This window comes from Chionomys nivalis, chromosome 15 (genome assembly GCF_950005125.1).
Source record: "Chionomys nivalis chromosome 15, mChiNiv1.1, whole genome shotgun sequence".
NCBI classification, from domain to species: Eukaryota; Metazoa; Chordata; class Mammalia; order Rodentia; family Cricetidae; genus Chionomys; species Chionomys nivalis.
Window position 1 is genome coordinate 53,608,041 of NC_080100.1, and position 576,716 is coordinate 54,184,756.

A 576,716-nucleotide genomic window follows, 5' to 3' on the forward strand; every position below is an offset into this window, starting at 1 on the left:
AGGGAGAAAGACCCAAACAGAGTCCTGTGCCACCCTATTGTAAGTGACACAGCGTGGCATGGTCACTTCTGCCCTTTCCACTATGGGAAAAGCCAGTCACTGAGCCACATGGACATGAACTTGGGGGCTGGCGTTGATGAGAAGGGGACAGGAGGAATTTGACAGGAATCGTGTGAGCCGAGCTTCAGACACTCGCAATGCTGCTGTGAATCAGTCGTAGAGGTTTCCTGTTCCTGTCACTGCCTCTTCATGACAAGCTTAGAGAGGAACAGACACTTACTTCCTCACAAGTCCCCCGACTTCTGACCCAACTCATGTAGACTTAATCTGTAAAATATAAGCTGTGGAGGTGGGGGGGGGCAGAAGGAGCCAGAAATGTTGATTATTAAAAATAAAAGGAATTTAAAGTAAAATTTTAAATAATAAATAATTTATTGCTTAATAAATAAAATTTATTTTTAATTTTATTATTTAATAAATAAAAGGAATTTGTGTGCATGTGTGTTGTGTGATCCATGCATGTGTGCATGCATGTATGTGTGTGTGTGTGTATTTGACATTCTTCAAAAATTGACATTGCCATCCTCCCCAAACCTTGCGGTTTTCTGGATCTGAGTCATACTTTCAAGTCACCAGAACTGACTTTACAACAAATATATATGCTCACAAGAGACTTTTTAAGAAGAAGCCTCCACTTACCCTCTGCCCCATCCCAGCACAGAGTTCCACCCTTCAGCCCCATGCCCCGCAGAGGAGGCCACTGGGGCCCAGGAACTGTGACCCTGGATGACAGCATCCTGCTGGGACTAAGATCCTGGAGGATCATGAAGCCACTGTGGCTGGCGCAATCGGATTGCTTCAAAGAAACAACAGAACAGTCCAGAAAGCTGCTGAGCATATCACACATTGAAAGGAAATCAATTAATAAAAACCTCCCATTCAGGGTGAGCCATGTCTTATCGACACGGAGAACCCAAGTTAACTTGGGCTGTCAGGAACACATGGTGAAATGCTTGACCCCTAAGCACACAGTGGAGGAGACGGGATGTGTGCGTGCACACTCAGGTCGAGACTTTCCAGCTCTCAGGAGACCCTTCCTGCGCTCTCCCATCCCACATCACCTCACTCACCTCAAAGGCACTTTTTCTGTGGGTCAAATTTAAGGAAACATTGGCCAAGAAGAACACTGACCCACTTAGGGGAACCAGCATTTCCTGTCCAGCAACTCTCTGAGCTGGCAGTGCCCTCAGTGAGAAAGGAGTGAACAGGTGACATCGATGTGATTGCCTGTGTACGTGATAGCCATGAGAAGCCCAGGCAAGCTCCTTTGAAATGGCAGGGCTGCTGTCCAAAACCCGGGTGGTTTATTGCTATTCATAGGCACCTTTCGGTGGCGGATGTCCTGGGAGGCTATTTTTAGCAGGGATAAGGTCTACTGGGCTGTCGGCTGGTCAAGTAAGCTGGTGTGTATAGAAAGTGAGAAAGTCTAGTTTCTACTTCAGAGAGCCTCATCTTGAAGATGATGGTAACGATCATTGTCCCTGAACCAGATAACAAGTTGTGTGGGCTTTCCCAATTGCTCCTGGTGTTCTCTCTAACAGGTGGAAAGAGGCCACCTGAGATTTCTCTCAGTCTTTATTCTCCAGGGCAATCCTCTCTCCCCTCCTAACAGGTAGGTAGTTTCCTCTGCTGGCTCTTGTACCCCAAGCTAGGACTACCCTCCAAGTGAGCCGCAAGACCTTCTCAAAGCAAGAACTGTCTGCAGAGCCAGCTGGCAGGACCCTTTGAAGGTCTACCTGCTCAAGGAAAAGGCAAACATTTCATAGAAATGGCAGGTTCTAGAAAGGATGCCTGACCCAGTGGCAGGAGAGTCTGGAGCTGGCCTTCAAGGACACTGCGGGGAGAGCCAGTGGAGCTAGAGGTCTGATTGGTAGGAGACTCTCCAGCCCCGCCCAGCACAGTGGCCTTTTCTAGCTTGAGCCCACAAGGTCCTGTTACACTTCTTGGCTGTGTACAGCAGCAGGATCTGCATAGGACAGACTCCTCCAGCTTCAAGGTCAGTGAGATGATCAAAATGCTTCATTTCTCCCAGGAAGGACAGACCTAGAGCCAATGTGGTGAGCCCCAGCTATGGAGAAACACTTACTGGGAAACTGTGTGTGTGGGCCAGAGAAAAATTGGAACGTGATATACCAGTATGGTCACTCCTGCCTGGAATCACCTTTTCCCGGGGAATGAGTGTGAGCAGCTGGAAAAGAGAACCCAGAACTGTAGCCTGGTGTGCCTGTTTCATAGCGAATCAAGAACTTTTGTGGGGGAAAAACTAAATGTGGAATTTTTGACCCTGTATTGGGGAAAGTTTAGATGTTACATTTTATTCTCTAATAATTTGCAGAGACCAATCTGCTCATGTCTGGGAGTGTTTCTCTTTGGCTGCATCAAAAGAGATGCCTGGTGGCTTGGGGTAAACTACCTAGAAGATTTTAAGCTCCTTGAGGCTTTCCAAAAGAGCAGAACATTTAGAAATGGTTCAGGTTCCATTTAATAGCTAATGCTAAGGCCAGAGATTCACTCTTGAGCATATTAATATACTGAACATGAACTTTGGAAGGCACTGTTTTGAGAAGGAAAAAGAAAAATAAGCTTCAGATGGCTGAGTGGCTGCCCACTCCTTACTCACTTGCTTGGCTCTCGGGGGAGGGTCATTACCAGGCCTGCCCTTGTCCTTATGTGTAAAGTTCATGGCTTTGGAAGCTCTGCTTTGAATGCATGGGGTGGCGCTTGCCCAACAGACCAAAGCCCCCTTTGTCCTCAGTGCTGTCCTCTGAACCAGGTTCTGTGACCAGCACTGTGCGGTCTACGGCCTCTGAGGTGGTAGTCAGACAACACCACGTCGGTTAAACTGTGTACTTTCCAGAAGGGTGCTTTCCCGTGGACATCCTTCACTTCCCACCGCGTCTGTGTCCTTCTGTTCTGTCCTTTCATGGAGAGTGTGACATCAGAGACGGCAGGAAGACTGGCTCTTCCTGGACTCACTGGCCATGGTCAGCCTTTCTACCCTTGCATCTCACTCCCTTTAGGAAGCACCGTTTTTAAATCCCTTGGGCTTGGAGCAGTTCCCCCCTGTGTGCTAAGGTGTGCAGAGTGTAGATTCTCTCAGCTTCATGAGAAGATCACGGGTCATGGGCTGGGGACCGGGACAGTCTCGCTAAAAACTCAGCAGAGGCAGAAACAGGAAGCAGAAGCTGGGGGTTTGGAATGAGGAGGTGTGAACCGACTGGGTCCCCACCTCCAGAGATCCCGAGCCTCTGTCTCTGCCACAGCACAGAGGAAGATCCATTTTTCTTCTTTGGGGTCACATGTGGAATCTATGGCTAGTATTCTGGGAGTCCTTGCCTGTTGAGCCAGCTCTGAAGGTGACTGCCGGAGGTCACACACACACACACACACACACCTGCTTGAAGAGACAGAGAAGATGACACCCCACTCTGTCGCAGCTGCTCAGAGGACAGGGTGGCCTTTAGGCCCCCATTCTCTTGAAAATGATTTCTCTTGACAGACAATTCTAAAAGGGAGCCCCAGCCATCTTGACAAGCGGACCTGAGATAAGCCTGTCACTGAGGGAAGAACCCTCTGTTCTTATGACTTCCTATTTGCTGAGTCAGATAGAGAAGCCCAAGAGTGCCCATTAAGGTTGACCTTGCATCCTGTCATATAAGGTAACTGGATCCCTTTGCTGTCTTACAACAGGACCGTCTTGGTCATTTTCTGCTTGCCTACATGACTGGCATCATGAGAATTTGCTCAGAAAACCCTATGGTGTTGGGATAGCCTCAAGGTCATCCTCTGTTTTGGGGTGACACGTAGCTCCCCCACTACTCCCTTCCTCCTAGCCTGGCAAAGCTCAGACAGACGGATGTGATGAACAGCAGGACCAGAAATAACTCTGAGTCAGCAGAAAGGCATACATGGTCTTCACCCCAGGATAGCCAGAGTGAGAGGTAGCTCACAAGGTAGTTCATGACATTACAGAGCCAGAGAAAAAAAATCAGGAATCTGGGACCGTGTCCTCCAACTGGGACAGGAAAAAAGTCAGTGCTTCCTTGGCACTCTGCCTAAAGTGCTCACCCTTCTTTGATGGAGACAGAAAATGTGGGCACGAACATGATCCCAATACCTTTGGCTTAGTTAGGCTATGCTATTATATATCACAACCCCCACACACAATTGCCCTGGCTTACAACCCCAAAATAAAATTTGGTTTAATTTTACCCAAATGCTATTTTAAAAACATGGTTTTCAAAGCAAGAGTCATAGAGCTGTTCCCAGTAGAGGAACAGACAGGCAAGTTCTCCGGGTAAGAGCACAGACAGCCTCCCCTTCCTCCTCTTGTATCTAACCCTGTATGAATGGAGAGAGACTGGAAAGAGAGAGAAAGCAAGTCCTGGCGTCCTCTGACAGAGGCAGGGCGAATGCAGGGTCCCTAGCTAGGCTTGGCAGGCACACCGAGTACCTCGTGTCAGAGTGGAGTGTGCACGGAAATGCCTGGAATCCTGGGCACTTCTGCAGAAGCCCAAGGAAGGGAAGAGAACAAGATTCAAATGTTCTGGGACTCAGTGAGGAGTCACATGCTCCAAGGTGACAATCCTGTGCCTTGGCATGGTTGTGGTGAAAGTGTTTCTGGACTCTTGGAGTGACGTAGGAGCAGAACTAAATTCCTGGACTTACAAGAGCAATTCTCTTCCATCCAAGGTAGGGCTGTAGGTGAGGTGCTGGCGTCCACCTGAACCTGGGTCAGCACCTGCTGACAAAGCCAACTTTAGGTGGAGGCCACTTGACCTCCAGTGAGCCAAAGAAATCCTGCTTGATAGGTTATTGTAAAGTCTAAAGATGCCTGTCAAGCCCCTGGCATCATTGGGCCCAAGTAGGAGCTCACTACATGTTAGTGGGAAAAGAAGAAGTTCTTTGGCTAGTGAGTGGGGCTGGGGAGCTATTTCTAGATAGAAGTGAAGAACCAAGCACTGGATCAGAGGTGGGAAAGATGAGGGGCTAAACCACAAGGCCAAGAGGCTGTCGTAGACACTGCCAGCGCCAGGATCTGGGATGAGTGAGCCCATGTATTGGTTAAACTCATTTGGTGAGCTTCATTTTGTATTCAAAGGTTGATCAACAAATCTTTAAGTATGTAGTAAGCATATTCTGGGCTGACATCTTGTCCTCGGGGAGGTGAATAAAATAAAAACAATTAAGTGAAATGTTTAAGATGATTTTTGAGAAAGTTGAGATGAATAGGCCTTCAGAGGGAGCAGCCAAGGCTGACCAGGCACCTGGAGTCACTGAGGTAGTAGTCTCCAGGAGGGAGTGTAGAAGATCCACCCTAAGATGTTAGTGAAGGCACCTCCTGCAGCCTGCTCCTTTCTCCTTGCCACACCTGTCATAGGAAATGAGATGCTGAACCTCCCTGGGCAACATCAGCATCCCTTCACTTAGTGGGGCTGGCAGCTGCCTGTGCTAAGGCAGCCTACTCAGGACATACTTATGGCGGGACCACGCTTGCAGATATGCATTCAAGAGTCAGCAAATGGACGTCTGAGTATTTTCCCACAATCTTTTATATGCTTTTCACCTTCCTTTTGAACTCATGAATGCAGGTGTGTGGAAGTGATGCTTCCCAGGACTCCAGCAGGAGAAAAACAAATGGCTGACTCCTCCAAATACATGGCTGTAGACTAACCCTTTAGCGCTTCATGAACCACCTTCAAACACATTCTTGATGCTTATACGAGGCAAATATACATATGCATGCATGTGTGTGCATATAAGATGTATTGCTGTTACAAAAATGTTTGCACTCATTCCTATGAGATGCTTTTTTTCCTCATCTAGGAATGGGTCATTGTATATGTGTCTATGTGAGCAAAGGCAACAGCTGCAGAGTGCTCCAGATTCTCAACATACGCCAAGACCAGCCGGGCGGTGGTGGCGCATGCCTTTAATCCCAACACTTGGGAGGCAGAGGCAGGCGGATCGCTGTGAGTTCGAGACCAGCCTGGTCTACAAGAGCTAGTTCCAAGACAGGCTCCAAAACCACAGAGAAACCCTGTCTCGAAAAAACAAAAAACAAAACAAAAAAAAATACCAAGACCTTTCTCCCTCTGACAGGCTGGTTGCTCCTGCCGTTTTTGATACTACAGACTTGTGCTAAGGACCCATCTACCTCTGTCCTATGTCCCCGGAGCTCTATTCTCTATTTCTCCTCCCAAAGCACGATGCTGGGACAGTGAGCCTGGGAACTTTTGTGTTAATGGCTGTTTCCTGCTTCCTTTTCCAGATTGATCACAGCACTTCCCAGAGCTGTCCAGATGATTCTATAACCAACCCATCAGCCACCCAAAGTCCACACTCGGGTGGCAGATGGGAGTCTGTCAGGGTAGCACTCACCCGTGACCTCTGGCCTTCTTCGTGAACTTCCATCTAGACTCAGAAGGATCCTTTTAGTATAAAAGGAAGGTGTCACCCTGCCCTCTGGCTTATAGTCTACTTAGCTTCCTTTCCACAGAGGTGAACTGGGCCAGCTAAGTATGCCCTGGCCTGCAGAAGGCTCCAGACTTTTCAGCTCTGGGGTACCCTAGGGCAGGGAGCAGGCCACAAAAGTCCCTGTGGCCTGGGTGAGAAGATACCAGGGATACAGGGAGAGAAGACATTCAGTGGAAGTTACAGATGTGAAAATGCTAGAGTCTGGATGGATGTCTCTGGAGGACCCAGTGCTCCTGCTTGTCACATTCAGGGCCTGGGGCAACTTGTGTCTTTAAGACAGAAAGGAGCTGAGACCCAAGGCTTTATCTTCCTGAGCAGATCCAGGAAGGGGTGATCTGATGGAAAGTAGGGTACCAGGCTAAAGGATCCCTGTGAAGAACTAGATGTGGCCCTAGCAAGGTGTTACAGTTGCCCAACCGTGACCTTACTCTGTCTCTGGAAAGTTTATTTTAAGTAAAGAACATGCAAACCCTTCTCTGGAACAAAGTCCACTTTCTGATGTTAGGGTCTTTGCTGAGGTGCAAAGAACATTCTCAAACACATCTAGAAACAACCGTTCAGAAATAATGCAAGGGGATAGTCGCAGGTGCTCATCCTCACTTCACTCTGAGTGAGTCCCAGGCACTAATCTGAAGGCATAATGTGGACTTACCATTTATCACTAATGTCTGAGAAAGCTATGACCTGGAAAATGCAGCCTTCGAGGGCCTTTCTGAAGACAACAGGTAATAACCATTACAAAACTGGGGTCAAACCAGGCTCTGCTGTTCCAAGGCCTTTGTCACATGTTCCTTGTCACATTCAGGGCCTGGGGGAACTTGTGTCTTTAAGACAGAAAGGAACTTGTGGACTGACAGTCATGAGCTCTCTGTCTCTACAAGAGATCGCTCAGGAAGGCTGCCAGGCAGGGATTTGAAGCAAAGTAAGTAGTAACTAGATAACTACTTCCCGGGCAGGTATGGTGGCCTTTCAAGTGAGCGATGCTTATACACTCACTACAGGACATTTGCAAGAGCACATTCCCTCTGGAACACTTCAAGGGTCTCTTGCATTTCATCCGAGCATCTTCCCCTCCCCTCACAAAGCTCCTCTCCAGCCAGAGTCCCCGCTGGAGAGCATGACTCCAGGTGGAGTCAATCACTCGAGCCCAAAATGGGGGGGAGCCTCCAAGATTCATCCACACACTTCATGCTCACGTCTAACTGGGCACAAAGGCCCTGGACACATTGGAGAATCTTCCACCGTCTCAGGAAGCCTCCCCGCTTTCTCTGCTCCAGTTTCTTGACTGGATTACTCTAGAATGCATTGCCTGGTTTCACTGTCTACAGATATTTTTCCTTTCCTCACCAATTTTATCAAGTTTACCACAGAAGATCCATCATGTACCACCCGTGCCTTAAACGCCAAGATTTGTGCCAAGGGCTCATCCAGTCCTCACAACTTCTAGGAGGCAGGGAAGCCCAAATGTTAGCCCCATTTAAGTCTGTGGAAACTGAGCAGTGACTCTCATACCATCTATTAATCCTGTTTGATCCATAGCAGACCCATTGATTTGTAAGACATAATAAAGTATAACTACTAAAAAAGTAAAATAAACACATATGAAAAGTCAGCTGAAGTTAAAAGCACTCTATCAAAGCGTTATAATCACTTCCCAATATTGGTCTGGTGTTGAGTACCCGTAGATCCACGAAAACATCTTCTCTGTCTCAAACACTGTGGTATCTTCCTACCGTCTACAGAATCTTGGAATCCAAACTTCACGGCTGCTTTCCTCCAGTTACATCTGCATTACTGGCCCTGCTGTGGACCGGCAGTCTCCACCCGGCCTCCCAGCCCTTCCGCTTGCTGCCTCTCCTGGCCCCATCTTTGTTCATTCTACCCCCTTTGTCTCCAAAGCCTTCCCCTTGTTCATTTGGAAAAATGACAAAGTTTCTCACCTCCTCCAGAAAGTCTTTCCTGTTCCATCAGGCATTTGGGGGTCCCCTCACCTCTTTATTTTACCTTATCCTTTGTACAAGTGATCTATCTCCCCCTGAACTCTGACAGAACTCTTGGGGTGATTCCAACATCTGACACCAGGATTTATTCTGTGATATTTGTTGAGTATAGGGGAAGAGGGAGGGATAACATGAAGAAGCAATGAGGGATGAATAGGTAGATATACAGATGGATGGATGGATGGATGGATGGATGGATGGATGGATGGATGGATGAGACACATATGGCTTAATTCTTGGAACCTAATGCAATCTCTGGGCACAAATTATTTACTAGGTGATTTTATTGGCCATGCTCAGACAGGCCCTCATTTCTGAAGTTTCCATGCTCTCAAATTAAAGAGCACTGTTACAAATTATGGATTTTCCCTGGGGCCATTGATGATAACCACCACAAATTCTAGGCATAGTAGTCCCCATTTAATTCAACACTTCAAATTCCAAACAAATGATCTCTTGTAGGCTCCCTGCAGAGCTAGATTGCATTTGTGGCTATGGTCCTAGATATTGTGACCTCATTCTTAAGATTCTGGACCTAGAGAAAGAACACAGGGCATATTCCATTTTTATTCATTTGTGTAGCATTCCGAGGTAGGTTAGGCTTGATGTTGCTGAAGGCAATGGCCACGTCTCCACTTAGAAGAAGCTTAGAAAGCCAGTGTTTAAATGGGCACGATGGATGCATCATGGTCTTCTGCTCCCACTCATGTTTTTGGGGGTGTCTACTCAAGGTTTTCATTAGAGTTTTCAGCAGTGTGTGACACGGTACCAGTCCCTTGGAAGAGGAGGCATGGAATATTGGTGGATGGTTAAAATTTGACAAGGTCCCTCGCAAACCACTACCAGACCGTGTCACCTCAGAGCTCCTTGTCCACTCTGGTCCCTAACACACAATTCCCAGGAGAGGACACATGCTCAGAATATGACTGGTGAAGGCAGACTGCTGTGTGTGAATCCCAGGACTTCTCTTTGTAGGCCGTGTGGTCTCTGACACAGCACCTTTCTTCACTTCCATTATCTGGCCTGTAAAACAGAGATCACAGGGGCATCTTAAGGGACCAGTGGAGACTATGAACGGAATGGAGCCCATCAAGCACTGGGACTATGTGTTCAGCATATAGTAAGGAGTGTTTTAGGCTTTCCGCCTCCAACTTAAGATCTCTGTAGAAACTGCCATACAGTGGATTGTTAAAATTTTCCAAATGAGTAATATTTTTAAAAAAATAAAAAATAAAAGCCACTTTCACCTGTATAAACTGGTCCCCCTCCCCCTCCCTGTCGCTGCACACTATACCTCTACCAGTGAAGCATGTCAGTGTCATTTGCTCTGCTTGGTCTTGAACCTCACACCCTGCTGACAATCTTAGTCTCTTTAATAGTTTTCCTGGGGAGGGAGCATCTGGGGCTACCCTAAGACTCTGTTTCTGCTTAGGGATGCTCAGAACCCTATCGAGGTATTGTGGGCCCATTCTTAACCTCCCCTGTTCCTCTGTTGTGGAAAACCTGGTTGATAAAAACCACTCCATGTTCCTGAGTTACCAGTGAGGACAGAAAGCAGTTAGGTCCCCAGCAGCTCTGGTCCTTGGGAGCCAAGGGGGTCAGCTCTATCCAAGTACACCATGATGTTTTCACTGTAAAATCCTGCCTGGGAGAGTAGGATTTTTACCAGTACAGAATGGATAGTTGGGTCAGTTGCTTTCATCTTAGTTGTGTGGCCTTAAACTGTGAAAATCTCTGTTTCTAAGTCTCCTGTTCTGTGGCGTGGTGTAATCTACCTGTCTTGGAGGCTACTGTGGAAACAGGCTCTTCAAAGTATTCTCTTGCTGTGCTTTCCTATGTTATCAACAAATAAAAAAGGTTGCAATTACTGTTGTGCAATATTGAGTGCATTGCTCCAGGGAGCAGACTGACCAGACCCACAGAGCTGCTGATGTTTAACGGGGGCCAAAGGAGAAAATGTTTCTGTACTGCAATGAAGCTAACTGGCCTGACAGCCTATCCTAGCTCCTGTGAACCCATCCAGGTGTTTAAGAAGAACCTAGCAAGTGTGTGTCAGTGGATGTGAGAGCCAAGAAAGCTGCCTCCCAGCCCTGCCTTCCCTTGGGGGTGTAGGGCTGGGCCTGCATTCCTCACCCTGCCTAGTGCTCACCTTGCTCATACCTCACACTCTCTAGCACACAGTAGAGTGGGGAGACATAACAGGAATAGAAGGAAAGAGCCCCCCCCCTTTTACCTTAGAGCAATTTCTTTGGTAAAATATGTCATTATAAGCTATGTCTTTGTCTCTTAAATATACTGTAAAAAGTTAGAGTAGGTACACACCTATATGACCCTTTGAAGGCAGAGGCAGGAGGATTGTGAATTCAAGGTCAACCTAAGAGATATGGCAAGATCATATCTCAAAAAGACACAACAAAACCAAGTAATCCACTAGCCAATTTTGCTATCCAGATGCCATTGCTTTGAATGTAGACCACAAGAGAAACCATGGCCAGTAGCTGTTCCCTTTCTCAGTGGGAAGATAATTGTCTTATGTAGGTGCTTGGCTCTGGAACTGTAGATGTACCTGGTGCATAGCGAACTGGAGATGTACCCATTCTTTGGATTAAAACAAGTAGCTAGCACACACGGCATCCCAATTCTGAAGTGACCTTTGGATGATCTCTGTATGACAGTGGTGCCGCCAAGTCTTCTTCCCTGTGTTTCCTTGAGCACATGTCTATAATGGATTTTATCTGCTTAGCTGTGTGAAAGGATGAGGCCCCTTCTGTCTCTTCAGTGGGTCACCTAAGACATGTATTACTGTTTAAACACACATTCAGTAATAGTGCTTTAATTTGCCTTCCTATATTTTGCAGAAGACAATTTCTGGGGAGGCAGGAGATTTAAATATTAGTCCTTCAACACTTATTACTTGTTGCTCATTTGAGTCCAACACCATCCTTCTGCTCAGTGTGAGAAAGAAACAGATGATGATGATGATGATGATGATGATGATGATGACAGAAAGGAAGGAAGAAAGGGGAAAGATACACACTTACGCTCTGCTCTCCCGGAAGGCCAATTTTCTATGGGGTAGTCACTGCAGAATCACCATAGAAACTGCCGAAGAACTGGCTTAGACTAACATAGAACTGGTGGTACCCAGGAAGGTGACAACCTGTTGTCTCTGATAATTAGAAGTCTTAACTGATCATCCTGGATAGTGAGCTGCTGCTGGACACAGGAACCTGAGCAGGGAAACAGCAAGAGCAAATTTGCTATCTCCTGTGTTTGTTGTTAGGGGAAGTGCTTCAAAATCTACCTTGAAAAGGATGCAAGATAGTTTGGAAGCAGGGCCTGAGCTTGAAAGGTAACAGATTTAAAAATGAATGAGAGATTCTCAAAGCAAAGGATCCTGTCTAGATACAGAAGCACTTGTGGGAATGGATGTGGTGAAGGACCTGTCCTTACTGTTATGAGTGACACCTGAATGCCATATCAAACTGTAGTATGTTGATCCAGATGCCCACCTATGTGCCAGCCTCTTAGGACGCCTGTGGTGATCAGATGCCACCGGGCTCTTCATGAAAATCATTTCCTCCCTGTCTTCCTATCACTGATTCTTCAGAGTCCCCATTTCAAAATCCTCCTACCATCGAGTACATAGGCAGCCAGAAGGAAGAAACCCAGGGTAAAGAAATTTGTCTCTGCTGCAGACATGAACATGCTTCCTGTTAGCTTAGGGACAGCATGCTCTGCCACATGCTTAGGCCCCTACTACCTCAAAGGAAATTGGTTAGAACTTACTTTCCTTTGGTGAGTTTATAGCAAATCTCAGGGTGACAGCATTGTCCCTCTGCTTGGGAAGCGGCATTGAGACCGTGACAACACCAAGGTGTGTATTGGTGCCACCAGCTGCATGTGAGGTCCAGCACACCTTAACACATCTCCATGTTCTTCAAAGATACTGGCAACATGGAAACTCTGGAGACGGCAAAGAAGTATATGTGAAAAGGTCAGTGTTTAGTCATGACAAGTCCAGAGGACAACTTCAAGAAATGGCTGATTTGTCAGGACAATTTCAGAAATGTACTGTTAGGATGGAGAGAATTGTATACAGACATTAACATAGAAGATAAGATGTCTGATAAGCTGATTTCCTAGGCCAATGTGGAAAACAGCTTCATAAATGTTGAAAGTCTTTGATGCTTAGTCAACATGTTAGAATTTAGCAGAAATTTCTTTGGAGAATCCTAGAATTCAGATGCTCATCAGTTCCCCCAAATTCAGTCATGGGAGAAAATTGATGTCAGAAGGATAAATACCATGCCACACCCTACATGAGGGTTAACCTTCTCTGGGTGACTCGGGCTTTCGGCCATAATGGTACATACCAACAAGCTCTGGGAAGCAACCAACCCACCTAAACTTGGGGCACCTCGAAGTGAAGACCCAGGAACACACACCCAAGGTTAGAGGAACCCACACTTTCCTCATTTGAACAGCATGGATATCAAGGAGTGGGGGAGTATTGACAAAAGCTTTTCTTTGTTTTCTACTCAGAGACCCACACTAAGTAGCTCCTGCCAGGTGATACTGCAAGGCTTGGCTGGCCCTTCTGACTTCTGAGCAGCAGCAGGGCCAGCAGGATTCTTTCTATTCATATTGAAAACCAACTTTCCTGGTTTGCTGAGAGTTATATAAGCACAGATTAACATTTGCACACATTTTCCTTGTTATCCACATTTCAGGCCGCCCTCCACTGCCGTGTTCCTCCTCGAGAATTTATTCTAGTAATTCCTTTGTTATTGATTTGTCTCTTATCTGTATTCTTTCAGTCTTGTGTGAAATGAGTTCATTGACTTGTTGTCTCTAAAAATAATATTTCTCCAAATTTATTATTGAAAAATTAGCAATATCCATTGGTTAGCATTGGCTTAGAGATCAGTTTCTTCAGGGTTTAATTATATTACATTATGCCTCATGTACTTTATCAGTTCTGGATAATTCTTGGCCATTTCCTTTGAGACATCACTTCTGTTTCCTCTGGCGTCTCTTTCTGTGACTCCAACCCAGCTTGTATCCAACTTTCCCATTGTATTATCAATCATATTTCCTAATCTATGTCTCAGATTTTCCATTGTTTTTCCTTCTTCAGCTATGCCATGTGCAACTGTTCAATCCCCTTGTCTTTCAGGTTTTTTTTCTGTTTTATTCTTTAGTGTGTTTGTTTTAATAGGGTATTACCACATAGCCCTAGCCAACCTAAAACTCACTACTCAGACCATTTGGCCTCAAACATGGTACAACTTTCCTGCCTCTTACTTCCAAGTGCTAGAATAATGTGTAAACTGCCATGCTTGGATATCTTGGTCATTCTTAATGGTCTCTTGTTGCTTCATTGTAATTATAATTCTAATTATAAATTTTAAGTAATTTAATTATTTATAAATAACTTTGTTATTTAAGCATCTATCTAGAGCTAGTCTGCACTTTGTCTAGCGATTCCACAATGCACGGTCATTGGATGACTAACTCTGTTATCATTTTTTCTCTGTTGTCTCCTTATTTTTATCTTCCGGGATGCTTGGTGATCTTTGGTTTTGAGCTTGCTGTTTAATCTCAATCTGCAAGAATCCAAGACTAAGCTAAATATGGTTTTTAAAGGAAGATTTTGAGTCTACTTCTGCTAGGAACAGAAGGATGGATGTTGTCAACTTTGAATAACTGTATCCCCTTTCAGGAATCCCAAGCCAGAGTGGAAGTTTGGGACACACCATTCCCATACCGCTGGCACCCCAACCCTTTGAGTGAGAAGAACCTTTGCCCTTCAGATAACCCAAATGTGTTTGCTTGTTACTTTGAGCTCTGACATGAGTTTGTTTGAGATGTGGGACAATGATCCTCAGAGAATTTCAGTACCTCTTACAAGTTCAGAAATCTATCTTATTCAGAGTCTAATTATGTGGTTGAAAAGTCCAAAAAAGCACATGGTTGGTCTGATATATAGAAATAAATAATTTTTGTTTATTTTTCTCTGTAATTACTGGAGAAAATGATTTGCAAACCCACAAAATATGAAAACCACTAATTTTCCCAATTAATGCAAAAAAAAAAAGAATAAAAGGAAGAAAGATAAACAAAACAAACAAAAGGGTCATGTCCCTGCTGATTGTTTTCTCGCCTGTTGCTCTCATCCAGCGGTTCAGCACCTTCTTACGACGCTGACTGATACACCTTCTTTACTTCCAGACACTCTACCAAGAAGAAGGATGGCCAGTGCCTTCTCTAAGTTGCTAACTGGCCGCAATGCATCTCTGCTCTTTACTACCCTGGGAACCAGTGCTCTGACCACTGGCTACCTGCTCAACAGGCAGAAGGTGTCTGCTGATGCCCGGGAACAGCACAAGCTCTTTCCCGCAAGGTGAGTCATCCTGGCTTTTAATAAATCGGGGTGTCAACCAGATGCGTTCTCTCCTGCTGGGAACAGTCACTGAGACTCTTCCTTTTTGTTTATCTATTTAATTCTGTCTCGTTTGTTTGGATGTTCTGCCTGGGTGTATGTCTGTACGCCGTGTACACTAGTACTTTCAGAGGCCAGAAGAGGGTGTCAGAGCCCCTGGAACTGGAGTCACAGACAGTTGTGAGCTGCCATGTGGGTGCTGCTACCTGAACTTGGGTCCTCTGGAAGAGCAAACAGTGCTCTAAACCACTGAGCTAACAGACAGTGCTCTAAACCACTGTCTATCTCTCCAGTCCCTGAGAATTCTTTTTTTATTTGGCCAAGCCAAACTTAATGATGTTTGAAGCTCATTAAGCCTAGTGACCCATGACAAATACAAGGAATAAATCCTCATTCTTGCCCAAAGATTGCCATCCAGTTAAACAGTAACATCAATGATAGTTCACATTCACGGAGCGAGCATTTACGTTATGAGACCATGTGCTAACATGTATGTTAGGGCTTTTCACATGGGGAGGGATTCATTTTAGCATCCTTTGGTGATGGAGTGACTTAGTCCAAAGTCATGTGTGTACTGCAGCCAAATGCAACCCCAGGCCCCTTGATAGCAGACCCACACTTCCCTCACTACTCCACTATATTCTAGGAAACTACTATTGCCCTTAAGTGTGAGCATTAAAGGACATCACAGATGGGAGGTGGAGGAATGTCACACAGAAGATGAGGTCATATTCTGCTGCCCCAGAACCTCACTGTGTCCAACACACCAGTGCCCTGATTAGTTTGAACTGTGTGATTATGTCCTGGGATTCCCACATAGGTAGGAGTAGAAGAAAAAGCAACTAAGATTCTCTGGGAGACATTTGTTCTCTCATAGCCTGAACATCTCTGAGGGAAGCAGAACAACCATGAACCCAGGAACCACTGAGGGGAGAGCACCTGTGTTTAAGTCCGTGGTGCTCCTCACATTCTTCAGACAACAAATAGCCAGGGTTAGACAGATCTGGTGCGGTGTCCTTCTGCGTGTTATAATATCCCAACAAATATTTACCAAAGGCTTGTGCCCATGGCTGGCCACTGTTCTGGAGACAGGACAGGGCTCTGTTGTCATGAAGCTTTTCCTGTCGGCAAAGGACAGAGAAGTAAACAACATTCTAGATAGTTCCATCTCTGTCTCTCTCCCCACCACAGACCCATGAGACCAAATTCGTCGAATCTTACCAACACTTCTCAGTGGAAGAGAAATCTGTAAATGATTTCAACTCATTTTCTGACTTTTTTTCCTCTTTCCCTCTGTTGTTTCTATAGCATCATGGGTTTCCTGGAAGGTGGGGCCATTGTCCTCTCTCTAGCAGCCACTGGCTCTGGTGTTTATCTTAAGTCTGGCTTACTCAAGTCAGGCCTTATAGGCATCTCTATCCAATGCCCCCTGTGCCCACCGGGCCAAGAGAGCCTGGTTGAGGGTCTCAGGGAAACTGAATCTTTGATAGCCCTTACCTGGGAGCTACTGGTCCACAGCTTGTCTCCTCTTACAGCGCAGACTACCCTGACCTGAGGAAACATAACAATTGCATGGCCGAGTGCCTCACTCCCACCATCTATGCCAAACTCCGAAACAAGATGACCCCCAACGGCTACACCCTGGACCAGTGCATCCAAACCGGAGTGGACAACCCCGGTCACCCCTTCATAAAGACTGTGGGCATGGTGGCTGGTGACGAGGAGTCATACGAGGTAAAACCGAGGGCGGCTGGTTCTAAGGGTGGGGCTACCCTGAGTGTGGTTGAGGTGCATTGTGCGTGGGGCTACCCTGAGTGTGGTTGAGGTGCACTGTCGTGGGGCTACCCTGAGTGTGGTTGAGGTGCACGGTCTTGGGACTCTATCTTTCTTCGGAGTCAGTTTTTTGCATTTCCAGGAAGACTCCGATAAAGGGAACTCTCACAGAATCTTGGGAGTCCTTTCCGGAATTGTGAGATGTAAAGCTAGCTAGAGACAAGACTGACTTTGCTACTGTGCCAGTGTCCCTCCTCAAAGAGAGGTTGCATGACAGAGCTCTCTGAGCCCGTCAAAAGCTGTGTTGGTACAATAAATAAATAAATAAATAAATAAATAAATAAATAAACTGAATGCCATGTATTCATAAGAAAGACATCCAAGTGTTTGTATCTGGGTCTGTTGGGTAGGGATGGATTGTGTGTCTGTACTTTGAGACTCATCTTCCTATTACTGTAGCACAAGTTCCTGGGCTTACCGAGTTTCTTGGATCCAGCCTCATGCTTGGTGTGGAGATACAGTGCCTGCTCATAGCAGAGCTCAGGACCACACATACCTGTGCCTCCCAGGGCAGCCTCTTCACTGTGACAAACGCCTGCAGCCTGACTCCCTTGTTCTCTGTCTCTTCTCTCTCCTGTCATAGAACTAAATGCAGTTTCTCAGGAAACTTGCCATCAATGGACTAGAAGGGCCATCCAAAATAAACAAAATAGTGACTCATTAGCTTGTAACAGAGACAGACTAAAGCTGTCTCTTTAGTCTTAAAACCCTTCTTTCCACTTTCCATAACTCCCAAGTCTGCAGAGAACTCTGTTATTAGATGTAACTTCTCTTGACCTTACTTTATCAAAAGGCTACCCCTGTCTATTTGGCTCATTTGGTTGTTTGGCTTTGGGGTTGGACAGTCTCACAGGGTAACGGGCTCTTGCTTTGTCTTACGGGACAGTTGGCTTCCCCAAAGACTTAGTGCTTTGCTTAGAATCTTAGAACCTGACCTTCTCTTTTGATCACAAAACTTGCTTAGCCTCCCACCCCCGAACTGAAGGTTTCTTTTAGCTTACAAGACAGAATGCCCTTGGGTTCTTAGCCACCAGGTTTTCTCATCCAGTGTGGTAAGAGTGAGCTTGGCAGAATCCTTGCAGGGGTGTTGAGGGCAGAGTCCAGCAGCCCCGTACCCTGTCAGAAGCGAGGTGACTCTGAATGTTCGTCTCTGGTGCACGCTTGCTCTTTTCATTCTTGTCCACCAGTCTACTCTTGTACGCATGTCCCCCGTGGTAGCACGGAGACTTTCAGAGGAGGTCCTTGAGGAGAAAGGGGACAAGTGAAAGCAAAAGTCCTTTGCTACTAGGCGAGACAGTTACAGAAGGATATTCTCGCCTAGGTGTTCGCTGACCTTTTTGATCCTGTCATCAAACTAAGGCACAATGGCTATGACCCGAGGGTGATGAAGCACCCTACGGACCTGGATGCATCCAAGGTAGGTTCCAGCCTCCACCCCCCCCCCCCCATGATGCAGTACTTCCTGAATCCACAGGCAGAGGAGGGACCCTGAGAGCCTCTACCCTGGTGAGAAGTCCTGAAAGGTCTACATAGCCTACCGTCCCCATATCCATGAGGTCTAGGGGAGGTTTAGAGGTCCTTTAAAGGGGATTTTAGGGGACAATCAACTAATGGGAACTTTAAACTTTTCTACAGTGTTTTGTTCCAACCAAAACCGTCTTTTCCAGACCCCGCCTTACTTAACTAAAGTGGCTGCCCCAGAGCTTGTAGATGTAGACACACCCAGACGTAGACACACCCAGGCGTAGACACACCACGTTCTGTGTAATGCGGTGCCTGAAGGTTTTTTCCAGGCAAGCTTCAGGTCAGAGGACTGTGCTCCGTGGCTGCCACGGTGACCCTCCGCTCTGCCCCACCCGGCAGATCACTCACGGGCAGTTTGACGAGCGCTATGTGTTGTCCTCCCGGGTGCGCACTGGCCGCAGCATCCGTGGGCTGAGCCTGCCTCCTGCCTGCTCCCGGGCGGAGAGAAGGGAGGTGGAGAATGTGGCCATCACTGCCCTGGAGGGCCTCAAGGGGGACCTGGCTGGTCGCTACTACAAACTGTCTGAGATGACCGAGCAGGATCAGCAACGACTTATCGATGTGAGTAGGTGATAACTCCCCCGGAGGCTGCTGGGAGGGAGGCTGGACCCACAGCTCTGCCTTGGCCTCTACCCACGTAAGAACGGGGACCACGGGGCTGAAACTGGCCCTGGACTTCCATGGCGTCGGTGTAAGAAAGAAGCTGAAGCTTTAAATCCTGTCAGGTCAGGGCTAAAGTCTAAAGAGGAGACTCCAGTATGAGTGCTGGACGGGGCACGGGGAGGGGGGTGGGGGGGGTGGGGAGGGGGGATCTGCCTCCTGCCACCTAAGAGAAAGTGAGAACAGTCGGGTGTGGGAATCCTGTTCGTGCCTACCACACCCTAAGAAAACTCTGGAAGCAGAGAAGATCAAGGGAGGAAATAAAGGTGCTTCCCCTGGGAATGAAGACAGTGGGGGCTGCCTGTAGACACTCATCACTGACGCCTCCCAGTACTCTGGGATCTCTCTGGCTCTAGAGTAGACAATATACCAGGCCCCTTTTGGTTTTGTAAGAGAAGGTCTCAGTATGTAGCCTACAGTTGGCCTCAAACTCACAGCAATGCTCTTGAATCAGCCGCCCGAGTGTTGAGCTTGGGTCTCTTTATGTCCTCACAAATTAAAACAGAATGCATTTTCAAAAGTGACGTTTAACTAAACTCCACAAAAGGAAGAAACAAGATTCTTCCATCTCAGAAGTTGGAAATGGCATGAAACATCCCATTTTCAAACCACACAGAACAGCTGTGTAGTTAATACACCTCTGTCTCCAGACCTGTGCAGACTCCTGCCGTTACAGAGCAAACCCTCATCTTCCTTAAGCAGCCACCCTACCTTCCTGTTTATGGCTGAGCTTCCTCCCGGGCAATGGTTCAGGAGATATTTCTCCAACCTTCTCCAGCCCTTCCTGTCCCCAGTCTCCAAGATCTCCCACTTGGAAAATCTAGAAGGAATCCTCACATCTGCTTGGGATCTTGCCTCAGTGTGAGCTCTGGGAATTGGTGTTTTTATTTTTAAAATCTCTTAAGCTGTTCCAGCTCCCAGTGAATCTGAGTTTTGCTGCCCAAGAGGCCTCTTTATCTGTTAAATTGAGACTTGATCGCCTGGCCCGTGCCTAGTCTTACAGATTCTTCTCTCTGCTTTGTCCCTTTGGCCCACAGGACCACTTTCTGTTTGATAAGCCAGTGTCCCCCTTACTAACATGTGCCGGGATGGCCCGTGACTGGCCTGATGCCAGGGGAATCTGGTATGGATGTAGTTTTCACAGTTACCTTGTGTGTGGAGAATCTCGGCTCTCCTGCTTCTTCTAACCCAAGGTTGCTGTGAACTGCAGTTGACAGCATGTCTGGCTTGAGCTAAATGGAGAAGCCAAGTCTACTTGAAAACATGTGTGTGTGTGTGTTGTGATTTTTTTTAAAAGAGTGACAGGAATGTGAGCTGGTTTGCATAAATCATGCATGGGGAAGACTTCAAAATACTTCATATTAGAGAATCTGTTTGTGAACTTAGGACAAACAAACACAAAATGAAAAATTAATATCGAAAATTCTGATTATCATATGGATAATTGATAATATTGATACGACACACCATTCCTAAAATGAGGAGTGGCTATCCGATGTATACACATCCTTTATAGAAGTCCTCAGCCTACCTTGTTATCCCAACAGTCCCCAGAAGGAGCTGAGGAAGAGTGCTCACAAAAGGGTAAACAGCCTGAGTTTATGTATCAAATGCATGTGAATTCTTGGGGTGTAGGGAAAGTTCCTCCATCCTTGTCTCCCATTCTTCCAAGAACGACAAGTTTTTGGTTGAATCTCTTAAGAGACAAAACAGAGCTAAATAGGTGAGCCGTTGTCACCTTGTTTGAGGAACAAGAGGAAAGGTTGCATTCTTGTGGGGGTAAAACCGTGCACAGCATTGCTAATGGCAGAGGAAAGGGTGTATTCTTGTGGGGGTAAAACCCTGCATAGCATTGCTAATGGCAGAGGAAAGGGTGTATTCTTGTGGGGGTAAAACCCTTCACAGCATCGTTAATGGCTGGGTTCAGTCTCCGTCTCCATTCTGGGAGGTATCATTATTTTGTAGTCCTTGTTCAGGCACAGTTAAGAGATAAGGGCCATCTAGGGAACGGGGAAGATGAAATACAGCAATCAAGCTGCAGAGGTAATGAGAATCTTCAAGTGTTGCAGTAAGCGCAATTAACAGCACCGCATTTCTGTCTTCGTTAGGCATAATTATGACAAGACATTTCTCATCTGGATAAACGAGGAAGACCACACCAGGGTAATCTCAATGGAAAAGGGAGGCAATATGAAACGAGTATTTGAGCGGTTCTGTCGTGGACTAAAGGAAGTAAGAGTCCATCATGGGTTTACAGACATCATGGGTTTTAAATTATTATTATTATTTTATATGTTTTAAATTATTGTTATTTTATTTTGCACGTATGAGTGTTTTGCCTGCACTGCCTGTGCCCCACATGAATGCAGTGCCTGTGGTGGCCAGAAGAGGGCGACAAATCCCCTGGGACTACAGAAGCAGATGGGTGTGCGCTGCCACGTGGGTGTTGGGATCAATATGGGTTCTTCTGGAAGAGTTGCCAGTGCTCTCAAGACGGGAGCCATCTCTTTAGCTGCTATTTTGCATTTTAAAAAAGATATTTTGGTGACTTCCAAAGAGGAACTCCTTTTTTTCTCTAAGAATCAAATCTTCCAGAGCACTGCTTCCAAGCGGTGGGGACTTTTCTCTTTGCGCTATTTTCTCCTTCTGTTCTAAACATGGAGAGGGGGGTGGTATAAGATAGAGACGGATGGGTGGGTGGAATGACAGAGGTAGAGTCAGGTGGGAGTGGGTGGGTGAGGACATGGGACTGGATGGGACAAAACAGAACAGATTCTCACAGGCTTATCTGTTGAGAATTTCTACGTTTTCCTGCAGTCTTTGCATGAGAAAGAGTATCAACTGGTATTTATTGGGAGCTTAGAATATTCTAGAGACCTTGTTAAATGCTTTACCTGGCCACCTGATTTACTAGGATCACTTTAATACACTATAAAAGAGCTCTCAGGGCCAAGCACACAGAGTCACGACAATTGCACCCTTGTGCTCTGCTGGCCTCTCTCCCGGCGTTTGGGATGAGCAGAGGGAATAGATATTCGAGAAGGCTGCCATCTGTTCCTGGCTGTTGCGTTTGTAGGTGGAACGCTTAATCCAAGAACGAGGCTGGGAGTTCATGTGGAATGAGCGGCTAGGATACATTCTGACCTGCCCCTCGAATCTCGGGACTGGATTGCGAGCTGGTGTCCACGTTAAGATCCCCAAGCTCAGCAAGGTAAGGGCATGTGACCAGAAGCTGGTTTTCAAGACTCAGCGCAGATATGACAGCTTTTCAGAAGGTGTCAGATTCACTCCTTAACCCTGACCTTTACAATGGAAGAGTGATGAGAGGCCCAGGGCTGGCTTAAGGTCACTTGCATTAGTTAGGATAAGAGGTTCAGGACCTGGGAAAGGGGATGGGGACTCAAGAATAGTGTATTTGAGTCTTCATCATGTAACCAACAAGGTAGGTGCGGGCTGCCTGCTCTGCTCCCTAGGGCTCCCTTCTTGTCCTAACAACTGAGCCTGTGGTGAGAAGCACCTAGAGGGAGGGCTTGAGTAGCCCAGATTGCTAGGTCATGCTTGTGCGACTTCCTTCCTTCCTTCCTTCCTTCCTTCCTTCCTTCCTTCCTCCCTCCCTCCCTCCCTCCCTCCCTCCCTCCCTCTCTCTCTCTCTCTTTCTTTCTTTCTTTTTACATTTTGTATTTGTGTTTTGTGCAGTGTGGGGGAGTATGTGGGCACACAGTAGAAACCAGAGAATAACTTCCAAGTTCCAGTGGTCGAAGTCAGGTCATCAGGGTTGGCAGCAAGCACGATTCAGGTCCAGGAATTTTTATTTCTCGCAAGTTTTTAGGTGACCTTGAAGCTGCTGGTAGGGGGCCTTGTTTGGAGGGTCGCTCAGAGCATTTTTCTCATTTGCATAGCCACAATTCTAGAACGTGAGAGAAGGAGAGAGCATGTAGGCATGCCCATGACGAGTTGTAACATGTAAGGAGAGAACATGTAGGCAGGCCCATGACGAGGTTTAACATGTAAGGAGAGAACATGTAGGCAGGCCCATGACGAGGTTTAAGGTGTAGGGAGAACACATGTAGGCATGTCCATGACGAGGTTTGAGGTGTCAGGAAGGAGGTGGCACACACAACTTCTGCTCATTCTGTTGGCAAGAGCTCAGGCAGCAAGCAGCTGCGTCTTCAGCTCCATTGCTGGACAGAGGGTAAAGGACCCAGACTGGGAGCTAGGCATTTCTGCCTCAGCACGCAAAGTACATCGAGGAAGCTTAAGCAAGCTTAGAAAAATGTGCTGCCTATCAAGAGAAAGGTATGTGAATTTTTGTTATTAAAAATTCCAATGCTAAGAAAAGTGATTTAACTTCATGATTTTAATTATAACAATGAAACAGGTGTGCAGGTGAGTAGCAAACATAGAAAAGTTGGCCCCCACATGCAAATATATATGTGTATATTTATATGAAGCCGAATGCATGGAGCCAAATACCTCAACTTTAGTGGCAGCTCTGCCAACTTCTAGCTTTCTGACTTTGGGCAAGTTAATTTCTCTGGAGATGTTTGCTCATCTGAAGTGTAGGGCTTAGTATAGTTTCAATTGTCCCCAAGGGGCTTATATGTTAGAGAATTAGTCCCCAAATTCATGTCAATGGCATGTGTAACCTCAGCAGGTAATGGGAATTGCTGAGGCCATAGCTCTGACCTCCGTGATGAGGTTAGCGGCGGTCCAGGAGGAAAGATCTAAGCTAGCACACCAGCTCTGTCCTACTGTGTGATGCCCTGTAATATGATGGTGTTGCAAGGACGTCCTCAGCAGATGCCACAAGGACCAGCTCCCTGCTCTTGGACCCCCCCCCAAAAGCTGGGATCCAAAAGGGCTTCTGTTATTTGTAGGGTACCTGGTCAGCTACGTTTCTTTCCAGCACCAGAAAATGGGCTTTGATGGGCTGAAAATAATACCCGCTTCATTAGATTGTTGGAAGGCTTAAGCGGTCCAGCCAGTGTGTCCAAGTATGTTATAAATATTCAAGCGCTCCTGCCCTGTATTACGTCTTTGCTCACGGCTGCAACAACGTTCCTTCCCCTAGGACCCACGCTTTTCTAAGATCTTGGAGAACCTGAGGCTCCAGAAGCGTGGCACCGGCGGTGTGGACACTGCGGCGGTGGCGGATATATACGACATTTCCAACATAGATCGGATCGGTAGATCGGAGGTAACGTCTCTCTCACCCTAGCATGAACTAATGGGGTTGGCCTAACAGAAAAAGGGCGTGGGAGAGTGGCCTCGACAGCCTGACCTCAGCCACACACTTCCTCTTTCCCCACTGGGTCCCGAGTTCGCCTTTCCTTCTTCAGTGTTTCTCTGGCATGGAAAAGAACGCAAGTTCATTCTGAGCGCTTGTGGGAAGTCAAGGAGCTGTAGTGGCTCCGTTGTTATTGACCAGCCCCCACCACTCCCCACCCCCGAGAGCTTTTCAACCATCATCAGCTACAGGAGCCCCCTATGCTAAAGGAGCAGGGTTTTATCCCCATAGACTCAGGGGTGTTTTGTCCCTCTGACAGTGGGAGAATGTGGAACTCCCTCGCGATTCTACGTTGTGCTTGCTCAAGACCACATGCTAGCCTCTTCATTTCGGCATCGTAGATACTTAAAAAAGTTTCTACTTTTTTAGTTGTGAAGTTTAGCTAGTCGAAGGGATTTGCGGTATGTGTAAACATGAGCCTCTAAGACAATGCTGAGGGACTCCTGTGAGTTCATGAAAACGACAGGGGTCACTGCCGGCAGACGCTGGGGGTGAGATGGGTCTGGAGAGCTCACCTAGGAACGCACCGCACCAACTGCTAAGGAAAGGCTGCTGTTCCAGGACAAGCCTCTCACCCAGGGTGCAGCCGCTGTGAGGAACTGGATGTGAGGGGCGACCGTAGAAGGTCATTCTCTCAATTTCCATAGCAACTGCCAAACATAACTTAGTGCTCATTGCAACCTTCTAGAGGATCATTACAAAAGCCAGCAAAATGTCTAAAAGCATTTTCAAAAATGTGTACCTAATCCAGCAGTCCTCGTCATTTTCAATATTATCTAAATTTTTACTCTTTTTAATAATTGTTAAGAAACTTTTAAAGATAGCTATATATTTTTATTATAATATCTTTTATAATTCATGAATATTTTATCTCAGCAATAAATATTATTAAATAACATGAGTGGGGGTAGAAAATGCCTTTTAAAAAATTATTTTCTTTGTGTCAGTTTTTAAAAATTGTTTATCCTATGTAAAAGTGTGTTTTTCCTGAATGTATATATATATGTGTGTGTGTGTGTGTGTGTGCATTCTTAGTGACCCAGAGATTGAGAAGAGGGCATCAGTGCCCCCCAAACTGGAGTTACAGATGCTTGTGAGCCACACTGTGGCTGCTGGGAACCAAACCCAGGTCCTCTGCAAGTGCCCATAACCGCTGAGCCACCTCTCCAGCACTGATGGGGGGTAACTTCATCTGAGCCGCCTCTCCAGCACTGATGGGGGGTAACTTCATCTGAGCCGCCTCTCCAGCACTCATTGGTGGGGGTACCTTCACGGTGAGGCTCTTGCCTGGCGGGTGCGAGGCCCTGGATCTGAGCCCAGTGCTGTGAAATAAACAAACAAAAACAAAACAAGAGAAATACTTTCATATCCAAACACATGATTTTTGGTGATGGCATGGTAAAGACTTTCCATTGCATCTTTAATGTTTTCTGACTGGTATTTTTATCAACTGGGGATAACTTGAATCACAACTCTAGTCAGGATTATTCCTAGGAAGGAATCAGATAAGTTATATATGACCAGTTTCCCTCCTGAAGTGAACGAGAAGCCCACCCGCTGAATCCTGTCTGACACAGGATTAGGAGACTGTGGGCTTAGCTGCACATAGCTCCCTCTCTTACCTAACCTTCTCTCAAGGGCCCCATTTCCTTCTGAATGGAAAACATTTGGAAGGGAACATAGCCCCATCCACATAAGACCTATTCCACCACCTGCACTCAGTGGTCCTTCCTAGACTGCTCTTCCCTCTGCGGGTATAGACTACGGTATACCTCCTGGACTGCTCTTCCCTCTGAGGGTATAGACTACATTATACCTCCTGGACTGCTCTTCCCTCTGAGGGCATAGCCTATGTTTTACCTCCTGGACTGCTCTTCCCTCTGAGGGTATAGACTACGGTATACCTCCTGGACTGCTCTTCCCTCTGAGGGTATAGACTACGTTATACCTCCTGAGTCCTCCCTTATTTATTGTCTTAGTTTGGCCTCCCGAGCAGCACTGTGCCTTGTTTAGAGGGGATCCTAGAAAAAAATTCTAGGTATACAGTCTTCAACAAATATTTGAACACTGAAGTTCTAACATTTTTTTAAAATCAGGCAATTTCAAAAGCATAGTTTGTTATAATTTATAAAATTTGTTTAAATACTCCAATTTCCTATCACGGAGAAAGCATGGTTTATAAAGTTACAACAATTTTTCAGAAAGACAGCCACAGTGCAATTAAAGATATCTGTATCAGGAGCATATTCAGTGCTCAGAGGGTTGAGCACCTGTTCAGAATTCATACCTAAAGAACAACTCACAGATGTCATCGTATAGTCTTATATACAAGAGACTGATAAAAAAAAAAAAAAAAAAGTACATGTGGCCTGGAGAGTTGGCTTAGTGGTTAAAAATAATTGTTGTACCTGCAGAAGACCCAAGTTCAGTCCCCAGTACCTACCTAATGGCTCACAACTTTCTGTAAGCCAAGCTCCAGGGGATCTAAGGTCCTTTGTCCTTTGTGGGCACCCACATGGATGCAGTACACACATTCTTATGCAGGCACACATGTGTGCACATTAAGTAAAACAATAACAAATCTTTAAAATAAAAAGGTATGTGGGGAACACATGATAAAACGAGAGAACCAATTGCACAGTTGACTTCTGCTGACTGACACACATATGCCTGTTCTCTCCCTCCCTCCCCCTCTCACACACACACACACACACACACACACACACACGATGTTTTTAAAGAAAGGAATAAAAACTAATAAATTTCAAATATAAAATTCTCTCAGCAGTCCCACCCTAAGGAAGGTTTGAAAGAAAACCTTAAGCCCCATCTCCATCTTTACGTTTGGTCCCAGCCTCAGGGTGACACCCTCCACATCTGGCCCCAGCCTCAGGGTAACACCCTCCACATCTGGCCCCAGCCTCAGGGTGACACCCTCCACATCTGGCCCCAGCCTCAGGATGACACCCCTCCCACAAGTGCCCTGATATCACGTGATAAAGTCCTGCTAAGAGGCAAGTTCACATTCTGGGGGCTCTACAGGCACCTCCTACTCGAATTAATCATTTCTTCTCCTTTCTCCACCACGCCTCCTCCTCGTGGCCGCACCTCTTTCTCACGGTCAAGGTGGAACTTGTTCAGATCGTCATCGACGGCGTCAACTACCTGGTGGATTGTGAGAAGAAGCTGGAGAGAGGCCAAGACATTAAAGTGCCCCCTCCTCTGCCCCAGTTTAGCAGGAAGTGAATTTTCCCTCCCAGTTTATGAATAATCTGTCTGCTGGTGTGACAGACAGGAAGAAGTCTCTGCTCTGAGAGTTTTTGTAGACTTGAAAACATGTAAAATTGTAGGTACTGCTATTTTACAATAAAACTCTCCCTAATATCGTTGGGTTGTGTCTCCAGTTTTTAATAACACTAAGAAGGTCAATGGGCCCGACTACAAGCAGCAAGAAAGCACGGTATTTTTAAATACTAGGGCTGATGTTTTAAGGCCACATAGAGATACATCTAGATACCTGTCCAATTCTCCAGATGTTAACACAGGCAGCCCTGCACAAATGCAATTAATTTTCCAGAAATTGGGGCAAAAGGAACCTTTTTCCTTTGAAATTGGAAGAACTTAATAAAAGGCTACTTAAGGAGGGCAAGCAGGCTAGGATCAACTCAGAGCTTGCTCCAGCAATAGTCAGCCTGTCCATCCTATCTGGTATGAACTCAAGCAAGCAGAGGCATGGGAAAGCTTTGCGGGTAAGAAAAGTGATACAGGTGTGTTCTGGTGCAGCTGCAGACAGGGAGGCAGGCTAACAAGGAGAGCCTCTAGAGCATAGGTCTGGGAAGAATATGAGTTCTTATATTATACTAGTATTATATTAGTACTGAGTTTGAACAAGGGACCTGTCAATCATAGACCACATTCTGGTCATTCTGAACTGATTGCTCCAGAGGCTGCAAATTGGATTCCCTGACCAGACTGGTTGCTTTAGAAATAGCGGGTGAGAACAGTACTGTCAGGTGTGGCCTGGCCGTTGTCTTTTTACACAATAAATCTCCCGAAGCAATTCAATAAAATTCTGAAGACGTTTTTAGTATTTTAGTATGATTTGAAAGTCAAAGAACATACAGTCGAATTAGTCCATTATGCTTTTGTTACCGAGTTGACTATAGTTGACAACCAGCCAAACTCTATATTCCCTCGGCTTCTACATCCTTATCTTGAGTACTGTTATTCTTTTCCTTGCTGCAATGCCTGCAACCTGAAGGAGGATGAACGAGGAGGTGAGAACTGTCAATCATGTAACAAGTCATGAGATGCCGCTCCACAAAGAGACAAATGAACCACGGGAGCAGGATCAAGTGGCGTTTTATCTTAAGTGAACATTGGGGGCAACTAAAGGCTGTGCTATAATATAATCTCCCGTCTTCCCTTATGTTCCCTGAGGACAAGGCAAAAGGAGAATGGCGCTGGGACAGGCAGGCACTCCCCTGACTTTGGAGTGATGAATTACAATGTGGTAGAAATCCCAAAGGGCAAACCACACTGATAAAATTTGAGACATTGTGCTTAGTACCCTGAATAAGATGTGGCAGGTTTGAACTAACAGTTGAAGAAAAAGAGGGATCCCAGGCAGTGGCTGTCACTCTCCGGTGCACAGAAATGAAGAGGAGAGACTATGGTCTGGTGAGCACACTGGACAAACAGTCATATGGTTGGGATACAAGTCTATATTTCCGCACTCCCAGCAGTAAATAATTTACTCTCCAATTTCTTCTGGCTCTTCTGTATGGAATAAGAATAGCTATAGCTATTTGATAAGGTCTTTAGAGAGATAAAAATCTAGTATTTGAAAAGTTTACTCAGAAGTATTCAATTCATAGCAAGCATCGTTTGAGTATTTGCTGAATAATATAAAAGTGAAGAAATCACTATTATTATTATACTATATCTCTGAATACTTCCTTATCATAATTAGGACAACAATGATGGTCCCTCTTCGGAAAGTTTTTATGAGTTAAATGGTAAGGTAAGGAAAAATTATTTAGCTAAAGACACATAAACATGAGGAATCCACAGAGATAATATACCGACGTTTCTTTGCTTTTTTTAAAAAAAAAACAACGCTGGAAAAACAAACACTGGCCTAAAAATACTCTTGTGAATAGAGAAACAAAGCAAAGCTTTAATCTGCACAGCTCATGGAACAACCCAGCATGAACACGCGGAACACCTACCGTGCAAAATTCTGGATAACACACTCTCCTTTTCTGTTGTTCTGTTTTGTTTATAATTCTTTTCTCTCTCAGCCATCGAGCTACCCTGACATTTCTATTAATGTTCATTTGCTTGCAGACCATTAGTCCTTAATCTTTAAATCAACCACATCTCAGGTGTGTGGCCGCTTGATGGTGGGCTCGTGTGTAGCTTTACTCCTCAGAAGAAAACTTCCATTAGTCAGATGCCACAAAAGCAGGGTTTCCCACATGTTCCTGCACATTAGCCTGTCACCTCACTGTTCCTTGCAACTTTTTCTATTACCTAACATATTTTTCTGACAACTCTTTGGACAATTTATAGAGTACATACTCATACTTACGCTGCATACAAGCGTATCCAGTCCTCATTTGAGGGGCAGGATCCTGTTTACAAACGTTTTGATAAGTTATACTTTTTGACGCAAGAAACAAGCACATTGTCAGTGTCTGTCACAGTGGAAATGAAAGATGTTGTATGGGAAAGATGAGGTAGAAGGACTTGTAATTCAGCTTTTAGCTGCATGCCATGTCTTCCAGCCAAAGTAATCACACCATGCCCCCCCCCCCCCCCGGTTCTTAACAAACGTCCTGTGTCGTCAGAATTCATGTGAGCAGTGTGAGCAGCGTGAGGTGGCGTGCACTTCTGAATCACAGGGCTTTAGTGGGGGTAGGGGCGTTGCTTTGTTGTTGTAGCTGTCCTGGAACTCACTCCATAGACAAGGCTGGCCTTGAACTAAGATCAGACTGCCTTTAACTCCCTAGGGCTAGGATTAAAGGCCTGTGTCACTCTGGCTTTTTTATTTTTTTTTTATTTTTATTTTTTTTAAATTGTGCTATCCCTTGTGTCTGACCAGGAAGCAGCTAGAGCTGGTTTTCACCTAGGGCTGTTCTGAGGGAAAGGAAAGTCCATCTCTTTCTCTGGAGCTGCTTCAGTCCACCCATTGGAAACACCCTTTGGAAGCAGGTTGACTACCACAAAACCTGTGAATGCTTTGAAGGCAGCCAGAAGAATTTAATTTGAGAGAGCAATCCAACAGGCAAGTGGGAGCTCTTTGAGAGTGAGGCTGAGAGTTTCTTCAGGTCAGTATGAGGAAGACCACCTGGAGAGAAGAAACTTGAGCCCCTCCTCTCAGTGCTGCCAAAGGGTCTATATTCTTACCTACTAAAAAGCAAGACAAAAACAAAGAAGGCCACAGCGCACCAGTTGCTATAACTGCATTGGTTGGTGCAGGGCACTGATTGGCTGTTGGTCACCTGTAAATGCCAGGCAAGACTTTTGACATATGCTCAAAACCAGTTTCTTTAAACACCACCTTGGCTTTCTGTGATTAGGAGAGCATTCCCGCCTTACAAAATTTTTATGGTGAAAAACACAGTAGAACAGTCACTACAATTTCTTCTTTTAAAAAATTAGTACCTATGGGAAGAGGCATTTTACACACATACATGGATTGTAAATAAAGGTTTTGTCAACAATACTTACCTTGATATTTAAGACGCACACTGATGATTTCCTAGACAATGCTTTGTTTCATTCTCTTCTAGTTTCAAAAACTCCTTTGAGGCTGTGGCTATAGCTCAGTGCAGAAGAATATACTTAGTATGCACACAAGACTCTGTGCTCAATGCCTGCTGCCTCCCTCCAATAAAAATTCTAAATGTAACCCACTCTTGATTTGGAATATATTAAAGAGATAGAAGTCACAGCTCGCAAAGCACAAACCTAATTACTTGACTCAATAAACATTACATTCTCTGTTTCCCTTCTTCTCTTTAACTCTTGAAGAATTTCCTTCCACTGCTCTCTGATGCCCATACTTTGTGATGAAAATTCTATGGTTAGGCACACAGTTGCTCTGTGTGTGTGTGTGTGTGTGTGTGTGTGTGTGTGTGTGTGTGTGTGTAATTTGTTATTTTGTCCTGGCAACTTATAATATTTAGCAATTGACCACTGATTTGACTCCCTGGGTAAGAAGAACAGGTCTGAGTCGAAGGGTTTAAATATCAGAGGAGACAGTGCCGCCAAGAGAGGAGCCTAAACTTCTACTTTAGAATTCCTCTTAGACCCTGGGCTGACTCTAGTTGTTCTTGTGCATGGAAGAATCTGGAGCACTAGCAGAGAACATGGAGCACTAGCAGAGAACATGGAGCACTAGCAGACAGCATGGAGCACTAGCAGACAGCATGGAGCACTAGCAGACAGCATGGAGCACTAGCAGAGAACATGAAGGACTAGCAGAGAGCATGGAACACTAGCAGACAGCATGGAGCACTAGCAGACAGCATGGAGCACTAGCAGACAGCATGGAGCACTAGCAGACAGCATGGAGCACTAGCAGAGAACATGGAGCACTAGCAGACAGCATGGAGCACTAGCAGAGAGCATGGAGCACTAGCAGAGAACATGGAGCACTAGCAGAGAGCACGGAGCACTAGCAGAGAACATGGAGCACTAGCAGAGAGCAAGCCCTGGGACATGGAGAACAGCAAACATGTCCGAGGCAGCCCAGTACTGAGAGATGTTGGGGTTCAGACCCATCCAAACTGGAAAGATTTTGGTGACTCTTCTGAACTTTCAGTGATGCTCCAGCAAAAGAATAACCTAGGAGGAAGAATAGTGCTTGTGAGTAGGGAAAACCCAAACAACCCCATCAACAAAGCTATGTAAACTCAACCAGGAAATTTAATCTCAGGGTAACAAATGAAAATGTTCACAGCCAGATAGCAGAGCCTAGACCTTTTGCAATTTATTGTCTCAGCAGTTTATGCCATAAAATTATAAATCATTAGCTTTGGTAAAGATCAGGAAAAGTGACCAATTTGCCATTTGTTGAAGAGCAATGTGGATATGTCTACAGTTAGTCCTATGTTTGATTAAAAAAACATGGCAGAAATTCTCCATAAAATTCTTCATAAAAACTATAATTTACACATTTGAGAAATTCTAGACAAAAAACTAAACTGAGAAATGCTGGAGCTAACTGATGCTATAAACCAAATGGACTTAGAAGATATTTAACCCAAACACAGGAGAATGTACCTGCTTCTCAGCACCTCATAGAACTTTCCAAAACTGACCACATGCATGGACAGAAAGCAAGCCACAACAGACACACAAGAAAACTGAAACAACACCCTGCACCCATCTGACCACCATGGATTAAAGCTGAATATCCACACCAACAGAAACAATAGGAAGTTTACAAATTCATGGAAAGTGAACAACTCACTACTGAATGAAAAATGGGTCAAACAGAATTCAGAAAAAATTCAAACCTTTTCAGAATTGAACAAAGATGAAAATACAACAAACCCAAACCCACAGCACACAATAAAGACAATTCTAAGAAGTAAGTTCATACCATTAAGTACCTACATAAAAAAATAAATATTTTTTTTTAAAAAAATGAGAGATCTAATATTAGGAACTCAAAGGCACACCTGAAAACTCTAGAGCAAAAAGAGGAAACAGCACCCTAAAGGAGTAGACAGCAAGAGACAGTCAGACTCAGGGCTAAAGTCAATAAAGTAAAAACAAATCACACAAGGATGAAGTGAAGAGCTGGTTCTCTGAGAATATCAAGACAGTTGACAAACCTTGAGCCAAATTAACTAAGAAATGAGAGAAGATCTAAACTAATGGAATCAGAAAAGAAAAGGGGGACATAACAACAGACACTGAGGAAATCCAGAGAATCATAAGGACACACTTAAAAACCTGCACTCTACCAAACTGGACAATCTAGAATAAACGGACAAATTTCTTGATATATACCACCTTTCAAATTTAAAGCAAGATCAGACAAGCAATTTAAGCAAACGTATAATCCCTTGTAAAGTAGAAGTAATCATTAAAAGTCTTCCAATTAAAAATAAAAGTCCAGGGTCAAATGGATCCCATGCAGAATTTTACCTAACTTTCAAAAAGAATTAATGCTAATACTCCTTGTAGTGGTTTGAATAGGAATGCCCCCATAGAATCATGTGTTTTAATACTTGGTCCATAGCGACTGGTATAATTAGGAGGTGTGGCCTTGTTGGAGAAAGTGTGTTTCTGTGGGGTGGGCTTTGAGGTCTCAGAAGTTCAAGCCAGGTCACTTCCTGGTGCCTTGATCTTGATGTAGAACTCTCAGCTCCTTCTCCAACACCATGTCTGCCTGCATGCCTCCATGATTCTTGACATGACAATGATGACCTAAACCTCTGAAACTGGGAGCCAGCCCCAATTAAGTGTTTTCTTTGAAAGAGTTGCTGTGGTCATAGTATCTCTACACAGCAATAGACACCCTAACTAAGACACTCCTCAAATTGTTCTGTAAAATAAAAACAGAAGAAATATAGCCTAATTTTTTAAGAGGCCACAATTACTCTGATATTGAAATCACATAAAGATGAAACCAAAAAAAAAAAGATTACAGACCTATTTTCCTTATGAAAATAGAAGCAAAAATTCTCAATAAAATTCTTGCAAACTGAATCCAAGAATACACCAAAAAGATCATCCATCATGATCAAGTAGACTTCATCCCAGAGATGCAGGGATGGTTCAACATATGTATATTGGTAAATTCAATCTCCCATATGAACAAACTGAAAGACAAAACCCACACAATCATCTCATTGGATGGAGAAAAGGTCTTTGACAAAATCTAACATCCCTTCACAATAAAAGTCCAGGAGAGATTAAGGATATAGGGGGTCATACCTCAGTATAATAAAGGATATTTACACAAGGCCACAGACGGTATCAACTTAAATGGATAGAAAATCAAAGCAATTCCACTAAAATTAGGCATAATTCAAGACTTTCCACCGTCTCCATACCTAAATATAGTACTTGAAGCCTTAGCTAAAGCAATAAGACAACTGAAGGAGATCAAGGGGATGCAAATAAGAAAGGGAGAAGTCAAAGTGTCTTCATTTGCAGATGCTATGACAGTATACATAAATGTCTGCGGTGAGAGATAGCCCTTCTGTAGCTGTGACCATATGCTGCTCCCATTGGTTGATAGTAAAAGCTGTTTGACCAATATCCAGGCAGGATAGTGTTAGACAGAACAATCAAACTGAGGATTCAGATGAGGAGGGGCGGAGCTGGAAAGATGTACTGCCAGGGATCAGCCTCAGCAGAAAAGTGGGTGTCAAATCTGGGAAGTCTGGAAGGCGAAGCAAGTATTCGAACACAGGATTCTGATGCAAGCTGACAGGCTATCAGCTGCAGGGCAGGTTCTTCTCTTCTTTCTCTCTGCCCTGAGAGTCAAACCTTTATTGTAAATTTTACACAATGAAATTGATTCTTTTTTCTTTTTTAAGTTATTAAAAAAAAACTAGATTAATAGAAATGGGTTAATTTAAAAGTAGGAGCTAGCTAGTAATAAGACTGAGCAACAGGCCAGACAGTTTGTAAGTAATATAAGTTTGTGTGTGATTATGTTATTATCATTATTACTGCCCAGATGGTAAATGAAAGCTCTGTTTCTGTTTACAAATGGTTCTAAATTTTTGCCAGGAAACACTTATGGCTGATAAACACTTTTCAGCAAAATAGCTGGATACAAAATTAACTCACAAAAATCTGTACCCTTCCAGTATAAAAACGACAAGCAGACTGGAAAACAAATCAAGGAGACAAAACCTTTTTCAATAGCTTCAAAATATAAAATCTTGGGGTAACTCTAACCAAGCAAGTGAAAGTCCTGTGTAATAAAAACCTTAAGACATCAAAGAAAGAAACTGAAGATCTCAGAGGTGGAATGATCTCCCATGTTCTTGGATGGGTAGAATTAAGGTAGTGAAATTGGCCATCCTACCAAAAGTAATCTACAGATTCAATACAGTCTTCCTCAAAAATCCAATGCAATTCTTCACATAAATTGAAAGGAAGATAATTCAGCTTCATATGGAAACACAAAAGCTCAGCATAGCTAAAACAATCCTGCACAATAAAAGAATCATTGGGAATACCATAAGTGCTGATCTCAAAATGTACTATAGAGCTATACTAATTTTAAAAAGCATGGTATTAGCATAAAACCAAGCATGTTGATCAATGAAATTGAATTTAAGACCCAGACATAAATCCTTACACCTATGGACACCTGATTTTTTTTTATAAAGAAACCAAAAATACACAATGAAAACAGACAGCATCTTCAAGAAATGATGCTGGCCAAACAGGACAGCTATGTGTAGAAGAATCCAAGAAGATCTGTACTTATCACCCTGCACAAAACTCTGCTCAGATCAACTAAGGACCTCAGTATAAGGCCAGATACACTAAATCTGATAGAGGAGAAAATAAAGACTAGTATTGAACTCGTTGGCACAAGAAAAGATTTTTTAAACAGGATACAGATAGTGCAGGTACTTAGAACAACAATTCATAAATGGGATCTCATGAAAATGCTCTGATTCAGAAAAAGTGACAGGCTACAGAACAGGAAAAGATTATCAACTATACATCTGAAGGAGGGCTAATATCTAAACTATATAAATCACTTTAAAAAGCCAGACACCAAGAGAACAATAACCAATAAAATGAGGTACAAATCTAAACAGAGAGTTCCCAAAAGATGAAGCACAAAAAACCTGAGAAACAAAGAAATGTTCAACACCCTTAGTCATCAGGGGAGTGAAAACCAAAATTACTTTGAGATATCATCTTAAGTCAGTCAGAATGGGCAAGACAAATAAAACAAGTAACAGCGCAAGCCAGTGAGGATGTGGGGCAGAGAAGCGCTCATCCATTCCTGGTGGGAGTGCAAACTTGTACAGTCACTATGGAAACCAATGTGGTGGTTCCTCAGAAAGCTATGAATAGATCTACCTCAAGATCCAGCTATACCACTCTTCAGCATATACCCAAAGGATGCTTCATCCCGCCACGCGAACACTTGCTCAACCTTGTTCACTGCTGCTCTCTTCATAACAGCCAGAAACTGAAAACAGACAAGATGTCCATCAGTGAATTAATAGAGACAGAAAATGTGACACATTTGTACAATAAACTACTACTCAGCTGTTAGAAAAATGGAAACCTGAAATTCACAGGTCAATGAATGAAGCTAGAAAAACATCATTCTGAGTGAAGTAGCCCAGACCTGAAAATAAAAATATTGTATTTATTCACTTACATGTGCTTGCTATCTTCACAATAACTGTTCTAATTTTATAGAAGTTCATTAAAATCCATAGACTTGGGTCTGGTAAATTTTAGTGTGTGGTATTTGGATTTTGTAAGTTCAGTTTAATAAACTTTTTTAAATAATTTTTTTAAAGTAAGAGCTAGCCAGGCGGTGGTGGCACATGTCTTTAATCCCAGCACTCGGAAGGCAGAGGCAGGTGGATCTCTGTGAGTTTATGACCAGCCTGATCTACAAGAACTAGTTCCAGGACAGGCTCCAAAGCCACAAATAAATCCTTTCTCAAAAAAAACAAAAATAAATAAGTAAATAAATGTAAGAGCTTTCTTTATAGGACTTAAGTTGCATAGGAAATAAGGCAAACAATTGACAAGTGGGCCTTCATGAAATTAAAAAACTTCAGCAAAAGAAACTGCCAATTGTATAAAAATCAGAGAGCACAGAATGGGGACTGTAAAATGGGGACTACAGAATGAGGGACTATAGAACAGGAGACCACAGAATGGGGACTACAGAATGAGGGACTATAGAACAGGAGATCACAGAATGGGGACTACAGAATGGGGGACTACAGGACAGGGGACTACAGGACAGGGGACTACAGAATGGGGGACTATAGAACAGGGGACCACAGGACAGGGACTATAGAACAGGGGACTACAGGACAGGGGACTACAGGACAGGGACTACAGGACAGGGGACTACAGAATGGGGGACTATAGAACAGGGGACCACAGAATGGGGACTACAGAATGGGGGACTACAGGACAGGGGACTACAGAACGGGGGACTACAGGACAGGGGACTACAGAACGGGGGACTACAGGACAGGGGACTACAGAACGGGGGACTACAGGACAGGGGACTACAGGACAGGGGACTACAGAATGGGGGACTACAGGACAGGGACTATAGAACAGGGGACCACAGGACAGGGACTATAGAACAGGGGACTACAGGACAGGGGACTACAGGACAGGGGACTACAGGACAGGGACTACAGAATCGGGGACTATAAAACAGGGGACTACAGAATGGGGACTACAGGACAGGGGACTACAGAATGGGGGACTATAGAACAGGGGACCACAGGACAGGGACTACAGGACAGGGACTACAGAATCGGGGACTATAAAACAGGGGACTACAGAATGGGGACTACAGGACAGGGACTACAGAATGGGGGACTATAGAACAGGGGACTACAGGACAGGGACTATAGAACAGGACACTACAGGACAGGGTCTAAGCAGAGACTGAGTTTTAATTTCTTGGCTACCCAGAACCGAATAATCAAACATTAACTATATTAATTAGAACACTGTTTGTTCAATGGCTCAGGCATATTCCTATCTAACTCTTACATTTTAAATTAACCCACTCCTATTAAACTATGTATCGCCATGAGGTTGTCACTTCCCAGTAATGTTCTGGCATCTTTCTTTTTTGGCTACTACAAGCCATGTCTTCTTCTTCTTCTTCTTCTTCTTCTTCTTCTTCTTCTTCTTCTTCTTCTTCTTCTTCTTCTTCTTCTTCTTCTTCTCTCTCTCTCTCTCTCTCTCTCTCTCTCTCTCTCTCTCTCTCTCTCATGTGTGCTCTCACTCTCTCTCTGTTCTGATTTCTCATCTGGCTTTATTCTGCTAAGTCATTGGCCCAAACAGCTTTTTTCATCAACCAATAAAAGAAACACATATACAGAAGCACATCCCACATCAACAGGAGATTACAGAACAGAGGCCTACAGAATGGGGGCTCTGCCTGCTATATATCTGACAGAGAATAATACCTAGACTCTATGAAGAATGAATAAAACCACTAAACCTTATGAAAATAAACAACCCAATCAAAATGTAAGTCCTAGATCTGAACAGAGAGTTCTCAAAAGAGGAAATACAAACTGCTAATGAAAAGTTGTGAAGTGTTCAACATCTGCAGCTGCTCCAGTTCCCTTTCTGTTGCTATGATTCAAAAAAACAAAACAAAAACACTAGTATGCAAAGCAACTTACCTCCCAAAACAGGGCTGTTTGACTTTTACCTCTAGGTCACATCCCATCCTTGAATGAAGTCAGGACAGGAACTCAAGCTGAAACTAAAAGTCAGGCCTGCTTGCTATTCCGTGTAGCATTACCTCTAACCAGGGATCTCACAGCTAAGAATGAACACCAGAAATCATGGAGCAGTGGTTCTCAACCTTCCTGACCCTGTGACCTTTAATACCATTCCACACGTGGTGGTGACCCCCAACCATAAAATTATTTTGTTGCTACTTCAAAACTGCAATTTTGCTATTTTTACAAATAATAATGTTTATCTCTGTGTTTTCCAGTGGTTTTAAGTGACCCTCTGAAAGGGTTGCTTGACCCCTAGAGAAGTCGAGACTCACAGGTTGAGAACCAGTGTCCTAGAGGAATGTTTGACTTAATTAATATCTGATATTCTTCCGTTGGCCTCCTTATCTATGGGAAGGCCAGCCATTCCTTTGCTGAAGGCGCATGCAGGTGCGTCTGTGAGTACTGCCTTTTATCTGTGCCCAAGGCCAGGCACTTCTAGCCAGCAAGCATCTTCTTAGGTTAGGTGAAGCATGATTAATAAAAACTCAGGGTTAGAAATCAAGGTTCAACCTGAAGATCCAAAAAGCAAAACAGCCAGCCACTTGCTCTTACCTCAACCTCAGTCCAAAATGGCGATCCTGCCTCCTGGAATCTCAGAAGGACTGTGTGTGAGAACTGTCTTCCCTCTGTCTATATTCCCCTCTAGGGTTCCAGTTTCTCTGGCAACTAGTATGGCTACTGAAATTAAAGGTGCTTGTCATTTTGGCTACTTAAATTAAAGGTGTGTGTCATTATGGGTACTGGGATTAAAGGTGTGTGTCATTATGGCTATTGAGATTAAAGGTGTGTGTCATTATGGCTATTGAGATTAAAGGTGTGAGTTATCATAACCTGGTCTGTGAGGCTGACCGGTGGGACTGTTTCACTCTCAGATCTTCAGGCGGTCTTTATTTATTAAAATACATTTGAAATGCCACTACAGTTAGCCATTTGTTAGGTAGACATTTGTCAAGTAGCATTCTAGGCATCCGAACTCTGACTGTAGTAGTCTTTTTTGAAGCAATGTCATCACTAGAAGTGTCTGAGGGTGGCAAACAACTTCATAAAGATTACTTTGAAATGCCAATGTTTAGATGTACACGTTTAAGTTGGAATGAGTACTTACAGAAGCCAGAAAGCAAGAAGGGATTCATAAGAAATGTTGAAAAGGAGGAAACCAAAAATATGTTATTTGGACAGTCAGTCAGGAGTGGCTCAACCCTTTCTAGGTCTGAGCTGGCAGAGGACACAGATGGCTCCTCCCACCCCCAACTTTCAACCCCTCCCCTACCCCACCCCAGACTCTTAGGTCTCAGGGGAACACAATCAACCAGGAACCAGAGGTGTCTGGCAATTGGGCACCATCATATCGAGTGTTGCCAGAGGTCTCTTGGTCCAAGCACTCTAGAGAAGAAAAACAACAGCTCCGTGCCATGCCTTGTGGCTGGAGTGGGCAGGACTCAACCAAGCACCACCTCTGACCCAAACAAGAGGCCTGGCACTGGGCCATTGGGCACCATTTTGGTGAGCGAGTGCAGGAAATGGAAGAGGGCAATAGGAAGAATGGTTCATGGGCTGGGAAGAGAGGCGAATTTGAAGAGTTGAAGGTGGTGAGGAAGAAGCTGATAAGAACAGCCTGATAGCCACCTGAGTACAAGGTGATGTTCATCCCTGAGCTATTGCCGAGGGCCAGATCTTGATCCATGGCCCTGAAGCAGCTGAGGGGGGGTGGGACTGTATTGATGACTGGAGCTCCTGTTGCCACTGAAGGCTGTGCGAAGGCCATGTTGGTATCCAAGATCCATGCTGCCTCAGGCTCATGCCAATCTGAATGTCCTGAGCTGCCACTTTAGGCCATGGTGATATCTAGAGAACCAAGCTGCTGCCGAGGTCTATGTCTGGATCCGTGAGGGATCCTCTGCAGCTGGGGTCTGTGATGATGTCATTGGTCCATGAAGGGGTCATTAGAACCGTGCTGTTCTGAGCCAGTCCCACCCTTCACTGACCCTGGGATAGCAGGTGCTGTTCCTTGCTGGGTACTGCAGCAGAAGACCTGATCAGGGGAAAGCTGGCTCCCCACACTCATGCTGGAAAAGTTTGCCCCACCCCTCACCACAAGTGTGCACCACACCTGGGCAGCACACTAGAGTTGACCCTGTTGTTTGAGAGAATTGGTCCTGTCCTCCACCAGCTGCAGCACTTAGTAGAGCAAGGAAATGACGAAACGCCCGCCACACATGCAGAGGAGTTGGAGTCAGGTGACTTTGATGCCGTGCATCCTAGTACCTCCACAGCCTGGAACCTCGGTGTGTTTAGTATGTTCGTCTACAGACATACAGAAGAGCCGGACGGGTTAGCTGCTATCCTTCAGAGGCCTCTGTGGGGAAACATTCTCTGGCTATCAACATTTGTGAGGAGGAAGCTACGGCTTCTAGTTCTTATCCACTCTAATCATGGTCAGTAAACTCTTGTACCTTGTAGCGAGCTGCGTGAAGCCACACCTGATGGCAATGTAGAGAGCTGCGTGGAGTCACACATGATGGTGCTGGCTCCCGCCCTCCGCAATCCCGAAAGCGAGTGCTGTGATAATCAACTTCTAATATCAACTAGGCCTGACTTATGCTATTATCATGCAATGACTGTCAGCTGCTTGCATATGTGTGGACCTATGGGCAGTGCCCACCTGGCAATCTGAGGTTGGCGGCCCAGGCCTACTTAAGGGCTGGGAGAGGAGAGAGGGAGAGAGAGAGAGAGGGAGAGAGAGAGAGAGATTTTACAATTGTCAAAAGGTCCTGAAATAAAACTGCAGTGAGAAGAGCTCCGGTGGTCACGTCATCCTTGCTGGACGAGGGGGGCCGCGACAGTTGGTGGCCCGTACGGGGACAAGACAAGTGGTGCCGTGTACGGGGATCCTCCAAACCTCTCTCCGTGGAGCCCAGAACTTGCTGCAGTCAGGGGGTGCACCAGATAATCCTCAGGTAAAGATTGGGGATCCGCGAAAAAAGTGGGTTTTCCACTCTCGCTGGTAGAAGGGAGAGTGGGGGTAATGAGAGCCACGACCAAAGTGGACGGTTTAAAGTAAAACTAAAAGAATGGGATTTTAGAATGGGCGCTTCAACATCACACTTGATTTTTCTGGCTCTTAACGAGCTGTTAAGGAGCGCATTGGAAAAGTTTTTGACTGAATGTGACACAATTGCTCCTTGGTTTGCCGTCTCTGGCAATCTTAATGTGTCATCCTGGGACAAGCTTGGTAGAGATCTGAATTTTGCTGCAGAACAAGGTACGCTAAGGAAGGGAGTTAGATTCATGTGGTTTGAATTACCGAGACCTCCTGAGTTTGCAGTGGAGAGTGAGCAGCTGCGGCTCCAAGGCCAAGCAGCGTTGAGGGTCTGCGAAGCTGCAAACACCCAGGACCTGCCTTGAGGACCAACAAGGCCAGAAGGCTAGGCCACTCCCAGCATGTGCCTCAGGGCATAGAAGTGCAGCACAACCTTGATAAGATCTGTTGGCCTGGACCTCTGTCCCTGCCCCGGGCAACAGGAAAAGAGGGGATCTGTCTCACCCCCGTGGGGTCAGGGCTGTGCTGCCATGCCTAACTTCCAGCTCGGTGGGGAGGTAGAGTCTCCGCCTCTCCCCAGTCGCTGCTGTGACCTGTGTCCGAGCGTGGCTGGAAAATGACAGTAAATTGCAGTAAATATCCTTAAGAATGCAGCGTCCCCACTCAGCAGGAAGTAGCCAGAGAGATTGACAACGTCCAAATTCCCTATAAGATAATTTAAGCGGGGTTCCTTCAGAGCAGCAAACCTGCTTTCCTGAGTTCCGCTCCACTCCGTGCACCAGTCTGGACCCAGAATGAATGCAGCTGGAGCAGAGCTGGAGCAGAGCATTGCTAGGTGGCTGTGGTGGAAGGCACATTGCCTCAGCAGTCGGTGCCTAGCCTGGCAGATGCCACAGCAGTGCTAAGAGTATCAGCAAAGCAACAAGTGCTGGAGCTGAGACAAGCTGGAGCACAGACCCCACAGGGCTGCCCGAGAACGCAGCGTAGCCGCGGGGCAAGGAAAAGGCAATGGCAGTTTTAGGCTCTGCACGCTGCTGAAGAGTCTGTGACAGAGCGAATTTAAATCAAGAGACTGCCCTATTGTAAGAGCAGGTACCTGTGGGTACTGTTTTAGCCAAAGGGTTGGTAGAATACCATAGCCCAAATGGGAGGTTGGGTCTAGTGGTGATTAGGAACCCTACTGCTGGCAATCTCAACACCTGTTGTCATGGGCATTTATCTTTAAATCCTGTGTAAGATCAGACAACCCATGAGAATACAGCATATGGTCACTTAGCAGAAGCAGGATCAGCTGAGCTGCTAGGGAAGCCAAAGAGGTGCACGAGGGAGAAGGTGTCTTCCATGCACTCAGCTGACAAGAATGAATGTGCCACGGGGGTATGGCAGCTGGGGTATGTTAAGAGGCAAGTCCATACCCTAGTCTGTCAGACATTTCTATCCATCCAGGGCTGTGTGTGACCAGCATTCAGTATGAAAGATTAACCCATGCAGCTAATCTGTCTAAAGAATTGTCTAGATATCTTTTAGGTAATTGGTCTGGTGAATTCAAAAACAACTGGAAAAGCTGCAGATGACGATTGCGACTGCAGATTCCACACGCATGGATACCAGCCTGGCAGAAGGACTATCCTCCTGGATCACTCCATGGATCATCTGAAGGAGTGGGCGGGAGTAGTAGCCCTAACAGGCTTAATGGTGCTTACCTCCCTGGTATGCCTGTGGTGCGTCTGTCACATAAGGGTTTCACAGCATTGCAATGCAGTTATGATCATTCAGGCCTTCACGGCCATTGAAGCAGGACAGTCTCCCCAAGTTTGGCTATCTTAAAAGAGATAGAAGCGAGCACAGGATGCGAGGCTTGCGCACTGCACTTGAGGTAAGCATACATCAACCTCAAGAAGAGCAAGTCTGATTGCATGTGGGTTGGTGTCTAACTCCCACCTCTGTAAAAAGACACCGGACAGGTCTAGTGTTCTCTGGGTGAATGACACTTGGACGGACACTAGCACATGTTCCATTTTTAACAGAGATCAGACCTCTACTCTTGCCTGTAGCTTTACAAAACAAAAAGGGGGAACTGTAGCGAGCTGCGTGAAGCCACACCTGATGGCAATGTAGAGAGCTGCGTGGAGTCACACATGATGGTGCTGGCTCCTGCCCTCCGCAATCCCGAAAGCGAGTGCTGTGATAATCAACTTCTAATATCAACTAGGCCTGACTTATGCTATTATCATGCAATGACTGTCAGCTGCTTGCATATGTGTGGACCTATGGGCAGTGCCCACCTGGCAATCTGAGGTTGGTGGCCCAGGCCTACTTAAGGGCTGGGAGAGGAGAGAGGGAGGGAGAGGAGAGAGGGGGGGAGAGAGGGGGAGGAGAGGGGGGGAGGGGGAGAGAGAGGGGGGGAGAGAGAGGGGGGTGAGAGGGGGGGGTGAGAGGGGGGGTGAGGGGGGGTGGAGGGGGGGTGGAGGGGGGGTGGAGAGAGGGGGGAGAGAGGGGGAGAGGGGGGGGAGAGAGGGGGGGAGAGAGGGGGGGAGAGAGATTTTACAATTGTCAAAAGGTCCTGAAATAAAACTGCAGTGAGAAGAGCTCCGGTGGTCGCGTCTTCCTTGCTGGACGAGGGGGGCCGCGACAGTACCTGGGTCAGAGAAAGAAGACATGGCCATAACAAAGACCAAGGCCTGGGATCCACGGGAAATTACTGTAAGGGGGCAGGATGCGCGAGCCATGAGAAGCGAGCCAGTGACGGGTGAGCTTCAGGGTGAGCTTCAGCGGACCGCAGTGGTTCTCGGCCTTTCTAAGACTGTGACCCTTCCGATACCGCGCTGCATGTTGTGGTGCCTCCAACCATAAAATTATTTTCATTGTCACTGTAAATTTGCTACTGCTATGAGTCATAAAGTAAATATTTTGGGGAAATAAGTTTGTCAAAGAGGCCACACCCCTCAGGCTGAGAACCAGTGCTGTAGTCTCTGTTCCTGTACCCCCTCCAGATTTCTGCCCTGAGTCCCTGCCCTGGCTTCCTTCAGTGATGGACTTACGCATTGTAAGATGAAATAAACTCCTCCCTGGGATGGTTTTTATCACTACGGTAGTGTTTTTATCACTACAATAGAAGCCCTAAGAGAACATATATGAATTGTCAAAAACATTTTTAAAAAGATGCAATTGTGGTATAAAGGCAAGATTTAAGAAGAGTTTTAAAATTAGTTTTTATGAAACAATTACACAGAAACGCACTGAACTAATATTGTCATTTAGTTTTTATTAGCCGTACCAGACTCCTCACTCTCCAAAAGTGTATTTGACCCATACAGTCTATATGTGCCTTCAAGCTGCTGATTTCAGGGGAAGAAATGGCAAATCTTGGCATCACACACACACACACACACACACAAAAGCCTTGTTTGCACAAACTCAGTCTGAAAGCAGTTTGTGAAGATGTCAAGTAATATAGGTGAGGTCATGCAGTAAGACAGGGGGTTCCTAAAATGCAGAGGCTGTACTGCTGCTGACACAGACACACAGGAGGAACTCAGGATGCGTGAGTGCTCTGTGAGGGTGGCCTGAATTACCAGGAACACATCAGTCCTGATGAGGCGCTAACTGCATTCAGGTGCACTTCAATCAGAGTCAGATTATGCCATTAAAATTAACGAGGCACAAGAAGACTTTAATGAATAAAAGAGGGTTGGTATTGAAGGGTTTTTTAAAATGCATTTTGTTCATTTGGCAACAAATTGGATAGCAGTGCAATCACCTCACTCCGGTAGCAGGTGAACAGTTTTAGTTCTTAAGATTTTGTTGAAGCAACAACATATTTGAACTGCCCATTCTACGTCTCTTCAAAGTTCAGTAACATAGCCTGAAAAATAAGTTTAATGGAAACAGACACTAATTTATATGCATTTGCTAGCCTTTAATTAAAAAAAACCTGAAACTAAATATTTAGCCATTCTCTCTTTGATCCAAATTTTCTCATTACATTGCTATGGTGTTTTTCTCTCTTGAAGTTCATCAAAATGTTGAGGTAAAACACCCAGCCATCCTCAAGATATTTAGCAGTAAATTAACTTGGGAGGAAAATACAGTATTTGTCAGTTATTTGTATGTACTTTCATGCTTGGCTGGAGAGTACCAAAATGAAATAAGGGCCAACCTCAGGAAGGTGCAATGTGGGATTGCATATTCTAAATGTGGGTCCAGCTCGAGAAATTTAATGCTGGTTAAGCCTTCCATCTCCTTAATTTACTCAGATGAGTATTTTTGCTCACGTACTAGTATAATGAGTCCTACAACTCATAATTTAGGATGTTCTAGAACACAAGATGCTCAATAAACAGTGGGTATTATAAGTACTAAAAATGCCCTGTTTTGTAAGAGCACATTCTACATTCATGCTGATGGTTTTTGTTATAGGAAAGAAATTATATACTAACGAAACTTAATTCATAAATTTAAGAATAGATTTTTTAAAAAGTAAATAAAATAAAGATGCAAAATGTGTTTCACGGCAATCATGATTTTTTAAAAAAAACTTTAAATGTCAGCTGTAAAATACATGTAGCAATGAATTCTACCTCTTTGGCCATTTTATACATACAGTTCAGTGTCAGTAAACCCATCTACATTCATAACCATCACCACTATCCTAGGCATCAGTTTTACAAATATCCACCACAGGACAAAAACAACACACAGACTCAGCACCGTCTCCATCTGGCTTGCTGCCCTCCAGGGCATCCTATCTGGAGAATGAAAGCCACACACACACAGTGTGGCTGCCGTTCTGATGTGACCCCTACTGCTGGCCTTCCTGTGGAGCCATCACGGGCACACTTGTGCAGGGCTTCCCATCCCCCCACCTCATTTTCTTCTCACATGCTCATCAGTGTCTGTGTCAGCCTTTCCCACTAGACCACAGGTTCCTCTGGGTCCTCTGTGCAATTCTTCACACACCTCATGATCCCACTTCCAGAATGGATCCAAACACGACCTTGTACATTTTCTTGGTCCATAGTGTTTCTAAAAATATCTACGAACTTCTTTTCCCATGCTCCTTGTTGTTATGCAGGAGTCTTTGGAAGACTGTGTTTATTATGCAGTCCTCTGAAATTATTTCATCCTAAATCTGATATTTTTATTCAGAGTTTTAGATTAGGTAGGCTATTTTTTAGTTCCTAAGTCTGTACTAAACATTCTGGTCTCTTTGTGATCACTTGGATGCCTTATAAAGTAGCAACAAATTAATCTCTCTTTCTCTGTCTCCCAGTGTGTGTGTGTGTGTGTGTGTGTGTGTTTCTGTGTGTGTAGATTGCTGGAAAGGGTAGAGACACTAGGTACTTACCTTTTGAAATGGGCTCTGCCTTGGTATTTCCCTAATCCCTCTCTTTAGCTGCTGCAACATACTGTGTTTAGGTTTTTTCAAGACCTTTCAAGACAAATCATTGTATGTGAAATCTATTCCATCGCTGATCCTTTCATCAGTTGTTCTGTGGCATTTAGAGTCTTATTTGTGCTTTGTGAGTCTGCACAGTTTACCTTCACCTGCGGCTGCTGCTTCAAGTCAAGGTCTCTGTCATTTCGTCTTTACAACCTAACAAGGTACTGGAAAACAATAGATATCAAAAGTGCCCTTTCTTGACGGAGTCCCATCAAAAAGGGGAAGTACTCACTGCAGGTAATACAGGAAAGTTTGCCAATCTTGCCACTTCCTTGAAAAGAAGGTGCAAACACTCATTTGGAGCACCTGACATGCTAACTTCTACGAACCGTGATTAGGGCCTTGAGTTTGAGAGACCTCAGAAGAGGCTGTGAGCACAGTTGGAAGGCTGCATCAGTTTTGCGGTTAGTGCTGTGATCCTATTATCTGTCATCTTAAAGCGAAGGATAGGAAAAGGGTTTAGACTTTTTTGGGGAGTAGCACAACTGCATCCCATTCCCATTTGTTGCTTAGCAACCTGAAACAACTCCCATTAGCAGCTTTTCCTGTGGACACTTCAGATACCCTTTCCCCTACTTCTGAAATTAAGAAGTGATGCTTAAGACTTGTTATTGAGGAAGAAAGCCAGCAATAAGGACCAAATGGTACGTGCCACGTATGCAGAAAGACTCTGTTTCCAGCATTGTGCTACAATAGTCACTCTTCTGAGATTTATGGGTCTGTGAAACAAAGAGATAGGCTATTAAAATAATATATGTTTATGTGTGTACTTTATTGCAAATTCTCGTTCTCTGTGCCAAAACTCCACGGCTTAGGACTCTTTAAAATGATTCTAAATTTAACACAGACTCATTGGATAACATTTATAAAATGGTGTATGAAGAAACACATAATTGTATTATCTATAAGCCTTACTCAAGGACTATATAACAGCTTTAAAAACATTGAAAGAAGAAACCTGATTAATAAAAGTTAAGAGACAGATCTGGCTCTTACCTTGACCTCAGTCTGAAATGGCAATCTTGCCTCCAGAAATTTCAGAATGAGACTGTGCCTGAGAGATGTCTCCTGTTTTATATTCCTCTCCAGGGTTGGGAATAACGGTGTGTACTGCCTGGTTTCTATGGTGACTAGTGTGGCTACTAAGGATTAAAGGTGTGTGTTAGCACTGCCTGGTCTGTAAGACTGAGCAGTGGGGCTGCTTTACTCTCTGATTTTCAGGCAGATGCCACTACAGAAAGGATTTTAGCAAAGAGGCTGCTACAGGATCACTGGTCCACACCTCACTTCTGCTTCAAACAATGAGGCCGAATTGATATGAGATTCCCCTCTGCATGCTATGAATGCCATTAATAAAGAAGCTGTTTGGGGCCTGTGATAGAGTAGAGCATAGCTAGGCAGGGAAAACTAAACTGCATGCTGGGAGAAAGAAGGCAGAGTCAGAGAGAAGCCATGTAGCCCTAAAGGAGACAGACGCTGGAACTTTACCTGGTAAGCCACAGCCTTGTGGTGATATACAGATTAATAGAAATGGGTTAAATTAAGATGTAAGAGATAGCCAGTAAGAAGGTACAGTTAATGGGCCAAGCAGTGATTTAATTGATTCAGTTTCTGTGTGGTTATTTTGAGGCTGAGCAGCCAGGAACAAACAAGTGGCCTCTAACAAGAGCTGGTAATTCATTTCCACCTTCTGCTGCTCTATTTTTCTATACCTTTTAATGAAATTCAATTAATGTCCAGAGGGTGCTGATCATCAAACTAGGCATTTACTTTTTTATTTCATATGAAACCTTTTCTCAGTTTTATGTGATCTACTGTAAAGTCTAGATTGACAACCCACAGTTTTACAATGCTGCCATGTTTTGGTTCTGATACACCTTCCACAGGACTGGCAGTGCTATTTTGGGAGACTGTGGAATATTTGAGAGGCAGGACCTAGCAGGGACCCACTTTTGAAGTTTGTACCCAGCCCAGGGTTCTTCTCACATTTCTGTTTCCTGACTACCCTAACATGACCAACTTTCTGCCATCCGCTCCTGCCACCAACGGAGCTGCATTGCAATGTTTTCCTGAAACAAAAATGAAATGAAATTTTCCTCCTTTCAATGACTTGAAAGTAACGAATACTAAAAGTTCTTAAAGTGATGCACTGCGAACACTTCAGTTTTACAATATCTGCTTCCGGATTCCTCTCCCTAGTAACTACCCTGTCGGTATCCCACATGACCCTTGAGCAAAACTGGCTGCCTTGAAGCTGCTTCCTCAGAAAGCCAGTGCATCCAGTCAAGACCATGAAGACACCAGGCTGTATGATACTCCCTGGTCCCTTTCACCAGGCTGACCATGCACCTGTCACTCAGAGAGGATTTGGGAAGGAGTGGATGTATAAAATGCTAGTGGGGCTGGATCTAATTCCATATAAGATGGCATAAGAAAACCGGTCTACTTTGCCTTCTACTCAGTATAGCCACAAAACATAATACAGGGATCAGCTAGGGCACACACATCAAAACTGGGGAAGCAGAATTCCAAGAACTACTGAGCTAGTAAGTAAACAGTTACTACCTCATGCTATTCCCTTGCCAGATGCATGACTACCTGGGTTTAGAAGTGGGCACCTGGGCACAGAGAAAACTCTAGAAAGCACCCCTGTTCCGTAGGGAATGGCAAAGTCTAATACAGGAGAGTTGGTCCCCACTTTCGTTCTTTCTCCCCTCCCCTCCGTTCTGCTCACTCTCCCCCTTGTCACTCTGTGTCTCTGTCTCTAACACTGACACATGCAAGCTGTAGAAAACTGGTATGGGGGCTGTCTGGGTGTTACAGCCATGCGTGAGTCACTCATGGTCCTGTAAGTAATCTTAGTGAACCCACTTACTTCATCAGCTGGACTCAACAGCATCTTTAAGTATGCCTGCTCCTTCTGTATTTGGGGTGAATAGATGCTTCATACACATTTCCCCCAAATAAGCATGGAGTAAAACTTAAAAGTATGGTTGAAGCATATCATCAGAGGCTCACGTCAGGGGTCCTCATCAGTTACTCTTTACTAAATACTTTGAGATAGGCTCTATGGCTGAACTTGGAGCTCACTAGCTGAGAAAGGCTGTTTGTCCAGCAAACTCCAGAAATCAGCTTCTCTCTGCCTCCTTGGCACTGGGATTATAGCGATCCACCACCACACCTGGCCTTCTCCATGGGTTCCAGGTATCCAAACTGATGCCCTTGACCTTATGTGGCCAGTACATGCATTAACTGAGCCACCTTTCCAGCCCTAAATTTACATCTTGAAGAAAATAAAAAACGTGTTTGGTGCATAAACTTCCTTTATTCATGCTCTGGTACTCCAGAATTTTTGTTTGCTTTTGTGGGGGGGGGGAAGGAGGGGGAGGGGGAGGGAGGGAGAGAAGGAGAGAGAGAGAGAAGGAGAGAGAGAGAAAGAGAGAGAGAGAGAGAGAGAGAGAGAGAGAGAGAGAGAGAGAGAGAGACTCTGTCTCCTATGGCTTCTAGCCACCTCCTTACACATGCTGGTGTCATACTACCATGCTCAGTCCCTTCCATATAAACTGCTAACGTTGAATTCACCAACTACTAACTGTGTCAAATTGTATCGCATGCGGTGTAGTCCAGTGGTACAAACTCCAGTTAGTAATGAACCCATCAAGAGACAGCAATGAACTCTGTTTTGGGTACCAGAAAGGCAAGGCCAAAGCCAGTTGACCAGCTTTATGAGCCAAAACTAGTAGAGAATTTGTGAGTACCAGATGGGCTACTTAACCTGGGGATGAGCTTCCCCCATCTTGCAGTCATTGCTGTTTTAACCATATTAGCCAACTGGTTTAATAATTTTGATTCAGTATTCACTCATTTATCAAATATTAAAAGTTTTCTTGTTTTATTAATCTTCAGGTTCATTTAACAAGAATGTAATGCCAGCTATATAGCAATCATGAGTCACAAATAAAGCCTAAATAGTAAAAACAGGACACAAAGGATCAATTTCATTGGGGGACCACTTTTGTTTTTAAGCCCTAGCCAGGCAGGAGAGGATATGGTAAGTGCTGAAGTGTCTTGTATTACCTTCTTTTCTGAACAGGACATCTAAAAGTAGCATTTGACTCACAGTACGTGTGCTGAGCATGACGTATGAAATGCCACAATGAAACCCATTAACATATATGCTAACTAAAGATTAACTTCAAAGAGGAATTAAAAGAAATTGCCAAGTGATATAAGCCGCTGGTATACAGAGAAGGAAATACAAGAGATTGTTAAACAAGTTCATAATAAACAAACTGAAGCTCCATATACCCATAGGTCATGTTCTTCTATATGTTGTGAGAATTCTAATTGGTCTTAATAATAAAAACCTGGAGTCAGATATTGGGATAAATGCCGAAAGATCAGAGAAGTAAAGGAGCCACCTACTAGAGAGACCTTTTACCTCTACCGAATCCTCAGCCCCAAGTGGGCAAGATCCTGTCTCCTCCACAAATCCTCAGACTGAATGCCTTGAGCTCCTGTCTCCACTGGCTTTATATTCCTCTCTCCAACCAGCCATATCCCTTCCTGTCTCCACCTCCCTGGTGTTGGGATTAAAGGCGCATGACTCCAAGCAATGGGATTGAAGTTGTGAGCCATCATCACCCAGCTCTGTTTCTCTTTTAGACTGGTCATTTCGTGTGGCCCAGGGTGACCTTGGACTCACAGAGATCCCTCTGCTTCTGTTTCTGCGTGTTGTGATTAAAGCTGTGTGCCACCACTGTCGGGCCTGTATGACTAACTAGTGGCTAGCTCCACACTCTGATCTTCAGGCAAGCTTTATTCGTTAGATCACAAACAAAATATCACCACATCTATGACTGCTTGGCAACAACTCAACTTCGTCAACATACTCTTTGGGGAAGGGTGAGAATCTGTTGCTCTCACCCATTGCTTCCGGGTGAATAAACAGGCACAAGCTCTAATGACTAATCAATGTCAACATAGGAATGCATGTTCTCTGTGTTTCTGGATCAAATACAGGCTCATGTGTGCTGGGCAAGTGCTTCACAACGGAGCTACACAGTGAGCCCTTGGGTTTTTAGACACCAGAGTGGGTCGAGAAGATGGCTCAAAGGGTAGAGCACTTGCCATGCAAGCATTTAGACCTAGAGTGTAGGTTTCGATCCTGAGAACTTACATAAAAATGTCCGTATTGACACTGACCATCTTATGATCCATTTACAGTATTTTCTCAATTGCTCAAATCATTCATAGCATTTATTTGGTTTCTTGGGCATAGATGTAAATGTTATTTAAAGACTGTGTCTGGTAATTCCAGCATCTAGGTCATTTTAAAGCTATGATGGTTTTGGGGACTGGATAGAGATGCTGAGGGGGTTAATAAAACACACTTCCAGTTGTATCTGTGAGGGCATTTCCAGAGAGGACAAACAGGTGGGAAAGCAACTTAGAGGAAAAGATCCACTCTGAATGTGGGGGACACCACTCAACAGGCTGGGGAGGCAGATGAAAAAAGTGGGAGAAAGCTGGTCAGCTCATGCTCACTCCCTTCCCGAGTGCAGGTGTCACTGCCATTGTGCACAGCTGACCCTCCTGACTGTCCCTGCTGCTGTCCCTGTGCACAGCTGATCCTCCTGACTGTCCCTGCTGCTGTCCCTGTGCACAGCTGACCTCCTGACTGACTGTCCCTGCTGCTGTCCCTGTGCACAGCTGACCCTCATGACTGTCCCTGCTGCTGTCCCTGTGCACAGCTGACCTCCTGACTGACTGTCACTGCTCCTGTCCCTTGTGCACAGGTGACCCGTCCCCCTTCACTCTTCCCATGCAGGTTCATACCAATGAGTCTCAAGGAATCTTCTAGACTTCAACTTTGGACTATGCCCATCATTGCCCACATCACCCCCGTTACGAGGCTTCTGGCTTTTTGGAGTGGGTAACTATTTAACTGAACAACTACTAGGCACTAAAGTTCCCCAACACATCAAGTTTGAATTAACATCCAATCATACAAGCCAATCCAAAAAGAATCCCCATATATTTCTTTCTCTCTTTTTTTGAACCTGTCCCTCTCGAGATCTGGATAATGCAGGTGGCATTTAGGGGGTGGTTATTTCTGGTAAATGTATCGCATGTTTCTAGTTCTTTATGTATCAAAATGTTTTAGATTATTATCCTGGAAATGGTGAATGCTATTTTGTACATACTTCAAGTTCTATTTTATTCCTCAAGGGGAAAAAATACCAAGCAAACAACTGAGGTGTTTAGGCTTGCACTGTGAACTTTGTCTCACATTTTGTGGTTAGCAATTGCCATCTCAGTTCATTTTTAAGATTCAGAGTTTGTCATGTGTTTCAGAGACCAGTCCTTGAGTCCTATGTGGTTCACAGAAGCGGAGGATGCGCTCTTGCAGTTCCCCACCCTCTACAATTCACCAGGTGTGACTGTTAGACGATGCTTTGATGGTCTTCACAGACTGAACAATGGCGACTCAGATTCTATTATGGGTTCAGCCACTCCTCCTCTGCCACCTGACTGTGGTCCACTCTCCAAGCAAACAGTATCCCTTCCCCAAATGTGTATTGGAGGGGACATTCTGTCATGCACATCTTTATGTTCTGACCCCCTCTTCAACTGTTTGCTTACTTTTCTGAATCTCACAGTAGCTTTTACAATGCCTGGTGTTTATAGATAGCATCAGGTTGAGAAACGGTTTGTGAAGTTTATATCATCATATAAACTCCTTTTGTTTGACACATAAACATACATTATCCATGCCAAAACTACACTAATATAATGAAGAGTATATAGCAGTGTCAGTTTCTTGAACTGGGCAATATTTACACATAGGTGTTTTAGACTATGTCTATATACTTCATATGGTATATACTTTCCATGTTACTCCTTATCCTGTATCCTTTTTAAGATGCCTTGTGGCTATTCTTGGTTGTCAACTTGACTACACAGGGAATTAACTAAGTGACTTGGTACACATGTGAAGGTTTTTAATTAAATCATGTTACATGGGAAGGCCCGCTTTTAATCTGGATCTTTTGAGGTGGGAAGAGTCACCTTTAACCAGGGCCACACCTTTCTGCTGGCGGTTTGTATAACAGACACGAAAGAAGGAAGCCTGCTCTCTCTGCCTGGCTGCTCGATGACAAGTACATTTTTTCCACTGGCATTGGAACCCACTTCTTCGGGATCCCAGTGTATTCTTAAGACCAACTGAAGCATCTAGACTGACTGGGCACTGAGCAACTACTGCATTTTTGGACCTTCCCTTGGTAGACAGTCATTGTTGGATTAGCTGGACCATAACATGTAAGTCAGTCTAATAATTCGTGTGTGTGTGTGTGCGCACGTGTGTGTGTGGTTTGTAAACCTACCAAGTAATTCTCAAACACCTCTTTATCATAATATATATATATTCACTCTATCAGTTCTGTTCCTCTACAAAACCCTAATACAGATGATTTACAATATGAAAAAATGAAGTATATCCCTTGATAATAAAACCCTTGGCTCCTCTCTTAACATTTTTCTAACATTTTGCCATGAAATAATATATTTAAACCAATAAGTAAGAGTGAAAATTGAATAAAAAGATAATCTCTTGAAGTATAAATAAATACCCATTTAAGTCTTACATTGGTATGGATAACTCAGTAAAGAATATTTAAAATGCATTCAAGTAAACAATGCTCTGTAGTATTTAAAACGCACTCAAGTAAACAGTGCTCTGTAGTATTTAAACAGAAGAGCACAACTACAGCCTGAGATTTTGGTTCTAAGTCTCATTCTGTTTCTTAGTGGCTGTGTGGCCTTGAGTAAGTGGCTTCGGCTCTCTGGGTTTATTTCCTTGTTGTTAAATGCAGAAAGCATTAGCTACCACTCAGGATACTGGGTGGGTTAGTTAGTCAGGGACATAGTGTAACTATCCCTGTAGCACCTATAAGCTACTCAGATACTCTCTATTACTAGTAGGAACACTAGTGCTTCCTCATGAACTCCAAAGGATTTAATCTATGACCTGTTTACTCAACTACTAATCTTCATCAAAATAAATAGAGGTGCCCCCTCACTTCCAGGAATCAGATCTGCAAGGAAATTCAGCGTTAAAAGAACACGTTTTTCGTTGACTGCGCCATCTAGTGGTATACATTGTGTTCAAGGCTAGTTACCCAGAAAAAAAAATAAACTGTCACACGGAGTTGAAATGTCAGTAGGCTGGAGCCAACTGGCTGAAGCCACAAAGGCACCGAGGAGCCTCTCGCTTCCCATTAGCTCGGGATTGTTTTTGTATTTTTAAGCATTCTAGTATGTTAGTGGCATTTACCATACCAAATCCCAATATTTTTATGACATTGATTTTATGAATATAGTAAGGAATAAGAATAAATTATGTGGGAGGCATTTAGGATACAATAAAACAGGAGGGTTTTTGTTTGCTTGCTTTTTTCGAGACAGGGTTTCTCTGTAGCTTTCGAGCCTCTTCTGGACTAGCTTTTGTAGACCAGGCTGGGCTCGAACTCACAGAGAACTGCCTGCCACCACCTCCTGGGTGCTGGGATTAAAGGTGTGTGCCGCCCCGCAAAACCGGAATATTATGCAAAGAGAGCGGTATATGTAAATCCTGTGCTAAACAAGTACAACAGCCACATAAGAAAACGGGGGGAAGGCCTCTTTGTATAGAGTTAAGAAAGGACAGAGATGGTATGAAGTCAGACTAGTGACGTTGGCAGGGGCTTACACATGCTCAAGAGTTTGGCTATCATCCTAACGGTGAGAAAAGATGGACGGGCTTAAGCAGGAAGGCACCAGTTAGACTTGGCACACATTTTCAAAAGTTCACCTGTGGAAACAATTAAGGCAGGAAATAAAACTGTCTGCCCAGATGAGCCGAGGTGATTTGGACCACACAGTGAAAGTTGAGGCAAGGGAAGAGGAGTCGGAGAAAAAGAAAAAAAAAACAACAGCATAGGAGGGGCAGGGAAGTGGACAAACATTTAAAGAGGCAAAATGAATGGAGAACTAAATGCATATGACAATGCCATTTCTCACCGAGCACTGGCTTGGGCGCTTTCCTGGAGGGGCTGACTAATAGGACGGAGGACTAGAATTATCTTGAAGAAGGAACTCTGGCCACAAAGTGTGAATGTTCCAGGCACGGCTATCACGAGTACCACTCAGAGCCAAGAGGTGCTCCAAAGGTCTTCTTTAGACTTGTATCCCAGCGACACCCCAGCTTAGGTTCCCTCCCACAGCCGATTTCATTACTTAATTGAGTTTTCCAAGTCCAGTTCAAAGGGCATTTTAACGAAGACCTTCCTCCCAGCATTCCTTTCGTGTCTCTCCCTCTAAATTACACATTTCCGGACAGCACAGACTGAGCGCTCGTCTTCGTGTCCCGGGAGTCCAGCGAACGCTCTGCAAACACCATACAACCCACAAACTAAGCCACCTTCCGGAGCGTAGCACCCTCTACGCCTCACTCCACCCAGCCCGGCCCGCCGGAAGTGACTAGTAGGGAAAGGTGTACTTCCGGTCTGCAAGGCTGCTTCCTCATCCCGGGACCGGCTTCTCTGGTTGACTGTCTCTGCTGCTCTAGAGGATTCACGCGCGGTAAGGAGCTACGCTGGCGCCACCGATTGTGCTGTGCGGGCCTCGTGGCAGCCACTGGCCGGCTAGAGCCGGACTCGTGCGGGAGACGCGAGGATAGAGATTGGGGGACAGTCCGATCGCCCAGCTCGGCTCTTGGGAGCAGGCCCAGGGTGCCCGCGGGACGCGCTGCTGGGGGCGGATGGGGAGAAGCGCAGCCTCCCACGTGGGAGCATCTGTCCAGCCGTCCCGTGTCACCCTCCTGACCCACGAGTTCCCATCCGGTCTGTCAGAAGGAGGATCCCTCTTGGTGACAGTCACCGGGGACCAGTGCGCTGTAAAGTGGCTTGCAGCGTCACTCACAGGCCCCGAAGGCATGCTGCAGACTGCTGGTGCCAAGGCGTTGTTGCACACAGGCTGCCCTGAAAGTGGCAACTCCCGTTCTTTGATTGTGTCTGATGTTCTCGTTTACTGAAGAGGAAAAAGAAAACGTTCTCAGGATTGCTAGGTAACATGCAAAGTAAACTATGCAGTTTTATGTTGGAGCCAAATAATTAGGCTCAAAGCAAACGACTTTTAAAAAACATGTGCACATCTATACTCGAAATGAAACCTATTTATGACAACAAATATGTTCAAACTTACTTTGAACATATTTATTAAGGGTATACAAACAAGACTTCTTGGTATGAAGTTTGTCCTACAGTTTGAATCATTGAAATAGGATAATTGAAAATTACTCAAAACCATTGGACTGCAAATGGCAGTCACCCTCATTAGTAAGAGAGAACTATCATGTGGCCGCAAACACTTGTTGTACTGCCTTGCTTTAGAAATCTACCGGGAAGAGCTATAAAGCCAAACCTAAAGGACAAGTAAGTATGCTTACTAATGTGCTTTGCAATTGGTCGAATTGAAATGGCAAACTAAGCAAGCAGATTGGGAGAAAGTAGCCTGGGGTTTAAAGATAGGAAAAGAAATGGCGAGGAAAACACCAGGATTTGAGAATACCACTCCCAGAATTTACCTGTCATTTCTAATTTAAAAATCACATTTTGGGCCAGATGGTGGTGGCGCATGCCTTTAATCCCACCACTCGGGAGGCAAAGGCAGGCAGATCTCTTGGAGTTTGAGGCCAGCCTGGCTACAAGAGCTAGTTCTGGGACAGGCACCAAAGCTACAGAGAAACCTTGTCTCAAAAAAAAAAAAAATCATGTTTTGGCAAGTTACTTTCTAGTTTTAAGCAAAGATATATGCCTTTTTCTTTGACTGGAATGGAACTTCTCTGATCAGTGCCAAAATTATTTTAGAAAAGTCACTTTGTGGTGTACCATGTGCCGGTGCAGATACCCAAATGAGGAGTTTTAATGATTTAAAGTCTGAAATATGAGTATTTTTATGATAATGACCTGTCTCTACATCTTCAGCTTTTAATTAATCGAATACTACTTGTTCTTACCTTGCAGATCGGTAAAGTGCCTCTGCCGAAACCATGACCAGATGGGCTAGAGTGAACACCTCAAATCATAGGAGACCCTTGTCTGCGACATCATGGGAGGACATGAGGGGAGGGTCTGCAGGGAGTGCAGACCGAAACCTTCCAAAGCATAAACAACACCAAATCAGTAGGCTGTCCCTTAAAAATGATTCCCCTCAAGCAAAACATAAAAAGAACAAGAAGAAAAAGGAGTATTTAAATGAAGATGTGAATGGATTCATGGAATACCTAAAACAGAACTCACAGATGCTTCACAATGGACAGTTGATAGCAGCAGACACCCGGGAAGTACGGGAAGAGATTGCAGTGGCCTTAAAGAAAGACAATCGACGCGAAGAAAGACGCTTAAAAAGACAAGCAGCAAAGAAAAATGCGATGGTGAGATTGTTATGTCGTTTACTCCTTTGTGTGACTAGAAACTGTTGTTCACCTACTCACAGGATACATATTTAAACAGAGCCCAGTTGCTGCTGTCCTAGGGCATTTTTTAAGGCTTGTTCCTTTTATCATGTATACACACACGCAATATACTGGTTAGTTGTTGTAACAACACTACACAGATGGTTGTATTCCCATATTACAGACAGAGAACACAGCAGTCTGTCCAGGTCAAGCGACTTGCTGAAAGCCTCTTGGTTAGTGCTGGAGGTGAGACTCGAACTGAATTCACAACCTATGTTGGTCCTATCCCTGTCGTAAGGTAACACCTTTTCAAATAGCTGTTGAAAAAAAAATACTTTATACGGTAAGTTAAAGATGGTCCCTTACTTGGGGGAATGGCTCTTCTCCTGTCACCCATAAAATATTCGTTCACAGGGAGGAGTTCGGGTCCCTGTAAGTTAAGGAATCTTCAAGAAATGTGTTTGACAGTGCTATGTTTCCAAAGACGAGAGAGTGGACTCCTGGGTTGGTAGAGGCCAGGCCCCTTGACTTCATAGCCAGTGCTATGGCTTCCAGGCTCATAGCAATCCTGTGGCTGGGAATGGATCATGGTTGTGTGCCACCATGCCTAGCCAAGCCATGTCTGTGTGTGCACATTTGTGCTCACGCACATGTTTGTGTGTGGTTGTTGTGTAGGTGACTGGAGTTGCAGGTGTAGGCCACTATGTCTAGCCAAAAGCCATTTGTGTGTGGTTACGTGTGTAAGTGAGCAAATGCCATGTGTGTGCACATGTGTGGAAGCCAGAAGACAGCATCAGGTCAATCTCAGGCACCATCCACCTTGATTTTCAGACAAGGTCTTTTTTTGCTTTCCCTCTCACTGTCCTGGAACTTTCTAGTTAAACTCTATAGGCTAGCCAATAGGCCACTTGCCTCTCCTCTCCAGTATTGGGATTCTGAGCATGTTTTGCCACACTTGATTTTTTTTTTTTTTTTTCCTGGACAGAGTTTCTCTGTGTCACAGCCCTAGCTTTCCTGGAACTAGCTCTTGTAGACTGGACTGACCTCGAACTCACAGAGATCCGCCTGCCTCTGCCTCCCAAGTGCTGGGATTAAAGGCGTGCGCCACCACCACCCGGCTCACACTTGACGTTTTCTTCCTTGGTGTCTGAGGCTTGAATCAGGTTGTCACGCATGTGTGCAAGCTTTATTGATTGAGCCATTGAGCCATCTCTCCAGCCCTAAAAGACATTTTTGAAAGTATGTTTTATTTACCTTCTACCTTATGTTTTTTGTTTTCTTTTCTTTTTTGAGAAAGAGTGTCACTGTGTAGCCTTGCCTGGCCTAGATGTGGCTGTGTAGACCTACTGGCAGTGAAGTCACAGTTATCTGCCTACCTCTGCCACCCAAGTGCTGGAATTAAAAAGTGTAAAGAGTTTGAGGCTGGCTTGGTTTACTAAACGAGTTCCAGGACAGCCAGGACTGTTACAAAGAGAAACCCTATTTGGGGGAGGCCAGGGCAGAGATAATAAACATCCTACCTAAGTGTAAATCCCTAATTTAATTTGATAATGATGATGATTGAAAATAAATTCTTCTCTCAAATATCCTGACCACAGTTTTTCTCCCTCCACTTCTCCCTGCTCCTCTTCACCTCCTCTCTCCCCCAGAACCACTCCCCTCCATCTCCCTTCAGAAAAGAGCAGACCTTCAAGAGACAACAGCTAAACGGAACAAAATAAGATATGGTGAGACAAGGCAAGAGCTCTCCTTGAAGCTGGACAAGACAACCCAATAGGAAAAGAGTCTCAAGAGCGTGTGGAAGAGTCAGACACACCCACTCCCACCATTAGGAGCCCCGCAAACACCAAGCTAGTATCTGTAACACATGCACACACCTATGTAGGTCCCGTGTTTGCCGTTTCAGTCTCTGTGAGCCCATCTGAGCCCTGCTTAGTTGATTCAGTGGGGCTATGTTCTCCATCCCTTCTGACTTCTCAGTCTTTGCTCCCCCTCTTCCACAGGGTTCCCCACTCTCTGATGTAAGGGACCTGATGGAGACTTCCAATTTAGACCCTCTCTCTGCACATGTCTGACTGTGGGACAAATAAATTGTTAGTTTATGTGTATGGGTATATTGCCCACAAGCATGTCTGTGAACTGGGAAGGCAGAGGAGGACATCCTCGAACTAAAGTTACAGACACTTGTCAACCCTCCCCCAAATCCTGTGGGTGCCAGAAATTGAACCTGGGACCTCTGCAGGATCAGCAGTGCTTTTAATGTCTCTCCAGACCTAATTCCATGTTTTTATTGTGCATGGTTGGTTGTAATTGTTTTCGAAAGGAGACATTGGTTATCGTACTACTAATTAAGAGTATTTTGTGTGCACACCACCCATGTAGACAAAAACTTCAATATTATTTAGTATGATATATAAATCTTTAAAGTCTTTTCAATTTAAGAAAATAGTTGCTTTTATTTAAGTGGTTTATTTTTTAAATAAAACAGTTAAAATTAGGGATGGTGGTTTTTGTAGCTCCTTAAGTCCTGACTTACTTTTGTTTGAGGTTTAAATGCCACTCTGCTGCTTTTGGCCATTTTCCACTTAAATGCGAGGTAGATTGTTAGAGACATTTTTCTTGCTGTTGTTGTTGTTGTGCTTTTTTGTCTGTTTGTTTGTTTTGAGATGGGGGCTCTTTATGTAGTCCTGACTGAACTGGAACTAGCTATGTAGACCAGGCTAGCCTCAGACTTAGGGTAATTTCTTGTCCATGCCTCCCATGTACTGGCGTTGAGACATAAGCCACCACACCTGGCCTCTGAATGACTTGAAATTTTTAGATCTTCCATAGTCTGCAGTTCTCAGAAGAGACCTATTTTTGGAAGTCATGTAGTCTGGGTGATGTTTTGAATAACTGGGTGCTCTTTAGTCAATGACATCTCTCCGTGTAACAGCAGTGACTAAGCATGACTGCCGTGTGATCAAAGTGATTTCCTCTTCCCATGGTTTATCTGTTTGCTCTTTTCATCTTAATACTTCCACCACTTGTACCTGTTTTGGATGCTAGTTCTGACCCCCCACATACTATTGTTTGGAGCCAGTGTCAACCACTGTTTTCTGGTCTTCAAATTTCCTTTCCACTGACTAGTGACAGCAAATCAGAGGCGATCCATTGCTCTTCCTCTTGTGAACTATCGGCTGTAACAGGAGTGCAGTCTGCACGCCTCCTGGTCTCACCAAACAGGCTGTGACTTCACTTAACACTTCTCGTCCATCCACGCCCTCAATCCTGCTGAACAAAAGTTCGGCCATCGCTTCATGGTACTCAGAAACCTGTTTTTCGAGACAGGGTTTCTCTGTAGCTGTGGAGCTTGCCTGGAACTAGCTCTTGTAGACCAGGCTGACCTTGAACTCACAGAGATCCACCTGCCTCTGCCTCCCAAGTCCTGGTATTAAAGGCGTGCACCACCATCTCCCTGCAACCCCATCATATTTTTATGGACCTTCTGTCTCTAAAGAAGCAGAATCGGGCAGTACCGAGTATACAGATTATCATGGCCTCGATTTTTGAGGCAGTTGACCAGCATAAACCTGTTCATATTGGCCGTGTCAGAGCCCCCATTTTTAGAAGACTTTCTGTAACAGGATTTTTCAGGTGACCTTTTCTTTCGGACAGGGTTTTTCTTTCATGGGGTTTGTCCAGCTGTTCTGTTATGTGAGCAGTCATCTATTCTGATGATTTCCTGACCTCCCTGTTCTTATTGGTGACATTGCTCTGCCTCGCCAGAGCAATGGAATGGTTCTCAGTGCTATCCTTAGCATCATGGGTCTCGGATGCCATCATCTCTTAAATATCCACACCTTAAAGATACTTTGGTGCCTCCCAGCACTGTGAACCTTGGCTCCTGGCCAGCTCCACCCAGTCGTTCGAATACAGCCACCTGCTTGACCTACCCAGATAGCTTGTATCTTGTGATCTGAGTCATAGTGGAGACACTGAACCCGCCGTCATTTAGCTCTGTGAAATTTAAAAATACAAGCATTAATCTGAGTGATTTTTTTTTATAGCTATTGTGTGACTTCTACAGAGGCCCCTCCCCCAAACATACTGTTTGTTTTCTGGTACAGGCATCCTTAGTAAAATATGTATGATCCATATTTGTTCAATTCATAGGAGTAATTATCTCTTACGAAACTGTTTATAACCCTGTGTGTGAGACTAATGGATTAATGAAATTAGTTACGAGAAACACTGTGCTGTAAGGCTTGTGACCATTTGGGGATATGGAAAGTACTTTCTTCTGTAGATAGAAGACTTTAAAATGCAAAATAAAGATAGCTTTGATGGGAGAATTAGTAAAGGCAGGAGAGTAGTTTCACCACGTGGAAACTGATTTTTTGTTTTCACAGATATGTTTCCATTGTAGAAGGCCTGGCCATGGAGTTGCCGATTGCCCAGCTGTACTGGAAAGTCAGGACATGGGCACTGGCATCTGTTACCGCTGCGGGTCTACGGAACACGAGATGACCAAGTGCAGAGCTAGCGTGGACCCTGCTCTTGGTAGGTACGGGAAGGTGCCCATTCAGTAGCCACCTTGGTAAAAAGATATGTTCACAGTATTTTAAAGTAATGTAAATTGTACATCTTGTCCTTATACACAGTATATTAATGGGAACATTGATCCTTACAGGTGAATTTCCTTTTGCAAAATGTTTTGTCTGTGGAGCAATGGGACACCTGTCCAGGTCCTGCCCCGAGAATCCCAAGGGCGTCTATGCTGACGGTGAGTGCCTTCGCCCCCGTGTGTCTGACACGTACACATCACTCGGAATTATGATCTAACTTTATCTTCTCTCTAACTGAATTCTTGAGCAGGTGCAACCTTGAGTGCCTTTACCAAGTACTATTCTGTCCGGGGGTATTTGTGTACTATGGTTTAACTTATTAATAAACCAGAGAAAAGCTAACGAGTATTTCTCAAACTACTTGCTTCAGCATTATTTGTGAGAATATATTAAATATCTGTTGGTGTTTAAGCAGAATAAAACTGGAGAGATTTTATCTCAGATTAGTAAAAGATTCAAAAAGCTGCATTGCATCGCGTCTCTAGCATGCTGTTCTGCTCGAGTGTGGTGTGCACTGTTCTAGTTTGTGGTGATGTTTGTTTCTGAAGTTTCTCCTTACACAGACCTGAGCTTCGTGGAACCTTTCTGTCTTTAACTCAGTGTCTTAAGAGCCTATAACTAGCCCTGCTGTGTCCGAAGGCCTGCAGGAGGAACTCATTGTCTGTTAACACAGTGGCTGGTGCCATCACATCCTTGGCGTCTCTGTGTCCTGTCTTGAGGTCTCCCTCCGCGAGGTCCAGAGGAAACCTGTAGCTGTTGGGGCCAGCCTCACTGCCCCTCGCCAGGCGCAGGTCTTCGGCCAGGTCACTGCACTGCCCTTGTGTCAGGTTGTCACCTGTACAGTGGAGTGAAGGAAGCTAGATTTCCTCGGCTCTGAGATGCATTCTTTTTCATTTTTATATCTGAAATCGAACTGTATCATACCATTGGTGGGCGAAGCTTTGTAAAGTAGTGGATGACATACCTTACAGTCAGTGATGTGTTGCAGGATGTGTCTTCGGTACTGACACTCCCAAGACTGCTAATGAAGTTAATCTTGAATCAGAGGGTGGAGTCAGCGACTAGTTACTGAAATTACCATAGAGATATGGAGGACCCAGGGAGCTGGATAGAGGGGTACACAGGAAGTAGTAGGGAGGGACTTGGATATTTGGCTGGGTCTTTTTGATCTGGGAAGTGTGAAAAGGCAGGATCGACTGATCATTCCTCTGCTTCTCTTTGGGTCTATCAAGTTTTTACCCCAATATCTGTCTCCTGAGTTTTTATTAACATTAGAACAGTTTAAGTAAACTCATCAATGGTATCTTAGATTTGCTCGGGTATGGCCATTATGTTTTAAAGTAAGTGCATTAGTCAAAGGCCTCTTCTGTTTTCACCGTGGCATAAAGAAGGGTCTCAGGCCTGGAAAGTTGACTTGGGAGCAAAGATGGTTTTGCATGGTGAGCCAGATTGAGTTGTTGTTGCTGGTGTTTTAAAGCAAGAGGAGCTTATCCCATATGTGGGAGACAGGCTTCTGGGGACATCTTCTGATTTGGCACTTCACACAGGCATGGTTCTGAGAAGGCCTGGCTATTATGTGGAAGCCCCGTGTGGGAACCACATGCTGTAGCTCACCATCCTGGAATGATGCTTAGACAGATGGGGTGTTTTCTCAGGCTAGCAGGACTGGCGGATGAAAGGCGTGGAAACAGATTTCCCTTAATTAACCACTACCCCATCTGACCTATCTAGTAGAGCAGCAGTGCTTACCTTTTGGGAGGGCAGTGCTTGCTGAGAAACTGATAGAAACTGGGCATCCTCCTGGGGTGGGGGATGTGACTGTGTATAAGTTTTGTTTCCTGGTGAAGGCTCTACAGCTCGACTGTCCTTGGGTAACCTCTAGACTTCGGTGTCACACAGTCTTGGACAGGTGACTTCTATTATGTTCCTCTTCTCCACTTCTCTCTTGAAGATCAGGTACAAAAGCAGCTCCTGAAATTCGGGAGCAGCAAAGGAGTTAATAACAAGTGTGATGGTCCCCACCCAGCTTCCTGACTCCAGCTTCCTTTACAGTCATCAGCGATGTGAAGACCCGAAATTGCTCATCGATGTCACACACACTGTGTTGGGATGATAGAGACTCAATGACTCTGTTCTTCTATTAGGTGGCGGCTGTAAACTCTGCGGCTCTGTGGAACATTTTAAGAAAGATTGCCCTGAAAATCAGAACTCAGGTGAGTTCCTGGTCCTCTGTCTATAAGGGTATTCCTCTCTGTGCTCACCGAGTCCCATTATCAATAACTCAGATAGGCACTGTTGACTGCAGACAGCTGCTTTTGCACTGGGATGGTGACCTTGCCAGTCCCGAATCCCTGAACTTCGGGTCTTTCCTGCGAGCTGGTGAGTTGCAGGACCGTATATTGAAAAGCATCTTACAAGCTTTTGCATTTGCTCAGAAATGGAGTTAGTTGTATTAGAACTTACCTTTTTACTTAGCAAAAAAGTATTGATTCCTAAGATAAAAGTCAAATACAGAATTAGTTTTCAGCATTCATAAGCCTGAGAGTCCTCATGTGCTTTGCTTTGTATTCTCTAAATGATTGTGAAGCTGTTAAACTTATTAAAAATGTGTTATCAACGCAGCATCTGCCTAGTGCTTATTTTCTTGTGAAATATTAGCCTTGATCATTAAAAACTTGTAAATGTTCACTGTTAATGCTGCAGACTTCTAAGAAAGCAGAGGACCATAATTCCCTTAGTGTGCCAGGATCAGAGTAGAGATGATCTGTGTTAAAGAAAGCAAAACGGACTTGGGCGGGTGGCCCAGCGGCATATGGACCCGAGTTCGGTCCCCAGAACTAAGTAAACGGCTGGCTGTGGTGGTTGTGTGTTTGTAATCTCAGCACTGGGAAGGCACAGAGAGTGAGTCCTGGGACTTATTCATAGTCATAATTCATCCCTGAGTCTCCCAAATCTGACTTTCTTGCCCTAATGTTTAAATGCAAACCCAGGAGTTGTTGTTTATAATCTTGTCTAGAAGGAGATCATCTTCATATGGTGTAGGCTGTGAGATTGAAATGATGAAGTGGGATTTGAATTCTCTCTACTGGGAGGGTTGCCACTTCCCAAATGATAAAGCTGACAAGCAGATGGTGTATAATTTCACAGGTGGGATCTTGTGCATTTAAAACTAATGCCTCCTAAGTCTTGCTGTTTACGGGCTCTTGGAATTCATTGACTCTTCAGTGATGAACTCTGGGAGAGAATGAAGGAGCTTTCTCATCAGTTTGTGCATTGCAAAGTAGCTGCTGCATTTCCCTAATTGGGACGAGAAATTGCCTGTAGTACTTGGAAATCAAGGGTTCTAATCAATTACAGAACTGCTCACTTTCCTGCAGTGATGGGGGCTTCTCTTCTTGTGATTATGCATGTCAAAACTAGTTCCTTTGCTCAACTGATACCACTCTAATGGAAGCATTTGATTACTGTTGTGTTTATATCTTCTTTTTTTTTTTCTTATCCCTCTGCAGAGCGGATGGTCACAGTTGGTCGATGGGCAGCGGGAATGAGTGCCGACTATGAAGAAGTCCTGGATGCACCCAAACCACAGAAACCAAAGACTAAAGCACCCAGAGTTGTTCATTTTTAATAAGAATTGGTACTGCTGGTGACTACCACATCACTGTTACTTTCCAAAGTAGGTCTTTACAGGTTAGAGCTGGCTTCCTGTGGAGGCGAACCTGTATTATAGACACCACCCTGACCTAGGTGAAGTCAAGTTGACTGTATTCTGTCTATCAAGGAGTACAGGATGATTAATTGTACTTACTCTCTAGACTGTGTGTGTGTGAGAGAGAAACAGATTGTATGTAGCCCAGGTTAGCTTCAAACTAGTAATCCTGCCTCAGCCCTTGAGTGCTGAGATCACAGGCATGTGCCTAGGAACATAATTCAACAGGCAGAGCTTAGACCTAACTAAGCGCCTGTACACTTGGCTGACAGCTGTCTCTGCATCAAAGTTGACCAGCCCTAAACAAAACACACAGCTTCAAGTTTGTGAATAAGTAAAAATTTGTTATTCTTTTTTCAGAGTATCAGTTTATTATAATAGAAATTTATTTATATATTGTCACAGAATCTGGAATTTTTAGTACCAAATAAATTTTATCGTCTGTTTGTCTGTGTTGAACTGGACTTTGCTGCTCTCGCTCTAGAGTTCCTTTGCAAACAAGGTTGTTTGTAAGTCTTAGTAGAGATAAGCAGGGTCTGTAGTTTTGTAAGTCTTAGTGGAGATAAGCAGGGTCTGTAGTTTTGTAAGTCTTAGTAGAGATAAGCAGGGGTCTGTAGGTTTGGTTTTGTTTTCATACAAAGAATTAGAAATTAAAATGAAAGAGTGCCCCAGCTGCACAGCTCTGTTTTGCCTTCAGTTTTTCAAGAGGGGAATTCTAGCTAAAAAGTCAGTGACGGCACAGCTCGTGGATCAGACAGTGACAGTGACGGCACAGCTCGTGGATCAGACAGTGACAGTGACGGCACAGCTCGTGGATCAGACAGTGACAGTGACGGCACAGCTCGTGGATCAGACAGTGACAGTGACGGCACAGCTCGTGGATCAGACAGTGACAGTGACGGCACAGCTCGTGGTTCAGAAAGTGACGGCACAGCTCGTGGATCAGACAGTGACAGTGACGGCACAGCTCGTGCAGCAGACAGTGACAGTGACGGCACAGCTCGTGCAGCAGACAGTGACAGTGACGGCACAGCTCGTGGTTCAGACAGTGACAGTGACGGCACAGCTCGTGCAGCAGACAGTGACAGTGACGGCACAGCTCGTGGTTCAGAAAGTGACGGCACAGCTCGTGCAGCAGACAGTGCTGTGCTGTAGATGCGTCAGGGTGTGATGGGAGCATCCGCAGTAGAATAGGAGCACTAATCAGAGACTCATTAGCTTCTTTGTCTGATTTGATGAATACATGCATATTTAATACCCGTATTCCACAAGCCCTGCCACGGCCATTGTGCAGTATAATGGAACGACTGGTGGTTTGTGAGTTTCATTTGAAATTTTACCTGATTGAAGCCATTTGTAACTAAAGGAAGCAGCTGTGATTAGTTACTGATGCCTCCAAAGCTAAATATTTATAAATAAGAAAAGAAACATTTTCTCTGTTTTCATGTCTGCACAGCTTAGCAGTTCAAGTCTTAATAGGAGCTGTCCTTTTATTTTCAGTGAGGGAAGGATTGAGATGACAAAACAGGGCTCAGCTCCCAGAGCTTCAGGAGAGGAGTGTGCTTGGTATGAAGGGCAAGCCATGCTGAACTCTGCCGGAGCAGGTGGTAGGAGGGGGTGATGGTGAGTGCTGCTGGAGGGGAGGGGCAGTGAGCGCTGGGGGGAGAGGGTGTATGAACGCTGCTAAAGAGGGGAAATATGTGGGGGGAGGACAGTGAACACTGCTGGAGGGGGAGGGGCAGTGAACTCTGCTGGGGGGGGACGGTGAACTCTTGGAGGAGGGTGGGGGCGGATAGTGAAAGCTGCTGAGTGCAGACTCCTCCCCGCTCACAGGAGCGGAGGAAAGCGTGTTCTTTCTGAGCAGTCCTCACTGCTGCAGTGCTGGTGGCCAGTTTACCTTCCTTAGCTCTCTTGCCTTACGTCGGTGTTTTACTCTGTCAGGGAGCGAAGGCAGTACAAAGAAACTACAGGGGCTGAGAGCAACGTTCCACAAGTGCACAGGAGCTGCAAGTCCTGTCCCAGAGGCAGGAACGATAGGAGACCAGGGTGATTGGACCGTTCTTGAGCTGGGAATGCTAGACAAGGTTGATTTTGTCTGCCCAGTATGTGAGCTCTGCTTGTTCTCAGGCACTGGGGTTATGGCAGTGGATAAATATGGCCATGTGCATTACAGTCAGAGGGGCTGAAGAGTGAAGCTGAATTGGAGAAACTGCCATGCTGACTTTTACAGGGCAGTGGGGATGTAAACGCAGGCCCTCATGCTTGCACAATATGTTTTATGTGCATAATATATTTGTGTGTGTGTGTATGTATATGTATTTTTGTTGTGTTTTGTTTGGTTTTTTGACAAGGGGTTTCTCTATATAACAACTCTGGCTGTCCTGGAACTCGCTCTGTAAACCAGGCTGGCCTCGAATTCACAGAGATCTGCCTCTGCATCCCAAGTGATGGGATTAAAGGCGTGGGCCACCACTGCCCAGCTATTTGTGTATATATTGTGACATCTAGTTTAGTGTTTTTGTGGAATTTGTGAGTGTGTGAACAAGTAGGTCTCTGAATTTTATCTGTTTCTTGTGCCTTTTCTTGGGCTCTTTTCCTTCTGTTTTCTTTTTTTTTCCTATTCAATGTGATTTTTTTATCTTATTATGTGAGGAAAAAATTCAATAAAAGGAAAAATGAAGAAAGAAAATTTAAAAGTATTATAGATGAGACATGTCAGTTGCAAAAGAAGAAAAATTCACTACCTCGTAGTAACAGTGAAAGCCAGGAGACAGTGCACGACATCTGTAATGTGGGAAGTAAAGCTTTCATTTTAGAACCCTGTGTCTACTGAAATAATATGTAAACAAGAACAAATAAAATAGAAGACACCACCAAAAGCTCTTCATTAAAAATCCTCAGTGTCTCCCTTTGAGTAGAAGTGAGATTGGATGAGGAATTGAGCGCAAATCCACAAAAAAAAAAGAGGGCTAAGAGCCCACCCTAGGTGCTGGCATGAGGAGACCCAGCTTCTAAGGCTACCTTCTACTTCACCTGCCCACCATAGTACGTGTGCCTCACACACACACACACACACACACTACGTAACACATGGATCCAAATTCATAAGAGAAGCCATACTGGCATGAGAGCACATACCTTGGAATGGTTACTGCTAAGAGTAGAGCTAAGGAATAGCGTGGATGTCCGCTTTACTCTGAGGGACGTGTAGCAGCTGCTCTAGGTGCTGATGGTGACCTGGAGCTGCCTCTGGGAGATGATTTGGGCTCACCACCCAATAGGAGACTCCATCCTGGCCGACAAGGTGTGGTGGTCAGAGTGTGAGGCAGGATATGCATTTAGGAAGCAGAAAGTCTAAGAAGTGGGGACTGGGCTAGAAACCTTAAGGTTCACCCCCCAGTGATCCCCTTCCTCCAGCTGTGCCCCACCCCAGAGCCCTCCCTAGCTAGGAACTAAGTGTTCAGACGACATGAGCCTAGAGGTACTGTTCACATTAGGACCACAACAGTGTGTAAGCAGGAGTGTTCCAGTGAGCGGATTGTTTTTGTGAAGACGAGGCATGCAGAAGACTTGAAACTTCCAGGCTTTAGCAGTAGAATGAGGAAGCTGGGGGAGGTTATTCTATCAGACAATCCAACATTTTACATGGTCTTGATACAAAGATCAGAGAGAAGGAGGCAGCAAGCTTGGGGTCTCCAAAGGGGTAATAGACCCTGTGTGTACCACGGTAGGAGCCAGCCTGATGGCAGGTTAGCAGCAAAGAGGTCAGTGTGGCTGGGAAAGGAGTGAGGTGTGCACTAGCCGGGGAAGGCCGGGTGTGAGGAGGAGTCCTATCTTCTAAGCTGTACCCCCCAGTGTCTCCTGAGGAACCACAGACTCTCAGAAGTGTGCGCATCTCTTTAAAGCAACTGCCTGTGAGTCAGAGGTCCTGCTGGGCATGTTCTGCAGGTCTCACATCGGAGGGTCTGAGTCCCTTAGCCATTTGGTTGGGAATCAGCTGAATTAAACTGGCCTCATTTAAAGCTACACGTCTCTCTTCCTCTTACCAAATGGGCAGCCAACCCTGATCTGCGTGTCTCAAGATAGTGGCCAAGATGCCAAAGGGCAAGGCCATTTGCAAGGATACCCTTCCAGCCTTGGCTGCATCATGTCTGCTGGCATTCTGTTGAGGAATTACACGTGCCAAGGAGAGAGTGACCATTTCCAAAAAATAAAGAAGCACACAGGCCCTTCGGAGGTGCTAGCCTCTGCTGTAATGTGCAGTATAGCTCATCCTAAGGGGGTGTGGCGTGATCAGATGGGGTCTGAGAACAGAGTGGAGGAGACAGAAAAGAGGCAGAGGATGAGTGGTGTCCACATGAGAGAAGATGGTGGTTTAAGTTGCTGTGCTGAAGGTGATTTAAAGTAGTCAGGTCCTGATAACTATTTTTAACATAAAATTGATCAGATTTGCTGGGTGGGGGGAAGGGAAATGTTTGGTCTGGACAGGAAGCAGATTGAGTGTTATGGAATATTTAACTATGCAGAGATATGTTACATTTGTTTATACTGCATTTATGTAAAAATGTGTTACTGTTTTACTTTGCCTGCCTAAGGCACCTGATTGGTCTAATAAAAAGCTGAATGGCCAATGGCAAAGGAGAGACAGGCAGGGCTGGCAAGGAGAGAGAGTAGATAGGAGGAGGAGTCTAGGCGCAAGGGAAGAGTGTAACACGAATTCTAATTGGTCTTAATAATAAAAACCCAGAATCAGATATTGGGGTAAATGCTGAAAGATCAGAGAAGTAAAGGAGCCAGCCACTAGAGAGACCTTTTACTTCTACTGAATCCTCAGACCAAAGTGGGCAAGATCCTGTCTTCACAAATCCTCAGACTGAATGCCTGAACTCCTGTCTCCTCCTGATTTATTTATATTCCTCTTCCTGCCCAGTCATATCACTTCCTGTCTCCACATTCCTCCTGCTGAGATTAAAGACGTGTAACTCTCAAGCACTGGGAAAGGTGTGAGCTGTCACTGCTGGGCTCTGTTTCTCTTTTAGACTAGACCAACGTGTAGCCCAGGCTGGCCTCGAACTCACAGAGATCCGTCTGCCTCTGCCTCCCAAATACTGAGATTAAAGATGTGTATGTGTCACCACTTCCTGGTCTCTCTGGCTAACTCTGACTTTCAGGCAAGCTTTATTTGTTGAAGCAAAAACAAATTATCACCATAGAAAAGAGAATGAGAGGGGAGAACAGGAAAGAAAAAGAAGAAGATATCAACCAGTTTAACACAGAGTAGGACATGCAGAAAGAAAATATGGTCCCAAGGCAAGACATAGATGAAGAGAAACAAGTTGTTATAAGAGCTAGCAAGAAACAAGCCTGAGATAAGGCCAAGCATTCATAATAAGTCTCTGCGTCATGACTTGGGAGCTGGGTGGTGGCCCGAAAGAGAGCCTGCTCCAGGGTGTTTTAGAGAGGCTGACTTTGAAATGACAGTGTCTTAGTGAAAATTTAGGTATATAGTTAGCTGTTAGGGTCCGTAAAGACTAAGATGGGATGCAGAAGCAGGAGTTACTGATGGACAGACAGCATCAGAAACCCAGAGATGGGTTGATTGACAGGAGAGAGACCTGTGACAGCGCTGATGGTCCCCTTATATTACAAGGTCTGGTGGAGGGGAAGGATTTAAGAGAGGCCTTTGAGACTGTGGCTAGTGTGTAGCAGAGAAGAAGGAAGTGGGGAGAGTCTTAGAAAGCAAGAGAAATTGCTCTTGGCTGATGGTGCTGTTGGACTCTAGTGTCCAAACACCGAGGAGGAGTCGCCCCCAGAGACCATCTCACACACCACAGCCGATGCAAAAGCATGAGGATTTTATTAATTCAGTCATGACAGGGTCCCCCAGCATTCGGGAAGCCGAGGGACCCCGAATAGCTGGTACAGTCTACTTTTAAAGGGGCCACAGAAGCAAGGGGGGTTGTTCTTTGACTATTTTGATTGGCTTATTCAAAGGGCTATTACCAATAATTGACTGGAGAGCTGTTGCCAGATCAGGTGAGGTAAGAGGTCATTTTGACCCCGTTTCCCAGGGGACTGAACCAAAACATACGTATATGGGTAATTGTTCAGGAACTGAGTACGTGTGAGTGTAGCTGTTAGGTCCTTGGTTCCCAGGCAAGGAGGGGAAGCACTATGGCACGGAGGCTGAGAGGATTCAGAATTGTCAAAAATGGCTTCAGGATTGTCTTAAAGTCTTACATTCCCTCCTCTTATTTGGTCAAATATCTCAATCTTGAGATATTAGTAAATTTGGGGGACTAATTGGATCTGTACACAGAAATTAGCAAACCAGTGTTGTAGGCCCATCATAGATTAAAAGAAGGCACCAGGTCCTGTCATCGTGGGACTTGGGAGAGTTAGGTTTGTCCCCAGTTACAGGACGTATGAGAGGTGATATTGTTGAAACTGCCAGATGAGGCTATTTCCTCTTATTAGGAAGGTCCTGCTGATAGGCATAGCCAGCAAGATTGTGTCAAGCTGGGGTCAGTACTATTTAGCAAAGAAAAGGTTTTTACTATCAGATTAAACAGTCGCTGGCCTGTATTAGGAGAAGGAAGCAGAAGGCAAGGATGGGAACACAAGAAGACAGCTGCTTAAGGGCTTACATCTAAAGTCCATGCTGTAGGCGGTGCAGGAGGCAGACCCTGGAGGCAGTGCACATTCGGGAACATGCCGAGGGTGTTGTCAAAGCCCGAGTGCCTTTGGTTACAGTAATGAGAACTCTGAAGTGAGACGGGTCTCCAGTTCCCAGCAGCTCACGCTGGAGGTGAACAATCTGGACAGTTCTACCATGGTTCGGTTTGGTTGGAGAAGCTGAAGAGAGATACAGATCTCCAGTGCGTGAATACAGCGCAGGGAGAGGACAGGGCAAGAGGGATGTGTTCATAGAGTCAGTCTTAAATGTTTCTAAAGGGTCACAGAACAGGACCTGAAAGATGGCCACAGGGTAAATCCATGGATTTTCATATGGTGCTTAATCTTTACGGGTATAAAATGAGAAAGGACGTTGTAATCTAAGATTTCTCTGACTTGTGAGAAGGGAGCTGAGTTAGCGCTGGGAATCGCTAGGAGCCTGATTATGAATAAGCTTTAAAATAAATTGGCAGAAGGCACGAGACTCTTTGTTCAGACACAGAGGCCATCGTGCATGAGACACAGCAAGTGGCAGGCACGGGAGTGAGTTTGTGTTACTTTCTTTGGCTCCTCAGTCTAACAAGAGTGACAAGGTGTGCTGAAGTGGATGCTGCAGACATCAGATGTGGGGATGGGGGGTTGCTAAGAGAATGACTGAGACCTAGAACAGACCTAGATCCTGGAGACAGCTGAGAGACTCTGGACCTAGAACTTTCTGGACAAGCAGCAAGCACTGTTGCCAGTGGCCAAAGAGCATCCCAGATTGGTCCCTCCCGCTGACCTCAACCTGTGAGCTAGGTGTTGACCTGAAGCCATGCGGTGGTCATCTTGACTTGTGACTCAGAACCAGGATACAAACGTCTCCGAGTCTGACACACTCAGAGAGAGTGAGCAAGAGTGAGACCCTTAGTGAGTGTCTACCCCAAGGGTTCCAGTTATTTTCAAATGGAAGAAATAATCTATGAATAAATTTCCTATTTCTTGCTTCAGTAATTTATCCCAAGCTATAAAACATACTCCTTTACATTTATCTTTTCAATACATATTTTCAAAACTCTCCTCTAAACTATGTCAGTAAAAATTGGTTAGACGGTCTCTGAGAAACAAAACAAAACAAAACAAAACAAAACAAAACAAAAAACTCATTCCTCCTGCATATTCTCTACTTTCCTCACGGGACTGAGATTCCACGGGAGAGCCAGGAAATCACCTGTACCTCTAGTTTGACTCAATTCCAGCAACCCCCCGACCGTGGTGGGGTGTCCTGACACTACACCCACACCAGGAGCACCCTGGAAATAGAACAATGTGGTGCTGTGTTAAAAATGTATTCTGATTTATTTTAGTTTTATTAAAATCGGTAATCATGTCCTGCGGATGTTTGAGTACAGGGTTCTCACCTTCTGAGCAGCTCTCTCAGTTCTTCCTCTAGGTAATTTTTTTTTCTGTAGCAAAGGTGAAAGAAAAGGAGATGCAGACAGCAATTGAGCTGCGTTAAAACCAGGCAAACTAAATAGAAATGAGGGTTCTTTTTAAAACAACAAACCTCTCGGTCTTGTTGGAAGCCCTGGAAAGTACCATTAGACACAGCCACGAAATATCTGATGTTCTGTGAAATCCCACAGCACTCAAAGGGGAAACCACCACAATTCCCTGCCTTTTCAATCATGCCGATTATGGGCTTTACTAGAGGAATCAAGACAGAATGGTGACATTGGAGCATGAAGTTGATATGTAATAATGAATGACCAAATGCTTGTTCAAGTGTTAATATTTCTGTTTGAATAATAAAGACTGCTTAGTGACTCTCTGCATGTTTCTCTGTGTAAAAACATATTTCTAATGAAATCTGCATTAAGGGACTTCCTCTTTTGCTCTTTAAAACTTTATTTTTTAATGTATTCTTTGAGAACTTCATACATTCTACAACAAAATTTGATCTATCCAATCCCCCATCTTCCCCACCCAATTCCTCCTGAGCCTCCCAACATCACTCCCTTGTGTCCTGTGTGTGTTTGTTTAATTTAAATAACACACTAAGTACAATTAGTGCTGCCCATATGTGCGTGAGTGTGGGAACATGGAGTACTGACAGCTTGCCAGTAGTCACCCTCCTAAAAAAGACAACTGGGTAGCTATCATGTGCCAGCATCCCTTATTTAGGGATAGGACCTTGCGAGATCCTCCCCCAGCCAAGTACAACTTTCCTGTCCTCATTCCCCAGCAAGCTGACATCTGCTGAACCAGTCAGCTGCTAACCTTAGGACATCCACAATTGCTTGAAGCCTGGGCACTAGAGGGCAGAGAGATGTAGTCTTATATTCAGCTGTTTTTAATTATCTGTCACCCTGCTGTAGTCTTACTTGGTTCTCTGCTTTTCCTAGAATGAGCCAGAAGCGTTGTCCTTGGGAGTTGGCCATGACTGACCCTGCGCTGGGGTCTTTCCTGCAACCACAGGTCTTTGTGTCACTCTGGGTCTTTGGCTTATGCTCAGGTGCCCCTAGGCACCCTATAGTCAACCTCCCATCTCATCTCCCTCGTCCTGCTTTATATTCCCGGATAGCGGGCCTTCCAACATTGCATATTATTTATTCATTTTATTTATGGTATACCAAGTAAATTCCAATTCCTTGCAGAAACCACAGAGCATAGAATGCCTAGCAGAAAAGATCTCAGTAGTATGAATGGAAGAAAGGGCAGACGACTTCCTATAATAAGGAGGAAATGCATACATAGCCCACAAAGATAGCTCACTGGGTAAAGGGGCTTACCTCTAAACTCTATGACTTTGGTTCAAGACCTGGAACCCACATGGTGGAAGGAGAGAATTGACTCCCCCAAGTTGTTCTCTGACCACCCAGGTGCAGCGGCATGTGCCCACCCTCACCAGTCTGATGAATGCACACAAAACAAATACACGAAATGTCCTAAAAAGATTTTTGAAGACAATGCAAACTCAAGAGCTATTGTGCTTCACAACTAGAATGTATTGTATTGTTGTTTTGGACAGTAGGCTTAGTTTTGAAGTAGACTCAGAAGACCCCAAAATGTCACTGTCTTTTCCTGTGCCATCTTTTCAAAGTGTATAAAGACAAGGGATCCTAAACAAGAACACCAGTTTAGGATGGGCTGATGATCCTGAACCAGTCAGATGGGCTCTACATCTCTGCTCAGAAGCACAGAACAAAATCTTTTATGGAGATTAGAAGGAATCGTTTGGCAGGAGGTTGGGTGAAATTGGGAAAACAGTAGGGCCCACCTGCGTCATAATATGGGGACAAACTGAACAGAGCTTGGAGACGGACTCATGTGTCACACCCGTACCTCCCATTCCAGCTGCCACCCACGTGGGGTGACCAGCAGTATGTGAAAGGGGGCTAATGTGGCTGAAGAGCTGCTTAAAATTCATGCAGTTTTAAGGAGTGTGTGAGGCTAATGACAATCACATCAGGGGATATTCATGAGTATAGACTATACCCTTGTCACACAGCTAACCAGTCTGAAAATTTTCAATGGAAAATATACAATGAAACAATTGGTGAGCTGGTGTAGGAGGTCCTTCTGTATTTGTGTTGCTTTCATTGGTTGAATAAAGAAACTGCCTTGGCCTAGTTGATAGGGTGGAACTCAGGTAGGCGGGGAAGACAGAACAAGATTCTGGGAAGAAGGGCAGAGTGGCAGATGCCATGAATCTCCGGGCTGAGACGGACGTAGGTTAGAATCTTGCTGGTAAACCACAGTCACGTGGTGATACAGATTGGTAGAAATGGGTTAGATCAGGATGTGAGAGTTGGCCAAAAAGAGGCTAGATATAAAGGGTCAGTCAGTAATCTAATTAATACAATTTCTGTGTGATTATTTCAGGGGTTAAGCTAGCCAGGCAGTGGGATGCGGTCTGCACCTTCTACTACAGTGAGCTGTAGTATGCAGCATTCTGTATAGTGTGTTGATATTAGTCCTGCCAGAATGGAGCACCATCTTCACATCCAGTGAATCTATAATGTCTTCCTTGCCAGTCTGTTAGACACTCAATATTCTGGTCACAATACTACAGTACCTGTGTTCAAGAGAGAAGACCAACAGCAGCTAATGCTGTGTCATGGTATCTACAAAATTCACCTCTGCTTAGCATATCTGTACCTGTAGATACTGTGTCATCTCTACTCATCTCCGGGAGAGAGGAGAAAGGTAAGCTCAGCATGGCAATACTTTGAGAGGAAGCTCATATTCACAGCTTTTATTATAGCATATTGTTATGATGGTTCTATTTTATTAAAGGCTGTTTAAAAACTCTTAACTTATCAACCAGACTTCATTATAAGTATGTGTCATGGGAACAAACCTAGAATGAGTGACAGTTCTCTGCATGCTTACTGTCCCTCCTGGGTGAGGTGGACCCTGCGAACTGGAATGGATAACATCCCTATGTCTCAATGTGAGTCAGGTAGAGACATAACATTTCACCAACTAAATTCAGAGACCAAGCCTCTGTCTGTGTGTTGCTTTTATTGGTTAATGAATAAAGAATTGCTTTGAGCCCATGTTAAAGGCAGAACAGAACTAGGCCAGAAAAGCTAGGCTGTGTGCTGGGAGAAAGAAGGGTGGAGTCAGAGAGAAGCCATGGAGCCACCAGAGACAGACACTGGAATCTTTAGCTGGTAAGCCACAGCTATGTGGCAATACACAGATTACTAGAAATGTGTTAAATTAATATAAGAGTTAGCCAACAAGAAGCTAGAGCTAATGGGACAAGCAGTGTTTTAATTTATACAGTTTCTGTGTGATTATTTCGGGTCCAAGCTAGCCAGGTGGCCAGGAATCAACAAGTGACCTCCTCCTACACCTCTGCATATAGCATTTAGAAGTATTTTCATTTGGAAGTCTGAGATTTTAAGACACTAAGTTGTAGTGTAATATAAGCCCTTTATCACTAATTCTATCACCCTTGAGGATATAGAGTAGTTTCAAAAGTTCTTTTAGTTCTAGAAGGTCCTATTCCATGTATCTACTCTTTTGCTATATAAATAGTAATTTATAGAATTCTAAAGCCTAAAGTTCACATACAGTAAAAACTTGAAGCAGAGAGGTAAACGTAATTGTAACCAGCCCTAGCCTATGCAGATGGGCAAGTGGAAGGAAGCAGGAGAGTGAAGGCAGAGATCCGGTGAGCTCACAGCAGGATGGCCCTAGCTTGCTCCCACCTCTACTAGAGAAGTTTGGAAAAGGCATCCTTTGAAGGGGCTTACCTGGCACATTCTGTTTGTCTTATGAGTTAAGTAAGACCCATCATCATATAGAATGATAAATGTTGAAGTCTAGGGGATAAAGTGCTAATGGGACAGCTATAAAGAAGAGCTCACTTAATATTCTCTTTGTAATATCACACTTTACAGGTGCTTGGTGTGCCTATATATAGACATAGATACTAAATTGGCCGTCTACTTGGAATATATGCAAAATGACAAGAGTAAAGTACTTCCTATTACCAAAATTGATTGAATTCCATTATGTTTTAATGCTTTCTAATTTAAAGTTCTAAAACATAGAATACATCTTCTCAGAGACCCCTGACAGAGACATCTGCTGCCCATGGAAAAATATTAAACAGCTTAAAAATATTAAACAATATTAAACAGCCCAAAGCCTGCCATCATTTCACATTTTATAAACACATCATTGCAGAATATACACTGAACTGTATTCTGGAGATGTCCATGAGAGTTTTAACCAATGTTGTGACCTTTTATACATCATGCAGTATTGCATCCAGGCAATTTCCAAATGTCTGTAGAGTGGTGCTTTAGAGGTCTTGTAGTTTGTATCCAAATCACCAAAACACACGTTAGTTTTTAATATCTTCATAACTGCATTATGTTTAGGCTGCCACTAAATCCTTGCCCCAAAGCTTGCCAAACGAAAGGGCAAGGATCCTTGGAATTAAACCTGGGACATTAAATGACAGGTCATTGAGAGTTGACCATTTATAACACGCTTTTAAGTCCATCATGAGCAGCATTCTCTATGAATTTTATACAAGCAGCTGCAGCTTCCTCAATGGATTTGGACCAGCCACCAATATTGCCAGCAAAGTAAGGGAGGATGCTGTCTGACATCTGATTCAGGTACGCTACCTGTGCCAAAGAGAAAAATACAACATGTTGAGTTTTTATTGACTTGGAGAACTTTCAGCAAGAGACTGAGTGATGTGGGATTTTCCTCTGTATGCTGTGATTACCATTAATGAATAAAGAAATTGCTTTGAACCTATAGCAGGCGGGGCTTAGGTAGATGGGGAAAGCTAGACTGAATGCTGGGAGAAGGAGGGGTAGAGTCAGAGAGAAGTCATGTAGTCCACTGGAGACAGACGCCAGAACTTTACCTGGTAAGTCAGAGCCACAGGCGATATACAGATTAATAGAAATGGGTTAAATTAAGATGTAAGAGTTAGCCAATAAGAAGCTAGAGCTAATGGGCCAAGCACTATTTTAAATAATATAGTTTCTGAGGTTAAGCAGTTGGGAACCAACAAGCGGCCCTCTTCCAACAACTGAGACTGTTGGTGAACTCTGGAAGGAGGGACCAAGGGGTCTTTTTAGTGAGGACACACATTCTAAGACTATGATTAATAAGAGATCTGGGGGGAATGAAGAGGTGCTCCCGTTTCTGTGAGGATGAATGTAGGCACAAATATTTCATCACACATACAGTGCATGAACTGCTGTCGACCGCCTGGATGAGAAAGCCCGCACATATGACTTCGCTTCTGATGTACTGTGCAGATGCTGGGATGGATGGCAGGGAGACCGACTTCACTGCTACGATGTAAGTGTTACTGCAAGACAAGAGCATATGTCCTAACTCCATGTGAGAGGACTGTTAGTACATTTCTACAGACCTTTATATTGGCATGTATTCATTTGCTTTTGTGGTTCTAGGATTAAATTCAGGGCTTACTGCATGCTAGGCAAGTTCTCCAACACTGGCTTTATCCCCAGCCCATGGGGCAACTTTATTGTCCCGGTTTAAGTGAGCTCTGAAAACTAGACTCCTCTGGATGAGTGGTTAAGGTTAAAACAAACAAACAACAAGCCCTTCTCTCTAGAGACCATCAGACATAGGGAAGAAGATAACTTCACAAGGCACAAACCCGGAATCACTCGTTTTAGTGTGCCCGAAAGGGTTATGATTTCAGTTTCCCGTCGTTTTTCAATTAAAAAGAAAATCAACATTCAAACAATGAAGAATGCAATCGGCTAGACAATAAAAGCGGCCCTTAGCCTGCTCTTGCAACAATCCCTGCAATCCTGTTTCCCGCCACATCAGTGATCATTCTCAGCTTCCACGTGCAGCTCTCTGGATTTTATCACTATACCCAAGCAGCATTAGCAAACACACATGCAGGTTGTAACACAAATAAAGTCTCTTTGCAAATACAGCCCACAACTTGATTTTCCACTGAACAACAAATGTCTAGAGATAGTTTTATATATGTGCCCCTATAACTACTTTGTCCTCCTTGGAGGTGGCTTACCATTCTGTACTGTGGATTTATCATAATTTATAAGCTAGACATCAGTGTATTTGTTATATACTTTGACATAATAGAAGGTGCTACATTGAACACCTGTGTACATTATTAGCCCATGTGTGGGGGATTATTTGGGACACTGCTCTTTCAATTCCATGCTCTGTGTGGTCCAGGGTAGATGGGAAGGCCATGTTCACACTCTGGCCCATGGCCCCAGACCACAGCACACAGTGGGTTAGTTTGGATGGCTGATGCGGCACGGCCTTTGGCCCTAGCACACGTGGGTCAGTTTGGATGGCTGATGCGGCACGGCCTTTGTGACGCCTCAATTTCCGGTGCTGTCATTCCTCCCGCTGACTTTACTGATAATGAGAGGCGTTGAGGCTTTTCTCCTACTCATTTTAGTCTACACAGAGCAGAAGGGGGCAGCTTTAGCGTTCTCGTGGGCCCTCGGCACACAGCTGACAATGCATGAGAACACTGTTAAAATGGTAACTGAAGGTTCATTTATTTTGGAAACCCAGATGAATATGACTAAGGACTGGAAACGTCCATGTTGGCTTTTCTGTTTTCATGGCTGTTCATTTCTAGTCTCTAGAGGCAGTGCCGGGACACCAGTAGCTCTGTGTACTCACTCGTCTTTGAGGGGCTTTCGTCGCGACACAAGCACGGTAATGTCTTTGGGTTTGTCGCCGTTTACCACAGAGCAGATGATGTGATATATTAGATCGTCCTCACTCACCTGGTCCACCACATCGCAGGAGCTGTGTGAAGAGAGCAGTAATCAGACATGCTTCCAACCGCTTTGCTTATTTATTGGCATGATCTCCTTCTTGACATCTATCTTCACTTGTCCTGCTGCCTGCCCCGCCTCCACACTGCTGGAAGGCTGACTTTGGAACGAGCTGTTTGCTCAGGAGGAGTAATTTTACACGTGATGGAAAGGTGTCAGCTGTCTGGCTCCAAGGTCACTTCCCTCAAAACTCCAAAGGAAGGCAATAAGCTTTCACAAAATTATCTTTTTCTAGGATCAAATAAAACATTTTGAAGACGAGTGAGATATAAGGCTGGGGCCAGCACTCAGGTGTAATACCCTGGAAGGAAACTAACTTTGAAGCTTTGACTCTCAGATTGCTGCTTAGTGGCCATGCTGTGTTAGACAAGACATTTTATTATTCATCTGTATAACATAGATAATAGTATTGAGGGGTTATTGTGAGAGCTAAACGCAAACGCTTGATGCAGACCTCAAGTCGTAAGTAGATATACAAGAGAAGCTGGTTAAATTTAAGTGAATTCACTGGCTTCTCCACTCATGTTCAATTTCAGTGGTATATCAGGTTAAGCAGAATTGTGGCAGAAACATGTAAAGTAACTCATTGGAAGACAAAGTGTCTTTGAGATGCTTCAGTGTTCTGTAGCTTTGGAGGCTAGACCCGAGTGTAATCTGTGACTGCAGGGTAGCTGACAAAGCTCACAGTTCCATAGTCATCTATACCTGTGGCAACACCCAAATGTTTGATGTTCAAGTCTCTTACATACAGTGAGTGACACAGTATTTTCAATATAATGCATGCATGCCCTCCAGTATGCTCTGAAACATCTAAATCATATATGCAATATAAATGGTATGTTGGTAGTTGGTATACTATTTAAAGAAAAAAAGTAAGAGAAATCTGCACATCTGATGCACACACACACACACACACACACACACACACACTTTTCATCCAGAGTGTTTAAATACGTGGATTGGGACCTATTGATAGGTATGATGGAAGAGATAGCTCTAGGAATGAAGAGACAGAAAGTGATGGGGGAAGAGAGGGTGGACAGGAGCCGAGCATGATCAGATCATCAAGAGAGAATCAAGAGAGAGCAGCAGGTGGTGCCTTCCTCCAGGACTCGCTGCTGGCTTCTACTTAAGACTTCACAGGAAAAGAAGTCTGGGAAGACACCGGATACCTTCCCAAGAGCCATGAGGCTGTATGGAAAAGACAAAGAGTGTGCTACAGAGCCTGGCTGAGCTGGATTCCACGGCAGGTCCTGACAGGGCTGTCAGGGCAGCCTTGCCGGGTCTCAGCAATAGCAACAACATCGCATTTGAAGATGTGGGCCACATGTGCCAAACACAGACGACACAGATTAGCGTAAAAACCATTGCTTTGCACATCTCAGTGTCACCTGATGCAGTGGTGTGCACAAAGCAAACTCTAAAACTTCTCTAAATTCCTGAAACAAAAAGTCTATCCTGCACTGGGCAGTGTAGGTGAAATACAGCTGAGGTTATCTTTCCTACAGGATCAGGCTTGATTAAGAAAAGAAATAAATTTGTTCTTACATGTAATGGGGGTCCCATAAAGGCCGATTTGTGAAGTCGGACAAGAGATGATAAGCCGCGTGGGCTGGACTGCCAACACGCTTTTCAACCTTAACAGATATGGCATCTTGCTCTTCCAGGGTATATATTTTTATCTAAAAGATATGAAAAAAATTAAATTATAGGAGAAAGATATACTTTTGCTTTAAAAGATTCACTCACATACACATGCCCATGCACACACGTATTTATGCACACATGTGAGATTGGAATCACAAGAGCCCACACCAGGCATGGCATCTATCCACTTATCTGAATACTAAGGAAGCTAAACAACAACCATTTCAACTTCAGTCTTGGGTGCCCAGAAGCCTGGGCAGGATGCTAATTCTGTGCCATCCAAATAATACGTGAGTGGGTTCATTTGCATCATTTTTTCATGAAAAATAAAAACCAAAAGCTTTTCTGTCTTGATCTCCATGGTATTTCCTTACTCTGGACACTAAAAACAGAATGCCACCAGGGTGCTAGAAAGGCCAGTGCCGCTCTACCCTCAGGCTCCAGAAACAAGACTATGAACCACAACACTCTCCCTGGGTGTCAGGCATGAACTGAGGGGTCTAAAGGGACCCAGGAAAAGAGCCACCTATCTCCAGGACAAACCCAACTTCTCTAAAGGACCCCTGGAGCGCATTCCTACCCCACAAAGGATTCTTTGCATTCTGAGTGGCAAGGCCAGCTTCTAATATGTCGCATCTGTTAGATAAGCAGGAGCCGTTTGACATATACTTAAACACTAATATCTCCATGGCTTTGAGCTATCTTCCTAATTTTTTTTTAAATGATCAGATGTATGTGTTGAGCTAAGGGCACATTCCATTCTGCTCAATTTCTCCATCTCTTTCAGGGTCTTTTGAAGTTAGCGCTAACATTTTCCATCTTATAATCATTCCCATGGCAACAAGCTGTGAGAAGGCAAACAAACATGAGGTTAGGGCTCCAAGCACAGGGCTCAGGCCAATGGAAAGAAATCAAGCTGTGAAGAACTGACCTTTATTGAAACATCTATCTGTATCGAAAGGCAATGCCGCCCTCGCTATGAGGATGAAGAAATGAGAAATCCGCTACAAGAAGCTTAGGCAGCAAACAAGTGATTACTCGCTTAGGTAAAAACACATCCCTTTCCAGTCATGGGTATCTCTAATTCCAGCCTGCAAAGCAAAGTCTGGCTTAGACTCTGAGCACTCGCCAGATACAAAGAAAACCAGGTGGGGTCCCGCATGGCTGCCATCAGCACAGAGCCAAAAGGAAGTCCGCTGATGAAAATCCACAGAAAAGCTTGGTGACCAGGCATCTCTAGGCCTGGGTGCTGGTTGGTAACCAGGTATCTCTAGGTCTGGGTGCTGGTTGGTCACCAGGCATCTCTAGGTCTGGGTGCTGGTTGGTCACCAGGCGTCTCTAGGCCTGGGTGCTTGTTGGTGACCAGGCTCTCTAGGTCTGGGTGCTTGTTGGTGACCAGGCGTCTCTAGGCCTGGGTGCTGGTTGGTGACCAGGCTCTCTAGGTCTGGGTGCTTGTTGGTGACAAGGCATCTCTAGGCCTGGGTGCTTGTTGGTGACCAGGCTCTCTAGGTCTGGGTGCTGGTTGGTCACCAGGCATCTCTAGGCCTGGGTGCTTGTTGGTGACCAGGCTCTCTAGGTCTGGGTGCTGGTTAGTCACCAGGCGTGTCTAGGCCTGGGTGCTTGTTGGTGACCAGGCTCTCTAGGTCTGGGTGCTGGTTAATCACCAGGCGTCTCTAGGCCTGGGTGCCGGTGCACTGCAGAATCAGTGGAGCTGGTTGCATGCTTGCTTTGGGGTTGTCATGAACCGAGGTGTGGGAAGACTATTCCATTGGGCTAAACACTTGCTTAGAGTTGACTCACGGTCCCCTGCTGTCCACACTCCTACGGTAGAGCCTTAACCTCTTGTTTCTTGTAAGATGACTTTATGTGGAAACGGAGTCTTTGCCAATATGATTCACTTAAAATGAGGTCATTTTGCAGGAAGGTAGGCCTAATATGACTGACATCTTTATGGAGAAGGGAGGCTGGACACAGACAGGCACACAGGGAGGACACTGTGTGGAGATGAAGGCAGGGATTGGCCTTACAAACCAAGGCTCAGTAAGGCTGACCAGAAAAGTCTCTCGCCAGGTGAGAGGCAAGGAGCTAACGCTCCTTCCTTACAAGCCACCAGCCTTCCTGTGCTTGATCTCAGAATAGCCCCCTTCAGAAGAGAGACACCAGAGATTCCTGTGGTTCACATGGCCCAGTGAGTGGTCCTTGGTTGTGAAAGCCTCAGGAAATTAAAGCCAGAGTTTTCCAGTGAGCGGCTGTCCAGCTTGCAGACACATTTTATCCTTGAGCGGGAAGGAGTAGCCACAATTAAATTCTACCTTCACAGACAGAGTTCACTTAATTATCCATAGAGGATAAGTGAATGACATCTATTCTTTCCCTAAGAAGTTAAAAGTAGCCGGAAGTCCTCCTTATTATCCTGCTACCTGAACCAATGTCATGGATGCAAAAGGAGACAAAAAAAAGGTAGTTGTCCATTTTGGCTCTTTAAATTTGCCCGAGAAAGGGCACCATGGAGCTTTGAATGAGATGTTCCACGTAAGTTGCTGGCATTTGAAACCCTAGTTTCCAGTTGGTGGCCATTTGGGAAGGATCAGGAGGTATGGACTTATTGGAGAAGGAGTGTCACCAGGGGCGGGCTTACAGTTTTAAAAGCTCATGCTGTTTCCAGTGTGCTCTCTCTGCCTCCTGCAGAGGTTGAGATGTGAACTCTCTGCTGTTCCTAGCACCTGCTGTGGACTCTCACCCTCTGGAACTTAAGTCTGATAACACATTTTCTTCTATGAGTTGCCTGGGTGGTGATGTCTTATGCAGCTGTGGGACCGGAGCCAATCCAGCCAGCTTTGGTTTCAAGGAGAGATTCCCCAAGAAGAGTTATCCAAGAAAACGACTTCCCTTTGATGATGAGGATGGAAGTAGACATGATTCATAACCAACTCCAGTGTTTGGGAGGACTGGACTGATGTGGGATCCCCCTCTGTATGCTGTGATTACCATTAATGAATAAAGAAAACTGGTTTGGCCTGTTGATAGGGCAGAATGTAGGTAGGTGGGTAAAACTAAGCTGAATGCTGGGAGAAAGAAGGGTGAAGTTAGAGAGAAGCCATGGAGCCACAGGAGACAGATGCTGGGAACTTTAGCCAGTAAGCCACAGCCATGTGGTGATACACAGATGAATAGAAATGGGTTAAATTAATATGTAAGAGTTAGCCAATAAGAAACTAGAGCTAATGGGCCAAGCAGCTATTTAAATAATATAGTTTCTGTGTGATTATTTTGGTTCTGGATGGTTGGGATGAACAAGCAGCTCCTTGCTAACCAGGCAGCAGGAAACCAACGAGCAGTCCTCTCCCCCAACACTGGACAGTTTACTCTCCGAAATGAAGCTAAACATGAGTAGCTCCAGACCCACCGAAGCAAGTGTGCTCAGATTCCATCAGTGGAACTGTTTTTGTGATAACAATGCTTTGCTTGGAACTGTTTGGATGCCAATCAGTACTATGATAAACATTTTAGACTTTTTGTATCACTAGATAAATATGTCCTTGAGATTACATTATAGACAGGAAGAGGAAACTGCTTTTTTGAGACAGGGTTTCACTGTGTAACAGCCCTGGCCTTCCTGGAACTCACTCTGTAGACCAGGCTGACCTCGAACTCACAGAGATCTGCCTGTCTCTGCCTCCCAAGTGCTGGGACTGAAGGTGTGTGCCACCACCGCCCAGCAGAAACTCTTCTATAGAGGCCTAGTTGGCAGGGGCACCTAGAGATGGCAAGAACTGGGGATGGGCAGGGCACTCCGGGTCTAATTTGTTTCACTCAGCTCTTTTGAGACAGGATTCCCTCTGGTCAGCTTCCTACACTAGGACATTTTTAGACAAACTATGCCCTTTTTGTTTTCACCGTATTTTTAGGGCTGTCTCAGGCTTCAGACACTCCTTAAAATATCTATGCCTATGAGGCCAGGCCCCTCCTAGCAATTTCTTCCCTGGAGGAGTCAACTAGAGCTAAGCAGCACCTAGAAGGCTCTCTTTGTCTTCACTCATGAGGCTACCTGCAAGAGATGAGAACCACACTTTTTGGGGGGCTCTTTTGTTGTTGTTGCTGTTGTGTCTGTCTGTACCTTAACTTGCCTAACTTAGACCTGGCCCCTGCGGGTTAAACACTATGATATCTCACCTGTTTGTGAACTTCCTGATATTATTCTTGAGCAGTTTTATGCACATGTGTGCTGTTTCTAGATTCGTCACTGGCCTCTTGTATTACTTTGGTTATTTCAAATATATATTTGGTTATATATATATTTATATATAGAAAATCAAATGGTAATTAAAACCTTAAGTACTGTTCAATTTTATTATAAATATAAGACTTCAAGGGGCTGGAGAGATGGCTCAGAGGTTAAGAGCACTGACTGCTCTTCCAGAGGACCTGAGTTCAATTCCCAGCAACCACATGGCACATTGTGGCTCACAACCATCAGTAATGAGACCTGGTGCCCTCTTCTGACCTGAAGGCATACATGCAGGAAGAACCATGTATACAGAATTAATAAATCTTTAAAAAAAAAAAAAGACTTCAAATCCAATTACATTGAAAATAAGAATAAAAAATTGGCTATGGTGCACACTGGTGATCCAAGTTCTTGGGGAGGAAAATGTAGGAAGACCCTGGATCCAAGGCCAGCTACAGAGTAAGACGGCTGGGGTAGGGGTGGGTAAGCCTGTTGGCAACTCCCAGAAGCTAGCAAAAAGGTGAGAGACAGATTTCATATCAAGAAAAGAAAAGAAGGTACTGAGGCATCTTTTATGAGCAATAGTGAGAAACCAATGCTTTAGTTATTAAACCTGTTCCTGCATCACTGTGAGTCCAGTAGGCATGGCAACCTAGCTGGATCTGAGGGGCATAAGGAAGACCCTGGAAGGATTCAGCTGTGTGGACAAGGAAATAGCCGAAACATACAACAAAGAAACACCCAAAAGAAGTCACAGTGAGATCTAAAAACAAACAAGGAAGTAACCTTCAAATTTACTTAGATTCCAAGGTGAGAGGATTGTTTGATTCTCATCCCGAGGCATGACTGAAGTTAGGATGGGGCAACAAACGTGGACTGTTCCAGGACAGTTAGGATGCTTGACTGCCTCTTTATAGGGTAGTGTTTCATTGACAGTGAACACCCATCCATAGCAGACATACCCCAAACCTGGATTACCTGATCACCTTGCCAGGCACTGCTATCGACCATGGTCTGGAAATATGGTAGCTGAGCAGTGTCCCCTAGAGCTTAGTGAATGTGGGCACTGACTTCCAAGAGTCCTCCAATATCCTTAAATTAAGGCCCAAATGATATACATACTTATTTCAACTTGATAATGTGCCAAAATTGTAAGCTAAGAGAGATACAAAGAAATCGAGACAAGGCTTCCTTCTTAAAAGGTTTATTTATCTGTTTGGAATAAAAGATAGTTAAAAACTTAAATTCCAGTGTAAGGTTTACATAGCAACTTAGAACAACTGCAGATGAAGCATCACAAGACAGAAAAGAAGGCGGGCGGTGGTGGCGCACGCCTTTAATCCCAGCACTCAGGAGGCAGAGGCAGGCGGATCTCTGGGAGTTCGAGGCCAGCCTGGTCTACAAGAGCTAGTTCCGGGACAGGCACCAAAGCTACAGAGAAACCCTGTCTCAAAAAACCAAAAAATAAAAAATAATTTAAAAAAAAAAGACAGAAAAGAATTCAAAGAGAAATTAGTTTTAGAGACACCAAAGGAGCTAGTAGAGAGAGAAGAGCATTAAGTCAAGAGAGGACTTACAGAGAAGTGTGTGTCCTGGATCATCAAGACCATCAGGTTTGGGTGGATGGAGATGGGCAGGAGGGACAGAGATGTAAGAGGTGGGGTGTGAGAAGCCAGGCTTGCCGGAGGCAGGAGTGTGGGAGACAGACGCCAGTGCTCAAAGTTATCCAGCCCAGGGCTAAAAAGAAGCCTCTTAGAAACTACTGCCCTTGAGTGGAGCAGCTCATAGGCCTTGGCATCATGACCACCACGCTAGCTTTAGTTTGCTATGGCAAAGAGGCATGAACAATGGCACTTACCTTCTCCAAGGTGCTGGTGACTTCCCAACCACTTCTGGATGCCAGGTTTTTGAGAGCCTCCACATTGGCATGGCTTAGGGATTCCTAAAATGCACAAAAAAAAAAAATTAAAACTGTGTGTTCAATAGGCTTGGAGACAGTCATTTTCTGTTTCAGTGTTGGAGGAGGTATAGATTGAGCCAAAGTTGAGCATAACTAAGCTGTCTATTGTTAATATGTAACTTCTATCTCAAAGTCCAGACAAGATAAGTGTATGCTCATCTATTGTTTATGCTTCTAGTTGGTCTTCTGAGCCCAGGCAGACACCCTTCAGTATGACTTTTAACAATGTGTGTGCTAAGTAAACTTGGATCCCACATTAGATTTTATTGTCAAAATGTTTAAATAACAAAATCTTCTTTTAAAAAAATGTTTATTCTTATTTTATGTATTTGGATATTTTGCCATGTATGTTTCACATGTCTCAGTACCTGTGGACGCCGGAAGAGGGCATCAACTCTCCTGAAACTGGATTTACAAATGGTTGAGACCCTCTGTATGGCCATGGGAATTAAACCCAGGCCCTCTGGAAGAGAGCCTCCCTTGCGCTTAACCAGCTCCCAGCCACAATCAATCCTTCTTGCTCTATAAAAGTTTAAGTTCATAAGCATGTCATTCATTGCAAATCAGGGCAAGACACCAGCTTGGAACGTCCTACGCCAACTGTCCACGGAGTCACGTCTGACAGTAGGATAACCCGGGGTTGATGACTTGCTTGACATCATTAGAAACGGAGGGTTACACAGTTCACCCCCTCGCCCCACCCGTGTAGATATAACCTGGACCTGTTGGGGAAGGAGGTTTCTGCTTCTGGGATGGTGTGATATTTACATGAAGCATTCCAAAGTGCCACACTGTTACCTTTTTGCTTATATCCCATTGTGTGCTGGGTGGAGCTTCTTTTTTGTGGGAAATAACATATTTCCTGAAAAAAAAATAAGGGATTAAGTAACAATTTTCTTCTCTCTGCTTTAATACAGGACCCATGATAATTTCTTGATTTGAAGTCGGCTGTTTAATAACAAGCTCTTTGGTGGGAGAATCGAGAAAAACCATTTCCAGATTGAGTCATTTTTAACTTTTAAGAAACCATTAGGCCCCTTTCTTTCCCATTATGTGGGAACAGAGCCCAGGCATAGGCTCATCAGAGGGAGAGAAGCCCATGAAGTCCTCACGCTTTTATGTTCTTTACCTGCCCAGGCGAATTCTCCTTCTTGCGATAGCTCCCTGATAGCGCCGCAGATCATCCTTTAAGAGAGAGCACAACCAGTCAGTTTCTAATACATTGGCACTGCAATCCCTGAGTATCCTTCCCCTAGGCTGACCGGGACTCTGTGTCTCTGTGGTGCTTCCTCATGGGGTCTGAGCCTCTCAGCAACTTGGACAGCTGTCTTCATTTCCTTTTCAAGGTGGAGGGTTTTAAATTTCTGCTACTAAACTCACAGATTTCACTCTGGAGCTTTTAGAAGAGGTGAGCATTAGCACTAAGTTGATTCCCGGTTTAGAAAGACAGGTTTCCCATGAACATGGCTCAGCATCAAGAACAGGACACTCTAGACATGAGAGCAGATTCAGAAAGAGGACGCAGAGATCCATATGCTACACAGCAGCATCTGACTGGAAAGAGAGGTACAGCACTGGAGTGATGGGTGGAGAGGAAAGAGCCCGCTGTACTTAGGCAGAGAAGATAGCAAACCTCTTGGAGATGCACAGAGCTCTGTGCTCACAGGTCACTGAAGCTCGCATGGTGACCACTGACCTTTGATATGGGTTGGATTCTGGGGAAGGTGATGATTTCCTCCTGATCATCAACAGCATTGTAAATAAGGAAAGCGCTGTTGATGTGGCGGCCTTGGCCCTCGGCCCACTCCTGGCAGTCAAAGGCCTCAACACGCACTCCAACCTCCACGCTGCAAGGGGGATGCAGGGCTGTGGGCAAGGAGGACCGTGGCATGGTCAGCCTCCCCTCCCACCAAGCAACAAGAGGACAAGGGCCCAGTCTTTCTCATGTGATGTTAGCAAATCTGTAGAGCTGCCCAATGTAACTGGGAGGGTGTTGTGGGAGTGTCTGACTCAGCTTCCATTTTCCCTTCCCACAGGGACACACACACATTGACATATTTTAGCTAATGGGGACAGTGAGTTAAATTGTGCTCAAAACACATTTTCTTCCTTAAAAACAACACTTCTATGATTTAAAAGCACGAAAGGCTGAAGTTAGGCAGAAAACAGAAATACCCTCTTTTCTGTTTTACATCTAAAAAAGAAGAAAAACCTACATGGAGCCCTTTCGCTTTGCAACTGAAAATACCAAAACTAACCGGGGTGCAGTCTGGACTCACTGCCGTAAACAACCAGCCCATGATGGATGCCGAAAGGAAGAACTAACAACTATGTTAGGATGGCGGGTACCAATTGGAACAATCCTGGGTCAGCTGGATTTCCCAGCACCCCAAGGGGCAGAACAATCCTTCACAGTTTCCTGAGTGTGAAGAGACCACAGGCAGAACAGAACACATAAAGCTGTGTCCATACTGAATGAGTCTAAAAATAATTGGATGGTACTGTGGGGCAGCTCCTACCCTCATCTCACAGCTGAAAGGAGACCATCATTTGCGCCTGGCTCTGAATTGGCACACTTTACCTGTTCTGAAATGTGTTGTTAACTATGGCATTGAAAACAAGGCGATCCCCAACGGTGGATGGTCCCCGGAATTTGAACATATCCACAGACTTCAGAAAGGGATGTCCATAACACAGACGGCTGAGCAGACAAAGGGGAGAGAAAACAGGAGATGAACACCCTCCACGGCAGTCTCAAACAATCGAGTCATTGAATGGCTGCACTAGACAAGCAAGCGACCTGTTTCCTAAGTAGACTACTCAAGAGGACTACGGGTAGAGAGATCCGAACACAGCCTCCAACATTTGGGGGAGCAAGGTGGGTATTTCAGGAGGATGGTGGTTTTTTGGCATTGGTCTGCCCTCTACAAAAGTTGTCGCCTGAGTGTCGTGTTCATCCTGACAGCTCCTGACAACGGTCCCAGGACACTGTAATTGTGGATTGGGTAGGACACAATGGGCTGAGAACTGCCGGCCAATCCTGACCACACTGTTTTTCAGGTTCCCCAGTCACTGAGTTTATCCAGAGATTAAAAGCCAAATTTTCCCTTCATAGAAAAAATTGCCTAGATTGGTGCTCAGAGCAAGGAAGGCTACAAAACACACATTTCACAGTTTCCCATAACTTATAAAAAGGAACACCACTTCACACCATGTTCCCTGTGCCCTTATCCCCAGCCAGCCCTGAGAACCTTGCAGAGATGGTTGCAACTGTCTCCATCCATGCCATAATCTGTCCACCAAACGTGTTTCCATGATGGTTTGCATGGGGTGGGAGGACAAGCTCGATGCTCTGAACGGAGGTGCCCATGGTGGTGGCCGTTCCTTCTTCATCGTTGCAAACGGGATCTGTGAGGGGACAGCAGCGACAGTGGGATCAGCCAGGGAAAGTCCAGCCTTCCCTGGCTGCTTCCCTGAAGCAAGCACAACTCCTTTTCAGAAAAATAACAGCGTCCGTAAAACCTCGCATCTAGGATGTGAGTGGGCTCTGAAGAGTGGGTGGCATTCCTCTGAAAAGCAGTTGCACCTGCTGTTCTGGGTTGATGACAGACAGGAGGGCACTTAAAGAAACAGGTAGCCTAGTTGGGCTTGGTGTCATTCCCAGTGTCTGGGAGACAGATCTCTGTGAGTTCGAGGTCAGCCTGGTCTACAAAGCAAATTCTAGGATAGTCATGACTATACAGAGAAACTCAGTCTCAAAAATATCACACACACACACTGGGGGTGGGGAGAGGTTCCCCACTTGTCAAGCAAATACACCAGAATTCTGATTTAAATAATGGTTCCATTTAAACTGGAACTTTCTGTGGTGGGAAAAGGTTCAGAAAGGTAGACATTTTGATGATGATATGCCAGTCTTTTGATGGTAAGGGTAGTTTTACTGTTGTATACCTATGCACATACTCAAGTTACAGGCTTAAATACAGAGTGTAGAGAGCTGTGTGGAGTCGCACCCGATGGTGCTGGCTTCCGCCCTCCGCGATCCAGAAAGCGAGTGCTCTCTGTAATAATCAACTCCTCATATGGCTAAGGCCTGACTTATGCTATTATCACGCAATGATCGCCAGCTGCTTGCATATGTGTGGACCTATGGACAGTGCCCACGTGGCAAGCCGGTGTTGGTGGCCTGTGCCTTTTAAGGGCAGAGAGAGAGAGAGAGAGAGAGAGAGAGAGAGAGAGAGAGAGAGAGAGAGAGAGAGAGAGAGAGAAAGAGAGAGAGAGAGAAGAAGCTGTGAATAAAGTCCTGAATAAACTGCTTGTAAGGAGAGCTCTGCTGTTGCGTCTTCCTTGCTGGCCGAGGTAGGCACGACAACAGAGTACCTATCCTGTGTCAATTAACATTCAATATATCACTAAAATAAGAGAACATGGAGTCGGAGGGGCCACTGACACTACATGAAGTCCCATAACCTGCAGCATGGGAATGTGGTCCCCTATGCACGGTCACAGGAGAAAAGATGCTTGTATCACTGTCTCTCCCCGTGTTTTCTGTGACTTACAATCTCCTATACACCACCACAGGAGAAAAGACCTACACATCACCCCCCACTTCCCTGTGTTCTCTGCTTCTTAGGACTCGGTTGTTTCATTTACAGGCAGGTAACAATACTCTCCACTTCTCACCAATGGAGAAAGCATTTGCTCTGGGTGCAAAGCAGAAATACATTCAGCCTTGCTGCAGGCATCATCCGGTAATTCACATGCTGCTGGGGGGAGCAGGGACCTACATCCCAGGGACTGAGCTGGGGTAGCAGAACTCAGCAGGCAGTGTGTTCATATAAACCCAACTGTCACTCATAGGAAACAGGCTGTTCCAGGAGCTGTTTCTTCTAGTTGACCAGAGAACCTTTAATACCACTTCCCAATGAAGACCATCATAACTAGATGATAATCTATTTCTTCTATCTTCTCCTTCTTTCTGTTGATCCTTTCAGCCCTTTGCTGAGAATGTGGAAAGAGCTCCCACTGTTCTAGGCGAACTCTCAGATCCCTCCTGTGACCTCCAGGCCCTCTCTGCCCTGGTCTAGCCTGTGTGACTATCAAACTCCCCAGCCAGCTCCCCTCCCATCGCTGTGATGCACATTGGTCTTTTATCAGCTACTGTGGAGAAACTGTCTTCAAACCCAGGGCTTCTCCACTCATCCGTTCTGTCTGCTGCACCCCACCCTCCTCCTACCACGCCACGCCCACTTACCTCCTATTCTGTCTTGGCTCATCCATGTGAACTCCCGCATAGCAATGCCTCCTTTCTACAAAAGCTCCAGGTAACTAGGGCTGGGAGACGGCTCTTTCAGCACAGCGCAGGCTGCACAAACTGGAGGACCTGAGTTGGATCCCCAAGAACTCACATTTTCAAGCCAGGTGCTGTGGTGTGACCCTATAACCCCAGGATTAGGGAGATGGAGTCAGGGGGCCTCCTGAAGCTAGTCTAGCTGAACCTGGAACTGGCGAGCTTCAGGCTCAGTAAGAGACCCTGTCTCAATGAAAATGAGGAAGAGAGTGATTGAGGAAACACTGCTATTCACCTGCCTCCACATGTGTGTGGACACATTTATGTGCATGGCTGCGTATACATATGCGCATACACAAATAAGACATTGTGTGTGTGTGTGTGTGTGTGTGTGTGTTTAACGATTAGCCAGGCTCATCTCTGCAATACCAGCACAAATAAAGATTTGCAGAATGAATAAAGGAACTTGACTTTGCTGATTCATTCCACGTGATGGTCCTTCCTCTCAGTAGAATTCTTTAAGGAAATGCTATGGTTGGTGTGGTAGTTTGGGTGTAATTGGCCCGCATAATCTCATGGGGAGTGACACTACAAGGAGGTGTGGCTTTGTTGGAGTGGGTGTGGCCTTATTGGAGGAAGTGTGTCACTGTAGGGGCGGGCTCTGAGGTTTCCTAAGCTCAGGGTACTGCCCAGTGTCTCAGTCGACTTCCTGTTGCTGTCTGCAAGATGTAGGACTCTCAGCACCACATCTGACTGTATGCCGCCATGCTCCCCATCATGGTGATAATGGACTGAACTTCTGAAACTGTAAGTGAGCCAACCCAATTGAATATTTTCTTTATAGGAGGTGCCATGGTCATGGTGTTTCTTTACTGAACTAAAAACCCCAACTGACACAGCTGGGTTGTACTGCCTCACACACCAAATTATCTGCTGTTTAGGCTATGTCTCATTCCTCCCTGTTTTGATTAAACAGTATTAGCAACATGCAAGTTTTCCAAGCTAGTGGGTGTGAAATGGTATCTCATGTTGGTTATAATTTGTATTTCATTGAGTGCTAATGAGGTCAACATTTTTTCATATGTATGTTAAATATTCTTGTCATCTCTTAATTAAATGTGTGTCTCACCATTTGCTTCGACCTCATCTCTGCAACTTCAGTTAAATGAGTGTTAGATTCTCACCACACATACATACACACACACTCACACATAACAAATATATATATACACACACACAGAGACACACACACATACACACACTCACACATAACATTTATATATCATACATATATATGTGGGGGGTGGAATTTCTTTATTTTGAGATGGAGTCTCAGCTCTGTAGCCTATCTGCTCTTAAACTCCCCAAATAGTCTTAGCCTATTCTATGTCTTGCCTGGAAATTGTGGAAATCCATGAAGCTGGGCTAGGTCCTTCTCCACAGTAAATATTTATATGCTGTTGCTGAAAACAGGGGGCCTAGAATACAGTTCACAGCGCACTAGAGGTCACGTGATCTGCTTCCACACAGGTGGATATCGGGCACTAACTCTGCATGAAGATAAACTTGGAACTGGATTCTCAAAGGCAACGATTCCCCTATGCCAACCAAAGCTAATGCCAAGAGAGAAAGGCACCCCGCTCCAGAAAGAAGGGGAGAATTTCTAGTAGATTCATGGAGAGTCTCTGTGGCGAACTGCAGCTCCTCATGATTTCCTGGTTCACCCTTCCACCTAAGACAAGTGCCTGACTCTTCCCCCTGTGGCTTTGGGTACCTGCAGGCCCCAGCACAGCCTCTCTCTGCTTCTTTGGTGTTCTTAAGTCATTGTCAACATCGCTGCTTTCTCTTCCTTTCTGACTGCTGAGACAGATTTGCAAACAAACTGTAGATTTTCCCCAGATATCAAGTCTACCGCATTGCTGTAAATAAAACTGGTTTTGTTTTCTGGATGATTTTTTTTAAAGACATGTAAAATCTTAACCCCTTCTAACTTCTGTTTATTTCTAATTTTCTAACTGTTTTTCTGAAATGGGACCTTGTTATGCTGTGTAGGCTGGCTCGGAACTCCCGAGTTCAAGCAGTCGCTTTGCCTCAGCCTCGAGAGCATCTGGGATTCAGGTGCACGCCACCCTACTCTGCTCTCTGATTGCAAATCTGATCTTATTAGATGAGATTCTAAAAACATGATGAGTTAGTGCTGATTGAGATATTTTCAGTTTACTATCGCTTGTCCAAATGACATATTTTTGTTCAGAAGAAAATATTAACTTGGTATTAGAAACTATCTACAAACTATATTATAAAATAACATTCTAAGCGTTTAATTCTTCTCCTACCAGAACATGTGGATGAGCATGTAGCACAGATGGGAGAAAGACTTATTTTTTTTAACTATATGCCTTCTCACTTTGTAAATCCCTTATCCTGCACATGTACTATCTATTTTTAAATGATTATGAAACAATTACAAAATAAAAAATTAATAGAAGATCTTAGAATCTGAAAGATGTTGTTTAAAAAAAAACACCCATAATTAGGTAGTTTCGTCTTTTCTGAGGGGAAACTAAAAAAAAAAAAAAAGGTCACTCACGTCTATGAAGACATGGGCAGCACACAAAGACCACTGGGAAATCACTCCTTGGTCAGGTTAAACACATACAGGCATCAGCCATGGCATGCATGCCAACGTGGACTCAAGATAAGTACCTTTTGTGTGGAAGTGTGTCTCCCTGTACATAGCTTAAGAGCTTTCTCAGAAGCAGAGAACATTTCGGGATCGCAGCCGTCACTAGAGCTAAATGTAAACAGACCTCGTTCTGCGAGCCAAGTGATCAAGTTCTGCTGTTGTCTGTTGGACGCTCTGAAGCTATTATTTCACCATTTCGCTTGCTTGATTTCACATTTGTCCTCTATATTTGATCAGGAACTTTGACCTGAATTCAGGTTGCTTTCTTCTAGCTCTTGTTTTCATTCTGCACACCCGGAAGGTTCAACCAGGACAATGCTCTGAAGATCTCACTTTCTACAGACAAATTACGATTAAAATAGCTCAGACTCTAATCCCCTTTCCCTAGTGATCCAGTGGTACAATAACACATTTCAACCATCGTTTGCAAACTTAATCTCTTATTTTCCACTTTGCTTGTGAAAACATAGAGTCTGGAATCAACTTTCTCAATATTCTATCAATACTCATTTCTATCATGTAGCATCTTAAAGGGTGAAGACTGCTTAATCAGTCTGACGATATAGATCCCTTAGTTCAGTGGTTCTCAGCCTTCCTAATGAGCGACTCTTTAATACAGTTCCTCAGGTTTTGATGACCCCCTCATCCATAAAATTACTTTTGTTGCTACCTCATAGCTGTAATTTTGATACTGTTATGAATCATAATATAAATATCTGATGTGCAACCCCTGTGAAAAGGTCATTTGACTATGGGGGTTGTGACCCACAGGTTGAGAACCACTGCCTCCCTCCACTGATGATGGCCTGTCTACCTTCTTTTAGAATATGTTTTCTAATCAAAACCAGCCTCTCTGAGACCTAAGGGACAGGGAGTGGACAGACCACATGTGCTATCACTGCCCATTGTTCTTTCTTTAAGAAAACTGCCTCTAAATTCCATGGTATCATTGGTGACATGGAAGTTAGTAATATTTCCCAAATGAAGATCAGATTGATATGATAGAGATAGATGAAAAGTTGCTTTATTGCAATATTAACCACTGGCATTTCCCTGAGTAAGACTGAAGCGGATCTTTGGGAGGGTCTTTGTCATCTCACGTCCTTCCTGGAGTTTTGGTGGTAAGAAGACAAGGTGGACTTGGGTTGATTGCCTGTTTCCTTTTGTTTTTTTAGTAATGGTTTTCTAATATGCCCTAAGAATATTCTCAGGGTTCAACTACTTCAGTCCTTAGGAAAAAAAAATGCATCTGGGAACCAAGACCATCTTTTCAAAGAAAGAGATTCTTCTAAGCCTGGTATATTTAAAGATGAAGTCTCTGCTTCCATAAGTGATATTATTGCCCTACCGATATTCAGGAATGGAAAGTACAACATCAGCGTGCATGCCCTTTCTTCTTAAAGCCGACTGCTACTTTTATGATGTCCACACCAACCATGCCAATCAGCCTTGAATCATGACCAAGTTTCTCTCTCCTGGAAAACAATGCCACTGACCTTGAGGGCCCTGAAGACTGAACCTTGAACTTCTTCTCAAGGCAGAAGTCTTAGAAAATCTCTCCTACCCAGTGGGCTTCTATAGGGTTGTCCTGAAACCCTAATAATGCCCCTGTCCAGCACGAGGCTTCCATGTGTCTGACACTCTACCTCCTCTTCTCAACTCTGGCCTTTGCCTGCCCTCTTTGTTCTGGGCCCTTCTCATCCTGTTCTCACCTATTCCCGTCTTTTCTGCCCTTTCTCTTTTTCCTTTCCCTCCTTCCAGGTCAGGGAGTTGGAACTTCTGCTGGCTCGCTTTATCTCCTCTTCCACGCTATGTTCTCTCGGGAATTCGGAGATGGAGTCAAATAAAGAGAAAGACCGAAGAGTTGGGAGGGGAACTACGACAGCAAAGAGCTAAAGAGCTCGAGAAACTGCTGAGGTCAAGTGTCAGAGTGGAAGTCACTAGGGAATATAATTAACTCTTTCCCTTCCATTCTCATCACAGGAGTCTTCCGGAAGGCATCTTCCTGCTTGGAGTTTCCTTCTGTGTTGAGAAAATGCATGGCTCATATGAAGCCCTGGATGAGAAAGAGCTTAGTGACCTGTGAAGTTTCCTATCAACGTGTCCTGGCCGCCACCCCTACTTCACCCATGCTACTAAGGGCTTGCTTGCTAACAATCACCAAGACTTCATCTCCTGTCCCCCACTTCCTCCTCCAGAGGAATTCCAGCCTAGAGGCCTAGATCACCACGCGTAGTCTGAACGCCCAGTCTTTTTCTTCTCTACTGCCTAGGTCTGTCAGAAAACGGATCTCGCATCAGCCAAGCCGCACTGTGCGTCATGACGCAGTTCCTGCGCGTAGGCGGACTCACCATCCAACCGGCCGCTCTCCTTCATGATGTTGTTGAAGGTGCTCTCGTGCTGCAGTCGGACTTTCCTCCTCTCCGCAGCCAGAGTGTATTCTACTTGCTCTTGCTCCGTTTGAAGCGGGACGGGTTTTAAATGGACCTGGAGGAAGAAAGTTTATCTATGGAGCTGTCATTCGCTGCTTCCTTTAAAGTGCAGGTGCCCAGTGCGAGTTTTGCAATAGCGGAAGGCAAACCGTATGTTTTTAACTCAAGTAAGGAGAGCATTTACGGGTTTTTCCGTGAAACATTCTGCTGAAAAGTCTTCCTCAGATTTCTTCAATTAAAAGATCAAACCAGGCTTTGTTAGTTCTCATTTGAAAGACACCTTCGTTTATTTTCCTCATTTTATAAGTTTTCCATGGAATGATAGAATCTAGGAGAGCTTTTGCCTTGTCGTATTGTACCGAGTTTTGTCTTGTTTGTTGTCTCTCTGAGGAGGAAATGGAGGGAAGTGGACACGGAGTATGGGACAGGTGTGCAGAGCTCGGAGGAGTGGGGGTGGGAAAACCGTGGTCAGAACGTATTGTATGAGAGACGAATCTATTTTCAATAAAAATACATTCTATAAATATGAAATCAACAAATTAAGGTGTGGTACTATAATTCCCCTGGATTTTTATTGATATTGTTCCTATCTCTTTACAAAATTGAGACATTAAGGGGAGGCAATAAGGGTATTCTAGATGGAACTATCTTGTACCAAGAGATATTCCTAATTTGGAAATTTCGTCCCATGGTCAAAACAGTGCCTAGTAGAACAGAAAGGATCAGGATGTCAGTGTAATCTTCAGCTGCACTCCAGAAACCTGGGATGCAGTGTCCAGTCTCCAGCTCCCCCACAGATGCCCATGTGCTGGTTCTGTGTGTGATAGGTCTTGGCAGCTGCAGGATCCCTTTTGGTCTGAACCTGACCCTTTACCCAGATAAGGGTGAAAAAAAATCTAGTGACTCGTCATCTGCTGTTTAAAGTCCAAGACTCCCAGAGTTGCCTGTCCCATTTAACAGGAATGTGTAGATTGAGTGACTCTTTGCAATGTCACGTTTTGGTTGCATGATCAGCAGAATCTAACCTTAGGTAACCTAAGGACATTTGTACCTCGCTCCTCTGCAAAGAAGACCCTTAAATCCATCAGGATGATTCCTGTTACACGGAATACATTTGTGTTTTTGAAAATAAACTTGAGAGCAAGTGCTGCCTGGAGGATGAAGCCTCTGAAGGTCCCTGCTCTTTCCTTCCTATGCTTCCTTCCTTCCACACAGTCTAGTCTTTTGGGCCTTTCTAATTACTTGGCCTGTGCAATGGTTGAACCAAACCTTGTTAATCATTGATAGTTTTATCCTGGGATGAACTCACTTTGGACAGAGATCCTAGTATTTCTTGTGGTTCAAACCGAGCCACAGCCTTTCATGCCTCTCCACATGAGGGGGTAGCAAGTAAGAAGGTACCAACTGGAAGGTACCAGCTGATCATGGAAAGGTGCTTCACAGTTTATGTTGACTGAAGTAGCCGGTTGTTGGAGCACCATAAGGTAGCTGGCTTCTCAGAGTGGCTCTTGGAAGCCAGTTCTCATCTCTGTAGAGATGGGATTTAGGTGGGCCAACATTTGCCTACTCCACTTGTTACTGAATCCAGAATGAGAAGTATGAGGCCAGAGAGGGAAAAGATGGCCTCTGTACGGATGCTTTGACATAGAGCAAAGGATGCTGATGTATCCTCTGGTCATTTGCTGTCAAGCATGGGAACTCTGTACCCACCCGCATAACATTCTTATTGGGAAAAGTCTAAAAGCTTTCGAGAGAATCAAGAAGAAACTAAAGGTTGGCAGGATCTCTCTCACTGCTTGGATTTTCATGAACGCAAGGATTCTCTAATGCTTTGTCAATGACTTGCTAGGCCCAACTTATATCCAAGGAAGCTACATCTTTTTATTTTCTAGATAATATAATTAGCAGCTGTGCACTTCAGTTTAGAAAACAGCACCCTTCGCAACGGGAATTTGCCTGCTGCACATTTAATATGAGGTCTGTGTTACAGAAAGTACTCGGGGTGCCAAACGTCTGTGGGGTCACCTGCCAGACAAGCACGATGATGATCTAGCCCAGCTGTGCTATTGGGCTAGGTTTGGAGCAGCTACAAAGTATGGTTCAGTGGCCACTTTTGCTGACTGCTGGGGAAGCATGGCTTTGTCCAAGCTATGTTGACATTGGAGGCACTGTGGGGAAAATCTCAGGCAAGGAAGAGGAGTGAGCAGTAGACCTTGTCATTGGCAAGTGTTTAGGAGAAGCCATGTTTGCCTATCCTTTGATCATTCTCCAACGAAATACTTAGATTATAATTTGAATTGTTGCATTTTCACATGTGTTGATTTCCCCTAGGTCTCCTAGCTCTAAGTAAAAGCAACAAGGAGGAAATTTGAGCATCCCACATTGAGGTAGATCTGGGCTCTGGTTGGGTGGGAGCTGAGCAACATACAAAGACACAGTTCTTTCAAGGCTGTTTCAGCCCAGATGCCCTGAAGTTTATTTTTAAACTCTACTAACTCAGTAGCTTTGATACTTTCCTGAAGGTCTAAAAAAATGATTGGACCATGACTTCCAATTACTTTCCAAATTTTTCCTGATTAAAAAAAATGTTTGACTTAATTTTGAACTCCATAACCAAAAAAAGAACTAACCCAGTAAACAATACTTTTTAAGAAGTAGATATGACTTCCAGATAATTTGAAAAAAAAAACATTTTTCCTCTTTCATAAATTTGGTACATTTTCTTTAAGGCATTCCTCTCAAAAGATCTTCCTATTCCATTCTATGAAGTATCAATGAATGAAAACCTTGAGGAAGTGAGTCCTCTCTCTCTCTCTCTCTCTCTCTCTCTCTTTGGTTTTTTGAGGCAGGGTTTCTCTGTATAGCTTTGGTTGGAGCCTGTCCTGGAACTAGTTCTTGTAGACCAAGCTGGTTTCGAACTCATAGAGATCAGCCTGCCCCTGCCTCCCGAGTGCTGGGATTATTGGCATGCACCACCACTGTCCGGCAGAAGAAGTGAATCTTATAGTAAGAAGAAACCAATTCTAATGCAGTTATTCCTGTGTGCTGGCTTACAAGAAGGGTACCTGTTCACATGGAAAATTTACCTTTTCTTTTCCGACTGGTTTAGCAACAAACGTAGAGAAAGCCACACAGAGGAGCTTCTCGGCGCCAGTGAACTTGTCCTGTACTATGACCTTGATACTGATCTGAAGGACAGAAAAGCAAACCATCAGTTATCCAGATAACAGATTCAACTGCAGTATGCAAGATAGAGCTACACACTTCTCCAATCCTGCCTTCCGGTTTTTAAATGACATCAGCTTTTTATCTTTAAGTGACACTATCATTTCAGTGATGATCTCTACACTATGACAAATGGAACTCTTCTGTATGTGGGGACACATACACTTGCCATGAAAAATATGTGGGCTCTAGCTATCTAGGCTAAGTTATAACAGACTCATCACCCAGGGGAAATACTTATTAACTTTTAGGTTCATTTTCTTCTAGTTACACATTATATACAATATAATATTACATAATATGTACACTCTTATATGTAATATTGCATGTATGTTTTATAAATGTATATATGAGGTACACAATGTTTACACACATTATAAATTTGTCATGCTGCATTTGAAGTTTTATATTCTAATTCTAGTTTGTCTTGCTATGATAAGCCTTTTAAAATTATATTATAAGTGAATGCTCTCTCAAGAACAAGATAGCCTGCCAGAGAGAGGAACAATAACTATTTTTAACCATTAGTCATTACCCCATGATAATGGGGCAGAACTGCTATGTTAACTGTGGCTCGGTTTCATCGGTTTGGTTTTTCTGGGGCAGTCAGTGAATGACTGAGGCATTCTGTAAGGAGTCTGCAGTGGGTGGCTCTCCTTCCACGTGAAGAGCCTGAAGCTGGCTTTGCAGTCTTTGGATTTGGACTAAAAACACTCTCCTTATATCTCACCCAGGTAAGTAACACTATCTTCTGAGGATAATGGGCAAGCTGGAGCATCTCAGTTCAGCACGGAGTAATGAATGATAAAGTGCATGTATTTCTACATCCTCACCAGGAACACCGTGTACAAAAATAATCAATAATCCATGACTCACTTTCAGTCTCTTAATTTGAGACAGAAATTTGTATTTGTATGGTAAATCTCAAGTTGACTGGATGGTAATGAATCAAACACGAACCAATTATTTTTCACCTCTACAAAAAAGCCCTCACCCACGTGGATGTTCACATTAGAGAAATACACAAGGAAGAAGAAAAATAAAACATCAAACAAGAAAAGTCTAGCTATAACTCTGGAGTGTTAAAGTTCAGATGCTATCAGCTACCAGGACAGTTGATTGAGGTGTGTAATGGACCAGTGTCTCAGGGCCATGGTATGGGGAGTTCATTAGGTTAGGGAAGAGTAGGTAAGACTGAAATTAGCCTCTATGTAAGAAAAATAAAACTAGATAAGGTATAGGTATATTTCTACATAAGGGGAAACAGGTGACGAGGGGCGATGATGCCCCAGGACAGGAAAGCAAATGAAAGGAACATAACTTTTCCTCTTACCTTGAAGGTGACAGTAGGGAAGGGAAACCCACCTCATCTGAGCCGAAGAAGCAGAGATCAAACAGATCAAGGATCTGGGATTTGTTGGGCAGGGTACCAGAAAAGAGATACATACATAAAGAGAGAAATCTGGGAATGTGCATGTGCTCTCCGTAGGTCTAGACGTAGGGTTGATACCAAACTGTGCATGCACGCCACGAATCTCATGGAACCAGACCAGAATATCTTCGGAGGAAACCGCCTCACACTAGGGAACTGTCAAGTGAACACCTCCAGACCTCCCACACTGCTAGGAATCTTCTGAGTTCTCCCTAGGTAGACCTCCCCAAGCCTGAGACATCCACAGAGTCCATGGAAGAGGCAACTTTATTGACTAGCTGGCATTGCAGGGGACATGCATGTAGGAAATGCAGACACACGGTTTGGGTAACAGTATTGTAAGAAGAAGTAAGAACCAGAATCCATAGTTTGCAAAACCCACACACAAAGATACCCTTCCCTCTTGCATGTTCACTTTGTGTGTATCCTTCTGTGGCATCTGGAGTCACCGTGAATGTGAGCGGCAGTACTGAGAGGGGACATCAGCTCCTTAGCATTCACCTACTGTGCGTCTGGCACAGATTTGAGGCTTTCTGAAATTCAGGATCCTTTCTAGGCGTCCCCCTTTGTGTTCTGAAAGCAGTGAAGACACGCCCTCTAGCAGGTGTCCCTAAGGAAAGGATGCCGCTCACCTCCATGCTTGTGCTGAATGCTCTGGTCACTTTTGCTCGGATGGTAATAATTTGTCCAATTCTGTTGTTGTAAAAGAAGACAGGTCTCAGCAATCCTAATACATTTCATTTTAGACTTAGAGATTTTAGAAGACACATGTGGCATAAAGCAATTCCACCTTTACCGGCTGATAATACTCATTCATGGAAAACTTGGGCTAAAGCTAATAGCAAAGACAGGCCTTCAGGATAGATGTTAACCATTTAAATCATGCTTATAACGCTAAGAGACTTCTCTCTACTCAATCAGAAAGGAGCCTTGGCAAGGACAGTGTACAAGTTGACCCTATTTGCAATAGACACTTTTTGTGTATAGCCACTATTCTCCATATACATTCAGATAAGCACACAGGTAGAACTGTACCACTGACGCTTACTTTAAAACATTAGCTAATAAACAAACAGACCAGCAAACATAAAGGAAAAAGTCAGCTTGCTAGGTAGACATGAGCCCTCAGAGCCGTTCCTCATCCCATCCACCCACCCCTGCTATTGGAACTCTGAAAAGTTTGAGATCAAGTCTTTGGGTCACCGATCCCTTCATCTTAGGGGAAATTAAGAGCTGCCCAATGTAGGCTCCTTTGCTTCCCCATCCCACCTGACTCCATCTGAACCACTTTGTCGTGTCTCACTCTATCTTGTATTTGTGTGCTCTACCCCAACCCCTGGCCTTGTCTCCTTACAGGCAGTGTTGTTAGGCCTTCCCCCTTTCAACCTTCCACCTCTGTGCTCTGCCTGACTTTCTCGGGCCATGAAAATATTTCAGGTTTCTCCTAAAATCCTTCTTTCAACTCTAGTTTATTTACATATTCGACTTTCCTGGAAGAATCACTGGTCTTTCTAGTTCATACTGCTCACTGAGTTTTGACTAATGGTGGCATTGAACTAAAGTGCAGTCAATGAGCCAGGGCTGCTGGGCTTGATGAAGCAAGATTTTCTTGGGGACACAGGTCTAACAGCATAGAAAGTAATGACTGAAAATTCACCAACAAGAGAAACCTTTGTCATTAAATGATATACTGTTCCTCAACGTGGCCACAGCAGTGACAAAATAAATTCCTTATGAGTGCTGTGCACAAACCAAGGCAGCATGCCAAATTCTCTGAGTCAGAGGAAACAGCATGCCACTCACCATGCAACCACCTGTGAGGTCAACGTGGTGATTCCCATTTTCAACAGGAACTGGGCTTAAACAGTGATGCAGTTAGCAACTAGCTGGGCCAGAGTTCAAACCCTCGTCTTATCTGAGTTCAAAGCCATGGACACATGGTTGTCTTGGGCTCCTAGGAAGGGTAGCAATCAGTTCTATCTTAATCACAGTGCAGAGGCTCATTCAGTCCATGAGGTAAGTCAGCTGCTCTTCCTGGAAAAGTGGCCGTATCTACTCAATGCCTTTGTGTACTTACCGAGGCCCCGCACACTGTGTCTCTCATAATCTGTAGCAATCCAGGCAGGAAAAGTAGCAGAGGAGGGAATTCACATTCTGAACAAATCAGGACTTTAGTATCCCTTTAAAAATGTTTAGATTAATCTGACTGATTTCGAAAGGGATGAAAGTCATACAAGAATCTTCAGAGAGAGGACTTAGGGAATGTTGAATAAAATGACCTATGCATTTGCATTTTGATGAAGCTGTTCTGTTTTTAGGGATCTTATCTCAAAATACACTAGCAAAAAAAATATGACTACATGCCATGTAAATCCATATATTTATGTATTACCTGTAATAGCAAAAACAATTCAGTGTTTACTGATAGGTACCCATTGAGTTAAGGATTCAGATGTGAGCATGAGAGTTTCTACTAACACGGTGAACAGCTCTGTGCATTGCACTAGAAGGGTTTCTGGGTGAACTCATATGGGAAAGGTGGAGAAAGTGACATCATACACTGGAATTTATTTTTAAGGAATGTGAAAAAATTCTCATTTATATTTAATGTAAAGGGGTAAAAGGATGGACACTTAAGAGACTAGAGAAGTCTGGGGAGCAGCGGGAGAGAAACAGAGTTTCCCAGAGTGAAACGTTTCTTTCCACATTTGAGCCTCCTGATTGTGTTTTAAATGACAAATCAGATACCTACAAAAAAAATGCAGTCTTAGAACACAGAAAGCAGTTGGCCTGGACCCTGTTCACGTGGTAGTTTAGCCCATCTGGAGGAGAGTTCTCTGAGTAACTTCAAATGCCGGGGTTGTGGCTATATGATGAGCATCTGCTGAATTACTTACAAACTATGACTGGAATTTGCTTCAGAATAATTCACATATGGGAAAGACCACCAAGGGATACGAATATATGAGGGCTGATCATTCGCACAGGCTAGTGGTGAGTTCTTGGGATACACCACACCATTCTCGCTAATTTTATTGTCTAACTTGACGTTCTCTCCCATCAAGGCTGCTAGAACATACAAGCACTCTCATATATGAAACATCCCTTAAAATGTACTGTATTTACACATGAGTTAGTGTTGGCACCACACCAATACAGATACTTATTATCATCTGTCACGTAGGAAAAAGAGCCATTAAAGACAGAGTGATAGAAGGCGTGCATGCGTGACGTGTGCATGCGCATCTACCGCTGAGAGTAACTGAACACAGCTAATACCGCATGTGTGCTGAGGACAATGATGACCAGGGACCCCAGGATACAGCCAAGTGCTTCTGGTTTTCTAAGAAATGCGACCATTGACTCCAGATGACTAAGGTGCAATAAACATGGACTGCAAATGAGCCAGAAACCTGCCGGGAGTGACAAGAGCAGCGCCCTTACCTGGCCGTGTCCTCAAACAGAATGTCGTCCATTGAGGCTGTGACGCAGGAAATTCCGGCATGTTTTTCAGCTTCAAAACACAGGTAAAGGGAATGCCGTGTTAGTAGCTGTGATGGAATGTTTTCGCAAAGGGAAGAAGGAGGAAATTGAAGTCGATCTGCTTTAGTAACACATCCCCTCACTCACTACAGCACCCCAGTGCCCGCCCCCACACACAGACGCACAGTATGGCCTGTACTTACAAGCAGGCATTTGCTCTGTACCTTGTTGTTTCCAGTGATGAAACTGTTCTCTCTCCTGAATTTTAACTTAGGAATCTCCAGCTTGAATTTTAAAACCAATACTCAGAAAACTGGCAACTCTAAGTAACAATTTTAGCAAGTTTTTGATGACTCTAAATGTTGTTAGATTACTATCAAGTATTATCGTTCTTTTGTTTTATAAATGAACATCGGAGCTACATCCACTGTCTCCCCTAGCTTGTAGCTGCCTATATTTAAATCAGTAATGACTGTGAGCAGGAAGCAGTCTGGGAGCCCTTGAGATCACCTCCCACATCAGAGGGGGATGTCTCTGGGAATCAGGGACACACGGGGGCAGGAGGGCTGTGCTCATCACTATTACCAAACTGCCTGGTCATCATGACAGTGTTGTAGAAGGAGGGAGTTGGTGAGCAGGCGCTCGACCTTTTCCATGGTCTGTATCTGCCCACAATTGCTTTGATTATTGGTTTTGTTTGACGTAAAAACACCAGAATTCATGCTATTTGGAAAAGATTTTATTCTTCTTTTGTTCTTGTTTTGTTTTTTGTTTGTTTGGTTTGGTTTTTTGAGACAGGGTTTCTCTGTATAACAGTCCAGTTCTAGCTGTCCTGGAACTAGCTCTTATAGACCCAGGCTGGCTGGAATTCACAGTGATCCACCTGCCTCTGCCTTCTGAGTGCTGGGACTAAAGGCGTGCGCCACCACCACCCGGATGCTATTTGGAAAAGATTTTGATGTGTGTTTCTGCCAGCAGAGGAAGTCAGTCAAAATCCAAACAGATTTTCATTGACCTTTTTTGTTTTCTTTTGAGAGAAAGTCTTTCTATACATGCTAGGATGGCCAGGAACTCACTTTGCAGCCCAAACTGACCTCTGGCACACACACACACACGCACGCACGTACGCACACACGCACACACACACACCATGCACCAGGGCAGCTCCAAGTGCTATGTTTTCTGGTGAGCATCACCTTGCTTGGCTCACTGGTTTTGATTAAAGAACTTTTAGCTTCATTCTTAAACTCAAAGGCATCAGAGCTGATACACATTATAGAAGTGACAGTGAATTAAACCAAATTCTTATACACTGATGTAATGGATTACAATATAAGTACCAATTGATCATCTCAGGTAAAAAGAGGTGAGAAATTAACCATTTTGGAACTCTGTGTGAGAGCAACGGGCAGGGAAGAGGCTTTGTTAGTTACAAAACAAGCCAGCAATAAGATAGGTTATGAAGTGTCAAACTCTTGGCCTCTTCAGGGTGGGCTCAGCTTAAGCCAGTGGAGCAAACAGGAGGCATGCTCGGCTGATTCCTAGGTGTCGAGCCAGGCCAGTGTCATCGTTTTAGCAGTCTGGCTAGGGGCTATTATAGATCATTTCTGAGTCAAATCCTTAGAGCTGCTATTTTTCCGGAGAAGTACTGAATGTTCTCAAAAACAAACAATAAAACATTGACAAAAGAGTACCTAGTAAACACCTAGTCCACGATGGGACAGGTTGTTAACTTAGAGTGTTCTTATTAACAGAGTATGATTGTGTACGCCAATGCGACTTGCCAGATTTAAGTGACTGAATAATAATGTTAATGAGGTCACCGATAGGAACATAGGGCTGCATTACATTTTCCAGGGGGCTACGATGCTTACAGAGCTGAGGGCTAGACCGCAGGGAGGACCAGGGAGAGTCAGCAGCAGGTACCAGCATTTACTAAGCATTTCTCATTGGCCATGCACCAAGCCATGCATGTCAATCACAGAAGGCTGGCACTGTTATTGGTTCCATCTTAAACGAGGACATTCAACCCTAGAAAGCTTCAAATGATTGTTCTAGTGGTTGACGACATAAAATAGGAAATCTAGAAGAGAGTTGGGTAGAAGAAGCCCAGACAGCTATCAGAGAGTGCCTCACTGAATGTGGACCCCAGCAGCCATACTTTCTACTACAAACCTGCAGGAACCGATAAAAAAAAAGATAAAAATATGAGCGGTCAGCATAAGGTCTCTTGCTTTTGGACATGACTATGTGTTGTCTTTTCTTCATTTTTCTTTCTTTTTTTATTGTTTATTTATTTATTAAAGATTTCTGCCTTCTCCCCGCCATCAAGTCCCCCTCCCTCATCATCCCTAATTGTAATCCAGGTTCCCTGCCCTGTGGGAAGTCCAAGGACCACCCACCTCCATCCAGGTCTAGTAAGGTGAGCATGCAAACTGCCTAGGCTCCCACCAAGCCAGTATGAGCAGTAGGATCAAAAACCCATTGCCATTGTTCTTGAGTTCTCAGTAGTCCTCATTGTCCATTATGTTCAGCAAGTCCGGTTTTATCCCATGCTTTTTCAGACCCAGGCCAGCTGGCCTTGGTGAGTTCCTGAGAAGGCATGAATTCAAAAGAATCGGTTGTCCTTGTCCTGATATTTGGATCACGCTTCCTACTTTCGCACAGCAGAAAAACTTAGTGATACTACTGATTACCTAGGGAAAGTTGGAAACAGATTAGCAGAGTGATGACAGAATAAGCCAAGGTGTCCACATAGAGGGCTCTTGAGCCCACATCTGAGCTGCAGTGGGGCAGATGGGAGAGGAGAGTGGAAAGGAAGGCTGCTGAGCAGACACAACAGTGATCCCAGCAAACCTGTGGCTAGAATGGAGACACGAGGAGGAGGGCTGAGATGGAGCTAGAGGGAAGGCCGAGAGCAGATCCTGAAGAGGCCTGGAGGCTCTTGCTTGTCATCATTTTAGAACTGTTATTATTAGATATTGTCCATTGTCTTCTGATCTCTGCTGTGACCATTTGGCTGCAAACTCTAATGCACTTGGGCCAATGAGGTATCTGCTGTTGCTAATGAGGTCGGTCGTAATTTTAGTCATTGCTCTCCTACCCTGAGCACAACCTTTCCGGTTGCTTTTTCGTTCTACTTTCTTCTTTGGGGGCTTTATGTAGACCTAAAAGCTTTGTTTTCTTTTTTCATGACTGTATGAAACTTTGTACATGCGTGTATGGTGCTGGGGATTTAATTCTGACCTCGTGCATGTCAGGCAAGTGTGCTATATCACTGGTCCATAACCCCATTTTTTTTGATGTTTGCAAGATCAGATAATTTATATTGATGTATTTTCACATTTGCTAACTTTTTCCCCAACCATCTTCAATCTGTAGTGAAGGTTAATTAGTATATTTTAGATTTTATGTTAGTTTTCAGCTGTTGAGTTTCCATGTTGTTTCCCATAAGACACTTTCTTATTTCTCTTTTTGAGGTTTATTGCCTTAATTTTGTTCTTTACAATAATGTTATCAATTGCCTTGATATGATTATGATAGCTACATTCAAGTCCCTGAATTTTAATTCCAGCATCAGTGCCATCTGTAGATTGGTCTATTGATAATCTTTGGAGAGTGAATTGTGTTTGCTGCTTATTTCTGTGTCCGTGTTCTCTATTATCTCCAAGCCCTCGTTGGTTTGTTGTTGAAATAGCGGGTTCTGATGAGCTCTTTGAAAAGGATTAGTTTTTCTTTTGTTGGTTTTTTTGAAAAAGCAAGTAGTTACAGTTACTAAGTCCAAACTATAAACCCGTCATTTTAGAGATGGCCACAGCTCCTTCACTTTTTTCGGTCTTTACTAGGAGGTTGGGAGTCTGTCCTATATACACAGATTCAAAGTGTGCCAGATACCTGGCCAAGGATTACAAGCAGAGTGCTTTGCCTCCCTGGCTTTCTTTTTTTCTGAAAACATCTCTCTTCATAGTCTAGTGAATGCATTTTCCTCAACTATTGTCCTTTGAATGTTCAAACTGACAAACGTATAGATCTCTAATGAAACATTTACCTGGCAGAATGCTCTCTCCTCCATAATATCATTAAACATCCCCTCCTCCCCACATGCCCCATAAAACTAAATAAAAAAGAATTAAGGAAAAAGGAAACCTAGGCCCCGGGCATTCTTCTCTCCCAGTGTATCTTTCATGTGTCCCAAACACTTTTCGTTCACGTCTCGCTCACCATAATTTACCTTTATTTGCTGTTTTGTTCAGAGTTAATAGTTGTTACCTATGGGGGAAGGTTTTCTGATAGGAAGTTCTTGACCAGGCTAGTGGAAAAACTAATTTAGCCTTTTAGTAAAGAAACAAAAGGTAAAGATGAAAAAAATATCTGACATGATGAGATAAGCAAATTCTGATTGCACTTTGGAAGGATTACGAAGATAAGACCAGAGTAAAGATGAGACTAGAGAACAGTTTGAGAGCCTCTCTGAAGCCCACGGGGCAGGGTGCTGGCGCTGGGGCTGGGGCTGGGTCTAGGCAACAATATGGAGGCTCAGCACAGGGGCTGGGCTTAAAAGATTCCTCCAGAAGGAAGCGTTAGCAAATCCAGAAAGAAAAGCGTCATATAGTGAATGTGTGGAGAAGGAACCGATGTGGGCAGCATGTCAAGGCTGAGGCCTAGGTTTAACGACACAGTGGAGTGAGTGAGGTGATGCTCCTTTAAAGTGAACATTCAGAAAGATTCACTGTTGACATGGAGGGGAACTGTTGTCTCGAGAGCGTTAAAAACAAGGAACAGACGTGAGGGTGGAGGGTGCCTCAGTGATCGCTTCAAGCTTCTGGGTTGAAGGAGTGAAAGAGGAGGGGCCCCGATAGCTATGGGGCCTGATGCTGATGCAATTGGAGTCGTGCGATTTTTTTATTTAAATATTGAGAAGCTGTTTTGGAATCTAAACTCGAGGGTTACAGCAGTGTCTTGGGGACATGACTATGCTCATTATTTTTCTTAGGAAACATTTACTGGTCAACAGAACTCTGGTTAAAGCAATGCCAGGAAAAAACGGCTTTTGCATTGCTCTTCAGATTCATCCACATTACCTGAATAATGTCTCTCACTTATGTGGTGTCTTTTATTTCCATAGAGTGCTCAACATGGTCATCATCTGTATAACTTTATCACAACGATGCTTTAGCATTTGCAATATTTACATTACCAGTCATGATGTTACCAGCAGCAATATAGTTACTAAAGCATACATCTACAGTCTTCCTAGGATCCTTGTTTCCAAAAAGGTCAAACTAGAAACTTTTATGTCATTTTCATTCAGTTGCCTTAGAAATAGGTATCCTTATTACCAACAATGCCAGTTATTTCAATACTTGTTTCTTTTATTTACATGTGGGTAAACTTCGTATTTCTGATTCCTTGTTACACTGCTGTGATCCAATTCAAATCATGTTAGAAACTGTTTGTTAAGACAGAAACAAACAAATCAGCAAATCGAAAGCAGGATGTCATTGCAAATGCAGCTGAATTTTACAGGTGGCTAACATGCAGGGGTTAATCTACCCAGCACTGGCTTAATCTATCAATAAAGTGGGTCCGTAATATTGTGAGCTTTACTTGCGTGCAGTATAAGGGACCCAGCTAGAACACAAGTCTCGCAAAGCTCCCTCGGGGGCTACTTTGCCACCTGAACACACATTTTCCCCAGAGCTGGGACTAGGCCGTGGTAACTGAGGTTCAGCATAGCAGCTGGACTTAAGAGACTAGGGACTGTAAGGAAATGGGGAAAGATGCTGAAGCTGAGGAACAAGGCATGGAAATAGTCAGACAAAGAACAGGTGTGAAGTTCCCTGGGGAGAAAAGCTTTGACGGTGACCATGGTACATTGTTTGTATGGAAAACGCAGGGTCACACTGTTCTTAACAGGGAATGTCCTATAGATGATCAGTCTGGAGTTCTGAGCCAGGCTCAGAATCAACTCATGTCTGTCTGTCTGGCCCCTCCAAGAATGAGTTTTCAGCAACAAAGTATCTGTAAAGAATGAGGGGAGTTTGGGTTTTACTTCAAGGATGATGGGAAATACTGAGTGGCCCTAAGCTGGGGGAGGAGAGTTGGGAATCAATGATATGATTCATGTACTCAAAGTTCACTGTGTATAGATAACGTCCCAAGGAAGCAAGATTGTACTAGGACACCAAAGGAATGTCTCCAGAAGGGAGGCATGGTAAAGTTTATTTGTATCCAAGACTATACCCCTCACTGGTCAAAGACAAAAGAAGTCAGCATGGGTTTAGGAGACCCACGTTTCAAAAGTACTGCTTAACCCAGGCTCTCAGTGAGAAAACTATTTCTTCTATAACCCACTGTTACATCCCTCCGTGTAAGCCTGTCAAAGTCAGAGCCTGAGTCTAGCAATGCTGAGAGGCTGCCTTTCGTGGTGAGACCATTACACAGCACTATGGACTGGGTGGACTGGACAATAGACATTTAGCTCCTTTGGACTGGCCAGAGCTTTCTTCCTGATTTGCAGATGGCTCTTGCAGTAACCTGACGTGCTTCTATGCTCCAAGACACGGTCCTTTGGCATCAGGATGTGCCTTTGTCTTCTTGTTAACCTTACTCAATTACTTGCTTACTCAATTATCACTTCCAATATGCAAACATTGGGGATCGCATGAAGCCATCATTAGGTCCATATTAGATGTTTTTGTTATCACCCTCACCCCTAGTGATTGGGGGGGGGGGGGAATGCAAGGGCTTCACAACTGGACTACACCTCCAGGCCTTCTCCTTGCTGTTTTCACTCTTATCCTCTCTCAAGCATATCCTCAAGTCTTCCCTGACTGCCTAACAGCTGACTGCCGTAAACCAAACAGAAGGTAATCTGGCAAAGGAACAATCTTTCTCCAAGGAAACATTTAGATCACTTGAGAAAGCAGGAACTGTGAGCAGTCCTCTAAGAACGCTTTTGCTGTTGCAGTAAATAATCTCGATGCTTGTAAAGAAAATATGTTAATGTGTGTACATGTGCATGCGTGCGCATGTACGCGCAAAACCAGGACTTCAAGCTTGAGTGTGAACCCTTTTTTTCTAGCCTCCGTTCCACTTAGTCAGTGAACTCAATCTTTAGAATTTTAAATATGGTTAAGTATAGATACAAGAAATCTATATAACAAAGTCTTTTAGCGGGTCTTCACTCTTTTGTGTGTTGAAGGGAGTCCTGTGGAGTGAACATTCAAGGACCAATGGTCTAGGGCGCTGTCAATAGCTGTCTCAGTCATCACTTCTGTCTTCACAGCTCTCCTGCTCTCGGCCCTTGGGAACATTGCCCTTTCCCTTGGCTTCCTTCTCCCAAGCTATCTCAGGCTTCCACGCCACCCTAGCGCACCCCCAGCTGATCCCCAGACGCCCTGGCCACCCTGGCCAGCAGCAGCAGCCCGCCCCGCCCGACGGTGCCCTCGCGTGGGCCCCGCGCTTACCTGCCAGGCAGGCGGTGGTGTCCATCCACTTGAGTAGCTGTCCTGCGCTCAGCTCCCCGCGGGAGTCCGCGTGTGCCGGCTGGATGGCCTGGCTCATGAGCACCTCGCCCCGTGCCACCGTCGCTTCCATGGTCCCGGCTGAGAGAGCTGAGCGCCAGTCGCCAGCGCCTGGACATCCCGCTCCCCAGGGGCCCGCCCCCACTCCAAAGGGCACCGCCTGCTTGCGCCGCCAGGTGCTTAGGAGGTGAGAGGTCAGGGTCCCACAAGTCACCCCGGTACTGCAGCACTGCAGCACTGCAGCGAGGAGGGCGAGAGAGGACTCCGGCCTCTCCCCGGTCAGAACCCGAGCGCTGCCCCAGCTCTAAAACTGGGGCGACTCTAGATTGCAGGACAGCGGTCATCTGCTGAAGACCTAGGGAGAGGAGGGCGCGTGAGAAGGGATTTCATGCTCTTGGCTTTGCTAGGCTCTGGGGCTTTGTTGCTTGGTCGGTTTAGTAGGTGGCCCTTTGTATTTTTTTTTTTTTCCTGCTCGACATTGCAACACTCCAGGCCTTTGTTCAAACTCTACCTTCTAATTCTTAGGACACTGTAATGGCTCCAAAAATCATTTTGTTAGGAAATTGATTCTGCTGATAAACAAACGAAAAACAAAAGGTCTTGGGAAGCTGGTGTGTGTAGGGACATCCGAGCCACCCAACTAGAGAAGACAACACTTTTTAGTTTTATCTAGAAAGCATAAGATTGGAAATTGTCACATTGTTACATTGTTACCAATGATCCCCACAAGTCCCCAAAGACGCCTTCTTCAGCCCTCTTCATGGGAGCCAAATCTAGGACACTGCCCATGAACTGAAGGGCCACACCCAGAGGCCAGAGCCTCTACTCTTTCTTTGTAGAGCTCCGGCACCGGCTTTACAAAGCGGTTCTTGTCAGGGAAACAGGGGCATCAAAAGCCTTCAGGGGCTCCTAGATGCATGGGTGGTTTCCTTGTGTGTGTGCGGTCGGTGCACACTTATGGATGAAGTCATAGAGACCTGGAAAAGTGAGCTAAGACATGAAGACCAGCTCTTTGGAAGTCAGGACCTCCTATCTTTCTAGGGACCTCACTGACTTCAGGGAATGACACTGGCCTCTGGCCACCAAGTGCAGCCTCCAAGCATCAAGAAGGAGAGCCTGGTTTTTACTATTATTACTAATATTATCATTATAATAATAATTGTTATTACTATTGGTATTTCGAGACAGGGTTTCTCTGTAGCTATGGAGCCTGTCCTGGATAGATGATGATGATGATGATGATGATGATGATGATGATGATTAAAAATGACATGCATGTATGTGCCTGGGTGTGGCATGTGCACCTAAGTGCTGGTCCTCAGAATCCCTAGACTGGAGAACTGGGATCTTCTTGGAACTGGAATCACAGGCAGTGGTGAGCCTGAGAACCCACTCTCTGGAGAGCGATACCAGCTGTTAACCAGTGACCCATCTTTCCAGCCCTGAGCCTGGGTCCTTTGCCTCCCCTCTAAACACACACATACTTAGCAAGGAAGGCGGGAAGGAGTACTGACTTGACGGAATTCAGGAGCCTTCATATCTGGCCAGTTGCAGACTACATGAGCGCAAATAAAAGTGGAATGCCTTCAGTTAGGCAAGGAGGAGGTTTGATTTTGTAAGAGGCATGAGGCAATTCAGCAGGACATTTCCAAGGGGGGATCTTGTGTAGCGCAGGCTGGATTTGAACTTTCCTGCTTCATTGCTGCATATGAGAAGACAGGCACGTCTTGGGGGAGTGAGTCTAGCCCCCCCCCCACCATACCTAGTGAGTCACATTTCCAGGCTCCTAAAGTGACTTTAAAATCAATGGAAGCTGCTGTATCCAAGATGATCCCTTTTCATAGTCATACAGTTGTTATTCAATGGCAATGTGACTATGTCCATATCACGTGTGGTAATGTCTGGGGTGTTCTTAACACCTTTGTATCTATCTTCTGTCGTGAGAACCTTCACTATTTAGGAATTAGTGAATTAGAGGACTGTTCAGCTTGCACTCACTCCATCTACTGGTAACTCTATGGGAGGTTTTCGTTGATGTTGGATTTGGTCGTGTGACTTGTTTTGGGATGGAAAGTGTGCCAGGTTTCACCTTGGACTCCAGGAACATCTGACTTCTGTCATAAGGAGACTCTACGCCCACTATCACCACTTGACTGGATTCACATGTTTTCGTTATGTTACTGGTGGTACCCCAAACCCACAGCTTCACAGAGCCTTCAACATTCATGAAGACTTATGAATGAGGCATTACTGCTCAGAGTTGAATGCCAGTGTGGCGTGGGGGCTCATTTGTTACACAGCAATAACAGAGTGGGGTTTTATTCATAAATGCTTGGGGGAATTTATTAAAGTATTAGAAGTGACGTATCTGTGGTCCAAGGTGTATTACTTTGAGTAAAAACTGAGAACTAAAATGGTAATATTGAATTATGTGCCTTCACATATTTGAGTTGTTATCACTTTTAGGCATCTCATAAATGTTTAAGCTTGGGTATAAGAAGACATCTTCCAAAGACGTGATTTGAAATGAGACATTTGCTTGTATATGTCTATCTGAGGACACCTCACCAAAGAATAGGCAGAACATACTAACTCACTCTTGTGTTTCCTTGTTTTGCCACCTCTGTTTGGGTGGCTTGATTACAGTTCCATCTCTTTTGTTGGAGTCACGTGAATTTTCATCCCAATAGCCGGAATTTCTGTCCTTTTCTGTTCCCCGGATGGTCCTCTTCTCCCGTTTACGGTGAAATGTCATCTGCATTCGAGAACAATTTCTATCTCGAATTCCCTGGTATAAAAACTCCATTGTTTGAAGAAAGCCTCCACATTTGTCCTTTTATATCCAGAGATATCTTCTGGGGATGAACAGGATGCAGAGCCAGGCCACTTTTAAAGATCATGCGCAGAAAAGGAAAACTCACCGAGCAGAGAGCAGAGCTTGAAATCACATAATCTCTAGAAAGGAGACCCTCTTCAGAATGTGTGAGTGGCAAGCATCTAAACCCCTCACTTTCGAGATAAGGGGGCACTTTCCCCAGTTCCTAGTGCAAAGAATGGGATTCGGGAAGAGACAGAAAAGGACTCTCCCAGAAGCAGGCCCTCAGACAGCAAGCGGTTTACTGTAGTGAAAATGAAGGAGCCTGGGGATGGGGAGCAGCCAACTGGAGTTTCCAGACCAGCAGTGCATTTATCAGGAATGTAGACCTGAGCCCCGACCCTAGACACCCCCAGTCAGAATGAGGACGGTAAGAGCCCCAGGAATTTCACAGGTACCCTCGCGTTTGCTCACAGATGTCCTAGTCACTTTGTTGTTGCTGTGGGAAAGCACCATGACCAAAGCAACTTAGGGAAGTAGGTGTATCTAGGCTTACAGTTCCAGGGTTTATGATGGTGGGGAGCGGGCAGCAGGCATGGCAGCAGAAGCAGAGAGCCCAAAGGGCACACCCTCATCTGCATGCAGATGGCAGAGGAGATCAAACTGGAAGTAGAGCAAGGCCTGCCTGCAGTGACATCCTTTCTCCAGCAAGGCTCCAAGCAGTGCCACCAAATGGGCACCAAGGGTTCCTATACCTGAGCCTATGGGGGACATTTCATGTTCAAACCGCTACAAAGGCCCAGTTGTCCCTCCCAGGTGCACAGACATTAAGGTCTCCTCATCCACCCGCATGCTCCCTTCTTAAACAGGACAAGAGGATATCAATAGCTGGCATGGGCGGGGCTGCCAACGGTGAGTGCTGAGGCCATGTGGACAGGAAGAGAATGGGAGCAACTGATGCATGCACTGTGCCCTGGCAGGAATTGCAGCCAGGACCCCCTTCACCGCAGGAGGCAAACCCCAAACTGAGGGTTGGGCTGGTCCGCGTATTTCATACCAAGATTGGTTTATTAACTCCTCCTGTTGTTGGTTTTATTTTGTTTTGTGAGATCATGCCTGATAGTCTCTCTGTGCTAGAGGCTGGCTTCAAACTTGTAGCAATGCTCCTGCCTCAGCAGCACAAGTGCTGTATTTACAGGCATACATCACCATAGCCATTTTTATTTCTTCTATTCTTTCCCCAGAACCCCCTTTGCTTGGTTTGGTTTGGGGTCTTGGAAGTATTTCCCCCGTGGATTCTGCAACTGGAAGTATTGTGTAGCTCCGTTGATCTTTAAAAGCCTAGGATGCTCCGGTGAAGATCTTGGAACCACAGGGGTTTCCTTTGGGACGATTTTTAAATTATGGATTTGCTTTTTAAATAGTTACTAGCTACTCAAGTGATCTAGGTCATGTGATCATTTCTGGTTTTAGAAGATCGGTGTAGGTGTGCTCATCTCAGAAGGCGACCTGCCACAGGCGGAGCGGAGCTCAGGGCTGGGCTGGTGTTTTTCTCCCGTTGGGCAGCACCGCGCCAGCTCTGCTAAAGCCCATTTTGCAGCTGTCCCTTCCTGACTCTCTACTTTCAGCACAGGACTCCGTCTCCTGACTACTGTTTCCTTGCATTGCAAACAGGTTCTCCTGATTCTTCTGTCCTCTGGTGACCAGACAGGTCAGGATTTCTAGGGGTGGAAACAACCACCTGTAGCTTATAATCCTTCATGACTTCTGTGCGCATTGTTTGGTGCCTCTGTTGTAAGAGGCATTTCATCGATAGGACAGAGCTTCACTGGCAGCCTTCCCCAAAGTCTTTTCTGTTTAACCACGGCCATTTATATGATGTGGGGAGGCCTTGGCGATGTGGGAGGTAGACCTAGATCTTGTGCTTCTGTCTGAGTCAGACTGTTCCTTTGAATACATCACTCTGTTTGTTTCGCCACATTAGACTTCGGTTTCTATAAAATGGATACTTTTCCTACTCCATGAAGTGCACTCAGACCACAGAATCATCGTTATCAAGTATAATAATCAGTACCAATATGATTTATCATTTATTTATTAAGTGTCCTTCAAGTCTCAAAACTATCCTGCAGGTGGTGTCTCCTTAGAGAGTTGAGTCTAATAATTTACACAAAATGTGTCACACATCCCTATAAAAGGTATGAACTATTTTAAAATTCACATTTTACAGTTAAGGAAACTGTGATAAGTTTCCCAAGATCCCATGACTAGGAATTGGTAGTAACAGACCTGGCTCTCACCTCAGTTGGGCTGTGATATCCACGAGCAAGGTCTGTAGCACATGGATTCAGTTGGGGGGGGGCGTCCTGTCTACCTGACTCCACAGGCCCTGGGAGGCAGGGAAGGGGCGTCCTGTCTACATGGCTCCACAGGCCCTGGGAGGGATGGAAGGGGTGTCCTGTCTGCCTGACTCCACAGGCTCCTCTGCTCTTCTGTTCACGACTGTGTTCTTCCCTCTGCTGTTCATCTCAGTACACACTGTCGAAGGCTTGCTTCGTCTAGGGCATGATGGCAATTGCTGCTGCGTGATTCTTAACAGAATTTGTAGTTAAAAGATAGCACCTGTGGATGTGCTCCAACTGTGAGTTACTCTAGCTAAGGCAAGGCGGGATAACACGCACGCTTGGAAGTGGACTTTGGAATCTGTCAGACAAAATCAGTCTCCTTCAACTGCATGTGTGTGTGTATGTAGGTGTGTGTTGTGTGCTTACAGTCACAACAGAAACCTTGGAGATACTATGCAAAAAGCTTACTTTTTCTGAACCATTTAAAAATTCAAAGTGGTGGTAACACACGCCTTTAATCCCAGCACTTGGAAGGCAGAGGCAGGTGGATCTCTGAGGTCGAGGGCAGCCTGGTCTACAGAACAAGTTCCAGGACCACACAGAGAAACCCAATCTTGCAAAAAATCAAAATAAAACAAACAAACAAAAAACAAAAAAGTACATTGATCATCTGATGACTCATTACCCCAAAAATGTTGGTGTGAAATTTCTCTAAATAGGACAAGTTAATTAACTATAAAACACTATTGAAATGGGGGAAATAACATTCATTCCTTATTAACATCTCATCTTCCAAGCCCACTCGTGTCTCAACAAACTCAGTAAATCCCGGGTTACACTCTGCTGTCATGTCTCTTCGGTCAGCCTCAGTAAAGAACAGTTACAACACCCCCCTTCAGTTTCTGATTTTGAAACTTCTAAAGTTCCCAAAACAGGTATTTTGTGAGCTAACTCGATTTGAGCACCTCGCGCCTCCTCTAGTTCCATTGAGGTTCTCTGTCTTTAGCAAGGGCACTGTCTTAGTTAGGTTTCTATTGCTGTGATGAATACCATGTCCAAAAGCAACCTGTGGAGGAAAGGGTCTATGTCACCTTGCAGGTTAGAGTCCAGCATCCCGGGAAGTCTGAGCAGGAACTCAAGACAGGAACCTAGGGGTAGAAACTGATGCAGAGGCCATGGAAGAGTGCTGCTTACTAAGTTGGTTTTCAAGGCTGGCTTATCCTGCTTTCTTATAAAACCCAGGACTGAAATCATCCACAAAGGACTGGGCCATCCCATATCAATCACTAATTAAGAAAATGTCCCAGAAGAATGCCCTCAGGCCATGTTGTGGGCATTTTCTCAATTGAGGTTCTCTCTTCCCAAATTGGCACCTGTCATAGTCGTACCCCCGGCATTGGCACCTGTCACAGCAGTACCTGTGGTATTGGCACCTGTCACAGCAGTACCTGTGGTATTAGCACCTGTCACGGCAGTACCCCCAGCATTGGCACCTGTCACGGCAGTACCCCCGTCATTGGCATCTGTCACAGCAGTACCCCTGGCATTGGTACCTGTCATGGAGGTACCCCTAAAATTTTCACCTATCACAGTGGTACCCCTGGTATTGGCAACTGGTACCAACTCCTGTCTTAGGGTTTCCATTGTTGTAATAAAACACCAAAAGCAACTTGGGTAGGAAACAGTTTATTTCCAGGCAGCTGAAGAATGAGCTAAACCAGGACCTGGAGGAAAAGAGGCAGCAGCATGAGTGGAAATTAAACAAGGAAACAGAGTCTGAAAAAAAAAACCCAAATAAGTTTTAGAAGTGAAAACCCAATGAATAAAATAAAATCACAGTAGAAAACATCACCAGTAGATTATAAAATAGGAGAAAAACTGCAAGGAATGGAAATAAAAGTGAAGGGACTACTACATTTAAATGTCATTAAAGAACTAAGAAGTCAGCAGGACAACACCTGTCAAAAACTCTGGACTATAATCAAGAAAACAAACCGAAAAAAACCTATGAGTATCAAATGGAGTTGAGACCAAATCTAAAGGCATAGAAAATAAATTCAATAGAATTATAGGAGAAAAATCCCCAAAATTCATAACCAAAAAAGACTTCTTCATGACGCATCACAGATAATGTGCCTAGGACTGCAGTCCACACTGACAAGCACTGTGTGATAACAGATCTCTCAATAGAAGCCCCCCAAGCATGCAACTCTGTATTACAAGCCCTGAAAATAAATAACCACCAACATAATAAAGGTTGTATATGACAGTCAACATTATACTAGTGGGAGGAAATTGGAAGCATTTTCTTTAAAATAAGGACTAACAGAAGAGTTTTCACTTTCTCCACTACTATTTAGTAAAGTGCTTAACATCTTAGCTAGAGTAATGAGGGAGAGAAAGAAAGGACAAAAGCTAGAAAGGAAAATTCCAAATTATCTCTATTTGTAGATGATAAGACACCAGCAACTCAACTCAACCAGAAAAATCTTCAATCTGATAAAAACTTTCCGCAAAGTAGGATGCAAAATTAACATGGGAGAAAAATCTTATCATCTGTTGGGAAGATTACCATCTAGAATATAAAAAGAACTCAGAAATATAAGCACTCCAAACCCAAATAATCCAATCAACCAACAGGCTAATGAATTGAATAGACAGCCCTCAAGTGAAGACTTATGAATGACCAATACATATATAAAAACATTAATTATTCTTAGTCATTAGTGAAATGAACAATGAAACTACATTGAGGTTCATACCATTTAGGATGGCCATATAAAGAAAAATTTAAAAATAAAATTGCAGTGAGGATGTGATGAAGATTCTTTTAATTCTACTTGTGGAATATAAACTGGTACAATTACTATTAAACCAGTATGAGGTGCCTCAAAAACTAAAAAGTAGAACCACTGCATGACTCAACTATAAGTCAGCATACAACAGTGATGTTCAGGCACTCATATTTGTTGCATATTAGTACTTCACAATAGCCAAGATATAGAATTAGCTTAGTTCATCAACATTTAATGGACAAAAATTTTGTGGTATACCCACAATAGAGTTTTATCTATAAAGAACTACATTTCATGCAGAAAAAAATGCATGAAATTGGAGATTATGTTAAGTGAAACAAGCTATACTCAGACATATATTATTTTTTTGCTCCATATATAGAATCTAGACTCTCCCCGTCCCTCATCCCCCTCTTTCTCTATGTATGATTGTAATATGAAAGTAGAAGCAGAAATGTATGGGGAAAACAGAAGATAATAGAGAAAAAGAAAGACAAAAATATCACATGCTCTCTCATACACACATACAAAGAAAGCAGATGGGTGACTATTTGGAAGGATGGGGCCAGTAGACACAGGAAGAATGAAGGGATGAGAATGGAAACATAATAATGCAATGACAATGTCATAATGAAACCCATTATTTTCTATAGCAAATAAAATGGTGTATAAAATGTAAAACAAACAAACCTACATACAAACAAAACACCTAGCAGCTTGAATTCTACCAGAGAGTGTACCTGGACCACACCCAGAGTCAACCCTCCTGACAGTAGCTTTCTCAGGTTCACATCACAGGTCATTTCCCTCTTTTTGTCTTACTGGTCATGCCTCAAGCTGGGTATCTGGACCAGATTCTCAACAAATGCTTTTCATTTCTGTCTTCCTGGAATTAAAACATTCCTAGTATCTATATTAGATCCAGGATTATAGACACAGGAATTATATGAGGACACTTGAATAATTTGCCTTTCTGGCATTTCTGTTGAACATGTATTGGTCATTCATAAGTCTTCATTTGAGGGCTATCTATTCAATTCATTAGCCTGTTGGTTGATTGGAATTATTTGGGTTTGGAGTGCTTATATTTCTGAGTTCTTTTTATATTCTAGATGGTAATCTTCCCATCAGATGATAAGATTTTTCTCCCATGTTAATTTTGCATCCTACTTTGCATGTGCTACCCTGAGAAAGCCTCTAATGGGGATGCTGCAGGTATACAGACTGATTAGGATTATGATGGCATGAAACACACTGTCAGTAAAGGCTGGTCTGGTGTTGTGGGAACTCTCTCAGCCAAAAGCCTTTAAGATACCAGCCCACTTGGGCATGATCTCATATACTATAAATGCATCCATAAAGCTTGCATGTGCTCTCTCTTCTGGCTGTTGGATTTGTTTCCTGTTCCCCATTTATGCAGAGGACTGTGATCTGTGAATCTACCTATAAATAAATAACCCTTCATTATACTCAATTCTGAGCTAATGTGGGATTTCTTTTTCATGTCTATCTTCATCTGGCACCCAATATGAATCCCAACTCAATACTACTGGGTGGACTGGCCTAAAAGACCCAAAAGGTCTGAGGCCCAGAAGGTTACCCACCCCCAATTTCTTGGCTTGATTTCACCTACAAATGGTGTCAACATGGACAATACATCCACATAAAACCTGAGAGAGCTTGGGAAGTAATTCTAGACACAAAAGAACAGAGTTAAGCATGTCTTCTTGGTAGCAACATTTTCTCTCATGGACTCTGTTTGCTAGAGGCAAGTGCATCTCATTTAAGAGAGGCTTCCTGACTCAGCTTTAGTTATAAAAGCCTTGAAGCTTTTTTAAGAGGCCCCGACAGCAAACACTTAAAAGGTGTTTATGAATAGCATGATTCTTGGTGGTGGCAGGAACCTTGAAACTCCATAGGGTTGTAACAATAAATATGGCTCTGACCAGTATCTCTGCCATGAGGCTCGACTCTCAGAAAGCTAAGGAATAAAGTGGATCCAGTTGTCAAAGCCACAGCTTTAATCGTAGTTATACTGCTTAGCAAATTAAATACTCACATTGTCAGAAAAAGAAAAACATATAATAAAGATAGATTCAGATGTAAAAAACAACTAAACAGTTTACAGTGTGTTTAAAAATATATGCAGGCTTGGGAGAAAAGGGGAAAAGATAAAGTTCTCAGAGAGAAAGGGGGGAGGGAGGGAGAGTAGTTGGGTATGGTGGCACACACCTTTAATCTCAGCACTTGGCAGGCAGAGGCAGGCAGATCTCTGGGAGTTCAAGGATAGCCTGGTCTACAGAGTGAGTTCCAGGACAGCCAAAGATACACAGAAAAAAACCCTGTCTCAAAAAAACCAAAAATTAAAAATAAAAATAAAAGAAATAGAGTTTAAAATAAAGCCATGTAGACATGGAGAATACACAGAGAATCTGAATACTGTAAGTTATTGTATTGTCTTTGACTTGTTTGATAGCGGAGAAAGACTGTTTAAAGACATTTGATTATGAATACCACAAGATTAATCTAACATATATATTCTAAAAATGCCTTGACTTCAAAATTTAAGTCAAAAGATATGTTACTTCGGAGAAGAGGTTTTGCTTTTGTTTCCACGGGAAATGAGAGGCTCTGGATTTACTTTGGGTTAAGAAAAGTCGGGTTTGCCGGACGGTGGTGGCACACGCCTTTAATCCCAGCACTCGGGAGGCAGAGGCAGACAGATCTCTGGGAGTTCGAGGCCAGCCTGGTCTACAAGAGCTAGTTCTAGGACAGGCACCAAAGCTACAGAGAAACCCTGTTTCAAAAAACAAAACAAAACAAAACAAAAAAAAGTCAGGTTTTATCAAGGAAGACCCCCTGAAAATTCTCCAATAGGAGCGGATGGCCCAAATGATCCAACATTTCAAAGGACCTCTGTTGAAGTTTCCTTTGATTTCTACATTCAGAGCAGCCTCAAGGCTGCTGACTGAAATGATCAAGCCTCACAGAATATTCCAGTCAGGGCTTGACCATAACCCTAAATTTTCTTTAGGTCCTCATAAGATTATCAGTACCCCTAATAAACATAAGTAGCCTAGAAAACTATGCCCACATTCCCAAAAAATGGATTAAGGATGTTTGTCTTTGTTTAGAGGGTTAGTTACAACTTGTTATGGATAATAGTCAGGAAAAAAAGTTAAACAAAAGAGATTAGAGTCAGAGTTCTTGTTTTGAAAGGAAAAAAAGGGAAGTACTGTGGGACAATGGTCTTGTACCCTGTAAAGATTTGTCACTTGAATTGGTTTCATAAAATGCTAATTGGCCAGTAGCCAGGCAGGAAGTATAGGCAAGACAACCAGAATAGAAGAATTCTGGGTTGAGAAAAGGCTCTGTCTGCAGTTGTCACCAGATGCCGAGGAAGCAAGATGAGAATGCCTCACTGATAGAAGGTACCAAGTCACATGGCTAACTCAGACAAGAATTATGTGTTAATTTAAAATGTAAGAGTTAATAAGAAGCCTGAGCTAATAGGCCAACCAGTTTATAATTAATGTAGACCTTGTGTGTTTCTTTGGACTGAACAGCTGCAGGACCAGGTGGGACAGAAATGTCTGTCAACAGTCTGGCTCTGGCTTTAAGTCTGACTGCACTGAATACCAATTACAATTGGATACCAAGTTACAGCCAAGATTTGATGATTAAAAAGCTGGAGATGTTGGCCTGCTTCTCGTTAGCCCTCTCTTTCCCATAAGAAGTTGAATTACCCAGCATTGCTCTGCTGAAGAGGAATGCTCTGCTGCCTTTGGTCAGCAGGGATTGGGAGCCAGTGTCCACTGCCTTCATCTGAGTTGATCTTACTGGACCAGATCACCTGAGCCTTGAGAAAGGGTTCAGCCAGCTGACACCTGCCTGAAAATGTATGAGAGACCATGATTTTCCAGTCATGCCATGTATTTCTGACACATCATTTTTTAAAAAACCTTCATTCATAAGTTCCTGCAAGCTGCCAAGTTTGTGAGTGTTAGTAAAAGTAACCCGCCTACAGGTCCAGTGAAGAACACATTCTCTTCATTTTAGGCCTGTTCTTAGAAAATGTGAATCCACAGTGAGAATCCAAATGAGGGCCCACATACCATATGGCTAGATGCTTAAAATGATAACTAAAGTGAGCAAATTGTTAAATAAAATATATTCTGTCCTTTCATCTTAAAAAGATACACATTCATGGCAACAAAGGAGAAATTTGGCAAAAATATAAAATATAACTGAATTAATTAGCTCTACACAGTCCATTTAGTTGATGGGCTAGTGATGCTTAGTGAGTAATTGTTGCCTAGTGTAGGAAGTTGAGTGTCTGTTATACGATGCTGTTGCAAATACTGTCAGAATATTCAAAAGTCTTCTTGGTCAGGAATTGAAGTAAGAGAAGAAAGAAAAGAGGCAAGGAAAGGAGAAGGGATGAAAGGGCAGGGAGGGGAGGGAGGAACCAGAAAGGGAGGAGGAGGAGGAGGAGGAAGAGGAAGAGGAAGAAGAAGAAGAAGAAGAAGAAGAAGAAGAAGAAGAAGAAGAAGAAGAAGAAGAAGAAGAAGAAGAAGAAGAAGAAGAAGAAAGAAGAAGAACTTTGAATGGTAAGTACACTCATTAAACCACTATGTGGTACCCCTGCTTCTTCTAGCATATCCCTACTCCTGCACTAACACTCCACACCTCTTCTATCTTCATGAGAGCCTCTCTGACTGATTCTCATACCCCATCTTCAATTTTTCTGACACTGACCACACTAACAATCTTATTAAAACTAGACAGTTGTCTGTTAGTTGAGACACAGGATGAGCTAAGGGCATTGACTAAGGGCCTAGGAAGGTGACCCCATGAGAGTGGATATTCAGTGTCAAGAGTGGCACCATAAGGCCAGTGCCAGATTCCCAGAGTTGGAGTATGTCACAGCTAGTTTAACGCATTTAGGTGTGTATGCCTGTAGTATTATAGAGATCCATGATAGGGCCTTTGTGTTATGGTATTGCCACTTCATCACTAATACTCAGGAGCAGGTACTTGGAAAACAGTGATGGAAATCTAACCACAGAATTCTACCCACATCCAGCTTCCAACTACACAAGGATGCAAACAAGAGCCTACTGTTTGCATAACAGCTGACCAATGCATTGCTATCAGTAACTTAGTCTTTACTATGTGTGATAGGTTGCTCTCAGCAGCGAGTAAAATGATGTTTTTCTCTTTTGGGCCTATTTATATTAGAGCAATAATTTCACCATTTGGCTACACAGAGGCTCAATTAATATTACAAATATGGTCCCATAAAATTCACTTCTTGACATTAGAACGTTTTGTTGCTAATTACTCTCCAAGGTTTTTAATTTCAATCCCTCCTTGGTGACTTAGTGTGGAAATTCAAGGGCAAAGTTATTTCCCCCAAGAGAAAGGAGAACTAAGCAATGCCAAGTTTCTATCCGTTTGTCCTTCCTTCTGGGGTGCCTCACTTTGTATCCTGCTTTTGCTCATTTCCTTGGCAAAAAACAAAAACAAAAACAAAAAAAAAACAATAAGCAAATGAAAGCTTTATTGAAACAAAGATACACATTGCTGAGAAAAAAAAACCCTTTTGGGGATAGAGAGGTGGCTCAGCAGTTAAGAGCACTGGCTGCTTTTCCAGAGGACCTGGGTTCAATTCCCAGCACCCACATAGCAGCTCACAACTGTTTGTAATTCCAGTTCCAGGGGATCCAACACCTTTACACATGTAGGCAAACATCAATGTAAATAAATAAATAATTTAAAAAAATGATGTTCTCAGAAAGCACACAAGGTGAGGGAGAATTAAAGGTGCATCATACATGGATAAATCAATGAGATGTTTTTTAGAGTAATAATCATTACAAAACAAACAGTTGTAGATGGGGTTGGGAGTGACTACAGTTGAGATTGGAGAGCTTTCTAGGGCCATGGTGTCTGAGCTTTGGTGAAAACAATGCATCAGACAAATTAGATCACTGCTTTCCCAACGCTGGAGGGTTAAACAGAAGCTGGTTTTTGTTGTTGTTTTGCTCAGCTATGGCTTTCTACTAAACTAGGACAATTCTTGACTGCATTCTCAACATTTATCCTTATGCCCACAAATGTGTCTAGCTCCAAACCTTCGGCAAAGAAGCTTGTCTTGCAACAGACAGAAACTATTACAGAAAACCACAATTGGTCAAAACAAAGAGAACAGGGGTAATGATGGGGAGTCCAGCTCCGATGGATACATCTATAACACAACCCACACACCCAAGACTCAGGGAATATTACCAAAGAAGGAGAAGAATGATTATAGAGACCAGAGGATCCGGAAATCTGCAGTGAGGTTGTAGCTCCTCAAAATAGCAGAGATGCTTTACCCATGATACCTCAACAACATGGCTGCCCAAACAAGACCCAAACAAGGACAACACAAATAGACATGCTAAATGGAAGGGGGATGGATCTCATAGACTTCACACATAGAAAAAGAACTATAGTTAACCAGGGGATTCATAGAGCAGACTGGTAGTCTACCCCAGGGGAGAACTTCCTAACTACTCAGCCAATTATAAGTGTTCAGTCCTGAACTGTGGGCATACAAGGAACAGAAAACAGATTCACTAGGTTATATCTATATAGTTTTGCATATATATGTAATAATAAAGAAAAGAAATAAGAAATTAGAGGAAAGGGAAACACGGGAGGCTTTGGAGGAAGGAGAGAAAATGAGAGAGAGAGAGAGAGAGAGAGAGAGAGAGAGAGAGAGAGAGAGAGAGAGAGAGAGAGTATCATGCCTGGCTTGAGGGAAGTATATTTTAATTTAAAAGTCCAAAACCAACAACAACAAAACAACAAAACTTCTAGCTTTCTCAAGACCTTGGCCCACTTTCTTCCCTATCATCCAGCACCCCAGCAGTCAATGCCCAGGTTACAGATGTGGAGCTTATGAGCATCTCCTCTGAATCTGGAATTTCCCTACAGGAAGAACTGAGTTACCAGGGTCTCAGGAATGGCTAATTTTCTGCTTTCCTTCCTTAAATAGCAGCAAGGTATTAAAAATTAAGAATCTTGGAGACTTCCAATGAATTGTTCAAACAGATTTGATATAGAGGGCAGAGCCTTGGTCCTGCCTCAAAGTGATGTGTCAGACTTTGTTGACTCCCCATAGGAAGTCTTACCCTCTCTGAGGAGTGATTGGGGGTGGGGTAAGGGAAAGGTGGAGGGAGCAGGAGGAGGGGAGGGAATGGGAGTGGATAGGTGTATAAAATGAGAAAAGGTTGTCTTTAAAAATAAATTAATTTTAAAAAACAATTTGACTAGATAGTGTTCTTAAACTCTAAGTCAGCATATATTATGATTCTTAGAAAATAGGTTTAAGATCTAATACTAGAAAATGCCAGGTCTTTGATGAAAAAAACTCTAATTTTTTTCATCTTAAAAGAGAAAAATGTATTCATGGATTTTAACAAAAATGTGTGTGTGTGTGTGTGTGTGTGTGTGTAATTTGAGACTTCATTTAGGCCATACATATTTTATTCAATTTAGAGTAAATTTAAAATGTTTTTTCTGTTTTTTGAAGTGTTCAAAAGAATAGTTAAGTTTTATTTATTTGCAGCATGTATAGCAACATTTACTGTACTAGATATGTGCTTTGGATTGATTATTTCATGTAATTTATACAATGCCTGCAGGGTTAATGTAGGGAATTATTAACATTATTGATTTTATATTTGAGAAAAATAAATCCAGAATTCTGAGTTAAGTGCCTTGTTCAAAGTCACACATGGGAGGTACCAGGAATTGAACCCATGTGGTCATTTAATGCTGAGGGTAGGTCAAGAATGTTCTAGATACTTACTGGTACTTTTATTTATTGTTCTTCATAATATTGATATAACTATAGATTTATTTTCAAAATTCACTTGGAACATAGTTTTCATGCTAAGAGTTCTTAATGTAATTTTAACTGCAGAAATTTATCATAGTTTTTAAAAATTTATAAATGAAATATTCTTTGTTCTAAATTATATTAAAAATGGTAAGACACAAGTCTTACTGAAACAGGTACATCTTCTCAGAAAATTGGGCATCAACCTACCTCAGGATCCAGCAATACCCAAGAGAGGCCCAATCATACTACAAAAGCATTTGTTCAACTACGTTCATAGCAGCATTATTTGTAATAGCAAGAACCTGAAAACAACCTAGATGCCCCTCAATGGAAGAATCGATAAAGAAAGTGTGGAATATATACTCATTAGAGCACTACTCAGTAGTAAAAAACAATGACATCTTGAATTTTGCATGCAAATGGATAGAAATAGAAAACACTATCCTGAGTGAGGTAAGCCAGACCCCAAAAGATGAATATGGTATGTACTCACTCATTAGTGGACTCTAGCCATAAACCAAGGACATTAAGCCTATAGTTCACAAGTCTAGAGAAGTCAAATAACAAGGTGAATCCAAAGAAAAACATATATAGATCCTCCTGGAAATTGGAAGCAAACAAGGGATTGCTGGGCAAAAGTTGAGAGCATGGGAGTGAGGGTAGGGATGAGGGGTAGGTTGGGGGAAGGGGAGAGGGGGAGAGGGAAGGAAGAAGGGAAAGACTGGCGAGAGCTTGGGGGAGTGGGAGGGTGGAGACGGAGGAAGGGCAGATATAGGAGCAGGGAAGAAGATATCTACATTAAGGGAGCCATTTTAGGGTTGGCAAGAGACTTGGCTCTAGATGGGATCCCAGGTGTCCATGGGGATGTCCCCAGCTAGGTCCTTGGGCAGCAGAGGAGAGGGTGCCTGAACTGGCCTTGCCCCACTATCACACTGATGATTATCTCGAATATCACCATAGAGTCTTCGTCCGGCAACGGATGGAGATAGAGACAGAGACCCTCATCAGAGTAATGGACTGAGCTCCCAAGGTCCAGTTGAAGGGCAGAAGGAGTGAGAAGACGAGCAAGGAAGTCTGGACCGTGAGGGGTTGGTTCACCCACTGAGACAGCGTGCCTGTTCTAATGGGAGCTCACCAAATCCAGCTGGACTGGGACTGAACGACCATGTGATCAAACCAGACTCTCTGATTGTGGCTGACAATGGGGGATGACTGAGAAGCCATTGATAAAGGCACTGGGACTTGTTTTTATGGCATGTTCCAGCTTTTTGGGACCCTAGTCTATATGGATGCACAACTTCCTAGGCCTGGATGTAGAGGGGAGGGCCTTGGACTTCCCACAGGGCAGGGTTCCCTGCCCTCTCTCAAGCAGGGAGGGGGAGGGAGGAGGATGAGTGGGGGAGCAGGAGGGGATTGGGATGAGGGAAGGAAGTGTAAATAATTGAATGGAAAAAAACAGGTACATCTATCCATTCATCCATCTATCTATCTATCTATCTATCTATCTATCTATCTATCTATCTATCTATTTATCTATCTAATCTATCAATCAATCAATCAATCCATCTAAATCTATCATCTATCTATCATCTATCTATCTATCTATCTATCTATCTATCTATCTATCTATCTATCCATCTATCATCTCTGTTTTTCATAGGGAACCACAGAGAACAAATTCGTGACCTTTTAAAGAATATCTGTAAGTGAAGACCACATTTAAAGATTTTCTTGGATGCAAACATTTTTCTCTCTTTGTGTATTTATTTTGGCTATAGCGCAATTTTACAACCAATTCAGCATAAACACTATGTGATGAACTTGTGCATATAGAGAGAGCAGAACCTTAATTGTGATTCAGAACAAACTACAGCTACATAAGAGGAAATGTCCATTGCAAACCATAAACTAACAAAGATTATAGTAAATGACTATCAAATAATCATTTTCAGAATATCTCATGCAACCTGGCAACTGCCATCTTCCCTTCTCCTAACTCCAAATTGTCAGGTCACATGAAGTCTGGTGTTTAATCACCAGTGGCTTATTCAGGTTTCAGAAAATTTTAATCAAGACCTTCTCATTAATGCTTTCCTGCAACGTCTTCCTTCTTTTTCTAAATTTGAATTCAAAAGACATTAAAAATCTCATTGCGAGGACTCTAAGAGAGTCATGCATGTTTCCAATCTACCAGGGAAGTAGGAAAAGACAAGATCTCCTGAGTAAATTGGGAGCATGGGGATCGTGGGAGAGGGTTGAAGGGGAGGGAAGGTGCAGGGAGAAGAGCAGAGAAAAACGTAGAGCTCAATAAAATCAATTATAAAAATCTCATTGCTGCAGCAGTAATATTAGTATGATGACTTTCTTCCTCCAAGTGGACATTGAAAGTTCTTGCAAACAAAAAGAAAAGCTGAGCATCTTCACACCAAGAGCATGATTTAATAAACTATACTACAAATTCTAATAATCCCATCCTTGAAATACAATTAGTTACTCATGAGGTCAGAGCATTAGAGCCTAGGTAAAAACTTAGTTTATTTTTTACTTTAGTTCCCATAGTAAAGCTAAGGATGTGATCAAGGTATAAAAGTTCAACCTATAGACTAAGCATTTTACTGTGAAATTTCCCAGTAAATATTGACTGGACCTAATTCATTTGGGCAGAGGACGACTTTAATCATCTCTAAATTTCTTGGTAAATATTGACTTGATTTAACCCAATTAGGCAGAGGATGATTTTAATCATGTCTATCATGACCTCTTAGCTGCTTCTTTCTTTAGACCTGATGTCTGAGAAAGCTGTCAAATTTAGACTAGTTCTGTTTCTTTCCTTTCTCCTTCCTTGCTCTGACATCCTTATTCTGACTTTTAATGAGAACTAATTACTGATATAGAAGAGTAATATCAACAACAGCAGGAAATTTTCAGGGAACAATAGGCTGATATTATATGAGGGTGGCCATGCCCACCAGGAATTTGTGAAGGTGCTGGGGACCCTATGTGCTGTCCTCATGAGGCATTTTTCCAAGAACTATCTCTGGAGTCCCCATTGACTAGCTTTTAAGTAATAATAATAAATGTTAAGAATAATTTTTCAGGCTGGAGAGATGACTCAGTAGCTAAAACACACACACAAATATAATGAAAATATTCAAAAGAAAAAAATAATTCAATTTAAAAATTCAACTTTGAAAATTGACATCATAAGCCTGTGAACCCATGGAAACTGAACAGCTCCACACTGAACAATCACTGTGTCAAGGCAGAGATAGAAAGAAATTAAAGACTTCCTAGAATTCAATGGAAATGAGTGCACAATACATCCAAACATACCAGACACAACGAAAGTGGTTCTAAGAGGAAAGTACAGAGCACTAAGCGCCTCCATAAGGAAACTGGTATCTCATACCAGCAACTTAACACGACACCTAAAAGCATCAGAACAAAAGGAAGTAAGCACACCCGAGTGGAGTAGATAGCAGAAAATAAACCGAAGGCTGAAATCCATACAAGAGAAACAAAGAAAACAATACAAAGACTCAATAAAACAAAGAGTTAGTTCTTTGAGAAAATTAACAAGATACTCAAACCCTTATCCAAACTAACTAAAGGACAAAGAGAGAATATCCACATTATCAAAAAAAAGGGGAGGGGAAGCATAACAACAGACACTGAAGAAATCCAAAGAACTATTAAAAAACATGTACTCCACAAAATTGGAAAAATCTAAAAGAAATGGGCAATTTCTTGATAGATACCACTTACCAAAGTTAAATCAAGATCAGGTAAACAACCTAAATAGACCTACAACCGCTAAGGAAATGGAAGCAGGCATTAAAAATCTCCCAACCAGAAAAAAAAAAAAACTAAAAAGCTCAGAGCCAGGCAGTTTTATTGCAAAATTCTACCAGACATTCAAGGAAGACCTACTAGCAATACTCCTCAAATTAGTCCATAAGGTAGAAACAGAAAGAACATTGCCAAATTCTTTTTATGAGGACACAATCACCCAACCCACACAAAGATTCAACAAAGAAAACTACAGACCAATTTCTCTCAAGAACATTGATGCCAAAATACTCAATAACATACTCACAAACTGAATCTAAGAACACATCAAAAAGATCATCTACCATGGTCAAGTACACTTCATCCCAGAAATCCAGAGATATGGTGCAACACATAAAAAAATCTGCCAATGTAATCCACCATATAACAAACTAAAAGAAAAAAATCCCCCAAATCATCTCATTATGTGCTAAAAAAGCCTTTGACAAAATCCAACACCTTTTTATGATAAAAGCTTTGGATACAGTAGAAATACAAGGGACTTACCTAAACATAATGATGGCAATTTACAGCAAGCTGGCCACTCTCTACATATCTATTCAACATAGCACTTAAAATTTTAGCTAGAGCAATAAGACAACTAAAGGAGATCAAGGAAATACAAATTTGAAGGAAAGAAGTCAAAGTATTGCTATCTGCAGATGATATGACATTATACAGAAGCAACCCCAAAAATTCTACCAGGGAACTCCTACAGCTGATAAACACCTTCAGCAAAGTAACAGGATAGACGATTAACTAAAAACAAACAAACAAACAACAACAACAAAAAACCCAGTAGCCCTCCTGTACACAAATGACAAATGGAATGAAAAAGAAATCATGGAAACAATATACTTCATAATAGTCATAAATAATATAAAATATCTTGGGATAACTCTAATGAAGCAAGTGAAAGACCTGTATGATAAAAACTTCAAGTCTTTGAAGAAAGAAAATGAAGATATCAGACTGGAAAGATCTTCCATGTTCATGGATCAGTAGGATTAACATAGTAAAAATGATCATCCTACCAAAAGCAATCTATAGATTCAATGCAAACACAATCCTCATCAAAATTCCAACACAATTCTTTATAGATCTTAAAAGACCAATATTCAACTTCATTTGGAAGAACAAAAACCTCAGGATAGCTAAAATACTCCTGAATAATGTAAGATTCTCCAGAGGTATCCCTATCCCTGATTTCAAGCTATATTACAGAGCTGTCATAATAAAAAACACATGTTATTGCCATAAAGACAGACACATTGATCAATGGAATCAAACTGAAGACTCAGATATAAACCCACATAATTATGGAAAACAGATTTTTGATAAAATCAGAAATATACAATAGAAAAAAAAGAAAGCATCTTCAACAAATGGTGCTGGTCTGTTGTCACCATGTTGAAGAATGCAAATAGATCCATATGTATTTCCCTGCACAAAACTCAAGTCCAAGTGGATCAAAGATCTCAACATAAATCTAGGTACAATGAACTTGATAGAAGAGAAAGTGGGAAATAGCCTTGAATGCATTAGCACTGGAGACAACTTCCTGAAAAGAACACCAATCATGCAGGCACTAAGATCAACAATTAATAAATAAGACCTCATGAAACTGAAAAGCTTCTGTAAATCAAAGGTCACGTCAATAGGACAAAAAGAAGTCACAGAATGGGAAAAGATTTTTACCAATTCCATATCTGACGGAGAGCTAATATCCAAATTATATAAAGAGCTCAAGAAAATAGACACCAACAAACTAAATAATCTGATTAAAAAATGGGGTGCAGACCTAAACAGAATTCTCAACAGAGAAAACAAAAATAGCTGAGAAACACAAAGAAATGTTCAACATCCTTAGCCATTAGGGAAATGCAAACAAAACTACTTTGAGATTCCATCTTACACCTGTCAGAGTGGCTAAGATCAAAAATACAAGGGACAGTTCATGCCTGGAGAAGATATGGAGCAAGGGGAACACTCCTCCATTGCTGGTGGGAATGCAACTTGTAAAGATACTATGAAAATCAATATGGCAGTTTCTCAGAACATTGGTAATTCATCTACCTTGAGAACCAGTTATATCAATCACTCCTGAGCATATACCCAAAGGATATATCACAAGGACACTTGCTCCACTATGTTCATAGGAGCTTTATTCATAGTAGGCAGAACTTGGAAACAATCTAGATGTCTCTCAACTGAAGAATGGATAAAGAAAATGTGCATTTACACAACGGAATATTACTTAGCTATTAAAAACAATGACATCATGAAATTTGCAGGCAAATGGATGGAACTCGGGGAAAAAAACCATCTGTAGTGAGGTAACAAAGTCCCAGAAAGACAAACATGGTATGTATTCACTTATAAGTGGATATTAGCGATAGAGTAAAAGATAATCATGCTACAGTCCCCAGACCCAGAGAAGCTAAGGAACAAGGAGGGCTTAAGGGAGAAGCAAGGATCTTCCTGAGAGGGGAAATAGGATGGATTGTACTTGTGGACTAGGAACAGTTGGGGTTTGGGAACAGTTGGGGTCAAGTGTGTGTGTGAGGGGGAGAAAATACTGGGAGAACAGCTGGATTAGGGGACATTTTGGGGACAAGGTGGAAATTTAAGGCAATTGAAACTCCATGAAGTCTATGATCCTAGCAAAGGCTCCTTCTAAGGGTGAAAAGGAGCCTGAACCAACCGCCTTCTGTGACCAGACAATGCTTGAAACGGAGGGATTGGGACACCAACTCAGCCACAAAACCTCAGACCTACAGTTTGTCCTGCCTGCAGAATGTTCTGGGACTGGAGCCTAGCAGAATAATCATCAAAGAGACCAGAGACAGTCCATCCAGCCGCTGATGAGAGCAGATGCGGGGGCCCACAGGAAAACATTGGGCAGACCTCAGGGAGTCCAGAGGAGGAGGGGAAGAAAGGACTGCAGGGAGCAGAGGAGTCAGGGATACCATGACAACAAAGCCCACAGAACCAACTGACTAGGACTCATGGCGGCTGTCTGACATTAGGGAGCCTGCCTCTAGAACTCCTGCATATATGTCATGGATGAGAAGCTTGGTGTACCTGTGTGATTCTCAACCTTGGGGGCAGGAGCTGTCTCTCTTTTGCCTGCTTGCAGGACGCTTTCCCTCCTACTGGGTTGTCTTGTCAAGCCTTGATGTGATGGTATGTACCCGGTCTTACTTAGTATGTTATGCCATGCTTGGTTGATGTCACGTAGACATGCTCTTTTCTGAGGGGATTGGGGGTGGGATCTGGGGAAGAGGGAAAGTGGGGAGAAAAAACTGGGGGCAGGGGAGAGAGGGGAAACTGCTGCCAGGATGGAATACATAAGAGAAGAATTAAAGAAAAAGTCAACACAATAAAATTAATAATAAAATATATTTAAAAGAAAAATAATTCAATTTAAAAATTCAATTCTGAAAGTCAACATCTAAGGGCATTTTGAAACTATTCTTTTTATTTTGGCCATAAGTTCCACATATTCCACATTAGTAACATATCTACATCTCCCTATTTGAAAAATTAATTTTTCCGTGGATACAGATTAATAGAGACATGGGATAGCATAATGGTTAGACACGGAGGCTGGAACAGTTCCAGGCCATCTCTGGTGCAGGCTGGAAACGTTAGCTTATTGCCCTGGGTTTCATTCCTAGCATGACTAAAACCAAAACCCAAACAATCTATCCCCAAAGGAGAACTTAAGGAATGTGACTGCTCTTAATGCTATGACAGTGACTATCCAGTGTGGATGCAGCTGCACAGACTTCTGGAAACCCTCTTAATGCTGATTTTGACCATCCAGTGTGGATGCAGCTGCACAGACTTCTAGAAACCTTCTTAACCCTGATGCTGACCATCCAGTGTGGATGCAGCTGCACAGACTTTGGCTCTTAACCCCTTTGGTTCTTAACTCCTTCCAAGACACAAGCTCCTGGCGGGAGGGATGCTTGTGCCTTCTGCTGCCCAGAGCACAGTTCTCCCACTCAGCCAGAGTGTAGCATATACCCACCCTTGCTGCCTGCCAACTCAGTCTTTCTTCTCATGCTTTGGGCACATGTGGGAGTCATGCAGAGCATAGTGAAGTCATAGTACCTTAGTAAGCAGAGTCCCTAGCTCATTTTCTTGGCTTTCTTATGAATGAGCAGTTCCTGTGATTGTACACCACCACCAAATACCCACATCTCAGAAATATGTTGGGACTCTAATTAATTGTCTTCCTTAGGCACCTGTTTAACTTTTGAAAGCCATACAATTAACCAGTTACAACTGGTAATGGCTGCCCCCTGAACCCTCACCCAACCATTAGGCATGGAAATAACGGAATAAATATTTGGATGAAAAGCCTGCATTGACATGCTTAAATGGATTGTTTGTGGTAACAACTCAGACCAAATAGGTGTGTAGATTAAAGTGGATTTATGTCGCCCTTATATCTGCAGGTTTTTCGAAGACTTGGATGTACTTACTGTGGATGATATTTCGGGATTGCTGGTTCAAGAGGTAGACAATGAGGTCATGATTTACCCACGAGACCAGTGTCTAAAGAGAAAGAGCCATGTACTGTTCTGCCCACTTCCTCTATCATTTCAACACATTAATTATTGAAAATTGAACAGATAACCCTACCACGTACATATAACACCCAATTAAGTTAATATGCAAATTATTAGTAGATTTCTTTTATGCTGTGTAGCCAATTTTTTAAAAAAATGACTGAATAAACATGGACTCCAGAAGGCTAAATACAAAATTAGTTCATTGTTTTCATTTTGTCATTAAACACTTTCTTTCATTAAAAACTACAAAAAGTGGATAGCTTGGTAAAATATATTTAAAAACACTTGCCAAAACTACAGCCTATACAATTCTTAATACTATGCTGACTGAAGATAGAAAGTTGGAAATCAAATTTATCTCTGTAGAAGCCACAGAGAAGGGATTGCTGTTGAGGAGGCACAGGGGGGCTGCCTTTGTTGCGTGAGCTGTGTCTGTGTCCTTGACCAGAGGAACCAACTGCTGCCTCTTCAGAGACAGATGCTTACTAACAGTGCTCCTTAGTAGGCCCTGGGGCCATGGGGAGCTGCAGGAGTAGGAACACATTGACTGCTGTAAATTGGTTTGATTGCAAACATTCAGTTTTGTGGTAGAAAGGAGGTTATGAGTTAGTCCCCAAGAAAAGATCTTAAACAATGTTTGGAAATGGAGAAATGAAATTCTTTTAATCAAATATAATAACTCATGTCAGGAAAGACTCAATCGTGAGAGCACACTATCACCTGTTCCAAAAGTTAAGACCTGTGCTGATTTGACTGTTCTTTTGTCTTATAAATGTTTTAGATAAAGGCAGAGTTCTATACACAGGTCCACAACACACTGTGAAGAAATAAAGGGCCACATGTCAAGAGCCACATGAATCTATTCAAGTGAATAAATTACAATTGTGCATCATCTCTTCCATAATCCTACAGCATGCTTCAATTAGAAAACCACCTGCAGGGACTACAGAACACAAGACTGAGAAGAGATGAGAGAAAGGTCCTAGACAGAGAGAGGGAAGGAGAGGTGGAGGAGGGAGAGAGGGAGGGAGGGGAGGAAGGAGAGAGAGAGAGAGGGAGAGAGGGAGAGGGAGAGGGAGATTTAGACTCATAAACTGTCTATTTCTTTTTTTTCTCATTTTTTTATTCTTTTTTAATTAAAATTTCCAACTGCTCCCCGTTTCCCATTTCCCTCCCCCTCCTCCCACATATTGCCCCCTCCCCCCGCTCCCCTCCCCCATCCCCACTCCTCTTCTCCTCCCCCCAGTCCATTCCCCCTCCCTCTCAATACTGAAGAGCAGTCCAAATTCCCTGCCCTACAGGAAGACCAAGGTCCTCCCACTTCTATCTAGGTCCAGGAAGGTGAGCATACAAACAGGCTAAGCTCCCACAAAGCCAGTTCATGTATTAGGATCGAAACCTAGTGCCATTGTCCTTGGCTTCTCATCAGCCTTCATTGTCCGCCATGTGTCTATTTCTATTGCATTAGAATTCAGTTAACTAAGACAATACATGATTAGATAACTAATTTGTTCTCTGACTGTTGACAGAGATTTCTGTCTCACCCAGTCCCATAGCCATTTGTCCCAAAGAAATACACAGAGGTCTATTATATTAATTGTAAACTGGTTGGTCTATTAGCTCAGGCTTCTTATTAACTAATTCTTACACCTTAAATTGGCTCATTATTCTTGTTTATGTTAGCCATGTGGTTTGGTACCTTTATCAGTGAGGCGTTCTCATCTTGCTTCCTCTGCGTCTGTGTTATGACTGTAGACTCAGCCTTCCTTTCCTCAGAATTCTTCTATTCCTGTTGCCCTGCCTATACTTCCTGCCTGGTCGCCCCACCTATACTTCCTGCCTGGCTATTATTAATACAAGACCATTGTTTCACAGCATCTGACCAGTAGAATCGTTTATATATAATATTCTCATTGTGAAAAGAATACGAATTTCCACCCTGTCCTCAAGTTCATTTAGCCTCTTTGGCTGAAATGTGGCTTGAGGAGCCCTTGTGAGAAAGGCTACAGAAGTCTTGGCTTCAGGAAACAGTATTTTACTCAAGTTGAGGGTGGGGGGAATAGAAACAGAGTATTTTACTCAAGTTGGGGAAGAGGGGGATAGAATTCTTTAAAGGACAATGGAGGAGCAAAGGCTTCAACCACACGGCTCTTCTGGGTCCTCTGCAGCAGCATCTCCATCTTCTAGTTCATTCTCCTGGATTGCAGAGGGCAAAAGAAACCTCATAGCCTCTGTCACTGCTCAGTGCTCTGCCTCAAAGGATCAAGGGGATATTGACATTCAAACAGAAGACCAATTTCATAATTGTTTGCATTCCAAATTGCACAGTCTAGGCTTTTAAATTCAATCAATTCCTCTTAAAACAACTCTCAAAGCAGGTTTTCCACATCTCTGAATTGCCTCATAATTAAGTTTGAAGAAGTTTAATATACTCTTTTAACAGAATCATGGAGAATAAAAATCTGTGGTCAATAGTTAAATACTGTCTTGAACTTTAGGCACATTTTGAATATTGAAGTCAATTATCATCCTTTAAACAAATGCAGGGATGAAAATTCAATTTGTAAAATAAAGTAGTTAAGAGTTGAGGAGCTGAGATTCATAAATCTCAGTGTACTTGTCTCCCTGCTGCAGAGCAGAGCTGGCCCCTTCGAAAGTTGTCCAGAGACTGTTTCCTGCAAGGCTTTTCTTCTGGATACAGATTGGAAGTGTTTTTACTTGCTACTGTTTTTATTTGAAAACAGTTTAAGTCATGAAGTTTGGGGCCATAGTAGAGATCACCATGAAGAAACCAGTAGTATTAATTTTCTTCTTCTGCAAGAAGGCATCTTCCAGGAAGGCTAGGCAAGGCTACATGTGTTTCATGTCTGAGCCGGGAGTCTATGTGGCAGTTTCACGACTAACTGTTCATCTTTGCAGATGACAATTTCCTACTCAGGAGCAAGGACATCTACTTTTGCAATTCAAGTAGAAAGATTTTTTACTTAATTGTTTGTCTGTGTAGGATTCTTATTCTGCTGGGTCAGTTCACTCCATCCCAGCTGTGTACTCACAAGGGGCAAACCGAACATCAAGTATGGGGTCCAGTGTCAGGGGCTCATGCCAACGGTAAACTGGGTAGGAGACAAAGCTGCCAAGTATAGCATAAAGAACTTTTATGTATTTTAAGAAAGTTGAACAAAAAGCCTTTTAGAATATACATGTTTGTAATCTGATTTTGTTTTTTTAAGTGTCTTCTGCTAGAGCAAAACAGCAAAACTATCTGTGGTTACACAGGGGAGGAGGTGTCGTTCATTTTTGCAAAGGCACAGTTAAGCGACTGTCTTACACAGATACACCATGCACACCTCTCTTGAATGCACAACTGTAGGCATAAACACATTTCTCCATGAGGGTTAATGTAACCTGAAAATGAAGTAATGGAAGACATAGCTCCTGTTTTCCCAGACCACGTCCCCTGAGGGCTGATGTGAGAGGCTCAGTTTAAAACCCTCATGGTCACAGGCCTGGATGGTGAGCATTTTACAGTTTATACTGGGCTTCAGTTGGACCAAGCAATCCTGCAAGTAAATACCCTTCAACAAGATGAGACATTTTAGTAGGGACCTGTGAAATGACAATGCTATTCAAAGTATTTCTGTAAAATTTATCGAATTTTAAACTTCAGAGATCAGTATTGAGAACTCAGTTACAGTCTGATTTTGTAGAGATAATTATGTTAGAAATCCTGGCAGTGGATTTTGTACCTTTTGTACAAAACGAAACTACTTTTCATACAAAACTCTGCTTATGATTTGGTTATTTGGTTCAACAAATGTTTTATTAATAACTATTACACAGAACATTTAATTGTGCATTTCCATATTAATTTGGAGGCCTTTTGAAGAGCTGGATCTGAATTCCTAATGCTGCCATTTGCATTGAATACTTTTACATACAGCAAATACTTTTTTAAAGCATAATTTGAGTTATCTCTTTTGTATAAACTTAAGTTCAGCTCTCTGGGAGTTTGTTGAATGAAGACTGGTGTGTAGCAAGTACACCAAGTAAAAATGAAGTAAATATTTAAGACCTGACTGGCAACTGCCTGTTTAATAGCAGGCTGAGTTCTTAAAATCAGCATCACTCCCAATATTTGACACCTATGTTCTGTTAAAACAGCCTCGAGACCATTAGTATGTGGGCCATCCTTTTAGTTCTAAGTGAATAACAGCTAACAAAATGGTGAAAATGACAATGCAGATGATCATATAACGGATATGTTTGAGTTTTCAATTCATAAGCCATTTATGTGAAACTCTATGTGTGCACCTGTGTGACAATGACGATGGTTTCCTTTAAGCTGAGGCTAGTTATGTAACATACAGGGATACTTTTATTAAAAGCATGTGTAAGAGTAACCTTTCCATGTCCTACTACACATGAAGAGTTCCATTCATAAGCAAAAATTGTGGAAGGAATGCATGTTTGGGGTGAAAAAATCTCCAGACCTGTAGCTATAGTCAAGCAGAACCCAAAATAAATATACATAGAGCAAAGATTTGCAAACATTTTATGCATATTGTGTTCTGGCTAGTTTTTAAAAAAGCTATAGTATACTATCATCAAATTGTACTGGACATATAACTTCTAAAATTTAAAAGGTATCCCTTTTTTGCTGTAGAGTCTTTTCATCTGAAGTATACAGTGAACCATGGGAGCCCTTCCTGACTCAGATCTGTCTGGGGCCAGGTGTGCACACTTGCCTCCTTCTTTGTCTTCAGCATCTCATGGTGTGCTGTCTCACCCATCATGAGCAGCTGATGCTCTGCCAGATGTGACCTATCTGCTCAACTATTACCCCGACCCTACATGATGCTTCTGCTGTTAACCATTTATAGACAACCAGAAATCGCTTAACTAATGAATTCCAGATCAGTTCTTTGCTGACTTGTACCTATTTTAAGTCAAGGACCTGTCAGTTGCCTTCTGTCTACCCCTTCACCCTCTAGGAATTCAGAAACTACATGAAAAACAAACAAAGAAAAACTCACCTGAGAAGCCACATGAGGTGGTCCTTGACTTATCGTCTGGTCATTGGGATTTATAATACCGTCTATCTATTATGTACGAATGTGCCACATCACCAAACTGAACTATCTATCCCATTTGGTAGAAAATAATGTGGAACCAGTATTTAGCACATCACTAAAGGGTGGGGTTGAGTATTTCCACTTCTTTCCATGGACGAATTCTCTTCTTCCTTCTCATTCATGTTTAGGGTAGTTAGGGACTCTACTTTAAAATCTTTTGGACAGATATTTATGGTGATCACCTGCGTAATTCATCATAAAGATGAAAGTGTTGCATGACTTATCTGAACAAGTTTTTGATATTGTGTGTAGTTTTCCTAGAAACAAAGCACTAGGGCCTCATTAACAGCTATTTTCTAACAGTATTATTTGGGGGCAAGGTTGTTACCTGACCATGGAGAATCAGCCACACAACCTTCTCTTAAGTGCATATAAATCCTTTGCCTCTACAGATTCCTGAATTTTATTTAGGGTATGATGTCTAATTCACTTCCGTGCAAAGCTATGCACATTACAGTCTGATTTTTTACTCAGGAACATTTGTGATGTCTTCATATAAACAATCTCCTTTACTTTTCCAACAAGTATTGAAGTAAAGGACAAAAATAAAAGGGAAGAAACCATAAATCAAAAGCATTATTTTTATAAATTAAATGTGACATGTCAAATTAAGGGACATTTATGTACATCTTGATGGTGACTTTTTCCATTACATGAACAGCTCAAATACTTTTACAAAAAAAATTAAGTTATAAATTCACTTGAGAATAAATAACAATGTGTATGTGCACATACATGTATACACACGGGTGCTAAGTATACAAATGTGTCAGTTATCTGGTGGCTATTACTGAACTAAGAATAGTAATTACTGAGTCACCCCAGATTTCAATTATATTTGTACATAAATTATACATTTATAAAAACCTTACAGATAATTCTATTATCCAGGAAGACATTGCAGGTAACAATTTCACACATGTAGAAGGAAAGCATTTTAAATCCTCAAATCACAAACAAGTCAATAATCTGACGACTACCATGAATCAAGAATTCTATGTATGAAGACTTCTCTATCTTTATGTCTGTCACAGTAACATGTCCTTCAAATTATTTGTCCTAACACAGCTCATACATTAATTGTCTTAATGCAAGGAAAGTAAACATTTCTGAAGTCTGATCTGATAGAAACCCACACAAGTTTTAATCACTACTTTATGTCCAGAAAGTCTGGAAAGTATTGCAAAAATTTAGATTTCTACTCAAATCATGTAAGATGGACAGATTATCTTGAGTTGTTGTTTTCAAACAAATAAATGATGAATTACATTTTCCTGACAATTTTACGAACACATTAAATACTTAGTTTATAGCATATTGTGTAGTTTGAGAATCCTGTAAAGAATCCAAATCTTGCCCTCAGGCGATTCACTGAGGTCACTTGCCACAAAAGAGAAAGTGAAATGTATTAACTGGGAACAAATATTTATATCATCTTCAAGAAATAGTAATACTTACCTTTGCCATAGTAACAGCCTATCTTGCTTTAGAAATGAGAGGCTAAGAATTTTAGAAGCCAATGACAAGGTTCCAGTGACTGGGACAGTCCAAATGAGTCAGACACTCGTCCTAAGAGCACCCAGCACAGCACAGGAAAACACCTGGCCCCACACCAAATGTTCTAACACTTATATACAGTAGTATATTTCATTTTTAAAATGTCGACAGCAAAAATAGTCACATTTAAATTTAAGTTCTATACAGAAATTCTTTTATTCAAGCAAACAATTTATGTAAGTTACCAAGGGAAACTCAACAAAGGAAATTTCCTCAGGAGATTCACTCAGTCGAATATCTTCATCATAGAGTCTAGAGAAATCATTAGAAACCTCGGGTTTGCTTTTATCAGTAGGGCATCCATGGTTCATGGGCAAAGTTAATGCTTTAGGTGATGTCAATTCAACTTCTCATAAACAGATGTGTATATCAGGAAACTATAATTACTGCATGATTTCTGACAAGATCAGTACCAAAGTCAATGTTGAGAAGCTAAATCTGGGCCCGACAGACCCCTCCTGCTTATATATAATGCTATATATAGTACAGGGTTGTGTTACTCTCTTTCCATCCCAAGTAACTTTTAGCAGGTATTTAACCACAGAAATGAAAACTAGTCAAAACAAAGAATAGCTTACTAGGTTATGATAGTGCAATAAAATAACATGAATCATAGTAGGAGTGAGGTTTTTTGAGTAAAATTTATACTGCCATCCTCAACACATGCACACAGGAACATACACATGAAGTATGCAGAACTCAAGAGGTATTAATAATGCTTCAGCACTCTTGCTTCTCCAGTATTTTCTCAAGGCTTATTTCTCAGACTGGGGGAGACTGTTACCAAGGTTTAACACGGGAACCATTGTTTTAAGCAAACAGAGGCTTGTGCTTTTCATATCAGAGAAATTTAGTTCCCAAAGGAAAAAAAAAAAAAACCAACCCAAAACTAACCCACAGTTAGTAAAACGTGACAATGGTCTCCTTATACCAGTCGTCCCCTTACCATGTTGTATTAATGGGCTGCTTGCCTCAGCTAGTGTTTCAAGGAACAAGAACTACAGCACATAAAAGGTGAAACTGTGTCGAAAGAACATTCAGATGTCAAGTAGATGTGCTCTGTAATACTGCTTATGATAAACAGCAATAACTAAGCAATGACAATGGAAATCGTTTTCCTTGGGAAACTGACAGAGAGGAAAGAGGAGAGGCTGAGAGGGAAGATGCTCAAGCCTGTATCCCATCTCCACGGAGAAGCCAGGCAAGAAGCTAACCGGGTTTAGAGTAGGGAGGGCTGTGCAAAGCTCTGCCTGCTGCGGGGGCAATCCCAGAATATGAAGAAAAGGTGTAGGCAGTTTAGCGGCTTACTCACTTGCCAAAGACTGTTTAGCTGAACGGCCCTTTCAAATGCAATGGGGTTCAGATACCTTACACTATCCTAAACAGAAATGGAAGAACTTTTCTCTACTTAATTTCTACTGGGACAGGTGTAGCCGAGCACGCGCCATGGCTGAGGGGGAACAGAATTGGTTTGTTCATCTTTTGGCAATTGAAAAATCTTAGCCTAGCTGTAAAATTCCTGTTCACTAGCAGTTGAACCCATACTGGGCCACTTCCAAAGGAATATTGAGTCACCCATCAGATCTGTGGTATTATGAGACAAGTGTACCCCACATCAGATCTGTGGTACTACGAGACAAGTGTACCCCACATTAGATCTGTGGTACTACAAGACAAGTGTACCCCATATCAGATCTGAGGTACTACCAGTCAAGTGTACCCCACATCAGATCTGTGGTACTACAAGTCAAGTGTACCCCAAAGCTTTTGCTCACACTATAAGTAAGTCAGCTGGTTAAGAACCATCCACATCTTAGCATGATGTGTGTCTTCAACTTTAGCCAGTTGGGCAGGACAGAGCAGAGGAACAAGAATTAATGCTTATACCCTACTATTTATTCTCGCATTTTATGCGTGCACGTCATGTTCAGTGTAGGCAAACATTGCTGATTTTATTACTATGGGGTGAAATGCGGAAAAATAAAGCCCGGCAGGTAGCATGTTCATCAAGACACGTCAAACGTGCTGACAGTGGTGGAATGGATGAAAAAGGGCGAGACGTCTTACCAGAAAATAATAAAGGCTAAATAACTAAAATCTAAACAAAATCAATATACCTGATACTGTTCACCCTTTAGATTACAAAATTATTTGGCTATAAAGATTAAGCATTCTTATATTTCCTGTTTGTGAATGTAGTTTTGTCTTTAAAATACTTTTTAACGTTATTCAGGAATTTATAAACTAGAAATAAGTATTTTTAATCTGGGTTCAAAGAAAGAAATGATAAATTGATTGCTACATGTTGAAAACAAACACACAAAACAACGAACAAACCCATCTTACCCCGCCCCCTTTTAACCAAACAGGTTAAGTGTGACACATGATGTCACTGATATCATTTATATCCCAGAACTATTCTCAAGTAAGGGCAAGCAAACTTAGCTTCAGTGGTTTCTGTTTGTTTGATTTTTGTAATAAGAACAATGCTTTCTTTCTCAGAAGGCACAGGAAATGTAGGGTCAGTGACGAGAGAGAGCAGACAACAAATGCACTGGAACTCTGGCGTGAGAAAGCTGAGGTTACTGGAGACTCGATGCTTGCACAATCGTCACAGTTAAGTGAAAGCTGCCACTATTCCTGGTGAATCAGGTGACTGCACAGAGTCATCTTCAGGTTGGCTCGGCTGTTTGTGACAGGTCTCTAGAGCCTGCTATACATGGCGGCTCTGGGGTGCTGCCGTGGGCTATGCTGTGCATGGTAATGACTCACTGCTATCTGATCTCAGTGTAAAGCTAATTCATCTTCTTTATCTTCTACGCTTCTCCCAATATCCCTGGCTTGTGCAGCCAACATTTCTAAGTTTCAGAAAGACCGAATCCATTACCTGGAACCGAGAGCTGGCAAATATGGCGCCATTTCACTCATGAAACTACCCAGAGGGAAGGAGGGCCGGCTCCTGTCAGACCGGACAGGAGACAGGGCCTTCTCCCAGTAGGGGCGTGGTCGGCGATCATGAGTGACAGAAAGGATCTTTCAGAGTATCCGATAAACTCTCCATGCTTTTCCTATTAGGATTTTGGTGTTTGGCTACAGGATTAAACCTAATCCCAAAGATCTGGGATCAAAGATCATGCGGCAAGTCACTTTTGTAATGGAGATAACTAACAACTCTTTCTTTACTCCTTTCCAGACTGTCAGACGCACGGTGGAGAGCCAGCCACCTGCAGCCAACAGAAGTTACACACATAATCTGCCTCCTACTGCAAGCCCTCTGACCCCAGACCAGAGCAGACAGGCGTCTACTCTGCAGCCAGAGAGCAGGGAGACCAACAGGGCAGGGGCCCGTCTGCTCCAACAAACTACTTAAGCCTCTTCTAAGGCTTCTTTTCTCTCTGGTGCTGAAAGCCTCAATCATGTTAGTGTGTCTGTCTGCTTTCAAGCCTCTGTGGAAATGTCCACAGGTAATCCAAATAAAAATACAATACTATCTCACAACGTGTATTATTAAAAAAATTTACCTCCAGAACCCTGGGTGAAAAGTGACAAATTCAAACAAGTGGCTTTGCTACCGGTTTTGAGTGTTGTCGTGTTAGAGAGAAAATGTGCTAAGAATCCGAGAACCCATATCACTTTATTGCTACGGTCTAGGTCATTTGAGTTAGCACATGACTTCTGCACAGTCTAAGACAAACGAACCAAGAAGGGAACGTAACGTAAAGCAGTTACTGCAGGAACACACTGTGTGAGCCCAGCTGACCCTGTCTGTGCTAAAGTGTTTTCCTTACACACAGGTACTAACTACTCTGCACAGGCGCTAACTGAGCTATGTCTGCTGGGCATCAGGATGAAGACACGCTTTTCTCCACTTAATGTGGTCTGGGCTCACAGGTAACTTGCATCAGACACAAGGGAATGAAAGCTCTCAAATAAGCGATTTTATTCCTATCCATGATTGCAGACATTTACAAAACCATAACATCTGAGTTCACCTTAAAAAATAACTTATATAAAGCAGTGATATACACAGCACAAAATAGTTCAGGGAGGGGCAGGAGCAACCTTTAATAATTAAAATGTAAACGTGAAAAAAAAAGGATGGAATAAAAGTCCCTACTCACTTCTACTTAAGATGTCATGGGATAATATCTTACAATGTCCTGTGGGTCGATGCACGTATGCGTGTATGCGCACGGAGCTCTGCATACACGGTACACGCTTCCCCACACATATACATACACAGATGGTTATTCGCAGTTCAGTTTAGGGCGACTAATGTGCCACTCCGCACAGTTGTGTGAATCACATTTGGGCCCGCTTTCTTCACAAAAGAGGGAGAGAGCAGGAGCTAGAAGGTTGGTTTGGTTGACTGAGATTCCTTAACTGTACACTGATGAGCAGTTTCTTCTGTGGTAGTTCTGTGAAGGGCTGACTCACGATGGTTCATGAGGAGACGTGGTGATGGATCACACACTCATGGTCATGCTGGGGGAGTACTACAAGGGCAGAAGGATAAATGGTAAGTTTTAGTTCCTATGGACATTTACGCATGCATTTGTAACCTTGTGAAAATAAGGAACTATAACAATAGGTGTTTATATGACTTTTCTTAATTGTGAAATTTTAAACTATGTCCTCTACCAAGTCAGATTCTTTCCCAGGACCTAGGTAATCATCCAGTCCCTCAGACACTCCCTCCGGGCAGATGAGGGTTCTGCAGACACTTGTAACAATCTGGGCAACTGGAATCCAAGGATGGACCACACTGAAGGGAGTCTGAGGACTAACCTTTGCTATACACAGCCAAGTGAGTGGGGACTTCTCTACACTCTTAATCCACTCTTCTGAGCTTTTCTGAAGGTACCAAGGAGTGTTGAGAGGACTGAACACCTAATCCTTAAATTATAGACTTGATTAGACCCACAGGGAGTGCTCAGTACATGAACAGTCTAGGAAACAAAGCAACTGCCAGCTCTGCAGAGTCTCATGGGAACACCAGATGCTCCAGTGTGCATTAGTACAGAACCCCACCCCCCCAGCATCAGTCCACTGCAGGAAACAGCAGGGACCCCAGATGCTCCAGTGTGCATTCGCATAGACCCCCGCTCAGCATCAGTCCACTGCAGGAAACAGGGACTCAACTTTACAGTATGATGAGGCTGACAAGTGACCTAGGGTGAGGCTTTTGGAAATTTCAAACATTACGTGATTTCATTTTACTTAAATGTGAATCAGCACACGCAGCTAGAGGCTGTTGTCGTGAGTGCACAGCTCTGGAGCTTCTGAATAGGACAAGCACCTTTCTCAAATGGTAGCGGTCTACATAGGAAAGTTGCTTCTAAATTAAAATAAAAATGTGGACTTTGGAATATTTTAATGTTTGATGGGAAAACTGCAAAAACCACTTCAAGGGGGTTTCTATCAGTGTTCTACTGACGGTGGTGTCTCAGGATGAGAGGTAAGTAAAGTCCAGAGTATGGTTCTACGCTGCAGAGCCCAATAGGGAACTGACAGAGGGGCACCAAGTTTTACAAAGTTGGCAGAATGGGGGAAAAGTGGAGGGAATGCAGGCAAGCTGGGAAGGACTGCTGGCATGGGCTGAGGTTCAGATGAGCTCAAGGGATAAGAGGTTCCCCAGGGAAGCATATGTGTGACAGGGGCTGGATTCTCTAAACCACAAGCCGTTAGGATGCAAACCCCGAATGCATTGCTCTGAGTAAATGTAGAGAATGAAGTAGAGGAGGAGGCTGGGAAAACAGTGGCCGGACCACAAGGCGGGGAGGGGGCACTGTCAATTCTTTAAACATTGCTCATACAAGTAGAATCTATTTGTCGTTGAATAGCCTTGAGTTCCATATTGTTACAAGGATGGTAAGTTAGTAAAGTAGTTTAACTGACTCCTATGTTAGATAATAGGAACATTGGAAAATAAAAAGGAAGGGAAAAAGGAAATGATTGAATTGTATTATAATCTCAAAGAATAAAAAAATTAAAAATGCATTCTAAGAAAGAGGAAAAAGGCAAGATGAAAAATTCAAGCTAAAACCAAATCAACACCCGTTTGTCATCATCCTTAAGGAATGCTTGGAGCCACCCTGTGCTGAAATGAAAACACATCCAATTCCATGGCAATGTGACATAAAAAGTCCCATAGCACCAGTAACTTCAGCATGCTGCAATTTATTACCCACTGCCCGTGACTAAACATATTTAGTCATGTAATATAGTTATATAAAAACTATAGCACACAGTTATATCCAGAGAGTAGGACAAGCAATAAGAAAAGAGAAAGGTGTATCTCTACAGCAAGATGGGCAAAGAAATTTAACTCATGCTTTCCATGGTCCTTGTAGCACCATAAGAACTGGGAATGCCTTTAGGTGATGATGGAACATTCTACACTGTCCTAGCCGGTACAGCAAGTTCCATATACATGTGGCTTCTAAGTTCTTGAAATGTAGCTATTGAAAATTCAGAAGTGAAAATTTCCACGTTTAACTTTAATCAAACATTTAAATTGCATGGTCAGATCAGCAGCACTTTTCAAAATAAGGGCTTTGCTGAGAGTTGCTGTTATCTGTGACCTAAAGCAGCAGGTAGGTGACCTTGAAGCAAGGTTGGCTTCCTACAGACCTCACAGGAAACTCTTCAGAGAATCTCTGGGACTCCAGAGACCCTCCCATTCAATGTGCATCCCAGGCAATCTGGATTTAAGATGTCCTGGAATCCTTTCTTCCTAAGTGCTATTCCAGCTCATTCATATATAACATTAGGGAAGATTATAAGATGCTTTTCATTCTAATGTACATTGCCCTGATGTACACGTGTGCACTCTGCTGTCAAGTGTTGGATCTGCTGCTATTGTCTCTCAACACTAGTAGTTGTTACAATGTTGCGGATCAAATGTTTTGAGAAAAATCTTACAGAAGAGTAAAATGTTGGTATATCAGGAAGTCAGAAGAAGTTGCTTAGCCCGTAACAGAAACTGAGGGGAAAAAATTAGATGCAAGACGCTGAGGGTCAGAGCCAATCAGAAAGGACCGAAGCATTAGTTCCAAGAAATAACACTCAGAGTTTACAAGAATCTAATACAGTGTAATTTCTGAGCAGTACACACAACTGCAGAATAAAGTGGGATTGTCTCTGGCGCAGAACAACAAGATGCACTGGTGTCTGGGTGTTCCTAGGCCATGTGTCACATGCTCCTGGAAGGCTGTAGACTGTCCGTTTCTATTACTAAACTATTTCAAGAAAATTAAACTAAAGGGAATTATAAAATTCTAGGAAAGCTCCCAGAATGCAAGCAAAGTTTCCAGGGCCGCCTTCTTTGGAATACTGAAGAGGTGCATTACATTTTCCCAGAAAGGAAGAGCGAGCGCTAAATGGACCGCCGCGCTGAGAGGCCCGCGCTCTCCCTGCTGTCTGGTGCTGACTCACATCAGCGTTTCTGCTGCGCTGTTCTCGGCACACAACGAGATACTGTGATGTCTGAGTCACAGTGCTGTGATATCGGGTCATACTGTCTGGAATGACTAAACTAGTTTGTTCTCCTCAGACAATACAATGACCCCTTAGCTACTGAGAGCACTCTTGCTTGGCTTAGGGGAAAAAGTAAACTGAAAGCTAGTATTTTAAACATTTGTCTACCTCACCTGCTGGTGTATCTTGAGATAGCATGTCCTAGTATGAACTGCAGTCTCTTCCTTCTTACCACCTGGCTGATACTCCACAGAATCTATTACAATCATAAATCTGAAGTGCATTTTAGATCACACCACGTTCTAAGTCTTAGTTTCTATAAACATCTTGCTTTTTAGTGAGAAATAGGGAACAGTTCTGATCCTCTGAATATAATGTGAAGCAACTCAACGTTTGTGTCACTACCTAAGCAACTTGGGCTTACAGTTTCCCCACAACAGCGACGTAGATGATGCAGAGGAGAGGCGGAGGTCTGCCCAGCAGCCTGTCATTGTTCAATACTGTCGTTCTAAGTGACGCAAAGACTCATCTGGTTATAGACAAACCCATCTGTAAACGTTTTTCTCCAAATTAATGCAACAAATTAATCCAATTGCATTCATTCTTCTTTTGGGCCACGTTTGTATCTACACCATGGAAACCAAACATTACAGCATGTGAACACTAGGGGGCAGCTCTGCTTTGCTCATTCTGCTCCACCAAGCATGTTTGTAGTGGATTTAGGCGTTTTTTGTCTTGATAGAATTAAATGCAGTAGCATGAGGGAGAGTGGCTGGCACACGAGCACCAAGCAGTTGTCTCGTCTCTCTGGCCTCTGTGCTGTGACCTCTAGGGAAAAGTGACAAGTCCTCAAAGGGCAGACTGCTCAAATACAAGTGCTTTTCAGAGTTACACGCAGGAAAACCTAGACTTTGAACACTTGTTTACTGGGATCTGTGAACTCACTAAATGGTTCTCCTTCTGCGTTCAAGGCAGTCAGGCGTGGTCAAGGGTTGGCTGAGGAAACCCTGCTCCAGCTACTCTCACGGAGTGCTCATCCACCCAAAAGGGCTCGCTATCCTGCTGGACACAGTCCGGCTGGGATTTAAGGGTGAGCAGGTGATTACCATGCCTGCTTTTCTGACTCTGTGCTCCCTTTCCAAGGGATAAGCACAGCAGCACTGACAAACATGGGGGAGATGCCTGAGTTAAAGTCATGTGCGACTTTTTCAAAACCTTTACTTTAAAAACTTAATTAACAGTCCCTTTAACCTTTGAAAAACCCAATTTATATCAACTCCAGCATTTCTATAAAACTATTTTAATTTAAAAAGTGACGCAACAATTACTTATATTTATGGAGTATCATGTTGTGATATTCTGGTAATATCTTATAGACTGTTCAAATGAGGCTAAACAATGTCCTTAAATAAGGTGACTCTCTGCTGTGAAGTCTGCAGTGAAGCAGTAAAGCCTTTCTCCTGGCCCTTGAGGAATATATTATACATTATCATTCTCGCTGGACTCTGCAGCTCATTTCTTCCCTTTAACTGCAACTTAGCTTGGCCTTTCCTGATCCACTGGGCTTTGGCTTCCTGTAACCCAGACTCACAAACTACGGCTTATGACCAAATGTGTGTGGGGAGACTGAGCAACAGTAAAAATTTCTCTGAATATACAGTAACCGAAAAATGAATGCAAAACCGAACATGCAGCGAGTGTCAAGCGCCTCCTGGCAGCGTTCAGGCACGATGCACTGCAAGCCTCGCTGCAGGCTTGCTTGTGAACAGTCACGTGCAATTTTCAGAGCATGTGCCCTTGCCCTAGCCAGTGCCAGCGGCTCCATGCAGAGCGGGGCAGCTCTATGCTGGACTGGTTTTGCCATACATACATACAAAGTCTTTTGCTTTTATAGACTTAATAATTTAATTATGGAAAACAAAAGCTTTTTATATTTCCTTCAGTTATTCACTAGCATGTAAGTATCAAATCAGTTTATCTTAAGACAGTTATCACCATGGGAGAATGCCTAATTTTAAAAACTGCTGTTTGAGTTAGTGACCTCAAGTTGCTAAAAGGTGATTAAGAGACTTTTGCTTGATTTTGACAGACTTTCAACAATTTATGAAATGGTCCTAAACATCCTTCTGCTTCCTTATGTCATATATTTATGTGAAATACATTCTTAGCATTGATAAGTATAGGCTAAAAATATCAATCATCTCTGAAAAATATGATGTTCTATGTCTTGTAGTAACAAACATTCAGCCAAAGCTTCTTTATGTAAAAACACATAAGGCGGCACTGAGGAGGTAAAGCCAGGCAGGTCTCTGTGAGTTCGAGGCCAGCCTGGTCTACATGGAAGGTTCCAGGGCAGCCAGAATTACATTGAGAGGCCCTGTCTCAGTCAAGCAAGAAGAAAGCAAAGAAAGAAAGAACATCCATTTCAACAGATCTTGTGTTTAATAAATTGTAAAAAATAAAAAAATGTGTGCACTGAAGAACTGTTTCTAAATGCATTTATGATTTATTACCAGCAGGTGCTTGATCTGTAAGTAAGTCTGTTTTATACCTATATGCCTAGGGTTGCACAAATATTAGGGGTTTCAAGTGGGGCATTTAAGAGGTCATCATAACCACTTTCTGTGTATAAGTGAGGCCACACGGTGCTTCTTCTGTGCCTCTCTCCTGTGACACTGTCCTCCAGTTTGGTCAAAGTTGTTAAAATAACAAGACTGTGTATTCTTGAATGGAGTGGTATTCAACTACACATATGCTCTATTTCTAACCATTCACAGTAGGCTTCATTCCTTCACTGCCAATAGTGTATTATAGCATGTAGGAATGTTAGTCTGACACGTAAACATCTGTTAGTGGAATTGTACTCTTAAGGACAGGTATGTCATACTCCTCATGTAGAAAGCTTCATTTCTTACTCTAAAACTTTGCCTACAGCACAATAAATGAACTGAACTGACTTACCATACACCTCATTAAATTATGTTACTTATGGAAGAATTTAAAAAATAAATGTCTCCTATTAGATAAAGTGAGCACTGAAAATGATTGATTTGTCCATATTCCTGAAGTAAATCAGTGACCACGGCTCTAAAAACGAATTCCTGTAATCTCCTAAGTGACTAAAACCACGTGGTGTCACTGACAGCCAAGCTTTCTCACACAGTTTTATCTACCCTCTTTGTCCTCACCAGTTACAGAAATAAAGCAAACTAGCAGAAAGCAAACCTTTTATAGTCTAAGCTCAGGGGCAGCCTTGTTTCTAGTGGCGGCTATTGGTTGAGGGCAAGGAGCTAAAGAATGCACAGACCGTCCACCCCTGGGCCCCATGTGGGGTGCCCATCACTCTGCACTAACAAAGACAGATGTCAGTCACGGCTAACAGGTGGTGGTTGCTCTGGCAAAGGCTGAGTCTGGAAGTATGGTAGCAGGGACTGCCTCTGCCCTCCAGAGTCTGCCAGACTTACTTGTGGGGGGCAAGGGTCATATCCTGATAAAGCCCACCCAGGCCCTGCAACAGTTTCCTCTATGAACTGGCAGAGAGCAACTCTTCCCATCACTAACTGGGTCTTTTATCCCTAAACTGCCAGCCTGACTCCCAGAAATCCTGAGTCCATTGGGTTTTGAGGAGACTCTGAGAAACTAAAAAAATCCTTGAGTGTTTCTAGAGTTAAATAACAGTTAAAAATCACTGCATTACATGGTAACTCTTTGAGAAAGGCACTATCTTGTCTCTTAGGCCTCCCAGTGTCTAGCATACTGCCTTGGCACACAGAAGTGCTTAGGAACTGCTCGCTAAAAAAATAAACGAACTTTACAGCTTCACTTTTTGTCCTGTCCACACGTATGAAGACAACCTTCCTGTTCACATGTATGAAGACGACCTATAGCTCTATAACAGCACTTTAAAAATGCCATGGGCTGCAAACTCAGGCTGACAGACCACCAATGTGACCTTCACTGCAGCAAACCCTAGTGTGTGAGGCCAGAATCCATGTAGACTATTGTCACAGGCTGGCTACGCCAAATCAAGAACAGATCTCATCTTGCACCTACTCATTTGCTAGGAGGCAGGACAAACTAAATAGGCAAGCTGATTTCATTCTATTTGTAACATGGATGTTCTCTACAGGAAAATTAGAATTATGGTTTTGGTAACTGCATATAAATAAATAGGTCTCTTAGAACTCTTCTCATAAAACTGCACTTGAAGATGCTTCTGCCTTCTAGAAGATCAGCATATCGAACACTTTGTAAACATCAGTAAAAACAGTTGTAAGCATTTATACTGATAGGGGAGCTTAAGACTTTCAGTGCATAATAACACGGTCAAAGAAATACTTACACTCTCACTCTGAAAAGGATTTAAGAAATTTCCCCCCATTTCACCGTCATCCCTTGGGGTGCCCGGCTGGTTACTCAGGCTCATATTATTGGGAGAATTCTGTAAACGAGATTCAGAGAAGTCATTGTTGGAGATGCTCATTCCCTCCTGCACTGCAATGTCTCAGACACTGAGCTCACAGCGGCTGGCAACCCTCTACCCCACACTGCACCAGAACGAGTGGCAATGCTTTCACAAATGGGAGTTTGAGAACAAGCACACCCCAGTAATCTATGATAACTATTTTCTTACTCAAGAATCAATGTTTATTCAATTCCTCACCCTCGGTGTACAGTGTTTCTAGAATTCTATAGTTAAAAATAACCAAACAAACAAACAAGACAAACCCCCAGCTTTCCCAGCAGGAGGATGATGAAGAGAGCCTACCCATGGATAAGGCATGATACAGGCTAACTCCCTTATGAGTTTTACTAATCAAACGTTCAAAGATCACCCCTTTAACAGACATCTCCCTTTAACTGTGTGCATGTTAGAGATAATACTATTTCAATTATTTTTATGTGAGTCATAAGGAAGAAGGATTGTTACTGAGAGAGGTGCCTTAGGACCAGAAAGTTCACTGTCAGAGGGAGGAGAGAGGGACCAGCATTCCACTAGAGAAACACCCTAGCATTCGTTTAAATGGACAGTTCCTACGGAAGCTCTGAGACAAAGCAGCTGCTATTAGCAATCAGCACGAAGTTGGCTGGGTCTTTGCCCAAGTTCGTTCATCTTATCTTTTCAGTGTACTCTGAACTATTCACAGTATCAGGCCGTCCACGCCAATAGGAAACACGGAATGGCATATAAATCATGTTTATAGTGCCAGGTAATGGTGATTGAAGGAAGCATTTTAAGCTATAATTTATCAAGTTTAAAAAATTCAGGAACAAATACTTTGTTATTTAAATGGAAGAAAGATATTTAGATTGTTTTTGCCCTAAACCATATGGGTTATATTTCAGGTTTTTTTTTTTTTTTAAGAAAATTACTTAGAGGATTTTGATTTACTACAGCAAGTCCCATCGCAAACACAAAGTTTTATGAATGAGTTCCTAAAGGACATGTGCTTTGTGAGACTATGGCTAGCCTGTAAAGCGGAGGCAGGCAGATGAGCTGCTGTAAATGCAGCTCCCATCTTGTCTCACTGCGTCCCCTGCTGGGAGGATCTGAGAGCAAGGATCCTCTGAAGTCCATAGGAGTTCTATATGCCAAGGGCTCAGAACCACACTTGCACCGTAGAAAGAGAATTCTACCATTTCTGGTAAGTTTTTCCTTCAAAATGCTAGCTATCCAAGAATAAAGAAAGGCAATTGCACTTTGAAGTCAATCTGACAACTTTATTCCCTTTCAAATTTTTTATTAAATGAGTCATTTTAGATTAATTATTAGAGGTGCTAATTAATAAACTGTGCTTTGCAAACAGGAATGATATTGCTGACTGTGGTGGTCTGAATGACAATGGCCCCCAGCTGGTAGGACGGTTTATAGAGGACAAGGAGGTGGGCTTTAAGTCCATGTCAGCTACTGCTCCATGCAATCCTGTCTGCCACCATGCTCCTGCCAGGACCTCAGATCCTCCCTTCCTTTGAAAAATCCAAAAAAATATGTAAAGAATTTTACCAAAATATTAATTTTAGATACTCAAATTATTGAAGGAGGAAAAATGCAGACACATCATTTTTTATACATGTATTAATTTCCTTCTGATTACTTTCCTAACATTTTGAGAACAAGAATAATGACTGCACACGCCAACTCCATCTAACAAAGTCTTGAAAGACCAAGTTAACATACAAATGCCGTGTTCCTATACCATGTATAGCCAACTTCTCAGGTATCTACTGCCACAGTGCTGTAGACACTTTCCAGATGTTACAACTTTCTGAAAGATCACCCACACCTCAGTCCAGCTCTCCATGTAGCATCAGAACATGGTTAAACTGCTTATCATATTTTCCTTTCCCAAAGATTATACATATTCATATTTTAATCACTGAATGATTAGGTCTGAACCTCTACTTTCAAATTTTTGTTGAAGAACAATATTCATAAAGCTCACTTAGTCACCTTAGCATTCCATGTGGAATTAAACAGAGAAGCACGCTACTCACCTTGGAAATACTGTCCATATCTCCTGAGCCTGAAGCAAAGGTGAAAAGATAACCTTCATTAGAGAGAGAGCCTTTACAAATGGAGATTCCCAAGGGAGCGAGCTACCACGCCAACACTAACCACTTCTATTGCCCATCATCTGGATCCTAGCAGCAGGAGCGGAGTCACGGCTCTAGACCCCATGGAGACCGCTAGAGAGATCATCTACATGTACAGATCTGTATCTTTTAATGAAAATGATGTTGTAAATCTGATAGTTTAAAATGAAATTTCTAAGACTATCTAACAATATTCTGAGCCATATTTTACTACAATATTCAAAAGTATTATTACTAATATTAAAAATAGCACTCAATATACAAAATAGAAACTAAACATATCTTCAAGATATATTAAATTTTAATTTTGACTCTTGAGAGACATAGGAGATAGGATTATATACTAACTAGCAACAATCATAACTGTCACAATATCAGTTTTATTTTGAATTATTTTATTCTCCACAGCTAATCTTAGTGTAAAATATTTACTGAACAACAAAAATAAAAGCTTAGCATGACTCCTTTGTGATAAAAAGGTACACATTGTGACACATGGATGCACACACCCTGCACTGTTACATGTGAATATGTAAACTAATGTCCAGTACAGAAAGCAAGACGCTAGGTGTCAGCCACTGTGATGCTCATCTGGAAGCTGATTCTAGCAGCGCTGTAACCAAAGCCTTCTAACTATGATCAAATTCTCCAACTTGACAGATTGAGAGTGGCTTTTTATTTTCCCCAGAAAGGGTTTCTGTGTGTAGCTTTGGTTGTCCTGGAACTCACTCTGTAGACCAGGCTGGACTTGAACTCACAGAGATCCGCCTACTGCTGTCCTGCTCCCTCTCAAATGCTGGAATTAAAGGTGTATGCCACCACTGCCTAGCTGATTGAGAGTATTTTTGCGATACACTAAAAAATCAAATTCTATTGTAGTGCTGTCAAATTGAACACTGTGTGATGATGTGCACGTTTCTTCAAGATGTCCGTTATGGCAGCCAGTAATGTGTGTGCCTGGTGTATACCTGGTAAGTGGCAGTGTGCCTGAGGACTTGAATGTTACGTTCTCGCTACCTTTAAGTTAAATAATTACATGTGACTATTGGCTGCAATAACCAGATATTTCATGTCAACCAAAATAAAGTGAACCAGAACTTTGAAATGTACAAAAAATGAATATGGGTCCTTAAAAGCACAAAAGTCTATCAGTGATTGCAAATAATTTTGGAATCAATTAACACAGACTTTCAGAGATTCAAGGGACATACTTCTGACCCTGAGTATGGGGAATGAAATCCTCTAAGCAGGACAGTATAAGCAGGGTTTGTCTAATGTAAGTGAAAGGCTCCATTATAAGCTGTGGCACCACTGTCAGCCTTTGGACTATCTCATGACCACAAGCACATTGTGTCTATACCTTCTGACCATGACACAGTGTGTTAAGAGGTCCAGTCGGCTTTGCTTTACTTTCCTCTAGGTCTCATCATTGTATTTTATTCACCTTACTTGGCGTCACCTGCTAAGAAAGCGTCATACGTGAAGCGTGCTATTAACTACTGCTGTACTGCTCAGCTTTACTCTGAAGGCAGGTGCACAACACAGTCTCACAGGGAATCATTAATATTATCAGAGTATGGTTATTAGTTTTATTTAAAGTGAGGCAAACATTAACATACAAAATAAAATTAAGGAATTATTACAGAAACCTGGGTTCACGGACTAGAGGCAAAAGCACCCGTGGCAAGGACAGAGGAGCCCTCTGGGTTAGGTAGCATGGCACATGCACAGTGGAACAGTCTCCTATGGCCATGAGACACTTATGCTGTCACAGACTGGCATCAATACTTGTGGGCAATTTGGACAGAACCAACCTCACACTCCTGATTTTCAAGTGCTCTCCAGTTCACACCCAATACAGTACAAATCACATGACCACTCAAACCAGTATCCATACATGGAAGAGCTTTGTAGACCACAATACCCACAGTATGGAACTAATGTTTTATTTGAATTTATTCCATACATCTTATGGAAAAGCCTTACCTAAAGAGCCATTCATGTGATGGGACTCCATTCCTCCTAATCCACCCATGGGGCCATCTGACCCAGGACCCATTGGAAACTGTTTTTAAAAAAATGAAGAAAGTGATTGTGATCATATGGAAATTCATTTTATTTAGCATTACTTATTAACATTAGAGACTGCCCTGATTTATTTCCAGGTGTAGAAACTTTTCAGGATACTTTCAAGATTGCGAATTCTTTGTCTGTTCCACCTCTCTCATCTCTAAGTTCTGGATGTTCAGGCTAATCTTCCTTTCTGTCCATTTTTCTTTTTCTCCTGAGACATGCCCAACTGAAATGCATGGACATCCTATGCAAATGAAAAGATCAGCTTTCTCTCCTTGATGGTGATGGAGTCCCTTTCATACCCCCAGGGAGTTCTTAAGAAGCTGCTCAGGGGGATTCAAGTTGGAAAGGAAGAAATCAAACTTTTGTTATTTAAAGGTGATACGATAGTATACATAAGTGACCCCTAAAACTCTACCAGGGAATTCCTACAGCTGATAAATACTTTCAGTAATGTGGCAGGATACAAGATCAACTTAAAAATCAGTAGCCCTCCTATATACAAATGATAAAGAAGCTGAGAAAGAAATCAGGGAAACATCACCTTTCACAATAGCCACACACAAAAAAATATCTTGGGGTAACACTAACCAAAGAAGTGAAAGACCTATTCGACAAGAACTTTAAGTCTTTTAAGAAAGAAATTGAAGAAGATACCAGAAAAATGGAAAGATCTCCCATGCTCTTGGATAGGTAGGATCAACATAATAAAAATGGCAATCCTTCCAAAAGCAATCTATAGATTCAATGCATTCCCCATAAAAATCCCAACACAATTCTTAATCATCAACTACATATGGAAAAACAAAAACCCCAGGATAGCCAAAACAATCCTGTACAATAAAGGAACTTCCAGAGGCATCATCATCCTTGACTTCAAACTCTACTACAGAGCTACAGTAATGAAAACAGCCTGGTACTGGCATAAAAACAGACAGGTTGACCAATGGAATCAAATCGGAGACCCAGATATTAATCCGCACATCTATGAACACCTGATTTTAGACAAAGAAACTAAAATTATACAATGGAAAAAAGAAAGCATCTTCAACAAATGGTGCTGGCATAACTGGATGTCAACAAGCAGAAGAATGAAAATAGATTCATAGCTATCCCCATGTACAAAACTCAAATCTAAATGAACTAAAGACCTCAATATAAATCTGACCACACTGAACCTGATAGGAGAGAAAGTGGGAAGGAGTCTTTAATGCATGGGCACAGGAGAACACTTCCTAAATATAACCCTGTAGTACAGACAGTGAGAGCAACAATAAATAAATGGGACCTCCTGAAACTGAGAAGTTTCTGCAAAGCAAAGGAAATCTGGCTCTAGAGAAATTCCCAGGAATCCCCAAGGATGACCCCAGCTAAGACCCTAAGCAATAGAAGAGAGGGGGCCCAAACTTGCCTTGCCCTCTAGTCAGACTGATGGATATTTTAAATATCACCATAGAACCTTCATCCAGCAACTGATGGAAACAGAAGCAGAGACCCGTATCGGAGCACTGGACTGAGCTCCCAAAGTCCAGTTCAAGAGTGGAAGGAATGAAAATATGAGTAAAGAGGTCAAGACCATGATGGATGGGTTCACCACTGAAACTAATGGGAGCTCACCAACTCCAGCCGGACTGGGAAGGAACAAGCATAGGATCAAATTAGTTCCTCTGAATGTGGTTGCCAGTTGCCTGGTTGGGGCAGACTGAGGGGCCACTGGCAGTGGAACCAGGATTTATCCCCACTGCATGCTTTCTGGGAACCTATTCTCTTTGGATGATACCTTGCTCAGCCCAAAGCAATGTGCCTCACCCTCTCTGAGGAGTGGATGGGGGTGGGGTGGAGGAGTATGTGGAGGGACTGGGAGGAGGGGAGGGAGTGGGAACTGGGATTGGTATGTATAATGAAAAAAGATAGTTTGTTTTCTTTAAAAAAATTAATAAAAAAGAAGCTGCTGATGCTATTGGCTCATTATGAATATTTCTGTTGAATCATGATGCCAGTGTCAACACTGTCTTAGTAGGTGAGAGATCACTGAATGGGGACAGAGAATGACACATTCAGCTACTTAGGGATGCACTGCTAACTGTTCTTAGTCACCTGTGCTGTGCCAGCTTACTTCAGACTGCAGCAGCTCGGCTCCCATTTGTAAAGCAGCAGGACTGCTTCTTTTCAAGTAAAATCTTAGCAGTAGCTATGAACCGACATGCTGGGGCAGAGCTGTGAAGGGAGTTCACGGTCAGTGCCCTTTCACCTCCGCATGCTTCTAGAATGCTTCTGTGCCGACTGAAGGCAGGTATGGTCATCTCATGCTTGGAGGTAAGTACCTACCAAAGGCAGCATTTTCTTCTAAATGTTTCCAATTCATACTCCAATCCACATGGACTGAGCACTGATTACAGTGTGTGTGGTCAGAGTGCTGAATCACACTAGCCTTCAGGACCAGAGCAGATTAAACAAGACAGGAAGGGGAGGGCACAGGAAAAACAAAAGGAAGGAAAGAAGTCAGGCAGGCAGGCAGGCTGGGTGGGTGGCTTGGGGGGGAAACTATTCAGACAAGCCTAAATGCCACCAGCTCACGTACCTTCCCAGGAGAACAAGGTTGCTGCTAAAAACACACGGACAGGGAGGTAGGAAAGATGGTCAAGGCACTTTACCACCCAAAATCTGAGCTCAATCCCCAGAATTCACATAGTGAATGGAGAGAAAGCTGTACTTCAAGTTGCCCTCTGACCTCTGCATGTGTGCCATAGCACACGTAACCAGCACAAGTGCACACATGCATACAGTAAGAGAACGCAATGAAATAAAAGCACCATTTGTCTTTTAGAAAGAACTTGTGATGCATGCACACAACTGCAACGTCAGAGAATGACTGGATGGAATGTTCTTACTCAGCTTTCAACAAGAACACAGTTAAGAGCTGTGCTGGGAAGTTAGAATGGAAGCCCAAGAGCCTATGATGTGCTGCACGTTACTCTTCCCTGTCTCTGCAGCTTTAGAAGGTACTTGATGCTTTAGAAGACTCCAAGGCTACAGGTATGTAGGTTTTAATTAGTTTGATATGCAATAAATGTATTTGCTGACTTTTTCAATTTTAGCTACCCTATGTACTTACATATAAGCATAACATATTTATATCTATATCTAAATTTATTTGGAATATTACTATATTATAACCCAAATTTATAATCCATACTTACATTAGGTCTGTTAGGCCCAGGAGGTACTGCGTTCATTAAAGTATACATATTGTCTCCAGAATTTGTTGAATCTGAAACAAAACATCACTTAATTAATATTTCTACCAAAGCCATCACAAAACAACCAAAAATGACCTTGGCATACACAGAACTTGCCAGCGAGATACACAGCAGACACAGTCATTAGCAACGCTTGGAAACAGTTCCTGGCAGTCATTATCTGAGCCAACTGTACTGTTCTAAAGTCATGTCAGGAACATGAAGAGAGGTAAAAAATTACAGTATATTTGACTCCATAAGAAATCACATGTATACATATCAGATAATTAAAAAAATTCAAATTAAGTAGCTTTTCAATTTTCAGGATTTTCTTAGAATTCCAAAGGGAAAATTTTGTATTTTAGGATGAAACTGGTAAAACATACTGACTTAATTTCAAATATGAGATTACAGCAAGACTAGTAAAAGAATCATCTTGCTTGAAGAAAAAGCAGATACCTCTATCGATTTGTTTTTCCTTTCCAGAGATGGTCTTGTCTTATGGCTGTGTCTGGCCTTGAATTCACAGCAATCCTCCTGTCTCAGTTTCCCAAGTACTGAATGGCTTTCAGCAAATTTTGATGACTTTCTTCAGTTTTTATTAAAATAACTGCAATATATACTCTATACATGTACATAGGATTCTACACTACTCTAGAACTTATACTTCGTGCCTATTAGCTAATTCTAATTCAATCTCCACATATATTTTATGAAGTAAAACCCATAGTGAAATTCAATTATTTTACATTGAGGAAATTAGTTATAAAACAGTTTTTATTTACTTAAAATTACCAATTTTACTTACATGTATTACAATAGATCTTTATTTTGAAAAGGATTAAGTGTTTGAAAAAATGAGTTTTGTATTGACTCAAGAGAGAAGGTAAAATAACATGCTTTCTTATGATAATGACCACAGAGAGATATAATTACTTCTGCTGTGTGTGTCTACTTACTAGACATTAATTAGCCTGTGATTTTCGTGTTGTATGTATCATTTACAGTAAGAACAGTATTATTCACTGGTCATTTATCAACAGTGATATAAAAATCTCAGCACTAGATTTTACTTTTTTTTTTTTTTTTTTTTTTTTTTTTTTTTTTTTTTTTTGAGACCAGGTCTCACTGTGTACCCGTGGCTGTCCTTGAACTCATTATGTAGACCAGGCTGGCCTTGAACTCAGAGGTCCACCCGCCTCTGTCTCCCAAGTGCTGGGATTAAAGGTGTGCCACTAGGAGCAGCTAGATTACTTCTAAATAAATACCTCATAATAGTGAATAAACCAGAATGCATCCCCTCAGGCTGGCCTTTGCTTTTGAATAGTAAGTGAGATCCCAACCTATTTTTGCAGCTATAATTTTTTCATGTCCTCATCCATGAATACTTCTGTCACTTAAGGTAACTCACTCCTTGTCTACCACCAGCCTTGCCCATCTTCTATTTTCATTCTCTCTCCTGCCTACCATCTTCTCACCAGCCCCACCTACAGGTGTTCTGGTCACTATCCGAGGCCCCTTTTAAATGCTGTTTCTAGTGTAAGTTTCCCTGAGGTTTCTGAGTGCATGCATGCTCCTCAACCAATGCAGCCTTGTATCTCCCTTCTGCTCATCCTGGCTATCAAGAGTTCATCAGAGAGAAATGGGCTATATTTTACTTAGCTTGTGTGCCTCGGACAACAAATTATATTTACTGCATTTAATCTGTCTAGATAGTTCTATGATATTTCAGAAAATTTTGGATTCGTTTTTAAATATATGAAAAGCTTAAATAAGTTTTATCTTTACTTTTGGTGAAAGAAAAATGGATTACATATTTTAAATATGCAAGAGATGAATTTATCATTTTTAAGACTAATTGAAAAGATAATTTCATCCAAATGAGAGAAAATCATCAAAAGGAATAAGGATGGCTTTCTGGGAAATGCCTGACTCCTTTTGATTCATGGAAGAGTCTTACACTGAAGTGAACCTATGGGCAAGCGTCTTTGGGGCTGAGGTCACGGGCCCATTATTAAAGGATGCCTTTACAAAAGTATGTGAGCAAGGCAGCAAGGCACGCTGAAAATGTCGGTAGACTACTCATCCCTTGATATGCTTAGTGTTCTTGAAGGTAGGTTCTAGTCAATAGCGAAAAGAGAAAAATCATACACCATCTCATAAACTACACATTAGCTTCACAATAGGAGACTTAAATGCACGGGAGGCAATTAGTTCGTAAGTTTATCTTTGATGGATTTTGCTTCATTTTCAGTGTGGACACTTTGAAGATAGAGATAATGACAATTTTATGGAAAGAGAGAAATAGTAAATTTAAGGTAACATTTCATATTACCAAATTTGGTTTTAAATAAAATATACAAAATAAAAAATTATTTGCCAGCATTATTAATAATAATGAATTTTAAACTCCTGTATATCTTAGAACTAAATCTAAATATATTTGACTTCATGGTGAATCATACTAAAATTATTTTTAATTATAAACATTTCAAATCTATTTTATTACCAAGAAATACTTAAAACCTTAGCTTATTTCTCTGCTTTTAAAATTTCTGGAACACATACATATGTATAAATATACATGTGTGCAATACACATACATACACACACACACACACACATACATACATACATACATACACGTCTATACAAACTTGTGGGTCAGGAGAGGTGACCCTACTGTTAAGAGCACATATCATTCCTGCAGAGGACCTGAGTTCAGTTCCCAACACAAATATCAAGGGGCTCCCAATCATCTGTAATTCCAGCACTAGGGGATCTGGAATCAGTTCTTAAGAGCCATCTGATAGCCCTTGATACACGTTCCATAACTTGATAGATCTTTGATAATTTAAATTCTAATCACTAGTCTCCAAATATGTTTAATACTCTGTTAAAGTCTCAAGGAAAAAAAAGGCTAATGCTACTTGAAATAATTTTGTTGAACTGTTATGGAAATATTGAAGTATATCTTATTTTAGAAGATTAAAAAATCTTTCAGCAGTAGTCAGTAAATCTATTAACTAATAAATTCCTATAGACATGTAGGGTAAACAATACTATAAGCACATCCATACTCGGTAAAATGGTAGATACGGGTGGGAGTCAGTCTGCCATTCTAACCTAATGGGTCTATGTCTCTAGTGTTTTACTCCTGGAGATTTTCTGATTTGGGGGCTATGGATTCTTCTCAGTTTTAAGGGATTTGCAGGTAAGTCAAGTTACCTGCAATTCATATAAATCAACACATTGCCCATATTGTCTAAATCTATAATCCACACAAGAGGAATTTTCTAAATCTTTAAGGACTGAAGCTCTCTAAGATCTTGACTTCTTCTCGCCTGCTTCCTCTGCGGTCTTTAAACATGTTGAGACAATGAAAATTCCTAAGTTGATTTAAGAAAAAAATTTCTATATTCTGTGGTTTTATCTTAGGAGTCAAATGCCCACGTATCTTGTTGGAATTACCATACCTGCTGGACTAGGCATGATGGGCGTTCCTGGTGGCCCTCCGCCTCCTGGAGGACCCTAAATAATTACACAAGATTTCAGAAAAAATAAAGCATTTCATTAAACAATGTAAGGAAAAGCAGAAAAAGGTTATACTTATCTCTATAATAATCCAATTTTAAAATACAAAGCAAATATATTTCCTCTGTAATTTATTTTCTTTGATTCACAATCAACTCAATATTATGCAAAACATAATTTAGCTTAACTATGTTGAGACTGTTTTGACAAGTTTCCAAAAACAATAAGCCTGTAACACTGGTTTATTATTCATGATTTAATCACATCACCTATAATGAGGTTAAGAAGAAACCACTTAATAGGGCCTTTACAAATCAACAAAGTAGGAATAATTCACGTGTACTTTAATTGTTCGCTGCAATTTTCTGACATTCTGTGTCACTGGCTTTTACTAAAACTACAAAGACATTCACAAAGAGTCTCTGAGAGACACTCACTTAGAGGTCTGTACTCCAGACCCACTAACGCGATTTCTTTTCTCTGTCGGCTTTGGCTGCGACACAGAGCTCAGTACATTCTGCTTCAGTGAGAAATGAGACACGGTCCTCACTGAGGCTGCAGCTCCACAACCCCTGACGAGGCAGGAGTGAGTCTGCCCTTAATTCTGACAACTAAACCAACAGGCTAGGCAACGAGCTTTAGAATTCTTCAGGTACCCTATGGATAGTGGTCAAATTAACTTAAATCTTTATTCTGAGTGTGTACATACAGTTTATAAGTTACTTCAAATAATATCTGCACTTCCCACTAAGTAAACAACTAAAATGTCTTTTAAAATAAATGTATATAATCTCATGAACAACTTTTCATGCCTATTAAGTGACTTTAAGAAAGAGAATCATTCTAATTCATTTATTTTGTTTCATACATATTGTGTCAAGAGTTGGCTGTCTTTGGCTGGAACGGCTCAGGGTAACCCTGAGCACTAAGACCCAGGTCCAGGAGCAGCACGTAGCGTTTCTGCAGGGGTTAAGGTGCTCATTCATCTTCCTCTTGTGTACCTGTATTTACTGTGTTGTAGCTGCCCATAACCTCTGAAAATTACTTTGGAAAAGACTTCCTACTTTACTATTTTATACTTGCTTTTGTGTTAATATTTTCTCCTAAATTTTACAAAAAAAAAATTTATCACTTCTGGAGGTCTTCGGATGAACAAAGATCATAAAAGAGTGAAGCCAAAGGGTCATCTGTGACTTTAAGAGAGGAGGTCCAAAACCTGCAAGTTTTGACTTTAGGTCTACAAAAATACTGAGAAATGTTATATGTATTAGATCATAACAATGAAAAAGGTATTTTCAGTTTCTAGTAATAGAAAAAGCCTATAAGATCCTTCCAAATTATTACTGCAGTCTGATCCACTTTGTGGTTGGGATAAAACGTCATGTTTTCTTAGCCTTTATGTGTGGTGAGCGGGCAGGGAGAGGGTGTGTACATTACTCTTATGGAGAACTGTGAATTCAAGCATAACATTCTAGAACTGGGATGGCTCTCCTCATGATTGGATAGAGAGTACTGTAGTGACTCCCAGAAACATATGCCAAAGTAAAGCCGAGTACTCCAGGCAATTCCAGCCAGACTGGTAACTGTTTCACTAATGAACATCAACATATGTATTGAGGTTGGCAGATGAAACAACCCAAGATGTTCACTTCTTGGTCAATACACAGGGGCTCTTCGGAACATCTGGGCAACAGTTTCATTGCTCAAATAAAATGTAACATCAATTCTTACGAGCAAACAAACCCAAATGTACTTACTACATAATTTCCAGGAGATGCTGAGGAGTACGGTATCTGAAACATGAGCAGGACAGAAACAAATATTTTGATTCATGTGACTGAATGAGACTGAATTAAATAAATCGGCTTTTTAAAAATCAAGTTTAAAATGCATTCCAAAGTACAATAAAACATAAAGGAATTTATATCTGTCTAATGCCCCCCCCCCAAATCCGAGCAATTGTAGCATTATATTGAACTAACAAGAAAATATAGATTTTATTCAAGAGGAATTCAAAATTATAGTTTCAAATTATATTGGCTTAGGTGAGTTGTATCCACTGTGCGGTACTAATGAGATAGTCTATAAATAGAAGGTGTATACTTGTACAGCTAAGGCCAGGAAACCAGAACATTTCAGATTAGTATCCTGTACATATAAAACTTCTAGTCTATGTACACTTTAAAAGACATTTGCTGCTACTTTCATGTAGTACATGTCATTTCTCACACCCCCTGCCTAGTTAATATTAAAACGATGCAATCGATTCAAAGGAATCTATGAGGAATGTGTTTTGTCTTCAGATGAAGCTCCCCAGTAGAGGCCATTTTCCAGGCAGGAGGAGGTTCTGATTCACAAGGCGCCGATGAAGGAAGTGAACAGTAAAAACATACTTTAAAATAAACACCCAAGTGCGTGTGTTAATGGAAAAGTTAAACATTTTCTTTTTCAACAAGCCCACTAGCTCACTTGCATGATACAGCCCATGAGCTTTATTCTGAGCGAAGACAGTAATTTGTCTCCCTGGAATGAGCTAGTCAGGGCCAGAATAAGACCTGAGTGGTGAAAATGCTGATTCCTTTCTCCGACGGCCCCTAAACCTGCCATAACAACACAGGAATACGAGGGCACAAATAAGGAACTCCATAAACCACAATTTCCCCTTTAAAATACTTGATGATTTTTAGAACTATTTAACAGTAAGCTATTTGAAAAGGCTTTCTCCTCACTGTTTGGGGTCCTTATTTTGGTGAGCACAGAGCACAGGGTGCCAAAGCCTCTCTACTCTGGTGTTTGTAGGGGCTGACTGAACCCAAGCTGCTGTGGTGCTCAGCTACTAGTGAAGGGCATTACTTCCCCTGGGTACTAGGGTTTCTCACAGCACTGACCCTGGCCTCCGTTCAGAAAGCTTTAAATTCAGACACTTGCCCTCTGAACTGTCAGCATGGTTCCTAGAGCACATCTCATCTCCCTGTCTTCAGCACCTGGTCAGTGTTTTCTTACTCTGATATTATCTAGCACAATAATCTAACCATCTTTTATCATCTTTATAATACATTCTTGAACTTTGTAACATACTGCTTTTCTCTTTCCTCTCTGAGAGTTCAGCACCCCATGCCAACATCTGGGCAACTACTTTGCCTGACTTACACTTGTGCTTACAAAACTTACCCTGCATTCCTGTTGGATTTCTTTTTATTAAACTTTCATGTTTTCTTAGTCAATTAGTCTTGGTCCATTTACAACTAAACTAGCTCTGTATTCTCCTATACTCTGTAGTTTGTCTCTCAAGTATCTTAAATTTATTCTCCCAAAGCCTACCAAACTGGCTCCTACTTCTCTGATCATCTGCTAGTTAGCTTCTCTGTTTTACAAGAGATTTCCTGGAGGAAAACACAGAGCGAGGATGAGAAAATCACAAATACAGCCACACTCTGTGACATACTAGTTACATCCTCTGCTCTGCCCTAACAATCGTCACATTTTCTGGTTCAGCCTTTGCAGAGGCCCTGGCATGTAAGTAATGAGCACACAAACTTTAGGAGGAAGAAAAATTCTTGTTATAAATATTTCCTTTTGTCAGATTTCAAGTTACCAAAGGGGTCCAGCACTCAGTTCATGAAACTTCTGAATGAAAAATAAATTCTGGAATTTGGACTTTGTTTTCCCTCTGTGAGCTGGCCTTCAGAGCCATTGCGTCATCCTGAGTAGATAGTTTGCCCTCCTGCCATACATTAAACCATTATTTTCAGTTCAGCATGATGTTGTTTACAGATTTAAAATTACAATTATTATGCTAGAGAGAAAAAGAAAACAAGAGCCTTCTGTTAGTTTTCAAGGACAGCATCTCCAACTAGGTCTTGACAATCCTTTCACATGGTGAAATAGAACTATCACTTTTAAATACTTTACCAATTCTTATCTTACCTAGCTGTTAAATTCACTTCCATCTTTGTCCGGACAAGCTCTTTTATTTTAGTTTATATAAACTATTTCTACAATATATTCAGTCGTCTGATTATAATTCTGTATCTTTGGGCTCCTATCTCTAGCACATAACTGAATCTGTGCTCTTGAAAGATGCCCAGGATGGGATAACATAGCATGAAAGACACACACTACATTGAAAGAGACAAAGACACTGAGTGAGTATAGTGGGTTTGTTTTTGAGCTGGAAATCTGGGATGCACAGAAAGAAGGCATGGAAAACAAGAATGATGAGAAGACCTGAAGGGACGAAAAGAAATGAGGCTGTACAGTACATTCAGGGATGTTACACAATTGTTTAATGGCTGCTACACTGTAGGATTTGCGGGCTGTATGGTAAAAGATAAGGTCACATGCTTGGACCAGGAATGAATGCATGCAATAGAAAGTAAAGGGTTTTCTAGACATGTACATTTTCAGTCAAGAGATGGCAAAGGGGGTTGTGGGGAATGCTGACCACAATACACGGAATTGCAGAACTGAGAATCATCTCATAAATTATTTGGAAGGACATAATGATAAATGGTGTCATAATTCTAGCTCCAGAGAATCCAGTGTACTCTCATGAACTTCATAGGCTCTGTATGCATGGGGTGCTCTTACAGTTAGGAACACACACACACACACAAACACACACACACATGTGTGCATGTATGCACACACAAAATATAGTAAATATTTTAAAACATGTTAAAATGAAGACACAGTTGATAAGAAAGATCACAGAGCCAAAGGGTCACAATCATCTAGGTACAAAAAGTTGATTAAGAAAATTAAGGGTCAAGTATGTTGCATGACTAAGCTAGAAGGGAACTCTGTATCTTAATACTCATAATTGTTGGTGGTATGAATAAGGGCTATAGAGCAAAGGGAAGCAGAAAGAGAGGTACATTTTCTCAACTCTTGAAACCTAAATCAGATTTAAATCAAGGTTTTTAGAAGAAAGATTACTAAGGACTGGGGAGAGAGCTAGAAGAATAATGGAAAAGGTAGGATAGAGGTTTGAAGGGCGGACAGACAGGACAAATGAACAAACGCACGTGAGAACGGAGATTCCCATTAATCTGTACAATTAATGTGTTAATAACTATCATGAAAAGTAAGTAATTAGAGAGCTTTTTCAGAATGAACAAGTCTTTGCTCTATTAAAAAGTCAACCAAGAGAGAAGGAAAGAAAACATTTTAAAATATCCATTCGGTGACCACATAGTGGGGAAAGAAAAGGTTCAGGTAAGAATCACCAATAGATGCCAAAAATGGCTGCTGAGGATGAGGAAGAAAAAGAACATTTACCTCAGTTTCAAATATGGTTCTACATGGGTATTTATAGAGAAAAACAGTAATTTTCGTGTAACAGACACTGCACAGCAGCAGCTTAGCCAAACAATCCAAATTAAGGTGACCAGAGGCAAGACGGGCCCACAGGAGCCTCCAGCAATGGAGTCGTGAGGAAAACACAGAGCTCCTCCCGCCAGTCCTGGCAGGTGTCAGACACAAGCTACAGGACATTCTGAACAACTGCTCCAGTCAGCACAGCTGCGGTTAGCAGGGACAAACACGAGCTAAGGGAGCTGTTCCAGAGGAAAAGCAACAGGTACAGGGCCAAAGAGTGGCATAAAGATACTATTTAGACAACTGGGAAAAGTCCAGTAAGATCTGTAGATTAAACCAGCATCAGTCAGGGTCAGGGCCATGACCCTCAGCACGGTTTGGCAGGGGCACTTTCAGGAGAACCACTGAAATAGCTGGTGTGGACCTCAGGAGACTTACAGAGAGCAGGGACGGCTGCTCCGAGTGATCGTGAAGCAAAGAGAGCCAGGCCGCCTGCGTGTCTGACGTGGCTTCATGATTATTATAAAAAGATAAAAACACAGAAAGCCCACTTTAACATGCCGTCCTGATCAGTGACATCCAGAGTGACATCAGCTGAAAGGCTCTGTCATAGGAAAGATGTAGAGAGAGTCAATCAAAATAACCCAGATGAGTCACCACTCCACAGCAATCAATTGCGTTTGGGGAGCGAAGGCTCGCCATTGCCTCTCTCTCTGTTTCACACAAGTCCCCTCTTCTAGAAGGCCACTCACTGTCTGCAGTTTCTCCTTTTGCTTTTCACTCTCTCAGAGTTGTATTCTTCCTCTGTAAGCTTAGGAAGACGACCTCCTTCCCTATCCGGCGAAACTCTACATGCGCCCCATTGCTTACCCGGTGCACGTCCTTTGAGTTAGGGGAGACATCTCTGTATATGGCACACATGAACAGAAGGGACTACCTTCAGCTTTTACTTGCCTAAACTGTACTGGTCAAATGTCCACTCCAGACTGGCCATGGAGCAGTTTATTGTGCCCATTTCCAGACCAGTTACTAGTATTTCTTGGGGTCTAAGAAGATCTAGAGCCACTGATCTAATACACCAATGCTCACATGAGTCTTGAAGCTATGGGGTCCTCATAACTGAAATTCAACAGAATATGGGATTTTTGTCTCATCTCTGCTTCTATTAAATTCACATTACTTGAATAATATACTACCAGGTACAACACCGCTATTTCCCTATTACCTCCCCAAATGCCATGCGTGGTCCTCAGTGGCTCTCAGCTACACTCTCAGGTATGTATCCAAAGGTGCTGATGGACTAGCCAGGCGGTGGTGGTGCACACCTTTAATCCCAGCACTTGGGAGGCAAAGGCAGGCAACATGGTCTACAGAGTGAGTGCCAGAACAGGCTCCAAAGCTATAGAGAAACCTTGGAAAATGAAGATGGAGCATGACTTGTTCTGTCTGCAGTGGACGGCTGTGTGGACACTAAACTTAGGAGCAGCACAGGCTTCACTGTTCTATCTAGTTTCATCAATCATGGAAGGAACAGGGATTCCTTCTAAACTCTGGAACTAGGAAGACTGTCAAAGAGCTCCGTGTTACCTAGAAACATTTTAATAGGTATCTTAATAGGAAAAATAGCAAAGTATTTGTACTGCATGCCAGATGCCATTTCAAAGTGAAACCCCAAATAAACAAATTAAGGAAAAGAGCAAGAAGCAAAGAAAAGGAAACATCTCCTAAGCCATTAGCAGCAACTGAAAGCCCTGGGAAGAAGTTATTCACACTACAATATAATCTGGCAAAATAATATTTTACAGAGATTTTCTCAATAGTTCACTGAACGCCCAAGTGGAAGCAACATCTTTCTCTTTACCTAAAACAACTAGTCAATGTCATGACTACTAAAGCCAAAAGAAAATAAGAAAATACAAAATTAATGTTTTCTCTAAAACATGAATGATTTAACTGATTTGGAGGAAATTTGGATTTTGTTTTAGAACAGCACTGGGTCTATGATTATTTGTTCCATACCTCATATACCTTATTTTTTTACTTCTTTGAAGTTTTAAATTAATCTTAAATACTAGTTATATTTCAGACTTATTTAGCATTTGGGCAATTACCAGTGAGTGGAAGCACCTGAACACAACCAGCAAGCTCCATCCTTTCTTAGTTAGTGCTCATGGACTTCATTTGTGGAGCTTAGTCTGCTTGGCTTACCTTAACTTGGGTATCTGTGTACAGTGTGCGCACCACACTAATGTTTAAAACAGGCTTCTTTCACGTAGTAGAATGCTTATGATTTCAAAGAGGACAAAAACCATCTCCAGGATCATGAAACTAAAATCATTCAGTTTAAAACCTGATAGCTTGATTTTCAACCTGTGCACATATCTCTGTGACCTCATTAAGAGAAAAAATGCATTAAGCTACTGCCACAAAAATATAAGAAAGATTCCCAGGGTGTCAGATACATTGATGTGCAGGGATGGCAATTTAGCTAACAGGCACTAGGCAAATGTGCACCTGGTAGGTATGATAAACAGCACACAATCATAGCAATTCAGTTTTCTCTCATCTGGCAACTTAATGATCTTTAGCTACTCTAGAAGATCAAACCTTATGAACTGTGTGGATCACTAGACACACTATTGCATTACTCACTGTTTCTAGCTTCCGAGATCTGTTAACGGCCACAGAACACATGTTTACACGAGGAAATGAAAAAAATACAAAATTTCAAAAACATATAATTTTAAGAGAATATAAGCCATTTTTTTGAGCACCTTCTTTAAAAGCTTAATGCAACTATGCTCAGCTCTTGTGGATCTCTCAAAAGCAAACAGTCTTTTCACTGCTAAATGTTACAAAGCGCAAAATATGTATACTCACTGAGTTGGCATTTGTTGGGTTTGGCCAAGGTCTACCACCACCTGGACCCCTACAAAATGATACGACAGATTAAATTTCAACATGTGCCTAAATGGTTTCCCAGTGAATAAAGAACACGGCTCAAAACATTCACATCTGTAATTCAGTTACCACACCCAAATCACTTTTTAGTCATTTTGATAGTTTTCCCTTGAACGAAAAAAATATTTCATGAAAGATTCATGTATAGTTAAATACTATTTATTTTCATAGACAAGAAATGTAAGTCTCCCATAGCAGTCTATATATGCTCCTAAACGATTTTTACCAGTTTCAGAGTAAAAGGGATCAAATACAGATAAATATAATCCAATACATCAGTATGAGTAACCTGTGTATCATTCTAAATGAAATTATTTATAAAACATCTACATAAATGATTACTGCCAAATTTCAAATAAGAACTATCTAAACTGGCCTCCTTAAAAATTATATTAAGAATAGATTATATATCAGTGTACCATCTGGTGCTAATGAAGACTTGGTTACCACGGGAAAGCATAGAATCTGAGGTTAGTCTCATTGTCAATATTATTATAATGTAAGGCTGCCACTGAGTTACCAAGTATCAGTACTGCTGTTTACCACAAAAGAATGCAGCCTTTAAATGGGCATGTGAATTACAGCTCTACAGATATAAATATTCATATTTTCATAATTTTAGTTGAAGGTTGTAGAGAGAACAAGTCTTGAAATGAAAGGAGATAATATGTATCAACTTCATTTTAGAATTAAGGAGAATGTTTTATATTTCTTACCCTATAAACAAAATTAATGCCCAGTTAATTAAAACCAAAATCATATACTTGGGCTGTGGTTTTAAGTACATTTGAATAAATACTGTTTTATGAAAATCAGACTATTTTCTTTTATTAGTTACTGAAAATTCTGTTCTTATTATGGCAGTGAAATTTTCTAATTTAAAACAGTCCTTTGACTCTATGAATCTTAAATCTAAAGTAATCAACATTAAATAAAGACACTGTCCTAGACACCTATTATATTAGCTATGTCTGCTAGGGATCTTTACAGCCACTTTGGTTTAGCTTGGTTGGTACTCCTAGGGTGTAAACAGAGGCAGCAGGCATAAACCCTCCTCAGGCTCTGTTCTAACTGCCCTGAGGAGAGTTCTCCCCTTGAAGTGATATTGATAAGGATGACAATGGTAATGAGAATTTCACAAGTGACTAATGAACACTTTTCAAAGACCATTTTACATATAGGATTCATTGTCCCGATGGACATAAAATGATATAAAACAGGATGCACGCTGCTCTAGTAAAGTCTCTGAGTAGAAAGATCAGCCACTCTGTCTGATGCTAAACACAGTGCATCTGTCTTGAAACAGCCTAGAAAATAGTCAGATCATGGGAAAGTTAAATACTATGATGATATATAGTTAATAATCAGAGCTCTGAAATGACCCATTAAGAACTATATGAATTGGGCTCACAGCATGGGTCAGCAGGTAAAGGTATTTGCTGTCCAGCCTCCTAGCCTGAGCTCTGTCCCCAGGAACCAATGGGGAAGGTGAAAACAGCTTTCTCCACCCTCCACACACATGCTACGGCAGGTGCATCCTCGAAGCTGTCCTCCACCCTCCACACACATGCTACGGCAGGTCCACTCCTGATACAAAATCACTGTGATTTCTTTTAAAGAACTGTACGAATAAGATAAATGAAATAAAACATTTAACTTAAATTTATCTATTAAATTAGAAGCTAAATTAAAAGTCAGAAATTTTTATTTAAATAACATAAATTCAATGTTACATTTATTATAAGTAACATTGTTTCTATCTACTTGCAGAATTCTGTATTTCGGATTAACTTCATTTTAACATTATAGGAAATTACATATAACTCATATAAACACACTAGCAAAGTTCCACAAATAGTGCCGAATCCAGCGCTTAGTGGTTTTAAAGAACAACGGAGTTAGTTCAACAATGTGCACTTCTGCTGGCCTGACAACTGCTTCACAAGCATTATTTTACATTAGCTGAGCCTTGTTTAGAAGCAAAGAAAAGAAAAAATGGGAAAGATGTACATATTTTTGATAAGCATCTACTATGATGGACTGCTGGAATCGTGACGACCAAGGAGGTAATTCCCCTGTGGAGTCACGCATTTAAATAACCCACTGCAGTCCTCCAGGAAGCCCCTCCTTTCTAGGAATGGCTACCGGCTGCAGGGGCAGTGCTCAGGGCAGGGCCTGAAGCCCTGGAATCTTGCTACTGGTGTTTCCTTTCAAAACCAATCTGTAATACATTTGGAAATGTTTACATTTTGACTATAGTTTGTAAATTTTACTCTCCATCAATTACTACTGGGTATTTACTTGTTATAGAAATGATGAAAACCTACTCTGAATGTGCAGTTTGTCCGCCACTGTAAGCCTTTCCCCCAGGTGACCAATGTTTATTTACGAACTTTTATTAATGAGCTTAGCAAATTTTTGTTGTGAATGTTTAATTCTGCAATTAAAGGCTATGTGGCTGGTTAGAATACAGGGCTGGCTGTTTACACTCCTGTTCTATCTTCACGGCACATGAGAAGGAATGACAAGAAATATTCCCCAACTCTCTCACAAGCCTGTCCTTGCTCCTAACCCATCTAAAAATAAAACTTGGAACACCATGTCTTATCTTTCAAAATTTCAGTAGCCTAACGGGGTTTTCCTTTTTTTTTTTTTCTTTTCTTTTAAAATGTCATGAAGAAAGGCCCAGGGACCATTTTTTAAAAAAATCTTTGTAGGGGGAGTCACACATTTGCTTTAAAGATTACAAATAACAACTTTTAATTCAATTTACTTTATAAATGTAACGAGGACATGGTGTTTTTACTGTCTCAGTTTACCTTGGATCTGCTAGGGAGAGCAGCAATGCAATGATTTCCCTCTTTGACTAGAACTTGATTAACTGCAAAGTTTCCCTGCCATAGAAAAGTATTTTTATGATTAAATATATATGTATTTTTCATTGTCTCTGAGAGAATCCTAATTTACTAAAAATGAAAATAATTATAGAAGACTCCAAAATAAAAGGGAAAATAACAAAAAATGGGAATAAGCTTGTAAGGCTTTATACTCTTTAAGAACTAGACTTCATAGCAATTGTAGAATCTTATATGAGAAAATATTTCAAACTATCTAATACCTAAGTAGCCTAAATAGCTCTCCCCAAAAAAAATCCTACTAAGAATTTTAGCCACATTTTTAGTCTTTAGTCAAGGGAATTAAGAGTACTCCTATGTGAATGCTCAAGTGCAAACACCAGAAGGAACTAGAAAATTTTAAGTAATTATTTGAGTCTCTCAAGTCACATGAAAATAAAATTTTACAATATACCAGCAAAACCAGGTTTACGTCAAGTTGGCTGTGTGGCTAATTATTACACAGCATACCCCACCAAATGATATTAGATATGTTCTCACACTTGTGACAATCTGATTGACCATATTGAAAATTTATTAAAATATATTGACTTTTAAAGTGAGAATCTAAATTAAGTCTCATGTATTTTTCCAGCCCACTGTTAAGAGCTCCAGCCTTTGACATAAGTAGAAAATATCATCCAATCCTCTGGAGCAGGCGCTAATAAAGGGTGAGTCTGTGAGGAGTTCAAGAGCCAGACTCCGTGTCTATCCATTTCTATTTCAAAAGCAAAAAGATGTTATAGGAAAATTTGACCTACTTTCCTCCCTGTTCTGTTAGTTTTGAGTCTGGCTGGTATCCACTTATTAACCTATTTTCAGTTTTAGTAAAAATTACATCCTATGAAAATGGTTTCAGAAGCTTAAAGAACCCTGCATACATCAGAAGAGCTCATTTCACAGTGTGTCTTCACGCCACTGGATGACAGCAGAGTTGCTTCATTTAATACGGAAGGAGCTAAAACAGGCAGATGGCAGGTAAAGTTGAGGAGCCTTACAAGCCTACATGGAACATGTTAATCATTTCTGATGAGCTTCCTTTAGGCTCCGCCACGTTGGTGATCCTCTGGTGAATTCAGAAAAGTCATTAGCAAGATGTAGTGTATACAGGCCTTCAAGGGAAGGCTGGAGAATGCAAAATAAATAGAGTTCCTTAGTAAATTGCATTGCAACAGAAACAATCTACTCTTTTTGGACTGAAAAGGCCATTCCAGTAAAACAAACATCTTCAGTTTATTCTTCATCCATGATTTATTTATGTCTACAACATTCTGCCTCCATGTATGCAGACCAGAAGAGGGCGCTAGGTCTCATTACAGATGGTTGTGAGCCCCCATGTGGTTGCTGGGAATTGAACTCAGGACCTCTGGAAGAGCAACCAGTGCTCTTAACCACCGAGCCATCTCTCCAGCCTCCTATGAGCATTCTTGTCACCACAGAGAACTTCTTTTGTGTTGAAAGTGGCCCCAATGATGGAAACACAGACATATTTTTATGAGTATTAACTGTATTGTCAGCTACCACAAAGAATTTATTAACATGAGTAAGAATTCTTAATTATCAACCTCTGCAAAGTTAGTACATGGTTCTGGTGTCTGCATCTCTTCATAGTGTTATATAGATTCTATATGACTCTATACGTAATTATTAAAAAGCAATAAGCTGAGATTGTGATTTATGGTACCTAAAATGCAAAAAGAATTTGAAAGTTGTGTAAAAGTGAGAAAAATATGATAGTAAGTCATGAAGCAAAAATTGCACTCCTGTTTAGTTAATTTTCATACAGCAAAGACACTGAGGTACTTAAATTGCTTTACAAATTTGTGTAATTTCAGAAGACAGTAAACAGAAGACTTCACTAAACAGAGTAATAAGCATTTTGCTTACATGTTCATTGCAGGCATTCCGGGGCCACCTAAAGCATTCAGTGGGGGTCTCATTGCACCTCCATAGTTCTGTAATGATAACCAAGGGTCAGACTACCACAAAACAAAAAAACAAAACCAAAGAGGAGGGGGAAAGAAAGGAGAGCAGGTTAATGACGTCCCTACACAACTCCTGACGGGACAAGGCCTGTGTAATTCACTCTCTGAAGGCTCCACTCTTGTATTTTTGCTTCTATTTTTAGCACAACTACTTTGGTTCATACCATTCAAAAATTCTATGAATATGGACAATCACTGGATCATGTTAAATGATCAAGATATGATCAAGATTATAACATTCAGCATATCTTTATTATTATCTAATATCTATACATTATTTACTTTTTCAAATAAACATATCTTAAGTCTTAAAATTCTATTTTTAGATAAATTATTAATTTAATAGGTTTGAAATTATTAGATGAGAATAATTACACGAAGTCTGAAAAGAAAATCAACCGGTAAACCCAACCCGAGAATGCTAAATATAAGCTTCTATTCATAGAGAAATATATCCAACATAGACATGTGCTATTACAACACCCAACTATATGAGAACTAAAGCATACTGAAAATACACCTGCATGAATTGTGTGACCCAATAAACCTTAGGAAATACCTACTATGTGCATTAAAGGAGATGAAAAGCAGTTTAATGTTTTAGTATGCATATCATATTAGCTTACTAGTTGGCAAGAAGGATCAAAGATTACTTTCTGATTATCATGACATTTGACACTGTCAATGATTTTCACATTTGGTTTTTTGATGCCAATCTCCCTTCTCTCTTGAGTGTTGTATTCCAGCTACATTGCTGGCTCCTTTGGTTTTGCTCACTTTTTAAATATTACCTTCCTCATGTTTTAGCTCCAGTATTATTTTCAATAAATACACATTCATGGGTAATCTTATGTGCTCCAATCTGTTCAAACACTGCTTATACACCAGGACTTTGCGTCTATTTTATCATGTGTCACTACGTTGCTGAATTATGCTGAGCTCCACAGGGGTGGGGTATGCCTGTTGCCATCTCATGCTCAGCACACAGAAACCAGCATCACCTGCGTGTGCCTGAGTTCTTCATGCCACTCTTCCTCTAGTACTTTGACATCACCTCCCACATTAAAAGGCCACACTAGGAAGTTCTTTTCTTTTTTCATTTCCTCCCTTCCTCCCTCCCTCCCTCCCTCCCTCCCTCCCTCCCTCCCTCCCTCCCTCCCTTCCTTCCATTCTTTTTGTTTTTTTTTTTCGAGACAGGTTTCTTGGTAGCTTTGGAGCCTGTCCTGGAACTCTGTAGACCAGGCTGGCCTCAAACTCACAGAGTTAGCCTGCCTCTACCTCCCGAGTGCTGGGATTAAAGGCGTGTGCCACCACTGCCCAGCCACACTAGGAATTTCTACAAGTTCCTGGTGTCATTTCTTTTTAATAAATAAAATAAAATAAATTTCATATTTGGTCAACTGCCAGAGTCTGCTGGCTGCAGCAGTGAAAGCCCCTGCACAGTGTTCTACGTCCTAGTGTGAAGACTACTGCACCATCTTAATTGGTTTCTGTTTTACTCTTTCTACTTCCTTGAGCAATTCTTTTTCTAAATTACAGTATTACCCATGCCACTGAAAAGAAATAATGACCCAGATCACCTGTCAAATAGGTCTAAACTCCTGAATACGATCCCTTTAACAAGCCAGTTCCAGCCTATGCTTTCTGCCTTCATTTCCAACATTTCCAACTTCTCCTAGTTATATTTCTAGCCTACTGGATTTTCCCAAATGAAAGAAACTACACTTTCATAATCATGCTAACTTATCCTATGGAAACTCTTTGGAGGAGGTCTTAGGATAACAAGGAATCAATCAATAAGAAAGGTCTGCTAATTCTAGACAGAATGACATACTTGATGAATGAAGTCACCCAGCCAACCTGCTACTCTCATTGTTGATTTGCTTTCACTTTAAGGAAAAGTCATTTACACTCAGGTTTGTGAGCTGTGGGGAACCATTCTAACCACACGGTCCATTAGGTAAGAGGGGCTGGCTGTGTAATATTCGGGCCATGCAGTAGTGGTGGTAGTCAGAGTCAAAAGTCATGGAGACGAGAAATACCCACGGCAAAGTAAGGCTCGGCGATTCTTCATGAGGAGGTCTAGCCGTCTTTCACCTTATTTGTGAGTTTTAGAAAATCTGATATTCCACTCTGGGCACAGAGACATATTAGCTTGGGTCTCTACTGCCATAGCATTATGACCTATGCAGCATGCGTCTCTGTGAGACAGGGTCTCTACTAGTCCAGGTTGTCCTTGGGCTTGAGAGTCTCCTGCCCCAGCCTTTGGAGTTGAGGGATTACAGGTGTGTGCCACAATAGCCATTCTTTTATATGGGCCAACCATTCTCTTAACCTTATTTTCCTTACCTGAATGGCAATAATATTAATTTCCATGTATACTTTTCACAGGAAAAAATGAAATATAAACTAGCAGAGTGCTTGATGAATTAAAACATGGCACTTGCTACTCAAAAACTGTAGCTGTTAATTCTTTTTTTGAGGATGTTAATAAAACTAAACTCCCTGCTCCACTTCCCATGCATCCTCAACTCTAAAGCATCACTTTTATGTTCATGTGCTGACTCGCTGTGTAATCACATAGGGTCCATATTTTGTTTTCTAGGCTTTTAGTATTAAATAATAGCCTTTCTAAATGCAGCTGCGTTTCCTGTTCAACAGTATGCACCTTGAAGACAGAAATCTTATTTTAATAATCATTTTATACTAATGGTCAAGTAGGATGTCTGGTATACAGTAGACCTTCAATAAAAGATGAGCTAATTAAACTGAATTGTCATCGAAAGTGAAGGATTATCCAGTATAATACATGATTTACAGATATAAAATATTTTCATTTTGTGAATAATATTCCAAACCACAAAGAACTCAGGAAGAAAAGAGTAGCAAAAGGCTTTCCATGTGAGCAACAAAGGCAGATGGGATGAGCTCATATTGAATCTTGGAATCTTAGAGCTGGGGCCACTGTTCTATTCCATGCAGGCAAATCTCTCTTCCAATGCAATGTGCCTCACCAAATGGTGTTCAGACTCTGTCTGCTAGGAAACTTTAATATGTCTTTCCTTTATTGGAAGTCTAATTATTAGAAAGTTTTGTCCTATAGTAAACTGAATTCTACAATTCAGGATGCATTTAGATATATGGAATGAGTTTATTCTCTCTATGCAAGCTATACCTTCTCAATTAACACTTTCATTCATCCCAGCTATTTGATTTTTAAGTGTATGTAGCTTATTTACCATTCTAGATTCTAGAGGAAATTGAAATAGCTATGCAATTTAAGAGACTATTTCCATGAGTCCCACGGAACTTGCTGTTTGAAGAACACAGGCTAGCTAAGGGACGCTCACAGAAACAAAGAGAAAACAATTTCAAATACCATATCAGAAGAAAAATTTTTCCCCGATGAAACATATCATTTCCCTTTTCCACTGAAAGGATATTGATACTAATTTAAAAATCATTTTTGATTGCTGTCCTTAAATGAAAATATATTATAAATATGTCTCGACTTGGAGTAAGTTTATGTCACCCATAAAATACACATTAACTCCATGGTCATTCTGCTCTGTGCATACTTGCTTAATTAACAGTACTCAAGAACCATTATGCTAAGTATAGTTCTTTGTTTCAAACTGAAGTTGTTGCCAGAAATGACTATCTCACTTTATTACACATAGCTTAAGGTCAAAAACCACAGATGTGATATTTATGGAATTAGGGAGACAGGTCGGTGGCAAAGACCTTTAATCTTAACACTCTGGAGATTCAGAGGCAGGAGGATTTCTGTGAGTTCAAGGTCAGTATGATCTACAGAATGATTTCCAAGCCAATCAGGGCTACACAGTGAGACCTGTCTCAAGCAAAATAAACATGTATGTATATTTTGTCTGTGCATAAAGCTACAAACATCATTCCAGAGCCTGTTCATATAATACAGGTACAAAGAGACGGGGCAGTTTACCCTTGGGTGGCAGCTACATGGTAAAATGTCTGTTGTAGGAATTGTTCTTCATTATCTTTTAGAAAATGAAGTTTATATTTTTTGATACACACATTCCACTTGAAGGTGATATGTTGTGACTATCACAATGGGAGTCCTGCCATTTCAAATGATTTCACTTCAACTTTCTCTCCTATCCCATCCATGAGCATGGCTCTTGCTTTTGTTTAAATGGTTGGTATTTACAATTATTTTTTATTAATCCCTTTTGTATGGTTTGACTTTTGGGGTTATTGTTGGTGTTTCTGGTTTCTGAGGTAAATTTATATGAAGGTATTTATTTCCTTCATGCTAATAGAAATACATATGAAAGATACTAATAAAAAATAACTACTTTATGGCTTGCATAGGAAGTATTCACACTGACATAATGAACTGTGACTAGAAGTCATCAGAAGAGATTACTAGCCAGAAGTAAGTTTTTATTATCTTTTGCAATTTTTATAATATAAAATATACAGCTATTTATAACATAAAGCATACAACATACTGTGTTTTTAATTTCAGAATTTTAAACTGAGATCTATGTGTCCAATGTCATCAGCCCGTGGTCGGTCAATACTCCAGTGCATATGCTAACACCCAGCAAACAAAGCCCTTTTATCAGGAGGTAGCAGCCCAGTGTCTCCCTCTCAGGTTGACTGTTTACCTGTGGTCCTAAGGGCACCATTCCTCTTGGAGGAGTCATTCTCTGCATTGGTCCACCCATATTTGGATGTCCTAAAGGAAGTATGAAGAAGTTAGCAATGGAACAGCTATGAGCACTAAATCAGAGACCAGTTTCCTCCTTGCTGGGTAGAACCATGCCACATCTGAGCACAGTCACCACCGTACTGTGACTGTTATAGGCAACATTTCCAGCTCCGGCTATCACCTATCCCACACTCTCTACTGGTTTCTTAGCGAAAATTTTCTTCCTTCTCTGTGTTACTTCTCTCACAGCCTTTACTCCTCTTCCTTTAGGACAGTATTTTCTGGAATGTAGCCTTTGCTATTCATGGTCCCTAAATATTGCCAAGGTTCCTGGGACTGTTAAACTATTGAAGTCACATGTTACTTTGTGCTCTTCCCATCTTTCATCCCTAAGTCCTCTATATGAAAAATATGGAGGAACTGAAAGTGTATAATCACTTAACTTCCTATGTGTTAGAAGTCATGCACAAGATTCTAGACATTTTATGTTCTGTCGCTTACGTCAGCATTTCTAACCTGCTATTGTGCATAATTAAGAACTAGCTGGACATATAAGCCATTTAGTCATGTTGCTGTGAAAATACATCCGGGAAAATTCTGGAATATTTATAGCAATGAAGTTCTTTTTTTTTTTTTTTTTTTTTTTTTTTTGGTTTTTCGAGACAGGGTTTCTCTGTGGTTTTGGGGCCTGTCCTGGAACTAGCTCTTGTAGACCAGGCTGGTCTCGAACTCCCAGAGATCCGCCTGCCTCTGCCTCCCGAGTGCTGGGATTAAAGGCATGCGCCACCACCCCCCGGCAGCAATGAAGTTCTTCTGGAAGAACTTCCTCGCTGGTTCAACACATCAGTTTCACCTCCACTTTAATCACCTTGTTGTCGTGTTGGGTCCATTCCACTGGGGAGTAATGGCTGACTTCCTGGGACACCTCCAAGTGCCTAGCAATTCAGGAAAACAAAAACAAAAAGCAATATTGTAAATACTTATGGAACACATGCGTTAGACATTTCTCCAATTACATAATGCATTTGAATTTCTCTCAAGATCTTTCAATTTCTTATTCATTTTATGTTTCATCCTAGTATACAATTAATAACATCTTCAAAATGTAATTAAATATGGATACTGAAACACCTTTCTATAAAGATCTTCTTAGTTAACTTTAACTGGAAAATCTTATCAAATTAAATATTCAAATATTTCAAAAAAGATATTTAACAACTATGCACCCAGATTTGGCAAGTCTCTTTGTTATGGGGTATGAGGCAGAGAGCTCTAGTTATTCTTTTTTTTTTTAAATTCCAGGATTTTTTTTGTTGTTGTTGTTACTGTTGTTTGCAAGTATACCCAATATACACTTACCTTGCAAGGATATTTAAAAATTTTTATTTCTTATATTTTTAAGAATATAATTATGAGTGAGTACATCCCATGTTCCTCTTTTTGGGTCTGGGATACCTCACTCAGGATAGTGTTTTCTATTTCCATCCATTTGCATGCAAAATTCGAGAAGTCATTGTTTTTTACCGCTGAGTACTACTCTAATATGTATATATTCCACACTTTCTGCATCCATTCTTCCATTGAAGGGCATCTAGGTTGTTTCCAGGTTCTGGCTATTACAAACAATGCTGTTATGAACATAGTTGAACTGATACTTTTGTCATATGATAGGGCATCTCTTGGGTATATTCCCAAGAGTGCAGCGAAATATATATCCTAATGAAGGGAGCCATCTTAGGGTTGGCAAGAGACTTGACTCTAGAGGGGCTCGCAGGTCTCCAGGGAGATGTCCCCAGCTGGTACCTTGGGTAACTGAGAAGAGGGAACCTGAAATGACCCTATCCTATACTGATGAATATCTTGCATATCACCTTAGAACCTTCATCTGGCGATGGATCGAGATAGAGACAGAGACCCAATTTGGAGCAACGGTCTGAGCTCTTAAGGTCCAAATGAGGAGCAGAAGGAGGGAGAACATGAGCAAGGAAGTCAGGACCACGAGGGGTGCACCCACCCACTGTGACAGTGGAACTGATCTATTGGGAGCCCACCAAGGCCAGCTGGACTGGGACTGAATAAGCATGGGTTGAAACTGGACTCTCTGAACATGGCGGACAATGAAGGCTGATGAGAAGCCAAGGACAATGGCACTAGGTTTCGATCCTATATATGAACTGGCTTTGTGGGAGCTTAGCCTGTTTGGACGCTCACCTTCCTGGACCTAGATAGAAGTGGGAGGACCTTGGTCTTCCCGCAGGGCAGGGAATTTGGACTGCTCTTCAGTATCGAGAGGGAGGGGGAATGGAGTGGGGGGAGGAGAAGAGGAGTGGGGATAGGGGGAGGGGAGTTGGGGGAGGGGACAATATGTGGGAGGAGGGGGAGGGAAATGGGAAACGGGGAGGAGGTGGAAATTTTAATTAAAAAGAATAAAAAAATTAAAAAAAATTTAAAAAAATTAAAAAAGAATATAATTAATTTCCTCCTTCGCTTTCCTCCCTCCCAACTCTCCTATATACGTCCTTGATCTCTTTCAAATTCATGCCCTCTATTTTCAATAATTGTTACATACATATATGTATATTTTGTGTACTTATTCCTAAATTAATTATGTATTCATAAATACATAAATATAACATGCTCAGTCTGTACAGTGTTAGCTCAGTTTGTATAGTGAACTTTCATGTATGATTTCACAGCTGACCAACTGGTATTGGATAACCAATTGGTGTGCTCTTCTTCTCCTCTCAAGAAACCTTATAAGGTCACTGCTGACATCTTTGAGATCTGTTTTGGGATCACTTCTTTACAGAATTCTTGGGAAAAGCCTTACAATTGCATAACTTCATGAATATATGAAGCATTACCATATACCCCAACCCAAAGTCCTCATCACCTCCCTTCCTCTCTGCCCCACCATCCCCCTTCCCCTCTGCTGTACTATCTCCTCCCCTATCATAAATCATCTACGGGATCTCTTGAGAGCAAGCTGCAGATGGAGTGCCTCGTTATCCTAACATTCTAAGTCAAGAAACTCCTGATGCAGTAGTACCACCAGTCACAGAGCCAATGTAAGTCCTGTCATTTCTCTTATTTCTTTCCGGTACCAGGACATCGTGGAGCATGTGTTATCTTGAGCTGCCATGACTCTTTCTGCTTTTCTAAGCAGAAACAACTCCCATTTTTTTTTCCTACCCATGCCAACCCTTCTCTATTAACCCTCAATGGCTGTAAGAATAATAATCTGCATATTTTACAGGGTGACTCTGATATTCTTTTCACGACCTGGACTCAGGTCACATTTTCTGAACAGGAAAGAACACCACAGAGAGGCTATGATGTCCTTCACTGTGCATACATCTGAGGGTTCAGGGTGCCGACTCACCCACTACTGGTGAACTTGAGCTTTATCATCTGATTGCGATGGGATCTGTCAGTTTTCTATATCATAAGGCTATCACCCCAGCCCCACAACTGTTTCTATTATCAGAGCTATTGTGATGTCGTCAACAACCCATTCCTTACACTCCTTTGTAAACTACACCACTAATCCCTTCTACTGAGATGTTTGTCATATGGAGATACTCCATGCCCATCACTGCCTCTATATTTACTGGCTGACATTTAGTGTAGGAAAGCTTTATTTACTACTCATGGGTCCTATTTTATTCAATGAGTAATAATCCATCAATTATCTATCCCTTTTGTATGTGTGTGCTTATGTGTGTGTGTGTGTGTATGGTGCATGTGTGGCTGTGAGTGTGCAGTTGGAGGTTGATAGCAGGTCTTCACTTGCTCTCCATCTGACTTAGTGAGACAGGACCTTTGCTGAAGTTAGAGTTCTCCAGTTATGTCTGGCTGGCCATGAGCCCCAGAGATCACCTGGCTCTCTTTCCCAGCATTAGGATTACTGGTGTGAGCTGCTATGTCTGAATCTTAAGTGGATGTTAGATCTGAGTTCAGCTTTGGAGTATTTTTTACTTTATGGCTAAGATTCTCTGGGTGCACACATGTTCTTTATTTTGGCCTATCTCTTGAAGCAGCCCCTTCTTCAAAGGATCTTGATTCTTTTGATAGGTGCAGCATTTATGTATCAGGATCTGGGCAGTTGGTCTTGTTTCTTGGGTGCAATGCCTTTAGACACTTGTGGTAAACAATAAGCTTGAAAAAAATCTATATAGATATGTGAACAATAAATGCAATCTCTGTACATACGTACAGCAAATTCACAGCTTATTATCCATTCAATACTATAGTTCAAACCTGACACGCTAGGATTATTTTTCGCCTCCTATGTAGACTTGTCAGTATTTTATCCAACAGTAGTAAGTATGGCCTTTATTATCTTCAATGTATTTTCTTATCAAATCAAAGTATTTGCCCAATATAACTCATCTTCCAACCACTCTTCAGCATTACAGTGTGGCTCTGGTATAGCCCCAGGGCATCCTTGTATAGATGGAAGATACTAACAGCAACATCAAGAAAAACTATGTAATATCAAAAAATGCTATGAGACTAAACAATACACTTTTGAATGAACAGTCGATCATTAAAGAGATTTGAGAGAAAATTAAAAATTCTTATCATCAAATGACAGTACAGTATCATTCTTTCATACACAGCGAAGGCAGTCCTAGGATAAAAGTTTATAGATGTGGAGGCTCATGTTAGAAAATTAGAGACATTTCAAATAAACAATCTAATGATGTACTCAAAATTCTAGGAAAATAAGAAATCAATCTCAAACCCAGCAGATGGCAAGAAACAATTTAAAAAAAGACAAAAATTAATGAAATAGAAACTAAAAGAACACACAAAATCAAAGAGTCAGTTCTTTGAAAAAGTTAATAATACTGACAAGCCCTTAGCTAAAGTGACAAAAAGAAAGAGGACAAAGATCCACATTAAGGTTATTTATAACAAACCTACGACCAATATTATACCACAGTGAAAAATTACTGATATATATTCCCCTAAAAACAGGGATGAGACAAAGATGTCCCCTTTTATTCTCTTATTCAATACAGTGTTCCATGTGTTAGCTATGCGATTAGAAAAGAAAAAGAAAGACACACAAGGAACAAAAATAGGAAGGAATATGTTAAATTAGTCCTATCTATACATGAAAGACCCTACGAAACCAACTAGAAGGCTTTCAGGTCCAAGAAACATTTTAAATAAAGTTTTAGGACACAAAATGATTTGTCTTCGCTTGTATGAAAAATGAACTCTCAGAAAAAGAAATTAAAAATATCTTATTCATAATCACTCCCAAAAAGTAGCTAATATAAACCTAAGCAAGGATGTAAAAGACCACTACACTGAAAACTTCAAAGTATTAAAAAAAAAAAAAACAGAAAGGAATATAATAGATGATGCAAAGAATCGTGTTCCTGATCGGCAAATTTTAGAAATTAATATCATGAAAGTAGCTCATAGTCAACAGATTGAATCTAATTACCATTAGGATTCTGATGTCATTATTCATAGAATTGTAGTAAAACAATCCAAGAATTCATACAGAACCACAATAGACAAAATATCTGGTTAGTTTTATGTCAACTCAACATGTCATTTGGGAAGAGGAAACAGAAAACGCAGCCCCATCAAGACTGGCCGATAAACAAGCCTGTGGGGATAATTTCTTGATTGATGTTTGATATGGATGGGTCCAGCTCACTGTGGACAGTTCCACCCCCTACGCTAGATGCTGTCTAGATGGTGTCCCTAGGTGGTGTTCTAAGAAAGCAGGTGGAACAACCCATAAGGAAACCAAGCCGGTCAGTAGCACTCCTTCTGGCTTCTGCTTTGGTTCCTGCCTCCAGGTTCCAGCCTTATGCTCCTGCCCTGACTTCTCTAGAGGATGGACTGTAAGTAGTGAGGTGAAATAAACCCTTTCCAAGGATCAAAAAACACTGTGAGTGTGGAGTCTATAAGTCAGACTCTGAACTTTTTATATTGTTGTATTTTGGTTTTGTCTGTGACTATGCCATGGTTCTTCCCTCTTTGATTACGAAAGCATGTAAGTTTGTACGCCCCTCCCCCACAGCAATGGAGGCGTGTTCCCATTCTCTCCAGCACGAGCTGTCACTTGTGTTTTTGATCTTAGCCATTCTGACAGATGTAAGCTGGAATTGTTTTGATTTGTATTTATCAATAAGGAAGATCTTAGAAAACTGTAGGCTCAATGTCCTTTATTTATGGCTAGAAACCAAATATGAGTGAGAGGGGCTGGAGAGATGGCTCAGAGGTTAAGAGCATTGCCTGCTCTTCCAAAGGTCCTGAGTTCAATTCCCAGCAACCACATGGTGGCTCACAACCATCTGTAATGGGGTCTGATGCCCCTTCTGGCCTGAAGGCATACATACAGACAGAATATTGTATACATAATAAATAAAAAAAAAACAAATATGAGTGAGAACATCCCATGTTCCTCTTTTTGGGTCTGGCTTACCTCACTCAGGATAGTGTTTTCTATTTCCATCCATTTGCACGCAAAATTCAAGAAGTCATTGTTTTTTACTGCTGAGTAGTACTCTAATATGTATATATTCAATACTTTCTTCATCCATTCTTCCATTGAAGGACATCTAGGTTGTTTCCAGGTTCTGGCTATTACAAACAATGCTGCTATGAACATAGTTGAGCATACACTTTTGTTGTATGATAAGGCATCTCTTGGGTATATTCCCAAGAGTGGTATTGCTGGGTCCAGAGGTAGGTTGATCCCGACTTTCCTGAGAAACCGCCACACTGCTTTCCAAAGTGGTTGCACAAGTTTGCATTCCCACCAGCAATGGATGAGTGTAAAGGTGAACCCAAAGAAAAACATATAGGCATCCTCCTGAATATTAAATTTCATCATGCGATGAAAGGAGGCAGAGACAGAGACCTACATTGGAGCAACGGACTGAAATCTCAAGGTCCAAATCAGGAGCAGAAGGAGAGAGAGCACGAGTAAGAAACTCTGGACCGCGAGGGGTGCACCCACACACTGAGAAAATGGGGATGTTCTATTGGGAACTCACCAAGGCCAGCTGGCCTGGGTCTGAAAAAGCATGGGATAAAACCGGACTCGCTGAACATAGCGGACAATGAGGACTACTGAGAACTCAAGAACAATGGCAATGGGTTTTTGATCCTACTGCACGTACTGGCTTTGTGGGAGCCTAGGCAGTTTGGATGCTCACCTTACTAGACCGGGATGGAGGTGGGTGGTCCTTGGATTTCCCACAGGGCAGGGAACCCTGATTGTTCTTAGGGATGACGAGGGAGGGGGACTTGATTGGGGGAGGGGGAGGGAAGTGGGAGGTGGTGGTGGGGAGGAGGCAGAAATCTTTAATAAATAAATAAATAAATAAATTAAAAAAATAAAAAAAAGAAAACTGTAAATCAACCTACCACAAGACTTAGTTATACCACCCTTGGGCATATACCCAAAAGATGCTCAATCATACCATGAGGACACTTGCTCAGCTATGTTCATAGCAGCATTATTTGTAATAACCAGAACCTGGATACAACCTAGATGTCCCTAAACCAAGGAATGGGTAAAGAAAATGTGGTACATTGATTTACACAATGGAATAATACTCAGCTGTTAAAAAACAAGGACATCGTGAAATTTGAAGGCAAATGGACAGAACTAAAAACAAAACCCATCCTGAGTAAGGTATCCCAGACCTAGAAAGACAAACATGGTAGGTACTCATAAGTGGATATCAGCTGTAAAATAAAGGATAACTATGCTACAATCCACAGACCAGAGAGACTAGGTAACAAGGAGGGATCGGGGGGAGGACAAAGATCTCTCTGGGAAGGGGACACAGAAGAGATTTCAGGAGTGGGACTGCAGGCGTGCGGATAGGAACATGAGCAATCAGGTTGGGGTGGTGCGGAGGGGGTAGTACTGAAAGAGATTACTGGACAGGGGATGCATTTCAGGATCAGGTATAAACCTAGCACAAGGGAATCTCCCATGAATCTAGAAGGCTGACCCCAGCTAAGACTCCTAGCAATAGTGGACATGTAAGCCTGAACTGGCCGTTTCCTGTGACCAGACTGGTGCCTACTTCAATTGTCATCAGAGAGGCTGCAAACCGCAACTGGTGGAAACAGATGCAGACCCACAGACAAATGTTAGGCAGAGCTCAGGGGATCCTGCAGAAGAGGGGGAACAAGGAGGGTCAAGGACACCACAAAAAAACCCACAGAATCAACTAACCTGGGCTCATAGGTCTCAGAGAGACTGAACCAACAATCATGGAGTCTGCATGGGACTGACTTAGCCCTTTGCATATATGTTACAGTTGTGTAGCTTGGTCTCTTGTGGGTCTCCTAACAGTAGAACAGGGGCCTCACTGACTTTTTACTGGCTTTTGGGACCCTACTCCTCATATAGTCACCTTGCTCAGTTAGTACATGCGGAGGTGCTTAGTCTTACTGTAACTTGATATGCCATGTTTTGCTGATATCCATGAGAAACCAGCCTCTTCCTAAAAAGAAATGGAGGGGGAGTGGCTTGGGGAGGAACTGGGAGGAGAAGAGAGAGGGAAACTGCAGCCAGGATGTAAAATAAATAAATAAAACTTAAAAAATGCACAGTGATTCAGAATCCAGGAAGCATATTTTGCCTTACTATGTCTCCCTAAAGTATTTGCAGCCATTAGACCCTGGAGAATCTTGTCTGGGTTTCTGTATTTTTATAATAAATCCTTCGTCCAGAAAAAAACAATAAAATTAAAATAAAAAGAAAGCTTGTAACTTAGTTTTGAAAATACACCTCCATCAGACTGGCCCATAGGCATGTGTGTGGTGCATATTCTCAATTGATATACATGGGCCCAGTTTACTGTCTGAGGTTCTGCCCCTGGACTGGGGGTCCTAGGTGCTGTCAGAAAGCAGACAGGGCAAGTTCCAAGGAGGAAGCTATCACACAGCACTCTGTCACAGCCTCTGCTTCTTTCCTGCCTGAGCTCCCCTGACTTCCCAGTGATGGACCATGACCTGGAAATCTAAAATGGAATAAACTTTCTCCAAGTTGTTTTATATCATGCTTTCTTTTAAATCGCAGGAACAAAAACCCTAAGATGACCAAAGATAGTCAAAGCAATTCTAAATACAAAGAACATACCTGGAGGCCGCTCTGTTGACAACAGCCTGACACCAGGAGAGAGAAAAGCAAACCAATGTAAGAGAACAGAGGGCCTAGAAATGAAACAACGATGCTAATAGAGACCTAATTTTTGACAAAGGGTGCTAATATTCAGAATTTATAAAGAACTTCAAACCTAAACCACACATCCCCACCAAAGAAACTTTGGCTAAACGAAATCAACAATTCTCAAAAAAATGAAAACACAAATGGCCAGTAAATACGTTTTAAAGAGTTCAAACATCCCTACTAATCAGGGGGAGCAATTTAAAACTACTTTGAGATACCATCTCACCTTGGTCAGAATGGCTATCATCAAGAAATCTGACAAAAAATCATGGTGAGGTTCTAAGGAAAGAGGAACCTTCATACATCCATTCCAGTGGAGTGACACCACCAGTGTAGAGCTTTCTCAAGAAAGTCATAGTATAACTACTGTACGGCCCAGCTACCCCACTCCCAGGCACAAGCCTAAGGAAGCCATATCCTACCACAGAGATGCGTGCTCACCTGTGTTTACTGTTATTCTATTAACAACAGCAAGGAAACAGAACAATTGCACATGTCCACACCCAGACGAAAGGATAAAGAAAATGTGATACATATATACAAATCATAGAATTTGCTAGAAAATCGATAGACTTCGAAAGTATAATATTAACTGTGGTGACTCAAACTCAAGAAGAAAAAAAAGCATGTCCTGTCTCATATGTGAATCCTGGACTGTACTTATGTGCATGGTGTAGCTTGTGTGTGTGTGTGTAAACACACATTAGAAAGGAGACAAAAGAGGGTAAAAACATGTGATAAGGAAGTCAGAGGGTGAGCAAATGCATTCACTGTACATGAAAGAGGTGAAGGATGGGGTGAGGAGGCTCCAAGGGAGGATTATGGGAGACTAGATGGATAGCGGGTTTACTCAACACACTTTGTTAAAAAAATGACTTAAGATATCTAATATCTAGTATGCTAATTTAAAAACTAAAAAGATAAAATAGATTTTCAATAGTTTAATCACTGATCAACGACTTCCTGAGTATGGTGCCCAGATCTATAAACCTCCACAGGTTCAAATGTCCTTTTCTGAGGTGGATTTTGTATGGACTATTATACTTCTAACCAAATATGTCACAGCACATTCTTAAAAATATACCTAAGATAAAATAACTAGAAAATAAAGGAATATGGCATGTATGAAACACGTATTGTATCAGAAATATCAACACAACCATGACTTGATTTGGATCAAGCCCATGTTGGATCTATAGTGAAAGTTTTCCTTGGGTTGGGAAGAGAATGTACCTTTTTTTTTTTCAAACATACTGCACTTATTTTCTTCCTCTGCTTTACAAGAGGATAAATCATTGAAAAAACATATATTCCAATATAAACTCAAATTCAAAATCATGAGAAATTAATATTCTTTTAATGTGGTCTTGTTTAACTTCAAATAATCATTTTAAAATATGGATATTGTAATTTCCATAAATAAAAGGGGATTCTGTGATCAAAAGTGGCTTTTTGAATTGTCCAAGGAAGCAACTTGATCTGTTTCCCCTTAACCTTACATTGACCAGCGTGCACTGTGTTTATATTTAAGGTTACATATTGAGACTGGCTGGTGTTACCTGCTCAATAGAATGCATTCCTCTTTATGTATCTGGAAACGTCTCACATTTCACGCAGACAGCACTAAATAAAAGCCAAACTTTATATGCAAAAAGTTCAACAAAGATTCAAAAAGAAACTTGGGAAAGATGCACGAGGCATCCTTACCCTCAGGAGACAGCACGCTATGAGGAGGGCGGTCTGCTGGAAAGGGAAGTGACTTGGGTGCACGGAGCTATAGCAAAATGTCAATTATAAGTCAATGTCAACATTTTTGCTTTATGAGACAAAAATCTCATTCTGCACTCCAGGCTGAACTTGTACTCGTGACAATCCTCTTGCCTCTGCCTCTCAGGAGCTGGGATTGCAACTGTATAAACATCGCTTTCTTTGCTTTAAATGTTAGTTGTTATTTCTTATCTTAAAAACCATTAAGACTTTTTAGGATTAACTTATCTTTAGTGTTCATTCTATCTGTCTTCTTCCCATTACAGGAATAATGCATTAAATATTTAAAAAGGTTAATCTTATTCAAAGCATAACATTTTCATTCCTCTATTTATACAGTGTTTTCTCTAACTACAAGTCTAAGTTCAATGTGAACTGCAAATGATTTTCAAATAGCAAAATCATTCATAATCCTACCACTCAGAAGAAAAGTATGCGGTCCTTAATCTCTTTTCACAATGCAAGCACATGTGATGGGAACAAAGCTTGTACAATGGCATGGCTGTGATGACGTCGTTACAAGGTTTGTCCTCCTTTCCTACATTGCTCATAAACTCACAATAGCACTTGAGTAGATCTTATTTTATAGCATCTTTTAATAATTTTTGTTTGTTTTTTCAAGACAGGGTTTCTCTGTAGTTTTGGAACCTGTCCTGGAACTAGCTCTTGTAGACCAGGCTGGCCTCGAACTCACAAAATCCCACCTGCCTCTGCCTCCCAAGTGCTGGGATTAAAGGCATGCGCCACCACCGCTGGGTCAGATACAGTATGTTTTTGGAGAATCAAATTTAACATTGGCATATAAAATGGACAACAGTGTGTGCTACACGTAACCAACTCACATCTCTATTTTATAAATAATGAAAATGAAAACAAAATTTTAAAATCCATAGACAATAGCTTATTCTTTTTCTTTGTTTGTTTGGTTTTTGTTTTTTGAGACAGGGTTTCTCTGTAGCTTTGGAGCCTGTCCTGGAACTAGCTCTTGTAGACCAGACTGGCCTCGAACTCACAGAGTTCCACTTGCCTCTGCCTCCTGAGTGCTGGGATTAAAGTTGTGTGCCACCACTGCCCAGCCAAAAACTTAATCTTAATGCCACTCAACCATAAAGACTTTTATATATGTTTTTTACTAGCATAGCAGTGTTGGATAAGAGGTATGGGCTTTCACGTTCAGGCAGTGCATCCGTCAGTGATACAGAGTTGCTTCACCTACCATCAGCTTCTGGATGTGTCAACAAGGGTGAGGGCTCCTTCTGAGAGCAAATCAATTCCAGCACAAAACTGTGAGCCATGCATATTTTGTGGATTTAGTTTTTGCTTCATGAATTTTTTTCATAAAAATTGATTCTCCACTATATTGTATACCTTGGTTATCTGACATATATCATTTTAGGCAGTCATGTCTATTTCTGTATTTTTCAGTACAATGCCTCCATTACAATTTCCAAATTCCTAATAATAAACAATATAATAAAAAGTATAAGCTATTTTAGAGTTAATACAGAACAATAAAAACATTTCAGAAAACTAAATATGTAACCAAATAATTAGCAAATATGAATTATAGAGGCCCTGTTCATTAAAGAGTACTTTCCACATATTCTAATGACCAGCCAAGGCCACTGAAAAGGGAATGCTTCAATTTGTGTTTCTACTTTGTATAATCTACTGACAACAAAAAATTCAATGTATTATAATCAACTCAAATAAATTATAACTATAAAATCTTAATATATTTGCTCAATTAGATGCCACTACAATTAGTAACAAAAAAGTTATGCTAATTCTGCCTTAATTAACAAATAGTTAAGCTGAACAAGCACCTGTCTGTTTGAACAGGTTGTGCTCTTAAATACATTAAACACATCCTAAACCAATATTTTGAACCATTAACGCGATTATTTGAAAAAAAGTATAAATGAAAATTATTCTTAGTTTGGGTAATAGATGTTTGGATTAACATAATTAGTGAAATGGATGTGGCAGAAGGATGGAGAGGAGCCACGTGCAAAAGAATGTAATGTTTAAAAAGCATTGACATCCTTGCAGTAAGTATCTGCTACTGTCGATTTCTGACTCCTTACAAAACAGTCATTACATGGTGCTTTTTAGGAACTTTCAAACACAAGACTGCACCTTAACCTGAGCACTCCAGAGGTTGAGGCTGAAGGACAGAGATTTTGGGGTCAACTTGGGCTATTTAGTGAAATTCTGTCAAAAACAAAAATTAAAATGATTTGTGTAAATATAGGTTGTTTCCATTTGTGCTGTGTTTTGTAAGTTTCTATAGATTATGAGACTTAACACGGTATCTGTGTGTATGCATTCGTAGTATCTGTGCATATCTATATGCATGTTATCACAAGTGTGAGTTTGTGTGTGAATGCACATATGAGCACATATATGTTGAGGACAGAGGCTCATGCCGGGTGTCCTTCGACTGCTCTGCACTTTATATTATATATGCATATACATAAGCATATACATATATACACACATATAAAATATTGAGGCATGGTCTTTCACAGGATGCAGAGCTAGCTACTAGTCTGACTAGCCAGGTGGTCTTGAAGATTCCCTTATCTCCACTTCCAAGGTGTCAGAGCCACTAATCAAATCTAGCCTTTAGATCGGTTCTGGGAATTGAACTACAACCTTCATGCTTGGCTCATAGTATCTTATACATGACATTGAAATGGCATCAAATGAATATAACTCTAATAATTACAACATGTTCTTATCATGAGTACAGAATAAAGGTACTTTAATAATATATTTATGCTGGAATTTCCAAGGTTCCTAATTCAGATTTTCAGGACTCGCCTAGATCTACGCAAACGCAATGCCAGGGATGAAAGCTCTTAAATACTATGAAGGTATCAACAGAAGGCAGAAGACTTTATCCTTAAAAAATGAAAATTAAAAAGTTCATTCCCCTGTGTAGGAGTACATTGATACACACAAGTTCATCTACACAGCAAAATAAGATTCCTACATGTTGGCACTCTGGGCATCTGTATACTTCTCTATCGTGTTTCATGGCATGTTCTCTGATCCAAAAAACTGAATGCATTTCAATCTGCAAGTGAAACCTGAGGACGGCTAAGTCCGAGCCACTGGACAAGCCAGTGCCGGCTTCTCCTGAAGCTTCCCTCCTGTCTGGGGGTGAACCTGGGTGCTGCCACTTTCTGCTGTGCATCAGACACAGAGAATGCCAGCAAGCTGGGGCACTTCAAAGACACAGCATAATTCCTCTCCCCCTCTTCTTCCCTCCCTCTCTTCTGGTATTTTGGTGTTTTTGAGACAGGGTCTCTCTACATAGACCTGGTTGCCAGGGAATTCACTATGTAGATCAGGTTGGCCTCAAACTCACAGAAATCTGCCGGCCTCTGCCTCCCTCATATTGGAATTAAACTACCACCCAGCTCAGCATAATGTCAATAAGAATTTGGAGATGAGAACCAAAATTCTGTTGCTTCAAGCGATTAATAACTGCAGCTTTTTTGTTCCATTTTTGATAGTGAAACATATAGAAATGAAATAAAAAGAAAAGAATGGAAAAGAGAACTTAAAATAATTTTATTTTGGGATAAAACTGAACTCTATAAATGAACAAATGACACACTGGTAAGCATTTAATTTCTCCTTTTACCACAGACAAGTATGCATAGCACCGACATCCTAAAGTTAAATTGCAAACTCTTCACAAATAAAAAAGTACTTTATTCTTTTTAGTAAATATGAAATTTATTATGTTGATTAAAACCAACATGAAAATGAAACATTTAGAAACTTAAAACTCTTAAAACACACACACACACCCCGGGAAGATTTCCTGTAGAATGTTTAGACTTAGCCCTTCAAGATGCAGCTAATTACTTGCTGACATGCCATTATGGCAAGGCACAATGTATATGAATTTTATACCATAGAAAATAACATACCAAAGTACGTTTCTATAACATATCAAAATATGTTATAGAAAATTTCACTGAGAGGATGATCAACATTTAGCAAAATTAGATCTACAAGTCAATCAATCACTTTCTGGAACTACATAGATAGTAAGTTCTGCAGGGCTACAAGCCACACAGAGTGGGACTCCTCAAATCTATACAGGTATGTAAACAGTCATGGACAAGGCATGAGGATTATATGTGCTTCTGCACTCCAACAAAACTTCACAGAAAGCCAGCCAGCACAGAGTCTGGCTATGCGACCTTCAAGTAGACTACACATTACCCGAAGTAGCAGTAAGTGGGGATAACATATGATGTTATATTCTGATATTTCCAAGATCTTTTTAAAAACTTTAAGTAGCACATACATCTTACCTGATTGGGTATCCTCAGTGGGGGCCTTGGGCCTCCGGGGTACCGAGGTGACATAAAAGGCTGGTGAAGACAAACAGACAAACCAAAAATCAGAGTAATGTGAAATACAAATCTAAAACCAAACTACTTGAAAAATTCAGAATTAATATGAATCATACAACAATTCATTTTCCTATGTGGCTGTTTTCAGCAGAATAAAAACTTCTAAGTAAAGAGTCATCCTGCTTTTAATTTTGTAGAAAATCTGGAAATTTTCCAAATGAAATACGAAAGCATCAAAGATGATTAACTACAGCAATTAAAAATATAAATTTCTAAAATAATGATAGCTAACTGCTAAAGAAAAGATAAAGAACCAATAACTATTTGAAAATGGTGCTTGATAGTTATTGCATTATACAGAATAGGTTCTGAATGTAAACTTTTGAATAAATTATAAGTACTTATTATCAGTTTTCAATAAAATATATTTTTCAAGACAGGGTTTCTCTATAGTTTTGGAGCCTGTCCTGGAACTAGCTCTAGTAGACCAGGTTGGCCTCAAACTCACAGAGATCTGCCTGCCTCTGCCTCCTGAGTGCTGGGATTAAAGGCGTGCGTCACCACCCGGCTCAATAAAAAAATTTAAAGTTATCAAATTTCATCTCTCCACTGCTGTTCTATATAAGATTGTAAATAATTTTGTTTCCTAAGGGTCGTCTATAGGCAAAAATACTTTGCTGGCCTTTTCACATTATGAGTTTGTTATAAGGTTAACTATAAACTTTAAAGATAAAATTCCTTTTCATATTTTGATTATAGTATGTTCTGAAGTATATTAATTTAAACAAAAGGGAAATGGTCTCTTCTTAAAAAGTAAAGCTAATTTGTGTTGTTGGATGAAACAAAGATTCTGCAAAGTTGGGTTAAATCTTTTAGTAGAAAACTGAGTATCTGGGAATGCCTTTGTATCCACTGCCTACAGGTAGGAGTCCAATACTTGACTACTTAGACTTGGGAGTTCATTTCTAGAAAGTTATTAAATTATTCAAAATTTCTGTTTTATTATATTTTTAATAACTAGCAGAATAATTATATTCTTGCTGATCTATATATATTATTTAACTATAAGATCCTTTACATATAAAATAAGCAAGTACTTATTTCTAATGGGCTGCATATTAATTAAAATATCAAGAACAGTTTAATGTACACTGAGAATCAATTTAATAGATAACAAGTAAATAAAAATCTTTGTATTTCAAGTTTACAAAATTTTACATAATTGAGCCCTACATTTATATCTTTTATAAATAAGAAATTTGGTCTACAGCAATAGAATCTCAAGAAATTCCTGCCATAAAGATTTATATCTATAATGCATTCGCAGTCTAAGGCAACAACAAAATGAAGTTTACAGTTAACAGGCGACTTGTCTTTGCTCCGTGTACTCCTGTGTGTCACTGTGCTCCAGGAGACATTTTCCTGGCGGAAGTGGTGCATGGTCCAGGTAATAGAGTTACCTCCAGCTGCTAGAACTTAAGTAGACATTCTTGTTTTAACAAAGTTGATTATTAAAAGGTTCAGCTTTCATGGATGTGACCAGAGCTAGCTCTCCTCTTCAGGGGAGAAACTATTCTAAAGTGAATTGATAGGTGCTACATATTGCCAGCTTATTCCAACATCCAGGCTCGGTTCTTTTCTAAATCACCCAATTTTACTTACACAATTACAATTTTCACACGTGGAGTCACCTCTAAATTTAATAACCAGGTACTATATTATTAGCTTCATAGTAGTTGCCTTTCTTTACAAAGTGAAGCTTCATGATATAGTCACAAATTCAAGGCATACTATCAGCTTACTGAAATACTGAGAAACAAATGTAGCTTACTAATAATCCACCTATGATAAAATCAGCTGGAAATGGAGTACAGGTCAAAAGATGTGAATAGCATCACTAAATACCAAATGCCGGGACAAATACTGTTAAGTACCTTATTTGAAACATAATACTTGAAATTTATATGCTCACCTAATGTGAAAAGATGCTACAGTGTTAATTTCCTGGATTACTTGACCTCTACATTGAATCACGAATCAGTGTATTTGAGTGAGATTATATGATCCTTTCTTCCTGTCTTGCAGAAGTAACCTGAGGCTACTGTGAGGGAGTGTTACTATATGTGGTGGGTAGGGTCGTACAGGTCCCTGTAAAATAATATTGGCAGATACACATTCAGGTTAAGGCGGCTTATTTCCTCAATGCCCTTCTCTAAAAAAATCATCTTGCATTTTGATCAAAGTGGAAAGCACAGGAGAAAGGAGAGAGGAGAGGAGACAGACGAAAGGCACAAACATCTAAGTGTTTTTACAAAGCATACGTGAGAAAAAATCTAGCTCAGATTTTTAGAAATATTTCTATCTAAATTATAAAAATGCTTTTGTGAAAGTATTTTTTAAAAAAATTAGTACTGGTATAAATTCTAAATATTCAGACCAATCCTAACTCTAACATAGTAGACAGCCATCTATGTTAACTGTCTAACAAGTTAGCTTATGTAAACAGAATTATCTGCACTGGATCAGTTGAGAGAATTCTATAATGGCATCTGTACTTCGCTATTAGGAGTCAATCTTAAATAAACAATGGTAAAATAATGATCCAGGCGAGAGAGTATCCACCAGCAATATGAGTGATACGTGTTCACAGACATGCTGGCATTCTTAATTTAGGACAAACATGTTCTTCAAAGACCCCGGAGCCCTGAGAATAAGCTTATTCTTTATATTTGAGGCAGTTTGTTTTGTTTCATTTTGGTTTTGATTTAAATAGGTCATCAAATCCCTGGGAAAGGTTATTTATAATGTATGTGAAAAATTCTGTGTATGAGTCAAGAGCTTGGATGCTAGTTTTTGTAGCATAACTAATTAGTAGGGTGGCCTTGAGCTATAAGCCCTGGGGGCTGCAGTTTTCTTAACCTTAAAATGAAGAAGTTGGAGCAGATGATTTTTAAAATTCTTTACAAAACAAGGGATCTATGATCCTGGAATAAATTCTTTCTAGTTTGCCTTTAACAACAAAGATTAGTAGACTGTACAACTGTAGCCATCTGAACAACGTACAGATGAAGAGGGGTGAGGGAAAGGCATAGGCTTCGAAGGCACAAGTCATCTTTATCCAGCAGCTGGAGAAAATGACCACATTTTCTAGAGTAAAATAAATTGTGGTCAAGAGAGAAACACACGGACAAACAATGGTGCTCATTGTTATGAGGCGTTAAAGGTCAACCGGGGGACACAGAGGAGTGCCTGCTGATCTAAGAATATAGTGAGAAACCCTCATCTGACAAGTGACTCACTGAGCACTCACAGGGCACGCGTGGTCCTAGGTGGCCGGATTCATCAGTGAACAGAGCAGATAAAGCTCACTGTTCTCTCCGTGGGGTTCTTCAAGGCTCACAATGTTATAATTAATCTGAGGAATAATTTTCTGGAAAAACGTTCTGTGCATCGGTCCTCTAATTTGGAACAAATAGAATGTTCTTTTCACCAAATGTCAAGTACCAAAGAAAGCTCAGAGAAAATAATCCTTGAGTCTGTGTCTTCCCCGGAAGCTGTATTGCATCACCCTTACTTGATCAAACATGCAGCTCTCAGTGACGGCAAATCTAGACGATGATTTTTCCAGTTTCCCAACTGGTCCACTTGTACAGGATGAGGCTTTTCATAACACATGATGATCTAGTTTGCATTCCAAGGGGGAAATTAAGGCAAAGTTCTTTCTGCATGTTCCCATCATCAACATGAGCCTCGGGTGTTTGTGTTGCCACAGAATTCCTAGGATGAAACCGGGATCCCCAGGACAAAGCTATTTGAAGAAGGGCCTGAAGGGAGTCTTGGGGGCAGAGGGCGGAGCTTTCCTGAATACTCTGCTGTCTTAAAGCAGAGAAATTACTGTTCTCCTGCCCACTAAGAAGGGAAGTGAATGTAAGGCTGTTTGGATTGTGGGGGTTTGGGTGGTTGTTTTATTTATTGAGACAGATCTCATATAGCTCAGACTAGTCTCAAGCTTGTTATGGAGCTGACAATGACTTTGAATTTAGGATTCTCCTGCCTCCACCTCCTGAGAGCAGGGATGTAGGTATGCGTCCACTCCAGGTTAACTGGGTGCCAGCATATGGAGTTTGCTTCAAGTCAATACTACAAAACACTCTACCAACGGAGCTATGGCCTCAGCCCAGCTCCTTGATCTTGAATATTCTTGGCAACAGAACTTTGAGGAATAAGTCTGTCACTTAAATCACCTAATCTATAATATTTTTATTATAGCAGCCCAAACTGACTAAACCTAAAAGAAATGGGCTAAAGGAAAGGAAGACTACAAATATATTACAAAGTCAGTAACCGTGATGACAAGGTGGAAAGCTAACAATACCCAACAGGAACATGAGCTCATGGCCACCAACCAGTCTTTCAGAGAATAAAACTATGTCAATTTGGATCATAATTTATTTAAGAATAAATGTCATTAAGTTTTAAGGAATTATTTTCTATTCTACCAAGAATTATTTAGAATATTTAAACTGCTTTTCTAAAAGGAAGATTATCATTTAATCATTATATTTTCTGTTACATTTACAATAAAATATGACCTATATAATCTTTTTGAATATGTTCTTTATATATATTTTAAACCAAAAAGTTTTCCTTCTTAGAATTCATTAAATCAACCTCTTCATGTTAAAAACAAAACAAAAAACCAAAGATCAGTTCTTAATTGCCATTTTAGTTTTCTTATCCCTGACTGTGCTACCAGAATGGGATAGCATGGACACACACTTCATTCTTAGGACCAACCAGACACACACAAGCTGCCTGCCTGAGCATGTCCTCACACACACAAACACACACGCCCCCCTCCAACCACTGTGTGACCATTCACTTAATGTGGAACTCTTCCCCAGTCACCACTCAAACATGAAAGCCAGAAAGGCAGTGGCATTTCCAGTAAGCAAATTAATTTGCATATAAAACACTAATTAGCATGTGGTCTTGGTTCATCAGACTAAGAGAAATGCCACAATTGAAACAAAAAAAATTTAACAAGCTCTTCCTCTTTTTCCTTAAACACTGGAGTAGAGTTTTGATAATATATAAACTTTGGGCATGTTTATTCTTGTTTCTAAGATAAATGCTGAGAGAAAATAGAACACAGGTGGGGACTGTGGTAAATGTTCATGGTATGATTAGAAGAATGTTATCATTATAATAAAACTGCTCATTAAGACATGATAATTTATGAGGTTCTCCAGGAAAGAAACACACGTGCCTTTGAGGGAGGCAGCACCAGCAAATATCTGGTTGGCTCCTTATGTTCCTCAGTCACGGAATCATGAAGAGCAGTAACCTAGGACTCAGACTAAGTGAAAATGCAACAAAGCTTGGTTGTTCTGTATAACATCTCATCTGGTCGATTTACTTGTCCTGTTAAAAATACACGCCAGCAGCTGATATTGTAAACGAGGAAACACACCACTGGGAGAGTGTATGGGTTTAGTGAGAAGATCCCTGCAGTCTGTCCAGAGGGAAAACTGTGCTTACCTAAATAAGACAAAAGTACTGTCTTCTAGAGTCCAGTAAGAACAAGAACAAAGAGACACCCCAGAGTTATAATGACAATATCCATATCAACTGTACATGGAAGGGTACAATTTCGGTTACCTAGACAAGGCCTTTTGTTTTCTACTACTGCTTCTGGGTTTTTGCAATTAGTCCTGGAATGCCAAGTTCTAAACTAACGAGCAGTCGTCAGAAAAAGCAACAATTCCCAACAGCAGCTCGTCTCAGCTGATGCCTTGACGATAAATGGGATCCTAATATTTGTACAGTGAAACATTTTATTGTAATTCATTTTACTTTTTGTGCATGTGTGTATTTGTTTATTTGCGTGGGTGCATGTGCACATGCATGTATGCATGTGTGTGGAAGACAACGAATGAACTTGGATGCTCCTCAGGAGCTCCCACTTTTATTCAGTAAGGTCTTTCACTGGCTTGGAACTCTCCACGTAGACAAGGCTGAAGCAAGCCCAAGGTTCCACCTGCCTCCCCGTCACCAGTGCTAGGATATAGGTGTGTGCATTACACTCAACTGTTTTTCACATGGATTCTGGGCACTGAACTCACTAAACTGAGCCATCTTGTCAGCGCCCAAAAGATATTTCAAAAGGTTCTAAGTCTTACGTCTGATCTTTGAAACCTGCTTTCAACATTTCTTTCAATTAAGATTCAACATTTAAGTATAAACATTAAATATTTTGTCTTCTTAAATAGTCTTTAGCATAAAAGACACATAAGAAAAAGGTTACTTTTTAAATGTACTTTATATGCTACAACATTTAGACAAAAATGTGAGGTGTTAAAGGAAGCTTGTTCTGTAAAAATATGAATTGTCTTCAATAATTTTAACAATCATACAATAAGTAAATGTCTCTATGTTTTGGTCCGGAGGAGCCATTACTAAGCCTGGTTTTATTCTTTTCTCTAGTTTGGCCAAGGTACATGTAAGCAGATCCTGAGTCCAGCATGACATGATTATTCTAGAATCTATAAAACATACTTTTAGAAAATGAAAAATACTTCAGGATACAATTATTCATATTGCTAGCAATAAATCCAAAATATATTCACCACAAGGGTTAATCAAAGGACAAATACTCTTTTAAAATCAAAATTCTATTTTTGTTACTGCATACCTAATTTATTAAAGTTTATTCATATTATCTTCTCTGTAAATTTCTACTCTATATTTTACTTACAAGTAAATTCTTATTAAACTTAAGTATGCTAACTCTTTTGAAGTTATACGCTACCAGCAATAAATACTATCATGGAATATTACTTTGAAAATCAATAGTGTAGTGACTTTCTTATTCTATCTTAGTCATAATTTATATATAGCTGTTTACATATTTTTATAATTCCATAAGATGCTTGAATTTTCTATAGAAAAGTAATGATGCATAGTTATATATAAATGAATCTAAAGATTTAAAATTTAGTCATCTTAATTTGTTTAGGTTTTTTTTTTCTGTTTTTCATGAACATCAGACAGCACTGGCACCCCAGTGAATAAGACACTCTTGATTAACACATTTTAATTCCAACTAGTACTAAACTAATTTAGCTCACAAATGACATACTTGTGCTGGCATATTCTGCTGATCAGCATAAGTATGTAGTTTATCTTCCATGCATCTTAGATATTCTATCATCATCAACACTTAATTAAAATAACTGTAAAGTAATAACAGATCTAGTTTCTTTGATGTGTTTTTGGCAAGCTAATCCCATACAGCAGTTACAAGCAGGCTGATTATTTATGGATTTATTCTAAACATCAAAATTGGTCACTTACATTATGGGTCTTTTTAAGAAGATGAGAGTGCTTCTCAAGCTTTTAATACCATGTAATCACTACATGTAGGTGTGTACCACAGACTTCTGGATTGTGAATGAGGACTATGCTGTCTATTGGTCTAACAGTATAAATAATTGAACATTCTGTAAAAATTAGTAATTCACTTAAGTCTCTTAATTCACATAGAGGCTTATTTTGGTGTGTGGCACTAAGGTAACAACAGACCAATAACCTTTAATAAATATCTAATTATAAAAATACATAATTGAGATTTAGAGCTTAGGATAAAGCACTAAGGTGACTCAACTTTAAAGCTAAAATTTTCACTGTCCTAAGTCATACAACCAGAGCCCAAAGACAACGTCCGCATGTGTTCTCTTCTAAGTGGACTTTTGTTTTTAAGCTTTAGATAAGAGCAGAGGTTAGGTATCCAGTGAGGGTGTAGGGGGACGAGGGAACCTCCCTAGGAAGGGGAAATGGAGGAGAGTGCTATAAAGAGATAAAAGGGCAAATGGAATGAAGTGATGACATGGGAAAAGGGGTAGAAGGGCAGAGGAAAGGATGGGTTATGGGAGGGACCTTCTGAGAAGTCACATGGAAACCTACTACTGCAGGAAATTCCTAAAATAGACACACGGATGAAAGGAATTTAAATGGAATCACCATATACTGGGAGACAATGTCACAATGAGATATTTTATGCCACCAAGTAAAACCTCCGTGTCAGCTATATCTTGATTAGTTTTGGTTAAATGGATTCCACTGACCCCTCCAAACATTACAGGCTATTAGCAAGGCTTTTCGTTACTCTTATAGACTGAAGGTAAGGACCAGCTGCTGAAGACACAACTTACTTATGTCATCAAACATGGAGAAATTGGGCTGGTGCCCAACTAGAACTTCACCCCTACTGACTAGACTAGTGTTTGTGGTACCAGAAAGGACTTTGAATGCTACCAGAGAAGAAAAGTAATCATCACCAATTCACCAGCTACAAACCTTGCAGCCCACAATGGTGACCTACCTGCAAGATTTACTGGTGCCACAGTGGCACAAATGTTTTGGAAGTAACCACTTTCTGATTGGATTTAAGACACACTCAATGAGATGGAACGTGTACATGACACCACTGAAATAAGTAAGAACCTGAGACCAGATGGGCCATGAGCCAGGGGAAAACAATACTATTATTCTCCTAAAGGAGCATAGCCACAAAATGACAGGCTCAAGCCTCACCAGAAAGCTTGCAGGTGAGGGAAACTGACAATGAGGTTCACAACTGGACAATGTCTAGAGACTCAGAGCCCTCGGGACACTCAGTCCTAAATCGAATGTTCTCATCAAACTCCTCACCCCAAGACTCGGGGAATTATGCAGAAGGGGAGGCAAAAGGAGTCCATGACCCAGAGGTGGTGGATGACTCCAGGAAACAGCATCTCTCAGACACCTGAACTCAGAAACTCCTACAGCGCACACAACACCTGACCAAGTTTAACCAGACCTAAGTCCAGCACATCCAGGAAGGGGAAAGGGACACAAAGTTCCACCTCTAATCAAGGATTTATTTTCAGTTTATACCTGCTAGGCAAGGGAAAATCCATGTCCACCAATGAAGAGACACCGTATATATCAAGCATACTTTAAGGAGGAATATACACACTCAGGAAACAGAAGACAAACTTTGTATTTGCATTGTATGCTTTTCGTTTTGTTTTTGTATTTTTTGCCTATTGATTTTCTTTCTCTCATGTACGAGCTTTTTTTCTTTTTTCTTTTATACACATGGTTGATTTGCTGTTGTTTTCTGTTTTGGGTTTTTTTGTTTTGTTTTGTTTTGTTTTTGGAGAGATGACTGGGGAATGAATGAACGTGAAGCTGGGTGGGTAGGAAGGATCTGGGAAGAGTTTGGGGGGAGACTGAAGATAATGTTAAAATATAGTGTATAATTATTTTTAAAAAGCTGAAGTTAAAGCAATGCTTCTAACTTTCCCCTAAAGAATAAAAACCCATTCCTTTTGTGTACTGTACAAGATATATTTTCATGTAAAGCTGCTCTAGCTCTAGGTGAGGGTATTAAAGCCATGTACTTTACCTTATTCAGTTATCACTGCAAAAACAACTTACAATGCTATTATTTTGTTATCTTTCTGGTATTTGATATCTTGTGACATTTCTATTGTTGTAGCGGTAGTACTTCCAACGTCCATGCAGAGAAATTAATTTATTTGTATAAGAAGCTGACACAGATAGAGCTTAGGGGTAGAGTGCTTGCCTAGCTTGCCCGAGGCTGTGAGCATTCCCAGAACCACAAATGAAACAAAACACATGAGATAAATATGGTGGTGCACACCTGTAATCCCAGCAGTCTGCAGGCTAAGGCAGGGGTTTTATTCTACTTTCATGTCAGCTTGGGATGTATGACATTTTAGAGGCCAGGTTAGCCAACATAGTGAAATCCTGTTTCAAAATAAAAGGTAAAATGAGGATTAGAGATATAGCTCACTAGGAAATTCTCTTAGCTACCGTGTAGGAGGTTTTGAGCTCACTGCCTATCCATAAAGAAGAGGAAGAGGAAGAGGAGGGAGGGAAGAAGGAAAATCCAATAAAAAGTGTAAGTGTCCAGGAATAAACAAGAGCATGTGTGGGGATTTTAGGGGGAACTGTGTCATGATAAACCTATACCAGTTTTATGAGTTTCTAGATTAAAACTGCAGTAGTTTGATTTTTGCATGAAGTGGGGAGGAGATGGAGATGGGAAACTGCTCTTCATGTACTGAGCTGTACTGAGAAGGGGAAGCGTGCCGCGGTTATAGAGCAGATTGTAGGATATGGCACACAGGTGTCACAAGAGCCCCACGATAGCATCTGAACTCTTCTGCCATGAAGAAATGATAAATATTTGATATAGGTATGTTATCCTAATTTGAAAATTATATTAAATAATATAAACATATTATCTTATATGAATATAATTTACCGTTTTTCAATATATTATCTTACTTACTAATAAGATAATATAATCATATAAGACACTATATCAATAAATTATCATATATTATTACAAATATAAATTATATCCTATAAAAATCAGTATTTATATGTCAATTTTAAATAGTAATCAAGATTTTAGGATGTACATTAATGAATTACACTACTCTTACTCATATATTAAATGCTAGTAATTTGAAAAATGAAAGAATGAGAGAGACCCAGGATTTGTGTCGCAAACCTGCAATAGCAGTTCTAAGGTGACTGAGGAAAGAGGCCTGTTGCAAGTGCAAGCATTTGCAACACATTTAGCCCTATCTTGAAAAAGAAAAGGAGACTGTGGGTCCAAGGGGCACAACACACACCACCATTGGCTCTCTCAATGGTTTGCAACTACAGTTGATCAGATTCTATGTTAAAAACAACAACAACCACAAAACTAAAAACTTTAGTCCCACATGTTGATGCCTTGACTTTTAGGAAACCATACTGGTCTCAGATGGCCAGGCGAACTATGAAGTACTCACTAGATAAATAACTGGATTTCTAACAGACGTTTGCCTTCTGTTCTAACTGGAAGACACAGTAGATACTCAACAGCTCAGAGTCCCTCTTTTGCTCCCTGTCCATGCAGAAAATGCCACTGGGCTTTTAGTTTTCAGAATTAAATGTTTTTAAAAGTTTATTTAGTTACTTAAGCTGAGAAATATTAATTTGTTCCATAGCTGAGACCAGAAAAACTATCACCAGGACTGCGGGACAGCATTACCAAAGTCAGGGGCCATCAGTCACCTCTCCATTTGTAGCTGCTTTTATTTTTGCACTAGTGAAGGCCTTGCTCCATTTGCATGCACAGATTCTCTGTTCTTCAACATTCAAAACTACATATTTAGGAAATCTAAGTTTAATTTTTACTGTTTGAACTTTTATGATAAATAAGCAGTATTCCCTGCTTCCCACTATATAAATCTGGTACATTAGACTCAGAGAAATAATATTTCTAATATCTGTTTCTGAAACAGGATTTCTCCATGTAGCTCTGTCTGTCCTAGAACTCACTTTGTAGACCAGGCTGGCCTCAAACTCACAGAGATCTTCCCGCCTCTGCCTCCTGAGTGCTGAGATCAAAGGCGTGAGCCATCATTGCCCAGCCTATTTCTACCATCTGAACTTTAAAACTCTGTGTACACGTGTATGCACACATGCAAGGCAATATTATATGTTATATTTTATTAATAACTATACCTGATATTTATAGTACCCTACTCAACAAAACCAAGAAACAATACAATAAACTTGTGGTTCATTAAGATTTAAAATGATACCTACAACTCCTAGAGAGTGGGAAAGGGGGTGTCTCTAGAATTATATTTCCAAAGACTCATTTCTGAAAGAGCATCAGGAAAGAGGAAAGATACAGACCACTGGAAGGAAGGCAACAGCAAGATCAAGGAGCAGATGAAGAGCAGAGAGGTCTGACAAGGCGCACAGACTGTCTAACCGCATGTGGGACAAAGCAGGAGGTACTGGTGTGGTGTGGCCGGATCGGGAAGACTCAACCGCAGAGCACACAGATAAAGGCATCTTCAAAATGGGCTTTTTCACAAAAATCAAGTTAACAAATATTTACCTCCAACAACCATTTAACCCGGAGCTTGTAAAAATATTTCCATTTCTTTCTTTTCTGTCGTAAGAGTTGGAGCGAGTATCTATTTCTCTCATGTTTGATTCTCTTTCTTTCAAAGTATTGACAATAGTGTCTTACTTTGAGTCCCCCACTCAGCTGCTCTATGTCATTTATACTGAGCCTTTTCTAGTCAATAAGAACACTCTTTAGAAACAAGAAAAGTCTCTACTATTTCCTTTCTTCCCTCCACTCCTTCCTTTCTTTCTTTTTTGCTATTACTATGTCAAAGCATTAGGTCAGCTTGCTACAGTGCAGTTTGGTTAAAAATAGAATCTTTGGAGACATCACCACACTGCCACTAGATGGCAAAGCAGCTTTCCATTGATGCCCTCGTCCTGTAAAGGGACTGACAATCCGTGGCAATATGTCTTCTATGCAGAGCAGCATTCCAATCAGCTTGCACGGAAAAATATGGACGAGCACCTCATCCTGAAACTAAATTACTTAGGACACTTATTTTAACACATATTTATAACCTTAATCACACCAAAACCTTCCTTGTACAAGCCAGCATCAATATATTATTAGTTTTTAACTGTTTCTGTTAAGGATAGTAAGATTTAGTGACTATAAGATAATAAATGCATCACGAGAGAAATTAAAACAAAATATAATGCACAGCAAAATGAACAAGTTTGGTGTACGTTCAAGTCAAGCACTTACAGGTATTTCCCACATTAGCTATAGACTCATGTATGATGTATACTAGTATGTATACCTATTAAAGAATTACATTGTGCTTTGCAATAAAGGATGTGTGCAGTTACTGGAGTGACACGTGGTCCAGTTACCATCTGGGAACTTTTCTGAGCTGAAGAGCAGGAACAGGAAGCCCTATGATGCTCTCCCATATCCCAGAAATGAGAAATGGCCTCACTTAAATGTTCTATAGATGACCATAAGTCATGGGAAAACCTTTTTATTACAACCCACAACACTGAATCTTACAAGTTAACAGACAGAATTAGTAATCTAGTTTTTTAAAACAAAGAATGTTCACTTTTCCTTTACTTTATAAAGACTATTTACTCGATCATATTGACCACTGTACATAAATTAGAATATCTAAAATTGTCTAAGGAATACCGTCGCAGCCTATTTCAATAAGGCTATTGAATGAATGAATACACCTATACAAAAGCATATAGTTCTGCATGTACTAGTCTTAGAAGTAAGTACACAAGCTAAAACAGGAATTCCCCATGTGGTTTGTACTAAGAGCAAAATCCTAAGCTTCCCTAGGTCTTGTAACTGAGCAAGGCTTGTGAGTGGAAATACAGTGCCCAATCACATTCTGCTTTTAAAAGGTAAATACAGATGAGAAAAAAGGTGAAAAAAAAAACACATTAACATCATTTATAGTTAGAGCTCCCTAGTATATGCTGAAGCTGTTCAGTTAAGTCACATGAGATTACTGATGCATTAGTGTATTTTTTTTCTACTGAAAGCAAACTCCAGATGGCTATGCAGAGTCCCATTGCCCTTCCTCTGGTCCCAGTCAGAAAGACAGCTTGGTGGCTCTGAAGTCATCCACCAGTTCTAAAATGGGTGTCACTGAGGTTTCTTACGTTAATCACTCCGCTGACAGGCTCCAGGCAAATGCCTTTACTTAATTGATACTTCCTTTTGCAAGTCCAACTAAATCCTCTAATTTCACTTAATTGGTCACTTACTAAAGTAATAGAAGTTCCCATTTAAACAAAAACAAAATTTAAATGTGCTATGACTTGAATTAGAAGTGCTCATGTGTTTTATCATCTTGTAGCCGGAGGGTGTGCTGTTTGGGAGGTTATGGAACCTTTAGAAGGTCAGTCTTATAAATCAGGATTATGTAAAGCCTTGGCCACATCCAGTCACTTTCTAATTCCTGGTCCACTGAGACATGAACAAACACATAGCAAACGTCTACCACCAAGAACTGGGCCACCACAGTCATGCTTCCTGCACTGCTAGACTGGTCTCTCTCACACTGTAAGTCAAGACAAGCTTTCCCCACATTAAGCTTCTTCTGCCAGGTACCTTGTCAAAATGACAAGAAAGAAACTAAAAACATGGGAACAAAGTCTCAAATAAAGGCGATAATTGAAAGGCTATTTTCCATAATGGGCATATTAAATTACTGGGATATTAATCACTGCTATTGATTTTAAGATTAAAGTTAGTTGTAATTGTTTTGAATTCGTAAGTTTAGAAATTATAGGGTCACTTGCTAAAGAATTTAAGTTGTACAGGGGAGGGTTGTTCTTTAGTGTAAATGGGAATGAAAAAAATATATTTGTGTCTACTTAGGGAAACTATGTTCAATGTAATTGTTACAGTATGATTATAGTATAAGTACAGCTCAAAACTACTTATGCCTGAGCCTCATAGGCTAATTATAAATTATTAATTTTATTCACTTGATACTAATACTTTAATCTCTTTATGGGTGACTTCCATTCCAGCTATGCCCAAATAAGCTTTGCATTTCCTCCCTGTACAGCTCTACCCGGCTGTAAAATACACAAGAAGAGAACAGCTTCTGGAATCTGGCTGCTACAAGCAAGCTGAGGGCAGAGAGCTGCTTAGTGCTCCTCAGGGTGCTAGGTATCTGCAAAGCTTGGTCTTTGAGAGCCCTGATCTCTTGCTAGTCATGACTCTGGAGCCAGTCATAGGGAGAACCACAGTCAGCCCTTCCGTATAGTTGCTTGCAATGCCCCTTTCCTAGAATGAACTCGTGTAATGGCTGTGCTGAGCTTGGGTGTTTTCATCTGTGAATTTTCTAGATGTGAACTATTCTCAGAAGAAAAAGCCTATGTATTCAGGAGTAGAACCTGGTGTTTTTCTGTCAAGTATAATCATTTGGGGCTTCTGATTATTACTATGTTTCTGTATGTTAAAGGTAGCTACTATTCATAAACAACATGTGTTATGCCCAGGCTCGCAGAGAAGTACAGTCCAAACACTGCAGAAAAGCAACACTGACTGACTAGGAAACACTTCAGCCCAACTCGGCACTATATACTAAGACATTAGCTTTTTAGAACTTGATTGAGTTTTTCAACAGTTTAGGAACATTTTAAATACTGGGTGTATATAAATGTTGAATAGATGGGAAAGGAAAGCCCTGAGGTAAGTTAAAACAGCCTTCCTGGGTAAATAGAAGTAATGCAATGGATCTGAATTTTCCATCCCCTATATTTCTTTATATTGATAAAATCATTACAATTATTCAGAGGTCCAAAATAGGAACTGCAGTGTCTTCCTTGATTCTTGCAACTTTTTCTCTCTTCTGCTTAACTATGGCAATCAACTAAGGCTTTTCAAACATAATTACCAACTGTTTCTTTCCTTCTAATCCTACTGTCCCGGATCCTGTCAGAAAGACTCTTTCTTGAGCTCTATTTCTTCAACAGATTCTACTTCTAGACATATTCTTCTTAACTCAGTCCTAGCGAATACTAGCGGAAACCATCTTTTTCTTTCAAGATGCAAATGTGAAGACATTCCTCATGACAGCTCATTTTGGTCTAAAGATAAGGTTCAAACTCTGTACTACCTTCAAGGCCCTACAGGACCTTGTCAATTGTCTTGAAATACTTGGTTTCTATTCCTTTCCCTCTGGGTTTCTGCAGTTAATCCTCTTTCCTCTCTTGTTCTTCTTTCTGTCTGCTTCCTTCACCTAATTCTTCATTCATTTTAAGATATTATTTGGATTACTATTTCTATTTTGACAATAGTTTCCAACTATACCTTTCCCAAGACTAAGCATAGTGATCTGATCTGCTACAAGAAACCACCCTGCCCAAAAATATGCCTATTTTCAAATTTTCCATACTTAAACCACTTTTGTCAATTTACCATTCTTTGGACTTGTGATTTCAGAGATCTTATAAAAATATTTATCAGGGATGCCCAAAGTCTAAACCAATTACACATCCAAGTGACTGCCTTTCTCAGTGAGCCCATGGCTCCAAGAAGTGGTCTAAATAGCCTCAGCTCTTACTATGGCCTTTCAGGCTCTCCTCAGCAGAGAGCACATCTTTCCACTCGGTGTCCAGAACCCCTCATCTCCAATCCTGCGCTTTCTGTGTGCTCCCTGGCACCTCAGCTGCTTATTTTGTTGCTGGCGCACGTTGGTTATGGCCCACTGTCTGAGATACTATTCCTCTGCTTATTCCTCTTATTCGCTGGGCAGTTTTCCTAGCCCTCTCTCATCTCTCCTCCGGTGGATCTAACCACTCTTCCTTGCCCATCACAGAACTTTTCACTTTACTTGGTCATTTTTAAAGCTGGTTTTTGTTAACATAAGGAGCTTCAGGAAGTTGTACACTGTATGCGCTGTATTTTAGATATCACACTCTCTGGAATCTAGTGATACCTAATCATGAAATGTATCAGAGTAATTAAAAGGAAGTTAAAGCTATTTTGACTACTCTTAACAAGAAAACAGGCAAGGGAGGGGCTAATTCTGCCAAATGGGAAAATGAAAATGTATGGGTTTACCCACCTTGGCATAATGCTATAGAGTAAGAATTTGGCTTCCTCCCCACCCAACCTTCCTTTTTTTTTAAAACAGCACCTAATAGATAAAACTCTCCAACTTACTCACTAACCCTAACCCACCTTTGGCATGAGAACTAAGAGTGTAAAGCAAAAACAAAATGAGCTGGAAATATGTCATGGGTAACAATCAACTTTCAAAGGTAATTTCAATGGTAGAAATTCAGAATGTTTTGATTAAAGTTCTAGCCCTGTCACTTTCTGTGAAAATCATTTATTTATCAATGTTTTGGTATCTCCATCTGCACAGTGAAAATCCTAAGAATCCTTACTTCACACTTTGGGTGCTGAAGGAATTGGAATCTTTGAAAGCATGAAGACTACACTAAAGCACAGCACTTGGAAAACAATTATTAAGTGTTTGTTATTATTATCATTCTCTTAAGTGGTGATTATTTAACAATCAAGAGTCATATTCAGTTCCTAGAGTATAAAAAGGGGTCTCAAGATAAAACGTGGCTTTAATATGACTTTTAAATATTACATATGACTCAAGTAATAATAAAGAGCAGCTAGACAAATAAAAATGGCCTAAAAGTGCAGGGTTTGTACTAGACTCTAATTGAGATAATTTATTTCAATGTATCTATTTTGCAACATTACTTATAATTTAATATCTCTATTTTTACTTTTATAAGTACCTTAACGATTATCAAGAATTTTGAAATTAAAAATAAATCAAAATATCAATTTGGCTTATAGGTACCTACTATATTAACAAGATAGTATGTTGGATGTTAATTTCTATACTGCCTCCCACCTCTAACTCCTAAACACTGAATTTTCTCAGAGTGTTATAAAATTAACCATATACAAAACACTCGTTAAAATTTATGCTGGTATACTGGTTTGGGTTAGAATTCTATCAGATTTAAGATGAAGATCTACGAAATTTAAAAGTGATGCATTTTGTTCTAAAATGATTACTGTCATTGCTAAAAGAAGCAGGTACTGAAAATTTAAAATGCTAAATACATGGTTGAAAAATATAATCTTCAAATTTTATATAATTATATTAATATAAAAGTTCCAGCTGAAAAATCACAAAGGTGATTTCAGATATTTTGATACAGCCCATAATTTTAATTACACGAATAGATTTTGACTTGGCTACTTTTGAAAATACAGCCAAATCTTGATTATTCTTAGTCTATAGAAATATGGACAGTTAAAAATGGACCTCTTCACATCTTTAGTGTCTTTCACTAAAGTATTTACCACAGTGATCTTATTATTCTACTTTGTACTTTGATTTCTTTTCCTTCTCAATCAATGAAATGGTTTGATATTAGTCATAACAAATAATACAGCAAAGGAGGAAAACGTAATAGATAAGCAGTCTGAGCAATCAAGAGTTGGCTGTACAGTACAGTATTTACCTTAAGAATCAAATTAGCCTCATCCTACTTCATTATCATAAACAACAACAAGCAGGAGTCCCTATGCCTTAACATTCCTAGTCAAGTCTCCAAGTACCTGAAAGAACCCTGGTGGCACAGGACCTACTGGCATGCCATCTCCTGGGGGCATGTTTCCTAGCACGGGGCTGGGAGCTGCTGCAGCACTCTGCAAAGAATAAAGGAGAGACAGAGCTACATCATTACAGAGAAGGCACAGGACCACAGGCTGCTGAGACGATCACAGGGTGGCTGCTTTTGCACTCCTGGGAGCAAAAGCTACTGACTTCCCTCTCCACAAGCGAACTGCGATTAACAGAGTGACGAACAATGTCACTGGCTTCAGTGGGCCTCTAGAAATTTCATGAAGACAAAGACCTTTCTTGGATGACACATTTGAATATATATTAAATGCTGACAGTAATGTGACAGATGATAAGAATTTAAATAAATGCTTAATTTTAAGTTACACACATTTGAAATGGCAAACATTAGCAATGAATGTACAAATAGACAAAAGTCTGCGTACAATGATCACAGGGATCGAGAGAAAGACTTTTATTTGGATTATGCTTAGTTATGTCACAAACAAGTATAATTAACTTTATGCCTAGAGACAGCCATATATTATTCCTTTTTAAAATGTTACAATCATTACCCAAAATATAAACTATAAGGTGGTGAAGATGAAAATGCAAATGGAAGACTAAAGAAGAAAAATAAACTAGATTTGAAATCACTGGTCTCACACAAGTTACGAAAAACATCAGATTGAAAAATTCAATGTTTATTCCATTTGTAAACTTTTAATGAAATCCTAGCATTTTATTAGGAACATGAAAAATTAAACCTTTAGTTTAGATTCTTTGTAGTCAAATCAGGATTATAGATTTATTTTTTATAAATATCAGTTATACATAAAATTGCTCTACAACTATGGATTTTATTTTGCAACTTGGTTAAACACACTCAAAGCCCTAAAACTACTCAAGAAGGGACCAGATGGGGATATAAACTGGTACCACCTTTATGGGAAAACACATGCAAGGTCCTCAGAAAACTTAGAAACAGATCTGCCACAGCAGCTGACGATCTTACTGCTAGGTCTATTCACAAGAAAAGAGATTAATGTGTTGCAGAGACATCTGCAATCCTATGTTGTCTGAAATTCTATTTATAACAGAAAAATACAGAATCAACCTAAATGTTCACTGATAAATGGATGGTTAAGGAAAATGTGGCCCGTATACACAATGGAATTTTATTTAGCCATAAAAAATGTGACAGCATTAATGAACCTGGAGGACATTATGTTAAGTTCAAATAAAGCAGGGCAGAAAGACAAACAGCACATATCTGATGAGAATGTGGAATTTAACGAGCTGGTTTCATAAAGTGGAGGAAGCGGTTAGTAGAGGATAAAGAAGATACGGGGCCAGGCTGCTCAACAAGTGCAGAGTCCCAGTTGGATACAGGGAGTAAGTTCTGGTGTTACACTGAATGTACTGTTACTGTGGTTAGCAAGAATGGATGATATATTTCAAAACAGTAGGAAGAGAAGATTCTGAATGACTTTCCTACAAGGGCAGCAGAGAGGCTGAGGAAGTAGCAGTTTGATTTTTAACAGCTTTGTTGTGAAAAATACTGCAAGCAGGTTCCACAGTCACGTGCATGCTGCACTGCCTACTGTGTACTACTGAATCCATCTGCGCATTTGTAGCCCGCAGAAGATACGGTATCTTAGCATGTTCTACTGCACAGTTCTTGGCTTTTTTTAAAAAAAAAAAAAGACAAACAAACAAAAAACAGGTTTATTCCACAATACTTGAAATGGTTGAGAGCAATGATTTTCACAGTTCCCAAAGACATGTAGGCTAAAATGTGATTGTGTGAAATACTGCTTACTTATGAACCCAAATGTAATCTCAGCCAAAGCATATGAATACAAAAGAGGAAACTGAGCATGCTCCGAGGAAAGCGTGCCACAGCCTGTAGTGAGTATTCCTTTCATTCTGCACGTGTCTCACACGGTCTTTAAATGAAAGCAAGCTACCTTTCTATTTAACTAAACTTGCGTAAAATTTTAATACACTGTTGAGGGGGGCGAATTTACAACCAACAATCCTGTTAGCCTTAAACGCACAGTTACAGCCAGGTCTAGGATTTGAGATTTGATCTCTGTCTTTGAGACTGTAATTCAAATCTATTTTCATCTAATCTTAGCTGCCCAAAACCGACACTGGTAACTTTTTTTCATACACTAGAAAAATAAAACAGGTTTATTTGCACCAATGAACAAGAAAGAATGTAGATTGCTTTCTCCAGACTACATTGTTTACAAGTATTTGTTACTTTTTCCTTGAAAGGTCTTCACCCTATGAATACTTTATGAATGTTTATGCTGTTATTTTATAAGTCCAGAAAAATATTCACTTTTTTGGTTTTCTCACCCTCGTCAAGGACTTTTGAGGGTCAACATAGCAGTGAATATAACAGAAATAAAACCCTTGCTTAAGGCTTATTCTTAGCAAGAGGAGAAAGACAATAAACAAAACAAATAAAGGAGAAAATATTTATTGCAATCTGACCCAAGGAGAACAGAAAGAATGGGGTAGAGCCCTCAACGCTGCAAAGGAAAGGGTTGACAATTCTGAAAACACAGTGAAGACACACGAACTTACAGAGACTCCTGGCTGAATTAAATGAGCCTTTTATTGTTTTGTTGCTGCTTTCTGTGTCTGTCTGTGTCTCTCGGTCTCTGTGCGTGTTTCTATGTTCTAGTGTTTACTAATAGAGTCTCACACAGCAGTTTCAAGTCCTGATTCACCTTGAACTCACTACTTGCCTCAAGCTGGCCTTGAACCCCTGACCCTCCTGCCCCCACCTCCCTGGTGTGTGCTACCATGCCCAGTTTTTAATGTTGTTAGACTCTCCTTACATTTCAAGACATGCCAAATTCTTATTGTGCAAAGGTAAGCATGAGGATTCTTCACTTTCAACATTCTTGCTTTGCTCACAAAGATGTTGTTACCCGGGAAAGGTAACCTGATAACCAGATGACTTACAGCACATGGCACAGCTAGTTATTTGGTGTAGAGTAATTTTTAGTCTTCTTTAAAGATACAAAAGGAACACAATAACACAATATTATAATTTATAATAAGATTAAAATTAAATTATCAAAGTCACAAAGTACAAGTCTGGGTCATTCTGACCTCTACTTTACTTTGTGAACCACAGGCTGAGCCACACTGTCCATCACTTGTGCTAGGCTTTACTAACAGTCCACTGCCATTATTGTGTTACGGGATTCAGCTTAGAGCACTATTTGGTCCACTAACAAATGCTACTCTGCTAAATGTCACAGACGTATACTAATCGGTACTATAAGTACTGTCAAACAATAATCCTCCAGCTGACTACCATGCTAATTTATGTACACTATTTATCTAAGTATTCTAAGTATTGACTCTATAAACTCAAGAACTGAGCTGTTTGATTAAAGCTTCTAAAAGGAAAGGGTTTTAAGTTTCTTGGAAAAACTTGTTTCAACTTTACTTCTAACACATGGGGCAAATTTAATCTGTTACCTAAGAGCAAACAGCAAGTTATAGCGGGGCCTAAGTAAGAACTGTGCAGGAGTCAGCGTAGCTACCTAACAAGGAAACTAGTTACCACTAAACAAGTCAAATAGGGAAATACCACAGAGGACCAATTTCACCAGAATTACATAAATTCCCATAAGAGAATCACTGAATATCCTTTATTATATAATTGTTTTAGTTTTTTTATAATAACTTTCTGTCTTAATAAAAGAAAAACATACAATATGGCTGTAGGATATTTCTTGTAACTAATCTGAATGTGAGACTTCCGTTCAGATATAAACATGTGTTTTTCTTATCTCTTCGGCTGGACTCATTTGTGTCCTTTAAATATGCAGTTTTCAGATACATGCATCCTAATGCACACTTACCAATCATTAGCTTCGGTATTTGAGAAGGAGATGAATAAACCTCTAAGAGGTTTCAAAAGAGCTGACACAAAGTTAAAAAATATTAATCTGTCATAAAATAAAATAAGCTTTTATCAAGTAACTGTTTTTTGAATTACTAAGAGGGCTAGGGAACCAGCTTCTGACTATACAGCGAGGGTTAAGATACAAAATTTGTATTTGGTGGAACACAAAAAATATTAAGAATGTGTAAAACTAAAAAGAAATAACTGTAAAAATAAGGATAGGGTATGACTTAGAGTTTGGGAGGAGACTAAGCATAGGGTAAGAAGGGGAAACAGGATTATTGGTTTTCATTACTCAGTAAGTCATGTGCACTACTTTGAGACTCCATGATTTCAACTGAAATGAACCCAGTTCAGGTGTTGCCAATGTGACTGAAGTGAGAGGCCGCACTGTAAGAAAGATGACTCTCCCCACTTTCTAAGAGGGGAGAGTCCATCTCATAAAAGAACGTGTGGACGAGTTCATTCTCTTTGCTCTTCTGCCTTCTCCAAATGACACAGCAGGAAGGTCCCCCACTAGGTGGCAGTGCTCAGTCTCAGAGGACCCAGTTGCCAGGTTGTGACGGAGATCTTTTTCCTAAATTTCTGGTCTTAAATATTTTGTTATGGCAACACAACACACACTAGCTATATAGAGAAATTTGAAAGAAAACCTTAAAACGACGGCAGTAGTTACCCTGCCGGGCCAACTATAATGCGAGCTGCACTTAAGTAGTCTGATTACTGGCTGAAGACACTGTTATCATATGGAGGAATTGGAGCAGAAAATAATGTGATATAGGCGAGCTAAAGAGTCAACATGATCATTTGTTGACAGCTTACTGCATAACACATATTATGTTGCATGCTTATAAATCTCAAAATCATTGGGAGGAAAAAGAAGTCTTTCTAGTATGCCTAGTCCTGTAAAAACAATTTTCAAAGCAATCAGGATTAAGAAAGGACGCTTTTTCACTTCCGCTCTGATAGATATTTGCTTTTCTTAACTCATCGCTGTATTCTAAGGTAGGTCCTGCTTGATAATCAGAGGCACTCCTATTAATATGTCCTGAATTTCACTTGCCAGTAGATATTTATGACTTTTACAACTATATTCCAAAGCAGAGAAATCTAAAGTGTTTTTTGTTATACTGTATCGGGAATATTTTGCCTTTTCAAAATTAATTGATATCAAATGGTTTTTGTAAAACTCTAACAATGCATACAATACAGGTTAAAAATATAGAGCAATAAAATTTCCTGAATATGATGGGCAACACACATTTTTAATGACAGCATCTGGAAGGCAGCAGCAAGTCGGTCTCCATGAGTTCAAGGCCAGCCTGGTCTACATATCAAGTTATAGGCCACCCAGGGTTACATGGTGAGACCCTATCTCAAAAATCTAAAGTATAAACAAAATAATTTTCTTGAATGCAAAGACATTTTTTAAAGAACCACAGTCATTGTTCCCATTATATTTTCTACTTACATTGGTATCAATTTTGTTTATTTAAAATTTTCTAAACATTTCATTGCACTGACACACCTAGCTTCATCCACGCCATTCTTCATCTTTTACAAAGCTCCCCTTTTATAGTGAGGGAGACTGCTTAAGGGACCACTACAGTCTGTTTTTCCCTTATTCCGTAATAATACAACTCCAACCAGAGGACCAGCATTCAACCACATATGCTCTTCAATCTGCAGGATTCAGAATCGAGTTCTTACTGCTGGAAAGCAAGGAAAGAGGCATGTTCCCTGTCTAGCCCTTGGTTTTAGAAGCCTGGGATTCTTCCTTCTCACTGCTCAGAGCTACAGTTCCCACTGTAGAGAAATAAAATACTGCACATGGCAGAGCACCTAGCAGCCTTTAATCTCCCCACGACTTCACAGGCGCTGTTGACCTGTGGAGGACGTTGCAAAGCTTTGTTTCGTTTCCCTGGAATGAACTACCATTATCTTTGCTGCCAACTGATCTGCCTGTTGACTTTTTTCTATTTTACTAATATGTTTATTTGAAAACAATTTATTTCTATTCCACTTGTTGAACTTTAATGTCCATTTTCAAACACTTTATATTAACTAATCTAACATTATTCTGTTTTCTGACAATAAAAACTAGAAAGCAATGCATTTTATGCTGGATTTACCTGCGTATCTACATGGTCTGATGTTAGTGTTTGCCATTTTTCTTAAAAACTCATCTGAATACAAATTAATTTTGCTAGTTAATGGGAAATAACTAGAGACAAAATTACACTGACTAGATGAACTGGGTAAGAATGAGAACAATATCCACCTTGTAGATGTAGCTGAAGACACACTTTAGTACACAAATGGCTGGATGCTTTGGTTTTTAATTTCTAGTTTTCCAGCTGTAGCCAGGTAAGGTATATTACAACCTCCAACACAGAAGTATGTTGAGCAACATTCTGTGATCAAATCAATAACGTTTTATAATTTTCCACTGATAAAACATCAATATTCTCTCTGTAATTTTATTGCTGGCTTTCTATCTTTATATTTTCTCTATACTTATTCTTTCCTTCAAATATATACCATGCCCCTGAACTGCTGTTTGACCATTTCTCCGTGTGCTTCTATCAACTCTTGCCCAGAAGGCTCATCATGAATTTCATCTATGTGAAATGGGGAGCAGAGATCACAGTGGAGATACCCAAGACTTTTGGTATAACAACTGCAAAATCTGGAAGGAACTCTGGAGGGTAATGAAAACAAGCACACCTCCATCTCTAAATTCCTATTCATTTCTGGAAAAGGTTGTTCAAAGTACAAACAGAAGGTGAGTAACTCCAAAGTTCTCTAGACGTTGCTGTAGTTACCCTGATGTAGACTATATATTTCCTATTTATATAATTTTTATTAAATCAAAATTCTGGTTAAGAGTAAGCAAACAAAAATAAATCTCACATTAAGCCACACTTGTTTCTGTGGCCCATCTGCTGTCACAATTCTGTAACTGGCTTTGCATCTTGCTCAGGTCAACTGGTTTTCTTCATTCCACAGGGACAGGGGCAGAGCTCAGAGAGAAGAAAGTCATATGCAGCATCTCTTCGGTAACTGCCAGCTGTGTCCCTAGCCCACCCTCCCCCGCTCCTGCTCCCTGACTGCTAAGGAAAGTTCCACCAATCCTGTCTACACTGTTGAGCTCAGTGATGGGCAGGCAGGGAAAGACAGACACGCGCTGGAAGCATTGTTTGGGATTCGCCATCCTGTCACCTTGCTGATGGTGCCTGGTTTGGCCTTATATCCTGTATCTGACCTTAGTTCCTGCACTGGAACAGGGCCCACTTCCTTTATTTTGTAGGCTGGTTGCTTCTCTTGCTACCCAGATCGGGATTGAAGGCCTCAGATGCCCAAACTAATACGCCATAGTTCTGCATATCAGTCAGCGAGAACGAGCAGAAAACTAGACTTCACCACTGGCTGCAGCTAGAGTGCCTGGCTGTGAATAGCTCATTTACTATATTTCTGCCATGTCTCCCTGATACATATTGGTTTTCCTACCTGGAGGGCATTTCCACCATCCAACCTGAACCATGAAGATAGTGAGCACTTGCAGACATCTCTCCACGCGCCTGCTGCCATACAGGAGATCTACAGGGCACACACCCTTCCTAGCAAGTGTTTGCTACAGAACTTCCATTTGCTCGGTTCTTCCTTCTATGTCTTGTCTTGGAGTCCAAGCACATTTGTTCTAACGCACTCCCACAGCCACTCCCTTCTACTGACGCTGTTCTTCTGAAACATCTTGTCCCAGAACACATCACAGCTCTGTACCAACAGCATGAACCAAACCATTGGCACTTTTATTTCAATACTGATTTTCTCAAGAAGTTAATCATCATTAGACTTATTTAAAAAATAGAGTATCAGTTACACCTTAGTTTATAATTATACAAGATGGCTATTTCTGTTGGGAGCACCAGTACCTGTCTGCACTTAAGAGGATGAGGGAGGAGGATGCTATGACTTCAGGACCAGTCTGTGCTACATAGCAAATCCAAAGCTACAAGACATAGACAGACAAACAAAACCCAGTGCATCTCCTCAAAGACATGTTTTACACACACACACACACACACACACACACACACATTATAAACTCATAGGAAGAAATTTCAAGCTTACCATTTTCAATTTTATTTCCCTTAACAACACCATTAGCCTAGATTTAAAATAGTATGTAACTAATAAACTATTTCAAGTTTTACCCAGAACAAATAAGAAGACGTGGTCAAGCAGAAATTTAATGGATTTTAAGTCAAAAATTTTAATTATTTTACTATAATACCTAGGATGATTTCTATCACTGAATATTTTTAAAGCTATTTAGAATGTTTCTTCTTTCAAGAAAGTTAATACAGATAAAAAAGAAGCTGAGAATAGCTTGAGCCAAAATCTTATTACTTAGTTTAAAAGATGTTTATTTAAAGGAGGCAAAACAGGTGGCTTACAAAAAGGCAAGATGAAAATAAATTAGTAAGTGAAAATACTTGTTCCTATTCGCTCTGAACTGAAAGGGAATTAACTCACTGGACCTGCTCTCACGTGCCAGCGAGTGCCCAACTCCGCCTCCTTCCTCCCAGGATAGAGTGTGACTGCTCATCTCTGCTACTGGATTTTAAACTATTTAATTGCTTCACAGAGCAAAACCAAGCACCATTACAGGTTAGCACATAAAAACACCTAGATAAAGAATAACAGCAAAGGGAGCTGCTTAATCTTTAATATTTTGAAGATAACTTTAAAGTACTTTTTAAAAGATCCTAAAAATAGATCATACCTAAAAAAAATACAATAAAACAAACTGAAAACAAGAAATTCAGCCAAAAAAAAAAAAAAACAAAAAAAAAAAAAAGAAAGAAAGAAAGAAATTCAGCCAATAATTGGTTCTCCCTTTTAGAACATATAAAAAAGGGGTTTTGTTGTTTTGGTTTTTTTTTTTTTTAATATACTAGTGAGTTGTTTTAAAAGCAGACTCTTGTGAGACAGTGGTTAAAACAAAATTTATCTGTGATCCTCACACTAGTGAGCCAACGCTAGTGTGCTCTAAAGGAATTACAGATGTTCATATATGAACTTGCACGAGATGTACACCCGTGATCCTCATGATGATTGTTAAAAGCCTTAACATAAGACAGTTAGTATGCCTTATTAAAATAGATCTACCTAATTCCAAGCTACAGAAGAATGCTGTCCCTAAAACCAGCACAATAAATTCTAGAATCTGTTCTTATTCCTCAGATTGCCACTTAAAATGCTTAGAAAAGAAGCCTTTGAAACTGTCTTTATATACTGCATCACTAGAATATTTTCATGCTGAGAAATCTTCATACTTAAGAAGGTCAGTTTACTTTTTCGAAATAAATAAAATTCATTCAGTGCAGTTCTGGAGAAACTGAGTGAAAAGACTGGGAGTAAGATTTCTGAAACAGAAACTTACATGTGCCTGTTTTCATGTAAAACTGGCTCAAAAGTCAGGTATGGCAGGGCATGTCAGTGCTCTAGGATTTGCAAAGCAGAGCAGGAGTTTAGGGATAGCTTGCTCTGCAGAGAAAGTTGCAGGCTACATAGGAGTATCCATCTTAAAATCAAAAATAAGTAAAATATAGTAGGCCCACAATTCAAATGTAGGAACGTGAAGTGTGAATGATGCCAACATAATGAAGTACCTTAGCCTGGTACACATATTTCAAGTCAAAGTTTGACTTGATATTTTTCATCCATGCATGCATTTAAATACAACAAACTTTACAAACACCCCATATGTAATGGAGTACTGAGCAGACCCTGCTCTTTTTCAGAGACATTTATAATCTTGAAAGAAGACATAATTATACTCAGCTGTACTTGGTAGCATGGGAACGTTATGAAGAGGAAGGTGCAGTCTGGAAGAAAACTGTTTGTCTGGGGAAAAAAAATCATCTAAGCTGAGAGCTAAAGAAAGACCTGGTTGGTAGTAAGGGTCAGAAGTTAAGTCAGAACAGTTATGCACTGCAAAGTAAAGGATGAGGAAGAGTGAAGGAGCATGGGAATTATTAGAAAGGTCTGTGTAGCTGAAGTAAGTGACGTGAAATTGCTGCATGAGGTGGCTTTTTCTGGATTTAGATGACTTCACACAGTACTGTATTTCATTATGACATTTTCAGATAGTCTTCCCTTTTCTTCCCTGTGACATCCTCCCCACTTTACCCCTGCATCCCTTTTACTGTCCCCTCCCCACAATATCCAACATCTAATTTCATATCACATATATTTCATTACCCCCAGCCATGCAGTAAGGTCTTTTATTTGCCTCTTATGGTTCCCCCTTTACATTTTCATGATCTTCTCATCAACAAACAATAAATCAGAATTTGTGGTTCCTATAACCCTTGTATTAATTTACTGCAGTGCCTACCACATTATAAGTAAGATTCCTGTTTTCAGACTGAACAGACCTAAAGGAATGGCTTTTCCTTTCTTGTACAGGTGGAACTCATTCTGAGCACAAGGACAGTAAGAGTTGGATGGACTGAACCGGAGTTTATTATGTGGACTTTTTTTACTTAAATAAAATTTGTCATTTACAGAATTAATAAGTATGCAAATTCTAAAACAGCATATGTTATCTTACACCAGGCAAGTACACCAAATTCTTCGAAGAAAGCTGACAGAAGTCAACTTCGTTCATATTTGTTTTTGTTTCCTAGTAGCTGCATGTAGTCTTGAACAAAAGTAGTCCAGAGTAAACTTCTTTTCATGCTAACATTTCCCACAGATAATGTCACGAATCAAGGATGCTATTACATGTAAAGTGTCCACTGATTTGCAGAATCATTTAATCTGAGTAAGAATCTGAGTAGTGAAAGATGACCATATAACTCATTTTTAAGATCAGGGTGTAATATATGGCACCAAGTCACAGCTAACCATTAAGTGAACATGGTTTTAAACATTGTTAAAAAGGAAGCAATAAAATAATCATTCTTTCACTGTAGAATCACAAATGATAAGTTACTCAGCGAAATCAAATTAGATGCTTTAACAAAATCAAATTTAAGGCAAAAGAATTAGTAAGTATAAAAAGCATTTTCACTTAATAAAAGGAATAATTCATGAGCAAATAATAATCTTTAATGCATGAAAGAGCATAACCACAAAACTAACAAATCTACAAAGAAACTAATAAATTCAAAATCACAGCGAAAGATTCAGGGACCTCCTAGAAACTGATAGATTAAGTAAACTAAGACAGATTTATAATCAAAACCGACAAGTTATATGTAACAGACACATAAAAACAGCATTCCCACAAGCAGAATGCACATATTTTTCCAGGATTCTTTCTACTTTAGACTTGGCACTTGTCAAGCAAATGGCATGGAATACAAGAAGCTATTCTTCAGTATTTGATAAACAGAAAGAAAAATAATTATTTGACCCTCTAAAGTGATAAACAATAGAACCTAATAATTGGCAAAAACACAGCTAGAGGTAAAGCCATCCATACAGTGTTCTTCCCACCTCTTAAGTAGCACTGAAGTAGATTGTAAACAGAATCACCTCTGGAGGGAATAAACATCACGTAGGTTAAAAAGGTAATGGTTATTAAGTAGTAGTGATATCGCTGACTCAGTAAAAATAGGATATGTTAAGAACAGGCACAACCCTCTCCAAATACACAAGAGAACAATGGTCCACTGAAACTGCAGGTAACTTGGGAGAAAACTCGTAAGAGCTGTAAACACAGCAGGGAAAAAGCAGTCAAAATGAATTAATTTCATGGAAAACAGTTTTAGTTAAGTTAATCTTGAAGAAAAAAAATTAAAAAAAAAAACTATTAGAATAGGGATGAAAAAAATTCTCCAACAGTAAAAAGAGGCCAGGAAAAAATGAAAGTAGAGGCACCAACATTTAAATGAATTGGTGGTTCGGTTAGAAAACTAGACCACAGAAATCATGATACAGAAATAAAAGCAATCAGCTGAGGTGTGGTGTCACATGGATGAGTTAGCATCCCCAAAAAAGGCCTGGGAAAGACCAGCAGTGAAGATGCAGCTTTGGGAGACCCCAGTACAGTGGGCAGCCAGTGAGGAGAGCAGGAAGTGTGGTATGGAGCATGCCTGAACCTAGGAGATCAGCTGTGTGTGCTTCAAATGGCGGAGCTAGAAGTGGAGCTGCTCAAGATTGTTGAAGCCCAGAGTGTCGAACACTGAACTGTTTACACTACTGGCTTTGGGTTTTCTTTGATTTGATTCTGTGTCCTGTTCTTTCCTTTCGGTATAAGAAGTATTTAAATTATTTCTTTATTTTATAGGAGGACATAGTCTAAAGGCTAAATTTTTAGAGAGACTTTGCAGTTTAAGAAAAACTTTGGAGTTTGAAAGAAGCTTCAGATATTTTAAAAAGATTGAATTTTAAAAGGGTATAACATGAATAATAAAACCCAGAGACAGATATTGGGGTTCAAACAGAAGACCAGAAAAGCAAAGTAGCCAGCAACTAGAGAGCTCTTACCTCTATAAAATCTTCAGACTGAAAGAGAGCGAGTTCCTGTCTCATCCTGCCTTATATTCCCTCTAGTGCTGGGATTAAGGCATGCACCACCACCACCCGGCCACACTAGGCTAACTGAAGGTGTGTGCCACCACTACATGGTCTATATAGACTGACTAGCATGGCTGTTTGCATTCTGGTCTTCAGGCAAGCATTATTTATTAAAATACAAATGAAATATCATTGCATTTCCCCTTTTTATCAAAATAAATGGCTATAACTAATACAAGAAAAACTATATACAGTTTACAATAACTATGTACAATATATATGGACAATAATACATCAACAATGTCTAGTCTATTTGCATTTGGCAAATTCAGAGGAAATACTCCATATCTATTCTATCTTGGTGAGTCTAAAGTCTTATACATAATTTACTTTCTATCATAACTTTCTGCATCTGGTAACAAGGAAAACTTTAACCATAAATATCTAGTCTTCAACTCCCTCAGAGACCCAAGAAGGAAATAATGTTAACTGAGTAAACAGGAAGTACAAGCAAGAGACTTCTAAAAAAATCTGAAAAATGACAGAAACAGCTGGCTGCCTGGACAGTCACCCATAGCTCTTCTGCAATGTTGGGGTATCCATCTTGGGCCTACAGGCCTAGCATATTCAACAGATTTTTCTGTGAAGCAGGATATTCTGAATGGCTGTCTCACCTTGTCTTGACAATGTTTGGCAGTCACTTTCTTTTGTAGCCTGCTTGTCCAATTAGGACAGCATACTGTCAGCAATTGAGGCAAGGGCATTTCCTTGCCCAGTGGCTTCCTTTTGCCACAAAGAAAATAAACTCCATGTGGAGTTTCTTCGATGCTGATTATCCTCTGAGGTAGACTGGTGCTACCAGGAGCATAGATGTCTCATTATCATAAAAAAAAGAACCTATGTTATTAAACCATCTTAAATCCCATGTTCTGTTGATCTCTGAAGTATCTAAAATATATCTTTGTTTGACCTTGAAAACAGACCTAATATGACTACAAGTACGATTATAATAGGTGATTAACTACTAACCTGCATTTTCTTATTTTTTTAACACTTGGGTTTTTTTTTTTTTTAAGATTTATTTATTTATTATGTATACAGTGTTCTGTCTGTCTGCTTGCTGGCCAGAAGAGGGCACCAGATCTCCTTACAGATGGCTGTGAGCCACCATGTGGTTGCTAGGAATTGAACTCAGGACCTCTGGAAGAGCAGTCAGTGCTCTTAACCGCTGAGCCATCTCTCCAGGCTCCTGCATTTTCTTATTATTCTAAACAGTTGGTAGTAATAATTTTCAAGGACTAGAAATTTGCATTACATTGTTAAATGAGTTGTATAGGTATAATACCTTGAACAAGAGTCGAAATTTAGGTACAGTATGTTCTAACAAAATTAATCTCATATTTGTATCAATATGAAAAATTTGTATATAATATACAACAATTAAAACCAATGTAAAACATTTAAAACTAGTAGTTGCTTTTTAAAAGTAAATTCAATAAGCTACCTTTTATCCTATCATCTCTATATCCCCCTTTTCAAAACAAGAACTATGTATCTAATCTCTTTTGCTCAACTTTCCTCCTGACCATAATCAATAACAACTTGTAACCAAACCCCTAAACAATGACAAATATCCATAACCCATTAAACAACCAAAAGTGACCCAACCCCACCTCTTGGGAAGGTGGGCATCATTTTTCTTAAATTTACTTCCTGCTCTCTGGGAGTAACAGTATCTTTAAGGGATTCTGAAAAGAAGAATTGGGGTTGTCAAGGACTAGGAGAGGCAGCTATATCATTTGTTGTCCAATTTCTGTGTAATGGGGAAGTGCAGAGCTTGAGTCCTGGCTAGAGTAGTCTGTTAGGCTGAATCATCTCAGCTAGCCACCTCAAAATTGTTCTGAGCAATTTGTAGTCCAAAGCCTATCTTTAGGTGATATTTTTCAGCTTAGTGGTATTACCATAGTCCTGGAGGAATTGTCATTGTGGGGTCCTACCCTCCTTTTGGGGACTCCAAAGGTCGCTGTTAGGCATGCTCATGGTTCACTGCAGAAAACTGATGAAGACTCAAACACAAAATCATGTACAGGAAAGTAGATGAAACCTTTTTCTAGAATTAGTTAGTACTCCATGACCATTAACATCATGACAAAAAGTTTAATATATATATATATATATATATATATATATATATATATATATATACTTAACACACACACATATATATATAAATCTTATATCTTAAGAAAAGTTGTTAAAGTGTCAATATAAAACCAAAGGAATATGAGTTAGTGGCAATAAAGTAGTTCTTAAATTTTTATTTTTCTTCTGTTCCATATCAGTTGGTTCTTCTGAGATGAGAGAGAGATTTTCGGTTTCATTTTAAAAAGCCTGCTTGGGTTTAGAGAAGGAAACAGCCACACTCAAACTCCAAAACCAGCTTTAATCTTTAATCCAACTGGGGTTACAAAAAGACCATTTGCATTATATGTCTGTAGAGAATAGCAGAAACAAACATTTGGGAAAATTTATGAAATTTTATCCTGTTGGAAATGTAATATATCAATAGGCAAATTTATGCCTTTTCTTGAGACTTTTTTAATAGATGATTTGTACTTTTTCTTCAGATGTCTCATTTGTCCAGTGGTCTTCAGATTCCTTAGCTGGATACCCCTATTTTCTTTAAAAGACAGAAATAAAACCCTTCCCTAGCTCTAATTTTAGGGCTATTATCTTTTGGCAAGTTATATTTGATCAAATAAAAAGATTTGTAAGGTTTTATGTGTTAGTTTACATTAAGAGGCCATGCTGTTTGATGAGTTATCATCTCTTTTAATTAAGATGTGTCTCTTGTTCAAATAGAATCTATCAATTTTGATGGAATTCATACCTTTTGTTCTCCTGTGGAAACAAAAGCAAAGCCCCTTCCCCAATGTAACAACCTGTCTTGGTTTCCATTCTGAGGTCAACAAATCTTTAAAGTATACCATCTGATTTATTTCCATAGATTTTTCTACTATCCAATGTATTGCCACACCTTTCTCATTAGTATTTAGAAAATTCAACGTTAATAAAGCATTATGCAATCTATTTCTGGGGGCATTTATCATCCCTTCCTGTTTATTTAACATATCCTTTAGAGTTCGATTTCTTCTGTGTGTGTGGTATACCTGTAATATGCTTTATATTATAATAAGCAAAACTGTTTCATTTTCTTAGAGACATGTGCTGCAACACTGCCTGTCTTTATTTGTACAGGTAAAAGTCTATGATGGCCATAACTTCTATCAAATGTGTGATTACTGAATCAGCCTTTTCCAAACTCAAAGCAACTGCCCATTGAAAACCTGACTAGGTATCAATAGTGTGGTGTACATATTTTAGTTTTCCAAATTCTTCAAAATGGAACACATCTCTCTGCCAAATTTCATTCCTTTGAGTGCCTTTTGGATTAATTCCTGCAGGTAGTAGTGTTTGGTTGTATAAAGAACAAGTAAGACATTTCCTTATAATTTCCTTGGCTTGTTGTCATGTGTTAGAAAATTAAACCTTTTGCTAATGACATGATGGGTTTTTTTTTAATCAAATTCTAAGGCCTTCAGCACATTTCCAACAAATAATTGATCAATTTCTGCATTACTTTGCACCAGAGAACTAGAGACTCATAAAGGATCAGATGTGTGTTATTTACATAGGATGAATTGCTATTCCTGATTGTATCTTTGTAACTGAATAAATAATAGTCAACTCTATATCATCTGGTATAAACTCAGTGGTTTCAATATGCAAAACAAGAGGCACCGGCAGGCAGGCCTAGGCGGCGGAAGCACCAGCGCGCAGGCAGGCCCGGGCGGCGGAGGCACCAGCACGCAGGCAAGTCCGGGCGGCAGAGGCACCGGCATGCAGGCAGGCCCGGGTGGCAGAGGCACCGGCAGTCAGGCCCGGCAGGCAGGCCTAGGCGGCGGAAGCACCGGCAGGCAGGCCTAGGCGGCGGAAGCACCGGCACACAGACAGTTCCGGGCGGCGGAGGCACTGGATGCAGGTTAGTGCGGGCAAGAAACAGTGAAGCCTGCACTGAGAGCAGATTGCCCCGCTACAATTAAACCAAACCCAATAGATACCATCGGTAAGAGGAGATGGGCAGACGCCAAGGCAAGAATTCACCCAACAATCTGAAAAACAACATGAAAACACCAGAACCCAATGATCTTACAACACAAGGACTTGAACACCCTAACACAGGAGAAGAGGAAAAAACTGACTTTTTGAAAGCAATAGAGTCCCTTAAACAACGTGTAAAAAACGCCCTCATAGAAATGGATGAGAAGTATAACAAAAAGTTTGAAGAAATGAGTAAATACGTAAATGATACCCTGGGAAGACAAGAAAAAACGATCAAACAGGTAATGGAAACAGTCCAAGAATTGAAAACTGAAATGGAAGCAAGGAAGAAAACACAAACTGAGGACCAGCTGGATATGGCAAATATAGGTCAACGAGCAGAGACTACAGAAACAAGCATAATCAATAGAATACAAGAGATAGAAGAAAGAATCTCAGATTCTGAAGACAACATAGAGAAAATAAACGGACTGATCAAAGCAAACACCAAAACCAACAAATTCTCATCACAAAACATTCAGGAAATATGGGACACAATAAAAAGACCAAACCTAAGAATAATAGGGATAGAAGAAGGAGAAGAGGCACAGCTCAAAGGTCCAGAAAACATTTTTAACAAAATTATGGAAGAAAACTTCCCCAACATAAAGAAAGATATTCCTTTGAATATTCAAGAAGCATACAGAACACCAAACAGACTGGATCAAAAAAAAAAAACGTCCCCTCGCCATATAATAATCAAAACACAAAATATACAGATTAAAGAAAGAATATTAAGAGCTGCAAAGGAAAAAGGCCAAGTAACTTATAAAGGTAAACCGATCAGACTTACACCTGACTTCTCTATGGAAACCATGAAAGCCAGAAGGTCCTGGATAGAGGTACTACAGAAACTAAGAGACCATGGATGCAAACCCAAACTACTATACCCAGCCAAGCTATCGTTCACTATCAATGGAGAAAACAAGACATTCCAGGATAAGAACAAATTTAAACAATACATTGCCACAAATCCAGCCCTACAGAAAGTAATAGAAGGAAAATCACAACCCAAGGAATCCAACATTGCCAACACTGCCTACAATAACCCAGGCATCTAGCGACCCTTCAACAGCACAACTCAAAGAAGGGAGACACACAAACTCTTCTACCAAAAGCAGTAAGAATAACCGGAGTTAACAACCACTGGTCATTAATATCACTTAATATTAATGGTCTCAATTCACCAATAAAAAGGCACAGGCTAAGAGATTGGATACGAAAACAGGATCCAACAGTCTGCTGTTTGCAAGAAACTCATCTCAACCACAAAGACAGGCATCTACTCAGAGTAAAGGGTTGGGAAAAGGTTTTTCAAGCAAATGGTCCTACGAAAAAAGCAGGTGTGGCCATACTAATTTCTAACAAAACTGACTTCAAATTAAAATCAATCAGAAGAGATCGACAGGGACACTTTATACTCATAACAGGAACGATTCAGCAGGATGAAGTCTCAATCCTGAATATCTATGCCCCTAATATAAAAGCACCCACTTATGTAAAAGAAATATTGCTAAAACTCAAGGCAGACATCAAATCACACACACTAGTAGCAGGAGACTTCAACACACCTCTCTCACCAATGGACAGGTCAATCAGACAGAAAACTAATAGAGAATTAAGAGAATTGTTGGAGGTAATGAATCAAATGGACTTAACAGACATCTATAGAACACTCCACCCAAATAGGAAAGAATACACCTTCTTCTCTGCAGCTCATGGAACCTTCTCGAAAATTGACCACATACTTGGAAACAAAGGAAACCTCCACAAATACAAAAAAATATCAGTGTCCACCTGTGTCTTATCAGATCACCACGGATTAAAGTTAGAAGCCACCAACAAAGCTACCCCCAGAAAGCTGACAAACTCATGGAAACTGAACAGTCAACTACTGAACCACACCTGGGTCAAGGAAGAAATTAAGAAAGAAATTAAAGTCTTCCTTGAATTTAATGAAAACAAAGAGACAACATACTCAAACCTATGGGACACGATGAAAGCAGTGCTAAGAGGAAAGTTCATAGCACTAAGTGCCCACTTAAAGAAAACGGAGAAAGCATACATTGGGGACTTAACAGCACACCTGAAAGCTCTAGAAAAAAAGAAGCAGACGCGCCCAGGAGGAGTAGAAGACTGGAAATAATCAAACTGAGGGCAGAAATCAACAAAATAGAAACACAGAAAACAGTCCAGAGAATCAATGAAACAAAAAGTTGGTTCTTGGAGAAAATCAACAAGATTGACAAACCCCTATCCAAACTAATTAAACGACAGAGAGAGAACACGCAAATAAATAAGATCAGAAATGAAAAGGGGGACATAACTACAGACACAGAGGAAATTCAGAGAATCATTAGATCTTACTACAAAAGCCTGTATGCCACAAAACTGGAAAATGCAAAAGAAATGGACACTTTTTTAGATAAGTACCATATACCAAAGCTAAACCAAGAACAGGTGAACGATCTAAATAGACCTGTTAGTCGCAAAGAATTAGAAACAGTTATCAAAAATCTCCCTTCCAAAAAAAGCCCAGGACCAGATGGTTTCAATGCAGAATTCTACCAGAACTTCCAAGAAGAGCTAATACCTATACTTCTTAATGTATTTCACAATATAGAAACAGAAGAGTCATTGCCAAATTCCTTTTATGAAGCTACAGTTACCCTGATACCAAAACCACACAAAGACCCAACCAAGAAAGAGAATTACAGGCCTATCTCACTCATGAACATCGACGCAAAAATTCTCAATAAAATACTGGCAAACCGAATCCAAGAACACATTAGAAAAGTTATCCATTATGATCAAGTAGGCTTCATTCCAGAGATGCAGGGCTGGTTCAACATACGCAAATCTATCAATGTAATCAACCATATAAATAAACTGAAAGAAAAAAACCATATGATCATTTCATTAGATGCTGAAAAAGCATTCGACAAAATTCAACACTCCTTTATGATAAAGGTCTTGGAGAGATTAGGGATACAAGGGTCATACCTAAATATAATAAAAGCTATTTACAGCAAGCCGACAGCTAACATTAAATTAAATGGAGAAAAACTCAAAGCCATCCCACTAAAATCAGGAACACGACAAGGATGTCCACTCTCTCCATACCTCTTCAATATAGTGCTTGAAGTTCTAGCAATAGCAATAAGACAACATAAGGGGATCAAGGGGATCCATATTGGAAAGGAAGAAGTTAAGCTTTCATTATTTGCAGATGATATGATAGTATACATAAGCGACCCCAAAAACTCTACCAAAGAACTCCTACAGCTGATAAACACCTTTGGTAATGTGGCAGGATACAAAATCAACTCCAAAAAATCAGTTGCCTTCCTATACACTAAGGATAAGGAAGCAGAGAGGGAAATCAGAGAAGCATCACCTTTCACGATAGCCACAAATAGCATAAAATACCTTGGGGTAACTCTGACCAAGGAAGTGAAAGATCTATTTGGCAAGAACTTTAAGTCGTTGAAGAAAGAAATTGAAGAGGACACCAGAAAATGGAAGGACCTCCCTTGCTCTTGGATTGGGAGGATCAACTTAGTAAAAATGGCAATTCTACCAAAAGCAATCTATAGATTCAACGCAATCCCCATCAAAATCCCATCAAAATTCTTCACAGATCTGGAGAAGACAATAATCAACTTTATATGGAAAAACAAAAAACCCAGGATAGCCAAAACAATCTTATACAATAAAGGATTGTCTGGAGGCATCACCATCCCTGACTTCAAACTCTATTACAGAGCTACAGTACTGAAAACGGCTTGGTACTGGCATAAAAACAGAGAAGTCGACCAATGGAATAGAATAGAAGACCCTGACTTTAGCCCACAAACCTATGAACACCTGATTTTCGATAAAGGAGCTAAAAGTATACAATGGAAAAAAGAGAGCATCTTCAACAAATTGTGCTGGCAAAACTGGAAGTCAATCTGTAGAAGAATGAAAATAGATCCATATCTATCACCATGCACAAAACTCAAGTCCAAATGGATTAAAGACCTCAATATCAGTCCAAACACACTGAACCTGATAGAAGAGAAAGTGGGAAGTACTCTACAACACATGAGCACAGGAGAACACTTCCTACGTATAACCCCAGCAGCACAAACACTAAGGACATCATTGAATAAATGGGACCTCCTGAGACTGAGAAGCTTCTGTAAAGCAAAGGACACTGTCACTAAGACAGAAAGGCAACCCACTGACTGGGAGAAGATCTTCACCAACCCCGCAACTGACAAAGGTCTGATATCCAAAATATACAAAGAACTCAAGAAATTAGACCGTAAAAGGTTAATCAATCCAATTATAAAATGGGGCACTGAGCTGAACAGAGACTTTTCAACAGAAGAAGTTCAAATGGCCAAAAGACACTTAAGATCGTGCTCAACTTCCTTAGCAATCAGGGAAATGCAAATCAAGACAACATTAAGATACCATCTTACACCGGTCAGAATGGCTAAAATCAAAAACACCAATGATAGCCTCTGCTGTAGAGGTTGTGGAGAAAGGGGCACTCTCATCCATTGCTGGTGGGAATGCAAACTTGTACAACCACTTTGGAAAGCAGTGTGGCGGTTTCTCAGGAAAGTCGGGTTCAACCTACCTCTCGACCCAGCAATACCACTATTGGGAATATACCCAAGAGATGCCCAAACATACAACAAAAGTATATGCTCAACTATGTTCATAGCAGCATTGTTTGTAATAGCCAGAACCTGGAAACAACCTAGATGTCCTTCAATGGAAGAATGGATGAAGAAAGTATGGAATATATACATATTAGAGTACTACTCAGCAGTAAAAAACAATGACTTCTTGAATTTTGCATACAAATGGACGGAAATTGAAAACACTATCCTGAGTGAGGTAAGCCAGACCCAAAAAGAGGAACATGGGATGTACTCACTCATATTTGGTTTCTAGCTATAAATAAAGGACATTGAGACTATAATTCGTGATTCTAGAGAAGCTAAATAAGAAGGTGAACCCAAAGAAAAACATATAAGCATCCCCCTGAATATTAACCTTCATCAGGCGATGAAAGAAGACAGAGACAGAGACCAACATTGGAGCACTGGACTGAAGTCTCACGATCCAAAGGAGGAGCAGAAGGAGAGTGAGTACGAGCAAGGAACTCAGGACTGCGAGGGGTGCACCCACACACTGAGGCAATGGGGATGTTCTATCGGGAACTCACCAAGGCCAGCTGGCCGGGGACTGAAAAAGCATGGGACAAAACCGGTCTCGCTGAACATAATGGACAATGAGGACTACTGAGAACTGAAGAACAATGGCAATGGGTTCTTGATCCTATTGCACGTAATGGCTTTGTGGGAGCCCAGGTAGTTTGGATGCTCACCTTAATAGACCTGGATGGAGGTGGGTGGTCCTTGGACCTCCCACAGGGCAGAGAAACCTGCTTGCTCTTTGGGCTGAGGAGGAAGGAAGACTTGATTGGGGGAGGGGGAGGGAATGGGAGGTGGTGGCGGGGAAGAGGCAGAAATCTTTAATAATTAAATAAATTAATTAATAAAAAAAACTTAAAAAAATATGCAAAACAATTCTTTCTGCATATTGCAAATCTGTAACTATGTTGAGAGGTTCTTAAAAATCCCTTAATACCATGAGAATAGCATATAATTTTGACTTTTGGACAGAATCTTAAGAGATTTGACCCACTTTACTTAAATTTCTGATTTGTAACCTACCTTTCCTGATTTATTTGCATCAGTATAGAATGCAGGGGCTCCAGTTATTGGTGTGTCCCATACACTGTGAGGAAGGATCCAATTAGTTCTCTTTATAAATTGAGTTCTTTTTCTTTTGGGATAGTTGTTGTGAAATATCTCACGCAAAATATTATAAGCCCTTTTCCAGGGTTCACTTTCTTCCCATAATTTTTTGATTTCATCATTATTAAAAGATACTCCTAATTGACAAAGTCTCAATTTTCCTTTGAGAATGAACTCAGAGACCTTTTCCACATAAGTTTTAAAAAATTTTTACTTGGTTTATGTGGTAAAAAGCTCCATTATAAGATAATATCTTCCCTCTGTATTAAAGTTCCTATAGGGGACTATTTGGAGGGTAATATGACCAAAATGCAGTTAAGATTCGGATCCACATGTGCCTTCCATAAATTCTCTTCAATCAAAACCAATTCTCGCTCAGCTTCAGGTGATAATTCTCTGGGACTATTTAAGTCCTTGTCACCGTCTAAGGTTTTGTTTAAATTAATCAAGAACACAGAACTTACTCCAATAGTGTACAGTAGATGGGAAATGTCAATTTTTAAAAAAAGTGAACTTTAAAAAGTTGGAATGTGTTTTATATTTTGATTTTGGTATTAACTTAAAAAATGAAAACAACTGTAAGACATGACCAAGCCAAGTTTCAGAAAATATAACACAGTGTAAAAGATACAATTAAAACAAAGACAATAAGAATGTCTGAAACTTCTGTTCCTGAGCTTCAGCAGTGGTTTCTTCCCAGCAAAATGTACATGCTGACCAACACTGAGCTGCAGAGTTATCAGGGATTCAATGAATAAATTTAGCCAAGGCGACTGGAATAGAGTGGCATAAAGTGTTGTCAAGAAGTATTAGTTATTATTATTACCATTTTTATATCAAGTTTAGTTGATCTATAATCAGGTATTTCAGAGGTCAGTGACATATCACAAATGAAGTATGTCTTGTCTGGAAGAACAGAGGTGGATAAATAAATATCTTTGACATTATTTCATCCTTACTACAACAATCAAGGTTTCCATTATCCTTTCTATAAAATTCATTCAAGCAGCCCTGCTTCTCTATCTCTATGGAACTCTACTATTTCCCAATGTGCTCATACTTTTAGGTTGCTGATATTTATTTATAAGTACAAAAGTGTCTTTGTAATTTTTTCAAATGACTTTAAAACAAATCATTCCATCTTATTTCTTAGAGGTTAATAACAGATAATTCAGAATGGTGTAGGGACCCATTATTATGAAGTTTTCTTCCATCTTGAGTATTATTAGTATTATTAGTAGAGTAGACATGGCTAATGGAAGAATGTAAGTCTGACAATTTCCACAGAAATGCAAGGAGAAAAAACACTAAAAAGGCAACAAAACAAAAACAAAAGACAGAGCAGAATATCTAAGAACTATGGGACAACTATAAAAAGTATAATATATGTGGAGTAGTAAAATATTAAGACAGAGAGAAGCACCAAACACTGAAAATTTCTCTTAATTAATGTCAGATATCAAATCCCAAAACTAGAAAACACAGAACACCAACCATTATACTAACAAATATATATCATGCTTAAATTGTAGAAAATAAAGGATAAAAAAAAAATGCTCCAGTTCTCCCAGACCTAATCCTCAGGCTTGTCACTCGTGCTGGAACAAAACACAGTTGCAGCTTCCCTTCCCACATCCACGTCTCCTGTGAATCTCATCATGGTCTTCCTCTCAATAACTGTCACTGTGTCCCAGTGGCCTCAGTAGACAGTCCCTGCACAACCACCTGCCAGAAGACCAGGTATCGTACCCACAGAACTTCTCTACTCTGTGCTCCTAGACCAACCCCAGTCAGGAGACCCCTAGTGCTCAACAGATACAAGCTGCTGCCTTGTTCCATTCCTGCTCCCATCTCCTGTGGATCCCACAGAGCATCCCCTCCTGACCTCCCTTCCCCCACCCGTCCCTGCATCCCATCCTCCAACACCAGCAGGCCTTCCTTGTAAACACAGGAGTCTAAGAAGTCATTAAAAAAGCAACAAACTATCACACACTGAAAATTAGAAAAGAAAACAGAAACCAAGGAACAATACACCTACCCAACAAAGACAAACACAGAAACGGGAACCTAGACCTATCATTACCCCAAATACGGATGCCTAGATGGCAACTTGAGAACAGAATCAATAGCTAGGATAATGCGTATCCACTAGAGCTCAGCTACCCTACCATAGCAGGCCCTCAATATTCCAACACAGCTGAAGCATAAGAGAAAAACTTGGTCTAATAAAGAGCTGAACAGCTAGGCAGAGAAAGCAAAGACGGGGCTGGTAGGCAGAGAGAATAAATATAAGGAGGATTCTGGAAAAGAACAAAAGGAGACAAGAATGAAGGAGAAAGAGGGGACACGCCAAGCCAGGCAGCCACCAGCTAGCCAGAAACAATAACAGTGAAAATAAGATATACAGAAGGGAAAGTAAAAAGCCCTGAGACAGAGAGCAGACAGCGAGAAAAGGGTTAAAGTTAAAAGAGATAGTCAGAAACAAACCTAAACCAGGCTGAGCATTCATAGCTAATAAAACGTCTCCCTATCATGATTTGCAAGATGGTTGGTGGAACAAAAGGAAAAGCCTGTTACAATTCTGGAAATGAAAAATTTAGGAATTCTAATAGGAACTACAAAAGCAAGCTTCACCAACAGAATATGAAATGGAGGAGAATCTCAGGTATTGAAGATATATTAGAAGAAATGGATATATCTGTCAAAAAATTTTAAATCTAAAAAATTCCTTAAGTAAAACATCCCGGCTTACATAAGGCTTTTTGAGACATAGTTTTGGTTGACCTACCTACAACTCCCTCCTTTTCCCAAACCCTGTCTCCACTTAATCCTTTAGCTATGCCTCTTTCATTTAATATATAGTCCACTATCCTTTCAATTAATTTATTAAATTGGGTTTGTCTTAATTAAGCTTCTATTACTATAAAAATACATCTCCAAAAGCGACTTGTGTTCCATCATTCAGGAAAGTCAGGAGAGAATCTGAAAGTAGAAACCTGGAGACAGGCACTGAGGCCATGGCCATGGGTGTGTTGCTTCCTGGCCTGCCTCTCATGCTCACTCAGTAGGCTTTCTTTGACACCCCAGGACCAGAGCCTGCACATCAGTTATTAGTCAAGAAAATGCCCCATATACTTGACTACATTCCAGTCTGATGGAGGCCTTCTCCCCATGAAGTCTCCTCCATGGCTTGTGTCAAGTTGACAAAACATTAACAACAAAGACCAAAACCTAAACGGGTCGGGTTTCAAAAGTGCAGGCTTCTATGTGTCTTTCACACCCCTTCATTTGGGTTTGCCCTCCTCTCTCTGCAGTCACTCCTTCTGGCTCTCTACTTCCTCTGGGCCTGTAATCTCCTGGCCCTCTTCCCTTAAACATCCCCCACACCCCAGCCCTTTTCTCATTTATTCTTTGGGCAGAAGGAGTATATTAGATTTTTAACTGAAAACATTTTTATTTCTTTCTTAAACTTTATTTATTATTTGCACACACTTTGCATGTGTGTGTATGTGCACCTGTGAAGACAGAGGTCAGAAGAACACATTAAATCCCTTGGAGCTGAAGTTGTAGGCTGCCCATGTATAGGCTGGGATCCTGCCCTAGGCCTCTGAGAGCAGCAAAGAGTCCTACTGCCCCCTCCCCCAAACCATCTCTCTAGATGAAGCAGATTTAGCCAGTTCACAGATTTAGACATTCACAATGCTAAGAGATTTCCCATATACCTTCTCATTACATACACACTGTCACCTGGATTATCCACAGTCTACCTTCCCACCACATCTTACAGTTTGTGAATCTACATAGAACACCATTTTCAACCAAAGGCCATATCTTACATATGATAGACCTTTGGGGTTGTAAAAATTCTGTGTTTGGGGCAAGTGTATAGTAATATGTATTATTCATTGTAGTATACCAAATAGTTTCTCTGTCACTCTACCCAACTCCTGACAACCATGGATCTTTTCATTGGCTCCTTTTGTAATAAGCTGTCGTGGAACACAATAAAGGGACATTCTCGGTATTACCCGTATTCTCATTCTGTGTCTGTGTGTGTGTGTGTGTGTGTGTGTGTGTGTGTGTGTTTCCTTGCCCAACTTGCAAACCATACCAAAGCACATGGCAGGCAGAGCAGGCACTGAACTACAGAAATCCATTGGTTATTCAGGTACTTTTAAAATCCAACTTAAATAAACAAAGAAAAACAAACAAAAATGAGTTTGAATGGAATTACTATGCATGGGTGGAGAATGTTACTCCCAGAAGATTTGAGTTCCAAAAGTGAAAACCACAGTGTAAGATAGCTCCCTAAATTATTGGTCAGGGAGTCCCCCAGTGTCAGAAAAACAACATAGGTATTATCATTGCCAGTACCCATGGTTACCACCGTAACCACAAAGGAAGACCTTATGGCTAGAGGCAACTAATACTTTGGCTGTGAGATAGGGAAATCAATCACAAACCAATGGGAACCGCCGCCCCCCCCTCAAGGCTAGCTTTCATTGTGCCAATATGCGCTACAGACTGTATGATAACACAAGTGGAATTACCCAGCACTGTTCTCTGTGTGCCACAATACTGTGCCAAGCAATATGTGCCCAGCTGTCAATTGTGGCATGATTACATCTGAGGGTTGCTTCACAGGAGGAAATGTCTTGGCTACTACTGTAATCCTGGTCAAAAGCCCCTTGCTGGGGAGGTCACAGGCTCGATGGCAGAAGATGGTCATACTCCCAGACTGCCTTTTAAATTTTTATGTTTTATGACCCTAGACAAGGGCTACTTTCAACCTTGGTCATGGAAGTTTCATTTTGCAATAGGTAGCAGCCAAAAGAGACAGTCTTGAAAACTTTAGATTTACAAATATTTCAAATGATCCTGTTCTTCTTTCCTAGCTAGCTCGGGTATCACAGCTACACATTGACAACATTTTAGTGTCGTCTCTGTACTGATAAGCGGTACTTAACTTCCTGCCTTTAGCTTTCTCTTTATGATCAGTCAGTCTTTCTGCTCTGACAATGGCATATCTGTGCAGTGATCATGTCACTGATATATTCAAGTATCTTCTTCAAGTCTCACTTTTCTAAATTAATTCTAGTTTCTTAATCCTAAAAGAATTCACTATGTGTTTGGAATCTAGGTAGGGTTTGGGATTTTATTTCCATTGCCTTTTGTATGCATCTTTTATCTTGCTACCATTTTTTTGTTGTTGTTGTTGTTTATATGGATCTAATTCCAAGGCTCAATCTGTAAATCCTTTGCAAAGAAGGGTGCATACCTCAATACCTTCTTATCAATGGTATTTGGTAGTACATATACAAAGAAAAAAAAGTTACTTACTTGCCTAAAATTGCATCAAAGACTTCTTGTTAAGTTTTACTTATGTGTTTTACTGATCATTTATTTAAGATATTTTGTATACTATAGTTGACATGTACTTAATGCATTTAGGCACTAATATACACCTACCAACTATTACTACCAACACTCTATTTACTGCTCAGTTATTAACTGCCTGCCAATATAAAACTATACATTTTAAAAGTACAGTAATTTCTCTCTTCTCTCTCCTCTCTCTCTCTCTCTCTCTCTCTCTCTCTCTCTCTCTCTCTCTCTGTGTGTGTGTGTGTGTGTGTGTGTAGAAGTGAGGGGAGTTTAAATATAGTTAAAATGTGGAAAATGCCTCTAAGAGACACCACATACTGACAAATATAATGTCCAGTGGCAGGAATGGGTTATCCATTTTAGAGTTGTTGCCAGTGAGGTCCCGCACATACCTGAAACATTTTAAGTCATTGCCAATGCTCCTGATTTACCTCCAGAACTTGATAGTAAGACCCTATTGCAGAAAATACCATAGAACATGGAGAGATCAAGCTGGTATCATACTGGATGCTTCACCCTTATTAGTTAGCTTTCATAGTGTTAAAATATCTATGGCGGTGGTGGAAGGAAAAAAGTACTCATCACTCTTACACAGCTGTGAGCAACAATAAATACTGGTCTAGCAAGATGTGTGTCAACTTGTGAAACAGTACCAAACAATGTCCTAGGAAGAGCCAATCACTTTCTGCTTAAATTAAAGTTCAGTCCCCAACATAAAACCCATAGCCAAAACAGTTATCAGAACCAAGAACCTGTGGCTAGACAGGTCATAGGTCCTGGGGGAAGAGACTACTACTATTACTTTGCTAAAGGATATAGTATTGAATCAACTCCCAGTGACTTATTGTTATATCCATACCATAACATGGGTTAGTACATCTTTCAAACCTCATCAGAGATACTCTATTTGCAGTAAAAAGCAATTATACAGGGAATCACATTGGTCAAAGCATAGAGAATAAGAGTGTGAAGTGCAAAGTGCTAAACAGGAAAATTCTATCACACATCTCTGCTCAAAGCTCAGGAATGGTTTTGAAAGAGGGGGTAGAAAGACGGTTAAGACCAGAATCAGTGGCTGACTACACCAAAGCCAGTCACACATCAACCCACAGGAGTGCACAAGACTTGTGCAAGCCCAAGGCAGACAATAACCCAAGCAGGGAGAGGGGAGGTGGACATGGAATCCTACTCCTAGCTGCGGCCTCCTGGCTGTAGACAGCTCTGAGAGAGAGTCGGTCAGTTTCTTCAAGGGTGTGTGTGACTCTAGTGGGGTCTAAGGCCACTGCTTTCCAATGGATGGCCCCACACCTAGAAATATGGGCGGCACAAACTGTCCTTAATAAGGACACAAAGATGGTGGTGATGGAAACTCGACCTGGGAAGAGTAAGGGGAAGTTAATATGATCAAAATAAATAGTATGAAACGCTCACTTAATTTTTAAAAAGTTCCATTAAGGTGTTTAAGTGGGTTTGGAGATGTCCATTTTCTCCTTCTGTGATATTTTCCTAGCTGGAACTCTTCTTTGGGCAGGATACTGTCTTCTCCCATATCTCATCTCATAGTCTGGTATTTATAGATTCACAGTTCAAATAAATAAAACAATTATTATATATTTATTCCTTCTTGCTGGTGAACTGAATTTCAAGGTAAATGAACTTTTACTTATGTTACTATAAAAACATTAATATTTAATATCTGTATAATCCCAAATCTGGTGACATTTGGAAAGCAAACCCATGGTTTTAAAACTATTTGTGTGCTTGATATTCTGTTAATAACCTTGCTTATTTTTTCTTATGTCTACGTATTGACTTTTTCTAATCTGCAACTTCCCTCAGAACTACTACAGTGTTCTTACTTAACTGAATCTCATCCCAGGCCTTAGACCTACTTACAGAACTGGACCAAAGATCATGGTAAAATATGAGAACAAGTGATCCAACGATTTACCAAATGAATTTTATTAAGAAAAATAAAAACATTATATGAAATGTTTAAAGGGGAGCTTGAAAAATCACTCTCATTCATTCTTTTAATTTTCATTTTTGCACAAATTACATAAAAATCTCAAAAACAATCCTTGACGTTAACTGTGTGGAACAGAATATTTCAATTCTTTAACAGATGCTTTAATGTCAACAACACTTTTTAAATTTAAACATGTAGCTATAATTTCAGGATTTAGTTCCTTACTTATCTTCTGTAGAGGTACAGATGAGTTTATCAGGTTCATTCAGAACACCTGCAATACTAGCACTATAATTTGCTATAAAACAAACTCATCATAGACAAGGGAAAGCACAGTGCACACTGTGAGTGTTCCATTTCTATCTTTTAACATTTTGTAACTGACTGTTAAAAGGAACACACATTAAGATCTTTCAAAATTCCTAAAATGATTAAATAGGGTGCTATAAACATTTGTGATCTCATTCACACCCCTTCTCCAGTGACATTCCCTGGAGATTAGGGGGAAGTCCAGGTTGCTTTGTTACATGATAGCGAGTGGCAAATAGAAATGCAGATTTGGATGGTTTAATTTTTTACTTAGCCTATAGTTTGAATAATCATAAAGACCATAAATATAGAAAATCAATTCATAACTGATAATTTTTTCATACATTTGGACAACAATCTATTAAATACAACATGTAGTTTATCTCTATCTGAAAGGGTGAGATTAAATATAGACCACAGCTTCTGAGGGAGGGTACAGACAGCCAGGAAGACAGAAGACCGTAGTAAGGATAATGGGTGGCACAACTACTGGGCATCACAGGGGATAGTGAGTTCTCTTTCTGGCCCGTTGTCTGACAGTTTGTGTTCGCCAGTCTGCTATTAAAAGGTTCCAAGCAGCCCTGATGAAATGTACATGCGATTCATATTCCTTCACTCATGACTCTTGTCTCTATAATTACCTTTCCCACTCCATTTTCTTTTAGACAGTTAGAATATTTACATGAATCACAGAGGATGAGAAATCATTCCTAAAAATGAGAAGATTCTCCTAGAAAGGGAATTTATTTTAAAAGGAAAGGAAAGAGGGAGAGGACTTTCCAGAAACTGGATGTATTTTTCCTCCCTTCATACAGAACAGAATTTAAAATATTGTTATGAAGATGGTCCAAACATCTGATCTCTGATGAATAGAGTGTGTGCAAGCTAACACTTGTGGTACTTAATCCTGTAGATTATAACATTTTTATCTTTCAAGATTTTAAAATGGCTTTGGGAAGCTCCACTTTATCAGCCCTGAGAACTGTTTATGATTTAAAATCCATTTCTGCAGAGCTTTTTCATGGCATCCAAATTTTACATTTCATTTTTTAATATACAAACACTTTTATGTCCCCTGTTTTTCAATCACCTAAGCATGGTTTTGATGCATTCCTACTGACAATTCCCCATCCCTTCCTGATAACCCTCCTTCAAACTTCTGACTTGATAGAATATTTTCTTAACTCTAACCATCAATAAAAAGAACTGAACTTCAAGATATGCCCGTAATCACAGCACTTGGGAATCTGAAGCAGGAAAACCACAAGTTCAAGTCCACCCTGGGCTATTTGTTGAGACCCTGTGCCCATAACTCAAATAGATTATCAACAAATACTATCACTCAAATAAACTTGAAAAGTTATAGAAATGAACAATGAAAATGTGATATATTTACACAAAGGAATAATATTCAAATATTAATAAAAATGAAATTATAGAGCTGAGTGGTGGTAGTGTACACCTTTAAGCCCAGTACTTAGGAGACAGAGGGAGGAGGATGTCTGTGAGTTCTAGGCCAGCCTGGTCTACAGAATGAATTCCAGAATGCCAAGGCTCCACAAAGAAACCCTGTCTTAGCTGGGCGGTGGTGGCGCACACCTTTAATCCCAGCACTAGGGAGGCAGAGGCAGGCGGATCTCTGTGAGTTTGAGGACAGCCTGGTCTACAAGAGCTAGTTCCAGGACAGGCTCCAAAGCTACAGAGAAACCCTGTCTCGAAAGAAAAAACAAAAAACAAAAAACAAAAAAAACAAAAAAAAAAAAAAAGAAAGAAAGAAAAGAAAGGAGGGAGGGAGGGAGGGAAAGAAAAATTAAACAATGAAACCCACAGGTAAATGGACAGAGCTGGACACAGTCCTGAGTGAGAAGACACAGACCCAGAGACCCAGAAAGACAAAAATTGTCTCATCTGTGAATACTATCTTTGAATCATCAGATATGTGTGTTTCATCTGGAACACCCTTAGATATCTTTACATCTGTCAACCTTTATCTGGCAGGTTTCTATTTGTAGTAAATGGTGATCCAGAGGCTCAAACCTGGCCACGGTGCAGAAAATAAGAGACTATGGACATACACGCCATACCCTTCCCAAGGTGCAGATCATTAATGAGAGGATGGGAAGAGCGGGTGAGGGCAGAGACATCTTCAGGCAGCTGCACACAGGAACTCACAGTGGTGACAAACCCCAGAATGGGAGGGGAGGTACAATCCCACCCTTAGCTATGGAGAAACTGGACACTGTTAACTACTAAAAACGATCAGTTTTCTCCATGTTCCAGTGGAAAACCACATAGCTGTTAATATTTTGGGCACCAGTTATTGGCCATGCAAGGTTTTGGTTTTTTGTTTGTTTTGTTTTTTTCTTTTTTTTAAGGATACAAAGTCAGGTGGATAAGGAAGAGAGTGTAGATCTGGAAAGAGGTGGGATGGGCTGACTATGATCAAGCTGGGTAATATAGAACTTAAAACCCTCTACGCATTAACTGAAAGAAGAGAAAAAAGAAAGAAAACTGTGAAGAAAGTTAAAGAAATGGCTTTTTCCTGTTGTTGAATGAAAAACAAGAAAAATTATCTTGTTTCAATTACTTAGAAATGCCGTGGCAGGAACACCGTCATGAATGCTCCCCATGTACCTGCACAGCAGCAGAGAGAATGAGACCACAGCGCTTGTGTTTTAGCCAAACCTTTTACAATGACTTAATGTTTGCATAATTCGCTTCCTGATTTTCCTCTTTGTTCTCTTAGAACCCTTTCCTGCCTTTCCTCCCTCTGCCTTTCATTCATGACTCCTTCTTTCCACCAACTGGTTTTTGGCCGAGACCACAATTTCAATAAAAATAAAAGCTGCATTACTCAGGAAGGAAGCTAACAAGCTTCCTCCCCTCAAATGTCATTAGAGGCTTCCTGAATAAAGAAGAAACACATTAATTAAAAATTTTTAAAAGGGTGCTGGTATAGGCAACAAAAACAGCTTTCGCATTTATTACAATTATAGCCAACCTGAAGAGTAATAAGACCTGGGCAAGACTTATTATGACATCCTGCACATCTGTGGACAACAAGGCGAGTGCTCAACACCACAGAGTGGTGCAGGGCACTGTTCAACAGTGACTTCTACCACCTCCTTCGAAAATAATTTCATGACATAGCAGATTCAACATATTTCATTAACAAGACATCTCTTGTAGATATATTTTCCTGAAGGTTTATTAAATTCAAATTACTCCATTATCTATAATCAGTGGAAAGGATAAAATTTCTTCCTCCCACATCTAAGTATATAGGTATAATTTAAATATATGATTATATTTATTTAGTACTGTGTAATTATTTATATGTGCCATTGACACACTCAAATTTCATATTTTGCATTCAGAACAATATGTATACAGCTCATACATTCTGTTTTGAGGCTCATTCTTTACTGATTTAATTCTTTTTTAAATATAAAATTCCCTCCTAACTATATTTAAACTAGTAAATCATGTCTATTTAACTTGTATTCAAAGGGCAAATGAAATAAGGTTTTGTTTATTTTTATTTTGTATGAAAGCTTATAGGCAAGCCAGTAGTTTGAATATCAAGCTTCAATCTTGAGACTGCTCTCAACAACTGATTTTGTATTATCTGGAGAAAAGAAAACATTCATACTAATTTAAATAAAATGTATTAACTTAGATGAAATTTGGTAAAAATTTGTTTCTCTTATTTTTCAAGAATTCCTTATATAGTATAGCCACTGAAATAAACTCAATGCTTGTCAAGATCCATTGAACTTTATAGCAAGCATCTGGATAATACTATAGTACAGATGTTGAAATAGACTTCCACAATAAACCTACTTTAAGTTTCATCTGGCTAATAACAGTTCTCCATTGAGGAGATTATTTTCTCCAATTTCCAACTTATTTTGTACAAATAAAATCTCTTTGCCTTTCTGTAGAGCATGGGAATAACTGCTAACAGAACAAAGCCCTCCACATCTACATTACAGACTTATAGTAAAATAACTGCAATTTTCACTTCTAAATCAACCATTAACATGAAGCATTACATTAAAAAATTAAAAACAGTTCCCTAAACTAAAATTTGATATTTGTATCTTTGTAAACAGAGAATGTTTCTAAATGTTTTTAAATGTAATGCATAATTGGTTATTGCATAGCTCATTTTTGGTGGAAAGTATGTTCAAGAGACCAGGCACACGGCAGACCCAGTGTTGGTTAAAGATAAAGAACTGAAGGCCTGAGAATGCTCTCAGTGAGACCAGTGAGCATCTCGTACACAAATATTCTCCACCTCTTTTGTAACCGATAAATAAGCATTGTCTTACAAGTCCTGCAGTGGTTTGACCTGGTCAGTTCTCTTCACGCTATGATTGGCTTTTCCTCGATGGTCCTATCCTGGTTAAGTGTTAGTTGATTTTATCAATAACACGTGATTAACTGCATGAAACAAAAATGTAAGAACAAGTGGAAAATAAAGCAAAAAGTAAATATTCTAAACTATTGCTAAATATTCATATAATTTTTCAAATATATATTAACATATAATTTAGTCATTTTTTCCATTTAGCAATAGATGCTAAATATCTCTAGTTCTCCATTCTTGTCATTTCTTTTTCTCAAAAGCTTTTACTTACAGACTTCCCCCAAAGGTTTTATAGCTTATTATTTGTAAATAGGAGCAAATATCTTCCATTCTCTTTTCTCTATACTTTATAGTTTTCTGCACTCTTCTGTAAATGATGCGTCTTATATTTCAATAAGGGTATATAGCTAAGGTTATCTTTTCAAATATATTCCTATCCATTCTATTGCATATGTCTTAAGTCAGTTTGGGTGCTATAGCATATTCTAAAAACTGAGTGTTTTAAATGACAAACTATTTTACTATCTGATGGCGGGGGAGCTTAAGATCAAGGTGCTAGTACACGTAGTGACTGATGAGGTCTTTGTTCTTGGTTTCCAGATGCGTATTTTCTCATCCCACATATACATGGCAGGCAGAACACACAGAGTTCCCTTCCTCCTTTTTTTTTTTTTTATAAGCAATTAACCCTACCATGAAGCTTCTATGATCATACTCTGTCTAATCCCCATTACCAGCTCCACATTCAAATACCATCACACTAGGGTTAAGACTTCAATTTTAGGATTATGTATTCAGTCCACAACCCTCTACTAAGTTCATAATTAGTCAATTCAGATTTAGTATTCTCAAGCCTGGAGAAAAAGATGCTATTTGCATAAACATGAACACTCATATACACATGCTGTCAAAATGTAAAATGTTGCATGTTTAAGCCAAATTAGTAACAAGAATTCTCTAAGACTGGTCTGCCCTTTCCGTAATTCACATGGCTTTCTAAACACCAGTGTACTTTTACTAAGGCACCACCTGCAACATTTCAGTGGAAAACCTTGCTTCAACTGGCTTTGCTTTATGCGTTTTCCACAGTACTTTTCTGCCTCTTTGACAAAGGATCAAGACCAAACTAGTGGTCAAAAAATTATTTATTCAATGGAGTGCTGGTACAATCTCAAGTTCTCTGTCCCTCTGTATGCACACAAACACACACACACACACAAGCACATAACTATGATGAAATACACACACATATATGTATATATACATGGTCAAAATGAGACATATGGACCCAAAACAGGGCTGTAACAGCTCCAGTTATGGGAGAATGTGTGAGAAGTCTCAGTTTTCTTGAAGATGTTTATAAGACATGTGTAACAAACAATGGTAATTAATTTCTCCCTTGAATTGTGCACGTCTGAACTTCAAAATTAATTTGCCTTACCAAATATCACAAGCACATTTCTAAAATCATTATTTGTTTTAATAAATATTAGTGTAGGAATAATTCTCCCCTTTAAGTTCATGCATATGTGTCAATGTTCTCAGATAACGTCATGAGTCAAAATCTTAAGGTAAACCTCAAAAGACTGTTAGTTGTTAGTCAAAGTAATCTATTTTCACAGTATTGCATGTTGCTATAGCTTAGCCAAACCCAGAAGCTTTTGTTAAAAAAGCAAAATTAACATTCAATTATATAGAAATGTGTTGAAAACACAAACCAACATATACAGCATAATTCTAACAATTATCAACTTAAAAAGAGTATTTCCCTTAAAAACTAAAATGTTAAGAAATTTTATTACATAAAAATATGATGTGCCACGGTGAACAAAGCATACTTCGGAGCAGAAAAGAAATCACAAAGCTTTGAGAGTAGGTGTTTCTGATTTTTTAAAAGATGTTAAATTTTCAAATGCATGAGTAATTTTTATATGTCTTAAAACATCAACTCCTCCCTCAATTCAACACTCAGAAACTGTCTAGTTCATTGCTCTCGTCTCTCCTTAGAAAGGAGCGGAGCAGTGGCTACGATGCTCTGTACAGCAAGCATGTGAAGAGGGCAGCATGGGGGCTGAACTCTTCCTGCCAGAACAAAGGAAAAATCTTTGGGAGAGCCTCAGAACCGATCTTAGGGAAACCATGTGCTACAGAAATGCAGGCAGTAGCAAAGGTATTCCAGATAGGGTAGAAAGTCACCACGGGGAACTACCCTTCTCTCCCTCCTTCTCATTTTCCTTATTCTTTTCATACTCTACGCAAAGAGAAACAGCACTAAAAGCCTAGAATAATTCCTCTCAGATTCTATAAAGGACACCTTTTAACAGACTTGACTATCAAAATTATGTTTCCTAAGTTGCTTTTGTTAAGCATTCCAGTAGGTAATAATTTTCTAGCCTTTTTTACAGTATAACATAAATATATTTAAGGCATATGCTATACGGTATGTACATACCTTGTGAAGTAATAAGCACTATCAAGTAATTATTATGGCCGCCCTAAGCCACAAAGCTGCCTATTTTGGATATGACAGTATCAGGGGACCACTTTGTGTGGATTTCCATACAGAGCACTGTATAAACAGCTGTACTCCTGTGTAAGGAAGGATGGTCTACTAAGCACAACTACAGCTGGTACGAGGAAAAAAGTCCTTAACTGTTCATCATAATCCTAACAGAGAGCAAACCAATATTGTTATGATTTCATGCTCCTCAAGCTATTGAAAGGAGATGGGAGACTCTGTTTAAATAACAATGCTGGATTAGTTAGTCCTATGTCAAAACTATAAAACAAGATAAATCTTCATCAAAATCTTACACCATATAAAAACTCAATATATAACAGAGCAAAATTTAAAAACAGATCATAAAACTCCTAAAAGAGAATATAGAAAGAGTAATCACTGGCCTTGAACTTTGAATGACGCCGTAACTAACACAGCACAGACATCCATAGGATAGACAAATGGACCAATTGGTAGAACAGTGTCCAGAAAGAAATCTGTGTAAACACTGCCATATGACATCAACAAATGCACAAGAATATTCAATGGTAAAGGATAGTTTCTTCCACAAACCGTGTTAGAAAAGTGGATATTCAAATGCAGAAGAGTGAGAGTAGTCAATGGTAAGATGGCTTGGGGGGCAAAAGCACTTGCCACAAAATCCTGAAGACTTGAGTTCTATCAAAAGATCATCTGTTGTCCCACAGTAGGACAGAACTAACTCCCCAAAGAAAGCTATCATCTGACCTCCACATGTGCCATGGCACACGTTTGCACCCACACATACCACATACACATACCACACAACACACACACACGTAGAAGGGGAAGGCAGGAGCAAAGATTGGATTCAATATTTAAACATAAAACCTGAAGCTATAAAACTACTAGAAGCACATGGACAGTGGTCACAACACTGGTCATCATTCATTTCATAGGTGTAACACAGAAAATACAGAAAACAAAAGCAAACTAAATGAACAGTACTATACTAAACAAGCAAAAGAGAACAGTTAAGGATGCAATGAGCAGAATGAAAAAGGCAACCACTGAATGGAAGGATATGGATATATATACACACACACACATGCACACACATATGAATTGATCTCCAAACTCTGGATGGGCAACCTTCCATTAAGTATCACATATGAATAATCCAACTAAATTTGGTTGAGAGACTTGAGTAGGCATTTCTCCAATGAATAAATCAAAATGCCCAGTAGGTATATGAACATCTTCTTAAACATAACTCCATCCTGAACAAAAAACTCATCTCCATTCTCATAACATGTATGTGTAGTTCTACTGCAGATTTACTGAGTCATATTACAGGTTTGTGTGTCTTTGTGTAGACCATAAACTCAAGAAAGAACCAGCAACATTCTTGGCCCTCAATACCTGCTGTGGTTGGAATATGCCTTCTAAAAGTTCATGCTAAAAATTTAGTCTTCAATTTCCTATGGAAATGGCATTTGGTAGTTGACTAGTAGTCAGAATCAGAAGGGGCAGAGAGAGAGGTGGAGCCCATGGTGGCAGGTCGACATTAGAAGTACAGAAAGAGACTTGATATAGCACATGTCCTGTCTCCATGTGATGTCCTGTACCATGCCATGGTATCTGAAGGCCCAAACCAAATGCTCAGCGCATGCAGGCACCGTACCTTTGGTTTGCCAATATCCGTGATTACAAGTGGGAATAATCTTATTTTCTTAATAAAGTACTCAGTGTCAAACATTTTGTTATGGTAACCCAAATTACAGAATGATAGCACCTAAAATTGTAGGCAGGTGACAGCAGACACTTGGAATTAAGATTAGAAAAACAAACATTATAAGTCAGAGTGAGTGAGTGAGTGAGTGAGCCTTAAATTTCTAGCTCCTCATATATTTAGGAAAGTTTCTAGCTATTATACTCAATATCTTTCTTAATCTGGTTACAAAGAAAGGCTGAACGTCTATTCATATAATAGTTCAATTCAGAATAATATTTTATTTTCATTGATCATGTAGTAGAAAGAAATTAAAGGAGAAAATAAAAGTCCTGAAGGCAGCCATGGTAAAGAAAATGCCTTGATCCCATAATATACGTATACAGGTGATGATTAGTACCCATGGGCAAGTAAAGACACCCTCTAGCTCTAGTTCAGACTTTGATAAATAACTGTGCTAAATAACACTGATTATTATGATACCAATAGAGTATACATATAACATTCATATTCTAAACTCAATTCTTGGGGGAAAAGGTAATTTATTACATCCTGTAATTTACTCAGGAGATATACATCACTCTTCAGATGGAGGATTAGATGAAGTAATGTAGTTGCTTATTTACAAATATAACTACCAGTGCAAAAATATCAATTTTCCAAAAGTCAATCATTTCTACATGTATAATTATAAATATGTAAATATTCAAAACATTTGCTTTATTTAAGAAAATCTTAGCTATACAGTGAGTTTGAGACCAGCTTGGGACAGTCAAATCATTTTTAAAATTCTTTTTATATACATGTGACAAGCAAAAGGCTTTCTTTAGGAATAAAAAACCCACATTTGTCTTGTGTAAACATCACAAGAGACAGAGTTTAGAAGAGTGTAACACGTGAGACTTAGATTCATAATCATATGAATAAACATTACACACACAAATTTATATGGAAACAATACTGAAGATGAGGGGGAAAAGGGAGGAATGGGCGGGGCAGAGAGGTGGGAGGATCATCTGAAGTCTTCCTAAATCCTAAAGTCTCTGAGACGACAGGCTGAGGGATGTACTTGGATTCAGGAGAAAAATAAAATGCTGCAAGAGCACCAGGCATTTTTAATATATGCGTAATGAATTTTCTGAGATACATTTTCAAACTTTCATTTTTGTTTCTGAATTACAATTCATTATTTTACATTCAATATTTCTATGAGTTCTCACAAAAAGTCCTGTAATCAAGATATAAAATAGACATATGAAAGTTTCCTTTGTCTATGGATACTGAGTCTCATCCAACTCTCTCTGTGTCTGTCTGTCTGTCTCCAGATGTGTGTCTGTGTATATGTGTCTGTCTCTGGTGTGTGTTTCTGTCTGTGTGCGTATGTGTATGTATGTGTCTCTCTCTGTGTCTGTCTCTCTGTATGTCTCTATGTGTCTGTCTGTATGTACCTGTCTGTATTTATGCAGGTGTGTATGTGTGTCTGCTGTCACATTGTGTTGGCTTCCTGTCTTTCTGTATGTGCATGTCTGTCTGTCTGTATATGTGTGTGTCTGTCTTTGTGTCTTCCCATGTCTATCTGCATCTGTGTGTGTGTGTGTGTGTGTGAGAGAGAGGGAGAGAGAGAGAGAGAGAGAGAGAGAGAGAGAGAGAGAGAGAGAGAGGGAGAGAGATAAAAGCCTCTTCTCACAGGTAGTGCAACAGCTGTGGCTGAGTGCTTCTAGTCACCAGAGAATTTCTTTTTAACACAGTTTGATATCATTGCCTAAATTCAAAGTGACACCAAATTAAAGCTTGTTATGGCAATAATCATCATGGATAAAGTGGTTTAGGAAAACAAGTCTCAGGCTTCAGAATTAATTTAATTATATCACCCTTGACTGGTGAGTTTCAAGCCTTAAAGATAAAACTATAATGACTTAAATGTGTTTAAAATATTTATTAAAATATGATTCTAGCGGTTGTAAAAGCAACTCAGGTCAAGAACACTTGCTGCTCTTCCAGGTGACCTGGCTTCAGTTCCCAGCACCCATAAGGTGGCTCATAAATGTCTTTATTCCAGTTACAAGGATCCACCACTCACTTCTGGCCTCCAGAGGCAACAGGCACAAATGTGGTGCAAACACATGTGCATGTAAACATTAATATACATAAAATAAAAAGAAATATTTAAAAACCATGATTTTGAACAGATGAGTTAATAAAGCTTTGTATTTAATTGATTGCTATTTGCATAGCAAATCAATAAGACAGACTTTTTTCCAGTGGCCATGAATTTAACTTTTCGATTTTAATCAAAAACTGTACAAAACAAAATTAAGTGTCTGAATCCTTGAAATTAAATAGTTGAGATAGTTGAAATCATGTAATTATAGATCTTCTGTTAAAAAGAACTGCTATGTTTTTTTTTCTTTTTTAGATAAACAAGGTCTCATAATTTGGGCCAGGCTGTCAATTTTATCTGGGCTATAATCCCTGAGAGCTTGGAAAACTAAGTCAGGAGGATCATGAGCTTGAGACAAGTCTGGACCATAACAAGGACTCTCAAAAAAAAAAATCATACAGTAAAGAAAAGAAACTTCTATTCAAAGAAAAGTACTCATATTTAATTTCCAGCCATCTCAATTTCTGCACAAGAAGTGAGAGCTATGCAATGGCTGTTTGAGTTCAGTCTAGAAAGAAAAGGTGTCCTCACTCTGTCCACCACACCTCCAGGCTATTGTGCAGGTAGCTGTTCACAACAGCCCCCCCCCCCCAGAGAGGGTCTGCAGGATGAAGCAGATGAGCCAGACACTGAATCCACTTCCTCAGCTAAGCTGTGCCCGGGAGGAGTCACCTGCAGGAAGTAAAGCACTACAAAACTTCCTAGGAAACACTGCATTGTTGTTAAAGCCACTCAGAGCAGAGAATTAATATTAATTAATCAATTTTTGGTTTGTGTCACCTCTAGCACACACCATCCAATCTACATCGAATGTGCAATCATCTGTGCCTGCCCAACACTCTATTCTTTGCCAATGAGGGGGTATCCTGGGGTTTTTTCCCCTTGTCTCTGCTGTAACATTCCATTGCTTTAATTCATAAGTACTTGGCATATTTCTAGATAGTGGGAGCTTCAGAGTTCTTATACAGAATACCCTGGGAGTCTTGTCTATAGAACAGCCTCTACTTAGCTTTCGTGTGACACTTTTCTTCCCTCGATAACTGCCTAATTATACCAAGGGCAAATTAAAGCAATCTCTTAGAACCTGGCATGAACTCACAACTCAAGCTTTGCTGTATCCGCTTCCACATTTTAAACACATGCTTTGCTAACCCCTCTATATTCATCTTTCTTTTTGATGACTTCTGTTGGTCACTACAGGTACAGACACAAATCACAGAGTGTATTTTCAGCCCTCTAATGCATCTAGACTAGTCAACATTCTCTTTCAATGTCCAGCCCAAGAAAAAAACATAAACAAATACAAATTAGTAATTTTTTCTTAGTTACTGAAATATATTAAATTACCTAAAATCCCCAGCTATAGTCTCCCCAAAAAACTGCTGTCTAGTCAGCGTCTACATTATATACTTTATTTTTTGGTTTAAATACCGAATTGATTTTACTTGTGTCTAAAATTTCTCTTCTAATTATTAGGAGAAGAAATTCCTGATGTGATTTGTTGAAGGGCACTCTTCCTTCCAGAGTTCCCTAGGAACTAAAAGCAGCTTAGATTTTAATGAATGGAAGGTGTCTATGGGGAAAATGAGCTTGGTTTCAGCTGCTGACCATGGTAAGCCACCCACCGCAAAGTAAACTGTTATGCTTTTCCATATTTTCTAGTCTTTACAAAGCATAGATTAGTTGTATAAGTTATTCAATATTTTTATGTGCATATGCATGTTCACATGTGCATCCAAGGGCCAGAGGTCAATATCAGTGTCTTCCTCTATTGCTGTCCACCTTCATTTCTGAGGCAAAGATTGACTACATTGGTTCTTGAGGGAACTCCTGTCTTTGGCTCTCACCTCCCAAAGCCCAGCACTGTCGTTACACATGAACAAAAGCCACTACTTTCAGGATCTCTATGGGGAGGGGAGATCTGCATATCTGAACTCAGGTCCTTATTCTTGCATGGCAACATTTTACCAACTCCGTCTCTAAGTACAATGCTAGACAGTAATGAAGGGGGTACCCTACTATTTTAATCAGCCTTCACCTATACTAATTTGGATTCTATTTAGTTCTGATGGTTAACGACATATATACAGTCTACAGAATATACTTCATGGTTTTCTAGGAAAATACAGAATAACCAATTAACCTAGATATAAATCTAGGTAACTAGAGAATGTAGTTTCTACAGGCCTGTTCTAAGTTTTACAGCAATAGTTTAGAGCCTCTGGAACAAGCATTAAGAAATAAATCTGCTTGGATTGCTAATGCCAATGAATTCCTTTGTGGAACTTTCAAACCACAAAAATTATTCTATTTGGAGGCTATAATTCTCTTATAAGATGTGCTTCTCAATTAAGAACTACATCACAGGAAGGCATGTCAATAAACATTATGGCTTCTTGGATAATCCAGGGGGAAGATTTAAAGGGCCATTATGAAGGTAGCTTATTTATACCAGATTTACAAATCTCCAAGTCCAGTACAGGAGTAAAGAAACTGCCCGCTGGTATTACAAATACAGTGGAAGGCTTTGAGTAGGCCTTGTTCTGCTGCTGAAAAGAAATGTTAGAAATTATCTAAGAGCTATGAATGAATATCTTTGTTTTACAGAGCTAAAGCACCCCCTTCTCTTACCACAAGGGCAGAGTTATAAGCAGCAAAGAATATTTCTACACTTTTAATATATCCCAGCAGGACAATGCTGTCTCCAAAGACTGAGGCACATAACTAGTACATCAGGACTTCAGGACAAGCAATTACACACAAAGTGCTACCCAAGTCCATCTCTTCTGGTTTGGCAAGTAGACCTAAACTGAAACTTAGGTTCACAGAAGAAGGGAGAATGAGATCCACAGACCACAGAAGATGGTCTGGTTACACAGCAACACTAGAAACAAAAACTACAGTCCAATATCTATCCCTCATGACATAGACTCAAATATGCTCAATGAAACATCTGCAAACAGAATACAGACATACATCAAAAAGATTATATACGATGACCAAACTGGCTATGTTCCTAAATGGAGGGATGATTGACCATAAGTGAATCAATAAATGTAATGACCATATAAATGGACTTGAAAACGAAAATCAAATAATCATCTCAACAGATGAAGAAACCTTTGACAAAATCCAATATGCCTTCATGATAAAAGTCCTAGTGAAAGAAGGACTAGAGGTAAACATACCTCAACACAATAGAACTATACAGGAGAAACCCACACCCAACAACATGCTGAATGGAGAAAAGCTTGAAGCAATCGCAATGAAGTCAGGATTCGGATGGGGATGTTCACCATTCACATTGCTTTTCAATACTGGGTTCAAAGTACTAACAGGAACAATAAGGCAAGAGATGGAAATCAAAGAGATACAAATATGAAAGGAAGAAGTTAAAATAACCCTATTTACAGAGATATGATATTATACATTAGAGACCCCAAAAATTTTACTAGAAAAAATATAGAAAAGATAAATGAAGTCAGCTATGTGGCAGGACACGGAATCAATTTGCACAAATCAATGGCTTTTCTATTCACCACAAACGAACATAGAAAAAGAGGTCATGGACATACTCACATTCACAACAGCCTTAAAGAAAATAAAAATATCTAGGAATAAACATAGTCAAGGAGGCAAAGAACCTTTACAACAAAAACCTGAAGTCACTGAAGAAAGGGACAAAGACACTGTATAATGGAAAGACACTCCATGTTTGTGGATTGGTAAAAATATCATTATGAAATGACCATTTTTACAAGGCCATTTACAGATTAAATACAATTTGTACTGAAATTCCATCTCATTCTTTACATAAATAGAAAAAAATCCTGAAATTCATACAAAAGGCCTCAGAGAGCCAAAACAAGCTTAAGTAAAGACTGCTGGGGGACGACCACTCTGGATCTCAAGATCTATTACAGAGTAATACCAGAAGAAAACAAAGACAGTGCCCTACGTGATATAGCTGTAGGACTCTCTATTGGCCCAAGTATATGGCTAAAATAAGTAGGACATTATAAAAAGTAAAAGGTGTCTGTACAGCTAAGGAAAAATTAATCAGGTGAAGAGGAAGCCCACAGAAGGGGAGTAAATCTTTTCCAGCTATGCAGCTGACAGAAGATTACTATCCAGAACATATAAGAACTCAAAAACCAGAGTGAAATCCAAATGACCCATTCAACCAATAGGCCAGGGACCAGAACAGAGAGTTCTCAAGTAAAACCATGGCTAAGAAATATTTCCACAAATGTTCATAGCCCATAGTACAAAGATTTTATTAATCAGGATGGCAAGAATTAAGAAACAACAAACAGCAAATGCTGGAGCAGATGTGGGAGGGGGAAGAACTCTCATTCACTGATAGTGGAATTGCAAACTGGTCAGTCACTCAGAAAATCATCAAGAATTCCCAAAACCCCAAGATAAGTGTACCATCTGGCCCTGACATTCCACTCTTTGGCGTGTCCCCAAAGGACGCTATACCCCATTCCACACATGTTCATGGCTTCTTTGTTCACACAGCCAGGGAATAGAAACAGTATAAATGTCCTTAAATTAATAAACAGACAATGAAAATGTGGTACAAACACATTACAAAATACTGTTCAGGTGAAAGAAAAATGAAATCATTAATTCAGCAGGTAAAATGATAGAACTGGAGAACTTAGGCTGAGTGAGGTACCCCAACCCAAAGAGGCGAACTTCACCTGTTCTCTCTCATAGGAGGTTCTTAGTTCCAAATCTTCAGATATGAGGACATATCCTGGGGTAACTGGATGTGTGTGTGTGTGTGTGTGTGTGTGTGTGTGTGTGTGTGTGGAGAGAGAGAGAGAGAGAGAGAGAGAGAGAGAGAGAGAGAGAGAGAGAGAGAGAAGGAGCAATGGAAAGGGAAATAGATAGTCCAGTATAAGAGATCTAATAGAGGAAATGAAGAAAAAAATGGAGCAATCCAATTCGGAGAAATGGTGGGGGGGAGTAAAAGAACATTAAGGATGTCTGAGAAAGTCATAAGGAACCATATTATTAATCATCTAATTATAAATACCTGTGGTATATGCACATGCTACCTACTTTTATGTTAACTTGATACAAGTTAGAGCTACTTGAAAAGAGGAAACTTCAATTGAGAAAATGCCTTCATAAGATCTGTCTATGGGCATGTTTTTAATTAGTGATTAATACAGGGAACCCAGCCAATTGTGGGTGGTGCCATTCCCAGGCTAGCGGTCCTGGATTCTATTAGAAAGTAAGCTGAGCAAGCCATGAGGAGAAAGCCAGTAAGCAGCACCCCTTCATGGCCTCTGTATCGGTTCCTGTCTCCAGGATTCTGCCGTGTTTGAGTTACTGTCCTGAATTTCTTAGACGGTAAACAGTAATATGGAAGTGTAAACCAAACAAACCCTTTCTTCTCCAATTTGCCTTTTGGCCTCTGTTTTTCTTTGCTGAAATAGAACCCCTACTTTTTAAAAATGTAAATCATCTGGACTTACAATGCTACCTCAAACTTCAACAGGAAAGAGAAGTCCTCTTCTAAGCCATTCATCAGGGTTGTCCAAGAGACTCCCAAAACATTATAGACCATTGCTATTGCCCTTGGTTGCCTACTAGAAGTGGAAGCTAAGTCTCCTATTACTGAAGGCAACATGCATGTCAGACCCAGCACCCAGAGTCTCCTGTAGCCATAACTGAATTGAATACCTCCTCTCTAAGAACTAGCTCTCATAGTACTGTAAGGCACCATCGCAAGCTTTCAAAGGAGGAGAACAATCAACAGTCCTACCTAGCTACGGTGCCTATGACCCACAACAACCAATATGGCAGGATAACCCTAAGGGTGATACATATACCTTGATGGTAACCAACAGCTTCCTAATTGCACTTAGTACCCACTCAGAAGAGGGAAATCATGTCAAGGCCCAGGGCTAGTAAAGCAGTGGATCTTGGGGGAGCATCTACAACCACCACTCTAAGCATAACTGCTAACTACAGTAAAAACATTTGTCCTTTTAAATAACAGTACAGTCCTCACTCCTCAAGGGAATGTATCTTTACAAGAAACAGAGACTGTTACAGGACCACAAGCAAGCAACATGCAGAGTTGTGGAGTCCAGTCCTAAAGAAGACATCTACAAAACAACTTCTGCACCTAAGGCTAAGGGACCAAAGCAGAAGCAGGCAGAGGAACAGGAGGTAGCTGTGAGAGCGTGCTTCCTAGCGATATCACAAGTTACAGTCAACAAGTTTCACCACATGACTGTCTAAACATGAGCTGAACAAAGACAAAAGTAACAGACATGCTGACCTGGGTGGGCAACAGTCCAGGAGGCCTCAACCCTACAATAAAGAACTAAGAAATGTTGATGGCAGGAGAAACATCCTTTGCTGAGAAAAGTATATCAAATGGTTATCCAATACCAAATGGGCACCATTAAAACATACCAGAAACAGTGTTCAAAATGAGCAGGTTGTATTTATGTATTCACGGGAAAATATATAATGCATATATATTAACATGTATGTATTTAGGGATATATATGTGCACATATGCAACACATAAACAATTAGAGAAAATGAAAGAAAGCAGGGAGGGGTACATCGTAGATTTGCAGTGAGGAAAGGGAAAGAGAAATGCAATTATAGTCTCAAAGATGAGAGAATTTTTAAAATGTTGGTCTACTTGTTCTTTTTATTGTTTGTTTTTTGTTTTTGTTTTTGAGATGGGTGTCTCTGTGTAGCCCTAGTTGTCCTGGAACTGGCTTTGTAGACCAGGATGACCTCAAACTCAGAGATTTGCCTGCCTCTGCCTCCTGAGTGCTGGGATTAAAGATGTCTTCCACCACTACCAACCAATCTTATTTTTTTTTCTTTTTTGGTATGGGACAACCTTGTATTTCATGGATATCTGTTTGATGTTATTGTAACGGATAGACCTATGTAAGTAACAGAGGGAAACATTTGCTCATCATTCCCAGAGTCATGCAAACAAATTACAGACAGTTTAGTGAAGGCTGTTGTTGTTAGCGTTATGAAAATATTCTTCTTTCTGAAACAGTCTTCTAACAGTGTTATCTTTTGATTCATTTATTTAAAAAAATGAATCAAGAAAACAAAACCCTAGACTGATGTGGGATTCCCCTCTGTATGCTGTGAATACCATTGGTTAATAAAGAAACTGTCTTCAGCCTATGCAGAGAATAGAGGTAGGCAGGGAAAACTAAACTGAATGCTGGGAGGAAGCAGGCAGGTCAGAGAGAAGCTATGGAGCCACTGCCAGAGACAGACATGCTTAAACTTTGCCCATAAGTCACTGCCATGTGGCTATATACAGATTAATGGAGATGGGTTAAATTAAGATGTAAAAGCCAATAAGAAGCTAGAGCTAATGGACCAAGCAGTGATTTAATTAATACAGTTTCTGGGTAGTTATTTCAGGAGTCTGGGAGGACAGGAAACAAGTGGCTTCCCACAACACTAGACCAAACCTTTGATCAATCAACACCTACAATATCTGGGTTTCTTTTAGAAGAAGCATATTCCCTTAGAATCTCTAGGAACTAGGAACTATGAGATGTTTCCAAATCTACAAGCTCCTGATAGATGACTGAAGTACTAATGCCACAATATACACACTCTGCCAAGCCATCTTGTTGTCAAGGTATCATAATGGTTTTCTGCAGTTATGGAGTGCTTTGTGAATTACAAGCTTGAGAAACTTCATAGTTCTGATATCAGGAAAAATGAAAATCAATGTGAAACATGAAACAAGTTCAGTGAAATCCCAAGTAGGTCCTCAAATTATATGAGTAACTGTAATTAATAAATGTGTATGATATTTCAAATGACTAGTAAACTGCTACATGAAACTTTGCCTGTAAGTCACTGTCTCGTGGCTACATACAGACTAATGGAGATGGGTTAGCCAAATAAGAAGCTAGAGCTAATGGACCTGCTAGGGATTTTGTTGCTTTTATTAATGGGAAAAATTACTAGCAATTAATGTAAAAAATAATGCTAAAACTAGTTATTTTAAATGGAAAATAATTAAGATACTAGGGGTTCTATGTGAAGAGTCAATTTCAGAATGCATTAATGTAAAAAGAGGCATATATACACAGAAACATAAACACTATGTACAAAGTCAACAAGCCAAGAAGGACTAACAATCTTGGTCACATACACACGTAAATAGGAAGTCGATTCAGAAAGGTCATGTGGCGTACGTGGCAACTTCTGCTCAAGTCTTTTCTCAATGTCAAAAACATGGTTGAGAAAGGTTTTCACAAACTTACAGAGCAGAGGCACAGGCATTATGATTCAAAATTCTCCACAGATGAACAAAAACATAATATGATAAAATGTCATAGTAATCTTGAAGTAAGAAATGGAAGGCTGTCATATACAGGAAGTAAAATGGTAACGCCCCTAGATTTGCACCTAGCCACAGGTAGATGCAAATCTTTTTGAAATATCATTAAGGCTCTCAAGTTGTCTTTCTTTTGTGAATAATATCTAAGAGGTAATAAAAAAATTGAGATACATGAAAAGAGAGTAATACAAAGATACATGTAAACCATATCTACTGCGGGGTCACAGATTAAAAAAATCAGAGGTTGATTTAAAAGAAACTATTCAGGGTGATGCCAGAAAGCTGACTCTGTGGCTAAGGGCACTTGCTGATCTTCTAGAGAACCTGAGTTCAGTCCCCAGACTTTTATCAGGTAGCTCACAATTATCTGCATTTTGAGCTTGAGGGGTTCCAACATCATTTTGACCTTGTGGGTACCTGCATACATGTAATGCACACATACAAACAATGTTATAAAAATAGCAGATATGATCAATAAGCTAAACAGATTGAGAATGTCAGCAAAAGAATAAAGTAATGGCATCTAAATGACATTATAAGACAGTTCCTCAAATTATAACATTAGCAAAGCATACTAAAATATATTAAATGTGTTTAAAAGAAGTTACCATATAGTGTGAGAGATAATACCCCGGCAAGACATCATATCTACCAAATAAAACCTCAATACCAAGAATAGGTAACAACTTTTTGAGTTGTTAGACAAAGGATCCCACAGACACTCCCAAACCTTACAGTGCTCTTGGTAACCCTCCACAGTCTGACAGTTAAGACCCCATGTTGAAGACACCATATAATTATGTCATAGAACATGGAGAAATCAAGCTGATTCACAACTAGAAACTACTAACTAGTGCCGCAGTGCTGGAAGGTACTCTACAGGACACCAGAGGAGAAAGGCAATCATTAATCTCACCCAGCTATGAGCCCTGTAAGCTACAATAGCGACCAGCCTGCAAACTATGTTCACTGGTTCAAAGTGGCCCAAATGCTATGGGAATATCCAGCATGCGACAGATCTGATACTGCTCATGAAGCCAAGAAACTGAGACTTGGTAATGATGTCATTTCCCCCTTCCTGTGAACTACGTGAACCTTGCATAACCAATACACTAAGCATATATATCTCCAGATTATGATTTTATATGATAATTGTGTGTGATGGTATGATTCTGTTCTTATTGTTGGCAATACTATTTACAGTGCTGGGGATCACACACAGGGCCTTGTAAAGCAAACAAAGGCTCCACTACTGAGTTTTCCTCCTAGCCCAACAGTATTTATAGCTGGTACTGTAATCAATTCTATATCCACCTTCTAAATCAAGATCAGTATTTCTCAATGGCTTATTCTGAAGCCTATCAATGTTAGCTTTAAACTCCCGGTAAGAGCCATGGGAAAAGCTAGGAAAACACAGTAGAACTCTACCTCTGAGTTCCTCTTCTCTCTCTTTATTTTATAAAAAGTCAGAACAAGAAAGCACCAATTAAGAATTAACTCCTTAATAAGCTATAAGCAACAGTACTCTATAGCAACGTAAGTTATCAAGAATGTATGTGAAACAGAACCGCCAAAGTAAGGAAACAGGAACGAATTGAGAAGGGGCAGTTATAAGATAGAAAATAAAGAAAGAATTTATTCTTCCCATTATAAAAATCATATTTTCCATATAATTGAAAAATAAAAGGAAAACTATTCATGGTGACCCCCTGCTGGGAGACTGACTCTTCTTCCTATGGATCCTTCCTCTTGATTCACAAGGTTTTGTTAACACAGAACTACTGCCATGAAAGGACAGGTGTAAAGCAGCAGATATTCAGAGCTGAGTGAGGTCTCAGAGCATCTAGTCAAACCCCTTCATTTTATACTGAACTCAGAAGCCAGCTCAAGTCTTGAGTCCGTCTGTGGGCTCTGCAGCACTGCTCTGTACTCTGAGGGATTATCTGCTAGTGTTTTCTTCCAGCTTCCTTCCAATCTCTGGTCTGTGGGGATGTTTTTATTTCACTTGCTGCCTATCTTGTCCACCCTTCTCTTTTCTCTGTTACTTACAGACATAGACAATAAGTGTTTGAACTGTGATCAACTGATATGTTTCAGGCAAAAATTAGCATACTTAGAAGAATCAGAGCAATGGACTGCATTTTTCAAATTAATTAGTTCTATAAGCATAAAAGCAAATTATACATTTTGTTTCCTTTTTTTTCTTTCCTTTTAAGGTATTTAGTACTCTAAAGACCTTAACAATGAACATAATTATATATAAAGATTATCTTTATACGTAATAGTGTCCTGAGATAACAGTGAGATTGGAAGGTGAGCACCATAAAATCAGCACTTGGTGCTAACACATGGTGTCACTGTGTGTCCATGCCCTGTGTTAGCAAAGCATTTCTTCCTCATCTCCACCTAGGATATTTAGAGAAGAATCCTAGTCAAAATGCTTGCCTTCATTAGTACTGACATTGAGGAGATCTATATTTAAGGAAGTATTCTAAGCTTGACACTATACTAGAACTGACGATAAGACACAGATCTTCCATTAAAGACAATTAACCAGTTTGTTTTTATTTCCTTTTATTATTTTTTTAGTTTAGATGCCTGCTTGTTTGCTAATGAGAGAAAGCAAAAAGGTGTAGATTTAAGTGGGTGGGGAGGTGGCTAAGATATGGAAGGAATTGGAGGAGGGGAACCATAGCCAAATATATTGAATGGAAAAAAACTTTTTTCAATAATATATATTATTAATAATATATATACACACATATATATACAATATACTAGAGGCTACATAACTCTCACATAAACACATAAGAACAATACAATTTAGGAATCCAAACATAAAGGATTGGGAGACTACACTCAAAGATGCTTTTCCTTCCTAAACGAAACTTCGATGATTAAAGTTCAGAACGGAAACTAACAGTGAGCACCAGCATGCATCTGACTGCACCATTTACCCTCTCTCACCAGCATGCATCTGACTGCACCATTTACCCTCTCTCACCAGCATGCATCTGACTGCACCATTTACCCTCTCTCACCAGCATGCATCTGACTGCACCATTTACCCTCTCTCACCAGCATGCATCTGACTGCACCATTTACCCTCTCTCACCAGCATGCATCTGACTGCACCATTTACCCTCTCTCACCAGCATGCATCTGACTGCATCATTTACCCTCTCTCACCAGCATGCATCTGACTGCATCATTTACCCTCTCTCACCAGCATGCATCTGACTGCATCATTTACCCTCTCTCACCAGCATGCATCTGACTGCATCATTTACCCTCCCTCACTGACTTGGAGCTGACCTAGCAGTGCCCATGGGTTTGAACAGAATGGAGTTATCACAATCGTCCACTGTCTGGGAAAGACTACCATGACTGTTTCTTCTGTCCACTACTCTATCTCAGTTTGTCTCTCATAAAGATAAACACCATCTAAAAGTTGTAGAGATAGATAGAACCCATTAAGTTTTAAAAATATTTTATTTATTTATTGAGAATTTCTTACAATGTACTGTGGTCATATTTGGCCCTAAGTCCTTCTAAGTCCCACCCTCCTAACTTGGCCACTTCCTGTCCTCTTGTTTTCTTTCGTAGTTCATCAACTCTAATGTGTGTTTTCATAGAGAATCTAGAGATATTTAATGATAGTAAATTTCTACAATTATTTTTTAATATCTTGCATCATTCTATAATTTCATGAAATACATGAGGTTTTAAACCTACAGAAAAGCCACATTTCTCTTTTATTTTTTTTTTCAAGATAGGGTTTCTCTGTGTGGCTTTTGGAGCCTGTCCTGGCACTATCCCTGTAGACCAGGCTGGCCTTGAACTCATAAGAGATCTGCCTGCCTCAGCCTCCCAAATGCTGGGATTAAGGGTGTGTGCCACCACCGGAGGGCACATTTCCAATATTTTTAATCCAGTCCTCACCACAAGATAAACAATTTAAGTGGAAACCAAAATACCATACATATATTTGGTTATACAGAACTCTTCTGTAAGGCCTATGAAATGGTATGCTTTAATAACACATTAAACACCATTTGTAAAACATTAATTCCTTTCAAAAAGACTAAGGAACTAACTGGCCACTGTACTGAGTTGTGTAGAACTTTCCTCCCAGATTGAAACATTCTGTCCTGCAGGAAGCTCATCAAGACAGAAAGTAAACATTTCAAAGCGATCACACTCACTAGGCCCCTCCATTCTCATGAGTATATACACAGAAAAGATGTCTGAGATTCACTCTCAGATAAACAGCAGGATGGAAGAAGCAGCAGTCATCTGAATCGCCTAGAGAAAACAAGGACCAGCAGAGCTGTCTAGAAAATGCTCACATCAACTGAGGAACTTGGAAGGACATTCTCCACCTGCTGACCCGCCTGCAGGCTGGGACAGGTTCCGAGGTTAAGAGCTGTCAGTCACGCTGTGGTGGAACTTGGTGATGTAGCTGTCTCGGAGTCATTTCTGCTCCTTGAAGTAACCCTATTAAAACTGTTGGTTCCTCAAGTTGGACTTAGGAAGTATCCATAATTTGTCCTTTGTGGGCTTCCTTTATGGGGTGAACAGTTGTGTGCTACATCTCCCCAGGAAAAGTCTGTCCCAGAATACTGTGCCATGTTACGAACAATCAGAAATTAAGAGAAAGCGTCATTTAAATTTTAAAATTATATTTTCAATGTCTTCAGTACAAAAGAGGTAAATTTGTAGAGCATGTTAAGTATGAATTTAATGACCATATGTTTTAATTAATTTGAAAACTGTTGTTGGCAGTTGGTCTGGACAGAAACTGGCAAAAGTATCCATTCACCAGGTAGTGTGTCTAGGGGCTATTTGACAGTTTCTGTTCCCTGCTGTGAAAGCTTTTATTTGATTATATAATGTGTGCACGTGCTGAGGGGGCCAGTACTTTTTCTTATGTCAGCCATCTGAAACCACACGGCAGAAAGCCCAGCTTCATACCCAGAACCCTCCCACACCTGCACTAGAGTGGGTGAGGACATAATAAGCAGGTAAAATGAAAATTACAAACATAGTTTGCATAATCCTGAATTTGATCTATTCATTTTTCACATGAACTCATGCCTTTATCTGTTAACTCTTTTTTTGTTTCTTAATGCACAGAATCTTCACTCTGCTAACTATTTAAATTTCCTCATTTTGTATCTTTGGAAGATGTGCTGGGTAGTTTTATGTCAACTTGACAAAAGGTAGAGTCAATGGAGAGGAGGGAGCCTCAACCGAGAAAAACACCCCATGAGATGAGACTGTAGGCAAGCCTGTAGCATTTTCCTGATTAGTGGTTGATGTGGGAGGACCCAGCCCATTGAAGATGTAGTTATGCCTAGACAGATGGTCTTGTGTTCTATAATAAAGCAGGCTGAGCAATTCATGGGGAGCAGTTAGTCAGTAGCACATCTCCATGGCCTCTGCATCCGTCCTGTCTCCAGGTTCCTGTCCTGTTTGAGTTCCTGTCTTGACTTCCTTCAATGATGAACAGTGATCTGGCAACATAAGCCTAATGAACTCTTTCTTCCCCAACTTGCTTTAATCATGGTGTTTCATCAGAGCAAGAGAATCCCTGATTAATGCAAGGTGTCTCCCAAACCATCTCAAATAGTAAGCCTTGCTTCTCTAGTGTGGACATTTGAATAATTTTACTGTGTTTTGTCGCTTTCAATTTAAAAGTCTTAAAGATAGCAAACATCACCTTGACCTGTCAAACTCATCAAAGAAAGCCTTGTGAAATGATAAACTTATTTTCTCTTTGATGACTGGAGATTCTATTCCTGATAAAAGTTTTCATCTATTCTTTCCCAGGACGCCGGTGTTTGACACTTTCTCTGACAACATCCACTAAACTTTCTGTCTGTTCTGTTTTCCTTGATGCCAAACCAATAGTCTCTAAGTAATGTTTTTATCCAGTGACCGCTCAAAAAAATGTTTAATCGTTTAATACTTTCAGGAAGAAATCTGAGCCCTTTTACCTGGCACTGAAATGCATGACTGTTTCCTTGCATTCTCTGTGTCTACTGCAAAGTTTCTATTCTGACCTACTTCAGACAAGCGTGCTTGCATATTATCTTGCAAATATATATAAAACTTATGTACAAACCTATAGCTCTTTAAATCAATCTGGCCCTTTCTCCATTCTATGGTCCTGGAAATGTTTTGCTGACTTTTTTCTAGTGATTCAACTCTATTTCTCCTTGTCAAATGCAATCTATCCTCTGAAATCTTACCTAAGCCTCAGTTTTCTTGATAAACCTTTTATGATTCAGCCAGTAAATGCACTTCTACACAGGGCTTGTCATTACATTTTCCTGCGTAGCAATGTCTACTAGCAAAACAAAATGTTAACTGTTGTCATAATTCATTACCTTTAAACGGCTGTAAGTGTTCAGAAGACAATGAACATTTTTCCTTGTTTCTCCACAATATTCAACACAATATCTAGTATATTTAATTTAAATGGTTAATAATTATGGAATGATTGCTTTGCTGTAATCATTTTGAATTTATGACAATGGAGTATAATTACTAAGGGCAGACTGTTTCTTTGGTGTTAGGTATATGGAGATTTGACAATTATCTCTGTGTAATCATATAACATAAACAATATGCTAATGGCCCTGAGATTCATTTCTCCACCTTTGAAATAAAAACATTTATTCAAGTATAGTAACACAGACACACAATTGTATGCACATACAGAACTATTTTTAGTTCATTCAATATCTTCTTTATATTATACTAATATATTGGATTTTTACATGGTTATTTATATCCAGAATTTAATGACTAGATTGCTCAGTTTTTCTGAAACTGATTTTGTAACTACTTTCTGTCCTCTATCATAAAGTACCTTGTATTGCATTAAATTTTCTCCTCAATTCCTAAACATTAAGTGATTATCAAGACCAAGTTGTAAGGGCTTGAAGTATATATCATTTTTATTTTCTCTTTTTTTGTTTCTGTAGTACTGAGCAGGACACCAGGCACGTACACTCTACCAGTGAACTATATCCTCATTCCATCATTTTGATTTTGCCCAACAAAACGACTTGATGATTAGGTCCATAGTGTTAACTTGGTATCTAGTTTGGTGGTAATGGATGGCTATTCTTAAGTATGCATACAGGGAATGTAGTGCTCATTATTTAGTCATGAAAAAAACAACTGAGGGTAGAAGAATTTATTTTGACTACCATTTCAGAGGTTCATTCCATGACTGCTTTGCTCCTGTACTATGAACCTGTGATAATGCAGAGTACTATGGTGGTGAGGGCTTAGTGATGTGGATATTGAAACAGAGATATGTGGTCACAAAACAAAGAATGAGGAAGAGATTCGAGAAAGACACAGTCTCCAAGAACAGATCCCCAACGAGTCTTACACCTCCAGAAGTTTCTACTACTTCTCACCAATGTCATCAAAGGAAGAGCCCATGGATGGTTAGGTTTTATCACCTCCATGCTAGGAATCAGACTTTTTTGACAGGAAAGGTTTGAGTAGACACTTCATATCTAAACAGGAAGATTTAAAAATGGGGTTGATTTTATGTCTTCTACTTAAGTTCCTTGCACATTTTAAACAGGGTCTCCATTGTAACCCAGGCTGGTCTTGAACTCTGAAAGAATCTACTGTTTCACTTTTCCATATATCGGATTACAGGGGTGAAATCAGCACACATAGCCTAGAATGAAAAATTTCTAATATTATAACCTACTTATAATGCAAAAAACAGTGTTTATCAGGGGAAAATGAGTAAGATAAAATACATTACCTTTAAATATTTCACAGCCCACTTAAACTCTTAAGATTTTAGTTTATGTGCTTTCAAAAGAAACAAATGTTTATAGAGAAATCCGAACTGAAAGGATACAGCTCTTCGCTGATGTTTTCCTCTTCTTCACAACAGCCAACACTGTTTGAATACAAGGCAAGAGCAGAACTAAGGAGGAGTGAGCAGCGAGGAGACCTAGAGGAGGTGGCGCTTCTCTGTTCTTCGCTGCTTTCTGTCAGTATTTTTTTATAATTTCATTTACTATATAAATCACTTTTAAAACACATTTATAACATACGTTCTATAATTTGTTCACTCCTGATCGCTCTCCTTTCTCTTTTATGTGTTTCTTCTCTTTCCTTTCATGCAATCTCCTCTGCTCTTTCTTTTTTCCCCATTATGGCTTCCTTCTCTCTTAACCCCTTTGTGTGTAGCTCCTTTCTTCATTCCCATTACATAGTATATATGGAAAAGATCGAAAACAATTTAAAATTAGTCATACAATGATTATAAACAACTCTTTCTATCATCAGGATAAGCCAGTGTGGTTTCTGTCATGTCAACCCACATTTCCTAAGCACTAAGTTTCTCTGGGATCTCTGATGGTGGCAGGGAGTCTTGAGAAGGGATAATTCACAGGACAGTTGTCAGTGTGGGTCTCCAGTGGCTCTGGAACTCAAAGCTCCTCTGGTTCTTACTTGAAAAAAAAAAAAAAAAAACAAATGGGATAGTGCATATAGTCTGGACACATATAAAGGAAATTATAAACCTAAACAGTAAACTAGAGAAGTCCACTCTGCTGTTATTAAGTAGTTAAATTGCTTAGTTTAACTTTTCTGGTTTAAATCACAAGTGAACCATATTTACAAATCATCTGATCTTGAGCTAGTCAAGTCATTGTAAAATCAGTAGTATCTGTCTGATGGGGATGTTATCAGAAATATGAGCCCTATAATGTGTCCAGTACAATCTGATACAGTTGTAACTAGCACTTTATTATACTTTGAATGAACACCCATAGGCCAAAATCTGAAATCTAAGATGTCCCCGAATATAAAACATTCTTAGTGCCAAAATGGCACCCATAATGCAAAGCTCTATATGTGACATCATGCAATGAGTTCTAATTAAATATGAACAGATGAAAGATATTGAGTAAAATTATTTCGAGATGGATTGGGGAGATGGTTCAGTAGATAAAAAGAATCACTGCCTGAGCATAAGGGTTTAAATTCAAATCCTTCCCATCTCTATATATGAAAAAGTTGGTCATGGCCATTCTTGCCTCTAAAGCCAGCACTGGGAAGAGAACAGGCAGAAGCCCAGAGTTTCATGGCTATTCTGCACAACTGAAAGAAAAAAGGATGAGCATTAGGTTTAGTGAGAAACTCTGTGTCAAGGCAGGAGAGTAACATAGAAAGATATCCAATATCCTCCTCTGGCCTCTGCACGTGCATACATGCATCTATACTGCCCTCTCACACACATGTGCACATATACACATAACACACATAAAATAATAAAAATACATCCAAGATACTCAGACTATTTGTATGCATATATGAGACATTAATGAATTTCATTAGACTTGTAATCTATCCCCTAAATATTTCATTATGCACGTGAAAATAACCCATTATTTAGCTTGCCCCAAACAACAGTCTTGTTCTCATAATGGGGACTCTATGTCCTATGAGCTCAATATTTACCATATGATTGGCTCTCATTTAAATAACTGCACGTGAATAAAAATGCAATCTAAATATAAATGCCTCAAAAAAAACTTTAATCAACCTGAACTTCATTCTAGTTATAAGTTCTAACTATAATTCTAACATGAGATTTTTTAAATAAACTCATAATTTTAAAGTATAACAGCGTAAAATCCAGAATGTAATAGCAAAAGTAATGAATTTCTGTCTCAGACAGAAAGGCCTCAGCATTCACTTTCTAGCATGCATGCACACACACACACACACACACACACACACACAGAGGCTTCTAAGCAAGCAGTCTCAATGTAAACAGCTCTCCCTTGGTATATAAGCTCAGTTTACCTAGGCATTAGCTTAGAGCTCTGGCTCTATTTCCTAGGAAAAGCCAGCTTCACAAAACAAAAGTAATTCCCCTTTGTTTGGAGTTGAAATCTATGTGCTGGTAGCATTTCTCCCCTTAATAAATCCCAAAGAAATACTAAAGCTAAAATAACAAAATAGCAACATTTCTTTTTTATGATATCACTGCTTTGAAATTTTTCATGATGAAGGGGATACATATCTATTTTAATAGTTTAAAAGCTTATTGACCAATAAATACTCTTGCAATACTCATAAAAACATTTTCTGAAAGTACCTTTCTTGAACCTAATGCAAATATCGAATTTTCTACTATGCTTTTACTAACATAAAATTCATTTTCAGATGCATTTTTCATTTTAGAAGGCATATTAATGACACAAATTAGAATACAGATTCTCTAATGGTGACTGAAATTTTGATAGTAAACACATATAAAATAAAAATTATTAGTATTGCATTTAACATATATCCATTAAAATAAATGACTATCAAATAAGAGCAATTATGAACACTAACTTATCAAGTACAAACACAGGTGCTACACACATGTATATTTCTCCATGACAGTAAAAAGTAGTCTAGTGAACATCTGGAGCTGTTAATACACTTGGAAGAGTTCTTGGTAAATACAGAGAACCCTGGGTCCCTAGCAGTGTATAACTGGGTGTGGTGGCATATGCTTGCAATCCAAAGTACTGGGCAGGAGGGGGCAGGAGGGTCAGAAGTTCAAAGTCATGTCTGGGATTTGGAAGTCAGCTTAGGCAACACTAAGTGCTAAGAAAATAAACAATGAAATACCTATTTGATACATTTCTCATTTGAAATTTAGCTGCCAATTGTTGCCCTAAGAGATATCCAACTATAAAGGATGCATAAAATTACTGGAGATCTATAAAAAAACTACTACAAATTTCTTAACCTTCTAGCAGATGTAGCATTTTGGTTCAAATTTACCTACAAATGTTCCTGTAGTTTCAGCAGTCTACTTGTTACTTTCTAGCCTCTTAATTTCAAATTGTTTGTATAATTAGGATTAATACAGCAGATATTACACAGAGAAGATATTATTCTTGAAATTTTTGATACAATAACTGTATTTCAGTATTTCCTATATTCAAAACCTTGCTTGATGAAGGGCATCACAGTTTATAACCGCACTATTGCAACATCTAACTTCTTATGCCTTCAAACCATTCTGCATGAAACACAGGGCTGCAGAATTCAGCATAAATCAGGCATGCATCAACAAGTGATAATTTTCTTTGTTTTTTCCTATGAGCACACAATAGTTGAATCTTTGGTTTGAAATTTTGAAACCTTTAGCTAGATGTTTAGTAAGGACCTGTTATTGCCAGGTAGTAATACCTTATCTAAAATCCTGAAATGCACATTGTATTCAAAAGAATCAGAGAATTTGCTTAATTTTTCACATTCAGACAAATAATTATTATGTTTTAAATATGCTAGATATTTCTAGGATAGGAAGCAGGAAAGATGAAATGATTTCTTTCTCGTGTTAGTACCAAGACAGAATACTCTGTTATGCAGTTTTCTATCAGAGCTTGACTCTTACTATGGTGTGAGAGGAAGAGCAAACACTATCCTTAGATACCATCATTAAACAGACTCACATGCGACATTTGGCAGCACTGGGATGGCAAAGGTGGAGGACTCTACACAGACTGTAGACAAGAAGGTCTGCATCACCTTCCTCCTAGGATCTGACTTGTTGGGGTTCGGCAGGAGGGGGTGCTGAGTCAGCCTGGTGGGGCTGAGACAGTAACGGCGCTTGGTGTGCATCGTCACAGCTGTCGGTCACACAGGACTGGGCACGACTCCACTGGGAAAGACTCAGACCTGTCCTTCAGATTTACACCCTTTCCCCTTTCCTTCTCCCTCTCTCCATTTATTTGTTTTCCTAAAACTTTTACTGCTATATGTATAGCAGTGACTGCCTCAGGTTCTGAGTCCGTCTAGCCAGTCACTGAAGGTGGAGGCCTGGAGACCCTGACGTCGGCTGATGGAGCTCTGTCTTGTTCCCATCAGCTGCATAAACACTGATTCTTGCATAAGCTCGTGCACTGCTCTTATTCTCCTCGCTTCTTGCTAGGATTGTCCGAGGTTCTTTATACAGAACAGGTGAGCTAAAGGAAAATTAATAGTTCATTCTGGTTGGGGATTTAGCTCAGTGATAGAAAACTTGCCTTACATAGACAAAATCCTGGATCTGTTCCCAATACCAGAAAAATAAAAGCAGATTGAGAATAGGAAAAAATGTTAAATAGAATGTCAATATATAAACAGAACATTGAGGACAAGAGAATTTATGCCAAGGTATACAGGTGAGCAGAAACGGACACTTAAAATGTAATGAATTGAGATGCGAGTCGGGACAGGAGTGCACAGTGAGACGAAGCCTGAAGTGCCACGTCTATGAAAATGATGATGGCGGGAGACAGAGACAGTTGTGTTCTTCTCTTCAGAGCATATGAATGAAAAATACATTGGTTTCTCAGTTTTGATAACAGCAAATCACTGACACCCTATGTCATGTACCAGGTTTCCTAGGTATAAAACTTGGCATATAATAACAATGACCTCAAAGATTCTCTAGGTATTATTTTCCTTATTCCACAGATAGGCAAAGAAACTCAGAAAGTAACTTTCCCACAATTATTACTAAATCGCAGACATGGCATTTGAATTTAGATGTTTATGATGTTAAGGCACACATTCCATATTAACAGAGGGGCAGGGTGTGTATGAGTCACTCAAGATGTTCCTAATGTCTTTTGTTTTGCTTAGTGCATTCATGGTTTTTATATAACAAGGTTACAAATGGTGAAGGTACCTTGAGTCTCTTCTATCTCACAAAGAACAGGACAAGCGCTAGGCACAGCTGAGCAGGCAGGCAGTACTTGATGATTCGCACAGCTGAGCGGGCAGGCAGTACTTGATGATCAAGATCAGCTTGCTATGGAAACAGCTATGCAGTCACTGAACTTTCAAAGTTATGAATAAATTAAATTTTGGAGACAGTTCTTTTAAACATCTAATGACAAAAGTTTAAAAGTTAATATGCTATGAGAAAGAAAGACAGAAAGGAAAGAAGGAGGGAGGAAGGGAAGATGGAACAAGGTATAAAAATATCATACAATAGAAAACAAGCTCTTATGTTGGCGATTAATAAAGCTAGAGAAAAATTTTTAAATGTAAAAAGATATATTTTGCAGGAAGAAAATTCTGAACACAAAGAAAAACATGGAAATCTATGAAGTAGAAAAGAAAGGGTTTAAATCAGAAGTTAAATAAAAAAACAATGTAGGTCTTTATAAGGACTTTAAGCAAATAATAACTTCTTTGAATAAATTGAAAACAGGAAGTCATTATAGCCTGTCCACCTCAATTTTGGTAAAAAAATAAATGCACTTATGGGTGCACTTATGGGTAAAAAGTAGGAAAAAAAAACCCTAACTTTTAAGTCATTGTTTGTAAGAAATCCTTCTCTTCAATGACTCCTACCTCTATGCCACAGCGACTTTAAGAGAGAAGGTCTAAAATCTCCTTTTTAAAAATACTGGAGGGAGGGCCGCTGGATGAGTGATAGATCTAGAATAAAGAAGAATGACACCACTTGACTGCTGGTTGCATGCTAGCATGGACAGAGCATTATGAAGTCCTGGGTCAACCTCTAGAACCAAAAATTAGGGGCTTCCTTTCCTCGCCAGTATTACAGCCTGTGTCTCACAGAATGCCTGGGACAGCAGGAAAAATGCTCAAAATCATCATCAGGCTTTCACCAGAAACTTTTAAAACTGATCTATCAGGAAGAACTGCAAAGTAGGAACTGTGGCCCCTCAGATGAGCGCACAGCCTAGCAGGCATCACGTGTGATTAGACCTGCTCAGACACAGCATGCTCACAACCCTACAACAGCCATTAAGGAGTATTCCTAAAGTATCTCAAATGTTTTGAAAGTATCGCAGAATTTGCTGTAAGGAAAGGCAGAGACTTCCAAGGGAAGTAAGACATGCACTACACCTTTGTGTGTGAAGGGCTGCTGGAGGGACTCGGGATGCCAAGAAACACTCAAGTGAAAAGTTTCAACTGCTACAGACCAAGTGTGAACTAGCTAGACAATGCAGAAGTCCCTTGAGCTGCAAACACTGTGACAATGCTCATCCACTCAGAGGCTAGTTCCTACACACTTCACAAAATACAAGAAAAACTGGGTAGAGCGAGGGAACGAAGAGACTCCCTGAGATAACAGCTCTTGACGGCTGGAAGAACAGCTTCATCCAGTCCCTGTCTCCACTAAGATGCACAAGAACTTACACGGCTGAAGCGACAGAATAGATAGTGTTCTCAGAGCATAGGGAGAGATCCACATGGCACGAAAAGTTAAAACAAAACCCATCCAACCTGGTGAACCCAGACCTTACCTCCCACTGGATAGGGTGGGCTTACCTGAAACAGGGAAATGGGCTCTGCCCAAGACTAAGGCTGAACTAGAATAGAGTTCTCCACCTCCACCCCACCCCACTACCAATCACCAAGAATCAGATAAAAAGAAATGTGACAGACATGGTCCACAGCTCAGACCAGAAGACTAACCTGCCATCACACACATTAAGTCCATTTTCCAGGCATCATTTTACAACTGTTTCCACTAATACATACAAATGTTTTAGTTTCAACCAAACAATGTCAGGCATACAAAAAGAGCATGAAAGCAGATACAGCCAAGAAATGAAACCAAAGGCTGACAGGCAAGTTACTAGATAAGAGGCATTAAAGTTAAGATATCTACAATGAGCATGTTAAAGGTTCTAGTATAGCCAGGGATTAACTGAGGGTGAGAACACTTGCCCAGCACTCTAGGTTTGACTCAGCATTGTAAAAAGGAACAAAAACTAAAACAAGAGAGGTTCTCATAGAAAGGGTTAAACGCAAACAAAAAAAAAAATAGAGAAAGATGGAAACCATAAAACGAAAATAAATTCAAAGCTTTAGTGTGGAAAGAGAGGATGCAAGGAAAGTGAACATGAAAGATTATCTAAGATATAATCTTTAAGAACATTAAAGATTATAAACCTCCAAAAGAAAGAAAAAGAAATTACACAAAAAATGGAAATACAAGATGGGGGGATGGCTCAGTAGGAAAAATATTTGCTGTACAAGCAAGTGGACCTGAATTCAGAACCCCAAACCTGCAGAAAAGTCTGAGAGGACAACAGGTCTGAAATCCCAGTGTTGAAGAGGCAGAACAAGAAACTTCCTGGAGTTTGCGGGCCGTCAAAGCTGCAAGCTTCAGATTCACTGAGAGACCCTGTCTCAAAACTAAAGTGGATAACAACAAAGGGAGACAACCACTACTGACCTCTGACCTTGGTACAGGTATGTGCGGGTATGCAAACCTGGACACAGATGCGCACACAAAGAGACACACTCCCACTCACCTTTCCAACATTTCCCAAGATATAATAACTGAGAAATTTTCAAATTCAATAAAAGATTCTATTACTGATATGAGAAAATATCAAGTAGGGAAAATAAACAAAACTCAAAAGTCACACTCACACACATCATACTCAAATCTCAAGACATACAGTCCTAAAGACATTTACAGGGAAAGAGCGCGAGGACATCCTCCACAAAGGAGCGTGGCAGGGACGTAATGCGAAGAATGACAGCAAGCTTCTCATCATCACGTGTGACACACAGCACACGGGGATGAACAAAAGTGAACATACTCAACTGAGAATATATCCCAAAGGAAAACTTGCCAAAAACCCAGAAGAAAGGCATGGGTACTTACAGGGGAGCGGTGACCAGCTCACCGCCTGCCGACTCGGGTCCTGAACCAACGCAGACCAAGTGATTGCTCTAGTCTGTCTGGAGTGCGTGACTAATGATGCAGACAGAGCAAGTGGAACAGGCGTCCATACACATCCTTCTCTCTAGCTTTGCTTCCCTCAACACACTGTACACCGATGTCTGAGTGAGCTGTTAAAAGATACAGCGCTCTGCACTTGGGAAGCTGCTCTGGACAGCCTTCCCTTCCCTCTGCAGACTGGGTTGAAAGCTCCCCTCCAAAGTTCCCCCGGTCCAATGTCTACCTATCTCCAAGAGCAGGCGCTGCTGTGATCACCTGCTGACTTCTGTCCCCAGGGAGGAAGCTCCTCAAGGCTGGGTTCTGTCTCTGTGCTAGCACCTTAACTCCTCCCACTGTGCTTTACGGCAGCAACATATACTTTAATTAAAGAAAAAAAATTAAAAAACTTCAGATGGCCAAACCTGCATGTTAAAGAATAACACAAGATATAGAGTATCTAGACAAATCAGTTGCAGCACTAGCTTTCCGATATTTCTGTGACCGCAAATATGCATCCAATGCACTAAAGGCCATTAACATTAACTCTGTGTTCTACTTTGCTCACATTTCAGTTACAAAATAAGATCCACACCACTCTTCCATAATGATTCTGGCATTGTGTTAAATAATTCAGAATTACCGGAAAGAACTGTAAGGAACAGCTGCATACATAAGAAAAACAGGAAAAGATAGAAGCCAGAAAAATTTGGTAATCAAAAGTTTTGAAACACCATACCATCTAAAGGAAAAAATACTAAATTCTTTACAAAATATTTTGCTTATTTTTCTTACTGTGGCAACAAAATAGCCAAATGAATAAGTCTCAGAAGAGCCAGGAAAGCCGTCTGTCTTTAAAAAATGCTTTCCTTATGACTTTCATGGTTAATTTGACTGGATATTGTAAACAACAGAGAATAACAACAACCATGTACTTAATATAAAAGTAAAGGGCCTGCACTCTCCCAGAGCATCTGAGAAGATGAAGCCTTTACACTGCTAGCTGCCCCCGGACAGAATGGGGGAAATGGAAAGCTACATTTAAAGTATTCTTTACTGATTTAAATAATTGTTCATTTTATTAACAGATAAATCCTAAACTTAGAAAAGACAATCACTCTATATCTCTAGCGCAAATCTGGCATGTAGTAAGAACAGATTAAAGAGGTGGCTGTAGACATAACAAAGCACAGGAAGCACACTTGCTCTGTATCTTAGCTGGTAGGTAGATTTGCAAACATAGCCTATGATGTAAGTTCACACACACAAACACACACGGGAGTGCATGTAAAAGCCTGCAAATCTCCATGAGATCAATAGACTCTATAAAGGCCAACATTACAATACGATTGTTATATTAGTATCTTGTAAGATGTTACCATAAGGGCAAATTTTTGAAATGGTATATGACATTTCTTAATATTTCTTGCAACCATTTCTGAATCTATCAAAATATGAAGGTCACTTAAAGTATCAAACTTCTAAAATCTGCCCTCTGCTAACAACAGTTCATGTACACTCCAAAACAAAACATACTTTCTTCTTCTCTGTGACTGATAGTCATTTCCTAATTAAACAGCCGATGATATATGCCATTGCCCTGGAAGCAGAGTTCCACGGTAGCCAGGACTACACAGAGAAACCTGTCTCAAAAAGAGTCCAAAGTCAGGGTCAAATCTGGATAAAGCTGAGATGCAAGTAAGATTGTTATCTATGTTTGAGCTCCTTTTTGATCAATCTCAACACCTGTGACTAAAAAGTCATAATCAAGTCCTCTTTCTGTACAGCAAAAATGCCTAAGTAGTTCAGAGACCAGATAATCAATAGATATTTCCATTGGAAATCATGGGGAGAGCAAGGAACAGCATGGAATGTGAACGATTAGCAATTATTCTGTAGGCAGTAGGGCACAAGTAGCCAGGACCTACAGCCTTCAGGCTGATCTTATCACAAAATGCTCTTAGGTTTCCAGAGGGGTAATTCCAAGAAGATAGAGCTGCAAAGCAAGCATCTGGGCTCTTTCTGAATGAGCATCATTCCCAAAATTCCAGAGATTATAAGCCATCACTGAAGTTAGCTTAGAGAAGTCTGGCTACAGATTTTGATGATGGGATAACAAACCACATATGTAGAATGAGAGATATCACTGCCTCTATCTTTAAAAATGTAAAAGCCCATAACTGATATGAAAAGATTCGCCATGCTCAAGATGATAACCACTGAGGTTTCTACTAACAATTATTCTAAAGTGACAATAATAAATATAGAGAGAATAGTATCACTGCTTACAGAACTGTGGATGGAATTCTGTGGTAGGATGTCTGCTTGACATGTATGAAGCCATGGGTTCAACCCCTGGCTCCAAAAACATATACATAGTTTTTATACATAGTTTCTCTGAAAGACCAGAAAATGATAATAATTATTCATTATTGGAGTCTCTTTATAAAAGATGATTAGCTTATCTGAGTCTTACTCTGCTTATAATAGCTACACTTTCTATATTAGGCCCATGGCTTCTACTATATCTATTTTTCAATATAATGAGCATACACAAAAAGATGAGCATTTTTCTAATATAATAGCTTAGTGTTGTCATATAATTTTAAAATCATATGATTTTAAAATGAGCCTATTTATCATTCCAAATATTATACTACATTGTATATGAGGGGGAAACAGGTTATTACTTTAACTCTGTGAACATTTAAAAGTAAGTAAATATGAAAACATCTTATTTTAGTGGTTTGAATGCACAACAATGAAGTATAATGTTGAAAGCCAATATTCCATTTACATGCCATAAAAGGGATCAGTTGAGAGAAGATAAGCATCTCTACCAAAGAGGCAGAACTTGAACTGATCTGAATGGAGGACTAGTGAAGGCTTGCCTTTTCCAGTGGAGGTTAAGTGGAGAGGTATGCTCAGGAGATAAGCTGAAGATAATAAAATGGATACTAGGCAAATGTTTTATCAATGAGTTACCTCTAAGGACTCTGTTTTGTTTCTTAAAAGTTTACCATGACCCACTGTAACTTAAAAAATGTTGATGACTAGTTAACAGAACTTGAATTTGAAAAGAAGACCAAAAATTGTCCTGCCTGCAAGATGTACTAGAATAATGGTGGCACAGAACTCATAGGAGTTCTAATTTGAGGTCCGTGCCACAAGAGAGAGCCCACACCTGGCTCTGCCTCCAGGGCCTGGAACCAAGCAGAACAGCTCAGAGACCCAGGAAAGGCCAAAACATGACTGGAAAAAAAGGTTAATGAAATGATTTCTAATGATATAATGTTCTTTTCTGAAGGGGAACATGGGAAGAGTGGGGGAGTGGGAAGGTGCAGAGTAGAGGAGAACTGGAGGAAGTGGAGACAGGAGATGTAATATATGGGAACAGGACCCAAGCATATAGGCATCAAAGATTTGCAATCACATTTATTATGAAAGTGAGTCCATTTCGGTGCACTTCTTTACCCCTAGACACTGCCTGCACAATTGTGAGGGTTTTTTGTTTTAAAAGGAAGAAAGTTCCTAAGCAACATTTGTTCTTGAAAATTCACTGATGTGGAAGAAACCAAACCCAAATGTTCTCGAAGAACAGAACAGCTTAGCTTATCTTAGAGGTAGAGTTTTCCAGGAAGCTCAGGAAGAATCTGATGAAAAAAACCAAGTGGTAAAAGGGCTCTGCACACCCCTTTCAGGTAGCTCGTTGCACTAATGAGAGGTTTGCAAGAACACAAAGTCTACAGGACCTGGAATGATTGATGAACCCAGACTCATGACCTTCCGTCCTGCCAAGACAAGAACTTCTAATGGCCCCACTCTTTTCCCCACAAATAAACACAGAATTACAGGTGCAGAAGTACAAACAAACAGGTAAGTGCCATTTATATTTCAAACATAAGATCTTAGCGGGATGCCAACACTCTGCTGCCCTCGTTATGCTTTTGATAACCTAAGCATTTCTCTGTAGGGAATGAAATTTAATCCCCAGACGTAAAGGAAAGTATATAGACCCTATAGGAGGAAAATTTTACTCAATTATCATCATCATTAGAGAGTCAGACTATGAGAGAGTTTGCACTGCATGCATGATGGGGACACTCATGCCATAGAGCAAGTGGGGGCTAGAGGACAGTTTTCTAGGATTGATTCTCTCCTTTCACTGTTACATGGGTCCCAGGGATTGAACCTGGGTTGCCAGGCTTGTACTATAATCATCTTTACTCACTGAGCCATCTTGCCAACCCCATGGGAAGAAAATTCAGCAAAAGTAAATGGAACAGAAAGGCCTGAGATTATAAGTCATGGTATACAGGTAAGTGAACTGGGATGCAAACAGCCACATCTATAACTTACAAGTTTCAGCTGAAATGATTATTCTATACTGGAGCAAGAAAGAGAGCATGCTTGGTAAATGTGACTGTAACGATGATATTTACACATGAAAAATAACCCCGCAATTTCCAACACAAACATTAACTCAATTATCTATTAATGCATAGAGGACACAAATCATCTCTGACATCCAAAACTTGCTCTACTTCCTTGACACATATGTGTGTATTACACAGACAGTTCCAAATACTTTAGCTTCCCTAAAGTACTGATGAAGAGGAGAGGGCTAAGATGGTCAAAAGCAGGGGAAGTAGTAACGAAAGTAGAGTGCTCTGGTTTGCTCTCTCTGGCTGTCATAAAGACCATGACCAAAAGCAACTTGGAGAGGAAAGGGTTTATATGACTTCCATATCCCATGCCACAGTCCATTTAAGAACTCAGGGCAGGAAATCAGAGCAGGAACCCAGAGACAGGAACAAAGGCCATGGAGGAAATAAGTTATTCTACCTGCTTTCTTCCAGCACTCAGGAACACCTGTGTAGGGTGCCATCTGCCACAATGGGCCACCTGCTCCCATCAGTCAGTAATTAATCAAATATCCACTACATGCCTACATGTCGACCTGAAATCCCCTCTTCTAAGATGACCCTGGATTATGCCAAGCTGAAAACAAATAACAACAACAAACCCCACTCTAACCAGTTCAGAAAGCAAGAAGGGGCCTTCAACCGTTTATTGAGTATGAGTTAAATAAGAAAACAAACTGAACATGATATATATTTTTAGTTTTTTAAGTATGTTCATGTCCCTAAGGAATATACTTTAAGAGTTAATATTATGCTTTGGCTAGGAATCTGTTCATAATTTACATTTTTTACACTGTTCTTTATTTAACTGACAGCTTCCTAAAGCAGTTGCAAGAACAAAGAGAACTAATACAATGAGGGATTTCTCTACCTATTATTCCCAAGTTCAAAACTTGAAGAAACAAGTCAAAGGTCACTGAGATCTATTCCATTTACTACAATAATTTGAATCAATCCTGCTCCCTATAACACATGAAACTAAACTTTCTAAAGTGAAACTGTGGCCTATAAAAATCACTTCACTCCAGCACTGATATGGTTCAAATCTTGAGTCTTACCTAAACAACTTTATTAATATCAAGGAGCCCAAGGCATTACATTAACATGGAGTTAAACTGTCCCAAGTTCCAGTCCCTAACTATAAGGTTTGTGTGTGAGAGAGACGAGAGAGAAAGAGAGAGAGAGAGAGAGGGAGAGGGAGAGGGAGATCTGTTTTATAATTTCACTCTTTAATTTCAATTTCTTTGTTACCATCCTGATTCAGGGCTTTTCACCTTTCATGAGGCCATGAGGACAGCTTCCTTGTAGTATTGTCCAAAGTCCTTTCTTCAGTTCCTTCCTCTGAATCACACTGCTGGATCAACTATAATAAACTACTTTCTGTGTGTTTAATATTCTTAAAAATGATTCCACATTGCAGGCAGAAATTTTCCAGGTATACTCAGAAATACACTCTACGAGAACTTGGAAAACCTGAGCTTTCCTGGATATGGCACACTGCATTTATATACTGACTGACAACCTTAGCTTCCACAGGTATCAGATTTCTCACCTAATGAAATGACTATCTCCATCTTATAGTTCATATTTCATTTTGCCAAATATTTTACTGTCCTATTTAAGAGAAATAAAAACTTATCAAAGAGTGAAAATTGTTTTAAAGAACCCTACTGAATATAACATTAATATTTAATATTCATCTGTAAATTATACAAATTATGTAAATAAAACCCAAAGTGATGTGTGATCCAAATATGAAAATATAATTAACATTTTAGATAAAGGATTATATTCATTATTTGCTTTTTCAAGTTTCTATCATTTCATTCTATCATTCATATTTTTTAAAATAGAGTCATTTTACTTGAATCATGTAGATAAAAGCTAATAAAAAAGGAGGCAGATTTTAATCATCTGTATATATATATATATATACACATATATACACACAAGTACATACAAGTATATACAAGTAAATTCAGTCTAGAGTCAATAAACAAATTCATTCATTCTAAAGACGTCAGCCATTAAAGAAAATGTAATTCAGAATGCTTCCTTGGGAATTACCATAAAAATCCACAAGAAATATTAATTATCATATGGAAATGATTGCATAATGGACTCTAAGAAATAGGACAATTTAGACTGTTACCATGATCTTTCTGCGTGCCCTCTCCCCCTCTTCTTCCTCAAGCCTCTCAAAGCCCTGTGTACACACTAACTATGTTGGTCTACTTCAGAAACTGCACTATTTAAGACTCAGCAAATCCTTGTCAAAGTTCCCATTACTGAATTACAGAAAATAAATGAATTTCTAAACACAGCAGCTATAAACATAAATGCTGCACCAATGACGAGAGCTGTGACAGTGGGAGGGGCTTGCTGTATTTGCAACTGTTTCTAAAGTGGGTCTCGGAGTTCAGTACTCCCCATACAATCTCCATGGGGAGCAGTAGGGCAGAGCTTTCCACATTGTGGAACTGGTTTCTTGTTTTAAAGGTGTGTGTGTGTGTGTGTGTGTGTGTGTGTGTGAGAGAGAGAGAGAGAGAGAGAGAGAGAGAGAGAGAGAGAGAGAGAGTACACAGATGTCTGTGAAAGCCAGAAGGGTGTGTCCTATGTCCTGGAACTGAACTTAATAGCTGTGAGGGAGCACGCTCAGGCCTCTGGGAGACCAGCCAGCCCTCTTGGTGACTGTGTCATCTCTCTGCACCCATTTGTTTTCCTAAGCTGTAGACTGTGAGGTCTTAAACCTTCCTGAATAACAGCACTAGCTGTTTCTAGCGCCATCCGGGTGTTCATACGAGTAGGGAGGTCTACAACTAAACGGTGGCAGGAGTCTTGCTTGTGCCTCTCTTGGTGTAAGGGACAGGAGAGATGGAGAATGCAGGCCATCTGGATTCCCTGGAACTGTCGTGGCTGGAACAGCTTCACTCTGTCATTACTCCAGTATAAAAAGGCAAAAGAGCCCTGTCTGGAAAAACACTGTGCTCTGAGCCGCGGTCATTGCCTGTTGCTCCTTTCCCTCTGTGTGCTGCAGCAATCCTTCCCGCTCCTCATCCCCAGGAACGGCTTTGTCCACATGGGGCTCATGAGTACAGTACAATCAAGCTCTCAGGGAGGGTACAGGCCCCACTGCCATGTACCCAAGAATTTGCCTTCTCAAGTCTGTATACTCCCCTAGCACTATTTAGAGGCTTTGATTTTCCAACAATGCTCTTGGTTTTAAACCTTTTTTTTTTTTCCTTTTAGAAAACCAAGGAATGTTTCTCTTTTGAGACCTATTTCTGGGTTTTAAAAAGTTTGGCACAAAATGAAGCCTCCCTCTGCCATCAAGACACGTATCCTTCTAGTTGGGTTAAAGATGTGCCGTCAGGTACTTCGTTAGGCTCCAGACTGGAGACTGTTTTCAGATAGGAAGGCAGAATCTCCTCCATCCCACATTCAACTCTATTTCTTCTTGGTCAGCTCCATGAGGACCCTTACAAGACCATCTAATATGCAACTTTTCCCTGAAGAAATGGTGCATGATATAATCTGGTTTTTGAAGTTAGATTTGTATTTCTAAGGCACACTTAAGCCAAGGGGGTCTGCTGCCTCTCTTTAAGAGTCTTTTTTAACAAATCGGGTTTTTATTTTGCCTAGAAATTTTAGGTTTCTTCTCTAATATTTCCTTTAATTCAAATGAATTTCAATAGAGGAACTGAATTGTGTATATTTGGTAAAAAGTATTATTTCAGTACTTTCTATCTTCTGTGCAAAAGAGGTTATCATTTACACAAAGCTTAAGATGAATTTCTTTTGAAAATGAAGAAATACTGTTTCATTAATATACATGTAAAATTTCAATAGTAGAGAATTTGCCTAGCATGTGTGAGACCCTGGGATTGATTTCCAGCAACTCCCCCCAACCCACCTACAAAAAGTTAATCCAGACAGACTGAAATTACAAAGTCATATATACATAAGTGCACAATCCTGAGATTTTACAAGTCATACATAATGATAAGAACATTTCATAGTTAGTTGTTCCTACTCTCTAGACTAAGTTCTAACACACACCAAACATCTCTCTCTGAGGTTAATGGCACAGTATGTTTTTAAGAGCATTGGTTAGGATGTTTTCAAGTGTATGTTCTCTTACATAGTCATGGAAGGCTTTTGCTTCGCTTGAGTGCTCACACGTTTCCCGTCTCTCTGGAGCTGCACAGTAGAGATCCCAAAACACACTGAAAAGTAATTATAAAACATTAAGAAAATCATTAATATGGTAAGTTGAGAAATCACAATTCAACAAACATAAGACATGCAAACCCTTTCTTCTTTAGGACAGGTATAGTTTCTCTGAAAGATTTAAATTCAGGCGAGCTCTTTAACGCATGTTACCTAAACATTTTTCCAAACTGTTAAGCATTTTCCTAAAAGGATAAAGAATTTAAAAACACTGTGTTTTTGTCCAGTCCTGAGGATCAAACCCTTGTAAGTAAGTTGTTGAGAACTTTCGTTCTTAAAATTGCCTGTTCACATAACTGATAATTAGGTGAAATCACGTTTAAGCCAACTTTCCCATGAAGAATAGAAATATAAATGATGTCCTTTATAAGAAAAAAGTGGTTCATTTTTTGTAAGGCAATCGTATTGTCTAGTTGATAGGCCACCCCCCTAACCAGCACACTGAACTGATCAAACAAGTTTTTCATAAAATCATTTTTTCCCTTCAATTACAGGAAGAGGTTAATAATTTTGAAACCAAAATAATCCACTTCAACTCCTTTACTGTCCTAATTAAAAATTATACTTAAAGAAAATAGGACCTGGTCACCATCCCAGCTATCAAGCTACCTGGAAACACGGGAAGAACTGAACATCACGGTAAACCGAAGGTCAAGGGCTGCCTATGGCCCAGAATCCTTCGGGTTATTTTCCTTCACTTTTCCAAGTCTAAGATGTGGAAGACATCCATATCTATCGCCATGCACAAAACTCAATCCAGGGTCAGAAAAGATGGCTCAGCAATTAAGACCACTGGCTGCTCTTACCAAGGTCCTCAGTTAGATTCCCAGAAACCATATGATGACTCATACCTATCTAAAGAGGGATCTGAGGCCCTCTTCGTCCTTAAAGGTCCACATGTAGATAGAGCACTGATAATGTATAATAATATACTATATATATATATATATATATATATATATATATATATATAAAATCAAGTCCAAGTGTTACAAAGACTTCAAGATAAATCTAGTTACACTGAACCTGATAGGAGAGAAAGTGGGAAGTAGCCTTGAACGCAGTAACACAGGAGACTACTTTCTAAATATAACATCAGTAGCACAGTCACTGAGAGCAACAATTAATAAATGAGACCTCCTGTAAGGTAAAGGACACAGTAAATAAGACAAAACAGCACCCTACAGAATGGGAAAAGATCTTCAGAGGGCTAACCTCCACAATATATAAAGAACTCAAGAAGCTAGTCATCAAAACACCAAATAATTCCATCAAAAAATGGGGTACAGATCTAAAGAGAGAATTCTCAAGAGAAGAATCTCAAGAGAAAATTGGGAGCGTGGTGGTGGGGGAGAAGGGAAGATGGAAGGGAAGGAGGAGGGGAGAAGGGGAGGGGGAGAAGAACATGAGGGAACAGGATAGTCAAGATGGAGGAAGGACAGAGAAGGAGAGCAAGGAAAGAGATATCTTGATCGAAGAAGCCATTATGGGGCTAGCAAGAAACCTGGCACTAGGGAAATTCCCAGAATTCACAAGTATGACCGCAGCTAAGACCCTAAGCAGTAGTGGAGAGGCTGCCTGAACTGGCCTTCCCCTGCAATCAGCCTGATGACTGCCTTAATTGTCATTATAGAGCCTTCAACCAGCAACTGGTGGAAAGAGAAGCAGAGATCCACAGTGAAGCACTGGGCTGAGCTCCCAAAGTCCAGCCGAAGAGAGGAAGAAGTGAGGATATGAGCAAAGGGGTCAAAACAATAATGGGGATACCTGAAACAGCTTACCTGATCTAATGGGAGCTCACTGACTCTGGACTGACAGTGGGGGACCCAGTATAGGACCAAACTAGGCCCTCTGAATATGGGTGACCGTTGTAGAGCTGAGGCAGACTGTGGGGCCACTGGCAGTGCAGACAGGATTTATCCCTACTGCTTCAACTGTCTTTTTGGAGCCCATTCTCTTTGAAGGGATACCTTGCTCAGTATAGATATAGTTGGGAGGGCCTTGGACCTGCCTCAAAAGGATATGCCAGACTTTGTTGACTCCCCATGGAAAGCCTTACCCTCTCTGAAGAGTCGATGGGGTAGAGGGGGGGAGTTGGAGGAGGGGAGGGAGTGAGAATTAGGATTGGTATATAAAATTTCAATTAAATAATAATAAAAGAAGAAATGCTCAACACCCCTAGTCATCAGGAAAATGCAAATGAAAATGACTCTGAGATACCATGTAAAACCTGTCAGAATAGTTAAGATGAAAAACACTGATAACAGCTTACTAGAGAGGATGTGGGATAAGGGGAAAACTTCTCCAATGCTGGTGGGAGTGCAAACTCGTACAGCCTCTTTGGAAATCAGTATGAGCAGTATCCGTTATTGTAAGGCCCTATCCTACCTTTGACCTTCACACTCTACTTTTGTTTCCAAGGATTCTGTGACAACCACAATCTCATCTTTCCTGCAGCTGCCAGTGGTCCAAGAATGCTTTGAAGCGGATACACTCCTGAGTCCTTTTCCATGTATGCAGCATGCAAACTGCCCATCTAGACATACTACACAGGGACACGCCTGAAGTCTCAAAGATGACGCTACGACAGCAAACCAGCTCTATGGTAAAGAATTAATAATTGTGCTACGTTCCCTGGGGACTCCACTGGCCCTTGGGGTGGACCAGCTTTGCTCATTTCTGCTGACCCTCTCAGCTTTCCCCTCTACGCGTCTAGCCCATCCCTGTTCCTTTGTGATAGCAATGGATGCCTAGTGTTTGGCTGGAAGCATCACCCCAGTTCCCTGGCACCCATTTTGGAATGCTTAGTGGAAAGTTCCATTTCAAGCTCCCCTCCCCTGAGTCTAAACTCCACCTCCTAGAAAGGCTGCCAAACAGTGACCCCTCCCCAGAGGGGGTCAAGACCACTCCCACAGGCTATTTAAACTGCCCCCCAGAGACTGAACACAAGGTCTTTCTGGTTCTGAGCGTCGCCCAAGAGTGCTAGCATCCATTAAACCCGGACTTTTTCTAATTTGGTCTGATTTGGATTATTGCATTGGCAGAGAGGCTTATCGGGCCAGAAAACTTTACACCTAGAAACACTTTTTTTTCTTTTTTTTTGAGACGGGTTCTCTGTATAGCCCTGGCTGACCTGGAACTCTTTCTGTAGAGCAAGCTAGCCTTGAACTCACAGAGACCCACGTGCCTCTGTCTCCAGACTCTCTAGATGGGCCTCCAGTAGTCACAGCAGGCTGGGACTCCAGTAGGTGATTTCATTCTCCTTCCGGCACTCCATTTCCGTCACTCCTGTCAACACCTCCAAACCCTGTAGCAGCCTGCTTCAGGCGCCCTCCACCAACCTCATTCCGTTTACTAGAGACTCCAACACTCCACAGACACAGCTGCTGCCCCTCTCCTCCCCACCCTTTGATCCCTGTCACTCCAGACATAGTCTTTGCCCTACTGCAGCATCCCTGCAGAAGCCCCTGCTCCCAACACAACCCCAACTCCCTGGGGTCTATCCCTTGGCATGGACAGCATCCCCTTAGTTCGTTCCCACAGTCCCCCTGGGACTTGTCTCCTAGCCCACCTCTAGTTCTCTTGTGACACCCACTGACCTGCAGAAGCATCTCTACCAGGGAAGACACAGTCACCACACTTCCCTAAGATACAGAGAAGGCAGTAGAGACCAAGGGGAGGAACATATGACCAACCAAGACCAGACATCAACACCTAGAACCATCTCAACCTGATATCACTGCCTAGTCACTATAGGGAAACATGAGCATGAAAAACTAAGACAAGTCTTCCACCACCAGGACCTACTACCCAGGCTGAGAATGAAAAAATAGCTAACTCACAAGACAAGGACTTCAAATTAGCAATTAGAAATGTATGCATGGCCCTTAACGATGATATTAATAAATCTCTTAATGAAGTCTGTAAAAAAAAAGGAATAAAATAATGAAAACAGATCAAGAAATAAAGTAAAAAACAAGATCCCTAAAGAAAACCCAAATGAAATAAATCTGCAAGTACTTTTAAGATGTTTAAAGTACTAAAATAAATTACTCTAATGTTGGCCTCAAACTCACAGAGATCTGCCTGCCTCTGCCTCCCAAGTGCTAGGATTTAAAGGCGTGAACCACCACCGCCCAGCTTCTTAGAAGGTTTCTTAGAGCTAGTCCAATCAAGAAAAAGAGTTCTCATTAAATGAATAAAATCTGTCTCCCATTTCTTTCCAATTCTTTGTATTTCATGGAAGATTTCTTCTATTTTGGTTTGTTATTTTTTTCTCTCCAGCAAATTTTCTTTATTCTACACATTCCTTTCCTCTTGTACCAGACCAAAGCCTGCTTTTTCTCTATATATGGTATAATTAACTCTGTTATGGTGTTTTTTTTCTCTATGGTATAATAAACTCTGTTATTCTATCTCTCAAGCAAGTTTCTCCCATTTACACACTCTGTCCCGGGTGTTACCCCAATTGTTTTACATGGTGCTTAGTTCAAATTAATTTGACTAAGTAGCTGTGACTCACTGACATCCAGGAAGGCATACCAAGAGTGGTAAAGGCCAGTCAGCTCATCACTAACAGCCCTTTCTAGCATGCAGTGCTAGTTTTTATCCAAGTATGTGGCTATTTTTAGCTATGTCTGATGTCATTCATTAAATTCTGAAATCATTGGAACGCTAACATACAGTAAGATTTGATTTCCAGCTGCCAGGTGAAATAAACTAAGTTCTTATGAGAACATTATTAGTCAATTATGTATTTAGACTATAAACTTACAGACCTAACGTTATTTTTAAAGGTAGCGTATATTTTTGTTATTAAACTAAAATACATGTTTTAGTTTTTTTTTTTAAATTAAGTCACCAAATGGCAGATTTTTTTTAAGCTTGTGTTTTGAAATTCCATAGGTTTAAAAAGATACCTCAGAATAAAGAAGTTTGCAAATTAGTGGAAGAAGTGGAAACATGATTTCTACATACAAACAGGAAGTAATACATCCAGGAGTATTTGCTTTAGAGGAAGGTAACAGACAAGCTGGGGATGCCATGTTCTGCCGTGGGACAAACAGGACAAACAGCAAGTGATGGGGAGATCGGGTGAGAAGTGAGACTGAAGATCCAAATCATGTGCTTCCCCCTCAAGAATAAATTCCTCTCCTCCCCAAGGCTGTTGGCTCTTGTTTCTCTTATAGTATGTGTGTGTGTGTGTGTGTGTGTTTCCTATCTATCCCCTACCCTATTCCTCCTTTTCCTTTGACTTTTCACACTTAGGTTGTGTTCTATGTTGCCTCTGGAAACATTACACATGCCATCATATTCTTCAACTACGCAGGATAACACTCAAGCTGAAAATAATAACTACAGTGTTCATCTAAATTTCATATTACCATATGTTAAGATGTTCTTCATTACTGTAATAAAATAAAAAGTCAACTTAAAGTAGAAGGACGTGTTTAGGATCCCGGTTTCAGAGGTTTTGAACAGTAGCTGCTTGGCTCTGTGGGTCTACGGTAAGGTGAATGCTCATCACAGTAGAAAATTATTTGCCACAAGACAGCGAGGATGAAGAAAGAGGAGAGAAGATGGAGGATGCAGAGCAGGAAGAACGATACAGGGTCAAGATGTCCCTTTCAAGGCTCACCCCATCGACTGCTAGCCATCTCTTCTCCTATCTGACCCTAAGCACTGTTCTTTTTGTTCTACTGGATAACTTCATCTCTGAACTCTTGGCCTGTTTACGGTCCATGCTGCTAAGTCCCAAGTGGTTATGTAACTATTTCGGAGCTACAGACCTAGGCCTCTCACTTTGTACATGCTGTCTTTAACTGAAGATCTCAAAACGTAACCTCTATAAGCTAACGCATGTTCTTTTTTCTAAAGCCCAGTGCCCTCGATATTCACCTATTCATCACTGTCCATCCCATTACTCAGATCTAAAACTAGAAACCTCTTTGTTCACCTCACAATGATTTGATACATTGTTATCTGGGATCTCTCTCCCTATCACTTTTCAGCAAATAATTACAGGCATCCTATGACTAACCTCTACCCTGTTCCCAAGCCTCTTTAATTCACCTAACACTGATGCCCAGCACTTGTCTAAAAGCACTAAACTAACCATGACATGTACTTTGTTTAAAATGTCAGGGCGGTAAGTCCAAAGTCTCCCATAGACTCTACAATTTTCTAATCTTGCCTCGCCGTTTTTGTAATGGTGTATACTCTTTTCCTAATACTGCAACCTTGACAGCACATGGTTCAAAATACCTGTTAACCTTGAGTGCACAGTCAAACCTCTTTTGTGATTCTACAGGAACTATTCTTTGCCCTTGATACTTGTCCTTATCTAACTTTCAATTCAGCTTCAGTTGACTTCCTCTATGATCCCTTTGCTTACTCTTCCCACTTTTGTGAGTGCTGCTCCAGTGTTTATATTGTAACCACAACACATACTCTGTTACGCTTTGTTTTGATTTATTTAGCCCACTACTGATTTTCTTAACGGTAGCATAGTTTGCATTTCATAAGCATTTAGTAAACAGGCTTAAATAAAAAGACAATTCCAATTTTAAATTTCTTTCTTTTGTCTATTTTTTTTTACATGATGGGAAGTAAATAAAAGTACTATTGGTCCACTAGTGAGTGTGAGCTAAGCTACCTAAGGGAGCAGAGCTGTAAATAGTCAAATGCTTAGCCCTAATAGCACCAGCAGCATTCCTGTCGAAGGCCCACTCACTAATCCAGGCCTGCTTCCTTCAGCAGACCACAGACGATAAAGCCCAGGTAAGAGGGCCATGCATAAGCTGGATTTGAATTCAGCTCTCAGTAAAAGTTTCACTTTACACAATGATCAGGAAGGCTTATGAATGTGGCATGCTTCCAGAAGAGTAGACCGTATCTTTTGGTCAGTTCTCAGACAACCCCTTGACTTCACAACCGTTAGGCATCAATGGCTCACACGTATGAAGCAAATGCTGAAAAGAACATGTTGATAGTTTTATGGGGGGAAAAACTTAAAAAATATTTTTAAAATAATACATATGCTGTATTTAAGTTCAACAAAGTTAGTCTAAAATATATGCCAATTATTAGTATAAATTTGATATCTCAAAATTAAGTTACCTAAAAGTTCAAAGCCAAGGTGTTCTTCTGAATCTCTGAAAAAAAAAGGAAGGGAGGAAGGAAGAAAGGTAGGAAGGGAGAAAGGAAGGAAGGTTGGCTTAAGATCCATACTTTCTGATGGCTGATATAAAAAGCTAAAGTCTAGTACAAAAAGGCCACAGCATGCAGGAAACTATTCCCGACCACCATGCTGTAGATTTAGGGTAACTTATTGAAGAAGTGTGAAATGAAATAGACATAAGAAACAAAATAAGGAGTGAGAGATATCCTCACCCTTCTAACCCCTTGTCCAGTAAGAACCATGTCTCTGATGATTTCCATGCTACTTTGTATCCACAGCAGAAGCACATCTTGAAGAGAGCTAAAAGGCAGCGAAGCACTCAATGCTGAAGATACAGCTCAGAGGTAGAGTGCACAAGACCCTGAGCTCACTCTCAACTACTAGAGTAGCAGTTCAACAAGGGAGAAAAGACTAGATCTAAATACCTTAAATCCATAAAACATCAAATTACAATTTTGATTTTTTAACATTATACAAGAAACCAGTCTTAAACCTCAGAAAGCAGCACAATGACGATGTTCAACTGCAGTGAACGGTTGGTCCAATTACAGGAACAATGTCAAACAAGGCCTGCACCTGTTTCTGCTGTGTGAGAGACAATGGGAAACCCACAACCACAACTGACCACAGAACTTCGAGTGAGACGTTCTTCCAGAGAGAGGCTAAAAAGATGATGATTAAATAATACATAAAGGAAAACATATGCTGGCACTCAAAGAGGCCTTCTGTTTCCTTCCTTTAAAGATGTGGGAAATGAGTGGCCAGGGCAACAGGTAATGCTTCTGATAGAGATACGGAAGCAGAGAGAGGCACTGAGACCCAGATAACCCAGTTATCCAGATGTCTGTTCTACCAACTGCTGCTGTGCCACAACTCTACACACAGCAATGTTAACTCGGCCTTCAGCAGCTTCTAGCAAGGTTTTGTGGGTTTCTAATCTCTCAATCCTCCCTTCCCTCCCTCTTTTCTCATCCCCCTCGGTCTATATATAAATACTTCAAATGATTTCCCTTCTAAAAATACACTACCACAATCACTACCCTCAGCACCTTTGTAGAGAAAACAAGCCACGGGAATAAGAACTGTGTGTCTCACCATAAACCTACAAACATCCTTGCACCTCCTCTCACGCCCTAGCAGCAGAAAGGGACTTCCTTTTAACACGTGTGCAATTACACACTCTTCTCTGACATCCACCTCTAATGACCCTCTTTGTAATATTGCCCTAGGCTTCTCCACTACTCCTCTGTATAGACCCCAGAATTATTAACTCCTCTCCTGTGGGCAATGAAAAACCCCCTAGTCAGACTGACATTCTCTTCCTTTCCTCTCAGCACAGTTGAAGCTCTTGAATGGACTCTGTATATCTACCATCTGCCACTTCTCAAACTCTCAGTCACATCTCCATCCAACACCCGCTTACCACTGCCTCATTGCTTGTCTGTCGTAAGTTGGTCACTAATGACCTTTCACTGACCCCTAAGAGGACTCAATCACTCTTCCTGCTCTATCTTCCCAGCACGGACGATCCAGCAAGCTGTCTTTTTATTTCTAAAAACCCTCCCTTGTTTTGGCTTTACTGTCAAACTTTTGTTGTTTTCCTTCTTCCTTTTAAGGGACTTTATCTTCTTCATAACCTCCTCTCCCTCTTTGTCCTTAAACATTAACAAATGGTGCCAGTTTCTGAAAATCTCTCTCTCTCTCTCTCTCAATTCAAGACAGAGTTTATCTATGTAACAGCCCTGACTGTCCTGGAATTCACTCTGTAGACAAGGTTGGCCTCAAACTCACAGAGATCTGCCTGCCTCTGCCTCCCAAGTGCTGGGATTAAAGGTGTGTGCCACAATAAAAATGAAGGAAGGAAGGAAGGAAGGAAGGAAGGAAGGAAGGAAGGAAGGAAGGAAGGAAGGAAGGAAGGAAGGAAGGAAGGAAAAAGTGCCACTTGGGGAAAAAAATTTGGGGGGGATTATTTTATGTGTGTTGGTGTTTTCCCTGCATGTAGAGGGCATCAGTAGTTCCCCTTGAAACAGGAATTAGAGGCAACTGTTAGCTTCCGTGTAGGTGACAGGGTTTGAACCCAGGTCCTCTGGAAAAGCAGTCAGTGCTCTTAACCACTGAGCCATCTCTCCAGCCCTCAGTATTTCTCTCTTTATTCAAAAGCACATCACTTTATCACTTTCTCATCTTCCTCTCCATGAGTACCACACCATACAACTGCCTTGTCCATGTTCCCTGGAATCATGGACTCCTCAACATGCCTAAGAAGTTTCACTTGTCAGCAACCCTGCCAATGTTTCACTGGCCACACCCTCCACTTTATCTGCTCCCCAGCATATGCGCTATCACACACAACCATTCTCTACTCTTCCCCGCAATATATCTCTAAGGGCTTTCTTGCTTCTAGTCTTTTTTCTTCTTCTTTTTCTTTTTTTATTGATTTTTATTGAGCTCTACATTTTTCTCTGCTCCCCTCCCTGCCTCTTCCCTCCCGTCTTCAACCCTCCCACAACGTCCCCATGCTCCCAATTTACTCAGGAGATCTTGTCTTTTTCTACTTTCTACTTCCCATGTATGCTAGCTCTATGTAAGTCTCTCTTAGTGTCCGCATTGTTGTCTAAGTTCTCTGGGGTTGTGGTTTGTACACTGGTTTTCTTTTCTTTATGTTTAAAAAATACCTATGAGTGAGTTCATGTGATAATTGTCTTTCTGTGTCTGGGCTACCTCACTCAAAATAGTGTTTTCTAGCTCCATCCATTTTCCTGCAAAATTCAAGCTGTCGTTATTTTTTTCTGCTGTGTAGTACTCCATTGTGTAAATGTAACACATTTTCCTTATCCATTTTTCAGTTAGGGGGCATTTAGGTTGTTTCCAGGTTCTAACTATGACAAACAAAGCTGCTATGAACATAGTTGAGCACATATCCTCGTGGCACGATTGAGTATCCTTTGGATATATACCCAAAAGTGGTATTACTGGGCTTATTCTAGTTCTATCCATTCTCTATGGAGCTAGAGTAACACTACTAAGAAATGTGTAAGAATATACTACTAACATGATTACTCTCCTATGTAAAAACTTGCCTGCTTGTCTTTATGACATTCAAACTCCCTGATTCCCTGATCTCTGATCACATTATCATATCAATTTCCAATATGCTAAACTTCGTTCAACTCTTCCTGCAAACCATTCCTCTCTTCCCTTGACCTCTAGATCCTTGCAAAAGTATAACTTATTAAAGTACTTCCTTTTTCTATTTCTCCATATCTCTTTGGTTATCTCTTTATATATTCTTAAAAGTCTTGGCTTAAACAGCAACTCTTCCAGTTGATGTATGTACTATATATCCATCAAGTAATCTGCATATGTCCCATAAGACATTCATTTCTTGTTGCCTATTGAACTATGTATTTTCCCAAAGACTGCAATCAACAAGAAAGTAGCAATGTGCTATGTTTTATTTACTGATGTATCCCACAGTATCAAATATACTGCCTGGTTCTCAATAAATACAAGTCATTTATTGCGCTTGTTGACAATACACAACAAACACATTTTACTAAGTCTGCTCAAAGTTTCCTGAGTACATTTAACATTTTTCAAAACTGCTTCCACTATATGACAGAAATACAAAGAAATATAAAGGTATAAAAGGCATTTCTCTCAGGTAAATTTAAAAAAAAATCCCTTTGAACAGTTCAATAATTGATGATCACACTATCAAGAAACAGGTTCTTATGAATTTGCTCTTCTATCTGAAGAAAAGACAAATTTGTTTCAGTACCTGATTATTTGCAACTTACACCTTCCCTGTTGGACTCCTTGTTAGATGAGTGACTGTTATTTTAATGTATGACTAGCCTAGTGCTGACTACGTCAATCCGATCACTATCTCCTGCTCCCAATGTTCCCAAGAGAAGTGAAGTGCAAAGAACTGGGTGGATAGCATATCAACTCCTGTTTACAAAGTTAGTCTCATGATAACTCTCAGCCCTCTTTACAGAAAACAGTTTTAGAGCTAGTTGGTAGCTAAGAGTCAAGAAAAGCTCTCCTCATCTGCACAGTGACACAACAAAGGAACTGCTATCGAATGAATTGTACCTTCTCCAAAGTCAGACGGTGAAGTCCTGACTCCCTGTGTGATAGTATTTTGAGGTGGAGTCTCTGAAAAATAATTACATTTAGCTGACTTCATGAGGGTAGACCCCTCATGATGAGATTACTTCCCTTGTAAGAACAGATACAGATATCTTGCCTTCCCTCTCTCCCACCACCATGAAAGGTTATGCTGTCTACGAGCCACCAGGACAGCCCTTGTTAGTGCCAACCACTATGGCACCGTTATCTGGAACCATGAGGAAATAAGCTTCAGCCTATGGTATTTCTTAAAACAGTCCTCTGTATGAATATAATGAGCATATTTGGAATTCCACAAACCAACTCCACCGCCATTTGATTCAATAGTAATATCTTTAAGTCAATACAGGAATGCTGGTCTTGAAATTTTGTTTTTGTTTTCAAATGTTACCTTCTAGTTGACAGTTTTAGAAAATGAAAAACAAAAAAAGAGTAAGGGGTCATAAAGAGATTTTGGAATGCAGCACCAATCAAGCAAAAATGAAATAAAAAGATACTTACCACCACCAAGAATGTAAGAATCCTGGCGGCTCCCCCAATGTGATGTTTTTTTCCCATCTTATCTAAAACAAATTAAAAAAAAAATATATTAAATACTTTTCTTGGAGTACCTTTCCCCATACATATTACCAAGCAAAGTTTTCCTCATTTAAAATGCTAGAGTGATTTTTATATGTTCTTTATCATTTTTGTGTTATTCTTTGTTCAGATTTTCCAAGTACGCCCTTTACATATGATGTGTAAGAAGATGCCACCATAATTGTCTTGAACTTGCTTCTCACCACTTCAGCAATAAACATTTGGGTCTTGGTGCTCCATCTTTCTGTGACCAGAGAAATGGCTCAGTCATTAAAGGCATTTTCTGTGCAAATCTGGTGACCAAAGTTCAATTCTAGGCACCCACATAAAGGGGTCAAAGGGAACTCCAGAGGAGTCCTTCTACTTCTAGATGCATGCCAGGATATGCACTCCCCACACGTGATAGACGCATTTAATGTGTTTTACTTATGTGCGCACACAATAAAATCATAAACAAATGTGTGTCTAAGAATGTGTTTCCTACCTTAGTCATCATTGATTGCCTTCCTGTTAAGTTCTCATAAATACAGAGACCCTTTGAGAGGAGAATGGAAGTAGGAAGAAGGGGAAAGAGCTGCTAACACCATTGGGGTTGCTCCACCAGCAGCAATTAGTGAGGCTAACCGCTGGTCCCACTCCACCTGTTTCTAGCTTAAATAGGCTGGATTCTTCCTGAGCCCTAAGATGCACAAACACAACTGAACAAAACTTTCCTCCAATAGTGGTATTTCAGGTCCATGAAGGTCCCCTGAGCTCTGAAGCAATTGAGACCAGAAAGCTCATTCTCTCCTTGGAGGTAAAAAATTCAGCTATGAAAAATCTTTTACTCATGTTTTTATAAGTACAACCTCTTTGGTTTGATCTTTCAGCCCTGATGACTGGTTATGGAGACAAATGATTCTGTGTAAATATATAACTTCAATGTTCCTTCTATGCTTTTTTAAATAAACAGCTTCACTATTTGCCTACGTTATATTCTTTCTGCTGATATATTTAGTGTGTTTTAATTAGAATGTCTGATCCTGACTGATATCACCACACCACAGCACTTCATGGAAGAATATTTAAATTGCTTTCCTTTTAAGAAAAATGAAGCATAAACATTAGCAATATGAACCAAGGAATAGTTAAGAATCTTCTTTGCTAGTAATTACCTACGTAAAAAGATTTTTGAGAGGATTAAACTTGTTAGTACATGAAATCACTTAAAACAGAGAGTACCAAAATAACGGTTAGCTGTCGAGTAGTTTGCTTTTACCCTAAAGACATTCTCACAAAGTTAATCTAGCATCATTGTCACCTATACCAAAATAGCCAGAGATATAGCACACAAAAACACTTACATGTTCAGTTTTATATTAAATAAAATTAAACTTACTAATCAGAACAATGTAAAATACCTTTGTGAATATCATCTGTACAACCAGGGAAGAGAATAAAATTGTAACCAGGAAGATGAAGGAAGCAGAACCCAGCCTTGAGGAGATTCCTCAGATGGGAACACAAGTCAGCAGGTGATCATAACAGAACCTGCTCTTGGAGATAAGTGGACATCGGACTCAGGGAACTTTGGAGAGTGAGCTTTAAACCCAGTCTGCAGAGGGAAGGGAAGGCTGTCCAGAGCAGCTTCCCAAGTGCAGGGCACTGGCAGCCATATCCATCCCTGCATCTCCCCCAACCCTCTATAACACCAGGAGGAAGGGACCATGCAGCGCACATGGGGAAAGTACTGTGGAAAGCATTCCAGGCGTCCTGCTTGATTTCAAGAGAAAGCTTCCAGAACAAGCTGGGTAATTGCAAACTTGATCTAGACGAAGGAATATATCTCTGGGAGAGGCCTCTGCTGAGGAAGACTTCTCGGACTTTACCAATCACTCATTCTCCCTCCACTGCCACATCAAGGGACCATGACTCTGTTTCTATATGGGGAGGGCAAGAAAAAAGTTGTAAGAGAAAACACTTGAGAGATGAGACTAGGTGAGTAAGCAGGAATCAGATCGAGAGAAGTTGAGATTCAACTTAAAACCTATAATGTTGAAACTTCTAGGAGAAAACATGGGGAATACTCTTCAAGACATTGGGGCCAGCAACTCATTGCCACAGCAATGAGCCCCAAGTATCTGCAGACCGGGGCTACATGAAAACACAAGGAAACCAGAAGTTGAACAAACAGGCCACAGAAAGGGGAAAAGTCTTTCATCTACATTTCATACTGGGGCTAACATACAGAATTTTCCAAAAAGGAAAAAAAAAACCTGAAGAAATTAAATACCAAGGAACTAAAACTTCCAGTCAACAAATTGAACAGTTTTTAAAGAAACACAGAAGGCCAATAACTATTTTTAAAGTGCTCAACATCAAAACTACTTCGAGACATCATCTCACCTCAGTTGTAATGAAATCATCAAGTCCTGAAGAAAGCTCACAACAAATGTTGGAGAGGAAATAAGTGAAAGAAGCCCTGCTCGCTGCTGGTCGCAGCACAAGTTAATGAGCCATTATGGGCATCAATTTGGAGGTTCCTCAAAAGGTTAAAAATAGAACTGCCATATGACCTAGTTATTCCACTCCTGGAGTAAGCCCAAGGAACTCTATTTCTCTCCACAGAGATATTTGCACATCTCTATTTACTATAGCAAAGCAATGGGACAAACAGACATCTATCCACGGATGAATGGATAATAAAAATTTTGTACAAATAATAAATAAAATGAGGATTTCAATGTGAGAGTGTGGGGAGGGCATGGGAGGGGCTTCAGGGTGTGTAGCTATGAGGAACTTGGAGATGAAAGGGAAAGGGGAAAGTAATATAATTCTATTTCAACTAAAATAAATGTCAGATAAAAAATAAAATTGATGATTCAGGTCTAAAGAAAAAAAATGAAATAATAAAACTTGCAAAAAAACAGACTTAGACTGTATAATATTAAACAAAGTACCCAAACTCAGAAAGAAAAAAAAAATGGGTGCTCTCCCTCAGAAGTAGCCTATAATGTAAACACCGGTAAGTGTGGGTATACCTTAACGTTTACTATGAAGACACAGAAAGGGCACTATCAGGTGATGAGAAGGGCTAGATCATACAAACGGACACATGCGTCACGGAAGACGATACACGCTAACAGTCTGTGTGGTATCAACGCTGCCCACTTTGTATATAAAGGATAAGCTCAAAACGTGTAACTGAGCGCGTGAGAGCAGAAGCGAAGCCCAGAGCTTCAGAGCTGGGCTCCAACTGGAGCTCACTGGGATGTGCAGACACTAGACTCAAGCACTTCCTTGTTTTGGTCCCTATCTTAGTCTAGGATTCTAAGAACATGAGATGTAAATGACCTGGAATCTTAAAGCAAACAACTAATGTACTGCCAACAAAACAAATAAAGTACGACAGCAATCTTAAGAAAGCTAAATAAAAGCTCAAGCAATCAGTGAACTTGGGAAGATTAAATGTGAGCAATAAACACAAACACATCATATAAATGAAGGTAGATTTTAATTTGAATTCCCCTAAGTAGTGACATTTAGAAAATGTGCATTTTTGTCTCCTTGTATCTGATCATTTCAGTCCCTCATATCCTCTGGTTCATAAACACTAAGGAATACTACTTAACTAATACCGATGAGAAATAAAACTGTGATGGCCTATTAGATATAATATAGTCCAAAACATTTTTGTTCTGCTCTCAACTTTTCGCCACACCAGATCTTCATGGCTCGTGTCTACACGAGAGGGCATAATATCACGAATGTGCCCCAAACACACTAATATTCTGAGCACTGGAATTAACCCTATCTTAGGAATAACAAGCTTTTCAAAATATTGTTCAAGCTTTCACCTTGGCTTTGCATAATATGCTCATGAAACAAAACAACCAGTGTTGCTAGTTAAAAACAGAGAGTGAAATCATGTGAGGTCTCAGGGCCAGGAGTACTGGAGGTAGGATTAGATTTACTCGAGGCTGCCCTGCACCCCAGTTACCACCAGTGTACTCCCTGAACTGTCAACCAACCAGAAGCTATTTCAGAGATGAGACAGTGAACTCTGAGAAGCCACACGTATGTGTTACTGATACAGTCTTTTATCAGAAGAAGTCAGAAGGCAATCTGAGTGTTTTAAAGCATCATATCTTACTATTCCTTAAAGAAACTCAAAATGGATCCCACGTAGCATTGCTCTCAGCCTGATAACATTTTTTATTAGGAAGTGACTATAGTTCATCTTTCCCATGTTAGATTACGGTTCTGTACCAGAAGCAGCTCAACTTCAATCTACCTTTCGCCATTACTGAATGAATAACACTGAAAGCCAGAAATGATCCCACAGCAAGTGATCTGCTATTTCCAAACTGTCACTAGTTCATGCAGAGCTTACTTATGGAGAGAAAGAAATCCTCTCAAAGGGGCAAAACAGACTGGGAAAACGGACATCAGAAATAACCTAAGGAATGTCAATAGCAAATCTAATTGCAAATGTTGATACCTATGCTCCCAGAACAGCGTGAGGCCATTACAAAGAACAGGCCGTCTCTCCATGGAAAAGACATGCTCTACCAGTTAGCAAGTTGGAAGGAAAACAACATGTACAATAGAAAAATGTTCTGTTTGAAAGCGGGGGGTGGAGGGAGTGTGCACAGTTAAGTGAGTGTATATTAAATACAGCACACCAAATTTACAACTATCTTCTGGAAAGGGGTAACAGAAGACTTCCATTTTAAAATTACATTCATTTATGCATTTGTTACTTAGCTACTATATATTAATAACCAGTGGCATTGATAAATGGCCAGAACATTGATAAATGTACCATGTCAGCCAACATTTGAGAAACAATTGTTCTAAATGGGATCTTCAACTCACTGAGTGCTCTGCTGTGGCCTCTGTGGTTGGTTTCTCTGCCTGGATAACATCTATGCCAACAAGTTCTCTGTCTTCCAAGTCTTCCTTCTTCTCTGTCCCAGCCCCATCACATGCTTTCCTTCTCTGACACTTTGTCCTGTTTGAATATCATATCCCCTCTCTTCCTACCACATGACCAGCTAGAATCTCTGTACAACTACAACTTCCATGCAATTCTTAATACCTTTTCTTCTGTCATATGTGAGATTTGGGGCACTGTCTGTGATTATGCTCGTTCTATCATGCACTCTAGCATTTTCAGCATTTCTACATAAGCTAAGAACCAAACAGTGAATCATGAACAAAGTATACATTAATATATGTATGGCTTATGGTGTAAGTACAAGGTACATCTCACACAACAATGCTGCTATGAATCATCTCATAAATATGGTCAGGTCAAGTTGGCTGGAGAGAGATCTTATTTTATAAGACTAATCGAATATCCCATGAAAAAATGGTATTGGCTTTGAAGGGAGTGTGTGTGTGTATGTGTATGAAATTACAGCCCATTTTTATTTGAGGAAAATTAGAAAATAAATATTGTCAATAAAGGAAACCTTTCAACCATGTGTAGTTATTGTTTTTATACCAGAGATTTTAAATTTGGGTCAATAACTGCATTACAGGATTAGTGAGCCTTTGAAAGTTGACAAAAAAATGGCAATATGTATTTTTCTAAGGTGAAGGTCTGCAGTTTACCATTCATCAGGTTCTTAAGAGTATCCCATTTAAAAAATTAAGAACTATCTCTTTCCCCATAACTTTACAAAATAAAAATAAAAACTGTCAAGTGTGTATAATATTTTCTATCTCAGCCTCCTTGCTTCTGGCTGGCTTTCTGCTGAGCTCTGCCTTCAGGACATGCTAGCAGGACATCAAGAGCAGGCAGGGCTGTGGGTCCAAAAGTGGCAATTCTGGACATCAGCAACACCTATGCATAGGGACAGGTGTGGTGTGTGTGTGGGGGGGAAGTGTTAGGAAAAAATCCGCAGTCAGTGTTGTGAATTTCCTTGAAATTGTCCTTATTTCTCTGGTACGGCCTCTGGCAAGCCCAGAGTTCACTAACGACTACACTTGCTGACCCCAGGTCCCAAGTACTAGAATAGAGGTGGGCTCTGCTGAACCCAGCTTTTGATGTCAGTCAAAACCAGGGTATAAATTCTGGTCCTTGTATCACAAGCGATCCGTCTCCACAGCCTGCTAACAACACTTCTCTGAAGCTCTGGCATTGTTAGCACAGCATTTTACAGCAGACTGAAGCCCCTTCAAGAACATCTCAATAAGTGCACCAATAGGTCTCAAGCTCAGGGTCCCTAAACTTTTCTATGTTTTCATAAATTCTTTCACTCTTTTTGAATGTGTACCATTTTTTAAAACTTTAACAACATAAAGGATAAAACCTGTTCTTGAGTGAGTATCGGGGTATCCAACTCATTCGCAAATAAAATGCCTGAGATTTCTAATCTAGATAGAATGTGTTGTTCCCTCTGATTTCTAAGGTATAAGTATGTGCACACATCAAACTGAACGCATATAAATGCAAATGAAATAAAAATATTTAGGAACTGAAACAAAGGAAATTTAACAGAAGGGAAATCTACCTGTGCTTTGACGTAAATAATCTGAAGCCGTGCTGTCTATTCATACATGGCTCCTAGATTTGAGTTACGTCAGCTAAGCACTTTTGTCCCTACCACAGACAAAACTCCACAGTCGCATGGGACTGTTGGGAGCCTCACATGGGACTGTTGGGAGCCTTACCAAACAATGCAAACTGGCAGCCTTCCATGAGCAGTCTCAGATAGCCCTGCTTTGTTTTAGAAGGAAGGAAAATGAAAAAATAATACACATACATATATATATATACATATATACATATATGTAAATTTTTTCTTGGGGAAACTCCTCAATGGTTCTTGCTGGTTTAGGTTTTATTCAAAAGGTTATTAGGTAGTTATGAAAGGAAATACTTTTTAGTATTCCGTGTAACAAATGATATCTCGACAAGACGTTCAGGATGTCTGGGAGAATTTTTTTTAAGGACAATATAAAAACTGCAAGGATTCAGCAAGTCAGAAGGCAAAGTGCAGTTCAAGAGAACAGCTGGTGGGAACTTCTCTGTGGCCAGAGAGAAACAAAAACACAGCCAGTATCAATTGTATCTATTCAGTGTCACTGTCCATAAAATCCTAAATCTTTTCCCACTATTCTCTGACCTTCTGGAAGAATCTCTCACCTTCAAGAGCAATGAGTTACTGGATCTTAGGAACTACACAGGGAACAGAACCTCGGACACAGAAAAGGGGTGAGCTGATGGAGCAGCAGAACTCATTGTAATACTCCAAAGAAACAAGAAAGCCCAGCAAGAGAACTCGATGTTCCTCCACTGAGGCTCTCTGATAGCAAGGAAGCCTTGAGAGAGCTTATAACATTCATCTCAGGGCTAGAGACATTTTACTGCAAAAGGGTACCCCAAAAGTCAGATAACCATAGGCCCCTCAAGTACAGACACATGACATATCAATGTACATATAAGACGAATATTTGCTATTGTGTCCAAAAAGTACATAAAAAGAAAAAAACTGAAACTACAAAAATTGAAAAAAAAAATACTGGTCACAAGTGTAAAAAGCAACAATATGGAGCACACATACCTTCCAGACACTATTCTATACAACTTATATGTACTGATCCAACGTATACCCCTGTGCAAATCTGTAGTATTATCATCTTCTTTCATAAATAAGAAAATCAGATAAGATGTGATGCATATTCAAACTCAAGACACTTGGTTGAAAGGCACTTATAGATTTGAATTAAAGCTCAAGAAGCTCACTAGCAAGTACAATTTCATTTCTTTATACAGGAGAAAGATGGAAGGGAACTGTGAAGTCTACAGTGTCCAATAACTGGGCACTGAAAAAGCAATCCTTCAGTAGATGTTGCAAAGTTACTATTTCAGGTCAACTTGTTGGCAAAGAAAAGGGACAGCAAAGATAAACTGTAAAAGGAAAGAGGGAAATGTATAACTCTACAGTGACATTTTACTCCCCCACCCCAAGACAGGGTTTCTCTGTGAAGTCACTCTGTAACCCACACTGGTCACAAACTCAGAGATCTATCTTCCTTTGCCTTCCAAGTGCTGGGATTAAAGGTGTGCATTACCACCCCTGGCTAGCATTTTAACTCTTAATTATATATTTATTAAGAACACCCAGCCTCATTTCCAAGCATGAATATTATAAAAAATTCAAAACTCAACAGGAATTCTCTAAATATGGGAATAATACAACAAGAAAAACACAACTAGCAATGAGTACAAAGTATTAACACTGACCTAGAGTTGAAAGGCTTCTGAACACTCTCTTAAAGCTGAATCTTACTGGTCATGAAGACAAACAGAACAGGACTCTGCTGACACCATTCCTACAGAGCATCTGAAGTCAGGAAGCAGAAAGCCACCCAAACTGTATGCAGGTTTGGGGCAGTAAGTAAAATTTATCGCATGCCAAAAGTAACTCTGAACTTGTTAGTTCTACCAAGCTAGAGAATGGCTTGGCCACTGTTAGTCCAGTGTTTTCAGTTTCATTTAGAAAAAGAAATAAAGAATAGAATTCCTGAATCCTTTAATGAGTGCATCTCTGAATCTGTATCTCTTTCTTGTGCCTTTTTTGGGGGGTTCTTTTCCTTCCGTTTATTTTGTCCTATTCAAATTCCAGTGTGCTAGTTGTAATCTTTTCTTACTATGTTTTATGTCAGTAAAAAAGGAAAGTAAAAGGAGCTGGTCTAATATACTTATGGTCTTCACTCTCCCAACCAACAACAAAGCCATCAGAAGCAGTCAATTGTTCAAAGTTAGGTCAGGAGCACTTTTTCAAAAAGATTAAGCCCACATGTGTAACTGGGCTGGTGAGAAAAATGTCTTGCCTGTCCAAATGCCACTGGACGTACTGAGTGCCCTTCCCGCAGTTTCAGCTGTAACAATCATTTATGTAAGAAATGGTCCAGCACAGTAATCTTGACTCCAAAGAACTTCCTAACACTTTTAGTTTCTTGTGTAACAGATCTGAGTAAGGTAAAAATCTGGGAAAAGAGTACTAAAGACTAACAGAACATGAGCAGTCATATACAACTGAACTGCTTAAAAAGTCATTCTAGGTTGTTTCCAGGTTCTCTCTGTGACAAATGCTGCTATGAACATAGCTGAGCACATACATGTCCTTGTGGCACGATTGAGCATCCTTTGAATATATACCTAAAAGTGGTATTCCTGGGTCTTGAGCAAGGTTGTTTCCTAATTTTCTGAGAAATTGCCACACTGACATCCAAAGGGGCTGTACCAGCTTGCATTTCCTCCAGCAATGCAGAAGTGTTCCCTTTTCCCTACAACCTATCCAGCATAAACTGTCATCAGTGTTTTTGATCTTGGCCATTCTTACAGATGTTAAGATGGAATCTCAGAGTTGTTTTGATTCGCATTTCTCTGATGGCTAAGGATGTTGAACATTTTCTTTAGTGTCTTTCAGCCATTTTAGATTCTTCTGTTGAGAGTTCTCTGTTTAGGTCTGTACTCCATTTTTTATTGGATTATTTGTTCTTTTGATGACCAATTTCTTGAGTTCTTTGTATATTTTGGAGATCAGACCTCTGTCTGATGTGGGGTTAGTGAAGATCTTTTTCCATTCTGTAGTCTGTTGTTTTGTTTTGTTGACTGTGTCCTTTGCTTTACAGAAGCTTTTTAGTTTCAGGAGGTCCCATTTATTAATTGTTTTCTCAGTGTCTGTGCTACTGGGGTTATATTTAGGAAGTAGTCTCCTGTGCCAATGCGTTCAAGTGTACTTCCCACTTTCTCTTCTATAAAGTTCAGTGTGGCTGGCTTTATGTTGAGGTCTTTGATCCATTTGGACTTGAGTTTTGTGCATGGTGATAGATATGGATCTATTTTCATTCATCTACATGTTGATAACCAGTTATGCCAGCACCATTTGCTGAATATGCCTTCCTTATTCCATTTTATATTTTTTGCTTCAAAATCAGGTATTTGAAGGTGTGTGGATTAATATCTAAGTCTTCGATTCAGTTCTATTGTTCCTCTTGTCTGTTCTTATGCCAATACCAGACTGCTTTCAGTACTGTAGCTCTTTAGTAGAGTTTGAAGTCAGGGACTGTGATGCCTCCAGAAGTGCCCCTCGACCGAAGAATGGATAGGAAAATGTGGTACATTTACACAATGGAATACTACACAGCAGAAAAAAATAACAACAGCTTAAAATTTGCAGGCATTTGGATGGAGCTAGAAAACATCATTTTGAGTGCAGTAACCCAGACCCAGAAAGACAAATATCATATATACTCACTTATCTCACTCATAAGTGGCTTTTAGACATAAAAAAAAATAGTCTACAACCGACAATTCAAAATCCCAGAAAACCTAGATAACACTGAGGACCCTAAGAGAGACATACATAAATCTAATCTACATGGGAAGTAGAAAAAGACAAGATCTCCTGAGTAAATTGGGAGCATGGGGACCTTGGAGTAGGGCTGAAGGGGGGAGGGGAGAGGCATGGAGGGGAGCAGAGAAAAATGTAGAGCTCAACTAAATCCATTTAAAAAAAGAAGCTAAAAAAAAGTCATTCTACAGAGAGCGCCCTCTAGCTCTATGTGTGTAGGGTGGAGAGCTCTAAACACCACATTCATGCTTTTCTCTCCCCTCTGTCCTGTCTACAGTCAGGGCGCAGGGTAACATGGATATCGAAGAATAGACTTAACAATGCTGTTCTTTTACTATAAACTTCCATAGGCTCTATCATCAAGAAAGTAGTGTAAAAAACTTCCATAGGCTCTATCATTAAGAAAGTAGTGTAAAATTTCCTATTGAAGTATGCAATGGTCTTCCTGTATAGGCCCCTGCAGGCTGCACTGACATCTTAAAGACAGAGAACCCTGAGAAAGCCTTCTTAGTGAATGGTGACACCCAAGTCCTTTGGGTACATATGAGGAGAAGGGTTTAGGCACAGTAACACAACATTGCCCAGAAGGCAGAGCCTTGTGGTACATACAGCAAACACAAGCAATTAGATATTGCAGACACTTACAAGGTGAGGGAATAAAAAGTTAGGCACTGAAATATAACCAACTGCAATTATCAAAACTTCAGCATGTGCTCAGCAAAGTGGTATCACAAAGACACCCCAAGCTTCCATTTGTAAATTCAGAACACTTAAGATTATGTATTTTCTATATTTTTAAACATATATAAGTATATAAACATAATCTTCTTATATGTAAAGATTCTACAACGGGAGAACCCCTCTGACATTCTCCCTCCCTCCCCGCTTCTCTGATGGTGCACACGCACTTAGGCCGTGCTATCATGTGCTCTGATCATATCCTCCACCCCACCCATCTACCAGTCTTCTTCCTTACCCAGTCTCCCTTCTGCTCCCATGGTGTGTGTGTGTGTGTGTCTGTGTGTGTGTATACATGCGTGTGCACACGCGCACGCATGTGCACGCCTATGCACTTTTATATAACCTATACTAAGTCTAGAATCTTCAAATGAAAGAAAACATCAATACCTTTCTCAAACTGGTTTATTTTACTCAATATAATGATCTCAAGTTATACCCATTTTTCTAGAAAATAGCAAAATTATATTTTTTTTCTGGCTGGATAACACTTCACTGTGCATATTACCCTATTTTATTTATTTACCCTTTTATTTGTAGACACCTACAATACAAACAAATAACATGGAGAGTGTATCTGTGATACACTGACTTGGAGTCCTATAAGTACAGAACCAGAGGAAATAGGCAATGTGTCATATGTATTTAGTTCTGTGAAAAACTTCCATAGTGATTTCCATAGTGACTGGAAATTTCCATAGTTCCTTTTTACCTACATCCTCACTAGACTTTGTCTTTAGCTGTTACGGGATGAGATGGTGTTTCCGGGTAGTTCTAACATGCATTTCCCTGATTACTAAGCATGAGACAGTTTTTCTGATTATTAGTCATCTGTGCTTCATCTTCTGAGATACTCATCTTACTAGCTCATTTATTGATAGAGGTGTTTGGGAACCTTTTGGAGTTGAATATTTTTGAGTTCATATGCTCTTGATGTTAATCTTTTGGGAGATGTCTAGTTAGGAAAGATCTCTTCTGTCTGAAGGGTGTCTTCTCACTTGAATGTTTGCTATACAGCAGCTCTCTCATTTCATGCAATCCCATTAGACAGTTCTTGGGTTTTATTTCCTGAGTTGTAGTTTTACAGAGAATCATTATCTATGTTATGACTGAATTGTTTTCCTGATACTTCTCAGGCAACGGTGTTTCCAGTCTTATAGTAAGGTCTCTGATACATCTGCAACTGATTTTTGCATAGAGTAGGAGGAATTTAGTTTCATTTCCTTTGTATGGATCACATTTACAGCACCATTTTTGGAAAAGTGTCTGCTCTTCGATGCATGTTTTTTACATGGCTGTAAACCATGTAACTTTAGGGGTTTAATTTCTGGGTGCTCCATTGCATGGATCTGCATGTCTGCTTTGATGCCAACACTATGCTGTTTTGTTATCACAAACCTGTAACATAACTTGAAATTGGGCGCGTTACTATCTCTAGCACTGATCTTTTTTCTCAAGACTCTAACCTGGAGTTTTACACGCTCATGTGACTTTTAGCATTCCTTCATATCTTTGTGAAGAATTTTGTTATATTTTGATGGACACTGCATTGTTTCTGTAGATCATTCTTAGTAATATGGCCATTTTTTATTATACTGATACTGATAATTCTTGAACATGGAAAATGTTTCCTTCAATTTCCTTATTTGATATTTGTGGCGGTTTTAATCAGAATGGCCTCCAAGGGGTCATAGTTTGAATGTCTGATCTGTATGTTAATGTATGCACTTCTTTGAGAGCAAAGGAATCAAAAGTAAGCTATCCCTCATGTGAAGCAATACCAGAAGGGTTTCCCGCACACATGGCAAGTGTAGACCAATGACCATGGACAATTTGAATTTTAATTCCATAACTCATTAACTTGATCCTGTTCTGATTAATACAACAGCAGTAATATGTGTCATGCAAATTTCTTAAAAGAATTTGAAATAATAAATTTGGTACTTGATGTGCTTTACTACATAACAGAATTCAGCCTTCTCATTCTCCTTATCATAATGCAGATTAGAGAAGAAAAATAGAGTTGTAGTGTAAGAAAGCTCAGATTCAGAGCTGGAAAAAGCAAAACAGAAGCAGACACTGCCTGTAATTCCAGCACTCGGGAGGCTGAGGCAGGTGTGATGGCAAGTTTGAGGTCAGCGTGTTTCCAACAAGAAAATCAAACCAGAATGGTGACGGAGGAGAGAGAGAATATCAAGAGTTTTAAAAGATTTTCAAAAATATTTTGAAACACCCAACTCTTATTCATGTAAAATAAAAAACAACAAATTCACATTATCAAAACTTGTAAACAGGGGCTGGAGAGATGGCTCAGAGGTTAAGAGCACTGGCTGCTCTTCCAGAGGTCCTGAGTTCAATTCCCAGCAACCACATGGTGGCTCACAACCATCTATAATGAGATCTGGCGCCCTCTTCTGGTCTGCAGGCATACATGCAGTCAGAACACTGTATACATAATGAATGAATAAATAAATAATATATTAAAAAAAACCTTGTAAACAAATGCTAGCATAAGATACTGTTGGAAACAGGCCCCGGAAGGAAGTGCAAGGTTTGTACACATGTGTCCGTGTGCAAGCATGTACGGGTGCACTAGTAGCACTTATGAGCACCTGGCACTTGTGCGTCACTCAGTAGACAACTCAGAAATCTGTTCTCTTCTTCTATAACGTCATGCTGGAGACCAAATTCAGATCATCAGGCATGCTGACAAGAACTTTTACCCAAAGAGCCAGCCCTCAACTACATCTTCTCAAGACAAAGCCTCTCTGATGAACAGGCTGGGCTGGCTGGTCTATGTACCTGTCTTCACCTCTGGGGACAGAAATGCACTCCACCACAGCAAGGCTGTGTGTATATGCTTGAGATTAGACTAACTGAACCGTCTCCTCAGGCCTAGTGGAAGCTTCTAAAGCAAATTTGCATTCTTGGTTATTATTGCCATATTGAGATAACTTTCTACGGGAATAAATACCTAGAAAGTTTACTAGACTGTTACTGAGTTCCACAGAAAGGGTGTCTTGAGATACTAAAAACACTTACATAACAATCTACATAAAGATTATATTACATAAAATGCTACCTGAGCACTTCATCATTCTGTATATTTCTCATTCATTTACATAGCAAATGTAATCCAGAAAACATATAAAACATACCTCTGATAAAAATGTTTGGGCCGATTTCTGAGCTCCTACATGGAGCAGATATTCATATACGTAGAGCGCTAACCTGGAAAACAGACGAGACAGTCACTGAGAGGAGGACTTCATTGTGTTTAACCAATCATTCTACATCAAAGGCATTTATATACTAATAGTGACAGAAAATAGACCTTTGGCCACACCCTTTCAATGAGAATGTGTCTATATTCAGGAAGAAATTAATTATACTAATGTGTTAGGTTTTAGAGAAAAAATAACTAAATATATTTTTTCTTACATCATCTCACTTATTCAAACATTCTCTTTATTATACTTAATATAATCAATAGTTTAAAATCAAAAAATAATAATTTCTATATCCTATTTTAAGGTAAATCCCATTTTCTTTCATTAGTAAAATAAATGAATTAAGCCGGGCGGTGGTGGCGCACGCCTTTAATCCCAGCACTTGGGAGGCAGAGGCAGGCGGATCTCTGTGAGTTCGAGACCAGCCTGGTCTACAAGCGCTAGTTCCAGGACAGGCTCCAAAACCACAGAGAAACCCTGTCTTGAAAAACAAAAAAAATAATTAATTAATTAATTAATTAACTGATTAAATTTTATTACCTTTGACTTTTTTGGTGGCCAATATTGTTAACCCACTTATGTATACAACCAGCTCAAAATGTGTTTGGTTTCAATGTTAACACCTGTTTAAAAGTTCCCACCTTCTACTGAATCTTTACACTTGATTATTAGACCAATTAATATTCTAGTGTATAAGGCATTCAAATTCACAGATAATTTCAGTATATGCAAACTTCAAAGTTAATATATTAGTCATTTGGAGACAGAGTTTAAAGGTTAAAACAAAAATATATATAGATTTATTACTCGAATACATAATGTAGAGTGTGTCATATACATTTACACTGCTTTCCTTATCTTGTGGGTTCAGAATTTTTAAACTGTACCATGCGGTTCAATTTCAGTTGAGCTGTTAAGATGTTATTCACAAACTCAATGAATCTGACGCAGTATTTTAATGATATCTTGGACAGATGCCCAGATATCTCACAACAGTTCAGCTTCCACTGCAGTATATTTACCAATATTGAACCAGGTTTACCGTAAATAATGCAATGTAACAATAACCACAATTCGGTATGGCTACACCACTTTTCTTGCCAAGTGAATTTTGATTATTAAAGATTGATGGCATTTGCAAAAGTGATAATGTTCTTCTTTCCCATGAAAATACACCAAGCATCTGTCACAAAAAATAAGAAATCCTACGCAAATTAAGTTGTTCTGTCCACTTAATTACTTCTCCATTTAAAATGAACAGATATTTTACTGAGGACCACTAAGTGCCACCGAGTCGACATTCAGCAGTGACTGCAGCTAACTGTACGGCAGTGACAGTGAGTGAAGATGAAGTGAGAAGTATGGATGTCCTCCAGGGGGGTGGCACTCTTAGGTCACTGCTTCGCTCCCTTCCCACCCAGCATGCTTGATGGCCATGGCAGCTTCTTTCCAAGGCTGGAGCTCACAGAGGGAGTGTGGCTCACCCTGCGCACACCACAGGAACTACGGGCACTGCAATGTGCCTGTGGCTTAAACAAACATTCCTGCTAGTGACTCTGAACACCCACTGAACACACATACCCTGCACATGCCGCCTCTCCATGAGCCACACAATCATATGGTTCACTGACTATGAAAGCAAATTTTACTTTGAAAAGGGAAAAAGATAATATCTCTCTGGATAGATATGACTTGCAAAGCCAGAGTCTAACACCTACCAGAACCCACTAGGCAGGAAATGGGACTTGTGTCAAAGGCTGAAGGCTAGTCTACCACGTTTGAAGAATTTGAGAGACAGAATGAAGCAGAGGAACCATGGTGAGCTTGTGGGGAAAGAGGCACTGGTAACAGACAGGTCCAACTGTATCTCCAAATCAGTTAAGTTTCTCACAAAGTTCCATCCTATAAACTGACCATGTTCAAAGTTAAATTCACCTTATCCATCTGCTTCTATGGTTCTTTGTTCAAAAAGAATCATTTAAAAAAGTTTGACTTTCAGTTCCCTGAATCTGTCAAATAGAAGAATATGTTCCTTCCATTATTGACAGATTAATTACTATGAAAATTTTGGCTAGCTAATTCAGCATTAGATACAGTCATTCTACTTCTCAAGAGCTCCCCACGACAACAGCACAGAAACACTAAAATAAGAATAACTGGAAGTTCTAGTCTTAGGGTTATCGTTGCTGTGATGAAACACCAGGATCAAAGCAACTGGGGGAGGAAAGGATTTGTTTGGCTCACACTTCCATAGCACCGTTCATCACTGAAGAAAGTCAGGACAGGAACTCAAACAGGGAAGAGAACTGGAAGCAGGAGCTGATGCAGAGACCATGGAGGAGTGCAGATTACTGGCTTGCTCCTCATGGCTTGCTCAACCTGTTTTCTTACAGAATCCAGGACCACCAGCCCAGGGATGTCACTACCCACAATGACCTGGGCCCTCCCCCATTAATTACTATAAGAAAATGCCTTATAGCCGGATCTTATGGAGACATATTTTTTTCAATTTAAGTTTCCTCTTTTCAGATAACCTTAGCCTGTGTCAAGCTAACATAAAACTAGCCAGGACAATTCTGGAAGGAAGATTATGCGAAAGGAAGGAAGGAAGGAAGGAAGGAAGGAAGGAAGGAAGGAAGGAAGGAAGGAAGGAAGGAAGGAAGGAAGGAAGGAAGGAAGGAAAGAGGAAAAGATACTGCTGTCTGAATACAAATATTCCAAGAACTAAAGAGAGGCATTTCTCCATCTGTGCAGGTAATTCACAACACATGCAGGTAAAATTATCAAACATGAGAGCAACAAGAAACACTTAATTGGGATCCAGTTATTATCAAACAGGATGATTTTAAGAATAATGAATACTAATATTTGAAAGGCATAAACTTTTGAACTAACAGTTTCTTTCTTTGTATGGTCTTTCAGAAATTTAAGTACTTTTCATAATATACAAAATGGGTATTTAATCTTGTAGTTTATCATTTAAATATATCTATAAATCACAGTTTTGTGGTAAAAGGCCACTGTAGCAGGCAGACCCAGTTTCTTTAATTCCTGACACTACTCAGATGAATAAAAAGTCAAGCAAAGAGTGTCAGGAATCAAATATCTTTATTTTTCCCTTCATTTTAAGACAGTGACAACAAATGGCTCCTGGGGAAAGAATAATTTTCTTTTAGGGTGTGGCCCTCAGTAGGTCAATCACATTCCATCAGATGGCCCTAAATTCATGAGTATATGGGTAGTTCAAAGTGAAACTGATGGGTTGACTACAGAGACAGAAAGAGAGAGGAAGAGAGAGAGAAAACACAAAGTTGTGAGGGAGGTACAGGTAGATATTTGGGAGGTATTGGGAGGAGGAGATGGGGCAAATATCACTAAAATACATAGAATAAAATTCTCTGCATTAATAAAAATATTTTTAATATTTGCTTTCAGTAAGATAAAATACAGTTCCACACTGTTAACATTATGGAGGTAACACCTTCACATTAGTTCCAAATCACTACATAAAAAGACAACTAAAAATTTAATTGGTTTATTACTGTGCAGTATATTTCATGTGGGTTTTTTACTGTTATTTTAATTTTATAAAAGTCTTCAAAAGGAACTAACAACTTCCCTCTTTCTTATTCCCTTTTAACAGGAAATAAAGCAAGATTAGGGACTCTCAAAGGACGGTAGACTGTTTCATGAAGGACATTCTATGAAAGCCATAAGTAGGGCTGGAGATATGACTCAGTGGTTAATAGCACAAGGTGATCTTCCAGAGGACCCTAACACCCACATGGCAGCTCACAACTATCTGTAACTCCAGAGGATCCAACATTCTCATACCATACAGACATACATGCAGGCAAAACACCATCACACATAAAATAAAAATAAATAAATCATTTTTTATTTTAAATTTGTAAGTACTCAATATTCTATAGTGTGTGTGGCGGGGGGGCTGTTCTCTGTAGCTTGGGGCCTGTCCGGGAACTAGCTCTTGTAGACCAGGCTGGCCTTGAACTCACAGAGATCCGCCTGCCTCTGCCTTCCGCGTGCTGGGATTAAAGGCGCGCGCCACCACCACCCGACATCTACAATCTATATTTAAAAACAACAACAACAAAAACCTCACTTCCCATGCTCAGACCTTAAATCCTAGTACCAATGAGCAGAAAAGCATTAAAGAATAGATTCTCTCATGAAAACAGTAGACCCGCTGATTGAGGCCTCACATTTTCTCTTCAAAAGGGATCCTACACGTCCACTTCACATAAGACTTGGGCACACTAGGCAAGGCCTTCCTTAAGCACTCCCTGGCCTCCTTAAATGACTAATTAGGATTGATTCTTTGAGAGTTCAGCAAATTATTCCTGAGACATCATACCCTGACTCATATTGTTTTAATTCTGCTTTGTGTCTTCAGTCCTTGTTCATTCCTGAATGACTTCCAGATTCCAGACACTAAATCTTCAAAGAACGCTGCAAAAGGGTACCAACTTTTGACCATCATGACCACCTCTTTCTACCAGGAACTGCTGAATCACCTCAAGTAACGTCACACATCCCGTCTTCCTTATAACCCACCCAGCCCTTTCATTATTACCTATTCTGCTTCAAAGCAGCCAAGAGTGGACATTCATACCACAAAGATCTGGGTTACAGATCCTGGAGGGAGGAAATTTAGGATAGTAATACATAATTTACATTTTTTTATTTTAATTGCTACATGTCTTTCAAATACAAGTGAGATAGAGACAAGACAGTTCTCTTCCTAATCCACTACATTAACTCAGTATTGGCCAGTGACACAGATCAGTGTCCAAATGTAACTCCTGGGTGATAAAACGCCAGCAGTTTGTCAGATTACAGTCAGCTACGGAGTCTCAAGGAGCATTTGGCAGCCACTAAAAGGCTACTCTAGGGTCTGTAAGCAGTTATTAGCGTGGAACTAGATCAGCCTGATCAAATGTTTACTAGCACTTGCAACCTGGTGTTAAGGAGGTGTGAAAAGTTAGAAATCTGTTTCTAACATTGTCTTTTCAAACTTCCTCATTATTAACAGTTGGGCTAAAAAACAGACTTGGAGTGTCAAAAACTGTGAAACCACACAATAATGCTAACACCAAGCTTTTTTTAAGTCATACTAAAAATTTCTATTTCTCCATATCCTCAAGATCAGTTGGCACAAAAAAGGACACAAATGAAAGACTTGTCTTTTACTGGATAGATGAGTGCTTAGGCTTGCACGGGCATGCACACACGCGCGCACACACACACACAAAGCATTACTTTGTTGTTGTTTCATGTTCGGGGTAGAGGCAAACAATAAATGATTGGATATACCTAGAAACAGAAAACACTTGCCTCCTGCAACCAGGCAAGTTAAAAACTAAATGTTTAATAACAGCTTTGGAAAACTGCAAAGAGCAAAAATACAACAATAAGAATTTTTACAGAACTAATCAACAGTTGTGAAAATATAATTACTCAGAAATTAAATAGAACTCCATCCAGAGTCACCAAGATGGCTCACACAGTAGAGGGACTTGCTGCCCAACACTGATGACCTGAGTTTAACCCCTGGAATCCACCTGAATGACCAAGAGAACCAACTCCTGCAAGTTGTCCTCCTCTGACCTCCGCATGTGTATTGTGCAGTGCGCGCACATGTACACACACAGGATTAAATAAATAAACATTCAAAAATTCCATCTATTTGTCGAGCTAAGCTCTATGTGCTAGGAACACTAGAGGCTACACTTGAAAACAGCATTTGCTCTCATTAAGCCTGAAGATAATTCTCAAGCTCTTACTTGCTCTGGAATTTCGAAATCCACAAATGAAGTCAGGATCCATCTGCTGTGTGTACTGGCCACATAGAGCAGGTAGTTATGCTCGTCCAGGGAACCAGTGGTAGCATCACTGGTCTTGAAACCTTAGAAGCTTTCCTGTAGTTGACTTTGTTTCAGAATTTTAGCACCAAAACTAGTATGTCACTGAACTTCCACTTAAGAGAAGGGAATGGATCTGGATCTGCCTGCCCCCTGTTCCCCAGCTTTTTAAGCTATGGGCTGTAACCCCAAATGGAGTCACCTAACTGAATATAGCAGTAGAGAAATTTGGGGCAACAGATTTTGAACATACAATCACCAAAACATCATTCCAAATCAAGTAAGCAGTTCACCGAAGTGGCTCCTGGCAGTGCTGGCCTTGCTGTATGTGTATCCGCACTGCAGGCGTGGTCTGAGCACGTCAGCACGCTGCACTGCGCGTCCCACCATGCCACGCAGGATGCCAAGCAACACTGCCTCGAACAACTCAACCCAGACTCCAGACTTTTCTGTTGTGAATGTGTTTCTAATGTGCGCACAGTTTTTTAAGAAATATATGGCTTGAATTATTTAAAAAAAAAAAAAGACTTTTCATCTTTTCTAGCATCATTCCTCATCATGTATGAAGCTAGGTTATCTTTGGATTTAGGTATATTAGAATGTTTGGTTTTAAGAACTGGTATATTAGTTACTTCCTTTTATTTCATTAAAAAAGTTAAATAAATTTTGATTTAGTACTATAAAATAATTTCCAACAATTTCTGAAATGCTCTAAATATACTTCTGCCATTTTTGTACCAGTGATGCTCTCAGCATTGATGATTAATTTTCAAAGTATCAGTCAACACTGAAAAAATGGTGTGTACATATATGTGCAGCTGTGGCTGTGCACATGTGCAGGACAAACGTTAACACTGCTGTCTTCATCTACTGCGTGAACAGCAAGCTCCTGGGACCCTCATACGTCTGTCCTCACAAGAGGATGAAAATTTCATATATGAGCTGTATTTATGTCATTCTCCCCTCCCTTCAATCCCTCTGGGTCACTCCCAACTCCTCATAGTCTCTTAGCCTGTAATTGCAATGGATACATGTATTATGTATGCTTTAGTCACTGTTCTGCTGCTGTGAAGACACCATGACTAAGACAATTCTTATAAAAGTAGTATTTAATTGGGGGCTTGCTTACAGTTTCAGAAATTTAGTCCATTGTGGCAGGGAGCATAGCAGCACAAGGTGCTGGAGCAGTACTGAGAGCTACGACCTGATCCACAGACAGAAGGAGAGAAAAATTGGGCCTGGCAAAGTCTTTTGACACCTTAAAACCCACCCCCAGTGACACACTTCCTGCAACAGGACCACATCTCCTAATTCTAATCATTTCAGAGAATTCCACTCCAGGATGTCTGAGCATTCAAATCTATGGGGAACACTCTCTTTCAATCCACCACAATGTGTGTGTGTGTGTGTGTTTGCATATTAAGTTTATAAACACAACCTGCTGAGATGTATGCATGTGTGTATGTGTATTAAGTTTGTAAGCACAACCTGAGATCATTTGGTGTTGCTCCAATATTTTTTGTAACTGATCTTTTGGGATTAGCTCACCTATCAGGGGCTCATTCCTGTAGAACATTGATTCTCCCTCTCTCAGCAACCATTAATTGCCTATAGTTCTTCTTCTTGAGCAGTGGTTCTCAACCTTCCTTTAACAGGGTTCCTCATGTTTTGGTGACTCCAACCACAAAATTATTTTATTGCTACTTCAGAACTGTAATTTTGCTACTGTTATGAATCAAAACGTAAATATCTGACATGCAACATGCAAGTCCTATGGAAAGGTTACAACTAAAGGTTGGGACCACTGTTCTAGAGAATCCCCATCCATATTGGCATGTGTGCTAGTTAACTCCTTTTTTTTTTTTTTGGTTTTTCGACACAGGATTTCACCAAAGTTTTAGAGCCTGTCCTAGAACTAGCTCTTGTAGACCAGGCTGGCCTCAAACTCATAGAGATCCACCCGCCTCTGCCTCCCAAGTGCTGGGATTAAAGGCGTGTGCTCAACTTGGCACAAGCCAGTCATCTGGGAAGAAACAACTTAATTATGAAAAGCCCCCCCGCCCACTAGGCTGCCTTGTTGGCATGCCTGTCATGCATTTTCTTGATTGATGTGATGCAGGCAGACCCAGATCACTGAGGACGGTCTTGGGTGTTATGAGGAAACAGGCAGATCAGGACATGAAGAGCAAGCCAGCTAGCAGCACTCCTCCATGGCCTCTTCTCCTGCCCCAGGTTCCTGCCCTGACTGCCCTGACTGCCCTGACAGTGAAGTAAGACCTAAGAGCTATAAGCTGAAAGCAACCCAGCTGTTTATGGTCATGATGTTTTATCACAATGGAAACCCAAAGAGGGCATGCCAATTACAGTTGTCATTTTGGAGGAATCTTATTTAAACATCCATATTGTTGAAATTTTTGGATGCAGCTATAGTGGTATATTATTTATGTTTTAATAAATAAAGCTTGCCTGAAGGACAGAGGGCACAGAAGCCACACTAGTCAGCCATACAGGCAACCGTTCTTTTCTTCCATCAACAATGTGATACCAGCTTCAAAAGCAACAGCACTCAAATGATTTGGCCAAACTATTGAAATTTATTGAATTGTTACTGCTACAGAGAAAACAATATGAAGCACTAATAAAAAATATGATAAATCTGCACCATACTTTAATATTAATTTAATGCTTTCCTGTGACATTCTGAAGTTTGCAGTTTTCTTGAGGTTGTAACTTCAACGTTGAAATGAGATCAAGAAGAGGAAAGAAATCAAGTTATTAAAAACGTGTAGGTATATATTTAAAGCCAATGATACCTACAGTTTTCTCACCAAAAGGGACTGATTGGTAGTGAGCTTCCTTCTCCAGACTGAGAACGCAAAGATACTTGCTGCTAGAACACAGTGGGTGTGGAGATTTACTAAGGTTAAATGCTGCTCAAAGGGATGCCCTAGCATGCAGTAACAACTCTGCAGCACATTAGACAGGACTTCATCAAAAACCTGGAGGTACCACTTTCCCCTGAGTCCTCATTGGTCAGTTTTACAACATAATAAATTCTTCTTCATACACACATTTGCTAGCAGTCAAAGTATAATAACTAACCAAATATTCCTAAATAGCAGAAAATTATTTAATCCAGCCTCATTTTCTTAACACAAAGTTGTTTTACTTTTAGGAAAGGAACAAACTATACATAATGATAAGGTCCGTTTTCACTTTTGAAGTAAAATTGGATTTCTGTTCTAGTGTATATCTGTTCTAGTGTATAAAAATTATCATATTTCATAATCTAGTTTGACTGCTTTTAATGTTTAAGCATTATCTAAAGGTCTTTTCTTCAATTTCACTGTATAACAAAATTTCATTACATTAAATTACACTATTTTAAAGAAAATTATTTGAATATACTTTTGTGTCTTTAATAAAGTTCTTATTAAATTTCATATTGTATTTATTCAAGGCATGGTTATCACCACTTATACAAAAAATTCAAAGATAGAAAATTAGGAATTATCTTTTGAAATTACTTCAAAAGTCAAAAAGTATCTAAATCTTGATACTGTGGGGCTGAGGATATAGCTCAGTGTCAAAATGTTTGCTTCACAAGCACAAACCTTGGGCTCAACTCCCAACACTGTGAGGTTGAAAAAAAAATTAAACATCTTTGTATATTAGAATAGAATAACTCTACCTCTAGATTTTATTGAAGAGTTTAAGACAGTTTAACTAGCAGCAAAAGGAGAAAAAAAATAGTATGTATGTAAAAATCTATGGAAAGCATTAAACTGTAACGTTAATACAGAATAAAGCCCATAACAAATGAACGTATACAGAATAAAGCACTATGAGCTATAATGTACTGACAAAACCACGTGCTGGCAAAGGCTGGAGAACGACAGAAACTTCCTTCACTGTTAGTGGAAATAGAAAACTGGACAGCAACGTTGGAAGACAGTTTGGCTGCTTTACACAATGATATAATTATATTATAATCTAAAAAAACTAAAGGAAATAATTAAAAGAACTAAAGATATTCTTAACAAACAATCCCACCACTCACGCCCCTTGGTATGTGCCAAATAAACTGAAATGTTAGTCAGGACCGAAACCGCTCAGGGCAGCTCTACTGATGACTGCCTGAGCGTGGAGCAAGCAGCCTGACAGCAGTGGACGTGGAAACAATGAACCGACAACCGCAGCACAGCGGACACCAGAACACACGCAATGAAAGGGACGCCCACCACCGGAGGGTGTGGCTCTGGCAGTCCTTGTCCTCCTTGCCCTTCTACCCCATTCCTTCGGCCTTGTTAAAACCACTGGATTAAAGTCCTAAAACTAGCCACCAAGGTTACTCTCCTATTAAGTTATACCCACTTCCTCCTCCTGAAGCCGACTACCAGAGTGCCCAATTAAAGTTAAACACCTCCTCCTAACACAGGGCTGCCCGTTTTACCTTTATCAACCACTTTTTCCTATGCCCACATCAGTCTCCTGACTATCCAGAGACAGTCCTTTGCTCCCCAGGACAATTACCCCTACCCCCTTTCCTTTGTCCCCTTCCCATTCTCCCTTGTCCCCTCAACTCTTTACCAAGGCATCCTGGCCCATCCTAACACAGACCTCCCCTTTTTCTCCTCTTAACAATTACACCTGCAAAAGGTCATTTTCTGCTGGTTTTCTGCCTGAGTTTAGAAAGCAGCCACTTTTCTTCTCCACTTAATAAAAGATTTCTCTGTGAGAACAGGTGTTTGGGTGTAGTTTGTGCCTCATCTAGGGCCTGGGAGGCAGCCCCCCACTCCCCATCTGTGGTCCCCTTCAGAAAGAAATCATGAGAAGGGATGGAAGACATCTAAATGCACAGTGCTGAAAGCAAGCCCCAACACCCATCTGCCTACAATGCATCTGCCAAGTCTCCAGTCCTACCTACGTCAACATCACCGCCATTTGAGTATTATGTTAGTTATGTGCTATTAAGCAAGGCTAATGCTTAAAATCCACTTTCTCCTTCCTCTAAAAATTGCTGAAATCTTACTTGGCAAGCAGTTTGCCAACTGAGCCCTGAACCTTTGACAACTCTGAAGCATCCACTTGGTATATACAAAGTAGCAAAAAGGAAGCATGAATTTAGAACAAAGAATGTATAACAATCAAGTTTACAAAGTTAGTAACATGCAGCTATATTAATTAGGCAAAATTAGAAACAAAACTATTTTCAAACATCCTAAGAAACTATAAGTACACTCACTATACTAGGCACTATCAGCAGTTAATAAGTTTCTAGTACCTCTATAATGTAGACAAAAACAACAAGATACAGATTCTGCCCTCAACGAATTTTCAGACTTGTTAATGGGCAAAGTATACAACTAAAAATAAGACAAAAACTAAAATATTGTGTATAGTGGTTATGCATGGAGTCAAGAAAAAACCAAGACTTCAGTATGGAGAGACATTATAATAAGAAATCCTTAACATAAATATTTTACCTGACAGAGGAAATTGCATTACATGTGGCATTAAGGGGAAAACAGGATTAAAGAAAAAGAAGAAGACATTGTCTACAGTTGTGACAATGGTAGCCCATTGAAAGTCCACTATGTGCCTAAAAGCAGTGGAAAGTGCTCACAGGGCATTATGTTACTGAGATTTATTATTATGTTACTGAGATTTATTTCTATATAGCAAGATGTGGTAGAAAGACTTCATTCTATTGTTATAGAATGATAAATAGAAACATATCTGGTGATTTTTGGTTTATAGAATACTTCTACAGATGAAAGTAAATTATTAACTATTAACAATAATTTGATTAAGAATTATTTCTAATAATTTTCTTTTACTTGGTTCAACTTTTAGTAGATAAAGTTATATTCTGTCCATTTTTAAGTGATAGTATTTTTATCTAGATGGAATTTCCTAACTCATATTTAGGTTATTATGAAAAGCTCCAAATACAGAAATGTATTTAATAGATAAAAACATAAAAATAAAAAAATACATAATAGAAATTATGTTTTAAAAATTTAGATAAAGTTATTTTGATTGGTGAATATCTAGAAATGTTTTAAATATATCTCTATGTAGAATCAATAGGTGACAGAAACAAATGAAAAGATTCAGTTAAATAACAGATTAATTTCTATATACCTAATTTCCAGTGAGTTATACTAACAAGCATTTTATAGCCCTGACTGCCTATGTCACCGAAAGAAAATAAACTAAAATGTCTTCACTTCCAAAAACCAGATTAAAATAATCAAGTAAGATCCTTGACTTTAGGGGGAAAAAAAGATTTCAGCAAAATTATCAAATTTGAAAGCAAAACTAAGGAAATAGCTAACATAGTTAACATTCCAAAACAATAGCACACTTTGAAACATATTAGTAAACCCAATAAAATTAATTTAACAAAAATAATTGTAAAGTCTGTGCTTTAAAACAAAATAGAACAAAAGAAAAAAACAAAAACCTTGGGGCTGAAGAGATAGGTAGGTGTCCAGAAACACTCAGTCTTTTCTACAAGGCCTGAACTCTAGCTCTGGAGATCTCATGCGCTCTCTCTCTCTCTCTCTCTCTCTCTCTCTCTCTCTCTCTCTCACGCACACACACACACACACACACACACACTTAGGCACACAATTAAAAAATAAAAACAAATCGTCACCAAAAAGGCTTGTACAGAATGACAGGTATGAGTTAACCACGGACTGCAAAAAGACAGGTTAATGGAATTCAACTTCAAGTTGACTTTTTGGCACTAAACTGACAAAACTTATCTTAATACACACCAACAATCGGTAGAACTTAGAAGGAAAAAACACCTTAAAAGAGGAGCAAGAGAAGACAAGCAATAAGCACTGGCTGAAAGGGTCAGGAATGCAAACCTAGGAAAAGACTCAAACACTTCATCTGTCGGGTCCTGGAAGGCTTCACTTTACTTGACATGACTTCAGCATGTCAGGTTATATGGATGGGGCAAAATTTAACTTGATACATTGAAATCCGTTTTTGTAACAATTTAGAGTTATTTAAAAATGTTATGAGGGATGGCAGGATGGGTCAGTAGTAGGTAAAGGCATGTGCTACATAAGCCTGCTGACCTAAATTCAATCGCGAGAACCCACATAGTCTGAAGGAGAGAACCAACTCCAGTTATAGTCTGAGAGCCATGTACATGCTAAGGCACATGCACAGGCACACTCAAACATACCATATACAAAAGCACATAATAACAGTAATAAATTGAAAGCAATTCAACATGAATCTTAAAAAAGAAGAGAAAAACATTATGATCTGGGATACATATCTCTTGGGGTTTAAGAACTGGGCTTCTATGACCTCGGAAGGAGGAAAGAAGGGAGTGTTGAAGCTGGATGCCTTATAGAGGCTTTATCCACTGAAGACAAGTTTAGACAACTCCTCCCAAGTTCAAAAGTAGGCAATATGCTTCTTACTAAAATGTGACCAGAGGGAATAAATACCTTCCTTCAAAACTAGAAAGCAACTGAGACTAGGAAACAGGAGTCTGACACTTAGTCCCCTGTACTTAGGAAAATACTGCAAACTGTCACAACTCCATACCTGTCATGAAAGAAATTATACTGCCCACTAATGTTACTTTGTAACCAAGTAAAGGACACAGTGGCAGACTCACCTATAGATGTTGAACCTAAGACAACCTCTAGCATAGATGTCACCAATCTTCCTACCATGCACCTTCAAACAAGATAAACTGCATCTCCACAGTATGTCTGGGCAGTTCCCTCCTGTACACTGAGGACCAGTGTTCCAAGGTTTCCACATTAAAATGAGGTGGTATAAAAGGATGTCATGAAAACACCTTGTCCTAACTGTCAAGGCATACCCAACCAGGTCTCTGGCAGCTAGTTTAGCAAGGAATACAAGACAAGCAGAGTACCAACCACTAAGTGGTAAACTACATCACCACGAAGTGCCTGTCTAAAACAGAGTGCACGGTCTAAGCACATGTGCCCTTTCTAAACTCTTATGGCTGTCAGCTTTGCAGCGCAGATAAATTCTGTGTCCTCTATTACATGAATCCTTTTAACCTAATCAACATTATAATTTTAAAGTGTACATTTATCCCAAAACAGTTGGAAGGGATAAATTATACTAATATTGACAATTACAAAGTCAGTGAAATAGAAAATGTGTTATAATAAGGTCAAGGTACTGATCAGATCACTGTGCCATTTCAGCATTTTCTTGGCATATCAAAATGTAATTTAAGAATATAATTAAAATAATTTAGTAAAAGTCTTTCTTCCTTAATTGACTGTTCTAAACATCTGCAAAATTTAACAGCACAATTGCTTGCAGATAAAGCAGAGATATGTGCAGAGCTTATTTCTTACTAAGCAGCTTTTTCTAGGATCCACACTAATACCTAAAACACACACACACACACACACATTTTAACACCTTCTGCAGCAGAGACTGTAGGATGCCTATAGCATTACTCTTCTCAGGAGTAAGAAACCAAATTTTCAGTGAAGATTGGACCTCTGTTACAGGAATTACATAATTCGTAACTATAAGAGTTTAGCGTTTAAACTTTTTTAGATTTTGAGGCTAAAGTAGTAATTATCTTTGCAACATTTGCATTTTTGTTGATACTTGACAGTATTAGTGGGAAAAGAAAACACAAAGAAGAGGACAGGAAATATAAGACTAGCGGGTCCTCAAAGCATAAGAAGTTGCCAGCAGAGTATCTCATTTCCAATCCTCATGTAAAAAGCTCAAAGTCATTCTATCCAAGCAAAAAGTAAAAACCAAGCAAATGGAAAAAGTAAGCTATTCTTAGATATAGAAAATAAATGAGGTCACTGCCCAAAAACCCAGAGAAGTACAGAGGCACATACAATGAACCACAACTTCCTAAAGAGTTTCCCGAGCAGAAATTTGAGAGAGGGGAAATGAGAAGGGAATGAGGGAGGGATGGAGAAAGATGAAGGAAAGAACAGAGGGAAAACATCTGAAACTTAAAGATAACTTGTGGGTAAAAGTAAAGTGCTAGAGAAACTTATACCTCAGTGATGCTAAACAAATATCACACTGAGGATTTCTACAAAAGCCTGGAGGAAACACATAATCCCAGAAGCTTACTTAAAATACGTATCTGACATATGTGCATGCAGAGATAATTTTTAATGGCATTACACAACAGAGGGTGGTAATAGTCCCTTCAAGAGCTGTATGTCTATCAGATATCCAAGCTTTGGTTTCGGAAACCTCCACTGAGTTCTTAGTACAAGAGACTCCCAAAATAAAATAGGCTATTGCCATTGCCCTTGCTTTCCTCCCAGAACTTGAAGGTGAGACCCTACTGCTGAAGACCCACACACTGGAGGACGAGCTCTCACAGTACAGAGGGGCGCTATGAAAGCTGCTAAGAAAACAACGACACTCCCACCCAGCTGTAAAGCCTGAGAACCACAGCAACCATCAGCCTGACAAGATACCCCAACAGTGCAATAACAGCACTTCCATCTTAAGGGGCAACCAACAGCTGTCTAATTTGACATCCATACCACTAAGCTGGAGAGAATTCGTGCCTGCTGCTGCATACCTGAGCCACTACCCATGGCTGGAGAGATCATAGGAGAATCTACCATTGTCACTTCCTAAACTAATAAAACTTTCAGATTACAAATACTTAAATGTACAAGTGTAGCTTTCACCCCTCATCAAAGTACCTTTTTTCTTGTCCCCAGCAAATGGAGACTACTACAGAGATCCATAAGTAGTCAAATACAGAGAATATGGGACTACGGAGTACCCACACAAGTGGTACACCTACAACAAAACCCATACATCTAAGGCTCAGGGAACATGCAGAAGAGAGGACAGGTAGCTGGTGAGAGTCAAAGAACCTCAACACCTGCTGAAAGATAGTCCTTCCAGACATGGCAGGGATGCTATACCCATGAAATCTCAACAATATGGTTTCCTCCACAAGACCCGCACTAGTCAACATGCCAACAGAGGTAGGTGAAATTTCAGAGGGTCCCACCCCTAGATGAAGTGCTACAGGCAACCAATAGCTGCTGAGACTGTGAGAATGAGTCTTCTCCATGGATGAGCCCCACTGATAGGTCCTCTAATCCCAAGTCGCTAGCCTTAAATACATGTACACAGGAGCAACACTAAATGGATTCAGTAGGGAGGGAAGCTCTGTGTGTGTGTGTGTGTGTGTGTGTGTGTGTGTGTGTGTGAGAGAGAGAGAGAGAGAGAGAGAGAGAGAGAGAGAGAGAACTACAGAAGAAGAGATTATGAATTTGAGGAGTGAAGAAAGAAGGAGTAAAAGTGGTAAAAATCAGTACCCATGAATGAAATTCTCAACAAAAAAAAAATTTTAAAAAAACTACAAAGGCTATTTAGACCTTTTTAAATGTTCAATTATATCAACAGGACAAAAAAAGAGCTAAACTGTTTGCAGATAGCAGAATTCGGAGCAAGTTATCCAGGCTTAGAAGAGCCTTACACAGAGCAAGGCAGTCAGTACTGTAAGATATAAGAAACCTTGACAACCAAGCAACAAAGCACGAGGTTAAGAACCGGCAGCGCTGCAGGCAGATGAGCTGAGCCCACCATCGCAGATGTTCCCATCACTCCATCTGGAACTGGCAGCTCAGCAGCCACAAACCAGTGAGCACTACTCGGTTCAATACTGTCTCCAGCGAGATAACCAACAACTACAGGCTACTTCTGACGCAGATCACACTTCTCCAGCTCACCTGGGTATTCACGAACACGTAACACTTTCTGCATCATCAAACAACCCCCAGTAAGTTTAGAAGACCAGAAAGCATGCACTATCTGCTCCAAATGACAGGAAAGTGAAACCAGAAAGCAGAGGCAGAACGACGGCACTTCCAAACATCATCATGAGCAAAACAAAATCTCAAGATGAATTATGAAATACTTTTAATAAAAATGAAAATACACTTCACTGAAATACATGGGACATAAAAAAGAATGCTTAGAAAATTACAGGATTCAATGCACACTTTAGAAAGAAGTAGTTAAATGCAATAGTTAAACTCTCATCAAAGGAAAGAAAATAGCAAGTTAAAACCAAAGTGAGCAAGAAAAAAGTACTAGAAATTAGATTTGAAAGCAATTAAAGAAAATAAACACAAAAAACAAAAACAAAATCTAATTGCTTCAAAAAATAAATCTTTGTGTGTGTGGGGGGGGTGAGACAGAGTTTCTCTGTGTAGCCTTGAATGTCCTGAAACTTGCTCTGTAGACCAGGCTGGACTTGAAGTCTGCCTCCCAAGTGCTGGGATTAAACGCATGCACCACCCCAGCCCTATAAGGAAATCAGGGCCACCCCATGGTATGTGGAGAGGGGAGAAAACACAAAACTCTAATACCATAAACATGACAGATCTCATGAACATTAAAAGGATAATAAAAGATAGCATAAACAACTCCACATCCACAAATACTTGGATAAACTTATATAAAATAGACAACCAGTCACTTGAAAGTCAGAATATTAAGCTGGGCGGTGGTGGCACATGCCTTTAAGCCCAGCACTCGGGAGGCAGAGGCAGGCAAATCTCTCAGAGTTTGAGATCAGTCTGGTCTACAAAAGCTAGAGGACAGGCTCAAAAGCTATAGCAAAACCCTGTCTCAAAAAAAAAAAAAAGAAAGAAAGAAGAAAAGAAAGTCAGAATATGTCCAATAATCACAGAAGAGTTAGAAAATCCTATTGGTTTAGGTTTATGTCTGTAATGGAGATTAAATGAATAATTTAAAACTCTCCCAAGTAGAAAGCAATTAACAAGATGTATTTACTGATAAATTCTAATATTTAAGAACTACATTATACAAATCTCTATACTCTCTTCCATAACATAGAAACAAATAAGTAACTACTAACATATAATTAGCCAACATTATACAAATATTGAAAACCAGGCAACGTCATTGTAAGAAAACTACAGACTAATATCTGTTCCAAAAACAGATATAAAACTCAAAAAGATATCAGCAAATAAATCACTTCATCAATGCATAAAAGAAATTATCTAGCACAACTGGGATTTAGTCCAGATATGCAAAGTGTAGTTCAATCTTTAAAACTGAAATCATGTAACTGGCAGTATCAGCAGATTAAAGAAAATAAATGATCACAACATGGACAAAGAGCATTTGACAAAAATCAAACATCAGTCTTTGTAACAACTCTCAGTAGTCTAAGACTAGAAGAGTTTCTTCACCTACAGAAATGTCTACAGTAACCTATAACCAACAATAATCATTTTAGGATGTATGTGTGGTGTACTTACACATGTATGTGCAGGCTGAGTACCCCATGCACACAGGGGCCAAAGATGTATGTCTGCTCTATCATGATCCACTGAACTTGGAGTTATGCTAGTTATACCCAATAATCCCTTCTTCTTGCACCAACACACATAAGGAGGTTACAGGCACATGCTTCAGCTATAACCCAATTTTTATACAAATATGCAGATGTGAACTCAGATTCTCAATATGGTTGAAGATTTCTTTTCCAACTGAATGAGAATGCTACCCATAGATGCACATACTTGATTGAAATCTTGATCCACAGTTGATGGAAATGCTTGTGAAGGATCAGGAGGTATAGACTTGTTGGAAGAGGCATGTCACTGGGTCTGGGCTTTCAGGTTTCAAATGCCCAGACCATTCCCAGTAAGCCCTTGCCCTCACCCTCTTCCTCTTTCTTTCTGCCTGTTGCTTGTGGATCAGGGGTGGGGGAGGGGGGATCTTAACCACTGCTCCAGTGTCTGCTTACCTCTGCTCCCCTGCTTCCCATGATGGTCATAAATTCTATTACCCTCTGGAACTGGAAGTCACCAAATTAAATGCTTTTACAAGTTGCCTTGGTCATGGTGTCTATTCACAGCAAGAGAAAAACAGCTGAAACAGAAGTTGGTGCCAGGGAGTGGCATATTGCTATGATAGGCCTGACCATGCTGGGGTTTTTTTGGAGGAGTGTGGAAGACTTTGGGACTTTGGACTAGGAAAGCAAACCCTGTAAGCAGGGTTTAATGGGCCTTCCTAGGAGACGTTTGGAAGACAGTAGATCTGAGAGGGTTCAGAGGGAAATATTAGCAACTGAGCTTGAGACTCTTCTTGTGGTATTGGCAAAGAATGTGGCTGCTTTCTGCCCTTGTCCTAAGATCTGCTTGTAGCTAAACTGAAGAGTTCCTTATTGGCAAAGAAGATTTCAAGACAGCCTAATATTGACCTGTAGTGTGGTTTCCAGTGATCATTCTTTTGCAGATCTACAATGAAAAAGAGAAAATACAGTAAATGGGAAAAAATACAAAATGTACAGTCTGAGGAAAAACAAGAGCACCAGGAAATTCAATGTTGGAGCCCTGGTTTATTCTGAGAGAGATAAAAGAAAGGAATAAAGACGGCAGTGCTCTATGGGCGAGAGCCACCCAGCTAAAGCTGCTTCTGTGAAAAGAACAGGCCTAAGGAACTGTCTGTTCCTCAAGAGCAACAACAGACCACAGCTTACGCCAATGCTGTTCCAGGAGGGGGCAGGCTCCACTCCAAGGAGACAGCAGACTTGGCTGTATTAGCCAAGTGGCTATAGTAATGAAAGATACGGGAGTAAAGGGGTTGTGGAATCCTCCTCCAAGGCTAAAGAAAGTAGCTGAGGTCAGTCAGGCGTGTGGCTTGGGAGTCCCTGCATGTAGACAAGTAGTAGCCATTATGTGAAGCTGTGAAGACTGTGACAACTGTGTTGGGCAGACCAAGATGTTGGAGATGCCAGAGCTGTGGGATATCTGCCAAGGAGAACTACACACAGGAGTGGAGTCAGCCTACAGGAGAGAAATGTATTGCCATCAGCGAAGTTGGAAGCGCAGAGCCATCCAAGTTTTTTGACACTAGACATGGAGTTACAGTATTGGAGTTTGCCCTCCTGGGTTTCAGTCTTTTTTAGTTCCACAGTCCCTCACTATGCCCCTTTCCTCAATTCTGGAATGGTAATGTAAATTCTTGGCCACTGTATGATACAAGTCTATAATTTGCCTTTTTATTTTACAGGGGGTTACAATTAATAGGTTGCCGTGCGTCTCTGAAGAGGCTTTGGACCTCTGAACTGTGCTGAGACTGTGAAAGACTTGGGGACTTTTGAGTGCACTTTGCATTATACGGTCACAAGCTCCTAAGGGCCAGGGGGTAGAATGTGGTGACTGGAATGAGAATGGCCCATTGAGTTCATATATCTGAGTGCTTGGTCCCCAGCTGGTGAAGAATTAGGAGGTGTGGCCTTGGTGGAGGAGGTGGGTCAATGGGGGTGGGCCTTAAGGTTTCAAAAGCCAGTGTCATTAACAGTTAGCATGCCCGCCCCTTGTCTTGCTTGTGGATCTGCTTTCAGCTACTGCTCCAGTGCCTGGCCTACCTGTTTGATGCCATGCTCCTCAACACGATCATGAACACAGACTCTACTACCCTCTGGAACTGTGAGCCCCAAATGAAATGCTTTTTTTTTTTTTTTTTTAGTGAGTTGCATTTGTAAATATCTCTTTACAGCAGTAGAAAGTAACTAAGACATCCATGCTTGTACAGAAGGTGCTCTTATTGTTGAGCCATCTCCCGACCCCCAGTATCATTCTTAAGGGTAAGAAACTTAGTTTCCAACTAAAGGAAGGATCAAAGCAAGGGTGTCTTCTCCCATTATTTTTTTTTTTTTTCCTTTTTTGGTTTTTCAAGACAGGGTTTCTCTGTAGCTTTGGAGCCTGTTCTAGAACTAGCTCTTGTAGACCAGGCTGGCCTTGAACTCACAGAGAATGATGAGATTAAGGGTGTGTACCACCACTGCCAGCCTCCCATTGATTTTTAACACTGTACTAGACCTCTTAGCTAGTGCAAAAACAAGAAAATGTAAGTAGATTTGAGACAAACTGAACTTTCTTTGTCTTCAGATGACATGGTCATCTATAAAGAAAGTCATAAGGAATAGACAAAAAGCAAACCTGATGCAACTAATAATCAAGTGTAAGGCTGGAGAATACTAATTAATAATCAAAGAACAAATGATTTCCTAGAGACTATCAATAAACAAAAATAAAATTAAAAACACAATACCATTTACATTAGTATTTAAAAGCTGAGAATACTTCAGATAAAACTCAAACAAAATACATCCAGGATTTATATATGGAAAAGTACAAAATTCTGATGAAAGTTCTCATTAAGAAAAAACATAGAGAAACTCAATGTCCATAGTTGTGATCTTTGGCGGAGGAGCAAAGGCAAAATGATGAGACAAAGATAACCTCTCAACAAACAATAGCTCAGCAAGTAGACACACATCTCGCTTTAAAACACTTCAAAAATAATTACACACCCAAATGTACAGCGTAAAACAACGAAACTGCTAAAGGGTGACATGGGAGAAAACTTAAGTGACCCAGGCTATGGTGACAAATTTTTAGATGCTACACACACAAAAGGAATGAAAAGAAAAGGAAAATTATTAGGCTAGACTGTATTAAGGTTAAAAACTTCTGCTATGTTTTCACTCATTTTACAAGAAACAAGAGTAAAATAGTCAGTAGCAGCTAAGAAGGAAAGAGAGGAGGAGAGAGTTGGTAGTCAGATAACGTGTTCCATAATACAGTTAAAGGAAATGGCAAGCATTAGAAAGAAGAAATGCAAACATTACATGAATGTATCAATGTACAAGCATGTATCAATGTATCAATGTATCAAATTATCAAACTATATCCAATGAAAACACAAATATCATATGCCAAGTGAATCTTTTTTCAACTTTTCTGCAAAACACAGTGAAACTAATGGGAAACCAAGCCAGAAAGAGGGAGAAAATATTTTCAAAAGATACATTTTATTTAAATAATAATACAGCAAAATGGCTGAGAAGGTAAAGTTGCTAGCTCTGCATTCCTGACATGCACAGCCATGGCAAACTGAGCTCAATCCTAGAACGCACACAAAGGTGGAAGGAGAGAACTTACTCCACAATGTTGTTCTCTGCTCCCTATAGACAAGCACCCACACAACAAACATACATACACAGTGAGAAATATTTTAGAATAAACCTGCTATCTAAAATGTGAAGAGAAAGCTTAAAATTGAACAATAAGAGGCCAGGAATATGAGACTGCATGGTTAGACTGTATGAGGCCTCATATTTAATTCTTACCATCAAAAAACTTCACCAAAAAATAAAAAGAATTATTAATAACCTGATTAAAAAGTGGACCAAAAAAACCCTCTGCAGATACTCCATAAAAGGTATATACACCTATGACAAATATGCATATGCAATGATGTTCAATGTTATAGACCATTAGGAAAATCAAGTTAAAACACTAAGAGGCTAATATACAAATATTAGAGTAGCCAAAATATGATACACTGATATTACATGATGATAAGAATACAGGACAAAGGGACTGTCATTCATCTGTGGTACAAATGCAAATGGCTCAGTCGCTTTTGAATGTAGTCTCATGGCTTCTTTCAAAGTTAAATAAGCGAGCATATCCATCCAATAATCAATCTCCTTGGTAATTATACAAATAAATGGAAAACTTACATTCACACGGAAATCTAGTAGTAACACTTAGAAGAAGAAACCAAGACAATTTTCAACAGGTAGATGAAATAACTGTGCTAGATCTAGACTGTAAAATACAACTCAGCATTATAAAGAAATGATCTATCAAGTCAGGAAAGTTAAATGCACATTACTAAATGAAAGAAGCTAATTTCTACTCTGTACTCCCACTCAATTTGCTGAGTTTAAAATTGCTCTTAAAAATAAAATTTAATGTTTAAAAAATATGTACCCAAAGAACCAGAGAAGAGGCTCATCTAATGACATTTGCAGAGGATACCATCGGATCATCTTCACTCATTTTGTCTGAGTTGAGGCATAAAGACGTTACAGCTTACTGAGCAGGTAGTTATTTTCAATACCAACAGATCCGGGTCTAGGTATCTAAGCAATAAGAACTCCCTGTCCAGTAGAATGGCCTGCCAGCATTCTTAACCATTGGTACATGCTCACCATAGCACACACTGTACAAATCAGATTTAATCTGTGTAAAACTCATCTTGGAACTATTCCACTTGCTTTAGAAAGGATGCACAGTGAGTACAAAACTACATTCATAGTCTTCTCTGGATCCTCTCATGAATAACATTCTTCAAGCATGTGTGGGAAATCTTGACATTTTTCTCAAAACTTTATAGAGTAACAAAACTTTAAAGAGTAACAAAGCCAAATATCAACAAAAGTAGTAATTAACTTGATCCATTTAAGTTAAAATTTAATTGAATCCAAAAAGCCTCACACTATTTAATTCAACTAGTCAGTTCATTAAAATAAAGAGCTACATTTATCTGCTACACTCTCATTAAATGTCACCAAAATGAACATTGCAAATTGAAATATATGTGTCTTATAGACAGAAAAAGAAATTAGTTCTAGGTATAGTCAGTACAAATTAAGGTCTGTTAGATGTTTTTCATGTAAATCAAACTCATATCATAACATTACTGCATGGGATACAATGTTTACTAATTCAGTGACACTCTCACATGTATGGGCTGCTTACTCTATAATATAAACTGCTTTGAGAAAGAATCACTTAACCATTTAAAGTCAGCTTGCTAAAACTGAGAAGGCATGGCTGTAATTTTCTACTTAAAATTTCTTATTCTGGGGTTATATTTTCATAATTATTGTGATTTAGACTTTTAGGGAGTGATGTGGGATTCCCCTCTGTATGCTGTGAATACTATTGGTTAATAAAAACAACTGCCTTGGCCTGTTGATAGTGCAGAACTTAGATAGGTGAGGAAAACTAAACTGAATGTAAGGAAAAAGGCAAAGTCAGGGAGAAGCCATGGAGCCACTGCCGGAGGAGATAAACATGCTGAAACTTTGCTGGTAGGCCATGACCTCGTGGTGATGCACAGATTAATGGAGACGGGTTAAACTAGGATGTAAAAGTTAACAAATAAGAAGTTAGAGCTAATGGGCCAAGCAGTGATTTAAATAATATAGTTTCTGTGTGATTATTTTGGGTCTGAGCTGCTAAGCAGCCAGGAACCAACAAGCAGCCTCCTCTCACAACACGGGAGTCACTTTTAAATATTTAATTTTTTTTCCATTGAAACTTAACTATTTTTTTTAATTTTTTTTATTGAAAAAAAATTTTCCCACTTCCTCCTCGCCTCCCATTTCCCTCCCCCTCCTCCCGCCCCTCTCCCCCCCTCCCCCCACTCCTTTTCTCCTCCCTCTCCAGTCCCAAGAGCAGTCAGGGTTCCCTGCCCTGTGGAAAGTCCAAGGTCCACCACCCTCCATCCAGGTCTAGGAAGGTGAACATCCAAACTGTCTAGGCTCCCACAAAGCCAGAACATGAAGTAGGATCAAAACCCTGTGCCATTCTTCTTGGCCTCTCGTCAGCTCTCATTGTCTGCCATGTTCAGGGAGTCCGGTTTTATCCCATGCTTTTTCAGTCGCAGTCCAGCTGGCCTTGGTGAGCTCCCAACAGATCGGGCCCACTGTCTCAGTGGGTGGGTGCACCCCTCATGGTCCTGACTTCCTTGTTCATGTTCTCCCTCCTTCTGCTCCTCATTAGAACCTTGGGAGCTCAGTCCGGTGCTCCAGTGTGGGTCTCTGTCTCTATCTCCATTCATCGCTAGATGAAGGTTCTATGGTGATATGCAAGCAATACCACTCTTGGGAATATACCCAAGAGATGCCCTATCATATGACAAAAGCATTTGTTCAACTATGTTCATAGCAGCATTATTTGTAATAGCCAGAACCTGGAAGCAACCTAGATGTCCTTCAATGGAAGAATGGATGAAAAAAGTGTGGAATATATACACATTAGAGTACTACTCTGTGGTAAAAAAAAAACAATGACTTCTCGAATTTTGCATGCAAATGGATGGAAATAGAAAATACTATCCTGAGTGAGGTAACCCAGACCCAAAAAGATGATCATGGGATGTACTCACTCATAATTGGTTTCTAGCCATGGATAGTGGCCACTGAGTCTATAATTTGTGATCCTAAAGAAGCTAAATATTTAATTTTTAAATTAGATATAAAATTTGAACATTCAGGTATTACTGATGAATTCGATATGAAATTTGAACATTCAGGTATTACTGATGCTGGTTTTTTTGTAGTTGTTTTCCATCCATGAAAAACCCATGCTTTGGTTTAATTTTTATTTTGTTTTGTTGAGACTGGGTTTTTCTACACAGCCCTGGCTGTCCTGGAATTCACTATGTAGATCAGGCTGGCTTTGAAGTCACAGAAATTCACCTGCCTCTGACTTCCAAGTGCTGGTATATGTCTCCATGGCCAGATAATGTTTCTTTTTTGATTAACATTACCAGATTTCTTTGATTAGATATAGTTCAATTAGCATTTTTGTTACTTAATAGTGATTTTCTCTTTGTTGGAGATTTTATTTTACACCATCTTAAATTTATAGAAGTATCAACATCTTAACTTTGAAAATATTCTATGTATTAGATATATCACACTAACGTATGTATGCTAGGGTCAATTAAGCACCTTCCAGTGAGATGCCCTGTGAGGGAGACCCGACCCGCAAATGTCCACATAAAGAAATCCAAGCCCCAGGCCAGGCTGACTGTAGACATTCTCATCTCCTCCCTGTTAAACACTCTTGTGGAGTTCCTGACCTGCACATCAGATCTACTCGACCCCATTCCTTTAGTGCTAAAGGCTGTAAGCACTAAGTTCCAGGACCACCCCATCTCCCTGAACTCAGGACCCTCCCTTCCCTAGATGTGCAGGATGGTCTTTGGTACCTCTGAGTAAACTTCTCCACCCATCATCTCTCCTTCCTGCTGCAACCTTCTATCAACACTTGTTCCCTTACTCCGCTTCCACTAACACAGAACACAACGTGAATCCCTCACTGAAAGTGGGAAAGAAATGGAAAGACATCCCTCTGTGGGGGGAGGGGGGAACACAGAACCAAAAAAGAGTTCCGTGGGTGGTTCTTGCCGCTGCTTTTAAAGCTACGCGGTTTCTCTAAAGTGTAGATCTTCTGTTGCAGCTAATGTTCTCATATCATTAGTTCTTGGGATCATCGATATTAATGGGCACCACCTGGACAAGCTTCCTCTGAGATCAACCACACCACCTTTTCAACGAATGCCCATCATAACACTGGAGGAAGAACAGCAAGTACAGAATTTGTTCATATTTTCATACACTACAAAATATAAACTACAAGGAGACAAAACTGTAAACTGCTGAACTCTGAATGTCCTGCCCATCACCACATAACTCATCTTCTATTTGACACTTTTAAACACGAGACAACTTTAGGGGAACAGAGCACATAGAGAGTGAGATAGGAAGAGGCCCAATATCCTCACGGGTTCCCATCAGTGATGAATTTGTGTCTATATTAATCATGGGGAAATAGAAGGCGTTCCCGTTAACAAAAAGGAAGGAGCCTTCTTGTCTTAGGGCTTCTATTGCTGTGATGAAACACAATGACTAAAGAGGAAAGGGTTATTCAGCTTACACCTCCACAGCACTGTTCTTCATTGACGGAAGTCAGGACAGGAACTCAGAGGAGGATCCTGGAGGCAGGCGTTACTGCAGAGGCCATAGAGGGGTACTGCTTACTGACTTGCTTCCCCTTGCTTACTCAGCCTGCTTTCTTATAGAACTAAGGACCACCAGCCCAGAGACAGCACCATCCACCATGGGCTGGGCCCTCCCCCATCAATCACTAAGACAATGCCTTAGAGCTGAATCATAGAGAGGCATTTTCTCAATTGAGGTTCCCTACCTTCACATACCTCTAGTTTGTGTGTCAAGTTGACATAAAACCAGTCAAAACACTTCTTTATCTTTCATGTTTCATGAGATAAATGGAGGATCATTTTAAACAATCTTAATTTGTAACTGACCAAAAACCACCTGAAACAAGTAAAAACTAGGCTTGAAACTAGATGAGGCTGAGACAAGAGGATCAAAAATGTGAGACCATCCTGGGCTACACAGTGAATTAGAAGACTGTCAAGGTTGCATAGTTAATATTCTGTCTTTAGCAATCTGATTACTGCTGGCTGACTTGCCTTTCTTGCTAGGATGAGTTGGTGACCAAAGGTAATGATTAATTCCTTGTACCCATTTCTGTCCTCAGCTTCCTGATATAAAAACTTGATGAATGGGGTCTGCACCCTGAGGATTTAAAGGAGCTGACTGGTTGGTTTTCATATATAAGAGTTTATATTTGTGATTCTTTTAAGATTTCTCAGAAGATTACCTTTTGAGATAAATAATAAAATGATTGGTCCTTTCTTTGTAACTGCAAAATGCAGCCTGCCAGCAAAAGAACTAGTTGAGAAAAACACCTTGCTTGCTTATACTCTGTTAATCTATAGCATGTTGCTTGGGTACAATGTATGTGGGTTCTTGGGAAAACTTGTTTTTCACCTGTAATACATACATAAAATGCTCAATCAAGGAGCATGTAAGAGAAATGGAAAACAAAAAAAAAATATTCTGTCTTTAAAATAAAAAGACAATAGGAGTATCTAGTTGAAACCTGACATCTAGTTATCCCTAACTGACAAATCTGTAAGATAAAGTAATAAATGCCTATAACAGAACCAATAAGAAAATAAGGGGGGATTGCTTTGCATATACAGTAGCACACCAAAAGGCTCATTTAGTATAAAACCCTTCCATACCTGTCTCAATCGGTTGCTTTTTGTTTTTATTCATTTAGATAGGCATACTCTTGGGAATGTTTTTATTGCAACAGTCTATGCCAGTTTCTACTACAATCACAATCTAGTGTCTGGTTACAGCCAATACTTTGTCAGTAGCTCCTGGTCTTCTATTTTAATGAGACTTATACCAATAAAAATAAAACCACTGTTTCAGGCTATATACCCCAACAGGTAAGAATAATGATTAACTACTATAACTACCAGCACAAACATTTTGAACTTTGTGTTCAGAACTGCTTAGAAGAGAATTTTGAAAAACAAGGTAATACAGGATCCAAGTTGTAACTGTTTTCTATTTTTCCAAAGATCACCAAAAACTCTCAAACAAAGCATAAAGTTTGCAAAAATAGAGGGTGATGTGGAGACTTGATACTGCATTGTTCGTATATTTAGTCCCTAAATACAGAGTATGCATTAACATGAAGTCCAAAATTTAAGCCCCAGAAACCAACATTTAAAAAAAAAAAAAAAAGAAAGAAAAGAAAAGAAAAAAAAACAGATGCTTGTAATGACAGTGCTGGGAAGGCATAGATAGGCAGATCCCTAGGGCTCAGTGGCCAGCCACTAGCGTACCTGACAACGTGATAAGATACAGGTCAATGAGAGGCTCTGTCTCAAATGGGGCACCCAAGCTTGTCTTCTGGCTTCTGCTTCTATTCATATAGACACATGCATATACATGCACCATGTGCTCATATACACATGATCACAGACACACACACACACTATGATAACAACATACTGAATAAACACTGATGGTGCAAAAATATAGCCCCAATGACTGGCCCTTAAAGTAAAACTATAGTTTTTTTTTTTTTTAATTTCATCATACAAAATAAGAAAATCTACTACCACAGAAGATTCTTAAAATGTATACATATATATCTTGGAGCAATTGAGAGAGGGGAAAATCATTATTAGAATATTTAGTGTGAAAAATTAATTTTCAATAAAAAATTAAACATTTTTGCAGAATTAGTCTTTACACTGTGTTTTATTATCCCAATTAATTTTTGTAATCAGCTTATTTTTAACACACCTTCTTCACAAGTATTAAAGACACTAGAAAATGTAAGTGGTCATTAAAAATAATCAGTTATGTCCTTGTTGTATGCTTGAGCATCCTTTGGGTATATACCCAAAAGAGGTATTGCTGGGTCTTGAAGGTTGTTTCCTGATTTTCTGAGAAATCGCCACTCTGATATCCAAAGAGGTTGTACCAACATGTACTCCCACCAGCAATGCAGGAGTGTTCCCTTTACACCACAACCTCTCCAGCATAAGTTGTCATCAGTGTTTTTGATCTTGGCCATTCTTATAGGTGTAAGATGGAATCTCCGAGTTGTTTTGAGATATGCATTTCTCTGATGACTAAGGATGCTGAACATTTCCTTAAGTGTCTTTCAGCCATTTTAGATTCCTCTGTTGAGAGTTCTCTGTTTAGGTCTGTACTCCATTTTTTATTGGACTATTCGTTCTTTTGATGACAAATTTCCTGAGTTCTTTGTATATTTTGGAGATCAGAGCAGCATTGTTTGTCAAAGCCAGAATCTGGAAAACAACCTAAATGCCCCTCAACCAAAGAATGGATAAGGAAAACGTAGTACATTTACACAATGGAGTACTACATAGCTGAAAAAAATGACATCTTGAAATTTGCAGGCAAATGAATAGAGCTAGAAAACATCATGTTGAGTGAGGTAACCCAGACCCAGAAAGACAATTATCATATGTACTCTCTCATAATTGGATATTAAACATAAAGCAAAGAAAACCAGCTACAAATCACAATCCCAGAGAACCTAGACAACAATGAGGACACTAAAAGAAACATACATGGAATCTACATGGGAAGTAGAAAAAGAGAAGATCTCCTGAGTAAATTGGGAGCATGGGGACCATGGGAGAGGGTTGAAGGGGAGGGGAGAGGATGGGAGGGAAGCAGAGAAAAATGTAGAGCTCAATAAAATCACAAAAAAAAAAAACCAGACAACCACCAATAGAGAATGAACAAAGAAAATAATCTTAATCTATTAATAAAGCACCAACATGAAATTACATTATATTTAAATAGATAAGATTTGTGGCATGGTAAAGTCGATTTTCAAAATTAGTGGCCTAATAGAATCCACAAAAAACAATAAGCATTTAATAAGTTTTTAACACAATACTTCACCTATTCCGAAATTTTCTAATTTAAATCAATTTTAAAAACAATGGAACAACTCAGCCTTAAAGTAAAAAAATAAAATAAAATCCAAAATCACCCTATGCACAACAATGCTTCCCCCAACAGGAAGAGCTCTATGGCAACAATAAAAACACGCAGGGGCTTTAGTTCTCTTTCTGTTGCTGTGAGAAAACAGTGACCACACGGACTTGGGTACGGTTATTTGGCCTATAGATTACAGTCCTCCACAGAAGGACATCAGGGCAGGAGCTAACAGGCCTGCTCACACGCCAGATTCTTCTTATACAATCCAGGACCAAGAGTTGTACTACCCGCCCTGGGCTGGGCCCTCCAATATCAATCACTAATTAAGAAACCGTCCCACAGGCATGATCAAAGCCAAGCAGAGGGAGGCAATTTCTCAGTTGAGGGTCCTCTCCCAAGGTGATTCTAGTTTGCACGAGACTGACAAAAACTAGCCAACACAGACAGCAAGAGGCATTCACTCAAACTGTGGATGCAACTGCTAAATTCCACAGCACAGTTTGTGTGAGGGAGCAAATTCTTCAAAATAGTCCAACAAACCTTTACAGTCTCACTCTGCCAGGCACGGCTGAACATAATGCAGAGGAGCATGGGCACACCATAGGAAAGTCTACCTCTGAGCACAGGAATCACACCGCCTACTACGCCTCAGTGCCCGCTGGTTTAGCGAGTTAAACTAACAAAACACCTGACCTTGACTACAAGGACCTTATCAGGACTATAAAAAGTACGAGAAAAAAATGAGATTAATGCCAACAGTCCAAATGAACAATTACTGAGTGTAATGAAAGACAGAGTGATCACGACTAGAAAAATTGAGTAACTTTGAATAGGCATTCTTCAATTCTCACATAATAAAGAAATTTTAAAAAAAAATTGCCCAGGCTCCCAGTTCAGATGATACTACCTGCTACTTTTGCTCTGAGAGTAACATTTACTCCAACACCTTCCAGGCTCAGCAGTCTCTACTTTTGGAGGACTCACAGGCCTGGAAGGCAGTGGAAGCCAGCGCAAGGATCCCTCCCTGTCGAACTGGTTCAACTTCTTAGACAAAATACACACACACAAAAAAAAAAAAATTCAAGAGGTAGAATGTGTCCATGAGTGAAATGGGACCAGTACAACTTTGACAAGATGAGAATAAGCAGGGTTTCCCTCTCACTGTTAACATCTCCCATCCTCATCCTAACTGGAAGTTTTAAGAGACAACTGAATGGGGGCTGCAAAGATGGCTGGCCATGAAAAACACTTGCAGAGGGCAGGGCTCCAACTCCCAGCACCAACGCGGAACCAAGTCCAGCTCCAAAGGATACTATCTATGCTCCCTCTGGTTGCTGAGGGCTCCTGCTTGCAGCTGATGCACATCTGGGTATCCAAGCACACATGCATACCCTTTAATAAACAAATACCATTAAAATGTTTAAATGAGAAGAACCACTTAAGAAATTCAGTGTGGAGGTGCCTCAAAAAGCCCCAGTCACAGCACTCTGAGGCATATATCCAAGACACAGCATCTTACTACGAGCTATCTCTCCACGACATTGCTGGCTGTCTTCAAAATACCTAGGAAACGGACACAGCCTATGGGCGCATCGATGAAAATGTGATACATTTATACAATGGAATATTATTAAATTGCTAAAAAAAATAAAGCGATAATATTTGTAGGTAAATGTTTAGAACTGGAATCAACAGTCTTCCTGAGTGAGGCAACCCAGATCCACAAAAACATATTTTCTGTCATATCTGGATATGTTTCAATGAGGTTATGTAACTAGTAAAGGGGAGAGGAAATCTTTCAAGGAAGGGGAAGTAGAATATTCTAAATGGAACAGGATAAAAGAGAGTGAGAGATGGGAAGGCAGGGTAGAGAATTCCTATGGGGAGGGTTAACTAGCACTAAGGGCCTTTCGAAAGCCATATTCCAGGACAGACCCAGAAGTAGTCAGCCAACACCTGAACTCAATGGTGGAGAGAAAGAGCGAGAGTAAGGAGGGTGGGGAAGAGGGGAAGGAAGTGGGAAAAGAGACTGAATGAGCATGAATGGAGCAGGGGAGGATTTGGAAGAGTTGGGGGAGGGGTGAGTATGATCAAAATTCTCAAATTCGGTCAAAATTGAAATTCTCAAAGAATTAATAAAAACATTTAAAATGCTTTTTAAAAGCATAAAGTGGCCAAAAGTCTTCAAATTTACAAAAAATATAATTGCAGATGATTCCATAGAAAGAATTATCACAAATGATATACCATGCATACACTTACAGATTTAGATTGCATGGAGACCATCTCTTATCTGTGGAAGCTACCCTTTGGAGTTGTGAGAATTACAGATCCTAACACCTGGCACATTGTGGTTAAATGAGCAACCGTATTATAGAAAATATATAATACTAGACATACTGGACAGCTAATAAGTAGATAAGCTTGGCCACGTTATCAAAGCAACTCAACCAGAACTGACGAAGTCAGGAATGTAATCCCTCAGGCTGTGAAAGCCTTCGGGTTTCTAATGCGGAACAAGTGAGAAACAGCATGGTAGTAAATAAAATGGGTCTGACTGATTCCAATCAGACCTTCACCTGTTGCCTTACAATGACATGGGCAGTATATTCCACGCATAAATAAAAGAAAATTCAGCCCTACATCTTGGTCCGATACAGGCCCTGGGTGTCTAGGTCCAGGGTTTCAGAGTTCATGCACAATATGGCTTCCCCACCACCAACTTGCCCAACCGAATACATGTACGCAGACAAAAAGCCAAAGAAATACTTTCAGCAAATATATTTCCCAAAATAAAAATCCAGGAAGAAGGTTCTATGTAAAACCCAGTAACACAAAAGGCCAATCTAACTGTACTTTGTGTCTCAAATTAAGTTAAACCTTTGGACTAGACTATTTCCTAAGGCCTTTTACTTTGGTAATATCAAAACAAGCCATCAGGGCATAGTGGCATATGCCCGTGATCCCAGCACTAGGGAGGCTACAGTAGAAGGGTTATGAGTTCAAGGCCAGCATGAGCTCCAAAGCCAATGTGGAGTTAATCTCATTCCATCAACCTAGTTTGGGAAAATAACTTACATAGCAATTAATTAAAACTTTGAAAAAAAAACATTGTTCACTAGAGATTAAATTTTGAATTTAACTATCATTAATCAGAAAAATTAGAAACAAAGTTATAAGAAACTAATAGGCACACTAAAAGATATCAATCCTGTTAAAGGCATACTAAAAGATATCAATACCATTAATTTTAATAACAAACAGGTTTTACATTATTTAGGAGAGGAACAACGCTATCAACACATCTTCCTACTACGCAACCCATTTATACGCGAGCTTAGATACATGGCAAGAGAAGCAGCACAATGGACGCTATCAAACAGGCATCTAAAGCCAAGTGTGTAGACCTGATGTGATATGCTCTGGGAGATAGGGATGCTACTGTCTTGAAACTAAGCTTGCCAGTTTACACTTTCATCCACACATCTGAGAATAAGTTCTCTGCCAGGATTTCATCCCAAAATCCAGTGTCCCTGTGTCAGACGACCCTAATGCCAACTCAAACTGGGTCATAACAGCTTTCTGTCATTTTATTATATGGGGATAAAAAACAGAATTTATTATTGCAACTTTTCCACTATATCCCATTGAACAACGACAAAATATCTTCATAGCGTTTAGTCAGGTAAGATCTGTGACCTATTCCAAGTTGCCATTAAAGTCTTATATTGAACTACTGGGCAGTAAAAGAACTTTGAATTCTCACACTGGCTGAACCTTAACGCACCTAAACTACAGTAACTCTGTCACTGCCGCACTCCCCACGATTTACTACAAAAGAAAAGCTGGTCATTTTAATGAGGGATTTTTTTTTCCTTTCCTTTCTCTTCATTCCTTTTTTTGTACATATCTTATTCAGTATTCTTTATGTGAGGGCAACTTTGTTAAAGTGGTTCAATATTTAATTAAGGATTAAATGGTAAGGCAGTTTGTCTACTAAATTATAAAACTGTCAGTGTTGACATATCTTCTAATTAATTAAATAACAGAATTTAAAACTCAAATTTAAAGTGAGCTTTTGGAACACATGGGTTATTTTGAAGATGCTAAGTGGTAAACAAAACATATGGCATCATGGGAGAACATGCATGTAACACCAGCAACCAAATGAAGCCTCCAGCACCCTGAGCCATAATCTTAATGCTATCAAAGAGACAGGAAATTTAGCAGCTGTGTGGTGGTTCTGGAGAACCAGTGAACACAGTACACCATCAGGGAAGGGCCACGGGGAAATAAAATAGTCCCTTCTAGAGAGAAAAGTCAAAACACATTTTAAATACAACTGTTGAAATTCAAGTCTCTTCCAGTTAGTGGTTAAACATGAGTTTGTTTTTCTACTAACAGATAACACTGGATTTGTGTTCATTGTGATTTATCTTAAAAGAGAAAAGCCAAAGGGAAGCCAAGTTTTCTACTTGATTTTAAATGTTTTCTTTGTAATTCAAGATGCAGAATTTGATGCCAAATAACATGTGCCGTCATTACATTTTCTTATATAATAAATACAGCAAACAAAACTGGACAATTTAATGTCTAAAGTGAACAAATGCTGAGTTTCTAGACTAAGCTTTCCAGATCTTTAGTTCTTTGGGCACGGAAACAGAAGCAGAGGTTGGAGAAACTGGGCAGAATCAGCAAGGGAATGCACAAGGCAGGCAACGGGCCAGGCCAAGTCACAGGGCAGACAGAAGCAGAGCTGTCCACTAAAGCATGGGCACTGTGACACCAGGTTCTCAAGCAGGCAATGTGACATACATATATACTTATTGCTCCTCTACAGAGGATTGTGAAAATGGCCTCAAAAGCCATTCTCTTCATTTCTTGCTGCACTGCTAACATCAGTCTTACCATTTGATCACATGGAAAGCCACTATTTTCCATGTTTCTATACACAGTAAAGCAGATGTGCGCACACACACAGTTTTATACAACATTTCTTATTCACATTTGAAAATGCTAGACTAAGTGTAAATTAGTTTCCGTCCTCAGAATCTAATAAACTATATATTAGAGGACTTTGACATAAACATAATATGCCACATTTCCAAATGTATTTGGCTATAGAGATATGTACATCTATATATGTGTCTATGTATTTTGTAGCATCTATCTTGGAAAACTCTTAAACTATACAAAATAGATTAAAGGGAGACATATGTGCCTATGTGTGTCACATACACATACATAGAAATTAAAATATTAATTAATTAGTTTCCTCAGCTATTTACCTACCCATTATACTAGCCAGCAATGAGTACATGTGTGTATGTGCATGTGTGAGAGAGAGATGAACATATCATGTATATGTACACCCTTGTGTTTGATTCCAAAAGAAATATAAAAATCTGAGGAATATACTTAATGCTTTTTTTTCTGGCTCATAATTTTTTTTTATTTATTTTAAAGATTTCTGCCTCCTCCCTACCACCGCCTCCCATTTCCCTCCTCCTCCCCCAGTCAAGTCCCCCTCCCTCATCAACCCGAAGAGCAGTCAGGGTTCCCTGCCCTTTGAGAAGTCCAAGGACCTCCCACCTCCTTCCAGGTCTAGTAAGGTGAGCATCCAAACTGCCTAGGCTCCCACAAAGCCAGTACGTGCAGTAGGACCAAAACCCAGTGCCATTGTTCTTGACTTCTCAGCAGCCCTCATTGTCCGCTATGTTCAGCGAGTCCGGTTTTATCCCATGCTTTTTTAGACCCAGGCCAGCTGGCCTTGGTGAGTTCCCGATAGATCATCCCCATTGTCTCAGTGTGTGGGTGCACCCCTCGCGGTCCTGAGTTCCTTGCTCGTGCTCTCTCTCCTTCTGCTCCTGATTTGGACCTTGGGATTTCAGTCTGGTGCTCCAATGTGGGTCTCTGTCTCTGTCTCCTTTCATCGCCTGATGAAGGTTAATATCCAGGAGGATGACTGTATGTTTTTCTTTGGGTTCACCTTCTTATTTAACTTCTCTAGGATCACGAATTATAGGCTCAATGTCCTTTATTTATGGCTAGAAACCAAATATGAGTGAGTACATCCCATGTACTTAATGCTTTTTATCATTCAATAATTTATATTAATATATTAGCACATTTTAAGATATTTTGTTCTAAAAGTTTAAAGAAATAACTGAATAAAACAACTGATCTTCTCAAGTGCAAAAAACCTAAAGTGTACTTAAAATAAATATATACTTTCAGATTTAGAAACCATAAACTTAATTAAACATCAGTTAATTAATTATGCAAAAGCTATTTTTTAACCTCTACCCCATACACATTTGTCTAAGTCTATTTTAAAGCTGCCCTTGTTTATTTCTAAATTTTCTATTGCAAACGCAATATGAAATATAAGATTACTTGAATATAAACATAGATGTCAAGTAAAACTTAAAAGTAGAACATTTTATGTGAACAAGAGCTGACACCCTTAATGACTGTGTGCTGCCATTCAGAAGCACCCTTGCCTCCGATAAACAGATGTTCCTCGGTGACTTGCCTTCTCCTTCCCACTCACCTATGTACAGCCAGCAGAGCTCCTCAGAATTAGTTCAACCCTACCTGAGCACTGTTTGAAATGACCTAACCTTACAGATACTTACTTCCATATCATTCACAAAATGCATGGTGCTGTAACTAGCATTACTTTATAACTAACTAGTCACATATACCAGCTCTCTATCTTCCTAAAGATCTCTAAGAGTGAAGAATTTTGTTCCTTTTTTAATCCTTATGTGGAGAGGGATATTATTCTACAAAATGTTTAGATTCCACTGCTGAACTGTTGTGCAACACCACCAACATGGTGAACACAAGTTCACAAAGCCTGGGAAGTTGAGGTTATTTGTTTAAAGTTACTCAATGAGCCAGGGCCTGGATGAGCACAAGATTCCTAGGGTTTCAATAACAATAAATCTTGTGTTATTTATCTTGTGTTAAAAGGAAAGTATTATGCCAAAATTCCTGGGTTCAATTTTGGACTTAAATAAGTACAAAAAAAAAAAAAAACCAAATAATGTGTAGCCACAAATTCTGCATGATCTCAAAATTAAAATCATCTTCAAGGTGAGTCACTGTCTCACCCCGGCATTATATAACATGTGTATTGTGACGAAACTGCTATGGGCAGACTTTGCATCATGTAAGTTGCTCCTTTCTTTATGGCAGCTGGGCAGTAAGGAGGGATTCTAGTTTCTGGGGTTTTATCTAAATACCAGCAGTAAGTTCCTTGTACCTTCCCTTGGGGTCTCACTATTAAGAAAACACCCCCATTAATTTAGCAAAACAGCTGCTCTGCTGTCTGATGAACCAGACCTTCCTTAAGAGACTCGGCTGTCCTCTGATGAAGTCCTCCAGGGGAGCAGCCACTTACAATGCTCAGGAGAACTACTGCAATATGAGACAGCACAGACTAATTTTAAAGAGAAGAGCTAAGTTCATTTAATTGTATATTATTATATTGTATATTATATATTATGAAGATCATAAATAGACTATTTCTACAAGTAATCATTGGATAACTCTTTGACCCTAAGGCCTAGAATGTAAATGTTTATTTAAAAAAAAAAAAAAAGACAGAAAGAAAGGAGGGAGGGGGTAAGAGGGCAGGGGAAAAGGCGGGAAGGGAGGGAGAAAATTCCTTCCTCTATAATGAAATGAGTTTTCTCTGAAAAGTAACAGATCAAATAAGAAAAGTAAGAATCAAGAAGGAATTTTGACTAAGTTCTTGGGGAAAAAAAAAAGCCCCGTCTTTAGTGAGTCTTCCTTTTCTTGAAGATGAATGTAACTGGTTACACTGCATTCTCCCCAGCATAAAAGACACGTGAACTTTCAGAGTCCTAGGCCACAGCATCTTAGAAATTTTAATTTGAAATTCTGTTTGGATTAGGGCTGTGCTTGAAATAGAATGGGTAAGTATATTAGTTAAAACTGGCCAATACTAGAATCCTATTTGGTGCCAGTCTTAGGGTTGCTATTGCTGTGATGAAACACCATGACCAAAGCAGTTGGGGAGGAAAGGGTTATTTTACTTCAGTTCCATATGAGTTCTTCATCAAAGGCAGTGGGGCTGGAACTCACACAGGGTAGGAACCTGGAGACAGGAGCTAATGCAGAGGACATAGAGAGGTACCACTTAGCAGCTTGCTCCTCCTGACTTGCACCCAGGAGTGCAACCACCCACAATGGGCTGGGCCCTCCTCCATCAATCACTAATTAAGAAAATGCCCTATAGACTTGCCTACAGCCCTAACGTATGGAAGCATTTTCTCAGCGGAGGCTCCCTCCCTCCTCTCAGAGGACTCTAGCCTGTGTCAAGTTTACACACAACTATCCAGTTAGGCACATAACAAAGTGTAACTGGTGCTGTTTTAAAGGGGAAAAACTGAACAAGGACATTTAAAGGGAAGACCATGAGGCGTTGTGAGGTGGGGAGCAGGTGGTCAGGCACCAAGCATAGAGAGAGGCCTGGGGAAAATAAAACCTTCCCTCGGGGCCCTCAAAAGGAGCCATTCAGACAAATCTTCACACTTTAAGCTTCCAGATCTCTGAGACATACAGTATCTGTTATTTAAGCTAGCTCTTTTGTGGAAATCTGCTGCAGCCATCATAACAAACTAATACAATAATTCAATTACAGACCACTGGAAAAGTGGCTGTAAAGTACATACAAAATAGCACTTACTAAAATTTCAAAAGTCAAGATTTGAGGTTTTAATCTTCCGAGTTCTGTACAAATTTCCCTGGGATTTCTTCCCTGTATATCCTTTACCTCCCCGTAAAGATTAAGACGCATGAAGGGCTCTGCGAAAGCAAAAGGCATTGCCAAGCAGGTCCTCTGCAAGAGCAACATATGCTCTTCAGCTGAGACATCTCTGCAAACAAGTTATTTCATTTATTTTTGATTTATGTATTGTATTGAGTTTGGGTGCTCTGCCTGCAATATTTACATGACACTATGTGCATGCCTGGCGCCCAGGAGTCAGAAGAGGGCACTGGATCCCTACAAATGTAGTCATGGATGGTTGTGATTCACCATGTGGGTACTGGGAACCAAACTTGGGTCATTTGCAAGAGCAATAAATTCTCTTAACCACTGAGTTATCTCTCTAACAACATCTGTTGGTTTTTTTTTAACGATTTATTTACTTTTATGTACATCAGTGTTTTGCCTGCATATATGTCTGTGTGAGGGTATCAGATACCCAAGAACAGGGGTGACCGATAGTTGTGAGCTGCCATGTGAGTGCTAGGAATTAAGCTTGTGTCCTCTGGAAGAGCAGCCAATGAGTTTACCCAATGAGCCATCTCTTCAGTCCATTTGTTTGTTTTGGTTTCTTTTAAACTTGTATTTTATCACCTCTTTGCATCAAGAAGGAACTACAGTAAAAGCTTCATAGTTATTTTTTTCTTATCCCAAAACAAAATCAAGAAAGAAATGCTTTATCCTCTCCGAGAATCTTTTCTCAAATGTATGCTCTCTGGTGTCTTTGTACACATGAGCAGACAGTGGATCTCAATGAAAGCTGTCTGATGATTAGAGGGTGTCTAATGTCCTTAGGAATCAGCTGAGTGCCAGTAATGAAAGCACGGCACTGCACCTAAATAGAGAAGGAACAGAACGGCGGCTGACACTTTATTCTTCGTTATATAATGGGAAAAAGAACAATGCTGAAAGTCAATTTTAAAACATAGTAGAAAAGTAATCGATTGTAGTATATGATATGTGTAAGCAAATAAAAGTGTGTACGTGAGTCTGGTGGGGTGGGGACGGCTCCATTCCGACTCCAAACTAAAGATTCACTGTGCTTTAAGAGTGCAAGCGTGTGGCATGGTGACATGATTCTGGGAGTCTTTATCATCTTCTTTGTTTACTGATTTTGTAAGAATGTGAGAGCTGTATTTCCAAAGGCTGAAACACAAAGCAGGTAATTTCTCAAAAGTGAGCTGACACTGTGAGAATCTACGAGTTTCAAAGAGGAAAGAAGCAATGACCAACATTTTCTGAAGTTAAAATTGTAATGAGAAAAAGCAAAAACAGATTGGTTAAAACAGAAGGCAACGCACAACCAGGTACAGACAGACAGACAGACAGACAGTCTCTCCGTTTCTCACAGTTCTCTTCCCCATTCTGTCTCTTTTCCTCTGCTTTATCTGCTACAACATACTTATGCAATTACCTTTTAGATATATAGTTCTCTCCACTTTATCAAAAACAAATACATTCTTAGTAATATATGAATAATAATCCAATCACAATTCACAGTATATAAATAATCCCTAGCCTAGCTCATACTCTGGAGAAAACAGGAACATACCTCAGAGTGACCAATAAGAAAGTAGAGAAACCAAGAAAACTACACAGCTGCAGCTAACGGGACTCCATCACAAATGCAGGGGGAAATCGAGGCTCCTAAATAATCTACATTCTCTAAAAAATTAACACATTTTCCATATTTTCAATTTTAAAGCAAATCCACTTTTAGATTACAATTTCTTCCAAATTTTAATTTTAAAAAATAATTTTTAAAAACCCAATGGAAAGAAATTTACAAAGGCCTTCAATCACAGTCAGATGTGTAACACTAAAGAGAATTACTCTTTCACAAGCAATTTAGGAGTCACTTTGTCTGGGATGTAGTTCCCTCAATTCAATATTTTAATTTTAAAAATTAAAGATTCATCAGCAGAAGGAAAATGAGCAGGCACCAATTCTTTTGGGTTATGCTTTTAATTTTGCACTGACAATTCTAATTCCAAGTAGAGATGGTTCTTACGGTGTCTTACCTTTACCTCACTGCTCATTAAAATTAAAGAGAAAACTCAAGAGGGTGAGCTCTACTAAGAGTTCAAACGGCAAACACTGTTGATAACACTCTACTTGGCCCAGTGGCCATGAACAGAAAGGTTATGTGATACAACAAGAACCACTGCCAATTATAACAGGGCGTGAAGGATAAAATTAAGAACGGCACAGCCTAGGAGGGAATCAGGGCTTCTCCACAAAGGCGGCTCTTCCTATTGCCCAACACTAACTTGAACAAGCCTGTGGTGAAGCCAATCAGCGAATTTCACGATATGGACCAACACTTTCATCTTTACTAACAGTGGACAGAGTATGATGGACGTTGTTAATGACACATGATAAAGGACTTAAATGGTCATGAAAGTTAGTCACATTTTTTGTGGAATTATAGTGTCTACACTTCCACATCATTATTTAGAAGCCAAAGTTATATGAAGAGCTGATAAGGGTATAACGAGAAGGCATGAACTATATAGGACATCTGAGTCTTACTGGGGATGTGGGGCACTAGATCACCGCCCACCACAGAAGCCAGCGCCAGCCCACAGAAGATGGGCTCAAGCAGAGGGCACCCTCAGCAGCACTCCCTCTCCTTCTAGAGGAAGCTGGAATCTACAAGTCAAAGGACTCTGTTTCAACACAGGAAACATTTCTTAAGTGCTTAGAGACAAGAAAACTCCATTCATGATTCAAAATAGTAAGAATTCTTTAAAAGAAATCTGCAAAAAATGTTTTTAAATCTAATTACTAGATCCATTAAAAACAAACATGCAATTGCCTTAATAGCATAATAATTTTTATTTGTTGAACAAGGAAAGTAAATGTATAGATTCAAGATATATCATTATACATGTATACTAATGGGTATAGCTATATTCAATATGTTCAAATTTAATAACAATAAAATGACAAATCTGATCCTTTTCAGGCATAAATTGAAGTAGTTAAAAGGATACCGAGTGAAGTGAGGTACATTCTATAAAGCTGGTTATTTATTTATGTCTTAATGCAGGATATAAACTAATAAGGTACCTGTCTTTAAGAGTTTCTTCCTTAGAACAAAATCAAAGGTATGTTATGTATTCAAAGACTAAACAGCTAATTATTGAGTAAGTTCTGAATTAAATACCTATTATAAATATACCAAAATATGAGTCATTCCCCTTCGGAATAACTAGTATTTGATTGTATCTGAAAAAGAAACATTTTTCTAGAGCTCACCATTTGCCAGAGTGCTACCAAATGCTCAACGGTATCACAGGAAAGCAGGAAACCCTGAGTCAAGACAGCTCAGCTACAGAGAGAGGCTCACAGAAATGTATCCACTGATAAGCACACAAGAGCCTTTTAGGATATGCCAGAATCGTCTGAGGCAACAACCTCTCCTTACTATCAATCAAGAAAAAGAAAGTTACAAAAGTTACATTTTAAAGCTTGTAGACTATATGATAAATAATGTCTAAAGAAATAAGTGATAATAGACCAATAACACGGATCAGGCCACACCACAGAGAAAATGAAAACATTTCCATCACCACCACAAGCAAGCATCCCAAGCAGCACAGGGATGCAGGGTGCACGCAGTTCTGTGACACTGCGAGCCCCGCAGCCAGGCTCTTGCACGTCTGCTTCTGCTGAGTTGCACTGGCTTGGGTGGAGTACGTAGTATTTCTAGACCCTGGTTTCCTCCTCGGTAAAGGAGGGTAAGAGGACTCCATTTTACAAGCTTGCCTGATGCTCAAAGGAGCAAATATGTGAGAGGAAAATTCGTGTCCGGTGCTTTCACACACTCTGTGTGACGTCCGCGGACACCGCTGCAGGCCGGTGCTGTCTTCACCAGCCCTCCTCTCTCTTGTTTCCTAAATTCATTATCATTAAACACTAGCTCCTCACGTATAATATCAGAAGTGAAGGTGAAAATAAGTAGTAAGGCATTTAAGTTAAATCAGAGTTTATGCATAAGTACAATATTCATAAGATCTAACAAAAGAGCTGTCAATTAGCAATATGGTTTTATTGCTAACTGACAAAGGTCATGTTTGTCATCTAACAGATTTCTGGTTAAACAGGGTGGACTGACGTCACAATTACAGTTGCACTATGTCCCCAAGTGACATGAAGAGATTTCTTTCCATGGTTATAAACACAAGAATGAGTCCACAAGATGAACCCTCATAGTAATAAAAGTGCATAAATCACTTTTCAGAACCAAGAAATCTGAATTCTCATGAAGTCTGAGGAAAAATGGGGTTAGATTTATGTGACAGAATTGCAAACCACAAAAGCAACGTTGGGTGACTTCAGGAGCAAGAGAAAGGGGTAGAAGCAGAAGAGCTAGCAAAATAAATTAAATTAAAAACTGTTGGATTCCCAGTCCCTTCCTCTGCGCATGATTTGCCCCAGACAAGTGGCACCCCTGTCTTGGCCCAGTGGAACACAGAAAGCTTTCTCTAGGGACAAGTGTCAGCCCTGTCCTAACCCAGCGGAAGACAGCTTTCTCTAGAGACTTTCAATGACCAGACAGTAGTACATGATACACTGAGAAAAAAAGTCAAGGGAAAGTTGTGTTTCTGCCCAAATTTGGAGACCACAGTACTGAGGGTCAGTCCTACACTCCAGGAACTTCCAGGATATCTGAACAGTCAAAAATAAAAGATCTAAAGATACACACACCACAGGCTCTCCTAACGAAATAGCCCTGCCACATTACCCTGCGGTAGAACTGAAACCTCTCTCTAGGTATGCAAGCCTCATCCAAGATGCCCAACTACTAGTCAACTTCTCAGGGTCCACTGGCACACATAAGTGGAGAAGGATCACCACACAGTAGAGAGCAGACAGGAAGAGGAAAGGCAAGGCCACAGTCAGCAAATCAATGCTGTAACTTAAAAGAAATACAGCATTTCTAAGATCCACCGTTGGCAATCCTCAAAGCCAGAGAAAAATATAAGCAACCCTGAAACAAGAACAGATCCAATAACAAGAGAATTGTTTTAATATACAATAAGAGAAAGTCAATTTAAAAAAAAAAAGATGGCTAATACTTGAACAGATCAAATAATTAGAATTCCAGACCAAATTCCTACAACATCAAAGAAAAGACTTATAAACACACAAATTAAGTAAAAGAAAGCAAAAAAGTACCCCCCCCAAAATAAAAGATGGCTAAAAATGATTGTGTTAGTCCAAAGAAGCAACAGGTACTTAAGAGTGCCGCCAGGGGGAGCGCTCTCTCACAGTAGGCACCCAGCAGCAAGAAGAACCAGATGACAAGGACCCTACCACGCTGTACCTCACATGTCATCCACACGTCAAAGGCTCAGTCCCTCGCTGCGGACATTCTGGAGGCTCATGCAGGAACGGTCATCACAGACTCCTCTCTCTTGCTGCCACTCGTTCTACCATGTGCCAACTCCAGCAAGAGGCACAAGGACAAGCAACCATGTGCTGAAAGCACCGCGGAAACAGGCTATTCCTTATACACTGGTTGACCTGAGACAGCACAGCAGTGCTGGAAACAGACAAAGAGATTAACAGGGCGATGGGGATGAGGACGAAGAAAGAGACCCGAGTAACAACTACGCCAAAAGGGAAACCAGCATAGTGAGAATGGAGGAGAAGAGTATGAGAACCACCTCATCAAGGAAATAAAATTAACAGAACAATATTTATTAACAAATAACATTAACATTACAGAAAATCAAAGCCACTTTTAACAAGTACATTCCAGTAGCAAAATGGAACACAAAAACTCTGTTACAGAATACATGTCAGGGCAATAAATAGCAATCAGTCATAATAATGTAAACATTAAATACTGGTCGAGCCAAAGTCTGTATAGCTATACTAGACAGGATGGCAAGAAATGTGTGCAGCTATGAACAGGGAAGAAAAGGAACAAACTTCTTATATTCTGCTCATGCATTCTGAAATCAATGGAGTCTCAAAAAATTCATAAGCAAATAAATAAATCTACTAACAACAATACAGTCATGTAACATGGAAACAGGACTACAAATTCCAAAGTAATCAGCTAAGATGACTGAAGGGTAGACTTATCTTAAACACAAAATTGTGATTATACACATTGAAGTTTTCCACTACAGCTCAGGGAAGATCAGCATTTTAAAAACAATGTGCTTATAAAAAATAAGTAACATACAAATAAAATGTTGGCATAATTAAAATAACATTTATTTATTAAAATAAATGTTCATATATAATTTGAAAATTATACAGAGAAACAAAGAAGAAATTTTCCATTCAGATAAAACTATTTATGATTGTCTCTGAATACTTCTACTATATATGCACATACTTTTATAGAGAGAATTTCTTTTAAATGAAACTCAGCATTTACACTGAATATGCAAATTTCTATAGCACTTTACTTTAAAAATTACTATTATATCACTAACAATAAAAAGAACATTCTGATAACTTTAATTATTTCTTTAAATTGCGCTATCCCTACTGTCGCTCAGTCATTTCCCAGTTGTTCTTTGATGGGGAAATTAAAATAGTTCTTCTTCCTTAAACTCCCACTTCCTGACTTGTGTCTTTTCCATTCCCGTCTGCCAAGCACTTTGCTTGTCCTTTGGGGATCCTTCCCTTGAGCCCAGGTCTTCTGTGTTGGAAAACTAGGAGGTTTATTAGCTAACCATCTCTCCTCTCCCCTCCCTACTCCTCCCTCCCCTCCCCTCCCCCTCTTTCCCTTTCTCCCACCCCAAACATTCCAATAATAATATGATGCCCTGATAAACAGCAGGTAACAAGTTCCACTTGTTTGCCATTTTGGTTTTCCATCCTCACTGGCATCCAGTCCAAGCCGTCAACATCACCAGGCTTGAGTTCTAACTTGCCCCTCAGAGTCCATTTGTGCCATTTGGAAACATTCCCTACCACACAGTCACAATGATTGCTAAGCAACACACACTAATGTCATGGGGGCTTTTGCTGTTTCCAGAATAAATTTTGAAATGTCTCCTTGCTAGTGAGGCCCTACACAACCTGATCATTGCCGACATACTCAGCTTCATTTCACACACATCCACTCTGGCTTTCTGGCCTCGGAGACACGGCACATCCTGTTTCCCCTGTGAAGAGGAATGCATTCACCCCTCCTCTGACTCCTTGGCCAACGCCCATCCATGGTTTACTGTATTAGACATACACAGTGGCCCCTGGTGTGGACAACACTAGAGTTCTGGATCTAAGGCAGGCATCACTTGTTGTTGGAGGCCACTTGTTTGTTCCCGGCTGCTCAGCCCAGAAATAACCACACAGAAACTATATTAATAAAACCACTAGTTGGCCTATTAGCTCTAACTTCTTATTGGCTAGCTCTTACATCTTAATTTAACCCATTTCTATTAATTTGTGTATCACCATGTGGCTGTGGCTTACCAGCAAGGTTTTGTCCAGTGTTTGTCTCTGGCAGGGCTACATGGCGTCTCACTGAGTCCACCTTCTTTCTCCCAGCCTTCAGTTTAGTTTTCTCCGCCCATCTCTATTCTGCCCTGTGTAGGCCCAAGACTGGTTTTTTTATTAACCAATGGTATTCATAGCATATAGAGGGGAATCCCACATCAATCATTTTAATAAAAATAATTCACAATTTTACCTCTGTGCCCTAGGAGAAAGGAAAGTATACAGAGACATCAGTCTTGATCTGGATACTAGCACAGTACCTTGTGTCTAGAAAAGTATGTTTGTGTGTGCGCATGTGGATGTAAAATCAATTATCAGGTCAGGAGACAAAGTACTGGTTGCTCTTCCACAGAACCCAGGTTTGATTCCATGCACCCACATGGTAGCTCAAAACCATCTCTTGCTGCGGGGAACCCAACACCCTCATCTGACCTCCACGGTCACTGGGTATGAGCTACATACACACATGTGCAGACAAATACTCATATAACAAAAGAGATCATTTTTAAAACGAAATCAACTACCATCTCTGCCTAAATGTGCTGTAGGTACAGAAAATTCAACACGAGCAGGACTGACCCTGTTAGACACTTTCCCATCAGTCCTGCACCTCTCCCTGATTAAATGGTTGCCATCTTCATCAGTCCTACAAGAATTACTACAACACAGTAACGCGTTTCTCTCTCCAGCATCAACCTAAACTGCCGTCAAGCCTCAGTGTCTACAGGTGATTTCTAGAACAAATAAGGTCCTGTCACTCCCATTCAGACGTTGTAGTCATTCTCCCAGCATATGAAATATCACTGCTGCAACATTAATGTGCTACATCACAATTTACCTCCTTGTCTCTCTACCTGTTCCAGTGCACAGAGGTTAGAAGTAACTGTGGTTTAATCCTTTGTATCCTCAAGCTCTGTTAACAGTAAGCCATCAGACAATCAACTATTGGCTGCCACTGCCAGTTCCCGCATCTTTACGAATATCTTGCCATGCTGATCACTGCTGTGGTTCACAGATGCTACAACTAGGTAGGACTGTTGAATTATGTCCCTCCTTTGGTAGCCTGAATAGTATTTTCTGGTACCATGGAAGCCAGTCAGCAAGAAGGAGGCTTTCAAGTTAGATCTAGCTCCAATCATCTGAGTCCTGTATCCTAAGTGTGTGTCATCTTCAGTAAAAGGGGGTCACCCCTACCCCTGGGAGGCAACCAAGGGCTATATCAATAGTCTATATTGTCCAGGGAGTAGCTTAAACTATCCTGAACAACCATTCGAGCCTGGTACTAGGATTTTTGTTAGTCTCTGATTCTTGTGGAGAGAATTATCACTGCAAGTGCCTTAACATCTCTACGCTATACATCCGCACACACATATAAACATATACATGTACATATATACACAAATATATACTCATATGCATTGTGTATAATTTTAGGCAAACATTAAACAGTACGATTACTCGAGGCTTTAGCAAATAACTTTGGTGCTGTCTGTACTCTGTACTGGCCTCCTTCCCTCCTTCTGTTGGAACCCTCCCTCCCCCCATTTTCCTATTTCCCACTTTATCTCATATGTATCTTGATATCCCCCCTCACACCTACTCCAGCCTCCAGCGCACATACACACACACACACACACTCCAGGCTCCAGCACACACACACACACACACACACACACTCACACACTATAGCCTTCAGTGAGCACGTACGTGCACACACACACCAATGGTCCTTTTGTATTGTCCTGTTTTCTGTGGTTACTCCATGCTGCATACTCACATCTGAGAATCTGTAGCTAGGAACCACAAGTGAGAGATAAGATGTGGCATTTGCCTTTCTGGGTCTAGGTTACCTAACTAAATATAATCTTTTCTAGTTCCCTCCATTTACCTACAAATTCCAGTATTTCCTTTCTTTACAGCTATACAGTATTCCACTGTGTACATGGACCAGCTTTAAAACACTGCCGTTCGTCTGCTGAAGGATATTCAGGTTGTTCCCATTTTCTGGCAATTGTGAACAGAGCAGCAATGACCACTGCTGAACAAATACCTGAGGAGAGTGCTGTCTGCTCCTTCACACAATTGCCAAGGTGTAGTAAAACTGGGTCACACGTAGATTTACTGTTAGATTTTTAAGCTTCTCTATATTGATTTCCAGAGTTGTTGCGCCAGTTTGCATCTCCACCAACAGTGAATGAGGGTTCCTCTTTCTCCACAACCTTGCAATGCTTGGCTGTCAGTTGTTTGTTTTGTTGATCTAAGCCATTCTACCTGGGTGAGAAGAAAGTATGCCTAGGTACTGGGAACCTAGACATTGCCCAATGGTTAATGAGATCATGGACATGAGAAAAGATCTACGACAGCCACTTTGCTAAGCCAGCACAATTACTCACTACCTTCTAAATGTTATTCTTATACCGCAGGTAAGTTTCGCTATCACACATCACCATCAAAGAAGCTTTCTTTACAGCAAGTCACAGAAAACTACAATTGGACACAATGCACATCTATATCACAGCTCTTGTATCTAAGTTCAGAGAGCGCTGCAGAAGAGGGGGCAAAAGACTGGAGGAGCCGAAATACAGGAAGTCTGAGGCAGAACAGTCTCTCCTAAAATGACTGCATTAACAAGACCAGTGCAGCAGCAACATCATGGACTTGCCAACATGAAGGGGGACATTTTCATGGAGTCCCATCTCTAGACAAAGAATTATAGGCAAAGAATGACGGCTGGGAGGAGGAGAAGCAGCCTCTCCCAGGGACATCAGTGCAGGGTGGTCAGCCCTGAAACACACTCACAAACAAAAAAAATTTAATCAGCAAACTGTATTTATATATTTGTGCATATGTATAATCACATATGCATATAAATGCAAGTACATATGTAACAATAACAGTCAATGTAAAAGAGGGTATCAACTTAAGAGTGCAGTTTGGACATGGGAAGGGCTGGACAGAGAGTACCTGAGGGAAGCTGGAGGAAGGAAAAGGAGGGGGAGAAATATAATTCTATTTCAATTAAAAACATTTTTCACATAGTAACCAGGAGTAGCACAGGTGGTTAACACAATGATGTATACCTAACGCTTTGTAACTGTGAAATTTGCCTTAAAATGCACTATTTCAAAGTTTTCTGCTGATTCTAACCTTCCTATATTATTTTAAACCTTTTTTCCCAAGTAAACAAGTTTCATGATTCTATTCAGTTTTTGCTTTTATTCTCCATATCCCCTCAGATTTTCCCATGTTATCTCTCCAGTCATAAAATACAATACCTGCACTAAACCATTTGCAAAGTCTACATAAAAGACACCGGAACCAGTCAAGGACGCATACATAGTCATGGCCTCTCCAAGAGGAAAGCTGTGAATTCAAAGCTCAAGCACACTGTCCACCTCACTGACTAAGGTCCATCTTCTGAGCCTTAGATGTACTGCAAAGCATTTCCCCCCGGCCATAACAATTTACAGGTTTTTGGTTGTGACAAATGACATTTATTCTCTCCCAGAAGCTAGGGAGTGACTGAGAATTGATTCCTTTAAAAGACAAGAAAGTGCTTAGCCTAGATACAGGGAGGAGGGTCTTGGTCCTGCCTCAAGTGATCTGAAAGACTTTGTTGACTCCCAATGAGAGGCCTCACCCTCTGGAAGAATGGCTGGAGAGTGAGGGGGTCAAAGGTAGGGGAAACAGGAGGAGAGGAGGGAGAGGGAACAGGGATTGGTATTTAAAATAAAAATTGTTTTAAAGAAAAAAGGGGGTGGAAGGAAGGTACATGAGAACCCCACAGCAACACATTGTGAGCAGGAAAGTATATTTTATGAATTAACACCAGGAAAGGGGGTAAAGAAAGAAACCATCAGTTTTTCACTTAGCTATATGGTACAATATATACCACAATCACTAGGGCTGTCCATATAGGACAGCACACACACCTCACACTCACTAGGGATGTCTATACAGGACAGCACACCCCACACTCACTAGGGCTGTCTATACAGGACGGCACACACACCCCACACTCACTAGGGCTGTCTATACAGGACAGCACACACACCCACACTCACTAGGGATGTCTATACAGGACAGCACACACCACAATCACTAGGGCTGTCTATACTGGACATCATATACCACAAGGACAGAATTTTGAGAAATGAAATAATCAGATCCAACTTGGCTGACTGAAAAAGAAAAATTCATACAAAAACTGAGACAAAATAGCAAACACTGATAAGAGAAGGAAAATGGAGAAAGATCAACTAGTTCTGAAAGCATCCAAAGCAGACTAGCAACAGAGAGAGAGAGAGAGAGAGAGAGAGAGAGAGAGAGAGAGAGAGAGAGAGAGAGAGAGAGAGAGAGAAAGATGCTGTGAGATAATGCCGGTACCCTACAAAGATTTATCACGTGTATTGGTTTAAGAAAATGCTGACTGGCCAGTAGCCAGGCAGGAAGTATAGGCAGTGTGGCCAGACTAATAGAATTCTGGGAAGAAGAAAGGAAGGCAGACATGCAGTCACTAGCCAAAAGTAGAGGAAGCAAGATGAGAATGCCTCACTGAGTAAGGTACCAAGCAACGTGGCTAAACACGGATAAGAATTATCAGTTAATTTAAGTTGTAAGAGCTAGTTAATAATAAGACTGAGTGTAATAGGTTAAACAGTTTATAACTATATAAGCCTCTGTGTTTTGTTGGAACTGAACGGCTGCAGGACTGGATGGGACAGAAACTTCTGTCTACAGAGAGAGGTCTGCATCAAAGGAAATCAGTGGAAGGTGAAGGACTAAGCTTCACTGAGCTAACTCTGAAAGGAAATTGTTCTAGAATACTCATACTTAACACGTCTATGATAAGAATATATTTTTTCTATTCCAGACATTCATAGAACTGTAAGTTGTAATATTTAATGAGATTTCATTACTTGAGGGATCTAGAAAAGAAAGGCACTGAGGGTTATCCCTACTATTTAGCTACAAATAATGCCACAGTAAATAAATCTGTGCTTCCTACACTAAGAAAAGCAGTTTAGACAACAGAGATCCTAATGTAAACTTCTAAGGCCATTTCTATTTATATGTTGCTATAAACCTCCTGCAAGAAATTCCTTTCTTAAAATGAAATTGATATTTAATGAAAAAGAAATCTATAGGTTTTGTCCAAGTCTTCATTTATGTTTTCATTTTTAAAAATATACTCTTGGCAAAAAGCTATATCTCTTTCTTCAGCAAGCACTTAAGTTTGTTCTTCCCGCGTTGTTCCTGAAGCAGTCTAGCTCCTCTAGCTTGTACAGTAGAATAGATAAGGCTCCGGAGCTTTCAAAACAAAGTCTGATAATCAACTCTGCAGCAGAAACTCGGAGACAGACTCCAGGTCACAAGCAGCACCATAAGGGACCCAGCCCTGTGCCTTCCGCAGTGGCGGCAGCGCTGCTAAGCTTTCCTGTGTGCTCGGGCTCACCTTCTCCAGGAGTGAAACCACTATTCTTCCCCATTTCTACTACAGACCCCACCTCCTCCAAGAGCTAAGTCAAACAAAGAGAACAGTTACTATCTTAACCCAGTCAAAGTGTCGACTTCTCAAGAGGGTCTTCCATGAGCTTACACTGTCCACAGTGGACACTGTAAGAACCCAGGGTCTTCCTACCCAGTTTGACTTTGGACTTGAGTAAGAAGGCCCAAGCTGTCTAGGGGACAACTGATACCGTGTTCTATATATACAGAAATTTACTTTCACTGAGAACATTAAAAAAACAAAACACAGACAACTGCTTTAAAAAGAAAAGTTTAGCTGAGTGTGGAGATGCATATCCCCTGGGGCGCAGAAGATTTAGGGATAAAAAGGTCAAGACCAACCATGGCTTAAAGGAAGATTCCAGGCCAATCTGATCTGTACAACTACTACTATCATTTGAAAAGAAAATAAGAAAAAAAAAAGAGAGAGAGGGGAAAGAGAGAGAATGGGGGGTGGGAGGGCTGGCTAGCCTATTATGCCCAAGAGAAAAGGGCGTGCCGCTCTACCCAAGGCTGCTTAGAAAAAGGTCAGTTTGAGGGCACAATGAGTGGAAGAAAGGAATGGCACATGCCTTTATGATGTTAGGGTGAGGTAAACAGGTTAGGGCTGGCTGGCTCAAATAATTTCAACAGATTCAAGATGCAAGTCCTGCTCCTGCCTACCTGGAGCCTAGTCCTGGAGTGTTATCAGCTCAGTTAGAGCAAGGTAGCAGCTCGGTCCGAGAGAGTTCAATAAGGTAATACTAGGCTACGCTAGATAGGCAGCCTTACATCTGAAAGGTGCACAAGGGAATCATATGCTACCACGAGGAATCAGCTCGCCCTTTAGCCCAGCAAGACTCCAAAATGCCACAGCTTTATAAGTTACAGAAAATAAAAATATAATTACATACCCAGACTGCACCTCTATGACCAGAGCTCGCACACACAAGCTTGAGCAACAGCAACAGCCACCAGCTAAGCGACAGCTGCCTTCTGCCCTGAGAGCAATCCTCCCTCCACCTTGGGTTGCCACTATCATGCAATAGTGATAAATGTGTGGAAGGAGTCATTGCAAATCGTCTTCCCTTGATTCATCATTTACGTCCGAACTTGAAATCTGTATCCAAGATCATCATAATAGTAACTGTATTTGCCACAACTGAAGAAATCATACCACTGGAATGAGAATCAAATATAAAAACTGGGCACTAGAAGGTCACATCTCTAAGCTTTGCAGGTGACAACCAGGAGCTATTATTTGGATGCCTACATTAAAAATACAACCAAAGGAACACAGAAAAAAAAAAGATCACACCTCCAGATTTCAAAGGCATCACTAGTATTTATAGTCCAACAGAAACTCACTTGGGGACTACCAAGGCATTCCCTCTCTCCTCAGTTTCTAAGCTTCCAAGTGGGATTTTTGTTCTACTTTAAGATGCCATCAATTATTTGCTTTTAGAATTCACAATGTGACTTCAGTCATCATTCAGTCAGGCAGCAGTTAAGGCAGAGGAAAATCTTAAACCTCTATACTGATTTTTTTAATGGTAAGAATTCACTGTGTATTCCATGTAAAAATAAAACCAAATCAGGTTAAAGCATATACACAAATATAGCTCATCAACAATAAGAAATTTGCATCTTTCTATATCATTTTCATAATCGCATGCTTGATATTCAAATAGGCTCAGTATTTATCAACCATTCATCATATACCTGACCCAGGAAAAAATAGTATCATTCCACAACAGAATGGACGATACAGTGGTGTTTTATTTGTGTTTTAATAAATAAAGCTTGCCTGAGGATCAGAGTGCAGAACTAAGCTACTAGAGGCCAGGGAGTGGTGTCGCACACCTTTAATCCCAGAACTCAAGGCTACCTGGGGCTACTCAAGATTGAATCTGTCTAAAAAGAAAAACAGAACTCACACAAAGGTGATCCCAGAACTTGGGAGTCACAGACCTTTAGTCCCAGCACTAGGGAAATGGAGACAGGAGTGATATGGCTGGGTGGAGAGAGGAATATAAGGCAGGAGGAGACAAGACCTCACTGCAGTCTGAGGTTTGGTGGAGAGCATTGCAGTCTGCAGTCATGCTGAGGACAGGATCGCCCCTTTGTTTATTTGAGCCTTGGTAGGGGTAAGAACTCTCTAATGAATTGGCTACTTGAACTCCAATATCTGTCTCTGGGTTTTTATTATTTATGCTACAGGACAATTAAAATTCATCACTCCTGAATAAGTCAGAATAGACCTAACAACAATATTAAGCCTATACTTGAAGGTTGATTGGTCAGAGCATCTGGACATGCTGCTTCAATTCCTATGCTTAATAATCAATCATCAATTTAATCCTTCTAGATAATGTTTGATGCAGAACCTAAAATATTCCCAAGTAACTTATTTACCTTCTGAAGAACATTTCCAGCTCAGACACTATTATTGCTGGGAGAAAGGATATGAACTTTTTCCCCCTATTCCATTTTGCTTCCATTGCAGTCCTCATGAAAAAATACAGAGTATTCGCAGGCTGTTTTCAGTTTGTGAGCATCCATGTTGTATGTGTACGTAAGACATAAATGGAGGGCTGGAGGGATGGCTCAGTCAGGAGCCCTGGGAGTTCATCCAATGGAATTCTGTTTCCAGCGCCCACACAGGTGACTCACAGCCCTCTGTATCTCCAACTCCAGGAGATAATACTCTGGCTTCCCAGGGCACCTGCACACACATTTGCACACTAACAAGCTCATACACACATAAATAAAACATATATTTTTAAAAGATATAAGTAGAACAGAATTTGGACTCCAAAAAGTGAAGGACTGAGCTGGAGCTCCTACTTTCTAATGAGAACCATCACAGAGTACAGACATACCTTTAAGGGTTTCATGATAACCCCTCCATACCCATTCCTGTCACTTCCAACACAATACAGGAGATAGAGATAGATACAAGTCTTCCTGGGGAACTGGCAAGCTGACACGGGTTAATGGCACTTGCTTCTTTTCTTAAGACCCAAGTTAGGTGTTCAGCACCCTCAGTGGGATACTCACTTATAATTCCAACTCTGGAGACTCTGAGGTACACACGCATAAATGAATTTTTTTTAATCTTCCTGATGACTTAGGGTTACTCAATGAACTATGGGAAGGAATTCATGTGAGGGAGAGCTTTGTCAATTGCAGCATTCTCCAGAAGAAAGTAAACACCACACCTTATACCCCATATGCAGGCAAATCCTCACAGGATCATAGACCAATATATACAAAATGAAAGCGCAAAACAAAAGGAACAAAATAGAGTGGGATTTGTGACATCAGAGATAAAGTTTTCTGCAGAGCACAGAAACAAGCCAGGAATGCTGATCTACATACTGCACTGTGGTGACTTCACTAGTGAAAAGAAGACTTCTTACCAAAGGAGGGGCAGAGATGAAACTCAGTAAGAAGCTACGTCTCTGATCATCGGTATCCTGCTGAGGAAACAAGCACATTCTGCAGACATTTATTGAGCAGCTACTGCTTCCTGTGCCAGGGATGCAGCTGCAAAACAAGAGCTTGAGCAAATGAAGTCAACAAATAAATTATAACTAATACACTGCATTGTGTTAGATACTATGAACAATAATACAGCAGAAGAAAGTCCTGGAGCACACTTAAGGGTGGCCACAGCAGCTGGTGCTGGGCTGTGACATGAAGCAGAAGTCTGAGGATGGTGAGGTTCCGAGAGAGAAAGCAGCAAGGAAGCAGTAACAGACACAAGTATGTAAGAGAACAGATTCCCTGATGATCCAAGGTGAGCACGGAAGTCACGATGCTCAACTTGCAAATACCGGACTGGAAAACTGAGAACAAATTCCCTGATGATCCAAGGTGAGCACGGAAGTCACGATGCTCAACTTGCAAATACCGGACTGGAAAACTGAGGCTTACACCAAGGGTCAAGCAGCCATTAAAGGCACCTGCTACAAAGTCTGACAAAGAAGAGTCCAAATCCCTAACCCACGGGTGAAGGAAAAGAACTGCCTTCCATGAGCTTTCCTCTGACCTCCACATGTTATGGCATACGGAAACACACACGAGGGTGGGGGATAAGTAAATGTGATAAAAATGTCCTTTCAATACCAAGTGTCAATGAAATGGAGGAAAGAGAGGTGCCGATAGTAAGAGTTCAGAATAATACAGATGTACAGGCCAGGAGGAGATAGCTCTGCAGTTAAAAGACCTAGGTTTAATTGCCAGCACCCATGTTGTCAATAACCATCTACATGCAACTCCAGTCCCAGGGGATCCCACTCCCTCTTCTGGCCTCATTGGGTACAAAACACCTATTCATATAAAATGAATAAAAAATACAATGATAAAAATTTAATCTGAAGTACCCCACAATATGAGATGTTTTTAGCACCAACATATTTCCATTAACAGAATATTCCATATGCGCCTCATGTGACGACTTAATATCAAAATGCAGCTACACTAAAAATACTGTGCAATCACTTTTAAGGCTATGTACTTAAAGAACATATGAAAATAATTGAACTTTATATTTTTAAATGAGTCTCATCCCCAAGATATCTCATATTTACACACAAATTGATAGAAGTTACAGGCAACCGAGGTAGCCACCTGAGGACCAGATGAGATATCAACAGGTGCAAGTCATGAAATAGATGCCCAGAAACCCAACAGAAGCTGTAGTGAGTACTGTACATTAACTCCAGACCCAAAGTGCAGTGCATGGAATGACAGCCTAAGCTCAGGGCAGCACACGAAGAGGTAGACACCAAGCCCAGGGCCAGAACTGCCCTCTGGCTATACCAATGCTCTACTATTGGAATTTACAACTGAGCATTGCCACTGGAATTCAAGCTTCCTAAATAGCATTTAGTCCCACAACGCCACTGGTCTTGGCACCCACAGAAGCAGTTCAATGCTACATGGCCTAAATGGCGCTTGTTCTAGGTAGCAACCTACTGTCCTTCAATATGCACTCTCTCTTCTACTCACGCGAGGCTGTCTTGCTTCTTTCAGGATAGACACAACACTTTTAAACATCTAATAATTAGTTTCTCCAAAAATAAACGTCCTCTGTCTGTCTTCCCCTTGTTTTCTATTTGCATCCCGCATATCCTACCAGGTCCAGTATGCACAACGCTTCCACAGCACTAACCGAATGACTCTGCCAAGCACTTTCCCTGACACACCCCTTTCCTTTAATTTCTTTTGCACTTGCTCTATGCACCATTCAATTAGCACCTTATTATACTAACACCTCATTTAACCAGCGTCACTGGGAAAGCAAAGTGTGCATCAGAAGTGAGTTTTCCAGACAACATAAGTGTTAATTTAAGAGGCAGAAAAGTAGAGTGAGAACACTGCTACCTGTAGCTACTGATAGACCTAAGTTCAAATCCCAAGCCTGTCACTATGAGCTGGGTCTGCACACCATACTGTAAAGAGGGGATATAGTACCCAACCTTCACAAAGTTGCTGGCTTACAGAAATCACATATAAAGTTTCTAGCAAGCACCCTATATATCATAGCTGTAACTACTCCACCTATTATTATGGACTAAAACATTAATTTTATGGAAATACTCATCTACATACTCTTACTAAAAATTGAGCATTTCCTAATGATTCCCTCATCACTCAGAGGGAAACATTCAATAAATACTAATCAAAGGTCATAACACTAGCATCAAAATTATGGAGCGATCAGCTAACACCATTATGGTTTTTCAACTATTAACTCAAATATCTTAGTAGTTCACTAAAAATATCATACATTTGTCCTTTATCTTTCTTAGATGAGCGCAGATTTAGAGAAATGTCACTCACGTGTTCTTGAGATGGAAGTCCTGCCCTCTAAGGTAACCATCATGTCTATCAGCACTTTCAAAACCTCTGACGTCACTAAACCAACTGAATCTCTGACAACATTCAGTGGGAATTATCTTCATGCCCAGTAAGAGGAAAGATTTCCTGGCTACTTCCTAAATTCTGGGCTAAAATGGCTTGTCTACTTCAAGAATTCCAGCAACCATTTTAATAAGAACCTTAAAAATAGGTCAATTACCTTATCCCAATAGACTGTAATTGATATAATTGTCTTTGATTTCTAAGTTTCAATAACTCCAAAGCAATAGCCATATAAATAAGAAGACACTTTTCCTTTCCCTCTTGTTTGCAGATTCTTTGAAAAGATAATATATAATGGTGTGTGACATGTGTTGTGTGTACATATGTGTGTTGGGGTATGTGTGTTGGTGTGTATGTGTGTGTGTGTGTGTCGGTGTGTGTGTGTTGCTGTGTGTTAGTATGTGTATTAGTGTATTGTGTTGGGGTGTGTGTGTGTGTCTGTGTGTGTCTGTGTGTGTGTCGGTGTGTGTGTCGGTGTGTGTGTCAGTGTGTGTGTGTTGGTGTGTTTGTTGGAGTGTGTATGTGTTGGTGTGTGTTAGTATGTGTATTGGTGTATTGTGTTGGTGTGTGTGTGTGTGTAATAGGAATGTAATATAATAGGAATGTAGTAGGATAAAATCCTGAATGGATAATTGAGAACTTATGTCCTCATCTCAATTATCGGGTCAGGTGAACAAAACCAGCTGTCTCCGCTCTCAGAGCACTGAAGCACTGGTCTCCAGGTCTCCACACTGGTCCAGAGGATGGTCTTTTAGTCTCCATCTACATCCAGCAAAGGGTGCCTTTTATACCATCACCGATAGGAAAGGAAAGTCTGGGCACCTAAAACACCACAGTCAGAGTGGAAAGACAAACTGTAACGAGTAAGAACAATGGAGAGTTATCACCTTGTCTGTGTTGTTTTCTTTTCCTTTTTTTTGGGCTTCTAAATATGAAAACTACAATTTACCATCTTCAAAATAAAGAGGTAAAATTCATGATCCATAAAATACATAAATAAATACTTTCAATATAAAAACATTAAAGGTGAGTGTTCCTAACTGATAAGATAAAGATGACAGATGTTATCTTTGCAGTGTGGACCCACCGGCAGTGCAGGGCATTACCGAGCACTCTGCAGTTCCTCTTATTGTGCCATAAACAATATCTTCATTATTTTAAATAAAACTGTCTTGCTTTTATACGTTCAGATTAAGGGGAATCCCACAAACTGAATTTATTCAATGAAGCTCTAAATCGTATCTACCAGAAACAGTTTACTTGCTTTCTTATTCTGTTGCTTTTCACAAGAACTTCCCTTTTTACAATATATTCAGGACTTGTGGGAGGAAAGAATTTAATTATAATTTCAAAAAAATTATCTAAAAAGCAGAAATTTAAAATGTCAAATTTTTTAAAGACCTGAATCAATAATTTTCTCATCATTAGAAGGGGCTATTAGAAGATAATTCAACTTAAACTCTTCAACTTAAATAATTCCAAAGGAGTTAAACTTATAACATTTTAAACACTTATTAAGTATTGCACCTGTTTTTCATCAAGCAAGATAAGTATGTCCAGAATTCCTCAATAACAGATAATGTCTGCTGTATTATGATCATTCTGATGTCAGTCACAAAATGGAAACCTATCAATCATAAGCAGGGAAAAAAATGAAGGCTCCACTAACCTCAAGATTCTACCAAATGGACAAAATAACGTGGAAGTCACAGCAAAAAGCAAGCATAAAGGAAAACATAGCTCTCCTGCGATATTAGAACAGCTGAAAAATGGGTCCCTCTTAGTCACAGTGAGATCAACAACCAGAAAGACGGTTCCTGTAGCAATAGAATTAGCTGACAGTGCTCCCATAAGCCCCAGTGACAGCAGCGACTTCCGTCTGCATGCAAGCTCCAGATTTTTAGAAAGATATGAAGCCATTCTCTCAAAGAAAGAGGAATCCTTATAGTTACCTGAGGAAAAAAATCCCAGTTGTATTAGTAAACAGGCATAAGGATGTCATTTTCTGACTAGATCAATACCCCTTGCTTTGTTAAGTTAAAGATACATAATGTGCTAGGCGGTGGTGGCGCACGCCTTTAATCTCAGCACTCGGGAGGCAGAGGCAGGCGGATCTCTGTGAGTTCGAGACCACCCTGGTCTACAAGAGCTAGCTCCAGGACAGGCTCCAAAGCTACAGAGAAACCCTATCTCGAACAACCAAAGATATATAAATGAAGGAGTAGATGATACAGAAACAAGCTCCATCTGCTTCTTTGCCTTTTCTACTGTCTTAAGTACACAGATAAAAACAGGTCAATGGTTAATACGTTCCACCGCTTCCATAGTGGCAATAACCTAGGGAAATTTAGAGTAGACAATATACCAGTAACCTTAACTATTTAATGTCTTAAAGAGGTGGCAAACCTAGACTATGATATTCTTCACCTTGGTTAGTCTGCAGTTTGACAGAACTGTCTCCCTCTCTCAGTCTATTCTAATGACAATGGAGCACTCTAATGAGAAACAACTCAAAGTCACTGGCATTATCAAGAGGACAATCAAAATAAAGAGACTATGCACAACACCAAGAAATGCCACTATCCTACATATGAGTTCTCCGCCAGCAAAGGAAATGGCTTGGAAAGCCTTGGGAAACCGAGTGGAAATGTCTTCTTCCTCTTAACCGGGATACACACGAGATGTGTGAAGACGGTGCACAGGGTCAGTGGCATTGTCGCCTCCCTGTCAGGAACTGATTGACTGCTGAGACCAAAATCTTTGTCCTTGGAGGAATGTTTTTCAGATGAATACAGAACCTTATTCAAGAATAAATTTGAGTTGATTTGCACATGTTTTCTATAGTTGATCTTAAGGGAATATAAGCATGCTAAACTAGTTAATATAGAAAACTATGTACATATAAGGTTTGCTTAGAATACCAGTGAGTATAAGCTCTGTCTCCTGCTGCAGACATATATACTACACATATTAAATATACTGATACAACTGAACTTATTGTATTTTTATAAGAATATAAAAAGATAGCCCAAATATTCTCAGCTGCATTTCAAACTTTTAATCAGTCATGGGATATATCAAGCATATATTCTCTACTTTAAACACACAGAACTTTTTCCAACTTGTAACTTACATTTTTTAATTCAAATACTTTCAAATAATAAAACAGTTCTTATTAATTGACATTTACCAGTTCTTCACAATGCATTTTATGAAGTTTTATCATATCAGAAAACACGTGAGGAAAGAGGCCAACTTCCCACCCCTCCACAGCCCCGTTCCCCTCTCAGCACACCCTACAACAGACAAACAACGACTGTGCCCACCAGTCCATTGCGCCGCGCTAGCACCCCATGAGAAGAGCTTGCTCTGTTCAACACTGCAGATTGCCTGCTTCCTGCTTTCAGGGTGGCAAAACACAAACTTGGGGTCCCCTGTCTACTTAAAAACTCCAGAGTAGGCCCCAGACTGGGGAAGGGTGTTCTGAATTAACCCATGGCTTTCCAGAACAAGCTGTGGCTCCTCTCTGAATCTCTCCTACCCTTCCTTAGTGTCCCTCCCTGTGACACAGGCCACAGCAGGACTGAACTTTCTGTTTCTTCACAGGATCCATCTGGCCGCCTCCCAAGCACACACTGTTCCTATGCCAAGTTCACTTCTCACTGCTGGATCCCCACTGCCTTGTACACTGCCTGGCAAACAGTGAGACCCTGAATAAATATTTAGTGAGTGTGGGAATGGATGGCAGAATTTAAACTTTTTTTAACTTTGCTTCTAAAGGAGTTATTTATCGGGAACTGGGAAAGCAAACAATGTCCATAAGCATAACTGTCTTTTGTCTTCATCCCTCATACTTTTTCCATTCTGTTCCCGACCATGATAATCTTATTGTTAACTTTTCTTACCTTCTTCCCCTCACTCACACCTTTATTTGACTTTTTTATTGGGGGAGAACATTGTGAAAAGATTCAGGCTAACCTGGAATCATGCAGTCATGGCTGTTCTTGAACTCCTGAACCTCCAGCCTCTACCTAATGTTGTAAGATTAATGTATACTCCCAAAACTAGTCTTAAAATACACCTTTATTAAAAGATGCTTCAGAGAAGCTGGCAGTAGATTCAGAAAAACTGGTTCTTGGGCTAGAAGGTGTAGCACCGTGGTAGAGTAGGACCTAACACGTGTAAGGTCCTAGGTTCTCTCCCCAACTGCACATAATAATACAATAATTAATGATTTTAAGAGGGTTTTCATTTCTCTGTCACAGTCCTCTCTTTTGTCAGCCCATTATGTTTCTCTCTGGCCATGTGCTCTGACTGAAATGATTACACACCTGTGTATGAAGAAACGAGACTTTAGCTGGGCGGTGATGGCACATGCCAGCACTGGGAGGCAGAGGCAGGTGGATCACAGTGAGTTTGAGGCCAGCCTGATCTACAAAGCAAGTTTCAGGACAGCCAGAACTATTATACAGAGAAGCATAGTCTTGAAAACCTTTTTAAAAAAATGTAAATAAATAAATAAATATAGACTTTCAGAAAACTATGATCCGAGAACTCAAGCACATACAAGACTCAAGGCTTCTCCATCTTGTGCACCCTTCTGTGGAGTACTCAGTTCTTCGTGAGGCCTCACTATATATACAAAATTATCTGTATCAATCCATGTTGCATGACAGTAAATATTTTTTAAAGGAGGGTGGATTTTATTCACCGGGCTTTATTCAAATGGGTTGCTCTGTTTTGTTTTTGTTTTTATTAAACAATACTTCAAAGTTCCCAGGCATGAGTGGAAATCTGAAAACATGTGAAAGGTCATATGGTTACTTTTACTGTCTTCCTTCTTGTGTGATGGAAAGATACAACTATACATCTACTCACTCTAGATAGGGGACCCACAACAGACCAAAGTACAGACAGCACAAAAGTCCAACTTGGTGAACTAATGTACTTTATTGGGATTATTTCCAGAAGCAGAAATGACTCAAAGACAGCTGCATCACCAAGGCCCACCCCAGCATGAATGGCAGCTCACAAAAGCTGAGAAGTTGGAACACAGCCTGCAGGCTGCTCAACAGACTGGAGAGTGTCCTTCCCAAGTGACTCTGAGCAAAACCTCTTGTGGTTTCAGAGTCTTCATAGCAGCTCAGCTTTTATTGCTTACTCTGGCAGGGAGGGATCTAGTGAATCTTGTCTGTTTCAGGGACTTCCTGAAGCTATTTTAAGTTGTATACCTTCCTGGCTAAGGAGCTTCCTACAGGAAACAATGTTTTAATCTTGGGAAAAACTGTTACACAATAATGTTCCTTACCTTATTTCATAAATTAATTTTTCCCATAAAGCATTTGATTTAAACACTGGAAGGCACAGCAAGCAGTTACTAATTTAGTTTTCTTAACTATACCACAATCATTTCCCAATTACCTCTTGGAAACGATCCATTTATTCTAATCTAAGATTCAGAAAGCTTTTAAAAATCAATTGACAAAAAGTTAACAATGTAATCCATCCTAAAATTCTTTTTAAAAATGTATACACTGTCACCTTCAATGTCTAACTACTAAAGGAAAAAAAAATCCACTTACTGGCTTTCTTTCCCATACCCTACAGTGACCCATTATTGTCATTCTTTAATAAAACTTAAAGTACAACAGAGTGGAGCATAGCAACAACAACACCTGTCACAGTTCCCACCAGAAACCACATCAAGTAAGACCAACCCTATCTCCTTGCAGTTAGTCCTTTTCTGCTTGTTCTTTCTCAAGGAAATGCTTTCCACTCCTGACATCTCTGTTTCTTTGCCTTATCTCCACTTCCCAAAATATTAATACTGATTGGGCATGGTTATGCATGTTTACTTTAATCCCAGTACTCAGGAGGCAGAGACAAAGGCAGATAGATCTCTGTGTGTTCCTGGTCAGCCAGGGCTATATCTACACAGTGAGATTCTGTCCAACAAGAAAAAGAAAACCAACAACCGGAGCCCACTGCATGCATGCTAACTGAGGAGCTTACTCCTTTGGAGCTTTTCTCATTCAGGTCACAGAAGGAATCATGATCCTAATATCCAGTCCTGTTTAACATCTTACTGTCTCTTCTTGATCTGGCCAACTTAGCCCACACCTCCCTTCTGGAAACTCCCCTCTCTTGACATGTGATGCCAAGTTTTCCAAGGTCCCCTCATTTGTTTGCTGATCTTGTTCAGTCTAAATCTCAATCTCTCGGTCTACCTGACTTTTAAATATTCTCCATGGCTTATCTTCAGTTTCCTCTTCCCCTCCACATTGCCCCAGGAAAGCATTCCCTTTCTCCAGTCTTCAAATGAGAAATAAGAGGACACCCAGGCCCTAGAAAAGGCCCAAACCAACCTACACTGGTAGAAGTCGAGCAGGGCAAGACATACATGATGTTCCTGAGCTTTCTTCTTCTTATGGGTGCTTACTACACTTGTATGTTGTTGGTAAAACTTCATTGAGCTACACACTAAAGATAAATTCACATTTCTGTTTGAATTTCATACTCCATGAAGTCACTGTTAAGCGAACAAGCTAAACCTAGACATGGAGCTAAACCAACTCTGTCAAGTGTGGTTTATGAAAGTCTTGGTTTCCTTCATTAGCAACATGAAATCAACTATCAGAAGCATCTGGCACAATGCTCGAAATGCAAGCACTTTCTGCTTCCAAATAGTACATCTCTGCCCCATCCCTTCTTAACTCTGGTACCTCCTTGAAGTCCTACATTCACAATTTCCCCCAAACTGTTCTATCTTTGGGTCTGAATAGCATCTTAACCTGAATATCTCCGTCCTTAAACCTCCCCATTCTTCTTCCTGTATATCCTCAGTGTCTATGACTGAGACATAAGATACCCATCTTAAAACTCCTACTTCTTTTCCATTGAGGCCACTGAGTCCCATGTACTCCATACCCTAAAACTTCTACTATATTAGAAAAAAAAATGACCACATAAAATTGTATTGTTACAGCAGCTTACTTATTACAAGTTTCCAAAGACAATTATCCTATCTACCTTTCCATTATTTTTTCCAAAATTACTATTCTAAAACTCATCTAATAATGCAACTTTTTTGCTTAAAATTCCTTATCTCATAAGTCAAACTGTCATTCAAGACTGCAACCAAAACAGTTTAAGTTGCCACACATCACCTATAATATATCTAATCGTACCAACTTTACGGCAGTCTACCAAATACAGCTGGCCCTTCTGTGTTCAATCTCACACCGACAATATTCAGAAAACACTCCATCTGTTTGGCCTTCTCTTGTCATTATGCCAGAAACACTGTAACAACTATCTACCTGTCACTCACAAGGCACTAGGTAATATAAGAAAGTAATCTAAGGAAGGCTGAGAGTGCCTGAGAACCTGTGCAGACATTACATGCGGTCAGTAATCGGCTAAGACTTGAGCTTTCATAGATTTTAGGACTCACAGGGGTCCTGCACAAGTATGCTGAGAGTGTATGCCATTCCTCTTTACTGTCCTCATATTTGTGCACGCTTCCTTCTCTAGAATCCTATGTAGCTGACCATCCCCCAACTAGACCACCCTTACCCGTTAGTACACAGTAACTTTTCTCAGAGCTCGCCTAGAACCTTCTGCCTACACATTACAGTGCTTGCTCCCAGGGTGGTAGCTGCTGATAGCACTCTGAAGAATGAGTGGGCAGAGATGGCTGAACTAACTGGTGTGACTTAGGCATGTTCAACTGAGGCTAACACAGAACAAAAGGTGCACTGCTTTTTTTAATAAAGAAATAGATCATAGAAAGCAGGACTAATGCAATTCCCCTCTCACAACACATAAAAATATATACTCAGAGTATATATATAAATTAAAATTTTTAAGCTAATTTTAAATGCTACTTTGGTAGAAATGACTTTTGAAGATCTATTAAGATTGTTCTACACACAAAAAAAAAAAGCTGAAAAAAAAAAACAAGCTGAAAAAAAAAAGATTGTTCTACACAAAGAACTGGGAGGCTTGTTTCCAGAGTTAAAAACATAATCAAAGCCTGAATATTGTGTTGTTTGCTTCCCTTGTCTCCTGAGATCACTGGAGCTTCCACCCTTCCACAGACCCCGGAGGCTCATCTCTAAGGACTGACCTCTGGCACCAGAGGAGAGCAGCAGCCCCACGGCTCCTCCCTGCTAGGCTGACAGTGGCAATGGTCCTTGTCAGAGCACAGCTCCGGGAGGCTGGCCTTTCCGGTGATCATAGCTCTCCCTAGATTCCGGTAACTGTTCTGACTGAAGCACTAAACTCTTTCTAATAGCTGGATTGCCCCCCTCCAGGTTTTAATCCTGCACATATCTTCATTCAACACTTTTCAGTATCCCTCTGAAGAAGCCACAGTGCTGGGCCCAACACCAACACAGGAACAGCTAGTCAGCTGTCATTGTCACGGCACCTGCTGTGTTACCAGTTTTCATATGGGTGATATCACTGCTTTGAAGAACGGCCTCAACATCTTTTAATGTTTCTGGGAAAACTTGCCTATATCCTCTTCATCTTTCTGGCCCTGAATACTGAAATCCAATTCACATAACTTACTCAATACAACCTGAATTCAAAATGAATTAGCAAGGTTTCCCCAAAATGAACTGAGTACTGGATATTATGTATATATTTGTGTTTGATGTATTTTTATGACAGGCAGCTCAATTTTTTCCATGACAATTTTAAATGAAGGAATAATATCAATCACTAAGTTTAATTCAGGGTTTAAAAAAATGTATTCTGAAACACTGCAATAGTTTCCTATTAACTGCCATTACTTTAAATGATCTAATGTAAATAATTTTAATCTAATCATAAGCAACAAAGAGTACAACAAAGGAATTGTTTTTATTCTTTCTAGTAGCCATTTCCAGAGAAATTGTTGGTAATAGACTTCAGTATGGTTGTAATACTTCTGGACCACATGGGCCTTTCCAGAAGCCCTTGTTCAAAAGTAAACAAGTAAACAAGTCAGCAGGACACAAGTTCATTGGGAGAGACATCAGATAAAGGAAACTCATATCTACAGGTGGGTATTTTTTCTAGTTATTATATTTTCCTATTTATTTCTGATTCCAAAGTTACCAAGAAAAGTCACTTAAACAGTTAATTTTTCAGTGCTACGGAAAGAATGAAGCCTGAGCTCCTAATGAGTATCTTCCTTTTTATAAGCATTATATCCAAGATGGTAAGCCTCAGATATCAGCTAAAGGACATGAGTCTATCCACCCTTTTAGCAGATGTAAATTGCTTCTAATCTTTCTTCAACCTGTATTTTCTGTTAGTTCTCTCCTGTATTTTCTGTTAGTTCCCATTCCAATTAAAAATTGTGGCTGTGTATCAACAGAACAACCCAAGCATTCTCCTGCTTCCCACCCCAACCCCGTATCACTCACATTCATGTTTTCCCCTCTCCTGGGTCAAAGAAACACATAGAGTAATAATGGTTAAAATGAGCACCACAGTCTGGACACGGGGTGCACAATTCCCTGAGTTTCCTTGGATGGCATATAAACCTCCCTGAAATTCAGTCTCCCCGTCTTAAAATCACAAATATATTACTGTATAAGCTGCTGTAAGGATTAAACAAGAAGCCAAATACAAATACTGTTGACTCCGTTTACTGAGGCTCCTGGAATAGCCATATTCTTAAAGACAGAAAGATATACAGTGGTTGCCAGATGCTGAGAGGAAAGGCGAGTGGGAAGCTATTGTTTCATGGTCACAAAGTTTCAGCTTGGGATGATGAAAAAGTTCTGAAAATGAGGCAGGGGTTGCACAACATGAAGATGATTAATGACACCAAGTGGCATACCAAAACTAGTTAAAATGGTAGATTTTATGTTATACATATTTTACCACAGAAAAGGAGAATATCGATCATTTATATTGGAAGACTTTCTCTTCCTTTTTTTAGAGAGGGTATGTGTTATATTTTGATCATGAAATGTGTCCACAGGCTTGTGTGTTGAACACTTGGTCAGCAGCTGGTGGCACTGTTTGAGTTACTTTTGAAACTTTAGGAAATGGAGCCTACTGAAGAAGGAAGTAGTTTGAGTGCGCCTTAAAATGTGATACCTAAGACTCAAGCCTTCCCGACCCTCCTTACTTTCCAACTCAAGGTAAGAACCTTCTCCACCTGAGTCTGAGCCTAACTGCAAAGGGTCAGGTAACCCTGGCCTGAATTCCCCCAATGAATAAAATTAATCTTCATTCCCCTTAAAAAGCTAACACAGTACGAAGAGGGGAGAGGAGAACTTCTCTTTCCCCACCCCTATTTTAACTCTCCAGAAAACAGGCAAATCAATGGGTAAGAGTTTACTGATAAAAACTGCATATGCCTTCATAAATTAGAAATCTAGAACTTAGCAGATATAATACACACATATGTGATTCCTAAATTTGAGATGCTAACACAGAAAAAAAAAACACTGGATTCAAGTCTAGCCTGAGTCATATGGCAATGCCCTATCTCAGAAAACAAAAACATCCAAAGTCAAAGCTACCCTGAATCCTGCATCCAACATTCCATTTATGTAAGAACAGCATTAAAAACTTCAAATAAAAATCAGATTTGTGGGTCCATCTGACAGTAAGACCCCGGTGTTCCACACACCCCTGACTTCTATCCTAGAGAATGAAGAAGTCGAGCGAGGGTCCACTAGCAGTGCCGCCCTCCCGCCTAGCATCGTAGTGCCACCAGCTGAGCAAAGATCATCAGTATCATCCAGCTACAACCCCACAACCACAACACAGCCCTGCCTGCAGGATATACTGACCCAACAGTGGCACAAAAGCTATAAAGTAACGCAGCACCTTCTGATTGGGTTTAAGACCCATTCCATGAGATGGAACCCACATCTGACCTGCTAAAGTGACCAAAAACTGAGACAATATAGGTTTAGGGAAACACCTGACACTATTACTCTCCTAAAGGTACAGCAATAAAGGTAAGTCCTAATGAAATACTGCTGTACCCAGGCATCAGTGCATCAGAGAAACTTCTTCTTGGAGTGGATGGTAATTAACACTGAGCCCCACAATTTGACAACGTGCACAAAGAAAGAAACTTTGGAGTCGTCAGCTCTCAGTGGGCTTTCTTTATCAAACTCCTCTCCCCAGTCTCAGGGATCTACCCAGAAGAGGAGGCAGAGGTGGTAGGTGATACTGAAGAAGCCGCATCTTCCAGACACAACAGCACTAACACACATAACTCACAAAGACTGTGGCGGCATGCACAGGACCTGAACAGGTGCAAACCAAACAGAATCCCAGTGCGGAGAAGAGGAAGCGCACACAAAGTCCCACCACTAACCAAGAAGCTATTTGGAGTTGACACCCACTGGCAAAGGGAAAAATTACTTCTCCAAGAGTATATAACTAGGTGTATTTGAACCAAGCTGCAGGGCATGCCCCCTGCCCAGGAATAGTTGTCCTATACAAAACAGACTATTTTGTTTTGTGTGCATGTACTTTTTGTTTGGTTTTGGTTTTTTTGTCTTACTTTTTTTTGTTTGTTTAGGGTTCCAGGTTTTGTTGTTTATCTTTCTGAGTGAGGGTGAAGTTGGGTAGATAGAGAGGTGGGGAGGATCTGGGGGAGTTAAGGGATGAAAAGAGTATGATCAAAATGTATATGTAAAAATTGATTTTTCAAGTAAAATTAAATCAGATTTGTTCATTTTATTCATGATATGGACCTTTGGGCATTATGTCATTGTATAAATCATGTTTAGCATACTTTAACAATATGTATTTTTCTTTTAATCAAAGTACTTGTAACTCACATCTTAAATAAAATCATAACATCTAATCTATGATTCTCTAATGAATCAAACTGATAGCTAAACCTTCATTCATCTCCCATTCAAAGGATCAGCTAACTTCTAGTGAATGGAAACAAAACATTCAAATTATGGCTCAGATTGTGCATGCTAGTTAAAAAATAAAAATGTCTTTTTAAATGTGACTTAGCTCTGCCACACATTTCTTGTATTATCCTAGCTAAACTAATATTCATTTATAAACCTTGACAATCAATGGAGACTTTTTAAAAGTATATTAAAATAATTGAAAAATATGAAACACAACTTTACTTATATTATTAAATATTTATTGCATAGATTGTCAAACTTTCTATGAAAATATTTATACATATTCATTGTATATAGGTAATATCGCCAACTCTGAAATTCAGAAAAAAACTACTTTATATCTACATTTTTTTATCTTTAGAAATGATATAATTCTAGTACCAAACACTGAAAGTATTGGGGAGAATATGAGCTAGATATAGTGGCACACTGGTAGTATATATGAAATTGACTACATCTTTATTATGTCACAAATATAATAAACCCAAGCACTGTACTAAGCAAGCAGTGGGAATGCATTAATGAACAAGTCATCTTGTCCTCATGTCCAATATAACTGAGAAATGAGACAGTAAACCAAACAGAAGACATGTAATTAATTTTGAAACAAAAATGGTCAATGAGGGTTATTAGAAAATCATCCAAACTTATCTGGAAGTAAGTGTTCCAACTATACCATCTGTTGTTAATCCAACAGCTCCAACCTATGTCTTTTTGTGTATGTGTGATGGTATATGTGTACATGTTGGTGAGGTGTGTGTGCTATGTGTGTATGTATACATGTAAATGTGGCAGATGGAGAACGAACTCAGTGCCATTCCTCAGGGGGCGCTGTCTACCTTGTTTTGAGGCATGGTTACTCACTGTAGGCTAGGCGGGCTGGCCAGAGAGATCAAAGATCTGAGTGTCTCTGCCTCCCAGCAGGGGGCTATAAGCACATCACCAAAGCCTACTTTTTTCCATGAGTACTGGGGACGTGACTTGGGGCCCAGCATTGCACGGTAAGGACTTGAGACTGAGCTCTTCCACTCAGCAGCACCATTATAAAAGCTTTACTGTTCTCGTAGGAACAACTCTACCCCCAGGGCTTAGAGATCCTCACCCTACCACCTAGGAAGGCGGCATACCAACTGGATTCACACCCCAGTTCCTCAGCAATAATAGAAAATCAGATAAGTGCACTTTTTACCCCTACCTTCCCTCCTGTTTTGCACATCGTTGAACAATTATCCAGAGATATTTCCTTAATGATAGTTCAGACCTGCCAGAAACCCCCTGCCCTAACTGTTCCTTTTAGTATTAATTACTCAGGTCTCTGTCTAAATGTCTTCTTCTCCAAGAAGCTTCCTCTGTGGCTGCCTAATCTAATACAGCTTTCCGGTCATTCTCTATTACCACCCCATATTTTATTACTTTTATGGCCAATATAACTGTCCAAAAATTGCCTAGTACATTTGTTTATTTACACATTACTGCAACAAACGTCACGCGTCCATGAGAGCAAGCCTCATTTTATCCTCTCCGTCAGCCTGAGTCCTCCCTGCTGTCTAGGTCGTCAGGGAGAAAGCAGGGATGTTTCTAGCTCAGAGTGAATAATGACTGGTTTTAAGCCAGTTACAGCAAGACTATTATCTTTGTCAGCAACTGGTTTCTGGTAAGGCACTACAGAGTCTCCCAATTCACGAAGGTGTTTCCTTCATTCTCGATGAAACATACAGGAAAAATCTTACCTTCTCCCGTCTTTCACTTTTTATAAGAAATAACGCTAGGCACCTATGACAAACCTTTTACAACCATGACAGAAACACTAGAGGGATGGCAGAGAAGCTGATCCTCAACTGTCGCGTTCTTGATTTACTCAACCAACTCTGAAGGACTACTTCAGATGCTTGTGGGAGAGGAGGCTAATTTTTAAGCCAGATTAATTAAGCCATGTTCTATGCCATTTTGATACTTACAGCCAAAGACATTGTAAACTGTTAAATTTCTTTTGTTTCATTAAGAGGTACCACAAAGCCTATGGGATTTTCAGAAGGGTAAATGAAGTAATATAAGGGCCAAATGCGAGCAAAATACTCAAATAAGAGGACTGCTGTTTTTGTTACTATTAAGCAGCAGCTTCCTAAGACAAAACTGCGAATGGTCTGTATTACGGTTTTGCAGAAAACACTTTAATTTTTATGTAAGATAACGTGCTACACAGTAATTCATTTATTTAGACTTGGGCAATCCATAAAGTAGCTTTTGGGTTTTTTAATCTCAGATTTGAAGTAGGTAAAGTAGATAACACGCAGGAATCAGGTCACTTACAAAGTGGCCTTGAGCTTCAGAGGCCACCCTTTCTGGGCACCAACTCTTGAACTGAAATGGACAGCTTTCATATGCTAGTCTTCCCTTTCTTCACAAATATTTCATTTGTACTTTAATGTGACTTGATTTTTACAATGAATTAAAATTAAAATGTAATAGTAATTACAACTATACTCTTAAATAACCACTGGTATAAAAACATTTAAAATTAGGAAAACAGTGCCATTTTTCAGTTTCTACAGTTTAGACAATGCTGAACTCTTTTTTAGCCTATTTGGTAAAAATGACAGACTACCAAAATAATCCCTTGTCCGGATCATTGGTTCAAGCTCACTGTAACTCAATTGATGTAAAATGTCATAATGGCTCATCACTAGATAGTGGACTCCTGAATGAAATACAATCATCAGAGTTCTTACGGTAAAATATGAGTTCTATCATTACCAGAAAATGATACCAACTCATGTCTGTTTTTAAAAGGTGAAGGAAGGGCTAGGAAGATGAAATACAGATGACACAGGAGCAGACAGGTGATGAACAGGGTGATGTCCCAGCACTCCATCAGGACTGCCTCAACCGGTTCAGAAAAATGGCTGCTCTTGTGCCTATCTGAAAATATGAATACCTCCACTACTGAGAATCCTCTAGCCATTAACTTACTCTGACCAAAATACTACTCATCCATCATGGCCTATACCAAATCTAAAACCTTCCTGGAAAAATTCTCTTCTTGCTTTTGTGACCCACGGTGCCGGCTTTGCAGGGCCCTCACACAACTCCTCAGACTGACAGCTGGGGAAGACAGAAGAGCTGCTAAGGGACCATGAAGGCCACCATCTTTACTGTGCATACCTTTTAGTGTATATGCAGTTTCTGTGCAGCAGTCAAGAGGCTCTCCATCATGCAATTAAGTCACATAATGTTTTATACAAAAGCCATTATGTATACAAAAATACATACAAAATCTGATAAGTACTCTTAAAATGTGAGTATTTTCCATTAATTTTATCGGAAAATTATCTTCCAAAATAAACAAATACATATAATTCCATTAATCAAAATTTTAAGTCGATTTTTTAAAATATGGCCTTGATAAATTTAAATGCTTGGCATATGTTTACCAAGGGTTAACCACCAGTAAACAATGTCACCAGCACACAAATACTTAATGCCTTTCTCACAATGGTATCAAAGCAACATGACACAGCAATAGAGAACATCCCAATGTATACCAAAACACAACTATAACTATGCATGCTTTCAAACTGCATTGCCTCAAAACAGTTTTACAGCTCTCAAGTTGGTCCTGATCCTATGTTCCAACACTGATACACGGTTATGATCTCCATGCTTCTAAAAAGGAAGACTCTCAATTCAAATTACACTTGGAACTGTAAACTCCAGGGGTGTACTAGAAACCAGCCTACGCCTGGGCATCCAGTCCCTGTTCCAGAGCATGGTCTACTTTTAAACAACTCAAGTCTGTCTTCCAGTAGCAATCAGAGATGTAAGCCACGTTTGGTGCACCACGATAGACTAAAATTTAATGATCTTTCTCTTCATCCTGAATTGGTTTTATGGGCAAAGTGGCTTTGTAAGTATGAAAATAATCCTTTTACATTTTTAAATAGCTCCCAAAGTATATAGTATTTATAATACTATTCCTAAGAATAATAAATCTCTGCATAAAATACTAAAATTTGTCAGACATGGTGGAGCACACCTCTAATCCCCTCACTTGGGATGCAGAGGCAAGGGGATCTCTAAGTTTGAAGTCAGCCTGATCTACCCAGCAAGTTCCAGGCCAGCCAAAGTTAATAGGAGATCTTGTAACTGACTTTCAACTTCTTTCTTAAGGGTCATTCCTTTCAAAATCAGGGTAGCAGGGGGAGGGGGATATTTTATTCTTTTTCTACAATAAAAGCCATCAATCAAAAGAAAAACTTCTCCAAGTTAAGATGACATTTCAAATCCAAATTAGTGGATATTTTAGAGAAAACATCCTGGAAATTGAGAAGAGAGTCGGTATCTCTTGCTCCCATGAAGACCTCTCACTGGCCCTAGAAACCCTGTGGGCTGGGATGTCACCAGTGGAGGGCGTGTGCTTTGCCTAAACAAGGCCATAAATTCAACTCCCAGAGTCTCCCTCCCCAAAACACATAAACTAAAAACCTTTAGTTGTGTATCAACTGCTCATCAAACAAGTTTCTAAAGAGATCTGTATTAGTTCACCTACCTAATTTTCTTCAGGGGAAAAAAAAAAAGAAGACGACTTGCAATTTTTGTTTGGTGGGAATGCTTTAATGATGAAAGAGAGAACAGGTGACAGGCAGCAGGTACTAGGCCTAAAACTCAAACTCAGTAGCACGTAAATGGTTTTCAGGTCGCAGCCACTTAAAAGGAGGCACATAGGAAATGGTTTTCAGAGCTGTCAACTATAAAAGCGAGTCTTTAAACAAAGTTATTTTAAGTGTCCCATGTTATAATTTAATTTCTAAGTCTAATGACTACTTTGCAAATGCACTGTTTACTATGGCCTCCCATGCTCATCTTCAATTCCTTGCAAGTTCTTCTTGCAGTATCATAACACGATGGTAACAAAGTAGGAGCTGAGGATGTAGCTCAGTTGGCAGACTGCCTGCCTAGCCCTGGTTCAATCCCACAGAAAAATAGGTGTGGTAGGACACACCTATAATTGCAGTACTTGTGCGGTGGAGGCAGGAGGGTGAGAAGTTCAAGGTCAACCTGAACTTCTAAGGATTTTGAAGTAAGGAATTTGAGGCTAGTCTCGGCTATGTGAGCCCCTACCTCAAAAAGCAACAACAACAAAAAAAAACTTCTATCAGTATTCATAGGCTCACCACTAGTTCCTTGGTACTGTGGTTTAAAGTTAAACACATCTCATATAGAAACTGCTTACAACTGTTATATTTAATTTAAAATTGTTAATGATCAAACAAAATTTCTAGAAACAAAATCTGAAGGAAAAAGGATTCTCCAACTTCCATCCCTAAATATCCTGTGTCTTCTCCCAGACCACATGCACATATGCAACCTGACAATGTTGAGGCTGTAGGAACAAGGGTGCAGCAATGGTTAAGACTGCGTAGCTGACCAAATCTCCATTCTGTCCTGGCTGATTATGTAACTCTGTTTCCTAAATCGGAGACAGCCTCCCAGACAGTGAAGGTAACCTGGTCACTGAATGTGTGTCTTTCAGTTTCAGTAACAAGTGCCAAAGTTGGAGGAATCTTTGTTACAAACACAGCTTTCTGATTTTTTTAATAACCTTATCCCTGGGTAGTTACTTAATCAGATGGGGGTTCTGTCTTGTTTTTTCAGTGGAGGAGGGAAACACAACCTATACATCAGAATTACTGGCAGAACGAGAAGAAATGCGAACGAAGAGAAAATAAACATGAAACTCTTAACACAGTGATGGCACACACAATGGCAAAAAGCAACAGTTACTATTGCATTCTTGTTTGGGGATATTCTTGAAATAAAACTAGGCTAACAGAATATGGAACTCAACCTTGTGTGTCCTTACGTGAAAACTCTTCCCACTGGAAGGATTCCTTTGAGTCTGACAAGAAGTTGGTACTTCAGTATTCGATGGCAGGGTTCTTAACGTCAAAGACAGCTTAGAGAAGAAATTAAAAACTACTGTTCCTTACTCAAAAGAAACGTACATTACAGGGAAAGTTAAATATAAATAACTAATTACATAATTATTTAATTATCATTTTGGTCAGTGCTATAAGGAAAGTACTAAAGCCACTGGCAATAATCTAACAGAGTCAGAATTAAAATTTCTATGTAAACATCCCACCGTCCTCCGGGGCGGCTCAATCAATTAAATCTATTGCAAACCTGAGTAGGCTTGACCCGTTTGTTTGGTAAAACAACAAAATACACAATTAATCTGACCCTAGCCAATTTTCTGATCAAAACTAAAAAACAAAATTTTAGAAACTGTGCAAGCCACAAATTATTTTCAAGTACTTTATATAGTGGCTTGTTACTGCAAGAGAAAGCAAAGACTTGATACAGGTAAGTGCTTATCAGCTCTCCACTATGAAGCTGTGTGAGAAACATAGCTCTTAATTATAAAGCTAGTATGTTTACTTCATGTTTGCCATTATTCACAACTCATTTTCAGGATAGTTTTATAAAAATGCACTCATTCTTATTACTGAAATACAAATTATTTGTGATTTTTTTTAAGACTGGAACGGTCTTAAGTTGCTTACTAGAGAATTCTTTATCCCTCAATTACCTCTTAAAATCTACCACTTTTAAAAATTAAAAACAAAAGTCTACTGCCATTCCTTTAACAACAACTTCAAGTTTCCTATCTTCTGAAATCAGTAAACACAGAGACAATTGTGATTAGATCAACTCTCCCATTAAAATATTTATTCTGTAAGAATGGGATATTCTTCAGTGTTTGTCTTATATCTGCTAAAAATTAATGCAGAAACGATGAGCCCAGAACAGCCACTGTCAATTCTCCAAAGGTGGCCTTTTCAACTAACTAGTACATAAGCAAAGACAGTTAAGAATTCCTATTGCCAATTGTAATAAATGGAGGAAATACATTTAAATCAAACAGCACCATCTAGCAGAGCCCTCATTACTTTGCTCCTAAGAGTTGATGTTACTTGTTCGGTTTGGGACCAAGAGTGGCAATAGCTTGTTTTTCTGACAGAATCACAGAATTGACACCGGGAAAGACCGAACATACCCAGTCTAACTTCCTCGTTGTCTCAGCACTAAACAATTTTATTTTGGTTTTTTTTTTTTTTAATTCAGGAGACTATAGAATCGACTCAGCTGATTATCAGCCATTTCTGGGAATCCAGCTAAAACCCAAATTATTTTAATACCAAATTTAATAGCATCCCCCAATAAGATTATGTTTTCAATACATCACAATTCCTCCACTCCCCATAATGTGAAATCCAGGTACTTTACAATCAAAGCATCCTCCTTCAGATGTTTGTATCAGATATAGTACAGCCACAGAAATGATTAATAAGCACAAACTAGTATTTTAGAACTCCAAGTCCAGTAAACTGGCAATAATTCTACGTATTTTATATATTCCTTGTCACAGCAAGATCTTAAAAATAGCAAGGGTGGAGGGAGCAATAGCATCTCTCCATTAATTTTTTTGTTGTTGTGTTTTGTTTTCCTACATCAAGGCCTGCCACCTCTAAATCCTATGGGAATTATGTGTGTTGCTGCCAACACGAAGATTAGAAAATGTTCCCATCCCTAGGGCACAACAAACTTTCAAGGGTAAGACTAACTGCCTAAAGCAAGGAGGGAAACTCGGTAGCCTACACATTAGATTTTTATTTGTGAAGCTATTTTTGTATGCCAGGGACCCAAAGTACCTCCGAGAAAGACTCTTGCTTTCCTCCAGCCTGAAGCCCCTCAATAAGACGGTGTGTTCAGTGATAAGGATAAGCCTGACCCTGAGAGCAGACCCACTTACAGGGAATCAGTCTGAACATCTGCACATAGGAAAAGGGGGGAGGGCTCTTCCTCAGTGTCACAGTCACTATTCGCTCTCATTTTAGTAACAACCAAATCGCCGTTACAAGTACACAAGAATAGCAGCCAACAAGCCTGCTTCGCAGCGTGCCGCGACCGTGGCACCCCGGCTCTCCCGCGTCCTCCCGGCTCCCACCGAAGTTCCCACCTGTATCTCCCACGACCCAGCCAAGCGGCTCGCGCCCGGCATCTCTGCCGCAGCCCCCTTTCCGCCCCGCGCCGCGTCCACGCCGCGGACAGCCCTCCTCACGGCGCCGCCACGGCCCACGGGACCTGCCCTCCGCGCCCGCGGCCACCGCCCCCGGGGACACAGCAAGTCTCAAAAAAGTTCTGGGGCCGCCGCCGAGCCGGTGTGCCGCGAGAGGCAGGAGCGCCAAGCACCCGCGGCCGACCCCGCGCGGGCCGGCACACTTTCTCCCTCCGGGAACTCGGCGCCCCCACTCGCAAACTTCCCTCGCCGGCCTGCGCGGGGAGAACCCGCGGACACGCGTCCCCCAGCCTGCCCGGCCCACGCCCGCACTTGCCCTCCGCGTCCCGCGGGGCCCCGCTTCCGCCCGCCGCGCGCCCGGCCCGCCGCCCTCTCCTCGCCCCACGCTCGGGGGGCCCCCCGCCGGACCCCGGCACCCCGCAGCCCGCGCCCCCCGCCCCAGCCCGCCGCGCGCAGCGGCCCGGCCGTCCTGGCCCGCAGCTCCAAAGTTACTTTGCGAGGAGGTGAAGCCGCGGGTGGTTCCCCTCAGCCACCCAAAACAAGTTTCCATCCCCGCCGCCGCCCCCCGCCACGCGCGTCCCTCCCGCCGCCCGCGGCCACCCGCCGGGGGCTCCCCGTGGAGGCGGCCGCTCCCCCGAGCCGCGCGCCCCCGCCCCGCGCCTCCCCCTGCCACCCACCCACCCTCCCGGGCTCCCCCCTTCTCCCCGGCGGGGCGGCCGTGTGGCTGCGGCTCCCGGAGAGTGCGAGTGCGTGCGCGAGTGTGCGCGCGTGCGAAGGCGGAGGTGGCTGCGGCGCGGAGACACTCACTTCTCCCGGGCCTGGCTGTCGGACGGGACGGCGCTGCTGTTACTCTTGCCTTTGCCGTACATGCTTGTGCCGAGAGCAGCTCCCACTGTCACGCACCTGTCAACCCATCACAGCCTCCCCGGGAACAGCCCCGTCCCCATGGCGACCCACGCAGCCACCCCCACCATTGGCCGCCCCACGCCAGAGCTCCGCCCTCCTCGCCCTGGCAACGCGCGAGACTGACAGGCCTCCCCCTCCCTCCGGCCTGCCGGAGCGCGCGGCGGCGGCTCGGCCTTCGCGGCAGTCTCCTCCCTCCTTCCCTCCCTCGCCGGCTCCCTCCCTCCCTCCTTCCCTCTCCGCCGCGCTCCCCCCCCCCCTCCCGCTCTCCTTCCCCCTCCCCCCTCCGAACCCGGGCGCTAGGGGGGAATTAGAAACTGCTCTAGAAGGATTTTAAACAACTGGCTGTTCCCTCCGCCGCCGCCCCGCCCCCCGCGCCGCCCGCGCCCGGCTCCTCACTGGAGAGAAGGCGCGGAGAGGAGGGGAAAGTGCGGCCTGGAGTGCCTGGCAGCGACTGCGGAACGGGAGTCGCCGCGGCCCCAGACTTCGGGGCGCCCGGCGGGTCCAGAGACAGACCCGACCCACGGCCCCAGTCCCAGGGGGGAGCCCTCCAGGCTCCTCTCCCGCTCCTCTCCGGCGGGCATCCCGAGCCGGTACCCCCCCCCCCCCCCGATCGATCGCAGCGCTACTCTCTGGGGTGTCGCCCCAGCCCTGCTCCCGGAGAGCCAGCAGGCCGGGGGCGCCCGCTCTGAACCCTCGACCTTGTGGCTGAGGGACTGGGCGACTCTCCTCGCCCGGGGAGGAACTGTACCCCCCTCCCGGGGCGCCCGCCCAGGCGGTGTCGCCGGCTCTGAGGCCGAGCCCTGCGTCCCCAGGGAGCCCTGCCTGGTGTCAGCCTCCTTCCTAAGAGGGGAGCACACTCCCAAAGAGGCCAAGTGACCGACTCCTGGGACCACAGTGGCCCACGCGTGGCCTTGGCCCCTTCCTCGACAGTACTCCGCACAGGTCTGCGGCAGAGCCGGGGCCCAGGCAGTCTCCACTCGGCCTGTCTTACTAGTTTGGGTGGGCAATGTCATTTCAGTTTGACCCCTAGACTGGAAAGAACCAGAGAAGGCCCTAAAAAAGAGCCCTGTACTTGCCGGGCAGAATAGGCCATAGAGCTCTAGGTGTGCAAGGCTGTGCCCGAGCTGAAAACTCCCCGAGAATATTTTTGGATCCAAGTCCCTAATCTCATTTCAGTGAATGCGCAAAAGTTTCTCAAGACACACGCAACCTGGTTTCTGATAGACTCCATCCTTTATTTTGTCGGAGATCCTTGGCTGTAAAATCAGACAGGGTGGAAATCGGGTTGGGAGAAGAGATGAGCTTCAAATGGGAGGTGACAGGGCAAGAGAGGTGCCATTGGGGTAAGACAGGGAAACCTCAGAAAAGAATGAATCGAGGAGGAGGGACGGTTGTGCTAAGGGAAAGGAAATAGCATTCAAATGAGGAAGCATACCTTTATTGCTGGCAGCTTTAAGCATTTAGCAGTAGGATCATAAAAATGCATATGGAGATGCGGAGATGGATGGAAAGGAAAGAAATGGAGTTTGTGATCTCTGATAGCAGGTGACGAATAAAACAGAAGGTTAAGGAAGGGCAGTTGGTGGGAAAGAAGGAGAGAATCAAAATGGGTTGGCAACCAGACATCAATCAAAGACTGGGGGGGTGGGGGGGGATGAAGACGACGGACTTGCACCGCTGTAAGGAAAAGAAAGGGGGAAAATAAACAAGAAAGAAGATTATATAAAAAAACATTAATGGAGAAGACATGAGTGTGATTAAAAAAAATAATAGAGGGCAGACATGGTTTTTAAAAGTATGCATTTCTACAGAACGGACAATAATTAAGCCAAGAAAAGAAGGAATATAACGAAAATATAAAAGGTGACATTGACTTAACTAGATTAATTCCAAAGAGAAATAATTTGCCATTTCAAACTCTTAAAATTTCCCTTCTGTTTCAAATGACCCACAGCGGTGACTTAGATCAGCTCGCATGTTCTCCCTTCTGGTTCTAATAACCCTCAGCGATTTGGTGCTTGGAACATTACACTCATGGACTGTGAAGAACTGGAAGAAGTAAGACTGGGCCAGCTAGCAACCCTCCTCTCTTCCAAAAAACTTGATCAAAACACTCACATGTGTATAAAGTTGCTACCATTTACAAACTCTCCCTCCAAGGCTAGCCTTGTAGAATCGTTATCCAATTATCGTCCATTAGCTTTAGCCCAGAAAATGTTTACCATCTCAAGGCTCCGTCACCCATGTAACGCCACCTATCTTATACTGCTCAGATACTACCAAGAAGAGACCTCTGGCAACTGCTGAACTAGTTTCAAGTCCACAGCTGTGTCAAATGTTTACTCTCAGAGGTGCTTAGCCTCACAAGTACCTGTATTCCTGACCTTCCCTCTTCTACTGTGTATCAGTTAGATTATTGTGTCAGACTGTAAACCAAGTGCACACCACAGGATGAGAGACAGCCACCACCCACATCAAGGATAAAAGAGGGAGACCATCTTGGCCAAGTGCACCGCTACTTAGTAACTCATCTGGGATACATAGCACACCCTTTTTGCAAAAAAGAGACTGCCTTGCCAGGTAATTTTCCCTTTGCCGAAGGGTTTCTTTGAATGACTCAGATATTAAACCAAGGGAGAGATTCCCATGAAAACCAAAAATGGATGTACTATGAAAACAAAAACAAAACAATGAGCTATTATTCTTAAGCTGGTGTTAAGATCCTCTCATCTGTGTTTGTTTGCTTGCAGAATGATCAAATCAACCTTGAGTGGGAGCCAAGCACTCGTGTATTTTAACTAAAATTCGTGATTCTTACATAGAACCAGGACTGCTTTCTTTAGACGCCCAATCCAAGCTTAAAGCAAGAGTTTTAGGTCGTGGTAGAATATTGCAGATTACCCTTCTCCTGTGAGGCCCTCAGTTCTCCTTACAGTGCACTTGACTCTACCTCCGAGCCAAGAGTCGTTAGTAGGATAACAATGTGTGGTCCTGATAACACAGGACCACAAGGAGTTGCAGCTCGCCTTGATGTATCCTAAAGAGGAAAAAAAAATGAAGAAGGAAAATTGGAGTTCATCTGATTGGTTTTTACCCAAATTGGTTACATTGGAAAGTCCTGTGGATAATGACATGTTTTCTGATATTTAAAAACGAAATTGCAGATCTGCACGGTAAGATACAGGATTCAAAACAATTTGGTCTTGGTATCTTGGAAGAATAAAATGTTAAAAGGTCTTAGCTCAGAACTCGCCAAATTAATATCAGTTACCACTACAAGAGTGACAAGAGTGTTGGCATCCAAGAAATGTAAGTGACTTTTATATGTATGCGTGCCTATAAATGGTGACCTTGGAACTTAAGTAATCAAATCAATTATCATTAAAACCTCCCGGCAGCTACCTGAGCCACTGTGCTGCTCCCCTCTTAATGTTTACACATGTAAATAAAATGCTTCTTTGCCCTTGTTCAAATTATTTTGAGTACGGAGAGTGTTCTTTGCAGCTGTACCTCTTGGGACCAATATTGTAATTAATGAGATTTGAAACACATATTCAGAGCCAAATTTGAGATCCCAGACACAGGGTTGAAGATCCAGTGTCTTGTTCTCACTTTTTAGAAAAGAAGGAAGAGATTGGAAATTAAAAGCTTCATAATGCACAGAGTATCGTGATGCACTTTGAAAGATGCTTTTTTTGAACCCATATTTGTTTGGTTAATTTTTAGGAAACCTGAATTTGAATGCTGACCGCTTAGCCACCCACAATGGAGCCTTTACATTTGAGGATAATTGTTTAAGCCATATCCTTTATGACATAGACCGTCAGTGATAATAATTAGGTCTCTACACATATATCCTATTTTGTTTGGGCACATTTGCACAATTTTCTCTTTGTGGAGACTGAATCTTGTTCTAGGAAGGAAGCCTTCGTCATTTTAAAACAGGAAACACTGTTTCTACTTTACGCTGACTATATTATATTTCTCTTATACTAATATTTTCTCTAAAACATTGAGGTTAATAATGCCTCCATTTTCACAATTCATAGGATCCTAGGAAGGATTTTCTTGTGTCATATAGAACAAAGAGACGACTTCTTTAGGCTTAAATGCAACTGATGATTAATTTAATTATTTGCATCATGTAAAAAAAACTAAGCATGTTGACTTAAAAAAACATTTAACATTGAAAATATTTATTTAGGAAAATGAAACTATTTAAACAATGCAGTTGAAATGGGGGGGGGGGTAATTTTTCCAAAGACAAAGCTGTTCTATTTGTTTTTCATAAAGCTAGTTTCTAAAAATATCTCAATTGTGCTCATATTATTTTCCATCTCAAAACATTTAATTTGTTCATTAGTACTCAATATATCCCTGTAAATCAGAGTTTCATAACCTGCTTTCTAACCTGAGTAAGCTGAGTCCTGACAAAGATGTGTTAGCGCGGTCCAAGATGCTAAACAAACAAAACTAACTCCAATACAAGAACTCCACGTCCCTGGCCAAGCATTCCCAACCACAAAGCCACGCCCCTTTCTCGTAGAAGTGACTGTTCCAGAGAGGAATGTGAGCAGACTCTGAGATGTTTGTCACTCAAACTACCTTGTGAAAGCTCGCCCCCAGGGCAAAAGACCAGCAGGCGGGATTCTCTAACTATTCAAAATCCTTGGACCAGAGTAAGGAGAGGAGAGAGCAGTTTCCATACTGTGCGATTCAGTCCTTCAGACAAGAATGAGATAAAAAGGGCTACCAATTAACATTTCACACCCTGATAGTGGTTTAACGTTTCTTAATCTGAGGCAATGGCTGTTGGCTTAACCTATTGCTCTAGGTTTTAAAAATTCCAACTTCCATATGCATAAATACTCACCAATGGGTTTGAAGAGAACAGTTCATATCTACCAACTCCAACAATTCCATTCTAAGCCTGGTTATTGTTTTTTTAAATATTTATTTCATTTTTACTTACATGTATGTGTCTGTGTGTGGCTAGGTGTATGTAAGAGCAGATGCTCATAGATGCCAGAGGTGTTGGCTCCCCTGGAGTTGGAGTTATAGCAGTTCTGAGCCATCTGACATGGGGACCAGGAACTAACTTTTGTACCCTCTCTAAGAGACTGCTGCCTCTCCAGCCCTTGCCTACTCTTTCTTAACATCAGCAACAATCTGAAATTTGGAATAAAATAATTCTGATTAAAAACAAACAAACAAACAAAAAAAACATGTACATAGCCTGAAGATGGGGGGGGGGATTTTTTAATTAAAACCTGTATTACCGTGCATGGCAATTCTATACACTTTAGCACATTTTGCAAAACAATTTCCAAGTGTTACAGTGTTCGCTAACTGAAGTTTGTCATTAAATGTTGGGAGTTATATAATAAGAAATGCACCAAAGAGTATTCTTGTTTCAACGGTGTTACCGTCTTGTTTTGTTTTTTTTTTTTAAGTGCATTCCCAAACCTTCACAACAATGTTTTTACCTAGTAAGGTTATTGGCATAGCCCATCTCTCTGCATACTGGAGCTATCAAAACTCCTGTATCAGTAGGGTTGTTGCTCCACCCTCCAGGCAGTGTGCTCCCGTTTGTTGGAACTGGAACTATGGGAAGGGGAAATGACAAATTTTCTCACCCTCACATTTCCCTTACTTAGCTATAGTTTACGAAAGATCTGTTTACCGTAGCCTATCCTAAACAACCTTAGCTTGATGGTATATACTTGCCAGAGATACAGAGAGCACTTTATTTTGGGGCTCTCAGACAAATGTTTGAAGAGCCAGGGGTGCGGCTTCGCTGGTAAAATGCTCACGTGGCATGCAGGAAGCCCTGATTTTGATTCCCAGCACTGCACCAAGCAGGTGCGGTGGCACCCGTCTCTAACCCCAGTACAAGCTGGAACTGGAGGCAGGAGCAGCGGTAGCTCAAGGTTATCTTCAATGACGTAGCCAACTCAAGGTCAGACTGGACTTTGTGAGAGCCTGTATTCTACCTATTCTGTGCTCCTGAGGACTTGTGCCTGTTCTGTGATACTGACTACCACTTCTCAGAATTGTCATGTACCTTTAGATGGCACAGGTATGGTTTCTTCATCAGACAACTCTTATCATTTCATTATCATCGACTTTTCTGATTCCATGGACCTTTTCTCTTAAACCTAAATTCTTAAGGTTGGGGAGAGGGGGTAAAGGTGCCCCTGCCATTTGGTGTTGAAGCATTGGTAATAGCAGGGCAAGTCCCTGTGAGCCACTCCTAGCTTCCCAGGGTCCTGTTGGCTATGGTTCGAGGAGTCTAGGTTGAGAAAGTTAGGTTAGTTAAGAAAGAATACCATGCCATCTTAGGGCTTCTCTCACCTCCTACGCTGTCCCACTCCAAGGTCTTGGAGTGGTTGGTTCTCTGAGGAGAAACCGAGCATTCACAGTGGTGTACACTGTTTTAGAGTTTATGTTGTTTTATTCTCCCCTGGCTTTTCAGTCTGGTCCTGTTTTCAGAGGCGAGCTGGATAGAGTATACGGTAATGAAGAAAGCCTCTGGTCTAGGGAGAAGTGTGGCCTTCTCCACAGGGAAGGAAAAACCCGGGTCTGAGTCTTTACCCTGCCATTTTGGAAGCATCCACTCTGGATCTCAACTTCCTCTCTTTGCCTTGCACCCTGCATCCTTTTAAACCAGATCAGCAATGTTCAGGGTGGTTTGGCCATAGACCTGTGCCCTTTTAGGAGATGCCAGCTCTGTCTGATAGTTGGGTTCTTCTTCAAAGAAGCATTTGTCACTTCTAGCATGAGGAAATATATGCCACATCTCTACCTCAGAAAACATGGGAAATGGTGGAAAGATTACCATGGGATGCGAGGAGGGTAGGGAATAGGATGGCCCCAGCTCAGCGTCCAGTCAGCACACAGTCCCAGACAACAGGGAACATAGCCTGAGGCCACTTCCTTCTCCTTCTGTCCTTCCACTTCTTTCCTTTCTCCCAGCTTTGTCCTTTTTAACCCTCAAGACGTGGACAAAATGTAAAAGAAATAAGAACGTTTGGTTGGGATAGACTACATTGGAAACCTCTATTTTTGTAAGCCAAAAAAGTTTGACCGCTGACAACACCCTATGGTTCAATCACACAAGAAACTCCATTCCTGACTCTCAGGCTGCAGATTAACTCAGACATTTCACAAATATTTTCACTATGCCAGGCACCTATCTGTGGCCTAGCTCACTTAATTCTCCTAACAATTTTAAGGTAAGTTTTTGTTTGCTCATGCTTTGTATTGTTTTGATACAGGGTCTCATATAGCTTAGTCAAGGATGACCTTGAACTTCTGATCCAGAAGTAGGCTCCAACACCAAAGGGCTGAGACTGCCTGCATACCCAGCTCCCTTGCCAAGCCTGCATGCTACTGCAAATCAAATGCAGAACTCCATGCATGCCAGGCAGGTCCTTTACTAACTGAGCTGCATCCCTAGTTGACGGTAGACATTATTTTTGAAATAGTTTTCCACACACTAGTAAATGACAAGATTGTAATTTCTATCCAGGCAGCCTGTCTTATCCTGATCTGTCAGGAATCTGTCACGCAGACCCTGCCAACCACCCTTGTCTGTAGCATTTACTCCATTGTGTATCGTATGCTTCTGGAAGGGCAAGCAGCCCCGAATTCAGGTTAGATGAAATAAGTAAGAGCAAGATGCATAGGCTCTTGCTTCAGTAAGCAGGTGTGGATCGGGCTCTTGTAGTTAAGGCCTCTGATTGGACAATAAACCCGAGTCACTCAGCTTTCTTAGAACCTTGGCCTTCAACGGATTCATCATTTCTTCTCGTTTTCAGGACTTTCAAGTGCACACCGCGGCTTGTTATAAGATATTGAAAGGAGAAATGATTGGCAGCTGCCTGTTTCTCTTTCCCTATTTAAAAGAGATGCATTTCTTCTTGCACTAAATGAAACAGTTCGCTCTCTTCTCCCCTCTTGACCTTGTTGATTCTTTCAGCTGATCATATTTACATCCGCGTGCCCCTGTGGTCTACGGTACAGAAAACCTGAAAATGAAGGTCTTCAATTCACATTCTACTTAGGAAAAGAGAAAGCTTGGCAACCACGTCCAGATTCATTGGATCGTTGTCATTCCATGGCCTTCCTCTGAGAACTGGCAGAAATGAAATAAAAAGACCAGGTCCCCCGGACCTCAGTCAGCAGGCTGCATTTTCCCTGCGGGACTTGTGTTGTTTGACTTTCTGCTTCTCTCAGGTTTTCCTTTCCTCTTCTGTTGTTTTGTAGTTCACAGCTACTTTTCCTCCTTCTCTTGTTTTCCGGGCTTCACTTCCTCCTTCTATTGTTATAGCTGTCTTTTCCGCTCATCACCTTTCCTGTTACCTTTCCAGCTCAGTGGGGCTCCATCCAGCGCACACTGTCTGGTCTAGAGAGAGCAATCATGTGCCAACAAGTCCCAGTCCCCAGGGAACCCCAAGAAAGATCCTGGAGACTAAGTATCCCCAAGTTTTTCTCTTATTGATTCTGTCCTCGCATGAATTTTAAGTACACCTAATTAAGGAGAGAAAAATGTTCATCCTAGTGGCCTTATAGACCCAGACCATTCTGAACTCTGACAGCACCAACATCCATCAAATCAAACAATGAAATCAACTTTGGTTACTTAGCATAATAGAAATAAACTTGTAATACTCTGTTAGTGAAGGATCAATGTTTCCTGTCTTGAAAATAAACATCAGAGCTTGGCCTCAACATTTAGGGAGCAGCCGAGTCCATTATTTTGTGGCAACATTCGATTACATTGACATCAAGACAGATTTATTAAAATAATAAATAGTACATGATTTTCAGCCTTTCATTTCCAAACCTCGCCACGGCCACCCTCGCCAAGGTGATCTGAAACCTGTCATCCATATTCTTTATTTATTATCGATGACCTTTGTTACTGTGTTTTTATTATGTGGCAGCTTATACCTCAAACAATTTTTTAAATTAATTTTTAAGACGAGAGTTTTAAGTTATTAAGAACAAAATGAGCAATAAGAAAAAGGAGCATCAGCTAGGTAAGGGTTGGGATGTTTGCTTGGCATATTTGAGCAGGATCTACTTCAGATGTGGGTTTTCAAAGTTCTGAAAGTAGCTAACTGCAAAAGCTCGCAGTTGCTGCTTCCTCTTTTCCCAGTTCGCAGCCCCAGGGCCTTTGCCCTGGCTGTTTCCTCTGCCTGGAATGTTTTTCCCTCCACTCATTCTCATTATTCAAGACTTCTGGAATGTTCATTCCTGGGTTATCTTCTCTGAGAGTCTCTAAGAGAAGCCTGATCCCACTTCCCCAGTCCATGTTCTGTTTTCTTCTCTGTAGAGTCACGTGTCACTCAGAAAGGCCGCTGGTCTGAATTACCCTGGAGGCAGCAGGTTTACAGTGTTCTTCTTGAACTAGGTCCTTATATCCTAAGATTTAGGACAGCATTTAGTACACATGGCAATTAATAAATACTCACACATTGAATGAACGAATGATTCTAAAGACCCTAGCTCTCTTATGTGTTTTCAACAATTACTCCAGCCTTCTGCCTACGACAGCTGAGGGCTTTTTATATGGTCAGGAACAAGAAAAAACGGACAGAAAATGTCAGCTCCCATCGAGATATTAAGGATTCTGATTCCAGTTCATTGTTCCGGCATCCAAACTGATTTTGCAGAATTTAGGGGATTAGGACACAAGAGAGAGAGAAATATTCCCTCCTCTTTTCAATCATAGGTTTACCTTGCTCGGAGCTCTGAGTGGCTCAGTGTTGCTGACGGTAAGGAAACAAGCCGCACCCAGTCAGCAGATTTTCTGGTAATACACTTCCATCATGCCTCTCTCTTCCACACTGCTTATAGAGCAGTGTCTTCGTCCCTCAGACTCTATTCAGGTTGACCTCCCAGTACATGTAACCTCTGGCACATTATAGTTACGGATGCACGTCTACCTCCCCTCCTGCTGCATGTACTTGCCAAATTGCCTAGTATTCCCAGACGCTGAGGGTACACAGAAAGCTGGGAAAGCTGGGTTGCACCGTGGAGGACACAAGTCCTTGTTTCCAAGCACTGCGATTCCTGCTTCAATTTGTTCTTTTGCTTTGGGGGAGGGGCTTTGCTAATGTTCCTGGAATTAAATTATAGCTCCATTTGCTGAACTACATCAACGTGTGTTTGGATCCCCTGCTCCATCCGTTATCAGCTGTACGCTCCCATGCGAGTCTCTCAACCTCCCCGCGCCTCCGTCTGAGAGGCAAGCCGAGACAATCTTACTAACTGTATATTAAGGCTGCTCTGAGGATTGTATAGTTAGTTCTTACACTGGGTTAAGCCCAGAGCTTGGTACATTGCGACTGCTTAATAAATACCAGTGACAGTTTTCTTCCTCACCAGAGCTGGTCACAGCCTATAGCGTCTGTAACGACACAACCAGATTGGAACATTTGTCTGGACTGCACTGCTATAAACATGCTGTTCTCCTTCCACACTCTAGCTCCTTTGGAAGCATTCCGTTGTCAGCTCTTGCAACCTGTAGCAGGTTGTAAGAGAGAGAGTGTGTGGTGGGTGTTGCCTGTTCCTTAACTGTGTCTTCTCAGCCCAGTAAAACAGAAGAGCAGGGGACTGTGCTTCTCCGCAGCGCCCGGGATTCCTAGTCTCATGTCTACTTGCTAACCCTTTTCTTAATGCAGCCCATGGTGAACACAACACCAAATTCGACAGCTTCTTTATTGGTAGCAGTTGTTCACTGTAATGACATCGTTTTGAATTTCACAGGCTCATAGATGAAAGTGGGAATTTTGATGTCATCCAGTCACATCTGCAAAAAGGGAGTTGCCAAAATGTCTCGTCTAGATTCCAGGGAAGAAATTCCTTCTTATCTTTGGCTAGACATATTTCCCTCATGGAATCAGCTACAGCAGTGGGGGACAGCCGTGAGGGAAAGCTACTCGTCCTCCACAAAATATGCTGACATTTCCTTCGAAACAGCCATCAAGTAATCCTCTTCTCCCAAAAGAACAATCAAAATATTTATTTGCATAGCTAATATCACAACAGCATAGGCAGCCAGGCAAAGTTGCTCTCCACTGAATAACTTAGCTTGTAGTTCATGGCTTAGGTGATAGCTCTGGAGTGGGATAAAAATGTATGTATCTCGAGACTTCTGGTCAACAAACACCTCAACTTTTTTTTTTTTGGTTATTCGAGACAGGGTTTCTCTGTAGCTTTGGAGCCTGTCCTGGAATTCCCTTTGTAGACCAGGCTGGCCTCGAACTCACAGATATCCTCCTGCCTCTGCCTCCCAAGTGCTGGGATTAAAGGCGTGCGCCACCACTACCCGGCTTCAACTTTTTTTTAAGTTACCCTGTTAATTAGAACACTCGACAAATATTCATTTAGTACCTGTAGTGTGTATCACTGCTAAACAGAAGAGGATGCAAAAGGCTGTAAGAAATCATCACTGCTCTAAAGGAGCGAGGAGAAAAGTACAAACCTATACTGAGTACCCACCATGACTGGGCACTAAAATCAACGCTGAAGAGACACACGAATTCTACTTTGAGTAACTCAGTCGATGCAGAACTATCGTGTAAGTTCGGTACAATTGTATAAGCACAGTGGAAGATGTTAGTAGCAACGTATACTCTACTAGAACTCAGTGTTTCCGTAGAATCTTAAAGAAAAATAAAGCTGATCTGACCTTAAATAAAAATAAAAAGGGGAAAAGTTTCAAGAAAAGGAGTCATGCTTGCAAAAGCAGGGAAGAACGCACACATTCCAAATTTCACCAGAAGTGGGGTGAATAAGACACAGTCTTGGAGATGAAACCAGAGAGTAAGGAAAAACGGCTTCAGGAGAAATCATTCAAGGAGACCATGGAAACAATGAGTTTCCAGTACTTGAAGGGCTTTGAAGGGGGCCACAGTAGATTTTTTAGCAGGGGTGCCCCGAATAGGTTTGCAGTAGAAAAATTTGTTTAAAAACTTCATGAAGAAGCAATAGAAATGAGGCCAAAGGAAACTAGTAAAGGGTCCATATGCACCCTGGTGAGGAAGTAAGCTGGTAAGGAGGACTGAGATTGAAATGAAGAATCCTGCTCTCCAGGAGAGGGATTGGAAAGGCCTAGACAAAGACTATTCAACTGACTTCCTTTAATTACATTTAAAAGTTTTAGTGTGTGTGTGTATGTATGTATGTATGTGTATGCATGCGTACATGTGTGCCTGTGTGTGCCTGTGTATATGTGCATGTGTGTTCGCATATGTGTGCCTGTGTGTATGTGCATATCTCTGTGTGTATGTACACATTTATGTGTGTGTCTGTGGGTATGTGCAAGACTATGTGTGTATGCATGTGCGGGTCTGTGTATATGTGCATGTATGTGTGTGTCTCTGTGTGTGTGCATGTGTGCATCTGTGTGTATGTGCATGTATGTGCGTATCTCTGTATGTGTGCGTGTGTTTAGCTATGCTGTATCTATGCATTATTTAACTGTTGATTATTCTATGAGAAAGAACCAAATATGCAGAGTCTATCATAACAACAGGAGACAAGGAAATCAACATTTTACTCTTTAATCTTTGAAAGTGTAAAGAGCATCTACAACTCTTCCCCGAAACAAACACCAAAGAAATGACGACAATTCAAAAATCAACACAGGAACCAAACAAGAAAGAATTTTATTTTAAAAAAATAGATCTAAGGCAAGACAGGGACTCTTGCAAAGTTCTGATTTAACTCTTTCAGACATGGACTGGAAAAGCTTCCAGCTCCTGTGATACCTCTGCCTTGAGTTAGAGTCTCTGAATGCACTGTATCGAATTTGGGATGCAAGGTGTCCCTGAGGGATCCACCTTGGGACAGAGCTGGACAAAGAAGGAGTACAGTCCTGACAGAGCCTAAACCAATCTGCCCAACATTTCTGCAATATCTAGCATCCACTGAGGGTCCTGGTCTTTGACACAATAACCTGGCCTACATACTGAAGCCTCATTTGTTACACAGTGATGTTCAGGGCCGAGTGTGATCTGTGTAGACATGATTCTCAGCAGCTGAGGCAGCCCCTGTGAAGCTGTTACTCCCCAGCACTGTAGCAATCTCCTTGAAAGGGGGTCTCTGTCTCCCACATCTGTACACCCCTGCTTTGATGAATCTCAAAGATAGAAGCAGGCTGTATTCCTGGCCTTGGTAGAACTATCTCTAGATTGTTCTAAGCCAGATGGTTTTGTCGCCTATACTTAGAAGTGCTATTTTAGAAGCGTGGAAACATAAAAATCATGTTGAGAAAAGAATTAAAAATCAAGTTTAAAATAATTTACTACTAATAAGGTTCCAGTGGACATTAAAAAAAGAAAACAAAAAACTATTGTTGATGTGAGGATATTGTTCTCTTACGTTTCTATACAATAGAAACAGCAGAATAGGCACTAAATACAAAGGAGTCTCACAACTAGAGGGTATGTTTTAATGGGATTTAGAACTTTGCTGAACTATAGAAAAAAATAGTGGCTTCTTCATCAGATGATAAGAGTCTCACCCAAGAGACCTTTCCTAAGACATTTAAATTCTTTCTTCAGATCACTAATAATTGCTCTGGATTTGTAACAAAATACTATCTGGTATCAATTATAATACAACACGATGAAAAGAGAAATGATTCTTAAAACTAATAGGACAAAGCAAGAATGCCCTCTTCCAGTTAAAATTTCAGTCTAGCATCATGGCAGAGCTAAGCAGAGACTGTGAAGGCCTTTACCTGTGATTCCTGTAACTTGCTACTGTACCCTGACCTCATGAATTCCTCATCCCTCCAACTCTCTGTACAGTTCAAACTCATTGATTTAGACTCCATAAATTTGTAATGTAGCAATAATAGAGTTGTAGTGCACCCTTCAGCTGGAGAAAACATTGATAGTGATTTCTCTTTGAAAATGATAGTCTGTCTTATGAAGAGAAGGCTTACTAATCTACAACCATATCTTCAAATTCCAGGTCCAGAAATTATTTCTATAGCATCAAGGGTGGTCACAATCCATTATCATGGGTTAATAATGACATATATTTTTCCAGTAACATATTCTAAAGTGCTTGATCTATTTCAAATTATATAGAAAATACTAAAGCAAGATTCACTTAAAAAGAACTTGTTAGTCACCGTTTCTTGTGTGTATGCATAGTCTGATGTGTGCAGGTCACAGGCTGACATTGCATGTCTTCATCTATGGTTCTCCACTTTATTTTCAGAGACGGGCCTCTCATTGAATCTGGAGCTCACCAATTTGGCTAAACTACCTGCACAATAAACTTGTCTGTCCCAACCTTCCTGGTGCACTAAGAAAAATTTGGCTTTTCGCTTGAGTGCTGGGGATCTGAACTCAAGTCCTCATGTTTGTGTGGCGAGTGCTTTATAGACTGAGTCTTCTCCCTTGTCCATCATTTAAGTTTTCCTCCTCCTCCTCCTCCTCCTCCTCCTCCTCCTCCTCCTCCTCCTCCTCCTTCTTTCTTTTGCTCTTCCTTCTCCTCCTCCTTCTTCTTCTTTCATGCTGGGAGGTTTATCGCTGATCCCATCCTAACTCCTTTCCCAGTCTTACTAGGAGTTCTGCATTGATGTCTACATAACCCACCACACACTATTCTAGGCTGTCCATCTAGATCTGGACAAATCAGATATGTGCAATAATATGAATATGATAACGGAGTGTAGGAAAAAAGAGAATGGAGAAAAGAGGAGTGGGTGCTTTAATATCTAGACTGAATACAAATCTGTATGTACCCCCCAAATATCTTGAGGGTAATTGTGCTTGGTATTTTCCCACAGACATTTTAGTCTTTGAATTTACCAATCAGAAGCTATACCTAGGTGTGGAACATAATACACTTAACAAATCACATCTCAAAAACTTTTTAAAAATCCCAACAAACTAAGCTAAATGCTCTGATTTTCAGAGTGTATGTGCTCAAGGAACAGCTACCTTAAATGCCTGTATATTTTCAATTGTAGCGAATACCCTAGGTCTTGGACTGCACAGGTCACAATTGCAAGAGGAAGATGCTTTGACCCTCTCCCTCCATCACCAAGACCGCTGGTTACACTGGACCCCATACTGGACATTGGAACCCTCACCACTATTGTCCCTCAGAGTCTGAAACCTCCAATGCCACCTTTGCCAGAAAATAGGTCCAGTGAGACACCATTTCCTCTCATTGTCTTCTACCAAAACACTCTGTCCTAAAAGCAAGGTAGCCTGGGTGCGTGGGGCTCACTCACCGGTGACCTTGCTAGAAGACCAGAGAGGAAGAACACACAGGCTTCTGAGAGGCCTGATTTCAGCCTGGGGGAGATTCCTCAAACAGCTTTTCAAAAGGTGGTAAGCAGAACAACAGCAACAAAAAAGCCCAGAGGATGGTAACTGTAAATGTGAAACAGAATCAAATGCAGAGTTCCAGGCGACTATGTGAAGTGACTGGAACTAGGGGACACTCTGGTGTCCATGCAGCAGGTAGAGAAGAGTCATTTGAGAGCTTCTTGCTGACATCTTTCCTTGCATAGCGATTGTTCCAGATGGCAGGAAGTCCCAGCTCAGGCCTCTGACTGGGCCATTCTCCAAGAACTGACCCTCAACTCCTGCACAAGGCAAGCTGCCAGCTCAGCAGAGAGGGAAGCTCACCTACAAGCCGCTCTCCAGAGCAATCCGAGTGTAACCAATACAAGATGGAGGAGAGCAGGGTTTCGGGCCTCCTTTCTATGTATATGCTAATTATTAGGTGGAAGGAACATTATAATTGAGTTACGAAACAGCTAAATAAAAATAGAATAGCTTCCAGGGAGCTTCTTTACGTGGCGTTTTTTACTCGAGAATCAACAATGTGTTCTTTGTAGAGCTTAGGAAAAGGAGGGAGGGGGCTGCTAATTTTATTCTGGAAACTGTGGTCGGTAGCTTGTTGTAACTAGACTGGTGCTTGCGTTTGTTGACATCTTGATTTATAAAAACCTGAACCAGTTCAGTTTCAATAATTCTTTTTACTCAAGCAACACCAGAGAAAAAGCGATTGGCATGCCTCTCTAAAATGGCATATGCAAAAGCTTTGCGATTCTCTTTGCTAACTCTGGGTCAGATTTCATGAAAAAGCAATCGGGATTCTTCTTGCTGCCTTCCTCTCCTGGGCCTACGGAGGGTCTGCGGCTAATGAGCTCCGCAAAGCTTCCTGCCACAGAATTTCATCTGTGGAAGATGAAATGACCTGCTTCCCTCAACACTTCTCAATCTTGTTTCTCTGTTGTTGATGTTCCCTCCTCAAGCACAGCAAAGAATGCCTAATTAATTCACCGCTGAGAAAGTCATTCTAATGTCTAGACTTGGTAGGTGGAACCTGAAGCAGACGAATAAAGGATACCGGGTTCCATATTAATTTTAAAATCATGGTGGGTAGGGAAAAAAAATAAAAAACAAGAGGAATTGGCATACAGGAAATGACAAATAGTTCATCGTGTATTCAGGCTCATGAATTTGTTCTTGGAATATACGCAGAGGGCCTTTGTGTTTAAAAATAAAAATAACAAAAGTAGTAATATATAAATAAAACTGATTGAAAAGAGTCTTGGGTTATCCATGCTTGTTCATAAAATGTTGTTACTCTCTTCACATCAAATAATAAAAGTAGAAAGAAAAGAAGCAAATGTCCAAAGCATAGTTATATAACAAAAAGCAACCAGAAAGAAACTTTAAGTCAGAGATCACTTTGAGCCATTGTTGGGAAACTGCCCATCCCTAAGCCACCGCTGAAGCTGATGGTAGAGGATGCAATCCCTCCTCACCCACGCTGCCTGTGTGAGTTTCCTGCTCAATCACCCGCAACGCTTGCCAGGAAACAACCAGTAGAGATTCTTTTTCAATGCTCCATAGATACAGAGAACTCTTCTCTGTTACAAGTCCCATTTTCAAAGTAAATAGGGTGAGGAATTAAATTTAATTGCTAGGTTTAACATATCAGAGTCTTCTGGATAAATGATATGCTAATTGATGACCTAAAGTCCTCCTTCTCTAAGTTAGATCCCAAATCAAGAGATAGACTAGAGTTTAAAAATACCCTAAAAGATGATTTAATGAATTAGTTCTGGGGCTGCAGGGGCCAAGAATGAGACCTACTTCCTGTTCCGTGTGAGGTGGAGAATGGAGAAGTGTGTTGGGTACATGGCCTATTTTTCTTGTTCTCTGCTTGTTCCATGTATTCCATTAGGATGACTTGAATAAGAATGGCCCCGATTGGGTCATAGATTCAAATGCCCAGTCACCAGGGGCTGGCACTACCTGAAAGGATTAGGAGTTGTGGCCTTGTTGGAGGCTGTGTATCTCTGGGGTGGGTTTTGAAGTTTCAAGGGCCCAGCCTAAGCCCAGAGTCTCTTGGCCACTGGCTCAGGATGTAGCTCTCAGCTTCTCCAGCACCACTTCTACCTGTATGCTGCCAAGCCTCCTGTCATGATGATGACGGACTGGGCCTGTAAAACTATAAGCCCCAATTAAATGATTTCTTATATAAGAGTTGCCATGGCCACGGTGTCTCTTCACAGCAAAATAAACTGACCCTGAAATATCTGTGGCATCACAGAAGCAATGGGAGGCATTCTAGATTTGCCGCTAATAGAGGCACACCCTCCGCTTTGCCCAAGTAGAATGTGAAGTTATAGTTGACAGCAGCGGACCCAAAGTTTCTGGAAACCAACAGAGACATTCCCCAACTGCACTGTTTCAAAGCCACTCAGACAGCAGCTGAAGGTGCAAGGCGTCAATGACCTATCACATCCTGATCATCCAGTCTGCTAGATGCTCAGGCTCTCACTCCTCTTAGGCTTCTCGCTTTCTCTTATCCAGTGCACTCCTTCTCCACCAAGCCAAGTGGTTATCCAGCCTTCTGACACTGGAGCATAATATTGTCATCTATAACATCCATTCTTATCAAATATGCCTTCAATTCACACACACACACACACACACACACAAATCAGAATCCTGATGAATCTTATAGCGTCTTAGGCTGGGGAGTTGGCTCAGCAGACAAAGGCAGTTTCTGTCAATCCTAAAAAAAGGAGTTCAGTTCCCAAGACCCACATGGTAGAAGGACAGAAGTAACTCCTTAAATTAACCTCCACACTCACTGTGGTGCACATGACCATGGGTGTATGTGCATGCGTGCACGCGTGCGCGCACACACACACACACATCTACACATGCATATACACCTAAGTACATGTACACACTCATAGAGAAATAAATATAACCATATACAAACAAATGTAATTAAGGTTTTAGGTAAGTTTATAATTTAATATGGAGCTGCATACATTATAACTAACAGGGTTGAACACACCTGAAAGAAAAAGTAAGTTGCTGTGGAAACGTGTGACTTATTCTATATATTGGGAAAAATGATTTAGATGAAATTGCTTTGAAAAAAAATGTTAGAAATTTTCTGTGAATTTGCATCCTTGTCCTTTGCCTTGGTTACCGATCTATTGCTGTGATGAGACACCGTGACCAAGGGAACTTATAGAAGAATTTTTGGGGTGCTTTACAATTTCAGAAGGTGAGTCCATGACCGTCATAGTGGGGAGCATGGCAGTAGAGAGGCAGGCCTGGTGCTGAAGCAGTAGCTGGGAGTTCACATCCCGATCCACAAGCACAAGACAGAAACCAAACTGGGAATGGCATGGACTTTCTGAAAACTCAAAGTCTGGGCCCTATTGACACACCTCCCCCTGCAAGGCCACACCTCCTAATCCTTCCCCAAACAGTTCCACCAAAGAGGGACCAGCATTCAAATACATGAGCCTGTGAGGCCAGTGAAATGGCTCAGTGGGACTTGAATTTTATCCCAACATGATGAAAGAAAAGAATTGAATCCCACAAGTTATCTTCTGGCTTACACACACACACACACACACACACCACACACACCACACACCTTGTAACACACTCTTGAAAATTTAAAAAAATAAAATGTAATACAATTTTAGAAAGCTTAAATAATTAAGAAATTACATGATACTCACATATGTACTTAATTCAAAAAACAAACAAACAAACAAAACAAAACTGACTGTTCCCAAAGATCTCTTTTAATTGTTTAATTTCAGCTTCTTAAAATTCCTGGGATACATGTTCAGCAGGTATTGTTTATTTTTACTTAACATCGCCATTAACTATTTTATTTTTACATATGAAGAAACAGACACACAATTGAATGTTATGCAGGAATTCTCAGCTAATAGTCACAATGTTGAGATTAGATAGAGATTAGCCTTTCTTTCTTTTTAAAGAAACAAATTCATATTTAACTTAAATACAAAACATAAAAATTACATTTTTGTCTGAGTCACAGTGGCACAGGTTTAACATCCCTGCACTCATAGACAGTGAGACCATGAATTTAAGGCCAGCCTGAGCTATATAATGAGACCTATCTCAAAATAAACAAAAAAAGACATATTAAGAGATGAATGTGTATTGTTTCAACATATTTATACATTGTATAGTTTGTAAATCACATTATATATGTGTATCTTCAAGTATTTATCATGTTTCATATCTAAGAACAAATAAATAAAATTTAAAAATAATTAAAATAGTATTCTAGCATTTTAAAACCTGGGATTCCTGATATACAGCTCAGAACAACCTCCAATTCCTAATCCTTCCTCAGGCTCTCAAGTACTAGTGTGTGCTACTGTGTCTGTCTTCTTTTAAATACACAGGGAAAGACTGCTATCTGTACTCACCCATTTATAGTAGCATGGTGCAATCTCCTTTCTAACTGTAACAGTGCATGTCAATCCAGGACCAGCTTTTCCAGTGCACTTCCTTGATCATGTACCTCTCCTTTTTGCTACGCAATACAGTCCTTAGATTGGTCCTCTGCCTGGTTCTCCATTTCACACCTACCGTCTTCTAGAGCTGCCGTATTTAATAGCACTGTCCCCTTGGAACGGCTGTAACTATGCAGATCCCTGTGTCAGTTCATAAGAACTGCTACGTGTAAGATGTGGTCATGGGACAATATGCCCATAAGAAACCTTCAAAGGAAAAAGTTCCAAGGTCAAATAAGAGTATGAAATATAGTAGATCATATATCCCTCTTGGAGATTCATGATGTGCATTTGCATATTAAAGGCTTTAAGAAGTACCACAGGAAAGAAAAATGCTTAAAGTTGTTCCATCAAGAATTTGTGAATCTTCTTTGACTTTCAAAATCTTTTATTGAGTAAAAGATCTTAACTTCCCCAGCTACAGCTCCCCAGAACACGTTTTCCAGACACGCAGTAGGAAAATATGGTGAATTACAGTATAAGATATTGGGAGACTCTCTCATGTGAAATTGGCAGTTAGCCTGGAAGTGAGACACGCTAGGGGCTGTACCTATTGTATCAGGGACTAAAACTGGTCATAAGTATTGCCATACATTCGATGAGAAGGAACAGAGCAATGGCCAATAAGGTGCCTGGGAATAGAAGCAAGAACAAGATGATGGCTAGGGGATACATGAATGGTGAGAGGGATGAAAGAGAAGACAAGCCAAGGGTTATCCTGCCTTCCTCACTTTTCTTCCTCCTTAGATCTCAAACTGCAGACTCTCACCTAAACAAAGCCAGGGATAGGAAGCAGGGATATAAGGAGACATAGACAAGGGGTGTGTGTGCAAACTCTAGTGACTGGTGTGGAAAGGTCAGAATAGAGAGGCATGCCAAGAAATTGGACCCAAGAGGACACCTGGACTTAGAAAATGTGAAAGATATGTAGTTAGATAGTTATTGATAGTGTATGTGGTACTTTGAATGTAATTGGTCCCCTAAGCTCACAGGGAATGAACTATTAGGAGGTGAGGCTTTGTGGGAGTGGGTGTGGCCTTATTGGAGGAAGAAGTGTGTCACTGTGAGGGTGGGCTTTGAGGTTTCCTATGCTCAGGATACTGCCCAGAGTCTCAGTTGATTTCCTGTTGCCTGCAAGATGCAAGACTCTCAACGTCTGCCTGCATGCCACTATGCTCCCTGTCATGATGACAATGGACTGAATTTCTGAAACTGTGAGTCACCCCAATGAAATGTTTTCTTTATAAGAGTTGCTGTGGTCATGGTGTCTCTTCACTGCAATAAAAACCCTGACTAAGACAGTATATACTATCAGTTTTTCCACTTTTAAGCAAGTTGTATAGACAAATACTTTATTTAACAATAATATACTGAGGCATTTGTGATATAAAAGTATTGCTTTTTTTCCTCTGTGGATATAAAGACAAGCAATATACATTATGTCCCAAAGGAGTTTCTAATCAACACAATGAAATAAGAGATACACTGAAATGACCAATCTGTAAGCAAATCACAAGTGGTTGTAACAGAATTAATTACAAAGTACTGGAACGTTCTGAGAGAAGGTTGGAGCGGGCCTCCGAGATTTAAATGATAGTGTTGGAGATAGACCAAAACTATTAGCAAGCTGATTGTCAGGAGGCACACAGGTCAAAGGAACTATAGCTTCCCAAGTGACAAGAAGGGAAAATTACAGGAAGCAGGCATGTGACTACCAATGGTCCAGTTGAGCAAGAAAGAGCATTCATGAAGGAGAACGTGGGAGATTATGTTGGAGAAGTAAATTAAGTCAAGCCTTGTAGAGGCAGGAATAGCAATTGTACCTGCCCTTGTCACATGACTGAAGTCAGAAAACCAAGGGACTTAAATACTTCGGGCAACAATATTAGCATTAAGATTCTTATCAAATCTAAATGAGGCCTGCTAGCTTTCTATTGGTCTTTCCGGCCACAGATTTAGTGCCTGAAACAAGACAAATCTCTAGTCCTATAATTCCGGGGTGGTAAGCCTGGCACTGATCTCAGTGGCACCTAAGTTGAGGTGCCAGCCTGATTGCCTTCTCCCGAGGCTCGAGGGCGAATGTCCTTTATCTTCTCCAGAGAGGTGGCTTCCAGAGACCACCTACATTCCTGAGTTCCTGGCTTCCATAGTCCAGCTTCAAAGCAGCAATGGTAGGTGGGGTCATCTCACAGCCCATCATTCTGGTCTCCTTTTGATTCCCTCTTTACTTTCAATGACCCGTGTAATTATGTTCACAGGGGGAGCCAAGGAGACTCTCCCTGTTTCCTGATTAGCGATCTTAATTCTCCTTTGCAAAACACACATTCACAGGTTCCTAAGACTAGAACATGGATGTCTCTGTCGTTATTCTGCCTACCATTTCAAATACCAGTCAGTACCTTCCTTGACTCTCCAATGTTCCTTGTCTCCTAAGAGGGGCAAATTGTTTTGCCCTTTATTCTTCAAATGTCCTTAGTACCCAGTGTTGCATATATCACAGACTTCAAGTGAGGACTAGTGGGTTATGTCTGGCGATCACCGTATAGTGTAAGCAAGGGTTTAAACTCAGATGCTAGACATCTTTTTTCTAAAGATTTAGTCAAGGAGAGTTTTATTTCAGCTAATGTTCTTCTCCGGTCTCCCTGCTCACTCCATTTCCTGAATCTTTTCCCCTCTTTTTATTCTCCAAGCCGTGGGCTGGCCAACATCTTTCCTTTCTTTATCTTTACTTGAAATGGAAATTTCCTGATACGTTATTAATCTAGCGCAATTTGCCTTGTTTTTGTCTTATCCTGTGCCTCAAAAGATCCAAGAGCATTTTAAGATGAATTCAGAATCCATTTGAATTCTTTTTACTAGCTAATCTTCTCCCTACATGCTACTAGAGAAGATTCTAATACAAGTTTCATTATACATTTAGACAGTGTCTATGTAGGCCAGGCTGGCCTCACATAGGCCATCCTCCTGTTTCGGCTTTGAGAGTTAGAATTACAGGCATGTGTTACCACACCTGACTTTAATCCCATATTTAGAACACGTAGTCCCTTTCTGCTGCAGGGATAACTTTCTCTAGCACAGGCCTAACTCAATAGCAATTTACATCTGGGACAGCAACCAGCCTGAGCATCGGAGTCCAGAGGAATCCACAATCCCAGTTGGCTCTCAGATAACCTGCTGTATTTGGTTGAGCCACCTCCTTTTTGAGTCTTTTATGAATAAAATAGGAAAGACGAATTAGGTGCTTTCTGAGCTCTCAAATTCTAGGTTTCTAGATTTTAGATTTTATGATTTCTTGGTGTGACTTTTGGACAAAGCAGCTCTGAGCGACATGGGTTTGTCCAGCAGCAGGCCACGCCTAAAGAGAATAGCATTAAGCCGGGCGGTGGTGGCGCACGCCTTTAATCCCAGCACTCGGGAGGCAGAGGCAGGCGGATCTCTGTGAGTTAGAGACCAGCCTGGTCTACAAGAGCTAGTTCCAGGACAGGAACCAAAGCTACAGAGAAACCCTGTCTCGAAAAACCAAAAGAGAGAAGAGAATAGCATTAAAGGTGTACCATCTGATACCTTGGCATCTCTGATTGGACTATAATAGAGTTGCTATGTGTAGCTGAGGGACTTCAGTTGGCAAAAGTAGGTGGAAGCTTCCAGTTCCGCATTAAATTTTAGAGCTACAGAAACTATAGCTGTGAGGTCTGGCGTCTCTCTCTCTCTCTCTCTCTCTCTCTCTCTCTGTCTCTCTCTCTCTCTGCTTTTGAAATAGGAGTAGGATCTCACTATGTAGCCCAAGCTCCTTTATTGTTTAAAGGGGATGTTGGGATGGGAACTAAGTTGTGGAACTTTGAATGAAAAAAAAAAAAGACAAGAATTGATGTTTTAAGAAAGATTAACCTAACAGTTACGCATGAGAAGGACTGAAGCAGCAGGGAAAGCGGCAGCAAAGCCTATTAAAACACTTGTAGAAATTCAGGCATAATAAAAATGTAACAGGATGCTGTATTGGACTATTCCTGCTGTCTGCAGGCTTCCGCTGCAGCACCAGGCTTGAAGACAATGGGCAAGAACAGCAACGTATTCTGAAGTTTGTCGCTAAACACGTTCATGCATGACCTGCTAGCTCGGCTTTTTGACTGCCTTCATTTTCCAGAGAAAAAGTTAGAGTATCACTAAAGAGAAGATGCAAGGAGGGAGGCCATTAATGCTTTGTCCCCTAGACTCTGAGGAAGAAGATGCTGGCTCTGGCAAGGACAGAAAGATCATCAATGGATTCTCTTAGAGTGTGGAAAGGAAAGGGGGTGAATCTCCCTCTGATAAGCCAAAACCACTAGAAGGTATTTGGGTTCCATAGTCAAACCTGAATCAGAGAGAATATTCCTTTCCTGGTAAAAGACTGTGTTGTTTGACAGTTAAAGATATTACTTAGTTTGTACAATAGCTCAGGTTGGCTATTATACAAGTGCAGCCGACTGACCTTGAGCTCATGATCCTCCTGCCTCTGCCCCCTTCAGTGCTAGGATTACAGGTAGAGAGCCACTGCACCCTGCTGTTTGACATCTTTGACATAGAGGTGGGGGGGCCTTAGAACTCATGGCTCTGCCTCTGTGAAAGAAAGACTAGCAGCTGGAAAGTTGTCAGGATGGACATTAGGAGACAGAGGAACTACCGTGAGCGAGGCCCAGGGAACAGCCACTGGTTCCTTCTCTAGCTGCGTTTACCTCATGGCCAACCTTGTTCCATGTCTCCTCTGGACCCTCAATCCCAAAGAAGCCCGAAGCAGCAACTGAGAAGGTGGTTAAGGAGCAGGGTCTGTGTGGCTCCTTTCCCAATCCTGTAGGCGCTCTGACCATGCCCACCTAGGGATAGGAAAAGAGCATCACCCTGAGAAAAATGGAAATCACAATTGAAATTAGCCTAGACTTTGAAAATTCTGAAAATGTGGCTCTTGTTGAATAACCAAAAGTAACAAGAAAATCCACACAGGAGCAAAGTGAAATCAGAAAGAAAGGTTTTTGAGGGCAGTGGAATTTCAAAAAGGAATGAAACTATTTCCTGTTTGTAGCTCATAAAATCCAGCTCCAATAATGAATTGTTATGAAGGCAATAACAAACAACTATAATAATAACAATAATAATAACCGTTTGTTGAGTACTTACACTTATGCCAGACTCTGTTGGGTGCTGAAGATGCATTATTTTATTTAATCCCTACAAGAACTCCATAAGGTGTATACTATTAGATGAGATTGTGTGCACTCAGGGTGGCAAGGCAAGGAAGATAGTATTAAATTTAATCTCATTTAATAGATTTAAAACTGAAGCTCAGAGAGATTAAGTAATTTGTTACACCCTACACTTAATAACTAGCTAATTTCAGACCCAATATAACCTATTTGAGGCTGTAATAGAATGGCAGTTATAGCGGATAAAGAAAGCAAGGAATAATCAAATGAATTTTTGGATCATTCTGATCCAAGCATGTGTGAAATGACAGATAAAAGTGATAACAAAATTTCTTGATGTTAATTTCACTTCGATTATGGAATCCACAAACAGCATTTGTTGCTATATGTCATACTAGCCGATATTGACTTAAACAATTTAATTTTGATGATCTTGTTTTCTTGCCTTTTAAGGAAATGCTCCCTGCTTGAGTGGAACTTAGACCTCTGGAATATAACCAGTCTATTAATTTCTCATTCACGACACGTGAGGTTCTACTATAGGATGTTTGAGAAAAACAGTAGTTTGTGCTTTGTTGTTTTAATGATGACATAGGTACTTAACACAGACTTGAATTCAAGCATAACTTCTAATAATTTTGACACTGCGGGCTCCCTGGAGAAAGGGTCCTATTCTGTTCCTGTGTTCCGACATACATGCTCACCAGATGGGCACCTGACACGTTACATGAGCTTACTAACTCAGGATTGAATGTCCACTAGGTTCCAGGCAGTGCTAAGTTCAGTACTATGTTTGTGACAAAGCAAGCCACTTCGGGTGTGTGTTCATAGTTACCACGCGGCTCCTGCCATCTAAACAGAATTCTGGCGTTCGCTCAGGAGCTTTGCTTCAATGCTCTCTGAGAAGAACAAGACCTCTCCAGATTCCTAGACGGTTGTAGAACAGACTGGGAGACAGGGAACAACAGGACTGGAGAATAAGATGGGAACCTGCCGGGATAGGTGGAAGAGGGACGGAGAGTGGGGAGATGCGTGGCTCTTCGTGGTCTGGGAATGAGTCTTTTGGATAGAACTCTGTTGTTGGGTCCTGAAAAACCCAAGTCAGGGGCAGGATTCACTTGCATCAGTTTCTGGCTTCTGAGAATTTTGCAGGGAAAATTCTGTCATGGTGTGAGTGAGGAAGGTCCCCGAAGTCTTGTGCATTTGAAGATTTGGTACCCAGATGGTGGCACTGTTTGGGAGGGTATGGACCCTTTGGAGTGTGGCCTTGACGGACTTTGAAGTGGGTCCCTGTGACTAACTACTCTTGGACTAGCCCAGACCTTTCCCCAATCTGGTCCCTCTCTGCTTCCTTTTCGGTTAGGACATGAGCAGCTGCAGCCGACGGCACAAGTGAGCCACCCTACAAGCCTTTCCGGTCAAGGTGACTGTCCTCCACTTCAAGCCACGAGCCAATAATTCTTCCTCTCTTGTTACGTTTTATAGGGTATCTGGTCACATCAGTGAATAAAATACTAACACAGGGCCATATAGGTATTAGATTAAAACACCTTGACTGTGTAGGCATTACTGTTTTAATTTTCCAGGTCAAGAAATATTGTTAAAGCTGGTAACGTTTTCAGGGTTTTCCTGCCCTCAGTCTAGCTCTGGAGAGCCAGGAACCTGATCTCCCTCCGCGATGCCGCCACTACGTCCCCACAACCATCTGTTGAACAGGGCTGAATCAGAGCGCTTCCCTTGCGAGGAGTCTCTATTTATTCTGGTATCACACACAAATGGGCAAGGCTTACTTCTGATGTTTGATTCAGAAGAGAAACTGCTTAACTACTAACTAGCCTGGAAAACAGGCCTGCCTGCTGTACTAATCTCGCCTATGGGTTCGTCAGTTCATTTTGAAGTCCTATCACTCTGCACCCACGAAATGGCCCTGTTTGCCACAAAAGGTTCAGCTAGAACCTTCGCTAAAATTGCTCTGTGGCCACTCTTGATGAAATCAAGGTTTGTGACCAGTTTGTGGTCCGCTACCCAGGGGTGAAGAGGAAAAAGCTGCTGCAAACCGCTAACCAAGTTACCATAGACCGCTCAATAGCCAGGCAACAAAAATACATGCACTTGTTTCGGTCAATTATCATTTCGAATGGCTTGAAGTAATGTTTTCATCCTCTATTGCCATAGAAACCATTATGAAGCTTCTCGCAGATGCTTCAGAAACAGGACCACCTGTTTAGTGGATACAATGGACTTCCAAGAAAATAGACCATACTGGACAGCATTATACGATCCTTTAGAAGAAAGGTCTCTGATTCTATAGGTGAACAAGGAGAACATGAGCTGGTCAGGGAAGAGTGTGCCGATACCACTTCTGAAAGTTGGATAAACTTTCTCTTTAAGAGAGCATTTCATGGAGGTGTTAACAGCAAGGTGACGTCATCTGTATCTGGAGAGTGCATGCACGGCACCATAATGGACCAGACAGGAATTGTATAAAAACGATTTGAGGAAAAAAAAAAAAAGCCAGCTTGCTATGCCAAAATCCAAAGTGTTCTTATTCAAGGTGAATCATATTCCATTCCAAAATGTCAAGTAGATTTAGTCATTTTAATCTTTTTTATTAGATTAAAACCTGATACATTTAGAAAAAGCTACGGGAAGTGGAACATAGGCTTCACCACTAGCAGACTGTGTGACAGTGGGCACACTGCTGGGTCTCTCTAAGTCTCCAAGTTGAGGGTAGTAATTCCATGTAGTCCTTAGCACTAAGTCCTTAGCACAGTCCTTAGCACTTAGTAAGAACTAGATCATGTTGCGGGTTGCTAGTCATCAAAAGTCATAATAGATATGACAACTGACAGTAAATTTGCTGAAGTCATCAACACACATTGCTAATTTTTCTATTGTCTCTTTTCCTTGCACCTGTAGACAATATCTGATCTTAAATAATTGAAAAGAGTATGGGAGCCAACATAGATCTGAAAGGCAAAGTCAATGTGGTTTCTGCATAGCTCTGACCTTTCTGGTCTCGGTGGCCCTGGAAGATTCAAAGCGTCATAGGCATGCTTGCAGTATTTCTCTCCTCCCGAAGCTTGACTAGAAAGCCTGTTTTCCTAAGACCTTGGGCCTGATTTCCAGTGGGGAAAGTGCTACGAAATCTGGCTTCGGTTTCTAAGTGTCTCTGCACTTTTCCCAGTTGAACCGCCTCTCCAAACTTCCCCAGATTACCTCGTTCCAATGACATCGAATCTTTCAGAGCGAATGTAATAATTCCACAGAGAACTTAGCATTTCTGACAGCCTACCTCCCACCGTCGTGGGGCTTTATAAATTATGCTGCCTCGGAATGTGAGCCGGGCAGTACCATTTTCCTGGCCCCTCGTGATTCATGGTTTTTCTTAACTATGTCGGTGCCTAGTCAGCAAAGCTGTTGCTTTTGAGCAGTGTGATGTGATCGGCTTCTTGGAGGGCGGCTTGCAAAATATGTAGTGGTTCTTGTATACTGATTTTTCTTTTCTTTTTCTTTCCCACCACAGCAAGGTAACCAGCTATTAAACTTTAGGAATCACATCCAAATTCAGAAAGCATTATAATTTAATTAACAATCTGTGCAATACACGATGACCTGAGAAACCACTCTAATGGCAGTGGGCTGTTATTATTAAAATTAACTAACAAACCAAAAAGGGGAGGGGTGTTATTGTTATTCAGGTCAGATATGGAGCGAACATAATTAAAAGAAAGTGAAACTAAAAACAAGTATAAAGCCACCATGCCAGCGTCCCCACTTTGGACTATATTGGCCCTCTGCTCCCCTGAATTTCCATCTCAAGCCCTGGAACAGAGGACTGTGGAGCCAACCTGGGTGGTTTAGACATGGAGACTCAAAGCAAAGAAAGATGAAAACGATGTATCTAGATCTTTCCAACTATAAAGCATTCTTAGGATTAACCTCTCCCTCTTCCCAGTACCAGGACCTTTGAAAAGCTGTCTGGGTTGCCCAGGAGTTTTGAGTTAGGGACCTTCCACTTAGGCAGATTGAGTGCTAGCTGTTAACAGGAGGTGGGGGGGGGCTTTTCCGAATTCTTGCTGTGTGCTCAGAAGGAGTCTCTTCTTGCTAGCATGCTTTGGGCTTAAAGAGTACAGAAGAGGAAGAAAGAGCAAAAGATGCAAAAAAAAAAAAAAAAAAAAGAAAAGAAAAAAGAAAAAGAAAACAACCCCCAATCCCCACCTACCTTCCAAACAAAACAAAAACGTATTTAGGATGTAGCTAGGGGAAAACACGTTTTAAACAGGAGCTCCAAAAGATGAATCTTGAGACGATGTAGAATGAAGCCAGGGACACAGAGCGAAAGGCAAATAAACCAGAAATGTCATCGTGTGCTGACAACATTTTTGCTCTGATGGTGGCCACAAGTACTCATCGCCTCCTAAACAATTGCTCTTCTTGGCCCTTTCAATGTTTTGATGATTTTCACAGCCAGGAACTATAAAGGAGGGAGCCTCTGAGGAGGAGACTCTCTGCCTCTGGACAAGTCAGTTTGGTTGTTTCTAACCTGGCCATGTGTGAAGAAAGTGTCTCTCAGCAGCAAATGGATTTTAAAGAGGTGGCTTTTTTGGTGTAGGTTGTGTTTCCTCTGTTCAGTACCTCGTGGTGCCTCCCTATTAGAAATCAGAAGCAGCCCCCACGCTGCGGTCATCCGAAATATCTTCATTTGTCATGTCTCCTAAGTCACAGACTACCCCTTGTAAGAAGTGTTGCTCCTCACATCAGGAAAAGTATCCCTGGAACTGGACAGACCTTTATTTCTGTTCAGGCTGTACCTGGTGACATCCAGGATAGGTTAATGTTTCTCTAGGTCCTGTTCTTAATGAGAAAAAAATGAGCCATAGGAACTGTGAAAGGACTTTAAGTGGGCTGAAAGATTTAAGGATCTTCAGGAAAAAAAAAAAAAAAAACCCAAACACAGATCTAGTATAAGCATCTAAGTCATCTGCTTGGATAAAGTCTTATTTTCACAGTCTTAGAGGTCTTCACGATTCTATGTAACATAAAAAAACTGACAATAATGTATATTCTCTCCTTTCACTTTCTAAGACACCCTCTTCCTGTACAAGGCTGACCTTGAACTCAAGACCCTCCTGCGTCAGCCTCCAAGGTGCTCATGTTATAAGCCTGTGATATGGCCATGCCTAGCTGTCTTTGAACCCAAGGCCTCATGAGTGCTAGACAAGTACTCTACCATTGAGACACTCTCAGCTCATAATGTTAAGAAAATTCCAAGATAGGCCTGTTGGGATGCAATGGCTTAGTTCTCTCTGGATAGCACCATGCTTTTCTACCTACTTTAGGGTTCATTTCCGCGTCCCCTTTTGTGACCTGTCTAATGTGACACCACCTTTGGCTCTGTTGCGGCATCATTATATGCTCTTTCACTATCAGCGGATGAAGTTCTATCTTCATTCTGCCTCCACATGACCTGCTGCAATTTAAGATGAAATCATGAAGTGCTTTTATTTAAGGACAAAGAAGATCTAGTACCAAGTCTTCTCTAGCCAAACTGCTTCCCTCCCAGTTCCTCGCGTGTGCAGTTGGGATTATATTAACCAAGCAAATGAGGGCAGACGGTACAATGGTGATGTTTTCAAGACCATTCAAACCCTTTAGGCTCCTCATTCTTGAAATGCACCAGGTAAAATCCATCTGTGCTGCATAACACCCATGTAAGATCGACATCTGAAATGGATCTCTGACATCCAGGAATGCCATGTGCAAAATTAAAATGTGAGATTAACTGTAGTGAGAATTCTAATTGGTCTTAATAATAAAATCCCAGAGTCAGATAGTGGGGTAAATGCTGAAAGATCAGAGAAGTAAAGGAGCCAGCCACTAGAGAGATTTTTTACCTCTACCGAATCCTCAGACCAAAGGGGACAAGACCCTGTCTCCTCCACAAATCCTCAGACTAAATGGGGTATCCTTTCTCTACAAGTCCTCAGACTGAATGCCTGAACTCCTGTCTCCTCCTACCTTATATTCCTCTCTCTGCCCAGCCATAATCCTTCCTGTCTCCACTCCCCTACTGCAGGGATTAAAGGCGTGTGACTCCCGTGTACTGTGATTAAAGGAGTGAACTATCACTGCCTGGCTCTGCTTCTCTTTTAGACTGGATCAATCTCATGTAGCCCAGGGTCGTCTTGCACTCACAGAGATCCCCCTGCTTCTGCCTCCTGAGTGCTGGGATTAAAGGCCACCAATGCCTGACCTCCATGGCTAACTAGTGGCTAAGCTCCACCCTCTGATCTCCAGGCAAGCTTTGTCAAAAGCAAAATATCAGCCCAGTTAACTGATGAACTTTTTTATTTTCTATAGAAGCCATCACTTACAAAAACCAGTTTTACTATTAACTGTTCCGGTTTCAACTTACAAGAATGAAATCTTCCGCCAGAGTCAAAGGGTTCTGGCGTGAAAATGAAAGGCATTGTCTTTAGGTCTGTGGGAAGGCATTGTCCTTAGGTCTGTGGGAAGGCATTGTCCTTAGGTCTGTGGGAAGGTGTCTTTTGTTCTATTTAATTATCTGCCTCGAATTTGCATGTGATCTTGGGAGCTCTGGCACCTTTCTGACTTTCCCTTTCCTTTTCTATAACATGGGTTGACAGGAAGGCTCTGGGTTATTGTGAGCTTCAAGATTCTACAGTGTCTTTGAGCATTTACTTGACAACCAATGTTAATATGTTCAGCAGGAGACATAAGCATAGGAAAAGTTAGAAGCGTTCTTTCCAGATGTGTACCCCTGGATTACAGCTCCATTTGCTACTTTCTTAAATCTCAATTTTTTTTTCTGCATGTGTCCGTGTTTGTGGCGTATGTCTGCGTGTTTATACCTGTTTATGTGTGCATGGGTACTTGTGCTTGTGCCTGAAGTTGAGGTTGAGCGTCTTCCTGTAGCTCTGCATCTTATATATTGAGGCGAGAGTCTCATTGAGCTCAGTCTTGCCTTTTAGGCTGGGCTGGCTAGCTGACTTTCTGGGGTAAGGTGTGTCGGGGTGAAGTCTCTTCCTCTGCCTCCGGAATGTTGAGGGTACAGATGTGCCGCCACAGACACCCAGCTTTCTCATGGATTCTGGGGGTCCTAACTCTGATCCTGTGCTTGCACAATGACGAGAGGAGCTTAATCCACTGAGCCATCTTCCCAGCTCCATCTATGGCTTTTTACTAGGTTCTGTTCTCCTTCTCTAGGATAATAAGCGGGTCCCCACTTAGGAGCTAGAACTCAGCCTCTCGTTCCCCACTCAGAAAGAGCCCTAGCAAGCCACTTTCTGTTTTCCTTTCTGTACATGGGTGAGTCTACTAACATGTTAATAAAACCTTTCCTGGTTATGACAGACAAAGGGACTTTCTTGTTTGGGTGGCCCATTGTTTTCACGCCTAAGGACTCCTCCTTTATTGTTAGCCTTCCTCTGCTTCTGTAGCCACCATCTGCTCCTCTTTCATGGGTGCATGCTTCTTCTTTAACCGTTGAGGGTCAGCTCAGCAGATGTAGAAGTTGGTGAGAGCCTCCTCGCCCCCCTCTGTGCGGAGGTATTTCTCTGACAGCATTGATCTTGGGAGGCTTGTACTGTAGTCAGCTCCACAGAGGAGAAACTTAGGCTGCCAGGGAGGCGGGGTGTTGTTTGGTCAAGGTGAGTTTGGGGCAGTCGGCTAATTCATTCCTCTTGGCTCAGCCGTTAATTTTGCTTAAATAAGAGCTGTCTGCAAATTTTTATTTGAAATCCACTGCCTGCCTGAGACTTTGTGATGGTATGATTCAAAGACAATTTTTATTGCTAAGTTATTAGTTCTTTGAAAGAAGAAAAATTTGATCCTTAATATTTAAACAGTTGCTATTTTCCCAAATTCTTTCATATCTGAATGCTAACTGTGCAGCCATTTAAGGTCCATTTCCAGAGACTTTTCCAGGCATTTGAAGCACCGCAGGAATTTATTTGTAATGTTCCTCCATGAAAAATTGCCGTCTATTTCTTGCTACAGTGACCACTGCTAGCAGATATGTTCATTATGAACAAAATAAGAAAACGCTTTATAAGCCGGGCGGTGGTGGCGCACGCCTTTAATCCCAGCACTTGGGAGGCAGAGACAGGCAGATCTCTGTGAGTTCGAGGCCAGCCTGGTCTACAAGAGCTAGTTCCAGGACAGGAACCAAAAAGCTACAGAGAAACCCTGTCTCGAAAATCAAAAAAAAAAAAATGCTTTATATATACATTTTAATTTGTCCATTATACCAGACTTTTTTATTTTATTTTATTTTTTGAGGACAGGAACAAATTCCTTTCATCTTTCAAATAATATCACTTCTTTAAACATTAGAAAAATTTAACAAAATTTAGTATTATATTATCTCTAGGCAAAGAAGACAATTCCCAGCATTTTCCTTCCTTCCTTTCTTCCTTTTTTCCTTCTTTTCCTTCCTTCCATCTTTCCTTTTTTCCTTCCTTCCTTTTCTTTCTTTTCCTGATTTTTAGTTTGAAGTTTAGGAGCCACTGAAAAAGTGTATAAATGTTCTATACATTTTATTTCCTTGTTATTTATTTGAGACATGGCCTCTCTATGTAACCCTGGCAGGCCTGGAAACTGTTGGGTAGCCTAGACTAACCTCAAATTTGTGATGATCCACCTGATTCAGTCTCTGAAGTGCTAGGCTGAGAGGCACGCACCACCACGCCTGGCTTTCTCCACACACTGTAAAGATGGTTCTGTAGACCATTGTTCCGTTCAGGAACGCACAAACTGAAACTACAGTCTGTAGACTGTACAACTCTACAGCCCCAAACAACTGACCCAACTTACACTTTCTGTTGTGTGCATCATTCCCGGAAGTCCATGTGATACCCGACTAGGAAAATGCATCACCAAGTTCTGAGTTCAACACAAATCTTAGACAAAATACAAAAATCAGTTCTGGGAAGAGAAGCCAATACCAACTGTGGCTTCACACTAAAAAATTCATTCCTAAGTACTAAGTGTGAATTATGCTGTAGGTTGAAAGCAAAACAAGACAACATTCTTTCAAGCGTTTTGTGCGTTTCCATGGAAGAAGATGCCGCCTGGTAGGGTAGAAAGCCGAAGACCCTAGAAACCTAGGCTTTGTCTCTAGTTGATTTTGTCAAATGACAACAGGAAAGCCATTTTCACTGTTGAGCACAGCTTTAAGGGCAAAATGAGGTTAAATGATTCCAGCTCAAATAAGACTAGATGAAGATGCTCTAATAACTAGGCCCTATTTGTACACTTTTTGTTTAAGGGTAGAGACGTCTTTGAGATGACTGCTTTATTCAGGACCCCTTCCTCCAGGAATTGCCTGTAGCTGCAACCCAGCTAGAGAGATGGGTATACATGTTTGTACCACTCTCCCCAGGGACGCTAGTGTTTCAGCAGGGGTCACCTGACCAGAGAACCCCCCTTCCCCCAGTAGCATTGAGAAATCAGATTTTTCTCTTGAAATTAAAGAGACTCAAAAGTATTTTCAGAGGACAACCCAGTGATTGTGAGAAACCGAGAGATCCAGTGGCTACTTTGAGTCATAATCACACTGGTGTGTAGGCAGAAGCCCTTGGAAACGTGGGTGGACGGAGAAAACTACCACGGAAATTGCCCGTGGTGGGAGACACAGGGAATCCCTCAGATCACGGTCTAGCCCTTAGTCCAGTGCATGAGCTCCCCGATTCCTCCCCCTGCCCCAGGGTGGCCAGAAGATGGCCCATTTTAACCTGGCAGGAAACGTCTTCTGAGTGGCTTGCATTTCCGGGCAACCAGGGAAACTGATTAAAACAGTAGCCCCTAAGAGGATTGTAAATTTTATTGTATCAAAAAGGAAAGCAGCAATTTCTAGCGGTCCTTTGCCGCCATCGAGATACTACTTTCTAGATAAGTTGTCCCAAACCTAAAATGCAAACTTAAATATAGAAGAGATTTTGTTTAAAAGAACAAAAAAGGGTCCATTTTCCTCTGAAGGAATTCTCTCCCTCTGGTCCTTCTCATATGGTTTCGGAATCCGAAAGAGAAGAGCACAGTCAGTGAGGAGAACAAGTGTTCAAGTCAGATCCAGCCTAAAATCCTGGCTTTTGCTAGATGAGCTCTCAGGAAGTCTCGGGTCCTCATCTCTACGTTAGGGAGAGTGATGCTTCTTTTCTTCAGTTTGTTTTAAGGAATATGGGAGACCTTTTACAGCAAGAGCTTGGTCTATGGTGAGCACCCTACAAATGTTCACGTCATCCTTCTCCTCCCTCACACGTAAGTCCTATCATCTTGTACCAGCTCAGAATGTCATCCCAGTAAGTGGAAACTGGAAAGGAAACAGAAAAAAAGGGGGAAAAATTTTTTAAAAAGTCTTTAATTTCTTCATTTAGTTAGCTAGAAAGGCTCCATACCTGTCACAAAGAGGAACACATGAAGCTTAGCATGAGAGTTCAGACAGAAAGGAGGGCATCTGAGCACATTCGTGTCCTGGCAATGGAGCGTCATAGGCAGGATGGCTCATCAGCAATAGGAATTGATTCCTTAGAGTTCTGAGGTGAAAAGGGTGCTGGCCGACTTGGTGTCTGGTGAGACTCCCCCTCTTCATGGATGGAATTTTCTCATTGTCTTCTCTCAAGATGAAGGGGCAAACAAGCTCTCTAGGGTTCTGTCTGTCTCAGGTAAGGGCGTTACTTTTACTCAGAGGAGCTCCACTCTTAAGATGCCATAACCATTTTTCAAAGGCCCTACCTCCTAATACTACCATCTTGAGGGTAGGATTCCGACAGGTGAGCTTCGGGGGAGACCCAAACTTTCAGACCATGGTAGACTAGAACCGGAGAGAGCGCCACAAAGGCCTCCTTTCATTCGGGTTGGCGTATTTTGGCAGACAGATGAATTTCTCAGTGAAGTAACATCTGATGTTAATACACATGCAAGGCAGTGTGTGCTTGTGTCTGCATGCACAACAGCGTCGCAGCCAACGGGGCAGCTAGTTTCACCAAGTGGATTCAAGATCAGCTTGTTATGTGCCTCTCTGCTCGTTTGCACAGAGAAAGACGTCTTCACTTAAGAGCACACTGCACTGCTTCAGTGTGCAGTAATAAAATCCATTAAGTCCCCACATTACTGTCTGGTTTCGGCATTCTTTTTAAGAGACATAGTTTTACATTTATTTAGTCTCTCTCTTTCTCTCTCTCTCTCTCTCTCTCTCTCTCTCTCTCTCTCTCTCTCTCTCTCTCTCTCTCTCGTGTGTGTGTGTGTGTGTGTGTGTTGAGGTCACTTGAGAGCATTGGCATTGGTTTTTTTTCTTTTTTTAAAAATTTTATAAAAATTTCCACCTCCTCCCCGCCTTCCATTTCCCTCCTCCTCCCCCACTCCCCTTGCCCTCCCTCTCCAGTCCTAAGAGCAGTCAGGGTTCCCTGCCCTGTGGGAAGTCCAAGGTCCTCCCCCCCCTATCCAGGTCTAGGAAGGTGAGCATCCAAACAGGCCAGGCTCTCATAAAGACAGTACGTGCAGTAGAATCAAAACCCAGTGCCATTGTCCTTTGCTTCTCAGCAGCCCTCATTGTCTACCATATTCAGAGAGTCCGGTTTTATCCCATGCTTTTTCATTCCCAGTCCAGCTGAGAGCATTGGTTTTCTTCTTCCAATGTGCAGGTTCTGGGGATTGAACTCAGGTTGTCTGGCTTGGCAGCAAGTGCCTTTACCAGCTGAGCCATTTCATGGGTCCGAAAGGAATATTTTTTTGGCAAATAAACCCTGTAAGAAATATACCAGCATGAATCCAACCATATTGCTGAAAACATCCTCTTAGCTGTCAACCTATGCATCCCTTGAAGGGATCCCATGGAAGCTAGACTCCCTTGACTGTGTCCAGTCTCTGCCAGAGGATTTCTATTGTGTTTTCTCAATCAAAGGGGACAAAAAGAGAAGCACATAGGGGACTGTGCACTGTTCACTATACATGTGCATGACCATTGCTCGAGAAACTTGAGGGAAACACACACGGATCATGACAGTGTGGTCTGGTCGTTGCATCATCTAGTCCTAGTTCTGGGTCTAGGCCCAATAACCTTCAACCAGACATAAGGCACGAAGAAATATGTATCCTAGACGAAGAGCTATATTCAATGAAAGTCGAGATATCAGCCATCTCCCAATACATTCTGCTCACATGTTTGTGGTTATCAAAATGCACAACTCCACAGTGAAGAACTGTGTTCTTCCACTTAAGACTCTGATGATGTGCACATTGTATGCTAATTCAGTACTATAAAAAGAGGTTATCAACAGTGATCAAGTTCAAGCAGGTTATTTTAACTGAGGAATTTGATACCATTCATTATTTTTTTAAAAAAAAACATAATCCACAATTCCATAGTTATATCCTGTTCTCTGATTATTTAAGGTCAATTTGGAAGAGTTTCTAAACAACTGGCCCAAACCTAACACTCTTTCCAACCTTGCTTTTTGATTAGTGTTTAAATACGTATAAGATATAAGCATCACAACTCTCTAAAAAAAGCAACCCCTCCTCCCCAAACCCCACTAATTTAGGTTAAAAACAAAGTAATGGCAGCAAAAGTGTCTTTAAGTTTTTGCAATAATCCTTCCAGTACTTTCGCCTCCCTAAAGGCTCCAGATGTGACCAGCCACTGCAAAATGGGGAGTTGTTTATCAGTACTCGACAGTGGGAACTGGCACCTGTAATTTTACTCATATTTTGCATCAGTGTTATTAAAACACCGAAAAATGACCAAGTCCACTTGGTCCTGTGTAATCACACGTTCGACCCTCAGGGTGATGTGCCCTCTAGACAGGCTGTCACTCATCCTGAAGGTGACAGTTCCAGCAAGCAGCTTCCTGTGTCATCTGTACAGTGTGTAGTGACTGCGGCTAGAGCCTCCTGTAGGGAGTTTCTGCTGGCGTCTGGGGCTGAAAACCATTGCTGAGATGTTGTTCTCGATGCCTTCAAATAACTGATTGTTGATCATTTTTCACAGTACAAACAACCCAGCCCTGTGCTTCTTTCTTTCTCTCTCTTTTTATTTCTCCTCTTTTTTCTGTTGTTGTTAATATCCATCTGTAGCTGAAATGAGGACCCCTCAGTCTGGAGTGAAGATTTAAAAAATAAACATTGGCGTCATGTGGCGACAATTAACCACCTTGTGGAGCTGTTTCGGCTTCACCTTTACCTCCTCTTCTTAACCTCGGGGCAGCTACATCCTGCTTAAGGTTTTTCCAGCCCCTTGCTTTAGCCTGTCTTCACCTTCCCAGTTGTGTGAAAACATGGAAATTTCATTTTGCTTGCTGGCACTTTAACCATGCAGATGACTGGAATTTCGCCTTCCCTTGACTGCTGATTTCCAGCTCTTGGTAGTCACAAATTGTAGTTCGGTATTGATGTAATATCTCAACTTGCTTTTAAAGAAAGTCCCTGCTCTTTACTCCGATAGACAGGATTACACACTCAGGTGCCTAGAAACTGGCCATTCAAAACAGACTCTTGTGAGGCATTGACATGCATGTTAGATGAGAGTTGGGAAACAGGTTTAAGGGGCTCACCTGGGACTGCAGTGCATCACCGCCATGCTAAAATCAGAGCAGTTCGTCATCAACACAATATACTTGATTATGTCATCTTGGGAGCTGCAAGCAGCACCACTGCCGTCGAGATCAAGGGGTGAGGTCGTCTTCCAGGAGTAGTCAGCTGCTGCTAGACATGCATAAGCACCCCTTCAACGTACTCAGCAAAATCCAGAGAGTCTGCTTCTATCTCCTGGGGTTAGTTCATAAATTATTTTTAGTGTCAGAAATGACCTTACTATTTAGATCTATTCAAATAACTTACTATAGTACAAATCTTATGCCTGGGAGTCGGCTTGCTCGTCCATGTTAAGAGTCTCTTACTAAATATCTGAAGCCATGAAATGTGTAGGTGTCCTGAAGACAAAAAGATGCAGTGTGTCATTTCTCTAGTCTAGTGTAAGATCTCAAGTGTGACTGGACAGATGAGCGTGACCACTGTGTCCCAGCAACAGCTATGTCAGAACCCATGAATGCTTCGTAACTTACGAGGTCCATTACTAAACACACTTTTCCTTAATGGGGTTTGACCCCGAGTCCTCTGCACGTGACTTCATTTCCAAAGACAATTTCCAAATCCTGAGACATCCTCAAAAGCCTCCAAAGGTAATTGTTAATGGGAAACAGTATTTTCTAGGAACCGTGGCTCTTTTAAAGGTGTAGGGTGAGACTTCTACTGAAGGCATCAGGAGGTCCTGATGCGGGGAACCGAAAAGCCCTCCCTGCTTCTGTCTTTAGCTCCCAGTGTAGGAGAGTCCCTCGGGGGCAAAGAGAGAGTTGGCTGTTGAGAGGAGCTGCGGGCTGCTTCCCGCCACCCGGCTAGCTTTACCCGAAATAATTACACGGAAACTATATTCTTTTAAACACTGCCTGGCCCATTAGTTATAACCTCTTAATTGGCTAGCTCTTACATATTGATCTAACCCATTTCTAATATCCCTGTAACACCACGAGGTGTGGCTTACCAGGAAAGATCTTAACCTGCATCTGTGTAGGGTGGGAGAATCATGGTGACTGCCTGACTCGGCTTCTTTCTCCCAGCATCCTGTTCTGTCTACTCCACCTACCTAATTTTCTGTCCTATCAGGGCCAAGGCAGTCTCTTTATTTAACCAATGAAATTAACACAAAACAGAAGACTCTCCCCATCAGTTGGTGAGAAGCAAGACATTCCTCTGCATTAGCCCAAAGCCCTTGGAGAAGTCCTGGAACTACCTGTGTCTCATTAATCCTCTGCCGGACTCCCCCAGCTCTCACACACTCATAATTATATTTATGACTGTAACTGTGTTATATTACAGTTCAGATCCCCTTACAATAAATACCACCATGATGAAAACCTCAATATAGTTTTTTTTAAAAAATCCTAACTTAAACCAATAACTTATGTATTTCAGACATTCAGTACAGTGGAGGTCTAGCAATATATAATGATTTCAACACTCCTTCAATTCTGTTGCAAGGGAATTTGAACATGTAACTCTATATTCATCATCATACAAGAGTAAAAGGGATCTTTCCCTCGATCATGAGACACTCAAGCAAATGCTCCCTAGAAGTTTCAAAATAACATGGATGCTTAACACTAAAGCAACTGAATGATTTGTGATAAAATTTAATGAAAATTTTAAGCTAACCCCTCTTACAATAGTGATGCCTACAATAATGGCATCACTAACATTGTTGAGTAGCTATTAGCACGGCTTTCATTCTTTACAGTTATCTTTTATGGGCATTTGAATGAAGGAAGGAAAAACTGTACCATAATGTGAAGTAGCCTAGACTCTTGTTCTTTCCCAGAGCTTTTCCCAAAAACCCACTTCTTTATCAACCAACAGCAGAAGTGCCATTCCTGCCAATGTGACCCTGTTTACACCGGCCCTAACTGGCTGCGACTTTTGTGACTCTGACTTACCATGTTTCTGTACATCCATATTATTACAGAGATAAAAGTCCTTCATTACACATGGAAAACAATTCTACATGGACACCAATGGTTCACAATGCTTTTCTTTATATATAAACTATGCTACACAGGTATCTGCTATTTTAGGGATTTTTTTAGGGGGGTGGTAGTGAGATAGAATAAAGCCTTCCTTCATCTAAGGAGCTAGAATTGAGGCAACTGGAGGAGTTTTGGGGTAGCCTATTCCAGTTTGTTACGTCCCTAAACGCTCACCAACTCAGGACCTACAGTAGCTGACAGATAAGGTCTGATGAGAACTAGAATATTAATTGTTTGTTTAAAAGTGTTCAGTGTAGTTGAAGTGCATATATTTAAGAAGAGAGTTATAGTGACATTATAGACATTTAATACATTTTAAATTTAAAGACGTAAGTAAGAGTTATTTAGTATAGGCTCCATCCTCAGCCTCCCCTAACTCCTGCCAAAAACCCTAGTTCTTGCCAAACATGAGATCTTTGAAATGAGAACAATATGAATATTGACATTTCCTCTGCTGTCTGGTAGGAATATTAATAGGAATGGGTTGAGAAGGTTGGAGATTATCCCCTGGAAGGAAACTTTTCAGAGTGTATGCTACACATACTCACCAGGAGAACTAGAGGAGGGAACATATGGAGGAAGAACCTTCATTGCACGGTCATTTCTTTCACTCTTGAAAGTGGCAGAGAAAACATTCAAGAAAGAGGAATATGCTTTTGATCCATATTATCAGCCCTATGTTAATATGCAAACTACGTGGCCTGAAGAGCTAATCATCCCAATCAAAATTTAGGATTTTTTTTTTTTTTGCAACAGAAACTTTCATAAAGGTGAGTTGATATTAAGTAAAAATGTCATTCCGTCATTATATGTGTGTATTTGGAAAAGGAAGATTCACTGGATCCAGAAAGATAGATAATTGGTAGAGATTGCTCATTATTAAATGATTGGATTGGAGAAAAGAATTATTTGGTCTAGTGATTACTTCACAACTTTGAGAATATATTAATAATTGCCAATGAATTGTATGCTTTAAAATTGTGAGAAACAATGGCTCTCACTTCATAATAAGAGCACTGGAGATTCAGACTTTCAAAACTAGACAGATTTATTTTGATTCTATAGAAGTTGGGGGTTAGCCCAGACAAAAGGCAACAGTGACTAGTGTGCCAACTTGGCATAAAACGGTGGATTTTATATTCCTGATCAAATTTCTCTGCTCCTTTTAGCCCTCATGGGCTGAGTTCTTTAGAGAGAGATAATCTTCCTGGTTTCTAGTACCGCCACCTCCCCAAATTCCCTTATCTACTGATTCTCTCTTCCACTATGTGGGCTCAGTTGTGTAGCAACTCTTGTAACTTTCAGTCCCAAGACGAACTGAGAGTACCAAGGCATGGAGGTGCCAGATGCCAGCCAAGGAGAGTAGGGGCCTAGTGTGTCCTGCTTGTCTGTGATTCTCTGGTGAGCAATAAGTCCACCTCACGCTGAGAATGGCCTATGATGATTAGTTCTTACAAAATAAGGATTCTGTGGCATCTGCTGCATCTCAAGAAATGCAACAGAGGAATTCCTAGGCCCTTTGACCCCCAAGCTATGCCTGGTCAGGAAGAGCCACTCGTCCCAGTGCTTGCCTGAGAAGGAAGTTCGGATGATCCTGAGAAGCCTCGAATTCTAAAAATCAATCAATTGACAAACCAATAAACAAGGGGATAAACTTGTCTGTGTGAGTTCAACTGAGTGCTGCCCTCAGACCTTTGGCATCGGCCTGAAAGCCGAGCTGTTTCCTAGGCTCTAAAGGCAAACAGAATCTTTGAGTCCATGGCATGTGTTCAACCTAGCAGTCAGGCCTCTGAGCAAGGTGAACTGGCTGAGGACTCCAGGAGTCTAGCAAATGACCTTTGACTAAAAAGCCATGTGGTTCTGAGTCTCAAACAGAGCCAAGCGGACACCTGACTCCAAGAGACACACTTTCTAGAAGGTGCTTTGAGCCAGTGAGCCCTTCCTCCTAATCATCCCCAGAATCAATTGTCAACCTTAGAACCAAACATTTATTCAGAAAGGCTAATGCCGTGTAAGGATGAGGAAATATTTGTGTACAAACTACTGTGGCAGAACTGAGAAACCTACTACAGTACCTTTAACCTATGGTGGCTTTTATTTTGATGTGTTGGTATTGGACACAGCAAATTTCATGATAACTAAAGCCATTCACCTAAGGCTTGGCAGGTACCTGCCGTTGTTGACTAGTTCAAGCCTCTACCACCACTAGCGAATAGGTAGGTATGCTTGAACACTAAAGTTCAGGGTGAGTGTGAGTGTATGTATGAATTTACATAAGTACGTACAGCTGGTAAATGGCAGATGGTGAATTCAAAGCTAAGCTGCTAATGGTCATTGCACTATACTCTTCTTACTGCACAAAACATTTGGTGCTGGGAGAAGCGCTGAGCCTTGCTTCAATAAAAACAACAACCTACAGTTTGACACTGGTAGGATTAGCAAGTAGGAGTGACCATTTCTCTTCCAGTTTCCTTCTACTGTCCACACTTCAGCTGTCCCCCACAGTTAATATCCAATACCTAGTCTAAAAGAATGGACTAAAACTCCCCTCAAGGTCCCTTAAAAACAGCTATTCTTGCAACAAGAAATAAAGACCTCTGTAATGTGAGAGTCTCAGGTTCAAATCCCAGCCCTGCTGCTTAGTAAGTTTGTTAGGCCAGGCAGGGTTGCCTCCCCGCTGCAGAGTCAGTAGTGGGAATAGGGTGCTCAGTGTTCAGGACCCAGGCCTGTTTGAAGGTAAATGGCGAAGTGCAAGCAAAACTGCACTTGGTGCACAGCAATTAATGGCACAGCTACCATTTCTCTCTGTGTGTGTGTGTGCATGCACCTCTGTGTGTGTGCGTGCGTGTGTGTGATATGTAGGTGTGTTTGCTTGTTGGTTGGTTGGTTGGTTTTTGAGATAGAGTCTTATTATGTAGTCTAATCTGGCTTCAGTCTTGCACTGTAGCCCAAGCTAGGCTTGAATTTGAGATTCTGCTGCCTCGGCCCCTCCTCCCCCAACTGGGGATGGGATTACAGGTATGGACCACTGGGCTTGGCTTGTTATTTTTAACAGTTCTATATACAAACTAAAATTTGACATGCATTTCTACCAAAAATTATTTTTATGCGCCCCAATCCCTTCCTGCTACTTAATTTAAAAGAACCAAATTAACAATCATGCAAACTTTAGCCTTTCAATTTTATATAGAATTTTGAAATATTGTAGATTACATACCAAATCAGTTCAAAATTAGTTTGGGGCACTTAACAATATTATTGTAGTTGAGTATTTTCCTTGAAGCTAAATATTTTATAATAATTTATTCAAAGAAGTTATCATCTAGTCTGTTCCTTCAGATTCATACGCCTGACAAGAAAGAAAGCCATCGGAAACTTCAGATAAATAATAAATGGGGCTATGGCTTCAGAAGGTACTCGACTAATACTGTCTTCAAAGTTTTCAAGAATGAAAAGAAGTGCTTTGAATAAAACCAACAGCTCCAGGAGGTGAGTCTCTTACACTGCTGAGGTTCCGCTTCATACCACCCAGACCCTTTGCTGTAAGAGGCTTTCCAGGACCTCCAGAGCACAGGGGAGTTTGGCTGTTGGGGGCTGTCAGCACTTTGTAGACAACCTAAACCTAGCAATTACCAAAGGATGTTTTGTGTGGTTTGGGTTTGAATTGCATCCAATGAAATTCCTTCTAAAGAATCAAAATCTAAATACACTACTTGCTGACCTTGAGCTCTCCTTCACCCACTTGCCGTGCCTCTGATTCTGCTTGCTTCTTTTCCCAGCCTCATGGCCCAGAGAACTGAGGTAGCCTTGGACAACTGTGCTCCATCTCCCACCCTAGGACTTAAACTCGACCTTTTCTCTCAGGAACACTGCCACTGCCCTCTAAGGCTCCACACCATCCATCTGGCTGATGCTGTAATGGCCTTGTCTTTTGAGAGCTTTACTAGATCTTCCTGTCTGCACGCATGTGGGCTGAATCCTCAAGTGTTCTCATAACAATCAACACCAGTATCACACCAAGGCTCCGAGCCAAAGGCTTGCTTTCTGAATCTTCCCCCACTGTACCATAAGTTCACTAAAGAAAGGAACTTCCTAGTTTTGAACCCATTGGCACAGGAGACCACTTCCTGAATATAACACCAGTAGCGCAGACACTGAGAGCAACAATTAATAAATGGGACTTCCTGAGACTGAAAAGCTTCTGTAAGGCAAAGGACACAGTAAATAAGACAAAACAGCATCCCACAGAGTGGGAAAGATCCTCAACAACCCCACATCAGACAGAGGGCTTTCTCCAAAATATGTAATGAACTCAAGAGGCTAAACACCAAAATACCAAATAATTCAATTAAAAAAAAATCGGATACAGATCTAAACAGGGAATCTCAACAGAAGAATCTCAAATGGCCGAAAGACAAAGAATTGCTCAACATCCTTAGTTATCAAGGAAATGCAAATCAAAATGACTCTGAGATACCATCTTACACTTGTCAGAATGGCTAAGGTCAAAAACACTGATGACAGCTTATGCTGGAGGGGATGTGGAGTAAGGGGAAGCTCTTCCATTGCTGGTGGGAGTGCAAACTTGTATGCTCACTTTGGAAATCAGTATGGTGGTTTCTCAGAAAACTGAGAATCAATCTACCTCAAGACTCACATCTTTACCAATTTTAAGCATATACCCAAAGGATGCACAATCATATCACAGAACCCTTGCTTAACTATGCTCATAGTAGCATTATTCATAATAGCCAGAACCTGGAAACAACCTAGATGTCCCTCAACTTAAGAATGGATAAGGAAAATGTGGCACATTTACACAATGGAGTACTACTCAGCTGAAAAAAAATGGTTGGAACTAGAAAAAAAAATCATTCTGAATGAGGTAACCCAGACCCAGAAAGACAAACATGGAATGTACTCATTCTTAGGTGGTTATTAAGAGTAAAGAATAGGCAAACCAACTTACAGTTCACAGCCCAGAGAGGCCAGATAACAAGAAGGGCCCAAAGAGGGATACATGGATTTCCCTGGGAAGGGGAAGTAGAAAACATCTCTTGGATAAACTGGGGGTGGGTATTTGGGGGGATGAGGAGATAGGAACTGGAGGGAGAGGGTTGGACAGACTGGGTGTGGGAGGTGGGTTGGAGCCTGGATGGAGCGGGAGATTAACAAGAGACATCATGATGGGGGGCATTTGGGGGTTAGGGAAAAACCTAATGCCAGTGAAACCCCCAGGAACACACAAGAATGACCCCAACTAAGACTCCTAGCAATGGTAAAGAGGGTGCTTGACCTGAACTTCTACTGTAGGCAGATTGGAGACTTCCCTAATTGCCGTCAGAGATACTCTCTCCATAACTGATGGAAGCAGGGGCAGAGATCCACAGACATGCACTGCATTGAGCTCTGAGGGTCTTGCAGAAGAAAGAGGAGGAGTTATACCAGCCAGGGCAGGTCATTATGAGAGGAACCCATAAAGACAGCTGACCTGAGCTCACTGGAGCTCATGGATGCTGAACCAACAGTCAGGGAGCCTGCATGGGACCGACTAGGTAGGACTCACTGCATGTGTGTGACAATTGAGTAGCGTTGAGTCCCAGCAGAGGCAGGAGGATCTCTGAGTTTAAGGCCAGCATGGTCTACAGAGTGAGTTCCAGAACAGCCAGGGTTGTTAGACAGAAAGACCCTCAGAAACAAAACAAAAACCTCTGAGAAACAGATGAATTTGAACCTATATTTAAATTCAACAGAAGCACACTATTAGCTTTCAAATAAGGAGGCTACACATATGGAAAAGATCCGATGTTCTGGCAGATGGTGCGAGAAACCCGGAAGGAGGCAGCTTGCTTTGCTCTGAACAGACTCTGGTAAGGTGAACTTCCAGCTGACATCACGCCTAGTGCAGAATACTCCGCCCAGCAAAGCAGCAGGTACAAGTTGGAGGGCTTCCTGGGTGAGAGATCAAAGGAAAGGCTCCACCAAAGGCCCAGGTAGAAAGGGACTTGGGAAAAACATAATAAGTTTAAATTTTCTAGGTGGTATGTTATGGAAACCTCTTCCCTCCATCCATCCTATTAGATCTAATTTGACAATTAATGCTTTGTATAAAAGTTTTATAATTTGCTAAACGCTAAGAGGACGGGGTGATGTCAGCAGGTGCTCAGCACACGTTCTCTGAAGTACATGTCTTCCTTTGCCTCTATGGATTTCCACACAAGTTCAGCTCCCAAAAACCCACAATGCAAAAGATATGAAAAACATTCAACGAATTAAGAAATCTGTTAGATCAGAGCCTATAGACGGAAAATGTATGTGAGCAAAAATAAATAAATAAATAAATAAATAAATAAATAAATAAATAAATAAATGGTGGTGTGCTTGTTGTTGACTCTCTCTCTCCTCTCTCTCTCTCTCTCTCTCTCTCTCTCTCTCTCTCTCTCTCTCCCTCTCCCTCTCCCTCTCCCTCTCCCTCTCCCTCTCCCTCTCCCTCTCTCTCTGATAGGGTTTTAAGTGAAACCTTCATGTGACTATCAAGTCTGGAAACGTTGAAGACGTCTCACGAAATGGATATTCAAAAATCACTACTGAGAGGGGGAAGGAGGATTGGGATCGTGAGAGCTAAGCGTTACTCTGTAAGGAGGAAGAGGAAGTGAGATCTGTGACACTGTAACATGAACACAAGGACATGCGGGGACCGGGGTGGAGAGGTCCTGTTGAATAGAGGGCTCATAAGAGCGTTCCACAAATGGGTGCAGTGTGAGGCTTTCCTCAGCTCCCTGCCCTAAGGTTTGAGCCCAGGTTATTATTATTGACCAACGCTTTTTTCTTGACCTCATTACATCTCACCCCATCGTTTCTGTGAGTGTCTTGAGCACAGAGAAAGAGAAAGCTTTGGGAAGCGCCATGTAATGATGTTGACTCAGTGGTACCTATTTCCTTCTCAGATGGCAGAAAGTTGCCACCACAGGTTCACACTTGTCAACGTATCCTTTTCACATGACTTAAAGGTGCTCTGATCACCCACACTCAGACTTGGCCACAGGGGCTGTTTTCTGACCATCTTCTCCTTCTTTCCGCATAGTCAGCCCACCACAGCTCAGAGTCAGCCAGTAGAGCTTTAAGGTTGGTACCTCTGTAGGTATAAGAGACATGAAGACCAGGGACCTTCACTTCTGAAGGGGAGAATGGAGCTAAATACAGTCAATAATTTTGCCATACTGTGCTCAACATATTCTCAAGAAATAAGAGAGTAATAGTGTTCACACCTATGAACTTGGTATGATGCAAAACATTTCAGTGAGTTCACTGCAGGCTCACCTCTCCCCTATAGCTATGAACAGTGGACTCTTACTTAACCATGTACCATCCAGACCATTGATTGATCCTGTAGCCTCCCAGACATAAAGATTATTTGACAGTATTATATGAAGAAGGATCTTGTTCTGAATGGATCTAAATTACCCTCTTGGATTTAGAAACACCCTGGAGGTCTTGGTACAAGCAAAACATAGAGAATATGTCTTATCAAGACCTTCCAGATTAATATTATTGGCTCTGTCTCTCAAATTCTAAACATCCTGATGTTATCATGTGAGCAAGGATTGGGTGTTCTAGCCAATCTTCTGTGCCTGGTTATGCTATTGAAATTACCTATAAGGGACAAACCAGTGTTCCAATAATATTGTTTAGCAAAGAAGTGAGATATAGACTCGAAGCACATCTAGGCATATCGCAAACGTACAGTTCAAGTAGAGGATGGATTATAGCAGGGCTAAAAGGCCCACAGATGAAGAAATAGTATTAATCCACAGCTCAATATTAGAACCAGGTGGCCATTTGTTCATGAGAAAACTAAAATGTACATAGTTTTGCAATTTGTTACCACTTTGGGCACGTGGCATTTAGTATAATTTTCATTCATAAGGAAAGGGAATGGCATCGTGCATCCAGAACAAAAATAAAATGTGACTCACTAAAATAGTAGTTTAATGAAAGGTTATTTGTTTGTATTTTAAAAGCACATTGTAACATTACCTAAAATAAATATTGCTATTAACCTTCAACTGTGATTTTCAATAATGAGATGAGGCATAATATCAAAGAAAATTTTCTAGCACAAATAAGAATAATTAGAGATACCAAATAAAAGGTAAGATTATTTCCTTGAAGCTGGCTGAAAAAAGACAAAAATTAGGAATTTTCCCAAAATAGTGTAGGAACTCATTTCATTAAAAGTAAAAGAAAATAAGGGAGCAACCACCCAAAGTTGCATGCCAGTGATTTAATTGGAAAGGTATGTATATGTGAAATTAATTCTAATTAGTGGAAGATTCAAATTACATTTATAATACTAGCAAAACACTATCATTTTACTTGCCCGGTACCTAGTCTATAAGACATTTTATAAAAGATGAAGGTTCATTAATTTTGTTGATTCTCCATATTATAGATGAAGAAATTGGAGCAGAAAGCATTTAGAACAAGCAACGGCAACTTTCCAAAGAAGGATAAGAAATGATTTCTCTAGGTTCTTTTTTCATGTTATTGCTCTGAAGGAAAACAATAACAGTAAGCACCATGGGTACAAAATACAAAGGGGACAACCCTGATAGACATGGAGTCAAGAGAAAAGTCGTCCTTCAACACAGACTTCAAGCCCTCCTCTCTGGCTCTGCAAATAGGTATGAACCCCAGGCTCTGCCTTATCCAGAGAAGATTTTGATACAACCGCAGCATTTGCATCCCAATGTCATCTTCAGCTTTCCGTCTGGCTAGGGTTCTGTTCTCCAAGGCAGGGTCTCACAGAACTCAGACCGACTGTAACTCCCAGCTTTGCCTTCACCTTCAAGTGTCGGATTCCAGACCCTGACTGTTCCACACGACTGTGCTTAGTGTCTTTGTGACAGGTGAAGTTCATGCCACTGTAGGCAGTGCCAGACACAGCATGGCCTGCCGAAATTGAGACTTTTTTATGCAGGCCTGCCCTAGAGTTATAGAGCTGGCCTTACCTCCAACTTTGCTAAACCTACGCTGATATCACAAATTAGGGAAACCCAGCCCAGCAGGGAAGGACCCAGAAGCTCTGAGCAGTTAGCTAGAATGTCTGAGCAAAGGATATCTGAGCAGCTAGTTAGAAATACACCTGCCACAATGAACAACACAGCCACCCCCTCCCCCTGACACACACACAGAAAAAGGGGGGAGGGAGCCAAATGAGAGAGAACACAAAACAATTAAAAAACTGTCTTTTGCCACTTTCATGCTGAGATGTTCCTGTGTTGGGCAAGTGGAGCCCAGGATGGAAGAAGAGAAGCGGAAGTCATGGAGAAAAAGGAGGGACCTGAAAGAAGGAGGGAGGTGCTGCTCCCCTCACTGTAGGCTGCAGATTTCCTCTAGAAGTATCCGGAGCATCTTGTCACTTGACTTCCAGCAGATAAATTCACTGTAGAATAGCTGTCCAGTGAAGGGGGGGGGGCATTTTCCTGTTCACCACCTTAGCGCATGCAGTAACAGCATGTGGTGTTGCAGAACTAAGCAGGGGCTCATAAAGTATCACTTCCTGGACAGTTAAGGGGAGCAGTTCAGTGTAGCCCCTAAAGAGCCTAGGGAAAGAGCTTTGGCCGGCATCTACCAGGAGTGAGTGTCTGTCACAAGGCCAGCAAGATGTCGTAATGTGTAAAAGGAGGCAAGGCATTTGCTTCAAGGTATGATTATGACTTTGGGGAGCGCCTGTTCCAGTGAAGGGGGGGGCAGGAGAAAAGACAAGTGAACTATCAGCCTACTGTGGTTGGCGCCATGAATGAAAACAAGGGTCAACGATGAAGAAGACTTGTTTTCTGGGAGGCAATTCAGGAAAACCTTGAGAACCTGATGTTTAAAGTGAGCCCCAAACGACAGACAGAAGCTGCATATGAGAAGCAGAAGAAGGAGGAGGAGGAGGAAGAGGAGGAGGAGGAGATGAAGGAGGAGGAGGAGATGAAGGAGGAGGAGGAGATGAAGGAGGAGGAGGAGATGAAGGAGGAGGAGGAGGAGATGAAGGAGGAGGAGGAGGAGATGAAGGAGGAGGAGGAGAAGGAGATGAAGGAGGAGGAGGAGGAGATGAAGGAGGAGGAGAGAGGAGAGAGAGAGAGAGAGAGAGAGAGAGAGAGAGAGAGAGAGAGAGAGAGAGAGAGAGAGAGAGAATCGCTTCTTCAAAGACTCTGAGATAGGAAGGAACTCTTGTTTAAGAACTGGGCCACTAGAGTTCAGAGACAAGAAGTTAACAGATTGAGACTGGGTTGCCAAGGACTGGTACATCCCAGGTGAGGGACGAAAGGAAGCCCATGAGGGAGCAGGAGAGAAGGAAGGAGGAAGGAAATTTCAAGATCTTTGTTGCCCATCTGCCTGAGGGTCTACCAGAGTCTAGACACACTCTGAGAAGGGAGTCTATGTTGAAGGGAGAACCTTCTGATTTGGTCAAGTGATACTTGTGAAATCAGGTTTCTGGGCGACCAACATTCCTCGGAAGAAAGGCTAAGTCTCACGGGAAGAGGAATTTTGCTTCCAGTTTCCTTTCACTGTTAGAAGACTACCCTCAAATCACTAGTAGACTTCCCGGTAAAGTTACTGGGAAGAAACGAACGTGGGAAGAAATAAGGCGCAGTCAGAACGCGGGAGGGGAAGCGAGGCAGTGAGGGACCAGCTGCTGTCTCTCTGCACACCGCTCAGTGCCGGCTCTCCATCCTCAGTCTAAGTGGGGGCCCGGGATCGCCAGCACACAAGGGACAACGTTTACCACCTGTCCTCCTCTAGCTTGGTTCCTTCACCTACACAAAGACACCCCCGCAGGCAGTCCCGCTTACAGCACAAACATTGTGGGCTAGAGCCCAGGTCCACAATGTCCTTGAGTGGTAACTAGCTTAGGCGAGTCACACTGTAACCAACCCCTCCTGAGCTCCACAGTTTCCCTTGCGTGGTGAGCACGGATAGCCATGAATTTGACTCATAGAATCTATAAATGTGTTTAAAAAATGATAGAACAGAAAGCAAAGCAGTTCTTGTGTGTGGAGCAGCCCCAGTACTGCGCCAGAGAGTCAGGTCAGCAAGGTGCGCAAACAAACGTGTGCCCACCCTGTGCATTCACGGGCATTAGGTCAAACTTGTTTCTTATTGTGAATAGTAATCTTAGAAATCTGAAAAATGCTTACAATTTAGTTCCTTGCTTCCAGTTCTACTTAAAAGGGGACGGGGGAGAACAAAATTTTATATTCAACATTGCTCAGCGTCTTTTAGATTCAAATGATCTATTTTGGGAATCTTTACTTCTGCTCTCTTCCTCCCCTGTTACTTCCTTCTCCCTCCTGTAGCGATGTCTCTCATCCTGTCCTTGCCTGGTCTCAATGTGGGTCAAAATACTGTCACAGCTTCAAGGAGACAAACCAACCAATTGTCAGCCCTGAGCTTACCCAGAGGAGGGAAGACCTCAGGAAAAGCTAACTAAAACAACATTCCATACTGCAAAGACAGTCTACCCATCTCAGCTTTACTTTTTAAAGTTTTATTATTATTATTAATTATTATTTTAAGTTTTATGTTCAATGGTGTTTTGCCTGCATGTATGTCCATCCACGTGAGGGTAGCAGATTCACCAAAGCTGGAGTTACAGGTAGTTGTGAGTTGCTGTGCGGGTGTTGGTGTATTGAACCTGGATCCCTTAAAAGAGCAACCAGGACTCTACCTCTGAGCCATCTCTCAAGCCCTTGCTCAGCTTTCCTTACCTATTAAGTGTGGCAAAGATGAGGTCAGCTTAGTAGTTACAGAAGGAGCATGCAGCCTTCCCCTCGTCCAGCTTTCCTACTACTCAGAAAGCATTTCTCCAAGCCAGCCTTTGCTCCCTGGGAACTTGGGAGATGGATGTGTACAGAACACAGAGACAGCGAAATGAAAACAAATCAATACATCAATGGAGTGGAAGGTATTTATATCATACTCAGTCAAGTGCGTTTTATGGCCCATGGCCAAAGGTCTAAGATACCTCAACTGATGGATGCCCCGGGAAATGAGGTCCAACATATTCACAGGGAATTTAGAGGGGGGGAAGTCCTGTGCCTAATTACAACTCCGTGGCCATCTGCATGCAAGGATAACTGACCTGCGCAAATATGAGAGCGGCAAGGTGTGTGCTTTAGACCCCAGCTGCCTGCTCGCTCCCTAGTTCCAAGGTCCTCTAAGTACTAAGGTCTTCACTTTCCTTTGTCCCCCACAACATACTGATGGCATATAGATTAACTATACATAATACACTAATATGTATACATATACATGCACAGACAATATACATATATGCACATTTGTATGTACTTATTATGTGTGTATGTATAAAATTTTCCCCAAAGAAGTTTCCAGTATAGACAAGGAAGCAGAGGAAAGTTAATTTAGCCTCCTTCATGTAGTACAGTAGGTGAGATCGGGATGGAAAGGCTGGAGGCTCATGGTCTGGTTTTCCTATAGGACATGTCCTCCTTAGCTGAGGACTCTGCTGGCCTCCCGAAAAGTGCAGTCAACAGTGTGTGTGTGTGTGTGTGTGTGTGTGTGTGTGTGTGTGTGTCAGGGCAAGGGGGGATTGATTCACATAGTTTCGGAGGTCAGCAAGTCCCGAACAAGGTAAACTAACAAGTTGGAGATCCAAAGAGAAGTCATCGCAATGGTCAGAGTTCTTCAGCAGATCTGTCTTGAGTTGGGGAAGCGTGACTGATTAGAAGCCTACCCACCATGCCCAGAGGCATGGGTTTCACTCAGAGGTCATCATTTTAAATGCACTTCTCATTTAAAAAAAATAAATAGCCACCCAGAAACAACCTGAATAGTGTTGGAACAAATATCTGGATGTTATGGCCCGTCCAATCTGACACATAAAATTAGCTATGGTAATTGACAAAAATGTCATATGCAGGCACAATTTACACACATTAACCAAATTTTCCAATTTGGGCTCTCTTTGAAAATTCTCAGACTCAAATTTTGTGTTCTAGCATGCTGTAAATTATGTAAGATTTTAAAACTGTCTGTAGTGTAATTCTTTTTTTGATGACCACAGAGTTGTACTCAAATATTTTGGTTTCAGACTCTTAAAAAATCTGGATGCAAGAGGTTTGGTTTGTGTGGACTCTATCACTAGATGCTGCGCTCTAGAGAAATGAAGAACGGGGCATTATTGTCAAAATACCTGGGCATTTCTGTCAACACAATAATGCAAATAAATGTGTTAACGTAAATTCCGTTTATATGTGAAATAATTGTCTTCTGAAAGAACTGGTGAGAATGTATGTTTTTGCTAAAGCTCATTTGGCTCTACCTCCTTCTGTAGTAATGGGTCATACTATCCCATGGTGAAGAGCTGGGGAGTGGCTCAGTGGGGGAGTGCTTGCCTTGACACATGAAGGCTCTGGGACTAAACCACTCCACCGCAAAGAAAAAGAAAGTGGCTGGAGCATGACCAGCTTAGCGCATACAGTGTTGGGGAAAGGAAGATGCTCACACGCACACAGAAATGCCTCCTTTTAGATGCAGACTCTCTTTCCCACTCTCTACTCTGCCGGGAACCATCTCTGCAACCTCTGTAAGCCACAGAACCACTGCAACTACTTCACTTAGCCAAGGGAAGGAATTATCACTGCGGAGCACAAAGTCTTCGGCACAGGGCACAGACTGCTTACTTGAGTCTCCACAGCGAGCAGTTCTCATGTGTTGCTTAATGGTCAAAGTATGTTGGGGAAATACAGTGTTAGAAAATTTGTCATTGAGCCAACTTTATAAACTAACACAACTGACAGCTACAGCGTTGTAAATCGGTGTCATTCTATGGACCCTGCCTGTGTTCCCTCACTGATCAAAACATTGCTACCTGGGTGTGTGCCTGTGTTTAGCCAGGCAATAATCAGTTAAAGTTCACATGGGTGTAGCTTACATTGCATACTCAGCCCTAGAGCCTTGAACTAATACTCAGCAGTTCAATCTACTACACATGCAAACTTATACACATTCTGATTATTACTTTCCCATGATTGGCATGTTATACAAATATAAACAAATACCCCCCTCCCCACATAAACACTTCTACTGAATTTGTATCCTGGGAAACACTCAGCAAAGCGTATTCAGCCCGGCCTCGTCTCTTTCTCCCTCCATCTCTCATAGTCTCTCAGTTTAATATGAGGGTGGGAGTGAAGGAAAAAGCCTGCCTGGAAAGATGGGAAGAGGGAGGAGATGAGCCACCAGAAGGGGAGGGACCAAAAGTCTAAGTCTGAAGATGAGTGGGTGGAAGTGATATAAGATGCATTGACAGTGGAAGAGGTGTGGCTAGGCACAACCATGTCAGGGAGATCAGTGGTTGGGTTAGGGTTGGCTTCCCAACCCAGGAAAGCCCTGAAATGCAGCCTGTGGCGGTTTCCATGGTATGAATACATGCACCATGGCTGTTTTTATTTCCAGTATCTAAACAGTAAGGAACAAAAATGCACACTTGGCTTTCAGGAACCAATGTCAGTGTGTGCTTGCCTATTTAAAGAGCAAGGAAGAACTGAGGCTTACAGTGCCTAAAGAACTTGCCTGAGAATACAAGCTTTCTAAAGGAGAGCCTTCACAATCGCTTATGAGGATTAAATGGCATAGTCACATAGAAAGGAACGCCTGGTGTAAAGCAAGCACAATAAATGCTGGCTTAATTCTCATTGCTGTTGTTGCCTTTCCCTACTATACCTAAGATGCCTTTCAACTCTAATGTTGGACCAGAAGATCCTCCACTATGAAAGGCTTTATTTGGAAGCATGCATAGTGGGGTTTCAGAATATTTCATCTGCTTCTAAAACCATTATTTCATGTCAATATTCTAGACTTAGGGAGCTTATGTCCTTCTGGCTCTATGTCTTAGCTCATCTAATCATTCCTCCTGGACTTTCTTAAAGAAGCAGGCTTTTAGAAAAAAAAAATCATTTGAAGAAATGAATGCTGTACTTGACTAGCAATTCAACTTCTAGGAATCCATCCCACACAGTAGGCTGTTTAATTAGAGAATGTCAGTGCCAGTGAAAGGAGCTAAAGATGCCCCAAATGTGCTAGTTGAGAAATGGGCATATAACTACTGTGCACCCATGCAATCATGCTGTGTGTGCAGTGATTTAAAAGACAAGGTGTGTCCCGTGTGTTGACAGAAAGCATCTTAAAGATACCTTCGTGAACAGGTAAATTTTACCTTAAATTTGGAATAAACTCAATCACATGAAATTAAAGAACATCTGTAGAGAAATGAGAAAGGGGTACAGACACGCGTATCAAATAGGAAATGATGTTTATTTGGGAGAAAGAGATGAGATGGTGATGAAGATGAAAGTCTTTTTTGTTACTTTCTACATTTCTGTATTAATTTATGTGTACTAAGCCTGTAATGCATTTCTCATATAATTTAAAATAAACCATTTTGAAAGACAAGGATATGACTAGCTATATAGTTATGTATGATTAGTGTATTTGATTCATAGTTTTCAATAGCACTTCAGAGGGGGTTGCCGAGAAGTGGGGGACGGGTTGAGAGCAAACTCGATCGACGTAGTGTCTCTTCTGTCAGGAGTTTTTGCAGTTCCCTTTTCAGAAAATAAATATTTTTTTCTCTAGTGGCCAAACTTAAAGTATTGAACATGAAACATCCTATGTTCTCAGCTAATTGGAAAGGTCAGAAGCTTTTTGAATAGACGATACTAAAATGAACCTTGACTCCCATATAAAAGCCAAGACCCAGGTCTTACTTTGTCAATACTTTTGAGCCACTTAGCTCAGTTGGGTAAACCTAGGGTCAGCACAAAGCAGAGTTCACATTTTTAACCTCTTATTTTCTGGATGAATGTGTGTGTGTGTGTGTGAAATGTGAGTGTGTGTGTGTGTGTAATGTGTGTGTGTGTGGTGTGAGTGTGTGTAGTGTAAGAGTATGTGTGTGAGGCGTGAGTGTATGTGTGTACAGGAAGAAGAGGTAGATACCGCTAAGATATTTTCCTCATAAATTCTTTTCTGGATAAAAGTCACTGATACCTTGGCACAGGACAACTTAGTTACCTCAGCCTTCATTTGTCATGACTGGAATTCAAAGGGTAGGAAAAATTCTTACGGAGAAAGGGAATGTTTTGTCATTTTGTGGGCTACCTCACTTGGCTTGAGGAAAGAGAGGGTGTGGAACAAAGGCAGGCTTGGGTTCGAGTCTGGCCTTTTGCTTCCTGGAGATAATTTCTTAGCTTTTCCCACAACAATTCTCCTCGACCATAAAATAGGGATTGTATAAACTGTAGAATTCTGGTAAAGATACATATGCACTTACTTGGCATAGTGGCCGGCACAATGACCATGGAATCCACAGTGGACAGGATTTGGAGAAGAAAAGACTTGCGGTCTCCAAAACCACAGAGAAACCCTGTCTCAAAAAACCAAAAAAAAAAAAAAAAAAAGACTTGCGGTAAAAGTCTTGAAAGAAAGTCTCCGGACTGAGACGCATAAGCGTCAATGTGCAAATAACCTTACTTTAAACGCCTATAGCTTGGAACACTCAGCTGTCAGAAAACAGAGGCAGCCACTTCCTGAAATTGGGGTTCTTAGTGACATGCACATCAGGAGAACCAGGGAGGAGTGTGGAAAGTCCCCACAGAGAAACGCTAGCCTGTGATGACACACACCTGTTCTCAAACGTATTCCTGTGGACAAGAGTACATTCCTCAAGTGAGAGGGCTTATCACCATTCCCCCTAACTCAGCAAACAAGCCCAGTAGACAGTCTAAGACAGTCAGTCCTCGATGCATCTTCCCAAAGCAAGAACCTGGCATGTTAATATCTACTGCACCTCTCCCAAAAGCAGCAAAGATGCTACCGATAATGAATTAGCGGTAAAGCCTGTCCTCGAGGGAAAAAAACTCTCCATTCAAATAGAATGCATTTACACCGAGAAGAATGAGCAGGCAGGAGAGGCAGAGCCGACAAGCAGCAGGGAGAAAGATTAGTTTCTGTCATCAGTCATCACGGACACTGGGCATTTCTGAGATTGTTGTGATGGCCAAGAAAAAGCCCTTAGAGGAGAAGATGAATCTTTTGGTAAAATGTGAGACTGCTTAATCTGGAAGACAGACTGGAGTGATGGGAGGGAAGGATGACTCAGGGAAGGTTTAAGAAGTGACTGAGGCAAAGCGAGACGGGAGAGAGAAAAATTTGCAGTGATGGAGCGGGGACGAGACATCGGTCAGTGTGTGTGTGCCGGTGATGGCGGTGACCGTAATTATGAAGACGGTAAAGAGTAGAAAATGTTGCTGCTTCTCCAGTTTATAGATTAAGTTTGTAGCCATTCTTTCACTTCATTCTTCCTGCAATGCCCCGAGGGTACTTGGAGGTGGTAAACAAACCATCAACATTCCCAAACTGAAGTCCCTGCAAAAGCATCAATTTGAGGACCTAGAGTGTCAAATAGTTTTCCTAAATTATTTTACATTCATCAAAACTTTATATGTATTCGTAAGTGTGGAGCAAATCAAGGTTTGCTTTCAAAATATTAACTATATTGTTTTTCTAGAACTGTGAATTACTCATTGCAAAAAGGACATCTCTGATTGCCCTAGTGAAAATCCAGCCCTTTCAACAATGGCTATCCAGTTTTAGTAAACTTTCTCTATTTCCCAGACACTTTCCCCCTTTATTAAACATTATTATGGAATCTTTCACAATTTCAAATTAAAATAGTTTCTCTAAAGGCAGAGACCAAATATTAAAATAAAAATATCACGGACAAACCTAAGCAAAGGTACAATGGAGCTTGGAAATATTACATTTAGCTCCACACTAATTCTCAGAAGGAATTTAACACAATTTCTTCCATTCTACCTCAAAAATTAATTTCTGTATATTGTCCTTGAGATATGGATTTGGAATGAAAAGGAGAAAACTGTTGAAAGAGTGAAGATTTTATGTGAATTAATCAACCAAAAGTTCAGGCACTGGGGACCGAAGATGAAACTTCAGAGCTTAGAAAGCCAAGGACAGTACTTTTCCTTATGCGATGATGTAGTGATGTATGTCCCATTTGCAGCATTCAAGTGAGGAGACGATCCTTACAGAACCCAGTAGGAAGCTGTAAAGGGATTGTTTAAACAGTTTATAGGATAGTCAAGGACAGGTCAACAGTAGAGCAACACGGCCTTGCTCTTCCTGATAACTGTATTCTAGACACAAAGATAACCTCATCCTTCTCCCTGCTCATATTAAACCCTGTGGGAGACGAGAATTTTCAGTCTTAAAGTCAGGGAAAGTTGCTGTGGACCTTGGAGCTTCAGCAGTCAGGAAGAATTCCTGAAGGTCTGGTCCTTGATGGATCATTCTAGGACCAAAGGGAATGACCGGGACTCACCTTTTGCTCACTGGCCACGGCCAATTGCTTAGCAGATCTGAGTCCAGGAGGAAAGAAGCACATTTAGCTTCACCTGTCAAGTTCCTCTTTGGGGGGCCTTATCATGAGTGTGTGATTGGGCCAACCTGTTGGTGGGCCTAAGCGTCACAGTAAATAACACCTACTTTGTGGAGAGTCACCTGTTCTCGATATCTCTAGCGTTGGAACCTTCATGTGAACAAAAGCAGCTATAGGAACTGCCAGCTGTTCAGGTTGGGTCCCATTCATACAGAGTGAAGCAACTATTTATGTCATACAAAAACCAAGTCAGTAGGCTTGACATAAAGAGGACACCAGAGCAATTTACCCAGGCAAAACTTTCAAGCCTTGAAAGACAGGGTGATATTTTCCTCTCTACAGTCCTGGAAGACTTGCCGTACTGTTTGATCTGTGGTTCTTATTCTTTATGCGGGTTCTGTCAAAAATTATTGGACACCTCCTGTGTGGTTAACCAGGTTTGGAGGAAGGGAGTATGAGATGCAATCTTTGCCAAAGAATTGGAAAAGCTGAACTTACAGGAGATAGGAGAGAGTACACACAAAGTACAACATTATACCAGGAAACTGTGTGCCTATTCATGAAAGGCAGGCATCAGAAATGGGAACCTTAGGAAGCAGAGGGTTTCCCTGGGTGTAGGGTCTTTTAAATATCTCATTCCTTCGTTCTGTCTATAGGTGAAAAACGCCAATATAAATCTGACTAGAAACCTTGGAACTTGAGGAGTAGTATCGAGGTGAGAGCCTTCACTTACTTTTTTGTTCAATTGGAACTGAAGAAGTTGGCAAACCTGCAACACCAACAGGCACAGACCAAAACAACTCAGGAAGGGCCTGCTCTTTCCAGCAAAGAAAAGGTTTTGACAAGAACTGATATACTTGCCAAATACCAAAGGAAAAAATGTAGCTCTACCCCAAACCAGCTTCCTTTCTAGAAACTGGAGGTAGAGCAGAAACAAGGCAGACACAAACCCTCTGTTGGATGGAGTTTACATTACAGTGGAAAAGGGGACACAGACAACAAGTGGGTGAGAAAAATATATGTGTGACATGGAGAAAAAGGCAGGCAGGGGATTGAGAGCAGTAGTGAGTTAGTTGGTTGTGACCAAGGATGTACTCACTCATAAGTGGTTTTTAAACATAAAGCAAAGAAAGCCAGCCTACAAACCACAATCCCAGAGAACCTAGACAACAATGAGGACACTAAGAAAGACTTACATAGATCTAATCTACATGGGAAGTAGAAAAAGACAAGATCTTCTGAGTAAATTGGGAGTATGGGGACCTTGGGAGACGGTTGAAGGGGAGGGGAGCAGAGAAAAATGTAGATCTCAATAAAAATTTTAAAGAAATTAAAAAATTAAAAAAATAAAAATGTGTTTGAATGTTTGCCTTCATGTGTGTGGGTACTGTTATGGTTTTCGTCTCTTCAAGAGACAAGCCATGCCCACTCCCTGCAAACCCTGTCCTCCTCTTGCCATCTTAGATTCTCACTGTCCTCTCTTGGCGCTTATGCCCCTCTTCTCTCCCGCTCCCCTTTTTCTGTCTCTCTCTTCCTCTTTTCCTCTCTCTCTCTCTCTCTCTCTCTCTCTCTCTCTCTCTCTCTCTCTCCCCCCCCAACTTCCTCTAAGTAATAAATATCCAATTCTATTCTGTACGATGTGTCTGCCCATGTGCCTTCTACCCGCTTCCTGCTTACACCCCAGAGCTTGCTGGGACCAGCCCACCACGGACCAGTCACTGCTCGGGAACCGGTAGCCATCTCTGCCTGGGACTGGCTGCTCTCAGGGCCTGCTGCCTACCTACTGCTGCTGGGGATCTTGCAGCATTTTTAACAGGTACCACATTTGTGCCTGATGGCCACTGGCCACTGAGGTCAGAAGAGGGTCTCAGAGCCCTTGAAATTGCAGTTTCAGGCCATTGTGAGCCACTGTGGGGATGCCGGGAATCAAACCAAGGTCCTCTATAAGAGCAGCAAGTGCTCTTAATTACTGAGCCATCTCTCCAGTCCCTGAACTGTGTGTTTGAAGATATTGAACACTTACAAATCTGACACACAGTATCAGCCCTGCACCTCTAAGAAAGGGTATATCATTTCACACTCCAAAAAGTTACAAACGGTGAGTGTCAGCACTCACCATCATTGCCAGTATAATATGGGAAAGAGGGTGGCTCAGCAATGTTTGAAAAACGCAAGCCCTTTTGGGGGCAAAAATCCTTCCCTATGCTGATGGGTCATGCACATTTTATTGTCTATGCATGTTCTTTGTCCTGTTTTCGATTGAAGGAGCATCTTCTCTTGTTAAATTTGCAGAACTCATTTACATATTCAGGATCTTTCCCTTTGTCTTTAAGATGCCAATAATACAATGCACACTATACAGATTGACACAGGCAGGTCGGCCTGCTAACCAGTTATTCCATATCTTCTAATGTTGTTGATCACACTTCTATTCTCGGTTTAATAGAAAATCTACTTCTTTTTGGTGAGCACATGCTGAGAATGTTTTTTCTGATGATTTCTGTTCTAAATACTCTACTTCCGGCCCCATTCTCATGCCTTCCTGCACTTCTTTTGCTGAACCAACTAGTCTTACATTTTTCTTTTAAAGTTGTACTTAAGGGTCCTGCAGACTGTCTTTGAATGTTTAGACAGTCGCAGTGTTCTGGGCTTTCGTCTCTTGTCAGATATGACCTTGACAGTGAGACGGGAAACTGTTGTCTCTCAAAATATCTAATATTCTACTTTTTAGATAATGAAGTGTGTTTTCTTTAACCTATTCATCAAATACATGTCTTCATAACCAAGGAGTACCTTAAGTCTCTCACTGTTTTAGCTTCACTTTAATATGCAGCTAATATTAATTTACCTATCCAATAATGCCATAGAACACTTGACATTTCAGTAGCTTACACATTAAATTGGAAAATGTCATTGATCATTTCAGAGCAACGGCACAACTTTGAAGGCAAGTAGCATGCTGTCTAGTGGTATCTGGGGTCTCAGCCACCTTCACTCTTCTGCAGGCTCAGAAGTCCACATATGCACTTCAAATGCATCCTATTGGGTGCTAGTTCTAAGGGCATCTTTCTGGAGGGTTCTCTGCCTGCTCTGTGTATTTCTAGAAAGCCCAAATGGGGGATCCTTAAGCCTAGCCTTCTTTCAGACTCAGATGTGAAAGCAAGTAGAAACAGGAAGCATGAGAATGGCAGTGTAAGTAGCTATGGAGGCAATGCCTGACAGTTCAAGACCCAGGGCACTTCTTGTAGAGAGACCTTGGCATGGCATGTTAGGAAGGAGGTTTGGGTGTTATCAGAGTCATGCCTGAAGGTCCTGGAGCCCAGATTTGGGGTATCCAATGAAAAAATTATCATGGAGAGCCAAGTCCCATGGGCAGAAACCCAACTTCTGAGACCTTCCGAGATAGGTGTTAGGAGCAACCCAAGGACGAGACCAAGGCAGAGAAACTTCAAACTGGGTTAGAGGCTGGGCTGAGAACCTAACTCTCTTGGTCAGGGATCCAGCACATCTGGAGCAAAGATGTAGGGTCACAGGCAGCTCATTGCCAGAAGTCATCCGAGAGGCAGGACAAGCTGGGAACTCAGTTTTAGAGAGAAGAATGGACTGGGGGCTGAGATGGAGGAACCCAGATGTTTTCTAGGAGAATGATGAAGAGTGTGACTTGTATAGCCAGCTGCTGGGTCTCAGACCTCCATCCTGTCACTCACTGCCAACATGAATTGGACTGGTTTGCTCTTCTTCCCTCTGTGACAGGTTTGTTCCATGTTTATAAATGGGACTAATAACAAAGCTACATGATATGGTTTTTATGAGAACTGAGAGAGCGGGACTATAGAAAGTGCTTAAACTACAGAGAATTTTTTTTAAAAAAATACTAATTATTAGTGTTAATTTGATTATCGTTAGAATTGGCATTAATATCAAAGCAGAGGATACCTTTGGGTTGTCTTAATGCGCAAACACCAGCATGGTTGAGGATTTCCTGGCTCCCTCTGACTTACAGATGGGGACAAAGTGGTGGAAGAGAACCATAGAGAACCAGCAAATCTCTGCAAACACAGCTAGAACAGCCTTTTCTGCTTAGGCAACCCGCAGGCATTGCTCCTGTCCAGACCCTATGGGTTCTCTGAGGTCTATACTAGAAATGCATGAGATAAAAGATCCTAGAATGTTCTCTGCTGTCCTGGGGACAATGCCATAGTCTGACTCCCCTTCATCTTCATCTCCAGGATTCAGTGTAGCTTACAAGACACAGAGTATACCTCTGGCTTCACACCGACCCTCTTCCTAGGTTTCAAAGAGAACCTGTAAGTTTCACAAGCCACGCCATTGTGATCTTGCTGTACGACACAGGGATAAAACCTGGCTGGTGTAAGGTCATCACAGCCATCATAACGGTGTCTGTCATCTCGTAGTTTAGTTGTGTGCCAATGACACCCAACAAAGCAATGTTACCCAGTGAGTGTTTACAGCAACTGTGGATCATTCCCTATTTGCAAAAGAGGACACTAACTCAGGAGGGTTGAAACGAAATGACCAGAAACTGGCAGAGCTGGGATTCTAGCCGGAGACGTTCAATAGCAGCGCCTGAGACAAAGAATGCTTTGGGGTGCCTTCTTAAAGGACGTGCTGCATTTCTGACAGGAGAGAATTATGCGCTCTCCTCCCTGCTTTGGGAGCATTGACACAGAGTGAAACATTTGCTCCCCCTGACTCCCCCTGGGCAGCATCTGTTTTGATTTTCCAAGGACATTGACTCACTCTGGAGACCCTGTCTGGGAGAGGCCAAAGTTCCTCATAGCTTCAGGGATCACAAAACCCTTTTCAACAAGATCCCTCAGGCCCAGGCCCCTAAAAAAGTATGTAATAAATTCACCATCAAAACAATCTCCCTTGCTCCCTCTGAGACCATTATGCTACAAACAAAGGTAACATGATATTCCGATAAATATTTCTCCTGTGAAGTCATTAGGGTTTTTTTTTTCTCCCTCATATACTAAACTGTATTCTTCAAGTTTAATATAATTTCATAGTTCCCTCAAATCATTCATGGATGTGCATGCGACATTCAAGTGCTCTGCATCCTGTCGTTTGAATGAGAATGATTATTAAAGTTTAGGCTGAGTTTAAAATGCAGAGGCATTTTACTGTTTTTATTATTAAAAACCGCCGTAATGAAATATTTTAAAACGTCGTAGCAATTATCTTTTCATTGCGTGAAACCTGCATTGTCAACCATGCCACATTAAAATGTTAAATCATTATTTTAATATCAAATTACAGAAAGACAGAGAGAGGTTGCTTGGATTCATTTTCTGTGCCGTGCATTTTTCTCTGCAACATTCTCGTGCATGTGGTCGGTCACGGCTGAGAGGTGCTACCTAATACAGGAAACCCCGCAGAATTTGGAGGCCCCAGACTTGAAATAACAAGGAGGTCTAGGGAATGTGTGTTTCTTCATCATTTGTAAAAACTGGGGTAATTAGCTAATTTGGGGGGTTCACAAGCCCACCCCTGCAGGACATCAATAGGAAGTGAGCAACCTGGAACAGCTGGGTTTGTGAGAAGAAAATGATTTACAGAAACCATTGGATCACCGCATGCTTTGGGCATCGATGTTGTAAACCCTGCTATTCCTGCCGGGCAGCTGTGCTGGATGCTCCCTCGCAGAGGCAACAGTAGAACACGGGGCAGCTCTAGTTGCCCTGGGACAAGTGTTAATGAGGAAGAAACATGGAAATGAGAGCCCCTACATTCAGCCTCTCGCCTCTAAGTGAAACCCGTACCGTTCCTACAATGTTATCTATGAAAACTGAGCTGCGTGTCTTGATCACAGCGAATATAATCATTACACAGAGGACTGTGACCTATCCCGTTAGGCAATTAAAAAAACAAAAAGTACAGTTTTAATAGATTTCATGAGAAGCTAATTGTATATAACTCCGGTTGCTTATGGGTAACTATCAGATGAGGTGCACACCGGGTCAATAACTCACTTTTAAGCTCTTGAAATCACGTGATCTTATTATCTGTGAAGTTTTTGAAAATGAGCTCATTATCATCAAAACGGAAAACCATCTGAATAGCACTAACCAGGTTATATGATAAACAAATTGCACTATTCACAGGGAATTTCCATCAGAAACTAGTGCTTTGGATGTGTGACTAATTTGCACTGGTGTTATATACTTTGATATAGCAAATCAGCCTTAAAAGAGGCACCAACCGAGAATCAGAACATGCAAGAGTTTTCTATTACGATGGACTTGGAGACAAGAAGCAGCTCCTTCAATTGCGAAGACTTGTGTGCTGTTGACGGGCGAGCAAAGACTATGGCTGCTGTGGGAAGCAGCATGGCGACGGTCCGCGTCTTTATCCACTACACCGGAAGTAACATCTTAGAGATTATCATCATTCTCATGTTTATGGGAGCACTGCTTGAGAGAGCTAAGAGATGGGGTGGGTGGAGGTGGGCTCTAAATGCCCACCAGCTGATGAATGTATAAAGAAAATACCGATTTTGATTTGTGTATACACAGGACAGAACACTGCTCAGTCTCTGTTGTGTTTCTCCAGTTTCTGTTCTGAGGATCGCCCCAGTTTCTGGCTCTGTAGACAAGTCGTCTAACCCTGAGCTGAGCTCTCCAGCCATTTGTCTTGGCTTTTATTCTATTTTTTACTTATTGTTTTGATACAGTGTCTCACTATGTTGCCCTGTCTGGCCTTGAACTTGGAATCTTTCTGTTTCAGCCTTCAGAGAAGCTGGGATTCTAGACCTTTGCTTCCAGGCCTGGCCTGTGCAGCCTTTTACAAAGCAGGAAATTCAGCTGTGACAATGTGGATAAACTTTGGGGACATTGTGCTGAAATAAGCAGGTCACAGAAAGACATGTACCACATGATTCTGGTCCTGGAAAGTACTTAAAGTAGTCACATTTGTAAATCAAAGGTCGGATGACAGTTACCTGGGCCTTAGGGAGTAGAAATGCGATCAATCAACAGGTATAAGGTTCAGTTAGGTTATGTGAATGTTCTAGAAGAATGCTGTACGACTCTTACCCATAGTCAACAAATAATCTGCTGCATAGTTAAAATGTATTGAGTATTGCTCTCATTGTGTCCTTACTACAATAAAACCAGAATATATTGTCTGAAAAAAAATAAATTAAAAATACACAAATAAAAATTACTTCAACTTCTTTACCTTCTTTGTTTGGTCCTGTCTGTTAGGTATCCTTAGACTGGCATTATCCTCAAACCCAAGAACAGACTGAGATGTTGACGGTATGAGCGCGGAAGCTTACTGATGTGCGCTTTGAGAACCAGTTTCTACTAGTTTACGGGGAAGGCAGGATTGGGTAGGAGGAGTGAGTGAGAGGCTGTACAGAGCTGTGTCACCTCAGGCAGTCCCACTGGATGTCTGAAAGCCCACAGCCTCTTCAAACATTTCCAAAATGATGCAGGGGAGCCAGGTAGGATGCGATAGCCTTCGGGAACCAGCTGCTGGATGTGGGTTACCTCTAAGAAAGAGCACTAATTCTGGGCAAGACAGTTCAGTTGGGCTTAGAGCTGTTTCTGGAGCAGGGATTCAGCTGTGGGCTGGAGTCGGGGAGACAAAGCACCTTGGTGCAGAGATTGAGGGTGGGTGACTCACCACAGAGACCCCTTAAGCCTCAAATGCAGCCTCTCTCAACACGTTAAATTTCCTTCTCTCTTTCCTTTGTTATCAACTTCACGATTTTTCCTTACCCAAGGTAGTAGAATAGAAGTCTTAAGAGTTCTAAAAATTGCCTTGGGCGATTTTTAACAGTCTGTCACATTTAATTTCCAGCATATTTATCCTTTTAAACAATTTTAAATAATTCACTACAAAGTGAAATCTGGCGCAAGTCCTATCTGTCTTTTACTCCGTGAATTACCGAAGAAGCCAAGACAACAGATTTCTAGGCAGTTTTTAGGGCCTGGGCTGGGGACTGGGGATACAACCGAGAAGGAGGAGGCTGCTATTTTATAGCTCCTGTTATAAAGAAGAAAACTTGAATCACTGGTCTTGCAAATAAGTACTAAATTGTTCTCTGGAATGCCCTATTCTGTTTATGAAAATGCAAATTGAAGGCTGGGAAAAGAATGCTGCTATTTTATGGAAAAAATTAACATGAGCTAAATGTTTCAGAGGTTAAGATTAAAGAACAAAACAAAAACCTCCTAGCTAATGCTAAGCCACATCTTCGACCAGTGACCGGTCTGTCAGAGACCTAGCCACCACTCCAGCTCCGTCCTCATGTACGCACAGGGAAACGCAAGAGATATTAATTTATAGCGTAATTAAACTAAATTAGCACTCTGCCATCGGACCAATAAGGCTGAGGTGGCACTCACACTGTGAATCTCCGCTTGCAAATCCTTCTGCTTTGGATAAGACCTTCCTGGCAGGAGCAGCTCTAGTGTGAAGGTGAGGTTTAGATGGGACGACTGGACGAGGGCCTTTTCATCCAGAAGATTCTACGAACCAAAACTAGAACTGATTTGTTTTCAGATGAATAGTAATAATAATAGCTAATGCTGTAGACATGAAATAGCACACTAAGACACTTGCCACCAGGCCTGACAAACTGAGTTCAGTCCTCCTGGCGGAAGTGGAGAACTGACCCCACAAAGTATCCTCTGACCTCCACATGTATGCCATGGCTTATGCATGGCCACACTCACACACACACACACACACACACACACGCTCACACATAATAAGTACAATAAACATGTATGATCTGTGACTTTTGAATAATTTTACATTACTGAAACATGTATCTATATTACACATATTGGATGACTTCATCATATAAATAAAAGCCTTTTGAAACCCAAGCATAATTGGTTTTGGTTGAGTGGTCAGAGGCTCACTTTAATATTAAGAATTTTTAGATGTGTAGAGAAAAATAACTATTGCAGATTGACTGGATCCAAAACCGGCACTGGTGGATTGAAGTACCACTTACGGGGCACCGTGTGTGCCCTCACACCTAGCGCATGCGCAGCTTGTGTAGGAGCCACTCATGATATACTCTGTGTGGAAAAACATGATCTCAGATTTCTAGCTACGCAGAAAGGAAAACAAGGCAAGAAAGCACTTGGGGTCCAATTTTCCTCTCTAACCTCCTGAGGCTTCTTCAAGTCCCACTGGATATACGGGGAAGACAAGCTTCCTCCAAGAGCGGCGGCTGAAGTCTCTGGGGCCACAGGGAGCGAAGTAGACACAAGACGCGTCGATTTAGCTACTACTGTTTACTGTCACAAAATACCCCCACGGCAGAAAAAGAAGGGGAAAAAGAGGAGGAGGAGGCAAGGTTTACTTTGGTTCAAATTGAGGATATGGCCCACCACTGAGGACGCCCCAGCAGTGTGGGTGACAGCGATACTCACACTGTCTACAGGCGGGAAGAGAGGAGCATGTGCTTCTCAGCTTGCTTTCTCTCTCCTCCTTCTTATTCAGTCCTGCACTCCACTCCGTGGGATGGTGCTGCCCAAACTCAGGGAGATCTTCCTTCTGAAGTAAAACCTGCCTGGAAACATCCTCACAGACGGGCTCAGGGATGTGTCTCCTGGGGACAATGAAAATAGCAACCCCACTTGCCACATACACACAAGCGTGCACCCCCCAACACACACACACACACACACAACTCGTGTGTGATTATGCCTATACAAGAATGCACACATTCTCATCATATCAGGTAGAAACCCATTAGACAAACGGACTCAATAGGCATACAGACAGATAGATAGATGGCATGTAGATCGAAGGAGAAAGCTTGGCTATAAAGGTGGAAAAGTAGACTTAGGAAGAATTTTGTCCCACAAATATGGAGGTTGAGTTGTTTCATCATCAGCTGCCTGTAAGCAGGAGACCCAGATCTGCTGGTGTGAACCTCAGTTCAAGTCTCACCCTGGAGAAAACCCATGCTGAGAACACACACAAGCAGGAAGCAAAGGGTGGGAATCCTTCTTTCTTCTACCTTTGAACCTATTCAGGTCCTCAACAGGTCAGCGGGTGTCCGTTCACACTGAGAACCACCTACTCTTCTGAGTACACCTGCTGCTGTCGTGGGACGCACTCTCCAGAACATACGCAAAAATGATACTTAACGTAAGAAACCTATGGCATCTAACTGGCTGTCACGCTCATTCTGAGAGTACAGTGCTGTGGGTTAATTCAATGAGAGAACCCTAGAGGTTAGTGTTACCCACCCACCTTTCGCTGTTCCAGTGTCTGTGTGCGTGGTCCAGGTAACGATGGGTGGGTGCATGATAGCAACCTGCAAGAGGCCAGCTGAAAGGTGGCGGTGATGACTGGTCAACAGTCTTCATCTAGGTGTGCTTCAGAGGCTTTTGAAAAAGTGTTAAAAGGTAGCTCACAACTTTCACAACTTTAAGCTGTATCGGATACACCCGAAGACAGACTCTCTCCCCACCCCAACCCCTCCCTCCCCACCACCTGCCCCTCCCTCTTTCCCTCCCTCCTGTCTCCTTTCCTAGTGTCACAAGACAGGTCTGGTGGGCTTCATCCCTAGTTTCCGATTTCAGCATGTTTGGGAACAATTTACACTTTTAACAGATTCGCAGGTGATGCGGATATTGCTGGTCCAGGGATCACAAAGTCAGGCTTCACACGATAAAGGCAAGAAAGCCCCCAATGTCATTTTGTAAAGTCTTTGAGTTACTTTGAACTTCTGGGGCCAATGGTGAGGATGGCTGCCAGATCGAATTGACTAAATGACGTAAGGCCAAGTCTTCTAAGTCCTGTGATCAGCCAATGGCCTGAGAGTGATGTGGGAATCCCCTCTGTATGCTGTGAATATGTTTTATTACAATTGGTTAATAAAGAAGCTGCTTTGGCCTATGGCAGGGCAGAATAGAGAAAGGTAGAAAATTCAAGCAGCGCTAGATGAGGAAAGAAGGCAGAGGCGGAGAGACGCCATGTAGCTGCCCAAGAAGCAAGAGGTAGCAAACCATGAGCCTCGTGGTAAAATATATAATAATAGAAATGGGCTAATTTACAATGTAAGAGTTAGTTAATAAGAAGCCTGAGCTAATAGGCCAAAGATTATGTCATTAATATTAAGCCTCAGAATGATTATTTCATAAGCAGCTGCAGGAGCTAGCGAGCAGGACCAGTGGTGGAGAGAACCCAGCTGAATGGAGAATACTTGTCGTTTCCATGGGAGGAAGCAAGAACTGTGGAAGAGAGCCACACCTTCTATCACCCTGGGACACTAGACACACGGAGCCCCGTTTGCTGACTGACCTCTTTGGAAATGGTAGAGTTGCCCAACTTTACCTCTTGTCATGCACACAGCTTTCATTTCATCGTCTACTAGGAGCACCGTTGCTTTTACTTTAGGGAACCATTGCTTCCACCCAGATGTGTCTAGAGTCTTAGTATGTGCTCCTGGCCTCATGGGTAAGTAAGTGACTTTAGTTCCTTGACAAACATCCCATTAGCACATGATTGGCACAAAGCCTAGCCAATCAGAGTTCTACCTCAGGAAAATTTCTTAGTTGGGGGGGAGACTTCTCCCTTGGGTCTGGCTAGAGTGGTCAGAATGTTTAGGAGCTGCTGTTGGCCACACTTCCTTCCACCAGGAGAGTGCCTGTGAGGAGGGAAAAGGCTAAAGGCAAGAGGAGGGGTGGATGGGAACCCCCAGCAACCGGGCTCCGCTGCCTGTCAATACAACTTGGAACTATTTGGGTTACTAGAGGATTCTTCAGCTTTGGGGCTCCTGTCAGCATCTTTCTACCCTCTCTCCCATCAGCCTACTCTACCCCATCCACCCTCCTTTCTTCCCTCAAGTTTTTTTTAAAAATTTATTTATTTATTTATTTATTTATGTATTTATTATGTATACAATGTTCTGTCTGCATGTATGTCTGCAGTCCAGAAGAGGGCACCAGATCTCATTAAAGATGGTTGTGAGCCACCATGTGGTTGCTGGGAATTGAACTCAGGACCTCTGGAAAAAGAGCCAGTGCTCTTAACCTCTGAGGCATCTCTCCCTCAAGTTTTTCAGTCGGTTTTCAGTCACTAGCAAAGGAAGGGCCCCTAAGCATTATCTTGATTATGCTCAAACACACCAAGGACAGTGGAGGAGACAGGGAAAAGGAAGCCATGGGAAGGTCTCATCAGCACTGTCAGACACTTAATGCTGCCAAAGGTCAGGGTCACACTAAGGTTACTCTAAGATAAAGTACAGAGATGCATATGATGACTAAAATGGAAGTTTCCAAGAAAAAAAATAACAAGTCTAAGCTGGCCTTGGGATGAGCCCCTCAGGCTCCTCTCACGTGCTCTGTGCCATCGTGAGCCCCTGCATCTGGGAGTCTATCTCTCATTCTGCATCCACTTCTACCTGACCATTGCTCTCCAATGCTCCAGTCTGAACCCCAGAATGCCAGGTGTAGCAGTGTTCCTGATGTACAGACTCCTCTGCTTCTGGGCATTGTGGGTTGCCAGCTCACCTTTGTGAGTGAGGCACCCTGATCAGTCCCACTTGGGACCCCCAAAGAACAACAGCAAAAGCCCTAATGTAGGATGGAGACTCTGTTGTGTATGTGGTAGAATTCTTACACAACCGAATGGAAATATCCCTGCCGGAAGAGGTAAAATACACCAGAAAGCAGTTGGTAGGAGACAACGTAGGGACCCGAGCCATTCTGAGCCACAGCCTGTTCTAGAAAAAGCAGTAGCACCTAGGTACTTTCTAGCACGGAAGGAGGTCTTGCCACAGACATCTATGGCAAGGGCTTCTGCTTGCCCTGACTTCCGACCCACCTGGAAGCTCTCTGGAAGAATCCGCACCTGTCCCACCCTTTCTGGCATCATGAGTTTACATGGATCTAAAGTAAGTCCTAATAAGTGACCTTGGGCAAATTTCTGGTTCCAAAGCTTTTGCTTTTCCACGTAACGATGAAATTGCCTGCCTTCGCGGGGCAGCTGCGGAGAACAAATAGCACAATACCTGCAGAGCGGTGAGAGGCGATGCAGAGAAAGCCCTCAGCCCTCAGCGGGCGCCACGGGTCATTACTGCATAGCACCACTCCCAACCTCTTTGATCAAGGTGAGTCCAGGGCCACTTCTCTGAAGGACACGAACCTTTCTGTCTGTCTGCTGACATAACTCAAGGTTTTCTAGCAAGTATCCCCGCCCACAAATGAAATCAAAATCTACATTCATTTCAGTTATAAAGCCATGTGTTCAACATAAACACAATTTTGTATAATAGAAGAGAAGGAGGGAGGGTAGGAAGGAACTCTTACTTGTAAAAGTTATGTTTCACTTGAAATTTTAGTGCTTCATGAAAGAAGAGGTCCTTAATGCTAATTGAGGCATGAGTAAAACATCAAAACCACCAAACAAAAGATATCTAAAAATCTTTTAATTCTGTGATATAGATAACTGAGTATATTTGTTTTATATAAAAACAAGTATTTGGTCCAACAGTCCCGTAGAAATATCAAAAGTTTACTTTTAAAAAGATAGGGAAAGGTTGGGAGGGTATGATTTAAATACATTCTACAATTTTAAAATTTAATTTTACACATTGCCATGCTGTTCCATTACATATGCAGGAAAGGGAAGAGGAATGTTTTTTAGACTTGAAAAAAATTAATCCATGTTTCTTGGCATCGACCAATTATGTTATATTTAAAATATACATCTATAATGTGAGACCCATTATCTAATAAAAGTCATGAAATCTAGCTTGTTCATTTTGTGACTTGTAATAATTGGAAGTTGATCAAAGAAAGCTACTTCCAATTTTATGACGTTGTTTCTATTTTTATGGACAAAATTTAAAATGTATGATAAAAATCCAGTATACAATAATTGAAACCTACAGTCCACCCTCACAGAGCTTTGATAAATCTGTTCGTTTCTGGCCATTTTCGGTGTTGCTATAGTGAACAGTGTTGACAAGTGGCTGAAAAAGCTTATAAATGGAATTCAGATCATAGATAAAACTGAACATAAACTATCTCGCAACATTTCTGCATGTCGGGAGGCCCGGTTTGTGCCGCAGATGGCCATCTCCCAATAATACATAAAACACTTCTTTCTGGAGCCCGGCACACATTGTTGAATGCACAGGTCATTTGAACAGAACAATAATTCAATTCACTTCATAATGATCTCACTAGGAGCCAACACAGACACCGGGTGATGCTGTTAGAAGAACAGAATTGTACCAGAACTTGAAAAATTAAATTCTTAAAAAGCCACCGTGCTCTCTTGTCAAAATAGCACTTAAATGTATTCAGTGTTTAGAGACGAGCAGGCTCGCTGAGTTTATTTTAGTCACTCGAATTATACTGCTATGTGTCTGTGCCACGAATCTTCAGTCTTCATGCTGGAAGCTTTCCTGGGAGGGTCAGTAATGGCCTCTGAGCCCTCTGTTGGCTTTGTTGGCTGAGCTCATTGATGAAGAAGCCTTGAGTCTGTCACTCTCGCCCCTCAAACTGCTCAGGTGTAGTCGCTAAGACTACAGAGCGTTTCTGAAGGACACATGGGAATCATTAGCCAGCCCAATAAAATGACCTATTTATGTAAGTAACAGTTATTATAACCTCACCCCCATGGCCATATTTCTCTAGAATAATTTTTTTATTTTTAGAGCTACTTTAATTTCCAGCTCGTGAGGCTTAAGATCCTGGAGTCCCTGTGTTAGCAGTGATAATGAACTCAGCAAGGAGAAAGCAAAATTAGAGGACCTCCAGCATCTGGATGCTTTTTACTCTGGACACATCTAGAATCAGGTACCAGCTCTCTCTCTCTCTCTCTCTCTCTCTCTCTCTCTCTCTCTCTCTCTGTTTCTCTGTCTCTCTGTCTCTCTGTCTCTCTCTGTCTCTCTCTCCTCTTCCTCCCTTTCTCTTTTTCTTCTACTCCTCCCCCTCTCCCATCTTTTCTTTCTTTTATTTATTTTTTTGACAGTGGTTAGTTATGTAGCCCAGGCTGGCCTCAAATTCAGAATGTTCGTATCTCAAGCTTCCCAAGAACTGAGACTATATCAGCCTGTGCTGTCTTGTCCTGGTTATGGTGATCACTGCTCTGTATTTTAAGACTAAGTCTAATGCTACTGAAATGGCACGCCTTATTGTTAGAGATGTAACTATTGCTACGACATCATCTTTTGTTACCTTCATTTATGAATGCAGCAAGGGCTTTAAAAACGTTTTTGTTTAGTATGTTAGATTAAAAGATCTTTAGGTTTTAGGATCTAATTCTAAAATTGAACAGAGCGGTCACAAAAAACAAATGCAAAAACAAAACAAAGCAAAACAACAATGACAAAAGCAGAAAAACAAAAAACACCAAGAATAATATTAATATAAACCTATTCAAATTATTATTAATTTAATAGCAGAGAATTTGTATAAAGTCTTGCTACTGATTGTTTTATAGTTTGTTTATTTAAAATTTCCCCATCTGTCTGCCCTTCTAGACTTGAAAAAAATTAAATCTTCTTTCCTATAAAATGGTGCTTTTATACTTGGGAAGCCCATTTTCCTGTAGGACTCACCTCCGTCCCTGCCCCTTCAGCTCCCGGTGAGGGTGCTGACTTCCGCTGCACAAGCAGGACGAAGAGCACCCATTCGATTTGAGTGACAGTGAGACTGGGAGGAAAAGGAGGAGCACTGCTCTCCACTTGACACCCATCTCCTCTTCTCACTGATCCCTCTCCCAGAAAGCACAGCCCTGCCTCTAACAGGACTTCCTGTGTAAAGAGAGAGAACACAAAAGGTGAAAGGCCACAGGACGTAGAGAGATCCTGAGAGCAGAGGGCACCTCAGAGAAACTGATGCCACAGAAGGCTCTTGGAAGGATCACCATTTGTTTGCCACCTTCCCTGCCACCCCCGCCGTGTGCCACCTGCAGAGGAGACCTTTGGCTCCCCCATCTGCCAGGATCCAGGCCCCTTCTGCGCCTGAACAAGCAGCCCAGTGTCTGGGCTCACAGGGAACTTTCTGAGGACCTTGGAGAGGACAAACCCTTTGCAGAAGACTTCTCTAGCTTCGGATCAAGAGAAAAGCTAGGAGCTGGGGACTAAGAAAACAAACTCGTTGCCAGGAGCAGAAAATGAAGCAGGAGAGGAGAGCATTTAAATTGCACTTACAGTGCCCAGGGCAGTCCCACACATTTTCCTGGGGGCGTTTGCTCAGGTCAGCCTATGAAGAACTAAGAGTCCTATCCCCATTTCATAGAACACTAGTCAACTTTCCAACGAGCAGGTAGCTGCTTACCTGAAAGAGCCGGGACCTGAGCCCAGACCCAGCTGGGCTCCAGCACCACCACAGTTATATAGCTCACATTAGAATCACTTGGAGAACTGTTAAGGGATATTGATACTTGGCCTCAGTCCTAGAAATACTACTACAGTCGATCATCAGTGGGGCCTAGGACATCAGGACTTTTTAAATTTCCCCAGATGATGTTAATGTGCAGCCAGATTTGCCAATCATATTATTCGGTCCCTTACTACTGTGTTATCATATGATCTCTGCACCTTCTCGTGTTTCTCCATCACTCACGCTATCCCATCCTGGTCTCGGACTCTGCCCCATCCAAGGTTTTCTTTCCACATAAAAGTAGCTCTTGTGCTGGGTTTCAAATAGGTCTGGGAAGTTATAGGACTACAGCTGAAGCCTGTTGACATTTCACGATGGAATTGTGGATACATTTCCTGTAGAACATAGCTGCTTGCATTTTACACAGGGATATAATGTACAGATGTGTAAAAACAAACAAACAAACAACAACAACAACAAAAAAAAAACAACTAGGAGAAACAAGCCAAATAGTACAGAGCCAGAGACAGAAAGAGAAGCAGGGTTAGGGAAAGGGAAGAAGCCAAAAGAATTTTGCCCCCTGCTCTCTAGTCTGCTGTGAGGCTTGAACAGGTCACACTAAGAATGCATCTCTGCATCATTAAGAGTATTTTTCCTACAGAAAATTGACAAAGGTTTTTGGTTTATTTGCTTGTTTTTTTAATATATATAACCATATTGGAAGGGATCTTGTTAGAGGCTCACTACTAGGAATATAGTCCTACAAGTTCATGATGGATGCAGTAGTGCTTGTAGCCTGTCCTGGGGGCCTTAGCAGCATGTAGACGTTGAATAGATTCTGCAGTGTTGAAGAATTAGAGAACAGTAGGCCTTGGAGCCCGACCCCCACACATGTTTGATTCTTGGCTCCAGCATCCACTACTTTGGCAAGACACGCTATGGTTCTGAGCCTGTTTTCTCATCCATACAGAATAGCATTCAAGAATTAAAGAAGCTAAATGTGTGTGTGAGTCTTCCTGCAGTGAAAACAGTGAAGAGGTGGCATCCATAAATGGCAGCTCTTGTCCTGCAGGGAAATCTGTTCCTGGTTCAAAACACATACACTTGGGGATCGCTGAGTACAAAGAAATTGAGGGCTCCATGGATTATATAATTTTGTCAATTATCTTTTGGAAGGGTACGAAATGTTTGCAACATAAAGTGGACATCTGCCGGTGCTGTGGAAGAAGCCATGATCAAGAGACCACTGAGCTGTATCCGTAGTTCAAAGCCAACGTTCAAGGCATGAGCTGTATGAAGTTTGCAGAGGTTCCAGTGGCCAGATAGATGCTTCCTATATAAGTGATTAGAGGGGCGTGTGGCACCGCATACACCTCTAATCCCAGCACTTGTGAAGCAGAGACAGGCAGATAGATCTCTGCGAGTTTGAGGCCAGACTGGTTTACATACAGAGTTCCAGGCCAGCCAGGGCTTTACAGTGAAATCTTGTCTCAAAAATAAAAAATAGATAAATGATAAAGAGATAAAAGTATGGGCAACTCATTTTCCTCAGCTACAATGGAGAAACAGGACCATGGCGGTGAACCCAAAATCAGAGCCGAATACTGGATATTACTACTACATGAGGCTTCTGACCCATCCTGATCATATGTTAGAAGTCACAAAGGGCTCCAAAGACTTCATTGTGCCAGTAAAGATGTTCTGTTTGACCCATGCAACACTCTCCACAGTGGCGGAACTTATTCCACATTTAAAATGTCCATTCGTGTAAAAATATAAGTTGTATTTCGCTCTTAAAAAGCTGAAAAACCTGTATCTTTTACAGGAACTAGAAGAACTAATCTCTAGTGTTCTCATCACCAAGAACTGATAAACATGTAAAGCGATGAATATGTTAATTACCTCGATCTGTTCCTTAATACAATGTGCGCGTGCAGAAACGTCACATTACGTGTAACTCTTTTGTGACAAGCAAGTAAAAGAATAAGACAAAGTAAGCAAACTGACGTATGTGGCTTTTTGTGGGCCGGCTGGGTAAGACTGAGTCAGGGATGCCTTCTGCAGTCAGGACAAGGGCACTCTAAGAAGCCACCAGCCCAGCTGGGCGGTGGTTGCACAAGACTTTAATCCTAGCACTTAGGAGGTAGAGGCAGGTGGGTCTCTGTGAGTTCAAGGCCACTCTGTTCTACAGAGTGAGTTTCAGGACAGGCTCCAAAGCTACACAGGAAAACCCTGTCTTGAAAAACCAAAACAGAGAGTGAGAGAGCGAGAGCGAGAGAGAGAAAGAGAGAGAGAGAGAGAGAGAGAGAGAGAGAGAGGAGAGAGAGAGAAGCCACAAGCCCCATTTGACTGCTTTCATCACTCAATAGCATTACCTTCTTGCCCTTTAGGCATTGAGTTTGTACCTACGAACACTGAATGTTTTCTCTGAGGCTGTAGGAATGAGGTTGGGATGGGAGGATTGCATGCCTCTATAATTACATCTGCCTACGCACGTCTGTAGTGTGGAGATCCCCAAAATGGAGGCTGCCTCTCTCTGTTCACTTTTTAATGAACCAAAGAAAAAGAACAGGAAGCTCTCTGAAATTTCTGTGAAGAAGCGAAAGGCTGCTGTTGGTAATCTTCCTCCCTTTCCTTCAGCTAATATTCATCAGGAGACCGGCATTTCCCCAATGCCCTAAGTTGTGGGCCATCGCAGCAATCTCTCTACTCCGTCTTTCCCATTTGGAGGAGTCTGAGGTTCTTTTCCTTCACACATGCTCGGGTCCTATAAATGGAAGAAAGAGCTGAACCATGACCCTCGCCTTTGATGTATACAGAGAGATGCTTATCAACTTTAGTGATATTGACTTCATTTTTAATATCATGGAGTCAGTTGTGAATCAATACCTGTCCGATTCTTGTCTAATAAATGTCCTTATCTGAAAGTTATTAAAAACAAACAAAAATAGGTCCCATTTCCTTAACTCAGCTGGAAGATCTCGCCATGACAAAATTATTTCCCATAATTAACAAGAGCAGAATTTGAATTTGCTGTAAAAAGAATCTTTCATTAGCCAGTGTTTTTCATCTAAGTCGTTTCACCCCAAGTGACTGTTGACTAAGAAAGATTTCAGGACAGACTGGAAGCATTGCTCAGCGGTAGGGCACTTGCCCAACAAATGCAAGGCCCTGGGTTTTATTCTCAGCAGGAGGAAATTTCTAATTGTACAAGTGAAAGGGCCCCACCCCGAGCACAGGTACCCATGGTCACCAGCGAGCACCCCCCCAGCAAACACCCATCATGCCTCAGTCTATCGACTCATCCTCTTTTCTGGTACACTTAGCAGCAAAGTTTATTCTATAGATCAGGGATCTATCCTTAACATAAAACAAAAACAAACAGACAAAACCAATCAATGTACACCCAAAACTAGTAGTAGTCTCATAGGAAGTAGTGTGGAGAAAAAAATAAAAACATTCTCAGATTCCACAGATAGTATTGAATAGTAACCAGACCTGTTGGCACATGCTTTTATTCCCCTGCACTCCAGAGGCAGAGGAGGCAGGTAGATCTCTGAGTTTGAGGCCAGCCTGGTCTACAGAGGGAGTTCCAGGACAGCCAGGGCTACATGGAGGAACCGTCTCAAAAAACCAAGAGAAAGAATAGCAAAATTATTACTGCTTCTATTAGACATTTAATGTGGCTTGTTCCTGATTTGAGAGTTTTACATCTAGAAATTTCTCTTTAGACGCCTTGCTGGAACAACACCAGGATGTATGTGTGTGGGGTTGCTTGTGGCCACGTGGATGGTAGAACACAAGGCGGAAAGTAATTGTTAAAAATCAATCCCGAGAGACTGCGTTTAACTGGCGTAACTCACTTTACCAGCTTGGACACAAATGAAGTTACATCTTTTTAAAGTGGTTTTAATGACATTGGCTCCAAAAATCCATGTGCCAGATTAAAGTCAGAGAAGTCCACTGCCTGCCTCACCTCCCTCCTCCCCCAGGCACGTCCATCCCCCTGAATTGTCCAACCACCCCAGGCTTTCCTCCTGCACAGTGGCCCATCCTGCCTCCAAATGCCTCCCAGAGAGAGCCGGGAATTTGATTATTGCTCAAGGAGCCCTGTTTTCAGCGTCTGTTGTTCCTGCTTGCCATAATACAGCTGTTGAAAGCTGCAAATTTAATAAACAGGGACTCTCATACCAAAATAAGGTTGGGGACAAAAGGGTTGACTGGTTTTGTGAAAAAAAAAATAAAAGTAAAGTTTGTCTTATTTATCTTTAGACATGAATTATCTTTGAAGAATGTATACAACATAAATGAAAATATACTCCACCTAAACAGCGCTCTAGTCTGTTACAATAAACAATGAATCAAGTGTTGACCGAGTGGAGGAACAATTTACCTAGCCAAAGTATTTTGCAGCAAAATATGACACCTTTCACTTCAACCTTCACTTCTGACTTTTATAGCAGAAGGCTGGGGTTGTTTGTCAGAAAGGGTAGAGGCTCACACATTTTCCTAAGAGCCTCTTTTAGTCCTCCGGAGACTCAAGCCGGTCTCCTGAAGTGCTCTCTCTGTTAGCATCCCCTGTTTTCCTCACTGTGAGAGGGCCCAGCCCTGCCAGACTCTGACTCATTTGCTTATGAAATGCCTGTCCAGAATCACTTCCAATGGCTTCCTACCATCCTGCATCTTCTGCAAGATTAGCAACTTTGCACCGCAACTGAAATGCATTTTATTTACATTGTATTGTGGGAAGTTTATAACATCTGCGATCAGCAAGATTGGCTGGTGAAATGGGGATAGATGCTGGGATTAAGTCGGGAGGGGCATTGAAATGGGTTCTAATATAGTAAGCGGTCAATTCATTACTGGACGTTTCCTGTTATGATTAATTTCTGCTTTCCTCCACAATTTAGCAACCGTCGGGATTCAGGTAATGATAACGACGAGCTGGATAACAAGAAATCTTTATACTTGCTTCACTAACAAGAAATGCAGTGTGTATGAACAGAGAAACCCATTTACAATGCATTGTTGTGGAAAAAGAGCCAACTCCAAAAGAACAGGAAAACCATGTCTTTAAGGACAGAAGTAAAGCACTAAAATGTAGCAGATAAACTAGACCACATGAGACAGCAAAGGAGCGGCAGATGCTCTAAGAACGAGTGAGTCAACCAAGAGAGCCCATCAGAGTACCCTCGGTTTTTAATGAGCATTTGCGTTTTAAAATACAATAAAAGCCTGTTAAGAGTAATGTTTCAGCAGTTTATCGGAGAAAGGGCCGACACAGAAAAGAAGAAAGAAGCGAAGTGGAAAGATAAACTCCATGAAAAGAAAAAACAGCTATAAGCAGGTCCACATTCACGGGATCCCTACAATCTTGGTAGCCCTTTCCCGACGTGCTTCGTGCTGCGTTATAATCTCAGCAAAAGCTCCTTTTAGCATAGTCAAGCCAGGAGCATTTGGAGAGATTGTCATTTTTACGGCACTATGTTACAGAGTACTGTTCCGAGAAATACAAGGGTCCGGAAGACTTTGTGGCCCTTCTTCGGACAACTAACAACCTGGCTGAGGCAATATCTGCTCTCCCAGTTCACCTGAAACCAACCTGCTGACTTCCCAGTCTTGGCCTCTCTCTCAGACTCCAGTGGTCCAATCAAGAGATGAGTGAAAACGAGATCCTTCATCTTCCACAGAAAGGGAAACCCAGGGACTGGTCCAGAGGCCATTTAGATTGCCCACCTAGCCTCTTCAAGTGTTCCTGGAGGCCTGTGATGGTGAGAGCTTTGAACCAACATGCTGACCTGCCAGTATTTTTATCTCTGCCCTAACTTAGGAACGAGGACCCAGAGAGTCATCAGTGTCAGGCTGTTGCTAATGACAGAACAGGTTTTGAACCCAGGATCTCTATCTCCAGAGCACATGCCCTGAACTTGTTACGGTCTACTCATTTGTCTTGTCAGATTAGGGGTGATCATTGCATGGTCCTTCTGCAAGGCAGCTTAGCCCAGGAGAAAAGAGGAAACCAGCTGTGGGAATGGAATCTGGAGAAAGGTAATGCGCTCTGACAAACGACAGCGCCACCCACGAACTCTCCGGCTTCCGGGATGAGAGGTTGCCAAGGTGGCTGTGTGCTCCGTTCTTCCTGCCCCTCCTGGAAAGGATCCCTGCAGGGCAGAGTTGAAGCGTTGTTGGGTAACAGTTCTCTGTGAGGCAACAAATAATCAGAGATGTAGCTGGGTACTGCTCTCGGCTGTAACAAATGGCTTTAAGAAGTTGCCACTGTAGAAACCTCAAAGGTGGGCTCATTGTGTCTGGCACGTTCATCTCCAGGAGAAAGTGCTTTCTGTACGCTATTCAACACACCAACAGTGGCTGTGCCTTACGCCTGACCTTTAGCATTCCCTTGTGCCAAGTTACTCCTTAGAATTTTAGAAAAATACAAAGGGAACAGACAATTCCCTACTCTTGTCGCGTAACTCAGATCTGTGATCCATTCCAAAAGTGACACCTTGGTTAGAAAACAAAACGTTCATTTAATTTTTTTTTTCATCAGGCCGTTTCCTAGATGGATTAGTTTATCTGATACTCGCTTCAGTTTCAAAAGTGGTCTGAAAAACAAAACGCTTTGTCACGTCACTTCTTGTAGATGAACAGCTTCTTAGATGCACTCAGTTTTATTTGTGTGTGTGTGTTTGAGAATTTCATACATGCGTATAAGGTATTTTGATTGACTCCACTCCCTATCCAAGACCCCCCACTCCAGCCCACCCCCTGTTCTTTCTATCACGTTTCTCTTCCAACTTCACGTGAAAATACTTTGTGTAAACTGAATGCAAATTCTCTTACTCCTGTGTTCCTCTTTCTCTCTGAGAATGTGGGGCCATAGCATTGGACACTGTAATGTTTTCTAGACCACCCACAGTTTTGTGTGAAATGATAGCGTGTAGGTTAGAACCAACATCAGGATCCTAAGCATTATTGCTTGAGAATAAATGAATTACCTGCTCAATGAGTGGGCCTAGCCATGCACCTGGTAGTCACTTCTTATGAAAAATCTCCTGGTTGTCTCTATTTGTCACTAGTTCGGTAAATCCTGTAAACAGATACTGTGTTTGTTTTTTGAGGGAAAGCTGGTCTTAAAAAAAAATAAAAGAGTTTGTTAGAATAGTAGCCCTAATGCCAAAAGGTGATGGTATTTATTAATTTCCATGATTGTATTTAGATAATTGCATGATTATATTCATATTTAGATTTCAATTAGAGAAATGAAGTTGATAGCCTCTGAATACGCTTGTGAATTTGAAGATTCTGCACCTACACCTGCAGACTGGTAGACATTCTCTGAACAGAAATGTCAAGGCACCTTCTATATGTTAGAGAGGCATAAAAAAGAGAAAACTATTAAATTACTAAGCTCTTTTAGGGGAGCCAGCACCTCGGTAAGTTGTCTGTGTGTAACTGGCAGAGACTGAAATTGTGATTTTGTAATAAAAGCTCTCTTGGGTCAGTGAGTTGGTTGCTTTCTCCTCAATTTTTCTTTTAAAGAATTCTCTGTAGTTGACCTTGTGTTCCGCCATTGTACCGCAGAGAAAAGGCTCATTGTTTCCAAATGAGAGCTTCATATAGTAATGAAAGACCATCTCAGAGATTACAAGTCACAAGGAGGAGGTGACCCTTCTACCGGGTGTCACCAGGCAGTTGACAAGGGAAAGGTGATGCCATCTCTGTTGTCTTCCTGAGATCATTGGTAGGCACACTAGATTCTGACGGAGCCCTGAGTTATATCATTTATTATTCCACACACGCCCCTTACCGGCAGTGAGGAAACTCAGCCGAGAATACCAGCCCTATCCAGGACTTGATTGTGATGACACACAGCAAGATGTCAAACATCTCCAGAGGTCCTAGATGCTTGGCCTATTGCCATTTGAGAAATGGCTTCTGATTTTCATCCTTCAGGAGAGTATCAGGGAAAAACTTCTCAAACTGGCTCTAGCTGTAATTCTTTAATGCCTGTCTTGGAAAGGCGAACCGTTCTATGGTTGGTTTATAGATTCTGCAAAATCTTCACTGTTTCAGAAGTCAAGGAAACTTAATTTCCAGAGCCAGCAAAGATCCATTTCTTAAAAACAAAAAAACAAAAACAAAAACAAAACCCCACTTGTTTAGCTTCCTTGCCTTGTGCTAAAAGATTTGTCTTCTCATGATCGGTGCCAGAAACACATCTTTAAATTCTTCATTTAATTTGACCTGTTGAAGTCAGAATCTAGAGGACACGGATTGCCCAAAAGTGACTGGGATGTGTGGCCCCGTAATTCCCTGGTGGGCGTGAGAGAGCTGAGGAGGACTTTCCACCTTCACCACACACTCAGGGTCTAGAGAGACGGTCCACCTTCACCACACACTCAGGGTCTAGAGAGACGGTCCACCTTCACCACACACTCACTCAGGGTCTAGAGAGAGCGTGTGTTTTCTTCAGCGTTGTTCATTCTTATTCTTTTGATAAACATTAAATCCACTTCTAAGAGGAAAGCAAAAGTCAGAGTATGTTTGATTGATCAGCCTGCTTCTGTGAGCACAGGACTGTGTTTGCTCTTCTCTTCCCGAGAGCTCCCCTGACCTGAAATAGGAGAAAGGACCCTCTGAAATTAGGACCTGGCTTTGCAAACCAGCATCAGGCCCGGAGCAGAAGTTAAAACTTTGTAGCCCCCATGTCACCAAAGTATTCCTTTCTATGTGCCAAGAGAAAAAGCCCAACTCATGGCTTGAGACCATATTGTAAAATGTAAATAACGTTTTAATGAGCACTGGGGAAGGGTGACCTGGGCCAGTGGCCCACCACTGAAGAAGTGCACCTTGGGTAGTAATGAAACTAGTTTGGTGGTCTTCGCCTCTGTAGTAGACATTTTCCCACATTAGCAAACCAGCACAGGATTTCATGTGATCCCATACAAAGGACAATTACAGCTCTGCCCAAAACCAGAACTGGAGTGTGGATGGGGTAGCTAGAGGAGAAGCCAACAGAGAAATAGCAGGGAGCTTTTAACTCAAAGTTAAACTCCTGCCTAGACTTAGCAAGAAAAAAAGGGCAAATAATTCCAGGCGCATTTTTATTTCTGTCTACCTTCTGTAATCTCCAATGCTATCTGAAGAGCTGTCCTCCTTTCTACTTCCCTCACTGTCCGTGATTTTCCCTCTGTGAGAAAACATTTTCAAAAGCCTGGTCTAGAAGTCTGGGGCTGCCTTCTCCATACTAGCGACCCCAGCTCATGGGGCTACAAGGGTGAGCACCCCCCTCTAAAGTAGAGTCCATAGGCACTGTACCCAGGCTTTGCTGCTTGCTTCCGATTTCAAATTCATCCTCTCTAACTAGGTATACCTCAGTCTCTATTAGCCCAGTTCCTCCAGGGAGCACGCCTTCTCTCCAGTTTCGCACCTGTCTACGGGACATGTTAAAAATGTCCATCTGATAAGCCAAGCTCCTATTACCACTTCTTTTGAAAGAATAAGTGAACATGTATAAGACATGGAGGAAAACAGTCCCAGGCTTAAGTTGCTATATTCTTGACCTCACTACACTTCATTTGTAGGAGATTCTTCATCTTTTTGTTTGATCCGGAGAATATATTTCTTAAAGACATTACCTGACTTAAATTCTACCGTTATCCTCGGTGGTAAATTTGGAGCCTATATTTCCTCATCATGGCTTTTGGAATAGTTGTTCTAACCCCAAACCAGACAGACGAGATCCTCAAAGTGGTCCAAGGACATCCCACTTGGGATGGGATGATAAGGTCCCACCATGGGATGCCCTGACTTAGATTCAAAGGGATCAGAGCTTCAGGAACGGGTTCATTTGGAGAGTCACTCACTGAAGCTCGGCTCTTTCTTCTGATTACAGATAGAGTTCTTTGGACAGCCCAGGAAGGACTCCACCTTCATGGTTCCCTTCTCCTGCTCCCCTGACCCTCAAAATAAAACAACCTCACCTTCAGACAGAAGTCATCGTCTCAGGGAGGCTCACCATCCCTTAGGATGATCCCAAGGTTAGACCCGAGCACAGTGTTCCCCTGAGGCAGGATAACGTGCCTTCCCTGGAGCTGGGTCTACTTTGCCCTACGGTTATATTTTTAAACAAAGAAGCCTTTAAAAGTTGTTCTGCAGACCTCCACACTAGAGGCTTGTGTCTGTGGATCTTAGAAAAAAAAAAAGGAGACCGTAATAAAACTACAGGAGCCGGCTGTAGGGAATTACAACTGCAGAGTCTGCGGAGGTCTGCCTCAGCCCTGCTAAATGCTGAGCCTTGGCCTCTCTGACGATGAACAACAACAACAAAAAAAGCAGAAGGAATTTAAGTCAGTTGGTTGCGTTAGCAGAGTCCTGTAGAAGGGGTGCTGACTGAAGGTGTACTGATTCACCACCCTGGCACGAGACAAGCTGGGAGATGGCACAGTTAGGGGAATGAGAAAAGTTCACCCAAGTCAAAGCAGCCTGTGATGTGCAGCCACCCAAGCTGGAGGCTGTGTGTGTGGTGCGATGATTCAAAGTGTAACCAGTTGATTTACAGATAATATGGACAAATACTACTAAAGATCTCAGGGAGTGCCCATGATAGGCAGAAGTGGGGGTAAAACATCAGAAGGGCTGAAGCAAAGGGGCTTGAGAGGAAACAAAGGTGGTAGCACCCTGGAGCCAGGCAGAGAGAGGGTAGGGAGGCCACCAAGCAGACCTGGCTGCTTTGGGGGAGGGCATGGATAACCGAGAATAGAGAGGGCACTGTGGCCACCTGTCCAGCAGTTCAGCAGCTCTCCTTTGGCAGCTTGGTCCCAGTGCCTGCATTGCTGGACCCGACCTGAAAGCTTCCTAAAATATCCCTGGGGCTGATGCAATAGCAGTTTGTGATGGGGCTGCATTACCATGCGCAGATGGAATAACCCGGTGGTGTGGAGGAGATCTTCAATGTCTTCATGGGATCTGACCCAAGGAGGCCAGCACTCCCAGTGGACAACGGACCTTCTGGAAGGGTGGCTAAGTTCTCCGGGAAGAGTTGACTTCCCATTCACCCATCCAATCCATTGCTCAGTCAGGACACAACAACACGACAGGACAGACCTAAGTAGTCCTTACACAAGCCTCAAAGGGTTACCTAGCCCCACTTTCATCCCGGAGAGAACAACACAAAGAAGGGGGGAACCCCCTGCTCTAGGGTACCCTCTGATTAACGACCAACTTTACCCAGAAAGGAAGAGGCGCCAGGTCTGGTCTGAAAGACGAACCAAAAGCTGCCAAGACAGGGTGGCACCCTGACTTAGTCTGGTCATCTCCAGATAAAAATGGTTGGTCAAGTTCTATGCCAGCTCTGGTTCTGCACGACGGTTTGAATTTTGAAATGTGACTTTACCTTGCCAAATGAAACTCTTTTCTCCCTCTCTCCCAGGCTGTTCTATCCCTCTTAGAAGGCCAAGTGGGTCGGGCCAGAGGGAAAAGGTTTGAAAAATTTGCCCCTTTACTAAAATATAAAGTGTCAACCACCCCTACGTCCATTCCCACCCCTAATGCTCAAAGTGTTCAAAACTAAAAGCCGCTGCATCTTTTCGGCAAGTAATCAACACAAGTTGAAAGGCACATGCTGTTGCATTTCTGATCAGCTTGTATGTTAGGCAGGAAAATATACTGCCACCCCCCCCCGACCCCTCCCCGCCTCTTTTTCGGGGGTGGGGGGTGGCTAAATGCATGACTGTTTAAAGAAGGCACCAGGCAGTGCCTCTCACTTTGTCTTGGCAGGGCACAACCATCAGACGAAGTGGGAGGAAGAAACATTAACTTCAACAGCTGTTTCTTGACCCCGGCTGTCAGTCTTCCCAAGAATAAATTTTGGAGAGTCCTATTTGAAACAAAGAGGGAGTTTTAGGGGAGAGAAAAGTTGGTTGGTTCCAGGGCAGTCGCCCAAAGAAGCAGGGAACAAGATGTTTGCAGTTACCACGCAGCCTGCAAGCCTCTGCCGGGTGCAGGCAAGGAGCAAAGTAACTTGAAAGCTCCCCTCTCGGCGCCCTGTGCCTGCAGTTCCCCCCCCTAACGCGCGCCCAGATCCAGCGCCGGTGGTAAGAGCCGAAGCTCGACTACAGTAATTCCCCAGCTCGGGCGGCTTGAAACTGCTCGGGCTGAATAGCATTTGCTGTTCCGTCCTGCGGCAGCCTCCCGCCGCCGCTGCCGCGCTCCTGCAAAGCAGCTCTCATTATCCCGGAAGTTGTGCTGACACAGTCTCGCTGCCACCAGAAGTTTGTCAACATCAAACTTCTCCTGTGTGGGGTACGTTCACCTTCCACGAGTATTTAATCGAGCCAACAAGCAAACAAACAAACCCAAATAAACCTGCCCGTGATGTCATGGTCTCTTTTTTTCCCCCTTTCTTCTTCCCTTTCCTGGAAAGGCTGGGGCTGTTAGGAATTTGCTGGTGGGCTGAGAGCCCCTGTGGGGTTCTGGGGGGCGGGAGTGGGGGGCTGGGGACAGGGACCGGCCCGGGTGGGCAGTGGGGAAGGGGTTGCGGAGGGCTGTGCGAGCCCTTGGGGCTGGAGGCCGGAGGGCTTGCCTGGGGAACTGGGGCCGAGCGGCAGGTTGGTCCTGCAGCCTGTTGGCTTCCGCTTGTTTTGAGGTTGCACCAACTGGGCGAAGGTGGCTTTGCATCCCCGGCCCCGCCAAAAAGGTTATTTGGAAGCCATGGCCAGGCAAAGCAGGGGAGCCCCCGATGCCCACTGTGCATTTAACACTCTTACAGGGCGTTGAAAACGTCTTTCGGAATAAAGGGCACTGAGGTCATAAAACACATTTTGAGACTTTACACTGCCACACAAGGGGAATCCTGGGATATAACCGTTTCTGTCCTTGGCGGTTCCCTTCAGATAGCACGAATGGCTCTCTAAACTTCAGACTCCTCCCGTCAGCTCTTCTCCTTAGTTCAAGTTGCCAGGCACCTGGTTTGGGGTTTTGGGTTTCCAGTTGCTCCCCCATGAGATGCTCAAGTGTTCCCCCAAAGCTGGGGTGCAGGGTGGACAGGACAACTTGAATTAACCCTTTCCCTTCCATATTTTTAGACATTCCATGCTGCGCAGAGGCTAAGTGGGCCTGAAACAGTTGAGAGGAAGGGGCCTTATTGAAATGGAGCTGCTTATGGACCGCAGGTTCTTCCAGCAAGCTGATGGTACTTGCTGATACTAACTTTGGATCTAATTTCTAGGACCTATTGCATTCGAACCCGGGAACTTGGAGAATGGGGTGCTGACACCCTACCCCTCTTCTCCCACCCCCTTCCCCAGTTTGCAATGGCAGGTTAGACATGGGCAACTAAAAGGGCCCAGGATCTCAACAGTGGGCAGCCCAAAGCCTGCTTCCTTGAATTGGAAATGTATCCACCAAGGACATAGCATTATTGTTCCCTGGCTTCAAAAATAAATCTGAGTGGAAATGAGCATCTCTGAGGAGAATTCTCCAACTGTGTCATTGCTGGAATGGTGAGGAAGTTGAATCCACTTAGGGGAGCAGGAGCTAAGTTCTTCTTCTTGCTGGTCCGCATTTAATGACTGTGTGCTTAAAAAACAGAGCCTGTAGGCGTGTATCTTCAATAACAAGTAGACGCTTTCCCGGTTTTTCAACCTAAATAGGGAAATTGTACTAGGCCCAAGGGGCCAGCTTGTCCCAGACACTTACCAATACCAAGGAGCCAACCAGAGACAACAGAATGCCAAACCCAAAGCCTTCAGGGTAACTGAGGTAATTCTCAGGGTTGGAATTTACTTTTGACAAGCAAATAAATGGATTCAACTCCAATTATAGGGCAGAATGCTCTTATACATGTGTGGTCCCACACATACATACCACAGTCAAAACACTGGGGGAAAACGTGTTTTCTTAAAAATATAGTTGCTCACTATAGTGAATTGTCTCCTTGGCCATGCTTGAAAAAAAAAATCAGTTATCCAGACTTCTTTTCTTAAGGGTATACTTTACCCTTTTTATTTATTTATTTCCTCATAATCTACGAATGTGACTCAACGTCACAGTGGGTGCTGTGAATCAAGGCGACGGGGAGGATTCCATCTAAGGCCGCATGTGCGTGAATATTTCGTCCTGGCTGCTAATCTCTCATAGTGTAAGAAGCCCGGTTAGAAAGGCTGAAGGGCTCAGGCAGAGCAAGGTATTAAACAGTTTCCTACAGTTGCGTTTATTTCCAAATAAAACGATTCTGCATTTCTGCCGGCAGTTTTCAGCTGTGCAAAGATCATTTCCAGAGTTTTCAGTTTCTCCTTCGAGAGTGGGAGCAGGGAGCACAAGGACACAGTTTCTTCTTGCAGCGCCTTGAGCTCTATGCGCATCTGGATTTGGTTACTTCATAAGGGAAATATCGCTAAAAATGCACTGGGTTCTTCAGGATGGAGGACCGGACTGGAGAAGACAGGCTGTTGTGAAATACGGGGGATGCAGCGTGGAGGACCATCAAACAACTGGGTCCCTTCGCAGAGCTAATTGGGTCAGCTTAGGGTATTCTTGAAAGTGGAGATTAGTTTAAAAAAAAACTTAAAAAGTATTTTCAGTTTAATTTTGGTTACATTTAGGTTATTTTAGTCAGTATGGTTATTAGAATTTTACCCCAGGAATTCAATTAGAACAGAATCCTTTGGAAAAAAAAAGTACTCTCCGATGAAAAAAGTCCACTAATGAAAACATAGGATATTTTTCACTTTTACATTTTAAATAATGAAATTATTGTAATTATCTTTATTTAAGGGCAAACTATCCACATAGATAATAGCCAAAGCTAACCAAAGTGCTTTAAAAATGAATGACTATTAATGAAGTTAGGAGTAGCACAGTGCTGCCCCTGGCTGCCTCAGGAAAGCAAACGTATCGACTTCGTTCTCCTAAAATAACAAGCACCCTCAGCTATTGATGGTTAAAATAAATTTATTGCTAAAATGATTGTACATGATGCAATTTTTGCAATTCATGAGACTTGGCCCTGTTTACTAGATTCAGAGCTCTTTCCAAAAACTAAATCTGTTTTATCTTTTGACATATCTGAATGCCATTTCTGGTCATCCGTTTGCCATCTCAACACACGTCTGTCTCGGTTTCCTATGCTCCCGCACCCCGCCCCCGTTTTAGTAGCCAAGTGAGCCACTCAGGGTTTTCAGGCCTCCATTTATATTTGGTGTACACATAATAGCATCGTTAGTCAGCACTTTCATTCATCTAAATGTGTCTACGCGTATTGGAAGCTGCCCATAGAATTTTCCAATGAAAGTGACAAATGGATGTCAATCAAAGGACCCCACCCATTTCATTCTTGCTTTGTATGTAATTAATGCTTGTGTATATATCTCCCATAGCAGAGGCAAGGCGGGTGCTTTGTTTTGTTTTTGTTTTTGTTTTGTGTGTGTGTTTACTTTTCTTTTTTTTCCTGCCTAACTTACTAAGACAAGTTTCCCAGGCAGAGAGAGCACTGGTTGGCATTGGGCTAGGCTTCTAACATTTAGTATCAAATAGACAAAGTAAGAGAATTTAAATGATCACAATTCCATTCTCCTTGATACTCCAATGTCAAAACTCTACAGCTTTGCCTCAAATGAGTTTGCAATGAGAAAGATAGAGTCGTTTTCCAAATGCTAGCAAATCTGGGTCATAAGGAAAACTGTTGAGCAGAGGGATAGGAGCAAGGAAGGGGCTGAAGGAAGGAAGACGTAGCTCTGGGTTTTAGACACCTGCGCACACCACTCTGCGCGCTGGGCTCTACTGGAGTGTCTCCACCTTTGGTCTTCTCATAAACAGTTCAGCCTGTGGTGCTTCCTGCCAGGTGACTGACTGTGCTTCCTAGAGACTTGATGTCAGCTTTAATCTGAGATTATTCTGGCTGCCTCTGAAATCACATCGCTGTCTTATATCCTATAACATGTTTTTACATGCCCAGGAATTGCTGCTGTTGTTCAAAACAAACAAACAAACAAAAACTTAACTGAACCTGTGTTGATACATAATTAGTTTATGTGGTTAGCCAAAATGTGTTATATGGTAAGATTCAGCAGGAGACATTCTGAAACCCTAAACAGACTAACAAACCCATGACAATAATTATGGTTTGGCACTTTAGTAGCACGTGGAATAGCCAGCACCGCCGTTCCCCAGATGTCATAAACTGTCTTTGTCCATAAAGAATAAATAAGAAAAGTTTACCACTTGGACATCCTTCGTCTGGAGCTGGTCTGGAATGAAGCTAGTCTTTGCTCTTTGGATTACGGGTCATAGTTTCAGTTCCCATTACCCATAGCAGGATGTCTGATTTCAGGGAACAGGGACATAGTGGCTTTCAGAGTGTAACCTGCCTTCTCGCTGTGGCCAGCACCAGACTCATTATGGAGATTATTTTTGAGCACCCAGTGTGTTTTAGGGTCCTGTAGTGATTTTCTTTTCAAATTTGCTGAATGTAAGGTAACATGAGATATCCCCCCCACACACAATTGTCCTTCCTGCAAGCTAGACTTGGTTTCTAAAGCCCCAGGCTGAGCATCTTGCTCTGTTTACAGCTAGAAACAAAGAGCCCCCAAAATAAGGGGTGGGGATCTGGCCCTCTTGCTTATGATTCTGGGGAAAAGTAATATTTTTTTTTCCATATAGATTTATATCTTAAAGCTAACTGCCTCCTTTGGGAAAGAAGAAAAAAAATGAAACTTTGGTGTTGCTAATAAGCAATACTAACTCAGCTCACAATTGCCCTGGGAATCAGATATGGGAAAGCTTAGGTTGTTCTGACTTCAGCTTCTGAAATCTGCAGCACGTGCGATGGCCACCCACCTAGCGGCTATGCAGTATGTTTATTTCCTATAATTTCCTGAATTCTTTCAACTCTGAAGATACACAGAGAGTGCAAATCTCTGCTCAGGAGTCTTGTCAATCTTTTCCTGGCCACTGACTCCTTCTCACCACCAAAGGACGCTTTGCACATTTGTTTCTTCTCTCTGTCTTTGTCTTTATTAAAGCACTCTTCCTCGCCCTGCCCTTGCCCCAACCTTACCCCTGTCCAGAGTTTGTCCCCCTAGGCCACCTCTGGAGCTCCAGTAGGTGGCTGTGGAATAGTGGCTACAACCCCAGAGGCACAGATTGGCAGGTTCAGCAGTCACTTATACATTCTTTAAGGCCCAAGTTAGCCATTATGTCCCTAATATCCCATCTCAGAAAGGCTATTTTTACCAAAGGATCTCAAGGGTGGAGACATTCTAGAGCAGGGCCTGTAAACTGAGGTTACTTTCAGGTTGTGGTTCCCGGAGAATCCACCAGTCAGGGCCCCAAAGCCCTCTAAAACATTTTATGAACACTAGAGGGCTCACAAGGAATCCCCCAATGCCTTTAAAACTCCCAGAACCCCAATTAGCTAGTGCTCGTAACCACCTCAGGACCACTGCTATAGCAAGGGAAAAAAAAAAAAAAAAAAAAGCTCTGGGTGGCCTAGGACAAAGTGACAGCGATGGATGTTTCCCATCCTACCGCTCCAAGGAGAGGACCATAGGACAAGCAGCTGAAAGGACTCATTCCCCGGCCAGACTCTTGACAACTCCTGGGCAGTGGGCCAAGCAGTGGGCCAAGCTCTGGGCATGGCTCCAGAGGCTGGGCCCTGGCCCAGGGCACTCACTGGTTCAGAGCGGCAGAAAAGAGCAGTCTTGGCAACAGGAAAAGTGAGTTGAGCAGATTGGGAAAGAGCAAAACCAGGCAGCCCAGAATGCTGTCTCACCGGGCAAGTTCAGCCTAGCAGCGATGGGGATGGAACCCTAGCCCTCCTCCGTCTCGAGGTCGGGGTGTGGGAGGTGGGCGCTGGAAGCAAGACTGAGTCCAGGAAATGGAAACGCCCAGTGGCCCGTCTCCAGGAGCAGGAAGAGAGATAGGAGATTATCCTGCTGGGGAGAGCACCTTGGCCTGGTATCCTTCGGTGACATAGGATGTCTCTGACGAGCTTAGCGTCAGTTCTGTGCACCCTATGGGAATGAGTGAATGCAAAGTCAGGATTTCCCCAATGTTCCTCTGCTTTATAAGGTCTGTAAAATGTGAGGATATCCTAGCCTCCAACCTGAGAGACGTCAAGAGAAGGAATGAGAAGGGGAAGATCTTTTGCTCCTATTATTCCATTTCTTCTTTTCAGTTCTTACCTAATTTTGGAAGGACACACACACACACACACACACGAGAGAGAGAGAAAGAGAGAGAGACAGAGCCCTTTCCTGTACTATAACACACCCCTGCTGCTGATAATAGCCACTGCAGTTCATCCTAAGGATGAAAAGGTGGAAATCCATTTGTCCCCACTCCTAAAGGAGGGTAAAACAGAGTTTCAGAAAGTTCTGGATCTGGGGGAATATAGGCAGTGATTTGGAGCCAAGAGAACAAGAAAGAAAATCAAGTATGGGTTTTGCCGAACTCCAGATGGGTTAAGATTAATAGAAGACTTCGGCTGGTGGCTCACATAGTTATCAGGAGAGATTTTCCTTCTTTCTGCCAGTAGCTACCAGTCAGTTGTGGCAGCCCATGCCTGTAGACTCGGCAATCAGTAGGCCAAGATCAGAGTTAAGACCTGACTGCGTGCATGGTGAGACCCTGTGACAAGCTAAACTCAACAAGATGAAGTCGGCTGACTCAGACCAAAGCTCACACACTGACTGCTGTGGAGAGGGCTCTGTTGAGGAATCTGTCTGTGTCTGTGGTTTTTATACGTGATGAGGCTTGAGAGTTAGAGCATGGTTTAAGAAAGATATCACTGGGCGGTGGAGACACACACCCAGCACTTGGGAGGCTGAAGTAAGTTCTAGGACAACCTGGGCTGCGTACAGAGAAACCTATCTTGAAAGACCGAAAAACCCCAAAGCAAGCAAGCAAACAAACAAAAAAGAAAAAGAAAAGAATAAGAAAAATACTATCCTTTTTTCCCCATAGCTCACGAGGAAAAGAAAAACTTCCCATTCTTCTGGTATTTTTGGAAGCTTTCTAGCCACTCTGTGGATGACTATCTTTCTGTATACCTTCAGATAGGGCAGATTTTATGTTGGCAATGGTTGGTAGCAGATTTAGCCTGTCCATTAACAGCTAGAATAACAAAAAGTTACGAAATTCAGCTTTCTAAGTGCTTAAATGTAGTAACTCTATTTTGCTGGTAGAGAAATGGGCAGAGAGAGGTGATTCATGGTACCAGGGTCAGTGAGAGTGGGAAGTTCAGCTTCCAAGCAGGCATGTGACATGCTCTCCCAAATCGGCTGGTTCTCCAGTTGCTTTCCCTCTGCTAGTTCAGTTGGATGGAATTGTCTTGTTAACTCACAGATTGTACCAGAAGTCATTCGGTGCTTTCTATACAATATTTTCATTGGAGACCTCAGTGAGTAGAGGTAAACAAACCACAAAGCTCGACTAGACTCTGTTGCTGGGTTTGTCTCGTGTTCATCTGGATTATATTTGAAAATCATTTCTAAACACTTAAAACAACTAATTGAATTTTTCTAAATGAATATACATGAAAATCCAAGGACAATTTCTGAAAAAAAAAAAAAAAAGTAGCTGTGTTGCTCTGTGTCCTCTCTGGAGCTTTGAAGCCCGTTTTAAGAAATTGATTTGGCTCCATCATTGCTTTATGAAGGCTGTAAAGTCTGTCTGCTCTTCCTGGCTCATCTCCCTAGACAGGACTTCCAACACTCCCTAGCATGACTTCTCTCGTCTTCTTCCCAAGTGGAGAATCCACCTTCCTGCTGGGGATGCTGCATCCCAGTTCTCCAGGTCATCTCAAGTGGTGCCTCCTGTGTGAAGTCCCTTCATCCCACTTCCTCTCCTCTGGGTTCCTGCAGAACACAGTTACTCTAGGGTACAGCCCCGTTCCAAGGCAGGGCGCTGAAATGATTTGTCTTACGAGCTCTTCTAGGTCAAACACTGTGATTTGCTTATCTTTATGTACGTCACAAGCCAGCAAAGTCTATAGCATATTTTAAATGCCATAGAACACTCGTTAAATGAATGAAAAGTTTTAAGTGGTGAGGTTATTTTTATTAAAGTGAGTTGGGCCGTACAAGGTCATCTCACTGGTTTTCAGTCGGCCAACCTAGAGTTTTCTGTCATTCTGTATGATGAAAGACATGGTCTTGAAGAAATGAACCTGCTTTTAGGCACATGAACTACCTGCTTTCCTCTGCGGTAGTATAAGCATCGCTAAAGGACATAAGATTGCTCAGTGAATAACAACATATCCAACATAAACCTGGAGTTCTGAGTTTAAGTCCTAGAACCACAGGGATGGGAGAACCAGTCCCACAAGGCTGTCCCATGACTTCTCCATCATGTATGTGTGTACGCACACATGCACACAATAATAAAAAGTTCAGAAATGTTTTAAAGAGCATACCTTGGGATAGATCAGAAGAAACAGACAGCCAGCAAGCACAGTTACTGAATCGGCACAGTTGGGAGCAGAACTCAGCCTGGGTTACTAGCTAAGACTTCAAGAGCGGTAGTGCCTGCCATACGTTTTGTGCTTATCTGTGGTTAAAAACCACACTGTCTTTCCCCTCCATTTTTCCCCAAGCCATGCTACCCTGTCCTGATAACCCAGGGAGGTGGCGTGCGGGCGAAGGAAGGCCTCTCTTCACTTCTCTTCACTAAGACCAGCACCTTTATTGAGAAAAATGACATCTCATGTTTCTACCGGTCACCTGTGCTCGACTGAGTGGAGCTTCTGGGTCCTGCAAACTCGGAGCAGGTTTTCTTTCCAGCTTCATCCAGCACAACACACCCTGTATCTCTGCTCCAACCACACAGGCCTGGCCCTTTGTTTCTGCTTCCAGACCCTGTCACATACTGTTCCGTTAATCCAGGACACTTCCGCTGCCTCTTGTTGGTTTTCATAACCTCAGTCTTTGATGTGGGAGGGTCTTCTGTTTTGAGTTGATTTCATTGGTTAACAAAGAAACCGCCTTGGTCCATTTGATAGGCCAGTCCTTAGGTGGGTGGAGTATACAGAACAGAATGCTGGGAAGAAGGGAAGTGAGCTAGATGCGATGAAGCCAGCGGCTGGGTCAGACATGCTGAATCTTTCCCCGTAAGACACCACCTCGTGGTGCTACACAGATTATTAGAAATGGGTTAATCAAGATGTAAGAATTAGCCGATAAGAGGCTAGAACTAATGGGCCAGGCAGTGTTTAAAAGAATACAGTTTATGTGTTGTTATTTCGGGTGGCCCGGAGCTGGGCAGCGAGAACGCAGCCTGCAGCTTCTTCTACACGTCTTGACGTATGTAATTCCCTTAACTTCTCTGGTCTAGTCTCTCTCCTTTTCTCCTCTCTCTCTCGCCAACTCCTTCTGCCTCACCGTCTTGGTTCTCTGTTCTCTCTTCTTTGTTTTGCCTTGAGTCGGGGTCTCACAGTGTTGCTCAGAGTGGTCTTGAACTTGTAATCCCCTGCCTCGTTGCCTTAGCCTCCCAAATGCTGGGTTGACAGGCATGTACCAGGAATTTCCTCATACATACGTACACAGGCAAGGAGCAGAGCTGGAGTCCCCAAACCCATGTAAAAGTCCAAGTATGATGGTGTGTACTTGTAATCCAGTGCTGAAGGAAGCAGAGGCAGGAGGATGCCTGTGACTTATTGTCCAGCCAACCTTGCTGAGTTACTGGGTCCCTGGTTCCATTGTCAGTCCTTATCTCAGAAAAAAAAAGTGGACAGTTTCAGAGAAACAATATCCAAGGTCCACCTCTGGCCTATACACACACACACACACACACACACACACGGCTCTCCTTGGCGATTTATAAAGTTATCTTATTAAATTAGATTCTCCTATTTTTTTTCCTCCTATTTATATCAACTCCATGAAAGCAAAAACTTTGCCCATTTTCTCAACATTGTATCCCAAGTTCCCGAGTGAGAGACTCTTGACAGAGTGAAGTCAGTCAGAGAAGCAGGCTTGCAAATGGACTAAATCAGACGTATGTATTAGGTAAAATGTTCCTTACCCACAGGAGACCTGGAAAAGGGGAGGCAGCAGGTATTTTGGTCACACATCCATTCTTGGAACGTCTCTTCTGTGCCAGGCTCCCGGATCAGTCTTAAGGATATATTGTGAATGAGACACCGAGGTTTGCTCTTCAGCTGTCCTTAAAACTCCCCTTTACTGTATACAAGATGATGATAACTATACTAATGTAATATTGTTAAGTAGTGGATGAACTATGTTATACTATATGATCTATACATATATACATATACATACATAAACAAATATGCCCCCCCCATTTCTTTTTTTCTTTTTTGGTTTTTGTATTTCTTAATCAAGATTTCTCTTTGTAACAGCCTGACTCTCCTGGAACCTTCTCTGGAGGCAAGACTGGCCTCAAACTCATAGAAATCTGACTGCCTCTGCCTCCCAAGTACTGGGATTAAAGGCGTGCACCACCATGCCTGGCTATGTTATAGATTCTTTAATATCTGTGACACACATTTATCAGTTCTCTTGCTTTTTCACGCAGTCGCCAATGACATTTTCTCACCTCTAGTGCTATGGCTAGAGAAGGGGACCCTCGGAGGAATTACAGCTCTTACAGGAGATTGCTCACCAGGAACGCAACCAGAGACCTTGGATCTGGATGGCACTGATGTTACCTTTTTGGATATTAAAGATAGGCAGAAATGAATCTGAGATTCTCCCATGGTCTCAAATTTCAATGTCTTATTCTTTGGCCACAATCTTCTACCCCTTCTGAAAAAGAACCAAAGGTCTTATGTCCTCCCTATCCGTCTTTACAGGTGTGGGGAGGATGACCGGTTTCAGTCATTCTGACAAGTTAAATCAATATGCCCTTCTAGATTTGGGTTCCTGGGAGAACACCCTCATTTCTGTCAGAATCCCATGGCCAGGATCCCCCTGTTCTTCCCTCCAGTAAGCCAGTAAGCCACGATCTTGTCTTTTTAATGGATTAGGTTTCAAAGTTTCTTCAGGTAGAGGTTCCTATGGCTCAGCCTCTGAAGAAGTTTGGAAGGCCAATTACCTCTACCTGCTGGCAGAGTACTTACTGTACAGGCTTCCCAGCATCCTCAGCAATTGCCAGCACCTCACCCCTGGCAATGAGGGGAGGGTCAGACAGTTTCTAAGTTCCCTGACTCCACTTCCGCCTGGCACACTTCTGCTAACACTATTCCAGTCTGCTCTCTGTATTTGCTTTTCAGTAACCCAGCCCTCCTCACTCCTATGGGCAACTCACTTGTGGTGACAGCTAACACGGGATTGTGGCTTGGCTTTGGCAGACCCAGCCGCAGTGGTTGTACAGCAGCTGCTGTGGCCTCTCAGGTAGAGTTTGGGCAGAACTGGCTCGTACAGCAGACACTGGTCCATGAGCAGGAGAGTCAGTAAAAGAGGCTGGATACAGCGGCACGACAAACATGTCCTCTTGATCTGTACATCCACCCACTGACCGGTAAGTTGGAAGTTGTTATCATCATTGTCGCTGGGTCCTGTGTCCATCCATGCAACCCCCACCACACACACCACACACACCACACACACCACACACCTGGGGTCATTGAAACCTCTCTGCTTCTTTGCAGTGCTATCTTGTAGACTTGCTCTCGGGATTTATTCTTCTCTCTCCCATCTTCCACTGCTTTCTTTTGACCAGTCCTTTACCTCTAAGCCTACGCATCTCTCTTCACCCACAACAGCTCACAGTGGCCATCAACATCAGTCACTTTATTGTCTCACCTCCTATTCCATTCTCTGGTTACAGCTTCCACTCTTAGTACCCCTGGACCACACTGGAAAGTCCAACGACATCTTACGTTGAAGCTAGCTGGACCTCTCTTTTCCACTGGGCAGCGACTGTCACTTATGCTGTTCTAAGGTTTAGAGACTGCCACTCCCACCCCCACAAATCTTCTAGGCACTCCTTCTCTATGTCTTGTAATGTTTCTCCTCACTCCACTGTTCTTCTCATACCATCTGTTATTCTAAGGTGATCTTCTACTCTGTGGTCTTAATTTTTAACCATATGTTGATGATACTTAGATCTCTATGGATCCAACACAGTGCTCTACCTAGAACTTCCAATATTTGCTAAATACTGTGACTTGATGTTCCAAGGATGCTTCAGGTTCAACTTAACTAAAACATAACTGATTATCATACTCTTAAGCCTGTTTTCTAGATAATTTTATAATAAACAATTGCAGAGCTATGCAAACAACACTATGAGAATCACTTTTGTCTCCTGACTACCCTTCCAAGGACGCTGTTGATGTTCCAACATATTTAGGTATAGGATTTCCTTTCTTGTAGCAGACAGGGATGTCTACCTGCTCACAACCCTTTCTCTTTTTCTTGATTAGAAAAATAAAACAAGGGGCTGGTGAGATGGCTCAGTGGTTAAGAGCACTGACCGCTCCTCCAGAGGACCGGGGTTCAATTCCCAGCACCCACATGGCAGCTCGCAGCCGTCTGTAGCTCCAATTCAAGAGAATCTGACATCATTATACCAATGCTCATGAAATAAAGTTAAATAAAGTTTTTTTAAAAAAAAAAAACGAAAAATAAAACAAAACAGACAAACAACAAAAAAACTCCACAGCTTTGTCATGCAGCCACAAGATTCTCAAGTAAGCTTGAGGAAAGCCTGGCATTTGTCTCAGCTGCAACGTCCGTGGAGAAGTCTTGATTTCCCAATACTAAGCCAATAATGATAATTCCTGTTAAGGAGCAACTCAGAAATATTTAATGAGCTTTTTGCAGAATATTTGACGAATCTATGAAGAAAACAGTCATTAGATTATTGTCAATGAACAAGAGTAAAAACTACTAAGTATTATCAAGGAAGCTGGGAGAAACAAAAACCCTGCTGGAATTCTGGGTAGACTAAATCTTCTTTCATATTGCAGATAAATAAGTTGATTCGCCGGCAGCTGCTGTATTTTGATCTTCTGTCACGTTCTGTTAAATCTGCTGCCTTCTCCAGCTTCTACTGCTTCAGCTAGTTTGAGAACACTTCTGAACCACCCAACCCTCAACACACACAGACACACACACACAGACACACACACACACAGACACACACACACAGACACACACACACACACACACACCATGCTAGATCATCCATGTCAGGTTATTCTAATAATTCTAATTAGATATTCTAATTAGAGAGGGAACCCCCTGTTAAAGGGGGGGGGCAACAATACGCTATGTGGTGAACATAAACCTCCATTAGAAGAGAAGGACAAAGTAGGACATCATGTCTGAGAAGCACCAATGCAAAGGGGACATTCCATACAATGGGCTTTTTCTAAGAGAAATGAAAGGTCACATTAGTTGCCTCTGACTGCAGTTCTGGAACCTCCAAGTTCTGTGATGGTAGGAGTTGGGTGTGGTCCTACCCCCCCCATCTCTAACATGCGTGGCTACTGACATTAAGTCTGAGATAGCTAGGGAAACATTCCCTTATGACACACACACCAAATCTGTCACTAACTGAGCATTGCCGTAAGTGCCATGTTTATAAGATGCTTCCTAAGAGCTTGCTATTGGCGCTCACCAAGGGCCAGTAACAATTTCCAGAAAAAGGTACAGAGGCCGCATTTTAATTCTCTCCCACTGAATACATGATATGAAAAATGAGCATCCACAGAGCTTTTGACAATACCTCTACATTTTCATTTTGAAAAATTTTGAGTACAAAGAATACCTTATACCCATCACCCAGAATTGCTAATCATTAACATTTTTTACAAGCCCTCCCCCATTTTAAAATACATGCTAATTTTTTGATGAGTAGTCTAAAACGGCGTTGCTGACATCATGGCTTCATCACTTCCTCCTTTAGTATGTGTCTCCTAATGACACAACCTCTTTTCTACATGGTCGTTGTTGTCAAGACACGTGACACCAAGGCAGCGGCTTGCCCAGCACACGATCTATACTCAAATTTCTGTTCTGAATAAAAATCACTGCTCTGGTTCTGATCGTTTGACCTCCCCCCCAACATCATGTTGAAGAACTGTGAATTCCACTTAACTGTTGTTTGTCTTCTCTCCCTTTGTGTAAAATAAGCCTTCAGTAACTGTCACGACATCTATTACGACATCTATACCTGTAAAGGATTAAAACTTCCTGTAGAATGTTCTGCATTGCTTATCTCAGTGCTGGACTAGGGTTAAGTGTTTTTGTTAAGAATTCCATGTTTTAAAAAAATTGTCTCTCCAGACATTGTGCTGCATGCATTTAATCCTAGAATTTGGGAGGCAGAGGCAGGTGGATCTCCATAAACTGGGAGGCCAGCCTAGTTTATTTACACAGAGTTCCAGGTCAGGTAGGCTTACATGGTGAGAAGTTTCCTTCTTAGTACACTGTTGAAGAAACACATTAAAGGTTCATCTGGTCATTTCTACCAGATCCAGTATTGGTTAACAGATGTACCTCACAGGCACACCCGGAGGTGGGGAGCTGAGGAGGGAAAATACATCTTAACAGCAGATGTCAACCCATGGGCTGGGGGTGTGTGTTCCAGGCTGAATACAAGGGGTCAAAGGAAAAAGCAAGCTGAGCATCTATGTCTGTGTTCTCTGACAGCAGGCACAGTGTGAGCATCTGCCTCACATCCCTGCTGCCATGTTTAGAGCCAAACCCTCCCCTGCCACGACGGACTGCACCCCCAGAGTGAGCTTTCCCTCCCTAAGACCACTATTCTATTTGGTCACAGCATTGACACAGTCACCAATACAGTTACAGCCAGTGATGCTGTTTAGATCTCTCTCTCTCTCTAGTTATATTTATCAACTGAATTATTTATTATGGTAGCATCCCAATAGTAAAACCACAATCTTCATGTACTGAACACTTAGTAAAATAAAATAGAAAATAAGGCAATTACATTTCATAAAAAATTCAAAATTATTTGTTAAATTTCACCAAAACATTTTTAACATGCTGAGAAATTGAATTTTCTGTAAGATTGTCTCAAATCCACACAGATCTGACAAGCTTACTGGTACTGAATATCTCCAATTTGTAGATCAACACGTAAGTTCAGTGCCTTAAAAGCAGTATGGTGTAATGTAAGGGAGAGATTCATCCAGAGCCCAGAGTCCTCAAATGTGTCCTCCAACCTTTAACACATTATACGCCCTTACTGGATTTGTCTCTTAGGCATAATATACAGACTGATCGTTGGAATCTTTAAAATTCTGCATTTTGGATTTTAAATTTATTGTTAGTGTATCTTTTTGTGGTGATGGTGGTAGTGGAGGTGATGGTAATGGTGGTGGAGGTGGTGGAGGTGGTGGTGGTGGAGGTGGTGGTGGTGGAGGTAGTGGTGGAGGTGGTGGTGGAGGTGGTGGTGGAGGTAGTAGTGGAGGTGGTGGTGGAGGTGGTGGTGGAGGTGGTGATGGAGGTGGTGGTGGAGGTGGTGGTGGTGGTAGAGGTGGTGGTGGTGGTGGTGGAGGTAGTGGTGGAGGTGGTGGTGGAGGTGGTGGTGGTGGTGGAGGTGGTGGTAGAGGTGGTGGTAGAGGCAGTGGTGATGGAGGTGATGGTGGAGGAGGTGGAGGTGATGGTGGAGGAGGTGGAGGTGATAATGGAGGAGGTGGAGGTGGTGGTGGAGGAGGTGGAGGTGATAATGGAGGAAGTGGAGGTGATGGTGGAGGAGGTGGAGGTGATAATGGAGGAGGTGGAGGTGATGGTAGAGGAGGTGGAGGTGATGGTGGAGGAGGTGGAGGTGATGGTGGAGGAGGTGGAGGTGATGGTGGAGGAGGTGGAGGTGATGGTGGAGGAGGTGGAGGTGATGGTGGAGGTGGTGGAGGTGATGGTGGAGGAGGTGGAGGTGATGGTGGAGGAGGTGGAGGTGATGGTGGAGGAGGTGGAGGTGATGGTGGAGGAGGTGGAGGTGATGGTGGAGGAGGTGGAGGTGGTGGTGGAGGAGGTGGAGGTGATAGTGGAGGGGGTGGTGATAGAGGGGGTGGTGGTGAAGGTGATGGTGGTGGTGGTGGAGGGGGTGGTAGAGGAGGCAGTGGTAGGGATTGAATCTAGACCTGGCACATGATAGGCAAAGGCTCTACTACTGAGCTACATTCCCAAGGTCCAAATTCCATCATTTTAAAGGTTTATTTTATCTATAATTAATTGCTAAAATATTATTCTGAATTACTCCTCATTGTAAGTGCTCATGGCCTTGCAAGATCAAATAACTATGAATTGTTTTAACCTCAGAAAATAATAGACTAGTGAGTGGGCACCTTGGATAGCTGCTTCCCACCTGATGTGCAGTCTTATCTGATTGGTGGCTGTCCTGTCCATCACCTCCCACCTGATTCAGAGTCTCGTCTGATTGGTGGCTGTCCTGTCCATTCACCACCCACCTGATTCAGAGTCTCGTCTGATTGGTGGCGGTCCTGTCCATCCACCTCCCACCGAATTCAGAGTCTCGTCTGATTGGTAGCTGTCCTGTCTGGACTTGAGTACTTTAGGTGATACAACTGGATGTTCCTGAAAAATATGATCAAGTTGTAAGTGTTTTTTTAAAGTTTTGCTGGAATAGTTTTAGGTTCTCCATGGCAGTCTATGAAGCCCTCTGTCTCACCTCCCTTCACCTTCTTCAACAGTGCACCTGAGTGTTGATGCCTGTAATGTACAGTTCGGCCCCTCCCTAACTACCCACCCTGATTGCTCTTCAACTGTGCCATGATGAAAAAAACCCTTGACGCTTTCCTTTCCTATCCAGTCATCAGCTCCTTGTGAGACTATCTACTGTTTGCTCAGCTTGGGCAGTCACTTCAGCACTTCTAATTACACCCAACACACTTGGACAATTATTTGGATGCCATATAAAATAGTTGTATAAAATATAACAGTTGTGGAGGGAAACAAAAAAGAATTCAATTTGTAAATAATTTTCTAAGGTGAGAGTATATTTTACAGAATAAAAATGTTTATTTTACTGTGTTGTAACTTGACCAAGCGAATGCCACTGATCAAATCATAAGTTAGCTATATAGGAGAATATCAATCTTTCTGACTATGAAACTGACAATGCCACCTATGTGAGCACTATGTAGAGTCAATGACTCTAGACACGTGAAGTCACAAATATGTACTCTGGTGTGTTGGTCATGCTCATGGTTTAAGTTGAAGGCAGAATTTAACGATCATAGATCAAGATGTGATTATGAGGGTCTGGATGATTTTTATTATATTTTTCAAGAGTAAACAAGTGAATTGCGTTTCAAATCAACACACATTTAATGCTAATGTAAACCACAAAAACCCGTATCTTCCTATTTTAATCCCAATAGTTTTCTTTTCAAGACTTTAATATGAGTAGTTGTATTTAGAAATCAGAATAAAGTATTAGTATCGTATTCATGGTGTGAGGCCTGAAAGGGCAAAAATCTTTCCCCCAGAAATGCATCTCTCTGGTGATGGAATCAGCTGGAACCTTTGCTTTCAAGGTTAAGGTAATGCCCCAAGATGTTCAAGCTGTCATCAGGCATCTTGGGCTCACGAGATGAGTTAGGGCCTCCTTGGGAAGATGGCTTCTTTCTTTCTTCAGCAAGAACCACCCTGTCTTCGGGTATTTTATACGCTGTGATGACTCCACTTCTGGACGTAGATTAGATGTCCTTAAGAATCCCAATGTTAAGATGCATATGTGTATTTAAATATTGGTACCCATGTCTTATCCGTTTAGTGATGGCATTTTCCCCTGTAGCAATTAGTTCCAATGAAGTTCAAAATTATTTGCATTTCATATGTTTTATTTAAATGCTTTATAAATGTGTACCACAGATAAAGATGCCCGTGAGAAAATTGGATAAAACCCTGTCTTGCTAGCTTCACAAGCCCCCCTCTTGCCTTGGCCAGCACATTATTTATCTCTGTCAGATGAAGAGAAATAAATATGATAGAGGCCAGGGAAGAAATAAAAACCAAGCAGGTTTAGGTTTCTGTAAACTCACCCTGCTCTTGCCTAGTGGGAATGTGGAAGCCACTAAGATCCACAGAATCATGTAGCAGGAACCTAGCTTTCCGAGTTCCATCCCTTTCCAAATGCTTCTTTTCCTGAAACACAGAACTGAGGGAGAGAAGATCCACAAAGTGCACGTTTGCCCAAGTGTTTGCAGGTTTCTATTCATAACCGGGTCCCCTTCCTGACCTTGTGAGGGCAGCAACCCATGTTGCTGTTGTTAAGGTTACTGAAGAGCCTGCATTTTTGGTTCCCAGGCTTTCTGGCCTTTTAGTTAGCTGGTGTTTGTGAAGTTCACTCGGATAACTTAGTGCTTAAAATTCCCTCTGATCATTTGCCTTCTCTTCATTCTTAAAGGAGGCTTGATCAACCAAATAAATTTGAGTTAAATGTCAAAAATAAAATCCGAGGATGAACATCTTGAGTTGTTGCCCCGTTGACACGCCTGTTTTCACAGTCACAATCCACAAATGTTTCAGTTATGAACTCTTCCTTTATTAGAGTAATTAAATTCATTAACATGAAAATGAATTTAATTTAAAAACACAGGTGTTAGGAACATAACTTAAAAACCATTTTCGGTGGCTTACAAAACCACTTTGTGTAACTCAAAAGCCATTATGTTTGACATGAAATAATATGTCTGAGCGTGCCACTAGCAACTCTGATAAGAGCTAGGCCTCAGAAGCAAATCCTTGCCAGGTCACTGGGCAGCTCAGGGGTGCCAAGTCCAGGACAGGCCTTGATATGCTAATGAGCTAGACCCAGTGTGGTGCTTATGTGTTAGTGAACCAGCCCCAAGCTGTGAGCCCAGAGAGGACAAAGTGTGGTGGTTTGAATAAGACCCCCATGGGTCCACAGGAAGTGGCACTATTTGAAGGTGCAGCCTTGTTGAAGCAGGTGTGGCGGGTGTCACCTTCACTTCCTGATGTGGGACTCTCAGCTACGTCTCCAGCACTGGTCTGACTGCACAATGTCAGGCTTCTTGCCATGATGAAATGGACTAAATCTCTGAACTGTAAGTCAGCCCAAATTAAATGTTTTCCTTTATAAGTTTCGTGATCATAGTGTCTCTTCAACAGAATAAAACCCTAACTAAGCTTGGCTTCTCTACCCTCTGTGTTGATACCCATCAGCAAGCAAACTTGAGACACTGAAGCCTGGCCTCAGCGACCTTTGAACTGCCTGTGCAGTCCCTGCCCCACACAGGTTGTCAGCCCTAGCTGTTGGCTTATGCTCTCTAGGACCTCCTGGATCTCCATTACTGTCATCCTCCAGGCTGCCACAGCCGAAGGACTTCACAGCGTGCTCGGGTTGAGCCTGTAAGCTCCCGAAGCGTCCTCACCAGAGAAGATTCCCTGGTGGAACCCTGCAGCGGCATTTCTGCCCAAACCACCATTCCCTGCTTGGGGAGATGGCTGCTTAACTTTTATGTTAGCATGATATCGTAAGAAATGTTTGTGTGAACAAACCGAGCATATTCGAAAGACAGATCTTGTGTGGACATCCTAATTGCTGAGCACCTGTAAGCCATGCTCTCCACACAGGGAATAAGAATTTCCATCTTAATATGTATGTATGTATGTATGTATGTATGTATGTATGTGTAAATATATATACAGACAATTAGAATTCTATGAGCTATACTTTTACTCTTGGGTGGTTTTATTGGTGCCTAGTTGCCCTGGATGCACGTGTTTTTCTTTACTGTCTGTCCTGATGTGGATGCAATGTTAAGGTCTCAAGGCATGCAGTAAACCAGCAATAGTGTTTCTAAGCCAGTCTAGCACCAGTAGAGAACTGGTTGATAAAGAGACAATTCCCTGTGGAAGATGGGTGAGATATTCTAGATATTACTGCTACTGGTGACAAAACCAATTGTTTTTCTCTCTCTTAAAAAAAAATACTTCTTTCAGTTCAAGTAGGAGAAAAACCTTCCTGTCTCTACTTACAGTGTTTCTCTCTTGAAACTCCAGAGAACCCTGGCCATCCACAGCAACCTTCTGAGAAGACGAGGGCCTGGAGAGATGGCTTAGTAGTAAAATGTTTGCTGTGTAAGCCCAAGGCCCTAAATTCAATCCCAGCCAGTTGCTGTTCTTCATGCTTAGACTCTCAGCACTGGGGAAATAAGACAGGAGGAATCCCGGGGCTCCCTGGCCATCCGGTCTAGCTGCAGTGGTCAGCTCTGGGTTCAGTGAGCGATCTTCATATAAATGAGGTGGAGAGAGATGGGGGAAGCTATGCGATGTTAATTTCTGGCATCCACATATATGTACACAAACACTCGTTCCCTCTCCACATGTGGACACATCAAACAGAGTCTCTCTCTCTCTCTCTCTCTCTCTCTCTCTCTCTCTCTCACACACACACACACACACACACACACACACACACCCCTAAGTCTCTAGGTCCATGGATAATTAGATCAGCAACTGGTTTGTTAAAGGGTCTTTGAACTGGGTGATCATTTATAGTAATTCCCGTCTATGACATAGGCAATAATACATTAAAAAAGATTATCTTGGGAAGTCGTATTTTGGTAATCTTTTAGAGCTTTAAGAATTTTGTTTCAGGCCAGTTGTACTCAAACTTACATTATTTTTTTTTCTCTTATGCTAGTAACATGGCAAATAAATCACATACTTTTTACATTTAAGGACATTTGCTACATATAACATATTAAAAATATATTATGGGATGTTTGGGCTGAAGATTAGAAGTAAGGGTCTCAGATCTCTCCAAGTGACTATCCTTCATGACATGCTATTGTGGGAAGAACATAGGCTTTGATATAAATCCAAGATCTTAGAGCTATTAATTGAATTATAGGAAGAAGACATTCAGTTTTCCTGTCTCCATGTCCTTATCTGTAAGCCAGAGCTAAAAATAATATACATCTTGTGATGTCGTGAGAATTAATTCAACTAATACTTGTGAAAGCACTTTGTAAAATTTGAAGCGGAATAAAAGAAGTTATCATTTAGGAAAAAGTACACAGCTTTGTCCATTCATCAACACAGAAACAATACATTATTGTGTGCATGGTACCAACCTTCCAGATTCAATGCACTTGCCAGACTCACTTACTGAAAATGACGGTTATACCCTGGCTCAAGGTTAATATTGTCATGGAGCTAGTTAACTCTTTAGGGTAAGAAGTATTTGAATTTATGGAAAGAAAATTCTGTATATTTTCCTGAGGAGGCTAGTATCCATTTACAATACATATCAAACTAACTAAAAGGATAAAGAAGGAAGGCTGAAAGACAATGTATCTACTCTAGAATGATGATAATAAAAACCTATGTCCTGAAAGGAGAACAATTATATTGATTAAGATGTGGCAAACATCAGAAGATCTGAGAACACTGGATTTAAAAGATCCCTATTTCTCAATAGATAACAGTATAGTTGTGGCAGCTCAAGGCTGGTTGAGTGACTAGCAATGTCAGCACTTGTCAGCGTTTTCAATACTGTCTTCATCCTCGGATCTTCCATCATGCTTGCCATCTTCATGGGCAACAACCACAGTGCATGCCTCAGCTTCAAGCACTAACATCAGCACTGCAGACATCAGAAAGCCTGCTAAAGTGTATATCCCCTTTGTCAGAAAGCAGAATATTTTCCAGAGTAAACCTGATAAGTCTCTCTTACTCTGATTGGTCAAAGAGACACAGCTAATCGCAAGGAGATGTAAGGTAAGAAATATCCAGTAAAAGGGGTTATGGCTGTACTATAGGGCCTGTGACTCATGGGGATTCATTTTCTGGGAACAAGGATGTATTAATCAAGAAAACCCTATTTCAATGGTGAAATCTGTTACTACCTGGGTAATGGGCATCTGAGGTATTTTGTTTGTGTACAAAATAATGTTATACTCTGTAGACAAGAAACATTGTTGTGTCCTACAGAAAAGAGGTCTTAAACTGATGGAGAACCTGTCAGCCAATGATCTTTAAGAGGTTGGACCAGATTCGGGTGTGACCTTTTGGGTACCCAGAGAAAACCGCTGGCCACCCAGAGTTCGCTGTCTCTGTGGTTCCCACGCTACACAGCTGAAGTTGACTTCTTGTTCCTGTTTCACGAGTTTGCCCCTTATAATAATAATTATATATGTGTGTATATATATAATCATATATATGTGTATCCATATATATATGAAACATTTTGGAGTTCCCCTGGGATTCTTTGACCTGCGTTCTTACTCCTCAACATTAAACAGTACGGGTAAGGGTCTGAGGTGGGTTAACACATACAACACACAAGATAGCAAAATGTATCAAAGGTACCAAAGGCCAATTTCCCTTCTCCCTCTGAAGCATAGCTAATCGATAGCACAATGGTTGCATTTTGTCTTGTGAAATATGGATCTTGTGAAATGGAGGTCTTAACATTTTAGCCAGCAATGTTTATCCATTCAAGTATTAGTTCTGTGTTCTATGATTACTTACAAGATACACAGCTCCTATTAACCGTCAGCTTTTTTTTTTTTTTAATTATTTTAAAATTTGGTTCCTGCCCTGGGCTAGTCCAAATACAATCGAGGGGGGAGGGTAGTCTCTCTGCCAGCAGGGGAGGGCTGTCATAATTTGTCCTCTATTCAGGGCATACCTTACTGGTAGCTGAGTGTATATTATTTCCTGATTTCTAAAGCTAGCTCTACCCTGTGGTCTTGTGCTTTTTATTAAATGCCAGCTCTTTAACACTGTTGAGTCTAGCTAGAGACACACCACTTCTGCTTCCCTTGAATATCGTGAGGAGGGACCCTCCTGCCACGGGGGATGCTAGCTGAGGAACGGCCTCGGATAGACATGGCAAGGCACACTAATTCAGATTTGAATTCCTAATCCATTTTAAAAACTGATTAGTCCTCGGACTTCCCTCTACTGGCACATAAAATAAAATAGTATGGAAGTATTCTTCTCTCTCACCGTTTAAATCCATTACTGTGGTAGTCCTTGTCACATGAGATACTAGATGAGCTGAGCCCACTGGCAGAACAAACAAAACATGCATCCAGCAGAACAAATTCACGCAATCACACTTCTTCCCGGCCCTTTCAGTCAGCCATGCCATCTTTCAGTCTGATTTCAGATATTAGCGAGTAATGGAACAATACACAGGAAATGAATACCCCCTCCTCTGCCCTGTAAATCAGAAAAGTCATTAGCGGAGCTAGTGAGCAGAGGGCGAGGCATGTGGCGGGGGAATTGAACCTTAATGGCCACTCAAGAGCAGTAACCCTTCATCTCTCTGCTAGCCTCTCTCTCTCTCTCTCTCTCTCTCTCTCTTTCTCTCTCTCTCTGTGTGTGTGTGTGTGTGTCTTAGTCTGTAGCTCAGGCTGGTCTGGACTCACTATGTAAACATTCAGCTGACCTCAAACTCACAGCAATCCTCCTGCCTCAGCATCCAGGGTGCTGACATTAGAAACATGAACCTTCTTGCCTTGCTTTCCTGCTCTCTCTCTAAATCTCTCAGGCTGTTGCCTGACAGGAATCTATGGACCGAGAAGTTGTCTCTGTATTTTAAACACTGAATGCAAGTTCTCTCAAGAATTTAGTCTTTATTGGCGGAAGTCTGACTCTTTTCAATAATGCAGAAAGCCACTTGTTATTGGTATTTGAAAAAAATGTGGTATTCTAGAATATGTTACTTATATGATTTAACCCTATACAATCCATGCAAGAAGTCAGAATTATGGACAATTTGATATTAATAAATAAAAGTTATTAAAACTCTTCACTGAATATATTTTTGTGGCTATTTAATTGTGCTGCTATGATAAACAATGCCAAAACTTCATGCAAGCACTAAAGCAAAGAATTAGGTATTGTCTTCATCGCTTTGCTCCTCTCTGCTGCCTGTTTTTCTTCTTCCAATCTCTCAGAACACCAGGATGTCAAACACCAGATGTGCATTGGAATCACCCAGAAAAGCTAAAAATATTGCAATGTTTGAGTTTCACCTTCAAACTAGATTATCAGTTTGTAAGATCTGGTCATCAAGATGTCCTTTAGATAACCCAGATGGTTTTAATATCAATTATAATTGATAACCATCGATCTAGTTTCAACATTTTTCAGTCTTTATTAATTAACCGGAAACCATTGTCGAACATTCAGCTCTTGAAACCATTTTTCTAGGTTGGTGGCATCTCTCTTTTGCTTTTAATGCTTTGGCGAACTTATGTTGGACCCAAATGGATAGATTATGGTAACTAATTATAGTAGTCACGGTTCTTCTGAAAACCACAAAGAAGAGCAGTTATTTAATGTATTGTCTATACAGTGCAACACTTATGTTATATGTGTATAACATACCCACTCAGGAGGAACTGGCTTTGTGATCATAAAAGCTTGGAGGTCACAGATTTGTAACGAGCTGGAGAGCCAGGAGAGTGGATAGTGTGAGCCTCGGTTTGAAAGTCAGCAGACTAAGGTTATATCAAGGACTGATCCACTTAGAAGTAAGCATTTCCTCTTCCTTATACGGAGGTCAACCTTTTTATTGTATTCAGACTCCAGATGATTGGATAAGAATCACTACTATTAAAAGAATTCACTTTACTTAATCTACTGATTCAAAAGGTAGTATCATCCAAAACACCCTCACAAATACACTTAAAATAACGTTTGGCAAAATTTCTGGGCATATTTTTTCCAAGACCAGTTGATGCCTAAATTCATCACATCAACATGATGCTCAAGTAAATATCATGGTTTTATCGTAGAATTAAAAGCAAGTTAAGCACACGCCTTTAATCCCAGCACTCGGGAGGCAGAGGCAGGTGAATCTCTGTGAGTTTGAGGCCAGCCTGGTCTACAAGAGCTAGTTCCAGGACAGGAACCAAAAGCTATGGAGAAACCCTGTCTCAAAAAATCAAAAAAACAAAACAAAAAAAAAACCAAAAAACAAAAAACAAACAAACAAAAAAACAAAAAAAAAAAAAACAAGTTAAGCCAGAGAGCTCTCTGGGTTCTTAAAATCTGTATCACCATGTGCGGTTAAGAAGACAGGGAAGAAGCTGACTCCATGGGATGTGGTAAAAAGAGAAGTCTGGAACCATCAGACATGGTGATACTTGACTGTAATCCTAACGCCTAAAGGGGCAAGGCTAGAGGGTCAGGAAGTTCAAGGTCACTCTTGGCTACAAAGCTAACTCAAGGCCAGTCTGAATTCTTCTGTGAGATTCTGTAGGAGGAGCAGGAAGTGAGGGTGAGGATGAAAATTGGGGGAGGAGGATTAGGAAAGGAGTGAGGAAGGGAGGAGGAGAAAGAAGAGAAAGAGGAGGAAGGGAGAAGGAGAGAGGGAGGAGGAGAAGGATGAGGAGGAGGGGAGGAGGAGGAAGGGAGGAGGGAGAGGAGGAAAAAGAGCAAGAGGGGAGGAGAAGGAGGAGGAGGGAAGGAGGAGGGGAAAAGGGAAGAGGATTGAAGAGAAAAAAGATAAGGGGAGGAGAAGAGGAGGGAGAGACAGAGGAAAAGATACTTTAAAATACCAAAGGAAAAAAAAAGACAATACACAAAAATGGGCAGACCTCTCACACTCTTAGATAGGTGGAAGACATACTGTGAATATGGCTGCATTACCAAAGAAACCTACAGACTGGCGATCCACATCAAAATCCCTATGTTGTTCTTCACAGAATTATAGATATGAATCCTGGGGTCTGGAGAGAGGACTCAGCAGTTAGGAGCTCTTCTGCTCTTTCAGAGAATCCAAGTTTGGTGCCCAGCACTGAAATTGGACAGTTCACAACCATCTGTAAATCCAGCTCCAGGGGCTTCCGAGACTTCTGGCTTCTGTGAACATCTGTACATGTTCTCTCTCTCTCTCTCTCTCTCTCTCTCTCTCTCTCTCTCTCTCTCTCTCTCTCTCTCACACACACACACACACACACACACACACATATTTTGCTTCAAAATGATTCACAACAAATGCTAATATTCGTGCAGAACACAACAGACCCCCAAATAGCCAAAGCAGTACTGGAGGCATCACAATATCTGATTTCAAGTTATGCCACAGAGTTATAGGAACTAAAACAGCATGGCGGTGAGACAAAACTGACATGTGGACCAGTAGAACAAAATGGAGAACCCAGAAATAAACCCACTTAGCAATAGACAGCTAAGTTTTTACAAAGGTGTTCAAAAACATACACTGAAGAAAACAGCTCTTATAACAAATAGTCCTGTGGAAGTGGGGTGTTTGTATGCTCGCAGGAGATTGACAGTGTGCTTTGTGGACTTTGTGTTGCTTGAGGATTTGATGAGTGGAAAATTTTAGAACAGCTTTGGGGAATGTGGGAAAGGGATGGCAAGAAAGGGAAGGGATCTGGAGACATGAGTCTAGGAATGAAGAGTTCATTCTCCTTAGAAGGCTTAGGTTAAAAAGTTAAAGAAAATGTAAGGACCACAAGTATTATTTTTTTTTTTAAATACAGTTGAGTTTGAAGGTGGACCACATGTTCCATGAGCACAGACGGCTTCTCCCTGGAGACTCTGCAGTCTCTGGGTGGTGTCTCATGATCCTAGTTTATTTTACTTCTTAGGGAATGGCTTAGTCTTAAGTGTGTTCTTAATTTAGGGTAGGTGTTAGGAAGAACTTGGATTTGAAAGGAAAACAAAGCATCTTTGTTCATTGATGATTCATCTAGTGTGAATAGGGAAACACAAATTAAATAAAAACCATTTAGTCTTTTCAGTCAAGGTGGAAAATAAGAGGCACTGGAATTCTCAGCCTTTTCTATAAATTATCTTTATTTCATCCTCACAAAATCGGGAAGTATTGCTTTTTGTTTTATTTTGTTTTAACCTAAGTAAAAGGTAAAACAGAAGTAAAAAGTGGCGGAAGTGGGATCTTTTCACTATACATACATAAAGGGATCCTTAGGTTTTGGTTAGCTTTTAAAATTTTCATATAAGGAGATGGTATAGTTCGGTGGTGGAGCTCATATCTAGAATGCAAGATGCTCTGGGATTGATCCTCAACATTGCAAAAAAATCCATATATGAAAAAATTGGTCAAGTGGGGTACATTCCTTTCACCTCAACACTTGGGAGGCTGAGACAGGCGAATTTCTCTGAATTCAAGGCCAGCCTGGTCTACATAGAGTTTCAGGACAGCCAGGGCTACATAGAAAGACCCTATCTCAAATTTATATTTGTGGTGGTTTGGATAAGAGTGGTTCCCATAGGTTCATGTATTTGAATGCTTAGTCACCCAGGGAACAGAAATATTTGAAAGGATTAGAAGGATTAACAGGTGTATGAGAGACCTGAAGACGTGGGGATGCCTGAGCCATTTTAGCCCAAAGGATCATGAGTGAATTGCAGATGTTGGACACTGAGTTACAAGGTTTGATTTACATTACTAGATTTGGGGTTTTGCTTCAATCTGATAATCCTTTGCTCTGATTCTTCCCTTTGGGAATAAGAAAATTTTAACCTTTACTTTACTTTTCAAAAGACCACAGTTAAGAGATGTTGGATTTTTTAAATCAGACCTTGGACTTTTAGTGCTGAAAAAGGTAAAGACTGTGGGACATTTAAAACTTTAACTTTTTATATTGTGATATTAACATGTGATCTCAGGAACTAGACATGGAAGCAAATGGTTTAGAGCAGCAGTTCTCAACCTGTGGGTTGTGACCTAGTTTGAGGTCAAAGGACCCTTTCACAGATGTCACGGATCAGATATCCACATATCAGATATTTACATTATGATTCATAACAGTAGCAAAATTACAGTTGTGAAGTAGCTACAAAAATAATTTTATAGGTGGGGGTCACCACAATAAGAGGAACTGTATTAGAGGGTCACAGCACTGGGAAGGTTGAGAAGCACTGGCTTACAGTGATGTATCTGTGTGTAAAGCTGAGTAAGGTTAATGATTACTTTTCCTATAGCATGTACGGAACCTTCCAGAACTACGGAAGCTGGTTAGTAGGGATGAAGCTTCTGGTCAGGACCGCCTTGGTTCCTCTAGGCTTATGATGCAAGTGTGTGGTAACCTCAGCCATAGGGTCTCACCATCAACTTCTATGGGGTAACTGTGTTGTTTTGAAAGAAAATGACCCCCAAAGGAAGTGGCACAAATGGACAGTGTGTCCTTGTTGGAGAAAGTGTGTCACTTTGGAGGTAGGCTTTGAGGTCTCACATATGTTCAAGCCATATATAGCTCTCCTCCTGCTGCCTGCAAGATGTAAAACTCTCAGCTCCCTCTCCAGCACCTTGTCTGCCTGCATACCACCATGTTATACGATGATGATAATGGACTGAACCTCTGAGCTGTAAGTGAGGCACCCCAATTAAATGCTTTTCTTCATAAGAGTTGCTTCTTCACAGCAATAGAAACCCCAACAAAAACAGAAGTTGGTACCAGAAGTGGGGTATTGCTGTGACCATGCTTTTGCTTGAAAGAATATGGACCTTAGGACTGTGAATTATAAAGGTAGTTGAACACTTTAATTGTTGCCTTAACAGGCCATTCTAGTAGAAACAAGAAAGACAGTGGTGCTGAGTGTGATTTGAATTGTGGGTGCCTGGATCAAGAGGTTTCAGAGAAGAAGAATTTTAGTATGTTGCCTAGAGACCGATCTTGTGACATTTTGGTGAAGAATGTGGTTGCTTTTTGCCCTTGTCCTAAGAATCTGCCTGAGGCTAAAGTGAAGAGTTTTGGATTAATTCTGTTGGCAGAGGAAATCCTAAAGCAGCCTAGTGTAGACTCTGTCATGCAGTTGTTAGTGGTAACTCTAACGAAGATTTATAGTGAAAAAGAATAAGCTGAGCAGGGTAAATTACAGAATGCAAAATTCGAGGAGAAAAGGAGGACCAAAAAGTGGAACGGAGCCTTTGCCGACCAGGGGTGAAATGTGATGGTTTGTAAGAAAATGACCCCCAAAGAGATTGGCACTAACGGGAGGGGTGACCTTGTTGGAGTAGGTGTGGTCTTGTTGGAGAAAGTGTGTCATGTGTCATTGTGAAGGCAGACTTTGAGGTCTTGTATATGCTCAAGCCATTCCCAGTAAAGCAGTTTACTTCCTTTAGCCTATAAGACGTAAAACTCTCAGCCACCTCTCCAGCACCTTGTTGGCCTGCACGCTACCATGTTGCACCAGGATGATAATGGGATGAACCTCTAAACTGTAAGCGAGGCACAATGAAATGTTTTCCTTTCTAAGAGTTGCCATGGTCCACAGCAATAGGAACCCTAACTAAGTCAGTAACAAAGATCAATAGCAATTGCCTGTAATGTTTGGCAGTTTATGGAACCATATTGGCGACCAAACCCAAAAGAAGCAACTTATTCTTGGTATGAGGGTTTTTATTGCCTAACATGTTCTTATACAATTTATCTTGATCACATCAACCCTTAATTCCTTCATCCATCCCCTCAGATACCCCTTCCCACCTCTACATCTTAAAGCCCTGTCCCTATCTCCTCTTGAGTGCAATCAGCGCTGCTGGCAGAAATATCAATTGATCTTGTTTGCTTGATATTCTGAAATCCTTATGCAGATGTAACCATAAGTATAGTGAGTTTGAGCGCAACGGCCAAGCCAAGTTCAGAAGATATCATTTCATAGCACAACTCCCTATACTCCAGGATCTCCATCCTTTCTGCTGTCTCTTCCAAAATATTCCCTGAGTTCTGATTTGTCCCTTTTTGGACTTAGAACCCAACCATCTTTTATTCTCAACATTTTGGCCAGTTTTGAGTCCCTGCATTAGCTATTGCCCATTGCAAAAGAAACTTTTCTCAACGAGGTTGAGACTAGCACTAATGTGTGGGAATAAACCTAAATATTCAAAGGGAACTTTGACAACATGTCCATTTAGCAAAACAGCAGTCATGGGTGCCCCCAACTGCGTAAGGCCTCCCAAGTCATTGGCTTTGACCAAGTTTACAGTACTAGCCATGAATACTTTCCTGTGCAGCAGGTCTTTTTTTTTTTTTTTTTTTTTTTCTGGTTTTTCAAGACAGGGTTTCTCTGTAGCTTTGGAGCCTGTCCTGGAACTCCCTTTGTAGACCAGGCTGGCCTCGAACTCACAGAGATCAGCCTGCCTCTGCCTCCCGAGTGCTGGGATTAAAGGCGTGCGCCACCACCGCCCGGCTGCAGCAAGTCTTAAATAAAATTAGAAAGAAGTTGGTTGCTCCTGCATCAGCTATGCCACTATTGTACCAGTGGCTGTGTCTTGTCTGGCAAGTCAGTAAGTATTGCTGAATTAGGGTTCACTGCTGGCTAACATCACTGAAGAATTTTCTGCCCCGATAGCCCACATTGCTCCTTCTGTCACTGTGAAAGCTAGCCAGCAGGGAGAACATGTTAATGTTTAACCAGTTTAGTTCTTTGTCCCACAACAAAAGTGGTTTTTGTCTTTAGCAATCAGATTTTTACCATGTAATTATGATGGGCAAATAAGAGCTATGGTATGAGCCTGTGGTGTCTGAGGAACCTTGAAGGCCTCCTGGCCAGCAACTCATAGGGAGGTGGTATCCCCATGAAGAATGTCTCTGGGTTGTATTGAATTTGTAGAGTGCTTTTGGTAAAATAGCCTTTTTATGATGTTGATTCTTCTCATTGATGAGCATGGGAGATCTTTCCAGCTTCTAGTGTCTTCCTTAATTTCTTTCTTCAGTGTTTAAAGTTTTCATTACAGAAGTCTTCACACTCTCAGTTATGTTTATTTCAAGATGAACTTTCTCAGGCTGTTGTAAATAGGATTACTGCCTTGATCTCCTTTTTCAGTTTGCCGTCAGTACAGAAATGATTTTCCTGTTTTATCTTTGTATCCTGCCACTTTGCTGAAAGTGCTCATCATTTCTTAGAGTTTTTGGTGGAGTCTATGGTCTTTTATGTATAGAATCTTATCATATGCAGATAGAGAAACTTTCTGGTCCTATCTGTATCCTTTTTATTTGCTTTTCTTGACTCTTTGTTCTAGATAAAACTCCTAGTTTTATATTGAGTTAGATGAAAGAAGGTGGATGCCCTCATTTTGTTCATGATTTTAGTGCAAATGTTTTTGAGTTTCACCAATTTAATATGATTTTGGCCATAGATTTTCATCTAAAATATATTTCTTGAGATGTGTTCTATCTATTCTGAGTTTCTTCAGGACTTTTAACATGAAGGACTGTTAGCATTTGTGAAAAGCATTTTCTTTGTCTATCAAGATGGCTGTGATTTCTGTCCTTGAGTCCATTTACTTAATTTGTAACATGTGTTGAATTACATATATTGAAACATTCTTGCATGTCCAGAACAAACTTAACTTGGTGACAGTGGATGATCATCCTGAGGTGTTTTTGATTGAATACAATTTGTAAGTTATTTTGTTGTTAATTTTTACATGTAAGTTCATCATGGAAATTAATATATAATTTTTCTTTCCCTTTCCTTCTTTCCTTTTTTTTTTTTTTTGGTTTATCTGTTTTTGATGTTGGAGTAGTAATAGCTTCACAAAAGAGTTTTGTAATGTTCTTTTCTGTTTTCTGGAATAGTTTAGAAGCACTGGCATTGACTCTTCTCTGAAGGGCTGGGAAATTCAGCAGTGAATCCATCTGGACTTGGACTCTTTTAATGGGGAGAATTTTAATAACTACTTCAATCTCAGTGCTCGCCATAGATAAAATTGTTTGTCTTATCTTGTTTTAATTTTTAAAATTTATTTAATTTATTTATTTATTTTACATCCCAAGCACAGTTTACTCTCCTTCCTCTCCCCCCATTTAATTTTTATTGGTTAAAAATATCTAGAAATTCATCCATTTGTTTTCAAATCTAGTGACTATATGTTTGCAAGGCAAAACATAATGATGTTTCATTGGTATCTGTTGTATTAGCTCTGTTTTCACCTTCAATTGTAATTATCTCCAATTAATTTAGATCTTTTCTAAAAAATCTCTTTCTATTTGTTAGCTGGTTAAGAGTTTGTTTACCCTTCAAAAACCAACTCTGACTCTTTATATTTTATATTTGCTTGTTTCTTTCCATCTCATTCACTTCTACACTGATCTTAATGTTTTCTTTCAGTTATTAATTTGGGGCAGAATTATTATTTTTCTAGATCTCTAAATTTTATTATCAAATTAGGGATTTGAGATCACTCTGGTTTCTTGATGTAGGAAGAGTTATTAGAGTTATAGAATCCCCTTTTAGAACTGATTTTATTGTGTCTCATATGCTTTGATATTTTTCCATTTTCATTTGATTCTAGGAGTTTTTAAATTTCCTTTTGACTTATTCAAGAACCTATTCATAATTCTATACTATGTTGTTTAATCAAATTCTTGGGGTTCTCTTGCTATTGATTTGTATTCTATTCCATTTTGATCATATAAGATACATGGAATTAATTCTATTTTCTGTATTTAAGACTTGCTTTATGTCCTAATATATTATCTGTTTTAGAGAAAATTCTATGGGCTGCTGAGAAGAATGTACTCTGCAGTCTTCTAGTGCAATGTTTTGTAGATGTCTGTTAAATCCATTTGAACTATGATGTCATTTAATTTGCATATTCCTACTTCTTTGGTTGCAAAGGTCTGTAATTGCTGAGGGTGGGTTGCTGAAGTCACTCACCGTTATTCTGCAAGAGTTGATCTGTGATTTAAATCTAACATTGCTTGTTTTATGAATCTGGGTGTACCTGTGTTTAGGATGCATGTTTTTTAAATCACAATGTCCTCTTAATGGATTATTTCCTCCATCAGTAGGAAGTAACTGTCATTATTTTTCCTCACTAGCTCAGATTTGAGGCTTATTTTGTCAGATATTAGAACAGCAGCACCTGATTTTTTCTGGGCACATTTACTTGGATAGCATTTTCCATTTTTCCACCCTGGGTCGTGTGCGTCTTTTGTGCTGAGTTGCTTTTCCTGGAGGCTGAAAATAAAGTGCTCCTGATTTTTGATCTGCTCTGCTAGTTTGTGTCTTTTGATTTAGAAATCGAGACCATTAGTATCCAGAGAGTGTTTAATATTCCATTCACTTAGCAGAGCGGTAACTGTGGGCTCTCCCCTAAGGGCTATGACCTATCTAGTATCTAGCCACAGTATCTTGGCGCTAATAATGGTTCCAAGCATGAGTTTCAACTTGTAGAGCAGGAATCAAATCCAATAAGAAATGCATTGATTTTACCATGATGTTTGTGGCTCTATTGTGTTGGTAGGCATGTCTTGCCAGACCACTCATTGTTGTATATTATAAGGTCTACAGCTAGGAAAAACTGGTAATTCCCTTTACTGTCTGGTGGCGCTTCAAGGTCAGTATCAGCTGGAGTTCTTCATGTTCTATATTCAAGTATATGGTATGCTCAGTAACAGTCTTTACATCACATTCTACAGGGTAACCAAGAGCATCGGCAATATTCTGTAATGTTTGGGGGTCTATGGGACTCTAGTTGCCCATAACTCCAAAGGTGGTACTCCTAGTGCCGGGCTTTTTTGTTATTCTGTGGTGTTTAGTGGAATATTATAACCCTGTTAAAGGGTAATTCTATTTAAGTGTTCTTTATGAGTACATGTGTAGACTTCAGGAAGCTTCTACAGTGGTAGGTTTTCCTGTGGGGTTTTCAGTGTTTTTAATGCTAGTATCCCTTTCCATTTTTCCTTATCTACCTTGCACCCCCATTCCTTTCACACTGAACCCCCTTCCGACCATTATTCCTTTTAACCTTTCATACCACTATGCTCTATCTCCCTGCCTTCTGAATCGTGCCCTCCAACGGGGCCCTTTTCTCATTCCATGAGCTCAAAGGCTATTCCAAAAGGAACACACATATCTGAAGATTCGTGGCTGACGTCTACAAATGAGAAGAATAACGTATGAGATACAGGCCCCAGAGGAGAGCCTATTACTATAACTCTACTAAGCAGATATGGTATTAAACTTACACCCAACGGCTTATTGTTTTACCTGTAGGGGATTAATGCATCGGTCAACCCTCATCAGTGAAGTTTCTTTTTACAGTAGAGGTAATTAACACAGAGGCTAATAACTGATCAAGGTACAGAGAATAAAAGATTGTGGCTGGGCGGTGGTGACGCACGCCTTTAATCCCAGCACTTGGGAGGCAGAGGCAGGTGGATCTCTGTGAGTTCAAGACTAGCCTGGTCTACAAGAGCTAGTTCCAGGACAGGCTCCAAAACCACAGAGAAACCCTGTCTTGAAAAACCAAAAAAAAAAAAAAAAAAAGACTGTGAAATGCTCAGACCTAACGGGGGGGTGTGGGTGTGTGTGTGTGTATCTGTATTGCCCCCTGTCCCCAAGGGCCAAGGATCATGGGGTGGAAAGAGTGTAAGAGCCAGGGCAGTTGACGACTGTAAGGGGACAGTGCTTTCTATACATATTAGGGGAGTCAAACATGAATTTACAGCAGCTGAGCCAACATCACACAACGCCATCATAGATGCGGACCAGATAACATTTTAGCATAAGAGGTGGAGGTGAGCAGGAAGTCCTTCCTCTAACTACAGAACTCTTATTAGTTGATAACTGCTGCTGCAAGGGAGTCGATTGTCTTTAAGCCACAACCTCTGATGGGTTGGCCACCTTCCAGTGATGTCCAGATTATATCCAAACTACGGGGGTAGCACCAACTGTACTTGATGGGTGAACAAAACAAAACAACAGCAACAAAAGGACAGGCAGCTGGGCGTAAGGAGTGGGGGATGGGACTGAGAAGAGCGAGTGGGGGATGTGAATGTGGTGACAATGCATTGAATGGAACTCTAATAAAAAGCAAGAAAAATAATAAAACTAGAAAGCATTGAGTGCTGTCTTAATGAGGGTTCCATTGCTGCGAGGAGACGCCATGAGTACGGCAACTCTTATAAAAGAAAAACACTTAATTGGGGTGGCTTCCATTTTCAGAAGATTGATCCATTATCACCATGGTGTAACATGGTGGCATGCAAGCAGACACGTGCTGGAGAAGGAGCGGAGTGGCCTACATCTTGACTTGCAGGCAACAGGAAGTGATCTCACTGCGTGTGGCTTGAGTATATTTGAGGCCTCAAAGCCCATACAGTTCCTCCCACAAGGTCACACCTACTTCAACAAAGCCACACTTCCTAATAGTGCCACTCCTTTGGGGGGCATTTTCTTTCAAACTACCATAAGTGGTTACTAAAAGATATGAACTATTAGGGTTCAGAGCAATCTGTGGTCTCAAGTATCCACTGAAGATCATGAAAGGTGTCCCCCATGTATGGTGGAAACTATGGAACATTCTAATGAATGTGTATACACTTTTCCACACCCACAGGCATATATACACACTGCCGTTAGAACTAATAGAAGAACTCAGCAATGATCCAGGACACAAGATGGCGACAAGCTTGGCATGACGGTATATGCCTGTAATCCTAGCACTCAGGAAGCAGAAGAGGGTGGTTTGCAGGTTCAGGACCAGCCTGAATATAGTAAAACCCTGATTTAAATAAAAAAAAATCTGAACAAAACAAGCTATACATGACTGTAAGATACTGATATAAGATATCAGATAAACAAATGAAACAAGTTTTAAGATATGAGTGAAGTATTTGGAGTAAAATGTAGTTACTACATGATGATATGAGAAAGGATAAAGTAATTTCACATTCATATGAAATGAAAGTGAGGCATTAAATTGACAATCTAGGTTATGTATGGGAAACTTTATGCCAAAGGTCAACTTCTTTGGAAGTTTTCTAGGAACCTTGAATGGGCAGTGTGTTTTTCAATTTTATGAAGAGTAATGAGAAAAACTATGAGTAGGGGACTCAGCTAGACTTGTGATGGGAAAAATCTATCTTGATCCTTGACTTACAGGTTGTCAGAGTTTGGGGACAGTCAAATGAGGCACGTCAGAAACCAGGAACCCAGAAATAAACAGAGACAAACTCAGAAACGTAAGTTGAAGAGAATTTAATAATAAAGGCATTTATAATTGTGAGAGTAGAATTAAGATAAGTATAAGAAACGACAAAGCACTAAGACAGGAGAGTTAGCAAGCTATTCCCACGCCAGCCTGACAGAACTTAGAGCCACAACACGTGACTGTTACAGAAAAGCTGTGTTCTCACATAGAGTCACACAGAAGTTAGAATTGTGACCCATCAGAGGGGAAGTTGCAAAAATAAACACTTGAACATTTTTTTTCCAAGATCTTCCAACCTCCTAACATACATTGGGCAAATCTAACTAGAAGCTGGAAGGCACAGCACTCTGGTTTATACAGTCTGTGATATTAGTCTCTGGGTCACAAAGCAGGACCCGGAAGGGAAAAGAGTAGGGTAGACAGCCAGAAAGAGGATGCAGAGCATAGATGGGCAGTAGGCAACCACAATGAAAGGGCGAGAGTGTGAGTTTGATATGATGCTGGCATCTTGACAGGCATGACACTGATGCTGGAGGAACGACATGTCCCGACAGGGTCAGGAACGGGAGTGCCAGACTGGAAGAAAGATAGGAGGTTCCCTGTGTGGAGAGTTGGGCGTCAAGAATGGAGTTGCAAAACAAATGGAAAAACATGTTTTGAGGGCAGGCCACGGGCAGGCCACTTCATGAAACTGCTGTAAAACTTGGGTTCTGAGTTCAGCTGCTGTGACAGAGGAACAAAATAGCACATTAAATTACTTTTTGTTTAGGTTACAGACTGAGCTAACTAGTGCCTGTGCTCGGAGAAGTTAACAGCAGTTTTACTTCCTTTATCTGGTAGCTTTGCCCTCATCCACACAGCTAGAGCAACTCACCACCAGGTCCAACTTTAGTGACCACAATGACACTCTCGCCTTTTATGAAAACAGCCAAGAAGCTGTATGCAAAATTCAGGATACCATCCTCCTGGCCAAAAGTTAATTAGACCACACTTTAAGGGACATAAAGAAATGTAGTTGTTAGGAATATTTCTTAATATTAGCTCTTTGACGACGCAAAAATTCCCAGTCAAGCCAAATCAAAACAAGACAAATCAAGAAATATCCAGGTTTAATGGGAGATCTGCACTCTCCCCTGAAGGGGAAACGGGAAGCTATAGGAACACAACCGCCAGGAGGAAGAAAGGGAGATCACGTGTTCTTTTGGGGAACCACTTAAGTACCCTGGGGAGTGGTCCTGACCCCACCTCCAGGGAAGGGTCAGAACCTGGCCTGCTGGGATTTGAAGTCCAGACCAGGCCTGGGGGCTGGGATAGATGCGAGGGACTGGGACCTAAGCTCCCAACCTAACAGTAGCCTCTGATCTAGACAGTAGGCCACCCTGAAGAAACCCAGAAAAAAAGGTTTCCACAAACAAATTTCCATCTCAAGATAAAGTCCTGGAGACTGGGAAGGTATAGGGCCTGCAAGGAGAACTCTGTGGCTGGAGCGGAGGAAGATGCAGATTCACGATCTAAGTCATAGGAAATGAGAGATAGAAGGGAGTCAAGGCCCACGGGCTCCAAGTTCCAGACATTGACACCACCAGCACTTGCAATGGGCCGCTGTCCCCTGATCCTGTACCACAATACATTTCTTTTTCCCATCCTGTGTGTGCAATAACTAGACTAGAATGGCACTGCTCATGCGCTCATATTTTGGTCGCTGGATGGACTTAGGAAGAAATGGCTTTTCCAGCATCAGATTGCAAAGCTTAGAATGTGGATATAGAGAGACTGATTGGTGTGTTGACGGTGGAGGTGATTGATGGCAGCCTCTCTATATCCAGCTACATTCTTTGACCTTCCTTATGCAGTGCCTTCTGCCTTGATGAAATCCGTACATTCTGTGTCATCAAGTAGAAACCATTTCCTATTCCTTCGGCTCTAACCATCTTCATTCCATTGTTTATTTCCTAAAGACTGAATTAACACATTTCAAAGTTCATAGATTTCAAGATGTTGCTGATATACCCAGAACAGTTTTTTTTTTTTTTCTGTCCAGTTTTCTACCTGGCCTCAGACGAACCTTCTCTTTTCTTTTGTATGTCAAATAATTTAGATCCCTGAGTTTAATCACATGGATCTTCAATTAATCATTTATACCCTCCAAATCATGTGGAATCATCTAATTGGGCACACGAGGAGATAATTGTACATGACAGCAGGAATGGTAATGAAGCGGTTATGCAGAAAAGTAGGATTTCTTTAAAAAAAAGGGGGGGGGAGGTGCTTAGGGAAGGACCTAGACCTGAGGCCTCTAGTAATATTCTATGGGTACATCCACTCACTACCCATCAATCATTCCGTTAAAAACTTGTGCCAAATAACAATTTCTATGGCACTCACTAGCACTGAAAGATTATAATATAACTCATGTGTCAAAACTGGGACAGACTCATGTAAGTGATGGCTAGGAATAGAAAAACGAAGGATTTTATGCAAAGCTCTGCAATATACTCTCATTTCACTGTTTGTACCGAGGAGTGTAAAGGCCAGTGTGGTGGTTGGAGTGAGAAATGTTTCCTATTTGTCTCACATATTTGAAGACTTGGTCCTCTGATGGGGGATTCCCCTCTGTATGCTGTGAATATGCTTTATTACCATTGGCCTACGACAGGGCAGAATATAGATAGTTGGGAAATCCAAATAGATACAGGGAGGAAGAAAGCAGAGTTGGAGGAGATGCCAGCAGCTGCCAAAGAAGCAACAAGCCAGGAGTCTCAAGGTAGAATATAGAATAATAGCAATGTATTAATTTAAGTTATAGGAGCTAGTTAATAATAAGCCTGAGCTAACAGGTCAAACAATTTGTAATTAATATGAAGCCTTAGAGTGGCTATTCGGAAACTGGTAGGCAGGAGAAAAGGCTCCAGTTATATTCCATAGTTGGTGTCTTGTTTGGAGAGGTTTGGGACCTTCAGGAGGTAGAGCCTTGCTAGAGGAAGCCTTGAGAGTTTATCGCTTTGCCCTACTTCCAGTTCACTCTCTCTGCTTTGTGAGTGGAGTTAAGTTGTGACTTTGTGTCTTCCTGCTCGAGCTGCCTGCTGCCATGCCTCCCCAGGCAGTGAGGACTCCCTCTCTGGAGTCCTAAGACAAAACAAACTCTTCCACAAGTCCCTTTTCATCACTGTACTTTATCACGGCAGCAGAAGTAATTAATACAACTCATAAAAGGCTAGAAGAAGAAAAACAGGTGCAGAAATAACTGCAGCTCTGTGCTTTGGGTGTTCGAATGAAAGCAGGAGCCTTGGAGATGCACCAGATGATTGTGGGTGGGTGGGGGCATAACAGCTTCCAGCAGAACTCGCCTTCTACCTAAGTCCAGATGGGCAATCAGGAGTTGCCACAGCGAAGGTATCATCGTTGGTGAAAACAGTAATGTGATCAAGAGTGCAGAGACATGACAAGAATGGCCATGCTGTGGTTCTGTGTGGCCAGCTTTATAGGCATGTGGAGGACGCGCAGAGAGGGATGATGGCAAGATTGGTGGTGTGTGTTTGTCTTTGATTCTGTAGGTACTGGGGACCTCTTTAAAGCTTACAAACATACAACATGGTCATAACTGTATTTTAGAGAGACAACTAGGGAAGTTAGGGAAACAGAGCCGACCACTTGTTTTTATGAAGAGGACATTTGTTGCACACCTGCCATGATCCCCAGCATCTCCTCGCAGCTGGGTGCATGGTGTCACATGAATCTGTGCACTTCTGTCCCTCATGCAGCTTCAAGAGACAAAAAGAAGCATATTACACATAAAAATGCACACAATCATTCAAATAGTAATGAGTGCTTGGGAGAATATAAAACAGGGAAATCTTTGTAATTAGGTGACCAAGTCAGCCTGCAGAATAGTATATCCCAACGAGCAGCGAAGGTACACTTGAGTAAAAACCCTGCAGCCATAGCAGAGCAAGTCAAGTGCATAGCTGTGCAAGAGAACTTGGGCAGAAGGATTTACACGCTTGAAACCCTGGAGTATTATAATTGTTCTGCAAACCACAAAATGACAAAAGAGAGACCTAATTCCTGTATTTCTTAAAAGGACACGGGGCTAGCGAAATACTGGTCACCTTCTGAATAACACTCAGAGCATGGAGACAGTTGTTTAAAAGGACATGGGGTTAAAGGAACACTGGTCACCTTCTAAATAACACTCAGAGCATGGAGACAGTTGTTTGAAAGTATTCATGTTTGACAGGCTAGAACAGAATCTCTCTTGAGAAGTTGTTGGCAGGCCATGATTTAAAAAAGAGGTAACCAAGTTATTTTTCACTATCTTTTTTTTTTTTTTTTTCGAGACAGGGTTTCTCCGTAGCTTTTGGTTCCTGTCCTGGAACTAGCTCTTGTAGACCAGGCTGGCCTCGAACTCACAGAGATCCACCTGCCTCTGCCTCCCAAGTGCTGGGATTAAAGACGTGCACCACCACCGCCTGGCTTCACTATTTTTAAAGACCAGCATTTTTGTATTTAAGCAGAGAAGCCTAGTTATTATTCTGAGGCCAACCAGAGGGTTTTCTTTGCTTTGCTTTGTTTTGTTCATTTGCTTTTGCTCTCTTATGTAGTTTAAAGTCATCATTTTCATTTTGAGGTGCTCCAAATGTGCTCCCCATGGCCACATTTAAAGGAAATTTCCTCAAAATGTAAAAAGATACACTGGCTAGAATGGTTTATATGGAAGCCCTTCAAGCCAGTCAGAGAGCAGAGAAGGACTGGGAAGGTGTCGGCTTGCCACGAGCTAGCTGAGTGCATCCCACACGGGATAAACTGAAGCCAGAATCTGCAATGAGATCATTAGTGTGTACCGTCCTGGTCCTGTAGTCAGACCGCACGCATATTTAATACACTGAGCCCACCCTGAAATGTCCCTCAGACCCAAGAGAACAAAGTACAAGGAAAAATCAGGAGAAGGGGGAGATGCCAAGAGATTCATGATGCTGTCAGTGTTATCCTGTGCTGATCAGAAGAAGAAAGGTAACAGAGAAGGTTCTGTAGTGCTGATTCAGCGGCCTGCCACCCAACTCTGTGACAAGTCAACCAGGAGGAGATAGCCATATCATTACGGACTGTATCAATAATAAATTATAAAAATACCTTATCTATATGAAATAGTCTCCTGAATTTATGTGAAGTATCAATATTTATGATTACACATCTGACCACTCAATGCCCAAAAGAAAAGAAAAATAAAAAATTAATATAATCTAAAATTACTTTTTAAAGATTATTACTACTTTAAAGACAAATTAACAATAAGAGTACAAGTATTTGAGACAATACTTTTTAAAATATCCAAGTTAGGAGAGAAGTAATGTTTTTCCTATTGTTCAATAAATAAAAAATACCTTGGGATAAGCCATCTATTTTTAGAATGCATGCAGGACAGCTCTGGAAGTCAGATAGTCTACCTAAATTCTAAATATTGGGTTTCAGCTCAGAGAATGTCAGGGTTTAGAGAAGGATATCTTAACTCCTAAAAATACTTCCTAAACTCTTGGAGGATTGCACTCCTTGGTTCTAGTCAAGACCTTAAACAATTCAGCTGAAAATTATCAGACATTTAAAAGTTAATATGTTCTGTGTACAAGGTGCTAACTGAGCACAGGTTACAGGAAACAATACAGTGGGTAAGGCTACCCCGAGGAGCACAAGAAGTGAGTGCAAAAAGAAACTACAGAGTCGGACCATAACAGAACTGGAGGAAGAGATGGCCCTGAATAGAGAAATCTAGGCAGGTTCTTAGGAAAAGCAGCAGCTGACCTCGGTGTTGATAGGCAGAGAAGATGGCGATGGACAGACATGGGGACAGGATGGGAAGAGGACAATGATTCAGGTGAAGATGGGGTTTATGTGACAGGAACATTGGCGGGAAGGTGGGGTGAAGATAAGGGTTCCCCGGGCTCAGCTGTCTGCCTGAGGAGTCGGAATCAAATTCAGTCAGTAGTGGAGCTGCATGGAAGCCCGCGTGACATGATGCGTCATGACATGGCTTTGTTTATGCGCTGATGCACAAGCTTGTACCCTCGGCTGCATCTGCCTGCCTGAGAAGGGAGGGTGGCTCCCTGGCACCTGAAGGGAAGAAGGGTTTGGCACACAGGTTTGCTCAGAGGACAGAGCACAGTGACGGGGGTAGAGCTGTCACTATCATAGCTCTTCTTGTTCCTGTCGCATACAAGGGACCTTCGAACTTTCGACTATGGCCCCTGTGTCCCAGTCACTTAGGTGTCATTTGAGCTGCTGAATGGTTTTTAAATATGAAAAGGGTTATCACCCACAAATATTAAAATACCTACCGAATGAACTGTGATGCCCTACTGTGGTGGGCCATTTGTAGCAATCACAGCCAGAAGTCTAATAAAAGCTAAAACTCCTGCCTGAGAGGTCAGGGCTGGGTGGATAGGGCACAGCCTGAAGACAGGCTGTGGAAGGTCAGCCTTTGCAAGACTGTCCCATGATATGGTGTGTCCATATTTCTTCAAGGTCTAATTTAGGAAGACCAGGAACAGTGCTAGATAACTAGGAGAATGAAAACGTGCCAGAGACATCTGAAACAGACATCCAACAATGATGTACAGCACTTAGCAGAGGTAGCTACAAAGTCCAGTGTTTCCTGCTGTTGCTTGGTTCTGTACAACAGGCACTGGGCACTATTTTGCAAGGAGTCTCTATTTTTCTGTTCGGGACACCAGAAACTCATCTGCGGTGGTTGTTTGTGTCCCGGTGGTCTCAATACAGATTCTAACAGTTCCAGAGATTGCTCTCTGAGACTGTTTAAAGATTCAGAAACTTTACTTAAGAATAACTGAAGTGAATCTAACTGTCAAATTTTAGACTCATATGCTTAGTTTGGAGGACTTGTAGAATACAGGAAACTAGAAAGGTGAGTAGGGGAAGGAATATCCAGGGCAGGGGGAATAGAAGAATATGAGTAATATAGAGGGAAAGGGCAATAAAGGGGATGGGGACAGATGGGTAGGGCAGAGGAGATGGTTTGGGGAGGGATAGCTCAGGGAATTATTAAAGATACCATATAGAAACTCACTATTTTATAAGCTTCCTAAATACATGTGTGTTCACATGAGAGAGTTTAATTGGAGTTACCCTACACAGGGCATTGTGCTGATTCTAGAAGCCATAGGTTGTCAAATAAAAAGCCCTGTGATGCATGTAGGATATGTCTCCTTGAGTTGTGGATCGTGGGTGTCCTTGGGTCCCCATAACAATCCTGGTGTTGCAGCTGCTCTTTAGTCCAACAGACCTAGATGGGAAGAGCTTATTCCTGAAGAGCATACACATGGTCCACAGGGCACAGAGAAGTCAAGTAGGTGTGGTCCAGCTCTCATAGTACAGGAAGATGCTCTGCAGTCCTGGGATGAAAGTTATCTACAGCCTTACACAGTTGTGAACGTTGTATACCACAACAACCAATGACCAGCTTGGCAAGAGTGGCCCCTGGGTGCAACTGTGGCATGAATATTATAGGGTAACCAACTATTGGATTTAAAACCCAGTCTACAAGAGGAAGCTCTTGTCACTACTGGAAAATCTAGCCAAGCATCTCTGGTTGAGAAGTTCTGATCTCAGGGTGAACCCACTGCAATTATTTTGCCAATAGACACAGCATTAAACTACCCTCGAAAGTTATATTTCTCTACTCATAGTTTAAAGAATGTTCTCATATCTAAGAAGTTTCTTCGTGCTGCAGATAGTGGTTCATGCAGAAACTTATAGCTGGTCAAAGTTCAAGAGAGAGTGACTGAGGGGTACTTGGCTGGTGTAGGAGGCTCTTCTGTATTTGTGTTGCTTTCATTGGTTATTAAAGAAACTGCCTTGGCCTAGTTGATAGGGCGGAACTCGGGTAGGCGAGGAAGATAGAACAGAATTCTGGGAGGAAGAAGGCAGTGGGACAGATGCCATGGTTCTCCTGCCCTAGATGGATGCTAGAAAGTCACAGTCAAGTGGCGATACACATTAATAGAAATGGGTTAGACCAGGATGTGAGAGTTGGCCAAAAAGAGGCTAGAGATAATGGGCCAGGCAGTAATTTAATTAATACAATTTCTGTGTGATTATATCCGGGGTTAAGCCAGCCAGGTGGCGGGACGTGGCCCGCTCCTCCTACAACACTTGGCCACCAGCAGGATGTACTTCTCAAGTCTTCTCAAGGCTCAGGAGCCACATCAGAAGAAGAGGTTGATCAAAGAGACTGTAAAAGTCGGAGGCCAGGTAGGACTGGAGCAAAACAGTGTCTTCTGGACAGGGTAAGATTATCACACTCATGAACTCAAGGTTCTGTGCCTGGTTTGCCTGAAGAAGATCAAGCCAGTCTGTATTCTAGCATGGAGCAGGGAGAGGTTGCTGAGCCCCAACCCCTAACTGAGGAGCTATGGACAGTTGACTTTAGAGAAAGAAGAATCAGCTTTCTTTAAGGGCATGGATCCTGGTAGATCAACCATGCTGCAGTGGACGACTCTGCACACAAATTGGAATTAATAACATGTGTGTGCATATATATATATATATATATATATATATATATATATATATATATATATGAATGTAACTGACCCCCATAATCTCATAGGGAGTGGCACTATTACGAGGTGTGACTTTGTTGGAGTGAGTATGGCTGTGTTAAAGGAAGTGTGTCCCTATGGGGATGGGCTTTGAGGTTTCCTATGCTCAGGATACTGTCCAGTGTGCCAGCTGACTTTCTGTTGCCTGCAAGATGTAGGACTCTAAGCCACTACCACATCTCCCTGCACGCTGCCATGCTCTCTGTCATCACGATGATAAGGGACTGAACCTCTGAAACTGTAAGCGAGGCACCCCAGTTAAACGTTTCCTTTATAAGAGTTGCCATGGTCATGGTGTCTCTTCACAGCAATAAAAATTCTTACTAGGACAATACATATATTCACAGCAATAAAACCCTAAGATTCTATATGTAATCAAATACACACACACATGTATGTATGTGTGTATACATATACATAACAGGAAGTTTGGGGTGGTAAGAAGGTAGGTTTGGATCTGAGGAGAGTTAAAGGGTGGGGTTGGAACTGAATATGACCAGAATACATTGTATAAATTCTCAAAGAATTAATAAAATTTTTTGAAGTAGAAAAAGAAATCTTACCAAAATTGAAAATTTATAATACAACTTTTCTTTTATGAAATCAACTCAACAAATGAGCCAAGTAATGAAACATTTGTTAAAGCCAAAATTCTCAAAACCCAAATACAATAACTCATGCATACTCATTTGACAATATTTTTAGTGTTTCCTCCCCTCACCAGTGTGGAATTGTATGTGACTGTCTTTGCACATATCATACCCACAATTCACATAATCCCAGGGTCAAGTTCTCACAAGTGAAGGCGGTATCTCGGGGCAGTCTGAAGGCAGAGCCCGAAGGCACTTTTGCAGTTCCAAGTGTAATCTCCTAACTTTTTCTGGCTCAAACCTATTTGCAATAATAGTTTTGTTAAGCTAAGAGTTTCCACAGCATTCAACCCTTAGTTTCAGAGCAACTACACCTTTTTCTCTCCTATTGTAAAAGCTGATAATCTTCATACTTTTCATTAAGATACATTTAATTTAATTAATTGAAATATTACAATTCTAATTATCTTAAGCATGTTTAGGAACTGACTTTCAGCCAGTGAGCAACACAAAACACAAGGGCAGGTTACAGAGCCCTTGGGGGCTCTGCATGCTGAGATGAGGGGCACACGGAACCTGACTTCACAAGGATGGGGTGTATCTGTGAATCTGGCAAGTTAGTTAAGGGTGAGTCACTAAAAGCAGCTGCTGTACGGCTAACTATGCAGTTAGTCTCCCTGTGTTTAGCTCCCCGCGAGGCTCTGTGAAACTGTAAATTAACAGTACTAAAGCGCTAGCCAAGCACACGAGGTCACACATTCCTCAAAAGCCAAGGGATTTTATCTGGTGGACACGAGGGTTTTAGTTCTTCCTTCTCTGTGTGAACGTTCTTCAGTGCTCTTCCTCAAATGTTCAATTTGTGATATAATAGCTACATATCAGGACTTTTATGTTCATTACAGATTTTTAAAAATATTTCAATAAAATATAAATAACGCGTGCTTTACGGAATTTGCTAGGACTTAGCGAGGTGAGACGTGGGAGGTTTAGCACAAAGCTGAGGAACTGTATTGCTTTTGAAGACGATTGTCCAAGGTTCAGCCATTGAGTAGAGTCATCATTAAAAGCATATCATTAAAGCTTATAGAAAAGCCTGGGCCAGGGAATCTTGTATAGGCCTATAATTCCAGCACTTAGGAAATAAAAGGGAAGAAAAGTCCTAGTTCAAGGTCATCCTCAGCTACATAGCGAGTGGAAAGCCACTCTGACCTACATAAGACCATTTCAAAAAATAAAGCAGAAACTAACCCCAAACCATCACATAACAGGAAAGATGAAAGAGAAGGGGTGGCTGTGACCAAAATACATTGTATAAGTTCTCAGAGGATAAACAAATTAATAAGAACCTTAGTTTGAGAGGGGAGAGAGAGAGAGAGAGAGAGAGAGAGAGAGAGAGAGAGAGAGAGAGAGAGAGAATCTTAACATTTGGGATTTGTGGTAAAGTTCAAATTACAAGATCAGAAAATCCACACAGGCAAGTGGTACACCAAAACATGAACAAGAGTAATTGAATATATTGCAGACACACACATACACACACACACACACACACACACGTTTATGCGAGAGGATGAAGAGGTGAATGAAGGATGAGGAATGTGGAAGGCACTAAGGGGGTCAAAGTTCATTTGTATGCTAACAAAAAAACCACTTAGATGTTCAATTTGTTTCTATAGGTTCCTATTTAATATAGAGGGCAATGTATCTTTCACAACGAGAAACCTGGCAACTACCACCTTCATCAAGAGGCCACACTTAGCACCACTGATATACACTGATATACAGCCTGCCAGGAGGTCCCTAATTTGATGTACATAAAGTTACTTAGTTAAGGCCCTCCTCCATCCCAGGACAAGTTGAATTTAATTGTTTTGAAGCAATCTGCCAATAAAAACTGAGAAACATTCTACGGAACAAAGAAGGAGAAATAATAACAAAATACGTATTTCAGCCGCAAAAGAGAGAAAAAAGCAGGCAAAGAGATTAAAGAGACAATTATGAAAACCCAAATGTAGTCAGCATAATCTATAATATCACATCGATGTCAAATTATCAGTCTGGTGGCTATGTCCGAGGATGTCTTTATTCTTAGTGCTATGGTATCATTAATATTGACGGGTGTATATGCTGCATATACGTGTGTATATACATATACAAGTACATATCCATCTTCTCAGAGAGAGAGGAAAGGTAGGTGAGACATTACCTTGACAACTGAGGAATTTGGAGGAAGATTACTTCTAGAGTAACAGTTGTAGCTATAGTTTCAATACTGCTTTCCTGGTTTCTTAGGTACACAGTTCTGTGCGATGCTCGACCACAGAGTACAGAATTTCAAATAATGTTCTGCCTGTTATCCGGAGCTCTGTGTTAGAAGGTGCATTCTCCGAGGCAGCCATCACTCACAAAGGAACTTGCAAAATCAAGGATTTCCCTTTGCAGGATAAAGCAGGAGCAAGCAGGCCTACCATCTTTAAGTAGATTATATGCAAATTTTAAGGAAATGTGCTAATGGCAGAAAATACAGTGAGAAGCTGGCCTTCTGGCAGGGCCTTGGGGTGCTTGCCAGAATTCTGCTAACTGTGTGGAATTTTAAGCCAGTCACGAGGGTTCCCTATACAGTCCTGCAACCCGAAGCTTACATTGTTGAGAAAATTATGAAACAGAACAGATCGAAACGCAGACGTGAGGGTTATCAAAATAAATAAATATTAATATAAAGACAAATGGCAATCAGAATGATACATGTTATGGCAACTCGCCGTCTTACACATTTATAAAGTATGAGAGGTCAGCCGGGCAAATGGAAAAAGACCTCGCTCAGTTCGAGGTTTCCGATGGAGATTCCTGTGATGGAGAACAGGAAGGCCACTTTAGTAATAAAGCTAAAAGGAGTAAACGCTATGGTTGTGAGATGTCCACAGTAGGAAGAGAGAGATCAGCAAGATCCAGTGTAAACGGACCCATCAGGAAATACCTGCAAGAGCTCCAGTCAGACGTATCCCAGCAGCACCAGCGGAGCTGAGCAGGAAGTCCCACCCCTAGCGCGGGAGCTATTGACTGTGATCGCCGCTGGGTGGACCACACTCCAGTGGATAGCTCTACAGCCAAGCCTATGAGAGATGCACACACTACACTAGGCTGTTTGTTTTTAAATGAGCGCACAAAGTTGGGCATTAGGAAGGGTGTTGGATCTGGGGAGCAAATGTGATAAAAAACATTCTTTAAAATTCTCAAAATAAATAAAAATGACTCTAAAGTTAAGATAGAGTAAAGAAGGGGGAGAGGATGAGAGAGAGGGAGGGTTAAGAGAAAGGGAATCCTAATATTTGAGATATGGGGTAAAGTTCAAACCACGAGATGGGTAAATCCACACAGGAGAGATCTGCACCACCACTGTGGGGCTGGCTTTCTGCTTGTGGAGATGGTTAAGACATGTCCAGCTCTTAGAGCTGAGCTTGTAGAGCTTGGGAGGCTTCTGCTTAGTGTCTTCTTTTCCAAAGCTTCAGGCAGAACTTCCTTTAGTGGTAGTTAAAAGACAAAAGACACAGGAGTTTCACACTCCAAAGAGCAATTCCCACCTGCATAGGCTGTCCCTGTAGCCATCAGCTCAAACCAGTAAGAGCTGGGTGTGGCGGCTACAGAGCTAGCTACTTTTGGTGTGAGAAAATGGTCATATTTGTTTAAGCCAGATTTTATTTACCAAGAATGAGAAAGCCTTTGTAAGTGTTCGGAAAGGCAAAAACACTGAAAAGCCAACATAGACGGGCCACAGAAGTCAGTTAGGAACTACGCCCACTTCTCTTGTTATACATACATCTGCTGGTTCTAGAGCCAGGTTCCTCAGAAGTCAAGACTACAAAGCCCCAAGAAGGGGAGCGCTCTGATGCACCATCAAGGGAGCCATGTCTGAGGTTTGCAGTCCGGGCCAGGTGTTTTATGCAAATTCTCTCATTTACTCTCCGAGTCCATGGACTGAGTACTCCTGCTTTCAGATCACTCAAAGGAAAACGAGGCACAGAGCAGCTGAATAATCTATACAAGGCAGAGACAGGGCTTAAAGCCTGGCTTGGGTGTGCTTTTGACTATTCCTCTACGCTGGAATGCTGTTAAGTTTTTAGCACAGAAATTTTGGAAGCTACTTAATGGCATGGTGAGGTATTTTAAAATTTAAAACAGTGGCAAATCCATATGGGAAATATGTTTCCAATTTAAAGGTATTTAAAGAAGGAGAATGTGCACACTTGAAAAGGGATGAAGGGGAGGGGAAGGGAAATGAGAGGAGAATAAGTACGAGCAAATCCAAGAGAGGGAGAATAGAAGGCATGCAGAAATATGTAAAAGGCCAACAATGGTAACCCTTCAATGCAGATATACCAGAATTTTAACTTGGTTCCCTCTCTTTCAAGTGTAGTTTTTATTGAAAGAATATTAATAGTAATACCACCTAGAGTTACAGGTGAGTGGTGGAGTTCAGTCCTGGCACATGTAAGACCCTGGGGACAAGCCCCAGCACGCAGCAGCTCTATTAAAAAGACGTGTTGTTATAAAGTAAATACTCTGGAAGCTCAGAAACTAAATCTGTTAAACCTTTGCAGAAGCCATCCTGGTCTGTGTGTCACTCAAACATCACCATGAGTTTCTGTCTTCACAGTTTGGGGCATGTAATCCCACCGTATCATTAATTGAAAATTGCTTAAATTAACTACTGCTACTTAACTGTCTAAGTAATATTTACAAAGTGAAGCTTTTGGTATTCTATAGACTTTTAACGGTAGATATTGACGTAAACACATCTAACCATTAACATCTCTTGGGTCAGTGTTGTATGAGTGGCCCGCATCAGGACAGAAGAGACTCCTCCTGCTGTATGTGATATTGTCCTGGGTTGACAAGTGGAGAGGCAGATCTCGGGCCCACTCCTGATGTACAGAATCAGAAGCATAGAGAAGGGACTGCCTTTGAATCAGACTCTCCAGGAGAGACTGGAGCAGCCTAAAGTTTAAGAATAATCACATTACAGATTCCCTAAGAGGATGTATAATGGTCTAAAATTCCAAATTGAATCTGATGTAATTACAGAACTTAGCAAGATGATTGGGAAGGACTTCAGAATTGTACCAGATCACCCCAGAAGGAGGCTGCAGAGAGTCTCAGAGGCAACCTGGAGGATGATGGTACAGGAGTGAGCTAATTATTGGACCAAAAGGCCATTCCCAGATTCCTTTGCATAGAGAATAACTCCCCAAGAGAACTCCAGCACCATTTTGTCAGAATGGCTGTTTATACAGCACATAAGTCTTCTCAGAGAATATAGCGTAGTGTGAGGGCGGGGTTGAGATGAAGGTGTGTCTCTACAGGTGGAGACACACAGAGCTGCCGAAACTCAGAAGCTCAGTTGGGACAGCAATAGAGCCTAAGGGGAGGAGCCCGCTAGCTAATAAATAAGCGCACAGAATTGTAATAACGGCTGTCAAGATTCTAAACTGCTCTATGTCACTCTTGAGAAATTCCCTGTAAGCAGTCCATCATGAATAGGTTTGCTTCTGATGCCAGTCAAACTAATCAGATATCTGTGTCCTTAAACAATGCCTCTTCAGAGAAATGTAAATTTTTTTAAAAAAAGTAAAACATATATAAATTTGTACTTTCTAGCAAACACGTTAAAATAATAATACAGAAATAAAAATTGGTCACCAGGGGTAAACCAGGGCAAATTAGAAAGGTAAAGAACTGAGTGCAAAGTTTGCTATTTTAGTTCCTGCTAGGAGGAAATTTCAGTGTAGACAGAGGTGAAGTTTTTTGGCAAAGACGGATGAGAAAGGAGTCTTATGAAGAGGAGAAGGTACCACTGCCTGAGGAGCTGACAGAGCTAGAGATGGCTCAAGGATGGGGGCAGACCGAAGTAGGAGGAAAGTCTCAGGTGGTACCCTAAGAAGAGGTACTTGGAGCTTCAGCAGAAGTATGTACCTGGATATGGTTGACAAGATGTTAGCCTTATGATGTGGCCATCTCTTCCAACATCACATGTATCTAGGATACAGGAGACCAGATTCATTGATGGTGATGAGTGCTGCATCCTTGTGACATCTTCTGTGTGCACAGAGCAGCATCTGCCTAGTTCAACAGTCCATGGAAACTTTTCAAGTTCGTGGACTTGGTTAGAGACCTAGATCGAGCCTGAATATTGTTTCCAATCATAGATCAAAAAGGTGTGTGGAACAATGGTATTCCCTGACAGTCACCAAATGAGGCCCAAGGAAGCTGGTACTAGGGTAGGAGGGGAGTGCTTGGTGAAGAAACACAGTTGGAGAGGGCTCAGTCAGGGGCAATGGGAAAGTCTGGGTTACAGTCTAAAGCAGTGGGACTAGGGGAGTTGTAGTTCCTTACTATCAAAATAATGCAAGAGGCTGAGCATGGTGACAGACGCTTGCAATCCAAAACCTCAGGGGACAGGAGAATTTTGAGTTGGAGGACAGCGTGGGCTACCGAGAAAGACTCTGAGGCCAGAAAAGATGTTGAGGAGAAAAATGAAGAAGGAAAGTTATTTAAGCTTTTGTGAAATGCTTTTCCTGGTAACACAACAGACGTGTGTGTGTGTGTGTCCAATCCAAAGAATTATGTCATGTTTTCATTTAGAAAAGATTGATAAAGAGACAAAGGGAAAAGATGGAAAGAGCACCAGGAACTCTGAAATAACTGCTATCTGGAAGTTATACTCTTCCTGTGCCATGTAGGTTAGGGTCCTTGGGAGCTCAGGAGTCATTCGTTCTGGGTTTTCTGGATTCTCAGGTTACTCATATACATTGGTTTTCCCAGTAACTATTTTCTCAGAGCCCTTTATTTCTCCTCTGAAAATCTGAAATGTGTAGCGTCTACAGATCTTCAAAGTTCTTCTCTATTACACATGTTTTCTTTTTATATGCCATTGTTAATATGGATGATCTTGAGATTTCCCCAGCCCAGCATGGTTTGGGGGTCTCATTTCTCTGACTTAACACATTAAACCTGTAATAAAGCGTGCATCCACCCCCACTCCTCCTCTCCAGATCTTGAGTAGTTAACTGGCAAGGGCTCTGACTACGAAGGAAGCCATCTAGTGCTCTGAACCAGACTCTCAAGTTTCAGGATGTCTGAGACTCTACACTCTAACAGATAATATGATGACTGATTTCCACCTATTGAACTTAAATGACAAAGGTGTCAACTAACTATAAGATGATGTCACTTTCCAGGCTTCAATGCATAGGCATCTATGCTCTTCACTGGAATCCCAAGGGAAGTGCCTCTGAACAGCAATAGTTGGTTGGCCCTGAGATGCACTGAAGAGGGTGTTTCTGACATTTCTACAAAATCCACTGACTCATCCCCACTGTGGGTAAAGCCCTTATAACTAGCAAGCCACTCCTTGGCACCTCCACGCCCTCCTGCTGCTTCCAAGCTTGAGCCTCATTCTTATCCAGATTGGGCTATCTGTTCCCCATCTTGTTCCCTGTCTGTGAAACCACTCGCTGTTATCAGTCAATGAGGTTAAACACTGTAGATGTGCAAAATGTAGACAAAGAAAGCAAAAGTTAGGTCTGTGAAAACTTGGCTTAAAAACCTCCGGTGAATGTAAGCTCCTGGGCAGTGGTTAACCATGGAAGGCAACTACACAAAACTAGAAGGGTTTTGTGCTCAGTTTGTCTGACAGGTGTCCCATGGCTTTGCTGCCCTCAGAGAAATTATAATTGGAAAGTACACAGGCTATATAAAGGGTGTGGTTGTTGCAAGAAAGATGTTCATACTCTTCAATCAATGCACCAGCTTTCAAATAATAAGCATGGGCCTTGTATCAAAAGCTTGGCGTCAGAAGGAGCATCTACTTAATTTAACATAATAATTTGGTATATGTAGTTGTGATGCGTGCAGGTACATCTCTAACCAATATCTTCCCTTCACGACATGTCCTGCTTAATTGGGTAAGAAGATCTCTGTAGAAACACCCCTCTGACTCTTCTGTTGAGATCCGTGGAATTAAAATTCACCATGCCCAGTTTCTTCCTGGAAGTACAGGTAGGTTAGTAGCATGCCATGAAGGAGAAACTTCAAAAGACATTGAGTAATTCAGAGCTCAGTTCATTGCTGTCTATCCATGGCCACAAGAGAGAAAAACAGGTTTTTCTGCTTAGCCACAAGTGGCATCTTTAAGGCAAAAGCATAAACCCGGTTCACAAGCTCCTAAAGTACCATCTTTGGAACTGGCTTCCCGGACAACGAAAGAGCAATCTCAGAGTTCTCTTCTTTCCCCTTTGCACATAAAGACTACTAATTAGTTATTTTATACCACATAATTTCAAAAGTCTGCACTTGAATATGCGAACTCCAGGATTCTCCACGTCAGGACTTTCTCCTTCTGCTCTGGTTAGCTGTGTCTTACTCCTTCAAACCGGGCCTTGGGTAGAAGCCATGCTTGTTCCACACTGGAGCCGTTCTGGGTTCTCCGAGCTCCACTCCTTCACGCGGTACTGGTCTCTAGCAAGGTCACTAGGCTTTGGCTTGTCCAAGTTCCTCAATGTGAATTGTGTGACTAATTTATGGATCTTGTATTTTTTTAGAGGACAGAATCAAGGCATTTTATTCGCAAAAGCACTTAACATCTCTAGGCTGTTAGGTTTTTTTTCCCAGTGTGTCCTTCTTGAACGCTAGGTCTTTGATCAGAGTGTCAAATAACATAGACCCTTTGTCAGGCGACCTGTGCTAGCTCAGGGTGAAGCTCTGACTACGGTATCACGCCTCTGCCATATCCTCCACCTGTCTTTCTCACGTTGAATCCTGGGACCTAGGAAGGGCAACATGGACTCCAAAGGCTTCATAGAAGCCACAGCCTAAGGAACTGTTCTCTTCCCTCTTGCCCTTTCTGTCTAAATCCTTTGGTTTTGTTTAGGTACAGTTTGCTTATCTGGAGTCCCCTTACACAGCTGTAACAATCAACCTGCCTATTTGTAGTATGAAGATTTGAATGGGAAAAAAGGCTTCTACAGCTCCCAAACGTGTCAAAATCAAGTTAGGCATGGTTTCCAGGGTCTTTCTCTTTGCTTTATGATAATGTAACAATGTAACTGAGACACAATTCACACAGCTAAAATTTAGACTTTTACTGAATACCCCCATCACTGTGTTGTCATTGCTGCCATGTAATTGCAGAACATTTTTCATCACCCCAAAAAGATGCTCCAAATTCTCTCATCGCTATTCCCATAATCCCCTCCTCTCAGGCTTAGGCAGTCACAAATCTCTTTGTTGATTTGTGTATTCTGGGTAGTTCTGATAAATAGGAATGCACAGGCTCTGCCCGTCACCTGGTGTATTTCTCTTAGCATGCGTTCAAGGTTGACCCATTCTCAGCATTTCTATCTTCGTAGCTACACGATAGTATGCGACATTGATACATCACGTTTTGTGTAGCTGTTCATCCGTTAGGGGACATTTGGGCTGTTTTCAGTCTTTAGCTATGTGAGCAGAGCTGCTATGCACACTTGGGCATTTGCATTTTTGACTTGTTTCCTATTCTTTTAAGTATAAACCTAGAAATGGAACTGTTTGATCACACGGCGTTCTTCATAGAACTTCCTGAGAGATTGCCAAGCTGCTCTCTCCAGGGGCTGTGGCAGTTTTCGTGCCCCTTAGCATTGCATCAGCGCTATGGACTGGATTATTGTTTTATCACCCAAAAGTTCATGTGTTGGAGCCCTAACTTCTGTGGTGATATGAAGAGATATCTTTGGGTGGTAATTAGGTTTCGATGAAGTCATGAGGGTGGAGACAGCATGACTAATGCCCTTATAAAAAGGAGAAAAAATGTCAGAGTTCCTCTCTCTGCCATTTGAGAACACAGCAAGAATCAAGGACATTCGGAGGAGGCCCTCTAGAGTCTGAGGCTGCCACTGGATCCTGGAATTCCAGCGTTAGAACGACAAGAAATAGCTTCTGTTGTCTAAACTGCTCTGTCTATAAGAGTGAGTTATAACTGCAAATATGCCTGGTATAATGAGGCCTCAAATTTTCAATCATCCTTTCTGACTCTTGTTGCTTTTCTTTTAAAATGTGTTGATAGAACTAAGAAGGTGATTCATTTTGGCAAGTGTTTGTTGTGCAAGCACAAAGACTGAGTGTAATTTCCTGTAACCCACGTAAACCACCATGTGTGTCCTGGGTACCCTGGGGAGGCAGAGACTGAGGGATACTTGGGACTCACTGGCCAGCCAGCCAAGTCTAATCTGTAAGTCTCAGGTCCAATCAAGAGAGTCTATCTCAAAAAGAAGTCTGGCCTCTGGCCTCCACATACATGGGTGAACATGTGTGCAAGGGCGCATGCGCGCACACACGCACATGCACACACACACACACACACAGAAACACGGAAGCACAGTCACCAATCCTCCTACTGAGTGATATTGTAAGAGAGAGTGAGAGAGGGAGAGAGCGAGCTTCTTTTGTAGTGCTTGAGGATTAAAACCAGGGCCTCTTGCACACACTAAAGAACTACCCTGACACTGAGCCACGTTCCCATCCCCTTCAACATGGTTTTGATTGGTAATTCACAGATAAATTATAACGTTGAGCATTTTTAGTGTGCTCCTTGGCTATTTGTGTGTCTTCAATGAAGAAAAGTCTATTTTAGGTGTTTGCCCATTTTAGTTCTTTTATCTTTTTTTTGTTTGTTTTTTGAGACAAAATTTCTCTGTGCATTTTTGACTCTTGTGGAACTCTCTCTGTAGACCAGGTTGGCCTTGAACTCAGAGATTCTCCTCCACCTGCCTCCCCAAGTGCTGGGATTAAAGGTGTGCATCCCTACCACCTGGCTTTGTTTACCTTTCATTACTGAAATTCTTGTGAACTTCGTGAGTCAATTGGCTGAGTAGTGATGTTCTCCTGTTTGGTCACCTATATCTCTGGATGCGGCAGTAACAGCATTTTGTTAAGTGCAATTAGCATTTACTTTAAGTTAAGGAGATTGTGCTTGGGAATATGGATCATTTCATCAACTCAAGGCCTAAAGAGAAAAAGGTTGAAGAGAAAGGGATCTTGCCCAAGGCTCTAACATAGATAGCCTGCCAGAGTTTTTAGCCTGTGAGCTGGCCACATGCCCCTTTGTGAGTTCTGTTTCCCTCTGCTGTTTCAATTCTTTTCCTGGCAAATCTATTTCTATTCATACCAGAGAGGGGAAGCAATGATAGAGCGAAGAAATGTTTCCATCCGTGAGTTTATTGGGGTTATGCACAGGAGTATGGTGACTCAGGCAGCTGAATCACCAAAATGTCTGTTGCAGCATGGAAGGCAACCCAGAGGTCTGCATCACTGGGTCCTGGTGCGGCTTGCAGTAGGCGTTACCACTGAGAATCTCCTCCCAAGTCTTTGTTTATTACTTATACAGCCTCAGAGAGGGGCTGTGTGAACCCCGGGAAATGATCTTAGCCCTGTGAGATGCAAAGAAACATTCAAATTGAGAGACAACAGCTTCGTAACATCTGGAGAAGAATGGATGGTGCAAGATATAAACATTCTTCGTGTGTTTATATATTCTGATTACTGGGCTCTTAATAAGTATGTGAAAATAAAATCCACATTTAACTAAGTCAGTTCAGTGTATTTGTTACATACAGCCTTAAAATGCTAGATGAAACTTACAGTGTTTCCCAAGCATCAGTTAAGATGATGCATAGAGAATTTGATACACAATTCAATTAATGCCATTGTTTGGATTTGCATTAATTTAAAGAAATGAACTCTTTACCACTTAGTGGACCTTCAAGTAAGATTCTGTAAATATACATTGATGTCTGTTATCTAGGAGATGCTACGTAAGACACCATGTGGTCAGCTGAACGGCACGCAGCCCACTGGTCATATAGCATTCTGGCTGGTGTCATGCTCTGCTGACATCATCTTGGGACTAAGTAGGTATTACAGAGGAGGCTCTGCATTTTCATTCTGCACAGGGCTGGACACATCCTGTTATGAACGATAGAAAATTCTTTTTGTTGAAAATAATAACCGATGTTCCTAAAACATAGCATGTTATTCAAAAAACATTAAATTATACTAAATAATCTCTATTTTAGCAGACTGAGAAATCTGAATACATTTTAGAAATATCTTACCAAACATGTTATAAACAAATAAAAAGTGACATTTAACTGGTAAATTTAGTTATCTGGGAGAAAAAAAAATCCACTTATTTTGAACAGTCAAGTACCTGATAAAAGAAATGTCAATGTGGTTTTGGATTAACAAAGAGAGAAAGAGCAAGCTGGGAGCAGCAGTCGTTACCAGGAGTTGGGAAACTTCATCACTAAGATTTGGGGAAATCGCAAATTCAAACAGCTCCTCTCCAGCTGATTTTTTAGCGTAATATGCAGAAGCAAGTAGATGGGAGACACCGGGCGCATTGTTCAGTTTGTGTTGGTCATATTCCCTCTCTGTAAAACTGGGTGGCAGTCAGGTTTCAGCAATGCTGCATGAGGATCCCAATAAATATCGCTTTCTTGGTGGAATAAATTAACACAACCATTGTTTAAAAAAAATCTGTACGAAAGTACCCATAAAACTAAAAACACATTACTGTTTGTGAGTATTTGCCCCAAAGACAAGAAATTAGTTTATCAAAGATGTGTCTGAACCTTCACTTTCAGCTCAGCCCTGTTTGCAGTGTCCACTTAATGGACAACTTCAAGTATCTATCAGCACATAAAAGAGTAGAGAAAATATGGCACATACACACAAGGGAATCTTGTTCAGCCTTTCAGATGAGGCAGTTCTGTCGTTTGTAACATCACTGATGAATCTGAAAGTCATTACAGTAAGGGAAACAAGCCGGTCATTGGAAGATAAGTGGCACATGTTCTTGCTAATACACAGAATCTAAAAGAACCAAATTCACAGAAGCAGAGAGTAGCAGAGCAGTCACAGAGGCTGACGGAAAGAAGGCAACAGTGGCCAAAGGGTGCAAAGTCTGCTATAAGTCATTCTCTTTTTGAGATGTATTGGAGAAAATAGTGAGTATAGGGAGTATTAGTATCTTATATGTTTCAGCATTGCTAAGAGGATAGATTTCTGATATTTCTCCCGAAATAAGTATTTGAGGTGAATGGCATGTTAAGCAGCTTCATTTTGTTATTCCACATTGTATTTATAAATCATAACATCACTCATGTTCAATACACAGGAACAATGACCTATTATGTGTTAGGCTGGATCTCCTATGTGTTATGCTGAACCTACTGTGTGTTGTGCCTTGTTCTAAGCAGCTTGAGCATGGCTGACTAAGAGTGCTTGTCATCAAGGTGATGCTCTCATATTGAAAGGGGTGACAAGCATGTTGAGAGATGCCGGTGATCATTCCTGATGGCACCACACTTAGATGAAGAGTGTGAAATAGAAGGAGCTGCCTTAACGGCCATCCGGTCAATAAAAAGTTCTCTGGGAAGGTTATCTACAGTTGAAATTCACTTGATGAAAATGAGGATGAAGTAAGGATTCCAGACAAGAAACCTCTTAGCCGAAACCATTGTAAGAATGAAAGCCTTGAGGGTAAAACAGACTTGGTTTGAGTAGAATCCCAAGAATCCATCATGAACAAAGCCCATGGAGCCAGGGAGAGAGGGAGGCTGTGTAACAAGAAAGGCAGGTAATAGAACCTTGGGTAGAGCTGCAACAAGGGCAGGAATCTGCTGGGTCAGGGGAGACCTCAGATGGTTTCAAGAGAAAGTATGAAATATGACTATACTTCAGAAAGATTCCTCTAGCTGCCTGTGATTCCCAGACATCCTAGAGAGGCAGAAATGGTGACAGATTTGTGACTCTTATAGGGTGTGTCATCAATCTGGGAGAGCAAAGATCGTACCTCGGTGAGGGTGGTTGTGATCTGGATTAGAATTGGAATCAGGACATCTTCGGAGGTAGAGAACCCATGTGGTGTTCCATCTGAGCCCTGTGGGTCAGAAAGCGATGGAGATGGCCCCACATAAAATCAGATAAACTTACTTTAAAACTTACGAGAGAATTTTTTCAGCCTTTTCTTTTTTTGTAACTTGGTTGTGAGATTCCCAAATGCAGACTTTGTGGGTGACAACATGGTGTCACAATGTTAAAAGATTGGACACACCTGATAGAACTGAGTGTAAGCTTTGGAGTAGGAAGAGGGCTTTCTTCTTCTTCTTCTTCTTCTTCTTCTTCTTCTTCTTCTTCTTCTTCTTCTTCTTCTTTTTTTTTTTTTTTTTTTTTTTTTGGTTTTTCGAGACAGGGTTTCTCTGTAGCTTTGGTGCCTGTCCTGGAACTAGCTCTTGTAGACCAGGCTGGCCTCGAACTCACAGAGATCCGCCTGCCTCTGCCTCCCGAGTGCTGAGATTAAAGGCGTGCGCCACCACCGCCCGGCCTTCTTCTTCTTCTTCTTCTTCTTCTTCTTCTTCTTCTTCTTCTTCTTCTTCTTCTTCTTCTTCTTCTTCTTCTTCTTCTTCTTCTTCCTCCTCCTCCTCCTCCTCTTCCTCCTCCTCCTCCTCCTCCTCCTCTTCCTCTTCTTTTTCCTCTCCTCCTCCTCCTTCTCCTCCTTTTCTTTCCCCCTCTCTTTCTCTCTCTGTTTTTGAGACAGGGCTCCCCTGTGTATTCCTGGCTGTCCTGGAACTCACACTGTAGACTTGTCTGGCTTCAAACTCAGGAAGATCTACCTACCTCTCCTGGGATTAAAGGTGTGAGTCACCACTGCCTGGGATATTTTCCATCTTTCTTGATGAAATTCTGGGAAAACAGGTTGCCCATAAGTAAGCCCAGTTTGTCTTTGAACAAAAAGAGAGTTACTGTTGCCACTATCCTTTGGAACATTTCTAGGCGCCTTGATTTAGAGCCTTTGAGGGTTGTTGAAGATTAAGAAAACAAAGTACATGGTGATAAATATGGGTCTATTTTCATTCTTCTACAGGTTGACGTCCAGTTGTGCCAGCACCATTTGTTGAAGATGCTTTCTTTCTTCCATTGTATACTTTTAGCTCTTTTATCAAAAATGAGGTGTTCATAGGTTTGTGTGTTAAAATCCAGGTCTTCTATATGATTCCATTGGTCGACTTCTCTGCTTTTATGCCAGTGCCACGCTGTTTTCATTACTGTAGCTCTTGTAATAGAGTTTGAAGTCAGGGATGGTAATGCCTCCAGAAGTTCCTTTATTGTATAAGATTGTTTTGGCTATCCTGGGTTTTTTGTTTTTCCATATAAAGTTGATTATTGTCCTCTCAAGATGTGTGAAAAATTTTGATGGGACCTTGATGGGGATTGCATTGAATCTATAAATTGCCTTTGGTAGAATTGCCATTTTTACTATGTTGATCCTCCCAATCCAAGAGCAAGGGAGATTCTTCCATTTTCTGGTATCCTCTTCAATTTCTTTCTTCAATGCCTTAAAGTTCTTGTCAAATAGATCTTTCACTTCCTTGGTTAGAGTTACCCCAAGATATTTTATGCTGTTTGTGGCTATCATGAAAGGTGATGATTCTCTTATTTCCCTCTCTGCTTCCATATCCTTTGTGTATAAGAGGGCTTGGATGGAAATAGAAAACACTATCCTAAGTGAGGTAACCCAGACCCAAAAAGAAGATCATGGGATGTACTCACTCATAATTGGTTTCTAGCCATAGATAGGGGCCACTGAGTCTATAATTTGTGATCCTAAAGAAGCTAAATAAGAGGGTGAACCCAAGGAAAAACACATAGTTATCCTCCTGGCTATGGGAAGTAGACAAGATTGCCGGGCAAAATATTGGAATCTTAGGGGTGGGGTGGGATGGGGGTAAGGGGATATGGGGAGAGAAAAGTAAGAAGGAGAGGATGGGGGGATCTTGGGGATACGGGATGATTAGGGATAAAGGAAGGTTGGATAGGGGAGCAGGGAAGCACATATCTTAGTTAAGGGAGACTTGAACCTGGAGTGGCTACCAGGTGCCCAGGGCAATGTCCCCAGTTAGTTCCTTGGGCAGCTGAGGATAGGGAACCTGAAATGAACCTATCCTATAGCCATACTGATGAATATCTTGCATATCACCATAGAACCTTCATCTAGCGATGGATGGAGATAGAGACAGAGACCCACACTGGAGCACCGGACTGAGCTCCCAAGGTCCCATTGAGGAGCAGAAGGAGGGAGAACATGAGCAAGGAAGTCAGGACCACGAGGGGTGCACCCACATACTGAGACAGTGGGGCTGATCTATTGGGAGTTCACCAAGGCCAGCTGGACTTGACTGAAAAAGCATGGGATAAAACCGGACTCTCTGAACATGGCGGACAATGAGAGCTGATGAGAGGCCAAGGACAATGGCATGGGGTTTTGATCCTACTTCATGTTCTGGCTTTGTGGGAGCCTAGACAGTTTGGATGTTCACCTTCCTAGACATGCATGGAGGGGGGAGGACCTTGGACTTTCCACAGGGCAGGGAACCCTGACTGCTCTTCGGACTGGAGAGGGAGGAGAAGAGGAGTGGGGGGAGGGGGAGAGGGGCGGGAGGAGGGGGAGGGAAATGGGAGACGGGGAGGAGGTGGAAAATTTTTTTTTCAAAAAAATAAAGAAAGAAAAAAGAAAAAAGAAAAAAAAGAAAACAAAGTAGCATAGAATACCTTGTCTCCCCTTGCTTAAAAGTTTCTAACCTTAATCAACATTGGGCTCTCTCTTGCTTTTATCTGATGAGCGTTTATTATAACATCTATGCTTGCCCTCATGATCCACACTAGAAAACAAGGTGTTAAATGTGTTGGACTGTGACCATGTTTCCCAATATTCCCCTTACACTCAGACCTGATGTTTGCATGTGGGAAGCTGGGGTTCATGAGTTTCATGCACCATCACCCTGCATTCATCATGAGCACTTACTGAGTGTTCAATCTTGTACTGACTTTAGAGCCTTCTTTAGGAGTCTAGAAACAATCCAAACTGAATTATATTGTTGTATATTATTTTAACATATACACTCTAGAGCTGTCCTATCTCCCCCATCATTTTATGAGAGTGGTCAGGAGCTTATACAAATCTTGTTAAAATGGTCTTTCTTTTCATAAGAAGGTGATGGAACTGGGCGTTTGTAACATACAAATAACAGAGATGAGGGAACTGAGTTTAAACTCAAGAATGCACATCTGGGTGGTTATAAATATGGACAAAATAAAGTCTTTAATTTAAACCTCAGCTTGATGATTCAACTTGCAATTTGGGAGCAATAGCAGGGGGAATTTAGTGTTTAGGAGGCGGCAAATATCCTGGGGTGGAGAGCAGTAGAACAAAAATCATCTTTTTATCCTTGTATGATTTGAAACAGTCCAAAATGTCAAAAAGAAAAAATATCTCATTTTGTTTTTAATATTTTGGGTAGATGTTGGTAATAATAATTGTAATGAGTGTTTGTGTGTCCTGTCAGCCTTTGGTGCTGTTTGTTTCATTAAGGTAGACATAGTGCACATTACAGTCAGTTTAATTTTAAAATTTTAATAACAGAAAAAGTATGTAGGAAGTGAGGTACATTATCACACTTAAAGCAGCCAATTAAATTAGTCTCCCGACACAGGCTACTTTATAAACTCATTTATCACACACATTAGTGTGCTCTGACCTTTCCGCCCCTTCGTGAATAAGGATGGTAGCAATTTCTCAGTAACAAAATTATTGATTTTTGTTGATGGCGCTTCTCCTCAGTTTGATTTTCCTTCTTTTCTGCACTTCTATTTAGTGTTACCTTCTCAGGGACTCAAGTTTCATTTATGTATTGGCAAGAAAAATGCTACTGGAAGAATCTGGGAAGTCATATCTCAATGCCCATGCTAATCACCTACACCCAAACAATTCGCTAAGGCATCTCACTCAATGTGGAGTGTTCCCTTATTCACTAGATGGAAGAAAGTGCTGATTATCTATTGAAGTTTGGCATGCTCACCAGGCACATGTCAATCTTTTGTTGCTGTTGAGCTATTCGACTCGTTGAACTGAATTTTAACACTAATTGCCCCATGATGATGCATTTGTCATATGACATAAACCCTTTGCTTAGCCAACTGAGAATGTCATTCTTTATTGATTTTTTTATGGTTGGGGCAAGGCACCTCATTCCAGAGAATAACTAGATAGTAATAGTGGTATTTTACCAGATCGGACGTATTTTAATGTAAAACAAATTATAAAAACTGCAGTTAAAGCTTGTCATTGGGAAAGAAGATTTTCCAAGGAAAACAGGGAAGGAAATAGTCATGGATAGGAAAGACTTTCCATCTACTGAACACCCATGACAAGCCAGGGGCTCTACCCAGAGGGCCATATGCACTGTATCCTTTGATAGCATCAGATGGATTGTCCATTTGCATTCAGCAGTGACGACCTAGGGCTGGGAGGGGGCCAGGTAACCTAGGCAACCAACTAAACTAGGCTCTAACATCAAATTCCATTTTTCTTCCACTCCATCAGGCCTTGTTCATGGCATGATCCATGTGGTCTTTATACCCCCCACGGACAGCAGAGTCCAGCAAGCCCATGGCTTCAGAGCCACAGAGTCCCCTTGCCTTCTTTCCCACAGTGTTGATGGGGTGGCAGAAGACTGTCACTCCTGAGGAAGCTGATCTCCTAGTCTTGGTCAAGAGTAGGCAGTCTCCTAGTTTGGGACAAGGACATTCCCAAGCTCTGGGTGTTTTTCTAGATAGATTGAAAAACTGTTGGTACTTCATCCAACAGTTGGCTTTGCTCTTATGTGGCAGAGCTAGAAAGAAAAATCCCAGTGTCTATTTGCCTCTGAGTCAGGCCAACTGCATGGACTACAAATAGGTTCGATAGCTAGCACTACAGACTATTATTCTTTGTACTTACAAAACACGGGGATATTAAGTTAATGGAAGCCAATAAAGAAGTCTAAAAATGGCCCAGCAGCACCTAGACCAAGAGCGAACAGCAGTGAATGCAGAGACTTAATGGTGACTCAAGACGCTAAGAACAAGTGACGGTAGGGTGTTCAGTCCTAAGTGGGGCATTTGTTTGACCTGCTGTAAGGCTCATGAAGCATCAAGCAAGAAGTGGAAAGAATGTAAGCTAGAAGGGCTGCAAAAGGCAAGATATACCATAGCCATTGCAAACTCAACCTGTACTGGGATTGCACAGGTCTGTGCCTATCAACAGCCAGCCATAGAGCAAGGAGGCATTCCTAGGCTCTATCTCTTCTTGATGATCTATGGGTTACTGATGGATTCTGGGTGAAGAACGGTCCTTGTCTTCAATTGTGTGCCTGAGGCTGAGTCCAGAAGGCTCCAATGGAGAGTTCCACCCTCGGTCACACAGTCCTGATTAAAATCAGTGGGTCATACAACAAGACAAAATGACATGAATATGGGGAAAGAGCTTGTTGGGGCGCATAACCGAGATGAGAGAATGGGGGTGCGAGAGGCTACTCAGAATGTATTATATCCCTGGATAAAATTGTCAAAGAACAAAGGGATAAATACATTTTTAAAGTTTGAATCCTAAATGCATATGAAGGCACCAATCTTAAACTCTGAACCAAACAAACAAGAACCTGTAAAAACAGCCTTTTTGGGCTTTCAACACCTTACATACTCACCTCCCAACTCTTAAGAGGTCACAGGTAGAGCTACAGATAAGGTGGAGAGAGAAGAGAGTCAGCCAGCCAAGTTCCAGCCTTTCCCATGGAAAGTTCAAAACAGGGAAGACATTCCCTCTCAAGTCAGTATTTCAGACTTTACTGCCCATGGCTAGACAGTTTTCTCTTTTCTTTCCTTTTTATCTGGATGAGATGGAGTCTTCCCATGTACTCCAGGCTGTCCTAGGACGTCATCCTCCTGGCTCAGTTTCCTGAGCACCTGGGTTGGGCTCAGCTAATACTTGACATTTTTCAAAACTGTTCAACAGTTTCATAAATATAGTGCATTTTATCAACTTCCCATAATCCTGCTCCTCCCACTGGATCCCTTCTATCCACCAAGTCTCTCTATCCTAATCTGATCGCTTCTTTCTGTGTGTGGTCCCCTAAGTCTAAGTAGAGTTTCTTGGCTGAATGTAGATAGGAGGTTACTCACTGAACCAAGGGCAACCTATTGGAGGCTACACCACTAAGGAAAATGACATGCCTTCCCCCAATAACCATTCACTGCCAATAGTCCCTCGGTGTTGGGGGAAGCCACTTGTTTGTCCCTGGCAGCTCAGACTCATTAATCTATGCATCACGACAAGGTCATGGCCTACCGGCAAAGTTTCAGTGCATCTGTCTCCAGTGGCGGCTCCATGGCTTCTCACTGACTCCACCTACACTCTCTCTATATATCTCTTCCAGCTTGGCTATGTTCTGTTAAGTCATTGGCTGAAAGCAGCTTCTTTATTAACCAATAAAAGCAACACATAGACAGAAGAACTTCCCATACCTCCTCAGGGATGGGGGAAAACTCATGGTCTTTTCCCACCCATGGTCTACGTCTTACGCAGATGACCACAGCTCTACAGAGAGTTCATGAATACACTGATGGTCTCACACCCAGAAGACACTTTTTTGCTGAATATTTCCCCAATCTTCCCCTTATACTCTTTCCATGCTCCCATTCATGACATTTCCTAAGTCTCAGAGCCAATGACATAGCACTCCCGTTTATAAATGAGTGCTCCATCAATGACCAGCAGCAGCAGCAGCAGCAGCAGCAGCAGCAAGAGACTTCTCTAGTGAAGACTGGGTACAGCACTCATCTGTGGGTGTAAACAGCAGCATTTAGAAGGCAGTTTGACTACCTGATCACTTAGCAAGACAATAGTAGTAGATTCCCATCTAGGTCTTCTGGTCTCCCCAGGCATAGGCTCTTGACTGGGGTTACAGAACCAATCACGAGTTCCTTCAGTGAAGCAGGCCTTAAAGCCAATCAGAAAGTGGTTCATTGCCCCGTTACTTTTGGGCCACTATTGTACCAAAGGGCGCATCTTGTCTGACAGGTCATTGTTACAACTCTCAAGATAAGACTACTGATGGCCCTTCACCCACAGCCGCTTTCCTGGACCCTTCTGGTACTGCTGATGCCACTATGGACATCACAATGGTTCCTCAAAAAATAGAAATAGAACTTCCATACAACACAGCTTTGCACTCTTGGACATAAACCCAATAGACTCCGCACCCTATAAAAGAGCTATAGTCCCTCCATGCTCATCACAGCTCCATTCACAACAAATGAGACATGGGATCAGCTAGATAACCATTAGTGGGTGGATGGATGGATGGATGGATGGATGGATGGATGGATGGATGGATAACAAAAGTGTAATATGTATGCAGTGTCAAATTTGAGTGGTAAAGAAGAATAAAATTTGCAAGGAAAAAAAATGGATGGATCTGAAACATTATACCAAGTGAGGTTAACCCAGGCTCAGAAAGACAAACATTGCATATTCTCCCTTATATGAGGATATTAAATACTAATGTTGGGTGTGGTGTGTTTAACTTACAACGTTGGCAAAAGCCAGAAAGAGACCATTAAAGGGAGAGATACGAAGAGCCCGTAAGGGAGCGGGTAGAGTAGAACATGGTTGGACATGAGAATGGAGGTGGGGAAGACTGCTGAGAGTGGAAAGATCTAAGCCTGGAGACGGGATGCGGCGATAGGGATGGAGCGGGGACAGAGAGAGGGGAACCCAACTAAAAACATCTGTATAAAAATTAAATGACACTCTCCTCAATGGGTAGATAAAGCTCCCCCAAGACGGTTATTAAGAGAAAATCCCTGTACCCGGTGTAGGATAACCAGGCAGGGAGGATCCCAAACAGTATAAGCTATTGCCATTACTCTCGATTGTCCTCAAGAGCTTGATGATAAGCCCCGATCACTGAGGATATCACATACTCTGGTCAGAGACATCAAACTGGAGCTAAGCTGAAAACTAGACATTTTTGTTACAAATCTGAACATCTTATGGCTAAATGGCAGATGCGATTTTGTTAGCTAATGCTATATCTCTGCATGCAAAGGTGTGTCTTTACAGACACGTGACAACCGGGGCCTAAAGGCAGTAGCCTGTTGCTCTGAGTCTGTGCTGTATGCTCTGCATGCCAACGGAGGTGGAGGAGAAGGAAAGTTAACTTGTTTCAAGTCTCATAGTGTGATTTATACAATGTATCCATTCCTGAAGTATCAAAATCAATGAAAGGCCAGATGATAGATAGGTAGCCATGTTTCCTAAAATCAGATAAAGTCATTTCAACAGTCTTTGTAAGAATTACTCCTGTTCAATTCCGACGACACTTTGAGTAATCCCCTAAAGAAACAATTGCACTGTAATTCAGGCATTGGTAACTCTAATATGATTTAAGTGGCTTCCCTCTGTTTTGTCTCTTAATCTTATTCCCAGCCTCTGCATCCTTCTGTGTGGTTCTGGTGGTCCTGTCACTTAGAGTCCTTTGAACTCAACGTTAGCATCAATAACTTATGCCATCTCAGCACTGAAATAGCTTTTCAAAGAATTCTTCGGGTAGTTTAAGCCATTTTAGATAATCCGCCCTTCTTGGTTATAACACAAAGGGAAACAAAATAACAAAAAAGCCAATCATGACATAGAAGACACTTCATGTCAAATAACGTCCATGAATGAGCCAATTTAGTAAACTGTGAATTTATTGAGCTTTCTTGAGCATCCATAAAGCAGACTTAGCAACAACCGCCTTTCCATATGCCAGGTGAAACCCGCAGAGGGAATAGGCCTCAGTTTAATAATGAAAGAGAAGGGAAAAGACTGATAATTATTCTGTCTAAACAGTGTTTTGCGGCCTAACATTGCTTATGCCTTGAATCTCCTTGGGGAATGGAGCCGGCTGCCTTTCTTTGCTTTCACAAACCTCATGCAAATTATTTAAACATTTTCGCAATTATTTTCCTGCAACTGAGTTTTGGCACAATGCCTAGAAACACTGAGAAGTGACATCACACTGTACCCAGATATACAGGTTCCAAAAAATTCTCTGGGGATCCTTAAAACTAACTGTCATGAAGACCAATTTCCATATCACCATGCAGCTACTGTTGGTACTTCTGTCTTTAGAGAGGCCCTGATAGGAACTCCACAAAGTAAGCAAATGTTTAGGTGTTCAATTGTACTTATCTTGCTATAACTTAACTGGATGTGCAGTTTTTAAAAATGTCCTTTCTAACTATCTTTATAAAAAATATTTCTCTTGGCACCTTAAATCCTCGATGTGTCTCTAATCTCCTTGCTTAATGTTAATCACAGAAAGAAACCTGCTTCATTTTGCTATCCATACACCAGGCCTTATATCTGGTTATTCATAAGGATAATTTTATAATTGATGCAGATGACTGGCCTAAAAAATGATGACCCTATTTTGTGCTATTACTTCATGCTGAGGACAAAGAGGATACAGGAAAATTACTCCTTGGCCCAGGAAGTTTATTAAAATGCTAAATGAAGGTCTGGCGGCTGCTCAAAGAACTTTAAATAACCTTGTGGTGGAAAAACCTCTGAAACCTTCTTTTTACCATCAGCTCAAGCTAGACTGGCTCTGACAGTAAGAAAATCAGTAGCTTCAAGAGTGCAAAAATATCTATTTTTAAAAGGCAGGCATATCCAGGGGTTGTGGGCAGATGTGGCATGTCCCTTGAGGGATGCAGATGAGGCTTATCATAAGGCGTTTCTGCCGGCTTCAGAAGCAGCCCTCTGCAGATTCAGCTGCTCGGGCGTGGCCATGTTTATGCAGAAGGAAGAGCAAGTGTGATTACACTGTGGTCTATGTGGCTTTCTCTCAAGTTAGTCAATCAAGACCAGTGACAGACTATGTGGATGTTCATCTTACCAATAAAATCCCATGGAACCCAGTGTCGCGCATTAGAATGGCACCTTCTGCCCGTTGTCCCAGTCTGGTCCTGCAGGGTTCTATTGCCTCCTGCGATTTTAGGCTCTTTAGATGTTCGCTGGCTCCTTCAACACTGACACATTGCAGGCTCTAACAGACAGTTCTCCAGGGAGGAGGAGGCGAGCCGCTTATTTATAAAGTGTGGCTAGGCTAGCCGAACCCCTTATGTTGAGAAAATTCTTGGTACTGAGAACACCACATACAGGTTGAATCTGAAGGGAAGCTACGCTGTCGATGGCACTGCGGGCAGAAGCAGAGCAACCACTGCTTGACAAGGAAACTTGCTCCCCAAGTTCCTGAGCCCTCCTGCACAATGTACCTGGCACCCGGGCTCTCCCGTCCTGTGATTCAACACAAAGAGTCACATTCTTAGCGGACATGTCTTGTCATAGGTCCATCCCCGACGCAGTCCATGCTGGGGCCACCGTCTCAAGCTGTTTTTTCAATGCTTGTGCTGAAACTGAGCTTCCAGGAGATCCCAGGTGTCACCTTAGTCAGAAGCAACGCAAGGAGATAGAGTCTGGGATCTAATCTCATGCTGGTGGCCAGCTAGCCAGAGTTGCGGCAATTCCGGTGCCTAGGCCTGTAAATCCTGCCTCGGCTCTCTTTGCCGGCCCCTCACTGGCAGCCCTGCTATGTTTTGTGAATAGTTTTTGGACATTACTTCCTCTCTCCCTTTCTCCTTTTGTGAGTGTGTACGTGTATGTGTGTGTGTACAAGCACATGTGTGCAGGAGGGTGATGCATATAGAGGACAGGGACACTTTGCCCCTCAGGCACCATCTATCCTGATTTTTGGGGAACAGATTCTCTCATAGGTCTAGAGATCACCAAGCAGGCTAAACCAGCTGGCCAGTGAGCTCTAGAAATCTCCATGACTCTGCCTCTAACGCGCTGGAGTCATGAACTCACACCCCCACGTGTGACTTTTTCATGTGGGTCTTGAGGTTTGGGTTCAAGTTTGCTACCCACTAAGCTATCTCCTCAGCTCCTTTCTTATTTTTTGGCAGAATCCTCTGCTGTAGCTTGTTCCGGACTCAAACTCATGGGTCTCCAGCCTCGGCCTCCTGAGTGCTGGAATTAAAGGCATGCAACACTATATCTGGCTTCTTTAGTACTTATCACTTATTCCTTATGCGTTCTTCTGAGACGGAAGCTTACCTTATTTTTTTCAGACCCAGGTTGCCCTGAACCGGAGATCAAAGTCTAGACTTTTAGCCCTGGAATGTCAACAGAACCTGGGACTTTCTCAAGGCACGGTGTCTCAAAGCTGAAACCCCCTGTCTAGCGGGAACAGGTCAGTTGAGGGTTCCTCTGCTGTTGGGCTCAACTCCCTTCTAGCTCCTGCAGCCAGGGTTGTGACCAGCCCTGCTTGCAAGCAGAGGCAGCTCCTGAGCCTGCCCTTTTCCGTGTCATTTTGCCTAAGCCAGTTAAGCAGGCTGTCTCTGGCAGTACCTCAAGCCATGAGGGCTCAGCTTAGCAGGGGCTGCCTTCTCCCTGCTGCGTGCCAGCTCACGCTGGTTAAAGGCTCTGGCCATGCTGCAAGATGAAGGGAGCCTTTGCCTTCAGCTCCAGAGCTTTGGAAGCCTTACTGGGGACAATTCATGCCACATTTGCCTTTTCCTCATTAAAGTCAGACCGTGGTGTCACAGTTATTGAAATTTTAAACGTTGAAGCATAGCTTGTGTTTGAGGAAAACAGATGTGATTTAATATAGGAGGGGAAAGCAGGATTCAGGGCTGTATAAAGCCCTGTGAGCTCATTGTAGCAAACATCATGTGGGTTTGGCCACTCCTCCTCGAGACTCCCTTCCCAAGTTCGGGGAAATTTCCCACCACATGGTTCCTCCAGTAGAGTTGAGACCTCTCTCTCCTGTGGAGGCCGGAAACTATGAGCGTTTCTCTACTTGCTCCCTTACAGTGGGGGATCAAAGACCCACTCATATCTGGAATTAGAAGTCAATGACCCACCGAATAAGGGATCATAGGAAGCTGCTAGTTGGTTGTGTTTAATTTTGGTGTCCTCTTGTTGGACTAAAGGATATCTAAAGAGTTGAGGATGTGTTACTTCTGGGGTTGAGCCAGTGGGGTAAGTACAAAAGTTCCACCCTGAGATGGACTGGGGCCTCTTGATAACTGACTCAGGAACTGGGCAGGACAGCAAGACAGAGGATAAGTCAGCTGGTTGTTTTTCCCTTTTAAGAGACTGGCTACTCGTGTCCTCCACCCCACTCTGCCTCAAGTCCTGGGCTTTTCCCAGTGACCCCCTCATAGGGCTCTTGGACTTCTGGCTTTACACAAACTAAAAGTTGTGGCACTTGCTTCTCCGGCTCTGCGGTTTCCGACTTGGAGCGAATGACTCCATCAGCAACGCTGGGTCTCCAGCTTGCAGTACCAGCCCTCCATTGGATCTGACAGAGTATTTACAGAGCTACTGCCCCTTGTCCCATCCAGGGAAGCCGCTGAAGTTCTGGAAATCAGGGCTAGCCATCTCAGATGGCAGCAACCAAGGCTTTCTGTTTCTCTTCTTTCTTTATGAATATTTTCTTCTTTTGAGACAGGGCCTCACGGTGCAGCCGTGCCTCTTGGAAGCCACTGTGTGTAATCTGTGTGTGTGCACTCTGGCTTGAGCAGGGATTAGAGGGGAATAGCCCATACCACCAACACCATCTCATAGTTTTGTGAGCACACTGAGCCAGGGACTAGTAAATCGGGCTGGGATTGTCTAATACTGGCATGAGGAGGAGAGCTCAGTAAAACAAGGCTGAAGTTTTCTCCTCCCTGCAGAGACTGAGGAACAAATCAGAACAGACCGACAAGGGAATCTTTCATTTCAGAGATCCTTAATTATTCAGACACACACACACACACACACACAGAGGGAAAGCTGGCCTTCCAGACCCCTGAGGAGTGTAAGCAGTTTAGGAGTGTGCCTAGAAGTTAAGCAAAACTCATTTTTTCCTTAACTCCCCTTCCTTTCTCACCTCCTAGGAGTGCTGGGAAGCACTCTGGAGGGAGAAGCAGACTGATCTCTGTGAGTTTGAGGCTAACCTGGTCTGCATAGTGGGTTCCAAGCAGCCAGGGTTGCACCTGAGACCTTGTCACAAAAAAGCAAATATAAATAGAGAGGATATGAAACAAAGCCCCTACATTATAGATGATGCAGAGGTGATATCTGATATTCCATAAGAGAGTCTCACATCAGAGTCACAGAGAGCCACCTCTTCAGGCCACCAGATCTTCAGTGCAGTTAGGGTATGCCTCTGTGACGCCTCTATAGCCTCCCTGTTTGTTTTTGTTATTGTTTTGTTTGTTTGTTTGTTTTTTGGTTTTTCGAGACAGGGCTGTTCTCTAGTGTTGGGGCCTTCCTGGAACTCACTCTGTACACTGAGCTGGTCTTGAACTCACAGAGCTCCAACCACCTCTGCTCCCAAATACTGGGATTAAAGGCGTGATCCACCACCACCCAGTGCCTCTCTGTTTTTTTTTTTTAATTAATTTTCAAAAAATGATCTTTTCGCGCCTCTGTTTTTAATTTCATGTAGAGTTAGGCAGTTTTTATTCACTCTTCCAAATCTGGCAGCTATGTACAGTAGGCTGGCCTCAAACTCACAGAGACCAATCTGTCTCTGCCTCCAAACTGCTGGGATGAGGGTCACCACTCCCAGGAGGTGAGCAAGGAGGCGAAGATTAGGAAAACACAACTCTGTTTGCCCAGAGAGGGTGCTGCTTGGTTAGTTTATACAAGGCACATATTGCCTTGGAGCATATGTTAAAGCCAAGACATAACCTCACTTAGAATAGAAAACAGAGGTATCTGAGATGGCTTATCCAGGAAGGGCACTTCCCACCAAGCCTGACGACCTAAGTTTGAGCCCTGGTACTCACTGGTGGAAAGTAGAAGGAGAGAGCCAACTCCCCAAAGTTTGTTTGTTTGTTTTTTTACTTTTACTTGGGTACCATGACATGTGAGTACACAAACAAATATAAAATTAAATTTAAATAAATTTAAATAAAATATAAGAATCAAGTAGAAAATGATTTTAAATGTGTGAAGCTGTCAAAGAATATAGAATCTTGTTCAGCGGCTAGGGGGTTAGTTAAGTTGCTCAGGTGCCTGCTATGCAAGCTTGCATCACGACCTGAGCACAGAACCCTAGTATCCGTGTAAAAATCCGATTATGACAATGTGCCCTGTTGTTCCAGTCCTGGGGGCAAGAGATGTAAGCAATAAATCCTTATGATCCATTTTCAGCATGTGATATGGTTTGAGCTAATCAATGAAGCACAGACAAGAAGGAGGGAGGCTTAGATCCCTGGCTTCTCTGGCTACCGGCTGTCACCTGCTTGTCTGAGCACTTAATAATTTATCTTAGCGTTGAAAAGTTAAAGACAATCGGTTACATGTGTGGTTGGCCCCACATATCAGGAAAATGGGGATGGGGTGGGGTGAGGCGGGCATGGGGCTCAAACCCCCCAAAGATGGGAAACTTGGGCTGGGAAGATGACATCATCCTGAAGAACTCAGCCAATCTGGAAATCAGGGGTCAGAGCAATAGGAACACTGCTGTTTTTGAGCCAAATGGCATGCCAGTTATTTTTGCCTTTTCTTCGACCTTGGCTTTGCAAGATCATAAAATAAACAGCTTTACTTTCTCTGCTCTCAATCTCTGACACTCTTATTATGAAGTAAGAACCATTGTTTCTTACTATGTGTGTGTGTGTGTGTGTGTGTGAGAGAGAGAGAGAGAGAGAGAAAGAGAGAGAGAGAGAGAGAGAGAGAGAGAGAGAGAGAGAGAGAGAGAGAAAAATCTGCAGTTCCTAAAGACAGTTGGCCATCTAGCCTAGCTGAATCTATGAGTTTCAGGTCCAAGGAGCTAGTTTGTCTCATAAAAAAGAGAGGGAGAGAGAGACAGAGAGAGACAGAGAGAGAGCTTTTTAAAGAATATGGTGTTGTGACCCTATCACAGCCTAGGTCTGTGTTGATGCCTATGTCCCACAGTACCATCGAGCTCTCTGCGGATGCCCGGGGTCTAAGACCATTTTGGTGTCTGAGGGCCTTGTTGCCACTCGGACCATACTGACCTGGGTGGCTTGTGGTTATGTCTGGTCCCAAGCTGCTGTTGATGGCCATGTCTGGGTCCATGTTCCAACTGTAGCGGCAGTCTGTGATGATGTCCATGGCCTGTGTTACCCCAAGAGGCGATAGAAACCATATCTGTTGAATCAAAGGGCCGTGCTGAGCCAGCTCTGACCTTCACTGACCCTGGGATGGCAGGCCCTGCCTCTCGCTGGACACTACAGCAGGAGAACTGGCCCCACCTCACATGCTGGTCCTCACACTCAGGAGAGATGGCTACAGCCCTAACCACTGCTGTGGGAGAGCTGGCCCTGCCCTTCCCCTGAAGGGGGTTGAGTCTAGTGACCTGAACCCACCGGCTCAACTACCACCCAGACCTACATCCTGGACCTTGGGTTGACCCACCTTAACATCTACCCCATCTATGATCTGTTGGGGTGCATGAAGGGACTGACTGGTCCTGTGGAACAATGACAGCAGGATCTCCATGACTCGGGGCAGCAGCAGGAAATCCAAGAGGAGTTTGGGTGAGGATCCAGTGATAATGGATGTCAGGGGCCTCAAACCAGACCAATGACTTGTTGCAATGAATGTTTTGTGGGTGGACAACAGGGTATACTGCAGATCATGCCACAGTTCCTGCCACCAACAGGATGCATGGGGCTCATGCATGTGAATGGAGGAGTGAGGTGGTTTTGTTGTTGTTAGTTTTGTCCTGCTTTTAATTAATTTGGAGGGTTTTCTTCTGGGAGCCATGCTGCAGTGGTGAGGGGCAGCTATGGAGGTACTGGGAGAGGTGAGCCAGATTGGGGTGCATGATGTGAAATTCCCAAAGAAGCAATAAAGAATTATGTTATTTTTTAGAAGTGGTGTGATGAACTGTCAAGGAAAGGAAAGACAGTAGGCATCAAATTATGGCATTCCACATACATGTGCACACACTTGTACATGAACCTCACACATGTACACAGATGCACATTAACAAGTGCATACAACACAAAGCATTTTAAAATAAGATTCCATTTCAGTTAGAGGCAAATTGGAAGATTAGCAGTTTTTCTATATGAATACCTTCTGCAGATGCCATGACCCCTGGTGACAGTTGTTCAATGGTGTTTTAGAAAATTGCCAAGAGGCCGAAGGACACCTTGGCATCCTACCTAGAGCAAAACATTATTTGTTTAAACGGTGGCTGGGTATGTGTTTAGTTGGTAAAGTCATTGCCTGGCGCACACATGGCTGACATTTAACCAGGAATGGTGGTGGTACACTCCTGTGATCCCATCACTCAGAAGTTCAAGGCTAATTGACTGTATAGCAATATAAGGCCAGCTTTTAGACCCTAAGGCCCCTTCTTATCAAATGGCAAAAAGAGGATTTCTTTAAGAAAAAAAAATATTAGTATGTCAGCGTATCAATGGGCGAATATGTGGTCTTTTCAGCAAAGTTAGACTAGTAGAAATCCACACGCAAGCATGACCTTACTTCATACCATCTACGAGAATTAACTTGTGGTCCTGAATATATATCCAGTCATTGTTTTAAAAAGTGATGTTGTGACCAGTTGGTCATGTGGATGCTGGGAATGAATCCCAGGTTCCCTGGACCAGTAGTCAGTGCTCTTAGTCATAAGGCCGTCTCTTTATTCCCCAGGACACATTTTACATCCAGACCATGACAACAGACACTTGCTGGTGAGGATATGGAACAACCCCTCATTCAGCACATAAGAACGTAAGATGATGCATACACCCATGGGATAAGACAGTTTGACACTCGTTCACAAAGCTAAACATATGGTTATCATATGGTCTAGAAGCTCCATTCCTATGCATAAATTAAAAAGTCTAAAAAGATATATCCACAAAATATTGTACGTGGATATTCATACCAGCATCTTTACAGCAGTTCAAAGCAGAAACCATGCAACTTTCTATCGGGTGATGAAGTGATCAACAAATATTATTTGATGTTGAAAGGAAATGAACTGATTCATACTAAAACACAGAAAAACATGGAAAACCCTTTTATTAGAGCGGTTACCGAGGATTACATGAGCAACATTCTATTTGCCTAAGGTGTAGGTACCCCTGTAATCCTAGTTCTTAGAAAGCGGGACAGGATTGTGAGTACGATGCCAGCTTGGGCCATGCAGTGAGACATCACTCCAAAAAACAAAAATGAAATAAAAAGTAGAATCATTCCATGTATGTGAATTGTTAGAATAAGCCAATCTGTAAAGGCAGAAACCAGATAATTGACTTCCTAGGTCCATTTTACTTTTTGATTATTCATGGACAGTGTGAAATGATGCAATTGATTTCTATATATTGATCCTATATCCTACAACCTTGCTGAACTTGTTTATTGGTCTTTTAGTGCGTTGCTTACAATTTCCCGCATAAAAGATCATTTCATCTGTAAATACTTTGAGCCTGAATGCCTTTGATTTCTCTTGCTTGTCTGCCTTGAAGCACCAGGCTCTGACAGATAGAAGAGCCAACATCCTCACCTGTATCCCTATCCCTGAGGAGTGTTCGTTCTTTTACTATAAATTATGATATTTCCAATATGGTTTTTGTTAGTATTCGGGCAGACATGTGCACAGCGCATTACTCCCTGCACCCACCTGCATAACAGATGGTACCCTGTCCCTTTAAGAGACCAACTCTGCCCACTCCCAGTCTCTGTTCTTCTGAAGAGACAGCTCTCTTTCTCTCTCTCTCTCTCCCCTCCTCTCTCCTCTCCTCTCTGTTCTTCTATCTTTCTCTTTCTCTCTGTCTCTTTCTCCCTTCCCCCTACTCTGCCAATACCCTCTTCCTAAATAAAACCCCATAGTCAAGCTTTCTCTGCATGGCTGAGATTACAGGTGTGTGCCTCTGAGGCAGGCAAACAGAACAGTTTAGCGACCTGGGTTTTTGTTTGTTTTGAGAAAGAGTCTCACTGTGCAGTCCAGAATGACCTAGAATTTACTACGGAAACCAAGCTGGTCTTGACCTCACAGAGATCCTTCAGCCTTTGCCTTCCAAGTTCCAGAAGTAAAGGTGTAGGCCACTCCACAGGCCCTGGGGTATTTCTTTTCGTTCTTATTTATTCCACCGCTCTACTTTCAAATAGTTTCATGGCTACTTTGAAATTTTTGTGTGACTCCTTTATTTCAGTTTCTTGAGAAATAAAAAAGCCAAGAACCTGGTCCAGGCACTGCTCATCATTCCTGTTTTCTGTAAACACGGCTTTTTCTGTGTCTGTTGACTTGAGTACATAGCTGGCTTTTTGCTTAGCCATATGATGCACTGGGTTGAAAGGTTTTCATGTGTTAAGCCCGCCTTTGCTCCCCAGGTAAATTTCTCCACATCATGGTATGTAGTCTTCCTGCATGCTCCTGGAATGTATAAGGTCTTTCATCTTGTAGACACTTTGTTTTGCTGTCTATCCAAGGATACACCCCATTGTATCTTTAGCTGCACGAGATTCCCCAGCTTTTATGTGAAAAGCTGGTATTTCCACAGGATTTCTTTTGTTGTTGTTGTTGTTGAGAAAGGTCATTTCTTTGCTAAGATTGTAAAACCAGGACCACAGTTTTTGATACCATCGTTGATTTTGGTTTTTTTTCTTTGTATTTAGAAAATTAATTAGAAGCCGGGTATAATAGGAGATGTTTGCAATCCTTTCACCACAGGCAGGGGATTGCCACGAGTTTAAGGCCAGCCTGAGCTTCATAGCACGACTGTGTCTCAACATAACAGCAACAAAGTTCGTTTTATGTGGTTAGAAGTTAAAGACCCAATGCTTTTTTTCCCATAAATGAATCCAGTGGTGCACCTACTGGATTAATTCATTTAATAAAATTACCAAAGCTGCCAGGTATTCAGCACCTTTTAAATTATTTTAAATATGACTGAAAATAATAGACTAGACCTTGTTTTAATAACACTTGTATGGAGTAGACATTCTACAAAAAATAAACGACTGAGTCTATATCTCAGTGACAGAGTGCATCTCCCCCACCCCTTAACTTCTGAAAGTTGATTTTTTTTCTCAATAATATATTCTGAATATAGTTTTCCCTTCCTCTTCTCTTCCCAATTCCTCCTTACCAGATAATCCCTTTCCTTCTCTCATTAGAGAATAGACTTCTAAGTCTGTTTAGTATTTTAAAAATAAAAATACTAAAATAAAATAAAAACTAAGACAAAAGAAACAAACAGAAGGAAAAGAGTCCAAGAGAAGGCACAGAAACCAGATAAGGAGGCAGAGACATACTTGTTTGTGCACTCAGGAATTTCTAAAAATCCATTAAAAAATAATGCTGAACTGGAAGCCATAATATATACTCAAATAACCTGTAGGGTGAAAAGAAAGGAAAATGTATAAATAATATAAAAATTAAAAAAAAATACAATAAAAAATTTTTAACTCCCTCACACATTATGAAGAAGAGACCTTTGACGGTGTCATTGAGTTCATTTTTCTGTGGGCCGGGTACCTCTGGGCATGCGGCCTACCCTTAAGAGTAGTTTCTTTCCTCAGTGAGACTCCTTTAGAGAAAATAAAATTTGCACTTGTAGTGGCTGTCTACTGGAGATGGTTTCTGGGTTAGGGGTGTGAGTGTGTGTTCCCCATCTCCTTTCAGCTCTAAGATCCCACCTGGTGCGGACCCTGTGCACACTGTCTCGGTCTCTGTGAGTTCAGATGTGTGTCTGCCTTGTTAATTTAGAGGCCTTGTCTTCTTGTCCTCCATTCCCTCTTGGCTCTTCCATTCTTCCACAGAGTTCCCTGAGCCCTGAGGGGAAGGATTTGGTAAAGACATTCCATTTAGGGCTGTAAGGCTAAAGTAATTTTTTTTTCTTTTTAAAGTACCTAGATCCACGTATTTGGTTATGGCTAAAGGAAAGAAATGAAGATATAGAACAACAGTGGTAATAGATGAGGTGCTAAGAGATTGGAACTGTAACTGACGCATGTTGTATGTTTAGCAAGTGCTGGATATTATTTTCTCCAAAGCGTATCTCAAATTTGTCCAATTCTCTCCATATCTAGGGTTCCCTAGGCTGACCTACCTTCCCATGGCACTGTCCCACAGCAGGAAACAGAAGCTTTCTAGGAGAACGTTGACGCGACAGAGAGAGGTTTAGCAGCTTCTGTCGTCTCTCCTTCGGCTGCTGTTGCTGAGACAGGGTCCTCACTCAGCTTCTTTGCAGCTGGAATGGTAGATGTGTGCCGCCATACTCGCCGCTTTCTTCAGCGCGCTCAGAAAGTCTCTCACGATTGGTCCTCCCCAGTCTCTGACCTCGACTGGCACTATCCTCCTTCTCGGGTTAACGCAGCCTTCGTGACTTTGTTCGGTTGTCGGCATGTCACACTGGCTACCTCGGAGCCTTTGTTTATATTTGGGTTAGAATCTTCTTCCCTAGGTTTTTCAGATGTCCATACAGTTACTATATTACAATCTCAGCAGAAGGACGGCGCCTTAGAAGGCTTCCTATGATCATCACGATGAACACAGCTCTATTCAACTGGTCTTGGACTTACATGATTGTCTGTGCAAATACTAACATCACATAGCACAGGAAAGAGGAATTCATCATTTACATTCAGATTCCTGTGCGCTCAGCAAAGTCTTCCTTGAGGTCTAGCACATATGCTTATGAGTTTATTCCTAGCTATCCTATGGTACTGGTTGCTAATATATATTATCTTATTTTTTAAATTGTATCCTTAATTGATCGCAGAATTCTGTGTGCCAACTTAAATATTTGAACCCCAATGAGCACCGCCAGATTGGACTGAAAACCAGAGGGTGTTTGTTGGTAGATTTGCTAAGTTTCTCATGCAGGCACGAAAGACCCAAGCTTATCAACTTACAAAAGGAAATGGCTTACGGTTCCAGTGGTGATGATGATTCCTGGTGGTGAAGCCATCATTTTGGGCTTATATTAGCACAATGTGTCATGGTAGGCTCTCCATATGATGGACAAGTTTTCCTCAACCAGTGGCAACCAAAAAGCAAAGGGAGAAAAAAAGTGGCAAGGTCCTATTATTTCCTTCCAGGCCATGCTGCAAATGACCTAAGTTCTTCCCCACAATGCCCTTCTTCTTAAAGGTTCCAAACCACCCAAAAGGCCACAGGCTGCTATGTGCTTAACACATTGGATCCAAAGTGCAGCAGTTCAGGTATATTGATTTATTTTATTACTTTGTTGTTTTTTATGAATAAAGTCTCAAAAGGTCCAGGCTGGACTTGAACTCACTCTCTCTATATATATAGACTTGAACTCAGCCAAGGATGGCCTGCCTCTTGCTTCCCATGGGCTGGTGCTACAGTATAGTAAACTATAGCTGCTTGATTAAGGAAAGGTTATAAAGCGAACTCAGAATATGTTTTCATTACAAATTTTATAAAATTACTAAACAAAGTTAAAATATAGCAGTCTGGAAATTTTGAATGTGAATATTAACATTTTGTTATAAATATTAAAATAATATTAGGAAAATTGTGAAGCATTATGATGCCAAAGATAAATGTACAAAGGAAAAATAAACACAGCAAAGTAGATAATAAAATAATTAACAAATATACAAAACCTTATTTGGCTTTGGTATTAGTAAAGAAATACCACACAGAAAGACACTGGGTTTTCATTTATTAAGTTAAAGGATTGTTGTCCATAAACTATACATCTTGGAAATGGTACAGACAAATGATGATGCTGTTAGTCATGTATGCATATATTTACATATATATATAAATATAAAATGATGAGATTCCAAAGTATTAAAGATATTCAACAACACTCATGTGCGGTAGCTCCTGCCAATAATCGTAGAACTCAGGCAGCCAAGGAAGAGGACTGAGAAGCCAAGGCCAGCCCGGACTGCACGGCGAGACCTTCTCTGAAGACAAAGACAAGAAAAACAGAAGTGATGTTCAGCCATTGTTCTCAGAACACATTAAGTCCTATAGTTTTAGAGGCTGCCTATTGAAGTGATTCAAAATAGGGAATAGTTTTATGGGCAAAGATGTTCTCTGCAGTGTATTTATAGACTAATTAAAAATGGAAGTAGCTCCAATGTAGGTCATGGTCACATACATGATGTCACATTTGTGGCTGAGTGTAAACACACTTTCGATATGAGCCTCGTGAAGGCCAAATAGCAGCTGCAATTGCTGCTGTTCATGCGCAGAGGAAATGTACCCACCAGCTTTCCAGGAGGAAGGACACCCTCTTTGTTCCTGGAATTCAGATGGTTTCTTTCTTTTGTGTGTGTGTGTGGTGTGCGTGCGTGTGTGTGTGTGTGTGTAATTTTCCTAGAATTCTTAGGGTAAAGCCATAACCTCTACACTATAGTAAAATATGAAAATATTTTCGGTAGTATCTATGACTGCTTGGAATTTACTGCTTTTTAAATTCTTATTTTCTAAAGGCAGGAACTTCAAACACGAATTTCCTTTTTTTCCTTCCTGCCTCTCAGGGTCTGTCTGTGTGACATCTCAGAATGCCCTCTCCCAACTGAGTCCAGCCTGTCTTCTCAGGAAAGCCTTGTCGTTAATCTCCCCCGGTCTCCAGCATCTTTAGTCTCTTGGTCCTCATTGGCTCCTTTCCCTCCAGCAACACTGCGCACAGGTCTCATCTCTCTTGACACAGCATTAGGAGATCCTATGGCTTTTAATGCTCTCGTTCTTTTTCTGTCATCTTTACCACCAGCTTCCCTTCTTTCATTATCATCACGGTGTTTCTTCTTTTTCACTTTCTATTTGAAGCAGATCTGGAAGGTCACTAGCAACCCTCTCGCTCATATGTATTGAAATGGCCGAGTCAGACGGCCCTCCCACACCAGCAAGCCACCTCACTGCAACTCCTGGCCTTCTCAGTGGCTGCCCTGCAGTCAGGCTTCGAAGCTTCAGTTTCCTTAATTGCAAAACAGGGCCAGTACTGGGGTCTTACAGTTAGTCTACTGTTGGAAAGATTAGTTATTGCTCTCGATGCTTACAACAGGGCATGAGTGGTGAAATGGTCAATAAAAAGATGATCGTTTTATTCACAGTAGTTATCAATATTGCCATATGACAGAACTTCTCACTAAAGCAAGGTGCCTCGCCCCAAAAGTGATCACGCCAACACAAAGACCGGACTCCACTCTTCCACATCCCTTTCCTGATGAAGACTCCTTAGGGGAAGAAGCAGCACCAGCACCCAGGGGATGCCCTGCTGCTCCTCCCTTCTCTGCAGATGCCTATGGTGCAGCTTCCTGCCTGGAGCAGGACCCCCGCCAGAACAGAGGTCCAGAGGGAAGCTGGGGAGTCCAGGTAAGAAGGAAGGTAATATTGCTCCAAGGAAAATAGCTAGTTAAAGTTGCTCAGCTCAGTTTGGTTTCTCTCTCTGGAACGAATAAAACCAAAACAAACAAATGGGGAAAAAAGAATAAAAAGAAAACCGAAGACCAAAAGAAAACAAAACCATGATTTTTTCAGCTTTATCGAATTTCAATAATTTAAATTTGAATATCTGAGATGGCTTTTGAGAGCGCAAAAAAACCAAGAAACATGTCATGATGAGGAACAGTGCATCAGCTCAGGCAAGAACTGTCTGGGAAAACGCTGGTGTCTGCATGTCTCTACACACATCACCAAATCATGAAGAGAAGATGGATCAAAAGAAAGTCGCAAGGCTGACAAAACACTGTGGAAGCTTTCATTACAAGAACAAACTAGAAACGTGGAAATCAAGAAGCCACAGGGAAGCTCCAGAAAATGCTACTTTGTCCATCAGGTCCCATGGCCAACTGCTGAGTGCCACTTAAAGATCCACAGAGCTCCTACTAGCACACACAAAAGTAACAACAGTTTACGTTTGAGCCCCCATGCTATTTCATGGACTGTGTAGAGTCTCCACTGTAGACTGAAAACAAACATTCTTGGTAAGAGTCTGAACAGGTGCTTTTGATCCCTAAAGAGCCTAAACTCACGAGGAAGGATAAATATGGCATTCTGGGTTGGATGGAACAAATGTGTGACCTTATTATGAGGTCCCTCTTTGTAACTCTAACATTTATTTATGTTTTTGTCAGAATGGAATTTTGCTTAGTAGCCTAGGCTACCCTCAAACTTATGGCTTCCTCTTCCATTCCCCTTCCAATCGCTGATTATACAGGGATGAGCCACCACTTTGGTCTGTCTCTGGCAATTAAGCTGCAACCCCATTTCTCCCCAGCTACACCTGTAGCTTTTTATTCACATTTTTATTCTAAAACAAGTCATTTAGGAATTGGTGTGATGTCTATTTTATTTTATAGTAAATGCTCTAAAATTTATATACCTCTATATTTTTATTTGGCTTGCTCTGGCTTTGTGTCTTGTTTACAGATGAAGCCTCACTGTGCCACCTAGGCTGAACACAAACTCCTGAGCTCAAATGATTGTCTCCTTCAGCATCTGGAACAGCTGGCACCACAGGTGCTTACTGCCACCCTCAGCCCAAGATTTATAGACGTCTTTTAAGTCTCTGTGCTTGAGTGAGGTCATCTTCTAAGTCACTGAAAAGTTATGCTTATGTAAGAATTGTTCAGTTAGAAGTTAGGAGGGCAGATTTTTTTAGGGAGGAGGGGTGGTTCAAGATGTGGTATCATTGTGTAGCCCTGGCTGTCCTGGAATTCACAGAGACCTACCTGCCTCTACATCCCTAGTGCTGGGAGCAAAGGTGTGCCTGGCTAAAAATACAGATTCTAAGGCCAGACTCTGTAGTCTGAGGTGAGATCTGGAAGTCTGTAGTTTTAAGATAACTTCAAAGAACTCTAAGGCAGTCACAGCCATCCCCAGATCAAGGCTTGAGAAACACTGGGAGAAGGCAGAAAACCAGGTGGGGAGGAGGGGCGGAAGAGGGGCAGGAGGACGAGGAAGGGTTAAAAAAAAAACCGAGAAGGTTTCGATCTGTCATAAGGAAACTCATTTCTCTGTATGCTAATTTTAAAAACACAAAAAGACAAAACCATTGGAAAAGAGAGTTCCTGGAGCCTTTCAGTAGCTCATACAACACTTCCTTGTGAGCTGGAGGAAAGAACAGCCTTTGTCAGCAGAGCAGCTGTCCACTGGTCAGAAACACAGTGCCCAGCATGTACAAAGGGGAGCAACCCCCAGAGCCTGTAGAACACAGCTTGTGCACACGTGTTCACAGCCCCGGCTTCTCTCAGACTTCCCATTTAAAGCTGGAGAGTCCTTTGTGCATGAGAAGTGCCTGAGAAAGAACTCTGCTGTCCCTGGCGCTGTCCCTGGCAAGAGGCCCCAGTAAGAGGAGGGGTTTCTTCTTCCCCTTCACCATTGTTATGGGAGTTGACTGGTGGCCAATGCCTGGGCACAAGGGAAAGCCACTCATACAGAGGAAGGGGTGTGGGGACAGAGAGGAAGCTTCCAGTTTTTTTAGCGAAACACAATTCTTATAAAATAATGCCAGCAAAGAATCCCAAGTCTGAGTTGCTGGTGTGACTTGACATTTTGGAATATTATTGTTTTCTTGTTTGTGTTTTCTATCTACAAAATAGCCACTTTCAGTGCAAACTCAGGTACCTGATACACTAGCTTCCCTGTCAGTAAGTGGCAGATTGTATTTCAAAGTGAAAACTTCATCACAGCCCCCATATCCACTTTCTCTTTTCCTGCTCTTTTAGTGACGCCCATCATAAGCCATGTGGCAGTTTCAAAACAGTCTTCCCACTCTTCTGCATCGCTTGGTCCTCACTCCAGCCATCTGCCGACATCCTATGCTTGGATTCTGTGCTCAGCTCTTCTCGATGTGTTCAGCTCCTTCTAGGCTGTTCTGGACAACACAGACAAAGCAATTTAAATTTCTGCCTCTTCTTGTTTGAGAGTGAATCAGACCTGGAGATGTAGCTCAGTGGTAAAGCAACTACCTACTGTGTGCAAAACTCTGGTTTCCAAAAACGGCATCACACACACACACACACACACACACACACACACACACACACACACACTGATAAAGACAGGAAAAGCAGGGAACTGGCAGTACTTTACCCTTGCAGTTATCTTTAAGCAGCGTTGACTGCAAGCTGCATTTTTGTTCAAGTGGTTCTCCCTATGACAGATTGTAGAGCCAAGAGATTTTTATATGTGCATATTTTGATCATACCCTTCAATGGTAGTTACTTGCTAGCTTGGCTGTGCATCAGAACTTGGGATAATTTTTATTACTTATTTATTGAGACATTACTATTGAGGCTGCATACCACACACTCCCTTGCTCTCTATTTTTTTTTAACCAGTTGTGGTTTTCTGCAGTTCCCCATCTTCTGCAAAGAGAACCTCCTTTGCTGAAGGGCAAGGACTACACTCTTACATGGGTATATGGACAAATATTTAGAATGCAGTTGGAGATTATGCTGGTTTAGTCAAGTGGTGGTTGTAGGTACCTCCCCCAAGATATGTGACGTCACTAGCCCCAAGTAGTTGGCTAAGTTTTCAGTACCAGGCATTAAAGTAAAAGAGGACATGAATTTGAGAGAGAGAAAGGAGTAGGGTACAAGAGATGAATTGGGAGAGGGGAAGCAGGAAACTATAATTTAGCTTTCCAAAAGTGCCCCTTTAGGTTATACTCATTTGAAGAAACTTCAAATTCTGATTCTACTACCACAAATTAGTTTTGGTTGCTTTTGAATTTTACATAAATACAATTATATAGCATTAATTACATGTGTTGATGAGATTCAGCCATGTATATGGATCATTCATTTTCATACCTGTATAAAATCCACAGACAAGTAGACCCCATGAATGTCTGTACTGTAGAGTCATCAGCTCTCCAGGTGATGCTGGGGGCTTACTTCCACTCAGTGCCAGGCGGGCAGTAGGAACCAGAAGTTCCCAAAGGAATTAACATATGCCAAAGACTCCCCATCAGACCCCCTTACTTTACCAGCATAAACGCTGCTCATGATATAGCCCTTGCTTACCTCCCATGGTTTATCGTCCACTCTTCCTCCAAAGTCAGCCTTCTCAGTGGTTATACTGAACATCCCCTCGTAGGAATCCTCAGGGCTCACATTCTACTTCAGTTACACATCACTTTCTCTCATCCCTGCCAGGACTGTTCTCTTGCTAGCTTGAAGCCTCCTGAGAACAGACCTCCCTCTGGTCATTCTCTCCCATAGCACTGTCTTGGTAGCCCATGTCTGTACCTGTTGCCAGAGTGAACACATGGTACCACTGTTATTGCTGCTACCTGCTTGTTGGATGATTAACACATCCTTTTTCTTTCATTGTTCATTTTAGTTTAGACCTTATTGTGAAATGCAAATGTGTAGTAGGTTGGTTCCTGGCTGCTTAGCCCTGAAATAATCACACAGAAACTGTATTAATTAAATCATTGCTTGACCCATTAGCTCTAGCTTCTTATTGGCTAACTCTTATATATTAATTTAACCCATTTCTATTAATCTGTGTATCACCATGTGGCTATGGCTTACCAGCTAAAGTTTCATCTAGCTCTGGCAAGGCTACGTGGCTTCTCTCCGACTCTATCTCCTTTCTCTCAGCATTCAGTTTAGTTTTCCATGCCTAACTAAGTTTTGCCCTGCTATCGGTCCAAAGCAGTTTCTTTATTCATTAATGGTAATCACAGCATACAGAGGGAAATCCCACATCGCCTCCCCTTTTCTGTTTAAATAAAAAGGAAGGTTTAAACTTTAGTAAAATTATATATAACAAAACAGGTATCAAGCAAGAATTACAGTTACAATATTTATATCTATCTTTTATCATAACTAAGGAAAACTGTAACTATAACTATAAATTCCTCAATTCCATCAAATATGCCAGAAGGATATAACATTACCTAGGTAAACAGGAAGTACATTGTAAACAACTTCCAAAACTCTAGAAATGGCAGAGACATCTCGCTGCCTGGACAGTCACCCAAAGTTTTTCAGCCTACAGGCCTATAGTATATAACAGAATTTTCTGTGTCTTGTAGAATGTGTAGCAGATTCTTTCATGAAGCAGGAACCCCAAAGTATCATCTCACCTTTAGGCAAGTTCAGCAGACATTTTTCTGCAGGTCCTGCATGTCCAGTTCATCAAGCAGTCCAGGCAAGAGCAGTTTCTCGCCCAAATGGCAAACCAGCTCCATAAGGAGCCTCTTTGATGCCCATATTTCTCTTGAAGTAGATTGGTGCTGCCAGGAACAGATGTGTCTCAATGTTATGATAAAACTGAAATTCTTAAAACATTTTAAATGCCATATTTTATAGTCTTGAAAGGTTTGAAGAATACCTATCCATCTGAAACACATAGCTCTCCATCTAGAAAATCTAACATGACTACAAGCTTGACTATTATAGATGATTACCTATATTATTAGTTAATATTAACCTATATTTCTTAATTATAAATTATATTTTTAAATGAGCTGGACAAATATAATATCTTAATTAAGATCAGAAATACATACACACAATATAACAAAATTGATCTTAAATTTATAACAATAAAGCAAGAGTTTTACCAATGCAAAGTCCATCTCTATAGCTTATCCCCCTTTAAAAGTAAAAAACATTTACAAACAATATTTGGGAATTTGGGCATAGTTGTCTAGGCTACTTCCTGCTGATTGGGGGTACTGTAATTAGGTGTTTCATGGTATATCCTGTGTGCTAGGCTTATCTCAGTCCACAGTTGGGTGATGTAATTTTTTGGAGGGTGTTCATAGAGGCCCATACAATGAAATGTCTCTCTGTACTTAGCTCCTTCACAGTCAAAAAATTCAAAGAAAACACAATAATAAGGATAATCTAGACTCTCTGTGTATATTCCATTTTTATGTGGCTTATTTTGATATTTTATAAATATTTTAATATTTATTTTATTATCTTGACTCCTTCAATCTCTGATGGTCTGTGCTGTCTCTTTAAAGACTTTCATTTTTTATAAACCATTTACTTCTTTTTATAACTCTCTATACTCTTTTTTTTTTCCACTCTCTCAAGCCTATGCACATTTTTTAAAAACACACTGTGATCCATTTAGAGGTTTTTTTTTAATGTCTGGATTTGTCTTTATTGCATATCTGTAATTATTTTCTGACCAGAAGCACTTCTTAAAATGCTAAGCTTTTCTTATTAACTTAAGCTGCACCATTGCTAAGGGAAATATGGTACTGCATGCTTGTTCCACACAGTCCAACATGGTGGAAGTCTGTTAGTGCCTGAGACTGCTGGTTGGGAGCCATCCTCACCACCTCAACTCTGATAACCAGTTGGCCCATGCTTCCACCAAGAAATTTGCAGTATACTATCCACAAACCCCATTTAAATGCTCCATAGCCAAACCTCCCAAAAGAGCCAGAGCCATTCCTGCTGGCAAACCAGGAAGCTGCCACTTTTTTTTTAAAGAAGTAGTTTTACTGTGCCCTGCGGCACCTTACTTGCTGCAAGTCCATCTAGAAAAAAATCTGTGGCTACCAAGAAATTGTGCTAAACTCTGTTCTTTTGTGTCTAGAATTCATTTTTAAGGTTTCTCAGGTTTTACATGGATTTAGTCCACCACGTTGGCAAGCCAATTTGTAGAAGGAAGGCTGCTTGTTTGTTCCTGGCTGCTCAGTCCCAAAATAATCACACAGAAACTGTATTAATTAAATCACTGCTTGACCCATTGGCTCTGGCTTTTTATTGGCTCTTACATATTAATTTAAATCATTTCTATTAGTCTATGTATTTCCATGTGGCTATGGCTTACCAGCTAAAGTTTTGTCTGGCTCCGGTGGGGCTATATGACTTCTCTCTGACTCTGCCCTTCTTTCTCCCAGCATTCAGCTTAGTTTTCCCTGACTAAGTTTTGACCTGCTATAGGTCCAAAGCAGTTTCTTCATTCATTAATGGTAATCACAGCACACAGAGGGAAATCCCACATCACAAATGCACCTTTAACAAGTGTGCCTTCAGGTAGAATGTTGACATGCTTTTTAGTACAGCAGTTTCAGGGGATCTGACACCTTCACACCAATACAACTAAAATAAAGTTAAATAAATCATAAAAAATCTTTAAAAAATAATTTTATTAGCCAAAATAGCTAGAGCAGAGCCTATAGCTTCAACTATTTGAAAGTGGGCAGCAGGAAGTTATCATCAACATAAGAATTCAAGTCAAACCTGGGCAACTCAGTTAGGTCTTGTCCCTTAAAGAGGAAAAGAAAGAGGGGAAAGAAGAGGAGGAGGAAGAAGAGGAAGAGGAGGAGGCAGAGGAGGAAGAGGAGGAGAAAGAAGAGGAGGAGAAAGAGGGGGAAGTAGAGAGGGAGGAAGAGGAGAAAGAAGAGAGGGAGAAAGAGGAGGAGAAAGAGGTAAAGTGTGTTAGCCTACTCTGGGTTTCTATAATAAAACAGCTCATCTTGAGTAGCTTAAACAGAGTAGTTTTAACGTTAATAAATGTTAACAAAACCCACATTTATTTACCCACAATTTTGGAGACTAAAAGTCTGTGATCATGTACTAGAAGGGGAGGCACCTTCCTGGCTGTGTCTTCACATAGTCCGAATTCTCCACTATGTGGAGAAAAAAAGAGGTCTATCCATCCCTTGCTTACAGGGACACAGGTCTGATCAGATTAGAGTCTTATCTTACAATGCCTCCCTCCCTCTCACCTTCTTCCTTCCTTCCTTCTTTCCTTCCTTGGTGTTGGGGACTGAACCGGGGGCTTACATTCTAGACAAGACTGTACCACTGTGTAACTTATCTAGACTGCAAT

The 576,716-nt window shown here is 41.4% G+C and overlaps 4 protein-coding genes and 1 long non-coding RNA gene across 12 annotated transcripts; 2 read left to right on the forward strand and 3 right to left on the reverse strand.

The window, feature by feature from the left end:
• The first annotated feature begins 2,002 nt into the window (after nucleotides 1-2,002).
• Nucleotides 2,003-27,688, forward strand: Ckmt2 (creatine kinase, mitochondrial 2). The gene is made up of 10 exons (XM_057789543.1): nucleotides 2,003-2,056; nucleotides 14,772-14,943; nucleotides 16,518-16,716; nucleotides 18,137-18,232; nucleotides 18,679-18,900; nucleotides 20,037-20,122; nucleotides 21,108-21,231; nucleotides 22,076-22,210; nucleotides 24,071-24,196; nucleotides 27,413-27,688. Exons 2-10 carry the CDS (start codon nucleotides 14,792-14,794, stop codon nucleotides 27,530-27,532), a joined length of 1,260 nt encoding a protein of 419 aa, XP_057645526.1. The 5' UTR covers nucleotides 2,003-2,056; nucleotides 14,772-14,791; the 3' UTR covers nucleotides 27,533-27,688.
• Nucleotides 27,689-30,166: 2,478 nt separating this feature from the next.
• On the reverse strand, nucleotides 30,167-56,745 carry LOC130887245 (uncharacterized). Its single transcript, XR_009058359.1, has 3 exons — nucleotides 56,340-56,745; nucleotides 36,365-36,476; nucleotides 30,167-32,140 (listed from the first exon to the last, which is right to left on the reverse strand). It is a non-coding gene; the product is annotated as an uncharacterized LOC130887245 (long non-coding RNA).
• Nucleotides 56,746-56,759: 14 nt separating this feature from the next.
• Zcchc9 (zinc finger CCHC-type containing 9) lies at nucleotides 56,760-293,103 on the forward strand. 4 transcript variants are annotated; one of them, XR_009058357.1, is made up of 8 exons: nucleotides 56,760-56,900; nucleotides 57,583-57,751; nucleotides 58,343-58,752; nucleotides 63,168-63,318; nucleotides 63,449-63,541; nucleotides 65,528-65,596; nucleotides 66,893-67,209; nucleotides 293,044-293,103. XR_009058357.1 is itself a non-coding variant. In XM_057789548.1 (6 exons), exons 2-6 carry the CDS (start codon nucleotides 58,369-58,371, stop codon nucleotides 67,009-67,011), a joined length of 816 nt encoding a protein of 271 aa, XP_057645531.1. In that variant the 5' UTR covers nucleotides 56,760-56,900; nucleotides 58,343-58,368; the 3' UTR covers nucleotides 67,012-67,706. The 4 variants fall into 4 exon arrangements, 1 of the variants encoding a protein (XP_057645531.1); XR_009058358.1 differs by lacking the exon at nucleotides 56,760-56,900 and adding an exon at nucleotides 57,364-57,384; XR_009058356.1 differs by lacking the exon at nucleotides 57,583-57,751.
• Nucleotides 79,749-116,070, reverse strand: Acot12 (acyl-CoA thioesterase 12). 2 transcript variants are annotated; one of them, XM_057789541.1, is made up of 15 exons: nucleotides 115,941-116,070; nucleotides 108,433-108,502; nucleotides 105,621-105,681; nucleotides 103,418-103,519; nucleotides 100,251-100,386; nucleotides 93,175-93,331; nucleotides 92,505-92,624; nucleotides 91,620-91,770; nucleotides 91,053-91,108; nucleotides 90,722-90,785; nucleotides 89,822-89,905; nucleotides 83,637-83,770; nucleotides 81,931-82,059; nucleotides 80,473-80,599; nucleotides 79,749-79,898 (listed from the first exon to the last, which is right to left on the reverse strand). In XM_057789541.1, exons 1-15 carry the CDS (start codon nucleotides 116,068-116,070, stop codon nucleotides 79,749-79,751), a joined length of 1,671 nt encoding a protein of 556 aa, XP_057645524.1. The 2 variants fall into 2 exon arrangements, with proteins under 2 accessions (XP_057645524.1, XP_057645525.1); XM_057789542.1 differs by having other exon boundaries at nucleotides 79,749-79,894; nucleotides 80,469-80,599.
• Nucleotides 145,963-399,502, reverse strand: Ssbp2 (single stranded DNA binding protein 2). Of its 4 annotated transcripts, none has more exons than XM_057789545.1 (17): nucleotides 399,364-399,502; nucleotides 320,916-320,988; nucleotides 306,590-306,651; nucleotides 294,686-294,770; nucleotides 221,142-221,231; nucleotides 203,048-203,107; nucleotides 188,589-188,655; nucleotides 187,677-187,747; nucleotides 182,927-182,994; nucleotides 178,065-178,113; nucleotides 171,623-171,658; nucleotides 169,808-169,862; nucleotides 166,293-166,363; nucleotides 163,006-163,084; nucleotides 160,921-160,949; nucleotides 158,768-158,866; nucleotides 145,963-151,442 (listed from the first exon to the last, which is right to left on the reverse strand). In XM_057789545.1, the coding sequence occupies exons 1-17, from the start codon at nucleotides 399,423-399,425 to the stop codon at nucleotides 151,413-151,415; spliced, it is 1,086 nt and encodes a 361-aa protein (XP_057645528.1). In that variant the 5' UTR covers nucleotides 399,426-399,502; the 3' UTR covers nucleotides 145,963-151,412. The 4 variants fall into 4 exon arrangements, with proteins under 4 accessions (XP_057645528.1, XP_057645527.1, XP_057645530.1 ...); XM_057789544.1 differs by having other exon boundaries at nucleotides 182,927-183,018; XM_057789547.1 differs by lacking the exon at nucleotides 221,142-221,231.
• Nucleotides 399,503-576,716: the final 177,214 nt, after the last annotated feature.

Coding starts and splice junctions, on each gene's coding strand:
- Ckmt2 (XM_057789543.1), top strand. CDS start 14,792: ATGGCCAGTGCCTTCTCTAAGTTGCTAACTGGCCGCAATGCATCTCTG. Junction 21,232..22,075: donor TCTGTCGTGGACTAAAGGAA/GTAAGAGTCCAT, acceptor TTGCGTTTGTAG/GTGGAACGCTTAATCCAAGA. Junction 22,211..24,070: donor AGATCCCCAAGCTCAGCAAG/GTAAGGGCATGT, acceptor TCCTTCCCCTAG/GACCCACGCTTTTCTAAGAT.
- Zcchc9 (XM_057789548.1), top strand. CDS start 58,369: ATGACCAGATGGGCTAGAGTGAACACCTCAAATCATAGGAGACCCTTG. Junction 63,319..63,448: donor TAGCGTGGACCCTGCTCTTG/GTAGGTACGGGA, acceptor TGATCCTTACAG/GTGAATTTCCTTTTGCAAAA. Junction 63,542..65,527: donor CAAGGGCGTCTATGCTGACG/GTGAGTGCCTTC, acceptor TTCTTCTATTAG/GTGGCGGCTGTAAACTCTGC.
- Acot12 (XM_057789541.1), bottom strand. CDS start 116,070: ATGGAAGCGACGGTGGCACGGGGCGAGGTGCTCATGAGCCAGGCCATC. Junction 108,503..115,940: donor CACCACCGCCTGCCTGGCAG/GTAAGCGCGGGG, acceptor TGTGTTTTGAAG/CTGAAAAACATGCCGGAATT. Junction 92,625..93,174: donor GTTGCAACCATCTCTGCAAG/GTTCTCAGGGCT, acceptor TTGTCTGCTCAG/CCGTCTGTGTTATGGACATC.
- Ssbp2 (XM_057789544.1), bottom strand. CDS start 399,425: ATGTACGGCAAAGGCAAGAGTAACAGCAGCGCCGTCCCGTCCGACAGC. Junction 166,364..169,807: donor CATCATGCCTAGTCCAGCAG/GTATGGTAATTC, acceptor GTTTTGTTTCAG/ATTCAACAAATTCTGGAGAC. Junction 160,950..163,005: donor TCACATGAATGGCTCTTTAG/GTAAGGCTTTTC, acceptor CCTTTGCTTCAG/GCTCAGGAGATATGGACAGT.